The sequence below is a fragment of the Chamaea fasciata genome, unplaced genomic scaffold, assembly GCF_029207755.1.
Source record: "Chamaea fasciata isolate MVZ Bird 193981 ecotype frontalis unplaced genomic scaffold, bChaFas1.0.hap1 SCAF_11, whole genome shotgun sequence".
Classification (NCBI taxonomy): Eukaryota; Metazoa; Chordata; class Aves; order Passeriformes; family Sylviidae; genus Chamaea; species Chamaea fasciata.
The window spans coordinates 25,925,711-26,433,701 of record NW_027094096.1 but is presented as its reverse complement, the minus strand read 5'-3'; the positions used below and the strand labels follow the sequence as shown (position 1 = coordinate 26,433,701).

At 40.9% G+C, this 507,991-nt stretch overlaps 1 protein-coding gene and 1 long non-coding RNA gene across 2 annotated transcripts; one reads left to right on the top strand and one right to left on the bottom strand.

Annotated features, from left to right (window-relative positions):
- Window positions 1–54,415: 54,415 nt before the first annotated feature.
- Window positions 54,416–492,962, bottom strand: NAALADL2 (N-acetylated alpha-linked acidic dipeptidase like 2). Its single transcript, XM_066193760.1, has 17 exons — window positions 492,781–492,962; window positions 452,845–452,903; window positions 392,293–393,280; window positions 388,184–388,262; window positions 284,086–284,587; window positions 243,240–243,510; window positions 224,462–224,581; window positions 200,754–200,904; window positions 165,979–166,122; window positions 150,910–151,002; window positions 146,583–146,788; window positions 144,939–145,058; window positions 125,479–125,625; window positions 111,571–111,666; window positions 78,409–78,502; window positions 70,733–70,931; window positions 54,416–56,057 (listed from the first exon to the last, which is right to left on the bottom strand). The coding sequence occupies exons 5-17, from the start codon at window positions 284,577–284,579 to the stop codon at window positions 55,859–55,861; spliced, it is 2,334 nt and encodes a 777-aa protein (XP_066049857.1). The 5' UTR covers window positions 284,580–284,587; window positions 388,184–388,262; window positions 392,293–393,280; window positions 452,845–452,903; window positions 492,781–492,962; the 3' UTR covers window positions 54,416–55,858.
- Window positions 156,902–163,582, top strand: LOC136295269 (uncharacterized). Its single transcript, XR_010722615.1, has 2 exons — window positions 156,902–157,474; window positions 161,081–163,582. It is a non-coding gene; the product is annotated as an uncharacterized lncRNA (long non-coding RNA).
- Window positions 492,963–507,991: the final 15,029 nt, after the last annotated feature.

Below are 507,991 nucleotides of genomic sequence, written 5' to 3'. Positions count from 1 at the left end.
AGAAAAAGCAGTACCTGGAATATGGTATTGCAGATTCATTTAGCAATTTGGGAATTCTGGGAAATGGGAGTGTAAATTTCATCCCACAAAACAAGCAGCATAATTAGATAGATTTTAATTAAACAGGATTTAACCTGAATTCTCAAATAGCTCCAGATCAGACAAAAAAACATATTAACTATTCTAGAAAAATATTTGCTTATGTGCACCTGAAATTTGAATCTGTGGGGGTTTTTTTTCATTTGTTAATTCTGCCCTGACACATCAGCTGGAATCTGTAGGTTTCACAGCAGTGCAGAGACAGGGCTCTGAGTGTGGCACTGCATTGCCCCACACCTGTGCCTTAGCCCCAGTCGTGAGCCGGGGGTGGTTACTGTGATAGAAGTACTCCTGTGCCTGAGGAAATTTAGAGAAAAAAAAAATCAGTTCAACTATTTAAATTCAGGGACAGCTCTTTATTGTAAAGAGCAGCAATAAATTTAAGAACACACAGTGTTTTAACCATTACAGATGAATATATGAAATGATGTAGTTGGCTGTCAATTCTGAGTTTCAAATATTTCCATTTTCTTATCAGCTGAATCCCAAGATCAGCCAAGTCCTCCACTTGATCAGAATCAACAATCTGACTACTGAGAAAGTGCACAGAGCATTTTAATAGTGGAGTGAAGCACATGATTTAATCTCTTCACAGTGCACATTCATCACCACCAGGGAAGGAGGATGGATGGTAGGAGCACTCTCCAGAATGCTTCACTTCTGCTGTCAAGCTGCAGCATATTCTGCTTTATCAAGATACTTAGCTCTTAATAAATGCCTAATAAGAGCAAAATCAGTCCTGTTATTACAGTCGACGGTTTTTGTTGATGCCAGCGGAGAGCAGGAGTATGATTGTAATTTCATGTTGAAAGATTCTGAATGGAAATGAACGCTGGCTGCTCTGCAGCTATCACAGAGGCACAGCACCCTTCCCTCCAAGGAGTCCTGGTGCTTGCACACTCAGGCACCAGACAGTGCAGGTTAAATAAGCAGCACTGCGTAGGGCAAAAATGGCACAAGTTGTTCATTATCTGGATAATACTAACAGGTCTGACATATAGAATATGTCAGAAAAGGTTTTGTGAATGACTTTGTAACTCTTTCCTAAATATCCTGTTTCATGTTCAGCCATTAGTTGCCCAGTCCCTGCCTCTACTTTGTTGGGAAGAGGAAACAAAATTTAGGGCTCTTCAGGAACTGAAGTCAAGAGAATGCTGAAGTACAGTTCTTGACTATGGCTTTCAACACAAAGGAAAAATAATTTATCATTGTAAGTAGGAGAACTGAAGTACAGAATGGCTCGATAAATCCTCCCCACTCACATCACAGATGAAATCACCTGACAGCAAGGTTACTGAGATCAAACTCTCTCCTCGGCATCACCTTTCATGCCCACGTGCCCATCTGCCAAAGCTGGAGCTGGCATGTGCACCATCTGTGCTTAGCACCAGCGGGAACTGAGACTCCCAGGTTTTACAGAAGATTATAAAATTAACTCAGGGACAGACCCTGCTGTGCCCAAGGAAAGAGCCACCATGGGTGTTGTTTCTTTATGTCCCCACAGTCAACCATCATATCTCCCACCAGAGGAAGGAGATGTGTAAACCTTAAATTCTTTTTGTATAATTTTTCCAATCCTTTTGTACAATTACTCCACTCATGTTCAGTTGTGGAATTGTTTAGTGTTTGTAGACCTTTGTTAAACCAATTTATTCACACCTAACATCCCACTGTTTTCACCTGTGATTATTTTGGTCCAATGCATCTTTCTGCTATTGCTGTTGGTTTTCTGTCAACTCAGGCTTATAGGTATAGCAACTGATTTGTCTTACCTCTTCTCTGTTTTTCATGCCCTAATTTTCAGTTAATGCCTATTCATTAGTACTTTTTCTCCATTAAAAAATCCACAGGGTTTTTTGTTGTTGTTGTTGTTGTTTGTTTGGGGTTTTTTTTGTTGTTGTTTTTGTTTTTTTTGTTGGTGACTTTTATTGGCCTGCCATAAAGAAAGCTCTGCTTTTTCCATTTCAGCCAGGCCTGATTTTGTATAACTTCTGGCAGCAATAACAGCATGTGACACTGCCTTTGTGTGACTGAGGGATGTCGTGTGACACAGGTACGAGGCAGAAGTGAAAGGGGAAGAAAACAGAGAGCAATATTGGTCCTCTCTGTTTAATACGTACACATAACAGAGCCACAGAATGTAGCAGGAAGAGTGGACCCCTGCACCTATCCACCAGTAGCACTATTGGCAGAGGCTTAACTACAGACCTGCCATTCATTTACCCTGCTCCCTCTCCTGTTCATTTGCAATCCTAGATTATGTGCAGCACACTTGCCTGAATAATATGTGGAGAACAAAAGCTAATGAAAGCTAGATGAGGAAAAAAACCAAAACAAAACAAGTGTTGGGGAAAAAAAAATCGCATGGTGGGAATAAAACCATCTGTTTAGGAAAATTAAAAGAAATAAATGCCAAAATGGCTCAGCTCCATAGTCAAATGGATATATGTTAACTAGACTTCAGCACTTGTTCAAACTTCTCATTGCAGCAAATGTTAGGTAACATGATGTATTTTTTCGTTTCTGATACTGACCTCTAGGACAGTTAAATGGCACAGTACTTTCTGCAGGCTGAGAATACCTCCTCTGGACAGCCACTGGTGCAGAGTAACTTTTTCAACGACAGTAATCTTTGACTCTGACCTGTTAAATTTATTCAACACAAAAGGTTCAGAACCACATTTTGTGCAGAAAAACCAATTCATTGCTGGGTGGTGAAAGGAAAGAGGTCTAAAAGCTCTTGTGACAGGTCACCAGATGGAGTGGGGACACTGAGCCAGGGCTGTGCTGCATTCTCACACAGTAACTGAGAGGGACAGCTAAATGATAGATGCCTTGGCTGAGCATCAAGATGAGCTGTTGTTCTCTCAGAAGAACAACAAAAGACCATCATGCATTCTCTGACAGTGGAAGCTGCATGATCAAAATGCAGCTTAAGATGTTAATCAGAAAATGGAACAATAAACCCAAGCACAGTCGTTCCTTTCACTCCTCTGCAGCCTACAAAGGTTTTGCCACTGATGTCAAAGAGAGCAAAGCCAGGTAATTCCAATGCTTGTGGCTTACAAAGCCCTCTACCTCGATCAACAAAGCTCCTCCTCAAAGTGAAGCACTTCAGGGGCTTTTCTGCAGTCCCCTTCTACAAAAGAATTTCTTTTATAGCATTGGAACATTTTCTATTTAAAACAAACAGATAAACAAAAACATGAAAATGAAAGAGCCAAAGAAACGTTTCAGGGACCTGAAATATTTTTGTACTAGTCTGCACACAGCAACAACAGGTAGATTACCTCTTTTAAATGATAGCATATCTTATAAATAGCCCTGCAGTAAGAAAGTGAGTCAAAGATGAGAAAAGAGTTCTTAAAACCTTCTGGTTTAATTATTATTCTACAAAGAACCTTACCCAGAGAAGCCTTTAAGTAGAAAAGATTCTTCAGGTTAAGAACAAGTCTCATCTTTGACTTGAACAGAAACTAAAGAGATTCCTGAAGTTAACTGTGTTCTTAAGCACCACCTTAAGTTAGGGGCTAATGAAGCACTGTCTCAGTTTGGAGATTTTTTCCTGGTTCTGTACCAGATCTACCAAGATATATACAGGCACCTATGTTCCAGCATCTATATTAGGGATAACAGACTTGGGACATTCTAAAAAGCTCCAAAAAACTCAGGCAATTTGATAGCACAGGTAAACCTGGCTTTAGTAATGTGAGGATGTTTAAGAAAAATTTACTGAAAATAGGGACAAAGCAGTGCTGTGGGAAGCACAGTGAAATCCTGTGCTTGCATTTTGCCAGTCTCATACAGAGGCAAAAGCCAGTTTTGAGATTGTAAATCCGAGAAAATCAGCAAGCGTTTTTATTGAAATTCTACATCTATGTAGTCAATTTGAACCTTTTCTCTCCTCGGGGACTACACAGGCTACAGCAATATGACATTCCCTGACTTTTTTAGTTTTGCCAAGTGAGAGGAGATGAGAGAGCAAAGACTGAATGGAGCTACAGCAAAATTTAGAATAGATGACCTAGAGACCCCTCCCCAGCTGGATCCAGCACCTGAGAGTGGCAGCACAGGGGTTTTAATGGTGCAGCAATTTTCAGCATGGAAATGTTCATTTCCAGAAGGGAGATGTGTTATCCCAAGTAGGAAACAAAACCCTGCAAAAATCCAGCATTCTTGTGGTGTACTTCCCATATTTTCGACTCCTTTGTGTCCAACATCAAATAACTTTGAATAACCAGGTCTTTCAAAAAAAATAAATTAGATCTCTGGGAACTTGTATGGATAATACACACACTTGGAACTGAGAAAGCTGCCAGCCAGAGGGACCTTGCTGGAAGGCTGAATGTAGGACGGAATTTATAAAGGGACTCAAGTGAAGACAGCAGAGCAATTTCCAGGTTCAATGCCATATTGTATGTAGATACATCCAAAATCCTTCATTAGCTATAAAACACATGTCAGAATAATCTGTGCAAAATTACAGCCCTGGTAGAAAGGGATGAAGTGTGGGTAAGTGTTCGTAAATCAGATGTAGAAATGAAAATTAAAATTGTAAATTTTGACCTGGCCCATCCTGGATTTACAAAAGCTATCAAAACACAGCCATCTCTTTTCATTGGGCTGGTTTAACTGTGCACCTTTAAAGGCAGGAAGAAATGATGCAAGTACATTTCTCTTTAGGGTTTACTTAAATTAATATAGCAACCTCTATATCTACGCACTTATATTTGTAATTTACTACAAAATCCCTTAATTTCTCATTACTACAAGCATGAATGTGAAAATAAATATTAATATCCCAAAAAGAGTTTCAGACCGGATGTAATGGTTCCTGTGGAGCCATTAAGTTTCATCATTTCCATAAATTCAGTCTCCATGCAATGAGCACTTTATGAAAGGGCATTTAATTGCCTGATAAGATATAGTGGCTCCTCTGCATCAATAATAAAGTCAATAATCTGCATTTTTTAAACCTCTCTAAATATCCACTGATGCAATAGGTTGTTGCACTATTAGAGTTCTCCAGGCCCACTGAATCACTAATAAAAAATGTTTGAAGCCATTAAATATACATTTAACATGATAGAATTTTATGAGTCTATTGGAGGTCAATGCTGTAAAATTATACCCCTAAAAATCCTCCTCAGAAAGTAATTTATGGTATAAAATATGTTTATTAAAAGTCCCTGACTACAGATTTATGTGATTTTATGTGAAGACTGCAATTGAATATGCTTGGGGACCAGCCCTGAGAACACTTTCCAGGAAGTTCAGAGCTTATTACCCTACATAATCCCTCCTGGAGTTAATTGAAATACTCCCAAGATTAAAGTTACTCATAGTCACGAGTATTTGCAGCTTCATGCCCTTAAACATGTTTCCACAGCTCTCCCTCTGATTTGCTGGGTGATCTAGCAAGTCATTAGATTAGCAGGGTTTATCTGAGAAAGGGAACCATTTAATGGGTAAAAGGGAAGATTAAATGTATGTTTGCAGTGTACTGAGGTGCACAGCACTGTTGGTGCTAATTGTTGCTATTTTTGCAGCTCCAGTTTTATTAATCAACTATGACAGTTGTAGTGACCAATTAAAAGGAAAGAAAAATGTTCTCAGATCACACAGGATGTCGAAATCTCTTTGGATCACACCTCTAAACAATTAAAATTCCTCCCATCCTATGCCCAAAACACCTTCCTAGGTTGAAAAAAAAAAATTAGTCATGCAAGGCTATTTCTAGAATGTTTTCAGTGTAATGCAATATTTATGAAAAATATTGTATTTCTGCTGAAAGTAGTTACAAAAATTCTCCACCCCTCTACACATCCCTGTAAAAAAAGTCCCCAAAGTCCCACCTTCTGTGCCACTGGAGCAGTTGATAATTAGAGCACAGAGCAAAGATCAAAAGCCATTAAAGAACTGCTTAACACTGTTTTCCTTTATGTGCTTGTATAAAGGTGGGAAGGAAAAGGAGAATTTTTAAGTTAATTTAAGATGCAGCTTGGAGCTTGTACTAAGGAACTGGAACATTCCCACCACCATGGCTTGGGAGAAAGTTGACCACCAAGTAAATTAATAAAGAGTTTCTCATCATCAGCTAATTTGGAAGCTGGTTAAGGAGGTGCAGTTTGGCAGCCAGGCAGGGAATGGTTCCATTTGGTCATGTGTGAACATCACTGAAAACATCATTTTCAAAAGGAATAAACCAACACTCCTCGAGGAGGACTGAGGATCCCCTAACTTTCCCTCCTCCCTTCCATTTGTGGCTCAAGAAAACTCCTGAAAGGTGAAGTTTTGGGAAAGAAATAAATCTGGCTGGATCTCCCCACTGTAATAGCAGAGGATTTACATATCTGTGTGGGCTTTTGTTCATTCTAAAATCAAATTCTTCTGTGATAAAAGAGTTTAAGTTCTGAGGCCCATCTGCACGGCTTGCCAGCACATTAGCAGGATGATATAATGGATATCAAGATGATAAAGTGATTTTTGAGCTCATTTAAGCATATACAAACACACATGTTTTTCTTGTATTTCTCTATATCTGTCGAACCCTATCACTATGCTACCGGTACTTAGGTGTTAACTATTAAAGACCCACCAAAGAAAAACGACAAAAATGCAACAGACTACCAGTACATTGTACTTTAGTAGCAAGATTTTTGCTACTGGAGAAAAGCAGCTGTGAATCTTTCTCATTCTGGAGACCTGACTATGTGTTTATTTACTACATTTTTGGGGGGTTGTCAGTCACCAGGCAACAACAACAAAACATCACACTCAGCAAGGTGAAGTTGAGCCAAGTCTTGGTTAGAACATGAAAACGCGATTTTGATGACGTGGTGTTCTCACAAACATTTTGAATAGGACTTTTCCCCACGTGTAGCTTGCAAATAAGAGATTTTGGAAAAATAATTCTGCAGACCTGAAGAGCAGGTTTTATTTTAAATTTTTTATTATTTTTTTTTAATTTTAAATTTTTAAACTTTATTTTTAAAAAACCCTCCAATGAGGTGCTTGGCACAGCTGTGTTGAGTTCAGCTGATTCCCAGCAGTCTCTGGACTCTCCTGTCCTGACAGTGGAGGTGGGATGTGGATTATCCCTGGAGGAAGTGCTGCCATCTCCAACCCGCACACAATGACAGCAGCTCTTGGCCCTCCCCGGAGCCTTTTTGACACTGAATTTTATGTGAGGCCCATCTAATCAATGCCCCCACAAAATCTCCAACCTTTTCTGTATTCATACCTTGCCCTTCTCCTCAAAGCCCTTGGCAAAGTCTGGAGTGGATTAATCATAAAACGGAACACATTACCACAAGCTAGAGAAGGATTCGCAAAGGATCTGTGCTGTCACCTGACAAAGGATTTGGGAGGCTGTGAGTCTTACCTTATTTATGTAACACCCTGGGCAGGAGGAGCTGGGTTAACACACAGCTCAGCACGGGCATGTACCATAATGAAATCTTCACCTTTAGGCAAAGACAAGAACTAAATGGGGACATGCAGGGATTAAACTGCTCCAGTCACAAGCCAACATCTATTAGGACTAGGAGTACAGATTTTACTACAACAACCAAAATGGTTTTTTTTAAAAAAACATATTTTACTTCTAAGTCAAATTTCAAATGGAAAATGAGTTTGTCAGCAATGCAGGAGCAACTGCTTAGGTGTGAAGACATTGCTGTGGATGAGAGCAGGAGTTGCTGAGCTTACTTCATTCCCAGTATTTTCTTATGGTTTTGTTTTGAGGGGTGAAGGTGTAGAGGAGAAGGATTTTCAATTACTGCAGATTTATCATGTGGTTGTCCAGGACTTAGGATAAACATGGATCTGACTGCTATACTAAAGACATATATAGATAGATAGATAGATAGATAGATAGATAGATAGATATAGATATACCCACACACACACTATATACAGCGACTATACCCAAGCCAGCCCTGTGCCCATGCCTTGGACACCTGACAGATTTCTGACTGCACATCCAGAACAGAGAATGGCACTCCAGAGCACTTGTTAAGGAGGCACTTACTTTAAGGTTGCTGTAAATTTTGCCATAAACTCAGTTGTACTCTGTACATAGCTCTCAGTAGATGCATGTGCAAGAAGGATTGCACTCTGCTCTTTGGCACGTGAGCCTTGGAACGTGCTCCGTGCCAGATGTGATTGAGCTTTCTGGGAACTAGATTTACTCTTGGGACTAGGGGGAGAAAAACACAGTATCAGTGGCTGAAATTCCATCCTTTCCCCCCTCTAATCCCTGTGTTATTTTCCAGAAGCGAGAAATCTTATAATAGGAAGGTATTTAATTTATATACTGTATACTTGATCTTACATTATACTACTTATTTGTGAAATTTATTAATTCCTATGTTAAAGCCACAAAGCTACATTTACACATAAAAATCTAAGGCACAAAGCCTGTGAAATACGGTGAGAGGTTTTTTGTTTAACTTTTCTTTGTAACTGTCCCAAATACCCTGTCTCTGGGTGCCTGAGGAACAAGTGGTCTTGCCCCCTGAATGGGTTATACCCTCGAGAAACTAAAAATGGGAGCAGGTAGCACCTTCTTTAATATGACCATGTTGAAATTCAAAGAAATTCCTCCCAGAGGACAAAATCCCCCTTCAGGAAAACAAGTGATTTATGCCTGCCTCAGTTTGGAGAAACTAAGAGCACCAAAAGGAACAGAAGAAGAAGAAGAAGAAGAAAAAACAACTCACAGCCCCACGGGGACTCTTGAAATTTCTGAACTTTCATGCATTTTTTGGTGACAGAAATTGTTTGTGAAAATAGGGCACAGGAAATAGCACTGTACAACACCAATTGCCTGGCACTGTGCTCTTGCTCCCTGGGTAGGGCTCTTTCATACCTTTCTGGAGCTCTGCAGTAATTTCATACACACACTGAGATACAAAGAAACGAAGAAATCTGTATTTTGCTGCTGTCTCGTATGTTGGAAATGTTGGAACACGGATTTTTGTATTTTTTAATGGTATTTACCACATCTAAAATTTGGCTGGAAACAAAGCTAAGAATAAGACAAATACAGGGCTTGATTCTTTTTTTACTTGCATTGATAAAACAAAATGTTTAATTTCCTTGACTTCAGGAAAGCTGTTACTTCCTTACATTGACATAAAAGGGAACTACTACCACAATAATGGGCAGAACTTGTATTGACAATTAGCAAATAAAAGAACTCAGTAGCGCAGGACAATCATATCTTACAAAAATGAAGATAAGAATCACAGTAACTGGGAATGTGTGAAGATTTTGCTTTCTTTCACAGCCAGAGCTTAGCAAAGCTGCTGATCAGCAGTGGGGGCATAGCAGTGACAAAGTCAGACTTATTACCTGGGATCTGAGCAAACCTCTGCTCTGCCTGCAACTCCTCTGCTCCCAGGGAACAAAGACGTTGTTGCATCACAGCCTGCTCTGACGTAAATTACAATTTACATGCATTTACTATGCAGCAGTTGGCTGCAGATTTAGGGGGTTTTTTAAGCAGCAGCAGAAGAATGGAAAACATTTTCAGCGCAGCAGAGTTTTGTCAGGAAACGCCTCTCGCTAAACACAAAATGTTTTGCCCGACATTTCTCTCTCTCTGAGATCCACACGTACCATCAGCTGAATTCCTGACAGGCTGTTGGAGAGCCCAGAACTTCCTCACTGTGCAGTGCCAGGGGATGAGTTAAACACACTCTCACACATTCTCTGAGATGGAGCTGACAGATTGAGGTCACCCAAACCACAGGGCCAAGCCCCATGCCAGGGACACCAGGACAGCGGGCCACGGGCCTTTAGCCCTACACGAGAGTAAGTTCAAAGATACAGATATAAACACATAAAGAAGTAAAGAATAAAGTATATAAACACATACTCAAAGTGTATTTTATAACTTCTAAGAGCTTATAAACAAACGCACCTCACAAGGCTTGTGTTATGGTGCACATTTGTTGAGTTATTTATACAGGGAAACCCTAAGTGAACCACAGCACAGCTAATGAACAGCAAAATGATCATATGTGTAAATAATTAGGCTGTAGTTTAAGCTTAGTAGAAAGGTGTTGAAGTGTTATCCCCCTCTCCATCTCCCACAGCACTTTTAGTTGCTGGGTTTTTTTAACTACTAAGCAATTCCGAAAAATTTCAAATATTCCTTAAACGAAATATTTTTTCTGCTATGAAAAAACACCTTCCTGGGACCCTCAGCTGAAAAGGATGTCAGTTCTGTACAGCATCTTTTGGGTGGTCTAGGATACTCAGCAGGTGTTTTCCCAGGATCCTGAGAGAGTAAAGATGAGTTGTTAAAAACGAATATTAACTCTGCTTTCTATTCTTGTTCTTTACAGCCATGAAAAAGACTTAAACATCTCTTTTTTAAACATCTCATCTACCTAAGAGGTAGGTTTAGTGGTTCTTTTTATCCTTTTCGACCAATTACTGTAGGAATATCTAGTATCAAACTGAGCAAAGCCCTCCTCAGCAGCAGCAGCAGCAGTAGTTTTTAGTGGGTGTCACTGCCTCGGCATTGCCAGTCCCTGATTTTCCCCTGGGGCTGACACACCAGGCAGCCCCAGACTGGCCTCCCCTTTAGATCTGCCCTTGCCTGAAGCCATTCCAGCACCCATCCTTTGCGCTCACTCCCTGTCAACAAACAAGCAACTAACTCGGAAGAAAACAAGTTTTCAGTGTGATTTCTGTGAGTGCTTTTCAGGTTCGTGCATCCCCAGTGCGCCTGAATTCCATGTGTGCATATCCCTGGAGGAGCACATCCCTGTGACAAGAAAACACTCAGCTGTAAGCACAGGGTGCAGGTGAAAAGGACTCTGTGTTTTGCGGATTTCCTGGCCTGACTTCGAGTTCACACAGCCAGGATGGGGCACACTGTGTGGTCAGGGAGAGCTGACCAGCATAAGCAGCCAAAATGAGTATCAAATTCGTCAGGGAACCCAACTGAGAGAAATAGTAACAAAGGAACATCTTCTGCATTTTAAAATGGGATATCTCTTCATGGGTATTCTGCAGAATAAAGGATTTGGGAGTATCTTTCTTGGGCATGTAGTGAAACGACAAGGGAAAATTTGCTTTAAACTGAAAGAGGGTAAATTTAGATTAAATATTAGGAAGAAATTCTTCCCTGTGAGGGTGGTGATGCCCTGGCACAGCCCAGAGAAGCTGTGGCTGCCCCTGGATCCCTGGAAGTGTCCAAGGCCAGGTTGGACAGGGCTTGGAGCAGCCTGGGATAGTGGAAGCTGTCCCTGCCCATGGCAGGGGGTGGAATAAGGCAGTCTTGATTGATCCCACGATTTTATGATCAAGTTTTAATGTTTAAAGCTTTGATAGAAAGGTAAGGAACACAGAGTTGGCACCACCGTTGCATCTCGGACTGCTGAGGATACTGCGGTGGTAAAGTACAACACAGGGCAGCTGGAATTGCCCCATTAATTGATCCAAGGAAATCCTAGAGCAAAGCACTTCCCTTGATCTCTTTATCAACCTGTGAAAATATAATCACACTGAGATCTCTCTGTAGGTAGGAGTAATTTCAGCAGGTTTGAATCTATTTTTTCCTCATAAACCGCCATGAATCATTTGAGAAACTGAGTTCTGCATCCCATAATTAATTCTGATTTATTCAAGAAATGTTCTGAAATCAACAGGAATAGTTTTTAAGTGATTAGAATGAAGATCTGTTAGACCAGTGAGACACTGAATATTCAACAATGACCCAAGTTCCATTTCAGCGTGGTAGGAACACGAGCAACCATAAGAAAATGAACCATAAAACTGGAATAAGAAGAAAATTTTAGGAACAATCGCATTGGAAAGTGTTAACCTGCGGTAAATTCTCCCTTGTACTTCACCAGACTAGATTTGAGAATCTCAGATTATGAAGGTATTGCTGCCTGCAATGAATGTTATGCTTAACTGAGAATATTTTTGCTCTGTAGTTGTATGAGACATTAGTGATTGTAATTGATTTGGCATTAGTCTTGCCCAGTTGACTTTGTTCAACAGATTGCACTGATCATCATAAGTACTTGCAAGTAGGCATATAGACTTCTTTAAATGCTGACTTGAGCTGGCTCAGCATGAGATAATTGTCACATTCCTTTACTATATGTTTTTATTGAAATAATTTTCCTGTCTATATAATTCCCAATTTTTCATTAAGATGAGTTTAATATTAATTTTTCCTGTATCCTTAATTTTACTGAAACATGTTTACGTGTTCATTTATTGCTGAGAGTGACACAGAGACAGGACCCAACATGTCTTTCTCTAACGAAAAGAGATTGGAAATAATGTGAAGAAGTGATGGTCAATGAAGTGTGTAAAACCAAGTCCCTTGAAACTGGTAAAAAAGTTGAGATTTGTTTCTGTGTACAGGTCAATATGTGGGTAAATCTGGATATAATAGGTAGAAATCTCTCACAAAAGCATCTTTCACCTTTCCCGCAATATGAGTGTTTGCCTTGAAGGTGAGAAGAGCCTGGAGTGGGAGCAAGAATTGGAGGAATTGATACAAAACCCGTGTGGCCAGATTCAAGAGGCGCTGAGAGGTTGTGGCTCCAACTTTTAGGATACACCAGTGAATTCAGCTGCTTTTATTTAGTGAATTGAGCCACCTACTTACTCACTGGACTAACAGCTTCCTAAAAATAAAGCTAAAATTGCTCCAGGTTTTGATACTATTTTTTTATGGTACTGCAAGTTCTCCTTTTTATTTTTAGGACAAAGGAAAAGATTACAAGACCACCTACGTTTCTGCTGTTCTTCTTGCCCTATTTAGATTTAAATCAGGAAATTAAAATAGTGATTAAAAAATGCATGTCATGCCTAAAAAGCACAGGATATTATCAAGGGACTACAAAGGCTGATACAATGGAGGGATGAGCTAAAAAAAATCCTGAGAAGTCAAAACTGGTTGTGAATGAAGTTTTCAGAGCAAGGAAATAAGAACAATAAAGTCTCCTTCAGGTGTATGAAGTGGAGTGAAGTTGACAAGAGAAGACATTAGGCCACGGCAGGATATTTGAAGGAAGTTAATAAAGAAGGAGGGTAATACAGCTGCAGAATTTAATGAGGTCCCTGTAGTGTTTGCAAGAGGATCTGGAGTTGGAGCGCAAGCAATAACCAGCACGCCTAAGTTTTTCAGGAAGTATTGTGCCTAAAGGCCATCAGGTTAATGTGCAGATTTAATGAAAAAAACACACATGCACACACCAGAGGGGTAAAGCACACATCAGATCTCTTCCCACTGACTTCAATCCCTGCTCAGGGGGAGGGGAGGGAAACTCTCTCAAATCTAAAAACTCGATCAAACACTGTGTGAGAAGACGAGATGAAAGAAAGTAAAAACTCAATCTCCTCTTAATTGAATGTACACTTTGACTATTATTTTTTTTTAAACAAGTTTCTGTGACTGGTTTAAAAATACCCAACTTTTTTTGGGAAGTTCTAATATTTTGAAGAAAATTATTTGGAGTGTAAAGAAGAATAGACATTTATATTAATGAAGTTTTATGCCGTGCCTGGGCCTAACCTTCCAGGTTTACCCTCAGGGAAATAAGCCTCAGGAAGGGAAACCCAAGGCTCCTGCAGGCTGTAACACCGCAGATGGAACTGCAGCTCTCCAAAAGCCCTGGGACTTCCTCTCCAGGGCAACAAGAACTCTCAGGAGCTGGGAGGAGCTGGACAGGTGAGCTGGAAAAAGGATTGCTTTCTCAGGCAGAGGTTAATTAAGGAGGCAGACTGCTGAAAAATATTTGGATTCACAGGAATTCCAAGGCTTTATCTGACAAAGTAAATGCCACCAGAATATTTCTGTCTCGCTTTAATAGGCAGTCCGTTTCCTCATATCTTAATACCACTAAAATTGCTAAGCCAACACCACATATTATGAATAAACACCTGGATTCAGAGTCCCTGAAATCAAGGAACGTTCACTGACAACTGTGGGCTTTAGATTATGAACCCTTAAGAAGACATTGCCTATTTCAAATGATCTCTTATTACGCAGTTAAAAGCAACCAGAGATAAGACATTTTTGGAGCTGATAAAAAGCCTCCAGAGCAATGGTTCTCCAAATTAGAGTTGCAGCCTCAGGTTGGGGTATATGAAGTGTTTTTGCTGCAGAGTCACAACACACTCTACAAACTTAAGATCTCATTGCAAAGAAAATTACTTCTAGCTCTTCTGCTAACAAAGATAACCTTTCGAATGTAAATATCTGAAGCAGTTTGGTTTACTAAATATAGAATTATAGGAGATACCCAGTTCACCATGCTTTCTATAAGGACAGGGGTTTTCTTGCTACTCTGGTGATATAAACAGTAATAATAAAAAAATTGCAAGTGTTAAATATAGGTACTAACCAAGCAATCAGAAAATATTCCAGCTGTGTTTCTGTTGTTGACACAGCTCCAAAGTTTCTGACACAACTCAGAGCACAGATATGCTGTGAAAGATTCCATGATGCTTGAATTTAGGGTTGGCTGAAGAAAATTGACTTTAAGTTTCAAATGCAGTGTTTGATTAAGGAAGAAAAGTTTTAGATAGGGAAGATGAGATCCTGACACTGGTTTGAAGTTGTGATGCAAAGGAGCACTGAAGTAGTCACAGAGGTGCTTTCTGGGACGTTGTGGCTCACTGAAGATGGAAGGTTGAAAACCACAAACAATTTAATCCTTCACCAAAAACAAGCCTGGGCTCGAGCATCTGTGGACATCCTGCTCCCCAGGATAAAGTTTCACTGCACACAGGAAGATATCCTTTTAGGTGACTGGTAATATACTTCAAGGACTCCAGTGCATAAGCACTGATCTGTCTATACAGCTGTAACAAAAGAACTAGAATACCAACTCAAGAGATCTGGCCTTGTACAAAAGGTATCAGATGAGCCTTGTTTTCATCAACAGCACAGTCTGATGCTTAGTGAAGTTGAAAGATATTACTCATCCACTGATTTCACATTAGAGAATATATATATGTGTGTGTGTATATACATATATATATATTTTTTTTTTCTAACAAAAGACATGAATTCTCAGTGCTGCAATGGAAATTCATACACAGAAGCCAATGTTTTCAGAGGTTTAGACTTTCTTCTGCTGTAGTCCAAAACACTTGTTGCTTAGAAGGTCATTGTTCCCTGCCTTGCAGGGGTCTCATTTACATAGAAATGGAACTGGCATTAGAAGGGAATAGGAGGTGAATTTTTGAGGAAAAGCCATTCAACAGGGAAAATAAAAGAAAAATATATGGAGAAACAAGGAGACTGCATCAGTATCCAAAGCACTGAGTAACACACTCAGATTTCAGCACTACACATCAGTTAAACATTTGGTCCAATATCACTGAACTAAGCTGTTGTCATAAAACATAGAAAGGAATTTTAGAGAAATTAGGGAGAACTGTAAAGAAACAAGGGGAGTAAGGGGACAAACACTTCTGAGAGAAGGGAATGAACCTGACAAGCAAGTGGCCTTACCCTGTTCTGTAGATTTTCCAAGACTAAACCTATTTAAGGAATAAAATTATTGCAAATCTGTCCCTACAGTTACTATAGTGATAATGAAAACCATTAAAATGAATATTTGATAAATGAATAAATGAATAAAAATGTAGGGAATAAATGAATGGTAAATGAATATAAATACTAAATGGCAAAAATTAAATGAATAATTCTCTTAAATGAATAAATCCGCTGTGCTTCAGTTTGTTAGTGCTCTATACAGATTAAATTCCTCTTAAATGTCATCTTGAAAGGAGTTTACATTGCACCACAAGGATCTATATACTGGGGGTTGCCAGGATAATGGAAAGTAAACATCTGCCTGTGCGACATTGCTTGCTTTCTTTAGCACACACCAAAACTGACAATTTAGTACTTAGTTACATTTTACAGTCAGTGCAGCCAGTGGCTGTTGCAGAGGCAGCAGTATCTCGATTTTTTTTCCCGAGCTATTTATTTCTCTTCTAGCAACTGTGCCTTTCCCATCCTGATATTTGTTAAACACTGATATTCTTAGCATTGTACAAGGCCCAAAAATCAGCATGTTCAGCAGCACAGCCTAGAGGCCTAGGATGTGGAGGATGAAGGTTGAAGACAGGGATGTAGGAAGATGGTTCAACATAGCAGTAGGTCTTCAAAGAGAGAGAGAAAAGGAAGAATTAACAGAGCAAATACTGCATCTACGAGGGAAAAGATATTCCAGAACCCTATGGATTGCAGACAGAAGGAAAAGAATAAATACACAGGGTCAGGGGAATCAGTGAAAGATGGAATGACATGGCCAGAAAAAAAAAGAAATACTTTTCAGTGGTCAACATAACTAAACCAGAAAAGAGTTCCCTAATTCACAGTGCTGTTACTGAGAATTCTCCTCTCTGGAAGGGCCAACCTCACTCAGCCCAGACCCCCAGCTACTCTGGCTGGAATAGGCAACAACAAACTGATGAAACAATGAACAAACTGATTGTTGGCATCAATATTTGTGTGCAACTGCCTCCTTCATTTCTTATTTAACTATTTCTAATGTGACCTGCTGCTAAAAGAGAAAGCCGAAGTTTGACTAGGGACCTTGCAGAAACTACCAAGAGTAGCTTAATTTTTTTTTGTTCTTTAAAAGAAAAATGCAGCTCAACTCTACTGGGAGATTTTTATCATTCTTAGCTGTGGAAAATTAAACTGTCCTTATGCTGTACAAGATGTTCCCCTTCTTCCACTCCCCCGCTGTTAAATTCTGAGTGCTCTGCAGAAGTACAGGCCCCAGTAACTGAGGAGCACGACAGTCAATACAAATAAAACTCCACAACATACATTAGTATATACCCCTGAACACGTGAGACAAAGAATTACCTCAATTCCTTAGGTTCAAGCACCAGGTTTAGTCTATTTTCAAACCAAAATTCCACCTCTCTGTAAGCCCCTCTAAATTCTGCTCCAGAGTCACATAAATCTCAACATAAAAGTGCATACCTGGAACCCTGCAAAAAAGGGTGAAACATCAGTGCTATTTTGAAATGTTGCTGGAAGTTTGAGTTCAATTCTCCTCTCAGCCACTGGAGGAAATACAGTAAGGAAAGATAGTCAGAAAAAAGTCAAAATCATCATGTGTTTCTGATTTAAGAACAACCTGCTTTGGGATTAGCTCTGCATGGCTGCTGTCAGTTGGCCAGTAAAGTAATTTTTCTGAATTAGGTCTCACTGGGGAGTTAAGCTTGTCTTTTTGGTAGCTAAAACCTGTAAACTTTAGTCAGCAACTTGTCTCATGAGGAGATCCTTGTGTTTTGGACTTGTGTTTCTCATTCCAGAATGTGTTTCTTTGCCTTGGTGCTTTTTTAACTGAATTTTATTACCCAACAAAAGTAATTTGTCATTTGATAATTCCTTCCTATTGATATCTTGTGCAGTTTCTGCTCCTCAGTTCTGAAATCAATACATATTCCCTACATTACAACACATAGTTCCAAATATAAAACTCAGCATAAAAGCAAGAGGGCAGTCTTATGATGGGTTCATATCTCCTTTTTATGCTGTGAAAGATTCAAGGCCTGCGTCCCTGCATTTTTTAGACTTGAGGCTTAAAATAAAATTACCAGTTAAAAACAAGAAGATGTTAATTAAACCAGAACAACTAATAGGATGCTCAAAATCCATTGAACATGAAACATGTTACCCTTGTTTCCATCTTCTGCCTCCTAAAGCAGGATACAGCCAGTACAAACTTAGTATCTGTTCCTCCCTCTCACAATTTATCTATGACTCTCTTGTCTCGGTAAATTTACAGAACTAAACTTGCACTGCATTTCATACCTTTCAGAATGTCTATTAATCTTACAGCAGCAGTTTTATTTGATTGGTTTCCTTGGCATTGAAGCAATAACTGGGAAAGGCATTTTAATAGTTTTAATTCTCTGGACTGGATTAGAACACATTTTTCCCATTATCTTTGCTATCATCCTATTGTTTGCCAACCCCCAAACCTGTTGATATGCCTCAAACAGTTCAGCTCCTTCAGTTAAAAAAAGACTGATTAGCAAAAAAATTCTGCAATACGAAGCTCAGTGGGATTGTATTTACTCATTAAATGCCAAAGAGCCATTTCGTGCTCCTCATTCCCTTTTATAGGTATTGACTGAAATGTTGCATGAGTGTCAATTATAGGGATTTGAAATGGTGAGAATGGTGGAGAAGCAAAGGATGAGATTTCATGATCACATCAAAGCCATAAATACTGTCATTCTTACTGTCTAATGTCCCTTAAGCTTCATTTAATGGTTAATTGATTGCTAAAAAATCTTTCCGGTTCATTTAATTTTCACGAACGTGGCCTGGTTAGCATGTTGGCAGAGCCTTTTTTTTTTTTTCCCCAGCAAAGTTATATATTATGTGGCATGAATTATAAAGCAGTTGTCATGGAGATGTTGCTAAAGCAGGAGCCTATATGCTGTGTACTTTGAAAACTGCAAAGCCTGTGTGTTTACAAGCACCTTTCCTGAATGCCTTGCAACTTCCTGGATGGTTCCTTGCACCATTCCTGGGTCTGATGCTCTCGCAGCGCTACCTCTTGCTTCACAACTTCCTTCCTTTTCCACGAAAATGGAAATTTTAGAAGTATTCAAAGCCTGCAATGAGGCACAGAAGTGAAATATATTGAATTGTTCTGAAGCTGATGTCTTATCAAAGAAATGTAACTTGACACAGAAATGAAACAGGTCGTCTTACAAGCTTGGGATCTAGGTCTACTATGGCTGCTTTGATATATCAATATTAATTAATTTAGCTACAAAGAAGCAGGCACAAAAAAGCAATGTTAACGAACCAGTGCTTGCAATCTGGTGGCTCAAGATTTGCTTACCTCTGTAAGATTTTGGTAAGTAGGTTACAGAACTGTTTCCCTCTGTTTGCACAGCTGTGAAATGGGGACATTTATGCCTAATTATCTTTATAAACTGCTTTAGAGCTTTCAAGATTGAAAACACCATTTGGGTGTTAGAAAAAAAACAAACCCACTTCTATCCCATAAGTTTTTCAGAAGTTTGTATTCACCCATCTCTGTTAAGAGTTGTGCTTTATTTTAAATGTTTATCATGTGTACAATATCAATCTTAAGCAACTTTTAGTCTTGAAGGATCACGTTCCATCCTCTAGAATCAGTTTGGCAATGTTTTTGCTCTCATGTTACCAAACAGCACAAACTGGCACGCAGACTTGTTCTGTAAGTATTTCTGGAGGAAGGTTTGCAGTGTTGCAGAAACTCGTAACAGATCTCGCTATCATTTGTGGTGGTGCCTGCAGAAGATTCTGGCTTTCCTGACAGGGAGAGCAAGATACAGCCTTACTTAAAATTGCTAAGTAGATTGCACATTAAGCATCGAGTTCACTCTTTCATATTTTCATAAATATGTAGGAAATCACGACACCTTGCAAAATGAAACTTAAGAGACCAGTTCATGAAAAAATTATATGCTCCATTTACTCTGGCCTCCTACGTACTTTATTTTTTATTAACTCACTTATCCTTTTTTATACAGGAGACCATGACTCCAATCTGCACCTCAGAGGGGTGGGCAGCAGGACGGGGGGGAGTTAGCCAAAACAGGTATTTGCATTTCCAGCACAGAAAGCTCATTCAGAAATTCACCCCACATTAGAAAAGAAATGAACCACACAGGGTTCTGTTGGGGTTTTTTTTGTTGTTGTTGTTCTGAATATTTTTTTAGTCTTCGTGAATCAAGAGAATGCCCCCCCACCCCCCCTTCAAAAAAAAAAAAAAGAGTAGAAAGGGGAAAATCCTTCTAAAATGGCTTTTATGGACAGCAACAGGGAATTTACACACCCCAAAACATTTTACTGATGGATTTGCTACTTTTAGAAAGAAGATAAAAATACAATTAAACATTAAACAAGGTGAGGTTAATCAACTTTTTTTCTCCGGCAAAAAAGCAGATTAAGTCAGAAATGGAGCTGTCGATGTAGGAGACACAATATAGACTAATGAAATGCTGTCAATTCACCACTAAGGATGAAGAAGGAACACAGCTTTTTTTTTTTCTTTTAAAAATCTAATTTCTTATACTACAAAATGATACTTGGAAATAATCGGGGATCGTTCTGTGCTTTAACATTGACAGTACTCAAAAATAATCCTCATGGCAAACTATGATGTCATGCCATGCACATTTAGTTGCAATTTGGAAGGTACGGTTTCATTTCTATATTGAAATGACCTGGAGTTCAAGATTAGAGAGAAGCACTGCGTGTTAAAATGCCTGAGCTTTATTCCTAATCATGGGACAAAAGTTATGTCAGTGACTTTAAATGAAGTTTAATGTCCCCAGTTTGTGTTTACTGTTTGCTGATTTCAGAAGATGTTGACAACTCCATTTGCCAAAATAAATAAGAACAGTTCCTCTCCCTTCTCTGCCCTGCTCCTAATGAAAACCAACAGAGTGGCTCAGAACTGTCAGAAGCTCAGTAGCAACTTCATGTGCTCTGCAGTATTTAGTCTCGAAATGAAGAGTAGTCCCAGAATACCAGACTATTTCTTTATTAGAAGACAGCAAACTTCAGTTTAATGCCCCAGTGCAAGTTCTGCATTCAGCCTGTTAAAACATTGGTTACAATTTCATTGCACATCTATAATGGAAATTCTGTTCTCTACGTGTGAGAGCAAGAGATGAACGAAATCAGAGAGAGACAGGAAACTGTGTGGCCTGATGAGCCCTGATAATTTACCACAGTTTTAACTCTTGGACTACCATAGATCCTCTTAATAGCAGAGCAAGAGCGACAGCAACTTCCATAAATTTAATTTCATTAATAGTGCCTCATGCAGACTAGAATGCAATGCTCTGGAATTACTGCTAGGAACTAACTAAATTTTTAAGCAAAGGTAGCCACTGAGGGTGGGCCCTACCCTTCATCCTGCAAGGCCTTGTTTGTTCCCCCTGTGTCATTTCCAAAGGATGTGTACAGAACAGAAAAAACAATAAAGTTATTCCTACCATGTGACTGTGAGAGTGAATCATGGTCCTTGTTCCTATTGTGCAGCAGAAAATGAGTGTGGGAATGTGTAGAGACATTCAAATAATCATTAGTCCTTTTCTACTTGTCAATCAAAAATGTTGTACTCTTGGGGTGAGAATATGTTTGGCTGAGAACAAGCTTTTAGTAAAATAGATTTGGCAGATGCATATTTGCAGATGCTCATGAAAGATGAATCATGACATTTCCTGACAACAAACAAACCAAAATGTCTGTTTTGCTACTTTCTTTCCCTTTGGGTATTGCATCAGCAATATATACTGTATATGTATGTATATGTGTTTGTATATAAATCAATTATGCCCCAACAAAGAAAACTCTTTGCTTTCTACATCAGAACGCAACAGTAACATAACAATATCGTGCTCACAAGAAAAATGGTGAAGAGATCTGAAATAATTGAATAGGTTCTTTTGGTTGGGTTTGATTTGGGTTTGTTTTTTTGGGTTTGTTTTTTTTTTTTTCCTTACTACTTTCCTTTAAATTAATTGGCCTGGTAAGGAGGAAAACTCTGGATATCCCACAAAAACCTGTTATTGTAATATCTACCCATTAAAATTCTAGTAAGCCTTTGAAGTTGAATGCTGCTACCTGCACTCCACAAGCTGTGGCCTCCCAGGTGATGCCGACAAGAGATCCATCTCGTCTGACCTGTTGCAGACCCAGAGCATCAAATCAATATCAGTGAGACTCACAGAGGCCCTCAAAACACAGAGGCTACTAATGGAACAAAGGTAGATATAAATTTGTCATCAAAGGCTTCAGTCTTTTACTAAGTTTTATACTACCTTTGTTCACGATTAAGGATTTTTTCCTAAAAATAAATTTAACGGTATCAATTAGTTCTTTAAAATGGGTTTAAAAGCAAATAACAGCAATGTGTCAGGGTAGTTCTTTTACTCACAATCATCCTGCTTGAGCACAGTGGTTACATTTGTCCAAACATTATCCTCCAGGCAGCACCCAGCCTCGGCATGAAGAAATCCACAGCGGCTATTCCTCTTGACTGCATTGCTCCAGAAATCCTTTATGAGGCCATTTTTGCTCCACTTTTACTTCGAAAAGTGCAACTTCCAGAGGAAACTCCCTCTGTGTTCAGCATCTCCCCACCCAGATTTGGGAAAACTGCTCCAATCACTGAGGGGAGCACATGCCACCCTGGAAAAATGACAAACCCTTGGTCTGAGCATTGAAAGTATTTCACCAGTGGGGCTTTAAACAGATTGTGTTTGCTTGCCATCGCTCATTGCTTTTGTATTCAAATAGTCAGGGCAATCACTGCTCTTTGCAGATGTAATCAAGCTGCAGTGCAGGATTCTGTTTCTGGCTAAGGATGTTTATCCGTTATTAAGTATAATATATTGAAAGTCACAGCAGCGCTGATGGGTCAGCGCAGATGCCTTCCATCATGAGCTACCGAGATGCATTTCTTCAGAAAAACTCATAGATGAAATGTTTTCAGCCAGCTGAGGTTAATAAAGATAGGTCCTTCATCATCTCAAGGAATGGAGCCAATAACGAGTAACAGAAATAATACCATAAATCATCCTTTATAAAGTAGGATTGACTATTATTTGCTGAAATGCCTTTCGAGGTGGATTTCCATGCTCCTACTCGTTGAATGACAATAGGAAAGCAAGGAAGAAAGGTCACAAGGGATGCAAGGAGGCAAGATGCTGCTGTGCACAACCGCATTTGATATCAGATATTGATTCACGGGATAAACTACCAGATGATTTGGGCAGCCCGGGAGTCTGTTCACGGAAGGAGACAAGCCCTGATCCCGGAGTTTTGAACAGATAACTGCTCAGAAAGCCTGGACGGCCCTGAAAGGCACGGGCAGAGGCAGGCGCGTTGCTCGGCTGCCGAGCTCCCCCGGACGCGCAGGGGCGGGCGCTGCCCGCAGGATGGCACTGTTGGCCGCGGCGCACTCCGCGGGGCCGGGCCGCCTGCCGGGGCCGGGCCGCCTGCCGGGGCCGGGCCTTCTCCGCCTGCCGGGGCCGGGCCTCCTCCGCCTGCCGGGGCCGGGCCGCCTCCCGGGGCCGGGCCGCCTCCCCTGCCGGGCCGGGCCGCCTCCCGGGGCCAGGCCGCCTGCCGGGGCCGGGCCTTCTCCGCCTGCCGGGGCCGGGCCGCCTGCCGGGGCCGGGCCGCCTGCCCGGGGCCGGGCCTCCTCCGCCTGCCCGGGGCCGGGCCGCCTCCCCTGCCGGGGCCGGGCCGCCTGCCGGGGCCGGGCCGCCTCCCCTGCCGGGGCCGGGCCGCCTGCCGGGGCCGGGCCGCCTCCCCTGCCGGGGCCGGGCCGCCTGCCGGGGCCGGGCCGCCTCCCCTGCCGGGGCCGGGCCGCCTGCCGGGGCCGGGCCTTCTCCGCCTGCCGGGGCCGGGCCGCCTCCCCTGCCGGGGCCGGGCCGCCTGCCGGGGCCGGGCCGCCTGCCGGGGCCGGGCCGCCTCCCCGGGGCCGGGCCTCCTCCGCCTGCCCGGGGCCGGGCCGCCTCCCCTGCCGGGGCCGGGCCGCCTCCCCTGCCGGGGCCGGGCCGCCTCCCCTGCCGGGGCCGGGCCGCCTGCCGGGGCCGGGCCGCCTGCCCTGCCGGGGCCGGGCCTCCTCCGCCTCCCCGGGGCCGGGCCGCCTCCCGGGAGAAGGCGCGCAGCTTCCCGCCTGCCTCGGGAGCGGCGTGCCCGCGCCTGCGGGCCCGCGGCTGCCGCGCGGGGCTCCTTCTGCGCCGGGGCCCCGCGGGATGAAATGCACCGAAATCCACCAGCATCCTGATATCCGAAAACGTCAGTCTTTATTTTCCCGTTCTTATTAATCTGATGTCAATGGAAAATACTATCTTTCTTCCATTTTTACTGATGGATTTTCCCCCTCAGAAAGCAAGGGGGAACTCTCTAAACTGGTAGGATTCCAAGTTTCCAGCCTTTGCTGCATTTTCTTCAGCAGCCAAATATTCCACATTATTAACAGGAACGGTTATCAATGGCTGTTTGCAATGCAGACGTGCTCGGGTGGTTTTGGAGACTGCACTGAGTGGTGTTCAAACCTTAGAGGACTTTTCCATCTGGTCCCAGAGATTACATCCTGCCAGACACACTCAAAGAACTGAGGCATTTTCTGTTCAAATTCAGCAAATTCATCATTCTGTTCAAATGATTCCTTAATTACCAGCAGCACCCATAAAAATCAGGCAAGTTCACAGGACTTTCATCCAGCTCCTCCTCAGGGAGTGAGAAGCAAAGGGTTTATCATTGCCACTGAACTTTATGGCGTGTTTTGAGAATTGCTTACGCTGCAGGAAAGCAAAAGAACATGGAACTCACTAATGTTTATCCAAGTCCATAATGAGAGACAAGGATTTTTAATGAACTTTGACAACTAGGGGAGATTTGTGTCAGTCAGTGAGAAAATAAACCATTCCGGAAAGGGAAAATCACACATGTTTTTTAACAGCAAGCCTAAGTTAACTTCAAAGACAAAGCAGAATGAGCAACCACCCCAGAAACAGGGATACAAACCACAGCTGCCAAGACAAGTTAGCAGAGCTTTGGGCTGCAGGTGTTCTCACCAACCACAGCGATTAGGGCATGGAGAAACACCCAGTACAAACTGAGGCAAAACTGGCAGATTCCTAATATGTAAAAAATTAAGAACGGGAATGCGTCTTTCGAAACAAGAGCATTAAAGACTCTTATTTACCTGCTGTAAAACTGAAAAATGCTTACCTATGAATTGCCACTGGTTTGTCTCCAACAACAAAAACAAATATGAAGTAAATACAATTTGCAGCATTTACTCTTGAGCATCACATGCAAGATGAAGCTTTTCTTAAAGATTTGCTGGACATCCAAGGAGAGGATATTTCCTTTGAAAATTTAGCAAAACCATTTAACATTAGAATGATAATAGTAAGGATCCACTTCAGTTCCAACAGTCCTCAATATCACATTAGTCCTTCAATGCCAAGAGTCCCAAAAATCCTCAAAAGTCCTTTTCTAGTCCAAGTCCTGGCTGAGTCTGTAAGCTCTGACTGCACCCACAGCTGCAGATCACTCAGGTTTGGTGTCACTTGTGATCTAACACAATACCTGGAGTCCTAAGATACAGTCCAGAGATACAGTCTTAAACTTGCAATTTCCTGCCTTGCTGGGTAGTTAAATATTTGCTGCTGCCTTTAGTATAGAGTTCGTATTAAATTAATTTTTTCCCCTACACAATTCGTATTTTGGAGACATGGAGGATTTTTGAAGGACGGGAGTTATTTCAATGTTAAATCTTCTCAACTTGGTGGTGAAGCTGTCACAGAACTTTTGTGGTTGATCTAGTGCAAGGGCACTTTTTCTCCCCTCCATTGTCCACCATGTAGCTCTTTCTCCAACCCTTTTTCTCATTAAATTATTTTTAACAGAGCAGAGTGCTCTGAATCCACCTGAGCCAGTGGCCCCAGCTTGGTTTTCATTATTCTCTCTTTCCCTCCCCCTGTTCAGTCACCAAGGCTGCCAAAACATCAACTATGCCCTTGCCCTGTGAGGAGAACAAGGCATTTTGACCTTGATTTCCTTTCCTTTCTCATTCCTAGAGGTATCTCTAGGCAAAACCACAAATCTGACTGGTGCCTTGGAAACACACTTTTCTATCTAGACCATCCTCATCTGGCCAAATGAAAATATGAGGTGGTAAACATTCTGGGACAAGGAGGCAAGGGGGATGCTCTGTGTGTGTGCGTGTGGTTACGCATGGCGTGAGCTCTGTCTCCTTGCCTAATTAATGATGTTTAGTGATGCTAATAAATCCCACCATAACAGAACATGAGTTTGGTGTTCTAGCATGCAGGAACAGGCTAACCTCTCTTTAATGGCTTGCTACCACCTCAATTTAATTGGTGTTTTTTTCCCACTCCCCAGATGGTTTTCCATTTCCCTCCTTGCAGTCTGTACCCCAGCACAGGCTGGGTTCCTGCTGCCATCCGCGAGGAACCTGAACACGGACCCTGCAAGGGAGATCTGAAGTGCACTGAGGGGGGAGAAACTTGCCCTTGGCTGCTGCATGCAAGGCTCACTAGCACTGGTATTTCAGATGCCCCAGATTATGACCTACTTTACTGTGTATTAGTCAGAGAGAATGAGTAAGACATTTCTGAGGATGATAGAAACCCAGTATTTTCTCTGGTAGCAGGGAAGAAATTCTTTCTTAAACATTAGATCAATTTTGGAATTCTTGTATCAATGATTAAAATTCCCCGGGGTCACCAGGCAAAGTCTGCTGAAGTACTGAATTGATTTTCATAGGCTACAAATCAGATCTGGGGGCTTTAGCTGAAATGCAAGGTGCATGTTCCCATACATATGGGATTGTCTAACTGCTGAAAGACTGGATAGCCTCCATAAATAGATTTACTGTTTGGCAAAATTACAGCATTTGTGGGTAATTCATCCAGCCCTGGCACCAGAAATACAGTTTCCAGCCTGTTCGGCAAACCTGGTGTGGAACAGGCCTCAGAGTGAGAGAATCATTAAAGCATGTCCCTAAGTGCTTGGCTGATATAACATCATAGATCCTCTGAAGTCACTGGGAGCCTTCTCCTGACTTTTATGGGCTTTTCATAACATCTCCTGTGAATCAGTTTTCCAGGTGTAAGAAGAGAATATGAATAACAGCTCTTTCCTGCTATTATTTGTCAGGTCTATTTAGGCTGGAAACCCTTCAGGGCAGATGTGTCTTTCATCTGGAGTCCCTGTGACAGAACAGAGGTTCCCTGCCCTGGAGGGGAGCTGAGAACTACCGTAACGCTGTGCTCCAGGTCAAACCAGTCTTAATTTATGGAAGCTCAAATGTGAGGATTTGTACACCCAGGCAGATTAAACTTGCCACTTGACAAGCAAGTCCTGAAAGAGCTGTGGCTCAGATTTTGGAAAGAAAAAAGTTTTGGAAAATTGAATAAATACTTCAGTGTGTGCAGTCGGCTCATGCAGTAACTGCATGGCAACGTTGTGGACTCAACACTCTTCATTTGGATCTGCATTAATCCATTGTTATTTTTTAGTTAATTATACCACTGCATTAATTTTAGAAGATATCTGAACCCAAAGAAATTTCTTATTATTCCCTTTAACGTTGGCCTCTTTTTAGCCATATACTGTAATGTAATACCAACATCAGAATGGTAACTTCATAAAAGATCTGTAATGCTCCTGGATTAAAAAAAAAAAAAAACTAAAAAAAAAAAAAAAAAAAAAAAGGTTTATATAAAAAACCCTCCATGTTCAGTTGCCAGTTTAATCAGCAAATGAAAGGCTGAGATGACACCAAAGCAGGAAAACACAAAATAAGCATGTTTACCATGCAAATAAGCTTTATTAATAGAGAAGACACTTCTCTGGACCACTCAAAAGATTCCATGTGGGTGGATTTTTCAGCAGTTAGAAATAAGGTTTTTTTTTGCAATCAGCATTATATAAAGTCATTGGCATCTCCTGGATTGTTTATTGACATATGTGTAAATGAAAAGTGGATGTAGAGATTAAAAGATTTAGCCTATTTTAAATATGTTAAGGTTTAACATAAACCTTATTATGTTTTCCATTTTTTGTGTTAATTAAATGGCCTTCCCCAACCTGTATTTTGTATCTATTATTTTAAATTTCAACTGGTGGTAGGAATACAATATTCTGATTGGAATAATAAAAAACCCTATATAGTTAGAATAATCAATCAAATAAGGATGACCACTCTGAATAAAAATTAGAAGTTTCCTATCCTAGTTCACTACCAAATACTTGCACCTAAAAATTGGATTCAGCTTTGCCCTTGAGGTTTGTATCCATGCCTTCAATAATCTCAAAAAGTGACTTCTGCTAAAATATCTTCAGTATATCTAACAGCTTTGGCTACAAAGTTCCATTCTGGGCCAGTACAAAAAGGGGAAGGGGCTCCACAAGGATTACAGGATGTCCACACACTGTCATAACTACCCACAGCTTAGCAGCTTTTCCAAATTTCAGAATCCAGTCATTTCAAGACTTGCTTGTGAAATGGGAAATGTAATTACAAAATCGAAAGAAACAAAAGTTTTGCCTAAACCCTACTGTGCTCTATTTCTAACAGATTTTTTTTTTCCAGAAAACATTCATCTTGCATGGCACCCCTTTCTTAGTCCTTTTGTTCATTGATGGTACTTTGACATAAAAGTGGCTGACCAGATTTGCAGTGAGAATTAGCACAAGGTTAAGAGGAGAACCAGAGCTCCAGAGCCATACTGCCACTATTACCACTGCTCCTGCTGCTGCTGGGAAGCTGTGGGGCAGTATTTGGAGTTTCAGGGCTACTCCAGAAATTATGCCACAATATGGAACTTCCTTTGCTGCCAGAACATGTACTTAAAATGCAAATGATGATGATGATGATGACGATAATAATAATAATAATAAATAATTATTCTGATTGATATGCTCAGGTTTTGAGAATCCCATAATATTTTTACTCTGAAAATAATTAGAAAGTGAGGACTCCTGATCAACTCAGTCTGAAGAGCTGATTCTCACTAATCTAAGTACAAATAAAAGGAGCATACAAAATCGCTTAATCACCAGTGATGTGACTGCAGTTGCCCATCTCTGCCTCAGTGTCACTCTACAAAGGATCCTTTTATAATGTGCTCTTCAAAAATCAGAGGGAAATCATTAAATAGACACACACACACAGACACACACGCAGCAGTGATACATGGATTACTGGGTTTTTTGCATTTGAACATGTTCTGTGCTCAATCTAACCTGTAAACAATCCAAAGTCCTCTAAACTCCAACAGGGTGGGTTTTTGCAGTCTGCTTTCATTTAGCAATAGATCTCTTACAGTAATTGTTACTAATTTCTTTGTTCTGTACATAAATACTTTAATACTTACAAATGAGGCAACAAAGAAAACCAATTTGACATTTAATGTTCCACACAGAAATCACAGACACGCTGTCAAGGAATTAATTAAAATTACAGTTACATGATAATGACACCAACAATAAACACTCATATACAGGTAATAAATTAACTCATTAATTCAGCCACAACACAGTTGTAAATAACTATATAAAAATAGCAAACATTTTATATCAGAGCTATAAATGTTCCCTGTTTTTAATTCTGGGTTTGTTTCTTTGGTTGTTTCCAAATAATTAGTCTTTAATGGGATGTTAAAATGTAAATTTATTAAAGAATCTGTAATAAATTAGTTGGAAACTTCCTAAAAACACTTCAAAAGGTTTCACAGGCTTTTTCAAGGTCTGTCTTACTCATGAAAACAAATTAAAAAAAAATAAAATAAAGCATTTGATGTGCATGTTTACATATAAATATTTATATATATAGAATGCATATATATAAAAATATAGGGGCACACACAAATTACAGATGTGTATACCTGCAGGGTCAAATGTCTTTCTGCCAAACGCATTTCACCGAGGGATGCAAGAACAACAAATCCTTCAAAACACTTTTAGGAAAAAATAGGCTGCGTCTGTGAACTGTATTAATTCTAATTAGCAGTAATTCTCCAGTTTCTCTCAGAAACTGTGGGGCTGCACGGCAGCCCTTTGCAGGCAAAACCCCCAGCAGATCCCTGATACCAGCTTGGCCCAGGGAGAACACCCCCAAAGCATCTGGTGTCATTTTGGGCTGCAGCGTCTTTCTGTCAGAAAGAAACCCCAGCAATCCATCCTTACGAGACACGACTCAGCAGGTCCAAGGACATCTGCCCTTCACCCAGTGGCACATAAACACCTGATTTTGTTTCTCTTGGAGCTGTTTCCATGGCACAGTTTTGGAAGACAGACCTGAGCGGTGTATGCAAGTGCCGCAGGTATCCTGCTGCTAAAGCTGGTGACTTTTCCTGCTGCTGATAAAGAAGTATCACCCACAAGCCCACACAGGACCTGGGTGTTTTATAATCTGATCATTTTAATCCTGCAGCGTTTTCAGTAAGATGGATACTGTAGGCATGATGTGATTTTGATTTTCTGATCCAGTCTTTGGTAGGGAACTTAATCAGAGATTTCACTACAGAACAGAGCAGGATGACATCTGCAGTGGCAAAACCCATGGCATGCTCCCAAGGTACCAGTCAGGAATGGTTTTACTCCCCACATACTTATTCATTACAAATGACTCACTGGGTGTTTAAAATGGTATCTAAAATGAAGCAGGATATCACTAAGCCATATAAGCGAGATTTAGATTGTCCAGTATCTTTCAATGTAGACAATAAATTTCTTGAAACAACCTGCCCTAGTTTATGCTTAATGTTAAAATAGGCCTGTTAAAATGTTAAAATAAAGCAATTATTCAAAATTTAATATTTGGTGCACATATACAGTTTCTCCACAAATATCTTATTTCCCACCTCATAGTAAAAGCGTGCTAGTCCTTAGTAGGACTGACACATTCTTCACTGAAACCACAACCAACTTTTTTCAGTTGTTATTAATCCATAAATTGTCCAGGCTATGCTTTCCTCATAACAAAATGTATTCTGAGCAAGTTAACTATCTCAAACTGCAAAATATGAGCTAGTTTATTGCCATTTCTGTGATAAGTATAGAAATCATTTTGGTACTCGTGAGTTTGGTAGAACAGGTTCATTACAAGAATAGTAAAGTGCACAGCAAGAAAGGATGTGCCATTCTTCCCCTGGGCCCTGTTCTGAAAAACTCTCCACTGGATGGTCATAAAGTATTCCAAGGGCTTTTAAACACAAACAAAAATTAGATTCTGCTTAAAATTACAGTTACTTTGGCCACCTTGACTGTGTGTTTATTTAATAAAAATGTATCTCAAAACCAATAGCGTATTGTTTTTAATACTAAGCTTGCCATTTCATTGGCAAGAATGACAAGACCATATGAGCAGTAAATTTACATGTATGTCCTGTGTCCAACAATGGCAACATCCTTTACAAAAATTGCAAAGTTCTCAAAGTCATCAGTTACAGATGAATTGGTATCTGGCTTTTTTGCAGCTTTTTTTCCCTCTGAGTATCTCAAGAGGTAACTGTACCAGCTAGAATATAAAGTACATTCCAATTGTTTGCCCATCTAAACATGCCATTGTACCAGGCCAACACGCAATAGTATATGTGTGCGCAACTGTAGGTACAGGGGTGATTTTTTGCCATTTGTTTGAAAAAGTATTCTAAAACGAATGTATTTTCAGGGAAAAAAACCCCCAAAATGGTATCAGAAGGATAAAGAACAATTTTCAAGCTACGCAGCTGATTTTCTATTGATCGATAAGGCTAAATTGATTTCTCTAAATTGAGGAATTTGCCAGTGAATTCTCTTTACGTGCTCTCCTGATGGAGGCGATGTGAGGGGAAATCCTAAAAACGACACTGATGCCTTTTTTTCCATAGCAGGGGAAGGGAAACAGTGAGCCAAGCCAGGCTGACGGGCTCCCTCCGAATTTGCTATTTCAGGTGAAGGGAACCAATGAGCTGGATAGGCCTTAACATAATATTGTCCCAGAGTAGCAGAGAGGGGATCATTAAAGACAAGATGGGCCTTGGCGTAGTTTTTGCCAACCCTGTGAAAATACATTTGGCGTTACTTGTGGTGAGACAGGAACTAACCAAAAAGCTGATTTTGCATAATTTCAAGGCCCGGGAATATCTACAAACTGCAGCAGAACTGCTGAACTAACAAATGGCTGATTTAACACAATAAATAGCACATAAGAAAAATAATGCAGGAACAGCATCGTTAGGACAGCTGCAGAATGAGGGGGAGAGGAACTGTTTGAAAGGAACGTTGCCTTTGGAATATGGGATTCAAATATCAATACGGAATATTGAAATGGGAAAATGTGGGAGTTGGTTTCAGGAAAGTAATTTTCCAAAGAAACCAAAAAAACCTCTGTCCTGGGAAAGGGACTCAGCACAAACAGTGAGCTGTCAGGCTGGAAAACTGAGGAAGAAGGGAGGAGAAAGCCAGAGGTTATGGACTCTGGAGGGGGTGAAGGAAAACTCAGAAAAACACCAAGGTGGGACCAGCAGAAGCAGAGCAGCATTAAAACCCCTCGCTGGTAGGAAACAAGGCCATGGAAGCAATACCTTCTTCAGGAGCAGTGTGATGTGAGTTTGGAGCCCTGAGCGGTGAGCGTGGACACCCAGGACCAACAGCAGGCCCTGCTGGGCTGGGACAGCCCAAGGATTTGGGAATGCTCATCACAACCACCACTGTGCCTTTCACATGGCTGTGGCTGGATGCTGAGCAGTTTGCTACAGCTGCCCATTACCATCATCATCGTCATTAGGGTTCTCTCGTGAGGCTATTTGAGCCATCCACTGCCAGTGCCTTAATTATCTCAGTATCCTAATTGTCTGTTGTTATTGATCACTTACGGCTTATCCGTCACACAGTTAAATATTGATAAATCATGGTTGCATTTGCCTTGCTTAAATTTATACAAGCTATTAATCAGTGTAAGTTTTTAAAAGCTCTCCTATATATTTAACGTAGTCACAGTCTCTTTGTTAGATGTTGGCCAATCCTTTCTTTCTCCATTTAGAGGTCAAATTAGGCAAAGCCATTTGCCCCCGTGTATGGAAATCAACCCACACAGATGCTCTTTAGAAAAAAGATCCATTCCCAGCTGAAGAGGCTGTGATCAAAATTAGAGCTCATTTAGGAGCCCCAGAAAGGGAAAGAAAGTGTGAAATACAACAACTGCGGGAGTCACTGTGTATTTCTCAAAGCTCTGGTCCCGCTGAGCACGCAGTGAGTCCGAGTTCAGCCCCCATTCCCCACTCACTGTGTCCGCGGGCAGGATGGGAGGTGGGACTGAGTCTGCAAAATGAGGGCTGAGAGGAAGGCGTTGTTTCAATTTCTGTCATTGTCTCTCTCGATCCCATTCTGTTTTAGTTGGTAATATACTAATTTTCCTCAAGCTGAGTCTGTTTTGTGCGCGACAATCACACTTGGGTGATCTCCCTGTCTGTATCTTGACGCACAGATTTTTCACCTCACTCTCCCTGTGATGAGGGGAGACCTCACTGGGGCCTGCGTCTTCCTCACGAGGGGAGGAGGAGGAGGGACAGGCTGATCTCTGCTCCGTGGTGACAGTGACAGAGCCTGAGCGAACGGCCTGAAGTTGTGTCACGGGAGGTTTAGGCTGGGTGTTGGGAGAAGGGTTTTCACCCAGACGGTGGCTGGGCACTGAACAGGCTCCCCAGGGAGGTCACCACAGCCCCAAGCCGGACGGAGGCCAGGGAGTGTTGGGACAAGGCTCTCAGGCACAGGGTTGTGAGTGATTTCTGGGGTTGTTCTCTGCAGAGCCAGACTTGATCCTCGTGGGCCCCTTCCAGCTCGGGATATTCTGTGGTTCTGTGATTCCACCTCATCCTGCGGATGAGGGGGAGGGCTGGATATTGGACCACAGCTCAAGGCCAACCCGCCCCCAAAAACACGCAGAGCAGAGATGCAGTGAGAGTGTTCTGCTGCTGTGACTGTGAAGGGAAGGCTTGGATGAGACACAGCCATCACTTTGAGCCAGGGAGACAAGCTCACTGTAACAACTAACCTTCCCCCACTGGCTGACAATGAATCCATCCAATACTTCAGCTAAAAGAAGGAAGAATTTTATTTCCACTCACAGGAAATTCTACTGCGAAAGTGTGACTACTTTTCTGGAAAAAAATCCTTTGAACTGTTAGACTACTTTTTCCACATTTGCATCCAAACCAATTTCCTTTAGGACAGGAAATCTTGGAACTACAACAAAGAGAAATCAGAGAGTTTTTTAATAGTCTACCACTTAGAACAGCTGTATAATATTAAGTACAATTGACACAAAGCATGTCTTGAGAGCAGCTGAAAACACTCAGTGCACAGAAAATGCCACTTTTCTGTCATGCCTTGGTCTCTTTTTTTTTTTTTTTAAATTTGCTTTCAGTCTGCCCGGATGAACTAATGAGGAGAAAGATTAGAAAAAAACCTGACCTGGTTTGTGGTTTGGTTGGGCTCTTTTCATTTTCAAAAATTGCCCTGTACTTGTGTTATTCCACCAGCCAGCCCTGACTTGCCTGGAAGCTGCTCACTAAGGACCAAATTCCCTCAATAAGTAGCACAGCCCTCACATAATGTGCAAGGCACTCTTGCAGCCATGGTGACAGAGGGCAGCAGCTGAAGATTCCAGGGAATTAACATTCTTTTTAGCCCGTGTTTAACTCAATTCATCTCTTCTCTGAATGCTACAGGTGAGAACTACAAGCAAGGCATGAGGTGGGGTTCTCTGATCAACAGAGGAAGTCCTGTCATTAAAGGCCACTGGAATCACTGACTCCCTCCCTGCAGAGTTCCAAGTGGAACTTCATTAAAACTGCAGCTTTCACTACCTTGGCTGGAAATTACAACGCAGGGTTTATTACCTTCTGTAGTCCTCTGATGTACATTTCACTTATCATAGATTATGGATTAATAGAGGCATGGTTTTAGATAAAGGGATGGAAGGTAAATGTCAGCAGATGATAATATTCTCTGTATCAACATAACTTCTCATGTTGACTCTGTAGAACCTTCCCTTGAGGCTCAATCTGGCAGTTCGTGATTTATGGAACAGTTTTAGTTGCATATTTGATAATCAACTAACCCAATTACTTCAGTCATTATCAATCTTCTTGATAATTTTGGTTTCATTCCAGTGCCTATTGGTGCCTATGAGAAGGCTCTGTTGCTATCAAGGGAAAGTAGGTCATGTTTCAATCTGACTGGGCTGCAGTACCTGTCACTGCATCATCTTCAAGAAGCAGAAAGTTCTCAGCACTAGAAAACTAAGAACGGAGTCTTTAGTCTGTGTTTTGGGGCTTTTGTTTGTTTGCTTTCTTTTCCCCCCTCCAGACAGCCCCAAGTGATGAGCCTGTTGAAACCTGGCCCATCTAATAATCTTTCTGGCCATCTGACTATTTATCATGGCACTCGGTCTCCAGGATGGGCTTGAATTCAAGTTTCCTAAACCTGACAATTTTATTCTAGTTTCTGCAAATAATAATAACAGCAACGAATTTTTTTTTTTTTTGTATAACTTATTACCATTGTTAGGCTTTGTGTCTATGCTGCTTTTAAAAAAATGCATCTTTTCATGTCTTTCTTATTTTTATATTAACAATTTCTTCTTTTACCAGATGCAAACCATTTGATGTTGCTAAGCTTGCGCACAGCCATTGTTATTGTTATCAGTATTAGTAATGGAATCATTATCATTCTCATCACTAAAAGCGAGCTCATTATCTGATAAGTCAAAATTTCCTCCCAAAGATCTTGAGGTATTTTATTTTCCTCATTTATATTCTCAGAAGTCATTTCTTCCTCACTCGCTGGAGATGAAAATGCACCCTCCATAAATAAGCTGCCATTCTGCTCATTATGCAGCTTTGATTATTAATTTTTCTCATCTCCTTTGCAGCCCAAGAGTGATTGCATCTTTTGCTGGTTTGTGGCTCCCAAAGGATTTCCTGAGAAAAGCAGCTATTGGGGTTAAGTTGTGGTTACGTGGGTTTGTGACAATGCTGCCCCAGCTCCTGAAACCCAAGGGCACTGGCAAGACTGACAGCTGAGCCAAGATCCCGGGGAAGAATTGATAATAAAGGCACCAGTCAGGAGCTGGCCTTTCCCCAGGGCAAAAGGAAGGGTTCCCCTCTTCTCACAGGGGCAGACTCTTGGAGTTTTCCACAGGCCAGGAGTTGGACTTTGATGATCCTTGTGCACCCCTCCAACTCAGAGTATTTTAAGGCTTTGTGGTTCTCCCACTGGCCAGGTGAGCAGCAACAGCTCAGACCAGCTTTTCAATATTCCCTCCCACTGTGCAAGCGGGTGGCTCTTCTGTAAACCCCTGTTCTGCACAAATATCTCCTAAATTCTTCTCCTGTGCAGAACAGCAGCTCCAAGGCTGTTCCTGATCCTCACCAGCCAATTGTTCCAGTGTAGAATATTGACTGTCTTCACATCTGTCTGCAGGGTGAGGTTACAGTTTGACTTTCTCTCATCAGGTTTTGTTTCATCGCTCTCTAATTTCTTCTTGACACTGCACAGACGATGAGATTTTGGGGTTTTTTATCCTCAGATCTGCTTCTTTGACATGGGAACCCTTTTCTCCTACACTCTTATGATATGCCACTTCATTGTGTACCTGGGGTCAAGAACAGACTTGTCCAACAAGAAGTGCCAGCACATGGAGAGCAGGATATTTGGGAGTAAAATATAATCAGTCTAGGGCATGGGGGGTTTGTTTTGGTTTTGTTGCTCTGTTTTTGTTCTGCTTTTCACTCACAAAGAAATATTTCTGATCATGTGGTACAGAAAACTACCTGATGTGTGAGCTGTAAGTGGCCTTTTAAAATTCAATTAACTTTGTCTAATGGGTTTCATGCATTTGTAATATCAAGGAGTCACATTACTGAAAATTAGTTTCAGTAATGTTCTTCTGATATTACTGCACAGCTATTTGTTGCCAAATGGAAAGAAAGCTAATTACTGGACTTAGTTTCTCACACAGATATTGCTTTACCCATCTTCCCTCACACAACATAAAATTATGTATTCATGCATGCAACTAAATAATATTTTTAATCTGAGATCATCTTGACCCCTTTAGAAAACTGAGATCTTCTGTTTGTTTAGTCACGAACTTTCACAGCCAGTGAAACTATTTAGATTCTTGATTTCCATTTACTTTGCAGAGTTCAAATTCTCTTTTTTTTTACTCAGATTATGCCTGGAGAGAGGCATACCGATGATGCTTTGGTCTACACCATCCTGACATCAGCCACCTAACCGGGCCGTGGCACTAAGCAGATCTTTCTAACAGCTTTATATCAAGAACTCACCATTTCTTCCCAATTTACTGGGCAAAGACCACTTAATAATTAATTCAGCCAGACTTCTGGAGGAGAAATCCAGATTGAAGCCATGTTTTGAAAGCTTTCAACTTTGCTTCTTCCTAGAAATACTACAAATATTGAAAGGATCTGGAATTTTTGTGCAGATTTTACAGGTCATTATTCAATTTGGAAAAAAACGTGGCTTTAAAATGTCACACAAGTATTTTGCCAACAACAGAAATGTCAGCACTATATAATAAACTTGATAAAAATAGATTTAATGCATGGGAACAGAATGAATCCATTTCAAGGCCACTGTTCCAGTAGAAAGACGGAAAGCAAGGAGTGATAATTTTTAAGGATACATGGCAAATATGTTTCATCATCACTACACTGACTGCACCAAACCTGGAAAGAGCATTGCGTTTTGTCTAATGGGAATTCACATTTTCTCTGCATTTTGCTATTAATTGCAGGCTGGTCAAAACTAAAAAAGAAAAAACTACAGCAATTTAACTTTGAATTTATACGTACTTTAAGTAGAGAGAGTGCACTCAGAATGTTATCAATCTGGGTTCATTTCAGACAGAGCTGTAGCATTTTATAGATTTTCCATAAAACAAATCGTATTTTATATATAAATATATAACTTTTGCAGTACTTATCTATTTTTCTGTAATGATCAACCCAGAGAGCAAACTATGCTGGCTAGATACATTGCATGAAAAAAATCAGAAACAACAACAACAAAAAAACCCCAAACCAAACAAAGCCTTTTTCTTTTAATTGTTCTCTCACCTTAATGTTCTGATTTCTCTGATACCTAGTAGAGAAACTGGTTTCTAACTTTTAATTTTACATTAAATTTAATACTACATTAATATTACAGTTAAAGCACCAACCAATAAACAAACACCACCTTGCATTTATACATTTTAATGACTTACACGGGAAAAAGTTATGGAAAACTTCAAAACTTTAAACTAACTAAATGTACATATTTGTCATGAAAAGCAACTCCAATAAAGCGTCATCAGCCAGTTCTTCCCTGGAATTTGGATGACTTAACCCAAGTCAGCTGATGTTTTTTCCCCCACTTACATTCATTGACACCTCAGTCCTTGTGAGGTCAGAAAATATTTAATGTGACAAAGAAATTTCAATAAGAAATTAAGCACAGAGAAAATTATAATTTTTGATTACTTATCCACAACGATGAAGAAATTAATCCAAGCTAATTATTTCCCCTTTCATTTTAACTGAGATAGACCAAAACAAATTCCCAGTGTTCCTACTTATATTGTGATTATGGATTGCAAAAAGTTCCCACCTGCATATACTCACAGCATGGTTTAAGAAATACAAAAATGCCTTATTTGTTATCAACTGGATCCCCTGCAGGTGATTGAAGAGTTCTTGAAAATACGAAATTTAGAGACCTTTAAGACTGATGTCTTTACAATAAAAACATTGATATATTTCCTAAATAATTTCAATAAACAACGTCAGAAGATTACAAACATTCTTCCCCTAACAGTGGCAATATAGCTTTAGCAGAATACAAGTATTTTAGTTATGTGATATTCTTTTGCTGGTGCAACATGGGAGATCTTTTACTTATTTATTTGAGTTAGAGATTGCACAGAAGAATTCTTAAAAACAGACAGAGGTTTTGTTAGAGTTATTGAACTTACCACAGGGAACAATATGATAAAAACTCTGAGGCAGGCACAGGAGACATTGCTCTATTTTATTTGCCACAGCCACAGTATGGATATGAGTCTATTACCTTTTGGGAGAAAATTTGAAAAATATGATACCTTCATAACACAGGGAGGTGGTGGAGCCACCACCCCTGGAAGTGTTCAAGAAACGACTGGATGTGAAATGACTGGGTTCTATGATTAATGAAGATAATTCATAAACTGTGCAGAAAAGGATTTCCTTACCACTTGTAGCAAGAGCTCCAAGTCAACTAGGATAAAAAATGTAAACCCCAAATATTCATGCCAAGCAAAACAGTAAAGCAATTGTAAGAGTTCACAGTTTCACCTGCAAGACAGAGAAATACAACCATGGCGAGCATGGCAGAGGAACCTCAACTCAGCAAAAATGCAATAGTTCCCCTGTGGAAGAACCACACCAACAAAAACTGTGAGCATTCCCACAGTGGACTAGGATTGTTGTGGGCAACACTTTGCTTTGCTCTTTTCCTCAGGCTCTGCGGAGTGTCTCAGTAACTCCGTGGTTACCTGGGGGCTCTGGCTTTGAGGGCAGAGCACAGCAGGCACCTTCCTGCTGGTTTAAAGAGCTTCTTTACCTTCCACAGGCCATCCTGGCTCATGCAGAAAAGCAGTTTTCTACTGAATGCAACAGTGGACTGTAGATCTTGGAGGGTTTTTCTCCTGAGTTCTCCTGAACAGCTCTGGGCGTTGTATTAATGCTTACTTTCCCCGTACATACATTGGAAAAATAATCCTTACTGCATAAGATAAAGCACTTAGCCAAGCTAAAATCCTGAACAGATCTTTGCAGCCTTCCAGCTCCTCCAGATATTATCCCTCTGTGCTCTTCCTGTTCTGCTTTGATATATGATGCTGCTCAAGTTTCAGACTTTCAAGTATCATTGATAGATTCAACCACTTTTATTTTTTAAATGGCTTTTCTGTCCTTCGTTTAGAGGGAAAAAAAAAAAATCTTGTAACATTCAACACGTGCTAGAATTGCCAGGAGATGAATTGTCTTTGATTTTAAATGTGTATTAATGGGTCAATATTCTCCTTTCTTGCTATATACAGATCTCTCATTAATTATATTGTCACTATAGCTGCAGAATGAATTTGACCTTATTCTTTGAGCACCATGTTTTAGTATTAATAGTTTTTGTTCTTAACAGCAATTGGGAAATACAGCCAGACATGGTGATTGATATATTCCCATCTTTATAGCAGGGTTCTACTCATTCAAAAGATGCAATATGGAAGAGGGAATCAATAACAATTTCTTCCTTTCTTTTTTTTTTTTTAAAACCAAATCAATTAATTATGTGCTTGGTGCTGGGTTTATATATAAATTTATATATATATAAATTTATATATATATATATATATAAAATTTAATACTGACTTGTAGAACTGATTTCCTCTATGTCTCAAATGCAATAGAAAAGACTTGAATTTGAACCATCATGCATCTCTGGTCTGGGGTTATCAGCACAGGCATTTGCTTGATTCGGAGTCTTTTTTTAATAAAGCGATAAAGTAAATATATAGCTAAACAGGTCCAAGTAAGAAAATGTATCAATTTAAAGGGTAAATTTTTTAGGAAGCATAATGTCTTCAATTCTAAGCAAACACAGCTTTGGTCTAAAATCCCAGTGTGAAAAAATAGCACAAATTAACTCATTTTAGTTAGTCAGTGAAATATTTTTATCAGGAAGAAAGAGAGCACAATAGGAATATTCTGAAGTGGATAAAATATGAATTAACTGGAATGAAAACACACATTTGCTCAGGTATTACAGCCCTGGTTCACCAAGACATTCCCAGGCATTGATGAAAAGAATACCACAAGAAGGGCTTTAGGCTGGAGAAAATAATCATGAGGTAATAAAGTTTAACTAGACAATGTTACAGAAATGTTTTATTCAGGCAAACCCAATAGAGTTTTATCAGGAATTTCATTCAAGCTGGATAATAATATCAGTGTTACACTTCATTTGAATGGGAAAGAAAGAGAAAAGAAACAAGGGAAGGTGTCACTGGAACAGTGTCAGTCCCACAGTGTCCTTGGAAGAAATTAGGAATCTTCTGCAGGAATTTCAATGCCACCAGAAGAGAAATCTGTGCAGAACGAGTTACCACACAGAGAAACAAACAGCCTAACTTTGTGCAATTTATTTATCTCTCCTGCTTAAAACAAAGCAGAATTCAGGGTAAGTTTAGGATCTGTACAAAGGGGCAGTCATGCAGGAAGACATACAGCACTCCAATCTAAGGCTCAAGGCTTCAGAGAAACTGCTTTCTCTCCAAGAGTGAGTCCTGCTGGCTATTTCCTGCTGTGGCAAAATCAGTGTGTTGCTCTCTTATCCCACATTCTTTAGGAATTGCTAAATGACTGTGTTAGTACTGGGAGCCACTGCCCTTCTCTTCCTTTAGGGTCATTATGTGTAGAGGAAATCATGACTGGCAGGGCAGAAGAATCTAAATGGAACAGAAACACAGTATTTTTGTTGTGTCTGTGTGGTACTTGGAGTAGTCGGCAGGCTGAATTTATCTTTAAAACTATTAAATTGATTAAAATGTTTATTCCTATAAGAAAATACAGCTCATGTTCTTTTTAAGAACTGTGATATAAGAAAACAGCACCACATGCCTTGAGCTAATGTATTTCTGATTTATGCTATTGTCTAAAGCACAATCAGAGAGCAAAAAATGAGACATTTTAAGGCTGCTGAGCACTGGAGATGTGCAAACAGCTCTAGGTTATTTAGCACAGTTTTCTAGATTGATATGTAGGGGAAACACACAGCTCAAGGAGTCTGCAGCTCCCACTCATAATCATAACATTTGGTGGGCTACTCTGAAATCTAAAAAGCCAAAACCAAAGTGAAGTCTCACCAAACCCCTCGGTGAACAACCCCCTGCCTGCTGCCTTAAAGTCTGTTTCTTTTCTAAAGTACAATTGTCTTTTGCTTGCATTTGTGTGCAGGTTCATTGATGTATGAAATGCTGATTTCAGCTACTTTCACTATTAAGCGTTTCCATCTCTGTTACTTAAAAACAAATAGAAGAATTCCAAAGGTTTCGTTGTGTTAGCACCCTCCGTGCGTTTCAGTTTCACATGTTGATAAAGGCCCTCAATCACCCTGAGAACTGCAAAGAAGCTGAAAATTTTACCAAATGGAATCAAGATCAATTCTGACAAATTGCTTTAGTTTGCTTAATTTACGAATAAAGGCATTTATTAGACTTAAGAATAAGTAGACGCTTATTTGAATAATGCTATGTCCTGAGGACACTTAAGCACATGGAAAAATTTAAATTCGTTTGAAGGATCTGCTTTACCTTACCTGGAGTGGGGTAGCATTTCCTCTTATAATTGTTCCACAACAAACGTTGCCAGGGCTGCAACAGAACATGAGGAAGATTTTGTTCTCTTTTATGAGGAAAGGCTTGGCAAGGGTCAGATGCTGCTGGGAGCATGGATACCCAGCTGGGAGATGAAATACTCTTGCATTTTGTGCTATTTAACAAAACAGTGACCTGTCCTAAAGATGCTGCCCTCAGGGACACTTCAGGAAGGAACAGGTACATTGAAATGAAATTCCAGTGGTAACACAGGCAAAAACATTAACTGTAAATCAAGGAACCTGTGTGGTCCAGCCTGCCAGGGGGTCTGACTGGTCTGAGATTTCAGGCCATCTTACCAGATTTATGAAATGAGTGGGTACAGAGTCTGACGTGCCCTCTTTGATCCATTAAAATACTCAGGCACATGATTTTCAACTTTAGAGGTCCAAGTGTCCTCTTTCAGATTCAGATTCATCCCTGATGGTACAAACTCCAGTCATTCTGCTGACTTGTAGAGCCTTTTCCATTTGCTCTATTCTAAGTGGAGTGACTGTGACTTTAAACTAGTGTAATTGGGAGTAAAACTTGGGTTTTTAAGTCTACTTCTATTTTTAAAATCTTCTCTGTCAAGTTTCATGAGGTCAGATGTGAAGATGAATTTGTTGTTTAAGCTTCTTCCTCCTGCAGGCAAAAAGCTTAATCATTTTTTTTCTAGTGACCTTGTCTTGTCTAAAGATGAGTCAATGAATCAAGTTATGAATGATATATCATGAATAAATGATTTATGCCGGGTCAGATCAAATATGATGTATTACTTAGGTCCTTGAGTATTATTGCATATAAAGATTTATCCAAAGTGTCATACAATTGGTCAGGGAGAAAATTCTTAAGTCTTTTTACATCCTCTTGGAAAAAAAACCAACACGATAAACCCTCCAGTATAAAACTGTTCTCTGACTAGAGAAATCTCTTTTGGCAAAACATCTCTGTCTTTGACAAAGGCATAAGAAAGAGAGTCCAGCAGTCACAGCTCTCTGCTGGAATGCAGGAGCCCCCAGGCATCCCTGAATTTCTTTTTCTTAGCAATCTCTCTTTGCCTTAGTCCCGCTATCTCCAGCAGAGGAAAACAGAAAACCTCTTTAGGTCGTAAGGGTGCTGTGACACTGGCCAGCTGAGAGCCCCCAGGGCCATCATACAACACAGCAATTTATCTCATGTAAAACTGACAAGAGTGAGCTTTTCCCTCATAAATTTACTTACGGGTTCAGAACAACTTCCTGCCTCAGCCTTCATTATATTGATTACTCATCACAGATTCCTAACAGTGTTGGAATGACAAACACCTCCTGCGACACGTTTCTCCAAAAAGGATTGCATTGCAGCAGTAGCCAGTGCCCCCTCTTAAGAGATTTTATTAAAGTAATTACAAACTTGGAAATAGTTCCTTACGTGGGCTGGGCTGGAGATCCCTGGAGTGCGTTGGCTGAGGCCTGGCCATAACTCTGCAAAGACACTGGCGCAGAAAAGCTATTAAAAAAACTTACTAAAATACTGTGATGGAAACAAGTGTTCCATTAGCCCTCTCGACTTGCTGCTGTTCCCATTCTTGCTCTGTAAATCTGATGCTTTATGCTTTCTCTTTCCCAATGTACTTAACTCTCCTTCCCAGTTATCACTACTAATTCCAGCACGACCAGTACTGGGAAGGACCTTCTAACCACACCAGGATCACACCTGATGATATCACCTGTTCTATGTCTACTTAGTGAGTTACCCATCATGGTCAGTTATTTATTTACATTTATTATACAATTATAAAGTGATGGGCACCAGCACATGCAATCTGAAGCAAATTAATCTGTTCTGAAAAGGCTTTTTTCTCAAAAATGCTAATAGATGACAGAAAAGTTGGGTAAATGCAATTATTCTGAGAAGAAGGGGTTTGTCTTAACCTGACCAGTTTGTGATTGCACATGGATGGTGAAGGCCTCATGGAAGGAAGAGCAAAAAACATGAGAAATGAATCATCCGTCAAATATTTTGCACTGTATTGTGACCAGAAATAAGTACCTGCAGTCAGTTTACAAAGCTGCATCAAATGGCACAGCCTTGAACCAATTCCTTGGATGGCCAGCAAAGTAAGTGAGGCAGAATTCAGCCAATCCAGATATGCACAGTTAGGAGGTACAAAGCTGGTTTAAAAAAACTCCCATGATTGTGCAACCAGTCACTGCAAATTGTTACCACTAAATCTAAGAATGAAGCATCAGCGAAGTGTGCCATGGAACATCAAGTTAAATTCTTCATAAATTAATAAAAATGTTACATGCCACGAATTTATGCATTGGATTTTCTCACCGTAAAAAGAATTGTTTTAAAAGATGCCTTTTTATTTCAACTGCTACCTTCCCTGCTATTTCATAATAGTGAATGGTAATGAAGTTGTCATTTTACATACAGGGTAATAAATTTCCTTGCTATGAACACAGGGCTATTGCTCACTCACAGGGCCCTGATCATGTGGTGCTAGGAGAGCGTGACAAGTGCTTTATGAATGGCACAGTCCTGCAAGTGAACTCAGTCAGTGCTCATTAGAGGGTCATCCTCCCAGAATTTGAAAAAGTGAACTTCATGCGTGGGGGTATTCTCTAATTTTTCACACTCGCTGTAAAAGCAACATCTGCACATCAAGGTCTCCCAGGACAGTTCTGCATCTTCATTTCAGTTAAAGCAGTGATCTTTCATTTCAGGAAAAGCAGTGACACATGACATATGTGGAAACTTACTCACATAATTTGACCATCTTTCATAGCAGTCCCACACTGACAAACACCTGCCTGTGACCCCAGCTGGAGACAAATCCACCCGTCTGAATTCCTGCACTGATTTCCTCTGATTATTCAGAGGAAAAACACAGAATTACTGTTAGAAATGTCAACTTGTTTGTGATAGATGCAGATGGCCCTATTCCAGTCTGGAATGTAACAGCTCATTTCTGATGGGCATTATACATTTCAGTGTCTTAACAATCACAGGGCAGTGACCTTCTCTCGCATTACAACCTGCACACATCCACGCAGCTTGGACTGAGAGCAGTTTTTAAACCTAAGTCTCTTCCTGTGTGCTATGTAACAATCTCCATAGGTTTATACTAGCAAAGAAAAAGCTTTTCTCACTCATTTTTACTCTTCAATATTGACATATTTATCCACTTTCTTTCACTCCAGATACCAGTTCTTAAACTTTCATTCCAAACTGCATAACCACATGAACACTTCTGCTGTTTTATATTTTATATTCCTGTATTTTCAGCTTTCATAACTCATTTCTGCCTATTCTTTCCCCCTCATGCAGAAGATACACAGTTCTGATGGGGTCCTGTGCTCATCATCTTCCTCTCCCAGCAGAGCTAGGGGACACAGGACACTGTATGAAACCGATTTCTAATATACAAAGGAAAAGCAGGTAACTGCGCAAGGGAGCAGTCCAATTTTAAGTTCAATGCTTGCTGTTAAAGCAACAGCTGTTCAAAGGAAAAAGGCATCTTTTTTGGGCAGGAAAACTAACCCTCGACCCAATGGGGGAATTCCTCTCTGGCACACCACTGACCTCACTCAAATACAGCAGACAGGAGTTGGAGGCAGTGAGTAGAAACCTTACTGGATTCCTCTCCAAGTGAGAGAGTCAAGCAGTGTCAGAAATGCTTCCCTTGGTGTGAGCTGAGCTCCAAGCAGTGATCAGCCCTTCCCCTGATGTGAGCTGACAGCCCCAAGGAGTGATCTGGTGTGGAACAGGAGACGCAGCCCCAAGCCTCTGCACCCGGAGCAGGCCCAGCAGCACAGACACTCAGCTGGGTAGAAATGAGGTCAATGGTCTCTTCGAGGTCACTGTACTGAGAGAAACCTTTGCTTTCCTGCCTTTGGGCATCTGCATCAGCAAAGGCTTCAAGGCTTTTTAAGTTCAGGGATTCACACCCAGCTTAGCTGGGAGCATCCATTCCTACTCTCACCTTCTGGAAGGAAGTGGTGATCCAGTTTGCACCAAGTATCCCAAAATCCATGTGGCTCCCAGCACCTCTCTCATTTGGTGGCATGAACTGCTGGAGCTGGTCTGCAGTGCACTCAGAGCAGATTCAGAGCTGGGCAAACAGGCACTAGAGCTGTCTGGGAGAGAGGCAATCCTCCGCCCTGTTCTCCTGCCTGGGAGAGAGGCGATCCTCCGCCCTGCACTTCCTGGCGCATCAGGACTGCCCTACCAACACTGCCTCCCGCAGTGCCCACCCAATTCTGGCACTTGGGACTTCCAACCCACTGCTGGTCCCAGCAGAGCCTGGCCAGAATCTGTTTCCACTCCAGTGCTCATCAGCCAGGTGCAGAAACACTTCCCTGCGACAGCACCAAATTATTGATTACTTCACTCTCGTGGTCACCAAACCCGCACTTCATGTAAAAAAAGCAAATGCCTTCATAATTACATGACGCCACATACCTGAGTCCCACATGGATCTCTGTGCTACAGCCGGATGAGAAATATATTTCCTAATGCCATGGCAATCTCAAGGTTAACGGAATCAGTGAAAAAGATTGGATATATATAGCTCCATTCTCTTGGGAAATTCTCTGTTCTACACCAAGCCTGACTACTTGGAATACTTAGGTGTTAAATATTTTTTTAAAAAATTCCTGCTCAGATAGGTCCTCGGTGAGAGGATAATGGTCCCATCTCTTAATCAGATGCAGAGAGGAAGATATTGGTACCCAGGAAAAAACCATTTTGTTTCAATGCCATTTTTCATTAGTATTGACTTCCACAGATCTATCAGCAGGAACTGAAAATCAGGGACTTACCTAAAATTGCTGATATACAGGTGGCTTTTATTTCCATGGCACAGGTCGACATGGCTTAAAGGAAACATATCCTGAAGGAATATTTTTCACAAATTATTCTTTAATATTACATGAGATATTCCAGTCAGAGCTGCACTTTATAGGGAGTTAATTTATCAAATGAGGTTAACTATCTAGCCATATTAACAGGGTATTCCTTTTACTTTTCCTTTCAATATGGTGAACAGGAAAGCAGTTTCAAAACCAAAACCCTACACAAATGGGAAATAAAATTTGGAAATACACATTCTTTTACAATGGCACTATTTTATTACACCTCTCAAGTTCATTGTAAGCACACTAAAGCCTCCCAGGTCTCATGTAATATAAGCAAAAAATGGAATTCATATTTTCCTGAGCTAAAACCCACCTTATAATCTCTAGACCTCTGAACTACAGGAAAAAGCCTGATCATCTCAATTTCATATAATCTGAATATTACATATAATCAAGATTTTCAGAATGGACTGGTTTCTTTCTTCAGATAACAATGAGGCTGTTCAGAAGCTTTCTTTTATATATTTTAGGAGTCTCACCCAGAACACTGTGTGTTTGACCCAAAGTCTCTGACTAGTTTTCAAAATCTATGTTCTCAAAAAAATACAGGGACAATTCCTTCCCACCTGAAAGACCAATTATCTCAATATCTGGCCTTTCTATATACCAGCACCTAAAAATGTGGATAATTCACAATTTACCTCTCAGTAAATTATCCCATCCCAGCTTCTGAGGTTCTGTCATTTTTTTTTCCTTTTTCCTTCCTTGTCTTTTTCCTTCTTCCCATTATGCTTTAATGCCCTGGGATCTCCATTACTGAATCAGCATCTAGAGAGGCATATGCTACAGCTTACTGGCAGAACCAATTATAAATAAGAAAGAAAAGCAAACAAAAAAGCAAATGAATATAATTCCAAGCCATTCAGTGCAATGTACATTATACACATCTTCATATTCCAGTTTAATTTCTGGCAACAATATAACCATGGAAAAAAAACCCCAAAACATTGTCTAACTCAATCTGCTTTCACAAAATGCCTCTTACTGAATTCCAGCCCACAGTGACTTCTGTACAAACACTCTCACAAACTCCAAAAATCACATTCAGAGCACAAACAAATAAAATGTGCTTCTTAATCAAACTATGTAGAATCTACTTAAATTAATGGCCAGCGTTCTCTTTTTATTGGACTATGATATAAAAATACAAATTGATACAAAGTAAACTAATTTTGCAAACAAGCTGTTTTATTCAGACTCAACATTCTATAAAGTCTTATAAAAATCAACCTTTCATTGCACATTTCCACATAACATGATATTTATTGGTTTCCAGAAATCACTGCATCGAGTTTTTATTATTTCATGGTAAAAAAAAAAAAAAAAAAATTAGTAGTTACTTAATATTCTGCATTGACTAGCCACCATTTTTTGGCAACATGATTTTAGGACGTGAAAATGTAGAAGTAGATGGAATGACAGAGTCATCACTCAGGCGTCTCAAATTCTGTGTCAAGCCTTGATAAAGGTAACACAACTTGATAGCTGCTCTTTTGCATACAAAAGGCAGAAAGAAACACTTGCATGTTCCATCGGAGTAGGGAAACTCTGCAAGGTGCTCCTGACTAAAAAAATACTCAGTTTGTATTGAGCGTGGACACTGATAGCAGCACTTTGAGCATTAATCTCACGGGTTCAGCAATGAGGACACACAAGACATTAACACACACTTGGGTATGGATGCAATGATAAAATCTGCCCTGACACAGAAGAATGTCATTTTTCACACCTTGCTAAAACCCCCAAAAGTATCTGTTGCAACTACATTAACTTGTGCTTGCTCACAGTGTATGCAAGCATTTAAGATGGTTGGATATGAAACATTCCCTGAATTCAATATAGTTCCTCTGGATAGGGAATCACATTCATTTTCTATTTGTCTCAGAATGCCGAATCACAGTATGTGTGATAAGACTGTCTTGCATATTAACTCATGCAAACTGCAAATGGAAAACACAGGGAATTTGTGCTCATCTTATTTGCTCTGAGTATAAAATATTAAGAATCTCCTTATTTCCCCTCTAGTGGATTCATCCACTACAAGGTGTTTCAGCTGCTGAGAACATGAAATGAGACTGCACGGAAAAAAAACGAAGCAGGATCCAAAACTATTTCAGAATCCTCAGGGTACAGGCTGAAAACACCAAATGTTTGGGAAGTCCTTGCCAAGTATTTTATTTACTTTTTTTTTAAGAATAGGGGCATCAGCAGCTTCTGTAGCAAGTTCACCAAAAAGTCAGACCCATCCACCTCTCCCTGGGGTCACTCACACTGGTATCAGGACTGAGCCACACAAAAGCAAAGTGAGGCTACAAGGGACATTAATTAAAAACTGGAGATGCTCTGAGAGCTCAGAAAAACCCTCAACATGCCGTGTACCTGCGCCAAGAGCACTTGGTACTGCATTGCTCTGTCACCAGCATGGTCAGGGGACCACAGCCTCAAATGGGAGAAAATTAACAGGTCTCTGCAAAACGACTGAAAAAAAAATTCTCTTAAATGAGTGCCTCAAAGCATCACGATGCACACCTACAGCACTGCACAGTAAAGGCAGCCACCCTAGTATATAATATCATATATAGTAACAGTCAGTAAAGGACCTTCTTCCAAAGACCATGCTTTGAAATTCCACTCAATCCTATCAAATAATCCAAGAGTGATCAGACAAGGTGGTGTTACACTGTCTGAACACTTGACAATCGTTCCCTAAACATTAAAGGCAGCACACATTTAAAAGAAAAAGACCAAGATTTCATTTTCAAAGGCTTGCTGGAAAATAAATCAGAGAGAAGCAGCTTAAATAAAACCCTACTTCTTTTTTTAACCAAATGGATTAGGCAGATGAGAAAGCATATACTACATTTACACAGCAAAACTGCTGTTCCACGCCTTTATTCTGATTAAATTTCTTAAATTAAGCCCTTGTATTAATTCCAACCTGTGAAGTTTATGAAAGTATGTCTGCATTAATCCAACATTCGTAATAGGTTTAAAGTTAATTCTAGATTATATCACTTGTACATACACATTCATGTTCTGCCCTCTGGGCTTACTTAACGTTGACCAAGAGACTCCTCCCAGTTGGAAAAAAAAAAAAAGAAATACAATCTTGCTTGTAATAATCTATGTTGAGAGACTAAAGAAAATAGACTAAACCGAAATAATTAATCTTCTGGTACCAAATCTTGTGGGAAATTCCACGAATAGTGGCCAAATTCTGCTGACCTTGCTTCTGTGGAATAGTGCCCTGGCAAGTAGTCATGGTAAAGTCAACCCTGTTGAGAAAACCAGTCCAGTAAGGTCAGTAAGACTGAGGGGCAACATTTGGTTTTTTGCAAATCCATGCAGGTACACATTTTCTCCAGTTATGACAAGTGTGCATGAGCAATAGTAGAAATAACCAGCAGCAGTGGGATTATAATTAGGAAAAAACCAAAGGCTTAACAGCACCACAGCTTTAGTAAACACACAGTCTAATTCAGATATTTTTAAAGCCTCTGCTTCCCAGATGAGTATTCATTATTCTTAGGCACTTCCTAGGCTCAAATGTGCATGTTCAAGTACAGGTTTGCGCATGCAGCTTTAGTCCCTGTTATACTTAATAGTGTCAAACACTGTAGGACAACATAATTACACGCACAGGTTTGGTACCTAGCCGACATGTAGGGAATGCTGGATGGCTCCTGCAAGGAAAGAGAAATTCCATGCTTAGATACTGCCCCTTGTATTTTGTAGACAGGTAGTGCCAATTCTGATTCTTTGTAATTTCTTGTTCATCCAACTTCAGAATTGGATACAAATGAACCTCAAAAGTTTATTTCAAAACTTTCAAGATTATCACCTTTCTACACCGCTACTTCTGAGGGAATTTCCTGGTCCAGACATTAGAGAGAAAGAAAGAAGATAGGAAAAAAAATCTGTTTCCATTCAGTCAAGCTATAACTGAAAACCTGCTGCTTGCATGTACTCAGAAGGGAATACTTTGAATTTAACAGATGATGCCTCCTTACACTTTATCCATTTGGATCTGAGAAGGACTTTTCCACCACTTTGAGCTCTTTATTATGGCCAGCTGTACCAGGAATAATAATTTAAACTCGAGGGAGGTGAGCTGAGAACTGAATGGGGAACAAAAGGCATGACTGAGATCAGAGAGAGAAAAGAGAGGGATTAACTTGGTGGTTGGCAAATTAAAGGGGAGCTTAAGAAGTGATAAGGAAGTAGAATGGAGACAGAAAATCAGTGGGAATGGCTGAGAAAAAGGTGGTGAGGGATGGAAAAAATCATCACATTGCAAGGAGAATGTGAGAGAAGGTGAATGCAAAGGATTGGAGAAGATGGTGTTAGAGGGAGAAAAAACAGCCAGATGGTTAAAGCCACCCCAAACTGTCACTGCACCGGTATCCAACCAATTTTTATCATTATTATAACATTTAATAGACCACAAATACATTTGTATTCTATATTTGAGACATTTACTTCTGCTGCTGGAGACCTATCTCAAATTCCATAGATTCAGAGCTCCAAAAGACGACACTTACTTTGTTTGGAACACTAACAGTGCTGTACAAGGCTGTTTTCCAAACTCAGGTCCCAGGCACCTTGAAATGAGATTTTTTTCCTACCTCTCACTTTCCTGGGACCGGTGTGACACTGGTGAAATGTTACAGAGTGGCAAAAAGAAAGAACATCTCCCACAATGGATTTGTTCCCTGAGACAGCAGCACAGAGGTGCCCATCCCTGAGTGACACAGACAGCAGGGCCTGCCAGGAAATGTGAACTGCTCCTTGGAGAACACAGACCAGGCATTTCTATAGCATCTAACAGCTTTTAAAGCCAGAATGAGCCATACAATTACTTGCCTCCCTCTCCACTCAACGCAAGCCACAGTGAGCCCCCAAAGTTTGGGTAAACTTAAAAAACTTGGTCAAAAGTCGATGCATTTAGAGCTACACGTGTGCTGATGGGTGATTTCCCTCCCTGCATTTTCTAAGGCATCTTTTGTTCTCCATCGCCCTCCTAGGGTATAGAGAAATCCCATGACTGGGGACAGGGACTGCACAAAGACCTCAAATGATAAGGACATTAGTTTCTATGTCTTAAAAAACCCAACTTTATGGCTTCAAGAACAAATCTCCTCATACAAACTTTCCAACATACTATACCTGTGAAATCCCAGGGATGGTGTCAGAGAGTTTTCACTAAATGAAATGATGGTTACCTTTTGAATGTTTGCAATTAAACGAATCACAATATTTTAACAACTCAGAAATGGAGGGACAAATTTGGAGGAGCTGTTTCCATGGAAGAATGGAACACTCTCCCTGTGAGGGTGACCGTGCACTGGCACAGATTGCCCAGAGAGGCTGAGGAATCTCCATCTCTGGAAGGATTCAACAGTAAATCTGAACACAGCCCTTCCTGGGAGGCTGCTTTTGGCTGACCCTGCTCGAGCAGGGAGGCTGGAACAGATGACCTCCAGTGGTTCCTCCTGTAATACCTGAGATTTAACCTTTCCCCACCTACTGTTGCAAGAACTGAGGTCAGCTGCAGTGCCTCCTTTCACATCTCTGGACTGAAATACTTTCCTAAAAGGTGGGTAAGGCAGTGCAAAGTGTTTGCTAATTTCTCACGTAGTTATTTACATCTGTGTCTATGTAGATGTATCACTGCAAGTAAATTAAAGTTTGCACAACCTTTTGAAGACGTAAGGCATTTGTATGTTTGCATATTTGCACAGGTTCTATTTTTCTTGGATGATAAAAACAATTCACTGCCTTTTTTAAGGTCAGTACTCAAAATCCAGCTCCCACGTACTTTGTATTCATCTGACTTGATTGTACTTTAGCTTTTTTATGGACTCTTTAAAATACATACTAATAAAGCCTTATTGGCTTTTTATTATCAGCTGTCTCAACATACAAATATTGTCGGCTGCGGGGATTTTCTGGTCACTGTGAGCATGACTCTAGATTAAGTAGCAATCAATGCATTTGTTATACTGTCTCTGGCAACGGATGCTTCTGAAAAGCAAACACATTTTTAGTATCATTCAGGCAATTTGCAAACACACTTCTGCCTTTAAGGGCGCCCTGTTTGTTCCAGTACAACCCAGGAATGAAGTCAGTCTGGGGAAGCTGCTATGATTTACTAACACCTTCCTTTAGCAGATGTTCCACGGCTGGTTGGGCAAAAACTCTGTGTTAGAAGCACACTGGGTGCTTAGGACCTCAACTTGCTATAAATTCCTTGAAGTCACTAAGTGGGATTTAAAAATCAATGGAAGGATATGGCACAAAAGTGCTTTTTTTTCAAAGCTATAATGGTACAAATATTATCACTGAGCACTCACTTATATGTAAGATCTGAACATTGAAATAAAAGCCTACAATCATCTGATTCATCTCACCAACAAGAACATCTGACTGTCTCTGGAGCAGACAGACGTTTACAATAGCAGTGCTTTCCTAGTGGAGTACTTGGGAGTCTGCTATTTTAGAAGTGGTTACAGAAGGACATCAGTGAGAAAACAAGATAAATATTTTATTTTGGAATTACAGGGCTGAGAAATCATCCATGAGGGATGTTGCTCCCATCAGAGTTCACTGATTTTGCTGCGTACACTTTGGTTGCATTAGAGGTGGGTTTGGTGGAACATTCTGAGGATGAGGAAGCAGTTAATAAATTCACCTGGTAGAGTTAACAAAGGCGTTAATCTCTCTTTTTGGTCTCTAATGGCACCTGACCTTTTATCACTTAATACCATCAAAAGCTCCACAGTGAGGCAGCACTCTAAAGAAATTATGTCACTCAGTGAACTGTTAGAAGACTGGTCCCTGTCACAAACACAGTTCAAGCGTAGCATGATACACAGTACATCCCCAAGTGCCCAAAATAAACACACAATCCAAATGTGGATACTCCAACCACTTAAATCTTACAATAATAAAAACTATGGCAACAAGGGGTGAACCTACTTCATAAACAATGTTACTTTCCAGAAGCCAAATTCTCTCTGGACTAAACAGAACTGGTACTAGCATTAGCAAAAGAAACTCCATCCACTTTTGCTGATCTGATGGCACGGAAAGCTGGGAGATAATGATGTCTGAGCCCACGCTAAACAAATTCCCACAGCAGCAGCTGCTGTAACATGGCACAGCTCTGCCTCTGGTCAGGCCCGGGGGGCTTTTGCCCACTATTCAATCAAAACTCGTGTAGAAAAGCAGCAACAGCACAGCTGTGTGTGCCCAGTCCTGGGCCATTGCTTGGTGAGACCCTTTTGCTAAGGACTGTGGAAACAGAAACCCAGATCTGCAAACAGCTCATTTCTTGCTAAGTCAACTTTAAAAAGTTTTTCACCGAATTGTGCACTCAGAAATTTTCCTGTAGGCAATTTTTAAACATTAATACAGACACTTTTTCCATTTTTATTGCAACCTGAAATGTTCCTGTAGTGTTTACATGGCAAACTGAGTAACAACAATATATTTAACATTTCCAGGAAATAAATTAAATTTAAATTCTAAGGTATCTGTATAAAATTAATTATTTAAGCTCCAAACATAGAATCATTTGAGACTGTAAAACCCAAAATAGGGCTTAACAATGTCAACTCTTTATATTATTAAGACCTGCAGTTCTCAAATGTGTACAGCATCCCTTCAGAGGACCCTGGAGCTCCTGATCCTTTCACTCACAGATTACTTTGGCCAAGGGTCAGTGGTGTGATTAGAGCCTTTTACCAAAGGAAAAACAGATTTGCATTTTGGCTCTGCAATATGCTTCACCAGCTTGTGCCTCCACACTTGAATTCCTGGTTCTACAGCAGGGAATGAATGTATGTTTTCCTTGAGCTTTTTTGACACCGATCCAGGTCCGATATGCCAGGCCTGATGGAATGATCCAGCCTGGAACAGAGGGTGGTGTGGCAAGGAGTGATGGAATCCCAAAACTTTTCCAAGGACTTGGAGGCCTTGCTTCTATTTACAGCTCTCTGGAAATTTAAAGACCCTGAAGTTGGATGTTTTGGGAATGTTTGGTGAAAATTTGTAAGGCCTGTAGCCTTATAAAGACTAGGCAGTTCTTTCATTTAGCACAAACATTCAAAGCATTTTTGTGCGAGTGTAATTACCGATTCACACTTTACAAATAATTTGAAATAATCACAAAAATTTTCTCTCCAAGAAGCATTAGAGAAAAGAACCCTTTATTTTCATACAGAAATGGAAGAGTCAAAGTTTATCTGTATTCTCAGGACTGAGGTATTTATTGTTCCACAGGAGTAAAGTTGTTGGATTGCACCCGTAAAGGTGCTCTGTGCACTTCCACTCTGGTGCTGGATACCCATGGAAACACCACATCCTTCAACTACTTACTCTGAACGGAGTAAGGAAGAAGATGAGCTTGCTGAAAACATTAAGAAACTTGAGTCAGATGTTTCTGACAGAGGAAATCTCCCCTGGGCGCACATCTGGGGTGTCTCAGAACCGGGGCTTCAGCACATCGCAGGACGTGCTTGGTACTTCGCAGGATTGAGCTCTTGGTCATAAAAACATACTTTACATACAAAAATACAGCAGTTGTCCTTCCAAAAATCACCTGTGAAGTGTTATTCCCTCTCTTTAGGTTTTATACATTCAGGAAGAGACATTTGAGATATACTGTGAACAGTGCAAAATACTGTTTTACATTTCTTAAACCACTGTGTTGCAGTACCTTTAAGCGCCAGCTGAAGGAAAGGCTGAGCAAGGTTTGATCCTCAGAGCAATTCTGGTCCAAGCTGAACTTTTGTTTAGCGAGTTGTAAACAAATGTCTTAGAATGCAGAGAATCCTCTCATTTCTTTCCAGCTAAGGTAGTCTCAAACACATCAAGTCCTGCTTTGAAGTAAACCTGAGCTGAATTGATGCTGCTCAGCACCTCTGACAAGGCTGCTTGAACGGTCTCATTTGACTGATGCAGTTTGCAGTGCTCCAGTGCCTTCAGCAGTACTGAAAACTGGCTGGTCCTGTCGTCCAGTCTGTAAAGAATATTTCTGAAAGAGAACAATGGAGAGAATGGTAAAATTTTGACTCAGAAACAATCGATCAGATGCCATCAAGAAACCCTGCAAGTATCAGCCACAGCTTACAGATGATAGATATTATGCACAGTAAAGCTGACCCATGGCAGATTGAGAGACAAATGCATGTTTATTACGCCTCTATAAACTGAATCCATTCACTGAACTGCGTGTACTTACACTGGAGAAGTTACTAAATCCATCAAACAAATCTCACATTCCTCTTTGACCATTCAGGATTTTATTCAAAAGCATGAGCATGCACCTATCACACCCCTCGTGAAGGATTTTGTGTCTCATATGCATTCCATTCATTGCCCTCTAAAAGGAGTTTGGTTATTGCTGTGAACCCTCAGCCCAGGTTTGGTTTTGTTTTTGTTTTTCCTATCTGCTCCCGTTATTTATTTCACACTTCAGAGGTGAAATTCCAGCTGCATTGAAGCCAATGGTAAAACTCTCCTTGCCTTCAGCAGAGACTTTATTTCATCAATAATCCTTTGTGGCTTCAGAACAAGAGTAACGCATCTTTAATGTCCCATACTAGAGGAAAGAAACAGCACACACAGCTAAACCCGTGTGAAACAAAATCTGGGTTTTCCAGTAATATCTGCAAAAAAAATTTTAACGGTTTGTAGAAAAACAGATGCAAGAGTATTGTGTGATCCCTTGGAAATGCTCCTGTATGAGGCATGGAAGGCTCAGAATTCAAAGCTAGTCGGTGATTTTAATGGGACTCTTTGAAGCAGGCTATAAATGTTATCCAAAACCAGGTGTAATCATTATACTAATTAGAAGAGCACATGAATATCATAAATCTCCACCCAGGAGATTTTGTTTGATTGCAAACAGAAGTGAATGAAATTTGGAACAGGAAAGCTGCAGTGATTTGGTGCAGGACCTTGTCCTTAAGTACAGGACAGGTGTTCGGGGCAGGGGAGAGGCTGTTTCATGGAGAACCCAGGAAGAAACAGGACCGCTCACACACCTTGTTAGTAACCTACTGGCACAACAGAACAGGCCAAAGGGCAACTCCAATTAGTAATGAATTAGTAATTAGTAATGAATTAGTAATTAGTAATGAAACGGCCAAGTTCATTTACAGAAGACAGATGAACACAAAAGGGCATCTTATCATTCTGTGAATCACCTAACTGCAACTCTGCCTCGGGGAAAAGAAACAAAGCAGCCCAAGCAATGACACCACAGAACACCCACAATCTTTTGCCATGCTCTTCAGCTTTAAAAAATGTTTTGAATGAGAGGCCATTTTTTTTTAACCAAGATATGAAATAACTCCTGTCCTCATAAAGCAATTCTTCAGCCTGTGTTCTTAGTCCCCAATATTGGGTATACATCCAAACCCAGCAGTGTGCAGAGGGAATGAGGAGTTTTCCATCCCCTGACAGCAATACATCCAGACAGTTCAAGGGGTGTGCAATGCAGTGCACCGGAGATCTAAACAGAGGAGGGAGAGGGTTTGAATCCCACACTGCCGCAGAAAGACAGTTTAAACAATGGGTCATCACTGACAGAGAGCATTTAGACAGAAACAGGTTGGGAGCACCTGCATGAACAGCTCAGTGGGGACAGAAAGCCCCATCACGAGGGCAGGAACAGGTAGATGTGGCAGTAACTTCCTCAGCTGGCACTGCAGCAGCCGCAGGACAACTCCATGCTCCCTAACCACGGTGCAGCTCATACTCAAAGGGGACTCAGGTTATCTTGCGGACTGTCCCAAAGCAGTCTCTGTGATACAGTAAATGAAAACTGTGTATGCTGAGAACCAGATCAACTCTGGGTTGGTTGGTTTTTAAGGATAGGCTGTGCTAGGGGAAACACTGCATTTTTCAAAGCAGGGATTGATTTTGCTGCCTCAGTTCAGGGACTCCTGCTGAGATCAGTGCAAGCAGAACCAGTCTTTTGAAGAACTCTCCTCTATAGTTCCCGTAGTTCACAGGGAGAAAGAAGCCTGCTCACAGCCCCTCAAACACCTCCAACAGCACGGCCAGTGCTAGAGATGATCACATTTCTTTCTACCCTCAGGAGAGATCTGGCTGCTGGTGGCTGGGAGAGTTTGACTGAGGTGGAATTCCACTCCAAATGCCTACAACACTGGTGCCCTGATCTGTGTTCGGATCCCTCTGCTCCTTTAGGTCAACTCATAAAAACATCTTAAGACCGCAACCACAGCAAAACAACACTGACTTAGACTGCCAGAAATCACTCGAAATGGAGGATGGTCTGAGCACTGGAACATTTGGGGGCTGCTGAGACAATGTTGGTGGTGGATAGGAACAGACCTCATGTCCCACCATCAAATGTGCTCTGAACAAGGCACGCACGCTAAAAAACACGGTCTACCCTGACCCTAATAAGGGTGTTTAATACAGTTTAAATCTACTGCCGTGATTTTGGAACCACTGGCGATTCCACACTAAATACATCAGCATGTGATCCAAGTGAAAACAAGAATTGCTAGGGCACCCCACCTGAATGCAGGGCAAATTGGTGTCTGATGAGAGCTTAGTTGTTTGATGAATGAGACAAGCAGTCTCCTGTCTTAATTTGAAAATAATACCTTAACTTCTGAAATAATGACATGACTTCAGAATAGCTGATTACATAGTATGACAGAATCTCATTTATATTTTTACGTATGCAAATAATGATAAGTACTACAATACAGCACCTGTTTTTTTCAAATTTTCTGCTAGGAGTTCTCACTGGGATCTTGTATTTTCCATTACTTATCTTTGCTTGGCAAGCCATGCCACCCCTTTGTTGCATAAAATGATTTCTCTCTTTATGCATGTTCATGAGAGTCAATTTATACAAGTTTACTTCTTATCTCTGTTGAAGCTTCATCAAATGAAAAAATGGTCAGTTCAGTTTATTACTTCCAAGCCTTTACAAGTCAGAAAAGTGTTTTCATTAAAGATTACACAGGGACTGAAAAATAAACCTCAGCCATTTCATTGACACAAGGTATCACCATGTGCCCACAACATGCAGAATGATAGCAAGAGACTTTAATTTACACTGTGAAATTCAATTACTTAAACATTCCTGAACACAAATTGGTTTTGTAGCCTACACCCTTAAAAAAACAATTCCAGCCTCTGGCCTAATTGCTTAAGTATCTACCTTCATCTTTAACTATTTTATCTTATAAATATCATTCACACAGTCAGCCTGACCCCCACAAAACAAAAAGACACTCCTCAACAGAAAACTGCAATACATCATTGACGACACTGATGAAATTACAACACACATCATTCATCCTAATGGGCTTGTTACTATGACACATCCCAGTGACCCGAGAAGTGTAACACTGAGGTAGGAAACCTAATTAATAACTTCAGGCAGTACCAATGAAAGAGATAAAAGGGCTACAAACAAACAAACAGCCTTAGCAAAGTAAAGAAACAGAAACAGAGCCTCTTCGGTAACTTTCGCAAGTCCTTGGCAGGCCTAGGAACACAAGCATTGCCGGTCAAAATAAAGCCATTAAACCCTGTTCTGCATAACCACAAATAAGGAGGTGCTGTCACACCCACCAGACCAGAAGGAATTTGACAAATCCTTGAATGACAGATCACACTAGAAATGGATTGACTTCAACACAACTTCAATATCAGAGCAACTGGACAGCTCAAGATGAAACAAGATTACCTCATTATTCTTGTCACGAAAAACGATTTTTTAGCCTACAGGAAAATTTTGTCTGCAGGTAATGTACAACACAAGATGAATTATTCAAGCACTTACAAACGGACTCCCATCTAACAGCCCACATTTGAGATTTTGAAAAGTAATTATTAAATCATTAGGACATGATGGTAACGCTACTGTCCCACATGAAAATGAGTGCAGCTTTTCTCTGTGGAATCACAGTAAAATTGTTTAGAGATAAATGCTGAGGGCAGCCTCTGTCTATTCCAGTTATAACACAATGTGCTATGACTTCAGCATCCTCACAAACTCAATTTTATAATTCCCCGAATTGGTTTTTCTTGTACTCTCCAAGGGAAAAAAAAAACAAAAAAAAAACCAAAACCAAAACAAAACAAATAACAAAAAAACCCAAACAAAACAAAACAAAACCAAAACAAAACCCCCCCAAAACCACACCAGAACAAGGATTCTCTGAATTTTCCTTTCCCCTGATACTGTTCAATTTTGAATGCACTTTTCTTACATTTAGGAGTCTGCTTTCATTCATGTTTGTAAGACATAAAATACTTTGGTAAATAAGTAAATGCACTCTAATAACAATATTTACGTGTTGGGACGTCCAGTTCCATACAGTGGTTTTTCATTGTAGGACATAAAAATACCACAAAATCTTCTCAGGAAACAGCACAAGGGGATCTATACTGGTTTCTTTACACAAGTTTGCACCTCAGAAAATTTTGCAGTGAACATGCAGAAAGTTTCCTTTCTTCCTCTGGGATCCTTATCCTTTGATCTCCAAGGGTTCTTCTCCTTTCTTCTCTTCCTTTTTAAACCTTTTTGACACCCACATGCACTTTTGTTATCTCACCTATTTTATTTCACAGCAGCATTGTGGCAGAAGATTAATAATTTTAAAATTACAACTGCTGGCCATGTAAGATTAGCTTTTATCAGGAGGAAATATTTGCCCCGGTGAAGTGTCATTGCATGTCATTAGAGCTCACCCAGAGGAACCCCTTTTGTTTGTTTGGTTGGTTGTTTGGTTGTTTTGGGGGTTTTTTGTTTGGGGTTTTTTTGTTTGTTTTTGTTTTTGTTTTCCAACAATGTTTGTTCCCTGCGGGACTGAACGCTGGGAGTCACCGGCTCTGGGGCCATGGGATGGAACAACACACACACACAGGGAAATTGGCGATGTGGCACCCAACCGCTCAGGGCAACTCAGCTGGAAAACCACTCCTTCAGTGCCCTCAGTCCCCACAAACCCAGCATAACATCTGTAAGGATCCTCTCTTTGGAATATGATTTCCTAACTTTTGTGTCCTACGTATCTTCTCCCTTTTCAAAGAGCCTTCCCTCAGTGCCCTCGTTTACAGGCTGCAAATGGTTCTCCCAATACATATCCCAGAATGTGACAGACTTAAAATCAGGGACACTCAGAGGTGAGTGTCTGCCTGAAAGGGATGTATTTGCATGTTATCAGCAGTTGATAAGCTGCAGGTAATCGAGACATCAATCCCAAATAAAGTCTGCCCAACTGCAAGGCATTTCAAAGGCATTGTTATATGACAGTGGTAAACCAGATAAACTCTCTCCCTGCTAGATACAAATTTATCTTGCAAAAAAAACAGGCATTAGGACACCTCTAATTGAGTCAATTCTAGCGAATGGAGGTTGTGGTAAATGTGCATGGACAGGATCCTGTTGGGACAAGGGACCACAAGGAGGTGATTATTCCATTTTGAGTCTGAGTACATTTCTGAGAGGTCAGTTTAAAATGGCCCTTCTTTAAAAAAATTAATCCTGATTTTGGCAGCTCTGTGAAGTGTCTCGGCTTGACTACCTGCCAAATAAACAAAGGGAAAAAGAGAAGCCAAACTGGAGGAGCAGTGGGTTACAAGATACATTATCTTTTATTTCCCTACAGCTCCCTTTGATTACAGTAGTTTTCGAAGGCAAGGGATGCACTGCCCTGAGAAACACTAATCTCTCACTGAAGGATCACTCAAGCCTAACCCAACTCCAACTCTAGCCTAAACTTCAGCTTGATGCACCTTGGCAACTTTAAATCTTCGTGAGGGCCTTGAGTGCACCAGTCCCAGATTCCAAAGCACATGTACAAGCGTCCAGAATCCTAACGAGGAAGCAAAAAGTCTGTTAAAGAATTTGAGCCAAGAAAGGTTGCTGGAGGACTTTTTTTATGACCAAAACTCAACATTCACAGAAAATATTCACTTTCATTTCTGTTCTGAAAGATGTACAAGGAAGGAATTCTTTTGATAGTTAAATATTTTCTGCCAACAGAAAAGATTGACATAAAGTAAAGCTAGCAATGCTGAGCTTGATTTTCTGATAATAGGACAGTGTTCTGCAATGGCTGAAGAAAAAATGAAATACTGAATCTATGACAACCTGTAGCCAAACTTCGTCACTTTTGTTAAATAAACAGTAATTACATCACTTCCTAATTTTTGTGACTTTTGATAGCAAACAATGTCTAGTATAATAATATATAATAGCCATGAACAAATAGAAGCTGGCAACTTGAGGCAAGTAGCAGATCATAAGAAGACTGATGTTCAGGAGGAGCTTCAAATAAGAATAATGGAGCTAAGAAGCCTGACCAGCTTAAAGACTGAGTTTGAGTAAAATGAAGCTGCAAAGAAATATCTTTTTGCCAGTGCTGAACATCAACATTACCATGCACTCACGGTTTTGTCGTGGTGAAAATTTGCTGAGTTTAGGAGCTTTTTTCTTTCTTGCTTTGGAGTAAAGAAGATCAGTAGGTAAGGAGAATCCAATCAACAGTAGAGAACGACTTCACAGAAGTGAAATAAAAAAAGACAAATAGGATGCATTTGTTCTTCAGAAGTTGCAAGTCACTATTTATCACTACTCAATAGCAGTCCTCTAATCAGGCATTATTTTCTCTAGGGTTTTACAGAAAATAATTAAGCAACTTTATGTAGAAATTCCTGAAGAAGCCACAGAACCCACGATCAGAGTCTTTGCCACAGAGCTTCCAATGCCAGTATGCAGCTGATGAGAGAATGATGTACACCCCATGGAGATGTAAAAATTCCTTGAAAATCCACCAGTAGCTTTTCTGCGGCTCCTCAGAACAAGGACTTATGCTTAAAAGAGTGATGATGCATTGAACAAAATTGATGTAACTGTATTTTAAAATGTTATTTGCTGGCAGCAACTGGCATGAAATATTCTTTGTTAAATTTCAAATAATGTAGCTGTTGGTAACAAATGTAACCATGATGTTCTTTGAATGATTTATGCTACACTTGCTTTTCAAGCGAGAGAAACATATGCTTGTGTGGATAATTTGGAGGAAACTATCTGTCTTTTAAGGATGTCTCAGTCTGGAACACTCGAACTCAAAGCAGATGTGCTACTATTTTGAAGAACTTGAGGGAAGTGAATTAATAAAGTTATTTCCAAATGGGTCACAGCTGATGTTCTGATGGCCTCATAGGACTTTTTATTTAGAAACCATGTAAAACATCCTCTTCCTGAGGAGGAATCCCATTCCTAAACAAAGCAGCACACAGTGTCCAGTGCTTAATGCAGACAACTGGCTTGACCTTGATCTCCAGTTCTGATCCTGACTGCGTTTATCACCCTAAATAACTCTGTGCCACGTCACATGAGACCATTACCACAGGTAATTATCATAAGAGTTAACGAGGGATAAAAGATTATCTCACAATACATCTTTAAAGAGATGCCTGAAGTTACATCATTATTATCTTCAGTGGCAGGTACACACACAAAATTAACACTACTTTTAAGTCCCAGTTAAGGTAATTTTCCTGTTAATGACCTCATCAACACATTTCTAAGCTCTACTGCCTGGGTAATATGTTAGTGGGGGAATATTGCATATTAACTCTTTTCCAATGAATTCCATTTATTTTTGTACCATATTCAAGAAGTGCTCTTGGCTAATATTTCAACCATACACGAGTGGCTCTCATCTGTCATGATCAAAAATGTGGATTCATATATTTCTTGGATCTAAAAAATGTTACCAGTCCTACTGTTTATAATAAAGATAAAATAATGTATAAAATACTAAGTTTCTGCCATATTAAATAAATGATTCAGAATCTAATACTTTGTACAGCTTCCTGAGATCACGGTAGATTTTTTTTTCCTGGAACTAAATATTCCTGCCCTATTTAGCACCGTCAGTGCAGACCAAGCAAGATCTGCCAGCAAGGGACACGGAGTGGAGCTGCATCCTAAGCACAAGTCTTGCTGGAGGTTGGCATGAGAGCTCTGCACTGAGCTCACACAACAGCTGTGACAGGGCTTTTACAGTCAGCAGAACAACGGCTGTGAAATGGGCTAAAACATCCACTGAGGACACACATTAAAATAAATGTCATTTTACCAGAAGAAACACTTTTTTTTCCTTTTTTTTTTTTTTCCTTTTTTTTTAAGGCCAAGAGCATGCACATTTGTGGGAAGCATGAGGAATATTATTTCCTGGACACGTTCTTGTCTTCAGGATGTTTAATGCTGGGTTATATTACAATATAATAATATTTACTGGATCACAAACATAATGGGTCTGATGTATCGTACAGAGAGAACTCTGTGAGTATACAAATCAACCTAATTAAAAAGATGGAAGAAAGTTCAGGAGAAGAACATAGAGGAAAAATAGAAGAAAAACAAATGAATATATGTAAAACCAGGTTTCCCTTCATATCAGGGAAGTGAGAAATCTGTTTTCAAGCCATGACATAATCCCTGATTACAGAGGTTTTCTGCTTTTGCAGGTGTAATGAAAAGATTTTCATGTTCCCTGTTTAAATAAGCTTTAAAGTCTGCCATAATTACAGCTCTGCAGATGGCTAATTCAGTAGTATTTATGCAGCAAATGGTCTTTAAATAGTAAAAATTCACAAGACAACAAATACAGTCATTAATTCATGGCCATTACATGTATCGGTGATTCTGAAGGGAAAAAAAATCTCAATTGCCACTCAGATGGATCAGGTGTTTTGAGAGTGACTATCACTCACTTTATTGCATCTCCTCAGCATTAAGAAAGGGCATAATTCAGCATCGTTATCAGTGATGAGAAAAATAATAACCATAGCAGGAGTTTGTAAGAGCATTATCGGCCTAGTAAATGCTACTGGGGTGTGCCAGGATAAATGTGCAGCTCCATACTTACAGCTGCAAAAGCCACAATCACACTGCCCAAACGCTGTAAAGTTCAAAGGAATAAGGCAGAAGAAAATGAAGGAGGCATTTTGAGTGTAAAAAATACATTTGAACAAATGCTTATCAGAGAGAAGGGAGCTGAACAACAACTGCAGAACTGAGAAACACCAGAGAAGGATTAGACAGGGAAACAAGTAATGCCACTGTTCATAACCCCATTCACAAGCCGTGAAAAAAATCATAGAAGAAAAGGAGTTGCAAGTTTTGGAAGATGCAAAATATGGGGGTCAAAAGTCAGGAGGAAATCATTGCTGTGTCGGAAGACAGAAATTCTGACTTAATGGCAAAACCTGAGGTACACTACTCTACAACCAGCACACAGTTCTTTCCTTCTCCCCAACATAATCCTAGCATTGTATTTACAAATTGCACATGGCAGATAATAGAGACAGAACATTATCTACTGCTGCCAGGGAAAGATGAATTATTTCAGTATTTCCCCCACTAAGGATCATCGACACCGTATCAAATCACTCTGCTCCACATAATACAAAGCAGAACAATAAAAATACTCCATGCATTTGGTTCAGGTCGGTCAAAAAACATCTCAAATATTACTACAAAGGAGACAGGCATGTTTTCTACTTGAAGTCATAAATCAAGAATTCAAAACGAAAAAACAAATCTCCAGAGTTTATACAATGAGACAGAACTACTGTCTCAGTAGAAACTCTGGGCTAGGGTTTTGTTTTATTCTGCAGGTGACATTGCACTCCATGTTTACCCACGTTACTGTTTAAGATTAGCAGGATATTTGCATCTTTAATGCCTGTCCTCTGTAAATCCAGTGAGTAGCTTGTTTACACATGGAGATATAATAAAGTCTTTAATTCTCCTACTAAACGTATCTCTAGAAACTTGACTCTTAGGGCATGTGTGTTTTGAAACCTGATAATCTGCTGCAGTTTACCAGCAAAGCAGAAATAAATCCTGCAGAATATACACGCTAAACACACATGTCAGGAGTGGATGTAACAAATCTCAATCTGAAAGGAAAATATTTGTTCTGGTGAACAACACACACTTGAGTGGCACGAATTCGGCAGCAACACCTTTTTTGATTTGTACTAAAAACACCTTTTGATTGTTGTCTCATTTCATTATGTCAGATTCAGGGTGCACAATTCATCTTTGCTTAGTGCCAGCATTTTGTTCAGTGCATTAAAATGCAACCAATTGTTGTAATTCTTTAGCCCAATGAAGTGTTAATGTCACACTTGGATATCCGTGATGAAAAGAAGCAAAATGAATAAGTTTAACTGGTGCAAATGAGCAATAAAAACGGCTGGAGGTCTTTGCTGAAGACACAGATCGCTTTCAAAATCCTTGCTTTTCACCTACTTACTACTCAATTCACTCAATTACATCTATTAGACAAAGTACAATCACCCCTGCAACAATTCCATAAATAGTGGTGGCAGATGCATACAGCCTTAATGGAGAGGATAAACTTGCCATGCTAAGATAAAACTTTTAAAAGAAAGATTTTACACAAGTTGACTTTGATTTTTTTACAAAACTGTTAAAAGAACTGTCAGTCAGGACATAACTCATCCTTAGAAAAGGGTCCATTAAGAAAAAAAATGCACCTAACTGGAGCAGAAATGACAGCCTGAGCCCTCGTACACCTCTTTTTGGCTTTAATTTTAAATACTGAAGGCACAAACTGTGATTTTAGTAACTCTTTTAGGTTTGAAAATTTTGGGGGAGCATCCCAGGGGATTCTAGGAAATGCTGCAAACTTACTACTGGATCCACCTGGTATCAACAGCACCCATCATATCTGAAAATCAGACCTGGACCTGAGGAAATGTGACACTTTCACTGAGACTGCAGATCTCCCTGCACCGAGTGTGCCACGCCTGATGCTCCATGAAATTTGCCTTATTACATCATTTTTTTCAATATTCCTCTGCATTGAAGAGCTCTGCCTTTCAACAGAGGGAGAGGCGCCCTGTGAGCACCTAAGGAGTGCACACACAGACCTAACAGATGGGTCAGCAAATGTGAGAAGTACAGTAGAATCCACCAAGAACAGGGGGGGCTCTCTCACTGAGCCTAGGCAAGCGCAAGATTTGAACTCAGGATTTATGAAATGAGCACCAGGAAGATCCACAGTGTCCTGCTATCCCTGACATTGGTGTCAGTGTTTCGGCTGGTATTTCCGTAGAGGGAAAAGCATGCAAAAGCATGACACGATCGGTATTTATGGAACCTTTTTATGGCTTTGGTGAGGCTGACCATCTCATGGAGAGGACAATATGCTCAAAATTTATTTTTCCCCCTGAACAGTGCCTAAAGTAACAAAGCCCGCGTTCTTACATTAACCTTGTAGATGCCACTGCTGTGCAATCTATGATTATCACCTTTAGTAGCAAAATACGATCATCAGAAAACACACAGAAATGTCCCACACAAATATACATTGCAAGAGTGGAAAGGAAGAAATGGCTAAAGGTAAGAAACAAATGGATTTCTACTGATTATTCCATTAAAATAATGACAAATTATAAATCCAAATAATTATCGGCATTATGAATATGCTACGAGAAACAAAGAGAGATAAATGAAAAACACCAACAGCAATCTTATTTTATTCCTAGACATATTCTGGAAATAGAAAATCTACCCAGGGTTACTACTGGGAATAAAAAAATATTTCAGGTACAATAAAACTCAGCAATTTTCTCCTAACCCCAAATCAAGTTCCAGGGTAACTTTTGCAAAGCAGGATATTCCTCAACCTATAATTTTTCATTCTGCCTGAATTTCTGGATAAGACTAAAATACCCTGATTAAAGCTGTACTTGTGTATTTCCAACGCAGCTGGAAATAGAGATCATGGGGAACATGCGCTGCTGTTGAATTTGCAGCTCAACGTCAGGAATTTAAGGGAAGAGGATGAGCATCAAAACTACAGCATTCACTGTATTGAACAACCTGCCAACGTCAATCATGATTACTTTCATTTAGTCAAATATCCTAATGCAATTATTTAAAAAAAAATCTCTAATTTGAATTCCGCTAGTAAATTTCATTATATTACTTCTCATTGTAGATGCATAATGTATCAATTATGCCCAGATATTCCCCTATGACATTGACTGGAATGAGGCATTTATTTTTTTAAGTACCTATATACAGTAAGAGACTATAGCTACAGGAATGTGAGTGGGAACTATAGAAAAAAAATTATATAGAAGATGTATCAGTTCCCCTGTAGTGGAGAAGCACAGGAAGGTGGCAACACTCCTGCAATAAAGAAAAAATCCACCTTTCTTTTTAATTCAAGTTCTAGGACAGAAAACATAGTACAGAACCAGAGAGCTGTGAATTAGGACAAACACAAGGCTAAAAATGACGCCTAAAACTTCAGCAAATTTGTCAAGGGCTTTGATTGAGGTTGAGAATATGAGTCCAAATGGGTATACAGGAAGCAATCATTTTTTCATGAAGAATACGTCCTTTACTGTGCACACAAATTCTTCCTTCAGAAGGCTGTAAATTACAGTATTTATGGAATCTTAATGATCTAAACACAGTTGGAGCCTGAAGGTCAAGGCTGCAAACTGCATCCTAAATTTCTGTTTACAGATGAAGCACAGTATTTATTGCTGTACTGCTTGTGCTGCTGTAGTTAAAGGGCTGCCAGCATTTCCATTATAAACCACTATTTCAGGGGTTTATAACTTGCCTATCAATCTTCTGACTGGGATGAAACATGGCATACAAGGTCCTGGCTGTGAGACTGATTTTTTTTTGTTTGTTTTCTTTACCAAATGACAGAAAGAATAAGTTTAAAAGTTTTACAAGAAAAAAAAAAAGAAAAAAGAAGTGTACCAGGTTTTTCAAGCGTTTCTAGTGTTCTCGAGACACAATTACAGCTTCAGAATATGAAACACATTGACATAACTTCCTTACCTAATAGAAGGACTTTCAATTCCTAAAAAATGAAAAATAATCTAAACAAGACTTAAAGTTAGATACATTCTATTTTTTTAATTAAACAAACTCCAGATTTTAAATGGCAGCGAAGGACATCAGCAATCTAACAGTGTCCTTGATTCTGTTTATCTGTGTAGATTTACCATTAAGGGTAACAATTACACACCTTGGCACTGCACAAAGGTTGCATTCTGTTTAAATGAACATCTAAACGATTATACACAAGGTGTCCTTTACTGTTGTATATTCCAGATGATGTCAGGTAAAATTATTCAGAGTAAAGTCAAAGCCAATGTTTTCTCCTAGACTTTGAAATCTTGTACTGTTAAATCTTGTATCAAATTTAATTAAATTGGAGGGCAGCAAGTACAACATTTTCACTTCCACAGTGTCTACTCTGCCAGTGTGAAAGCACTTTTGCTCTGTACTAAATACCGTGGAGAGCAGGTGAAAAATTTGTTACGTTGTGTTTGCATATCTAGTAATTATGTTTTGGCAAATAACAAACAATAATGCAAGCCCTGCAAGAACTGAAATATTAGAAGACCTCAAAAACCCTCTCCTTATAATCCTAACTTTTGATATAATTTGTTTTCACAAATAAAGAACTGGGTCAGATCCAACAATGCTGAATGCTGCTGTTGCAATGCAACACATACATACTACATTATTATTAAACAGTTTTATGGCTCCTTTGCAACACCACACCAACTCAGACCGCACTGCTAAACCTAGAATATTATAGTTCAGCTAATCCCATTTTGGTTTATTTCTTTATGTTGGAAATCCAGTCACAGTAAATTAGTAAATTAGCTCCTCCCCAAAAGTAATTATTCTATTTTCTTTATTACAGCTGTAGGGCTTTTATTCACTGACACTTTTGAGTTACCCATAACTACCTTGCTTTTCTGTTTCCCTTTTGCTTTTGTTAAAAGATGACTGTATGAGTTCTACACCATTGCTAACAACTGGAAGAATCCCTCCTGTGGCTGGAGCTTTCTGCTTTCCTTCCCCACCTCCACCACGTGTCTGTTTGATGTCCACTTCACACTTTCACTTGCGGGAGACACTGGATAATTTTTCCCATCAACAGAAATCAAAGCAGAGTTTTGCTGCTTTAGTTGGTTCTGGTGAGAGACAGAGACCTGCAGACTTCTTAGGAAGTAAAAGGTGGGACGACTACGACATCTTAAAACCAACCTGGGTAGTGCAGCTGAACACGTATCACAGAATAATTCCAAGCAGAGACAAGATGTTATGAACAGTGACTGACTCAGGCCTCCTCATTAACTGGAATGTACTGCCTTTAACTCGCTGAAATGCATCCAAGAGCGCTGCTATATAATTAAATATGTTAAATAATGCCACCAAGGATCTTGTACAATCCTGAATCTTCAATGAACTGTACAAAGTTTTAAATAAAATATAGGTGGAGCCTGTCAAGCAGTGTTAGACTTCAAAATATTTTCCTCTTCTTCTGAAAGCTTCCTGTACCATCTGACACGTGTTTCTGCCACGCTGCCTGGCCTGCCATCGCACCGTACGTCTTGTTAGCAGCAATGTCATGACAGAAGTGCTGCAGTGCTGCATTCTAATGACCCCTTGCATTGTAATGAATAAAATGTTTTCTGCAGAAAGGATGTGATAGGAAAAAAATAATAGCTTTAATTTTGGGCACTCGCGGAGGTTTTTCTTTTTAAAGGCAGATCTGCAAACCAAGCAGAGGCGAACACCATTTCAGCTCAGCCACAGAAGGTGTGGAGCGCCGTGTGCCATACCTGTAAAGTCCTGGAGGAGCCTGATGAACCAGGAAGCTTTTCTCCAAGCCTTGCAGCACATCATTGAGCATCCTGACCCTGACAGGGGCTCTCTCCTCGGGGTCGTTGGCTGGGCGCATCTCGTCCGACTGGAGCAGCTCCGCCGCGTCCCTCAGACGTGCTGCCACTGCCAGCAGCTGAGGGAGGCCTGCCTCATCACCTGGGAACAGGGACAGCGGGACAGTCACCAGAGATTCACACACCACTCATTGCTCTTGCCTCCAAGTCAAAATTAATAGCCCAATTAAAAGCTGAGCCTCTTCCTCCCCTGTGAGCAGCACGGAACGGGTCAAGGGAAGCCATAGATCACTCCCGGTAACCTCTGATCTGTTCCTCAAAGATCAATTTGGGCTCTGGTGCTTTCAGATCTAATAAGCTGTGAGGAATGATTTTTGGGGTACAGCTTGAAAGCTGGCATTGGAAAAACAGGCATGCAGGAAGCAATGGTTATAAATCAAGAACTACAACATTTCCTTCTGAGACTGAATTTACTCAGTGCCATTTGATGCTGTTGCTCTTGAGTCTGAAAGCCTGTGCTTGGATTCCGTAATGACTGCTCTATAGAATATTGTAAAATGCAGAGTTTAATTGAATTTGACTCAACATTTTAAAATCTTAGAGGTTAACAGCAGTTGTGGAGGGTATGTGAAATTGTTCCTCTTAATCACTTAAGTCATATGCCAATGAGCCAACTTTAATTGATATCCTAATGCATATTCTAATCCAGTCAATATTATCAAGACTTTTTAAACTTGGAGTGTTAACTATTGCTTTGTCAGCCGCCCCACTCAGACAGCAAGAGTATAGAAGCCTGCAGCACCTAGGACAACACCACGATTTCAGTATTTCCCTGCTCACAGTGCAGAAAGAGAAATGTGAATTGGAGCACTGTGAATGTGCAGCCTCCTCCCACCTGCAGTGCAGGTGAAGAGCGTGGCCTCCTTTCCCAGCGTGCGCTTCATCTCTACAAGCACACGGAGAGAGAAAGCAGAGCCTGAACCTGATAGAAAGTCAAAAGCAGTATCAGCCAGCACAAACATTCCCAGGATGCAGAGGTTTTTTTTAAGGTGAAGATTCACTTTGCCTACTGACAAGAAATCCAACCATCCTTAGATCTTTCAAATAATGCCTTAATCAACATAAACCATGCAGCTCTAGGAGCTGTCTCACCCCTACATGAATGTGCAAACCTCAGGGAGTTCTGTACCTTAGTGACTGAGATAATTAAGCCAAGAAAGTGGTTCAGGACTCAAGTTCAATGAATTTTCAACCTCCTTGTGAAATACAAGTGAAAGAAATCACAAATAGTAACTGGGGAACATTGACATGGTTTAACCTCAGCTGGCAAGGAAGTACCATGCAGCTGCTCACTCAGACACCCAGTGTCTTCCCTGACGGAATGAAGAGAAGAAACAAAAAGTTAAAACCAATGGGTTGAGATTAGAAAAGTTTAATAATTGGTATAAAATGATGATGACCATAGTAACAACAGTAATTAATATAGCATCAAAAAGGGAGAAAACCAAAATAGAGACCTAAAACCCAAGACAGACAAGTGATGAGTGATTTTATTGGGCTGACCACGTTCAGCCTGGCCCCAGCAGCAATCAGCCTCCTTGGCCACCTCAGTTTAGAGTGAGCATGATGTTCCCTGGTATGAAATACCCCTTTGGCCAGTTCAGGTCAGCTGTCCTGCTCATGCTCCCTCCCAGCTTCCTTTAACTCCTCTCTGGCAAAACATGGGAAACTGGAAAGTCCTCGGGGTGAGAGCACAACTCAGCAACAACTGAAACATCAGTGAGTTACCAACCTTCATCTCATCCTAAATCCAAAATCTTACTAAGAAGAAAATTCTTCTAGTTAAAACCAGGACACACACCAACCCATTTTTCAAATTACTCATGGCTGGAGTCTGAAAGGTGAGAACATAAAAGGAATGGAAAAGCAAACAGGTCTAACCAAGAAATCCAAGGAAATGCCTGAATATAACACATTCTCCCTCTCATATGTAAAAAGAGATTTGCTATTGGATACATTCCAACAAAGGAAAAGGAGTTCATAGATCCCATATACTCCTGTCGTTCAGCTGACTAGCACATTCCAATCCAGCAAAACACGAAATGATCCGGAATACACGGAGCGACAAGATGCTGGTGTGAGAGAAACTGTCAGATCTCCTGAGATATCAGGATGAATTTCAGCAATGAACAGAAGCTCCCAGGGGGAACAGGAGTGAGAGAAGATGGTTTATGTCTGCCCTGGTTTGGGACAAGGTTCCTTTGCTAATGACACTTGGCCAATCCACCTTTCCTTAAACAGAATGGATAACAGGCGTGCTGGAATCCTGATATAAACACTTGGTATCTCTCAGAGTCTGCAGTAATTGAAATTCTGATCAAGTGAGGTTGATGTCTCAGAAAAATATTCTTCAAGCATATAAGCTTGCTACATTTAAGATATTTGCAAAATATCATTATCCTCAATTTTCCAATCTCTGGCAAACATCCTGTTCAGCTGAAGAACTTCCCATTCCCATGTATATAATGCAGGCAATATGCATACCTCAGCCAGCTGGGACTTGTGTCCATATGGAGACGTTTAAATTCACTCTGCTAGAGAGAATCCTTCGGTTCCAGCAAAGTATTCGTATTCCAAGTAGCATAAAACTTTTACAGTTTTTATTCTGAATCTTACATAAACAATTGCAAATGTCAGCTTTGCCTTTTCAGTAGGGAAGGTGAGATAAAGGGAAAATCCATCTTTCTGTATTTGGAAATGAAGCCAACCAGGCCATCCTTTTAAACATTAAAAAATCCTGTAAATGCTCTCACTTTTTCTCCACAGCCCCTAAACCGACTCTTTGTTTCACACTCAAAACCAGCACTTGTTAGAAAACACACACCAAGGCCCTTTTTAAATGCTTCAGTACAAAACCTGCACGTTTGGGCAGTGTTATCTCAGCCAAGTAAGGACAGAACAGGCATCGCAACACACTGAACTGCACAACCAAGGGAAAATGATTTATGCTTTTCTCAGGCTGAGGAGATGGGAATGGAAGGGCAAATGATTCCTCAAGAAAATCCTGCATTAACTAATAATGTCTTAAGCACCTAATGATGCTTTTACAGAGAAAATCAAGCACAATTGTTACCTCATTTAAGAGAAAACAATGCCACGTTATTATATTTTGTATTCTTTGTCCTTTTGTCTCCAGTGTGAATCATGATGAGTCATCTAAGCTAGTTGTTTAGTCGCTATAAAAATAAAATCGCAAATACAGGAAAGTGACTCAAGAGCATGTGCACTCTTGATCAGGGAGTTACACTGTTGAATTTCATTGCATTTGCTAAATGTAACTGAATCCTATTCAGAAACAGGTTACACCAAATAGATATTTTTACAGACACCAAATAAAATAGCCTTTCCCTGTGTAACTGATTGCTCTTATGAAAAGCACAGCTAGAGATTCAACATTTTTGATTGTGCTTGTGCCCTCTGTTATTAAAGGACCTGCCTACATGTACTTATACGAAAGGGAGCACAGACAAATCAGCATTTTAAGGCATGATAATTGCTTACCATATATGTGAACATGTGTTTCCATGTAAGAGAGAAGGGAAATTGCTTCAGGTTTTGATTAGCTTGCAAATTCTGAATCAACTATGATTTGCTGCTGTATTCACTAGGAAAATTTTTCATGCTCTGCAAAATAGGATAAGCAGACCTGGCAGTAGAAAATCTGAATGGGAAAGCTTTGTAGGAAGCACCCTAAAGGGGCAGAAACACAAATCCACAGACATCCTAAGTGCAAAGAATACGTTGCCATCAGCTTCAATTTTGCTACCATGACTGCTATGGCCCAAGTAAACTGATCTGGTGTTGCTCCAAGTCTTTTTTCAAAGTAGTTATGTTAAAGAGGAATGTTGTGACATTTACTATGTGCATGCCAATACAGGAGCCTGGAGAAGAGCGGGCTCCAGGGAGACTTTACTGTGCTCTTTCAATACTTAAGGGGAGCTTTTATAATAAAATTTGGGACAAACTGTTGCAATAGGACAAGGGGTAAGGGTTTCATACCAGAAGATTAGGTTTAGACTAGGTGTGAGAGAGAGACCTTTCTACAATGAGGATGGTGGAACACTGGGTTGCCCAGGGAAGTGGTGGATACAAACATTCAGTGCCAGGCTGGATGAGGCTCTGAGCATCTTGACCTACTGGAAGATTTCCCTGCTCACGGCCTTGGGCTACATGACCTTTAAATGTCCCTTCCAACCCAAACTATTCTATGATTCTATGGAGTTATCAATGACTTTGTACAGAGCTGCTGAAACTTATGGCCTACTAACACAGAATAGATCTCTTCCTTGCCCTTCAGAACCGAACATTTGTCCATGGAAAATGCGTTTTTCCATGACTGTTTTTAAAGGCTGAAGAAAGGTACTAATCCATAATAACCTTGAAGGGATAGTGAAGACAAGATGCTCAGTGTCTCATGACAAAAGAGATATTTCTGTCTTATATACAGATTTGTTGCGTTTTTCACTTCTGCTGCAGTCAAGAATAAAGGGTGGGAACAGTAAAGAGGGAAATTTTCTGAACATTACAGACGGGAGGAGAGAGTAACTCTGAAAAGCACCCAAAATGATCAGGGAAATACAGTCAAGCAGGTAAAATGACGCCAAGATGAAGAGCAGCAGATAGCTGTAGGCAATGAGCATGCAGCCATCAATTAAATGAGAGAGATACGTTTCTTTATTGAGTTTTCTAAGGACAGAGAACTTAGCCTGATATTTTGAAATGTACAGGTAGAGACAGGGCTGTGGAAAGTCACACAGACTTCCCTGGGAACGACTTATTGCAAGCCAGATTATTTTAAACTTCTGCTAGTGCTGCCTACTATTATCACCCCAAGTACTTCAGCTGCTGTAACATCTGTAAAACATCCATTCTGGGGAGGAGAAAGGGACTAACTGAGAGGGAGCCACATGCAGCTGACACTGCCGCAGCCAAAGAGCTTTAAATCATGGCTCCTGCACTTCTGGAAAACCAGAAATTCTCATCCACCCTTAATTTGTCTCCATCAGCCTCTCCCTCCCAGCCAGTGCCTATCAGAGATGGGTAGAATTTGCTCCAGCAGCTTGTGCTGACAGCCACAAGTGGGGATCTCACCTCGCCTGCCTGGTGCCGCACAGCCACAATTCACAGCTGGGGCACAGACACCAGCTCTGAACGGTTTGCATGAGTCTGAGTGACTGCCAGTAACAAATGACATCAGCTTCCACAGCACCCAAGTGAGGGACATCACGAAGCTGGCTGAGTTTAGTTTTGTAAACTGAGTGGCTGAACTTGTTGTTGCTGGGACAGTCAGGTGCAAAGGTCCAGAAATGCTTTTAATCCTGATGAGACACCTGAGAATCTCCACCATCAACCCCTGAAACTTGCTGTAACATATACTAGATTAAAAAGACAGGCTACAGGGAGCATAGTGCTAAGAGTTTTCAGCAGCAAATACAAATGTGTTCTGGATAAAAATGCTTGTATACATACAAAACACTTCTATACAAATGACTGTGCATTTTCACTTGCATAAACGTACAACACACTTCTACAGGAGTGCTTAAAAGCACGGCTTGTATCATTCACACACCAGATTTGACACCTTGTCTGCACCCTACCTCAAGAGGTAAATTGGATTTTCATAGGAGACAAGGTCTAGCAAGACATTCATGTATTTGATTCAAGTTAAAATGGGTCTTGATTTCAAATGGACGGAAGGCACAAATCCCACACAGCTGCAAGGTGTAGCTACAGAGAATATTCTAAGCAGCCACTTTTTTCTGAATTTGTCTAAAATATCCCATCTGCGAAGAGACAGGCAACAGCCTCACTAGCCCTGGGGACCTGGATTTCAGCCTTGGAACCCCCCTCTCCCATCACTTATGACCACAAGGTTTCCTGTTAGACATCAGCAGAGGCAGAAAAAGAAATCTCTCCAACCCCAACCCTTCCTTTCAGATAAACCCAAAAGCAGCGGTTTGTTTCCAAGAGCTCTGGTGTGTGCAGGGGGAGAGAACACATGCCCCTGAACAGCCTCTCCCCATCTTTCTGAGGAACGGGCCAGAGCCAGATGAACATGCTGGGGATGACGTAACTTGCCAACCACACTATCCTGAATATAAGAAATGGTCTCTGAAGTGCTGAGTAATATCCCAGGGAATTTAGCAGAGCTAATTGCAGAGACACCCACCACGTTACAGGGTTAAATCCTTTAGAAATGTGAATAAATGCAGTATTAACAAGTATCAAGGTATACACAACCCTTCATGAGTACCTCCAGGAGATGGCAAACAGTGACTCAAATATTTACACAGAATTTAACTTGAAGGATGTGAGAGAGTCCGACGGGCAATAAAATCTGTGTTCAAGGAATTGGCTGAACCAGATCCCAGAGGCACAAAATTAAGCCTAATGAACAAATATTTTACGTGTCATGCTGATTTACCTTCACCTTTTCTACATTTACAGCTTGCATTGAGTTGAAGAAGAAAACAGTTCACTAAGACATTCCAACTTGGAACTGGAAAGTTTGGACGACATGAAATCTTTTGAAGAATGAATAAACCCATGAGCCACACAAAAAAGTACCACTTCTCATTTAAAAAACTGACAAAGGACCATTGTCTTAATGTTTTGCAACATGAAAAGAAACTGTTCTTTTATACAAGTCAGAGACAGACAAGACATGAAAACCATGAAAAAAATCATTAAACAAAACTCCAAACTGAACAGCTGGGAGAAAATTTACCCTGCTGGCCCTACAGCCTAGGAAATAATTTTCTCTCCCCTGAAGTGGTAGAGATAAATGATGTAACTGAAGTTAGAGAAAAAAAAAGTCAGTTTAAATCAACGTTTCCTGTTACTCAAAATAAAGAAAGAAAAAGAACAATAGAAGATATCTCATGTTCAGTTGAAGGAATACCAGCTGAGCCACACTTTTCATTTGATGATCATCCCCTGCTGTGTTTAGGCTGAACTAAACCAATGTTTATGTGGCGCAACAGAGCTAAAATTACTTGTCTCTTTAGATGCTCACTGATTCCAGACCAATACTTGCCTACTGACTCCTACGCCTTCAGAATGATGGATGGGAAAGATTAAAGAAAAAGTATCATACTTCTATGAGCATGTGTTACAGGAAAGTGGTGCTTTATAGCGTGGGGAGTGAAGGAAATGCAGGGGTAGCACCTCAAGATTGCAAAAAGTCTTTACGTTTGAGATACGATCTCACAATCTGCTGAAGGGCATGTGAAGTTTGGGTGTGATTTTATAGAACTTCTCTATTTAACAGCTCAACTTGAGAGTTTCATAAACCTGTAAGCAGAAATATTGTTCAAAGGCCTTAGGACACTACAGGTAACCTGCATTGCTTAATTGACAAAGTAACATCAGGAGAAATCTAAAAACTTTATGGCTTTCTTTGGCAACAAAACCTGCACTTTATTCGGGATTATATAATGACCCTATTTAACAAGTAAAATCACTGGCTATTATTAAGTATTGAAAATACGTGTCAGGGATTAGAAGGTTCCTTTTCCCCCCGTATTAATGGAGAACAATATTCCTCTAACGAAAATTACCTTTCAGACTGTTCTGGACTTCCAAGGCGACGTCGAGGGCATTGAACGGCAAAACCGGATCAGCGGCAATTTGCAAAGTCACTTGTCCTGTCAGCTGAAAAATACAAACAACACCCCAAATCCAGTCAAATTATTTCCAGCAGATTGAACAGCCAGCACTTCTTTTGGAGTAGCACATGTTTTCATTACATTGGATTTTCAGGGAAATGTGATTAAAACCCCATAGGCACGTTTTTATGAAAAGGAATATGACCCTTTCTACACAACATTACAAAATGTTCAGAGAATACAATTCATGACCACACACATTAATTCTGTGCAGTGTGTCTGCTCGGGACCCAGGATGCTGCAGGATTCTCTGAAGGATCTTTTTACTTTGTTTTCAAATAAAATATATCAAGACTCTAAACATGGGAATGAAGTTTACACTAGTTCCCTGGTCTCAGCTATTGGATTTTGAGAGTTCTCACAACTAAAATAAAGCGCCACAGACATTAATAATCAGAAGATCAAGCCTAGGGCTAAATGCAAGCTGACCTGCAAAGCCATTGCCTTTTGAAGTGTTATGTGACAACTTGGTGCACGCAGTTGTACAACTTCCAGACTGGGTAGATCACTGCTTTTCTCTCAGGAACTCAGGGAAAGAAATTCCCCAAAGAGAACTCTCAGCCCACTCCAGACTAGACGTCAGCACCTGTCACAAAAACTCAGTGGCATGAATGCTGCGTTCTGAACAGTTCACAGATAAGGCAGGGGCTGAGTGGCCTGAGAGCTTTTTTCTGCTTACAGAAGGTCAGTTCTCCAGCTGGAGGCTTAGACATGCTACAGGGGCTGTGTATAGAAATACATCTTCCTGCTGAACTATACCTAGCTGTGATTAAACAGAGGATTTCAGTCTCCAGGCTGCCAAGTCCATCACTGTTCATGGGAGCTATAAAAACACACTGACAAAAACATGCAAGAAACTTCCATTCATCTTCTTCATATCTTGATATTGCAAGAAGGGAAAAAATACCTGTAAGGCTGTGCTCTAAAATGGAATGATGGCTGCAGGTGATGGTGACCGTGTTGATAAAAATGTGGACTGAATAGGATCCTATTGTACAATTCTTCCCAAGGTGTTGGGGGAGCAAGAATAATATCTATCCTTCAAAAGCAATATGATAGTTTCTGTGCCAAAAGTAGCATTTTAATTTTACAATAGAAAGTAGCAGGAAAAGACAACAAGCCTCTGTAATATTAACAACAATAGTGGAGCAAATGAAAAGGAAAACCATCTCCCAGGAAAGTGGATGAAGGCAGGGTAATACCAGAAATACAAGTTTTCTGGAGAAAGATTAATAGAACCTCACAACATTTCTCAGAAAGCAGAAAAGAAATCACCTGGCCACAGACTGGTTTGAGTACAGAGACTGGGGGAACATGCTGTGTATCAGAGTGCAGCCCACACCTGAGCACAGGTGTGCTGTGAAGCTACGGACATTTACCTCTAGAGAAAAACAGTATCACAGAAGGCAGGAAGGAAAACAAACAAACAAACACCCTACCTTATACAGACAGAGAAAATATGGGGAGGAATAATGTTATGTCAAGCTATTATTAGGAAAAACAAAGAACTAAGAGCAAACTCAAAGATAAAAAATACTATGTCTGGACAGCTGTGTTAAAGTAACTTCGTATGAAGAAACTTCCTAATTCCTCAGGCCATCAGTGCTCAAAGGCTATTACATTATCTATCAGTGATTATACACAAAAAGTGTCTGGAAAGCACTAAGAAACAATGCTCTCAGAGATGCCAGAGAGGTGTAATGGAAAGAGAAAAAATGGAACTGTTAGGGCAAACTAAAACCTGCACAACACTGCACCCAAACCGGGTCCATATAATCCAGCCATAAGCAACTGTAAAAAATCTGGTTCTAAATACCCAAATGCCACACAAACTCCTCCCATGTCCTGCACGGAACTCTTGCAGGAAACACTGCCCAGAACATGAGCCCCCTGTGACAGCCCTGTGAGCTGCCAGAGACAAGCAACTGTGACGCTGAAATAACATCCTAAAGAAAGCAGGTATTCCACATGGACCCCACACCCACTGAACCCCAGGACAGCACCAGGGCGCACCAAACACTTACAAATTCTTCCTTGACAGCTCATTTCGGCTAAAACTCTCACTACATGGCAATACAAATTCATAATCGTAGGTACTTTAGGAAGGGACATCAACAGTTACGAGTTGTTGCTGATACTTTACAATCTGTTACCACAACGCTTAGGAACACAAAAGCAAGGAAAAAAAGCTTCTTTTGTGAAGCAGGAAAGGGGCATTTAAAGAGGACAATACCCTAGTCAGCAGCTTTCCTTTTTATCATCTCCTGCAGAACCTGGCTTATTTTTTATAAATTCTTGCCTTCTGTTTCTTCCAAAGAATTTTAGTTTGCTTTCGACTACAGCAGACCAAATCTGTTTTCTTTTTCCTACTTAAATAAAGTGATACCATCCAAAACTTATGACTGACTGAAGCACTTTTAGAAATTTTATAGTCTCTGTCTGACACTGCAGACAGACATCCGTGTGCTAGCAAACAGGTAGCAGTGGTGTTTATTAAATCACGTACTTCGTGGGCTAATCTGGAAGAAATCCATCATGTAAAGGAAAGCTCAGAGCATTGATCTGAACAGAGTAAGTAATAATGCTGCAGAAGCATCTATCAAACCCACATAAAGCAGCAAGACAGGAAAGGCTACTGATTTCTTATTTATAGTCTTAGTTTTGGATATACCATTCCCCTGAGCGCAACACTGAATATACATGGAAAATAAAGACAAGCTTCGGCCCCCTTTTCCCAGGGGAAAAATGCATCAGACTGACTACTGAATTATTAAACGCAAGAATAATTTGGCAAAGAGTAAAGACAACAATTTTCTCTTGATGTGAAAAGCTAAAGCAGCATGATTGATTCTATTCCCCTACTGAAGTGGTTAAAACACTAATGACAACTTCTCAAATAGCATTTATACGTAACACACACACAATAGACACAGTACACACAATAATTGATGTAACATTTACACAATTATCAAGTCTAAGAAAATATCTTCGAGTTAAAATGTTAATCCATCCCAAAATGATTTTCTTATTTTAAAAAGAAAAAGTAATGACTAATGCTTCCACTGCACTTGGCTGTGGAAAAGGTGCTTTTCGCTAAATGAAAATTCATTTGATGAACCTCCAATTACATTAAAAATCAGTATTAATATAAAATGTAACAATACTTATAGAGTTATACTGTATTTGTTCTCTGTGAGGGTGGTGAGGCCCTGGCACAGGCTGCCCAGAGGAGCTGTGGCTGCTCCATCCCTGGCAGTGGCCAGGGCCAGGGTGGATTCGGCTTGGAGTAACCTGGGAGAGTGAAAGGTGTCCCTGCCCATGGCAAAGATCAAAGATGAGTTTTAAGGTCCCTTTCAACTCAAACCATTCCGTGATTTTCTATGCATACCGCAAAACAAATCTGAGTATTTAAAATAGGTTTAATGTTACCAAAGCAACATTATTTCAAGGTCTTTTACCGTAAGGCATAAACATCTTTGTAGGAAGTATGGTGAACTACTGTCCCTGCCTTCTCTGACACTGCGTAGATCCCAAAAGATAAAAAGAAAAACCACAAACTTCAAAAAAATGCTGGTTTAAGGTCTGATTGGATGATTCAGTACCTTGTGACATTTCCTAATGATGTTGTAAGTTCTTTTCCAGAGTTTTATAAACTATTCTTTCAGGAACTACGTTTTCTTGCAATTCTACCCATCTGTGAGCCTAATTTGACTATAAAAGTCAATTTTTCAGGAACATCAGGTGGATCCACAACACTTTCTCAAGGCCTGTGACATAAAAAACCCCCCTGGATTAAACACACAAAAAACTGTTCCTCTATATAAATTATAAATATACTTCAGCATTTTAGCAGTTTTACAATGCAAATAAGGAAATGGAATAAAACGGACTTTGGGGGGGATTCATCACAGATTTGGTTGGGTTTCTTTGTGTGTCACAGCTGTTTTCTCAGGGAGTTAAACTCAGTGTTCAAGACAACTTTCCTCCTCAAACATCCAAGCTGCCTACTACCAACATAAAGCATGTCTACTGGCATACAAATTTAATGTAATTTTTTTAAAAATATGAATACTTTAAGCCCGGGCTAGATAAACGTGCAAGGCTCTTACACAGATTCAGTTTTGCTTTGGGGAGATGCTGTTATGAGCCTGCCTTGCAGGGACGATGCCTCAAGAGCAGTCTGGCGTTACTGACAAGGCAGGCACAGCCACCCCATCCTCCACTCTGACCCAGCGGCAGAAACTTGCAAGACGAACAAAATTAAAACGTATTTAGTGGGTATGAAGAGATGAAAATATTATGCGTGAGAGAGATCAATCTGCAAGAATGAACATCAGTGCGCAGGCAGTTTCCTTAACGCAGAAGTTTACACGCCGGTCCTTTTCTGGGTGTTTCTGTTTAGTGAAATTTGAAACGGCGCCAGCCTGTGCCACGCAAACCTCCGTGGGTGAAGTGCTGAGCCTTTAGGACATTTCTGGTTGCGTTAGGAGCGTTAAAAATCTACACAGACATCTCAGATCTCCACATATGCCAAGTTACAAACAACATGATTGTAAAAATCAGGTAAACCGCCACGTTTATCCTTCTGTAAACACTTTCAGCCGTGCCGTACTCCAGCTTTACCTGCCGGGAAGAATTAGGCTCAGCTACTTGAAACCCGAGTTTTGCAGCAGCAGCTCCTTTGAATTCCAAGCCCTACGCCTCTGCAACAAACTTTTACAATTTCATTCCACGCATGTTACCAACACTTTACTGGCATCTGTGCACTTGCAGAGGAAACCAGCACACGCAGGGCAGCTAATCCACCCAAAGCAGGACAACCCGTGTGAGAGGAGAGGTAACGTAACATGGTTGTGTGGGGGACCTGTGCGGATTCTCAGCTCCAGACTCAACATCCCCTGTGCCTGACCGCCCACTACAGACCCAAAAATCCTGGGCACTGAGCAGCTCTGAGCCTCGACTTCCCGTGACAGCAGCATTGGTTTGGTTTTCTTTCTAAAGTCATGTTTGCCCTCACACCCCGGCACCTCTCCCTGCGCACATTACCCCTGGGGTTCGCGGATGAGGAAAGAACACGGCAAAATTCTTTGCTGCTTAGGGGGATCAATAGCACTGTGTTGAAAACAACACTTTTTTTCCCTCTTTTCCCTTCCCTAAGGTGAGTGGAAAGGTTCAGCTTTCGTGACTGGCTGTTGCAGTGCCTAATCTCAGGTTTGAAGAGTTCTTTTGCATCAAGGGTCTCTCTTCCCACACATACTGATGAGCAGAGTGACCTGCTGAGAACTTCTGACATGAAACCAATTCTAAACAACAGCTTCAGCCTCCACACCCATGTAAGTAAGGCATGAATATCTGCATATATTAACATCCCCCCTCAGAACCACAGTTTTAGTAATCTCAAATGTTAAAATAATCAGCCTTCCTCACCTACTCCCCACATCAACATTGAAGAAATATTTTTATTAATACGGGCAAATTTCATGAAGATGCTTTCTTCTGCTTCCCCCTATCCACTCAACTTCCTTAACGTTATCAGACTTCTTTAATTAAACACGGGAAGTTGAGTCTATTTAAATGGAATCTGTGATTCCCTGGCAATAACAATTTCAGCACCTAGTGTTACCAGATGAATGGCAGCAGACGTGAGACTCATGATAAATTAATGAGCATTTTTAATAGTGGGATCTCAATTTACTGCGGAAAAATTTCCTGCAGAATCAGTCTACACAGCAGGTTTTTTATATTCATCACCTTCCAAAAAAGTTAACTGAGTCACACAAGCAAGAGGCAGGAACATGAGAAAACAACCAGTTCTTTGACCCTCTATCTTTCTGAAAACCACATTCCCATGATTGGGCAAAGAAATAGAAATCTGGCCTCAAACACGTTTGTTTTGCATTTAAGCTGTCAAATTTCCAAAATTCAAATTCCTTAAATATTCAGTGATACCATGTGTTTGGGGTGGGTTTTTTGTTTGGGTTTTTTTTGGTTGTTCCCCCCCCCCCCCTTACTGAAATCTACCTTGGCATGTATTCACACCACAGATCAAATGGTATTTTGGGGTTTCAGACACTGAATGGAACGCGCTGTATTTTAGGACAGTAGAGGGCTCTCTGAGAAAGGACTGTGGAGAGTCTGTGCTGCAGCGGGTGAACCAGAGCACAGTAATTCCTAAGAAATACCTTTTTCTGAACAAGAAGAGTGTGAGACTTTGCAAATGTTAAATACTTTATTTCAACACCCCCCCCTTCTCCCGCCGCCAAATAATTTAATACTGTTTTATTTACCCTTAGCAAAGAAAATATTGATTGGGAAATAAAAGTGATTGTGAATGAAACATGGTCTTTCCCTCTCTTCAGGTGTCCTGTGCACAGCAAGCAGCCCTTGACCGTTTGTATTAGGGTGGCACACAGCACTAGGCATCCCCAAAATTACATATTAAGATGATCCAGACCAATGGTAGCTTGGCCTGACTCTGGAATACAGATCTCTATTTACAGGATCATACACTATGTTTTCTACATGATTCATGACGAGGTTCTGAGGCACTGATAAATTAAGGTCAAAAGTATCCTCTTAAGTGATTAATTTGCTTAAAATCTAATTTGTTGGCCAATTTAGTAATATACAGCTCTTAGAGCAGTGAAAGTACATTCTGTGTGGGTTTCATTCACAGCTGGGAGTGACCATCCATCCCATTACTCTCAGTTTCTTGCACAAAAAAGAAACTCCTACTTATCTCTGCTTTGCTTTTTGTGTGCATGTAGAAATTACTGCTTTTCAGATGATATGTATACGGATATGGAGATATATATATTTTTTGTGTACCGAGACGCATTTCTGTGAATTTTCTAATATGGTGTGATTAATGGGGTTGTCCCAGGAGCTGGACTTTGATGATCCTTGTAGATCCCTTCCAACACAGGATTTACTATGATTCTATTAAAAAAATATTTTAAATTGCATTAATTTATAGTGAGGAATGATTCCCGGTGCTCTGGGTTATAACTCCTTGGTATTATCCAGAGTTTCTTTCCACTCCTACCTTCCATCCAGTCCTGCTGCTCTGCACACAGTCAGAGCCTGGCCCATTTTTGGCAGCTCTCATGCTCTTGTTACCGCAGGGGCAGAGAGGAGGGATGATTAACTCACTCCCAAGACAATGGCTTTATTGAGTTGGGCTCGGCACTGTGCACATGAACCTGTGCTCAACCCGGTTTGTCTGGAACTGAGGCAGAGCCACTTTCTGTCTGCACAGGGCTGCTGCTCACACAGCAAGCCGTGAAGTCAACTGTGGAGCCCATCAATGTAGGCAGCAACAATCTGAGATGATTTTCTAACCATCTATTTCATATTTAGGCATGTCAAATTCTCCCGGTATCTGCATGCAAAGTCAGCGTTGAATTGACTTCTAGAAGGGCCACTAGATTAAAACCTTAGGAAAAAGAGTTAGTCAGACTTTTCCCCAGCTTGTGTGGTTACGAGCATGCAGAAGGCTGCAGCAGAATGGTCTTTGCAGTTCTTGAGCTCTGGCTGAGGAGGCAACACCGTGACAATACAGATCTTTACATCTTTACAGACCCTCATGCTGGATTTCCTATGGAGAATTGTAAAAATTTGCTCCAGTGTTAATTCTTTTTTAGCTCCAGTGTTAAAGCCAGGTTGCTCTGGTTACCAGCTGCGGACTCTGAGGGTGACAAATACTGAAAAGTTTGCTTCAAAGCAGAATGATCTGCACACAGCATTCCCATAAACCCAGATACCATCACTGCACAGGAAACGACCTCGTAGATTCTTTCATTCTCTGCCCCTCTTCAGGTGTGGGAGAGGAGAGGGAAGCAGTGCTGGATCCCTTTGAGAGAAGCAATGATAGCTGCCTGGAGCTGGCTACAGGCAGTCCCGAGGAAACAGATTTAGCTATTGTTCTGGTACAAAGGGAAATATATAATGAAATATGGAGCAAAATTTATCTCCACAGATCAGAGTGGAAGATCTCCAATGACAATGACAATGATCATGTAGAGAAATGGCATCTTGGACAGATAACTAACTTAAGCCAAAACTACATGGCTTGCTTTTCTTTATTTGCATGCGTAATAAAGACATCTGCAGGGTAAAACATGCAGCTAGCTATCAGCGCACATGCTCAAGCACAAAAACCTGCATTTTTTTGCTGTTATAAAGGAAAGTTTGAAGTACAGAAAGTAAAAATCCTCTCAGAATAACAGACAAGAGACATCAGTGCAGATTCCTGCGGACTGGTATGAAAACACAAACCAGGCTGTGATTAAGATCCTGGACATCACGATCTCCCATGCTACCAGAAAACAGCCTTCCCTGTGTTTGCTCCCGGTTAATGAGAACCATTCCCTCTCCCTGCCTTATCTGTGTGCTGAGGACACCAATCAGGATGTTGGCACAACCAGCCCTCCTTACTCACAGGATAATCGAAGCACAAGATGATGGGACTCAACAAGATAATTGATAATTTTGTTAACAGTTGCCAGACAGTTGGCTGGGCCCTGCTGGTCTCGGAGCCTTCCAAGGCAGACAGTAATGACTTGCAGATAAAAAAAGCAGCAGTCCAAGTCTGCATTTAATCACCCAGGTTCACAAGCACTCTGCAGAAACAGATCAGCCCAGAAAACGGTATGTTGCCTTGCAGCCCTAATTAATCAGAATATCTCCTCACTCGCTCTAAGATACATGCATGAACCAAGAGTCTTCCCAGACTGGAAGCAATCCCAGGATCACACATTCAAGGACATCCAAGTGCTCCCCCAGTTTCTATTTGATCTGTGAAGCCACTTCTTCTGCTGCATCCGCAGGACTTGGTCTGAAACTTGTGGCATTGTTAAAAACTGGATAATAGTCATCAGAGGAGTGTAATAATAAAGAAATCTGAAATAGGGAGCTTCAACCACAGCCTTCAGTTTAGACCCTGATATCATCTTTTTAATCACTCTCCTTTTACAGAAATGGATTTGATTTAATTGAACTCCAAATAAAAAGTCTCTAATCATACTTCATCAGCATGCAATTATTATTCAAGGGAAACCATATGTACTATTAAGCACTCTTAATTAAAATAATGCATATAATCTGCTTCAGCACCGAACAGTCATTCTCCTTGATGTTCATTATTATTTTTCTTCCATTATTGTGACAATAATTTCTTTTCCTACTTTTCCTCATCTATCTCAATTTCATTTATACACTTCTTCAACATTAATGACCACGATATCAGGACCCTGGGATGCATTAACATACCACCATCCTTAAATATTGCATTGCATGACCTTCAAAATGAGTCCGACCTGACTATGGAGATTGGGAGATGAGGATGAGGAAATGCTCTTAGAGGGGCCTCAAACGACACTGTTTATCCCAAATTTTATTTGCAATTATGTCTTCTAAGTGGCCATACTGAAAGAAGAATATATCCCAGGCAGCAGCCAGTCCTCAGAATTTAGGGAGAACCAGGGACAATGAAAGAAAGAAACTGAATTTAGGAGTTGAAACACCTGAGGAAAATCATCCACGATGGGTTAAGGAAAGAGTTCCTTGAGGAGCTTGTCGAACTTGGACAGTCAATTCAGCAAACTCAACAGAATAAACATTATGGAAAGAATAATGACAATACATATTAAAGTCTCCCTATCCTCTCGAACTCAGAAAAGCGGAGATATTCAATAGTTACACAGAGAAAATATTGCTCTTTTCTCTCCTGCCACCTCTTGATGCAAAGGTACAAAATTTTTTTCCTCTTAGGTCACTCCAATCAGTCAGGACTGGAGCACTGACAGTTCATTAAACACGACAGACTGGCCTGAGGGAGAGACACCAGTGAACCACAGTGCTGAGGATCCCAGGGAAGCTGAAAATACATCACACTGCAGCACAGAGCTCACGGAAAGATCCATCAACATTAAAAGGCACATTCTGCCTCAGGGGAGAGTTCACTGGGGCTACCCCCAGACACCAACATTCGCTGCAACTTTCACAAAGAGGCTCAATTTCCTTCTCTGGCAATTGCTTCAGTTAGGGTTAGGTTCTGCTCTTGGATTCGCTTGCATAGGATTTACTAAGCCAGAAAAGTATTTAAGCTTCTAACTAGTATCAGAATTCAAAGACGGAATTTCTGTGAATTTTTTCCCACTGTTTTTCATATCAGAACATTCAATCTTCAATGTAACTAAAATAAGAAGCAATCAGTTGACTTACAGTAATAGTTTGAAATTTAAACCTCAAAAGGAGATCTGGAATTAAGCAGTATAACTTCACAAGTAAAGGTGGGGTATCTTGCTTGTTTTATTTTAAAAAGAAAACATTAATTAAAGATGAATGTGTTTGGGCCGGAGCAACCTCCCCTCAGGCCTGGGGGAAATGCCAAGTCTGACAAACTCTTTGAGTCTTAAGAAATCCCAGATCAGTTTGATGAACTTACTGAAGTATTTTATAATTACCTGGCAGGTTCCTGAGACTGCCTTTTTACCTGAAAAAGAAACTCTCCTCATCTAACTTGTCCCTGAAAAACACTGATTAAAGACATAATAAATAATCTTTCCCATTACAGAATATTTATATAAAACAGAAAAAGAAATCTCAGATCATAGAATGGCCCTTGAAATTCATAAGGAACCCTAGCGATAAAGCTGAAAGTATCTGAAGGTAAAATTCAGATTTATTAGCACATCTGGGTCTATAATCACACAGCTGTTACTAAAATCATTAAATCATGATGGCCATTTGATTCCACTGTGCCTATGGGTGGGTTCTGTATTAAAGGGGCAAAGACAGCACGATCTGATGGAAACAGCGAATATGACACAGAGAAGCATATTTTAATATATCGTATCTTACAATACTGCAGGAAATGTTACTACTTGCTGCTCCAAGTACAAAGACAACAAGGGTGAAGATCCGATCGCTTTAGTGAAAGGTAAGAGGAAAAGGAAGTAGTTGAGGAGTCTGGAGAGTGAAAGGGATGGAGTCTGGAAAAAGTGAACTATTTAGAAAAAAAACAAGTTGGAATTTGCTGCACAACATCAACAGGAGCCTGGGCAATGTCTGAAAGAGGAGAAGGCAAGATTAAAAGGACAGCTGAGGAACATCATTTTGACAGAACACTATAGACGGATTACAGGAGGAAGAAAGACTTGCAAGGCAAATATGCCAAGACAAGAGACAGTTACAATGCAGAGAAGTGGTTTGATCGTGAAGCCAGGGAGAAAAGGATGGAATTAAAATATTCTATAGAGTGAAAATGTATCAGAATGCTAAAACGTCCTTTAGCATACTATATAATGAGTGTGCACTCAACATATTTCCCCCACATTATGTAAAATTCCAAATACATTATCCCCCAGAGTGAAAAAGTTCTGTGGAATATGGCACTGACCCAGAGTGAACAAATAAATTAGTGGGAGCATCTGAAGTGATGTAGGCATGCAGGTGTGTAAGTGCACTTCAATTCACAGATCAGAGAAAAACTCATCTCAAAACTCTTCCATATGTTAAAACTGAAGACAGATGCAATTACAGATAATATTAATTTTCATACTTAAAAATAAATTAAGACTTTCCAGACTCTGAGAACTCCCCCCCCCCCCAGCCAGTAGAAAGGCAATGTGTATGGGCATTTGATGTACTCTGAATAGCTTTAAACTCAATAAAAATAATCTTCATAAGAATTTTGATATTAGAGTGAAATTTCTAGAGATATTGCACTGTGTCTGCATCATACATCAAAAACACAAAACATGCTCTTAAGTTTTTCACTTGTATTTTCAGGAAAACTCAAAAGCCTTCCAGGAACTGTTCTGATCTTTTGGGTATAGGATGATGCTGCCAGATTCTGAACCCTAATGAACAATATAATCATCCAAGCTTCATCCAATAATAATTATATGGGACATTTTTGAATGAGGAATTGATCAGAATGCATATTTGACACTGGGATTGGAGAAAAACAACAGTTTTCACTTACAGACAAATTTTAGAAAATGACAGGGTTTAGAATTCACTCATAAGGCAAAATGAGTGGGTAACAAGTAACAAACTCCAAGTTTCCTAACACCATTTAAACTCCATTTCACTTTATCAATATTGACCTTTCAAGATACTTGAAACAGAAAAACTGGAAATTACTCTAAATCTTGCAGTTTTTAAGCCCTGAGGGTCAGCCAGGGTTGTCCCAAGGGAGTCTGGAGGTATCCCTGTGTCTGTCCGTTCCCAAATGTTTAAATTTTCCATTCTGAGAACAGCAGACTGCAGACACAATATTAGATTAGACCACTACGTTATGCTGATTTGCTAATATTTATTTTACCTCCAGTCCTCCAGCAGTTCTCTGCACAAAACCCCCGTGTCCCTGAGACAGAGGTTAAACCTGACTGAAGACAGAGTTAATTTTCTGCTTACTCTGCTTAAGTAACAACTGACATTTTCAAAAGAGGGGATATGAAGGAGGGCACCAGAACCATCAAGGCTGAAGGGTTTATTTGTGCAGAATATTACACTAAAAGAGCCCAGTAGCTATTAGTGATTATTAATCTTCATTTACAATAATAGCCATATTTAACAAAAAAAAGAATAGGCTATGCTGCAAGTCATGCAAAAGCCTTTTTAGTTGTCAGCCCTGCTAGTCTAAAAAAGCCTTCACCCTATTCATTCAGTTATCATTCTGCAGCTTATAATTAAAGTGCTAATGTATATCAGAATTCTTTGATCTCAAAATAAAGGATTCTTTTACCAAAGAAATTAAGAACACAGTAGTTACAGGAAATTCAAGTTTCCGAGTAAAAATTAAAAGAAACAACCAAAAGTGATGTAATTAAGGGAAAACTATTTCAATTGAACTAGAGAAGGAAAAAACTTAGTGAGAAGTCATTTTGGATTGTGGAACAGTTCATCAAATAAAGCAGCATAAGATTTTTCTCTTTGTAGTTGAATACAAGCTGGGAAGAAAGGAAGTGAGCATATTGTACCAGCACAAATGGACTAAATGACCTCAAAGTTCTTTAGTTTAATCTAATGAGCAGAGATAATTCATAAATCCTGAAATCCAACTTCAATTAGCATGAGTTATCGTAACAGTTCACAGTATCTCATCCATGCTATTTTATTTTCATTCTGAATTCCCATTTGAGGGGAAAGAAAGTCAGCAGCATGTCACAAAGTCTGTCTAGACAATAGCAAATAAAAAAACCTATGTGTAGTCATCTGCACTACCTACAAGCATCACTCTAAACACTGAAGGTCAGCAGAACTCCTGCCACAGTCTTGCGTCTTACTGCTCAGTGTGACCAAAACTTGACTTGAAAAAAACCCAACCAAACAAACAACAAAACACCTCAAAAAATTTAGAACTCTTTTTGGGTTTTAGTCCGCTAAAAAGAATCCTCTTGCATTGCTGGGGATGTTAACCGGAGTTGCTGTCTCCCCACCCCAGGTTAGCTGGCAGGTACTTAAACAAAGCTGGTAACTAGAAGGGATGGAGTGAGCAAGATCCTACACTGCTCCTCTGGCAGTGCCACCAGTCCCTCTGAAAATGGATGCTGACCTTTGAAATAACCTTTCAAAAGCAACTATTAGCTCAAAGATGTGAGTGGACACCAGGCAGTCTCGGCTCTTAGTTCTGGTACTGTCATCCCTTCCCTCACTATCTGCTTCTCAGGAAAAGTGATTTTATTTAATACACAAGGGTTAAAGAAGTCAGCCAAGACTAACTACACCCCACTATCGATCTGCATTCAGTTTCCACGAGTATTGGATTAGGGATTAGCTTTGGATTAGCTCAGTACATTTTCTGAACATATTACTGTGGTTGTTTAGCAGTGTTAAGGGTGTGTTTTGCATTTTTCTTTTCATTACTTTCTTTGAATTAAGCCTACCTAGCAAGAAAGGCAACAACACAACTCAGTGGACTAAACCAACCAAACTGAAAGTGAGAAGGAGCGTCTCTCTTAACACTACAAATCTTCCTATTAAAACCACATGGCTCAAGATCATCTTAACTATGGCATACATGGACGCCAGAAGCAAGATTCCTAGGCTGCCTTTTGAGACACTCTGAACACTAAGATTATTGGAACAGACAGTAAATTTAAAGTTATTAGTTGTTCATTCTCAAAGCCACACTTCAATAATTTTATTACCTACCTAGTCATACAAGAATGGAAGCTTGAAAATCCACTCCAACTTCGAAAATTATGGTAAAAAGAGTCCAAGAAACACAATTCGGAGGGGACTGCAGGATTTTTCAAGAGTATGTATACTCCCCAATGATTTGTTCTATTTTTCAGAAAATGCAGGAAAATCATACATCCAAAAATTAGAAGTTCATAGACCTTTGCTAATGAGTTTCATAGCTTAAGTTCAAGGAGCTCTGAAATGCTCGTGCGAAGAGTGAGAAGAACGAATGTTCACTGTATTTTTTTCTTCTTCTAATTAAGAAAGATTTCAATGAATGAACAAGGCTCAATTCAATGTCAATAAATGAACAAGGCTCAATGGTTAGAAAAAACATTTCCTTGCGTAAGTAGTAAACATTGGTTAGTTTCCCCTCCAAAAAGGTTTAATTGCTTCACATGTTCAAATAAAACTCAAAAGCTGGAAGAAATAGCTTAATAACAGGAACAAGTTTAATACAGTTTCTATGAAAATTTAGAGAACTGTCCCAGCTGAGAAAAGAAATTTTTAGAAAGTACCCTCTTCAACTCTTACAGCCTTTGGAAATTCACTGTTTTCTTTGCCTCCTCGTGAAAATAACAAGTGTCAGCCTGTAAATCAAATGACTATATTTCTTTCTGTTTACTTTCCAATTTTTCATGACTGCTTCCATATTTCTCCTGTGAGTGACAGACAAGACCTGTGTTCTAATGGAGAAAAAGCAGAGCTCTGAGAGTTCTCCTCAGGTTAATACCCTGCCAGTAGCCTCCAACAGAAATGCACGAGTACCTGAAAAAGACTGTGGACAAACATACCCCAAACAAAAAAGAAAAAGCAAGCTTACCCCTTAAAGTGTTTACAGAGGAATTAAATTTCCACCTTAAGCTGTTTACAGGGAAATTAAATTAAAACAATCTTTCACAGTGTAGGGCTTTTTTGGAGGGAGTTCTTTATGCGTTAAGTCCCTTTGAAGTTGCTGTTTAAAAAATTAAGGTGAGACTATCTGAGGGTCTGGAACACAACTTGCAAGTAATGTACTGAAGACAAACGTGATTATGCAAGGCATTATACATTTCAACCCTCTGAAAGCAATTTACACACCTTTAACTGATTGCACTTGACAATATGAAAGTAGGAAGAAGTAAAGGGGAATAAGAATATGGAAAATGCTCATTAGCAGCTTCTTGAGGGTTCTGCTTACAAGGCACCCTGAGGCACAACCAAGGAGCCCAACTCCTGGCCTGACAGTGGAGATGCCTTGCGGTGTCACAGAACATTTACAGCCAGTATGAGATGCTGTAGGTAAGCAAATCAAAAGGACAGGCAGTGCAACCAAGTTACAACATCTGAAGTGCTGTGCAGATTCCCCAAACATGAATTTGGAGATTCAGTCTCCAGTAATAAGTACAGCAATTTCAGTCTAATTCACGTGTAGTGTTGAACTGCCTTTCCTGGTAAGTTTAGGACGTGTATCCACCCAAGGTTTGTAGACCAATGCTGGATAGCAGCAGTGAGGACCGGGACAGTGCAATTTGGCCAGTTACGTCCTTCCCTTATAAAGGCTCTAAAACTCCAAGATGTTCCACTAAAATCCTCTTTTCTTAAATACGATAAAAGGCATGAGGATATAAATAGCTTTCAATGAGATACTAGAAAGTCGTGACAAGGGCGTATTTTAAGGCAAAGGAGTAGTTTTTGTTGTTCCTGCAGTATTCCCACAAGGCCAGCTCTATTTCTATGATCTACATCAGTGAAGCAATTCAAGCAGAAATGTACAACACTTGAAGGTTTTTAATTAAATGAAACATATTTCAGCAGCATATGCCACAGCTTTTCTGAGTGATACACTAAGGTTGTATTCATTCTCCACTGATTCAACGCAAGTTTTTTATTTCATGTATGTTCATAGTTATCTTTAATTTAGATGTAAGTCTTAATAGTAACTAAGGCAAAGAAAGCACAAGCAGCAAATAGAATCATCCTGCTTCCACCAGTGACACAATGAACATGATAGAATATGAAGAAAGAGACAACAAGAGACTTTAAAAATGTTTTTAGATGACATCTGAAAAAGAGCAAAAAACCAAAAACCACCCAGCTGCATGCCCACTAGGTTTATTTAATAGTTTCTTACTGTGTAGCAAATTCATCCCTAATCCAGGACTAGGCTACTGGATAAAATAACTCTACAGAAGCAAGACAACTGAGAGCCCAATTTACTGAAAAAGCACGAAATCCTTGTTATCATTTCTGCTTCCTTTTCTCTCCTCCAAATGACAGAACAGAATAAAAGTACACAGCTGAACGATAAGCAGGGGGAAAAGAGCAAAAATTGAACGTACTGATCAAACCCACACGTTTCCTTTTTTTGTGCTCCTCACCAAGACACTCACTTCCTTGTTTTGGTTTCTGATCCAATTTAGAATATATTGGGAAACAACTTCATGCACTGTAATATTTTCTCAGGGCTTGCTATTTTAAAAACTTTGTATAAATTTGCAAGTATTGATCTCTGTAGAGGCCCACCAGGAAAACCTACCAGCGATTTACCGCGCATAGAAAGAGAAGGTGAAAAGCAGATCATTAACAGCAACGTACCACCTTTTCCTGGGGAGGCTGAACGCATAGGATATTGAATGGGACACAGATTTGTATCTCTTTGTTTTGGAACTAGGGCTGAGTTTTTAAAAGCACGCCCACGTAGCCACTGTCTTCTGTTGCGTAATCGCAACACAAGTGTCCAAAGCCTGCCAGAACTTGGGTGCTCCTGCCAAGGTAGGAACCCGTCTTCTCAGGCAAGCAAGAAATTAACTTCTCTTGTCAGGACATGATTCCTGCGTAAGACCAAAGTCAAGGCCTTCCCTTCACAGGACACATCTGCCAGCAGCACATTTATGGGGGCTGAAGGGCACCAGCCAAGCACCTTCCTCAAGGCCCTCACTCTCCTGCTTGGAAAAATGGAGGCTGCAGAGGCACCAAGGGCAGAAAACTTGCATGTTTCAGAGCTTTGAAGTTTTGAAGTTCAGGTGAAATGCCTAATTTTATTTATCTTTTTAAAAATTGCTACTTTAGCTAAATCTACTTCATATTTGGACTACTTAGGGGGTTTTTCACATTTAGCTATTTTTTTTTTTACTCATTTACTAACTTAGGATAAGTCTCATTTTAAAATGAAGTGATATAAATGAAGCATTTAGAACACAAATTTTCTGAGATAGGCTGGTTTCAATAAGAGCTGGAAAAAATTTCTATAGCACTTTATATGGAAAAATAAATTGTTACTTAGAATACAATTGGAAATAGTTCCATATTGCCAAATAATTGGTTCTCCCCTCAGCTGTGAGATTTTACTGTGGGCAGAGACTTTGTTCCTGCAGGAGAAGGGGAACACAGTGGAAGATTCCCAACCTCACGTGGAAAAAGGAAGAAAAAGAGATGAGACAGAAGAGTTTTGATTAACTCATTTCCTCAACATTCAGCATTCAGTCCACTACATCATGCAAAATATCTACTGAGTTACAAGCAAGATTTTTTAACTTTGTATTTTTTTTTTGGAAGCCATGATACAATGTCATTACAGTTTTGGCACTTCAGCATAAAAAGAAATGTTTCATTCTCTTTGCCTCATTAGGATCTCATATGAGATCCTGTCAGCTGCAAGTTTGTTCAGTTTATCTTGAGAAAAGAGGAAGAAAAAAGCTTAAAATTTCCCTTAGATATGTCAATCAAGAGCAATGCACTGGCTGGAACTCCAAGTTCAGAGGAATATTGCTCCTGTCAGTAGAGACAAAATCTTTCTGTGGGCCCATTTTCTCCATCACTTTTAGAAAAGATGATATTTACGTAAAGGCCTAACCTTGCCTTGCAATCACCCCAGAATCAAACTGTGCTGTATAGAGGGGTTCAGTCAATGATTCCATCACCCATTTCTCATTATGTGCTCTTTTCCTAGCTGAGAAGTACTTTTTCTAGGATCGCAGATTCACAAAAGATAAACAGTATTCAAATTTGAACTGGCCAGGGAGACCAGATATTCAACCTTAAAGCATTTCTTGGCTATGTGAAAATTATTAATTCCAAAACTCTCGTGATTTAACTCAGGATACTCTGCAGGCTGTGTTCATTTAAATTCCAATTTAATCCTTCCTTCCCGGTCATGTAGCAAAGACACACTCCTGAAATTCATGTTCTTTCATGCAGCTCTGTTTTTATTGCATTTGCAACAGTTGCTAAACAGCTCCTCAGATCAGATCTTCGATTCCAACAGACACACCTGCCTTGATGTGCTCATATAATTTTATAATCTCTTATTCATTACCATGTTGTGCTTTTTATATTCCAATGGAGCCGTTCGGAATGGCAACTGTTAATACTGGGGTCTGCATGAATTATTAGTTTTTATGCCAAGATAAAGGTATTGATTGAGGGCAGAGTACTGCTGTGCGATCATGGCTCTTTCTTCCAGGAGGAAGTTCCCGTGAACTAGCTGAAGAGGAATGTAGAAATTCCCAGGAACTTTGCAGCACTGTGATCTGTGCTTTCACCCCATGCAATGTGACCTCTGACATGGCAAACTAGCTGCATTTCCCTTTGCTGCCATTTTAAATAAAAGCTAGTGATGAAGCAGATATACAAAATGTTTTTCTCACTAGGAGTTCAACCCTTTTGCGTTGTATATTCTGCTTAGTGCTGATGTTTGGAGCAGGTGAATTTCTAGAGTCAGTTATCAAAAGCATGCTCTGTGTGCTGGGTAACCAGATTAGAAATCATGAGACTTCACAGAGCTGGTGTAAAACTCGTTTTCCAACCTTTCCAGGCTCGTGAATAGTGCTAAAAGAAAAGCCTAGCAGAAGGCACGCACAGAGGACAGAATGGAATTGACTGGTTCACTCGGAACGGACCTAGAAGGAACATTCTGTGAGACTGCCTGGCCAGCTCAGGGCTGACCAGGTTACTGCAGAATGGTGTTAAGGGTGTTGAACAGATGCCTTTGAAACGCTGGCAGGCTTGAGGGAGCGAGCACCTCTCTAGGAAACCTGCGCCCATGTCTGACCACCCTCCTGGTAAAGAAATGCTTTCTAGTATCCAGTGTAAACCTCCTCTGGCACAGCTCAGCACAGCCGGTCCTCACAGGACCCGTGTTCCAGCCCTTCCACCAGCTCTGTCCTCCTGGTGACAATCCTTCCCTTGAATACCAGAACTGGAAAGCAAAAACCCTTAAATGGCTGTATAGCACAACCTCTTCTCTGAACCTGATCACCTGGCTACAGACAATTATCTTCTGGCAGGGCCATTCTAACCAAAACCATGCACTCTTGAACGCACAGCTTTCTGATTAAAAAATGATATTAATCTGTCTTTCATTTATTTCCCCAATTATATAAACAGTCATTATTTAACTACTGCTTGTGGCAAGTCCCACAGTTTGCAAAAATTGAAAATCACACAACAAAAACACTGGAGTCTGAGTAACTAAACAGCAAACTAAGTGCCACAAGTCAAGCTTAGCTAGATTTGTGTTTGATTTAACTCTGAAAAGGAGCTTTCTTAAACACACAGCACAGGAACTAGTTTGTCTTTAAGTACTGAGCAACACTAAAGCTGCACTATGAAACCAGTTTATTAGTGGTAAATAAAAACACTCGTTCCCTAATAAAACTGGGAGATGCAAATCTGCTTTCACAGAGCTCAGTTTTCAATAACTCATCATAAAGATTGCCAGAACTAAAACAGGAAAGCATTTTTAGGAATTTCACTAAAGCATATACTTCCCTAAAAGCCAAGTAATGCATGTCCCTTAGGTTTTCAGCAAATATTGTCCAAATGGATTCACTAATCTGAAAACGTATTCACAAACCCCACAACAGATTTATACAAACCGTAACAGATATGCAAATCTTACCAATATAACATAAATAAAGTTCTGATTAGTTTTTGATTTTTCCCCGTGCACTTTGCCAGTACAAGCAATAGATTTAGTTCTAAATCACAGTTTTGGGGCTCAGATGTTAGCATCAGAATTTAAAATTACACACACAGCCATTACACATTAACTCTTAATCATGTTCTATAAATTCCAATCAGAACTTCTGCAGTGAGTTCTTGAAGTCCAGATGTAATAATGAGTTTCATAAAAGGCTCTGTAATCTGTTTCTCATGTTCTCCTTCAAAGTTCAAAATAAATCATATTCCATCCACAAAGCTCCTCAGTTGTTGGGGTTTATTTGTAAAAACAGCAATTTGTCATTGTATGGCACATTTAGCCACGATTCTTCTACAATTCTATTGGAATACCATCAACAACAGATGCAGAGAGGACTGTTTAAATTTAAGGCATGCATTTTAAGCAGATCTAGGAATCAACTCGCCACAGAATCGGTGTGCAAAGAACTGATCCTCCTCAGGCCAATTTTAACACCCTTTCAGTTCAGATTTCAAAGCCTAACAGGAATGATGCTGTGGCAGGAATAACCCCTGTGCCAGGCTCCACGTGCACCTTTCACTGACATCTTTCCGCAGGCACCAAAGCCCGTGCGGCAAATCAGATCTGAGAGCTGAAAACAAAACAAAGCCCAGAGCAAAACCAGCAGCAAACCCAAATGATTACTTTTCTGACAGACAGAACCCAACCCTGCTCACTCCGTGGCAGAATCCGGATTGGCTCAGGGGAACTGGGAAACCACAAGGTCAGCAACGTTCAACTGATGGAGATGTCTGCTGATCTTAATTATTACATGATCTTCAAAGCCTTTGGAAAATCCAATTCCAACAGCAGGTGTTAAAACTCGGCACTCAGTTCAGGATTTGATGGGATGTAGGTGACAGGAAGGGAAGAGGTAAGGAAACAGAAGTGATGTAACAAAGACAGGTGGAAGAAAGTCGTTCTTGTTATTTTAAGAATTGTTTACTCAGGTTCCTGAGACACTTCTAAAAAGCAGGAAAAAAGTTGAACCGATGACTTAAATTCCAAAAATGTTCCTCCTTGGTAAGGTCAATATATTATAGTAAAAACAATATGTGTAACAGTGAAAGTTGCTACATTTTCTTTAAGTACTTACATAAATTCCTTCACTTTAATGCTATTTATATAACTCCTTATATTACATACAGAGTTTCTATTAAAAACTCATTTGCCAAATCATCTCATGACAGAGCAGTACCCAGAAATGAAAGGGCACAATGTGCTGAGCCCCAGGCTCTGCCCATCCAAGGCAATGTTCTCCTTATTTGAAGTGAAAATAAAGACAAGAAAAAGGAACTTTTCTCCATATTGATTCAATCAATTTTGCTTTTTAATGACACTTAAAACTTCTGTAGCCGAGCACTTATTCCACTGAGTCTAATCAAGTTTTTCAGCTGCATAAATCCAAGTATTTAGCCTTTTGTCTGCAGAGTGCTCCTCTGCATGCTTTTAAGCCTTGGGACTGAATTCCTGTCTCAAGCACGGCACGGAGCTGGAGGATTACCAACAGGATCCAGAATATGTTTCATAATTGAATTCCCAACAGGTCTGGCATTCACAAAGCCAAAAATAGATATTTAATTCTGAAATATGAAGAGTTGGATCTGCAGCTGCTGCCTCTCAGTTTGTACCTGAAAATCTGGGAGTGCATCTGCACTTACCAGCTCAAACGCTTCAGGAGCAGCTAAAAACTGACAAATAATTTTCATACAAACCCTTGATGCAAGCCATCGGCTCCTGTACTGGGTGAAGCCAGAGTGAACTTCACTCAAGTACACAGAACCAGGACTATAATGGAACTTTCGGGCTCATCTGTTTCTTCACCTTTGTGTTTTAAAACTGTTATAAAAAACCAGCAATGCAGCCCTTAGAGTCATGATATGTTGCAAAAATAAACTACTTTGAGAAGAAGACAGTGAATTTTTTGTTGCTTTGGATGTTTTGCAAAGCTGTGATTAAATGTCTGCCAGTTTGCCAGCGTCTACAACCGTCAGTACTCAATTAACAAAAAAAGCCCCTGTGTTACATTTAACATATCTCATAAAAATATAGAAAATATCACTGAGTAGATAATCTTTAGTAATATCTTTTTCCAAGTATTTCAATTTCATGAAGTTTGTGTGTATACACAGCTCAAATAAACCAGCATAAGAATAACTTTGCCAATTAACTGCTTTGAATAAACAAAAAAACCCCAAACCAACCCAGTCAGATGCAAACGTGTTGCTATTTATTTGGCCATTAAGGACTTTGAACTGTTTTGTCACAAGAAAACGAATGGTATCCATTTTGACTGTTGTTTGATTGTTCTAAAGAAGAAAGAGCCCAAGTGCAGGTGGATCACATCTGTTGGTAGCAACATGGAGATTATTTTGCTGCCAGTCTGTGATAATTTAGAACAGATTAAGTGGAACTTTGGCACTGTCTCAGAGCATCGTCCAATATCCAGGTACACCTATTACTGATACATCTCGGCAGCAAAATAAATGGGCTATTCTTTCATCTAAGGAAAAAGACAAGCACTCTCTGAGACTGAAGAATTGCCATATAACTAAGATAAAACTACTTTCTTATGAATGACTTCTCAAAGCAAGCACCATTCAGGACATACAGTTTTATTGATAACCTGATTTTGAAGAAATTTCTCTTTATTTCTATGATCATATCAATTTTAGATGAGGAAGAGGCTGCAGCATACTTGAATATACTATTCCATTACCCCATCTATCCTTCTTCCCTTCCACCTTTCTGAAACATTGTTTTTCATTTATTGGCTACTGGATTCTTGTCCTGAAACATTTAGTTCGAAATGCAGTACTTTGTAATGTTAGTTTAAATTTTGAACTAGAATTATTTTAATAGATGATACAGATGCTGTACCTTTTAAAATCAATATTATATGTGCACAGTTGGAATTAGGCTGCAATTTATGAAACTCCTAGCCATTAGTTTTACAAGAAGGTATTAAAATAAAAAATAGCTTCATAGCCGGCATATGATCTCTGCTTATGAAATAGAAATACCATTTCCACTGTGGGAAGGTATATCTTTTATACTGCTTTGGTTTTATGGCTGGTTTGCTACAGACAAAACCCAGGCCCTGGCCCAAGGAACTACTGGTGGGTGGGGTGATCACTCCTGTTGGTTAATTAAATATCATTAACGTTAAAGCACAGGCTCGAATCTCTTCTGTTGGACTCAAATGGAAAATGGGATTGTACTTGAGCATGTGAGTCCTGAAGGCCAAACTGACCCTGCTCATGGGGAGTGTGATTTATTTGTCTGTGCCCCTCCATCCAGGGGTTATCCAGGTGGGAATTCTCTGTGCGACTCTGGAAGCCTCCAGCCCCCAGTGACCTTCAGTAGGGACAGACTCAAGCACGTGGGTGTCACTTTCCTACGTCACATGCTTAAATTCTCTCAGTGTTGTTAACACCTGCTGTCTGGGGCAGAGAATGCAGGGCTTTTCCTACACCATCAAACAGAATTGTGGTTTCTGGCTCACAAAGGTGAAATGGAGACAGACTATTCCCGACTGCTCAGCACAGCCCTTCTCTTCCCAAAGGTGCTGAACACATCGAAAACCCAACCCTGATGTTAGGATGATCTCTCTCCTTGTCCCTACTGAAATAAGAAAACATAGTTTAACCATCCCCACCCTTTCTGATACAGGGTCTTCAGCCCACAGTTCTCTGAAAGCAAATTCCAATTTTGTAATTCTAATTTAAAGCTCATCAGCTGGTCTGAAACTAACATTAATTGGTGTAATGCTGGCTGTTTAATACTTGAGTGTCTCAGCAAACTGGCAATTGTCTCTTATTGACTACACTTGTAGCAAAAACAGTTCTACAAACAAGATGTTCTTGCAGGGATTTTGTAATACCTTCATTTACATTGTTTTTTGACTCATCATAAATTTTTTAAGTATACACTAGTTTTGTCTCACGACTTCTACACTTGGCAAAATTCCTTCATGTTGCCCAGTTGTATTTGAAAAGACAGTTTTCATGCTAATTTTGCAATCTTTCATTTCAGGAGACCTATTTAAAAAACATGTAATTTTGCTTTTTAGTTATACCCAGCTGGACTGCCCGCATATCAACATGTTAGGAGACAGAATGTAAGAAAATGAAGGACAAGGGCAGAGTACAATTTCATGCACAGGATTATGTTACAAAAGCATCTTGAGGATTTTTATCACTGAGAATACATCAGGCTTGTCACACACAACCAGTTAAAAAACATTCAGAACAAGAATTTCAAATAAAGATTATCTGCCACTGGGATCAGATTTTCACAGCACATCTGCAATGAAGGCATCAAAGAGCCGAGATCTGAACCAGGCCCAGCCACTCCTACCAGTGCCACACAATGTAAAATTCAAGTAGAGAATTTCATGGTGCTGCACATTGAAATCTGAAGTTTCAGTTGTCTCTTTTGGCTCTTTACCAGGATTTAAGAGCTGAATTTAAATAAGGGCAGACATTAGTTTGTGCTTAATTTATACTTTTAGGTTCCTTCAGGCATCCCATCCCTCAGCTCAGGACATAATATGTTGGTTCTTAGGAGCTTTTCCCCAGGACACACATTTCTTATGCATTGTCTAGATATTTAATTTTGGTCTTATCCTTCCCCCTCTGGACGGCTACAATCCCAGGAAATGCTCAGCATCAAGAGCATGGCTGCAGAAGAATTCAGCCATCACTCTGATAGGTGTCCACGTTTAGAGGCATGATTAAACTCACTATGGATTGGGCTAAGCCTCCTAAGGAAATGTGTCATTTCAAAACTCCTTAAAACAACCCAAAGTCTTAACAATTTAGTTTTGAATTCAGGACTGAGCTCATGAAACAGAATTCAGTATCTGTAAACTTCAGCATCTGCAATGTGATCGTGGCTATGTAACAGAACAATATAAAGAAAAACACATCTGGAATACCCTGTACACCAAAGGAAGTTATAAGTACAGTCTAAAAGCTAAAACGAAGGAACATCCCTTTGGCAGCTGTATTTCCCCAGGTCTTGCTGCGATTTGTTTGCAAAACCAGCTAATTAACTCTTAGTACAAAAGCAGCTGTTTCCATCCCTTGTCACTTGAGCACATGCTACAGTTCCACTGACTTTGCCTCATATTCACTCAAATGTAAATTGGAACACTCTAAATTAAAAAAAAAAAAAAGAAAAGAAAAGAAAAAGGAAAGTAGTTACTATGTTATTGTTAGTAGAAACTTCATGTTTTAAGAGGCACGCACTGCGGAAAGAATTGTCTGATTTGACATCTTTGTCAAAAGATCTGTAGACAGGAGAGAGCTCCTACAGAGAGCTGCTACAACAGACAAGGTACTTTTAGAGTACCCAGAGGAACTATTCCTCTAGAATGCTGGCATCTTCTTTAAAGAAAAATTCATCTTCCTTGTAAAGCCACCAGTTCAGAACGTGTGCCAATAACAAATGCCTATGGTAGTACTGATGCTAAAGAATGGATTAATAAAATTAGAGTCTGTTAAATTCCGTAACGAAGTGTGTGAAGAACGGGATAGTGGGGAACAGGGGAATATTCAAATAGCCCCAGGCATATTCCTACCTATTAGAGAAGCAAGTTTCAGATTTGTTTTTTTATATTTCTTCAGATTTCAAGTTGTTGGATTTCAGTGATTGAATACAAATCAAATCATTCTATCATTCCATAAACATATGTGTTGAATTTCCTTCAAAAATGCGTGCACTCATCCCATTGTTTGACATCCCTCACAGCAGACTGGTGTTTTTGAAATAAAAGCAAAGGATGTACAATAGATTTTTTTCATCACACAGTAACAATCCACTATTGGACAAACTGAAAACAATCATTTGACTTGTGCAATAAATACACAGTTGCTTCTTTGCACAGCCGTGATCATCAACCAGCAGACAAAACCTCCCCCCAAAAATAAGACACCTGTCACAGACATCTTTGCTAGCAGCAGTCAGATCTAAACCAGAACAAGGTACAGCAAGGGAAGGAATTGCTGTGGAAAATTTAACTTCTTTCCAAGGCAGGGGAGACCCACTAACACAGGCACTCCTGTGGCCTCAGGACAGAAAAAAAGAAAAGTTCAGTTGCTCACAGCCAGTAGCTGAAATTTCAGCAAATCCCAAATATTTGTCTTATTGCACCTTCAGAAATCTAGCTCCAGCTTTGAAATGTTCCAGTCTTTGTCTACAGCATCAAAGAAATCAGATTTTAAAAGTCCTTTCTGTATTCAGGTGAGGAAGTGATTACTCAGTTACTGTAAGTACCATTTTTGATTCATGGCATTTCATTTTCTCGTATATAAAATAAGGATTAAACAACGTTTCCTCTCACTCCTACCTATCTTCTTTTGCTTATTCAGATTGCTGTAATTTGCAGTAAAAAGCGTGTTCTATGAGATGTACAAACATCAATCTTGGCTTTCTATCCTAAGATTTAGGATGATGCATTATTTATCAGCTTATGTGTTTATCCTGTGGTTTGGTTGGATCAGATGGAGCCGACATACTTGCTTCCTTCACTTAAATTCCAACTCTGGTTTGAAAAATGATGATTTTTCTTCCCTTTTACTGACAGTTGGCAGACAAATCTTGAGAGTAACCAAGTACAATTTAGGTCTAAAGGAGGACTTCGGGAACTAATGGTTTCAAAGAGCAAGCTGGTTAAGATGTATTCTGACAGAAGCCAACGATCATCTTTTTAAAGAACATAAGAGTTTTATCGCAACACCAAAAATACTTAAGGGATGTGGAAATAATTCTCTGTTTTCAGTAAGAGAACTGAACAGTTAAGAATGTCCACAGACAATCCACGGGGATGGTTTCTACACATGCCGTGTTACCAGTGGCTGCTGTATTTTTTCGTTGGTTTTTCTCTTGTTCATTGAAACCACAGTTCCTGGTTGTTTGGATACTTTCATAGTTGTCAGAGTCATCTAAGCTGAAAGCATTGCATTCCAGTGACTCATAAAAAAAAGAAAAAAAGCCCAGAAACAATCTCGTAACAACACTGGAGCCTTGACATCTTCCCACAACCTCACGAATATATTTCACAGGAGGAAATACAATTAGTTCTGTCCTGTAATAATTTTTCCATTTTGAAGGAAGCATATTAGCGTATCAGCAGAAAAGATATGGACAATTGCAGAGGGTAGGGGAATAGACCTGTTTTTTAAGTCAGGTATTTTTTAATACCTGACTTAACCAAGCTGAGCTGTGTTGGATGGTACAGCTGGCTCATCAAATTTTTACCAGGGGTTCTGCAATTTCAGCTTATTTTTATTACCTAGTCTTTATCCATCAGAGTTCAAGTATAAAGTGCGAGAATCCTTGAGGCTACTTGCTTTTAGGAACAAAGAGCTACTGAAAAATTCCAAGCATATCTCCCCTAACTATGCTGGAGCAGATAGAGAATATGCTGTCTGGCCAAACACAGTATGACGGTCTGTCAGAAAACCTCACGTCTTTAGCAGCAAAGCCACCTCTCTCACATCTAATGCTGACAAAATCCCCAGATAGCTTTTTTTTTTTTTTCCCTTTGAATGTTGTTTACTTCCCTATTCACCACAATTAAGAGAACATCCCCAAAGTTACTGTGCCAGGTTATATCACCAGATTTGTTCTTGTTTTTTTGCTGCTGACAATAGCCACAGAATAAAATCTACACTGGTAGAAGGGAGTTTTCAGCAGGTTTGTATTTACCCTCTGCTTGAACTGGATTATATGTTCTTTCATGCACGAAGGCTAAAGGTAAAACAAAGAGTCTCACTAGTGTGCTTAAGAGAATCTGTGCTAAATCAAACCATTCCTGTGAAATACGGGTGCCTGTGCTGCTTTGCAGGAAAACACAAAGTTTGGGTTGTTTGTATTCATAGTGTCACTACAGACAATAGAGTTGTGCTTCGAACAGCTCAAATACCATCCAACCATAAATACCAGTAAGATTCTCAGAGCCAGGACATGAGATGTTGGCCAGAAGAAAAAGCAAATTATTTAAATTAGGGAGTGACTACAGCCACTGGCCCATTACACTGCACCTATGCTGCTCTATCACCTTGGAGCAAATGAGAGCTCTGAAAAAAACATGAATTGCCGCCAGCTGTGGGAGGACAAAGAGAAGAATTGAGATGCCCGAAGTCACAGTGCAATTTCTCAGCCCAAAAACCATGTTTTCATGTGTGACAGAGCACACTATTGGTACCCCCAGACATTTCTGGTAGATGCACAACAAGGTCAAACTCCACATCTAAAAATGCAGTATCAACCGTAGACTGTGAAATAAGAATATTGATCAGGCCCCCACCTTGGTCCTCACTTCATACCCTGAGACCTGTTCTTCTGCTTTGTTAACCTCATTCAGCCTATAGCCCTGCTTGTTAACTGGAGGCTGGGATAATTCATTCTGAAAGAACAAAATCATAACATAATTCACCTCCAGAAAGGCATGAGAGCTCTGCTGGTCTGTGCAGGAGTCGTGCCTTTGATGAAGAGACTGAGAGATGACGGGAAAGTCTGGCACACGCGGCTGAAGACAGGGATTTTAAAAATTACATCCAACAGAATACATCACTGAAGAACGCTAACTGGAGAAATTACCTGTGAAAACTGACACTCCAAAGTGCCACATTTTCATGATGGAAATCGGAGGATATAGAAAGAATTTCCAGATAGCACTGCACAAGTGATGTGGGAGAAGGCTGCCATATATCTGCCTGGGCCTTGCAAGGACAAGGGCCTTTCTGGGCTGGGCTTGGAGATGAGATATTTTCAGGGGCATCAAGCTTCTCTTTCTGTTTGCTCAGTATTTCAGATGAACTCTGCCCACACCAAACAAACTCTTTAACACTTTAGATGCTGTAATTCTGACTGGAGTAATACTGTGTCTGCTGCTCAAAGAATTCTGCCAAATCCTGTCTCTACACAGAGGCAATTTCTAAATGAGAACAGAAAATACCTCAATGGGATGTACAGATGTAGCTATTGGCATGCCCAGGCACAATGCCACAGAGCTTTTTCAAGAATGACCTAATTCCCAAGAGGGCACAACATAGTAGGAATAACACAGGAAAATGAATGTACTCTGTTGAAATACCTACACCAGGAATGTTACTAACACTGTTAGAAATGCCTCTGATAAAACTCTGCCACACAGACATTCTGCTCACAGTACTATTCTACGGATTCAAAATCTGCAAAATCCCAAAAGCCTTTGGGATTTTAAGAGTTTGAGACCTTCATGTTAATTTAGATACGTTGCATTATCTTGGCATGCAAAAAAACCGTAAAAACCAACAAACCAAACACCCCCTCTCCCCCCGCGAAAAAAACCAAAAACCAAGCTCATTTGCAGACACCATGCAGGAAGATAAAAATACTTGGCAGAGGTAGCATGCGCCAAACCACAGATATTCAGTTTTAGAGCGATTACAGAGAAAGAAACTACCAAGGTTATGGACATCACTGCACTGCCAATTTGAATGTTTCCGATATTAGAGAATTAATGGGACTAAACAACAGGTAAATGGGAATAAATATCCCTTCCATGCTTCAAAGGAACAGAACAGTATGACCCTGTTAGAAAATGCCTCAAGTCAACATTCTTGTGCTGCACCTTATCTGTGGTCAAAATGTGAATTTTATTTACCAGCAGTCCAGCAGTCCCTTCATTCTATTTGCATACTTTTCATTCCATTTGCTTCAGGAAGAGAACCTGCCTGTCATCTCCTTGGAAGTGTTTATATTTTAAAAAAATGGAAATAACACAGTATGTTACACAAAACCCCCTTATTTCCTCTAGAAATGGAAACACTCTTCCCTCTTGCTGTTTTGTTTAATGTTCAGAAGTTAATTGCATTAGAGTAGTTCTGCTTTATGCAATTCTATAATTGGAGTTTAGAATTATCAGGTTCACAAATAATTTTCTCAAGAGTTATCTGTCAGCACCCATAACTCATCATAAAACAAATTATGTCACTTCTGGCGTGCCTTTCATGACTTGGGTGCCTGACAGGGTAAAAATCAACATGAGGTTATCTCATGGCTGGTCCTGGGTAAGTGGCTCCAGCGGCATTCCCTGTCAGGGGTCTGGCATTCAAACTCTCAGACCTGCATGATCCCAGTCTAATGGTGAGCACACAGAGGACATAAAATTATTTTCACACTGGTTAACCACTGAATTGACTGGTTACCATGAAATACTGTGCTGAGTAACAGTGGAGAAATTTATTAAAAAATAGCACATACTTTTCTGAGTGTGCGTTTCATCGAAAGGGAGTTTGATCTGCCTTAGGTCAGGTGGGAAATTCCCTTTTCTGCCACACAGTCCTCCATTTTAATACTCGGTATTATATACATTCATATAGTGAAATTTCAGGGTCTGTAAATCTTTCGATACCACCGAGTTTTGTGCTACATCACACTGCTGAATGTTTCAGTTCTTTGCCACTAGGAAGCTTACAGATTTCCTTTTCTTTGAATGCTTCAGATCAGCTTGGCTCTTACACCAATCCACCCTAAATCCACCTTTTCAGTGCCGAGATGTGAATATGACTTGTTCTGACAATTGTTCTGACAAATGAGATCTTCTAAGAACTCAGATTACATACAGATCCATCTATTAATAGCTGCACATCTCTCATTCATTTTTTTTTTCTGCCACATTCAGCAATCTCCTCCTTCTCAAAGTGTCCACGAAATTAGGATACCCACTGAGGTCAGAGAGCACAAGTCACAGTTTGCTGGTTATTTGTACTTACACCAGAACTCTTGGAAAAAATGACATTGAAACTTTTACACTGTTATTTAGTATCAAGCCATATACAAGGATAAAACCTAAGAAACACTAAAATCCTATTTCCCTAATGGAGGTGAAGGGCTTCAAATCAACACCAGCTTTTCCATCAGCCTGAGCGGCCATACAAGCAAAGCAGACTGTGAGTGATCTGCAGTGAAAAATAAGAGTTAAAAGTTACAGTTTCAAATGTTTTCATAAACAATTTCTGAGAAAAAAAGCCAATTAAAATTACCAAATGTTGAATTTCATATATTTGAATATTTAATTTCCCTTACTATAAAAAACCAGGTTTGTGTGAAAAGTCCTTTGGAATTAAAAGATAGAGTTTCTGGAGCAGGTATGACACCTGCTTTACTCGCAGCTGCAGTGGGGTATATAAACAGTCCTTTGGCAGGTACCCACTGAGCAGCATTAACTTCTAGCTGAGGACTGGAAATTCTAACTACAAGATAATTTCTCACTAGTTTTGGTTTGGGTTTTTTGGTGGGTTATTTTTTGGTTTGCCTGTTTTATTGGTTTTGGTGGTTTTTGTTTGTTTAAGTTTTTGTTTGGATTTTTCTTTTTGTTTGTTTTTCAAATGAGTAATTTATTATAAAACAAGAGTTTTATAATCTTGTAAAAAAATAACTTGATCTCATCTACCACAATGAAAATATGGAGGTTTCAAACTAAGGAACAGCATTAACAGTGCTTAGTTAACTAATTAAATTATAGCATTTCACTTAAATGCTGAGGATGTCACTCCACTGCTGCGTATACTATTCATCTTCATAAAGCTTCCTATGGAAATCCAGTCATATCCTAGTGCAAACTCCATCAAGTTTTATCAAAGAATATTGTAAAGCTCAATGACACTATTTAAAATAATATGTAATTACTTAAACAGAATCAAAATAATTCAAGTCAAGTATCTAATAAATATTTTTCTGCGTTGTTCAACATTATAGAGCAAATACTAAATTACAGATTACACGTGGTTCATCACACACTATTTTAGTAAATCACAAATTAACTATGCAGTAAATAATCACACAACTATTTCCCTCAGACTCTGTACAGAAATCTGATGAATCTTTTCAGCCACTTTGCTAGCAAGGATGGTTTAAAAACATAATTCCATTAAAAGAGCTTCAGAGAAGACTCTTGTCTGGTGCTTGCTCCTTAAATATCACATTCTGACAGGCTTTAAAATCATGTCAAGGATTTTGTGCCTTCTATAAAAAATAACCAAGCAAACAGGTAATAATTTAAAACAAACAAGCAAACAAACATAAAGAAACCCCACCTCAACCCCCAAACCATTCAGTGTCTGTTTTGCCAGAGATGCTGAGCCACCTACATGTTAAATATACATGTGGCTGATCTTTGTGAATTTACTCTTGTTGTGACCAGAGGAAATGATTCAACAGCAGCTGCTTTTGCAAAAGAAGCAGCTTTGAATAAAGAAAGGAATCTGTGAGGCCTGTGGTTTATAAAAGTTGTTGGAGGCGTGTGAACCCATTAAAAGTTGCGCCCATTTGTAGCCGCGTCCCTTTGCAGAGACAGAAGCGTCCCTTTGCTGAGCTGACAGAGGCAGCAGCACTTTGGAGCAAGGAGTAATTGTGAAATAATTAACACAGAGGGAGTATTCCAGTGGAGCAGGGGAGGGGAGTCAGAACACATCAGCCCTGGGAGCATCCCCTCTGCAGGGAACTCTCCAGAGTGACAGGACAGGCTCCTGCCTGGGAACACCCCGGTGACAGCTCACAACGCCAAGGCTTCGTGTGAAGGTGCCCTCAGAGTGTCCTCCCCACGGACAAAACCCCCTGCAGCAGATCCGCTGTTCCCTGCCATCAGCTGGGGCTCAGTGCCTGCCCCCACGCCACCACGTTTAATGTGAAACATGCAAAACACAACTGCGTCACACGAAAAGGAGCATTTGCACATGAAACTGCTTCGGACAATCACACAAGTTGACCTGTGTAAAGAATATTCCCGACGTGGATCCCAGTCGGAAAACTCCACAATTTTAAACTATATTCAAAGGATTTATAGGGGAAAAAAATGGATTATATTTCAAAATTATTAGCAAATTCAAGAGGAAAGTATGTATAAATGAGATCTCCATTTCTCTTACCTTGGCAATGGTCTCGTGCAGGCTGAAGGAGGGATCCACCTCTTCAGTTCTTGTTGCATGTACAGGATAGAGAGCTTCAGAGAGAAAGCTGGAGTTCTGTGAGAAAGAAATAAAGGGGCTTTTTAGGATTCCACACTGATTTCCTCCTTCAACTTGTTCTTGAATTTTGGTGATAGGTTGAAATATCCTTTAAATATTTCTTAAATTGTAATGATTATGAAACTTATTTCACTGATCTCATGAACTGATTCCAAGCCCCCAAAAAAGGCAAAAACCCCCTGAGTCTAATGATTTTATTTCTGGATTGGCAGTTGTCTCTGTAATTATGCTTCCCAAAGCAGCTAAAAATTTTGCCTACAGGGAGAAAAAAAATATCCACACAGCTTTATTCTGAGCTAAGCAGCAATCAGACATTTTATTAACTATGTTATGATTTAAGTCTTCAGAAGAAATGCAACCGCAATAATCAAGGAATACTCTTTTATCTTCTGCAGCCATCCTACTTGTCTATCCAGTAATACCACCAAAAAATAAGGAATTTTCGTCAATTCCCTAAAATTACACACTTTAAGTTGACCACTCTTTTAACACCAGACAATCTAATACATTGTTTGTACAGAATGTTCATCTCTTCTTGTACTGTAAAAAACCAACACATTATTTGCATATTTGCTGTCACAAGGAAACAAAAACAATACCAAGGAGTCGACTGGAAAAAAAGGCAAAACAGTATTAAAAAAACCTCTAAGCCTCAAAGGGGCCAAGTCGTTTAAAACAGGAATTACATTACACTGCTGGTGAATTTTCTTAGTAAGTTTTTCCATAAATTAATGCCTTGATGGTCAATATTCTATCAGTATTTCCATGCATTTCCAGGAGATTATTTCTGGCAGCAAACTCCCACCACTTTCTTAAATATATATATATATATATATATATATGTATATATATAATTAGCACTGCATCATATAAATTTTTGTGCTCGGTGATGCATCTGTGTGTTGCATAACTTGTCACAGAAGCATCACAAAAATAAATGAAGTAATTTTTCCTTTCAGAATTTTTTTTTTTTTTTAGATCTCAGGGAGAAGATGCACAGAGTCATTTATTACAAAGATAAAATACATACTTCAGCATTAATTCATAACTATTCATCTTTGTTCCAAGCCTGCACACCTGTTTACAGGGCCATGTCACTTGCCTGGGGGGCTGCTGAGGAGCACCCTCATTCTGCTGTGGTGGTGCTAATGCTGCTCATCATCAGTCACATAAATGCAATCAGTCACTTAAAGAGAGTGACATTCTTTATATTCACTCCTGAGTATCTCACTGAGAGTCAGTGCAGGGAGTGACTACCAAATTAGATTTGCTACACAAGGTCAGATTACTGCTCCATCTAGACAAATATCCTCTTTGTTTGGAATGTAAAGCGTGGTGGATCAGCTGCCTGGGAAGCAGGGAGGCACCGCTCACCTGGCTTCTCTCCCACTCCACTCCAGACCCAGCCGGGCCGGGTGAACCGGCACCTCTGCCTTTGGCAGAACCCAGCATACACAGGCCACCATCAGCAAACGAATCACAACAACGTGGACATCACGAGTGATGAGTTGTTTGGCCCATGAAGGAATCAAGGCCCTTCTTGCAAAGATCTTGAAAAGGACTGCTGTTTGAAATAACTTGCTGACATCTGAAATCGTCTTGCTGCGCACTTGTGAAAGCAAATGTTTAAAACAGCTGTGGCTGCTTTTTTCCTTTTTAATCTTTGAAGGACTACTCCATAAAGAACTGCTAGAAAAGCCAACTTTCTTCCTTTTGCCTTCTGTTGTTTTTCAAGCGCTATGCTCACCAGAGAAAGCCGCATGAGCTTTCCAACTAACAGAGGCCCACTCTTTATCCCAGGGAGCACAGCGCACAGAGATGAGTCCAGAGGATGTTCCAAGAGCACCTCTCAGCATTTAACAGCAAGAGCAACACCTTCCAAGAGCTGGAAACTGAATCACACTTCTCTGTCGTTCTCTCACCAAGCTCACAACCAGTGAGCATCGTATTTTGGCTTTTTTTGAACAGCAAATTTCTAGTAAACCACACCAAAAGAAAGACTTGCTAATCCAAAACCGTTAAAACCAACTGTATTGTTCCCTTCTGCTTCTCAGCCACAGTGGGAGCTACAGCTGCAGTTAATGTTCTCTCCCAAACTCAGCTCCTAAACACAAACCATGACCTCTGCCCCGGCCAGGCATTAGTACCATCCCCACCTTGTACAGAGGGCAGAGTCCTCAGGGCATTGTGGATGCTCTGGAGATGGCATCAAATTACAGAAAAACCTTCTCAAGGTCAGACTGCTGTGAAACATCCTGAAATTTAAGAAGGCCCAACTTCCAACTTCCACTTCCAACTGCTTTGAAAATTTTCTCCTTTGCTTTTCATCGCGTTCTGTTGATTTTTCTTTAAGTTCATGGCTCTCCAAATGGATTGTGAACACCTTCTCTTCTGATACGCAGTTATGTTTTTATCAAACGAACTTTACAATCTACAAAGGATCACCCCAATGATCTGCCTGAATTCCCAATGAAATTACCTGGTATCTCTATGAGCTCTTCAGAAGAGAAATGAACAAGCATAACACGTTATTTGGACGTGAGTTTCCAAACCGTCCCTTTGTCTCATGCTCCTTTTGGAATGATCAGTTAACCTGGTCTTTTCAATACTCATTTAATGAAGCATTCTGTGAAATTAGAACGACATTGATGTTCCACTTTTCAAATAATGGGTCACTTCTGATTAAACTTCGATTGAACATTCAACTTTCAATCTTAAAACAAATTGCCTCCTTTTCTTTTTAATTTGAACCCAATTTCCTGCTGCCCTCGGGTCTTGTGACAGTAATTAATTGATTTATGAATCAATTAAATGGAGATCGAAAATGCAGGCAAGAATCTCTTAAAACCCCAAATCTGGCTTACTCTTGCTTATTTATGATGGACATTGCACTAGAATTCACTTCTGATTTTCTACACTCATTTTTCTAACTTAACTTATCCTTCCTCAACTAATTAAGTGAACAAAATGTTTCACCTTCTAAAGGTACTAAATTTGCCATCCCTTGTGGGCTGTCTTATAACACACCTTCAATTTATATGCCAACTTTCAACCAATGCATTTTAAATCACGAATAAAATCCCACGGCACTTCTGGTGCTTTAATGTAAAGCAATAAATACCAAGACAGGCTTTAGAGATTTATTTTGCTGTCATAAAATAAAAAAGTTTTTAAAATATCAAATTTCGCCACACATTGTCTTAGAACTGGAATTATTTCTGTAAATACATATGATTTTTTCTTTACTAGGCCAGGACAATGCTGAATCCACAAGAGATTCTGTTTTCCTGACTATTACTTGAGAAATAGTAAAATTATTAGTTAGAGAAATTGTGAACTTATGTATTCAAATTATGCAAGTAATAATTCCTTAATATGCTCTCATTTTGCAACGGATTTTTCTTGCCTGCTGAATGTTCCCCAGTTTTTACAAGAAGACCTTCTGTTCTTAACCTGGTGAATAATACACAAATATCCCTAGAATGAATTTTTTTTTTTTTGGAGGGGGTGGGGAATGGGGAGGTGAGGGGAGGATTTTTGTTGTTTGTTTTGAAAGTAACAGGCAGGGGAGGTTGGTCCACTCAGCAATAAAGATGGTCAATCTGAAAAAAAAACAACCTTTAGACCAAAGTTCTTTATCCAGTTTGACTTTACGCTTTTTAACATGTCAGAATTGTCCATCCTCAGGCCAGCACTGCCCTTCAGCACTTCACAATATTCATGGCACCAATTTTATATTGCACAGGAGATGAAAGAAGTAAAGGAAAGGTACAAACAGAGAGGAGGCAAGTGAGAGCACAAATCCTCCTGAAATTTGTACAGGTAGGCAAGAGGTATAAATGTGCTAATCTAACACTGCTAAAGCCTGCAAGGCAAATACACAAAAGAAGGATGGAAGCCACAAGAAAAATGTTTATTTTCTTCATATAGGCCAAAGAATAATGTCTAGAAGGTGAAAATTTCGGGGCTGCTTTTGCTGCGTCAGGACTGACACTACGCTCTGTTACCTGTCCAGTATAAATATGTGTTCCATGAGCTATTAACGTGTTTCAGCCTTTCTGCCTTTTTGTAGTACAACAGCTCAAAAAAGCAGAATTGCAGAAGACTGAGGGATTCACACAAATGGGCAGTGTCTGGGCACTGAAACACAAAGCAGACACTGCACATCTTCAGAATCAGCCTGGGCACAGGTTCAGCTGGGAGGCTGAAGTCACCACTTCACACACAGTCCAGGCACACTCTGGACTTGTGCAGTGCCCAAAACTATTACCCAGGAACCCAGAGGCTTCACAACTGCATCAGGACTTGTCTGCATCTGGATTCAGCACCAGTGCCAAAAAATTGTCATAGCATGATGGAGAAAGCCCTGTCAGGAGAAAAGAGAGAGAGAGAGCAGTGAGAAGAACAAGAACACCTCTGAAATCTGCACCCCAGGCTCTCACTAATTCCTACTTCCCTTTTCCCTAAGTCAAGCAATTGGAGTCCTGGCAGAAAATATACAATTGCATTTCTTTGTGAAAAAGCTGTTTCACTTCACCTAGGCTAAAGGGCCATCTCTTCCCCATTTTTTTTTACCACCTGGAAGGGCGATTGAACAAGAGGTTTGACTGTAGGAAGGATCAAAAAGAGGCTAATGGCAAAGGGATCTCATAGAATAAAACACGGCTTTTCATCAGCTATCTGGACTACTTTTACTCTGGGAGGGTACAGCAGACTGAGGCAGATTTACTGAAAAAGTGGATTATGTAGAATGGAACAGACTGAAGCCAAAGTGCGCTTCTCCAAAGTGTGGGTTAAACTGAATTGATGAAATAATAACAGGCATATAGGATTTCTCACCAGGAAAGGCCCATAGGGCTGCGAATATATTGCAGAAGAGATTTCCTGCCTCTCCATCTCACTAGCAGGCTGGCTTTACCCTTCCTAGCAAATGCTCTAGACAGCTAATTAAATATCACCTCCCAAATCCACAGAGGATTATAAAATGATGTAAAAGTTTGTTTCACTGATGCAAAAGACATAAAATAAGTCCTTTAAAATCATTTTTATAAAGCAAAGCTCTCCAATTGTCATAGCCTAACACATCCTCAAAGTGTCCCTACTCTGGAAAATGGGCTTGTCAGAAGGAGTTTCTGGTAAGAGTCTTCTCTTCTGTATTTTCACCATTTCAGCTTACTTAAGAACTTTTAGAAAAGAAACAAAAGCACATCTATTTTCTGTTAGAATATTCTGGTAAAGATGTGCAGTGACCTTGCAATGCCACCCAATGCTGGACAAAATGAGCAAGGTCTGCCAAACAAGACTTCACAGAATATAGGAGAGGCAGAATTGGAATCACTGCTGCACAAGTTATTTTATTATTCAACTCAACTGCAGCCAGAAAAACCCCAGCCAACAGTCGTAAGGAAAAGAATAAAAGCACATTTCTCTCATCTCTTTTAATTTAATGCTTTCTTCCTTATGCTAGTAAGTGAACTGAAATAATCACTGTAAAGCTATAAATTCACAGACTGCAGCACAAAGAAAGCAACTTTTAGGATGTCAGGATCCTTGCCTGGCTTTATTCCTCTGCAGTTTTCCCTTGGTGCTTTTTACACTGAAAGCAGAATCAGCAGTTTAGGTAGGAGTGGCCCAAGTCAGAAATCTGGAACCTGACAGAGGATCTTCCCCAAGTTTCAGAACCTAGAAACAGGAGGCTCAGTAAGATTCAGTACATCTCAGAGAGAACAGCTTTTCTTGGATGTGTTGTGTGAAGGCTGAAAGAACATTTTGTAACCTTTTATGATCAGTTGTGAGCATTCAAATACCGCAGAAACATGAAGTTCCAGGAAGATCATCCTAACAATGTGCTGCTGCTGGAAGTCATGAATCCCAGTCACAACGTCTTTCACAATCAAAGATTGTCAATGCTTTTATTTCACTGATTCAATGCTTTCTATTTCCCACTTTTGTTTTTAGTGCTCAAAAGAAGAAAATTACTACACGGAATGCAGAGAGCTAATGTTAGACACTAGACAGATGTTGTGTAGGTGGGAGGCTCATCACCTTGCAGTAAGAATAAAAATCGTCCTTTGCTAATAGTAATAATGTCTTCGAGACAATATTTATTTATCAGAAGACTTATTAACCAGTTCTTCAGTGTCCATGATAAGATATATCAAATATTGCAAATTTTATCAGCAAGAATGCATCACTGACCCAAACCACACCTCTTTGGTTGTCCAGTGACCTTGATTTTTCCCCTCAAAAGACAAAACTGAGTGTCACACTACCAATATCTATCGGCTCAAAACAAATTTTGATACTTATTCCAGATATTCTATGAGAAGATTTTAGTTGGTCAGTTGAATTCAGCCACTGAGAAGGACAGTGGTAAAACATTACCATGAATGCAACAGGCCATTTAATTCTCTGGGAAGAACAGAGAATTCAGTGACATCTGTCCTTAGATAATACATATTTTCAGTGACTAGATGCTCCAAACAGAAGCAATTAATTGGTGTCTAAACAGATTTTGCACATATCCCATTGATCCTGTGAACTCCCAGGCTGTCTTTCTTCCATTGACTTCCAACAATCCTCAGCCAATTCCAAGACTCTGAGAGAATCTGCAAGGACACAGCTCACAGAAACAACATGTACTCATGCAGTGTGAATGAATGCTGAAAAAGCTGTGTGATTTTGATACCATAAGGCAAGTTTACACGGAGCTTTTTACCCTTCTGGATGCACTGTGTGACGTTTGGGACATCAAAGCACGAGGATTTGTGAGGCCAGACGGAAATTTTTGGAGCAGAGTAATGTATCCAAACTGATGAGGACGTCATCAGTTTCGCTAGCACTAGTGCAATAACAAAGATGCTCTTCCATGAAATTAAGTAGCTAAATATTCATATTATTCAATAAAACAACTCAAGCAATCAACTGAACATCAAATACATTTTGTCTTGTAAAACACCGAGTCATTAACCTTAACAATTTCACCATGCTCTTACTACCAAATTCAACTCAATTAGCGTCCAAATGAACAGATGGACTAATGAATTAATGAATTATTGGTGAGTACTACGCTAACCCCTGACTGACCTGAGAAATTAGAAAACACTCATTTATGCTAGAGACAGAAAAAACACATAGGTCAGGAAAAAATCTGGAATAAAGGAAAGCATAGCTACTATAAAGACAGCATAATCCATGAGTGAGAAAGGCAGCTGTGGTTTGGACCCACAGGTAGTCCCAAGGCTGCCCGCTGGGGACTCCTGGAATTATTCCTTGTTACACGCCGGCAGCTCACTGCTGGTCCACAAACACAAACGAAACCTCTCTTCACCTTGACACAACCAACTCCCACTGCTGCACCTTGCTGCCCATGAAGTCCACAGTTAATAAACTCTCTCAGCAGCAACTCCAACAGCATCAAACTCTCCAGAGGCAGCTCAGAAAAGGGAATCCTGTGTTCCCAAGCAACCGTCCCGAGGCTGATACACATTTGCTCCTCTGCAAAGACTTTCTGGTATACTAAGCACACTGGTACTTTGATTCTTTCATACAGGCATGAAACATCTCCAGTAACTCCCCACGGGCAACTACCAGCTGTGTTATTTCCGTAAAAAATTTAACATGTATCAGGGAGAACAGAGCAGTAAAACAGGGAATGAGGGGAACCATGCAGAGCTGTATTTTGAGATGGAAAAGCTACCGAACCGCAGACCATCACAGCAACACACTGCCATTATGCAAACTCCCTCCTAGTCTAGATGCAAGAGGAGAAACATGGCTTCTGTTCAGGGTAAGAATCCCCCTGGAATAACAGACTCAGACAGCCAGTGCTAAAGCTCTTCCAAGGGCACTCACACAAATGCCACAGGCCCTCAAGTTCTCTGCTGAGCAGCTAAGGCTGAATTCAGCACATTGTGTCTTTGCATGTGGTCCGCCCTGATCCCTCTAAGAAAATTATGCTGTGATGCTTCTAATGGAATTTCTTGATAAATATACTTGGCTCTGATAAATTAATTGGTACTGGGCGACACTAATCAAGGAGGACATAAATAATAATGTAAGATAAACAGCAGAACATTTACAAGAAGGGTCTGGTCAGCTGTAGATAATCCAGGCAGTCACTCAGGAATCTCAAGACTATGTACATGGCTGTACTAACTCCTTCCTGGCTGGAAAGGGACTGGAGGACACACCAGAAGTAAAGGAGAAAATCATCTGGCTATGGAGCAACAATGAGATTAATGCTGTGACTCCAGATGGTGAGATAACTGCATTAAGAATATAGAGCTCCAGAACTTCAGAACATAAACGTGGGTTGACTTTATGCACTGGAACTGTTTGAGCAGTGATTACATTACTGATAGAAAACCAGGTCTCAGTAGAGCAGGTCAGACTACTCAAGTTTGCTTTCAAGGTGCACACACAGGTACAAAGTTGTATTTGTGGAGATGAAACTACACCACAGGTTTTGTTTCTTTCCACAAAGTCACGTTGATGATACATATACAGATGCATTTAAAAACAAAATGTGTTTGGGGTTCAAACACCAGTTTCCTGTTCATTTTAGAGCAGACCCAAGGCAGATGCACTGAAGAACATTCCAAGCTGCCTAAGCCCTCCCTCTACACCAACATAAGCACACCAAAGAGACAAAAGCAGCTTGCAACATGAGTTATTTTCTTGTAAACTAGACCCTAAGTTCTCTCCATCAAGGACAGTTCCTGTTTCTTCTCTCGTAACAAAGAAATCTTAGAAAGCTTTGGAGTTCTTTTGAGAGAAGTGCATGATATGTCAGTCTAAGCATGTAAATACTGAAATCAAGACACTGAGGTAAGTTTCCCCAAAGTGATAAAAAGGAAGAAAAGAGGGCAGGACAGGGTGGGAGGGAGGATGCAGAGGCTGATGGTAAAAACAACTGAGAAGCCACATTCACTGAAGAGTTAAGATTTAGTGCCCTCTGTTTTACACCAGTGTGGGCGAAAATCACTCTTAAGGGTCCTAATGAAAGTTGAAAGTTACCTTCAGAAAGTTATGCATATTTCAACAGAAATAAAAATCATTATGCATTCTCTCTAAAGAGGATACAATCTCAAACTGTCAAAATTCTAAACTCGTCTACATATATTACATACAAATGCCTTCTATAAAGAAACCTCTTTTCATTTTTCTTCTAAATTAGTTTAGTGGTCCATGGTATTACACTACCTTGGTCTAGCCTGTGAATAATGTGACAGGTAATTTTTATACTTCTTGCCTGTACTTAAGTTTGAGTGAAGATACGGAAAACAACTTTTATGATCTAGGTGTAAAAGTAAATGTTCTGTGAGTTCCGCATACCCAAACGTGGACATCTACTAGGAAATGTTTCATGATGATTATGTGTCCATCAATAAAAAACAACAGTAAGAAAAAAAGAGTAGATTGTTCATTTTTTTAAAGTAATGTGCATGTGTAGCAGGTTTTTTCCCAAACAAAGTGATAACGCTAATGTTGATGTAACCTACCACATTATCACAGGTTCTGTGTTATCAGATAGAAATCATTCTGTAACAGGATGCACTGAGAAGGATGAATGATATGCAGATAACATCGGAAATCGTCCAACTATAATTTTAAAAAATGGATTTCTCATGAAACTGTTGACTGCAATGACACAGAAATGGATGGTAACAGTCAATTAATTTCCATCTTGAAAAAAGCTCAAAATACACACTCCTGTACCAGCTCAAGTTTGCAAGGGATGGTGCTCAAAATGCTGAATTACAGTGCTGAACAAACAATCAAATCTCCGACTGAAACCCTGGAAAACCCAGCTTACGCTTTCTCTACTACCCAAACATTAGGCAGCCACAGCAAGGCTCGTTTTCTCAGTCTCTGTGATCACTTGTGGTCCAGGACTTCAGCAGCTGTGCCATAAACTGTGCTAGGAAAGAAGTCATCAAAAGAAATTAACTTTTAACTAAGGGGTTGGACCTTTTCCCTTCAGGGAAGAAGCCCAGTACTACCCAAACACAGATCTTTTAAAAAATACTTTTCCCTGTCCCCTTCCATGAAAGACAAAAGGCCATCAGAATGTTGAGTCTAGCAGAGTAAATCACACTTTAAGGTGCTCCATCAAGAGGAAAATTAAACACAAAATTACGGAGATGATGCTCATACAAAAAGAAAAACAATGCAAATCTTAAGGAAATAAGGGAGAGAAGTATGAGAAACAAGGCGAGCTATAAGTGATAGGGCAGTATTTTCTTTACACAGACACACAATCCATGTACAGTCATTAAAAGATGAGAACTGTCATGAGTCCAGACAGAAACCGAGTGCATGTCCTTGAGATCATACACCACCAAACCCAGTGTTTTCAGAGTTATTCCTATTTTACAATCAGATAACCAAGAGCTGAGCTTCAGTCATGTAAAAAAAAATATTTTTTTTACAAAATTAAAACACCAGAGATGAGGAATTTATATCTAAGACACCAAGCAGAGCTGTGATGAACAGGCATTTTAGCCTGTTACATGCATGTATTTTCTATTATGGAGGACATGTACGTATTCTACCTGTTACATCATTTTTGGGTTTGAAAATACACTGTTATATGAACAGGACTAATATTTTCAAGAGCACAGAAATAGTCCACACTTGGGAGAAAAAAAAATCAGAATGTACTCACCTGTTCCATGTTATTATTTCTGATGTACCAGTGCTCATGCAATCGAGTTATTTGACTGATATTCAGCTTTTATGCAGCACAGAGAGTGACTAAGACAAATCTTTGATTTAACAGCTCTCTTAGTTTATGCTACTCTTCCCTGTCGCTGTAAAGATAACTGAATATGTTCCTAACACTATTCTGTGCTGAGGTGAGGACTAAGAGACTAATCATGGCTTTCAGCAGCAGAGAAACTGTTTTAAAGCCAACGTTAAGGTTTCTCTCTGGAGACTCTCCACAGTCACTTGGATGCACACTAATCATTATCTTGAATAGCGTAAGTCCTCCTGAAAGCAAAATAACCAGCAGTATTAGGAAAATCTGATCAGCTTGTCACCCAGCACATTACAAATCAGGATTTGACCCTCATGTGGAGGAAAAAGCCAGCGCACCAGAGGAAAGGAGGAGAAGAAGGCTTTCTTCAGCTACTGCAAGAGAACCCTTGGAAACTGGGGCAATGTGATGGTTTTTTCTACTTGAGAAATTCTTCCAAGTTTACTTACTTTGAGACTAAAATTCTGCATGTTTTCTGCATTATTTCTGCCGAATAAATGAGCTTCATTTCACCCGGTGCACTTTTACAGCAGTGGCTGAATTCTCAGGATGCACTTTACTGGCTCACAGACCCAACCATTTGCCAGGCAGATTTAACCTCCCCGAGGCTGTGGTTTCACTGTATTATGTAATTCCAAGCCAGACAGTTTTACTTACTCTTCTGGCCTGAATGTTTCCTCTTACAACTTTTATTTCCTCGTATTTACTTCTCAGGTTGCTGTCAATGAAAGGCTTTTATAACCTCCCCTCTGTGGACTGGCATGGCTCTGGCCGTGTAAGAAATGCATTTCTAAAGCTGACCTGGAGCTGCTGCTCTGGAGGAAAAGAATACAAGCACAGGTCTTGGGCTTTTTAACTCTAAACCAGTTTTTCTCAGCTGCGGAACAGCATCAGTTTTACCTGACACTGGCTGATGGGTGGGTACAATAAACAACTGATGCACATTCCAAAGAAAGAGTGATTCCTAAGCAGGCCACAGCAGTGAAAGAGAGTGAAGAGGAAACCGACTTGGCAAAATGATAGCCTACAAAAGCACATCAAAACAGTCAATTTCTGAACCTGTCTGCCCAAATCTTGTTTTGCAGTGAAGCTGACAAAGCTGAGGCATAGTTAAAAATGCTGGATGGAAACAAACAAGCAAAAATCCCTCCCTGCAAACCAACAGATTTTTATCAGCCCCAAACCTGCCTAACAGAAATCCCTACAGTGTTTATTGATAAGGCTGTCAACACAGAGCACTTTGTCTGCCTTATAATATCTGTCAATAAGCAGAATCCACAAAAAACAATGGTAAAAACCAGTAAAGGATAAACAGATTGCTTGTCTGATAGAACACAGGAGAGGCAATGAGCTTATCTTCTGGAGGACTGTTAACAACCCGAACAATAAATAACAAAGATATGGCAAATAATCCAAACTTAATCATTCTGTGTAACTTCACTTGTAGGGAAAAATTCCATCCTCTTGCCAAGAGAAATTTACACGTTTTGCCAAGCAGATTTATTTCTCACATAAAACAGACCTCATGGGGTCAAGGTCTCCTACAGTCTGAGAAGTGCAGTATGTCTACTTCAAGACTGCAGATTACACTTTCCAAGTTTATTTCTAGGAAATTTTTTTTTCAAGAAGGACAAAAGCTGCATTTTTAACAAAGAACCAAATTTAGAGTGTCATGTTTAAGCAAATGTAGAAATATTGTCTTTTATGATTTCAATTAAATTGATGAGAGACAAAAATGCACATTTACAAGGTTAACTGAACATGAAGAATAACTTTGGATTAAAGTAGACAAGAGCCAAGGGAACCTTCAGTGTTCGTATTGCAAATGTTGCTGGGAAATACTTACTATTCTGATACACTGAACTTTGCAGATTCTTTCTCATGCTCTATAGGTTGTAAATGCACATATCTTGAATGAAATCTGTGTCTAACAGCTGCCAAGTGACAACAAAAAATTCCTCTGGACCATGAGCCTTCCACAAACATTGCACTCACACATCCTCTGCCTTCACATTTTCCTTACAGCCTTTTACCTGGGGTTTAATCTGAAAAAGAAAACTTTGCCTGATAGGTGCCATGATGTTCAGAAACAGAAGTCTCCTTATTCATATAAATTCTTGACTTAATCTCTATTTTAATCTACACGACACGACAGCAACGCTCCCGATCTGGCACATCCCCACTCTGTTTTGAGCATGTGAAAGAAAAGCATATTAGCACGCAGTGTCAGGAAACACTCCCGCTCAAACCCAGCCCCAGCCTTGCTCCTCAGCTTGGAAAGATGTGCACAGAGGAGATGAGCACAGTCAAGGGAAGAGAGAAGAGAAATGAGGAGAATATGAAGTCAGTGCATCATTACATTTGCATGAAAACACACACCTCCTGCCTACTGTGTCTTGAAATAGCTAATGCCAGACTTCCTGATCCTCAGCTCACCAACTGAGGGTGAGTTTGAGATGTTCAGCTGCAAATAAATTACAGTAGCGAAGGTGGAGGACGGACAAACCCTCCTAACAATTTATTTGTGTCCAATTCCAACCTGAAATCCAAGCAGCATAAAATGCCTCTTCCTTCCACCTACCCTGCAGAGGATGATGGTCTGAAATAAAACGTGGTGTCTGGAAGACTCCAATCAAGCATACAGACCTTTACCAGCAATGTTTATCCTAGAGAATTTGATTTTTCTCGTGGTATGAAAATGGATACAGAGTTTATTTTGAAGATTGTCACATTCTACCGTGCAGTAAAAAAACACACATTGATACCTGTTTTCTCTATGTTGAAAAGAGTCTGAGAAGTTGGGTTAGATAATATGTAGCCTATAAAACTATCAGCAAAATTAACATTTTAAACATAACATCCTTCAATGTGTAACTGTTTCTTTCAACACCATATCCCTACAAAGCCAGTCACTTTGAAGCTCTGTGGTAATCCTCTGAAGACCTACAAAAATGCACTTAGAGGAGACAAATTTCCACTACAACGGGATATAACCTGAGAAAACATCATTCTATCTTCCTGCTACTTTCAGTTTCAGTCACAGCTACCTGTGATGCTTTGATGTCCTCATAGGAAAACTGCGTGGCAGGTACTCCGAGGTGGTTGATGAAATAATCTGAGTCTCCCTGGATCTGCACAGAACTCACATTGGATCCTGGACATCTAGCCTTTTCCACGCAGTTGAAGCTCTGGCTCTGAAAAAAAACCAAACACAAATCAAAGCTCTACTTAATTATTTGCAGTCAGACTCTTGAAGACTTGTAGCAAAATCTCATCTAAACAGCGTTCTTTGGGTTGAAGCATCTTCAACAGGGCAGAGAGTGAAGTTTTGCTGCAACACGGCTGAGTCATTCAGAGGACAAGGAAATTCTTATCTGAGATGGCAGGAGAGGCAAGAGAAGAATTAAGGCACATGGAATGTCTCATGCTGGCCAGAAGACTAGAAGGCATCACGGCGCCTTTTGGAAGATTTTGAGATCTTTAATGGCTCCAAAGGAATCAGTTTTTTATTCAGTTAATAGCATGCTCTGCCACAACAACAAGCTGAATGAAATTATCATATTCAATCCACGACATGTCCGTGAAATGCTGGCAATTTCAAGAATTTCCCACAATTGCAAAGTAGGGGTTTAAGAAAAAAACAGAATTAAAAGGCTAAAGATACATAATACACATCTTCTGTGTAAGTAATACACATTTCCTCTGTAGGTTTCTTAAAACAATTCTAGTCAGTGAAATCTTCATATTTCTAAGTATTTAATGGTGTAATCTTAGCAACAGAACTGTAATAAACATGGAAACTGGAAATCAAGCCCAGACTGAGCGCTGCATACTTGTGTAGCTTTTAAATCTATCTGGTAATTAAACATTTAATAAACAGTAGGCGTGAAGGCTTTCAACATCTATTACAGCAAATAAGCTACTTTGGTTTCTTTTCAAGAATATTAGGAAGTTGAAGTACTGGAGATTATTTGTATTTAGCTAACAGTTTATATAGTATAACATAACTTCCTCACCTCTACCTACAAAATTACAGGCTTTCTAAAAGAATAGCCCAAGATTGGTTCTACTTTAACAGGAAAATACAGCAAATTCTGTGTATTAAAGTCTCCGAGGTTATCAGGAAAATGTTAGACAGAGACAAATCTTGGTATTTTCCCCTTTCAAAATTAGCATAATTCTTGCTTCACAGTTTCATTTCAGCGCTATGAAGAATGCAATTGTGTATTACACAGTTGCAATAAAGGCTGCAGAGCCCCACAGAAAACTATTTTAAAATACCTTCAAGAAATAGCTTCCATTTCATAAGTAATTTTGAAAGGTGGTTGTATTACTCATTTTTTTTATCAGTGAAGCATTTCTGCTCCTGCCATTCTTTCACACATTCACAGTTGTTCAAGGTCTGTCCAAAAAGTTCTACTGAAAATTGCTGAAACCCAAACAAATTCATTGGAAAAGGTGTTTTTAATAACCACACTTGTATCTCCTACAGTTTCTCCCACTCAAACCCACCACATAGCACACATCCAGGCAAAAAAAAAAAAAAAATTATGATTTCATGCATACACCTGTGTACAAGATCCACAGCTCCTCCCAGGAATCGTAAGGCATTTAAGGATCACCCAGTGGTCTACACTGCAGCATAGATCAATCTCTCCTCATTTCATTCTGCCCACCACAGTTGGTCAAGTTTCATGAATGACGAGTAGCCTGTTCTTCCTTTAATGTTTAAAGGCTCACTGAATGATGTGAAATTGTGAAATACAGCTTTTGACAGTTAATTCTGAATATCCACCCACCCCTATTTCTACCAGCCTACCAGGCGCTGAAGAGAAGTCTTCCTACAGCAACCATGAAATTTAGTTTTTCTTATGCATGAAAGTTTATATATGAAATGTTTACAGCTTTGGTTAAGAGGACGATAAAATATGGTGGTTTGGGGGTTTTTATCACCATCCTTGACGGTATAGGATTAATATTTTTATGACAGCAATGTTCAATTCAATAGTACAGCATTTTAAGAGTTTAACTGCTTTATTCCACTCGCACTGTTCTGACACACAAGCCCAACAATAAATATTAAACCCAGCACCAATACAGGAGAATGCTTTACATGCACGATGCTGTGCTCTTCCAATCTGTTTTTATTGTTATGCAGACCCCACAACACCAGCATTCTTCAACTCCTTGGTAACAACTGCAAAGTTCATACAGTGTGTTTTTTGCATTCCTTAAACAAATGAAATGTCTCCCCAGCCTAATGGACTTAAATGTTCTACAATTAATAAAACTAATAAAATTAATCTTAAAAAAAGATCTTTAAAAATCTATCTAGAATAAACTATCAGCAACACACAACTAACTCCCTGTTGTAGAGTAGCCAAACTACATTTCTTCAGCTGGTTAACCTTACAGGAAAAGCACAGGCTGGCTGTATTCGGAGCACTCAGCTGCTCAGGCTGGGCTCCTCTGTGTCCGTCAAGCCCTTCCTTCAGACTGGAGGCAAACCAAGCCCCTGCTGAGCCGGGAACCAAGGAGTGCTTTGTGCCACTGCAAGCATTCACACTCCATTCCTAATCAAAGAATTTCGTTTCTCTGGAGCTCATTTTGGGCTTTAGCACCGTCTTACAGGTTTATGTTACGAATTTGAGAAAATTAAGAGTACCATATGGGCACATATACGTTTAATTTGGGTTAATGTCCTAAAAAAGCCCTGACACATCTGAAGTACAATGAAGTGGGACTCCATTGCAGATCTTATTAGTTAGTTCTGGTTACTTCTTCTCCTTACTTGACTCCAGCTTAACTTAAAACATTACCACCTATTGAAAATGGATTAAAACATCTAAAGAGCTTTCAACAGGGCAAGGAAAAAACGAACAGTTACTCTCAAATCATGTTAGTGATCCCAGCTTCAGAAGTGCAACAAGGAAGCTTATTCTTCATGAACAATCAATCTCTATTTCTGAGCTGAATCACCACCTGTGTCAGGGACTGGTGCAATTAAGGACCTGAGGTATAAGAGACCATCTAGGATGAAGTAAAACTGTCCAAAGAAAGAGCTACAGAAGTTATTTAATTCCTTACAGACCTTGTAAAAATGCAGAAAGCAAGAGATTAGCATCTTTATTACTGTAAATATGTAAATTAACAGCAACAGGTAGTAAAGGCCAGAGAAGCTGCACAGCAAAGGACTCACAGGTCTGTGTCTCTCATCTATAAACACCTGCTACACTCTGGCAAACAGATCATTAGAGGCAGAAGGCTTGTTGGTTCTTAAAAAAATATTAATAGGTGACTGCCAAAGGCTATTGAAAAAACCCCCATGGAGTTCCTGGGAATTGCATTAATTCTATGGCAGGCATCCCTCTGTCTTCTCCCAGCTGACTGTCAGGTTTGGCTATAAACATCCTGTTCTGCTCTTTTTTGATTGATTACACATATTGCTATTAGAGCAATTCAACTCTTCATGAAATTATTAGGGAGATTTAATATGGCATTCTGCCCTATAGACCCCAAAGTGCTTTTTAAACCAACTAAAGGCAAGCAAGGTACCTAACATTTTGTTTCTGTCTTGCCCAATATCACAGAGCAAACCAACCACATAAAAATGCATAGCATTTCCCCAGTTTTGAGCCTTATTAAACTGGCATGATTCAAGTATGTGCATAAAAATAATTCTAAACTATATTCACTCATTCCTTCTCTGTGTAAGAAAAGAAAATCTAAATATGCTGGTGGTAATTAATATGCTACAGAGAGAGAGTAGTTGTGGTTTAAATAGCCTGAATGTTACACACCACTGATGTGATGTATTTGCCTATTTATACAACGCAATCATCTGATTACCTGATTAAAGCTACACCAAGAAATCTTATGAGGTAGAGTGACTACCTTGCTGCATTTAATTAATGTTATATTAAGACTGAAGTAATTCATTAAAAATTAATAAAATGTTGGTTCCATAGTTTCTTTGCAATTTTTCCATCCCGCTTAGACATATTTTCATTTGAACATGTATGAAGCCTTGCTGAAATTATCCAAAATCTTAACATTATTTAATGACCTTTAAGGGCAACATGAAGACTCTGGTGAAATTCTGTAGCACAGCAAAATCAGTCACGGAAAAAAGAAATTTAAATCTCAGGAACTGCCCCTAGTTTGGGTTCTTCAGGACCAGCACAGTAAAGTGAGAGATGTTCCTTGCACACACACACACACACACACACATAATCCACTGAGAGGAACTTGTCAGCAGGGAAATACAACTCCCTCAAGAATTGTGTTTATGGAAAGTCATCAGGGACAAGGAATTCAGCATCATCTGAACCCCTCTGATCCTCCGGGGCAGTGCTGGTGATTCTCAGGCAGATCACACCAACCCCAGGGATCACCATCAGACACTTCGAATTTCCCCACCACCAAAGAACTGTGTGCTCACAAAAACAGCACACCTGGAAATGCCAAGAGTAAACAGGTTTTTTAGGCTGTGCAGGAAGCTAGAACTGCATTTGCACAAGAGTGAAACCTGCCTTTCAGATGAACCTCATGGCTTTAAAATAATTGTTCTTCCAAAAAGCCTGCAGGTGTTCTGCATGACAGAGAAGGCTTTTTTCACCCAGAAGAAACTGAAACTGGTGACAAACACAATCCTTTCAAAAGGTCAGGGTAAACCAAGATTAGCCAAGTCCCAGTTTAGATATTGTATTCAGATTTCTACTGAACCAAGGAAAAGAAAGTTTACCTAAGCAACGCAAGCTGCCAAAAATAAAACTACAATTCTACCTTTCAAAGCCACTTCTGCATTTCAATGGTGACTTGCTTAAAAAATGGGAAATTACATTACCAGTGGTTATAAAACAAAGCATGGAAAAATAGCTATGCTTGGAACAAAATATTTAAATATATTGTTGTAAGTTGTACTACTTTGCAAACTGGAGTGATTTTTTATTTTGTTTACAGCTAGAAAGCAGGAGACAAACTTAATCCTGTGATTCTTGTTCAAGGCCTTGGTTTCTGTTAAAAAGTATTTGCATACTTTTAAATATTTGTCTTATTTTTTAAAAAACCATGACCATCAGTGTAAAGTCTTTATAATAAATGGTACCTCACAGGACTAAATCACATTTTAGATGCAAAATTTACATCAAACTGGTAGAAAAGACAAAGGCAGGGTAGTAAAAAACTATCTAGTGTAAATTTAATTTTCTACCCTGCACTTTTTCTACATTTAACTTTATCTACTGACAGTCTTTCTCTGATTCCTGATGCCTGTTACATGATTCAGAATTACATTTATCCTTCCTAAAACAAAATTGAAGTCCCATGCCTCATTGAGTCAGATGTACCTGTAGCCAACATTCAGTACAAACTGCTAGGAATTTTAATGGCTTTTTTTAAGGAAGGTAAAAATCAAGTAAGTATGTTCCCATTTGATAAGAGAATTTCAGAGCAATCAAATATTTAAAGCTAAAATTACGTAGCATGAATTATACAAGTGCCAAGACTGCAATGGGAATGCCATCAGCAGTTCCGGGTATCTCAGTACCTTAAAAATAAAGAGTTATAAAAATTAAGAAAAAAAATAAAATTGAGAAACTGTTGCACATGCCTGTGGAAGCTGTTTCTCCAAAGTCTGCACTTACCCCAGAAAATACTGCATTAGAACTTCTTCCATATTTTTTCATCAGCACATGAGAAGGCAAAGTCTCCAACACTTTGGGTAAAGTGACTTTAAAGACTGAATTTCCATGACCACAGGCTCAGCCCCTCTATTCAGTGAGCTACATTTATTGGTGAAAAATTTCAGGAAACTGCTAAAAATTGTATTCCATTTACTATGTCCATTCTATTACAATGGACAACCCAGAAAATACTGCATTAAGAGGGAACCTGTCTCCACACCCAACACCCAAAACTGTGGATGCTTTAATCCTCTAGGGCTAATGCTTTTTGATCTAGTTTTGTATACAAATGACTTTTGAGCATGCAATGGTTGCCTTTGTAATTGAAGGATGCAGTCAATCTGTTTTTTGATAAAGTAAAAAGTAGAACTCTCCTGGACTTAACAGTGCTCAAGTTTTTTCTTGCTGTTATTCAGTAGCAGGGACACTGGTCAGTGTTACTTGTCACATATATACTGTGAAACCTAGGTTTAATAAAATGAAAATTACTTGGGTCTAGTATAAAACACTAATAATCTGGGACTTGATAAGAACTGCAGGACTTCCCCAAATGTTTTGTGCCTTTGTTTGTTGCTAATGTAAAAGCACTGCTTCAGTGGGTAAAAGGGTTTGACAACAAGGCCTCATTTTCGTAAGGTTGATATTTTGTACTCCAAGCCGTGGCTTGTAAATCATTTTAAATGCCTGGAGCCATTCTCATTCTGCAATATGTAGAGTCAGAAAGACTGTGAACACATTTTGGTGTAGTCTAGCTTTGTGATGATCAGGTTCTGCCATACTACTCATTTTAGGGGCACATCATTCAAACCCTCCAAATGGATATTAAATAATTCATACCAGTGAGATGGCAGCCTTGCTTCTCCACACCCCAGAGGAGAAAAAAAAGAAGAAAGATGTTACTTAGCACTCTGAAGGGGACAGATATGCACACTCACTCTATTCTTTGAAGAGTTACATTTCAGGATCTCCGAAGTATCCCAAACAGGTCAGGCACAGGGAGGTTGGATGTCACATGAATATGCAGCATCGTTTTGCCCACTGGTCTTCGATACCTCAGCACAAAGAGAAGAAACTGGGAGGGGAAACTTCCACGACATACTTTCCAGTAAAAGTGAATTAAGGCTCACCTGGTAAAGCCAACCATGAAAGTGAATTTATGGGGTTTTTAATGACCAGTAGTACTCCCCTCACTACGCACAGCACACACCTGCAGGAGCCATGGTTCTCATTTAGGCAACCAAACAGCTCAAACTACCCCAGAACTCCCTCCTTCTCCTGGAAAACAAAACAAACTCAAACCACACCTCGCACAGGGCAAACTCTGTGCTCGTATGGCAGCACCCAACGTTAGAAACCAGGCCCACAGCTGGGTGTAACATGGGTACTACAGTGTGCAACTGCTCTGATTTACATTTCCCCAACTATCAGCATTCCTGTGTCACACTTCCTGAGCTACACAGGACTCAGGATCTGGGGCACTTCTACCAGAAATGTTTGCCAGCACTACATCCCAAGCAGCACCACTTGCCAACGTGCACATCAGCTCAGCAGACATCCCTCATGAGTTTCACTAGGAAAATCCACGTTTCACTAGGAAAAAATACAGGAAAATCATTGATCCTTGTCCTACAAGTCAACGTATTACACACCTCATATTTCCTGCTCCTCCACACCCATTCCTAATATCCAATACTTCATCAGCTCCTTTAAGAGGTCTCAGAATCCTATGGAATCATCCTGCACATCTCTAACAACGCACACAGAGGTTGGACAGACCCCAACACCACATTACCCAGGTAAGAGGTGACACAGACATAAACAACCGTGGCGTAGCCAGTGCAACAGTCAGGTTTCTTAAACTGAGGGAGAAATTTGCCATCAAAATCTCTGACTTGATTACTGCAAGCGAAGACCAAATTTCAGTTGCAATAGACACAAAGGAAGAAACATTTTTATGGCACAGAACACCAAAAATCAGCAATTCTTTGGAAAAACTCTCCTGACACATTGGTAAACTACGGCAAGTCTTCCCTCATGGCACCAGCCTGGGAGAAGCCCAAAGAAATTTACTGCTGACAAAGCTTTACCTTGCCCTGAAACCTGAAACTTCTTAATAGCCACTGTGCATGAACAGATCACCCCCTTGAAGCCACACACACAAAACCTATTTTTCAGTCTTTGAAATGGAAAGCCACTCCCGCCACTCCATACAGACCATGAAGGTCAACAAACCACCATCATATTTCTCATATAAAACACCTCTTCTGGACTTCAATGGGAATTGAGCAAATGGTATAATAACAGCATTTGCACTTAAGGTATCAAGTATCTGTAGAAATTGAATTTTTCAGGAAGATAATCACAAAGCAGATTTATTAAAGTGTGTCAGCACAGCAAATGCAGGTCTCCAGGCTCTGCAAGATAAATTAAATCATCCAAAAGATGTCAAATGATTTTATTTTTACAGCAGTGGGGTACCATAATACTCTTTTCCTGACTGGATTCTTCCAACTTTTATCTACTTAAACCACAAGAAAGCATCCTTGGTATTGCCTCTGTACAGGAAAACAACAGCAGTGAGGAAAGGAGAAGAGAAAAACCTAGAGAAGGGAAAGCCATATGGTCAAATGACTTTTTCTTTCTGGTTTCCATAGAAGTTCACTTGAACTTGGTTTCAAGGGCTATGAAATATTAGGGCTTGGGAGAAGAACTTCAACTACTTGAATAAAATATGTTTTTAACCAGGATCTGGTTAAAAATCCAAGGAACTTTGAAAAGATTTTCAACGAAACACACAGTAGCCAGCTATTACCCGAAAGTCATCACACATTTAAATGATGTGTTTCTTGGTGCTCTGAAAATTATTATCAGAGATAATTCCACAACCTAAGTATAGCATTGAACAGGGATACTGCAATTTCTATGTACTGTCAAGTACCAGAAAACTAAAAAAAAACCATTTAAACTTTGTTAAGAAAATGAGGAGTTTTAATTATAAGGTTTCAGGGATATGTCACTGCCTTTTCACAGTTAGCAAGCAAATCACAGGAAGGATAATGTATTTTATTTCAGAACCGATTAGCAGAGTTCTACAATTCAGACAACTGATAGCTTCTAATTACTGCACAATATAATCTAAGAAAAATATCTATAATTATATTTCAAGTTTCATCCTCCAAATTCCGATCTCTAGAAGTTAATTTTGAGGCAATAAAATTCAACTTTCTGAAACAATACACACACAGTCTGTAAGGCAGAAATGTTTGCACCGCACAAATTGAGAAAACGAATTGACAAATCCAGTAAAGGGCATTCTAAAGCTATTTACTCTGGTAAGGAAGACTAATGAATGCTACATATATATTTATATTTCTGAGAATATTAAATAATACAGCATCTACATGAATTTTCAAAGGTGTGGATTCTAGTCAGCAGTGTGGAAAAAATTTACTTCACAACCCAATATATTTTAATGGACTAAAGCTATCGAATCCCATAAACACGAGCTCATTTTTCCCTCAATATTAAATCTTTCTCTGTGCACTCCACCTGCCACAGTTTGTATCTCTGGCCTCACTACTATAATTGCATATGCAAGTAATTGCATGGCTGGGAATAGTTTTCCTAAGCTCACGAGCTTTATTCATTGATACAAAATCAAGCGTGCATTTGCACAAACACACACACACACACACACATATACAAAATACAGAGGTATTTTCACATTATAAACAGCCTGGAAGCTCCAGAATATGATTATCATTATGCATGGTTGGTATTTATACAAGAAATCCCATGTAAGAACTCAGATGTATTTAATAACATCTTTTCTGCCACAACTGAGAGTTGTGGGTCTGAAGCCGAATAAAACATTTATATTGTCTGCTTTATTCTTTTCTGTTTTTCAAAAAGGGAATATTCTTGTACTGAGATCAGTTGTTTTCATGTGAGTGGCAATTTTCTATCCAATAAATAATGAAGGTTTTGACTGGCACTGAATTTAGTGCTTCTGTCTGAAAAACGTTGGTAGAAAAAGCTCCATTCCAAGCTGGTTCTCCACTGACATGTAACACCTCTGGAAATTCATCGGTCAGTTTGTGCAAACTGGAAATCCATGGTTAATAACTATCCTAAACCACTGTTTTTATAGTGATTTCCAGAGTATTGTTAAAGATGTCACACAAAAGTCTGTGCTGCTATCTTTACAAAATAAACATGGAATTCCTTCAAAAGATTAAAAATTATTTTCATGACACAGAGATCTGATCTGTGGAAAAAATCTGACTGGCATTAATTACCCTCCTTCTAAATCCTGTTTAAATCAATTATCACTTCATTTTATCTGTTTGGAGTTTTTATCAATATTAATCAATCTACAGCTACAGAGGTCATTGCAATTCTCCCTTACAAAGTTGGTTCAACGTTATCTCCCTTTTAGCTTCTGGGGCACCCTTGGCTGCCACACTGCAGAGCCCACAGCTCATTTTAGCTAAGATACCCAGGACATCACTTTGGGTACCCTGGGCTCTGTTGCCTTATGGAATCTTGAGAATTTACAGCACAACTAATTCAAGGTTTTTCTTCATTTCCCTGACAGGATGCCATAGTTCCTTAATAACTTCCAATTACAGATTTTGTGCATACTTAAAAATTTAATATTTATGTAGCAAGACAGAGAGAATTGCTTATATTGTCCTCTCCCAGTTTTGTGATTCCCTATTAGTTGACCTGAAAAACATCAGTCATATGGTAAAAACTAATCCAAAATCCACTTCCCTTGCATGTCTGAGACACATCAGCTAATTCAAACCACCCAATTTCATATTAACTTTGAGGAAGATGTATCAGTTCTCTGAAGCTGATATTCAGTGCACAAAGTGTGTAATTTCCTTCTGTGTGTAATGGCAGCTTTTGTTCAAACAGTAAAAAGGTGACTGCAAAGAAGAACAAAGATCACCCACGGAAGAAAGGGAAAACAAACATTGCTCTTTAACTGTGGTGGCTTCAATAAATGTTCCAAAAATAGCTCCAAATTATTGTGCTGGAAGCACCATGATGGAAGTCAAACACAGATCATCTGAGTAGGTTTTATAATCTTGTAGACTGGAAGCTGCAACACATCAGAGAAACTTATTTTTGCAGTAGAGAGAGGAGCTGGATCAAATGATTGCTTGAAGCCCTTGTAAGTTTGGGTTTTCTGTCTTCAAAGATGCGTTACACATTCATTTGGATGCACATTCTACCTCATCACACCTCCTATTTGGCATCTGTGAAATAAAATTCTCAATTCCTTTATTAAAAATAAAAAACCAAAAAAACCAACCAAAAACCCAAGGAAACCCAAACCAAGCAAATGGCCCATTATTTCATTTAATACAATGATCTATTAATTTACAGGGAGAAAGGATTTTATGTGATTTTTTTTGCCACCCCCTCCAATTCTCCAGAGCACCAAAGAAATATAATATAATATAATACAATATAATATAATATTATATTATATAATCCAAAATAATTGGTTCCAAAGCACCCTCAGTTCTGAGCATTCAGTTCCATTTTGGCTGCACAGGCAACTGTTTTAGAAGCTCACTTGAACATATTCTGTAAATAAGATTTATGATACTTTTGTGCTGTTTGGAGTTAATGAAATATTTTGACTGACAGCTGCAAATATCTACTGCTAATTGTTTCAAATAAAAATCTAATCATTACACAAAGCTTGATAAGCAGGCCACATGCAACAGACAAAATGCGAGAAATAAAATGCAGCACACAAGAGTTTTTAAAAAATAATGGATTTAAAAGCAAGTATGTTTTGTAATTGGCATGAAAGACAGAAATTTTAAAAACCACACAGCTACAGAGTTCATGTGCTCTACCTACCATGTCAGCCTATACCAAATCACATTACATTCTCTTTTTTTCATCAGTCATTACTTGCTATAGATTTATTTTTCAGAGTTAAAATGATCACTCCCTTCATCCTCATTCCAACTTGAAATGAAAAAACAAGCTAAAGTGTTTCTGTTTAAATTTCTTAAATGCTGCCTAGAAGCCTAAATTCCAACATTTCTACTGAATTTTCTTTTTTTTTTTTTTTTTTTTTTTTTTGATAAAAGCATGACATAGAAATTTGCTAAACTTACAGGATTTTAAAATGTATACTGGTCACTTGTTCATTTCATGAGAGAAACTTAAACTAAAATCTAACTCAATAAAAGCTTTCGAGTATTACTGAGATTTCAGATATTTATTAAATAATTAACAACCGTAGAAAACGTGAATAAACTAGGGGTAACTTTTCCACAAATATTTGGACATATTTGTGGATTTCAAATTGCAGAATTAGTAGGTATTTTGGAACTTTTAGTTAGCCAGAGCTGCAGAAACTAAAATCTCTTCCTTGCCTGTCACAGGCACTGGTAATGTATGCAAAATCAGGAAGATCGCCTACATCTATATTCTCACAAACCCACGAGCTGTTTATTAATCTCAATGTTAAATATTGTTCTCCTTTTCCATTCAGACACAGAACACAACAGTTTCCTAGGAGTAACCAAAAGCCTATGGAAAAAAAATCAACGACAATAAATTAGAACTGGATGTGCAGCTTTTTGAAAACATATACGACTAAAATTAAAAATGATCATTTTTACATTAAAATTTAAAAAATGAACATGTTAAAACTGAGAGGCAGCTAGTTCCCAAACTGATTTTTTAGGGGGTGTTTGTTTTCAGAAGTCTCCCTTGTAGTGCTGAATTACCCGTTGAAGGTAGTACATTGAGCCTTTTTTAAGTAATTATACAGTAATGATCTAATCAAGACAAGGATGATGTGTTACAAACCAGAGAAGTTAGCAGCTCTCCTAAACCTCCTTTTGACGGACAACTTAAAGCATTTAAAGTGTTAAAATAACAGGCAACAAAGCAGGTTTTGAAATCCCTTTCAATGCTCTGTCAGGAGCCAAGGGTTGGAGCTGTGTGACCTTCAGCTGCCGAAAGAAAGCTTTTTGCAGAACCTCCAGGAAAACTATTTCTTGAATTTTGGCTTTTCCTGACATCTGAGACTATCTGCTGCAAAAATTTCTCTGTTCTATCCAGTGAATTTCCATTCCGTGTGCACTTCAAGGCAGGAGGAATACTGTGGGGATTGTGGCTCTCTGACTCAATAAATAGAAATGCATCTCAACTACATTACTAGTTAAAACCTCAGGAATAATTTGGAAAATACAGATATTTCCCCACAAATATTCAATTGGCTTGAAATTGCTTTTGAAATTCCACATTCCCTGTTTAGGGTGTCCCAAAAACCTCCCCTCCAGCTCTGTTTAGTCTTTTTTTTTACACTAGGCAAGACACCATCAGCAGCATCTGCTTGTGGTAAACAGACGAAGATGGAACAAGCCAGGCAAACCGGAGAACAGCTCAAGTTCATGCTTGTGATTATTCAAACTGTCACAGTTTTAAATGGATTTGGAATGATTTTCCTCACACCTGGTTTCAAAGAATTCATCAAAGGAATTCTAATTTCTTGCCAATAAATATGCTAAGTTAAAATTTTATGATTTTTTTTATCCTTTTGATGACTGACATTAACCAGCTGAGGTGTTTGGGGATTTCTTTTCTTTTTCCTTCCCAAATCTGAGTATTCCTTACATAGGTATGCCTAAACAAGAGACACAGAAGTTCAATTAAACCTTAAAAGCAATCAAGCTTTGGATTTCACGTGTAAGAACTATTACTGCGACAACATTGAAATCAAAGGGGGGACAAATTTATGTAACAAAAATACGCCAATCACCATAATTTTGAGTTGATTTTTAAACCTGAACCCCAGAAGACACGTTAGAGTCCTCCAAGCATGACAAGGGTCCATGCTGAAGGAGAACTTCCAACCTCAACATCTCCCAGCTGGAGGAGAATTCCAGACTCTTCCCTGCACCCACTGGGGCTCAGGTCAACATTTTCACCTCAGTTACTGGCTTACCATTTTACAGAGGTGCTCCTACTCTTCCTGGGAAAAACAGCTTAAGAAACACCCAAACCAAAACAAAAAACCCCAAAGAACCAACAAAAAACTCCCCATTCAAACCAAAAACTCCCCCCACAACCCTACACCTTCCCAGGTTTCCACTAATCTTCAGTTCTTCTCACTCCTCTGCCTCCTGTGACCGGCTCAGCACTCTATGTATGAAACAGCCGACAATTTTACAACATAAGAGAGAGGTACATAATTTAAAAATAAACGTCTTCATGCTTGTTCAAAGAACAATCAATCCCAGCTGCAAGGCACACTGAGACAGAGGGAGCAGAAGTCGAAGAGCTCCTGAAACCTTCTCTGGAGGATGTGAGGTTCAGCATGCTCAGAAAGGCCATATTGATACTTTTGGCGAGGTTAAATATATGTGGCATTGCTGAAAACCTTTTTATTTATAACAAATAATCTGCTTTTCACTATCCAGGTGCTTCTGTTTGTTTGTTTGTTTGTTTGTTTTTCCCAACAAAAATCTGCAAACTAAAGAGTAAATTGTGCTGCACAACACTTTGATTCTTTTTCTGTGCCATGCAGCCCACGGCCGCAGCTGCTGTGGACCAAACAACATCACACGGACCAAAGTCTCATTTCAGTTTACACTAATTTCTCATCAATTCTGATTTAAAGGTGCTTTCTTTCTTTCTGGTGACTTGGCCATACACCTAATTTTTGCACGTGCATTTCTTTCCCATGGGCTGTTTGTATAGTACAGCTTATATCTATTGAGTCAATTTAATTTCATCCAACAACATAGTTAATAATGATAAAACATCAAGAGAAACTTTTCAATGATTTCTGTTTACGTAGAAACTTTAAAATATCCAGAGCTCTCAATCCATCTTCTTTTGTAAGAACTAAAAGTTTACTTTTTAAACTCTCTAGATGAAAGGTTTTCTATCACTAAGAAAACATCTTTCTATTATCATGAAAAAGCCAGTTCTGAAGGGAAATAATCAAGATGAAATTAAACAAAGGAATATTTAGACAGAAGTGAAGTTAATTTTTCTAATACTGTAGTCTGGCTAAAGTCTCTGGAAGGGAAAAACAATTCCCTTACATAGTACAGCTCATTATATGAGACAAAATTAACTAGATTGGACAGTAAAAACCTTGAATCAAACCCATTTTTGCAGCAGAAAAGGAATTACTTCCCTCCTCCAGTACTACACCTAAAGGTAATAAAATGTGCAGATCTATTCAGTTTATTTGCAATAGCTATCAAAGTAGACATTTACATTTTTTACAAAAGAAAACTTTTCTGAAAATATACACCATTCATACGTCTGTGGGAAATCAATGTAAATTCAGGGAAGGACATGGAAGCAGAAAGGTTGAGTCATCAGGAATAATGTAATTGCACCAGATCCCCAATAAGATAACAGCTGGAAAACTGGTTCATTATTACATTACGTCTTGCTAACAAACTCTTTTCTCCACGTTTAACAGGAATAGAATTTTCATAACATCAAAATATATGAGTAGGTTAAATTGCTCACTGTTGAATCAGCATTTATGTATTAAAATAATTCAGTTGGGAAGAAGAGTGAAAAAATATGTAACAGTGGACAAAGTAGCATTTTATCAAAAGGAAAAAGTAGTTAGAAGATGCAAAAAAACCCCACCCGCCTGCAAATCAAATCCACCATTAAATATCCACAGCATAAACTTCTGATTCTCAAGAGATTTTCTTTTGTTCCCAACACAAATATAAAAAGTAACACCAGCAATCAAATCTAACACTAAAAGTGATAACAGGTGAAGACTGAAAGCTCATGGGGAAGCAATAGTCTTCTAAGGTATAGAGCAAGCAATTCAGATAACCATCTCTTTTCTTATTTACAACCACTGATATATGACACTAGGAGATCCACTATTAATGCTGACAGCATAAAAAATTAAGAAACACGTAGAAGCTGGGAGAAGAGAATCGATGCTGACATTAATGTAAGATTTTTTTTTCCTTAAAAATCAAGAAATAATGATAGTTACATCTATGCAGAAGTTTATCTTTGGTTTGACTTCATAAAGAAAAAAGAGGTTTCTGTCAATAACATCACCTTTAAACGTAGAGATGTTTCATGCCTCTTACTCCATTAGTGGAAACAACTGCTGATAAGTAGCATGGAACAATACTTGGCACAGTCATTTTTAATGATCAACTCGTTCATCAATAGCTTTAAATCACTCTTTTCCTTGGGAGACAGGAGCAGTAAGTTTTGCTGGGCTCAGCAGTAACAGCAGACCTGGAGTCTGATGGTCACACAATCAGTTCAAAGACAACAGCAATGAATTTATGCTTCATAATAACTTTTTTTTCCTTTGTGACATGTCCATTTTAGAAAAAAATCATTAAGGGCCTTATTAACAGAGAATGAATCCCAGCCTTGAACAAACCCAATTTACCAGTGACACTCTGCCAACAAATGGTGATTCACCAACTGAGCAGGCGAATTAACCATCGTTTTCCGTACAAAATAACAGTAGACAAAAATATAACTTGGCAGTTCTTCCCTCTTGTTAATGTGGACACTAATTAGTTATATAAAAAAGATTTGAATTAAATATGTCAAGGTCTCAGAACTGTTTGAGTTCCTCTTTGCTTAATTAATCCAAATATTTAAATTTGCTTCTTCGAGTAATTTGGTGTTTCAACCAGAATCCCACAGACAGGCATATAAAATTATTACTTGCAGACTGCTTATGTAGCTGCCTTTTGAAACCTGCAACAAATATGAAGATATAATCGCTTTAGAAAAAAAAATCTTTAAGAAACGTGGTCTCTGTTAATTAGCCAAGCACTTATTCTATTCTCTGATTGCCAGACCTCACGCAGCAGACAAGTTATTAAGTTTTTTGATTTTTCTTTTTATTGTTGAGTTTAGAATATCCATACAAACAACATTTCAGCTGAAACTTCTTCCCTACTTTTCCTAGAAATTAAGGGCAAAAAATTGTTGTGGAAGCTGCAGTGATTAGTAACTGTCCACAATTTTGTTTTAGGGGGGAAAAACCAGCAGTGAAAGCAAACACTGTTGTGTGCATTGGCCCATCTTAGTTTGCTATTTTCCCACAGCTCTCTTTAAATTATGTTCCTTGCAGCATCCACAGAGTGCTCTGCACTTGGTGTGATTATTAGTCGAGTTCTCTTTCACAGGACAAGCCACAGTTTTTCATTGTTATCCCTAGAATTCTAACACTTACACTCTGTAGGCTTTTCTAACATGTATTAATTTTCCCTAGGAATACATTCTCCCTCTCTTTGGCACACAACTTTAGCACTACAGTGAGCACTGAACAAAGCACAAAAAATGGTGAGATTTCAGTCTCCCTTACCTCCAAACAATGTGACAGCTTTATTTAGCAGCAGAAGGAAAAATAATGCATGACAGTTTCTTTTGTTGTGGAAAAATGGAATTAAATTATGAGTTCTACCACTGAATCCAAAGGCACAGAGCAGGATCTTCCATGTATTCACAAATTATGGAATTCTATCTAACTAAAGAAGACAGCCTAATCTATCTTTTCATTTTAAAATGGACTGATATCATTAACTCTAAATGCCTGTTTCACCTTCTTTTCTGTTCTAACCTATACACAGAGCTCACACAAATTAAAATGATCCTATTCTCTCACTGGAATTTTTAAGCTCTCCTTTGCAACCTGCACCTGGTAGCAAGAATCTCATGTGAACAGACTCACAATTTCTTCAAGATGAGATGAGCTCCACAAAGTCACATCTCACCCATTTTGCACTGTCATAACTTACAGGTGATCTGTAATTACACTGTCTTCCTGGCAAGCAATGGAAGTAATATCAATATTCTTTATAAGCAAATCAGTCTTCCAGAGAAAATCTTCTGGACACATGGCAAATTGTGAGCACCCATGGGAACAAACGAGGATCTGTGCTGGGCTGTTCCATCACTGTCAATACATTTGACATGAATTCAGGAATCTAGCCAACATTTGGAAGCAATAATTCCTATAAATCTTTTTTAATGTCACAAACTGTATGACAGTTATCTTAATTACAAATAATAATATCCTACAGAAAGGATAGCCATACAGATAGAATGCTCAGAGGCATTTTATCCTTTAGTTTTTAAATGGGACTTTAGGATAAATGTGCAGAAGGGATGCACTCTCAAAATTTAAGAATCAGAAGTGAGGTGGAAGGTGGTTACTGGGACTTAAAAAAAAAAAAGGAAAAGATTTTCTAGTCACGTTTTATTAATTAACAGGTGCAAGGCAAGGCTGGTAAGAGGGGCTCTTTCCACACTGCTGAACAGAACACAACTGCTATTACAAGAATTATAAAACACTATTTAACACCACAGTAATAAAGCAGAAGTTTGCTTCCTTTTCAAAACAGAAAGCATGAATGTAACACTCATAGTAATATGGCGTTTATTAGGATGAAAGAATCGCGTCTTAATAAAGTGACAAATAGATAATAAAGAGGCTGCTGCAAAGCTCCAGACAATTTAGCCTTCAGATCACTGCCATGGATCGTGTTGTGGAGTCCAAGAAATAAAACGACAAAAAACCAAATAGCTCAAGGACCTAATGAAATAAACTTACTCCCTTAAAGGGCAAATACTTGTTTTAATGGAGATAGAACTGCCAACACCACTAGGTTAACAAAAGGCTAGCAACTTTTCAAGATAATTTGCAAGTACAACAGCTAAAACTGATAATAAAATTTGAATTGACATATCCGTAACACCTGGAGACTCACATATATAACATTTTAAATAAGTTTCCACAAATGGAAGCTTTTTTTTCTCTGAAACGATGTTGCATCACGTTTTTCATAATACTTACACAGAATAAATCAGATTCTTTCAATGAGCAAATTACCGCTTAAACACTGAACAGGAGAAGTGGTTAAGACATTGCTAAGAAGCAATTTACTGATATCATTTTACTAACTTAGTTGTACAATTGCCAACCCAGGTCAGTCTTAGACTGCATTTAATCCAAGATGCAGCTCTGAGGAGTGTTTACTACCAAATGCTTCAGAGGCAAGTCAAAGAAACATCAGAATAAGTAATCATCTGGCAAATTTACAGAAAAAAAATCTAAAAAACGTAATTTATGAAAGTGAAATTGAACTCCATTTTATGCACATCACTTCAAACTGGTTTTGTCATTTAGAATGTGCCTTGCACTATTTTCCATTCATGCAAGATATTGCACTAAATTCAGAAACCTCAGGAACAGCAATAGGGTCATTAGTTTAAGGCCTGCGTGCCCTTACGGCAGTGCACCCACGGAATATTCTGACTCCAGAGGAGCTGCACAGGCACAGCTGAGCACTGAACCTGACATACTCACTTTAGACAGTATTTATTATGGTAGGAGCAACACTCTCCCTGTGTGTCATGTTACATCTGGTAAATATACAGGTTTAAATGCAAATTGAGAAACAGTCTGGAAAGACCTGATTAGGATGAGAAAAATGTGCTCTGTGCTGAAGAATAACAAATATGTTGCTTTAAAGCTGCCAAAAAGTAAAAAAAGCTGCAGGGCGTGCAAGCATGGCCAGACTTTGTCTAACAAACAGGTGAAACAAGTTATCCCTTCCAACCTCTTAATCTATCATTTTTTAAAATAAAATTTAACCTGCTTACTTAAAAAAATGAAACAAAACAAAACAACAAAAAACAGTTCATGTGTATTTGTGAGGTTAAAATTCTTCAACGAAATAGCCACCCACTGCTGTCTAATGATCTTAAGCAGGTTAACCATGTAAACCAGATGTGAAACCAAATATTTTATCTCTAACCTCTGCTGCCAGCTGCTGAAGAGAAGGGGATGCAACGGGGTGTAAAGTCGAATTTCCCGTGACTGGATTATGGAGGCTGACATAGGCCACAACGTTTCTGTGAAGAACGCTCCTGAGATCCTACAACAACGCAAGCAGAAAAATGGTTACTACTGTGCATCATTATAATTAAGGCTGGTCGTGTTCTTTTGGTTGCTTCTAGGGGAAAACTGCACCCTACATTTCCATCCTCTGTGATTCTCCAAGTATTAGTTAACTACTGCCTCTTACAATATGCTCTTATGAACTTCAAAGGATATCTTAGTGCTGTTTTTCTATATAGTTATAGAAGTTATAATTCCAGTTCACACATCATCTAAAGAAATGCAAACAGGTCTGGGAGGAATTAAAAATTACTACACTTGTAAGGCCAAAAATGAAAACGTTACACACTGCAAAACAATATGATGGCATTTAAAACTTAAGCCTGACAGAAGACAAACTTCAAAAGCAATCATTATCAACAGTTAAATGGACTCACATATTTGGAGACCGAATTCAGATTTGAATTGCATAACTTTCCCTGTGTTTTCGTTTTATTATTTTCTAGACTATAAAAATAGCATGTACAAACTGTTCCAATTATTATCTCTTTTTTAAAAGGATCCCCTTTGCCTTCTCAGTAATGAGTTCCTCTTTGCATGAAGTGGCTCTTTATATTGAACAGAAGGGGTGTAACACAATTACATCTGATGCAAAGCTGACTTGAAGTGGAACTAAACAAATTTTGCTTCCAGCCTGGATCTTTTCAATTTGATTTTTTCACCCCCTCTTGTTTCTGAAGAATAATCGTGTTGGAAGTATGAAATTCCAATGAGGGCTGGCTGCTCTTTACACACGGTAAAAAGCAATTAACTCTTTATTTTATCTGCTGTTTTAATTCACTGAACCATTAGAGTTGGAAAAGCAGCCATGAAATTCTCTGCCTAAAGGAGTACCAACTCCTTTAATTTATGACCTGAAGTCTCCTTAAGCCAGGTATGATCATCAATGCTTTCTGAGGTATTTTCTTTCGACCAGCTGATTCCCATTCTGTTGGAAGAGCCCAAGGAATTGCCTGTTTTGGATTGTATCCAGCTCCTTAGCACAAACCTGTGAGAAGTGAATCGGCACTAGGCATGGAGACTCTGCAAGGTTTATTTAATAATGTAAACCACGGCATGGTTCTCTTCTTTCTCTCTTGATCCACCTCTCCCCACACTAACCCTACCGATGAAAAACGATTAAACATCGAACCCTCAAGGAGGTGCAAAAGCTCTCCAAGCTCTTTCTGTGCCTGTGTTGTCTTTTGAGGTTTTCCTCCCTCCGTCCATCGCTGGCAATGCCCGTCTACGATGCTGTGCTGAGTTAGGGAGGGAAATCAGCTCCCAGAGGTGCTGCGCGTGCAGCCGCCACAGCCACGGCAACACCCGGCCACCTCGTGATCCCCAGGAACGGCCTCAGTGGACGTTTTCCCTGGATTTGCTGTGTGGTACATGAAGGAACACAGGCAGACCTCAGAGTCCAGCTAATGAGCCGCAGTTTCCCCGGGGTAATTTTCACAGTTTCCACGCTTTCAGCAGAGGGAATCCTGGTGGCAGTGAGCGCTCCCCCCGGCAGCTTTACCTCAGCCCACTCGTGGGAGCCCACGTTGCCCAAGGCTGTTCCTCCCCAGGAGCAGAAGAGCAGGGTCCTGTCAGGCCTCCAGCCCCTCTTCACCTTTGCCATCAGGGCTTGGAGCAGGGCAGTGACGACAGCAGTGCTGCTGGCCCAGCCTTGCCCGCCATAACCCCTCAAGCTGCTGTGGTGGCTGCCAACGACGACGTATCTGTCTGAAACGAGGAATAAAAAATAAAAAAAGGAAACTTTTTGTTTTTTCTGAATACTCAGATTAAAAGAATTCCAAACAACCCTAAAAATGAACTGTCAATAGTAGTGTGTAATGTCATTAATGCGACACAAAGGCCTCAACAAAAAATGTGTGTGACGACGTGCAAGACAATCATACAAAAATTATACATAAAACCGTGAGTACTACTCAAAAATGAACGAGTAAATAAATGTATGTAGATAGCCTCCTAAATTAATCCCCATGCCCTTGCCTTTCTTGTTTGCTTATTGCTGTCCTTATACATCTAATAATGACCATTTTTACAGCCAGGACTAGGTCATATAGACAATCATGCTCACAGTGGAGGATTATGAAAGAAACACAAAATAATAAGCAGGAAATGATCTTCAATACACATCAGCATTAAAAAAAAAAAAGAAAAAAAAAAGAAAAAAAAGAAAGAAAACAAAAGGTGTGGCAGTACAATGGGAAACATGAAGAAAATAAACAAAGTATTAGTACTCCCTCACCTGGATGACTGTTCAGTGCTCACCACCCTACCTCAAAAAAGACATGGCAGAAACAGCAGTGGAGCAGCTGGCAAGCAGGTTAGAGATCAGCACTTAGCCTTCCCTGGGAGGAGACATTAAAATACCTGGACTGCAGGTTTAGAGAGGAGACATGACAGAGGAGTAAAGATAATGAATGATACAGAAATGGTAAGTCACACCTAGCAGAAGTGTTAATGCTGGAAGAAAGTATTTTATAGAATGAAAAGCAAAAAGTTTCAGCCTGAAACAGAGAATATGCCTCTGGTTACTGACAAAATAAAACCTCAAAAAACAAATATAATTTTTTCCAGAGGAAAAAAAAATTAAGTATTTTTAATCTCAAGGCATTATATACAACCCTAATACCACTCACGAGGGAAAAAACCCACTTATTTTACTCCAGAACTGATGATGTGCTATGGAATGACATGACTGACTGGTGTGACTGAGGCCTGTCAAGAAGCTGAAGCAGAGTTATTCCGAATGAGCTGTTGAACCATCAGACCTTCTGTGTGAGATGAATTCACAACCCTCTTTGAAGGATTATTTACTGCTTTTTCTCTGATATTTTGTAAAGTCTTCTGGCCCAGATCTAGACTTTTAAAGGTTTTCTTTCCCTATTTCAGGATACCAATGGACAACAGAAGAACAGTTATCAACAGTGAAGAACAGTGATGCCAGACCCACAGCAATCCCTGAGTGTCATTTGGGTCCCAAAAAACGGAAAAGTTTTCTTTTTCTTTCTTTAACCAAGTGAACTCATTCACTTTCTGTCAGTTGATCACAATGCAGCAACAGATAGTTGCCCACATTTTGTATTTGCTTATAAAATTAGAATAACTACTTGGTATGTTTTGCAGTGACTGCTGCCTGGAAACAATATTAATGGAACACTCTGATTATAAAAGCATTCTCATTCAAACTGGGGTTTTACCAGCATTGTTCAACAAAATATTTGAACATGTTTAATAAGGAATCAGAAATGCTTTACAAAGAGAAGATCTGTTATGTACCTATAACACGAGATTTTCAATCAACTGCTTGGGGTGTGTAGGTATGGGAACGAGAATTTCTTTCTAAAAACGCATACGCCAAGTGTCAATCTAGACTTACATAATAATTTAATGTAACAAAGCAAAATCTAAATCACATAATTTTACAACTTGTGCGTTGCACCACGAATGCTTAATTACAGGTTGCACCGACAATGAAAAAACATAAGATCTTCAGCTCATTTAATGACAAGAATTAGGAACCAAAATGAATGGCCTGACGTGCCTCTAGGTCATTAAAGGCAGTGCCACTACCACAGGGGGATCAGACAGGATCAGTGCTTGCCTGTGTAATAATTTCTGTTTAGCCTGTGAACAGACTATGTGAGAGGAGAGAGAGCTTGTTAAAAAAATGCAGGATATTCTGAGGGAGAAGAAGCCACAAGCATCAACTTACTGCTGGAGATGCCAGCGGAATGAGTAGGGGCAAAACATAACAGCTGGTGCCTCCTTTGAAATTCTTCATCTTTGCACATCTCTCCCTCAAACAGAGGCAACACCCTAAAGCAAATGACTGCAGGAAAAGCACAGGAGAAAGGATGGTCATGCTTGCAGAGGCAGCAGCTGTCCTTTCTCAGAATCACATGGCAAAAAAAGAAAAAAAAAAAGAGAATGAAGTAGAGATAGAGAAAAAAAAATCCCACCAGATACCCTGGAAGATGATAAGAAAGTATAGTGTTCAGGTTAGTGATGGGCTGGACAACAGGGATTTATGATTAAAAAGAGTCTCTTTATCCTGCCTTTTCTTGTTATACATCCCATCTTCAACCATGTCCAACAGAGCTATAAAATCAGCGTTACGTTTTTTGGGTTTTAAAATGCTCCCAACTATCACATTTCATCTACTCCTAAATATTTCAACATCTAAGTTACACTTCAGATGCTCGTTCTTACTCCTCAGATCAATTGCCAGCTAAGGTCACCATTACAGAGATGTGCTTGTCTGTATGGGCGTGTTAGGTGGTCTTTAAGCAAGAAGAAATAAATTCCACCCTTGGTGATGCTCTGCAGTCTTTCATTAAGCACTAAAGATAAATTTTGCCCTCTTCCTGCACTTCTGTGAACATAAAGGTGAATATTTCATGTATATGAAATGAGCAAAACCCCATCAAAATGACAGAGAATCAATGCCACGAAAATAGCAAGATTCAAAGCAGTTGAGGAGGAACGAGTGCAGAGTCAACCAGGAAGAGCAGAGAAAGAAACAAAGGTTTAACATGGATTCTGTACAAAATACTACAGTGCATCAGACATTTCACTTGTGCCTATACTAGAAGAGAGTTGTCATGGCTCTTGTTGAGCCGGACATCCATGGGACAAACTGTTGCCATCTGGGAACTGCTACTGACTTAGATTCCTAAAGTCCAGCATATATTGGCAAACCTCCAAAAAATAGTTTCTGATTAAAAACGTAAGAGTAAGATGAAACGTTCAGGTATGGAGAAGATAGAAAACTTGTTAGACAGAAATTGAAGCACTGTTTTTATTATTTTTCTCGCCTCTGTTTCACACTTCAGAAGACAGAATGTCTAAACATGGCAGTTTCTGCCTTTCCAACTCCATGACAGCTGTTTGGAAAACATTAATAATAGCAGACTGGTAACTTCAAATTCATGAAGGAAATTAAATCCCTCATAGAAATTAAGTTCACTTTGCTAATTGTTTCCTCTGTTGCTTTAAACAAACAAGTAGTCTGGTGAGAAATACACAGTTCTGCATGCACAAAAGTGAGTCATTATTTCACCAACAGGAATGAAATTCTCTCCACCTCCTTCATTCCATTACATAAAATATGAAATGACTGGTCCACCTCCTAAGGGAGTGTAAATAAATTTCCATTCTTTCTTCATAACCCAATAAAAAAGTATTAAGGCAAGCGTGATGATGTTTTGATGACCGCCTGCTCACTAGGAATTGTTTGCACCGTTTAAGTAACCAGCACCAGCATTCATTCACGTTGCAGAAACCCCTCACCTTTTAGGTAAACTCACTAACAAAATAATCTCAAAATGATCCTGTGATATCCTGATTATGACATTATTTATGTACAGCATCAAAGGACAGAGGGGGGTTGTGCTTTATGTCCCAGCTGCACTTACAGTCCTCTTGTTCAATCAGCAGACATAGAGAACACTAATTATTACTCACAGAATTGTATAAAGCCAGCTTCAGGCATGATTGAGACACAAAATAAGGCTGCAGCAAGTGTTAAAACCGTATTAAAATTAAAACCATAACACAATTACTTTGGTACAAACTACTGATACTCTCTGTGGTCCAGGTGCAACACCTGCTGCTTGTGTAAAAAAATGCTTCTTGTCACGACAATATCCCCTTCAGCTCATTCACTGTTTAACCCTCATGTTCTGCCTTGTCATAAATCATAAAATGAGTACAAAAAAGTCTTGTTCTTTCTCCTGGATCAGGGCATTATCTGGCAAAATAGGATCCTGATCCCAGCTATGACTCCCACCCATCACGAAACAAATAATCAATACAAATGACAAAGGGATACCTACCAGGAAATACAGCTCCTTTCAGATATCCAATGACATTAGAAATTGTCTTGTAAGTTGTGACAGACTGAATGTTCAGACTGATTTTTGTTTTTCCTGTTAAAAGATTAAAAAAAGAGAAAATGTTAAGCTTTTTTACCCAGCCAAGAAACATACAAGGTGCAGATATAAATTCCACATACAGTAAAAAAAAAAAAAAAAAAAAAAAAAAAGAATTTAAAATGAGAAGGTTAGAAAAAAACCTGAATGGGAACCACAGATTAAAACATGAAATACAACATTATTTTCTTAGTCCCATTTTGGCAGCATGCTTCAAAGATGGAATCTCAAAAGAGATCTCTACTCCTTGAGTTAAAAGATCATTGAATTCACTCAATAAATGCTGCCAGAATAAAACAGAAAAGAAAATTCAAAAGAGTAGGATTTACATAACTCTGTGATAACGAAATTGGCCTTAATCTTCACAGGTTTTTCTCACCTAATCCTTCAGCTAGGTCAATCCATCAATACCATTCACACAATTATACCCGGTTTATATTACATTTTCTTCCGGAGAAAAGCCCCTGTGTTCAATCAGATGGAACAGTCAGACCTCCCCACAGCTTGGCCAGCAGAGCCTTTGGTGATGCTCTTGTGAACACACGCCAACAGGAGCCAGGGCTTTTGGCTCAGCTGGCATCAGGTGAGGAAATGGTGCAAATACAAAGGCAGAACGACTTCAAAAGCCGCTAAAAGGAACTTGCCAGAACTGCCAAGCCTGTTGAGACTGTAGCACAGAATAAAGCCAGAGTAGAGCCAATATCTGAGTTTAAAGAGATTAAAAGAAGGTGGGACACAGCAACCACCCGAGTTCCTGTGATTTGTGACAGTGGAAACCAAATAACCAGCCATGGGGAGCAGCTGCCACCTTCCAAAAGTTCCATTTGCATGACAACAGACCGTGTTAACACCCAGCTCATCTCAAAGGTCACATCGTCTATCCCAGCAACGAAAATGTCTCAAACTGCTTCACCTTAAAAAGCAGCAGCTGTGTGGCAAGAAGCAGTGCCTGACCCCAGACCCGCAAGGAGATTCTCCTCCACCCAGGAACGCTCCACCAAAATTAAAATATCCCACAGATCATTTTGCTCTCTATGCCCCAGGCTAATATCCCACCACGAATCTATTTCCAGGTTTCTTCCCAGGCTTTGTTTCCTGAGATGCACAGAATACGGGAGTGGGGAGTTTACTGCCACCTGTGAAACAAAACCAACACATCATTACTGTCCTTCAGGGTTCATTTGCTGGTTCAGAGGGCAAATTTACTTTAAAATTTTCCTAAAATAAAATACAGTATGTTTTAATTCACTAGTCTTCACTGCTATTTAAAAAAAGCAAGCCAACTGCAACTGCTAGTGTTTGTTTAAAAAATGAATTAGCAATAGTTATTCTACTTTTTATTCAGACAAAACCTCTTCTCTTATCAGCAGATGTGTCTTCTCTATGACAGTTCTGGTTTTGCTTGAACAAAGCAGCGAGGAAAATGCAAGCCAAGCAGTTAAATAAAAATAAACCCTGGCACGTGACTTTGCAACAATCAATCACAGCATGCTAATGTTTTGACTTGTCACGTAATCAACTTTGCTTTTCTGATGTAACTTACTGTAAGATTTATTAATGCCATGTAAGTGAATCATGTTTGTTCAACAAATCCACGGATATTATTTTAGAATTTTTTAAAAAAAGTCATTAAAAAATAGTCCAAAGGATTCCAAAAGGGTCTTTTAAAACAAGTGAAAACAGCTCAAGCCATCTATGTTGATTAAGCAGCTTAAATTTAATCTAAACTATGCAAGTTACTTCTTGCTGCTATTTCTCACCTACAACCATTCTAGAGCCAATTTACTCTTCTTAAAAAAAGAGATTTTAAAGTCAAAACTGATTTCCTTTCCTTCTCCTACAACACTTGAGATGTTTGTTCCTTTAGGCCCCTTCTCAGACAAAAAGAAGATAAATCCTTCTGAAGACAACTGACTTCACTGTTTTTCCTTAATCAACATCAGCTATCCAGTCTCCAACTGACAATAAAGACGCAGAAAATTAACTTCTGGCAATTCTCATATTCCAAAATCAGATACTCGAGTTAATAGTCATGTAACACAGTCATCAGCTTAAAGTGACTTGGGCTTAAAGGCTTAGAGCACCAGATGAAAAGGCTGAAAATACCCTTTCGAGTACAGAGTAGAAGAAAAATTTAATCCTCTCTAAACAGTTCTGACAACAAACCTCTTGCCCTAATGCTGTATTTAAAGGATCTTGACAACTTCCTCCCCTTTTTTCCCCCCTAAATACTCTGGAAAGCTATGAGGAGACTTCACCTTACCAGTATATATATGAAGTCAGGATACTCTGTCTTTATGTAAGCTAAAAGCTGCTTCTGGCATAGAAGAGCACAAACACATTTACTGTTTGGGTTTTATTTATTTATTTATTTATTTTTTTCCTGACCTGGAAATTTTAAATGGTCTCACACCAAATGACTACCTTCTCCTCTCACATTTATACAGCTATTTTTAGAAATCCATGGCTCTTTTCCCTCTCATTTGACTGACAATTTTAGTACTTCAGATGTGAAAAACCTTCCATTTGCAGTACTTATGTTAAAAGAACATGAGTTAGGCTTGTTTCTTTCCTTTTTGCTTTCAACTTTGTCCCAAGCTCATGTACAGAGAAGCACAGAGAAGTATAAGCTTGAGTCTCATTTTCAAACAAGTTGGTTAAATTATTGAATCCTGATCATGCTAAAGACCTATCATCAGACAGTTTTCTGAGCATTTCAGTACTGGATTTTAAAAAGCATCTTTTGGGACTCAGGTTTGAAAACTGGACTCATTTGACAATATTTTTGCTAATTATTCACAAAAATTTCTCTACATGCCCACTTAACTGCAGTATAGAAAAATCAAGTATTAACTGAATTCAAGGATTTCAACAGAATAACTCCTGCACCATAAACCCCAAAGTCATTTCAGCAGACTGCTGAAATAAAGTACATTAAATAACTTCAAGTAATGCAGGTTTTGACATAGTTCCTTTTGAAATCAACACCTGAATAAATACGAATCTATCTGAAATCACAACTGAACCAGAGATTTCAAACATCATCAAGCATCCATGCTCATGTGACTTAGGGGACATTAATTGAGCTGAAGTAATCAGCACAAAACTGCACTTGACAATTCAATTCATCATGTCAATTTGAGCGGAAAACTTTATTTGCTACGTATTTTATCAAGTTCAAACAGAACTTTAAGTGAAGAAATATAATCACCATACGCATTCATGTAAAAGCAGGACTTAAAAAAACACAACATGCAACACGGTATACACAGAAAAGTGAATAAATATACAGTAGTATATACTTAATAACGTATATGATGTCAGAAAAATATTGTGTGATACCATAAAATTTCACATGCAAAAATCAATACCGAATCTATGCGATGTTGAGGTAAAACCATTTGTACAGGCATATGTCAGAACTCCTAGACAGATGTCCTTGCGATGAAAAACCTTCACTTTTTTGGTGTATAAACAATACACCATCTAAATCTGATATCCCTAAAATTTTTCTCTAATAGGTTCCTATTTGATTAATCAACTAAGTTGCCTACTGACAACTTATTCTCCTTTTTGAACATATATTCATAGATCTTGATTCTCCAAGCCCAATCTTAGTATGAAGAGCTTAATGAACAAACTCCTTGGTATTTGATCATCTTTTTGACCTACAATGAGGAATCCAGAAATAAAACTCTTCAGATGAAGAGTTTTTAAAATAAGAGATGCCTAGAATAAAGTCCTTTAAGGAGGCTCTAAACTAGGATGGCCTAATGTGATACAGAATAAATGTGTCACAGTCAACATCAAAGAGAGTTGAAAAGGCTTCAGATGGCATAGCTGAATTTCATAACCTTACACTACTTTCATTCTTTACCTGCTTTATAGCGATCAAAAGCAAAGCGTCACACAGGAAAACACTGGCACAGAACAGAATTCTGAAAATATATCCTGATCATTTACAACTGTGGTTTGAGAAACTCTCGAGGCTTCAGGTGGGAGTAGAGGGAAGATGTATTAAAAAGGCTTCACACTGTTCATGCTTAATTCTTCGCATGAACTTCTGTCTAAAAAAGGAACAGAATTTAAAGTGATCATGAAAAGAAAATCTGAGAGTATTGGTATAAAAGTCTGTAAGTTTTCATATACAGGATGTCGGAATTAGATCGGTTCCCTATTTAACTCGTTCTTCTTTCAAATGCCAGTAAGAGACATCTGCAGAACTTTGTTATATTTCTACTGTTATGTACAATGTCTCCAGATCTGGTAGATACAGTAACATGCACTGCCACACAGTCTGCTGGCTTCTCTCTCTATCTGCTTCCTTGGATTCAGGTTACGCATAGTCCAAATACCCAGAAATTGTGATACTGTTTGCATATTGATGTCATAGTGTGAGATGGCCCAGCCAGAGTTTATTAAATATGGTAGTCTTTATTTTCTCTGACAGGTAGCAAACTACGAAGGAGAAACACATATAATATTATCACAAGGCTGTAGTTTAACAGGAGGAAATATATATCCTTTATCACTCCTTGCCCTTCCTCTGACTGAAAAGCAGACAGGCTTGATTTGCACTAGTGCAGCACTTGGCAGAGAACTTTATTTATCTTGGATGGGAATCGTATAACATGGAAAGTAACAGACTCTTCCAATTATTCCTTTCGTATAATTAATGATTCAAATTTCACATGATCAGAGTCGACTATAAAGTCAGTATAATGAACATCTGACATGTGGAACCACATAAAATAGATGCTCAAAGTCTCATAAAGTCTCATTGTGTTGTGCTACAAACCTTTGCAGTACCAGTCAGTTCTGGTTATCTGTTCCACTCACCCATTCTGTCGCAGGAGGTAGATTTGTTTGCAGCCTACAACGGAGCTCTGCACTGCAGTCACTGTGATGAGTCACTATTGATCAGTGACTCTATTTTGTAGACTAAAAAAAGGTTACAAAAGATCAAAAGGCTCTACCTAGAAAAGCATTTTGATCTGAGTAATTTTACTGTCTGCAGCAGAATGCTGGGAGTCTTTGTATATCTGGCTCTATTATTCACACAGTGTTTGATATCATTCAAATTACTTACAACTATTCATGCTTTGGCTTTATCATTGCAGAAGTTTGAGTATAAAAAGATTACACCTATTGCACAGGAAAAGGCATTAGGAGGTGGTAAGAAATGGGATGTTTGAGTGAGATCACTTGCATTACACTTCCTACCAATTGAGCTTGTATTGCTCAGCCATAGCAGGTCACACCATCTAATCCTTATCTCCAAGAGTGACCGGCAACAGAAATATGGAGAAGAATGGAACAACAGCCCCAAACACCTGGAGGCTGATCACTACTGAAACCCTGGATCTTTCTCATCTTCTCTCTTCTCAGATATTAATCAGGTTGAGTATGAAAAGTGGCACTTAAAACCAAAAGGAAAAATTACACACATAACACTAATGTGTTTAAATACCAGGCTCCCAGGATTTCCATTCAAACCAAAGTATGTGGTCATTAGTGTCAAAAAACTCTTTGTAAAGTAATTGCCATTAGATAGATTTACGTTAAATACTGAAGACTTTAATTGAAAAGGGGTAATTCGTACATTACTGCAATCTCCCAAATAGTGGGAAACTTAACAACAACAAAGGCAGTTCACTGTACACAGCAGGACTTTCTTCATTTATGTTTATAGGAGTGCTTTAGTTTTACAACAACCTTCACAACGTTCCAGCAAATATCCTGGTAAGATTTTGTAAAAAATAAAGGAAGCTTCAAAAGTCTACAGTCTCTCTATGGAAGTTCACCCTGAAATTCCTTCTAATTGCCTGTCTTTGGGAAAAAGTTCACGGGAGCACAGAATTTCAAATTAATGAGAATTAACAATAATGTACTGTTACTGATATGTTTGTTCATTAAATCCAGGATATGGGTGACAAGTTAAGTGATAAAGGTAGTCTCGCATAATTTGCGGTTGTAAGCAATATTTTCCAGGAAGTCAGCGATTCTGAGTCTTGAAACGCGGCAGGGGAAGAGCAGACCCCAGCAACAGAGACGCACATGCGCAGAGTACTATTCAAGGAAGTCACGCACGCCGGAAACCGGACTGTATAAGAGGAAGAACTAAAACCCTGACTGGCGCGGCAGTGGCGGGATAATGGTCCCCCTGTCGCCCAGCGCTGCATTACCTTATTGTTACGCTTGCTGTAATTAATAAAATCCTTGATTGGGACAAGCAACGGTGTCAGACTATTCCGTGCAAAATTTCCTCTATAACAATTTGGTGCCGTGACTCGGATAAGAATACGGATCCGACAGAGGGACTAGGGGAGGCGCCCCGCCTGTACAGGCGGCCTCTGGTTCTGAAGTCGGGATCTTGCTCTTACCGACGAACCCAAATTTGTAACAATAAGGTAAGGAAAACCCTATAAGCTCGGTGCACTCGAGGTCCGGACGAAGACGCAGGAGACGCGTAAGTAACTGCCCATTGTGCAGGGGAATCCGTCCGGGCTGGGTTGGGATCCTGGAATACAACGTGTGTACGTGTGAGTGAGAGGAGAACTGGCAGCCAGATTCTCCAAGTGAGTGCGGACCCTTAAGTAGTGCGTTTCCCATCGCCCGCGAGGGACTGGGCCACGAAAAAGGGGAAGTGAGTGAGTACACACACGGCTGAAAGAGGGTATTCCAGAAGATGGGACAGGGGAAAAGCAAGCCCCCTCCACCCATGAGACCCCCTTCGGTTCTTAGGGATTCACCGCTGGGGTTTATGTTAGAGAATTGGAAATATTATCCCACCACGGGGGACAAGGACAAAGGTAAGATGATACACTTTTGTGTAGAAGTCTGGGGAGGACAAATCTCCAAGGCAGTTTGGTGGCCCAGGTTTGGGTCATCAGAATTATGGGTTCAGAGATTTTTGAATCAGTGGGTACGTAGGTAGGTCCCCTTTAATCAGGAAGAGGCTGATTATGCTGCAGTATGGGTTACCCGCCCAGGGGACCAGGGAGTAGCAATATTCAATCTCTCCCAAATGGAGTTTGGGCATAAAGATAAAAAGACTGAAAAATTGCAGGAGGAGGAGGATGCTCCCCTAATACCACCCCCGTATGCACTTCCCCCATTACCACCGGCGCCTCAGATATTACCTCCTCCTACACCCCCTCCCTCCCCTGGAGATGAAGGTATCGGAGCCGCAGTCAGAAGGAGGAGAAGGGAGCAAAGAGAACATGAGTTACTCCCCTTAAGGGAAGTGCCAATAGGAGGAGCCCAGCCACAACTAGGATTTGTATCTGTCCCTTTGAACTCAAATACTGTTAAGAAATACAGTCTATTTTGAGGATTTTGTTTACTGCAGAAGAAAGGACACATGAAAAGAGACTGCAGACAGAGGATAAAGGATGAGGCGGCATTCAAAGAAGATTAGGGGGGTCAGGGGCTCTATGTATTGGGGACCCGTACGAACAAAGAGCCCTTGATAAAACTGAAACTAGGTCCCCAGTCACAGGAGGTAGAATTTTTGGTAGACTCAGGAGCTGAGAGGTCTACCCTCCAGCAAATACCCCCTGGGTGCAAATTATCTAAAGATACTGCCCATGTGGTTGGAGCAAAGGGAAAACCCTTCAAGGTAGGGATTATACAACAAGTTTTAATAGAAACAGAATCTAAATTAGGTATGGGAAATTTTCTCTTAGTCCCAGAAGCCGATTTTAATCTTTTGGGAAGGGATTTGATGGTAGAATTAGGAGTAGGTTTGGAAGTTAAAAAGGGGAGCTGGGAATTAAAATATGTGCCCTTAGGGTTGAAGATGAACAAGAAATTAATCCCGAAGTCTGGTATACCCCTGAGACCGTGGGCAGACTAAACATCTCGCCATTTAAAGTAACCCTCAAGAACCCGGAGAACCCCGTCCAAATTAAGCAATATTCTATGTCTATAGAAGGGTGGAAGGGGTTGAAACCCGAAGTTGAGAGATTAATATCTCAGGGACTATTAGAACCATGTATGTCCCCATTTAATACCCCAATTTTACCAGTAAAGAAACCCAATGGCACTTATCGACTAGTGCACGATTTAAGAGAAATCAATAAGCGCACTATGTCCAGATTCCCAGTAGTAGCAAACCCCTATACCCTTTTGAGTAAATTGGGGCCAGAAAATTTGTGGTACAGTGTAATAGACTTAAAGGATGCTTTTTGGGCTTGCCCTTTAGACGAAAGCTGTAGAGACTATTTTACATTTGAATGGGAAGACCCTGACACAGGGCGCAAACAACAATTGAGGTGGACCGTGCTTCCACAGGGGTTTACAGAAAGCCCTAATTTGTTTGGACAAGCCCTAGAACAGATTCTTCAAGATTTTACCCCAGACCCAGAAATTACTCTGATTCAGTATGTGGATGACCTATTGATAGCAGGAAAAATGGAAAATCAAGTCAGAAAAGAAAGCATAAAACTTTTAAATTTTCTGGGGCTTAAGGGGCTGAAGGTATCAAAATCTAAATTACAATTTGTAGAAGAAAAGGTAAAGTATTTAGGACACTACATTGAGAAGGGAGAGAAGACAATTGACCCGGAACAGGTACAGGGAATTTTATCTTTACCCCCTCCAGCAAGTAAAAAAAACAGGTTAGACAATGGTTAGGACTATTGGGATATTGCCGCTTATGGATTGAAAACTACAGTAGTAAAGTTAAATTTTTATATGCCAAGCTCACCGAGTCTAATCGTATAAGCTGGGGAAAGACAGATGAAGAGCAACTCTGGGCATTAAGGAGAGAATTGGCAAATGCACCAGTTTTAAGTTTGCCAGACTTAAATCGACCATTTTATCTATTCGCCAACATAGAGAATGGGACAGCATATGGAGTATTAACCCAAGATTGGGCAGGGAAAAAGAAGCCCATAGGATACTTGTCTAAATTATTAGACCCTGTGAGTAGGGGCTGGCCCACATGTTTACAGGCCATTGTTGGATGTGCCTTAATGACAGAGGAGGCTCGAAAAATAACCTTCAATAGTACCATTAAGGTATTATCCCCCCACAATGTGAGGAGTGTTTTGCAGCAAAAAGCTGAAAAATGGATCTCTGATTCCAGATTATTAAAATATGAGGGAATCTTGCTGGAGGCCCCGAATTTAACATTAGAAACTACATCTTTACAAAACCCTGCTCAGTTTTTATTTGGGGAACCAAAACCATCAGAAGAACTGGCCCACGATTGCCTCCGAACTATTGAGGAACAGACTAAGATTAGGCCCGATTTAGAGGAGGAGGGGCTCTCAGAGGGAGAAGTAATTTTTGTGGATAGCTCATCCCGGATAGTGGATGGAAGACGTAGATCAGGGTATGCACTAGTAGCAGGGAAGGATTATGAGGTATTAGAAGCAGGACCCTTGAGTCCGTCATGGTCAGCCCAAGCATGTGAATTATACGCCATCTTGCGGGCTCTTAAAAAAAAAAAAAAAAAAAAAAAAAAAAAAAAAAAAAAAAAAATTTCACTGAACTTCCCAAGGTGGGAAGATACAAGTATGTGTTAGTACTAATAGACCACCTCACCCACTTCGTAGAGGCATTTCCAACCGCAAGGGCCACTGCACACACGGTGGCCAAAGTGTTACTAGAACAAATTGTGCCCAGGTATGGAGTAGCTGAAAGTATAGACTCAGACCAAGGGCCACACTTTGTATCAAAAGTTATTAAGGCCTTGTCAGAAGCCCTTGGAATAAGATGGGAAGAACATACCCCGTGGCACCCTCAAAGTTCGGGGTTAGTAGAGAGAGTTAATGGAGAATTAAAGAAACAGCTAACCAAGTTAACTTTAGAAACCAAACTTAATTGGATTAAGTGTCTCCCCTTGGCCTTGTTAAATCTCAGAACTCTGCCCCGATCTGATGTGGGGATATCTCCTTTTGAAATGCTGTATGGGATGCCGTATGATGCAGGTATGCCTCGAGACCATCCCGGAATAATAGATAAGCAAATGAAAGCATTTATAACTGAGATGATGGCCTTTAGGAAGAAGTTATGGGAAAAAGGGCAGATATTGCAGAGACCACCCTTAAATATTACTCTACATCAGGTGCAACCGGGAGACTGGGTCTTAATCCGAACTCGGAAAGAAACTACTCTCCAGCCCCATTGGGATGGTCCATATCTGGTGCTCCTCACAACAAATACAGCAGTACGAACAGCAGAGCGGGGATGGACTCACGCCAGTCGTATAAAAGGACCAGTGCCCGAGCCTAGGTGGAAGGTCATCAGCCCAGCCGGAGACTTAAAGTTGAAACTCACTCGGGGAACTGCAACAGGAAATTAAGAAAGGACATTCTTGATGAATAGAAAATATTGGTATAAAACTTTTAGGATAGAATATCAACTAGAGCTTGAAAGAGATCATAAGGGAAATATATATGCTGATTGTGTTTGTATTAAATGTAATGATTCTTATTGTAATGGGAATTGTTACCCCTTTGTATATTACCAATGTTTAGTTTGTGAAAACAGGTGGTGGACCCATTGTCACAGAGGCAGGCCCCCGAGAGGTGTTTGCTGCCTCTGTCTAGAAATTCAGCGGGAGCTTACTGATTTGGTATTGGCTCAGAAAGTAGCTCAAGGGGAATTACAAGTAGACTCTAAAGAGTGGTGGGACATATTTGCAGAAGGCATAAATCCCGAACTATATTGTTACCATTCCAATGAACCAGTCCTTTTTGTGGCACAAATAATAGCTGGAGTGTGTCGCCGTCGGGTAAAAGAAGTAAGGTGTGACGCTCCTCAGGTTAAAGACCACAACTGGAACACCTATATCCAGAGATCCTTAAAGAAAGGGCGAAAGTCCCCTCCTGAAGAATATCCCTGCTGCCGAGAAGATGGGTCTCCCCGTGGCTCGCAGCAACCGAGTCGACGGGCGAGGCAGAGGGAGAGAAAACTGTGGAGGAAGTCGCCCTGGGATAGGTGGAACCAGGAGGTCATGGAAAATGAAATGTCCAAGGACTGGGACTAAAATCAGGGAAGAAGAAAAAGAGATGGGAACAAGCCACTGTTACAATGAAAAAGCCACCTGTAGACAACTGTTACTGTCACTACTATTATTATCCCTATGGGTAAGGCAGACAGGAGGTCAAACACACCAGCCTTTCAAATGGTCCTTGATTCGTATGAATGACTACAAAATTTTAGACTCCCTTGTGACCAGTCAGACCCCAGCCTTTAAGGCTGGGTTATGCAACATGACAAACATAGAATAGTGCGGGAGAGTTTTGAATTTAACTGGGTTTTATATGTGTCCGGCCTCAAATCCTGGAAAGAGCTACTGTAATTACCCAGGGGAGTATTACTGTGGGTATTGGGGCTGTGAGACTATTGCTTCCGATTGGACTCCAGGGGGAGGTGCAGATCAATTTATTAGAGCAGGATTTGGTCCCACAGGGTGTGCAAAGCATTGGTTAGGACCATCTGGAGAAATTTCTTACTTAGGAACTTGTGAATATGTGTATATAAATCCAGAGAGCCCTGACTGGGTATTAGGAAAATATTGGGGAATTAGACATTGGGAACCTGGGCGTGATAGAGGGAACCTAATAGTGATAAAGAAAGAACCCGCCCCAGCTGATACCTATGGTATGGGACCGAATAGAGTTTTAGAGGAGGATGAAGAGCTAACACCGGTTACAAATTACCCTGAGGCTACAGGCTCCCCACTAACCATATCCAGTCAGCAGAAAGCACCCTTGCATAACTAAGTCAGTACGCTCATTATCAGAAGTAGTTTTACAAAACAGACGGGGCCTGGATTTATTATTTTGGCAACAGGGAGGACTTTGTGTAGCCTTAAAAGAAGAGTGTTGCACCTATATAGATCAAACGGGAATAGTCTTTGACACCCTAGGAGAACTAAGAAAACAACTAGAAAAAAAAAGGGAAAGAGAAAGAGAATCCCATCAGAGTTGGTATGAGAGTTGGTTCAATCATTCCCCATGGTTGACTACCTTACTGTCCACCATAGCTGGACCAATATTTTTACTAGTTCTTGTATTAACTTTTGGTCCCTGTATTTTTAACAAACTTATTACAATAGTAAAAGCGCGACTGGAAGCTGCCCACTTGCTGCTGGTACAAGCAAAATATGAGGACTTAGAAAATAGAAAGGGAGAAACGGGAGATGGATTGGAATGGAGCAGACAAGAGCTTAAGTGATTTAATGCACAACATAAATTAACCTAAAGACAAAGGGGGGATATTGTTACTGATATGTTTGTTCATTAAATCCAGGATATGGGTGACAAGTTAAGTGATAAAGGTAGTCTCGCATAATTTGCGGTTGTAAGCAATATTTTCCAGGAAGTCAGCGATTCTGAGTCTTGAAACGCGGCAGGGGAAGAGCAGACCCCAGCAACAGAGACGCACATGCGCAGAGTACTATTCAAGGAAGTCACGCACGCCGGAAACCGGACTGTATAAGAGGAAGAACTAAAACCCTGACTGGCGCGGCAGTGGCGGGATAATGGTCCCCCTGTCGCCCAGCGCTGCATTACCTTATTGTTACGCTTGCTGTAATTAATAAAATCCTTGATTGGGACAAGCAACGGTGTCAGACTATTCCGTGCAAAATTTCCTCTATAACATGTACCATACCAAAAAAAAAGAGCAAATCTAATTACTGACTTCATCTAACACAAAATTAACAGCTGACTTCAATTCCCACTGTTTGCTTTGTAGGTCCTGAGCACTCCATCTATGTGGGATGTTTGCCTCCATCCTCCCACTCCCCTCTGTCACATTTTGTCTCTTGAAAACTGCAAGGCTAAGGGAAAAAAAGCAGCAATGTGAGAAAACTATATATAAATGTTTAATCATTACTGATGAATCTGCTGTTCAGCTTTTTGAAACATAATGATGAGAGAATGATGATCATTTTATCCTAACAAATTTTAAGCCAACCAATCATCTGAATTGTTCATTCACCTCTTTTGACAGATAAGTGATGAGCCCTACGTCAGAAGTGAAATCTCTCCCTTAAGCTTCTCCAAATCAACAGGAAGACTGAAAATTCAACCTTCACCCTTCCCAAATGCATTGCTGTCCTCAGCATTATCTCTTCAGCTATTACTGGTCTCAAATAGTTGTACACCATTTCTTATCGTGAGACCAGTCTTCTATCTCTTCCATTAGAGCTGCTACTGAACAGGAGCACACTCTGTGCTCCAGAACACCAACAGCTTCACCATTCAAGGAAAAATATATCATAATACATTACAGAACTATACAAGGCTTCTTCCAGTCCCTATTTTCTCAATAAATTAGGACTTTTCAAAAAATCCCCCATGGATTACTGTGGTTCAGGAGCTTTACATGAAATCAGACACAAGCTGTTGTGTCCACCCAGGGTAAACCAGACACGGACTGGCTCTCACTAGACCCCTGGCTTGGCATATTCCTTCTTTCCAGAAATCCTCCTCTCACAGAATTCCTGTCCTCTCAGGGAAATAAAACAGACATGCCACACCTGTCACAGAAAAAGGAGAATAAGTTGCCCTTTAGGGTGATTTTGTCCTGCAGCCTCCAGACAACTGTTTTTGAGAAACAGACACTGTGCAGCCTTTTATCTTTCTAAAATGAGTGTCATTTTCCAGCCCAAAACAGGCTTTGCTCCAGGCACCTCAGCTGTTGAAAATTCCTTCAATACTAACAAGCTTCATGCATCCTACCTGGAATGGTTAGGCATTTGTTCCTTCCAAAATGGCCTTTTCCTCTTTTCTACTGGTTGTGGGGACAATAATTTTTAAAATTAGAAGTTCATTTTCAAAATATCTGTTCAGCCATGCATGGAGAACATTTGTCCTGCCTAACCACAACAGATTAAGCCATGAAGCATGAGGTCTTCTGCCTTCCTTTTTAGTATGTATAACTACAAATGCTAACACAAGTCATAAAATTAATCAACCTTTTTTACGACTTGTTGTATTGTACTCCTTTTCCACAGTAACTTTCCAAAAGCAATAAACAAGGGATACAGCACATGAAAGTACATTGGTTGCCCTTAAAATTCGTTTTTACTGTTATCATCACTGTGTGTAGCACAGGATACAGTGGCTAAATTAATTTGCCTCCCCCTTTCCAAGATCACAGTTCCAAATCAATTCATTTAAATGGGCATCATAATGAAATACACTTTTTTTTTTTTTTTCTGGTGAAAGATGGACAGGTACAAAACAAAACTGAGGACTGGTTACCGAAGAATTGATGTTTAACATGCACCTCATCTAGAATGTTCTCTGGGAGGTGTTCCTTTGCCGAAACACTGTGCAGTATCTTTGCTGGAAGACTGCAGTCTTACTTGTTTTTTTCCCTTCCTGTATCAGCAATCAGTTTTTCCAGGCAATAATCTGTGTGCCTTTGCTAATGGCATTACTTCTAGGGAGATGATATGAATGCATTCATCTGGCTCTACTCAAGGTATTTTGTTCTTATCACGATGCCCGTTTCCCTGCTGAAACTCGGAGAAAAAAGCTGCCTGAAGCTTCAGGTGACTGTTCATTCTATAGAATATACAACTTCAGGAACACAGAGACACGTTTAGAATTTAAGTGTAAGTATTCCAGAAACAGAAAACCAAACCCACAGAATAACATACTGATGACTTGATATTAAAATCATTAGGAGTACAAGGCCTAACCAACCATACTGCAGCACCAACAAACCCTCCCCAGTGATGGTATCTACACAGAGGAGTTCTAAGTCAATATTAAGAAATGGTGCTCAATGCCTTTTACTATTTTATTCTATTTTTTAAACCACAACTTCCATCTCTCAGATTTTAGGAGCCTAATTTTTAGACTGTTCACAGCCCCTTCCAGAAAAACACCCAAGCAAAACACAGCAATAATCAGCTAAACCTCCTGGCTGCGCAGTTGTAGGAAGGGGATTTGGAGTCCATGAGGAACATTCCGTAGGTGAAGTGCATGTGAAGAGCATTACCTGCAGCTGGCACTTGGAGGGGTGTACACCTGTCCTTTTGGGCAGTGTCCTCAGGCAGGGAAACAAGTTTTCTGGCAAGCACTGCAGAAATTGGTTGTACCAACAGTGTTGTGAGGTTCGGTCGATTCTGCCTGTAGCTTCCATCTTAAACAACAGAAAGGGAAGAGCAATTTAGGGAATGAAAATCAGATTTCTCTCCTCCATAAACCGAACACAAAAATGCAAATCTCTACCACACAGCTTAAAACAACTGATTTAGATAAGCAGCTGTTGTTTTGGGCTTATAATACTGAAGAAAAACAAACAAAAAAGGCAGCTTCTTCCAGAACATGTACTACAAAATTACATGTACATATTATTGTATCTGGGCAATAGTTCCACAAGAAAGAAACTGTTAAAAGAGCCCGAGCAGATATTAGACTCTGAAGTAAACACAACAAATTAAATTGGTGTGTAGTTAAAGGAATCATTGAAAAACAGAAGCACTGATCAGCAGTAACTTTCAAAATCAAGTAAAAGCGGAAGAGCTGAAGGAGCCAGACACAATGAGTGGAGAAAGGCACGGCTCAGAAAGCATCAGAATACTTTGTTTACAGCTGAAACACCTTAAGCAGAGATAGTGCAAACCTCTCAATATCAGCAGTTTCGTGCCAATATTAAAATCTCCCTTTAACTGAAAAAATGTGAGTTTCCATACACATGCCTGTTTAACACTTGATCATGGAGAGGGTTCTGGGGAGATAATGAGATATTTTGAGAGACCAACTGACAGAAAAACCCCTGCTCTTCTCAGATATTTCAGCTGGCCTCATTTGCGGATCATCTCCTCCCACGGAAAGCAGGAACACTCCTGGCAGATGAAAAGCCCACCATGGAAAAAGAGGGGAGGTTGATAGCCCGGGGCAAGACACGGCTCCAACACAACCTGCAGCACCCTCAAAGCCTGACAGTGCACCTGCCCCTGCTGAATCATGTCCAAGCCTTGCACCAGAGATCCAGAATACCAGGCCTCTCCCCGAGACCTCTGCGAAACAAACACCATATTTCCTGTCAACATCGAGGTCTTTACTGCCCGAAAGCATCCTTTAAATTCTGTGTGACTGCAGGCACAAAGGGAAGAAGCTACCAGCAATCAGCAGCAGGTTTCTATCAATTTCTATAAAACCACCACCAGGACGGTTGTTACTGAACCACAGTATAAAGAAAAAAAATATAGACACATCTTCAGTTGTTTGGTTTTTTGTTCTAGAAACTCTTTTATCGTATACCTTTAATCCTAGTGTAAAAATTGACCAAAGCTGTGTCATTTCATTATGGAAAAATAAAAGGTTTTGTCCACCTTTAATACCCAGTGGCAAGGTGATCGGTGTCCAGTTTGAAAGACTCAGACAAATTTTTATGTGGAAAGGGTAAAGCTGGCTCAAAATACAATTTAAAAAAAAAAAAAAAAAAAAGCTTTGTCTCCCCAAAGTTAGTCCGGGTTCAAAATCTCCAGAACTTGTCACTTCAGTAAACTGACAGCAAAATCAGTTTGGTCAAGCTTTGAGAGTTTGTTTCTGCAATCAAAAAGAATCCTAAAAAGCCCATCAGAGAGGTGCAATTGAGAGATTACCTTCTGCCCAGTGTTTGTCAATCTGCAGCCTGTATTACAGGGGCGATGAAGCTCAAACTGTTTCAGATGAGAAAAATCTTTCTCCAGTTGCTCACAACCTGAGCTTCATACCTGAATAACCTGTGAAAGATACGCTTTCAAGAACAACTTACAGCAGAAACCCCTCCATATTTAAAAATGAATCGTCTCACAATAGAAGATGGAGTTAGAAGTATGGGAGAAAAAGGGAAAAAAGTCGCTAGAAAGGCAGATTGAAGTTATCTGGGCAGATTTATCTGGAAGAAAAACTTTCTAATAGGAGGAATTCACAAGGACTTGCCTAGGAAGTGATAAAATCTCTTGAACTGAAATCTTTTTAGAGAAAAGTGTAAGCAAACCTCTGTCAGGAACGATGTAGATATGGCTGATGCCTTCCCTGAGGGAAAGTGCTATATTAGATGACCTCTTCACATCTTTTCCAAACCTAATGTCTACAAAATTCTCTAGTAACTAAAGCGGATGAACTATTAACAGAGAAAAAAAATCCCACTATTGGAATTAATATTAAAATATGCTTTTAATAGAAAAAAAAAAGGTGAGAGTTCCTTTCCTTCTGCCAGGCATTTATTAATTGCCCCTTGTTAAGGAGGCTGAGGAAAGCAATGTGCATCATGAGCAGATTTCAAAAGTGAACCATTCAAGACCCGTCTCTCCAGTGCACATTTAAAAACCTGGAGATTTCCAGGGCTGCCAGTTAAAGCCTCATCATTCAGGTTTTAAGTACTCATGGGCTTGGTGCCGCAGTGACAGCGAAACAGAGCGGGGTAACTTCATGAAGAAGCCAACACACTGGAAGAACTTGGGGATTCCTGCTGGCACTTTCTCCGCTGGATGCCAAACCCCTCGGAGCACTTTCAGGATCTGTGGGAACAACAAATGCTTCAAGGATAATTTAAATCTGACATTTTGCTTGTAATGAAATTAAGTTTTATGGCATGAAGCTCTTCCAAGAAGCAGAATTCCTTCTTCCCTGCAAGTCTAACATCGTAACCCTGCCAGGCCTAGAACCACTATTAATTTCAGAAAGTCCCCAGAGAGCTCACAGTAAAGTGAGGAGGAAAATACGGTAATAAATTATTGAGTTAATTTTAGGAGCACAAAAAGAGGCAAACTTTAGAAAGTTTCTGCACAGAAAGCAAGGCCTGAATGTCTACTTCTGCAGTGACAGCGTTTTATGTTTTCTTGTCCGATGCAAGCATAAACCTTGAGTTCCAGTTTCCACAGTGCTCAGACTGGGACACACTCCTGCAACCCAGCATTTCACAGAGTTCCATCGCTTCACTTACTGGTACTGACAACATGCGCTGGGATTTCTGAATTTCATAGCAATACCTGTGTACCATACCTCACTCAGCTCTGACTAAAAGTACAATTTTATCATCATTTCAGTGATTTTTTTTGAAGACTGAAAAATCAGAGTGTTAGTCACAATGTCATACTTCTCTAGCCCAAAAATACTGCATCACTCACAGCTTCCTCAGTATTATGAAAACAGTCTTTTATTTGCATTTCTCAAAGAAGTTTTGTGTTATGTGAATCAACTTTCCGTTCATTTTTGTTTAAATTCCAGCTTCAAACGCAGATTGAACAGAACGTTGTATTTCATCATTATGTGTTCATTCAAGGCACCCTCTGCCAGGATCAGATAGAACAAAAAAGTTAACAAGTAAACAACTAAAACTGTCTAAAAAGTTTACTCATGGAATTCATCAAAATAATTCCTTCCATCACCTAAAACACTGTTTTAATGATGTTTCCCCAAAAATACAGGCAAAAAAAGTAGTCTGACTGAACCGTGAGCCATAATTGTACGGACCCAGGTCTTTGACTTTCTGCTGCATTAATAATACAGCAGTATTAGTTTTGAAATATCTGAAGTGAATGGCTCATTAATTTTTCACCTTAAGCTTAATAGAAATTTGACAAACAGTTTTATGCTGAAAATAGACACTCCAAGCAGGGCTTCACAGCACGTGATGGGAATAAATTGGACCATGAAAGACAGGATAGCGTGCGTTTGGTCAAATAAGATGGTTCTGTCACTCCGCTGCCTGAAGTGAACAGTTAGTGCAATGCATTCCTGTGGAAGAGGCATTTTTACATTTATTCACCCCCAGTGCACATCCTGCACTGTCCTTTGTCAGCACTTGATCCTGTATTAAGCATGACAAACCCCAAGATGTTTAAACTGACATGTCACAGACATTTCTGTTACTTGTGCTTTGAACTTGTACACAGCTTCCCCTCCACCTTCGCTGGTGCCATTCAGCTGCTGTTAGCTCCCACTGGCTGTCCTGCAGCCAGTCACAATGATCTGTTTATATTTCTCTGAAAAATCAGGTTATCTCTGGTCTTTCTGGCTTTTATCTCACCAAAGAAGCTGAAAGGAGCTGAGCAGCAACAGGAAGACTCTGGGCACTGAACTCACACCACGACTGCTAATCACCGTAATTTTGCCATCCAGCAGCTACTTGATTAAATCTGCAGCTACAGCAGCTTACAATGCTGTCCCCAGGACCATTTTTGACTCTTCCAACTCAAAAAAGCAGCCTTCAATTAAGCCTACACACGCCACTTAACCTCTGCTAGAAAATGCACCCACCTGCTACACCTCACAAAATCACTGACATCTTTTTTGCCTTCCTAAATTTTCTCTTTGAACAAAGACACTCATTTTAGCTGTTATTCCTGCTGAAAGGGGATACAGCCAGAATACTGACCCAGAAAAACTGGAGCTGCTCTGCAAGCAGTTATGAACAGGAAACTCTGGGAAAGCACTTCCCAACTGCTCACCAAAGTCACAAAAAGGTTTTTCTGCATATTAAGTCAGAGACCTCTTCCTCTAACAAAAATAGTGCTGAAAACTCCAAGATGTTTAAAATGGAAGTAAGAATGGATTTTATTAATGGCAAGGAGAAGACCATAACTTCAGACTGCCAAATATCAGCAAGGAAAAGCAAAAAAATAACTGGCACAGAAAAAAGTTACCCAAGAGGAGCAGAACCCAGCGCAGGTGCCTGCAGAGTAGAATTGGTGACAAGCAATTTCCTGCTATGTCTTTATTCAGTTCTCTATGAATTATCCACTGCAATTGCAGTGTGGAACATATGCCAGTTTTGAAGTGCTTTGCTTCGCTAGCCACTGGTAGAAATGTGGAGGAAGAGAAAAACATTTGCTTCTCTTTTAAAAAAAAATAATTAAAAAAAATAAAAAATACCAAACCAAAAAGCCAACTTTGAAATTCTGCAGCCAGGGATTTTAACAACACAAGAAAGGCCTCTCAAAGCAGCTTTACAGGCAGTGGAGCATGAGATGATGAATCACAACAGCACCGTGTGGCAGCTTGCATTTCAGGACGCTTGGCCACAAATGGACAGGGGATGCTCAGAACTGTGCGGTGACTGGGGACACGGGTGAGGAAAAAGGCTGTGCCTGTCAAAGGTTTATGCACATTTACAGAAAACACAGAGCTGAAAGGCACTGAGCATCACCTAGAAGAGAAACAAGCCACTGAGAGCTCTCAGAAAGGAGCTAAAAAGCATTTTTCAATTTTGCGTTAGCAGTGCTGATAGCTAAAAAAAATTCTTTAAAAAAATTAAAAAAAATCACTTTCTCATGGCTTTAGGATTTAAAAAAAGGTTTAAAAGAAAACTGAAGATACCATACAACCTGTGATAAACTCCCCAAATAATTATAATAGTAATACATCCACTGGTACATAGAAAAAATCAGAACCTTACAGAAATACTGGTTTGCTTTACAGAGTATATTCACTGTGTTCTGTTTACATAACAATTTGTCAATGGAGTGGATGCAAATCTGTGTCTCAACACTGTCTCTTTAAACAGATTTCTCCCATCCTTAAAAATAAACCTAAATACTCTACAGTGAATACAGAAAAACCCCAAACCCTCCATAATTTGCTGTCATCTTTTTCCCCTCCCTCACATGGAAAGGTGCTTAACCACCGTGAAAGACAAAAAAAAAATCACTCCCCTCTCTCTCACTGCAAATCACTCTTGTCTTAATGCCTACTTAATGTACTTTAAAAACACTGTCACTCTGGTTTCTTTTTAAGATACATAGAATAAAAAGCAGCGCATGTATTGTGTAAAAGCAAAACTGCTTTGACACACTGATGCAAAACCATCTCATTAATTTCCCTGCTCCTTTCTGAGAATATTTAATAAAATGGCAAGAATCAAAAGAAGACCAAACAACTTTTCAAAATACTCTCACCATTTTGAATCCCCCTTTCCACTCCTTGTAGTGGCTGATAATTAAAATGACACAGAAGTGGCCAAAATAGAGCAGCATTATGTAACATTTCCACAGCAATTGACACAAAGCAAAATTTCTCTTTATTAAGTATCTCACAATTGCGTAACCACTAAGTTGTAAAAAGGAAAGAGCATTTCTTCTACATATTACAAATAGCTAAAACATATTTTTATGTTCTACTAACAATGGAATGTAACAGGGGAGAGAGGACAGGACCATTCTCAGGTTCTCCTGTGTGAGCGCAATCCTGTCTCACAACTGAACTGGAAGAAACTCTCCACCAACAGACAGCAGGGCTGGCCATGTGACAAAAAACAACAACACTGCCCAACATTTTAACAGCGGTGGAGGATATTTAATAGGATTGACAGACGTCTTATGGGTTACAAGACCAAACAGGAAAAATCTCTCTTGATGCTTTAAAAATAGGCTTATTTTAAAAAATCCAAGAACCATAAATTAAGGCTTCAGCACAACTTATTGTTTGCCATCCATTGTGTATTCAAAACAGCATAGTCAATACTTCAGTATTTAATTTTGGATTCCATTTGAGGTATTTGTAATAGCAGAACATCTGCTTGGCACCTTCTACTGTCATTAAATTCAAGATCAGAGGTACGACCCACTGAAGGCAGGGTGTGGAAATAATTAAGGGTGAAAAGATTGGAAACACTCGGAACCATCAGCCATGTAAAAAGATGACCACAAACTGCTGCAACCACTTTATACAGATCCTAATTTGGATAATAATTTTACTTTCCTAAAATATGCAGAGTCATTAACCCAATGGACTTCAGCAGAACTATTTGAAGCAATTGCTCTGATGGTCAGAATAACTGCACAATACAAATTATTAAGTACCAGACACGTATTTGACACCTTCTTTCCTTTAATCTTTATCTTAGGGAAAACTACTTCAGGAATCCTATAGCTGCAAGCCTATGTGTGAAATGTACCTGTTTGTTGCTCCCAGAAAATATATTTCTCAGACTCTTAGCTATAGGATGTTCTTGAACTGGAATCTGGAGGGAAGCTCTTGTGTGTGTGTGTGTCTGTGCAGGAGGGAACACAAATCAAACGGATGAACTAAGCTTGGCAGAGGTGGATTTTAAAACTGATATATTACACAAGATTTTCAACTCAAGTGCCAAGCACATTATGGAATTTGTTATCAGTTCCATTGGGGAAAAAAAAAAAATTCTCTCCCTCCTGATCCAGGCAGCCAAGCAGGAGTATCCCGCAGTAGAGTGGGACCACAGAGTCACAGCAGCAAAGAGGGCACACAGCACCTCCTGCGTGAACTATGTCTTCCATGAATTACTTCAAGAAACAAGAAACTTCTGGCCCATTAACAGGCTGGTCTTGGAGCTGGTTCCCTCATGAACTACACCCTGGTGATAGCCACCACGGAACAAACAACAAACGCGGAAATGAGACACTGATACAGATTTCCCTTCCTCCAGTGACGATGGAGACTAAATATAGTAAAATAAGGGTCGTGCTTCATGCAAAATAGGTTTGCAGCTGCCAGAACACACATCAGGTAACATACACCATCCTTGTTCTTGTTCTGAACAAGCAGAGATTCCTGTTCACTCACAATAACGAGATTTATTGTTATTAAAAATAATAAAAGCCCTATAGTGCTCTGCAAGGAGTGGAATGAAAATAGGAAATCTGTAAGAAAACACTGAGAGTGACAGCTTTAGGATGACAATTATTTTGTTTATAGCACGTAGTGAACATTGCAATGACTCACAATCACATGCTGTCTGTACATATTTGGAGGACGACATGAAATAAAATTGCGTATGTTATCTGTGGTACAGGATGCTTTTCTTAAAGTAATAAACACCTCTGATGCATTCTTCCAGGTTTGTTGGAAACCACTGAAAGCCACATTTTGGCTTCACCACGGTTTAATTGCGCCAGCACAGTTGTTTCAGGAGCCATATGATGACCCAGATCAGCACACGTTAAAAATCAGTGCTCTTGAATACATGAGCAGAGTAAGAGGTCAGCTGGGACGAGGATATGGAAGGCATGGCAGGAATTCCTCCAACCCAACACAAAGCCTTCTATTCCCCAGCCACAACTCCAGGGGATACCAGTGTCCTCCAGGACCCAAAGTCATTCAATGATACCCAGATATGCATGTCAATTCAAAAGCTTCTAACAGATTTTTAAAAATAATTGAAAAATCTTTATGTTATAATTTTTCTCGAGTTTTTCTGAATGAATTATAGCATACCTCAAGAAAACCACTTAAAAAAAAAGAAAGCCTCTAATATTCTAGCTGAAAATGATAAATAATTAATATGCATCTGCTGTTTTAGCAGTTTAAGGAAGCTGCAGTGTTAATTTTACTGCATGATATTAATGTCAAAAAATTCGTAAAAGAAGATAAATCTACTAATAATGCATATCTAGCAATGCAAAGTATGTTAATATCATTTAGCTTTATTTTGGTGGAGCATGCAATTGGAACTGCAGTGATGCTAATTTTCACATTAAATTCTGACTATATGCATCAAAGGCATACAAGAAATTAAAAAAAAAATTACTCTCTATCTGCTTTTATCTTGCTCTAAAAGGTTTTCACCTAATCAAAAGAAATACAGAGAAGAATCAGTGGTTGTAAAAAGCCAGATTGCAGTGGGAGTGTTCCAAGTCCTCAGTTCATCTTTATTAATCTTTCGCACTCGAGATCAGATAAGGTAGATATATGTGGTCATGTACCAGTAACAATTTGATTAAAATTACTGAAGAAAAAGAAGTGTCCTGGTAAATCAATTTCAAATGACAGTTTCCTGAAATGAAGGTACAGGTGTTCTCAAGACCCCTATTAATCCTGTTGATGGCATAGAGAGGAGAAAGAGCCATGCTCAGAAACTCCTAAAATTCTGAATCTGTGGAAATCCTTGTACCACATATCGGTTTATTTCTTGGATTACAGAACAGAGACAAACAAACCATAATCTATTTGCAGTGCTCCTCAGAGATATAAACACTGGTATTTAATTTACTTAATAACTTGCTCATGTATTTGCAATGTTTTATTCTGCTCATGCTGACTCGTGCTACTGCTGGATTCAGCTTCGGAAGGCGATTACAAACACCCAGGAGAACTGGATTTTATTTTGTGCACAACAGCACATTTTCTGTGAATATTCATTCCAAACTCCAAATGGAGTTCTGGGCCCTAAATGATTTCTGAACCATCTCCTGTAAGGAGCTTTGCATCCTCAAACGAGCTTGTGTAACCTGAGATGAGCATGAAAAATTAATAATTTTGTTCAAATAACAGAGTTGAGGAGCTGGTTAACGTTCAGGTTAAACTGACTGAAATTCAAGGACAATTTGAGTCAGGAAGATCAGAAGCAAAGAAAATTTCCAAGAAAATAGAAAATAAGGCAACACTTGAAAAAAAATAATTCCTTGCTGAAGAAGGGCAGAGCAGCAGCATCGTTTCAGAATACTGCACTTTGAGCCATGTTTTAAACTGTGAGTCAGTGAGAAACTATATTCCTACTCATATTTTTTTAAAGCACTACTTAGGATTATTTTTCCAATTAAATAGTAAGAACAATATTTCCACAAACAGTGGAGATTATTGCAGATTATAGCTAGAAAAATTAATCAGAACATAAGCATATTGTAATTTGAATTGTTACTTAAAACTAATTTTAAAAAGTGTCGTCAAGTTTTTTTTTCTGGGGGAAAACAAGTATTTTTTGTTAGTATATGAGTATATATAAAATAACACAGGAGGAACCTGTTAGTAGTGTTTAGAATGTCAGGTTTTTAAACAGACAATGACCTGTAAAAGACCAAACCCTATAACAGAATAAAAAACTTGGAAAGACAAAGAAGAAAACACAGTGCTTTAACAATGAAAAATGAACATGGAAAACAACAAGAACTTTATGGACCAAACCCAAAATATTCATAAATAGGCATCACATTCTAAATTTTTCTGTTTCTAAATGTGTTATTTCGCAGAAATATCACATTTCAGAAGCAAAAACATTAGCAGGGAAGTTCCACAGACTTTCCCCATTCCCTAGGCAGGCCCAAAGCATCGTTTATAGTGAACACAAACATGTTACCCTGACTCAGCTGAAGCTCCTTCCCCTTCTAGGAGGAATAAAAAGGCCAGACTCTCTACAGCTCCCTCAAAGAACATTCCCTTCCTAGCTCAGGTCTTGCCACAGGATTCGAAGGACACTGATCCATCCTTTGTTCCTCCCCACAGTGTTAAATGTGCAGAGCTCACTCAGGTCACAGCCAAAGCAGGAAATCCATTCCCGATTTTTATCCTGTTTCTACAAAGAGCATAGGTCAGAAGGATCCCAAAAGAGCAGTGGAGAAGAAATCAATGGTTTCATTTTGACCGTTACCCTGAAGCTTAATGAAATTTAAACGATACCTACAACAACATAAAATTTACCAGGACAGAAATGCCTATGCAAATCTTGCTCTTTCTAACAACCGCACCTTAGCTGAACCACTGAATACAATTCTCTCACTTTCTTTGTTGCTATAAAAGGCATCACTACTGAAATACAGTAAGTACTAGCAAAGAGCTTGCAGCAAGTAAATTGTTTTCACAAGCTGAAACTGCAGAGGACCTGGCTCTTCCTCACAAACATGCAGGTCCACGGAAGATACATAAATCAAACTATGTGCAAAAACTCTGCCAAGAAGAAGACCTGCTTCTTCTTAAGGTTAGTATCAAGCACAACATTCCTTGTTTCATTTATTCATCAAAGTTACAGATATTGCAGTGGTGGTATCTTGGCAACTTCATAAATGTGGACAGTTCTCATAAACATCCTCCCTTTCAACAGCTTACTATGAAAATTTATTCTCCTATGACATCTCCAAGGACTACATCTGCCTCTGAAGAACGGGACCCCAAGGTTGCAAAGATCCACAGCATCCACATCTATCAAGAAGACTCGTGACATGTCTGAAGTTTGACGTAGAAATAGACCAGAAACAGACCTGAATTGTCAAAATACCAAAGTACCTCGACAAGGTTTTTTTGCAATGAGAAAGGCACAGCATCACCCTCCTACATCACTTAATCGTTACTGGAAAGTTCATTCAGCACTTGTGTCAACACATGTTTGAGAATCGAGCCCTCAGTGCTGTCTGTGTTCTGATTCTATTCTACTGTCACAATGCAGTTCCATGGGGTTTTTTGCCTGAAGTTACTCAAAACACAAAAAGCAGGGGAGCCATCACCACACCTCCACTGGGAGATTCTCACAACTCCATCATATTGATAGGTAAAAGCCCCAAGAAATATACAGGAATACGGTCCACTGAAGGAAACACGAAGAAAAAGAACACGTGGTCTGTTGCCACAACATGAGTTAAAAAAGTTATTTTCATAAAAGGAATGTGTCACAAGTAATCATCACTTCCATTTCATTTTGTCTCCCTCTCAGTACTGGTAGAAATAAACAGATGCCACATTTGTAAATTCAATTGGCACTGTTTTGCTGAAGTGACAGATGATTCATGTTGTGATTGCCTCTACACCATGTAGCACCATTCTTTATTGTCACAGGTACTGTATTTCATGCAAGACTGCAAACTAGCATTTGCAGCTCTATAATAAACCATTTCCTGTCAATAGTGCTGTAAGAAAGTTGCAATTTGCCCCCAAGTATCTGTTTTCTGCTCAGAAACAAATATTTAAAGCCACTCAAAGATCAAACATGATTTTCCCATGCAGTCAACACTTCACTCTCAATCGTGGTGCACAAGGGCACTTCAGTCAGGGAGATAGAAGTGGCTTTGCAGCTGATTCGTCCATCATTGCTCATTATAAGGCAAAAATTCAAGTACCCCTTTACACAATCTCAGGCTACTAATTCTGCTACCTGCAGTTCAACTGCAGTAAACAAGTCTAACATTTAAGTAATAACAGACCAGAGGGCAAAAACACTATTTTAGGCTGCAAGTTGATTTTTTCTACTGTGCTTTTTGCACGAAGAGCAATACAATAATTATCTGGAAAAGGTACTGAATGCTGTGAAACAAGCAGAAATTTACTACATGAAAAAGCATGAGCTATTGCTTTGCTACAACTCTATTACAATTAAAATTAAATTTTCTTCAATTTCAGTTTAATTTGGTTAAGCAATTCACAGTCCCGATTATCTCTAAAAATGAACTGAAATTGTGCTCAGAATGAAGCATGGAGAGGGAACTTGAAAGATATTCCATTACTTTCCTGACAGTCACCAGTGCTCAGCGAAGCCAGAAGAAGATGCTGAGAAGATGATAAACACATTTAAATGATAAATACATTTAAATAAGTAGACACATACATGTATAAAGGACTGATGCTTGCACTGATTTGATAGAAAACACAGAAATGAAGGAAAGTACTTCAAAATATCTCCAGCCCCTTTTGATTAATTTCTTGCAAAAATCCAATCCTGCTTATGAGTAGGAGTTGAAAAAATGGCACTGACTCTTGGAAAGTGTTAATGGCAAAGAGAAAACACAGAAAAAGGAAACCTGAAACAATCGATCACCCTAATTATTTAATATATTAATGTGAATTTGCTACAGGCTATTATTTATCTTCCTTACAGAATGCTGTTGTACATATAATTGGATAGTATTAGACCTGTATCGATGAAACTTCATGTATCTATAAACCTATATAATTTAATGACAAAATTAGATTTTTTTTACCTATGCAAATTTGTTTAAATAATAATTTTCCCATCAGAGTTTATTGAGCAGAATAAGGTATTGCCTTAGATTAATTGGTTTAATTATACTTTCTTTTAAATTTATTCAATACTTTCCTATCTTCTACTCTAAGTAAGTAAATATTTCAAATTTTGCTAGTTAACCTGTAACTTAAGTGTGTTCCCTCTATGAAAGGTGGGCTTTTTCTACCACTTGTAGAAATGTGCTAGTAAGTGTTGGTTCCCTGTATTCTGGCTACTGAATTATAAAATGAAACAATTTTCTCTTGTTCCTAGAAAGTCAACACAACACAAATCTCTGTGAGTAACCAGCAATATAACTCAATTACTGTTGTGGGTTTTTTTCAATCCTTGAATTCCTTTATATTGATGAGCTCTTCAGGCTCTGCATGGAATCACATTTTTCAAGCTGCAACTAAAAATCTGTTCTATAGGAATGATAAACATCTCATGCCAAGCGTTGATATTATAAAGTCATTCCACTTAGATCAAAAGCTTCTTAAAATCATCTTTTGCAATGTTTCTCAGAGGTTTTGGAATAAATTTGTGGGGTTATTTTGGCAAGTACTGGCCACATCCAGCGTGCATGGAACTTGCATTAGGAACCTCGGTAGACAAAGGTTCTGCTTCCCCTGAAGTATTTCCAGGGGGAATTCATTGAGACAAGGAGAAAACGAAACTGTTTTTTAACTCCATACTCGGGGCAGCTCCTGAAGGACAGAACTGATGTGGAAGAATTCCTGCAAGGTGAGAAAGTCCATAGTGCATCCTCCCTGCCCCATTCCTTAACCATGAACACCCTGAGACACACAGACAGCATCTTTTGCACAACCTGCCAGAAACCTCTCTGTTCCCTGCAGCAGAAACTATTTGTGGTTTTTTCAATATATACTATATATTTTTATTACGATCAGCTAGCTTGACGCTTTCAACTGCCAGCTACCTGAATCAGAGCTGGCAGCAGGCAGCTGGAAATTTCCTCAGATCAGAAAAGCACATAGTCCATTGAATAATCAAGAGTCTGAAATAATTAAGACTAATTTCTGAAACTCTGAGTGCCTCTTTAGAGCAACTTCTATAAATACAAACCCCTCATTAGCTCAAGTGTTGCTCCACGAAGTTCTACACCAAGGATACTTCCAGCTGTGGTGCTTCCTGTCTGTATAAATTAAAAAAGAACACTGAAAGCTACATCAGAGGATTCCACAGGTTGGCACGTGCAGCCAATCTATATGGAACACACCCACAATTAATACCTGGAGGTATTTGTTTAAAATGCAAAATACTAGAAAAATTCACTCAGAAGCACCAGTGATAATCAAGACCTAATGAATTTCCAGGACATACTCTAAAAACAATTATCAGCTGGGTGGCACAATTAATTGGCTTGGATTATGTACAAAGTCAGTCTTGCAATTACAACTGATTGGATTATTCTGCCCCAAAATTTCACAGAAATATTTCTGATAAACAGCGTACATGTATCTTGAAATGGCAAGAAGAAATTAAACTAACTACAGGTGCTATGGATTCGTTATTGTGGCACTGACCTTCTCCACACTGCTCTGGCAATTCTTTAAAAAGGCTTTGTTTGTTTGTTTGTTTGTTTGTCTTTTGTTTGGTTTTGGTTTTAGTTTTTTTTATTAGGGATAACACACAATATTATGTTAAGGAGCTAAGCCACAGTTTGGCTTTGTGAAAAGTAAAGCTGCCTCGTCTGGGATAAGGACTTGGCATAAAACTGTGAAGTCTCTTGTCAAATCACAGATTGATAAAATTACTCTAATTACCTCAACTTAATAATTAGTGATAACTCACTAGACCCATAATAATAGTAGTCAAACCCTAAAGCAATACCATTACTGTAAAATTTTTGGCAGCTACCAACAATGATCTTTGTGTGCTAAGAGTAAAGACGGGGCGACTTGATTGGAATTGCACTCATTTAATTGACCTCTCCATAATTATGACGGTGACTTAAAAAACATAAAGTAATAAAAGAAAAAAATGTATCCACAAACTTTTTAATTTTCTTGAAAATCCCCAAGAAATTGAAGTCAGTAAACCAACCTCGCAAGTCCCCAGTTCAAAAAACCCCCAATATATCTCTATTTACTGCTTTGCTCAGGTTCATTACTAGAAAGTGGCATTATTACAGGCTGTAAGAAACGTGCAGGATCCAGATTTACAAAATAACCAAACCACAAAAGGCTCCCAGTAAATTCAGTTGTCGCTGAACTACCTCCTACGTGTTAAACGACACACCAAGCATGATCAACAGAAAGGCTGATGTCAATACAACATGCAGAGAAAATCAGATTGGCCAAGGACTACATCTCAGGGAAGTGGTCAAGAAGGAGATGCAGACAGAAATGTCTGCTAATACTGGATCTTAAATCAGAGAGAGAATCTCTGTAGTATCTCAGCTGGAAAGAGAGAGAGCATGTGTGTGAACCAGAGCAGGATCATGTATTTTATCCCAATGACTATTTTAAGGGAATAATACTTTAAAAACAAAGTCAAGAGGACATCTATGGATCCACATCACCAGGAGGCATAGCTGGAACTTGGCACTCAACCCAATTCACATGTGACCTGCTCTTGCCATGGCTGTTAAGTGGAAAGAGAATCCCAAATGATTTCCAGTGTAATGTTCACCTCTAACAATCCAGCACTTAGAGAATCCAGCTTTGCACAGAACGCTGCATTTAACACTGAACACAAAGGACTAGCACACAGCTCCCCTGTATTCACTCAAAAGCTCTGGAAGGTGTCTGTAACTGTGCTTAGCACACCTAGATAAAGAAATCGGGAATGCCAGGGAAGCTGCCACTTTCAGTGAATATAGGTTAGAAATGAACTGCAGGAAGAGAGAGATCTGTATTCCAGGGATCTTCAGCTATCATCTGTATTAACATAAGTGGATTTTCACCCTTCAGAATCATGAATGAGTTTTTAAGTAAAGCCCAGAGTTGAGTCAAGCTTATTTGACAGGCTGGCTAATAGAAAACACACTGACAATGGAGACTTTTTTATATATTTATGCCTTTTTCAGTTCAAAGTCTAATCTAAAAGCTCTCTTAAAAGCATTTTATTCAAGTAATGATGGTAGGAATTGTTGTCAGAGCTTTTACAATGGTAGGCACCCGCACAAAAGGAATTCAAGATTTCAAAAGCAGCTCAAGTTTCCAATTCATTTCACTTCAAAGACAAATCATCCAGACCTACCTTGAATTGTGTAACAGTCGCCCTCCTGTTTGCCATGTGTTCAATTTAGACGGAACTTTTCTTGAAATAAATAAATAAAAATCAGATTACACAACCTCCCTGTAACAGCTACAGTTTCTTGCATGTCACACAAGAAAGGTTTTCCGAATTTACTTTGTAGTAAGATTTTTTTTCCCTGTTCTCCCCTTCCTGTTGAGAGGCTGGCAGGCTCTCAGAGTTTCAACCCAAAGTCTCTCAATAATTCATCGTCCCTCGCTCACTTCAGGAGGACTCAGTGGCACATAAATTTCAAAGATAACTCTTGCTGAGCATCTGACCCCAAACATAAACATTCTATTACGCATTAAGAGAGTTAATGCTTCTTTTCCAGGTTTTACTGTACTATCTTGTGTTAGAAGATCCATATAACCTGAATGTAAGCTCACAGTCACAGGATCAGACCATTTATTACTGTAAACCATCAAAATTTTACTGCAGTCACTTCACGCCCACATATGGCTCACTGAAGAAATGTTCAAATTAACATTCTCAGGTCAAGATACAAAGAAACACAACTGAAAGTATGTTGTTTAGCTTAAAATATTTCAAGGAATGTTTATTTTCAAACAGTATTTTAACCTTCAATGAAATAAGGACATAAAAAATCATTTTCTGAAAATGATGCTGAGTTGCTAATCAAGTTTCAAAAACCTTGAGTTAAATATCTTTATGTGGTGCTCTCTGTGTAGGTAATGACTCTGTGGTTGATACTCAGGCAAGAACTCCACTCTACTTCTAAAATTACTGACTGCAGTGAATCATATTACAATTACAAATATGTTTGGTACTTCCAAAATCCAGCTTCTTTCCAGGTTGCTCTCAGACGGCAGGTTCACTGAGGAAAGCTGGAGCTGCTAATTGTTTTGCAGTACTGTGCAGTGACATACTGGTATTACTCACACTAAATCTGCGTGTGATTTTGAGGCAGGATTTCAAGCAATCAAATGCTAATGTGCAATGCTAAAATACTTTTCTGCCTTATCTGTGCTCATTATTAGGATGAATTACCAAACAGTTGCTGATTTCTGGGTTTTTTTCCAAAGCAATATTACTGAAATATAAAGAACTTGAATAAAACATAAGTTAATGCAGACATCATTTGATGCTAGATGTTTTTTAAAGAACTTCATCAGACAACCTGTTCTAAAATTCACACACTCAGAAGACACTGAAGCCTTCACTATGGACTTATTAACACACTTAATAATTAATAGAAAATATCAAATGCTGCTGATATCGAAACTATTTTTTTTTCATTCCTAGGAGAAATGGAATAACATTTCTCATACATCAAAATTATTACAGACTAATACCATCACTGCTCCTTATGCGGTCAGGAGCTATATCCACACCTTTCATAAATAGCAGGGCTCTTAATGAACAGTTTACAGATAAAAACCGGTTCCAGTGGCCACAGAGAACCATGGCAAGGTGTTCGAACACTGCCCAAAATGTGAGATGTGGATCTCTAAAGCCGCTCCTTCCTAAAGCAAGGGATTGAGTTTATCTTGCACCAGCACAGCCCCTCTACCGGCTATACCATTCCCTTTCCTCCAACACCTGAGTTCAGCATTTCTAAATAAAAACATGCAATTTACAAAAACAACTGAGAGAGATTTTCCGCTCAAGTATAAAACACAAGTTACACTGAGATTAACAAAATGATTACTTCTCTTGCATTAGAAAAACCCTTTACCTATATAAAAATGATCACTTCGTTAATAATAAATATATATATTTGGATAGTAGTTCACCTCTAGGATACTATTAACAGTATTATTTCTTCAAAACAGGAATAATATTCATTGAATATAAAAGGAGATCACAGTCGTAGAAATAGCAGGAAAGCTGGCCAGTTCCACAGAGAATTCTTCTATTCCCAGCTGAAGATTCTCTTTCAAAAACCTGTGGGGCTTAGTCTACTCTCAATACCAAGCAATGAAAAAAATAGCAAAATAATGACAGGCTAAAATGAGCCCTCTCTCCCTCATGTCTTCCAAATGGCCACAAGAGGAAGTTTTAAACACAAACAAGAAAGAAGAATAAGGAAGGGCAAAATTCAGCTTAAATTTTGCTTGCTCGGAGGGAGGCTAATTTAGACAGCAGGTTGGCTGCTAATGAGATCCAAAGGAGTCTACCCAGGTCTAAGAGATTACTGTCCCTTCCTGAAGTAAATACTGCAGGCCCCACCAAGAGATGGATGGATGGATGGATGGATGGATGGATGGATGGATGGATGGATGGATACAGTGCAAAATATTTTACACCGCTAATGGTGAAATAGGTGTGCATCAAGAATCAGTCAGCTGTAGACAAAACAGTGTCTGAGCATTAGACTAAAAACCAAAAATCAGATAGAGCTGTTGCAGTGCATCTATCAGTAACTCCTACAAAGGGAAAATAATGAGCTCCCTCTGTATTTTAGTGGGATTTTACTGAATCTTCACAGGAAATAGAATCCAATCCAAAGGGAAGACAGGCCCTGTATGATAATAGAGAAAATAATAAAAGCAGAGGTAATGACAGTGGACAAGGATGTGTGGACAAGCATTAGCAAATTGAATTAATTCTCAAACATCCAAGCTCAAATCATTTTCTGAAATGCTGCTGCACCAGCTACACAGATGTGACATTTTTTATCTCTATTAACTTGACCTTGCAGCAACTCAGAGGTGGAAAAGTATGACAAAAATTCTAACTCTGAAGTCAGCAGCAAAAGCCTAAAAGCATTAAAATGCCCAGAACTTTAGACTGCATCTCCAGTTCTTTTCCATTATTTTTAACCTAAAAAAGAAATGACAGGTGCTCCCTAAAATTTTTACTCCAGAAATTAATCTTTGTTGACTAAGAAGTTACTCCTTTTCATTTTTCATTAAATATCGTAACAACCTTTGCAAACGCTTTTTATATGCAACATAAAGATTTTTTTGGCTGTGATTTGGAAGAAGAACATATAATCTCATGTCAATTTGGACCATAAGACCTCACTCTTCAGTATTTGGGCTTTTATAAAAGGCACCCCAGTTTTCCAGAGAGTACATAAGGGCTTGAATGTATCAGAACAACTAAAAGGATTTCTGGTAAACACCTCCGCCCTTCTCAAGTGCAAATTTTTGTCTTATAAAAAAGTTTAACAGAAAGCAATATAATTATAAGTATAAAATCAGCATATATTTGATTTAGCTTCCTGGACAGAATGTATAGAGATTTGAAGGAGCCATTTTGTTGTCTTTTAAACAAAGCAGTAAAAGGTAACAAAGACTGCACTGAGGAAGAAAAGAACTTGAGTTGTCAACACTGCGTTGGTACAAATATATAAAAAACACATGCCCCGGACATGCTGTAACATTGTCATGACTGAACTGTACACACATTTAAAAGCACTCATTAATTATCAAGTTTTCCAGTAATTACCTAGGATTTCCAGTATTAATAATATCCTGTAGAACTAGTACACCCACTAGCTCTGCTCTTTTATTAAATCTGAGCAAACCCAAAAATACATGGACATGTTTTAGGGCATCTTTTAAATAGTAATAATGGAAATAAAAGAAGTATCCAAGCATACACATACCCTGTTTTCCAAGCAAAATTGGCTGCTGTACCCTCACATACACATAAATAAGTTTTCATCCCAAATAAGCAGTGTATGAATACCCTACATGAGGTACATTCACAGCTCAGTTATTCAAGCACACAAAGTCTCAGCTGGAGTATTGTTCCAATTGCAAGACCCCAGACTAAAAATTCCAGCAGTTGGGTGGAATGTAACAAAGGAACTGAAAAAAAAGGTGGGGAGGATGTAATCTATAGCAAGCACTTTACAGTGGGAACATTATTGTTTTCGTTATCAACACAAAAATAAAAGACACTAGATGATAATTTAAAGAAAATGACTGATGGAAGCATAAGAAAAACACACCATCAATGGAACACAGAAGTCACTGGCCTGACATTCTCAGCCCTGGCATTTCTGAAACAACACGCTGTCCTTCCACAGGAGGAGTCAGGCATTTCCTTCCTCTCTTTAGCTCAAGTGCAGAGATGCCCTGCGAACTGAACTTCTTTTCTGGATGAGCAAGTCACTCGCTGCAATTAGAACATTAACAGTCTCTCGTTGAGGACAATTTACTGAACAAAGCTTAGTTTTTGCAAATTGCACACGCAAGGTGTTGCACAGCCACCAGCCTCAATCAGATCAATGGACTGAAGAGTCATCAGCATTTTTTAGGAAGCTCTCCACAACAGCTGGAGCATCATTAGCTACCAGTACTGGGAAGGCAATATCAGAAGGCAACATCAGAACCTTCAACGTGTATTCCCTCCAGCACATCCCCTCCAGAAGTAACTTCTACGTCTGAGACAAAGGACAGCACCAAGGAAGGGAGAACCCGAAACAGAAGTAGGCGAGATTGCTACACACTGCCTAAACACACTGGAGTGCTAATTACCCCTCTTTGCTCCTAATTGGCCTCACACTCAAATCACCACAGACAGGAACACTCAAATTAGCACCCACAACCAGTCAGAAATGCAATGTATGGGCACAATTACAGTTAGAACAAGAAAGGTAATTCAGCTGCAAAAGTGCTCCTTCAACCATAAATCACACCGAATATTGCTCGGTAAATTCTACTAATGCAGTTCAGTAGAAGCTAAAAATAAACCATCCTTCTCATCACTGAAATTTAAGGCCAAAGACTCTTTCTTCTACTTTATTTAAGACTGGATAAATGAAAAAAATCCATCAGCTTTTAGCTAAAGGGAAATCCATGCCTTCATATTTGGAACAGAAACATGCCCACATCAAAATCTAGTCCAGTACACATTAGTGCCTCAGGTCTGCATCTGGATATTTTATGGGTATTTATTTAAACGTTACTTTCTTTTATTCCCTCTGCTTAATTCCTTTTTTTCTTTTTTTCCCCTGGCAGGATAAGAATTTCAATATGACTTTAAATTCTGCATTACAAATGACAGATACAACGCATGTTTGAGTTTGAGGCAATTTCTATTATAATAATTACTAAAATATTAAACCTCTCTCCTCTATAAATACTTTTAGTAAGCTAAAGCCAGTAAATTTGCAAGGATATCTGTGTCATGAGGACATCTCTTGCAATTCATTTACCTTCAAAGAAAGACAGAAATCAGGAGATTGGGAAGGACCCACTGGAGGTCCAACCTCAAACAGGATCCCCCAGAGCTCATTACCCAGGACTGCGTCCAAACCACTTTTCAAAATCCGTATTTTAAGATAAATTATCTGTTTTTAAGATTTGCTTTAATTAATCTGATAAAGCATTATTACTGTAATTTCCACTAACAGTAGAAGAGCATTTCTGCTAAAATGCACTCATGTCTTCACATTCACACAGCAAATAAACCAAAAGCAGTGCAAAAGAAACGCAGCACATTCCAATGGGCAAAAGGAATCAATCCAGGAGTCAGTTTGTGTCTCTTCAACTAACTTTATGGTTGGAAAGGACATTTTACCTCTGTGCATTTCCTTGCACAACTCATAAACCAGGAGCAGTGATAGCTCTTCAGTTCAGGAATTCTAAATCTCAACATTTGTTCTTCCAATATGTGACAACCAGTAATTAAGCATTAAACCTGTCAGAAAAATGACATGAAAAAATCAATAAATGTCCAAAATGGGATTTTTTTCTATGCTTGCAAAGCTTCCTAGATAAACTGTGCATAAAGTGCACATCAATTTGCTACCCAGGTTATCCATTAGCCTTTAGAAGTGGGTTTGGATTTGGTTTGTTGTTTTTTTTTTGTGTGGTTGGGTTTTTTGTTGTTGTTGGGTTTTTTGGGTTTTTTGTTTGTTTGTTTTGGGTTTTTGTTTGTTTTTTATGGAACTAAGAAACAATAATTCCAACAATTTAATTCTTCAGTGAACAAGCAGTACTGGAGTCCTGCTGAAAGACAGGGGATCTGGGTATTGCAAAGACACACTTAGCAGGCAAAAACCAATCGATACGAGGACGCCCAGCTCTCAGGCTATCAGTGCATTAGCTCAGCTATGAGCAGGTCAGCCTTGCCGGACTAGCAGACCCAGTTCGAGCAAAGCAGCCGCTAACATTAGTGTATCTGCAGATCCCGACATACAGACCTGATACGCATCGGTACGCAAGCAGTGCCATGCTTCAGAAAACCCAAGAGATGAATCTGACTGTCAGAAAACCACTTCAGCCATGAGAATTTGTCTCAGCCGGAGCAATACGGGGGAAAGTGGAAATTTCCAAGGCTCTGAGCAACTTTCCTGTGCCCAGAATCTTGAGTAACAAAAGGAACGAAAGCAAGCAGAACTTCCAGGAGTGACAATTTTCTTTCCTGTTGAGACACTAACTCTGAACACCACACAGTGACTGTGGCACCTTCCAGGACAGGGTGATGGCCACTGTAAATGACCTTCCAGAAAACCTCCCTGCAGCTCTGCATGAACCCTGTCACACTAGACAATCATTAGGATTTTTGTGATGTTGCAGCAGGTAACAGAAACACTACTGGTCCTCAAGGTTTCTTCTAGCATTTCCCCTTGGTCATCATTTCTCAAAACCACTGGATCCAACCCCCAATCAGGTGGTATGACACCTTCAGCACTCTCAAAAACTGCTTATGAACCACCAAGACCTTTCCTTAAAGTCAGGGAAAAAACCAATATCATTAAGAGTTGCAGAGTATGTCAGATAACTAATGTACTTCTCACATGTCAGGAGCCACTGAATGAAAACCCTAAACTTAGATTTGATCCTGTCATCTTCCTCATTGCACAGCACTGTCTGAAAAATCTCCTTTAATGCCTGCAATGTACAGGCTGTATAAGTACCCACACTTCATCCATCCAATTCTCTCTTTAAAGTTAAAGCACACAAAACATTCACTGCTTCTTCCCATTCTGACAATTACTGCTATTCTTATCCTTTAGATTGGGACACGGAATGAATACCTGCCATTGTTGTCATTGCATTAGGTGGACATGTTAAATCAGGTGAATCAGTCACTTCTTCCACTGCTAATTACAACAGGTGTCTCAGAAGTTCTCCCCTATTTTATCTAAATGGCTGCATACCACCAAGACACAAAGCACCTCCTTCTCTGTCCTCACAAAGACTCAAGTCCTGAAACTATGGATCAAGAGTGAAGATCGGGAAATTAATCATACAGCATAGCTGACAATAACTATTCAAATAATACAATAAAATAGTTGGTTCAAAAGAAAGGAAGGAAAAAAAGCTAAGTTTTAGTTAAAATGAACATCTCATTCTGTTGATGAATGTTTTGGGTCAGAATTTAACTGTGGAAAAAAACGTGCAGTTCAGGCCGTGCTTCTTATATTTAGTCCAGTGATTTGTTCCCTTCCACTCACACAGACACCTTTCCCACAAGTGTTGGAGAGTCTGCACCTAACAGCTGGGCTATAAGGGAGAAAATTGTAAGCTAAAACAGCTCTGGGGCTCTCTGGCTTCGTGTCACAGTTCCCAGGTTCTTTAGGGCCACTCTGCCAGAGCTCACTTACACTGTTACTTTATCTTAATACCCGTGTCAGCAAAAAAACAGCTGTCAGGCTGAATTTATTCAAAATTGTGTTCTCTGATACAGAATCACAGCTCAGGCTGGAAAGGACCTCTGGACCCAACCTGCTCAGAGCAGTATCAGAGGCAGCAGCTCAGGACCAGTTTTTTGGGTACCCTCTCTGGGAAAGAAATCTGTTCCAAAGTCTGCCCACCCAACAGTAAATCTGGTGTTCGCACTACTGAATTATCCAAAACACAACGAAACCAAATGAAAGACAGGATTTTTGTCATCTTAAGTCAAGACAAGCCATTAAGATGTCTGTTCACAAGCTGGCCCATGGTTAGGTGTGCAAGCCAGGAGAGGAACATCTCACAAAATCACAGCACGTCACTGAAGTTTCAGTTATCCTTTTCTGCTGTAGAAGAACCGAGGGAACAATTTTTGTAATACCTTCTGCGGATGGCAACTCCTGTCGAATTTTATTTTTTTTAATCTATGAAGTTGAAGGAGCAATTGAGACAATGCATTTTAATAAACATTAGTCCTAGAGAAACAAAGCAGGAAGAACCTGACCCAAAAAAAGGAAAGACATTAAAATTCAAGAATGATCTCTGCCAGGATCACAGAGATTTTAACTTGGAAACAAGTCTAGATTTGTGTAACTAAAAATTACTTTATCAAGATTTATGTTACAACTTGTAAGTCTCCTGCAGTATTTCTACATATGCTTTAGGATTTGTAAATCTATTACAGGATTTGCAATTCAACTTTTCATCTTACAAAGCAAATGAGAGATGTACCTAAATCTTATCCTAAACCACTGATTCTTAAATCAGGGCTTCAGAGTTCATAATTACAGGTCCATTGGGTAAACCAGAAGATAAACCCAGACTCAAGAAACACAGATGTATTTTGTTTAAGAGGAAAATGCCAGAAACCCAAAAAATAAAACTGCAGCTGTAACTTCTGGAAAACATTGCTGACCAGACTACCGCTCCTGCCTAGGTCCTTTCAGCATAGCTCTTTACCAGGCTTCGGTGTGTTGCACCAAAAAACCAAAAGTCACATAAAAAGCATGAGTGATGCCTAGCAGTTACAACACCTACTTAAAATCCATGCATGGCTTCCTCGTCTGTGTTCTGTTTTGGAATTTATTTGTTTATTTAATTTATGTATTAGACAGCAGTCAAGCTGCACTTTTAGGCAGGACGCTTTCCTCCAGTATCTTGATGCTCAGAAGGTAATGCTTCACTTCAAAACCAGAATACTAATATGAGAAGAGAGGTAAGAGCATCAAGACCTAAGATGACTCCAAAGGAAAATTAATCAAACACGGCGACAGTTATTTAGTATCCATTTTAATTGGTAATGCTGAATTTCATGCCATCTAGCCCACCCCTTAAAAAAAACAAACCCAAAAACCAAAAATACTTCTGTGAAATGACCCAGAAAACATTCACACAACTCTCCCTACACGAGTCACCTGATGTTAACCTCAAGAAATTTTCCACTCATGCCGTCTTTGCAAAGCCTGTGTTCTCTTTCAGGGGAACTTTAGAGACATTCCTCAAGAAAATCCATGCCACGTGTTGTATCTCATTTTCAGTGGATTAGCAGCACCTGCCACTACTGGCCCAGAGAAATATTTTGCCTCTTAGCAGCAAAACTCAAAGACGTATCTAACGCAGCAGTTTTGGGACGGAGCAGAGTAACCCAAAAAATAATTAATTCTTCGTTTTGCCTCACCTTTACACCTAACTTACTACCACAGTAAGGAAAATGGATTTTATACCATGCAAAAATTACTACTGCCCAAGTTGTGACTGCGAAAGGCTTGGCAATGTGTGGTTCAGTTCTTCCAGAGAATGCAAAATACCGCTGAAAATCCCTTGCAGTCATGAATTAAACTAGGCTTGGCAGAAATCACTCAGTGACCTAGCTGAAAGACCACTGATGCTTGGAAATCAAGAAAAAAAACTCCAACAAACCTAGGCATTTTAAAACATGAGCAAGCCAGCTGTTCTAAAATTAGTCTCTTTGTTATGAGCATTATACCAGAAAGGAATAGACTGTCACCACGTGTCAGCTTTAGCTGACATCTGCTAGAAGAAAAAAAAAAAAAATCCCTCCAAGTTAGGCAGCACAAGCCAGCTAATTTGTTCATTACATATTTTGTAAAGGCTGGTCCCTATAGCAGAATATTTTAAATAAATATGCAAATCATTATATTATTATTCAAAAAGATCTATGACTTCAACGAGGTTTTAAATAACCCAAGGGGCTTCGCTCTTTTTTTGGTTTCATTAACTCAGTAGACCCACCTGTCAGCCATGTAAAATCACTCTATAAGAAGTATTGGAAGTTACACGCACTCTGTGCAAATGTTTTTCTTAATTGAAACCAAAACTGTTCTCAAAGTTTCACCCGTTCATGAAAATCATTCTCATTATCTGGTATTGCGCACGAAATACATGCCAGAAAAGCAACAGGCTATGCCAACAGTTCCTCACTCTGGCATTGTACCCACCCCACAGCAAACACTGACTGGCACCACTGCTCACAGGATGATCCAAGGGCACCTAAGGAACCAGTGTGGTGAGCCATGACTTGTCAGAGACACTCTCATTTGTATGAAATTCTCTTGTACTGCACAGCTGGCCCTTGGCTACCTCTGAGTGGTTTTTTCCAGGACTATCCCCTTCCCAAAATGAAGCTCCATGCTTTCACAGAGCAAACACCAGAGTATCTTAAACTATGTCTGTAGAGGAAAGGAAAGAACATACTTGGCTCAAACCTGATGCAGTCTCCTGCAGAAAGGAGTCTCGCACTTTGTACCAGCAACAGCAAATTCACCTAAAGCCCCTGAAGTGTGAAGTCTCCACACCTCCAGTGATGCTGAGCGAACTTCAGGAACTTGTCTACACAAAGAACATTCTGGCAGAGGACGCTCCACTCATCCATGGATCACCCCTGGACATGGTTCCTCATTTCTTCCCCGTCCAGACAAATTTTCCAAGGCTGCATTCTGCCAGACTTATGGAACCAACACCACCCAAACTGCAGCAAGGGCACTTTGTGACACTGAGCAGCGCCACAGGTGGAACAAGGAGCTCAAGAGAGCAGTAGCTGGAGGAAAATGTAAATTCCTCCATCATCCCTGCTGGCCTGGGGACCCTGAGTGATGAGGGAGCTCACGGATGTCACACAGATGTCATAAAGATCTTAGAAAGTTCATGGTGATGGGAAGAGGCTCATGAGGACATGATGAAAGCACGCATCACTTCTATCACCTTCGGGAAGGTGGATCTGGGATCAGCCATGCAGGAGTCACTCACTGCGAATGTGAAAGAGCAAATAATCTTGGAAATAATTACCAAAAATATGAAGGACAAGAAGTTCGCTGGGAGTGGTATGAAGCTGACTGATGGAATTTGACTTATAAGGAGAATCTGAGAGACACAGAATTCACTCTTGAACAAAGAAGACCTGGGGAGAATCTTATCAATGTGTGTAAATAATTGATGGGCGTGTGGAAGACCGCAGCCAGATTGTTCTCCAGTGGTGTTCAGGGAATGGAGGGGCAACAGGCACAAACTGAAAAACAGGAAATTCCCTTTAACCTTAAAAAAACCCCCAAACTATTTACGGTGACAGTAATCAAGGACTCAAAGAGGTTGTACATGTGCTTGGAGATGCTCAAAACCCAGCTGGAAAATGACCCAGGAAAGTTGCTCTAGGTGAGTCTGATTTGGGCAGGTGGCTGGTCCTACACTGATCTCCTCAGGTCCCTTTTCAAGTTCAAGTATTGTGCAATTCTTTCCTCCTGTGACCCCTTTACTGACATCAGGACCAGGGACATCCCAGGAACTCCACGACCCACCACACCCCGGAACACACTGTCACTGGAATCAACCCCTCCCTCTTTCCCACCCACGCCACCTCTTCCCAGTGCCCCTGGGCAGAGCATTTTTCTCTTTCTGAAAGAGAAACACTGCAAGTCTAAAAAAAAAATCATCTTTGAAAAGTACCAGCAAAATGCTTTGGAAAATTGGCCAAACCCAAACTGCAGTGAATTACCAGTGTCCTTTAGAGCTCCACAGATGAATACTATATAATATGATAGTACTCCTTTATGCAACAGTGAAATATTTTCCATATCTCCATTTCAAGATGATTAGGGTTTTTTGGTGGTTTTTTTTTTTTGGAAGAGTTCCTACCTGTCTGAAAGTAGGAAGAGGTGCTATTATCTTTTTTATGCAGCTGCTGGATATGGTGAAGCAGTGGGCTGGAACAGAGATCAAGTCAAGTTAAATCTGGTTTGGTTCAGTCTGGCTTTCGGTATTTGAACAGCACTAGGAAAAAAATTCAATTATAAAACTAATTATATCTTTAATTGCTTAAACAATCAGCCAGCTGACTGTACGGCGCTCTTGCTGCTGTGCAGGTGTACTTGCAGGTGTTGACTGCAACACGTAAAAGTTACATTGTGGAATCCCAACTTGAGCACAGCACTGGGAGGAAAAAATACCATGGTAATACAGACACTTAAAAATGTCTGAGAAATATAGGCAAAGTTTATAAGAAAGCACAATTCCATATATATTCCATATACTCTATGCATATACTAGTGTGTGTATATGTGTGTGTGTGTGTATATACACACATTTAAAATCTGCTTTATCTTCCTGTGAGGGTTATCTATTCTGGTATTGACATTTTTCCCTTTTGGACAGAAATATGGTTGAATCTGACCAGAGTTTGCACTTTGAGACAGGCGTGCTTCTGGCAATTACAGCACCATTACAAGTTATGTTTAGATAATAACCAACCAGAAATGCCTGTCTTTTTCTCTGACGTGCCACCTTAGCAGCATGCTCGAATAAAAGACATTCCTCCTCAAAAACTTGCTTTGTACATGCAAAATCAATTAGAAAAAGGCACAACTTACAGTGAATTTGGTCCAAACGGTACAAATAGTTCAACCACACAACTCTTTTACCTCTTCCCTATGTTTTATCAACTTTTACGTAGAAAAATTCAGTTTTTAAAAAAACAAAAAACTAAAACAAATTAAACTCTGTTTAAAATTTCCTTTCTGCGTACAAAACAAAATTAACACTTTATAAACCACTGAATGCAGCTTAAATTCTCAGTAACATTTTACCACCCGGCATTTCTTTTAATTGAACTTAACCTTTCACTGAAAAATTAACATTCAGTTTTAAATCTACACCATCTTAACAGTCTTATTTGGAGGGAATCTTAAATTCTGACAAGTATCATTTTTTTTAGAATGTACAGTCTATCACCTGCAATGGAAGAAGGTGATAATTAGACTCAGCTATTAGAAACACAGGAAAAATAGGCACAACACACTAGGGTTGTTCTCCTGTAATGCTACAGTCAGAGTTTTGGAGCCTACACAACCAAGAAAAAACACAGCAATGCCCGAGAAGGGTGTCAAGTAGCAAAGAACCGGACACAGAGCATGTGGTCCATCAGAAGGAGCTTCCCATCCCGAATCTATGCAAAGACAACTGATTTCAGCCAGACTCTGCAGGAGCAGATTCCAAGGCACCAGCTGGGTTCACGGCCGCGCAGTGATGTTTGCTGTTTTGTGAGCAGATAATAAATCAGGATCACTTGCACAAATTGTGCTGGGCTGAAGTATATCAGTGAAGCTGTGGCAGGATTCACTTCAGTCTGGACTGAACAAAAAATTTAAACATCCTAAATTCACTTGTCAGTTGGGTAGCTTCAGAAGTCTAACCTGGACTCCACTTAAAATGTTATTTTTGCTGGATGAAAGAAAAAGCAGCTTCTCTGGAAAACATTCTGTAGTGAGTCACAGCTGTTTAGTAGTAGTTTGAAACTGTCTGAAATGTCGAAAATATTGAGAAGTCCTTTGCAACTTATAAGGCATCAGGAAGAATTTAGTCATTATGTTTTCCACTGAGCTAATTTTGCAGCATAGGAAGTGCTGACTTGTTGTTTTCAGATAATCTGGTCTTCACCACTTGTACATTCCATTTTTCTTATAAATTCAACATTTTTTTAATAACTTTATGCTTGAAACTGAGAGAAGTTTTGGCCATATGTTTCATGATGGCATTTGCAAAAGTCAAACGATAAAAACAGTGCTAGCAAGCTATTCCAGTACCACTGCCAGTGATTTCTGTTCTCTTCTTCTAATACTCTAATTAATAAAATCACAACGTTTTCAATTAAAACTTGCTTCCAAGAAAAAAAAATATAGGCAGCTTAGTAGAAGATAAAGCGATACCTGAGATGCAGTACAGAGGTCCAGACACTCAAACATGAGAGCCTAAGATATCTTGATTTCCAGCTAATTCTCTCAGTTTTAAATACGTGCAAACCTAACTGAAAGCCAGACAGGAGGAAAAACTAAAAACTAAAACCCACAAATCCAAAAACCTCAGAGCATGTAATTTGATACTCACATAGAAATTTACTTGCTTTCTTATATCCTGAAAAATCTCAAGGGGCAGATCATGGATTTAGACACCTAATGAACCATTAGTGCTACAGGTATTATTGAAGATCTGCTGAAATTATTACTTCTTGCACTCACTATTCAAAGGCCACTATTTCCCAGAGACTCACCTCTCTATTGCATTAGCACTGATTTTTGTTCATGCAGAAAATAAGAGAGTGTATCAGATAGAGCAGTGTAGCTGGTCTGATAAACTCTGTGTATTTTCTATGGCAACCACTGAAATTACGTCGTAAACTCAAAATAAAATGATCAAGAGTACATGTAAACATATACATACACACCTAAACTGTAATATCAAACTTTAGCTTTTCCTTCTCCCCAGCTCCAGTCTGTCCTCAAGGAAAATCAAAGCACAGTGCACAGAATCCTGACTGCAGACAGTCATTTTACAACAAATTATCTTTGTGTTTCAGTTATCTGATGGTACTAGCGGAAAGCAAACACAAATTTTGAAAAAGAAAAAAAATACTCCCAGAATCATTTCCACAGCCGCAGAGGCAAGCATAGGCAATATATTCTTGTGACTGTGTTTTGTTCTCAAAAAGAACAGACAAACCAGGGCTGAGGACATCTTGTAAAAAGTCATGATGATTTATAACAAACCATTGTAGAACATATGTTGCATATGCATGGTTAAAACCATTACACAACGTTCTATTTTCCAGCAAACTTCAGCTCAGCTTCTGGCTTCAGAGGAGTAAAATATCATGAAGTGAAGGACAGAAAGGACAAACTCAGATATCAGGCAGGGCACACCTAAACCTACAGAACCACAGGCCTGACTGAAAAATAAACAGGCACACACTTCCATCCCAGCAAGTTCCCACTCACCCACACTCCAAGCAGCGGCAGCAGCTCCCCGTGGCTGCTGTAGAAGAACCGTCTAAGCTCAATTAAAGAATGGCACACTTCTAAAGAGGTAAATGTCAATGGGTTTCTATTTTGGGTGTTTAAATTTTGTGGAACTGAGTGTGGTGAGTAAACCTTGGCCAGCTTCCGGACCCTACCCAGCCTATCATTATCCTTATTTCACAAAGCAGGAGAAAAGGAAGATGGAAAAGATCATTGATCAGGGCAAAGAGAGAGAGATCACTTATCAATTACCACCATGGGTGAAACAGTGTCAGCAGCTGCCAGTTAAAACAGATTTGGATAGTGAGAAACAAACCCAAAAAGATTAGGACAGCACTGTCACCCTGTCCTTTTCCAGGCTCAGTTTCACCCCCCTGCCTGTCCAGCAACCTTGTCCCTTCTCAAACACACTTTCAGAGGCATCACGGACTTTGCTGATGGCCTGCAGTGGATCAAATCCTTAACAATTCCTTGTCTTCCTTGTCCCTTCCTCTGAAATCAAATCCTATTAGCAATGTTTGAGGAATGCTCATGCCACTTCTTCTATCTGAGTAATGTTCACTATCCACAATTCTGGGGACACCGTGACAGTGACACCGCATTTCCCGTGTCACTGATATTTTCACCCCAATTCCTGCAATATGGCTCACATGACCATATTACAGCTGTTAACCGTAACCTGAACCGCGCATGACTTCCAAACACACCCCTTTCTATTGCTGTTATAACCTCTGCATAACAGCTCCCTAAAACAACGTGACACTTCAAACTCCAGCTGATACCATAAGATTGTATTTTACAGCTGTTACATTTCAGCATTCTTAAGCTCACAGTATTTTCTGTGATGCCATCTGAACTCTTGATGAAATAATTTCTATTCCCCCTCTGCACAGATAGGGATTCTATTATGAGGCACCTTATCTCGTGGGCAGGGTTCTTAGTGCTTATCACAATGCCACTTTTCTATTTACATAGCAGGACTGACAAATAGATTCTATCCATATATTTGTTTACTGAGCCATTTCCTGTGTGGAAACAAATTTGATTTGAAACAGCTCTGAAGTCTAGCGATGGAGAAATCTAATATGTGTCTGCCATGCAAAGGTGGGTGAAAGGAAGTGCAGCAGTCAAAAAGTCAAAGTGGAAAAAGAAAAGTAGATGGGGAAGGCACTCAAGTTTTACACTATTCTTCCAAACTTTATTCGCAAGACAATTTTTGCCACGCAAGTCTCTTATTTCCTCATCAACCTTTTTAATCTTGTATGATTACATCCTTGAATTCCAGCCCCTGGATCTATTTCATTTCTCGAACAGGAACACAAAAGAAAGATTTCTAAAAAAGGACACTAGTCTTCGGCAGTCAGAACCGCAAAGACAGAAATGATGCTCACAAAGGCTCCTGTGATTGTTTCAGGACTGACATGACTTAGGATTGGAAGAGTCTTAAGAACAGAATTAAATTATGAAACAGAGCCACAGAAAGTTTCACATAAGTGCTGTTCGCTTCCCCTTCTCATCATTACTTTTTCTCCTTTGTTAAACAGAGATCAATAAAATCATTCTACTCGTGGGTAGTTGGCATCTCAAACCCATCCTCAAGCTATTTCTATACATTCGGGATGATTCATATGCAGAACTGCAGCATTTAATCTTCATGAAACAGAAAATGTGAGCTGAAACCTCATGAGAACTCCAAAATTCTCTCTGAACTTTTACAAAAATCCCATTTTAAAATGTTGTCAACTCTGAGAAAAGATCTGTAAATCATACCATTTCCTGAAGACTTTTTTCCTAGGAAAAAACTGAAGCATTCCAGTGCTCTGATACCACCTAGAAATTTGTTTTCAGACTAAAAGAACCTGAGAAACAAAGGCAGCAGCATGAAAATCCAAGTTTTCCTACCTTTTATTCACCAAGTACAAGACTAGCTTTGGATCGCTCATCTTACCAGGAATTTCCCAGTGAAAGGGAGAATGCTGGTAGGAGCAGCCCCGATTGTGATAGTAACAGTTCTTCTGGCAAAGTGTGAAGTGCAGACGGTGTCAAAGATATGCCAATAACTTAAGCAGGAGCTTCCAATAAAATCTCCTGTAGTGCTTCTCGCACTCTGTGAATCAAAGGGAAAGGGGCAGCCCGGGCTCTCTGGCTCTTTTATTCCTCACCGAGGCAGTTTAACTACTGTACATCCAAGGGCATCCCCCAGGGAAAAGCCTGCACTCCGATGAATTTGTGTCTGTCCCAGGCATGAGCTACCTCTAAGCAAGCCAATTCACTCTCCAGAGAAGCAAAACCATCATCAGAAACACAGGAATTATTTCCACCTGATTTACTTTCCAGCGACAAAAGCATTGGAAAAGGGTTTCCTCAAGAATTCCTGTGAGCACTTTCCAGCTCATCATGGCACTCAACGATCAAAATATAAATGATCTTCAGCATGATAACCTGCTCATGCTAATGAATGCTGCTCAGAGATTTAGAACCACAGACACACCACACTAAGGCCTCGACCAGAAACCATCAATGCACTTGTAACACCGCTGTCCATGTAAGTAAGCTCCTCCTTCCCAAACTGGAGATTGGAATGCACAGTGCAGATGAGATCATTTACTGACAGAAAACTAACACATAAGGCTTGAACACTGAAGTGGCATCTTCATGTTGGTGTATCTGTTTTAATTAGCTTTACTTTTCATGTAGGGTAAATAAAACATTAAGGAGTCAGCCAGACAGAGACACCACAAACTGTTTTACAAATAGCTCCATGAAATGAGCAAGAATAAAGCTTGAAGGGTGTTATATTTACCTCTGCAGCTCCCAGGGCACTTTTAAGAACACTGGGTCAGGTACACTGAGACACTGAGAAAATGTGCAATTTCTTTCCCACTGAGCTGTCAAGGCATTCATGCTGTGAATAGCTAACACCCTTCTTTGACAACCAGGCAAATATTTCTATTTTCTGCCATTCTAGGCATGACGTATCTCCACGTTGCCTCCGTTGATTTAGTGCCAATTCGAGTCAAACTTGAGATGTCTGAGCCAGTAACCGGACAAAATATTCTTGATGAAGCCTTGTCACAAACCCATAGACTGCTGCTTAATACATTTCCAAATAGTTAGATAGTAAAAAGGGCTGTAAAGCTGAAAAAGCTGCAGAGAAGCAGAACACACATTCACTGAACTGCCAGAGTGGAGATTTAAGTAGCACATCCAAGTCAAATATGCTGTTGCTTCTATTTGTTCTGAACATTTCTTCAAAAAACATCCTACATAAAATTACAGAAGACGGTGTTTGTTGTTCCGTGAGACTATGCTGTCCCCTGAAATCAATTCTGTATTTCCCATCTTTCAAAAATACATGTATTTAGAGAAGCATAATTAATAACCAAGTCTATCTTGGCAAGGCTAAATGAACACACCCTATTCAAGTGATAGCAGCATACAGATACTAGAAACACCATTTTTTTCTTAATACTTTAAAAATATAAATATCTGATTACATTTCACTTGCACCTACTGACCAAAAGTTTTCATTTCTGATACTGTGAAGGAGCAAGAAAGAAGGAAAGGAATAATTCTTTCAGCGGGGACAGATCCTGTGGAAAATGCCCCGAAACCACTGGATCAGTACTTCACAGTTTTGGGTTTTGCTCATTTGGGAGAAGAATAAGCAGGTAATAATAATGATAGTAAAAACGGTTCAGTGTGTGAGCACTCAAATGCAAAACACAATAAACTATTGAGAGCGCAGACTCTGTGCCAAGAGTTTTAAGCACTTTTGAGACTGGATTCCATCCTTTAAGCCACGCTGGCTGCAACACACAGTGACTCCTTACCCAGAGCCCCTATTTCCAGCAGGATTTGGTTTATTGCTTTAACTCCCATACCCACAATCTACAGAGAATTAAAATGCAGGTGAAGCGACTGAGGCCTGAGCAGTACTCACCAACACTGGCATACCCAGGCGTGGATGGATCTCCCCCGCTGTTCAGCGAGACCATGAAAGCTTTATCAGCAAGGTCTGCAGTCTTTGGTAAGTCACAGGGATCAGTGTAAAGCAGGACACCACCAAACCCTGCATCTTCCAGCAGGGAAAGCTGAGGGAACAAAGCAGCACGGGTGACCATCAACAACAACAGTGCCAGCACACATTTATTTTAATTTTTTTGATTACTGCTGAGATAGAGGCTTTCCAATGCACCACGTTCTCACCACGGATTGCTCTGCACCACGCTGCGCTGCCAAAGGGCTTGTAGCACCTGAACAGGTTTTCCCATGATATGAACATCACCCTGAAAATGCCTCAGTTTTGAAAATAATGTCACCCAAACATCTTGAGACGACCTTCCTTATTTCCCATGTTCTTATCTGTAAGATGTTATTGCTTAGTTACCTCTTTAAGGACACAGCGCACGCTGAATGTTTGCCTACACTGGCATCAGCCTTCCACAGGATTTCTGGACACAGTTACTCTTCAATTAACACAGAAAACAGGAATTTACAGAACATTAAAAAAAGAAAATTAAATTAAAAACTCCAGTCTATCTTACCCAAATGTTTGGATCTGCCTCCTGTCAGACAAACAGCTTTAATTTTTCTCATCAGAACATCAAAGTTTGAGTTTCCAAAAATCCACAGAATATCAGGCAAACTTTCCCAAAGTTAGGGACAAAAGCATCCAAGTACCATAACCTGCAGCAGCTTTTTTGACTGGAAAACCTCCGGTCTTTTCTTTCCCAGAGAACTGAAGAATAAGGGGATCCCATTCTGGACAAAATCAAACTGCAGTGTGACAAACACTCCCATGAAAGGAGGTGACCCTTCAGCATACTGCTCTGCACATTTGGAATTGACTGAAGACTACTCACTGAAACAAAGCTGTATTAATTTTTCAGACAGAGGGAATTCAGGTATTTAAGGATCATCTTACTATTCCCTGAGCCGCTCTACCGATGACTTTCCAAACGGTCTGAAGAATGACTGCAGGTATATGATGTTTCTGAATTCACAGGAACCTGAGAACTTTTCACTAAGCCTCTGTTTCTCAGTTCAGTTGTCCTCCTCCATCTACATTTTAGAACCTTCATTTTTTTTCCCTGTGTATGTATATAATTTTCAACTTATCCCCTAGCTGCTGGCATTAAGGAATGTTTGTGCACAGCTCTTTGTGGCTTTACAAGTATGTAAATTACATGAATACATGGCATTCAGCTTGAGCCTCATAAGCATTTAGTGTGCAGTTCTGCTTTACTCGACAGCTAAGACAGAAAAAATATAAAAATAGCAGCCTACTATTTGCGATATTATAAAAATAGCAAACTACTATTTGCCAGTTCTGTCAGTAAATATATCCGACATTGTGATTTGCTAAGACTTTGACACTCATCTGAATTCAGATAAGCAGAGGCAAGTTGAACCTGGGAGAGTTACTTAATGCTGCCTATCTTACTCAAACAAGTAATCCACAGATGAAAAGGGAGTCTTTGAGAGAACTCTAGTCAGATGAATAGGAGAGCGAGAGAAGGTGATTAGCTCAGATGCTTAAGAATACACTACAGGCTTTCAGCGTAATGCAGGACGAGGGATTTCCCAAATGGTACATTTCCCAAATGGTAGTTATTATTGTTATGTTCACGTTCATATTTAGATATTCAGACAGGATTTGATTGCACAAGAAATAGGGTGGGAGAACTAGGGACAGACAATAGCTTAATGATGGGGCAGGATTTAAAATAACAATTTTCTTGCCTCCATATCCAGTATCTTTTTTATTAATCCCTGGTTTATTTAGTAGCACACAAAACAGGAAATACAGATGCTTTTTTTTTTCCTTTAAAGAGAGTTTTAAAAACTTTGTACTTAAAAAAAAAATCACTATAAAATCCCTCAGTTTCCATGAGAGAAAGTAACTACATGTCTGTTATTCACGAAGTGCAGCAACCACTGCTGCCATGGCTACAATCTCTAGTAAGGAGCTGTGTCACACATGTGACATTACCAAACAGCTTTCAGATTTCAGCTATAATTGCTGCTTTTTAACTTCACAACAGTGACAGCACAACTACAGCAACAATAAATGTGCATTGTTGATTCCATTTTCATCTTAAATTTGTCAACACTTTACCAGTCGTCAATTGTCCGAGCACAAAGATGCCCAAGAAGGTTCTGCATATTTTTTTTTTACAAGGCAGAAGACTGTAGATGAATTCCTTCAGGTAAACCAGGGCACATCTTTTCAAATGAATGGATTATTTTAGATTGCAAAACCATCCAACAGCAAAATCTGCTCCTGATGATTTTGGATGCATGTGTTGTCCCTCTCCCAAAGCCATGAACATCTCAGAACAAACTGGGAACAGCAGAACTCATGAAAACAGATGTCAGTGCCTGCTGTTAACCCTTTAGTTATTTATGGCTGCTCCAGTCCTCAGTTTTTAGAGTTACCTTAAAAAAATGTGACTCTTTCAATTCAGTATATTAAATCACCCCATAAAACATTCTGGACTCAATTTAATCTAATATGAGACACTGGCTGCTTTATCAAAGGCTCTGTCGTGTACCTGGGGACAGATTAGCCTTGTAAACTCTACACACCACCAGGCACCATTAAATTGCCTTTTAAAGATGATATGGCTGGAGCAGCGAAAAGACAGATTGCAACAGTCTACAGAACTTAGTTTGGCTCCTAGGGGAAAACTCAAAGCTGCCCTCTCCGCTTTAACTGCACCATCTCTGAGATGTGGCAGAGGAAACATTTACCTTCCGCACTGACACACAGCTAACAGAGACCAGGTCTCTGCTCCACATCTCAGACAAGCTTTACTGAGGGACTTTGGCCGCAGAACTACTGGCAGCTATTGGGTCCAAAATAAGCAAGCTAATCATGACTATTTGCTGAGGAAAAGGAAAAGAAGCAACAAGAAACAAGGGCCACTACCTTTCATAGGTGGCTTTAATGTGTTTTGGCACACCTGAGGCCAGTGTGCACCTGAATAAATACTTAATTGGGGGTTATATTAATGATCTGAACACAGAACAAACCTACCAAAGAGAACAGACTGCATCTCTGTGAATCTCTAGCATGATGCATAAGAGTTGCCCATCAGTGGTGACACGCAGGGGAGCACTGCAGCAGGTACTGGCCTCAAGCTCTATTTGTTATCTTCCACCTGAGTGCAACGTTTGACTCTCTGAAGATCTTTTCCCCCGGTCTCTTCCTCTCAGCTGAGACCATCCTTGCACCTTGTAAGCACCAAACAGCACAAAACCAACCGGGCAATCAGCCTTCATTACTTTCCAGGGACTACACCGGACTGGTTACCTGCTAACCCCAGAGGATCAGAAAATTAAAAACACGCACACTGAGGCATGGAGCTCATCCAGCAGTACCCTCATTTTCCAGCTGAAAATAAAGTGTGGCTGAAGCAGCACTACTCTGATGTACTGCGCGTGGGAGCCACGTCTGGGGCTGAGTTTAAGCTGTCATTGTACGGGCAGAGAGCAGAAAATCACATCATGCTTTGGTCTCACCTGGATTGCAGCAACTCTGAGTGCAGAGACAGCCAAGAAGGGTTTCCTACACAATTCTCCCATTGCACCTGAACAGCTTAGTTCCTGCTTCTAGAACCTCTGACCCAGCAAGACCCTAATGTTTAAAGATAATGAAATAAGCATGGCATCTTTTCCCTCCCGTGTGTTGATTCCCAGCAGCGGTTCTGCTCACAAATAATTTACAATGTAGAAATGCATGATTACAATGTAGAAATGCATGATCAACCAACAAGGGGCATCACAACACAGCACATTCCTAACACTGGTGGTTAACAATGCTTATGAATGCACCAGGAAAAAATAATAAAAAAAAAAGATGATGCAAGTAACTGTGGATTATATCAACCTACTAATTGCAGATTAAAATAGCTTCTCATTATTGGCAATTCTTCTCACCATATTTGCCAGTGGTTCCAAAATCTGGACAAGCCTTCTGAGAACGCACTGTACAGACAGTTCTCCCCGTTACGGTGCCTAGAGTACCGGCAGGGCAGTTTGTGCTCTATGAGGCACAGCACCAGCCCTGCTACGGACAAATATTGCCTAAGACCACTTTTCCAAGCTCGTCCATTTATGTGTCCTGATCCACGGAAATGACTGAGCCACTGATCAGCTGGCACACAAAACTTGTTTCACAGGAGGAAGTATCTCCGTACATTCCCTGCAAGTTTAATGAAAATGGGGTATTGAGCAGACAAGAGGCAGACGCTGTTAATACACGACTGAGGAGGCATTAATAAAAACTGAAGAGCTTACTCCTTAGTGGAAGGGGGAAAAAACACGGAAGAAATCAAGGGATAGAGCGACAGATGTAAAGGAATACAGGAGCTTGCCCACAGATTAGACACCACAAAATCCAGCCTCAAGAAACAGAGCTATGAAAAACCTGTCCACTAATCCATGGAACAACCTGTTCTTTTATTGAGTGATACATTATTTAAGATAAAGCAGTTCAGTACAAGATACATCGGCTTACAATCCTATATAGCAAGTGACTTTGCCATTGTGGAAAGTTCCATTCTTACTCAAAACAAGTAGCACTAACAGTGTCTGGAAAACTTGATTTAAAATACAACAACTTCTGAACACACTGTAGAGACATTTTCAAATCAAATTTTAATGCTGGAAAATAAAAAAAAAATAGTCCAGATCTTTTAATTTTACCATAGGTTCCCAAACTGTTACTAGAGTCGATACAAATCCAGTGGCATCATCCTATTTGATCAAATTCTGCTTTCAACTCTATTACATAAGGCTTCAGACTTTCAACCCTCAGATAACACTAAACAAAACAATACAAATTAGCTGCACAACAGTATTTAAGAGTTCTCTTCTATCTCATTATATTTTAAAAGTCTACCTTTCAAAAAGCCCTTTAGGCACACCCTGATGCCTGAAGTCAGAAGTGCCTAAAAATGTAGTTCTCACCTTCAGAAGTCATGTGAATGGATTTCACACGATTGAAAGTGTATCCTCACTCCTGTACACAGTTAATCACACTAACAGATAATATTAGGCTGCTCATTGAAACTTCTCAGAGGTGTCTGAAGGTTTTTCTACATCAGAAATATGTCCGTGTCTGGCAAAGCAACAGAACACTGAATAAAGAGAAAAAACAAGCTTTACAAGCATTTACAGAGTCTTAAAGAGATTTTTTAACACTCAAAAAGGCAGTTTACACTATTTAAATCACCTTAAAGCTGCACACAAAATCACAAAAATTGTATTTTCCACAATGACTGCCAAGTGTTAATGACATCACAGCTCATTAGACAACAAAGGCCTTTAAGTGTCAGCTACTGACAGCAAAGTTAATTTGGGATCATGTTGTTATTCTAACATACAACCTCCTCCACGTAACTTCGAACCAAAACTCTTCCTCCTCCTAAAAGCAGATTCAAAATCTTGCTGTTATTCACAAGTCCATCCAGTGCTAAGCAAAACATGGACATAACACATTCATAAAACAGAAAGCAACATCCTGTTTACATGTGGTCTCTACATAATTGTGATCACCTTTTCTCTGTCCCTTCCAGGTAAACCTCATAAAAATGCATGCTGAATTTTATATTCAAAGCCACCACACATATGGAGCATGGAAACAAAAATAAAGAAAAACTAATTCGTTAAAAAAAATTGTACGTCAAAAATACATGAAAAAAATATGTACCAAATACTAATTATTTGTAGTAAAATCAAATATAATACATTTTAAAAAATCTCCTATTGCCATTATACTTCACTGTGATGATCAGCATTAATTAGACAAATAACAGTAATCAGTTTTTAACTGCTGCATTTTTCAATTCCTAGTGCAATGTGCAAAAGACATGGTTCATTAATCTGAGACACAGCTTTACTGGACAGGTTAACAGTTATTAATTACTCTTTTCTACCGAACTCCCAATTAAAATAATGATGCTCTGAAAGGATCTTCCATCTCATTTGACTAATTGGCAGTGCGTAAAATTACGAAGCAAGAGCAAAGGTACATTTAAAGTAAATGCTGGAAGATCTCACTGACACAACATCTTTTTATTTCTGTAGCAGATTGGGTAGAAAAGTAAGATTTAGACGCTGTGGGTATAATCAGATGCTGCTATCCTCTCAACTACAAACACAGAGCATTTGGAAGGGGCTGGGTAACACAAACAAAACTCAAGGTGAAAAAACCCCACTAAAGTAGGCATATCTTCATTTATATACCACCCCTCCAAAATTCGAGCAAGTCTTTAACAAAGTAAGCTTTGGTGTCACCTTATCTTTTTAATACTGCACTTGATGTTTAATCGCGCTCCAGGATTCCCCATCACAAAGACTGAGGGATGTCCAAAGGAATTTGGCGGCAAAACTCTGAAGAGGTTTTGACTTTTTTGCTGATCAAGCCTCAAGGGGCTGTGCCAAGGCTGTAAAAGGGATGGATGGAGGACGCAGCCGGTTTAATGGGGACCATGAAAAGAAACACGTTTCCTTTCCAGCTCAAACACTGGCCTTGCCTGAAGAATGGCATCCCTGCTATATGGAACAAACAGGGCTGGGAAAGGGATTAAGCTGCATAAAACTTCAAACAGCTATAAATGCATACATGGTGGTCTCATAAATGACAGGCCACTGCCATAAAGGTCTTACAAGGGGGAAAGCATATTGCAATGGAATTTATCAAACTATTCCTGCCTTAGAGTGACATATATAGGAATAATAAAAAATCAAAGAGTTGCTCTGTATCACGGCAGGACCTTAAGACTTTGATGTAGCTACTACCAGAGAAATGATAACATCAAGTGCACTTATTTGCGGAAAGAATATGACGAGCATATCTAAGATTTTTAAAGAAATTTTCTGCAATCACTTTCCAAACTGTACTTGGCTTTCACAATTTTCAATTTTTTTTCCTTTTTTTTAATATCTAGAAAATTGTTTCTAGGGAAGAAAGAGTCTCTTTTTGTATTTCTTGGATGTCCTACAGAATGTGGGAAGAAAACCAGAAGGGAAGGGTAAGAAACTTTAGGATGCTAATCACAAAAATCTCCCTTTGAGCCATGGGGCCGTATGGCAGTGATGAGTAAGAACTCCTTTGTTCATCAGTTTACCATCCATCTTATTGTAAAGTACATTCCTCTGTCAGGTAGATGCTATCCAAGGACAGCAGGCCTCCCAATGAGCACTGGTCACAAATCCATTGAGCGCTGGTTTGACTGGAAATCCACACACTGACCTCCGGACAGCTGTGGCAGTGGAGGAAAAACCTTTGGAGACCTTTTCCCCCGCCCTCTCCAAACCAAAAACCATCTTGGTTTAATTCTGTAATCCTTGCACAGAAAAAAAAAAAAATTAACATGTGGTATTAAGCTTATCAAGAACTGAATGTTCTGTCCTATACTTTTTCCTGTTTGCTGCCTGCTCATCTTCTATACAGTTTTATCAAAGAAAAGTAATTTGTTACACATCAGCAGTTTTTAAAAATGGAATTTTTTCACAATAGGATATTTGGACAATTAAACATAAGCCAGATATACTGCCAGTTCCCTGTACTAGATTTTAGCAACTTTTAATACAAATTGAGTGCATATTTTATTGCCAGATCTTGCTTACCACTGCTAAGAAATTCACAATGTTCAATCTAATTAAAAATGAAATTGAACTACAATTCCCTAGAAACAAGGGCTGATTGGACTCAATAAGCTTTACTTAATTTATTTCAGAAACAAAATATTTGAATTGCTTACAGTCCAGAAAAAAAAAGCTTCATTATTTGATGAGTATATAATACAAAAGCCTTTCATATTGCTTTTGCATTCCTACGTCTTCAGGAAATACTACCCGCGTCTAAATAAGCATGTAGAGGAACACTGTGTGCATAACAAGTATCATTAAATATTCAGTAAACATTAAAAAGAAACAGGCTGTATGAATGTCCAGATGAGCAACCTCCAGAAAGCCAATAGCATTTCCCTGTCCACACTGAAACTGCTGTTACTGATTATGTTTATGGTTATTCCAGTCTATGTTTAGACTCTATTACCGAGAGAATAAAGCTGAAGATCCATCATACAAAAAACAATTACACAAAGATATAATTATAATCTTGCTAAATCATCAAGAATAAACCGATGAGACCTTTTGTTGGATTTTATGTGTTCCACCAAACTTTTAATCCAAAATCCACTGAACTGCCAACAGAGTCACAGACCAGAGTCAAATCTGCCAATGTCCCCTTTCTTTCTTTTTCTTTTTCCTTATTTATTTATTTTTTCCCAACATTAGAAAAATTAAGTAAGACCAGCAGATCTGATTTTCGAACACTATTCCCAGCACAGGGCACCTCTCACCCAGCAAGCCGTGGTGCCAGGGCACAAACCCAACAGCAGTGCTCCTCTGCTGAGGTGGCTGCAGCTCCACTGTGCCAGCAGCCACACCCCACAAACATCTGGGGAACCTGCTCCCAGCTCAGGGGCTTTTGACTCTCTGCAATCTTTTTCTCTCCCTCTTGGCTCCAGCAGCAAGCTCCCAGGCAGGTGATACCCCAGCCATGGTACCACAGAAGGGTCTGGGTTGGGTTAAAGCTCATCTCATTCCAACCCTCCCTGAAATACCAGCAAGAAAAAGGGAGAAAGGGAGAGGATGAGCAGAAAACAAGGAAAATGCCTACTTTGTATAAACACCCCCGACTGTGCCCCATATGCACTGCAAACTCATAACCTTTGATTCTCTGTGCGGTCTTTTCTCAACAAAAATGTAAATTTCATATCCTTGGGGTACCTGGAATATATGTTTTCCAGTACCAGCACTGGAAGTTAACAGTGTCGAAGTGAAAACAGCCCAAGCCATCCTTCTATCTCCAAGATAAAAGTGGGATTTTGACTCTTCTGGCTCCAAGAGTGAAGCTGTTGTGTGAGATCCACCAAGGAGCAGCTGCTCTCAGAACCCACACAGCAATCAGCCAGAGATTCGCAACTGAGGCACATTTGCTGCCCCAAGTAATTTCATATTAACTGTTAGATTCTTATAACACAGCTGCCTTCACTGGACCTGTGCAAAACCAGTAACTATTCACTTATTTTATTATTCTCACAATTCTTATCCAATTACTAGTATTGGAAAATTCTAGACTTGCTCTGGTTTTTTGTTAAGTTGAAGACATACTCCCGGCTCAACTCTTTCCTGGTCTATTACACTGCATCCAGGTTTCACGCTTTTAAAATAATGCCTTGAATGTAATACAACAGTCTCTTTTGAGACTGCAGAACATTGTTATGTATTTTTAAATTTACATTTTATTAAATTTTCTGTTTCCAAGTAGAACATATAATGATACAGTGTGCAATACATAAGCCTCAGGCATATCTATTTATTAGCAAGGAGAACTGAATATTATTAACTGGTTAATTAATATTTTTGCTTCATTTATGGCAAAGAGCAGTGTTTAACTACTTGGTTAGCGTGCCTTTAAGTAAATCAATACTCAGAATGAACTTATTTATCTTCCTTATTAGAAAAACAGTCACAAACGAGGAGTGATAAAAGAAATGATCGTAAAGAATGTGCCCCAGTGCATAAAGTCATTTAAAGAACTATAAATATTAAAGAAGTTATTACAAACCTTAGCAATAAAAGTTCTTTATACATTATCAGTACTGATTTCTGCTCCCGAGCTCCCCGAGAAACTCCAAAATTAAAAAGAAGGCTGGTCTTGATTTTGTTTCCTCACTGACATTTCAGAAACCAGGATTTTTTTTATTTTTGTTTTTTTTTCCAAAAGAACTTATTCATGAGCTGTGCTACACAGGACACATCATGAGTGCATCTTTCATACTGAACATCAAGGTCTAAAGTGGAATATGTAATAAACTGAAGCACCACTTAATGTATGACTCCGGTACAGCAAAACTGCGGGCAATCTCCACGGAAGACACACCAGCTGAAAAAGCCAACATGTGCAGCTTTTGTGTCTTCCCAGGTCCTTTCTTCCTCACTGCTTTCCACTAAGCACATCAGTAAAACAGAGCTCTGCCTCCTCCTGTGACCTACTAAATAGCCCATTTCACCAAAATGAAATAGGAGAAAGAGCTACATGAAGGAGGTCCAAGGTTGAAGCACTTGATGAGAACAGGGAAGGCAGCTGGATTAGTTTGGCAGTCACAAAGCACTACAAAGTCATTCATTCACCAGCAGTTAGGGGAAAAAAGGGAAAGAAAAAAAAAGGCAACAAACCAACAACCTCCAGCCCTCTTCAGTAACACCAGTCTACAATTAGTTCCAAAACATCAATCCAAAATTATGTCCTTCCCCTGTCTTAAAAACCAGAGTGAAAAACATAAAATGTGAAAAACAGGTCCAACTTTCTGTCACTAAGATTTTTTCATGCAGTGATTAGGAACGGAAGACCCCAATACCAAGACAAGGTCACACCAAGGGTGGCTAAGAAAGATGTGATAGTAAAACCCTTGCTCTGCCACTCTTCTCAGCTAAGTCATTGACAGCAAATTATTTTTGTCTTTCTCTGACAATTTTTTGGGGAAGGAAAGGAAAAATCAAAAGGAAATATCATTTGAAACCTTGTACATTAAAACCACAGCTCCCTCCAATGGGCCCACTGAAAAGATTTAGCACCACTTACAGCTCCTAGAACTCCAGTAAACCTTCTAAATGACAAGCAGGATACTGCAGTGATAAGATGAATGTAAAAGAAATACAATAAAGCTCATGATCAATCAACATCTGTTACACCACTGTAACTCCTGAGACAGAGCTTGCAGAAAAAGTCTTTAAAGAATACACAACCTCACTCTGGGGGAAAAGAAAAAACCTGAAAACCAAGACAAAACCAAACAAATGCCAAACCAAAAGCCTCCAACCTAAAAAACCAAATAAAAGCTGCATCTCAACACTGTTACACTACAGGACCATGTAACGAATGAATGCTCAGATATAGAGCGAAGACGACAATCACAGGCCCTGGTGTTGAGCCCAGGAGAGAAATCTATAGAAAATCAGGGAAAAACTCCAAGTTCAGAACAAGCATTTTCTCTTGCAACAGGTTTGCAAAAGAGACAGAGTGCAAAAAAAACCCCAAAAAACCCACAAACAGAATTTCTTTTCTCAGCCAATAATTTCTTCTCTTTGGCGAGTGACAGTGGTGACTTTCTACTATTGCTTCTAACTAAAAAGGTGAAAAAAAAGGCAGTTCAGGGTTACAGGGCAAGCTTGCTTCTTGCTCCCAATAAGACAATCTTTGATTATTAGAAAACAAGACTTCGAAGGCTGACTTAGAAATATTTATATTAATTTCATCTCACAGTAATTGATGTTAAGTTCCAGGCTTACCATTTAAGATTTTTTTCTGGAACAAAATAACAGAATTTTTCTAGAAAACTCTCTTTTGGAGAAGCAATGTTTTATGTTGGGTAGAGGCTTTTTTCCTCTTCGAGGTTAATTAAAGAACAGGATAATAGTAAAGACATTTTTTCCCCCTATCATTTCCAAACATCCTCAGAGGCTGAACAAATCATCATGTAACACACCTTAACCATGAGACACCGACTAGCTTAATTCAGGAATAAAAGCATAAAATTTGTTTGGGTGTTCTTTAAGGAGCACAGATTTGTTAAGAACTCATTACACTGTCTATTAATCTTGAGAAAAAAAATATCTCTGTCTAATACCCTTAAAGGGTGAAGATTAATGTTTAGCATGCAGGTGAATCGCAGAATTGTACCAGTTACTCTGAGCTGTCCAGATTTAGACTGAAGCTGGAGTATTTTATGTATCTTTTTTTCCCCCCATCTCATAATAGATGGTAAAGCATTAGCAGAGTTTTATATACTTCCTTTCCAATGTCCAATTCCATATCAAGAAATGTTTAAGTATCTACATAGAGGACCTCATCACCAAAAGCTATTACGGAGATAAACAGAACTGAAATACCCCATTTCACAGAACAGTCATGATTATAATTAAATTGCTCCAGACATATCCTCCACTTCAGGGAGTCAAGACACCTATGACTGCCATTTCCAGAAAAGGGATACCAGGGGGAAAATACATTACTTCCTACTTGCTTTGCAGCCCCATCCTCCTCCCGTGAGCACAAGCCGTGCCAAGGAAGGATATCAGGCTGACAGAGGGCATTTCTACATGATGTTCTCACAGCGAAAGAAAGGAGGAGAGATTTTTCTGGTCAATAAGAACTTCTTGACATAAGATTAAGCAGCTGACCAATCTGGATGAGAGGCTGTGAGTGCACTTCACCGCGACAGTCCACGGTGACAGGATTTCAACCATAGAGGTGCCACGTGACGGCCGTGACCTTACTGTCATGGGGCAGTGTGCCCTGATCAAACACCACCCACGGCCTCTTTCGCTGAAGGGGAATGGTTCTGTAACATGTACTGTGCAGCACATTTAAGTATGGTTTTTATAGTAAATAAAGTGAGTTTTAATGTGCTTTAACATAAGCACATTGTTTTTCTATAAGCACAGTGTTTTTCTGTATTCTTCTGGAAACTTCACTGCACCAAGTTTATCTCTTCATGGAGAACAAAGATCTGTTGTATTAACAACCAAGCTAATTTGAATATGAAACCTCAGGTTTTCTTGAAGTTAAATAACATACTCATAGGTTTGTTCTGTTTGCTAGTGAATAGAAAAAGGGAGAAATAGGCAATTTCTCTTCCCCCATTACAACTGCTGTCACCAAGTATTGAACAGTTCTGCACTGTTGGCAGGTCAGAAGCAAATCTTGTTTTCTGAATTTTCTGTATGCCTTGAAATGACTTCACCTTCAAAGAAAATAAAGCACGTTGAGTGACAATGTCAGATTTTGTCCTTGCATCTTTCAGTGAATCTGTAGAGTGCACACATCACAGTTCATCCAGTCAGGTATACTTGCAAATAATATAAATGAGTAAATTATCATTTAAATTAGGAAGTCATTAAAATATTACATTTTTTGTAAGACTCATTTTGCATCTCCAAGGAGTTCAAGTTTTTCAGAAAAAGCACATATGGAAACAAAAGGCACTTGCAAACAGATTCTGTTGTATGTACAAATGTCACAGCAAAATAGATTTCTGTGCATGATAGTTTCACATACATTTTCTTAAACACTAATATCTTAACCTTGCCTAATTAGCTAAACATTACACTGAAAAGGAACAAAATTTAAATTAAATACTCTGCAATAAAAATTTCTGTACTTTTACCACACGCTGTATCACACTTCCAACCCCACTTTGCTGGATCGAGCAAACATCATCTTTTGAAGATGCTACCATTAATGTCAAGTGCGAATCACAGCTCAAATAATATACTTGGACTCCTTGCAGGTATTTCAAACCAAGAAAAGAAATCATTCTGCTTGGAATCGGACTGCCCTCAGGCAGGAATGGGAGGCCAGATCCCAGCTCTCCGAATGCATTCCAAATGCCCTCCTTGTAGCTCCTTTTTAAGGAACATTGCAGCACCTTACTATTGTAAGGCACAGTAATTTCTACACAGATGCTCCAGGCTAATTAATTTCTAACGTCTCATAAAGATTTCTTTGGCCTGTAACCCAAGAGTGGCCTGAACTAGGAGATTTGGGCTCGCCTTTTTTCCTTAGACTCCCTAATGTGAGCACCAGGAACAGGATATGCCCAGGTGGTTAAGTGGATTAAATGTTATCATTTCTCCTCTGAGATTACAGTGGAGGCCTGACTGAAATGAGTTGTCAGGTCAGTTCCCCAGTGGACATTTTATAACATAAAGGCATCACATATAACTGAACACTGATACAAGAGGCCATACAGGCAATTCCCACTCCAGGGAAAACCAAGATTGACTCAGAAGTGAAATACATGCTTCCATCCTATTGAAAGGGAGGTCTCTCTAGGTCATCTCAAGGTCACCTCTGAGGCTGTGAGCTAAGAATTCTTGTGTCTGCATAAAAACTGACAGTGGGCAAACAGAAATAACAGGTTGGACTGCCAGTGCAGGCACTCCTCCAGCCTCCACAAAACGCAAACACTCCGTCCTCCATCTAAAATACGACCTGCATCTACACATAACTGAGCTGCCGTGACAGATCTCAGCCCACGCAGGTTCTGTGATTATTCACAATTACGAGGCTTTCCTGGGCAGCTCTCTGATAGTTTGGGTTTGTTTGGTTAAGGGTGTTTTATCTAATGAGGAGTCTGATTTTTAGAGAAAGCTGAAGTGTACCAGCGATGTGAAATTTGAAACAAATAAAGAAAAACTGCACTAGTTATTATACAGCACCTTATGTCAACCAAAGAAAGAAGCCCCTGACTTTTTTTACCTTAAGGTTCCAGTGACTGTGATCATGTGAGTTTTGTTTTCTTTCCCAACGACCACAAGGAAGTATCTTTTTATCTGCAACAGCCCTGACCAACTATATACATATATATCAAAAAGCATCCAAATCAATGCTTTAAAAAACCCCCAAAAACCAAGAGAATCAATTACCTTGAATGAACACAACTCGAAATATGGAGAATTGCTCTCAGAAGAGTATGTTCAATACTAAAAATAAAAAAAAAAAGCACCAAGAAAAACTCCAGAAGCCAAATACAAAAACCAAACTCACTTAAAAGCATGAGAATGTAGCAGGATAACAAATGAAGGAAGCTGCCATTTTGTTAGGCCTAGATCAAGAGAAAACAACATAAGTCTAACTTTGTTGAACATGTTGTTTGTGAATTATTCACTGAGACCTTAAGAGGAAATTAAAATGCCTGAGTTCTCATATTGAAATGCACAATCTTCTCCTGTTAAGTGAAAATATGTTCGCTGTGGAAGAATTGCCTTCTGCACAGAAGGTTAGTTTAATGTTTTGGCAATCGAAACAAAATATTCCAAGTGGTTATTGCTGTACTTGCAAAGAGGGTGCCAATTATATTTGTAATGATGGACTTGGTGTTTTTCTTTTCAAATTCATGCACAGGCATCAAGGGGCCCAAACGGCTAAGAGTGAAATTTTGACTTTGGTGTTCCATGGCATTATGCAGGCAAAGAGAAAATTAAGAAATGTAATGCTAAAAGCCACCTCTTCCCTCTCCAGGGAAGACAGACAGTTACAGATTTTAACCATCTATGCTCCACAAAATCCAGCTGCAGACAATCTGAAAAGAGCAATTTAAATAATCCCAGGGAAAATTACAAAAGCTTCCCATGGGCTTAATAAAAACTAAAGCCACACGGAACCGATGCAAAAGCCAAACCAATGTCTGGATCTGGCTCCATATCCCATATATAGATACACGGCATGAAAATCATTCTTCAGCTGAGCAATCTGTGACATCCTGGTTTGTCAAATAAAACACATTCTAGGAATAAATGTAAATTCTACCTAGGAAAGTAAATGTAAATTCTATCTAGGCAAGTAAATTCTATTGACTTCTATAATCTCTTAAATCATGTTTTACATTAATACTTTATTCAAGAATAGTGACTTTTGATACCTTTCAACCCAGTTTCGCAGTTCACAGATATGTAAATAAACTGATTATTATGAAGCATTCTGAGAAGACTGAAAAGAGCATAAAATGTCAGAGAAGAAACATAACTTCTTCCTAATAAAATAATAAACCAGCAGCTACTATAGAACATGCCATGCAAGTCAAACCCACCCACTACAGAATGAGGGCAGGACTTATGTAACACTTGTTGCCTGGAAAAGATGACCTTTTCCTCTGATCGCTATTCCAGAAAGTATCAAATAGAAGCAGGCTGTACCATGCTGGCCTCTGCCTCTCCTCTGCAGAGCTGTTGGAGGGGGCAGTTCTGAAGATTTTTGGCATTGCCTCACCCAGTCCAGTGGCTGACACTTTGAAAGAACCAAAAGTCAGGCAGATCTGCTCTGGCAGGATGAGATTTTCTATCTCCACCCCTCTCTTCCTTACTCAAAGCTCCTGGATCTTCCATTTTATTTTCCTCCTTTCTCAGCTGTTGTTGAAATGTGCTGGAAACACAGGAGTTGGGAAAAGGCCCAGATAATTTGTCTGTCAATGGCCCTTTTGTGAAATCAAAGCTCAACTAATGCAAAAGACCAGCTCAATTCACAGCTTGGGTAGGAGAAAAGTAATTCCCTACACAAAGCAACAAAGAAAGCGCCGAGACCACTAGCAGAAGTACGAGCAGTGCATCTGCAGGAAGGGAAAATTAAAAAGGTTTGGATTTTCTGAAGGAAAGACAAAGCGGTGTTTCCCATTGCCCTGCACACGAGCAGTTGATCTCGTGTGGGTTCAGGGTACAAACTGAGGCAATGGATATCTTTCCTCAGCTCTGCTTCAGAACAGTTTCCTCACAGCAAATCCATTTCACTTGACTTTGCGCCACTTATCAGGACATGGCACTCACACAGTAAATTGGATGATAGCATTTATTAGTCACTTTTTAAGGGCTTGATCAAATAGAAAATTATGCCGGAGTTTCACACCTCTAAAATCAGACAAGGGCTTCACAAGACCCCGCAATGAATTCTTTATGAGTCAGCCACTGTCCATGTTTGAATGGAAGCCACTTAGCGTCTCAGTCAATTTCACTGCACTAAAAGGAGGGGACCTCCTCTAACACTGGTCAGCCTTTTCCCTCAGGAAACAGCAATCCCTTATGGGAGCTGGGCTAATTTTTCAAAGGATGCATTCAATACATGCAGGGACTGTGCAATTAAACAGCCAATTGAGTATATGAATATTTAGAATCACTTCCCCAAGAGAAATGAAAGCATTTAGGGTTACTGAAGAGAACAGGACTATGCACTGAGTCCCGCTGGGAAGAATTCAGTGTTTGATTCACCAGTGGAACTTCGGAAATTTCTGGATCAATGCAGAAGAGAAAGATAGAACAGAAACTACAGCTGGGGACACAAACAAATCTGCAAACCAGCAGTGCCTTCTCAAAACATTCAGGGAAAATTGTGTGGCGTTAGAAATGCAGAATAATCGATACCTACTTTTGGTCATTAACTAGCATTTCCCCTCGTTTGCTCTGCTAATAGCACATCTCTCCTTCCATGCAATCAAATCCAGGGGTTTGTAAGCAAGAAGGAAATGAGTAATAACCAGAAGTCCTTTTACTGATGCAACCAAAATGTTAATTACTCGAGAATATTGACAAGTTGTGCTATAATTATGCTTCCTTCCAGACATCAATTGCTTTTCTCCTACCCCACCCATTATATTCTTCTTACTGCTTACAAGAGCAAATTACTTTTTCCCATTTATACTGTAAAAAGTGGAGTGAGAATTCCCTCTTTAATTTACTGCAGTGCACTTGACTAAGGGGTAAGAGAGCAAATTTTTGTCAACTATTTCATTCTCATGTGGACAGATACAGATTGGATTTATAACTGCACTGGCACTGTTTCACTTTCAGGTGGCACAGGTCACAGTACATCATCCTTCAAATGCTGGATGAAGTTGGAGGAAAATTGACATGCTCAGCTAAAAATTATTCGGGATACTAACAGCCTTCTAGGAACCGAACACTGGTTCTAATCAGGAATACAAAGACACCGTTTGAGACTTTCTATTTGACTGCATTTTTAGTCATCAACTATAGATTTCTCAAGTGAGTAGGACTCTTGATTTTCCTTCCACAGTACCTCACACTGAGGGGAAAACGTATCACAACTGGGACGTTCAATTTTGGTTTCCCGCAGCGATGTTTAGACTGAGCACACCAATAAAGAATTAAAATATGACTTCAGGATGAGTCACCAGGTGATAAATGTGTGCGGAGAGACTTGGTTTTTTAACTCTGGTACATTTCCTCAGTGGGCCGGGGTGCGTGTCTTAGTCCTCCCAACCCAGATCAGATCTGTGGTGTGGAGGCAGGGTGTCTCCAGGCTTCTCTAACTATCATGGTCTGTTCCTTTTGTTCAAAAGGAACCAGAAACCGTTGCTATCAGGCAGGGCAGCAGGAATATAACTGAGAACTGTGTCCACCCATCTCTCAAATATCTCACTTTCTGATGAAGGAAGGCCAAGGGTCTTTCTTCTAAACAAACATAAAATTTCTCAGTATTCACTCAAGAGCAAAACAGCTTATGCATGATTCCGTGAATCAAAAATCAGGAAGAAGCAAACAGGTGACTGAAACAATCATTCAAAACACAGGACTGATGAGTGTGAAACCTCAATTACATCAACACCTTTCTGGTATAGACTATTGTGCAGTTTTTTGAAGGCTTAGGTAGAATTTGCTTATGTAGGAAGCAGAGGAGAAATGCAGAGGGACTGTTCTTCAGACCGTGAGATATCTCACAGATTAAAGAGGCTGTTTGAGGAAGGGGAGGGTTAAGAACATGAGTACACTAAATCTAGCCTTTGGAGGAAGAGAAGAAGGATAAAGAATGAAAGCAACTAACTCAAAGGAGAGAATATCTGATAAATTCAGGGCAGACAAAGGCTAAGGAAAAAGGACCATGAAGCAACTAGTGTTCCCTTCAAGACAAAATAAGAACTAACATACCCTGAACAAATATAAACTGGCTAATTAGCAAACTCTGCACCCACAATTTGAATGAATCAACCTGAATTCAGCTTGGACTGCCAAGAGAAACTCTCAGGATTTTGGGAATTGAGATGAGATTTTAAGAGGATGGTAAATTAGGGAAAACCTGAAAACCAGCATGCTACTCCAGTGGATGTTACGAGATAATCCCTTCAGATCCAGATCCCCAGGCACAGTTTTACATGTTTCTATAATTTTTGTTTATACTGCCTATATCCGTGGTTTGGCTTTTCGAGAAGGGCTTTAGGAAGGGATATAATATCATTAAAAGTCCCACAGCACTCATATGGGGAAATGTGTGTACAGGAAGACCTTGGGAGCATTGGAAAAAATTCTACCGTCCAAAAAAAGGCCACAAAAAATAACCCAACCAAAATAATGAAATGCATATAAAGTGTTTATGTGCCCTTAAAAAGGTTTGGTCTTTTAACATGGTTTTTATCTGTACATTTACATGCACACACTGTACATATGTGCATAAACATACACAGATACATTTGTGCCTCTCTAGGGAGGGAGAGAGGGACGGAAGGAGGGCCCTCGTTAAACGGAGATTTACAATGTAAACTATCATCCTCACAATTGGATGTGCTAGCCATAAAAAGTACCAGGGGGAAGGAAATAAACAACGTAGACGCTGCAGAAAAGTGAAATTACTTTTTCCAAAGTCAACTTATTTAAAATTAACACAGTTATTAAATCGAAGCCTTTTTGCAAATTGCCTTTATTCCAGGAATCTTTACTATTTTCCATTTAGCAAACCCTTATCTATAAGGGCCTGCCAATAACCTCTGCATAAACACCCAAGCCTCCACATTCCTAAACTTTATGACAGCTAGAAAGCAATTTTATGAATATTTATGAAGGCAGTAAATTATTAAAATAAATATAGATATTTACACAGCAGAACAACATCTTCATTTAATGGATGTGGAAAAAATGTTAATATGTGAACATTTTAAAGATGAAGTGGTTTGGCCTTCAGGGCTTTTGTTACTCTATTAAAAGTTAATTTAGGACAAAAATTATGTCTTTTTTCGTGAATTGCAACCCCTAAAGATTAAATCATGATCAAGACACACCACATTTTTCAAAACGTGAATCTGTTAATGACATTTCCAGTGGCTGGATATTGAAAGCACTGTGCAGTTCTCCCTGAAAAAGCCTCCTCCGGCCTCTGTAACGTCCCAGAGCAGTGACACACACTCAGGTGTGTCCTAGGGAGCAAGAGCGGGGTGCTGCTGAGGTGCTCTGGCCAATCTTGCTGCCACCACACATTTTACACTGTTAGAATATGTGGTCCACAAACACAGTGGGCAGTTTAAGGTGCTCTGTCTCAAGAAGGTGCTCTACACCACGTTTGCCTAATCCCTGGTGATAAACTCCACCATCTTTCACCAGCCACATTAATGGATCCTCCCGGTTCCAGGACATCAGGAGTCTGCTCTGGCCCCTGTGAATGGCTACTCAGCCTCACCAGCGACCCCAGTAACCCGAGTTCCACCAAAACACAAATTTTCCTGCTAGCCAGGACACCAGGAGACAGTCACTTTCAATCTCAAGGTGTGGAAAAACATATGATCTTTTAATAGCAATCCCCTCCAGAGCTTGTGCCTCATTTCCCTTCTACATTTGCCTCATTTCAGCTCCCTGCATTAGAAAATTTTTCTTCTTCCCTCAATCCAGCTCCCTCTTTACACAGCAACAATCCAGATCTTACGAATGTCTCAGACAAATCACAAGATCCCTTCAGGAGCTGCTGACACAGTCTGAATTTTTTTTTCCTTCTGCCAGTTTTTCAGCACTGGGAATTACTCTGGCTAACAAGACCAAAAGGACTTGGCTGTGCCAAGTTCCCCGCCGTGTGTGTGCTCCCCAGGTGCCCCACAGCTCAGTCTGTCTTGCCATAGGAAATTGCCATTCCAGGTGCTGGCCAGAGTAAATTCAGTTGCATGTGAAAAGGATTCTGCCTTTGCAATACTCTTATTTGCTCCCTCAAGCACTTCTACCACTCCTTTCCCCCCACTTTCTGTATTAATCTTACAGCAGAGTCTTGCTCACCAACTGATCTTAGCGCCCTAACAATGATAAAACCCTCTTCTCAAACCCCTGCTCCACTCTGACATACATAGAGATAAATATATATATAATACAAAGCATTTTTTTATCTTTTTTTTTCTTTTTTAACCACAGCAATGTAAACTGCTTGGTTTGTTATTTTCTCTGGGGTTTTTTCTCCCCCAGAGTCAATGCCCTTGTTGATACCCTGCTATAAAGGTAGGGTCCATGTTCCTTATAGCTGTAATTTATGATGTGGCTGAGGTAACACATTCTCTGTTCCAAAAGGTCCAGTTTAAGGGATCAGGATGTGTCTCTGGCTCTGGACAGGGGCCATGGATGCTGCACCTCTCACCCTGCCCAGAAACCACCTTCCGATCCAGTGGAACAGAAATACAACGCTCCCAGTGAAATCTGAAAATCATGTCCAATAATGAGAATAACTCCAGGTCAGATTTCTGCAAACCTTGTTCTCACAAAGCAGCTTAAATTTATGAACCTTACGAAATTTAATCAGAATTACTCATGTTTAAGACTAAACTGTATATTTTAACAACACATTAACTTCAGGCTTTTCTGCATACTCTAAATTCTCTGTACATTCCAGTTTCAAATTACTCCAAGCTCTGAACTCTGTTGTTTTCAGTGTCTAAAGATATAAAAGACGGGCACAGTCTGAAAGACTGAAAGAAAAAGCTCCAAATTATTTTCAACCTTAATCCTCCCCCGACTTTGTACCTTATCCAATCCCTATAAATGAAATCTATACTGAAAAATACTGTCGTTTATACAACTACTTTTCAAAATATTCAAATTTCCATCACTTGGACATGTTTCTGTAAATTATCCCCTTGAACATGAAGCTCTTTTCTAGCAGGACATCCTTTCTCTTAACGTGATGTAAAGACAAAAGAAATGTTGTTCAGTTTTCATGGTGATTTTTTTTCTGCCAGCAGTAGTTTATTATTTCTTTCAGGTTTTTTCCAAAGGGCACAGTATAGAGAGAAAGAACAGTCAAAAAAATTTTTAAAAAGCAAATTAAATACACAAAAGGGGAAAACAGAAAAAAAACCACTTGAAAAACAGCAGTAAAGAGAGAAAGACAAAAAGCATAACTGTGCAAGGGAGATACAACTGAAAAACAGAGATATAATTAGAAACTGTTATGGAGATGGAACCTCAGTGCAAGGTCTATAATAACAAGACTCGAATCCAAAGTGAGATACTTGCACAATATAAAGTAATAACAATGAATAATTAAAGGAAATTAACTCCTGAAAATTACAAGTTAAACACAAAAAAGTGGAAAAACCCCACGAAGTATATATGTATATATAGCCCCAGCTCTCCTATGAACTAGTGCTCTGTTTTAATGCGATGTAAAACCAAGCACATGGAAGGCAGAGATAAGGAAAATATAGGGAGAGGGAAGTGTCTGCTGAAACAGAAATGTGAGACTCGGCAGTACAGAAACATAAACATGAGGGGGGAGAAAAGACACAAAAAGTGGATTCAGCAGAGAGATACTGGGCCCCATTTAAACCAGCAGGACTTGCAGTTTAAGGCAATATTTCACATCAAATATTTCTTAGGAAAGGAGAATCTACTTCAGATAATCTTTCTACACCTTTTCCGATAGTTACGAGCGAAGTAAAGCTTACAATTATTTCACTGCCAAAAAAACACAAATTATATTCTAAGAAAAAGTAGTTTACAGCCTCAAGAAAAAGGGCAAAGTTTTTATCTTTGTGAGGAGAACATGGAAAGTAGGTTTGGGTGGCTGCAATTTTACCTCAGACCCTGAACACACATTCGGAGCCAGTCTCCTGATCACACCACACTTTGGTTTGTGCCGTGTAACTCTTTTTTTGGAGCACCAGAAATGTAGCCAATGCACCTCAGCCATTAAACAGCACATATTTGAGACCAGGCTACAGGCAACCCACACAAAAAGCTCCTGAGATGTTCCTTGTCCTCAGCAGCTCCTGGTTTTCCCTTCTCCTTCAGGCTGCTCAGGCTGATATTTCAGACACAGTGAGTCTTCACAGGAACACAAATTGGTAAAAAGTCCATCTCACAGACAGTGCTGTTACAGCAAACTTTACATCTTTACCAATGCCTGCTTTATGAGCCCTGATTGCTGTTTCATTGGCTTTGTCAGCAGTGAAACGCAGGATCAGATCCACTGCTGGAAATGATGGGCAACAACCGAGTCCCAGCAACGACAACTGACCTTTCACGGGCGTAATTAAATTGCATCTAAATAATTTAAATAAACAGCTAAAGCTACTCAGTTGAAAATGGCATTGTTATTGAGACAGATCTTATTCCTATAGAAAAAAACATTAAGTGGTTATTTTCTGAATCTGTGTTCAGTCTCAGCTGTGCTTTCCACGGCCAACAGAGCAGGTCCCGATTTTCTTAATTGCAGGATCTGGAGTCACTGCTCTTTTATAATTGCTTTTGTGAATTGGGAATGAATTGTTTAAGCATTTACTGAGCTACTATACTTCCTGTATTTTCTGAAAGTCAAACCAGCATTTCTGTTTATAAGGTATTTGCAACAGAAGGCGCTTACTGGATGTTTAGAGTTTAAATGTGGTATTTATGTTGAGACTATTATGTTTAATGGAAAAGTGGATTAGTGAGCTCCTGCTTGTTCTCCCTGCCAGAGCTGGAGTTGGAGAAGATGGATACACATGCACCCATGTACACCCTCTCCAGACACAATCCCTTCTGCTTTATTATTTCTTTCAGTGATTTCTTTGTTTGTCAGAAAGCTCCTAGTACACCCAGAGAAAATACAGCAGAGTACTGGGGCACTGCAAGAAGTGCAGCAAAATAAACAACTCGAACACACAAAAGGCACTGCAGAGTGACAGTGCTGAGTATTGAGGGAGAATGTGAATGTCAGTAAATCCTGACTTACAGGGGAAAAACTGGGAAACTCTTTGGTTTTGTATTTTGAAACTGAAAAAAACCCAAACCAAAACAACGCACCAAATGAATAATTCAGCTGATGTTGTAACTCACCTTATACAGTAAAGGTGATTGTCCGAGCTTCAAAAGTGCAATTTTTTTGGTCACGTTTGTGATGGCTTGAATCCGGATCAGGTCTTCCACGGTCCCATACTGGACATCAACAAGCTCTGCCTGCAGAGAGGAGTCAAAATTCAGGCTACAGCTACAACCACACATCACTGAGGGGAAACAAAGTTGTTTGCACGAGCACAAGCATCTGAGCAGAGTCCTGCAACTGCCTTACCCCGGCTTCTCATCAGCAATATCTGTAAGAGCAAAGACCTTGAAAGTTTAATCCGACAAATAATGTTTTGTGGTTTTAATTCACAATTCATCAGCTATGAAAAACTACCCCCCCCCCCTTTTTTTTTTTTTCCCCCCGTGGTTATAAGAGATGGTGATTCTGATGAAAATTTCCCCTATTAGCTATGGGAATTTATTTAAAACTGTGTAAGGGATACTAATTCACTTCTGTTTATTTTCTTAAAAATAATCAGAGTCTTGTAAAGTATTTCAGGAAATGAGTGACTATACTGGTCACTTCTGAAAATTCACAGACAACACAAACTCCACCAATACACAGTTTTATACTGAGGTCTCACATGACTCCTGAGCAATCTTACCTAACTACTGAAGTATTTTCTTTTAATCCATCAGTTGCCCAAGCACTCTACCCAGAAAACGACAGTGATAACAGACTATGCTCTGATGTGTATACTTTTATATTAAAACATATTTTTCAAATTCTTTAGAGTCATTTTGATCTAAAGGTGTTTAGAACATGAAGAGCTTCAGCTCTTCAGCTAGGACTATGCAAGAAAATATAGTACAAGTTCTAAGTTATTATTAAATGTCAAGCATTGGCAGTAATGGAAAAATATTTCAAGATGAGTTCTCAAGTATTTTTTAAAATATGTAATTTAAGAATGACCAAGGGCATTTTTCTCATACATTCGTGGCAATAAATTCTGGAAAAACAAAGTAAGAGGATAATCAGTCTTGTACATTACTATTTTAGAATGTTATGAAGCTCTCAGGACATCACTGAGGACATTCTGGAACCTCTAAATCCCTACACAGCGCTCACGTAAAACACAAGTACAAGAAGACACAAGAATATTACATCAATGTTTAAATTTAAACTAAAAGGAGAGGAGCAGTACAAGATGGAAAAGTTTTCTCTTTCAGTTCAGTTTTGTAACTAAGTATGGATTCATTGCCAAAAGCAACAGTTCTGATTTTGGGTATCCCTACACAAACTGTTTAAATTCTAGCAACAGTTGTTCTGGATGTGTAGGATGTGTGAAATTTTAGTAGATTCCTGTACTAGGGTATTTTAGGAAAGTATTTACCCTTAAAAAAACTGTGTCTCTGAGTTTGCACTCAACACAGAAGCTGAAACCACACAAAAACTTTGCCAAGGTTCCTGTCTTATTAAATTCTTCTGAATTCTTCAGAAGGCTTTCCAAGTCCGTAACGTGTCATCAGTGCTGTACAAACCTAGCATATGGAAAGGTCAGCCAAAGTTATAAGACACTTCTGAACAGGCAAACATCAGATTTAACACCAAATAATGAAATGTAGAACAGGAAACACTTCACACTGTTTCTTCTGGAATATACGGGAGTTTTGATATCCAAAGAACCAGAAAACCATTTAGCCAATGGAATTTTTTTCCTGTATGGCCACAGTATTTGAAAAGTAGGATAAAATCAAGTGAAGATTTCATAATAGGGAAATGTATTTTATTACCTAATCTCATGCCTCCAGCTTTAAAGAATTAACCTCAGGCACAGAAAGGTTTTTTATCAGGGCGCTTAAGTTCATAAAATTTTTACCTCTTTCTGTAACTCTCATCTTTATTTTAATTTGTACCTACACATACGTCATTAGATACAGCAATTATTAGTGTCTCAGAAGTCTTATGGCCTGAGAGGTTTTGGGAGGTCATATCTAGGTTGATTTCTAGGGATACCTCTATCTAACTCCTTTGGACGCAGTGCCTTCCTCACCTGCCCTCCAAAGCAAAATCAGGGCTGTCATTATTTGTCTGAGAGAAAACACACTGACTGACTTTTCCTGAGGCAAAATCAATACCAAATATGTAAGATAATGAAGTATCAGGCCATTTGCTTCTCCAGGATGCCTGCGTGGAAAGCAGCTCCCTGCCCATCTACATTCTTGTGCTGCCTCTCTGCACGTCCCCTCGGCTCGCTGCTTCTCCAGGGTGCTATCCACTGCTCTGTAAACAACAAAACTACATGCCTGCACAATTATTAATGCCGCCAGCAACTGCCCTTGGATGTTCTTAGTTAATTTACGGATGCAAACTGCATCTTCAAGAGCGGCTCACTGGTCTTTCCCAGGCAGCACGTGCTCCAACGAGAGAGAGGCAGAACAGGAGGTCCTGCAAAAGCACAGCTCATTTTTTAATTATATGGAAAACAGGAGTTGACTCCCTGCTGCCCCAAACACTCTGCAAACCATGTGCCTTGCTTCAAATCTTAAAAGTTAGCCCCAGTGCCAAAGGTATTAGGTACATTCATATATTGAGAGTACTGTAAGAAATTGAATAATGAAGGAGCAGCGGGGTGTAATGTAACAGTTTCGTGGGCTTTCATCACACATCTTTCAGGAAATACAGACATGTCACAGCTCAAAGGCTATCCCATGCTGAAAACAGCATGTACAGCCCAGCACCCAGAGGTCTGCACTGTTTTTATCATCTTCAACTCCAGCTAAAATGACAAACAAAAACTGAATTAAATTTTCTCTTGGGTAAAACTACAAACGGCTCATCTCAAAACTACATATGGCTCATCTCTGGCCAAATGAAGAAAATAACTCACTGGAAGAGATTAGAACAAAGTCGTAACATTTGGGCAATACAATCCAGAAACTAACAGGTACCCATTAAAGGATGAAAACACATACAAATTATTCTCACCCCTTCCTTTATTCTGCACCTGAACACTTCAGTAAAATTTGTAATGAAAAGCAAAATAGTTTGCAGTATTAATGAAATCTCATCAAATGCAGCACAGTAATACTAGCTCAGAGTAGTCAGTTTGGTTTCATTTAGTGGATGGGGGCTCAACTAATAGGGACACTTACTTCTAATATAAAATAAAACATTGAAAAAATACAACCTCAAAATAATGGTGAAGAATCCTATTGAATCCAGACCTGCTACCTTCTTAACAATCCACTCAGAAGCCGACAGACCATTTATGATGCACGAAGGCCTATTTTAGTCACAACACTCCTAATACCTCCAAAAATGAACGAAGATTAAATTTCCTATTATTTCTCTTCTCTGTTTTTAGAAACGCTTACAACATCACATAATCCTCATTTTACACACACCAGCTTTCTGAAAAGCGAAACACCCCACTCCCAACCACCCATATTTGATAAACTGCTTTCCTGTGGTAGGATAATTCTGTTCAAAAACAAAGGAGAACTCATCCTTTTATCAGGCGCCGAAAAAGAGCACTTGTCTACTTGGTTTAGCTATGCCACAGTAAATCCTCTTATCCTAGAACTGGGAAGCTGCTAAAGAATGAGTTGTTTTATCCATCTGAATTAGGTACTTACTCCTCGAATCGTTTCAAGCTTTGCTGTTTGAGAGATATGACTATTTAGGAACAAATTGTGATGTGCATTGTGGAGTTCAGCAGTATTACCCCATGCATGAAATGAAGCAGGGGTAGGTAATAAAACAAACATTTTTAGGAAAAGTAATTATTTTATGTTAGACGACTTATTAGTTTCTAAGTCCTGAGATGATGCTCAGTGAGTTGTAAACATTCTGTCTTAAAAATTCTAACAGAATCCCCCCAAAACAAGGAAAGACAAACACTCTGAAAATGCCACAATCAAGACAGCCACGGATTTTATCCTGATTTCTTCTACTTATCTCCGAAATGAAACAGAATAAAAGAGTATACATCATCCAGTCATTCACGACACAGAGGAAAATAGGTCTGGCAAAAGAAAAATAACTATATGAAGCAGGTGGCAGCTGGGGTCTTGAAGATGCTGGAAACTATATTTAAACCTTGCTTTCTTGCAAATTCTGAGGCAATTAAAAAAATAAGATAATTACGTTGAAAATAATAACAGAAATATGTTTATCTTATCACATTCTCATCAGTCCACTTGACTGAGGAGAGGGATTTAATAACAGCATTATGCATCTGTATCCAAAACACTGCCGGAGAGGCAGATTGTGGCTGATTTGCCAGGGGCACACAAGGCAGCAAAAAGACTCAGGGAAGAAACCTCTGAGGGGGAAAAAAACCAAAAAACCCAACACAAAACTCCAAGGTAGTACACCAAGGAAGGGATGTTTCTCACAACCACCAAAATGAGGACGTAGTCAGTGAAGATACGAAAGAAGCTCTTGTAGTGAGCTCTTAATAGCTTGGCAGAAAACAAACCCAAAGCAGCACACAGAACGGCTGCGGTGAGAAGTCGTCTCCTCTTCATGCCAGCTGTTGGTAGTGCTACAGTTCAGTAACCTCAAATGGTGAATATATTTTATCAAATACCGAGCTCCTGACCCATATCAGTGAACGGATTCTGCACAAACTGCTGGGAAACTCAGGACTGTGGAAGCTGCAGGTATGGAAATGACACAGTCAAGCTCATAATCCTCGTATTCTCATATTCACAGCTCCTGCCAACCCATCAAAAGGTTTCAGAAATAGATTCCCTAAAGAAACTCCAAGTATTGAGAAAAACTAAATATTTAATATGAATAAATGTTGTTCATTCCTTAGATTGAAGACAATTTCTCCAAAAAGCACACGTAATTCTAGAGGCATCAACCCTCAGCTCCGTGACTGTTCCATCCAGGCCAATGCCCTCCATCTGTCCTCCAACGTTCAGCTACTATTTTCAGGTTGTTCACAAAATAAAGGCAGCAGAAACATCCCGTGCACAATCAATCACAATTAAATAACCTTCAACTAGTCATCCTGCCTTAAATAAAACTCCAAAATATATTTGCAAATTGTATCTGAGAAGGCAACAGTCTGCAATCAGGGCATGAGGCGAACTTTAATTAAACACATCGCTATAATTTATTTGCACAGCTCTGAAATTGAGGCTGAAGGCAGCATTCAGCAGAGCATAAAAGCAAACTCAAGCTGGTTGTAGATCAAAGCTGGACATCAACAAACGTGAAGAAAGCTGCAAATATAAAACTGGCTGATCTTTAAAATTAGAGAAAAGGGAGAAAGAGAAGGGGAGATAAGGGAGCTGTGCCAAATCCTTTGTCGGTGTAAACTCTGTTACGCTTTCTGACCAGAGCTGTTCCCTCTCCAGCCAAAATCATCCTTCAATAATCAGGAAGCCACAGCTGTCTCCTTGTGATTGCCACCACCAGGGTCCAAAATACCCATCCAGAACTATCTTTTATACACTTACTGTATTTCTACAGAAATGTTAATGTCCAAAGTTGTTATTAACCTTTTTCCTTCACTTGGTTCCCGGGCAAAAAGAGTGGCAGATACCCTGCCTGAGCCCCACAAGTAATTAATAATATATCTGGATTAACTGAAGATGATTTTTCTCTGTTACAAGACTAAGAGATGCTTCTGACCAACAATGTCAGGGAAGATTTAAATCAGTGAACTTCAGTGTTTCTACAAGCCCTGCTCCTCGAAGAGATTCATGGTATCTTTTTTTCATGGTTGCTAGCACTTTACTCCACAGAAGCTTTCTTTTCTTTGCTCCAACACTCCTGCTCCTACAATACAATTCTGGAACATTTCAATACAATATGACTCACAGAGTCAGCTAACAGTCAGAAAGGGTTCTTAGTGTCTAGGATTTTATTACACAAAATTGCACACAGCATTACAGTGAGAGCCACGGCTGTAATTTATACTAAAACAAGAGAAAAGAAGATGTCCTACACAACCTCAGTTTGACGGAGTTTGGCCTTGCAGACGGAGTTCAGTCACAGGCACATTTCATGTTCAGCCTTCCCCCTGGTCCCGCCTGCCCAGCTCACAGCGCCCCATCACACAGCGCTCTCCTGCAGCTGCTCGCACAGCTGCCTCCTGCTCTTGCAGGACCATTTTCGGAAAGGCACTGAGGTTAAACTTGTTTGCTTCCCTGCTCCCTGCAGTTTATTGCAAGACTTTTTTTCCCACCAGCTCCGAGGGAGACTGAATCAAGATCGAAGGCTTTTTATAGCCTGCAGAGGAGAGCGCTGGTGTATTTTATGGTTAAAGAGCCCCAAATAAATCTGAACTGACACAACTCTGTTCTCTTTTTTTTCCCCCACATTTTATTTTTTCTTATTTTAATTTTCATAACCCCCAATTCTGTTCCCAGTCATGTCCTTTGCGTTTCCCAAAAGGCAAAACTAGTATTTAAATATTACTTCTTAACTCATGATGTCCAGCAAGATATCCAAACAACATATTAGGGTACGGTTTTTTTCATGTTTTCTAACTATATTTTTTTCTAACATTCTCACTATATTTTACAAAATACATACAAATTTAGCTTTTCAAGTTTTTGACATAAAACATTGTTATTTTCAGACACATTTAACTGACATTTACTTATTTTAGAATCTCTAAGATTTTTACAAAAAAGCCTTTTACAAAAAACTGAAGGAAACAAGATCATTAGATGCCTAAAATACTATCAGAAATATGATTTCAAACTTTCATTAAGCAGTGCTGACTGTCACTTCACTAGGGACAAAATGTTAAATCCTAATTATTCTTTCTTGCATGTGTTTAATATTATTTGTATCTCTCCCTTTTTAAGAGTTAACTGCAAGGCTATTTAGTAGCATTAGTGCCTAAAGCATAAAGGCACATTGCCCATACTCTCCTAAGAAAATGGAATAATCTGTATTTGCCAGCCTGCTTGGTTTAGCTTATTCAGAGGTAATTATTCATGCAAATATACATTTACAAATTACATAGACTGAGGATAAACTAAACAAAACAGAATTACTCAGCTGCGACGTGGTATCTTAAAAAAAATCATAAGCTACATATGTACACAGGAAATTATAATGGTGAGATTTAAACTTGGCCTTAAAATTTTCAATGAAAGGGGTTTATGTCAGAATCCAGTCCCACTGCGTCTGAAATGAACAAATTCTCAAGGCTGGGTGGAAGTTTCCTTGGCTTCTGTGGAACACAGGGAATGAACACAAGGCGTCCAGGGGCTGCTGAACGTCATCCTTCAGTCATTTATATCACCCTGAATTAAAAGCAGGCATTCCCTCCTGGAGTAGCTACAAGCACCAAGCCTTTGGAGAAGAAGACTGGAGCTCAAAGAAGGTTTCCAAAAGCACTTCATCCACAGCCAGGCCCTGCAGGACAGCTGTGGCAGGGATGGATCCACCCCAGCTGGGCAGGAGGGACCAGGCTGAGCTGTGGGAGCTCCCGGCACCTGCCCAGAGGCTCAGTGTGAGCAACAGCAAAGCGTGAGCTGTACCCACGCGCCCAGAGAATAAAGTCATCTCCTGTCTGAAGTACCAGCTCACATGAACATCCTGCGAATGCAAACCCCACCACAGGCACCACATGGGTGAACCGGACTGAAACACTGCGTGTGCTTCAGAATCTCAGTCAAATCAAAATATTTTATTTTATAACACATAATACATTTGGTACTTAAATTCCTTAGAGACAGGTGATTCAGCTTTGTCCAACTGTTCCAGTTTTGGAGTCAGTCTGGCTGCATCAAAACAAAATGTCCAGAAAACAGCCTACCATTTTCAGTCGTCCAAACTGGAATTCATGACTCGGAACTCTGCTGGTTTTGGCTGGGGTAGAATTAATTTTCTTCACAGTGCTGTTATGAGCTGTGGCTTGGATTTGTGCTGAACACAGGGGTGATGATGGAGATGCCTTTGTTACTACTGAGCAGGGCTTGCACAGAGCCAAGGGCTTTTCTGCTTTCCCTACTCCAAGTAGGCTTTGAGTGCCTGGGAGGTGACACAGCCAGGACAGAGGACACAGACTGACCAAAGGGACATTCCAGACATATATAACAATAAACCAGACATCCCTCTCAAAGAGGAATATAATCATTCACATGTACAAGAGGAGGTCATCCACTGCACCAGGAGAACACTTGAACTTTCAAAAATGTCGGGGAGAACTCTATTTTCTAGATTATAATAAATGATCTTTCACAAAGCGCTTACAGCCCTTGCTTGGCCAAACATCATCCACTTCAACATAATCAGGGAGATGCCCAACCATGTAATGATGCAAACACAAATCTGAGTGTTAAAGCAGCATTTGAGCAAACAATTTGAAGAAGCAAATATGCAGCTGTGGAAAGAGAAATGACATCTTTCCCATCTCCTGTGAATTCTGTTGTTTTGAGTCATTACACAGATTTATAGGTCCCTAAATTACATCTGTAGAAAAAAGACCCAGGAAAAATAAGTTCTAAAAATATATTCAGATGACAAGAAAAGGACTCCAATAAAAACAGGGAATGTGCCTGAGTAATATCAAATTCAAGTGGCCCAAACGGTTGACCAGGAAAATTACACAGATACAGAAATACAGCTGTACCTGAGAGCAGCTCATCTCTGAGATTAAACATGAATATTTTTCTGGGTTTTAACCATCTAACATTTTGGAAGAGGACTTATTTCACAAGAAACATGTGTGTCATTCATGTCTCACACATAACAAAATTGTACGGGGAAGAAAAAGTTCTTTTTTGTTTCAGGCTTTCAAATTTTGTTTTTAAAAGTGCACTTGAGATTTTAGAGTTGATGTGCATCTTACGTTGCAAGGTAATCTAAAGGTTTTACATGGCAGCACCATTTGGCTTTTCTTTCAGAAACAGCTAACCTTCATTTTGAAAATTTTGCCTATAGCAAAATTAGTAGTTCACCTTTATCCCAGGTGTTTCCAAAGATTAGGATGAGGGTTCTCCTGAATTGTGCCAAATTTCACACAGATAATTTGAGCATTCATCTCTTAAGTGTGGGCAGAAACCCCATGGAGATTTGTGAACTTGGCTCATGTTCTCTCAGCAGGGACGGAAAAACCTGGAGAAAAGGAGGAAATCCCATGCAAAGGACGGAATCTGAGGCCTTTCAGAGGGGGTCCCAGTAAACCACTCATCTTGTACAGTGGCACCTCGAAAGAAAAGGTGGAGAAATGTTTACACCATCGAAAACATATGGGAAAGTCAGCAGAGACTCTGGAATCTGCACAGCTGGACGGGAAGAAACAGCAGCCTGCCCTGACATCGTACCATAGATTTTACTGCTTAAAGCAAGCGCTTTGCCATGGGTGCAGCCCATCCAGGGCTCCGCAGCTGGACGGAGCTTCCCTCCTCTGCCACACAGCCTGGAATTCGGGCCAGCCTCTCGCGCAGCAGCACACAAGCCCTCAGGATTACTGCAGTGATACCATTAGATGGTTCAGTCCCAACGGAAGCAGTCAGGGGCATTGCTAGAGAACTATCGGTTACCACAGAAATCTGCGCTCAGTTCCCTCTCTTCCCCTGTTCTGATCCTTCCTGCCCTGGGTCCTCAACAATCAACAAAAAGAAACAGGGAGCTCAGTTGGTGCTCACATTATTCTGATTCAACTACAGATTTCCCTAATGATCCACTTTCCTGCAGGCAGTGGTGCCTTCCCTTGAGTTTAATCAACACAAGAAATTCAATTCAAGCACACGAGGCAGAGAACACACAACAGTCACCATTAGCAACGTCCATCCACCACTTTTAACTTCTGCTGAAGGGGTTCCCTCCATATTTCTTCAATTGACCCTGCATTTTCAGTACCTACTTCATAAACATTGTCGACAATTTATCTACACAGCCTGCAGAGAAAACTGAACAGTTGTGAAAGTTTACTTCGGGCAGAGCAACCCTCAGAGCAGCAGTAAGACCATCAGGGAAAGACCTCAATTCAAAGAGTTGGCATTATCCCCACAATCCTGAGCCTAACGCTGTCCATGCTGATGAAATTTCTCATCCCAGATCTCAGTTTGTGACTTTACATGATTAAAATGTTCTACTTTAGCCTTAAGACACAAGAGATTTAGTGGTAAAAAGGCAACATGGACAAAAACATGGTAAAGTTCTCTTGAAAAAAAGCACGTTTTGTTACAAAACTGACGCATTAATTCTTTTCCCAGCAACGCATAATTTCTGGATTTTTCCCACTCATTCATTCTCCAAAATATTCCTCAGGTGAAGATCGTGCCTGGCAAGCTCCGACCTGCAGCAGGAGATACATCCCTCTTGGATGAGGAGGCAGCAGGAGCTTTCTTGCATACTTAAGCAGCTTTGCTCCCCCGTAGCTGCAGCCATTGCCAGACCTCTTCCACCCTCGTTCACCCCGTCTGCCCCTTCAAGGCACCAGAGTGAGGCAGGGAATCCTGCAGCAGACAGGACTAACTCTAGACGGTAACATAATTCAGTGGAAGGAAGATAAATTCCTTCAAGTATCTTCCTTCTCACGCACACCTACTCTGGGACCGGTCACAACCTGGTGATGGATGAGGCACCTTCCCTTTGAACTGCAGAGCTCAGGAGCATCAGAAATAACTGTGAGGATAAAACTGATATAGCTCAGAATTAATTCACATTAAGGGCCTCTTAATGAATGAGATAAACACTGTAACTAACATTCATTTCATGAGGCTAGACATGAGATTTATTTATATTTCGTGGGAGAGACAGCGCATCAGAATAAAAACCTAAGGATGTCTAACAGAGAAGACCAATGTATTTTCAGCTTTATTTGCTTTGCACTAGTTCTTATTTATTTATTTTAAAAGAGATGCTTCTCTCCTGGGATTGCAGTTGGTAGGTGGAGGCCTAAGTGCTGTATTTCCAAACAGATCTAAAAGGGAATTTCTGAACAAAAGCTTTTCCTCAGGACATTTCAGTGCAGGCAGTGAGGAGGCTCTGGCATTTTGGCAGTTCCCAGACACAGCCAATGCACTTCTGCCAACAGCACCTGGACACCAAACTTACACTTGCTAATGGTTACTGCCTGTCTTGTTTTATTACTATTTTTAGCTTTTTATTCTTTTTTACATTTTCAAGAAGTCAGTTCTTATACATATTTTTTTCAACCAGCTGCATCACAGCAGCACTTTTTTTTTTTTTCCACCCTGCTCTCAAAGGTTTCAGAAATTATTTGCTTCCAAGGGTTTCCTCTGAGAATGGTCATCTTCTTTTTTTGGTCTTTCCTACTACCAAGGCTGTGTCCAGGTTTAGAACATTCCTCAAAGCACCCTCTAGAGAGGTACATCCTTTGCTCTTCAAAACCAAAGTTTTTTAACAAGTAAGTCAGACACGCTGCAGCTCTCACAGATTATTCTTCTAATGACAGCTTTATCCTCAGTTTGAGTTACATTTAAAACCTCTCAAGGATCCTTACACCTTTTTTTTTTTTAAGAAAGAACTTATTTCTGCTCTTTCACATGCTCATCTTAGAAGACTAAATTTGGACTTTATATCACCACATCTAACAGAGATAAGAAATCTTCAGACTTGTGTTGGATTTTCAGCGCTACTTTCATTTTGAAATATTAAAAAAAAAAAAGCAGTGAGACAGAGACTCTGATAGAAAAGCATCCAATAAACTCATAGAAGAAAGTGTTTTAAGATTTTGACAAAATGTTGTCCAATGGTGACTGAAGAAGTTGTACTGGTAGGTAGAGATAACTCCTAAGATAAAATACTGCTGAAGCTTTAACTGGTAAGGTTTATCACACCGCACTGAAAATTAAAATAGCTGCGGCTGACTCTTTTCAGCTGCCAGCTCTAATTCACGAGACAACACCATTAGTTAGGTATTTTTGTCCAACTTCAAAAATAATCAAACGGAGCCCGGCAGAAGAGTGGTTTTTCGCCTTTTAAAAGATCTGTTTTATTGGAGCAATTGTAACCCATCTCCTCATGGATGCCTACTGCCAGAGACTGCCGGGGCCAGAGCCCTGTGCCCATGCTCCCAGACACAAAATGTTTATGCTCAGTAAAACGGAATCTGCCTTCAACTACGGATGCTTTTCTATTGCTAATGCTCCTGAGGAGATCTTAGGGCTGCTTCTCTTCCTGAAAAACAAACTTTAAAAGAATGAGAAGCAGCAATAGTTTAATCAATATTGTGCTTTACAGTCACTCATAACTACCAGAGAATTGAGCAGCATTTTAAGCAGTTCTTTATTGTTCATGCATGAAACTACATTTTTTTTAAAACAATAAAGTAATGTAAGTAGTTTTAGGGACAAGGATTGAGTGTTATACAAATACAAGAATATTTTGTTATTGTTCTCATATCAGTTGTAGTTGTTTCTTATGATGTTTTTCTCATACTAGCGATTTTTGAAAAGCTGATATTTAATAGTCCCTCTGCTGAAGGAAATTTTTTCTTTTCTCAGTGTGAGCAGGATTCCTTCGAGGCAGTTTTAAACCTCCAGAATACTGGAGAAATTTAAAAGAAAAAGATCCCTAAAACTCAATCCCAAGAGCTCACAGCACAAAAAGCTTTTTACTTGAAAATTCCTCCTCTGAGTAGAATATTGCCTTTACAAACTTAAACAGAGAAGAAAGCACAGGTATGATATTGGTAGGTTCGTATTTACTAAGAAGATGAAGAAAAAGAGAGAAGATGGCACTACCTAAGAAAAACACAACTTGGGATTTGGCAGAAAGGTTTCCACTTGACCTGAGTCCATTTGTATTGAGATTTGAAATAAACACCATTAATAAAGAGTAGGGGTGGAACAAATCAGACTGGGTGGGCACCAACCCAGGTATCCACTGAACTGCAGAGGTGATGGCAACTCAGTGGGTCTGATTACACCATAAAAACTGAAGAGAAAAATACCCCTTGGGGACCCATGCAATTGCAGAAATTTCACTGCTGCTCTCTCACACTGACTACTAACAGACAAAATTTAACTGTGCTTAGAAATGATGTAATTCCCATTTATTTCAATAGGAATTCTGCTGGCAGTAAAACCTAAAAAAGGCACCAAATAATCTTCCCAAGCCCTCAGGGTTTGCACCCTTTAGTTTTTACCATGCAGTTGGAATATAAATAATTGTTACGGTTCACCATTGCTCCCTCTGTAATATTGCGCAGAGGCTTCACTAAGAAATGCCTTCAGCTGATTGTGTGCAATGGCATGGAAGTGCTCAGTGATCTGTTATGTCTCGAGATACCAAGATGCCTCACCTCTTGCTTTTCTATCATTTAAAAATTCTCAGTAATTATTAATGGTACTATTACTAAAATGCCATTACTAACGTTTTATTAGTAAAAAAACCCATCAGGACGGCATTGACTTGCAATTATAAAACAGCAAAAGGCTCTGGCAGCAGCAGCAGCATTTGCATCTTTGAAACCCTGCCCTTCAATGACACAAAAATCTTCCAGCAATATTAATCGGGGCTTTGCGCATGATGAACTACTATTATTTTTAGGGAACTGTACAACTTTATTTATTAATGGTTATGTGATATATGCCAGAAAACTGACAGGATGTTCTGCAGGACATCTCTTCAATGATCGCTTTTGGAGCCCTCGCCTGCAATTTTAAATTATATAACCTTCACATTGCATTTCACAGCTTTCTATATGTAATTATAATGGAGTGGCAGCTATGCTGCAGTTAATGTTGAATGTTGTTTTCTGCTTAAAGGTCAAGTCTACTCTAAAATCCATATTCTTAGTGAGATTGTCTTGAAAATTTGCTGTGCCTACTTGGTATGCAGAGCAGTAGTTTAAATTATGATTATTTGTGGAAGAGGTTTCGGAGAAACTCTTCTATAAATAAAAGATAAATAAAGCTGCACTAAAACTTCTAAATGTTACCAAAAAATCACGTGATTCTTCTCATTTGTGTGTATGTGTTATTCAACCTATAGCCCTAACCATCTGCAAAAGTGATTTCAGTTGCTAGGGATTCATTTTAGCTAGTGCATGTCTCTTCAGAGAAGGAAACTTAAAAAATGTTAATAAAGATAATAATGAACTAAATTTGGCATGCCTAAAAGAGTTAAATGCACACATGCATTCCCTCTAGCTTGGTATTTTGCACCAATGTGCCATCAAAAAATGACTGAAAGACTTAGGAAGAGAAGCTGTGATTATTTAATCTAAATTAAACGCACTCTCTGCCTTTGGAATTCAAGATGTGCGAGTGAGCACGCTGCAGAAGGCTCATTTAGAAATTTTGCCTGGGGATAAAAATAACCTGGGAAGATTTTAAAATTTTCTAAAACCAACCCGCTGACACTGATCTTAATTCTGAAATATTGTGAAGGAAATTACCACTGATTAGCTGGAGGGAAGAGAAAAGATAATAAGGGTGCACTAATCACATTTCCAGCACAATGAAACCAAATCAAATGAAAGCAAGCTTTGGGGTCAAGGACTTCCTGACGCACTGTCCCCTCCAGAGGAACCTTTTGGTGCAGAGCTGGAAATAAAGAGAGCTGCCGGTGCTGGCAGCAAACAGGGCTGTACACCTGAGCAGAGAGGGGAGGGGACTGCAGGACACTCCTGGCAGGAGTGGGAAAGGTTAGAGGAACAGGCAGTGGAGGAGAGGAAGACTCCCATCTTCCTGCAAAGGACCCGGGAAAGAAGAGGATGGGTGCGGAGAGGACAGTCATAAGAAAGTGGGATATTGGATAAGAGGCGAGCAAACCCCCCTCCTCGTGAAAGAGGATCTGACAGCAAAATCTGAGCCCCGCTTCCCTTATTCCCCTCTTGCCAAGATTGAAGAATGGTGGGAAGATGACTGAGTGAGCTTAACAGATGGGCTTGTACTTCCCAGATTGCTTCAGGTTGCATTAATCTCTGCGGTGGGTTCTCATTTAGTGAGAAAATGTCACCAAAACAAACGAACCGGAGCAGACTGGGACGTGACCAGCAGGTGCAGAGAATCTCTTCTGCGTGGTGTGGGTAGAGGCAGGCAGGCAGCATTCCCACCTGTCTGCTCCCTGCAGCCCCTCCAAAACTCATCAAAGATACCCCGACTGGGAGTATAAACGCCTCAGAGCGGCAGAAATGGCATCAGAGCAATCAGCAGAAACTGGGAACGCGGATGATGGCAGGGAAGTGAGGTGACACGGCAGAGGAGTCAAAGCAGTCAGGGAACAGGGACAGAGCAGCGGCCAAAATACAAAACAGATGTAGTCAGGTGTTGGGAGAAGTGCCTCGGAGATGAGCACAATTCATTTCTGCCCATCAACCCTCAGATAATCCCTGCCGGCATGTGCATCTCAGGACTTCCACTCGTGTCCTCTCCAGGCTCCTGAACCGACACAGTCCTTTCAGTACGTGAAAGGTCCAGGGAAGAAACGCGATGGTTTGCTGGGTTTGCTGAGAGCATCCACGAGGGTGGAAACAAACCCGAAAGCAGAAGAGAGGGGCAGCAAAGGAACCAACAGGGGTTTGGTGCATTATTCCGAAAGAGGCAGAGTAGTGAATCATGAGACAATTCTGTATAACAGAGGACACCAAGTACCTCAGTTCGAAGTGTAAAAGCAGACTAAGGATTGCCAGAAGTTCTTTAACGCTTCCATAAAGTAAAGAGTGAATAAACTGAAGGTGAAAGGAAAGTGAGGAAAACTTCAGGTCACACAAACATAATTTCAGAAAATGCATGAATACAAAGCAAATACCATTTTCATTTTGCTTTAATTAGTCTGTCCTTGAAGGTTATTCCAACACACCAACCATTACATCTGCTAGGGCTATTTCCAGTTGCTAAAGAAACAGTGGAGAGAGCAGACAAACACTGTGGACATGTGTTTGTTCCAGAAGCTGCTGCACTTGGGAGAACTGACTGAAACCAACTTCACAGTGCCCCGAGTGCCGCCCAGGCTCCTGGAAATCCAAATGGAGCCCTGCTTGTCCTCTGGTGCACTCAGGGGTCACCACCACCCATATCACACTGACATCACTTACCAGTGTGGAACTGAAGGGGGACGCCAGATTTTGGGGTGGTCACAGCCACTCTCATCAGCTCCTGCTGGTGCTCCCCAGCTCTGCCCTCTCCACTCCCCAGGGACAGAAGAAACCCCACAGCTCCTGGATCCCGAAGCTCCAGGAGGCAGGAGCAGCACATTCGGATTCACCACACCACCCTCACTCGGAGACCGGCCGGATCCCATCTGACAATGCACTTCGCTTTAATGCATAAATTTGAAGCAATGTAATTTCCATTTATATGTGCACTCCGTTGGCCAGAGCAGCTTTCCTGTTTTTATCAAGCAGACAAAAGGTTTAAGCTCTATAAAAGGTGGCTGATATTTAAGTTTTAATGAAAATATATTTCAGGTATGTCATTCTTTCCTTAGGCTGACCTAGCCTACAATATATTATTTACATAACTGCTGCAATATCTATTTCAAAAGTGACTCGACAGCCCTCTCCAGAACTGTAAGCTGCCCTGCCTGTCACCATGATGGGTAAACACTGTCACCTTTTCACAGCCCGATGAAATATAGAGGAGTAGTAAAGTGCACCATCCATCACAATGGCATTAAGTAGGTTTTTGAAGTAGATTTCAGATCACAAATGCTCACATTTTTACTCACAAATGCTGTTTAGACTGTTACCAGAAAGCACAAATTGGATGGCTCATATACAATGGCCGTATGATGAATGGACATGACAGGTGGTCAAAGAAAATGACTCTTGCTGTTCTACAAATAACCTTGTCAACATCAAAGTGGAGCTGTAGCTCTGCTGGTAGCCAGACTGCAATAGCTTAATGGTTTTATTTGCTTCAACTTCCAGCAAACCAAACAGACAAATGAGATACAATGAAGCAGCAGCATCCAGGCAGTATTAGCAATTCAGCCTGATTAAGTGACACATAATAGGAATTTTCTGCTAAGGATGTGCCACATTTGAAAGAAAATTATTCAGGTTATGAGTGGCTGTTATAAAAATACCTGTTCACAGCAAAACCTTCATGATTTTGCAATCACACACCACTGTAGGATATTCAAAACACACGACCTGTAGTTCCACTGCAAGCAATCAAGTCACTTTCTGATGGCTGAACCCAGCAACAGCGACCACCTGCTACTTCTCATTTAAAGTTTTTCTACTTCCATTAGTTTAAATAGTAGAGATTAGTGTGTAGGCTTGAAAGTCAGTAAGGTTAGTTCACTACCAACTTACCTGTAGCTTAAACAAATAGGAAAATTACCCTCTTAGGCAAAAATTCTAGATCTCAGGACATTTCAGGTAGATTTTTTGAAAAACAGAATAACACATCTCAAGTTTTGTAGGGGCGCTGAGGTATCTCAAAGAACTGACTGTAAAACGACGCAGAGAGTCTTTCTTTGGCTCCAGTGCAAGTCTGGAATTTTGCCAAAGCCAAGGTCCAGCCCTTGTGATGAGGATGGTGTGTGTGGGCATCATTTCTTCTGAACTCGTAAGAGAAACCTGCCCTGGGACATAATGGAAAGTGGAACACGTGCTGCTGGGAATAACAGCAGTGGTTTTTCCCGGAACATTGGATTTCCTTCAACCTGATGAATTTGTTAGCAACACATTGACATTCATGAAATGAAACCTCAAAGGTCACAACCATTCTTCTCTCTGATTAAAGTTACTCTTGCTAAGCTACAATGAGAAAATAATATTACATATGGAGGTTTTAAGTGATATGAGAAGGCAACCCCATTCATTAGTACCTGGAAAAGTTAAAGTGCAAGTTGGAACCTCTTCTTGCCTGCCTAATTTGGTTCTCAGCAACAAATCTGAAGTGGACAGAGGGTGACGAGACTCAGCATGGAGAGTAGGCATGTTTAAATATTAAGATGTTCACAATCCGTTCCTTTATAGTCTGCAAGTGTTCCAAGCCATGAACAAACATGCATTTTAAGTAAGAAAGGAACCACGATGGAAACCCCCCAGCATCAGTGGAATAATAATACAATATTTTTAAAAAGAGGAAGGCGACAATAATGCAATTAACAGTGAAACTGCAATTTTTACATTTCAGAAATATTAATTAAGATTTACACTATCTTACTAAGAAGGTAAACAGAAATGATGGCTACTTTGTGCACTCTCAAAATATTTAGCACGAAGCTAAAGGAAAAAAGACAGTGAAGACAGTACACAGGAAAAAACAAGATAATCCAAGATCTTATTTCACTTGGCAAGCAACAAATCCAAACACGTAGAATCTTTTTGCTGACAAAACTTCCTAGAGTAACTACAGTAAGATAGAACTACAAATCGGTGTTTTCAAGAGGAAACAGAGCAGATGTGTCAACTGAGTTGTCACAGAAGAAATTATGTGAGATCCACAACCATAATTCAGAGGCTCCAGGTATTAGCCCAGCACTCCCACCAGACTCATCTTATCCTTCCTACAAGCATCCCTCAAACCAGTAGCTCTCATACATCAGCAAGGATAAAGTGAAATTCTAGACACGGCTTCCAGGTTTTTACACACAAGCAAAATGTGCCAATTCATAAACACAGACACTTAAAAAAATTATTCACATAGATATATGTGAGTGTATATCTGTATCTATATGTATCTCCTATGAACTATTCATGTAAATAAGGTTGTAAGGTTAATTAAGGTAAGTACAATAAATACGCTTATTTTAAGGCTGGGCATTTCAGCATATTACCAATTGGATTTGATGATCTTAGAGGTCTTTTCCTGCCTGAATAATTCTGTGATTCCATGTGCAATTTTCCAGCCAGGTTCAGCAAAAGCTGGTGTTTGCTGACTCTATCTCACGACAAGTGACAGAGACAAATGGCCACGTTACCTCCAGGGTTCCTTTGGCAGAATAAGCTGCGTAGGGGTACAGGAGGTCTTGGCTGGGAACTGTTCTGGGGTCTCTGCTGCACTGCTGTCCACTTGGATAAAAGCATTCCCCGCTGCTCTGCAGAGTGACTGTGTTTGAAGAAGGGCCTGGCAGGTCGAGCAGAACGGAGTAATTCACCAGCTGGACATCTTCCAGGCCTTGGGAACGCCACTGACCCAGGATTTTCACCGCAATGTCTGCATCATCTTCTCTGGGGAACTCTAACAAATCTCTGGGGAAAAAAAACAAAACAAACCCACAGTGACGTAAACTTGGGTTTAGTTTATTTCCCACCAGGACTCTTGTACCTTAGTACGCATCAGTGCATGACTTTATTAAAAAACTATTATCAAACGCGCAAAAAAACCATACAACTTTCATTTTTTTTCAAATATTTGCTTACCAAGTACGAGACAAAGGCAACTGCTTTTTGGGAAATAAAACTAAGAAAAAAATGCATGTATAGGAAACATATCCAAATGAAATAAAGAATCCTACAGAAATTATCACAGTAACTGTCTCAAAATTCGTATGTCGTTTGCTGATCCAATTTCTAAAAGAGCATAAATTTAACCAATCTTTAAGCATGAAGAAGCCAATCTGAAGCAACATCAAGGACATCAGGGAGGGCATGATGCTGAAAATCAGTCATAATTACGCAGTTATAATTACATGTTTGGCTTGAATTCATCAAGGAAAGCAAATTTACTAGGCGGAATGGAACTGTTCCCCAAAATGATGTGCTCACTGTCAGTGAGTTCTTTGTATTTCCTACCTGCACTGAAGGATTACCTGAGCCACCAGCTTGGCCAGCATGAAAAGCAAACATGGGAATTATTTTGGCAGGATGACTGGGACAATGACAACTCAGGCTGGTCTGGGTTTGCATCACTTTCGACACCGGCTGGCACAGGGGCCACAGGATGAAGGCACCAAAGGACCATCCCCCTGTCCAGCACATGCCAAAGGATTCCAGATGCTGAAACTATTGGCGTGGTAACTCCAGAGGATGGGCTTGCTGAATGAACAACTAATGCTACTTTCCCTACTTATGCAGGCAAGCAGGAATGTAAGCAAAGAAGGACAGAAATTAAATTTATTACTCAAATAAAAAGCACTACCCACGTGCAGCACAAAAAGCTTATGGAGTATTTGCTGGAGTTTGTGAAGTTGGGGTTTTTTGGGTTTTTTTTGGGTTTTTTTGTGTGTGTGTGTGTGTGTGTGTGTGTGTGTGTATCTACAAAGCTCTCAGGACTGAAAAGAAGACTAAGGATAACAAATGTATTAATTTCCAAGCACAGAGATACTGACACTGCCTGAGGGTCTTGTCCACAACCTTCTCTTCACAAAAAGGCCACTGAACTTAATGCTTTAAGGTCCTCAGCAGAACTTCAAACAATACCCTGTCTCGCACACATCAAAATAAATGGTTGAATAATGTACAGTGTTTTTAAGCAAGCAATAGGTATCTGAGAATCCCACCAGGTGCTTTCCAGGTACCCCTGCAATATCCAAAACCAGTGCTGCAGGTGGGAAGCTCCTGGCTAAAGGTACTGGCACGACTTCCAGAAGTGCCCCCAGGGAGAGACCCAGCAAGCAAAGCTTGTGATGGAAGCCAAGAACAAGGGCTCCCTTCTCCACTCATCTTGTGGCTGAACGTTTGGGAAATGAACATTTACTGCCCAGACAACATCATGGCCTTAAAAGGGCAGAAAGTGAAGTTATAACACTCACTAGGCCTGGAAATGGCTCAAAATTTATATATTCCATTCAAATGCCTAATGCCCATCACCACATTACACGGGTGGAATGATCATTCCAACACGCAAAAGGCTTTTTCTGTAAAGAGGCATATCTTTGTATAAATGCGCTTTTTATAAAAACTATTTGTTCAAAGGCGTATGTTGTCTCCCAGGCTGCACTGCCCCAGCGAGGCTGCTCACACACAAAGTTCAAAATCTTTACAACACTGGCCTTATGCTGGGACTTCAGGGATCCTGTCAGGAGCAATAACTGTCTTGCAGATTTAATGTTTTTAAATTATCTAAAGCAAGTCTTCAAGCAGACTACACCACACAGATGACTTAATCCAATCTGCAGTATATGACAAGTTTCCAATTTCATCTCCTGTGCCTGCTAATGTAATGACATAAACTTGGGCAGTGCAGAAATACAGAAAGTTGTTTGATTAACACAATCATTAATGGAATATCTGCATTTCCCTCATGTGATAGAAACATTATTAGAATAAATAATTAAAGAAATTTATCCCTGGCCAATAGGGTTGTGGCACATTGCAACCAGAAGTATTCAGTCACAAGAAAAGGAATTAAGCGTTAAGAGGAAGATACAATAAGCAAATTGCTCCCTTATTAATAGAAGTTACTTTCCACTTCATAATTAAATCTACACGTCTTTGAAACTTTTGTGACAACACATCTGATTTAGTTACAGAAATGATCCCGCTCACTATTTACTCCATAATGTCTTTATAGCACGTTAAAATCTAATTGCAAATTATGAGCACACATTATTTTACAATAAATCAGCACGCAATTTGATAAATCTTATGAACATCACCAGAAAGATTTTTTTTTCAGACTTATTACAATAGCTGACTTGCATTTGCCTTTAATGCTGACTGCATGAACTTCGAGTCAGAGGTAATTTAACTCATTATTTTTTCACATACTAATTGTGTAACAAGTAAAATATGCAACATCAGTATTTCCTGAACCCAGCCAAATTCAGAAAATCGTCAAGCTTGGCAGTTCAGCCTGGAAGAATATCAACACTTCACACGCACTTCACGGTCCTTTACAAATGCTCAAATTATTTACCTCCTAGAACCTGCAGGGCTCAGAGCCTCCCAGCAGTGGGGTTTCAGCAGTGGAGAGGAGCAGCCCCTCGGGATGAGGATGTTTCCCGAGCAGCTGCATGCTCAGAAGTAACCAATTCCAATGCAATTGCCAATTTCCACTTACAGCACTGCCTCTGATAACTTCAGCCAAATTTTTGACTCCCTTTGGTCACATTGAAAAGATTCTCTATTCAGGTACACTTTCAGGTCCATTCAATGGGAATAACCACAAAGTTTTTGGGCACATCCCCGTTGCCGTAAATCTACATAATCCAGTGAAGTGGAGCCACCACAGACTGAAGATTTGGTCTCAAGTCAGAATCAACGCTAATAAATGTAACAATGCCAGTCTGAGTATTCCTGTGCCTTTATAGGATGCTCTCAGAGATTTCCACAAAGTCCTGACCTTTCCTTCCTAATACAGGTCAGTATTGAACTAATGTGCAGCAGAACAGGACAGGACAGAACAGGACAGAACTAATGCGCGTCAGGACATAAACTCATTTCTTGAGCATTCTCCTCTGTCTCAAAATGCGCAGTTCCTGAACTCCAAAAAAACCAGGTAAAATTGCACTTAAAACTCAGAAAGTTCACTCTACTTCACCTGAATAAGGCAGAGATTTCCCATTTTGATGTGATGGGAAGATCACTACTGTTGAAGATTCAAAGTCCTAAACCTAGAAAACTGATTTTAAATATGTTGAAGATATACCTGCGATAAAGCCAGGGGTTCTGCAGCCTCTGCAGCTTCAAAGGGCTATTCTTTACCAGACGCTTATAAAAGACAAATCACCACATATACAAAATATACAAATTTTATTTTCAATTTGGTAACCAGAGGGAACGCAGACCTGCCGTGCCTTACTGGAAAGTCATTTGCTCCAACAGCACTTTTTGACACAGCTTGCCAAAGGAGAGAAGAAGGTATTGCAAATAAACCAGCTGGGACACTGAAACGCCACTCAACAGCCACGGAAAAACTACAACAGGTCACTCTAACAACCAAGAGATGGAATAATTTAACTGTATTGCACAATTACTTCTCAGATACTCCTATTAAATAGCTATAAAACCCCACGAAAAAAAAATTGAAATTGCAGAAGGATTCTACAGATTCAATCTAAAAAATCTACAAAAAATTCTCGGCAAACACGTAAAATTTCAAGTGTGGTTGGTTTGGTTTGTTTTTTCTCTTTTCAGATTTACCACCTGTACTGCCACGAGCATGCGGAACTGGCCTACACTTCCTGGCCTACTGAGAAAAAATAATCTGAATTCCATTTTTGCTGAGTTTGATGTTTAAGTGCCTTATTCCCATATTTCGACTGTAAATCTCCACTATTTTCTTCCAGCTCACCGAAACTGTTCATAAAGCAACTACTGTAATTTTAGATAAGAGCTAACAACAAATGCCATTTTGGAATTTTTGCAGATCGATTTTTCAGCTGAGTAGCTGCTCTCAGATCCTGTGAGTTGCAATGACTGCTCGTATTTTTGTAAAGCTGCATCAGATCAAAGTGCTCCCTTGTCTAACACGAGGCTCCCAACAGTAGCTGGTAGCAGATAATCACAAAAGAATGCAGGAAATGCATCACGTGGAGTTATTACATTTATAGCCTCTCACGCAAATGTCTTCTTTTTTTATTTATTTATTTTAAACCTTTGTGCAGGCTGACTTTTAAAGATGTTTACATACGCTGAGGATTTCAGGGCTCGCTTCAGTCCGTTAAGAGCCGAGCTGTGGCACCCGCACACACCAACTGCTCAGCAGATGCACCAGCATTTCCCACACTTGCAGAAAGAGGAGTTGTTTGTGTCCATCACACACAGTGTGCACACACAGGAAATGCTCAGGAAATACCACCTGCCCAAGCCACATCTGCTTCAGTTTTAATTACATGTTCCTGTTAATTAGGGCACTCCACTGGGCTGGTCTCCAACCTGCCCAGTTGGATTTCCCATGGTCTGAACTGATGGCCACAAATCTGCTGCTCCCAAAAGGTAGAAATAAATGAATTCAGGTCCAAGAGAGGATAAATATTTATCAGAAGGTGAGAGAAACATCCTGCACGCAGGATCCTGAAGCATCTCAGGTTCTTCAGGTTACGTTGCAAGGTCACCAGCATCTGCTGCAGAGAGCTGATCTGTGAAATGTCCTCTGTCACATCCGCCAGCACTCTTCACACACTCTGGATATTCTGGGCAGATTTCTAGCAATAATAACAATAACAACAGTTAACCCCTGCTCATACGTACTCCTTTTGCTACCTGAGGGAATATTTGCAGAGCTGCATCTGCACCACGATTTTTACACAGGGCTTACAAGACACATTTTAACATGCTTTAACATAAAGAAGTACAATTCATGCTTTTAACAAAAAGGACTGTGATTTATGGCAGCTTTTACTTCTCACAGACACAGAATAAATTCAATTCATGAAATCATAAAAAATATGGAATGTCAGAAAACAGAATGCCGGCTCTAGATTTGGTTGCGCAGTTCTCTAGCAAAAAAACACTTTTCAATTTTTTTTTTTTTTTTAACATTATGTGTACTGTGGCTTTCAGGTATTTCCGATGAAAGTGTCAAAAGCCTCTCTTTAGAAAGTCATACTATGAGAAAATAGAGAAATACTTTTAAACAAAACTTTATAACATTTTTGCACTCTGTTTAAGTGCACCTGGGTATAAGACTTCCACAGCGTATCTTCTCCTGTCGCAGTATAAATTCATGCAGAACTGCTCCAGGGCAAATCTCTCATTTTCCTGAGAAGTTCTTTGCCATGGCATTGAAGAACACTCAGATCTTGGCCCCTGCTGCCTCCCCAGCTTAGCTATTTTGTACATTCATGTTTTTTCACAACAGGACTACCAAGTTTAGTGCTCCCACCCATCACATCAGCCAAATGCCTTCTAAAATTTCTTAAATAAAACTCATTGGTACAGTTCAAATCTCACTTTCCAACAACATGATGCAAGCCAAACTTGCATTCAAGGCAGATGCTGGAAGGCATTGAAAAATGATTGATTCTCTCATTGTCAGCTCCACAGTTTACTGGAAAACAAGCAATCCTGTTTCTCTGCCCTAAACCTTGCAAAGTCATGAATTGGCCATAGGTGAGCTTTCCAAAGCTTTTTAAGAGATCTGGATGTCAGTTACGTGACACTTAGCCAGCATCCAACTCTTCCAAATACTTCAGAACATTAGAGGGCCAATACAAGATAAGCAAATCACTCAAGGGGGGGGACAGGTAGGCAGAGACAGAGCTAGGAACAGAAACCAGATTGGCTATTTACACTTGTGGCTTCAATTATCAAAGTGTTTTTTTTTAAATCTTACTGAATCGTGTATTGTTTTCAGCACTCACTTTTCTGTGACACACACCTTGCTCAACTACCCAGTGTAGAGATGGACGAGGATGTCATCAAGCATTTCTCTCCTCTCAGTCTGGAAGCAAGTTAAACAAAACAAAACAAACAAACAAAACAAACCAAAACAAAACAAAACAAAACAAAAGAGGAAGAAAAGCCAACCCACCAAAAGAACCCCCACCCACAGATGGTTATCACCATCCACTTAGAATAGTGAATGAACCACAGAACCCTTAACGTAGAGAAGGACAGCTCCAGGCCCTCAAATGAACTATTTCAAAGATCCTAAGACCTAATTTCACAGAAAGAGGAGAGACAAAATAACTTTTACCCTGTGTACTTCAGCTCTACAGAACTCACTGCCACATTCCACTGTTCCCTTTGGTTACAAGAATGACACACTTTCCTTTTAGCAAATCAAGGAGACCTTGCCTCTCCCTAACACAAAATTTCAAATACTTACCACAAACTGGACAGATCTGCTCCTCATACATTTATTCTATTTATTACAATAAATGGGTTTCAACAGATTGGTAAAAAAGAGCTCTTTCAAAGTATGTACACAATGAAGATATCTATACAGAAAACCTCTTTTATTATTATTAAAAAAACTCTTGATTGAAAGATGATCTCTCAAAATGATGACACTTTCTTTCACAATCAATAACATGCCCACAACTACAGTTTTGTTATTAACTTTCACAGTTGCTGAATTTCAGTCAAGAGACAGGTTTTCCTCTATGGCACAGATGACTGTGTGCATGCATAACAACACAAACTTTGTACAATTCCATCTAAAACATTTTAAACAAGTCGCACGCTTTAATTTTTTTTTTTTTTGGATATACAAGGATATCTTAGCCTTTGTTTTAAACACAGCAAAGGGAATACACAATTTTATTCACCTAATAATTTAATGAAGGGGTTTACTCTGTTTTCTCCTAATGCAGGAGCAGCAGCAGCAGCTCCAACAGCTGTGCCCTTTATTTTCCAGCAGGTTACAACGCCGAGGGCGATGTCGAGCCACAGCGGAAGGAGGACAAGGAAAAGACAATCCCTCACCTTGAAATGTTTGCATATAACCCTGCATTCTCTGGCAGAGCACTGACCCAGCAAAACTTCACAATGATATAATCTTCTTTTCTTCCCAGACCACAGGGAATATGCCAGTGCCTCAATAAAATGTGACCAGCTGCATAATCAAGTCCAAGTGGTTCCTTTTACTGTCGGACACAATTAGGTTTACTTTCAGCAAGAGACCATTGCTGTGTGGATGTGAATAGCGGTGGATGGTTCTTTTTCTATACAGAAAACCTATTGATCAGAAAAACCCCTTGAAACCTTGCTTTTTATACAGGAAGTCTGCTGATGATTAAAAAAAAAATCTCAATACTGCTCAACTGGCAGTATTTTATTCCTTTCAATTGCCAATCATTAGACTACACTGCGGACTCTAAAGTAATTACACTGAATGTGTCATTCTGATGGCACTGGACATCTTTATTGGTACTGTATGATTTAACTTTTAAATAATAACCCCAGTTCTCAAAGGACAATGAGGATTTAAAGAGGGCATGCTAACCCAAAATAAGAAAAAAACCAGCCAACCAACCAACCAACCAAACAAAAAACCACCCCACAACAGCTTTGCAATGCTTAGGAAAGCTACCATTCATTTAAAGACTGAGGATGACTTTGAATTAGATAAATCCCCAAATATATGTTTAGTTTTTAGAACTTTAAAAGAATGTAAAATCTTTAATTTCTTTCATGAATTTCAAGAAGGTAACCTTATATACAGGAAAACCTAAGACAGCCACAAGATGATGCCATGGAACCTTCCTGTTACCAGCCCCATTTTCTGATCAGTATATGTGAATTTACCAGTGCCATTCTGACAGAAATGCAAAGATTCCTAGCTGATATATCAGCTTGGATACTTTACTTCAAAAATACTTAGAAGTTCAGTAGAGTGTATTGCTTAAAATGAAAACTGCAGATTAAAAGAAAAAAAAAAAGAGAAAGGATAAAATACCATCTCCACATGCTTATGTAAGAAAAGTGTTATCACAAATGCCATATCACATGGCTTAGTTCTGATAATCTCCATCTCACCAGCTGAACTGTGTTGCAGATGCATTTGTTTTTATCTGAAAACACTGACAGCTTCCAAGTGACCCTTCAGTTCTAATATACAGCTGAGGAAATCAGCACTGATAACCAAAACACTGTCCTGAAGTTATTTACACTGCACCACAAATCCAGCTGCTTGTGGAGAAACTAAAAGCTCTCTCCAAAGGAGCAAGCATAAAATCTTATAAAGACAGGCTTGGGACGAGGCCACAGGAGATCGTTTGGTTTGAGGCAGGCTCCGCTCACCCCACTGCCACTCCAGGCATTTGTTTTCCTGCCCTTTTCCAAAGACATAAACCTATTGTCCATCCTAAATAATCACCCTCCTGTATTCAGCCACACTGTGTTTTCTCCTTTCCCCCACTCATGCTGAGAACAGACTAATCTTCCCCTCTCTGCAAGGCTTTTTTACATACTTAAGGATTGCTCTCATGGCCTCCCCTCAACTGATCTTGTCTAAAAATCAAATTTCCTCACTTTTTTCATCCATTTCCTAAGAGCCACTGCTCCTGAAACCTCCAAGTGCCCTCCCTCACCTCTTCTGGCCCCTTGCCAGCCTGTCCCCACTCCTCTTGAAGCAGAAGTCCAAGGAAAGGCCATTGTGAATATGCCATTTGCACTGAAAATGAAGGATTAGTATCCAATTATCCTCTGCCTCCATAAAATTCAATTATTATCCTCCTGCCGTCCTTTATTTTGATTTCAACTCTGCACATCTCCAGTAGGTTCATTGACTCCTTAGCTCTGCTGACCTCCAAGGGGCCTCATCATTTCATCACTCATTTGCTTCAAGAAGGAATGGTCCTGAATACACCTCCATGAACTGCATAAAACAGGTCAGATTTTCAAAGTGCTGAGAATCTGCGGTTAAAAATGCATTCAGCTGCCCTCCCCAAACCAGAAAGTTCCCAAAAAGACAACTAAGCTTAAGTTCCAGACTCCCAGAATTGTTCTCTCTGCCCCACACCAGATTTTACTGTACACCAGTGTGGACACTAGAAGGATAAACTTTTTCAAGTGGGCAAAATTCGAAGTATTTGCTTGCTCAGTTCTAAGCCTCTACTGACGTCAAGTCTGGGGCTCACCAGAGATTTGGCTTCCAAAACCATCACTCCATTTGCAATGAGAATCCTAGAAGTTTGCTCTCAGTACAGCAAATCTCTTGAAACCATCTGCACAGCCCACTTCAGGTCCACACAAAATGGTCCTTCCTGTCCCTCCTAAGGCTGATCTACCCACGTCATCTCTTCCCAGCAGTCTCCGGAAAGCCCACACATCCCTGAGGAGCACATTTGTAACACTTGGGTGTACATGGCAAAATGTTGGGGTCACAGTGCAGAGACTTCTGGAAAGGTGACAGAAAATGGACCTGACCTGCTCCTTCTCCACCTCGTCCTTTGGCACATTTCGTATGCAACATTCCCTGCTGACGCTGGCATGTCCAGGAGTACCTCACTTCCCCCAGATTCATCCACATTTCCATTGCAGACTTCCCTCAGATCTCGGGCCCTTCTCTAGCTGAAAAGAAAATAAATCCCACAAAGTGTCCCCAGAACAGCAGGTGCTGGTTTCAGGATGTAATCTTTACACTAACTCACTTTCGGCCTCTCCTATGATCTTACAAGAGTTTCAAAGCCCGGTTTAAGCAAACAGAGCACAAATGAAAGACAACAGAAACACGCAGATGTTCAGGAACTGGAATCCAGGCTGAAAAATGCCCCCTACTACTCAGCACAATTTGATGTGCCATCGCCTGAACTGCTCACTGCCAGGACAAACGGATGATGGCTCAACCCAAAGGCCAGAGTGGGGTGGCCGTTGCTAGACAGTAAAAATGCTCTAGTCAAAAGTTATAATGTCAATTAAACCTTTGGGAGGGAAAAAAAGTATAAAAATTAAAAGCAGAATTGTTATATAACAACAGAAAACTTCCATACTTTTTCTTTTTCTTTTTCTTTTTGTGTCTAGCTTTCTGCAAATATATTATGAGTTGGAGTTTGCCTTTAATGTGGTGTGTTAAGGAGGCCACAGACAGACATGAGGACACAAATCAAGATTCAGAGATTCATCAATTGAGCAGGTTTTTACTCACATACAGAACACAGTCAGGTTATCTCCACCGCAGACGAAAACATTGTCATGGTCGTTGCTTCTCACATCTACTATGAAGACAAAGTCATCTATTAAGCTATCAAGTAGCTGGAGCAATAGTGGGAGGCAGATGGTCTGTTTGTTATTAGCATGACATGAGTACTGGTATTCTTGGTAACAAACTACCCACGTGGACTATGCAGACACAACATTTCACCCCCGAGTTTCCTAAAAATCTGTGACATTAACACATATGACACATTCACTGACATATAAAATGGATAAATATCATAATGATAAACCCAGTAAGGAGTTCAAAGTCTAAATATATTCAATCAAGTTGAATCAGAACAGCTTCAGATTTTTAACCCAGGGACAAAGAAAACATCAAACCACAACTTTCGCAGTGTAGCCAAAATCAAAATTGTATGATTAGGAAAAAAAACCGGAAAAATTGTAGCTATACCTGCAGCAATAGGCACTGCAAGAGGTATCTGTAAAGTCTGTGTTTTGGGAAAACCGAAGATAAATTGCATTTTTTGTGTTTTATTGGAAACCTTCAGAAAACAAATCCACCTTACTTAGCCAATGGAGGAACCCAGTGAGTGTTTCACTGCAGCCTAATGGATATCGTGTCCCTTCTCCAACTTCTTCCTCCACTCACCCCCAAAGTGGTTCAGATTTACAGCCCATATTGTGCCTGTTCACTGGCACTCTTGCTGCAGGCAGAATACTGCCAGCAAGAGGAAAACACAACGCGGAAAGGCTCAACAATTCCCATGCATTTACTCCTCAGAGCAGCACGCTGCAATAGCCAGTTACGGATTTTGCACACATTTACTCCAATGAACTGACTGAAACTGTACAAGTGCAAATCCATACGCGGAGGTTATTTTGAAGCGGTAGTTCTGTTTAATGAAGAATCACTGCAGGCTTTTCTTTCTGCACGTTTTCTGCTAGCTGCAGACATTCCCACAAGGAGTGTCCATAACTCCACTGCCACAGAGCAGGCACGCCTCACCCCTGCACCAACTGCAAGCTCTCCCTCAACCACAATTAAAACCACCTCCAAAGACGCTCCTTTAAAACCAGAATATGTATGCCTAAATTTAGATCAGCTCCTTCTGTTTCTTCCAGAGCAGACACAAGGACAACTAGGACAGCACTCACGTCTGAATTTTGGTCAGATGCTTCAGCAAATTACTTTGCATTAAAGCTTCACTCTGCAAGCCACAATCACTACGAGACCAAAGCAACTTGGGCTGCGTTAGAAGGCAAAAAGGAGGACTACGTTATTGTGAGTCTTGCTGCTGAAGAAAACGCAATCTGGAAGTGAACGCAATACGGAGTGAAACAAATAGTGGATTTTATGAAATCTGAGCTCCAATTAAAACAAGTATCACATGTGGTTAAGCCTTAGAAACTTTAAAAAAAACAAACAAAAAAACCCCAACTCATTGTAACAGAGAGCACAAGGGAAGAGGCAAAGCACATTTTCAGTGAAGTTAATAGTTTTGTCAACAAAATACAATATTAGCTGTGATATTTATGTAAGCAATATCTTCCAGAGCACCTACAGGATTTAGGAAAGCGAGAAGACTTTAGCTTCTCTTTGGAATTGCATGTGGGACCATCTTTTCTACAGAGTGTTTGAGACAGCAAATTTCCTTAGCAATTGGTGGAAATGCTGCATCAATGCAGAGCCTGGGAATCTACAGAGGGAGCACAAAAGGGCTCCAGACACCCAAATATGTGCCAGTCACTGTGAATTAGGATAAAGTTTGCTTCCGTATCTTTCTCAGTGAACTCTACTCTGCCAAGACTGCCAAACCCTGCCTGTACCCTCTCTTCTTCCTGAGGTTTTGTGATTTGCTTTGGGACGTGGGCGTGGACGAGGGTCACCTCATGTCACACACAATTTTTTATCATTCTTGGGAGCTCTTCTAGCTCTTCTCCTCACCATCCTCCCCTTCCCAGCGCAAACTGTCCTTTGGTTACCCCAGCCTTTGATGGCTTCACATCTGCTCTCCCGCACTGCCGCATTTCACTCCTGAAACGTCCCTTGTCAGCTCCAGCCCACTATTCCCCTATAACATATTCCTCTGTGTGCTAAGCTGACAGGATCAGCAAACAAATAATATAATGCATTTGAGCCTTGGGACTGAAAAAATGACTGATGAGCCAAACACACCTTGAGTGGAGAAAGAAAGAAAGAATTCAACTTGACAGGGGAGCTGGACCATGTATGCCTCCCCCAGCCTTTCATCCTGCATATCACAAGAAACACTCCAGAAACATGGGCTTATAAAAATAATTTACTCACAATATCCAGATGGTGAGTGGGGAGAGGAATAGCCTAGCTGCTGGAAGTGTTTTCCCACCTTGTATTCAGATTTTAAAGTTTTAGATAAAAGTGATGTCACTTGAGGTGACTTGGCAATCTGTGCCCACAGTTTGCTCTCTGGGCTAGCACGAGGTACAAATTTGTATAATTTGGGTAAAATCTTTTTCTACCACAATAATCAGGTCCTAAATTTTATTTAATAATATTAGTCATAGTCTTCATGTGCAATACAGCACCTTTCTTTTGGAGGATCAAAAACCAGCTTATTTAATGTTTGGCTTGTTAGGGTTTTGGGTTTTTTTTGGGGGGGGTGGGGAAAGTATTATAAGATTTTGTATAATTCTGTTACACAAGGAAGATGTGAACATTTAGAGAGCTGAGAGATGGAAAACAAGAATAATCTTGCTCTGCATCATCTTCTTTTCACCTTGGCCACTAAAATTAAGAAATGTGATTTAAAGACACATTTATATGAAGACAACAACAGCTTTATAGCTTACTATACACTACATTGCTAGGATGCATTTCTTAAATCATCAACAAAATTACCCTCTCTAGCTATGCGTTTAGTCTACCTCTCAGCAACTGGAAAGATTGAATTAATCACATTAGCCACAGCCAAGACTTCTTTTTACTTTTTTTAATGGATGATTAACATTAGAATCTCCGATCCGTATTTAGACATATAAATAAATAAAATCTTGAATTAAAAATGATGAGCACTGAAAATTAGGTCACCTACGCAGGAGTTTTATTAAAGACTTAAGTACAGTTGAGATCATTTCCTCCTCAGTTAGAACATTTTCCCATGGGAGACTGGCAAGTCCACAGCATCAGGCATTTCTAAGGACAAGACAGCCCCCAAATGGTTCATCCTCTTCTACCCACTCCGGTCTCAGCCCTAAGTCTCAAGAGCCTTTCTCAACAAAGTCAATAAACTCACCCACCTCCAGCCTCCCCTAAAGGGATCCCTGTCCCAAGCCCTTCCCCACCCCTCAGCCTCCATCGGAAAATTCCTGTTTGTTCAGCTCTGCTGACGGAACAACAAACCCACCTCATCCAGAACACTCTGGGGGGATTATTTACACAACTTAAACACTATAGATTTGTTAATTGAGCTAATCCACTAGATAGAAGCCTGTTTTTGTGCAGCCAGCCTGACTGCAGTCCCTAAGACTAACTGTAATTTTTTAACAAGCCCCCATCCAACACCAGTCCTCTTCCAGCATTTTTCGGGCACCCACCGTAGGCAGTGGCTGTTCTGTCTCCTGAAATGAAACCAGCACATCACAACCTTCCAGCTGAATGGGCCTGACCTTTGTAAAGCAGTGCTATTAATAAGATAAAATAAACTGCAGGACTCCAGCAAGCAGGTTAAAACCTCAGTAAAGAGCCAGGAGACGACATGAAATGAGACTAAGCGGTCCGTGCGTAATGAAGTAGACGATATCCTAAAATTGAATCAGCTTCCAAAAGCCAAGATCTGCTTTTAAAATACAGAGATGCATCTGCACTGGCAAATGAAAAGGCAAAGAGCGCATTTAAAGGCAGTCAAAGGCACACTGTTTCTATCCATTCATGTCCCAGAACAATGATGCATGAAATAATGGCTGTTAATACACAGGTTTGCACATGCTGCCAGACAAGGATAAATCCCAAACCAGACTGACTGCAAGAGGAAACACCTGCTTTTCTCCCTGTAAATGTGCAGGCCTCTTACATGAACACAAAAGTGTAAAAACAAACTTTCGCAACTGCATCTTCTTAGTTTAGATGTAGAATATATATATATATATATATATATATATATATATATATAAACCCCCAGGAATACCTGGTAATCCATGCACATGTGTGTGCACACAGCATCAGCAGCTGGGACTGGAAGGAGCCTGACACCTGCTTCATCTGCTGCTGCTATTTTGCTGTTTAAGGCAGATTGCAGAACGCCAGAAGATTTCAATGCAACCCTTGACGACAGCAAGATGTTTGGAACACAACCTGCTTTCTCTGCCCCTGAACACTTGTAGCTGCAGCTCCACTTGTCTCCTGCCAGCTGCAGCAAAAACCCCAGGAGACTCAGCTACCCCAGGCTGCTCCAGCCTCATTTGCCACAGAGAGACAGCACACAACAGCTTTTCAGCTGCTGTCAGATGGTTACAGAGGAATTTTCAGTAAAAAAAATAAAATAAAAACGTTAAAAAAATTCCACTATCTAACAAGGTCAAAAACTTAATGTAAACTCCTAACATGACAAAATTACAGGATCACCTCCCATACATTGAACTATGTCCTTCTGGGTTACTTACAGAGCAAAGCTGTGCCCCCATACCGAAGCCCCCAAAGTTCTGGTACCACACAAAGGGTAAAGTTTAAATTAATCAAAGGCATTTTATGTGCTATCTTCACACTCATCAGTTCCATAATGTGACAGAGACATTCACAGTACAAAACCCCATCAAATGCTTCCAGGAATTACAGCGGTATTGCCATATGCTTCAAAAATCTCCCAGTGCAAAACCAACCGTAATTCTTTTGCAGTACTCACAGGAAGTGATCAATTCAGAGACACTAGTTTCTACCAAAAATACATTTATGAACTATTAACGTACAAAATTCTGTTATGCAACCTAACCAGCATTTTGCCCGCACTCCAAAACTAGATGGATCGCTGATGTACAAAATATCTTCTTCCAAGTAGCCTCCCTCGGAAGACAACTAGTAAATTCTTAGACATCTTCCTTACATAACTAAACCCGGAAAAATAATACACCCCAAACCACAGAAGCCACTTACATAAAAAGCTTTAAAGAGTCTGAAATAGACCGATAGGTGAACTTAATCTGCTTACCCACATCCCATCAAGGATTTCATATTCTAACAGGTTGGATTATCAGATAATTCCCGCCAACTGTATCATTAGAAACATTAATAAAATGAACGGTGGCAGTTGTCAGCTAATGAGTGCATTGTTAACGTGGCATCACACATGTAATCGCAAGGAGTCAATATGTAATTTCTTATTTTTGAGAGTGGGAGACTATCAATAACACAAGAATTTTATCACTGTTTGGTTTTTTTTTCCATCTCCTTATCCAGGCATGCTCAGGAAGAAGTGGTAACTGAAGCATTCAGAAGGCTTTTGGGATCCTTGATTGTCTCAGTGCTTTTATTCCTGACAAGTTTTGTACAAAATGCTTTTATACCCAGCACAAGTTCAGCACATCCCACAAAAAAGGTCCAGTCAGTGCTTTAAACATATAAAATACAGCTTGAAGAAATTTCAGACAGAAGCTGGAGAAGAGGAGCAAAGGCAAAAGGTGCAAACATGCTGGCAAGATCCCGTTGTGTATTACCAACTCTCATTTTAGGCATATCCATGCAATGTGACCAACTATCAGCAAGATTTTTATAGGATATTACTCAGACAAGCAAATAGTACTTGAAATGTCATGCGTGGTTCACAGTGGAGCCTTTTCCCCCAGCTTTATTCCCAAATTCCTATAGAAGTGCCTACAGCAACAAGTAAGTTTCCAGCCGTGCAAATCTGTTCTGCATTTAATCTCAAGTCTTAGCTCTTGGAATAATGTGACGGTGTCAGATTTTCAGCTTTTATTAAAAAAACATTTTAGCTGTTCAGATTACAAAGGAGAACCTAACAGAAATGAACCAAGACCACTCAGCAGTCAGACAACAAATTAAAAAGTATTCCTATTTAGACATAATTACTTTCATTGCTTGAGCAAGTAACAATAGAAAGCAGATGAATCATTTTGCCTTGTGGTGTTGACAACACTGCTTTGTGCAGCATCAAAACCAGAAATTAACTCCTCTGGTCCAGGCACGTGAGCAAAGTGAAAATAAAAGCACTACTTGGAATCATGTTTGTCCCCCTACACCTCCTGCTTGCTGGAGAGCTGCTGCATGCCACACCACAGTAGCTGTGTTTCTGTGAAGAGAGGAGAAAACCAAAGGGGTCTGGAGCACTGCAGACTGAGGCAAACTTTGATTTACACGGAGGAGAGAAAAAGGATATAATAAGAGATGGATAAACCCCTCTCGCTTGCTGTAATATAAAGAAAACTATTTTAAACAACAAGCCTGTTCTGGAGAACCCTTAGGCCAACAATTTAATTTCCGACTGCAGGGATATTACCTTGTTAAATCAACAGTCAGCGAAAGGCTTTTACCTCTCCCGGTAAATGCATTCTCAGGCCCTCCCTTCCCCACCGTACTCCTGCCACCAGATGGAGGGCACATCATGTGGCACTCGCAGGGGGAACGAGCAGGGAAAGCCACAACCCCTCCTGCGGCCCTTGACTCATTCCAAACAAATAAATGCGGTTTAAAGTCACCGTCTGCACTGAGACTGGGAGGGAGCGCTTGGGCCACAGCACGAGGACGCAGCTCGCCCGCCGTTCCTGGTGGAAAGGCCATCCAGCAGTGGTTTTATGAGGAATAAAGTCATCCACTTGAAACCGTGCGGAGGACATAACAGTAATTTATGTAGTTGCCACTTACAGTCTTTAGATTAGGAGGTGATAGCCAGGCAATGCAAGATTTATTCTTTCAAAAGGCACCTCTTCCTTGAAACAGAGGGCAAGAAAAGGAGTGTACAGTCCTGTTGTAAGCATCGTATACATTGTGAATAAAGGTACTGCAGAAAAAAGAAAAACAGTTCAACTCTTCAGCCATCTGCTCTAGCATGACCCTGCTAATTTACGACACAGTACAGCAATTTTGATGAAAGCAAAAATTATTACAACTTCAGTGAGAACTCAGAATCAGCTGAAAAGAGGAGTGAGAAAACTTCTGTTTATGTCTGGAAAGTCCCATCTATTCCTTACCCACCCAGTCCTTGGAACTCAATTAAACGTTTTCTTCTCCTGTTGCTTCTGACAGATTAAGCATTCCGGAGCTGCCCATAATTAATTTTGGCATGAAGGCAACTACCCTTGCACAGTCTGGAAGACAAATGAAGTGTCAGAGAAAGGCACCCCAGAGTAATTTGTTTCTTGCCTTATCTGTAAGGAACAGGTGTAATTTTTTAACAGGTGTGATAGGACAGTGCTAGACAGTGGCTCATCACTGCCCAGGAAATGGAAATGGAAGAGAAATACTTTGAGCACGAAGTGTGGGGAGGAAAATATAGAAATCAATTAATAGAACAAAACAATCTGACGCCCTGCCCAAAACCCCAAACGCCTCAGGTGAGCATCACACATCCAAGCCTCTATGGAGAATGAGGATCTGCGAGGACGCAGCCATGGAAATCCTGTTGTTTGGCGATCCTGGTGCCTGGGGTCACACACAGCACTGTCCCAACAGCTGTGGCTCAAACTATCCACGCAGCTCCGGGGCTGGACGGCCTGAAGCAAAGCAGGGACACATCAGGACAGGACACCAACAATAGTTTGGTTTCCCTGACCGTCATCACACACTGGTGCCTGCTAAGGATATGACCAGCCTGTCTCCTGGCATCTCTTCCCTTTGGAAAGACAGGGACCCTACACTCAAGATGGGGCAGCAAGAGAGGTGACCCAAATTCCCACTCCTTGCTCCCCTTTCCCAGAGAGCAGGCTGCCAGCAGAATAAAAAGCCACCAACAAGGACAAGGCCACCCAGGAGCAGCCTGAGCTCCTGGGACGCCACAATGGGATTACCAGGGAGAGAGGTTGCTGTGTGAGCTGGAATGTTAATAAATAACACCAGAAGTACAAACCTGTCATCCCCAAGCTTTCCTTTCTTGTTTACCTCACCTCTCCCCTATCAGCTTCAATCCCGCTATTCTTCCTCTCTCTTTTCTCAACTCAAGATTACTTTTGGTTGTCTTATCAGCCTCCTCCAGACTGATAGTTTCAAAGGCAGATATATCCTCGACGCGTGCGTCTGACAGGTTTGGCCTCACTTTTTATGACACCTGTGCTGACAGCACATCCCTACCACAGATACACACAACTGCAGCTGGGCAAGCCCAAGGACTCTGCAAACAGAAGAAACAAAACTTTTCTTCCTTTTGTATGAAGATTTCCATTGTGACCTTTCCACTAAATACAAACTGTGAGCCCAGCGAATTTTATACGGTCAGAATGTGTTAGTGAGTCAGTCAGTACAGACCCAAAAGGTGGGCAAAAGTCTCAATTTCAGTCAAAAACTGAAATGGAAATCACAGCTGAGCATTATTAAAAAGGTGTTACCCACCCTTTTCCTCTCCAAAACGTAATTTTTCAATATTTCAATCAGCTTTTCCCTGAGGAGAAAATACGGGAAAACCTTTGTTTCCCCTCTGTCTCAGAATCACTTGGAAATCAAGATCAATCCCATCAAAGCTCTGACACACAGAGCCCTTATTCTTGGACCTGGTGAAATTAGTGTCTTCCTGTCTGACACCCCAGCTAAATCCAGACTGCAACTCCCAAACCCAGGAGATGGAAGAGGAGCTCAACAATCAACGTCTGTTTCCATTTGAGCAGCTGTGAGTTCCAGTGCTCCTCATTTCAACTCAGTTTCACCCAAACACAAACTAAAAAACCCACCTAAAAAAAGGCACCCAAAGCCCCACACTGAATTCACAAAGTCTGCCAAAATCGTTAATAACTACTCCAGAGCAAACAGAGAGTGAAGCAAGAATTTAGGAATATCGGTATGTCATCAGAAGGTTGCAGGAAGCGTGACTCTGATTTCAGCACAAAATTACTTTTGCTGCCCATGAAGTTCACAAAAGCAACAAAAGCATCATTAGAAGTCAGTCAAGAAGCAGGGGGGAAAAATTACCAAAACCCTCCTGGTGACCAAGAGGTCTTCCAGAGAAAAACAAGAATTTTACCTGACATAAACATTTTCAGAGAACTTTCCCAGAGGCTGTCAATTTCTAAAGCTGCCAGTATGACACATTCAATACCACTGATCAGATATTGGAAAAAGAAAAATTTAAAAAAAAGTTTTAAATAAGTGTACTCATTTAAAGTGGCATTAACACTAAAACCAGAGGAAAATTATACTCTTATACACGCACACATAAAGAGGTAAGGATTAAAACTGGAAGAGGATATGCAACAACCCAGCCAGGTTTTACCCACACCATCTTAACTTCAATTTTTCATATTACAATGACAGCTCATCAACTGATGATTCTACATGTGTTCTGCTGATAATTTTCCAAGTTATTCACCTGAATACAGCTGATTCATTAAACCAAGTGCTTTTTTTTCTTTTTGTTAGTTTTTTAATTAATTATGTCAATGTGGCTAAAGACAGGAAAAGGAGAGAAAAAAATTCTCATTTTCAGATTTATTGATCACCAAAGGTAGTTTAGCAATTATGTTATCAACTAAAAAGTAAAATCAAGTCCCTCTGAAATCCACAAAAAATCTGATGTGTATTGATAAAAGGAAATAGTTTAAAGAAAATTTCAAATGAGTGTATAAAGGTTATTTCTGTCAAAACAAGCAGTCTCTTGGACTTTGTGCACTCAGCGCATGAGCTGAATATGCAGTAACTTCTCATCTGCTTTTTAAGTAATCTGTTTGAATTTAAGCTGAATTTAAATGGAATATGAAGACATATTTGCTGTCTTTTTAAAATCAGCAGTAATAAACCCATCAGTACAAATTCAAAAGGGAACAGCTGCTTATTAAAGGAATAGATCAGTACAGGTCAGCAACAAAAAAAGGTTTGTTTCATTAAATAATGTTCTGTATTAAATTACGGTTCTACATGATCTGCAATTCAACCGAAAGGAGAGGGAAACAGCTACACCAGTATCATTAATAAAGCTTGAAATAACTAAGTTCGGGAAAGAAATAATTGCAGGAGCTACATGGACCAACAGCATCCAACAGCACCCAGGGTGAGTCTGGCTCTGGCTCTGAAAGATTCAACAAACGTGAAAAGGTTTTGCGTGGCTGAAAAGCAACACCGGAGTCCACAGGGGGCAAAACTTTCCTGTGACACCAGGCCAAAAGTCTTCTGTGAAGGAAGCATCTCCAAGGCTTCCAGTGACCTGGTCAGCGCTGCTGCAAACGGTGCAAAGACCCCTGCAAAGGGCCAAGTGCCCAAGAGATGTCACATCTGCCACTACAAAAGACTTGTGCTCTTTGCACTCTCCACACAATTAAACACCCCGCTTATGCAAGAGCATCACAAAAAGGATGGGTGAAAGCTTTTTTTTTTTTTAACTCTCCTTTAATCCAGGTATTGCGAAGAGCAGCTAGGCAACATTTAAGAAGGAAAGATGCGTTTAGTTGCTAAACGAAAACATGCATTTGCCTCACCAAAAAAACCTGCAGGTTTTTTTTTTGCAGGAGTCAGAAACACCTCAAGGCATAATACAACCATTAAGTGAGCTGCAATTATTGACTGTGAGTTCCCAGAGAATGCTCCGCTGCATTTGGCACTGGCACAGAACAGGAGGCAGTTTCAATTACATGCCTAATCTGTGAAGTTTATTGATCTTCAGAAGCAGGGCTAAGTCTTAACTGGGAAAGCTCAGACGATGCTGAAAAGGTCTCCCATTTACCTTCCTGCCTTTTTGTTGCTGCTGTTTTCAATTAATTAACAGGGTTATGGGTTGCTGTCCGTGCCTTTTATAAAATTTGGCATAGTTAAATTATGAAATACACATTTTAATATTTTCTTAATTTCTCATGTGAAATGTACAGTATGTCAAAGGTGTTTCCTGTTGACACAATTAAACCTTGCATTGTATTTTAAGCTTTAAGATTCTTAGCCAATTTTTGTCTGAAATTGGAACATTTTTTCAATGAGGAAAGTGAAAAATTTTCTTGAAGAGAACTTGCTCTACTATCACGCTCTCAGAACCCATCTTCCTTAACTGAAATAGAAACTACAGGTCTAATATATAGTACTCTTTTGTTTATCTTACACATAATACCAAGATTATGGTATGCTCACTGGGCAGAATTTACCACTGTATCCAATATATTGCTGCTGTTGAAAATATAAATTCACGTTTTCTGGAATTTACTATTCTGCCTCATCAATGTGATGAAAGTATGAAGTGTTATGAGTATGTAAGTAGGAACAAAAATTACTGTTAGCTTGGAAATCTTAATTTTTCCTCACTAGTTTGGGGTTCTTTTCCCCCACAGAAGCCCACGGCAATGGAGATGTCTCCTGCGCTGCTCCAGCCACTGCAGTTCTTAGTGCTGACAATAGGGTTTGTTTACCTGTTTGAAGTAGCAGCATTGCAGTCCATCTTTATAGATTTTACAGGGATGTTGATTCCAGTTTAATGAGCATCAGAGAGCATCTGGCAATTATACCCCTGAGGAAAGCTAAAACTGATAAATTTGCAGACCCGCTGCAGCAAGGCCGGCAAAATCCACTCGTTAAAAACAGCTCTCAAATGGTCTCCGGCACACAGAGAAAAGTTCGCAAAGAAGGAGCTCCTACTTTACTTTGGAAATGTTGGTAAGACACTAGTGCCACGCCAGAACAAAGCTCGCATGAGCTCCGGTTCTTTTCTGAATGAGATTTTCCCAGGAGGACGGCTCCTCATGGAGATGCCGGGCAGGAAGGTCGGGACCACAAGCAATTGTTCTCTTATGGAAGGGAGTGAGAATTGGCCACCACATTTTCCAGGAGAAAAAGCTGGTAGAAAATGCCTGGAGGGAGCACGGCAGAGGGTGTTGACATGTCAGCTAGGAAGGTGGCATGGGAATTCCCTTGGTTGCACAGAGTTCCACAACCCTGGGAAAACCATGGAAGACGCAAAAATGACCCGAGTTTTTGTCCGGGGCTGACTGATGCAGTTACATGGGGGAAACTGAGAAGCACCTGAAACGAAACCCTGACCTAGTGCACTGTGTGAGTACAGTTCAAAGACACGGTGCTCAACAAATAAAACAGCGGAATAAAAGCAAACAGCCCTTTTCATCCAGCAGCAGCAAAACCAGAGGGCAGAAAACGACGCTAAATCGCTTACGCCTGTTGCGCCAACAAACCGTAACTGAGAGTTAGAAAATCCGTGTCTCAGGGCAACCATTCCTGTGCAACACGTGGCAAAATAACTAACCGCTGCCACCAAAGTTGATTTGATCCCACAAAAATGACTTACCCTGGGAAATGGTGGCATGTGAAGGAGGAAATGACAGTGTGAGGACCACAAAGGCAGCAGGAGGCAAAGCAGGGGGCAGGCACTACTGTGTGAAAGCAAGGAACCAGGGGGGGTTTGGTTAAACCAGCTAAGTGTAAGTCTGACAACAGGCGACAAAGAGAGTTCCATTATTTTGGTGACTGCCAAGCACGGTCAACAACTCCCGGCGCTCTTCCAGCCCAGCCTGAAATGTCAATGTGAGCTGAGGACAAAAGTTAAGAGAGCAAACGTCTGGACAGGACAAGGCAGTGTGAGAAACAACTCCGTGATGACCTGTTTGTGATCTCACTTTCCTCTGGGCTGCCTGAGCACTTGCAGAGCTACACAGACAGGAAAGCTCTCATACATTTGGAAAATACCAGAACAATTTTAACTAACTTCAGATGTTCAAAGCAAGAAAGCTCATTTTTCGTCAAATATGAGTAAAGTTGTGCTTTAAAGAAAAAAAACCCATCCATTTCTAATGCTGAATAAATACAGATCATTATGAAATGCCTTCTACTAATTTCAGATTTAGACTGTGCAGAATAACACATTAAGAGAACTTTATGGTTCTTCACATTCTTAGCCTGAGACTCCCACTCATTTGGCCCCTCTTATTCAAATTCTTTTCACACCTGTCATATGCAAGTGTCCTAGATAGGGCAGAGATTTTTGAGCACGTTTCATTTGGCTCATGTAGACTTTTGTTTCTAACCACATTAGAAGCTCGTGTTGGCTAAGTAATTTTTAAATGTCACTACTGCAAACATAAACTTTGTACTGTGCATCAAAGTAACTGGAAGGATTTAACAGGATGCACAATTTCATTTGGGCAGGTGTTCAAAAACAAAACCTTTAAATAAAAACCCAGTATTTACTGTAAAAATAACAAACCAAGAAGTAACAATTGTTTTCTGTTTCAATGAAAGGTGTATCTTTAAAAAAATGAGATTAATTCCTGATATCAAGCCGACCAACTGAATTAAATTTTCAAGAATTATTCTGCTACTAGAGTTTAAATCTCTCTCCTAGTAGTGATTCAAGTATTAGTTCCATAATACCTCTGTAAATACAAAAATTCCCAATATCTCAGCTGTCTTATTCCTTCCAATAATCCTGTGCCTGAAAATGTGTCTGGGGTTTTAAAACACAAACTTACAAATAACCCAAAAGAACCCAAAACCAAACCAAAATAAAACCAAAACCCTAACACAGCTGAGATGCTTAGAGCTAAGACAGTTCCCTTATTCCCTCATCCCACTTATTTATGAGGAGCTCCAGGGCACAGTGTGAAACATATTCTGGAAGCAATTACAGTTTCAGGGAAACTGGTGTTCTGAAGAAGCAAAATATTTTGCATTTACCATCTCTTTGGTCTTCTTTAACCTTCAAACCGCTTAAAAACCCAAAGATAATTTTTACTCTGTGTCTTCCACGGCATCAAACTAGCACATCTCCAAAGCTGAGAAAACATATGCTGTCAGCAAAGAACAAAATGATCTCTTTGATACTAATACCTGTGATAGTAGCATGATAATAACTATGTGTGACAACTTCTCCCTGCTCTCAGAGTAATTATGGCTCTCCAGAACTCAACATCTGTGTTACCAGATGTTACTGTCAACCACGTAAGCAAAAGCACTGCAGAAACCTGGCCAGCCTCCAGAGTTTTAGTCTCAATACCTCAGCAGATGCAGGTGGTTTCCAGCAGTCCAATATTTGGAGCACCAAGCCATGCAAAGCCACTTGTGTAAACAAGAAAACAGCATCAGCAAATAATGCATCATACCCAAACAGGCTCAGTGCAGCCTGGGACTGACATTTCTGCCAACCCAAGGAGAACTGAGATGAGATGCAGCATGTCCGACCCAAAACCCAGTAATGTTACCACATGCTTCTGTCTGAAAACTCAGTTTCATTAAGGCCTTTTAGCTTTAACATTGACTTTCACACACAGACAGAGTATGTGCCAGCTGGATGACACACGAGCTATTAAAAAACAGGCATGGGCAGCAGAATCCTAAAATATCATCTCAAACCCATAAATCATTCACTCTTAAAGACATAAGTGGCATCTTAGCACCAAACTCTTTGCCTGAACAAGATGATTTACATACAGTGCAGCTTTTATGGAAGAGCTTTTCTTCTGTCTGTGTACATCTAAACTGCTGCAATCTGAAATCAAATTATCTTCAGTAGGGAAGCAATCCAAACTCCAGCCGAATTTCTTAAGTGAAAATAAACATATTTAACACGGAATTAACTGTAGCCAAAGGGCAACAATCTTCCATAAACGTGCCTGAAGCCCTTGGATGCTGAACCTTTTTTATTTCACACACCTTAACTAGTAAACCAACAGGTTTATACCAAGCAAGAAGAACAAGTCGCCTTGTACTGATGACTTCTTCAACATTTTGTTTCCACAACCAGGGGGAGATGAGCCTGCCCTGTCCTCTGTGGCCAGACTTTTTTTTTTTTTTCTCAAATCAGCCTAGGACATCCCTTTCCCAGAAGAGGCACGCGGAGGGGAACTCTGCCGCTGCAGCATCTCTCCAGTCCAGCACTGCCGAACGCCCAGATGCTCTTTTCCCCCTCTGTGACCCACTGCGGATCCCTAGGGCTGCAAAAGCATTTTGGGAACCACTCACCCAACACACTGATGGGCACACAGAGTGTGTTGCTACGAATACAGATGGGCTTTTCCTCACAGCTGCCCCCAAGCATTTTACACAAGCAGCAAGAGAGGTCTAACGTGCTTATGCAGTTTATTTATAAACGAGGGAGGTGTGATGGAGGCTTAAACGAGATGTAAAATACTAACAAGAACGGAATCTGTCTGCTAGATCTCAGCAGAGCTGAGCAGGCTGAGAGGTAAAGCAAAGCAGGTTTCACAGCCAGAGACTGCGTCCAGTATTCGCTTCTTGGACATGAATCTCTAAAGGGTAGTGAATGCATATCAACCTAAGTGTTCAGACACATAATTAAGTCAGAAATCATTAGGGCCTTTATGACAGCTCTACAGCACTAAAGTCAAGGTTTCCACTATAAAACTTCTTCCTCATGCATGTAAAAATTAGCTGTCAGAATTATTTCTAGGTTCAAATATGTCTCATAAGCTCTTCACCTTCAAGCAAATTAAACTGAAGAGCCGAATCATTTTTAAATGGCACACGCAGTAAGTTCTAAGGGGGTTGCAGTCTGATACAATGCTGAATATTCAGCCCTTTAACTTGAACTTCAACAATTGAGGTTTCCTTAGCAGCAGTAGCTTCACCCTCTCTCCCACTCTGTGCTCACAATATTTTTATTTTCTACAATTATGGCAAAGGCTGCATTCAAAATTAAGGAGCACAAGCTACACAAGCAGGCATTAATTTTTAGCAAAACAAAGGCAGCGTCACTACTGGTTATTGGCATTCTAGTGGCTCGAAACAGAGAAATCTGAGTTCAAGGCTCCAGAACACCAGCCACTGTACAGACAGCAAATAAAATCACTGACCACCCCAGAGAGCTCCCAGCCTAAACACCTGATAAACCAGGCTTTTAAACCCGTCCATTCATGGTCTTTAGTTATTCTGGTCCCTCCATGCACACATCTTTTAAAAAAAGATTTCAAAAAACAAGTGCCTATTAATGCTATAAATAACCTAACTCTATCTTGTTGGGGCTTGTCTCTAAGAAACTATGCTCAATCAGGATTATTTTATTTATTTATGATTTAAGCAAATAAATCTAAGTGTGTTATTCCATATTCCTCAGGTGTGCCAAGACATGCTGGACATCTCACCTAACGAAATTAAAATATTGAAATATTCCCACTGTAAACTATAAATAATGAAAATTTAAATGAAGCAGCTAAGTTATACAATTGCAAATTCAGAACAGTTCTGGAAAATTCAGGAAAATAACTGCATACTAGGAAACCTGAAAAAAGAATAATGAAAGTTTTTTTTTAATATGCTCTGAAAGGGGACTTAATTATTTAAATAATTAGCTATACATCTAGAGCATTACAAGGGGAGTTGCAAACTGGAGGGGCTCCCTTTCAGTGGCAAAACCAGGGAGAACAGTTCAGGAGCATTTAAAAAGGATTTCATTTGCCTCAGTTCATCAAATGGTTTTATCCTGCTCTAAGAAACACAGCTCCACTTTCAATAACTGTCAATATACTGCTTAAAATGATACTTATAATTAATTTTAATTCCAAATCATTTTTATTAGGGTGGTTTTTTTTGGGGGGGTGTGGTGGGTTTTTTTGGGGTTTTTTTTCTTCTTTTTTTTTTTTTTTTGAGTTCTTTCTGACTGGAACCACAGTAATTTGCTGAATTACTAAATTACTGAAGTGCTGAATCTATATTTAGTCAGCTAGTCCCTTCTACTCAGATCTGCCAATATAAGAAGATGAGAAAAATTTCACATTATATTCATGGAAAAATTCATTTAATGTATTTGATTATTTCTTTAAAGAAGGGTCTAAACAGCATTAGCTCAGACTTTTTGATTCCCAGTGCATAATAATATCCGTGTAATAATTCATGCCTGTCTTTTGTTTAGATTTTTTGTTCTTTTTAAAGGAAAAAAAAAATACAGATAATGAATTTGATTAAATCAAAACATTATTATAGAACACACACTCTGAAAGGCAAATTGAATACCATCAAGGAGCTTTCCTTGTCTTCATTCCATCTTCCCTTTCCCTAAATAATTAAGCCATCTCTGAAAATTCAGACTTTCAGCCAAAGGGAGAACTACTTTGTGATGCTGTACTTTAACATTTGCATGTACTCAAGGCTGGTGGGAGACAATATTTCCAGTGGGTATGAAATTCTTCTGGTAAATAGGGAAAAGCAACTAAAAACCTTGTCACATTGCCTTCAAGATCCAGCCAGGACCTCTCCACGGAGTTTTTCTCCATCTCATAAAATCGGAGCCACATCATTACTTGTGAGCAAGGACTCACTAATTTTCCATGTCTAGTAGAATGCGGTGTCTCTCAAAGCTGGTGTTCAAGTAATGCTGTAAGTAAAAACCATTTGATTTCACTGTATTCTCACATATTCCCGGGGTGGTTCAAGCACCGTCTCAAAGCCGTGCCAACAGAGATCCATCAGCTAGCTCCCTCTCAGCTGTAATAACAACAAACCAATCCTGAGCACACACAAATGTTTCCAAGGTTTCAAACGCTGGTGTGGGCAAAATAAAATAACTTTAATAGCGCTCACAGCTGAGGAGAAGCTGAGGAGAAGTAAATACATTGTTTGTAACACACAAAAAAAAGCATATAGACATCTCCTAGCTATCTGGCAAGGAACACTAATTCTCTATTACTATCAAGTCATCTCTTTAAAGGATTAAAAACAGTCCTACAATATATTTTTGATGATTCTGGAATAGCTGCCCCTGCAATTCTTGCTAAGGTCACACTGTTTAAGTTATCTTTTCAGTAGTTTTATGAGGCGCTATTTACATCCTGTATCACAATCTGGCACTAAAAACTGAAACTGTTGGTGTATGGCTACAAGGAAACCTTACTGCAATTATTGCCATCCCTCTATGTATAAAATTGCTTTCCTCTCATCCTGGAAAAAAACCTATTCTTTCTTTGGGGTAACAGATCTTCAGTTACTGATGGAATATCACCATTCTTGTCCAAAAGCCACTCTTCGTGAGTGGCACAACAGCACATAACAAGTACTTAACACTCATCTTTAGATAAATCTGTTTTCTACCTCTGCTGAATTGAGTCACATAATATAAGGCAGCCAGCAACCAGTGTCTAACACGCAATAAATAAAAGGTGTTAAAACGTCTTTATGCACCAGGAAATCCAGTATATTACTAATGCTGAAGTTAATTCTTTTGGGGTAGCCCGGGTTACTCAATAACCAAATTTCAGTGCAAACATTCTGAATTCTTTGGAGGGTAATAAAAATTTGGAGCAAGTGTGTAAGGGAACCATTAAAGAATATCCTCCTCTGCCAACAGCTGCTGCAGGAATGACAGCTGCTCCTGTCTAGGAGGATGCAAACGGGACCAGATCTCAAAGAGATTCACCTGTTTTGGAGAAACCAAGCATATGAGCAAAGGAGCATCACATGAAGTCCCTCAGAAGTCAGAAGATGCTGGTACCATCACACCCTTGGCTGGGAAGGGCGTGCCCAGCTCAGCCGAGATGCCCTGGGAGAATCCTGGGCTTTCCCTGAGGCAGGGCAGGAAAGGCAGCCAAGCAGCAAAGCATTTGGATTTGGTACACACAATTCCTGCTGGGAAAACACCAACATTGCCCCAAAGCAATCCGCGGAACGATCAGTTCTGCCAACGCTGGGGAGTCAGGGAGGAAAGAGGCAAAGAGAGCTGGGCAAAGAGGAACCTTCCCCCAGGGAGACCCAGAGCCCTGGAGCTCCAGGGGATCCTCCGGAGGGACCTCAGAGCCCCCTCCGCAAGGCAGGGCCAGCGCTGCGCAGCAGTGCCACTGAGGGGTTTCTCACCTGCCTCATTTGATACAGGGTAATTTGATCTTTAATGTCGGCCTGAATTACGCTAACTGAGGGGAAGGGATCCAATCTCACCGCCAACATTTAATACTGGCGTGACTCATCCTGATCCGATTAACTGTTTCCCACACAGAGAAACCTTTTTAATGTCAAGGCACACTGAGTCAGGAGGAAATGAGAGAGACAGAAGAGAGACCCAGCCCTCCATGAGCCTCATTCCTCCTCAGGAAGCTGTGATCTGTACACGGCTGCCGAGGCGGCAGCGCTGGCAAAAACGGGGAAAAGGGACTTAGACTAATCCGGGCAGGATGCGACAAAAGCATGTAAAACCAATTTCCAAATCCACAAGACTAAAGGAGGATTTAATTTATTTAGCTTTGTATTTCGAGAATAATACCAAATGATTCTTGTTTTAACAGAGTCTGCTTCTTAAAAAAAAAAAAAAAAAGAAAAAAATTTAAAAAGTTTTGCTAGCAAAGAGCGGCAAATCCCAGATAATGCCCAGCCTGTTCACAGTGCCATGAACAGCTCCCTGTGCCTTCCAGAAGCTCTGTGACAGCACCCAGCTCCACCCCAGCTCCTGCAGCCACCAGAGCCCGAACCCTCTGGTTTAGTTCAGTTTGTTAATCAGGACAAACTATTAATATCAAGCCCCCTCAGGCATCCTAGCAAAAACAGCTCAAGAGGAAAGGGAAAAAAGCGTTCATTCAAAAAGTTATGTCACAAATTTACTTCATCATGGTATGCTTCAATACCAGCTCTGAAAAGAGTGATGAAACACAGAGATCAGGGGAAAAAATAGGAAGAAATCACTAAATCCTCTCACCTCACGTTTTCTAAACCACAGGCACATTTTGCCTTGTGTCGAACCCTACAACAGTTTGGCTAAAGAACATCCACCAACAGAACAAAGCCATAAAGGAATCGGTTCCATTTATCAGCTTTTCTGTGCTATGTACTTTTACTTGTACCTTCATGCTCGATTCTTCCCCAGGTCTCTTCTTGTTATGTGGAAATACTGCTGCACTGTGATCAACTAACTTCATCCTACATTCTGTGTAATACTTACATTGATATGAACAAGATAAGCCCCCCAAGCCGTATCTATATATAAGGACTGTGCCCTTAATAACACTCTGGACATTTACAGTACAGCCATCATGGTACTCTGAGTTTTCACCACTTCAAAGGAACAACGAACACAAGAAGTACTGCTGGCCCTGGGATTAGAAGACAATCAGGCTTCAGCCATGACCACAGGGAGAAGTGGTGCCAAGCCCTGGAATACATGACAGCTTTGAGAAGTGCTGCGTAAAGGACAGAAATCCAGCTTTTATGCAAAATTACACCAAGGTATTCGCACAGGCACAAAACCCCACACAGAAATGGACAGCTGTGCAAATAGATGTGTCTCTGTCTGGAGGAAACAGCCTTTACAAAAGTTATTAGATTTTTTTTTCTTGAAAGAACCCACACATTTTCCACAAGAACAAAACGAATACCTGTATTAACACCAGGCCTTATCTATCTTCCTAGCACATTAACTGAATAATTTAGAAACAAAATCCCCTGCAGGGTCTGTGCTAGGATCCTGAGGAACCATGCAGATGTAACTTTTTTTTTTTTTTGTCACAGGGTTTAATTTTCTTAAATAGCTTCCAGAAATATTAGTAAAGGAAAACAGGCATTATAATACAGAAGAAAACCATTTGTATATTTTAGGTCACTATTTGCACTGCTAGCAACACAGCAGCAGGTTCCATTTGCCTTGCACTAAGCATGTTATGAATAATTCAGCTCCTTGCTTCGTTCCCTAAATAGTTGACAGGGAACAGAAACTTTGTTCATGACCTGTATGGCCTTTTTTGAAGCCTGCCTATTTATTTAATAATGCACATCACAAGGCCCATCACCCAGGCTGGCATTTATTAAAAATAAAAGCATTCAATAACGATTACTAACAAATGACCATGAAACAAGTGACTCCCCGGAGCGACCACCTTTTACTCGCAAATAGCACTCAGCCAACTATTTCAATAATTAAATGCTCTCAATCTGCACTGCATCAGCCCTGCCTCACATAGCCTTGGACAGGAAACAGATTCCAGAAGCACTGGGAACACCTTCCAGCCTGGCCACAACTGCAACTGTAAATATCTGAGCTCTCCGCTAAAGCACAGCTGCGCTGCTGGAAAACAAAGAAAATAACGCCCATCAAAGGCACACCGACATTTTCATGGACTCCTTACACATTCTTAATGATTGATCCTTCTTCCCACTGTCTCACCTCTCCACACTCTGATCAAGTCCTGGGCTTCTCCAGTCTGTGGGCTTTTGCAGCAGCAAAATGAGACATTGCCTGGAGCATCACTCCAGTACTGGACTGCTGAGTCAGGGTAATGTGCTTCAAAATTCTGGCCACGTCACCAATTCCGCGTTACAAGAGACGATTACTGCAGGGGTCTGCAGCCATGTCAACAGGAAAGACATTCCAAACCACTTTCTTCCTCTAGACCCAGATCTCAGTAAAATACTGCAGTTATGGCAAACTCCTGTCTGTGGAGTCTTCCCAAATTTCCTGGAGAGAATTCAATCTGCAGTGGGGTCATGACCCTTTCAGCAGTAGTGACCTTTCTCCTGAAGCCTCACACAACTGGCTGGCTAATGGAGATTGAGCACCCATTAAAAAACGTAGAACAAATAGGATCGTCAAGTGCTATTTTTAATGCTCCTTTTTTTGTTTCTGTTATCGTCCCTACTCTGTTAAGTAACAAATTTTCACAAAAGAGAAATAAAGACATTAAGTTGGTCAAGGACTAGACATTGCTTTGTGGTGAACCATCAGCACATACACCCCAAATTCCCCAAACAGAAAAAAAATCATGAGGTCTCCAAGAAAAAAGATTTCCAAACAATTTTGCTTCTGAGCTATTTGAACACTCTATTTTGATGGTGACATTTCAATTCATTTTTCAAGTTTTATGTTTCCCTAAAAAGAAAAAAAAAAAAAGAATGGAAAGAGAAAATTCCATCTTACTGGAAAATTACAGCCTTTTCAGCCTTGAAGAAATACTCATAAACCAAGCAGAGTATGAGTCGGCATTTTAACTTGAACAGGAACCTATGTAAATTTGTAGCAACTGGATGTGTCCAAAGGAAACAGCAGCTCACATGAAGGATGAGAAAGGAAACATCCTTATATGAAGGATGGACTTGAAAATGTATATCTAAAGACGACCCATTACTGAGACTGAGAGAAATCAGACATACACACAGAGCAGGAGGCATTATTTCACTTCGTGTCCACAAACAGTACTCTAGAAATTCAAAAAAGCCAACTTGTTTAATTTTGAAAAGTCTTACACTCCCCAAGTTCCAATACTGCCAGGGAAAGCCCCAACTTTTCAACGCAATCCTTATTTGTTTCATTCCAGAAACTCATCAGCATTCAAAGAGAATTGAACTGAGAATAGAAGCCCCTTAATGGAAGACTGCTGCAGAACACCACCATTAAAATTGATTGTTATTCAGACAATACCAATTTCATTATCCCTGATCGATCCTGAGCAATGTTCCCCAGCAACCTTCAGTTACAAATGCTGCATGAACAGTGACTTAATACAGTACAACAAACTGCAGTTAGTCAAATTCAGCAGTCTCACTTATCAGGCTCCCAGCAAATAGCTGTCATGGGTGCTGATGGCAGGGAACTGCATGTCAAAGCACCACCAAGAAGGGCTGAGAAAACTCCTTCCTCCCAGGGCTTTGGTAATTTGATTTATGTGTACAGGCAGGAAACTAATTGCTTATTGTTGCAGTGCCTACCATGGAACTGCAGATTCCACTGAAAGGCTGGATCTCAGGAGTATCCATGGACTTCAGTTTTACACCCTGCTGATGAGGGATGCATCCTAAACAGGAATCTGCTGGCTGCTTCAGAGATTTCAGGGACTCTGCAATGCCCTCTGCCATGATCTCCTCCGAGGAAAAACCCACCCTCTGGGCACACTGTAATGGTGGGAAGTTCAGAGCAGAGACAGGATCCTAAAACACTCATAAATTTGCTTTTGTTCTTTGGATATAGTATTACCCATTCTCAGATTTCTCCTGGATTTTAGGAGAAATTCGTGCAGTTGTTCAGGAAATTAGGCAATTAGACAGTCCATGTATCACTAATTAAATTGCTAAGGGGGTTTGTTCTGCAAGGTTTGTTCCTCCCCATCGTTATAAGCACAACCCTGGGACCACCAGCCAAAATTGCTGATCCTCCTTGTATTCACTGGACAGTGAAGGACAACTTTGTCCAATTTCTTCACCCTGTGGAATCTACCAAACGGAAGCGTGTGGCCTACAATGAAAACTGGCTGTCACCTCAGCAGGCTGTGCGGGTTTTTTCCTCCAGATTCCTTCTGTTAGGAAAAATGTGGTTTGGTTAAATCTATAAAAATGATAGGTGGCAAAGCAAGTAACTCTTTAGCTTCTGAATACTGCCTCTTAGCCAGCACTAGCGTCAGAGTTGCTCAGCAGTCTCCAGTCAAGTATTTCTGTTTTTCAGGTGAAGCCAAGTACAGAGCCTACCACTCATCAAGTTTCTGAAAATGGATGGATTTTTGAAATCCATGGATGTTCCACCATCCATTCCAGTTTGTCCCTGAAACAGAAATGATCCCTTGAAAATCTGAGCTTTTCAAACAGCACCAGACACCCGCAGGCAAAGGGGAGAGCAAGATGTCCTGGGGCAGCCCAGCTGACAGAATGACTCCAGGCATCACCAGGCCCTCCAGAATCCCTCTGTTACCCCAAACAGGCAGGAATGTGGAATGCCAGACCTTTAAAAAGCAAATTACTCCCTCAGCCACGCTGGCACAGCTCATTTCATCATCTATTAGGGCAAGTAGCACTTGTCACCACTCAGGATTGCTGTTCTAATTGGGACTAAATTGCCCCACACTTTAGGCGGGATGGTAAAGAAGCAGACAGCTAATGGCCATGGAAATTGGTTCCCACTCTAAACCCTAACCACACTCCTCTCACGAGGGCTGTGAGGCATTTGCAGCAAGGTGATCTTTAGCTTTAAAATAAGTAAGATTAGGCAATTCGAAAATAAGTGATCGGAGCAAAATTCATTTATACTTTAAGCCTATCAAAAACCAGCGTCGCTTTTTCATGGAAAACACAAGGCACTGTACAGCAGCAGGACTAAAGCCATCCATCTAGGCTGTGACAGACAGTAAATTTATCAAGGGACCTATGACTTATTATGCTGATGTGGCATAATACAGCTTATTGATACTAATTCATTAACATATCACACTTATTGACTAGGAAATCAAACATTCATTGCTTAGGAAAATTATTTTAAGGCAGCACTATGTACTTAATTCACAAAGGATGCTGTTATGATACAGAAAACCAGATTTCGCTGTAAATGATTTCCCAAATCAAACATCTAAAAATCGATACATTTTTATGGTTACTGTTAAAAAAAATAACTAACTAAAAAGAAAAATTGTTCTCAGTGAAACACATGGTGGACTTGAAACACGTCCTTTCAGTGGTAAGTAAACCATAAGCTAGGACATTTCTTGAACAAAGACAAGGAATATTATAAGCATATGCTGCAGCTGACCCTAACAGGATCAAAGTTACAAGTCCTTCTCATGCATTATATCGACATAATGCATCCTTTTTTATCTAAAGAAAAAGAAAGAAAATTAAAAAAAAAGAAGGAAACCAAGGAAAACGATAAAACTGACAAGCCTTTCCATTAACGCCTCTGAAATACAGACATAACCTATTTTTTTGGTTTAAAAAGAAATCATATTTGACATAAGTGGGTATCTGAAGCCTAAATTTATCCAGTCTCTGTTCCACAGATAGCATTTGGGTCACACAGGGCATCTTTCTTCCACAAAAGACACCTCCCCATGTTCCCAGAGCCATTCTTCAATGGGGAGGTGGCAGGGGAATAAGTGGGAACTTTCTGTTGTCTGATATTGCTCTTATCTCCTTTCAAAAGGGGTTTTATACTTATAAATACACATTCAAAATTATCATGTGAATGAAGAGAATCCCAAGTGATTCCGCAGTGGGAATGAACAGATCCAGGGAGCTCCTGGCTACCTGGGAATATGCCGACATTTCCATTTCCAAAGATGAAGCAGGCCTGGCTTCAGACCCAGCCTAACTAGATTTAATGTTTGCATTTTTGACAGCAACTCGAGAAACATCTGGAACTGATATCCAGGATGAGTTCCCACTGAGGTTTGCTTTTCTCAGTGCTCTTTTGAGCTGCTGGTGTGACAAAAAAGCCCAAAATTTGCGTGCAGGGGACAAAACCGATGATGAACGAAGGGCGCAGGGGCCTGGGCCAGCACCGTGCTGCCACGGAGAGGCCGAGTGCGTTTCTGTAAACCAGGAGCAGCTGCTCACGGAGCGGGCACTGACTGAGTTACATTTTCAGCACGACAGCCTCTGCCCAGGGCAGCAGCCACCAGAGCCCCCCTTGGCGCAGACCGCTCCTGAGCAGGCTCTGCTCCTGCAGCGACTCCTCAGTCCTGCCACAAAGGCCAGCCGCCGACCACCAGCCCCTACCTTTCACTCGGTCCAAACCTCCAAAACTCCAATTCAACAAGAAGATCCGGGCTATCTTTGCTCCTCGGGTACGAATTTCACAGGCTTTACCTGGGAAAAAGGTTCGAAGCCCCAAGGTTTTAACAGTGCTGATTACAACTGATCAGAGAACCAGAAACACTCGGCTATGGAAGCTTCTCACTTCACTTTGAGGAAAACACAAGGAGAAGTCCTTTTCTCACCGCACTGGCACTTGTGTTCCTCGGCCATGACACACAGGAGAGCAGCCGCTTCCTGCTCCCCCAAAGCCCTTTGAAGAATTAAGCTTAAGTTATGAATGGCAGCAGGCACCAGCGACAAATCAGTTCTTGCCAGAGATGGACTTGGGAGATTCCGCAGGTGGTATTACCAGCTGGAATAAGGAACAGATACGCCTCTAAAGGACAGTTAGTTACAACTGGATGTATTATGAAGGGATTTAAACCTCCCTATTGCTCCGGAGGGGGGGAAAAACGATAGTGAAGGAAGCATTTGAGTGAGAATAGGCAGGATGAAAAGCAGAGTTGAAGGTAGGAGCTTCTCTGTAGACTGGCTGGACAGCAAAGCAAAGATTCTTGTCTCTGTGCCTCATCTCAGTTTTAATCACGGGAAGATGTACCTCAAAAAACCTGATAATAACCAAGATGTACAATTTTGGAAAGTAATTATCGAGCAAAGCTCAATAAGGCCACAAGAATTTTAAAAACATGAGAGCAATTAGCTAATCTGATAAATAATGCACAGCCAGAGTTACCACTGACAACACGAGTGCCTGTTTCTTTTATTCTTACTTTTCAACATAATTCTTTATTTATCCATTTAAATTACAGAAGCTAACCCCATAATTACAACCTCCTAAAAATTATGGTAGCCCCAATACTTTCCAAATAAAATGGGATTGTTTCATTTTTATTTGGTTTTGGAGCAACAAAATCAAAGTAACTTTATATACATCATACAGAGAAGGAAAAAAAAAACCAGCTGGATTTTCAAAAGCAGAGAGTCGTTTTAAAAAGTAGCTTTAGAAAGTCAGATCTTATTTGAAAATTCTGCATATTTTCATTGCAGTTTTACTTTTGAGAATTCAGCAGCATGCTGCTTACCGAAGCTGGCAGTGGGCGTTTCTGTGTTTTTGAAGGTCTGCCTCCTCTGACCTTCAGCATTTATAATAAAGTGTAGAGACCTGTACACCTAAATGCAGTCATCCCTTTGGAGAGCAGGGCCCTTCCCAGTGGAGTGACGGCGTTTTGGAGCCGCAGACGTTCTCTGGGGAGCACAGCTCGAGGCATAGGTCGCTCCTCTCCAGCCGTGCCCCCCTGACACGCTCTCCAAAAAGCCTCCAAGAACTCAACCCATCTGTCCCAGGAGATAACCTGCTTTCTGCATATCAGTTTAACCACCTTTCTCCATCTCTTTAGCCCTGGTAAGTTCTGCTGGTTACGGATATAAACGTAAGCAGTGTTCAAAGTATTCCGCGTTTCAACTTCCGCCTCCTTCGGATGTGGGATTTATGCCCTTTTCATACCCACCCTGCAGTATGAGAGCCAAGTTACACCTAACTTGAACTTAAAATTTGTCACGTATCTTCCAGAAGAAAATTGTGAAAAGTTACATTCATGAAACAAACAGATATAACTACTGGATTACCATCAGCCCAGTGAGGTTGGCAGAATCATGAGTGATTTTGCCAGATCTGAATCTGCCTGTACTGTGGAGAAGATTGTTTCTCTTTAAAAATACGTATCTGAACAAATGTAGTATTCACACCGCTGAATGGTCTGATTTACTGACTGAATCCTATTAACAACATTGGTCTCTTTTTTCATTTTTGTCCCAGTTTAAAATGCAGCGTGCTAGTTGAGGAAAAACTCTCCAGTTTTCTTGTGGCAATTACTTTTCTCCTTCAAGCACCTCTAACAACTCATCTTGAAACCCCTGAAACATCAGGAATGAACAGATTTCTACCCTTTATCATCAACAATGCAAGCACCTCCCTACAGGGAGTGGGGAGAGATGCTCAGAAAGGCTCACAGAGATAATGCTGACACAAATTGCACGGAAATTTTGTAGCATTCCCATTCCATGGGAAACAAGGTGCAAAGTTGAAGGAATAAAAGCCAACACACTGAGTTTTCTTACCTAATAATTTCTGATATGTCTGCTGGGGAAAAGCAAAAACCTTATCATGGAGCTGGCATGATGTAGCCAGCCAGGATGGGACTGACAAGAGAAGAGCCCACCAGCAGCCTCCAGAGAAGAAATCACACAGGAACACCTGAATATCCCAATTCAGCAACCCATGAACACAAACTGCAGATATATTGCACCATCACAGAATTGTTTAGGTTGGAAAACACCTCTAAGATTGAGTCCAACCATTAAGCCAGCACTGCTGAGTGACAAGGTGACTAAACCTTGTCCCTAAATGCCACATCTACACGCCCTTTAAATCCCTCCAGGGATGGGGACTCAACCACTTCCATTCCTAACAGGTATTGGTAGACAGGCTCCATTCAACTCGCACAGAATCCAGTCCAAATCCAAACAAAACCAACACAAGTCCCTTGGAGCACTTCTGCCACCTCTTTAGAAGTGCAAAGGGTCAAATCCTCAAAGCTTCACCCAACCACAAGAAGATTTCAGAAAACTCCCACCCCAGACCTTCAAGGCCATTAAGGAGATGTCTGCCCCAGCACTTTGATTGGCACCTCTGTGTCTCTTAAACAGGTTTTTTTTCCCTCCTAATTCCTTTACAGGACTGTTAGCAAACTCCCATAACATCTGAGCCTGATCTAAGGAGTAAACAACGAAAATTAAATTAATGTCACGCTCAGTAACATTAGAAGTTGCAACCTAAGCAGCTGCCACTTATTCCAAGTACTCAAAATTTTTTATTGAAGGAAGTTTTTCACTAACATATATTGCATATATTGATTTTGTCAGGTTGGGGCTTTTTTTTTCTTTTTTTTTCTTTTTTTTTATTCAAGCAACATATGTTGCATGTTCTGTGCTCGTAGACCTACAGACACTCAGGTTTCACTGCAGTCACTCTGACTCCTGCCCAACAGATGTTGGGGAAAAAAAACTGAACACGGCATGGGATAAGAGCTGTCTCAGACCAACAATGCTGGGAAAGGCAGTACACCAAAAGCACTGATTATATATTTGTATACAGAATTGATAGGTAGCCAAATTAATATTCAACTGCTCTTATTGAAAGCATGCCATTAGAATAGAAAAGAACCCCAAATCTTAAGAATTAGGTTATAGGATGGCAACTACTGAAGTTTTGTAAGCTTTAAAATATTTATATAATTCATTTTACCTAAAATCCAGATTCTCCTAATAGTATCCTAATAGCAAGCTGAAATCATTTGACAAGCGATAAAGGGTTTGAAAAGGGATGTTTTTAAACCACCCTTTGAAATAACAGGATGGCAAGTGATTCCCAGTCCCCAAACACAAATTACTGAAGTATTATCCTGAGTCTGACAGACACGTCAGCAATTTCCTGTAATTTGTGTAATACCCAATCTTAGGGCTCCAATGCTTTGGTTGTGATGAAGATTTACTCTCTGAAAGACAAAGAAGTTCTCTTTTTACATTAAAAATCAACATTTTTCATGACCCTTTCCCCTGTACCCTTTCCCATTATGAAAATGGTTAGAGTTGTACGAAGTAGAATCAGTTCTGTACATGAAAACTGTCATGAAACCCTTCATATTTACTTTTTCTCTTGAATTTAGTAACAGTGTTGGCTCAAAACCTGGTATTACCCACTACAGGATTTAAGACTTGGTTTAGCAAATATAATAAAAGACAAATGTTGTTAGAACACCCCTGTGGTTACTTCTGATGCATTTCTGATCTACTCAGTAACATCTCCTGGGATGACCATGTCAACAATCTTTTCTAACTTCAGCTATGGGAGTTCTGCTGCTTCTGAACTGACATTGACCAAAAATCTGCAACGCATTACCTTTAACACGAAAAAGGAACTTTGCATGCCAGAAGCCAAGAATAAACTCATCACCCCTCCCCATACAGAAGTAACTTTCAAAAGTTGGCAGGAAAAACTATTTTCTTCCACACTCACTGCTACAGAAAAGTGATTATACTCTGACAGAAATACGTTATAGAGACTTGTCAAAGCACTGAAAGGATTCCACACTGAAAAAAGGATAAAATCAAACCCAGTCAAACCCAGATATTTTACAAAAATTTACATTCTTAAAACAGGTAATAAAGAACAAAAAAAAAAAAATCAACAAATCACCATGTCTCAGCGTTCAAAGGTCGATTTTTCCATCCTAAACCCATCAAGAATAAAGGTTTCATTTACCATATAGAGAAAAAATATTAGTTAGAATTCACTTTTGTGCCAAAAATTAGATGGGGCTTTCTCAAAGCAACAAATATTACAAAACATCATATCAACCTTGCTTTTCAGTAGTGTGGTTTGGCAGTCAGCTGGATCTAGGACAGCTGGTCTATTGCCTGTATTTCAATTCCATTTGAATTATCTGTGTTTTTCAATTCATTTACATTAAAGATAATATATTTAGCAATAGAACACTATTAAAGCAAAACCTATTACGATTAGCACTAATTTGCGTTATTAAAAAATTGATTTTGTACATGCTTATGAACATCTCCCAAGCATCACGATAAAAGCAAACAAATAAAAAAAAAAAAAAAAGGTCAGGGTTTGTAAATAAGATTCCACATAAAAGAAAAATCAGGTGAAGCCTTAACAGTGGCACCTGAGAGCATTTAGACAAGAAACCTGCCAAGGTACATACCTGTAAATTCGGTGAATGTTTTCAGCTCTGATTTCCTTGAGAATTTCACGGTAGATATGAGGATTGTTTGGTTCTCGAGATGCTGGGGGAGAAGGGCATTTCTTGCGTGCATAATATCCTATCACAATCCCAAAAATAAATAAAACCAAAGCAGTGCAAAATACTTTCAGTATCCGAAAAAAGCTGCAGCGGTTGCTCTTTGGTGCCTGTCTCGTGTAGTGGGAGACGTAGTCGGGGTCTTCCTGGAGCCTCTGGAATCTTCCCTTTGGAGAAGAGGAAGGCTGGATGGGCTCCAGGTCGAGGTCAGGGCTCTGTGAGTTCCCCAGGTGCTGCTGGGCTGTACTGTCCAGTCGGAAATGGTCGAAGCCAGGCTCCTCCAGCTCTTTTTCCATGTCCCACTCCAGCTCCAGCGCCGTGGCTTGGAGCTCATCGCTGTCGAGGTATGGAGAGTGGCCCTGTGCTCTCTGGTCTGCATTCACCTTGTGATAGGCCATCTTTCTATCTATTAAAACAAAATTTAAAACCGAAGTGTTTGTTTCCGTTAGCACACATAAACCGCTTATTTATTCTTTGTAAACCTGAGAGAACGAAACAAAAAAAAGCCCAAAAACTGAGTTCTCAGTATTTCACTCCCTCCATTTCCACTGTCCTGTCTCTTGTAGGATCAGCAGTCCCATGAACATCCTCATGGGAAATATACTGTAAGAATAGGAATAAAAGGAATGTAAAAGTGCCAATGGCAAACTACTGAAATTATCCAATTATTTTGTCAGTCCTCGAGATAATATTAAAAAATTGAGTGAAGGCTCGGAGTTTTCAAAACAATTATTTGTTACCTGAAAGTAATTTTAAAGCTTAACAACTGTGTGCAACAATTTCATTTCACACACCATGCAAAATAATGCTGCTAAAATGAAGTTGAAAAGCTGGAAATAATATGAATTGCCTCATCTGATTCTAAACACAAGGAAATGATAAATTTAAAAAGAAACTTCAGGGTGACACTGTACTTACATATCAATAAAAGACTTCCATTTAGAGGGAGCATTCTATTATTTATAGGTATTTTAAATGCATAGTTCCTGAATGACTGATGAATTTACTTAGAAATTGTCCCAGCTGTTTTGCTCCACTCACTTTTCCCATTTTAATGAATCAAAAGCAGTGCCAGGTAAGTATTTGTAACAAAATCATGCTTTTAATAGCAAGGCACAACTGTGGCACTTCTGGATATTTCTATGGAAGTAGAAGCCCTCTAAAGGGAACTCTGACCTCCAGTACAAACACTCAAAGTCAATTTTCAACAAATCATTTTTGACAGGCTGCAACAACAGGGTGCCTTTTCCCCCACACTCTGACAATAGCCATTCCAAACACATAAGCATCTGTAATTTAGGGCTTTTCAAACATCAGACTCACTTCTCAATTAGAAAAAAACGAAGGTATGAAACCTCTCATAGTGATGAACACTAGACTGACACCCACAACACTACATTATCACTCCATTTTTATGTTTTAAGGCATTTTTACTCTCCAGGACTCATCTCCAAATAACATTGCCACATAATAGAGCAACCCACTGTAATGGCAAAGTGGAATTCAGCTTTTTGAAGCTCTCTGAAGAGAGCAAACCGCTCGCAAGCTCCAATATAATGAAACAGCCTGTCGCGCCCTGAAAGGCTATCTGCCTCTATACAATACCAATTTACAGTTCCTGTTTTCCCCCTGCAGCCACACAAACATCCCTCACCTGCAGCTGCCACACAGCCTGGGGACAGACAAGAGAGCCCAGCGTCCCGAGTCACCGCTCCTGTCTCTCTGCTAATCAATGCTCCCCCCTGCACTCCAAACTCTTCCATATGTAGTGGGAGCAGCAGAGCTCAGAGCGAGCTGAACTAAAGCCTCTTAAATTAGTGTGAAAGCCTGCATTATTTATTTCAATAACAATCGCAAATTCAGTCTTTAAATTCCAGCGGAATCCACAAATGGCTGCAAAGTCGACCAGCAGTCGTGGACTCTGCTAGCTCAGCTCTCGGCTGTGAAGGATCCTCTGAACTTCAGCACCGCCATCCCCAAGGTTGTGAATCACCTCGACATCTCCCAAGGAACACTCTGCCGCTCCGGCCAGGTTGTTCAGAAAGGCATTTTAAAATGCCAGCTCCAGAAATGATGCCAAGCACCAACCGGACACCAAACCATCCATTAATACTCTTTGGGAAACTGAGATTACTCATTTTCAAGCTATTTATCTGCCCCTTCATTCCGTCTCCTCTTCTGTTAGTGGAAGGATTAATTTGCAAACCATCGGTGACAGAGATCACTGCTAGGTAATATCAACTGCCCAACAACCTCATCTTTCCAACTCCACTCCATATTGCTTTTTATAAGAAATTAAAGACTGAGGTTTTGTCCTGCAAAGCAAAGCAAATCATCACTGCATCTTATAAACACACAATCTTGGCTCTAGAATTCCTGAAGTCATTTAACAAACTGTTTGAGCCAAATAAGTAAACCCTTGGCAGATTACTCCAGTACTAGCCATAAACCAGAATTCAGGCAGTTTTTAAGATGCTGTTTCATGGCAGATATTAATCTTGCTGAGCTTATAAATGTTGACCATTGCCTATCTGTGGTAGTTAAGTTTTCCCCGTATTTACGATACTAAAGAAAAGTGTATAATTGTTCAATGCAGTGTATTAATAAAGGTTATTTAAATCCACATATAAATGCATAATAAAAATACATGTGAAATTTCTTGAAATGGTTATTAATGGTTATTATACAGATGAGTAGTAACCCCACTCCACATCTTAGCATCTCAGCAATTCAATTTTCATTCAAAGCACCAAAACCAGTTTCCTCATTTCAGAAAAAAACCCCCAACAACCCAGCAACAACAAACAGGCAAGCAGCTAAATGACCTAAAATAAAAAATCAATATTCAATTCAGTTTTATATTTGAGACCAGTCTTTGGAGTATGGGATCTTATTAGCAACACATGTCCTTTAGTTAAAGAATGCAAAGAATGCAAGAGTAGCTGCAGTTGGTAACTTCACTTTTCCCACCAGTGTTTCTAAGCTCATTGTTTCAGCCTAAGGACACAGCACAACTTACCCTGAAGTATCTGAGATCAGGGCCGGCACTGCTTTTAACCATTCCAAAAGTAATTTTACAAAGGGGTCTCCTGGTTCTCAAGGCACAGATCATTTGTGCCATGCAATCTCTATCACCTGTTCTATTTAGTATTTGGTATTTAGCTGGTTAAGGAAGTAGCTATGACTTAAACATTGTGGATTAAATGTAGTTTTGGCTTGGAATTGGAAGGAGAAAGAAAACACTACATATTCACAGCAATAGTGAATTGTGACAAGAAAAAAGACGATGGAAATACAGAAAAAAAATGAAGTCAAGAAAAACCTTACAATACTCTGGTTCAGTCTTCTCTATAACACAGACCATAAAATGAACATATTTTTGAAAGACATTTTTGAAAACTTCAGGAGATAGAAAATTCACCCCATCTGCCAGCAAGCTGTTTCAACATTTAATTGTTGTTAAATACATGTTTTATTATAAAGATAAAAGAGCAACTGCAAAATGCCAGAAGTCTGAATAAGCACCAAGTGAGCTTTAAAGCCTCTCTATAGGGACAGCAAAGAGGATCATAAACTCTGGAATACTGGACAGAGCCAAGCTGATGACCAATAAAGCTGATGTACATTTCTATACTTCCACTGATTTGTGGGGAGAATGTTTATAAAGAGGTATCAAACCAAAGCTAAATATCCTTTCAATTAACTGTCCACAAGAAATGAGGAGAGTCAGCTTTATCAGATCGTTATTGCCTTAACGAGCCCATTCCAAAACTCTCTGCCTGTGCTTTGACCTTAAAAATAACACATTTACATCCTGCCTGATAGGAGCTCCTCGTTATGGAACCACCAGAAACTTCTTTTCTGGACAATTTTCCCTGCTTCAATCCCTTATCAGCAAAGTTTTTGAAAACTACAGAATACGATCTTCATTAAAAGTCCTGCCACCCCCCCAACACCTCCGTAACAGAAAGGTGAGTTTACATGAACATTCTATGAAACAAACAAGGAAAAAGCAATGTGAACATACTACTGTGCATTGTTTGTGACTGGTGCTGCAGTTGTTAAAGGCAGCTCATAAATAGCTGAGACAATTAGCAGGCTCATGCACTGCAGGAAGTGTGGCAAGTGTTAATGGGCTGCCCACAGCAAGACCTTCCTTCTCAAGCCACTTAGTGCTCAGCACTGAAAAGGCAAAATTCACCCAGGAATCCTCCTGAAGGCATTGTGGCCTCTTGGTACAGTCGTAAATCGAAAATTCCAGGGTAGCTGGCTCATCTCAGTTTGAAGGGTTCTTTCACTTCTATTTCCTTCTCAATATCTTCTAAACAGAGTGCTTTTCCTCTAAGTCCTTGTAATCTTTTTGTCCCTAGGAAAACCCCCAAAGCAGATGCAGTATCACCTGTTTAAAGGGCCAATAGCTGTGCTTGTCATGGAACTCAACACCCACTGCACTTGCAAGGCTTTAAAGTATGTATGACAACAAATTAGTACTTCGTTAAACGAGATGATGCCAAGTTTCAGGCCTAGACAAATTTCTTCAGAGTCATAAATCCCTGTTTGCAGAAGAGATTATGATGCCCTTGTCAACAGCAACATTACATTACCCTGTAATTCAAAAATCAGAATGTGATATTTCCATCACCACTGCCTTAATTTTGTGCTGTAATGATTTCTCCCTTCCCTCACCTTTGGGATATGGGCTTGGCAAGCAGTTCAGTTACAGCAGGACAATTAAGTATCTTGTCACTCCATAGAGCCACCAGATAAAAACAAATGGCAAAACTCACCAGTTGTTCACATTTCACTGAAGATGAATGCAACCTGAAAGACTGAGCAGCGTTGTAGCAGAAACAACAGAGAGACCAGACTGGAGAAAGGTCTGCAAAACACAGCTAAGCTGAATCTAAAGTTGTCTCTTCATCAGCAAGTCCTTTTTGGCACAGATGAACGATATGAAGAGTTTGACCTCTCCAAAATCTCTCACTGATTTTATTCTATCACCAACAGCCATGTGGACCAGGATACAATTAATACCAACACAAAGGACGACCACATAATAAGAACAGGGTCTGGGGTGCACCCTGATTGATAAGACTTGTGCACTAGAACGTCCAGCTGGAACAGGAGCTAATATGCCTGTTATCAAATGCATTGCGGAGCTGTAATATCCTGGCCCATCCAGATGTGCATGGGAACATGGATGCATTTGCCTGCTGCCTTTTCAGACCCTCTGAATTCCTGGGGCTTGCAGAAAGATTGCAGGAAGCCCCTCCTTCCCCAGCAGACAAGGATCAGGTAACAAAAAGGCAGCCTCGGCTGGTCTCTAATATGCTGGGCGTGTATTATTAACACAGATCTTTCCCATTCTCAGACACGTTTAGTTTGCAAATACCTATTTGCCTGAAACGGAACTCAGATATATTTACTGCCCTACAGGAGCTAACGGCATCTGTGATATATGCAGAGTCTACCAGGGAGGTTTATTAAAGCTGCAGTGCAATCGGATCAGTATAAATGGCTCTGCTAAGGAGTCTGTGCATTTCTTGCGGGACGTGCTGGGCTGCTGCCTTTGCTTTGCTTCCAGGACAGCTCTTCCCTCCTCCCATTAGGGTGGGAACAGCTCCGTTTTCTCACTGTTCCCTCTTTTGGCTGACTTGCAAACGTCAGGATGACAACGCCAAACAAGGAGAGAGAAGCCACACACACAAAACACTCCAGTTTCTTAGTTCATGAATTAATCACTCATTTTTCCACTGGAATCAGCACTCAGACCCTGCTGTTCTCCTTGAGAAGGGCACTGGATAGGATTTCAGTGCCTCTAAAAGCAGAGAAGCAGACAGAGAATCAGGACTTCCAGGGATGTGTTGTGTACGTGCAGTTACACGCTGCTCTTCAACTGGGTGTAGGGAAGAAATTCTGTCCCACACCTCTGTTCCCTTGCACCAGGCCCCAGCCCTGCCACCGAAATCCTCCTGCCCAAACCACCTCCCCACCACCTACCTTCCCAAAACTCTGCCCCAGCTCCTGCCCATCCCACACAAAGCTCTTCTTCCAAAACGTCAGTCTTTCCCTTTTCCCGTTTCTCCTCTCACTGACTGTCTGTGCACTAACCTAATACCCAGTTTGCCTGCACAGATGTAGTTTTCCAACTTCAAGGTTTCATCAATAATATATTTTGCATTACATCCCCCCAGACATTATAATTGCCTCTGAAAGAAATAAAATACAAAATTTTACCAGGACAAAAAACTATTATTGGGGCATTTGCATTTAAGCTTATAGTTGAATTTGATGTGAAATAAAATCATTGTAAATGGTGTTTAACTTGAAAATGCTGACAGCAATAGCTGTACTAACAGGCCACAGCACTTCTTAAGAAAGTTAATTTTATATGACTCACTTCTGCTTCGGAAATTTTTACATTGCCAGTCTTTGGCTTGGGCACATTTCACTTTAATATTTTTCAAACTCTTTTTTCTCTTTAATTACAGTCAATCCCATTTAAATTATTATTTTTTTTAAAAAAGCCATTTTAACTTCAAAAATTTGGAAACCGTACAGTTGCAAGCTACTACACTGTAATAAAGTGTGCTAGTGGGAGTCTGCTATACTTCAAAAGATGCAAACCAACATTGCAAAATACGATGTGGTTTCAACCCATATCTTGTAAAGAACAAAAAACCCACAAACCAGAAAAAAAACCCAAACAAAACACTCATAAAAACCCCAAACCACAACCAACCAGCCAACTAACAACAAAAACAAACAAAAGAAAACCAGAATCAAAAGGTCACTTTTCTGGATGAGCTACAAACAAGAAAAACAGGAATCTGGCCTCATCACAGGCATCAACTCCATTCCTGATTTTAGACAATCGTTGACAAAAACCTTGCAGCGAAAATATTAACATGTTCTGTTTGGGGAAAGAAAAACAACCAAACAAAAATAGAAACCACAACCCACAAACAAGCTGATGGAGCATTAGGGAAACAATTCAATTTAACCCGGTCCAACCCGGCTGCCCCAGCAGGGTCATCGCAGAGCACACAGCACACGATTGGCATCCAGATGGTTCTGGGGTATCTCCAGTGAAGGGAACTCCACACCCTTTCTGGGCAATCTGCTCCAAGTGCTCCAGTTTTTAGAGGTTTAGGATCATCTTCTCAAACTTAGCTGGTTATTACAGAAGACAGAACTTCCTATTAGCAACATTTCACATGGAAATCAGAGATACAGAGGAAATATGAAGCCCTGATGTCTCATGTCAAGAGCAACTGTTTGGATAAAACCAGACTTTAAATGATACATTCAAAATATTGATAGACACACACAAAAATGTTCCTGCTGTCACCATCCTGTGCTATTCTAACTTGCTGCAGAAAAATAGGTCAATACTTGTATAAAAAAATTAAATCCTTACTTCAGTACTACATTTTCCAGATTTTTTTTTTCTAATTTCTTGCTCAGTGGGATTTTACTCAGTTTTATCAAGTTCAACAATGACAGGGAACCCTTAAAAATAATATATTACGGAGCTGAAGATGGCAACATTTACAATTTAGCTTTATTGGAATTTTACTATATTTTGATAGATGACAGCTTTAATGATTCTGTGCATGTTTTATGTCAGAAAACAGTAAGGCAGTAACATAATTTCCTGCTCTTTTCAACGATCTGCATCCAAAGAACTCAGAAAACAAGCAAGTGTACTCCATAATCACGCCAAATTTATTTTCTGGGCAAACTCTCTCAAAATGTTAAAGCTCAAGTGCGGGGAGTGACGTTGCCGTGGCAACTGCTGCAGCAGCCCGAGCTTATGAGGGCACGCTTGTGTCCCCGCGCACCTGCCGCGGCTCACGGACACCCCACACTCCGGCCAGGGGACAGTCGAGCTCTTCACGCCTTACCGGCCCCAGAGCGCTCCCGGCCAGCCCGGGGGAGGTTCGTAACAACCCCGCACGGGATCCGTACAATGGCACAATCACGTGCTTGGGGCGACGCTCCTGTACACCACGACGACACCGAGACCCCGACTTCAGAAGGCTGAAAGTGATTCCTCTGTTGCTGGGATGTGTCCCCCTTTTTATACTATACTACCAGACCAACTCGATTGGTGAAGCGAACACAAACCTCTTCAACCACACTGGTCAGACCAAAGGGACATCAAGAAGAAGTCCCTCCCAGGGAAAGAATGTAAACATGTCTCTTGTTTACAGAAAATCCCCGGGAAAGGAATTTCAGAAAACCAAAACATGTCAGGTACGAACCAGGGCTACAGTTGGTTACACTGGGAAAGACCTTTAAGGTCAGCGAGCCCAGCCATGAACCCAGCACTGCCAAGGCCACCACTGCACCACGTCCCCAAGTGCCACAACTACACAGCTTTTAAATACCTCCAGGGGTGGTGACTCCACCCCTGCCCTGGGCAGCTGTGTCGGGGCTTTCAGGGAAGAAATGTTTCCTTACATCCAATCTAAACCTTCCCTGGTGCAGCTTAAAGCCATTTCTCCCTGTCTCACCTGAGAGAAGAGACCGGCCCCACCTGGCTAACCTTTCAGGGAGCTGTAGAGAAGATAAGGTCTCCCCTAAGACTCCTCTTCTCCCTCAGCTGTTCTTCCCAAGCCTTGTTTACTCCAGCTTCTAGGGCCTAAATGAGAAACCCGTCATTTGCCCCAGGATGTAATGTTAGAAGATTTAGTGTTGCTATGGCTATAGGCGGAGTAGAGCGGTAATATGTTTGGTGTCCTTTGACCTTTTTTATTCCTAAATCTCCACTGAAATAAGCTGTCAAGTTTGAGAAATGTCAAGAGTTTGGTCATTTGAGTGTGCCTGGAGGTGTAATTTTGCATGGAGTCCAATTCCCGTGAATTTATCAGAACATGTTTTTTCACACATAGTCAACATGGTGTGACATTCAGCATCCTGAATCCGCCAGCGTCTACACGCAGAAATGGGTTTATGATTTCTCTTAAAAAGAAAATCCGAGATGTGTTGGTTCAGGTCAACAAAGGAATCCCCAGTGGATTCCTGAGGTTAAGAATTAAAGGAAGCACCCCTTCTTCCTGCAGTTTCCTCCGCACTTCTATCTTGTGGCAGCTCTGCCACAGGTTTGACGTCTGTGATGAAGTACATCTACGTGTAAAGTTTCACATATCAGTAATGTATGTGCTTTCAGTAGCTCTTCAGAAGAACATCACAATTTACTTATGCCCTCCTGGAACAAAGCCACAAAAGCAGCCAGATCTGATGCTGTTTTCAGCCGCATCCTACCCAAGTGTGACCACATCCTTGGGAGAAGAGGCACAGCTGCCTAGGTTATGGTTTAATCTTCAGCCTCTCTTTGACGGTCTCCCAGTCATTATTTAGGGAAATCTCTCAGCCCTGCTCTGCTGTATGGAGATGAGGCCATTGCAAGAAATAAACTGGAGAAGTCCATTATCCTAAAGATTTCCTCAATTCTCAGTCTCAGCCTGATCTGGTCATTTTTGACGCACTCAAGCTGACAGTCAAACTTCCATCTATGCACAACTTATCACAGACTGCCAGTCGACTGAGCTTATTTATACTGTTAGTCTATACACATTTCTCAATGAATAATTTCTTAAAAAGCAACTGTAACACTTCTTGACCACTTAGAGAAGAGCGTGATACACACCTTAGAATCTAAAAAAAAAAACACAACAACAACAAATCAGTGACTGTAGAGGAAAAACTTCTCATAAACCTTCTTTATACTTGGCCAGGGTTGTGCGCAGCTATTACAGCTCAAATTGTTTATGCTGTAGAACTTTTTGATTTAGAGACATTAGCAGATGAAGAGAAGCAAAGTGTGCATTATGACAAGAAAAAAGAGGACATACTCAAGAAACATATAGCCTAGTACACTGAGTTAAAGGAGGCTATAAAGCATGTAACTGATGCTTAGAGGTATGGCAGCAATTCCCTTCTGAAGGGGGAACCGTGCATCAGCAGAAGGGCTGATGGTTTCTGCTAATTCAGGTCTACACCATCAGCTAAATGGGGGCTGATGATCCTGTAAGATGCTGGATACCTGTGTCCAGGTACACACCCTGGACAAGACAGCCAGTGATGTTTGGGAACTTTCAACAAAGTAATCAGAAAATGGCAATCTGCCGACAGCAAAAAATGTTAACAAACGCCGCAGGAAAGCAGCTGTGGATGACCAGTCACAGAGTCACTTTGCATACTGGCTAATATGTACTATTGCTTCCTCTCCAACTGTCTTTAAAAAGCACCATTAATCCACAATACCCCAAGGAACAGTGCTAAGAGAAGACTAAACCTTCTGTCCCTGCTTTCAGCTATAAACCAGAACATGTCCATGTTCATGTCACAGTAGAACAAGTTACAGCCTATTAAGGATATGGGATGATACTTCAATAACAATACTGGAATTAATTATGGAAAGTGACACTGAAAAGTTGACAATTCACAGAATCACGAGAATGTTGGCTGGCAGGGACCTCACAGGGTCACCTGCCCCAACCTCCCACACAAAGCAGAACTGCTGCCAAAAACAGATCAAGCCACCTCATCCTTAAGCTGAACTCATCCAGCATTCAATCAGAGCTAAAGAGTTCAATATAAACACAAATGCATGCCATTGCACTCCTTTTCTTTCCTCTGCTGCCAATACATCTGTTTCTTAGTAAAAATAACATCAGTATGCAAATATAAAAACTCTCAGTCCTGTAATATAACCAGTTGTTAAAATTCATACAGACATTTTTGCTTAAAAAAAAAATAATACAATACAGAAAAGAGACAGAATTGGAAAAAGAAATGAAAAGTCTTAACAGACAGACATAGCAGCCATGGCATGAAAAATTCATTTCCATTAATGAGACGTGGTAGTCCCCAGGCCAGCGCCCTTTGTATGTGAACCATGTTAATCAGATTGTATGAGCATTTGCTGGAAACTCCTGGGACAGCAAGCAACTATAACTATAGAGCAAGCACAGCAGATTAGCAGCTTGCTAAAAACTGCTTGACTCGTAACCCTTGAAGCACAGGAGTGATGCAGGTTTTGCCAGATTAGTGATAAATGAAGCATTTCATTTACATGTCTCGTGTTTGTTGCAGCCTTTGATGCAATTTCCTCGTCACCTAAAGGTGGACAAAACTTCCTTCTTGGGGCACCTTTATGTAAGAAAGCACAGAATAAACACACAAAAAAGGTCTGTGTCAGCCCAGCTATGGTCACACGTGCTCCTGGCACAGTGCCTTGCTACTGCCATCCTACATCTCCAAAATCACTTCGGTAACTGCAGCTGGGCTGGAGCAGGGTGGAAACACAAGAGTTCCCACCAGGACTCACTGCAGGAGCTCTGCAGGTCTGGATGAGGAGTACAGCTGCATTTATGGCAAGGCTGAGCAGGACAGCAGGACCTCGCCTTGACCAGGCAGGCTTCTCCTTTGGAAGAGGTTCTATTCTATGAACCCTCCAGCCTGAAGCAGAAAAACCATCTGGATTTAAGCTTTCTTCCCTTCACCTGGCAGTTGACACATTTAATTGCTTCCGAGCTCGGGCTTCATCTGCTGCATCTTCCCAGTGACACAAACAAATGGAAACCTGAGCTACTTCAGACAACTTCATTTTAAAAACATTTGATTTGAGAGTTTCATGGAAATTTCAAAGTTACAAAGCTTTTTATTGATTTTATTCCCAGCCTAATTTTAATCTCAGTCACCAGCTCTCACTGTGCAGAGCCAGGAGTCAGTAAGAAACCAGTGTTCTCAAAAAAATCACCCTCCAACTGAAGGGAATCAATAAGCTAATTTCCAAAGAACACAACCAGCAATATTCATGAAAATACTATCTATAACTGGCTCTGAGAAGGACTCCCAAGAAACATATTATTAGTGACTCTAAATAATTCAAACTATTAAACTCTGCAAAATACTAAATGAGTATTTTCAACATTATACTGATAATTTTGCCAAAATATGAATTACGGTCCAATTGTTTTTCTACCTACAATATTTAGATGTCTCCTTGAAGGAAGAAGAGAAGGCTTCATAAAATAAACAAATGTATAACCAGCCATCATTCATATGCAGCTTCTGTCTCTCTGCAGGCCCCCGGGAAATTGTCTAGATCACCACAGTGACTCTCAGAATGGCCCTGATCTCTCCTGCCTTTCTCCCCTTTTGAAATACAAATTAAATATATATATATATATACACACACATAGAAATAGGGATACAGATCGTAAACTCCATAAGGATCTGTATTTTCTCTGACTTCAAGAAATGAAAATGAAATTTTTTTAGTTTCCCCAGAAATGTCATTCAAAACTGAACATGCTCTGCTTTACCTTACCTGTTAATTATCTCTCTTAGAAATAAACATTTCCTCACTAAAAATGTGCATTTTTATTAAATTTAGGGTTTTACTGGGAATATTTCCCTCACAAAACAACTTAATCAGCTTTATTTATACATGACCTAATTCCAAGCTCAGGGAAAAAGAAAAAAAAAGAGAAGTCAGAAGATGCCCATGAGGAAGAGGATCAGGAAACGCAAATCAAAAAAGCAGCAGCACTTCCTTTATTCCACTACTTTTTAATAGGGAAATGTCTTCCATTGAGCTTTACAGTACAGTGTTTTTCATGATTTACAGCAAGGAAGGAGGCAAATCAGTCTCCAGAGAAAAGTCACCCAAGCTCATGAAAAATTCAGAGTGACTAAATATATAATTAAAATGAATCAAGAATCAACATCAGGAAACAGTTTGTACATTAACGAAAATTCAAGACTGAAAACCTGAACGCTCTTCTTTTTTTTTCCAACAGCAAACACACAGAATTCCCTGTATTTTAGATATAGGACATACCTGGAATTTCTTTATGTATTAAGGGTATTTAGAAACACAGTGAACTACATTAAGCATGTCTCATAGCTTTTATAATTTATTTATGAACAGGGGCATTATTAAAAATAAATGATCTTCAATAGCACTTAAAAGTAAAGCTGTTTTGAGACCAAATGTTTGGCAAATGGCATGAAAATGTAAAACTCGGGAAGTCACAAAGCACTGCTCTATCACAAAATATTTATACTGCCAAAAATTCAGCCTGGAACAACCAGGGTTGTTACAACACAGGCAAAATCATTACAACTGCATAACATGCCATCAGCTATCAGGATGTCAGTTAATCACTCCGATTTTCAATCTTTTTAAAGAAGTATCGAGCTCTGACTCTGCTTCGCCCAGACACAAAGGCTGTAGCTGCCCTGCCAGACATTGCAAAGGGCTCGGTCTGGATGTGGCCAAAAGCAGCAAGTCCCATTACCCATTTTCAGACTTTTTTACAGAATTCCCAAATATGACCACGACAGGGCCATGCCCAAAGCCCGCCACAGTGACTGTACAGACAGTAACCCTACAGTGACCATTGTGCCACATCTGAATGCAAGAACACATTAATGCCTCCTCCATAAACCTCTTTTGGACCTGTAATCCATTTCCATTTTCCCCTTCCTTTTAGATCCTGGGAATAATTAAGCCTTCAATTAAACCAATTAAATATTGTGTGCTGTTTCAAAACCATACTGGATTTTTACCTTCCTCTGCTAAACTTAGTCCAAAATAATTGCAGAGAATACAATTATCTACCACAGTCACCATCTGGGACATGAAAGCAATCATTTTAATTATTGCCATTGTAACTTGGGACCCACAAAGACCATTTTCTGGGCTACATATGGAGTTTATTTTTATGGATTAATGTCAAAACAGGTGGATGCAACATATAAAAAGGCAGCTGGCTAAATGCCCATAAACTTTTCTACCTAGTGCAGACTACTACAAAGAACTAGAGAACTGAATTTTATATCAAAGCTGGTTGTTAAGCTGCTGGGTGATTTCAAAAACAAAATCAGCACTGTTCTGAAGCACTTTTATGTATCATTGAAGCAGCTACCATTGAAGTAAAGAGATGACTTTCTCATTAGAGATGCAGATTATCAAAAACTAGTAAGTTTACTGACTGTATTGGGAATTTTGTTTATGGGAAAAGGAGAACACTTTTATTTGAGTAGATACCTATGAGGATGCACCTCTAGCATAAGCTATCAAAGTTAAAATGGATTTATCCAGCAGAGCAATCTCGCAGAAAAGAGCAAAGGAGGACTGCAATCTAATTAAATTAATGAGTACCAGAAAAATAAATATATAGGGAACTAAATGTAGAAAGGGTATCGGCTTAAGAGCTTTTGAATACAGCACAGAAAAAAGCTACTTAAATGCCTCTGAAGATAGCTTGAATCTGGTTTAGCAAGGTCAAAATGAGTAAGAAATTGGAAAACTTACATAATGTGGTAGTAAGCAAAATCTGCTTAGAGCCCTATCACAATTCAGGCTTCACACAGCTGAATGAAACCTGAATGGACTCCCATTAAATGAGCCCATTAGACCTGAGTCACGAAGTGGAAGTCTTAAGATTATTAATGAATGCAACAGTGGATGGAATTCCCAGGCTACAAGCGTTTGAGAGGATCATCACTTCTTCATCCTGACACAATGAGCTCCTCCTGTGGGCTGCAGAGGCTGCTCAACTCACATCAGTATTAGAAGAAATCAGTTTGGTCAGTTCCCCCAGACTCTGAATCCTGCAGAACTGAGCCAGCAGTAGCTTTCCATCGCACAGCACACCTTGAATTACGAGCTAAAAATGATGGTTGTTTTCTGGTTTGCTCCATTGTTTGTTTAAACTTGTGAGCTGGCGATCATCAAGATGTCTCACTATTTACTTCCACTATTTTAATAAATGATAAAGACCAATTCTGCACTGAGATGAGCTCAAAGCCAGTTTGTTGGCCAGAAGCTCTGCATTTTATAAGCCAAGAGCAGCAGAACCCATCCAAACACCCCAACAATCCATAATTCACCATCGCACCTGGATCCAGTGGACATTTCCAAAGATATCCATGACCACTACAAACAAACACACTCAACCTACTGAGGCTGGGGAGAACGCTCTTCTACTACCTGATTAGAGCCAGATCTTACTGTCCTTCTTCCCGGCAGATTTCACATCTGCAGATTTCTTCTCTAATTTAAATGACACCTGGCTTTTTTCTGGACAAAACCCTCTGAACATTCTAATTGCTTTGAATAAAATACCATTAAGGGTTGAAAACAAATACCCGAAGTATTTAAGCAATCGGATTTTTTGGCAGGCCTACTCTGAGCATCCAGACCTAGTTCTTTTTTAAGATTTACCTGCAGCATACTGTGGAGTGCAAGGATTGGGTTAAATCTTTAAAAAAATAATAATACAAGTATTGAGCTAAATGAGAAGAATCATACATGACCTTACCAGGAATATTCTAATAGTAATGTTTATCCACAGCAACGATCTGGAGTAGGTCTTCATCCCGTAAGGAATATTCGACTATTGAAAATAAAAACATCTTTGCCTTGTTTTGAAACTAAATAATTAGATTTAGAGAAAATATGCTTAATTATACACAGAACAATAAAGACTGACTGCTTGGAGGGTGTGAGTCCCTCAGTCCATCTGCTGAGTATGTTCACTGCTTTTTTGGCACTTCCTTGAAGTCATGAAGTGAGCACACACACGCACAGAGGTTAGAAACGTTTCAAAATCATGTAAACAGATGGTGACACAGCAGGTAATGATTTAATTACACCACTCCTAGAACGTTTCCAAAAAAACCCCCCGAAAAAAACCAGAAAGAGGAAGGGAATTAACAATGTCCAGCCCGATCTTTTAATTGCAGTGCAATAGCTTTCGTTGAATTGGCACTGATTTTCCACCCATCTATTCTGCAGCTGGAAAGAGTAATAAACAAGAAGTTGGATACCATGTTTTACTCCTAGCACAGCATTTAAGATGGAAAAATGAAAAAAAAATTAGCATGATAAAGTATAGGTTGTCCTTGTAGACAAGAAAAAAGGAGCAACACCAAAAAAGAAAACTTATCTTTAGTTTTGCAGGTACAAAGAGGTCAGAAAGATGCACAAACATCCGCTCTTGCCTCTGTGCAGAACTCTGATACTTCTGAAGTGTGAAAGCAAAGAAGAAATGCTGTTTTTATTAATTCTTCATTTCATGCAGAAGCACAGACGCCCATGGACATGGAGCAGCATGATACAGACACGGTATCACAGAGCTGAACTGAGCAATTACATGAAAACGGGAGAAAAAATACCCCAAACAAAACCAACCAACCAAACACCAGCCCAATACTGTGTTGTCTACTTAACACCTAGTCAGGCTGAAAGAGAAAAAAGGGCTCTCCTGAATGGTCTTATGGCAATTTCATGTTTTAGACAAGGAGCTGCTGCCCACAAAGAGGAGAGGATGACAGGACTAACACTGAGGTACCCAAGGTTTGACTGGAGTGTTAATTCTGGTGCTGCGGAGTCATCCTAACCCAAGGAATGGGAAATTACATCACAGATGCATCACCCCTTGCATTATTTAAGGCAGAAATTAAGGCATAAAAGTGTAAGGAAGCAAATGCAAATGAACTGGAATAATCAGCAAACTGTCACTGAGACTCAGCACGTTCCAGCCCCTGCTGGCATTATGGGATGTCTTCTAGGGAGACATTAAGGTATGGGCAGAAAAAAGGAGGGTCGGGAGTAAGGTAGAAGTCATGGTTGTGAAATTATCCCAAAATAATACAAGTTTATACACAATATTTGATTTTGTCACAGAACAGTATATTCTGTCCTTCTGGAAAGGTCAAATGGCTTCAAGAGTCACAATATCTGAGTCACAAAGCGTAAGGAGTAATTTTTCTATATATATGTGCATATAGACGTATGAAAGAAACATAAAAATCACTAGCTGAATTTTTGGGTTGTTTTCATTCTGACTACCAATGCCATAATTGGCTGCCTAATTGGAAGTTAAAAAAACCCCTAGGCTTATGATTTAGGCAGCTCATAATGCAAACTTTCATTGTATTATTTTTTTATTAGTTCCATTTCTCAGCAAACTCCGCATGGAAATGGATAATGGAAGTTAGGTTCTGGATTTTATGATACTATAAAATAACATATGAAATATTATCTAGCATTAAATATTGCAAACGAGTAAGATAAGGTCTCCCCAAATTGTACATCCAGTCAGGTCCAACCTGGAACTTCCAACAGTTCTCTCAGAACGCACAGCAAATGAAAAACCAGCACTGGTTTTTCCTGGAGTGTCACTTTGTCTTTGTTACACACTTGTTTTTTCCTATTTTTTACTGAGTACGTAAATGGCATAAAAGAAGTGAAACACTTACAACTGTTTCCTATAAATTCATTTTTTGTTTCTCAGAATTTATTCCCCTATAAGTTAACAAAATAGAGCAGAAATATCACAAAAGGTCACTTGGATGTAGAAACATCAAAAATCCCCAGCATCATTCCAGCTGGGTTTATGATGTATAGCTTGAAATGCTAAATAAACTCAGAAAAATATATTAAAATAAACCTCATAATGAAAACAATAATAAATACCATATAATTCTGTGCTGTGCTAGTCACCTGAAAAGGAAGTTCAAATCAAACTTTAATAAATATGATATACGAGTTCAGAGTGTAACAGTGCATTTACCACATAAGATAATTACTTTTTTTTTAATTGAATGCTGTTTAATGAAGCTTTACCTTACTTTTCCGACTACCTACACCAGAGCATTCTGGAAAAAGAGTCTGAAGTCAGCGTCTAACTAAAATCCTTTGCATGTCCTATGCTGTTGGGGAGTTTTTGGTTGCCTTTGGGGTTTTTTTTAGGAATGGCCAATGTTTTGTACACAAATTATCCACTTTATTAAGCATACGCAAATATACATGCACACAACTATACAGGTGCCTGCATTTTCTATACCGATATACAGAATAAATGGAAGTTATTATCTGATATTTTCTCAAAAAATGACACGACCACTGAACTGCTTTCAAGGCAACAAATACCTTACTAGAAAATACAAGGTGGCAGTAGGAACTACCAAGTTTAATTATACAGTGGCAAAAATTTGGCTTCTGACTATTAAAATGACTCCAAACAGCCCTAAAGGTGCTGTAGGTGGACATGTGAGGAATGGGCTGAGGGAAGCTCTTGCTACAAGGGCAGCCAGCTGGGAAACAACCTGCTCTGTCCCCCAGAAAGGGAAAAAAAAACCAACAAACCAAACCAAAATATAAAAACAAAACAAACCAAAAAAAGAACAAAAAAACCCCACAAAAAACAACAACAAAGAAACCAACAAAAACCCCCAAAACAAACCAACCAACCAACCAAACAACAAAACCCCAAACAACCTGAAGTGTAAGAGCTTTGCCTAAAGGAGATGTCCATGTTTATACGAATAAAAGACAGACATGGTAGATGCAGGTATCCAGTGGGATACATCCCTACAGCAGCAGCTCAGTGGCTGCCTCAAGGCTCCCTTGCCCAACACTGAGCATCAAATTGAGTGAGTTTGCCCCAGAAAAGGAGAGGAAGGGAAACCAAGAGCCACCTGATCTGTTTTGTCCACGATCAGCTCCAACAGGTGTACTGCAAATGAAAGTGCTGTGAAGTTTTCTGGTGAACATTTATCATCCAAAAGTTACGTCGTGGCAGTGAATAGTGGTGAACAGCCGTGACAAAGCTCAGACAGAAGAAGTAAAGACAAAAATAGTAAACAAGCTTCTGAAAAATAAAAAGTTGGGCTTTTTAAAAGCTCCCTTGAATGCCAAAGACCTTGCAAAGAATAATAGGCCAGACACTACTGATATAACTCACACAGACAGGGCAGGCCAGGGAAGAGACAGGTCAGCATCAAACACCACCAGCAACCACCATCCCCAGCTCCAACTGGCCCTTAAATGGTGCCAAGTGGATTGATGTGTCCCTTCTGATTTACTAGATACTTTTTTTTTCTTTTTTGTTTTTTTGGTTCAGCGAAGAGAAGTTAAACAGGCAGAAGAGAATAATGTGTAAGGCAGGAGATTAGTTTTACAACCTAAATGTTGAAGTGAATAATTTGTACTTTCATTAAGAGAAGTAGGCCACGCGCCGGAGAAGTCATTGGATTCGCTTCACTGGTGAACTGGAGCAACAATATCTGATTAGAAAGCCTCAGCAGTTCAAAAGTCTTTAAAGACAGGTCCAGTAGTTATACAATTAATTTTTAATGATATTGTTCCATCTGGGAGATTTACTTCGAGTGCCAAATGGGTTCCCTGAGCTGAAGTATTAGCTTTAACAAACCTGACACATCTACAATCTGTCTAGTATCTGCTTAAAGTACTATTAAAAAGTTTATGGGAAGATGCTCTCCCTGTTTGTGCTTTCTTCTTCTCCAGCAGTTTTCAAGGTCCTATAATACATCCAGGGTAGGAAACAGTAGCAGCACTAAATATTGGGGTGGTTTTTTTGGTTTTGGGTTTTTTGGGGGGTTTTTTTTGACAGTTTGGAAGGCCTGAAAGTTTTCTAATAGTAATATAAAAACATTATGAAACATTGGGGTTTATTCCAACTGGATTACACAATGACCCTTCCTTTTGAGGGAAAAAAAAAACCCAAAAACAAAACAAACAAACAAACAAAACCCCAAAAAAACCCCCAAAAACCCAAAATAAACCAACCCAAGGTTTTTGATTCCAGAAATAGAAACCTATCATTTTCGAAATCTGTATCAAAAGTAATCCCCAGAAAACCTTTTTGTAACTTTCCACAGTTTCAAAACTGAACAGAGCTTAGAAAGTAAATTCCTTTCTCTCAGAATTCTTGCTAAATATTGCCATTAACAGGTTTTTTTTTTCATTCCAAGTAACACAAGGCTCAAGCAGCTGCTGTTAAACACAGAATCCAACTTTCAAATTTTAAGCAGAAACAATGTAAAGCAGGATTTCCTTCTTCTCAGAAATATTAATATTTGTTACATTTGTTGTATCAGCACAGATTTTTACTCAGTTATCCAAGTACAGCAACAATGTTGAGATTTTATATGGAAATTCAAGGATAATTCAGAATGGTATTTAAGTGTATACTTTCACATACTTTTAAGTATTTTAAACTTCTGACTGCTGTACAATTAGAACAAACAAATTGCTGTAACACTGCGACATGAACATGCTTTTTTGAACAGGCAGCCTCTATTCTAAAAATGTCTTTGTCTCCGGGGAGAAATCAGCATTTCTTCAATAAAAAATATGCACATGAAGCTACTGAGCTGTATTTTGCTACTGTATTTCTGCTCATATTACAATAGTGAGGTTTAAAAATGATCAAGCAGACCTCCAGTTCCTGTTCAGAGGAGCAGAATGACTTTTTCTGTGGCCACAGGCTTCATGACGTTAAAGGAAAAAGGAGCAATTGCTGGAAACCGGCATTGTAGGATAGAAAGCTTTCACCCACATCTTTTGGGAGTTAAAAAACCAAACCAAACAAACAAACAAACGAACAAACAAACAAAAAAACCCCACCAAACTTCATTTCTGAAACTGGGACATATTTATGGAAGCAGGGGAGTCTCCTTCCTTGAGCCAGAGTGCCTTGCATGGCTCAGAGCTCACGGAGCAGCTCCAAGAGAGACGGGACAGAGACCAAGCTGAACCCCTGATTCCACAAGTGCCTAGTAAGGACCACCACAGTGAGAAGGAAATTTTTGAATCTGGGGAATCTCCTCCAAAAAATATATTGCGAACTTCATGCAAAAAATCACTAGCAGGTAGCATTGCTAATATTCAAATCAAATTGTTATTATCTAACCTAGGCTCATGGTTTTTTCTTTTAAATAATAATTGCTCCAGCACTGTGACTTTCTGTTTCTGCAACAGACAACCCAGCACAAAGCTCACAGGGCACTTTTTTAATCCATTTTTTCCCCATAGAAACCATTGGAAAGCAGCTGATCCCTATTCTCGTTTCCATTTCTTTCCTTTATAAAATATGTAAATGCTTACCAAACTTACATTTTAGAACAGATGTACATTTTACAGTCAGCAAACAGAAGTTTTTCACGGATAACATGGCACCTATGCCATCCATGAAAGAAACACCTAATATACCTGAAAGGAAAGAATGTGAGTAACTGAATTTTGTGTTATTTCTACTTCGTTGAAAAACATTAAGAATTAAAAGTAGAGACTCACGGTACCAGAGAAAGAATAAAAGAGTAAAAGATTATTCTAAAGGTCACATTATCCTAACAAAGTGCCACTTTCTGACAGTGTGACAGTGATATGGAAATAATATACTCCATTTACCAGCAACTGCTTTATGAGATCTGTGCCCTCTGCACTCTAAACAAAGAAATTAGTGATTTTCCTCAAAGGTCACCCCGTGAGTGTGATATTTCACGGCTGCTGAGGTGAGCAGCTCTGGTGCTCAAATCCTGCGTTCACTTTTGGGCCCCTTACTCCAAGAAAGTCATCGAGGGGCTGGAACGTGTCCAGGGAAGGGAGCAGAGCTGGGGAAGGGCCTGGAGCACCGGGAGGGGCTGAGGGAGCTGGGCAAGGGGCTCAGCCTGGAGAACAGCCGAGGAAACCTTCCCACTCTCTGCAGGCACTGAAAGGAGCCTGCACCGCCAGGTGACAGTCTCTTCTCCCAAGTCACAAACACCAGGGCAAGAGAGAATGGCCTCAGGTTGTGCCAGGGGCATCGGATGGGATGTGGGGAAATTTCGGCACGGACAAGGGCTGCTCAGCGCTGGAACTGGCTGCCCGGGGGAGTGCTGCAGTGTCACCCGTGGAGGCGTTTAGAAGAAACACGGCTGTGGCACTCGGGGACACGGAATCGTGGTGGCCTTGGCAGAGCTGGGTTAACGGCTGGAGCCGATAATACTAAAAATGTCTTTTCCAGCCTGAACAATTCTACCAGAAATGAGGCATTTGCCAATAGGTATCTAGGAAACATCTGATCTGGGCCCTGAAGCGAGTCTTAAAAATGTCATCAAACTGAAAGAACCTCTCCCCAGATGCACTTCTTTGTGCCACAGGACAAATTCTGTCTCTCTTGCAAGGCAGCAGGCTACAGCATTTAAGTCCAGATCCAGAACCTTTTGTTCTTTCCGGAGCACAGCTATTTGAAGAAACATTATCTCCTTTGAGCAGGCAGAAAAAGCACCATCCTCCATTTTCCACATGCTACTTGCGTGCCTTAAAAAAACACAGAGGCAGAAACGAAACAGCGGCTCCATCCCTGCCTGCTGCTGAATGCGAAATCCTGTACATCAGCCTAAAGATAGTCCTGTTACATAAGACACACCCAATGCTGGTTCATGGGAACTGTTCCATAACAACAGACCACGACAGCCCATCGCTTAATGTGCCACTGAGCCGATGCGACTCAGAGAGTAACACGCAGGGAAATTTAACGCTTCCCAGCACACGCTCTTCTCTTTCTACAAGAGCCCCTCTTCGAAGTAGCTCATGGCAAAGTAGCTGGTCTGCCAGCAAGAAGTGGACCTACATTTAAAGGTTATTAAAAGGGCAAGAAGCAAGAAAATAACAAAGACTGGCTCTGCGAAGCTCAGTAATAAAACAAAAAAAAAGAAAATTACAATAATGCGCTGACATTTCTATATAAGATGTGAAACTGAAACAGAGATGAAAAGAGGAATAGAAAAGAATTCGGTGAGCTAAATGCGTGTTTTGTGAATAAGATGTGTCTCCAGCAGTCATTCACCATTCTGACCTTATCAAGCTTTTCGGCCTGTTAGAGCTGTTTAACACCTAAAGAACCAGCCCACTGGAGAACTGTGAAAGCAAAGCATCCCACAGGAACTCGATTACCAGTTAGCCAGGAAATGTTATTGCTGTGGAAAGTGTAGCAAAATGACACTCCTTTCAGTATCTCCTCTCTCTAAAGTTCCGAGGATCTGTGCTTTAATGAAGCTCTCTAGGAGAAAGAATTTCAACAGTTATTCAAATATATTATTTTGGTGGAATGGTATTAATCACATCTGCACACAAAAACCTAACGCTGCCATAACATCGTGTTTGTGTAGCACAAACCATGATTTTCTTGCTGTTCTGCTGCTCAGTCTTACACCAAGATTTTACTGGGTTTTATTGATCCTGGCACTTTTAAACCATGAAAATTTGTGGAGGGGGAGGTTACAGATAAATCTGTCAAGGCAGATTCACATGCAAGACCTTGTAAAGAGAAACTGAGTTATGCCAAATGTTGTATGGAAAAGCCCTAGAACTGATGGAGAAGATCATCTCCCTCCCCACTACTCTCTTGACCTAAGCAGGAGTCCATCATCTCAGCAATTTAACAGAGCCTCCATTCCCAGGACAATTCAAATCCAAATCCATCTCTCAGAATAATGACAATATTGCAATGTGTAACCTCAGTCTTCCTCCTGGATCACATTCCTCCACGCTCACCCCTCTTCCATTCCCTTGCTGGAGAAATTTGTGAAGAGCACATGAGAATTTGTGCGGCAAGAGGGAAAAGAGGCAGAAATAATTATTTCCTTCATCCTCAGTAGCATGCCCTCCCTCGGAGGGATAAGCTGCTGTTTCAGGGGCTGCATACATGTTTTGCATTGAGTTGCCACAGTATAAACTTGTAAATTGGAGCACCTGAATGCTACTTGAAGGTATCAGCAAATACTGAGCTCTACACCTTATTTTTAACTATACACCTTCAAGAACCTGAAACTAAAGGCCTCTTTAATGTGTTCTTTCCACTTAGCTCATAAACCTCAGCTTCAATCTCTCTTTTTTTTTTTTTTTTTTGAAAAGCAAGCTGGTAACACTCACCTATCATTAAAATGAGAAGAACAAATTGATTAGCAGTTGTAAAGTACATTAATTTGAGATAATCAAATTGAATGGAGTAGGTAAAACCAGAAAGCATCAAGACTTCATTGATGTGATACAGATCATATAAATATATTCTTCTTTAATAAGTAGTACTAATACTGTTTTTCACCAAGTCAAAAGGGTATTATTTTTCCTGAAAAACTTTTATACCTTATTACTGCAATCACTTTTTTAATTTCATGCTTCCCTAACTTTATTACTGTTAATTTTACTCACTTAATTCTATCTATTTTCTACCATTCACTAGGAAAATTGACAGAACTCCATAGGTTTCTGATAAATAAAAGTTAAATGGCTTTGTGGAAAAGGATATTTATGTGTGCAGTGTGCTTCTTACACCACTGGAAGCCTTCTGACGCCCTGCAATATTTATCTCTGCAATTCCCATAAAAAATCCTGCAGCCTCCGAGCAGAGGCCAAGGCAGGAGGAAGGCAGCAGTGAGTGGCTGTGACCCAAGGAACAGCCCCACCCACTCCAATGAGGTTTCGGATCCCATCCCTTGCCGAAGTCTTCTGTCACTGCTGACTGAAATCCAAGCAAGAATTAGTACAATATACGCCAGGGTTGATCAGCATCCTGCACCTCATCATCTTTACTAAGAAAATGATTCTTCCCCTCCAATAACAGAGGGTTTTTACAGGAGAAAAGGATCAACTAGGAATTGTTCAAATTCTCCTGTGATTTTTCTGTCAGGTTACAACCGAGCAACAAATGTTGGACTTGTCGTTTAGAACAAAAGAAAAAGGTCCATGTCAGCCAAACTCCTACATGAAAGTCAAAGATGAATGCATTTATGTAGAATTCTCAATACCTTTTTCCTTTACTGTTCCCTTTATATTTGCAAAGTGAGGTTACAGAAGAGCTGTAAATCAGTGCTCTTTCAATAGCCTAATGCAGACAGCTTTCTCGTATGTTTTATGCCTAATGGTGGGCTATACAATGAAAGCCTAATGTCTACAGCTGAGAAGATATTTATATTCATAATGTAAAGGAACAGGAGAATGAGTCTTTAGAATATTGTAGCTTTCAGTCATCTTGGCTTTAACTCCCGGACTAATGCTGGATTATCAGAAGAAAACTCTGTATTTCCCCCTTTCATTCTGTATTAGCATGACAGTGGAAAAAATACACTAAAGAACTGGAAAGGTGTTACTGCATTGTGAGTCCTTATGGGTGGATTGTGGTGTATAAATGAATCTTTTCAATACCTGCAACTTTATCTGATGGCATTTTCCAAGCTTCTCCACTCAAAGCACCCCTCTAAAACAGCCAAACTCACTGTTCAATACTATCTGGCATTGTTTCACAGTTCTAATTATCAATTATACTCTCCACAAGCAAGACAGATTAGAAGTATTTTAAGCTAAATGGGTGTAATGAGATACCTTTCCAGTTCCATTTGTTCTTACGTGATGAAATGAAAAGCTAAATGCTACAACCATAGCTCTCTGATATTGAATATTCCAGGTTATGCTCATTTACTTCCAAAATAAACACACACAAAAGAAGACAACTGTTCAAAAAAACCAACCAAACAAACAAACAAAAAAACCCCAAACCAAAACCAAAACAAAAAAAAAACAACCCAGAAAAACAGCCTGAAGGAGACTATCTTAGGGTTTTTTTCCTTGAAACAGACAATTCCCTAGAAATAAGATGACTTTGTGAAGCTTTTATTGTGGCTAAAAATGCCCTTCTGTGGCAGCACCCTGGCTCACCCATGCCATCCACTGGAGCTGATTATTTAGATGTAGATTTAGCCTTGCTCTGAGTTCTTACAATATTCAAAAAGGAGCTCAGCCATGTGAGCTGTCAAAGTATTAGCGTGAATCTCTCTGCAGCAACACAGCTGAATTTTTCACAGCCCTTTAAAACATTGTTTCACGGAGTGGAAAAGTAAAACCAGTTGTGCTCAGCTTGTCTACACAAAGATGTTCCAAACTTTTCGGGGTTTTGTTTTCTCTCCCTTCTCCTTAAAAACATGCTTTGCTTTCAGTAAAACATCAGAAAGACTTTATGGACTAAACCATCAAGATCTTGATTAATGCAAGTGATCAAAACAACTGTCTCTGACCACAGAGAGTGGATGACCTTCCACCCCAAGGCTGCACCTCCCAGACAGCAACAGCCTCTCCCTCCCCCGAAGTGCTGCCTGCTGCCTTTCATCTCTGCATCCTGTGACATCACTTTAGCACTTGACATTGCTTAAAACCTGACTTTTTCCCTGGCAATTGAGTCATATGATATTCTCCCTCCCTGTCACCTTGCCTTCACACACCACAAATATGTGCATCCCCTCAGACACAGAGCGAGCCACCCAGCATAGCCGGCTAATTGATGACAATATTTTAATTTGCTGGAATTGAAAGGAATGGCTGCACAAGACAGCATTACCTAAACCCAGGAGCTGTGACAGCACGTGAAGGACCTTGTGTCCCGAATGGCACACCGCTGCGTCAAAGACAAGCAGAGCAACAAACATCTTATTAAACAACAAGTGCAGAAAAGCAAAAGGCAGAAGCCTCCGGGGCCATGTTAATTATCTCAGGGTCGAAGTGGCTCGGAAGCTGTCTCCCAGACTCCAAGGCAGTCAGGTGGCAGTGCCAGCACACTGAAGTCCCCAAGGTCCTGCAGTTACAGCACTGTCATATTTCAAATGACAGGTAATACTTAGGAACATGCCGACACTAACCTCCTCAATTATACTCAATGTCAAGGATTTTGTGCTGAAGGAACTGCTAATTTTCAACATACGCACTCGCTGACAAAAGGTACTTTATCAAAGAAGGGAGTTCAGGGTATCTGCTGCAGATCCTTTCTGACACAGTGGGAATTCTGTCCTCCATGCAAGCTCTCCAAGGATGGAATAAATACTGTCCTTAGCAGGCACACAAACATCACAACATGCTGTGTTTGCCTTGCTGACAGACAGTGCCTTTGCACAGAAATCCCACTCTTTCACTAACAGCAGCTCGGACAAACAAATATTCTCTTGGTTTTTATTTGAACTTCCCCTGGAGGAAAAGGCCCAAGTGAGTGTGGGCTCTTGCAATGCTGCAGGTGCTCCAAGAAGCAGGACTAAAAATCCCCCCCCCCAGAGCAGCCATGCCTGCACAGAGCAATTCCAGGGCAATTACCAAGAAAAATGTAAGCACTGAATTTAAAGAGAAAGACATCTGAACATGCAAACGTGATTCCTTGTTTATTCCCATATTTGCACTTTGCGGGCCTTAACTGAAAATGCAATTAAATGAACTTGATTCGACAGTCTGGAGAAGAGATTAGGTGGCAGAGATATGGCTACGGGTGAAGGAACATGGTCTCATTAGAGCTTCCTCTCTGCTCAGGCAGCTTCTCCCACTTGTAGTCATTAATATGAACTGGAGACAGGTTCTGCTGTGAGTTGCACCAATTTAAATCCAGAGCAACTCTTCTCTGGCCTCCAATTTGCATTAATGGCCAGAGGTGGCACAGTGAGATGAAGCACGATGTAGGCAGCACCATGTCCGGAAGGAGAAGGAGCAGTACCCCAGCAGAGAGGCTCAGAATTTAAAGGGACACAGTGCAGTGCAAAGAGACAGTTGTCTGAAACATTTTTTCCTGAAACAACCCACCCTGCTAATATTAAAATCAACATTTAAAAATTACTTAAAAGTATTACAGTTACTTGCATTATTCGGACTTTTTTTTACTTGTGTACAAGAAATTTCAATGGCTCATCATGATTGCTTTTGTTAACATTTACAATGCACTAACACAAACATCCAAAAATGCCACATTCCTCCAGAACACGCCTGACATTTCAGCAGTTGCTTGATCAAACGTCCAGACTAGAAGAGTATTGGATCTCCTCTAGTTTCACACCGCATAAAACCAGACAAATTTGGGGTTTAATAGGCAAATAGGAGCAGCAGCACCCCCATTTGTAACTGATGCAAACAGAACCGTGGCCACACTAGGAACTTTTAGTGCCTCGTGTTCCTACAGGAATTCCTGCACAGCCCTGGGAGGAAAGCTGTGACCTCCCTGCATCTCACTTCCAAGAATTCCCTCATAACGATTCCCGAACTGCCCATGTTAACAAGGAACCAGCAACCAGAACCTGCTGAGGTCCTAAAATCACAAAACATCTCATTAGTCCTTTATTAATCAGGAGTGAAAGAGTTAAGGAAAACACACCAAAACATGAGATTTATACACCTGCATGTGCCTTTCCAGTTTTACACAGACATTTTTCAATTGATCTGCCTGGTCCTCTTCAAAAGAGCTGCTGGAGTAATAAACCCATACCCCCTTTCATGAAAGGGAATATTTCAGCAACACAGGTTGCATTTCTTGGCAATATGTCTACAGATCCAGAGCCTGAAGTTTGTGCTGAGCCAGCAGACGGATTTCATAAAGCACCGTGCTCTTGTACAAACAAAACCAAACCAGCCTCTCTCCCAAGGGTCACCAGTCCAAGAAGAAACTCGCGGGTGTGAGATTTCCACATGCCCAAACTAATAACATTCAGTATTCACACAGACTCCTGAGAGGTCTGAGATTACTTAATGTCTGACTACTCAACCCTTTGTCAGCACTTTCATGCAGAATATAAAAACTCCCCACATTTTCTGCGAACAACATGGACTTCTAAAGTCAAAATGTGTAAACATATATTATATCTAAACATACCAACACATCATTTCCTCCCGACCTTGGTTCTGATGAAAAATGGTCCAAGTAACTCACAAGAATGAGTTTAGACAGGACAGAAAATAATAAAAAACCCCCTAAAAATCGATCTTCTCTACCTGCCATTTTGTTATTAAAGTAAGAACTTTGTGTTGATCTGGCATGAACTGAGAAGACACCTCCTCACACAATTTAGATGTACAGAGGAATTACAGAGCTCTTCACATCTTATCTTAAAAAGATACTGATGCTGTACAGATAAACATGAAAAATATTTTCTTTCAATCTTTTAGCTTTGAATAACTCAGGGCATGTTCAAGTCAGGAGCAGTTTTTTTGGGGGTTGTTTTTCTTGAGTTTATCTTTTTTTTAATATGGAAGCTGAGGAGCTAATACTATTCTAAAGAGTTCTGAAAATGTAAAGGTTATTTAGGTTTAGGGAATTCAAATAAGCCCCTTTTCTCGCTTAAAATCCAATTTTCAAGCACTGCAAAATACTGGGATCATTAACAGAAGTCTAAGAATTCCCATAAACTTTAATGAAGAACAGAAGTATCATATTTTTTAAAAACACATTGTTGATAGTTTTGCCTAACTTCCTTACTTCTGTTTTTACCCTATATATATATATATAAAATATATTAAAAACCTGAAACTGCTGCATACCCATCTGTAGAGAGGGACAAAAAGTTACACATCCTAAAAACCACAAGTTTCTTGGCAGATTTCATGTGCACCTACTATATCTCAACAAAATACCTATGCATACGTTACACTGACAGGTAATTTTACATGCTGGTAGACACCTGAAAGGTTATTTTTTTTCCTGTATACAAACACAAGTCTCAGTACACTAAAACATCTGATTTTGATCCTATTAATCATACTGTTTTACTAATCTCTGTTCCGCAAGAAAATCAGACTCAATGGACCGAATTTCAGGCATCCAGAGGTGAAGAATAAATAAGGAAAAAACAGTGTTTCTCTGTTTCCACTAAAGTACTGAAAACATGGCTTGGTTTAGGTACCGTAAAGAAATTTAACAACAGAGGTGCTGTGGGTACATCCTTATCTTTGATTTTAAAAATGCAAGCACTTCAGAGACACAACAGCTTTGGTGACATAAAAGCACCGATCTCACAGCAAAACGGGAAGAGCACTTTAGCGTTTTCTGCTGAGAGCCCCTGCTGTCCCGGGGAGCAGAGCACCAAGGGCACAGGTGCTCCGTCAGCTTTACAAGGCCACGTACTGTGGTGCCACAGCCACCCCAGAGCACCCGGGGACACGGTATTGCCTTACACACAGAACAGCCCCCAGGTTCTGGGGTAGAGTGAGGGCTGGGAGAGCCTGGACACAGAGAGGGGCTGGCACACTGCTCACACGACCCCACCACCCCAAAATATGCAAAACCTGACGCTCTTCACTCAGCAGACCTCGGTGTTCCCCACAAAGGTGACGTAACACTTCCAAAACAATGGGCAGAGACAAAATCTAGATTAACGTCTGAAGACCCGGCCCCAAGATTTGATACCAGAGCAAGTAAAAAAAGCCACATTTCCCGAGCCAACTGCCAAATCAAATCCACACTGCCAAATTAAGTTTCTCCATACGTGGCATGACTTAATATTTGTTCAGTTCTTGTTCCAGTAACAACCCCATGAAACAGAAGCCTTGGAGAGATGAAATTGGCCATTGCTGCAGTGGCAGCCCAAGGTATCTGGCAGCCTTGCCCCACGTTAAATCCTTTCAGGACTATCAATACACCAAGTTGAAAGGCAACTCTCTAGAACATGCAGGAAATGTACCTGCAGAAGCCAACTGTAGATGTGAAAAGAATGAGCGTGGAAACCAGGATACTCCTAATGATGTACATTGAATTTTTTTAAAGATTCAGTTTTCACAGAAGAAAACAAAGATATAACCCTAAGAAAAAGGTATTTTCTCCCAGTAATTGTTACATAAATCAAACGGCATTTAAAATTTTGTAAATGTAAATAGACGTTTATTTTCCTTGACCTACTCAGGCAAAAACCCCAGTCTCAAAATTCGGCGATTCAGTGGGAACCAAAGATCCTGAGGCCAATAACCTTATTCAATTCCACAGCAATAAAGACTTAAACACATGCACAAATATTATCTTTTTTCATCTCAACTCAGACATGCTCACATGTCTAAGTTGATATTAATTTTACAACTGGGGGCTGCACTGTTTGCTCATTTTTCCAATGAATAATCATGATTCAGTCAACTCCCTGTGAACGTGTCGATCCCAAGATATTTAAAGGATTGGTATTTGCCCAGCACTTCTTTCACTCACAAACTGTCTGACCTATAAAAACAAAGCACATCAGATCTACAAGGCAGCACACAGGAAAGCTGTTCCAAACTGGGCTGTTTTACACTGCAGGAGCAGCATGTGGAGAAGGGAAGCTGCGAGATCACCCAATCCCCCAAAGGCAGCAATTTGGGTTTTGACTTCAACAGCACAAAAACACCAGAGCCACCTTTGCAAGAAAGGATATTGCATGTTTATATATATATATATATCTCAGAAATAGGTGTGTGCACATATATACATACGAAAATATATTTAAATAAATTTATATCTGCTTCCAAAAGTTGGGCAAGCCAAGCCAAGCCAAGCTGCTGCATCATCAGCCTTCAGCGTGTTGGACTGTGCCCATCCAGGACCTGTTAGTGAGGCTCCCACACTTTTTTTGGAGCTAGGCTTCTCCTGAGAAGGCAGCACTTTGATAATGATCCCTATCACCATCACTGAAGTTCAGCACCACTCAGGTGCTAAAGCTTGAAATGACTGTTTTCCCCTAAGGTAATGGACTTAAATGTTATTTAGGCAGAAACAGATTCTTTCCTGCACGTATGTGATGGAAATAATCTGCAAGTACTTTCATTTAGAACCGCTCATGATGTAAAATTATTTCAGACTGTGGTTTCATTCTAGCATAGTATAAAAATTTATATTAAAGTTGACTGAAATATTTGTGAGCTGTAATATAATTCCAGTACCAAATCTTATCAAATCAAACCCACTGCAAAAGAGACGGTTCCCTGATTATTCACAGAAGCAGCAAGCCATGGAACGGCATTGTTGATCTTAGAGCCAGAGGTGTGTAAAATACATGCAGCAGATGAGAAAGGATATCCTGCATGCAAAAAGCTTTACCTCTCTTTATTACAAAGTCACAAAGAAATTCTTCGTATTTTACAGAGTCTTCCCTCTGACAAATTTGTCCCTTTTCTAGCAAAAAACATGAGTCCTTTTATAGAAAACCTGGACATGGTGAGTTACCCCAAGTATAGTAACATACCTTTAATATTTACTGTACAGCCACTTAATTGAATATCCAAATACCCGGTAGGCAAAACCCAACATTTTGAGCATCACAATTAACATTTCAACTCTTTCACATGTTCAACAAAATTGCCTTATTAGTTAATGGAGGCAAGTTCAACACTAAGCCTCTAAATCTCCTTTAAATACAGAGGGTTTCAAACTGAACACACCCAGAAGAAATCGCATACTTTTGTCATTGAGAAACTTTGACCGAAGTTGCTTCAGACGCAACAGCAAAAACAGTTTGCAAAAATCTTGTGCTCTGACCTGTGTAGAACACAGCAGACCCTCCTGGATGGGCTGAGGACAGAAATTCATATAGCTGGATCAGGCCCAAACGGGTTTATTTACATTAACTCTTAATAAATTCATGCAGTCATGGGCCATACAATCATTAAGGTTGCTAAAGAACCCCAAGATCATCAAGTCCAACCATTAAACCAGCACTAGAACATCCCCAGATGCCACAACACGCAAACCCCTGTTGAGCATGGCAATTCCACCACTTCCCTGGACAACCTGTTCCAGTGCCTGACGACTGTTTAGTGTAGAGAGTTTTCCAACTAACATTTCCACCTGAACATCCCCTGGTGCAACTTGAGGCCATTTCCTCTGGTCCTGTCACCTGTCACCTGTGAGAAGAGAGTGATCCCCACCTGGCTACACAATTTCCTTTCAGGCACTTGGAGAGAGTGATAAGGTCCCCCAAAATTTTTGGAAATTATCTGGAAATGGCCCAAAACATTCAGGGGAGCTGGGCAGCGCTACAGGAGTGCTGTGCAGTGAGCAAAGGCTGCTGTGTCCTCAAAAAGTGTCTCTTCAGCAGATGAGGAAATGGTGGAGACTGGGATTCTGTAAAGGTCTCCCACTGCCCTGGAAACGGTGGGTTTGTGCTGCTTGAGGTTTGATTGATTTTGTTGTGTTTTGGTTTTTTTAATTATTATTAATTTTGTTTGGTTCGGTGGGGTTTTTTGGTGGGGAAGGTTTTGTTCGTTTGTTTGCGTTTGGGAAGGGGGGGATTTGCTGCCCAGAGCAGGGAGTATCAGACTGAGGCACAAGCAGAGGGCGTCAGCAGCTCCCAGGATATTTACCCGTGGGGAATCCTGACCAGCCTTGCAGGGCAGCACCCTGAGTGTGCCTCTGGAGAACCCTTTCCCAGCGCCTGGACAGAGCAGACGGTCCACAGGGCAATCACAACCCATCAAACAGGCTCCAGAAGGAGTTTTCTGCAGAGCACGAGAGTTAGTGGCTACCTTCAGGCAGTCCCTCATTGCCACAGGATGCTCCTCAGGGCTGGCGGTCTTGCTCACACTCACATATCCCAAAATGAGACATTCCATGTTTCCTTTCATCGCTCTGGCTAGAAATAATAAGTTTGTTCAATGGTTGGTCGACAGATGACCTCACTGAAGACAGTCATTGCCATTTATCCTCCCTGGTTTCTATGAAAAAGCTCAGCTGAGGGAAGCTTTGCACTTTGCTTTTGTTTTATTTCAAATTTATTCTGTTAGTAATCGACTCCTTGCTGTCAGCTGGCGGCTGCAGAAGAGTTGGATTTTTAAGAGGAGCAGCAAGACAAGCTCAAGCATGTGAGAGGCAGAGCACAGTGATGGGCTGGGAGATGCAAGGCTTTTACAAAGGCCAGAATTATGTTCCAGCAGAGAACTTAAACTTTTATATCTCCTAGCGATTTCTCAAAAGGAGTAATACTTATATAAATGTAACAGCTGCCCACACAAAAATTAAAGCAGCCATTGCCAGCACATTTTACTTCATCTAGAAAGGTGCACACAAGGTAGCAAAAACTTCTGTACATGTATTTCTAAGGGAAATAAAGTCAGCCCAAAAGCAGTTTTTCTGACTTCTGAAGACACTTGCTGTTCCTGGAGAGCAAACATCAGGCTTTACAACTTTGGGAATAAGCTATACATTACGTCCCTGGAAGCCAACACAGAGTCAGACAAGCGATCCTGTGGGTTTCCTGGGGGAGTACACGAACACAACAACAACAAAACCCACTAATCAGGAGCCCTGGAATTTGACAGAGACTGCACGGCTTCCTCCCACTAGTGACGCTGATTGATGTTTTCTGTACCAAAACTGTCAGTGACTGAAGAGGCTTTAACGTGAAGGAGCCTTTGCAGCCCCACGTCACGTTATCTGGGAAGGCTGGCACTGACTGACAAGCAAATCAAACATTAGAAATGATTGACATCCCTAAAACAAATTCAGAGGTGGGGCATCGTCTAAGAGCTGCTGGTGGGAGCTGTTTTAGCTTCTGGCGCGGTGACTGGCTTTGCTGCACAGCTCTGGGGACACAGGGCTCCTCTTCACTGCTGGCACCAGCCCTGCCCTCGCTTCCCAGCCCAAGGAAACCAAAAAAAGTGATGCTGGCATGGATCCCTGAGGCAGTGAACACACGTTCCTGATCCAGGATGTTGACTGCTACACATACCAGCATCGTGGAAAGAAAAACAAGCTGGGAAAAAGGCAAAAATTGATCTGAAACCGGAGGCAGAACAGAAAAAGCACAAAATTGTTGGGTATTTATTGTCTTTGTCATGTCATATTTCCATCCCTGCCTGGTAAACACACTTGTCACCTCCCGTGCCTTTTCTCTGCTTTCTGAGCACCACTTGGCTTGGCCTCCTCTGAGAAAAACACATAAGCAGGAGAAGAGAAAAGAGTTATTTCATACTTCTTACATTCTTCTCAGTTCCAAACGATGGTCCAACCCTGAGGAACTGTCTGCAGAACTCTAACCCCTAAAATTGCGCAGACAGCAGCGTCCCACAGGCAGCCTGCCAGCAGGAACTCGGGTTTCCACATTTCAGATCAATCTGCAGAGATCCCATCGACAGCACAACCAGCACCACGTGGAGAAAGTGCTCAAATCTCTTGGGAAAGAGCCACAGTAGGGATGTGTGTGTGTGCTCTGAGTGAGACCTGGGAGAAGAGCCACAGCAGGGATGTGTGTGTGTGCTCTGAGTGAGACCTGGGAGAAGAGCCACAGCAGGGATGTGTGTGTGTGCTCTGAGTGAGACCTGGGAGAAGAGCCACAGCAGGGATGTGTGTGTGTGCTCTGAGTGAGACCTGGGAGAAGAGCCACAGTAGGGATGTGTGTGTGTGTGCTCTGAGTGAGACCTGGGAGAAGAGCCACAGTAGGGATGTGTGTGTGTGCTCTGAGTGAGACCTGGGAGAAGAGCCACAGTAGGGATGTGTGTACTCTGAGTGAGACCTGGGAGAAGAGCCACAGCAGGGATGTGTGTGTGTTCGGTGTGAGACCTGGGAGAAGAGCCACAGTAGGGATGTGTGTGTGTGCTCTGAGTGAGACCTGGGAGAAGAGCCACAGCAGGGATGTGTGTGCTCTGAGTGAGACCTGGGAGAAGAGCCACAGCAGGGATGTGTGCTCTGAGTGAGACTAGCACCTGTTGCAAATAAAAGCGAGATTTATACTTGCTAAAAGTCTAGTCCACCGAGGAATAAAATAAATTTAATATTCAATTAAGGAAACAAGAGCTTACTTTTAGTGCAGACGAGGAGCATGACGTAAAGCAGAGCATCCTGCCATCCATCATGCTTAGGATGATTTTAATGGATCTTTAGAAACGCTTATGGAACCTATGAATTTCTGGGCACTGCTTCGGGATCAGCAATAAAAGAAATTCATTCTCTAGTTACCTCCTAAAGCAACTTAGCATACCATGTATGATGAAGAATTATAGTCTGCTTGAGAAAAGATACTTAACTCCTTACAATGCAGCAATAAAAGATGCCTGATCGGAGATGAAATTTGAAAGCTTTGAATTTGATGGGATTTGAGAATACCCCTTTGCAAAGTATTATATTTTTATCCTTTTTTTTTCCCTTTTCAAAATGATTGTTTTCCCACACACTTTCTAATACGACCATACGGGTAGAAAATATTCAACATTTCTTTTAAATTATGACAAATTTCGTTAACCATTTATTACTATGGAGAAAGCTAGGCAAAAAAAAAAAACAAATCCAACATACTTTGCACTATCTGCACCTCAAGAAGTTCTGTCCAGAATCAGACAGGAGGACGACTGTTCAGGAGGAGATCTTTTTGTAGTCAACATGCATCCCCTACAGTCACCTGTACCCACACACCCCTCCTTCTGCTCAGGGGAGCCCATCCCTCTTCCTCTGCTGCTTTAACCTCTCTTCATATTTACTATGCTCTGAAGAATTTTAATAAATATTCCATGTCGTATCCACAAAGCAAATAAAAATGATTAACTAACAGTCAGCACAAATGCCTCTAAAGCAGCACGCTCTCCTCTTTCATGCAGGATCATCAAGTTCAATACCATGATAAAGGTTAAGTTTATTAAGCATTAGAGAGAACTGAGTTCTCATCATTCAACCCCTCCTTCCTCCCCCCCCCCCTTTTTTTTTGAGAAAGTGCAATAAAAAGAGGTGCACAGCTAAATGGTGACCTTTAGAAGTACTGTCTTCCTAGGGGAGGAAATGTGCTGTATTTGATTGTTACCTTTTAGAAGATTAATTAGTCTGGCATGCTAATTGATATTTTTTGGTGGGTGAGAACAATCAAATAATTAGTTTCCCTTTAAAAGAATTACATAATAAATGCAATTCAATGAATAACTGCACTGCTCTATTACAGAGATGTATTTGTTTTATGTTTAAAAACGTGTCTAAAAAAAAGCGAAAAGCATCCATTTGAGTAAAGTTATCTGACAGCATTTTGTGGCAGAGCTTTTTCAGCCAGCAAGCCCTCCACAGGTTTAAATCACCAAAGCACCAAAGCAGAGAGATAACAAAGGTCCCCCGTTCAACAGGACGGCAGATGTCACCAACAGAAAGGCTCGGTGCCAGTGAGCCACAGCACATCGCAGATCTGCACTGCTGCCTGTGCACCAGCGCTGCTGCCGTGCAGCTCCACACAAACACCACGGCAGAGCCTGCAAAGAGCCTGCCACAACGGCTCCTGTGGCTTGGCTTGGCAGAATTAGAAACGAATCCTTTATTAAATGAGAGTGCCGTTCCTATCCAGGAGGCGTCTCAAAAGAAACCCCCCAACAAAGCCCCAAAGCACTTCTTTAACCAGAACAGCGAGCAGTGAAGCAGTTGCACCACGCACAGCAGCACCAGCAGCAGAGACACGCTGCCCGGGTGATTCCTTTAGCCAGGATTACGGCGATCAGCGGGAAAGGGACGAGGGGGAAAAGGCAACCTCAGCTCAGGTCCGAACTATTCATATGCCCAGACCAGAACCCTGGCTGGAAAGCAAAACAACCGTGCACAAATTGAGGTGTTTGCTGGGGTTTTTTGCATTTCTTTCAGGAAATAGCTCCACGGCTGCTTTCCTGCTCAAGCCTGGCAAAGCAGCTGAGATAGTTTTTTTGTCTTTTGTTGAATTCTCTTCTAAGCAGGCTTTTGGCCGCTGGGCTCTCACTTTCTTGGCTTTGGGAAGCTAAATCTAGACAGTTTTGTTGATAAGGAATGGCAGAAAGCAAGCAATGACAGGAGGAGGAGGAGATTTCCTAAATGAGAGGTATGCTTGCATCAGGTACAAAGGATAAGAATGTATATTGATGATTTTTAAACTAGAATTATACTGACATCATTTCACTCGTTTCATAACTGGAAATGAGGAGTAAGATTAATTTTGCAGCAGCAGATTTTCCCCATGACTTCAACAGAATTAGATTAAATTAATGTTTCAGTTGTGCTTAATCTAAATTTTTGTCTTCTAAGCTGTAGGCAAATGGTTTCTAATCACTGTTTCTGTACCATCTGATGTTAAAGGTTCATCAATTTTGTTTCCCACCAATATGATTAAACTCTTATTCAGGCAAGAAAACACTGTTAGTAAGGAAATCAATTTCTTTTAAAACTCTCTCATGTACTTCCATTTAATAGATTCTTCAACCAAAACAGAAAAAAAATCACTGGTCTTGGAGTTATTTTCTAGCTTTATGCTGAGCGGTGAGATTGTGATGTTTCTCCTCGCCAATTCTACCTGTCCCAGACCAGCAGCATACAGGACAATAAATCTGAATTTCCTCCTCCACAGCTCTTAAAAAATAAAGAGTTGGTAGAACCATACACAGACAAATAGTGCAATTTTAGCTTATCAAATGAAGGACAGAATGAACTTCTACACTAGAAAATGTAACTCCAATTAATATCCAGAATAAAACACCCTGTGCTATTATCCAAAAGTCATAAACCATCTGGGGTTAACAATAATCTGGCTGGAGAGTACAATATGTAAGAGAAATGAAATGCCTTATTGCCGTTCATCATTTCCCATCTTCACAACGCTACCGCTCTCACAGATTAATTACAGATATTAGATAAGCAAATTGTATCCCAATGCCCTGGAAGGCTGGCACTCCAACAGCTGTAAGGGCAAGAAAAAAAAACAACCCAACATTAAATGGGTGAGATCCTTTCCCTGGCAGGTCTGCCAGCAGCATGATTTCACCGGATCCCACTGCCAGGCCTTTACCTTCAGCGGTGCTTGTGAAATATTTCCCCCCAGGAGCACCTTCCGCATTCCAACTGGGGTTGACAGGTGAAGGAGTTTTTTGGGTGAGGCAAGGGGAGCTCAGGGGCTCCTGACACTGCTCTCAGACAAACCAGCAAATTACCTGCCGGCAGCACAGCAAGAGGGAACTCTGCCACGTGGAGTTAATTTGTTTGGTTTAAAGGTACAACAAACATACTGGAGGACAAAAATCAGTCTGTTACATTAATATCTACTTAATTTAGGGCAAATGCACATTTTGACGTGATGCTCAAGCACCGAAACAGGTACTGAGGCACCGCTAGCGCCCAAGCTCTTGTGGAGAAAGGCCTTTCAAAAAAAACAAAACCAACCAGTATAGGATCTCAACCCCAGCCACCGGCCCTGGTGCAATGCCACAGCTTTTCGGACCCTTAGAGAAGTGGGGGCCTTTCCCAAAAGCCACATCTGGTTTGGGAGTCAGGGAGGAGGGACACGCTCTCCCCTCTGCCCCGACAGCAGTCACCCCTTGAGCACAGCTGGAGCCTGATGTTAGGAACTGGCCCCAGCAAGCCAAGTTCTGAGTGGGGAGGAGAGCGGAGCCCATCTCTCCAGCCAGCCCGTCCACAAGTGTCCCCTCTGCACTGCTGACAGGGCGAGGACAAGGACTCGGCGTCACCCTGCGCTGCCCTGGCTGAGCGCAGTCACCTCTGAGCCTCACACAGGCACCTGCCAAGAACAAGGTGATGTACTCACAAAATGACAGTCCACCCGGGCCTGCTGAGCAACAGCCGTCCTCCTCTCTCAAGCATTAAGAATATTATTTTGAGCTACTTGCAACAGCACCACACCTATATGATAACATATTTAATTCCTTAGAAAAATAAACTCGGCCTCCAGCAAGGATAACCTTGTAGCTCACCGGCAGACACGCGGTTTTGACAGCTGACCGGTCATAAACAACCACAGGGCTGAACAAAAGATAAAATACTTGTGTGGGCCACCATTGCTGCCAAGAATTTCAACGAAAAGTCAGGAACAGCAAGAAGAGAGGGTAAAACTCCATAGCCTGGAAGCAAAAGAAGTCTGCAGACAACAGTGGCCTGAAAGGAAGGGGAAACTAGCAGGGTATGTCACGAGGCATAATTAACAGCTAGGCAAGAAACAGCCAGATTTCAGAGGAAATCCTCCTTCTGTGGAGGTTTAAAGGTGACAATAAAGCTTAAACTGTCAAAAGCATTTGATTAGTATGTTACAGATGGAATTTAAAACTGGCAGGTTAATAATGGAGAACTCCCCACGGTACCCAACTCCCATTAATGCTTCTCCTCCTCTACCTGGACCAATCAACCTAAATTCATAGTTTCCCACCACCTGACAAAATACAGCTGCTGATAAACAAACAGCTTTTCCTAGAAACAAATTAAATATTTATGCCATTCCATTTCGATCTAAACACTCTGACATTATTTTCTAGCTGTAGATCAGTACCTTCACTGCAAAATTTAATCGTGCACTGTTCCCTGAAAGCTGCTTAAAAGTATATTTTAGAAACTGTTCACAGAAGGTAATAAACCATACTCAGAGTCACATAAAACTTATAATCATTGTTCCAGCCATTTTAATACTGAAAAACAACCGTGCAGAAGTTGAACAGCCTTTGCTAACGCCACATATGCCCCTTCAGCTCCTAATTAGCTGATAATACTCCAGGTGCCTGTAATGCACAATTCAAATGCCTCGCTTACCAAAGTGTTTAGCATTCCACAAATAAGTCTTTACACCAATTAAATCCCTTGTTATTATTAAAATGCTTCCATACTGTTGTAATAACACAGGATAACACAGCCAGTGTTGCCCTAATCGTGAGGCTATTCTTTGAATAATTGTGGGATTTATGAGTAATCATCGCTAAGGATACGCCACTACTCAGTACAGAGTACAGAAAACCTAATAATACCTTTCAAATAAATTTGATTTATGTTACAGTATCTTTTAAGTGTGGCATGTACACAAAAAAAATCTTCCCAAGCCACCGAGAAGCAGTATTTTATAGGGCAGTAATTTACTGTAGCAATTCCACAGTAATTTACAAGCACAGTAATTTAAAAGTGTATACAGACAACAAAAATCTATTTTCTCCTCAAGATCTGAAAATATTGCTAAATATCAGGTTCTATCCAAGGGAAGATTATTATTTTTCATTTTCTCTAGAAAAGGCAAATTAAGAGAGATTATTTGCTCACAGGAAACTTCCAGGGCAAACTCAGGAATGAGTCCAGATCCCCTATCAAATAAACCAGCAAGTCAAGAACCTGCATTATCTCACAGAAATATTTAACAGCAGTGGCTTAAAGTTTAGTCCAGTTCTAATCTGTTCTGCTGAATCTACGCACAACAGGAGAAATACTTCATTCATCATCAGAGCAACTAAATCCATTTATTGTGCAATAACACACAAACCCATCTTCTTACCTGAGGAATTTCTCTTACTCTTACCTGAACAGAAGTCTAGGGAGCTGCAGAGCAAGGAGCTCCTACTATCCAAAAGATGAACACTAACATTTAGAAACTGGCAGGAACTCTAAGGAAATCAATAGGACTTTCAACAAGTAACTTGACATGATCATATACTAAGTTCCACTAAGGAACAAAATTAAAAACCAGCCACTACTAAAAAACTTCAGCGTAGGATAGGAACGGAAACATTTTTAGGGAATTATTCCATTATTAACTTACATATATGGAGACATTTAAAACTGTTTTCACACACGGGACTAGTCCAACCTGCAGAAGTCAGTGTAGCAAGGGAGAAATGCAGAGGTTAGATCATTTCTTCCAGGCTGAATTAGCCTCAACATTCCTTCATAATATAATGCCCCTCCTACCCAAACCCATCCCGCCTTCTTTATCTTCCACTCCTGGGAACAGCTGAGACAAGTGTCAAGGAGATCTCCCAGTGTTCAACTCCCTCCCCAAGGAGGACTGGCAAAGCTTCCAGTGTGGGACACGAGTTGTGCTTCACCAGGGCAGGCAGAATTGTCATTATGGGATGCACAAGGGAAAAACCAAGGACCGACCACTGGAATCAGCACCTTGAAGAGACAGACACACACACACACCCGTTTCCGATGTCTCTGGAGCATTTACTCAGTTTCTCCAGCAAGGGCTACGCCTGCATTCCCATCAGCTTGGGAAGTTCCATGTTCCCTGCACCATAAATGTTTGGGGAAAAAAAAAAAATTAAATTATGTATCTGTGACATTCATTTCTAATACAAAACGAAAGCGTGAGGATTCTGCTAAGCAGCAGAATATTATCTCGCAAAAAAAAAAAATGGACACAGACAAGTACATTAGAAAGAGATTATTTGTAAAAATTGTTCTCCAAGATATCAATATTTATACATTACGTACAAAATATAATAAATACAAACAGAGAAAGAAAGTGAAAAATCACAACAAGCTGCTACAGATAAACAAATCTGTTTGTTTTTTCCTCCAGAAGACATTGGTTACTCAGGCGAAACACTCTTTTAGCAAATCATGCCAAAAAGAGAAGCCTAAATATTCCAGAGACTAATAACAGCTAAAGTGTTGCTCCTGGTCTCCTGCCCAGTGAATGCTGCTCCAAAGGAACAATATTACTATGCCAACCATCACTACACAACCTGGGGCTCCACCTCTTCCTTTTTTTAAAAGGCAAATTGCCCACACACTAAAAGATGGACATTTATTGGTTTTATTAAGTATCAATCAGATGGACAAAGCTCACTCCAAAGGCCACAGAATCACCAAGTGCAGCCAGGCAATTCCACATTGACAACAGCATTCGGCAGCATCACAAAGGAATTTATTACAGAAAAGAAAGAGGAATCTTGGCACGCAGATACGGCTCCAGACAATTAAAATGGTAAGATAAGAACAGATGTGAAAAGCTCTTCAGAAAGATAGCTGTTCTCAACAAGTCTTTAATGGAAAATCAAATTCTTATTTAGTGCACCCAGAACACATCACTAAATACATTGTACATGAATTGACACTGTGCCTCAGGGGCAGCAGGTTACTGCTAAATAACAACAGGATTTCCACCCAGGGCAAGGGCCTCAAATTGCACATTAAGTGGCAGGTCACAGAGACTTCATTCACACTGGGGCCTCAATATGGGGATAAAAGAAAATCCTCATTTTCCCGGAACGCTGAAACTGTGTCGTCTGGAAGCTGAAGGTTTGTGTTCTGACTTTGATCACAAGCTCTCCTAAAATTTTCTCACACATAGATGTGCCATGCATTCTACAAGCAACTTGTAGCACTCCACCATTTTTCTGCAGCGTTCTTACAAAATTATAGCATACCAAACGTTTGGGGTTTTTTTTTTCCAAACATATAAAATTGGGGGGAAAAATTGTTTGCGTAAATCATGCAAGCACTTTGCATACATGGAAAGAATTTGTTTTAGCAAAGCAAATATCTGCAAACATCAGATTCCAACCCATTTCTTTACATCCAGGTACCTAGAGAATCATGTAAGGTTTTCTTTCTTTTCTGTTGTTTTATTAGATTTTTTTAATATGTGATGCCAACAAGCACAATTTCATTAAATCAGTGAAGAGAAAGGCAGAGGCACCAAACTGGTACAGTTAGAAGGCTCAGATTGGTAATTTATGACTGCCAATCTGATCTCTTAGTGGCAAAGTACAGAAGATTGTATGTCTGAACTTTTTCCTGATGATTCATTAATCTACTTGCTCGCATATATCCAAATTGTGCTGTCAGCATGTGCCACATCCCGAGGCAGATGAATATGGGAGCAGCTCTGCCTTTGCATCCACAGAAAAAATTCCACTGTGCCTGAGAGTGATCACTTGCAATGAAAATCTTCCTCATTAGCCATTTTTACTAAGCAGACGCCACTTCGCCTCATCGCCAGCACCTCTGCCTGTCCACACCTTTGACTTCCCATCTTGGAGTTAAAAGATAAACAACCTCTCTCTGTCTTCCAAGCTGTCACTCTGAAAGCCACCCATGGGCAAAATCACAGCTAGAGCAGGAAGTCATTAAATAAATTAAGTGCATGCCTCAACCCATCGTTTGAATCAATGTATGCAAAACATGGGCAGCAAATAGTACAATAAACTGTCTAAGCACCCTTATCTTAATTTACATTTACTTGTCTAGTAATTTAAATTCCTTTTTTTTTTTTTTGGTAGCACCTGGCAGAAATCATTAATATGATATTTAATTTGTATTTGCATTACAGCATCATCCAGAAACACAAGGTGCAGGAGCAATATGCCAAACACAGCACCTTGAAAAATTTCAACCTAATTTAACTGCACTGATTTTTTGGAGGAAGTGTAGATCCCCATTAGGAATCCATATGCAGTTCACTTCAACCAACAGCTTCACACAAGAGGAATTTATGAAACGAAGGTAAAATATACGAAGAATTACACAGAGTCTGAGAATACAAAAAAATACTCCTTTGGGTTTTGCTTCTATCAATGCAGTTGATAACAATTAAAATCTCAGAAGCTGCGTGCCTGAGCAACATAGTTCCATTTATTTTGACTACAGAGTTTGTTTTTTCATGTGTGAGCCACCAGTTTACGGGCAAGCCCAAAAACCCCATACATCTCCTTGGTGACGAACCGAGCCCAGCTCAAGATCTGAGAAACACTTCACCTCCTCCTGTCCCCTGGCCAGGGGCGGCAGCCGAAGGGCCCTGGGTGCCACCACCCAAGAGTTTATCTGGAGACAGGTGAGGGTCTCCGTGTCAGTGAATGGGACAGCCAGGCATTCCCAGGTGGAATTATCAGACACTTCTCACAGGCAGACCCACAAACATGCACCAGAGGATTTTGTGGTGGTTCCACTGCCCCAATTCCAGCGTGGTCTGGCACATCCCACACCCCAGCCACTCCAAGGCTTGTCCAAAAGGACAATTCCCCCTCCCTGGATTTTCCCCGTGGATCTCTGGGGTTGGCTGTTTGTGCTCCGGTGCAGTGAGTGATAGCTGATGAATATCTCCCTAACTGCACGACGTGAAACTGGATGGAAGGAGCCTGTTATTGATGGCACAGTGCATTATAATGGAATTTTATATAGATCTTATGGATTTCTTCACCTACGAGCATTATTTCAGAGAGAGGTTTAAGGAAGAGTCAACCTGACTTTAGTTTTTATCTCACGACTATGACAATATAATTAAACTGTGAACGATATATCAAAGTGCCATGCACGAAGATGAATTGACAGGAGTAATTTTTACTGCTCAGAAGCCTTTGGTTTCATATATCATAATATCCTGTAAAGCAAGCCCATGACATCTGCTTGACTGTGAAAGCAATAGCTCAGTACAAACCTCAATTCATCCTTCAAACAGGCATTTACGCTCCCTGCTTATTACCACCACTGCCTGCATTACTGCAGCTGGAACCTGCATCATTCATTATTTCATTTCTTTATTAACTTCTTACCACAAACAGAGGGGGGACTGTGCCATATTCCTGTGTGGCAGTGTTTCGTATCAGTGCTCACCAGATGTTCTGCTTCTATTGAAGGTGCTAAAGAAGAGAATTTGGCATATTGGTGGACTTGGCAGGACTGGGTTAATGGTTGGGTTCAATGATCATAGAGGTCTTTACTTAAATGATTCTGTATCTGGCTGGGATCCAGACAGGTCTCCTCTTTGGTTTTTTCTTTAATGATTTTTTTTAGTAAACAAAAAGGAAGGGAGATTTGTATTCAAGCTCTCACTGCTTCTCATTTCACTTCTTCTTGAGCTGGAGAGGATCTTAGTTTTGTACCTACAAGAATGAGAACCTCATTTACAGCTAGGATCCTAAGGCACTGCTGTAATGCAATTATTATTATCATCACCATCACTATCAGTCCAATCAATCTGACTGTGTGCTTCTAATGACTTCGTGTCTTAGGGCAGTTAATGTTCACGCTATTTTTTGGAGGGTTTTTGTTGTTAAATAACCATTCTTTGCAGCAAAAAAATTGAAAGCTTCATCATCAAAAAAATTAGTATTTAGAGAGCAACTATGAACAATCTGATTATAGCAAAACATTATCAAGGAGAGCAGATTAACCCAGCTCGTTTGAGGGGTGAATTGTATTTTCTGGGTTAAGAGATATGACTTGGCCAAGAGGCAACTTCCTTATATCTTTGCTTCTTCTGCAGAAGAATAAAATAATTTCCTTGAAATAAATAAATTATACAGGAAAGATTAAATACTCTCCCACAGAGGCCATGTGTAGAAGGAATGCTTGCTATTTAAATGTCTGTTTTGGCAAAACAGAAATTAGGAAGATTTGTTTCCTGCACATTCCTGTGAAATTCATTCCAGTAAATGGCCCCACCTTCCTCTGAGAACACGAGGGACAATCCTTTCTTGGCCATCAGATGCCAGAGAACTTCCAGCTTGAAAAAAGAACCCAAACTTAATTTATTCTCGTCTGATAAAATACTCTGCCACAGAAGTCCCAGTTGTGAACAATCACCATTGAGGCACATGAATCAGACCCTTGTGTATGGATTTACAGGGATAGGCTCATTGTCAGCTGCGGGTTTGCAAGCTTTGCATTGAAGCCACCATTTCCGAGGCAAGAATATAAAGAAAAGTGAAGGTGAAAACTTTTTCATTATCTTAGAAGACAGCCTATTACCTCTATCACTTTCTCAGATATCCATCCATCCACACCTAATGAGTCCTATGATTTAGTCAGAACACATCCATAAAGATGATTCACGGCTGCTATGCAGCCACTTGATGTTAATAGCAAAGCTGATGTCTTAAATCACAGCTGTTTCCCGATGATAGCCAAGGGGCAAGGCAATACTTTGGAAAACACAGGGAAGAATTTATTAGAGCAACTCTACAAAAGCAACATTTACAAGAAAAATGTAAAGCAAAACATCAGGGTCGAGAGTATTATAACCAAAGCCCTAAACAATATCAGATGCTGTAAAGAAATCTGCATATGTTAATACTGCTAAAAGTTTACGAGATCTAGGTTAAAAACTTCTGTATTTGAGTTTAATTTTGTCTGTAATCATTTCTTGTTGTTCCACTAGCATAGTGACCTGTATAGCCTTAGCAACATGAGGCATCATTCTTCCCTGTGTTAGTAAGCATTTCACCACAACTGAGAGGAGTAAATTTCAACAAAACTAAGTCTGATTAAGTTAAATTAAAGTCTGATTAAAGAGATTTGCTGATGTTTAATTATATTGATTAAGGAACAGATAACACAGTATGTTAAGAGTACCAGTACTAAGCCAGAAAGAAACACCAAATGACTCAGTGTCTCCAGGAAAACTACTTACATCCCTCAATTTCAGCTGGTTACCAAATTCTGCTGGATCACAGAGCGAAGAGGTTTTTACAGGGCTGTCTCCTCTCTCCATCCACCCCACTCACAGGCAGTTTGACTCAGAACATTTAATTTATGTAGGCTGCAGACTCTGGAGCATTAGAGAGTAATATAATACAGCCAGGCAGGAAGGAACACATGAGTAAACCTGGCACCACACAAAAGATGACAATTAGGCACAAGATATCCATCAGCTCTAGGAAATCTCTTAGCAGATTCGTAGATAAAGAGATGTTGCAGCACCAAGCTCTGTTGAGAAATGGGCGCATTTCTAACTAGAACCAACAATCCCCGACATTTCACTTGCCTTCACCAGGGCTCCAGTTGCCTTACTCATCACTGTTAAAAACACCTAAATGAATCCAGCAGGATTTCTGAGAAAGCAGTGAATGGGCTGTGATTTTGCAAAGCTGTCTGGTTCCTGCCTCCATTCTTTTGGCCAGGGATTTTAACAACAGAAGTACTCGACTCAAGTTCCCATTAACAACCAAATGGTATTTTTAACAAGGAATAAAACGACTGCCAAAAACTGGAGGGAAAAAACTACGGAGAACACGATGTGCATACACCCAAGCAAAGCAGAATAATTGCATAGATTAAGTAGGTCAACTAGAGGTATAGATTTCTTTTAAGATGATCCAGAAAGGTATGAGAAATTGCATGTGAAGGCACGCTCCAAGAGAATTCCCACATGCAAACAGGCTTGTCTTACTCAAATCAAGGGAGGCAAAACTGAAACCACCTACCCTAAGGAGCTTCCACTGGAGAGCAGCTCCTATTTCTCAACCTGCTCGCTGGAAAGTAGCTGTGGAATAACCGGAGTGACGGCCGAGCACATGTCCCACAACTACTTCTTCAGGATCTTTCTGTCAGGTGATTTGTAACCAGGAACCTGGATTGGACAGCAATTTACCCTCTTGACAACTGCAGTCTGGTGTTGGCACGGTGAGGAGCTGCTGCTCAACATGCAGCAATACAGCAACCGGTGCTTTCCTCGCCGGGAGCTCTGAAGTTTTCCGCGACTATTTAGATTTGCAATGCGATTTTCAATACAAAGCTAAGCCCGTGTATCCAAAACAGAAAGGTGAGAGAAGGTCAAGCACTGCCCTGTGAAAAACAAGCCTTCCATGGCAGGAGGAAAGGGGATAGTCTCAAAAGGCAAAAATCTCTCGCGAAGGAAATGTTGGTAGCTCTTGGGAACCTGTGGATCAGTTTGTTAGTGGGTGCTGGTGGGGGACATGAGAAAACACACGAGCACACGCGCAGATTTCCTCCGGCTGCTAAACGCCCATGGAGATTTTTAATTTATAGATGGTTTCAGCAACCAGGAGTCTTTTAACCCTCTCATTACTTTCTTCCTAATTTTTAAAAAGTAGTTTTAAAACGGAGGAGATGGAATGGAATCAGTGAGGCTCAAGCACACCACCAGGAGAACCTCTCATTTCTGGAAGTGCTGAAACATTAGGTGTAGGAGAAACCGACGCCAATTCAATACAGAAATCCGAGGTTTTCCCCTGGACTACATGCATGGCTCAGAAAGGAGGTGCTTCGGCAGGCAAGTTCAGTAAAGCCCCTGGAACCCGGCGTTTCCCAGGCCCAGGAGCGCTCAGAGACCCATGGCAGAGCCCCAGGGAGGGGTCAGCACCAGTGGGACAAGCTAGCCTCGGCCTGCCCTGTGAACCCCAGAGTGGAGAAACGGAGACTCCTAAAGGTGCCTGCCTTGGGAAGGGAAGGACAAGTTCAGAGCCGGGGAAACCTCTCCCCTGCACACTCCATCCCTCACAACTCCCCTCTGAAGGAAAGCAGCACGGCGTCCGAGGCAGCGCCGGCACAGCGCCGCTGCCAGCACGGCCGGGGCGCGCCCGCCGACACAGCGGAGGCTGCTTGGGCCGGCAGCCCGGGCCCCGAGCCTCCCGGGGAACGGGGAGCGCGATCTCCCAGGTGAGAGAACGCGTGAAACGCGCGGCCACAGCTGCCCGGGGCCGGTGAGTCCCCTGCTCCCGTCTCCCCCGAAAACCAGAATCTCTGCGTACTCACTAAGTGCAAACAGGGTTCACAGATCATTACACACATTCTTCTCCCGCGTGAATGGCAGCATTGTTGGAGCAGGAGGAAAAAGAGACTGGAACAAAACAGAGCAAACGACTGAAGAACGACCCGTCATTGTAAATTAACGGAGTCTTGGGATGGTCCGGGGAAGTTCCTGAAGTTTCTTCCTCCTCTTTATAATGTCATGCTCCTAATTTACTTCATTTATATTAATAAACACTGGATTACACAACTATTAATCTAGTTGAGAACTGCACTAAAGCTCACTAAATCTGTCTCTAATTATTATGATTAATGGTGCACAATGATCAGCTTCCCAAATTAACAACCTAAAGCAACTGGTATAGGATAAAGAGTATTTTTCTTAGTAAACAGGTTCTTTAGTCTTTCTAGTTAATGAAATCTTGAGCAGTCCATTCAGTAGTGCTACATTCTAATTCACCATGACTACGTATTTACCTAGATTTGCATTGTTTATGCTGCTATTATGTATTTATATAAGATTAATTATTTTTAAATTGCACTTAAACTCTGTCTCATGCTCAGTATAACACAGCAGATATAGACCGTCAAGAGCTGAGTGCCTTGGCCTTATTCTTTTTATCTCTGTATCCAGAGGTTGTACTGTATTTCTTCTTTTTTATGACTACTCTTACTACTCACTAGTACTAATTTTCAAAGGACATTTAATATCTAAGCTTTGCAAAACAGCATCTGACACTTCGAATTAATTAACAAATTTTTAAAAATAATACTATAAGAATTACTGTTATTACTGCATTCCTCCATTACTTCTGTGATTACTACTCCAAAGTCTGTTATTTTACAGTGGTTTTTAAAGAATGTTAAAGCAATCTCATCATGCAACCTCAGATAACTAAGAGAAAGAGACTATCAAGAGAGTCTTATCAAATCCAAAAGGAAGTATCACGTATTTTCAGTTCTGAGACCCTTAGATTTGGGTTCCTACACTGGCAGTTCTACCCAACCATCACTGAAGACAGCTGAGCCAAAGTCAACTCACAAACAGGATTTGAGAAGAGATGCTGAATATAAGAAAATAATGGTGAGCTCATCCTTTACCACCCTCAAACTAAAAAACGCTTCTCCCAGCCCCTTAAAGACAAGGCATCCAGTAAGGACCGTGTCTACTGCACTGATTTCCAAATGGGAAGACAATAAAGCCCCCAAGCACCAAGACACAGTGTGAGGACTAAGAGGGGAAGGAAAGCCCTTCAGTAACATTCAAAGGAACGGCAGCTTCCTTTGCCATCTAAGACACACTGAAACTTCCACGTCTTCTCTCTTGAACAAGGACTGATAGCTCTTGCTCAGCGTATTTTTGCCAGGAGTCTTCTTTCTCCAGTGTCTCTCATACGTAAGGCTTTTAATTTTTTTTCCCTGTGAACTAAAAACATGAACAGCCCTGCATGGAAAATTAAGCCCTGCAGAACATAATGAGAAGCTTTCCCACAGCTGCAGGGAGCCTAAGGGATTTTTTCATTAAGAATTAGACTTCAAACTAGAGAGATATGGCCAGTGCCATGGGGATGAAATGTGTGTCTCAAGAGTGGCAAAGACAACTGATGTTTCTTCTTTGTCCTTCCTCATCACGATCCATTCCCAGGACAACTGGAATATTACTTAACCATGTGGCTCTATTACAAAGAACCAGCATCATGTCCCTGTTTTTTATTTCTCCTGCCCCTGTCCTGTGGCATTATAATGTGAAATACCATTGTGACAGTTGGTCTTTCTACTACAGGTCTCACATTTCCACTGGGAATTGTTGGTAGGCTATGGCACATGGGGAAAACGTGCAGTATTTATCCAGCAGATCCTCCTGAATCAAACACTGACGGCATCCCTCCATAGCACGGTCCCAAGGCAGATGCCACATATTTCACAGTCCCACCTGTTGTAGTAATTAGCATTACTATAAATACTACCCTATTTGTAGTAAATTTGTTTCATTTCAGAGGAGCCTTTCTCTGACACAGGATTGAGAAGAAAATATAGAAGTGATACTTTCAAATAAGGATTGAGGAGCTAACAGAGCCTCCAACACTATTGGTAAAGAGCTTGCTCCCACTTGAAGATTCCTCTTAAAATTTTCAAATTACATGCCCAGTTTAAACAAGTTTGTGTTCATTGCTTCTGTCATCATCCGAGTTAATAACTTTCATTCTTTAGCACACGCGTGTAACCAAGGCAGCAAAGATTAAAAGGGAAAGCCAATAGCTAAAACAACTGGTTTGGCAGCTGCGTGGAAGAACAGGAGTGGTTCAACCACGAAATTCTCACATGTGAGTCTGGGAATGCCCTGCAGAGGACTGCTTAGGACACACTACTGGCTGGTGTGTGGGAAACCTGAGCACAAGACTGTTTCAACATGAGAGGTACATCTGAATGCTCTTCAAAGCAATTGTGAAAGCCACGCAAAACCCACTCAGTTCTGCTCAGAAGGTTATTGGGAAATGGCTAATTACTCATCGCTGCGTGGTTTTCCTTCTGTTTCCTTGCTTGGAATTCCAGAGCTTGTAACTAACCCGAAAAACCTCAAAAATACTTGCAAAACCTGAAAACCTCACCAAGTGCACCCTCGACGCTACTGCACTCTGATCACCCCTCTGTGAGGTGAAATGTGAAGATAAAAAGTGAACAAAAACTCCTTTAAGTGAAGGAATTGCGCTATATCCATAACTAGAAGATATAACTGCAGTTGAAAGTGATGGGATATTGCTCTCTGCAGGTTCCTGAGTTGCAGAGGTGAGAGGGGGCATGGGGAAATGTTGCTCCTAATGCTGGAAAGCATCTAATATAATGCTGTAATTAAGCCTCATATAACCAATTTAAATATTTTAATCCTTCTTTTCTTTTTCTTTTTTTCTTTTTCTTGACGGATCCATTCTACAGAACATGGTTCTAACATTTTTCCCTGGGGGAAAGAGGTAAAAAGTAAATTGCCAGTTTTACTCAGAGGTAATTGGGCTTTACTTTCTTTCTGAAACTATAGTTTCCTTCCCATTCTGTATCAGCAGAACCTGGAAGAACAATTTAATCACTTCTGTGACACTCTGACTAGTCCTTTCACTTACTTTTCCTGAACTTGTAAGAAATTCACATGGCACTGAAGAGTAAAACCACCTGAATTTCATCTGCTTTCATGTCTCAACAAGAAGTTTCATACAATTCTATCCATCCAAAGTAACCCTGCAAAGTCTAGAGGGTTACTGATGTATTTCTTAGCTCAGACTGAATCAGGAAGAACAGACAGACCCACTTGCGGAGAGCCTGAAGACTAGAAAATTCTAGTTTGCTGCTGTGCAAAGCATAAGATAAGCGTAATTTGTGAAGGTGTTCATGTGTATAGGATTTCCCAAGGCTCCGTGTGACACCAGCTCATAAAACACACTCGTGCCTGATGGCACCCATTATTTGGTATCGCTGCCACTCACCTCTCCTCTGTTCCCAGGAATCTGCACTGAGGCAAGAGGAGCCAAACATGTAAGGAGAATTTCAGCAGTAGCTGATCGGGTAAAGGGGATATTGAGTTGCAAATATATTTGCCCCATTAAGGCTGTTTTACTAATGCCGCCGTGAAAAGACAGTAATATCAGGTACCACTCCTGGAATGACATTCTTGCTCGTGATGGCTGTTAAAAACTGTCCCCAGAGCTAAATTTCACATTAGCAATTAAATTGAGGGAATATGGAGTTTAAAGGAAAAAAAAAACAAACCCACACAAATGCTGGGAAACCCATTTAGATCAATAAACTTCCGAGTTACTACTTTAGTCATGCCAAAACCCCCTTCCTTTTTATTTTGCAACCTTTTGTAAGGCGTTGCCCTTATTTAGGTGCCACGCTAAAAAACATTATCAATAGATGCCAATGTAGCACGCAGGCATTGCTGCTGTGAGGTTTTGATCCAACTCCTCAGCCCATAAAGCAGAGAATTCAGGGAAAATACAATTTACTGCAAAGACAATGTCACACTGGGTTTTGGACCTCGGAGTGAATAGGAAATACACATCCCCACTGGATTCCCAACACATTCCATACAAAATTCTTGCTGACTGTTAAAAGAAAACCCTGATAAAAAAAAAAAAGAGTCTCTAGGGTTCCAAATCAATACAATCCGACGACATAATTGCACATGTCCATGTTCTCTACAGATAAATGAAAAAGGGTCCATTTTGTTCTCACATCTGGGAGCCAATTAAGCCACATTCAAGACACCAGAAACTGCTGTGACACACAAAGTCTAGGACCAACAAAAAACCAAAACCTTGAAGACTTTGGAATCTGTTCACACTGAAAAAAAAGTCAGTGCAAAGCTTCTTTAAAAAAAAAATTAAAAAATCCTGCCAGATCTACATTATACAACTGTACCACGTGCCCCCTCCTGAACAAAGAGAACTGACAAATGCTCAGTGCGTGCTTCAGCACTTCACAAATAGGAAATTATTTCTGAAGACAAAGTCTAACATTGTTCCCTACCTTCAGCATCATATTCAGAGTTTTAAAACACACACCTTAGGTATCCCGAAGTCAGGATGAAAGGAAGCAAAACAAACAAAAGCCAAACATCTTTGAAATGGACAAGGTTTGCAAATCTCCACATAGAGGGAAAAATACAATTCTTAAGATAGAAACTGATTAGATAAAGGAGGCAAACAGTGAAGGATGGAAAGACCTAGTAAAGAGTAAGAAATATCTCCTTGGTGGTCGTAATCTGCATTTTATAAATCTGCATTCATTTGAAGTGTCACTAAAACAAGAGCCTGCTGTTGTGAGAAACTGTGTCTAGACTAAAGAGCAATGCAGATAAATTTTAAAGAATAACAACTAATTTTTTATAACTACCTTATGGCATGCAGTAGAGTTTTAGCTATCAGAAAAAGTTGGTGAACTGAGGATCACACAGAACAGAAGTTCCTTGCAGGCATCTCCCTCTTGCCACACACAGCTTTCTCGGGTTCTCTATTTATTTTATTTATTTACTTTATTTTCTCTATTTTAAGTAGACTGTGTGTTCCACCTTGAGCTGCAGTGATTAGTCCAACCACAGTGAAATTCATAATATAATTTCTCATCAGTTAATCAGAAATAAACATTTTTGAAAGAGGAAAATCACTCTTATTTTTAAAATAAGGCTCTCCATTGTTCTGAGACAACAGAGCAGAAGTCCTGCAGCATTTTTATTGCCACACTTCCAAATCACAGGTCTTGAACTCTCTGAACAGGACACTTAAACATCCCCTCTCCACCACCACAAACAGTGCATTATTGAGATTTTTTTTGAGATCTTTTTTTTCGGAAAGCACTGGTTCTTAAAAAAAGGCAAGACATTTCTCAGAGATGGATTCTGAAGACCTTGCTAAGAGCTTTCCCACTCGGGAGAAGCTGCTGCAGATTCCCGTCGGAGCACTGTAATGCCCGAGGTGGGTGCTCTCTCCCTTCACTTCCATCATCCTGTGGGAGAAAACGGGTGGGGACTGGTGGGAGAAACATTTCCTGAGCATCTCTAATTACGGGCACCACTATCCTCAAAGAGAGGTTTAATTGGCCTGATTCTTATTTTAGCCTTTTCAGCTCACTCATATTTAACAATTACTGAAAGACATTATGCTGTTGGTCTTGAAATTATTTTAGGCACCATTAGAAGCCTGGTATAGGCAGAAATTCTAAATTTAATTTGTCACTAAGAGAGTAACAAAGTTATTCAAGTAGGAAAGACTCCACGCTGACAAAAACGGAGGGGAAAGTGAAAGCTCATCAAGTCACACCCCAAAATCTCCAGCGAATCTCCCACCAGTGAGGAGGGGCTCAGGCAGCTCAGGTTCACTGTGTCACTCCTGCAATATTTTAAGGCTACCACATATCATCAGCTTGGAAAGAAATTGCAAATCTGGCCTAATTCCCGCTGGGTTTGAGGTGTAGAGTGCCCCTTTATGTCCCTGAGTAAACCCAGAACAGCACTGCCGTGCTGTAACACCAGGAACTGCTTCTGGGAGAAATTCTGCAGGTTTTGAAGCACCAGGTAGGGCCAACATGGCCCAACCCTGGAGGAGATTATTTAAACATACACACGCACAAAATTATCCTAAAGACAACAAACTCAACCTTCCAGCAGGAAGCTGCTCTCTAGAAGCTGTGAGTGCTACAGAAAACTTTGTGCACATAAACCTCAACATCATCTGCATGAAGGTGACAGCCTCTCTCAGAATGGCTCCAGAGGGGAGACTGAAGCAGAACAGAAATCCTGGGAAACACAAAGCTCCACAAAGCATCCCAAAGTGCCACAATTCACATCAGGAAAGTGCTCTGCTTAGAGTGAGAGCCCCGTGTGCTGCTGTAATGGGCAGTGGCAGAACTGAATGAGGTAATGCTGGAAAATCCTGACGGCCTCATGCTTTGCACAGATTCAGTGTACTAGCAGAAATATTGGCGTTTAGTTTCCTGACGTCAAAATTCATACTAAAATCTGGAGGCAAATTAAAAACATGTTTATGCCAATGTCAGAAAAAAATTTCTACTTTTGTGTCTCCAGAGGGTTTAAATTGATTTTTTTAATTAAGCCATGCTACTTTAGAGCTACAAAAGGCATCCTGAATCTCTTCTTTAAAAAGTCAAACTTTCTAGTATATCACTAAGATTGTTACAAATTGCTTAAAAAATGCTGCACATCGAAATTATCTATTCAATATAAAAAGCTTTCATCGTAAGAATTAACAATTTGAGTTGCAGGTTGTTTTAACAGAAAAATTAAAATGAAAATGTGAGTACCATAAGAAAAAACAAATGCAAGAAATTGTCAGTTCTTTGTTATTCAGCACTCAGGCTCATGTTATTTTTGAGATAAGGTTCCACTGCAGATTTATAAAAACTGCACATTTAGCTTTTGTCCATATGTTTATGTCATTTGGTGGCAATGCGGGTTATAATCTAAGTCTGGATTTCCTCTTGCATTTCACCAGTAAGTCCCTTCTCCTGAGTGCTGGAAAATTATCTCTAAAATCGGAATCTGCTATGACTAAGTGAAAGCTGGACCCATTTCTTGGTGATGAGTGAATGAAAGGCACAAGTGCAGTCAGCTGGATTCAGGTCTGCACACAGATATTCTATGGCTGATCTTATCTCTACTTCATCCTCCTAGAATGAGATTTTGGGATGTAAAAACACCACAAAGTTTTTGAAGTGGAGTTTTACTTGTTAACAGTGATAGAGTTTGGGGTTTTTTTGAACCTGGGATTTTTCTGCTGCTTTCTCTCTATATTGTCATTGTCACCCTCGTTTGTTTTTATTTTTTATATCCCGTGTTTACTTGTACCAATCAAATAATGCACTTCTAGTCCTTTCTTTGTTATTTCAGATGTTGCAGAGTTAAAAACCTCACAACCCTGACTTTTCTAAGCTTAGATGTTGTCCCTTATCACGTGTGAATAAAAGCAAGGGTGAAGGACACACAGCGAACAGAATCATAGAACGGTTTGGGTTGGAAGGAACCCTTAGAGGTCCAGTCCAACAACCAGCCCACAAAGTGCATTTTGGTTAAGCACCCCGAAGGAGAGCTGTGAGCAACTAAATCCTGCTTACGTTCCCCAAAAAGCAGAAGAAATACTAGAGATTATTTGTTACAATGCAAGCTATCTCACAGGATAATAATAAAATAAAACCCCACCAAAAGACATCATTCCCTTCAGGAAACAATCAAATTCAGGACAGATTTTTGTTCAAACCAGATGAAAACACTTCCTTGGCCTTTGTCACCTCGGCATTTTCTGAAAAACTTGAATCAAATAAAAACTTCTGAATGAATTACCTGGCAAAGCTCACCTGAAGCTCTGAGCAAGCCAAGAAAAGCCAGCGACTGCATTATACAATGTTACAATTAATCATTAAAACAGAGCAACATTTAATATCTTTCCTTTGAAGTGCAGTGGAATGGGAAAATCCCAGTGATGGAAGGCCTGGGGTAATTGCAGGCAGCAGGTGGTTTAGCCCGAGGAGCTGGAACCAGGAAGACCTTTGTATTCTCATTATTATTTCTCTGTAAGACATCAGAAGACAATGTCGGGAGTTGAAGTGAAGGAACTTCAAAGTGCAGGGGTGGTTGTGCTGAGGAGGAAAAAAAACCATGCAGAGAACCTCAGGGAGAGCCAGCAGATGCAGCGAGGCTGGAGACACTGGCCAGGAGGATGCTCCTCTCAGGAGGCACCCAAAGGCAGTTAAGCCCCAAACACAAGGTGATTAAAGCAATGACTTTCTCTGCACAGGAATAATGCTACTTCTCTGTACATGCCTGGAGTTTGCCCAGAAGTTTGAGAACATCCCCAGTGTTTTCTGAAACATGATGATGCGTGTGACTAATATATCTTAAATATAGTTTAGAATTTGGGAACTGACTGAGAGAGATATATCCTTAAGAAATGAGCTACAGAAGACCACGTGGCACAGAGATTCCTTTAGACTGTCACTGGAAAAGTTACATTCCTCCAGAAGTGCAAGTTACTGCACAAATGACAAAAGAGCTTCCAGCTAATGAGGGAAATATGACTGAATTTCCAAGGAGGCTTTCCAATGGCTTACAGGAGATCTTTCATTAATATTTACCTCTGTGACTAAGCCCTGACAACCATTATTTCTTCACCTTCGAGGTAAAAAGGAGATTCTTCCAAATGGTATCCTGCAGTATTTGGCAGGATTATGACACTCAGGTACATGGTTTAATGTGGACTTGGCTGTGCTAGGTAAATGTCTGGACTTGATGGTTTTAGAGGCCTTTGCCAGCCTAAATGATTCTATGCCCAGAAAAAAAAAAGTCCCACGCAGGTTTGATGTGTTGTAAATTAAAACAACTGATTATATGTAATTCCATATATAATTTTCACATATAAGGAGAAGTTCTTGACTTCATCTCAGATGAAATTTTCAGGAATTTGATGGTTATGGGTATTCCAGCCAACTTCTCTGTGGCAGCAGAAGGGAAGTCCACTCCCAGCAACAAGCACATCTAAGGGGCGTCATGGGGAGGCTAAGAAACGTGTTCAAATATTTCATAAAATTCACATCTCTCTGCTTGCAGGCATTTCCTTCCGCTGTACAGTTGCTAAAATTTAGAAACTCATACCGATGCTTATGAAATTTTGACTTATCTGATGGAAGACAAAAAGTGCAATTTATCATACAACAGTTTCGCACTGTGCTGTGGTCTTTTCCCTTCATCCAGGCACCCTTCAGTGAGGGAGCACCGCAATTCAGTCACCTGCTATAGCAATACCTGGTGAAAGACAATTTCCGGAAGTGATGCTGGTGGGATTTTGGTCAAAAATCCAATTAGAGGCTGAGCAGGTGCTTTTTTCAATGCCTGTCTTCTGGAGTGCCGGGACCCAGCAGCACAGTTTTCATGTGTGTAACAGCAAAAAAACTCCAGAGGGATGAAGCAAAAATACCACACACAACCCACACCAAAGGGTAAAGAGCTGCATTTCACAGAGCTGTTTGCTCTCTGGATAAAATTTGTCCTTTAAATGCCTTTTCAAATTGAAAGGGTAGACCACTAGGTCTTGTTGGTGATGCTCACCAAACCAAAAAAGCGCAGTACTTTCTCTGGGCAGAGGGAGACTCATTTTGTTTTGACTGCTGTTGATAACAACCAGAAAAATGCCTGTCAACCCACCAAACAATTAAACTCCAGCTGGACAATACTGCACAGTTCCTGGTAACTCAGAAAACTGCAAGTGCTTCACATGATCAAGTCTGCAGCAGGACTGATACCCAGTTGTGTACGTGTCCCAGTGTGAAATTCAAGAGAAATACCAGGACACTTGCAGGGATAAAAGGTGACAGGGAATCTTTAAAAATAAATCCAGACTTCATCCAAAGACCAACACAGCTCAAATCCACACAAAAACAATTAATTTTGTCCACCATTAATTTTCCAAGACAAAAAGCACAATGCAGATGACAGGGGAGAACACAAACCCGAACCACTTCTGTGGTGCGTGATGTGCAGAGAGCGTTTGCAACGCTTCAGGGTATCTCCGCAAGTGGATTAGGAATTACTGTTTCATGAAGTTCCCTACTACTTCCTCTGTCAACCTCTTTTGCTTCTTTATATTGTCCCTGTGCTCTCTGCAGCGGAGGCGGCCATCTATCCACACACAGCTAACACACACAGAGGCACAAAAGCCCTCCAGCAGGCCAGGATGCTTTTACCTCGTATGAAAAAAAAAAAGCAGCCTTTTATTCACACTGGCATTACAAAGCAATCCAGCATTTAGTTCCTCTCTTCCCAGTCCTTTTGTCGTTATAACTTCAGACATGCTGGCTGATGCTATCGGCTGGAAAGACCCGTCCCCCAGGTTGTCTGTGTGCAGTTTATAAATCTGATTTGGATTATATTGATTCACTAATTGACCAAAACACTGGATTACACACTCTGCTGGACACTTTACACATTAAACAAAGTCATTGATAAAGACAGCATGCTCTTTGGGCTGATTTTTTTTCTAGGATTTGATCTTTTCTAGGAACGGACATTTCAAGTCGGTCCCTAATAGCAGAAAGAAACAACATAAAAGAACAGAAACAGGGAAAGACAGTCTTTGAAAGCAGTTATTTGCTACTGGAGGAAGGCTGGCAGAGGCAGCAGCAGGAGCAGGGGCTTGAGTGGCAGCAGAGACCTGATCAATGCTCCCTATCATGCAATCAATGGAAATTCATTAGGTAACACCCTCAGCAGCCCAACAGAGGTGCCTGCAGTGTTCCCCGGGAAACTGAGAAGCAAGCACCTATCCATCAAATCCCTGGAAAGAGCAGTTTATCTTCCATCCCGTTGAATATACATCTGTTATTAATCAATAGCTGTTAGAATTTGTATCCCCTCTCCTCCCATTTTTACACCAGCTGGCAACTTTCCTGTGACTGAAGTAACCCAATTAATCTTCCAAATAGAAAGGTAGGTGGGGTTTTTTTTTAACTTTTTTTTTTTGACAGGCAGATGTTTGACAGTCGATCTGAACGAAGGGAGGAAAAGGAGAAGAAGCAAGTACAAAATAAAGCAGCCCATGCCATCTCACGATCCCGTGCTGTAAATAGTTCATTGCTCCACCTGCTGTTGGGCCCCTTTTCCTCTGCAAACAGCAAATGGCCAATGCCAAACACAAAAACATTGTACCTACAGGGAGCCTCACCGCACGAATCCGCGTCCTTAAAAAGGACTAAATGGACTAAAAATGCGCAAATGTGCAGGCAAGTCAGGAGACAGAACACTGATTTATGTCTTAAGCCTCTTTTCTCTGGGATGTAGAAATATAAAAGACAAACGAGCAAGGATTGCCACATGGGCTTAGATGCATCTTTGAAGGAGATCTCCATCGTCCAGAGAACAATTAAAAAAATGCTACAAAAGAACACATTCTACAATGCAACTGTTTCTTACCTGCATTCAAATAGTGATTGCTATTCCTACCAGAAGGCCACAGTCACTTAATTCTTAAAACATTTTGCAAAGGGAAAGCAAAACCAATCTGAGTTTGCTTTTCCTCTGAGCCCATCCAGTCCTGGTGTGCAGCCCCCGTGCTCTCCCGACAGGTAACTGAGTGTCCCCAGGTGGGCCCTGCGGGGTGCGCAGCCCTGCTGGGATCAGCACACTCAGACAATACCTGACGGGAGCCGTCACCTGCATGGGGCTGCTTTCAACAACCTGCCCGTCTCCGGTGGAAGGTCTCCCTGCCCGTGGCAGGGGGCTGGAATAGATGATCTTTAAGCTCCTTTCCAACCCAACCCATTCTGTGATTCTGTGTGACCACAGCAGAAAGAGGGAAGGGATCTGAGTGCCCAGGGAGGTGCTTGTCTCATCTGGAACCCACAGTGCCACCCAGCTCAGGGATGCTCCCTCCAACCCATCAGCCAGTTTTCCTCCTGAAGCACTCTCAGAGATCAAACACATTCAATTCCCGTGGCCAGAGGTGTGGGTTTAAGTGAGCAAGAGCATCAATTGCAGTAGTCAAATTACACGTTCCACTGCGGCTAATGAAATCTGCATTTCATTAACTTTTCTCTAGGCCACCCGTAAGTGAATGTTTAAGCGGAAAAGAGCTGTGACTCAGGTTGGGGCACAGAAGTATTAATATAAATAGGTGATGTATTTGAGATGCATTGCAAAACTGCTTATGAATATAATGGCTCTGCCACTGACAGCTGTTAAACACTGCAAGGTCAAAAGGGCTTCTCTGAACTTTTAGCAGTAAGAGAAGATCCTGAATTTAGTAAAGCATTTGAAATAGTAACACATACCCTTAACCTGTGATTGTTCTCCTTTAAATTATCCACAGGATTTTTTCTTTAAAGAAGCTATTCCCTGTGTACAACCATGTTATTAAGTGTGTGAGCTGGATATCCTGACAGCAATACTCTCTGCCCTTCAAATCTCTTGAACTTCTCCTATCAACCAAAACCTCTCTGAGCTTCATACGGATCCCCCAATAGCAGCAATATACCGACATTAACACAAGCAGCACCACGGCTGCATCTTAAATCTGTCATCCCTGACTCCCAAAGGCCTCGCAGTCCTGCCCTGTTCTGCATTTAGCTCCACGCTTTCAGCTTTCCAGCCAGTGATTCAGAGGTATGAGAACAGCCTGAAAATCCCAGGACTGCGAGCAAATAAAAGCCCCATAGGACAGCAGGTTCATGACCCCTGGATCTCCAGTATCTCAGCTTTTGGCCTTTTAGTCATGGGTTTGATTCTAATCTCAGCCCCACACTCCACATATTTGCATCACAAATCTCCAACGCGTGCCCACAATAACAATCACTCTACAAGGGCTTATTCTCAAACACTCCACTCTTGCATTCAAAGCACATGTCCACCTGAATCCACCTTCAGATTCCAATTCGTAAGGCGTGGTAAATGAGAGCCGACCCTTGTTTGCAAACACTTAACATCTTCTGGACAATGGTTTCAGTTATTTATTATTAGCACAAGTTATTTGGCTGCTTTTAAATACATCTTAGCAGTATATCTCTGACTGAGAATACCAGCCTGTAAATAATTCAGCACTGCCAAATTGTTCCCATGAACTGATTATTCCAAGGAATGCATTGTACTCATTAATATCACTCCAGAAACAGAATTGCTTCTAATGCCTCCGAACCCCCTTACAAAGAGAGAAGGAGTTTATGCACTTTATTCTAAAACTAACTAGCAGCCCATTTAGACATCAAGAGCATCCCTTTTCCAGTACATTATATTCCAGCGCAAATTCAACTTTCCCCATGCTTCAACCTTTCAGAAATACTATGGCTCCATCTAAAACATTTCGTTAGAAAATATCACTTTTATAGCTAAGTGTGAAATGACACAGTTACTGTTAAATCCTCTGAAATCCTGCCCACTGCCCATATTAGAAAGAAGTTCTTCCTCCAGTATTATGTTCTTATTTATAAGAGCCACACAAAATACCACACTGCTTTTCTATACATCAGAAAGGAAATTTCACTTTCTCATTGTAAGAAAGTTGCCTCACATTAGAGATGTATTTCAGTGACATATGCAGTATTCAGCCAGCTGAATGCCCTGGACAAATGTATTAGGATCCATTGTACACTTATGACTGCATCAAAACCCTTGAACTATAATGACTGTTGTGAGTTTCAGGAACAGAAATAATAGGCTGAGGGGTTTTTTTTTTTCCCTAGAATTTGTTCCATTTGATAGCAACACAAAATTGCCTGGGTTTTTTTTTAATCATTTTTTTAATCATTTTTTAATCATTTTAAACCAGCCATGATTCTCTTTGCAATTAAAATCCACAGTTAGTCTAAATTCTCTTAAAATTGACATTTTTTTCTGTTTGTCACTATGATTATCATGCCTATGGTTATGAGGATGTTTTTCATTTCCCTTTTCTTTTTCTTTCTACAAGCAAAAAATATCTGCCCGATCCAATGAATATCAAAGACTTGAGGAGTTGAGACCTTCTGCATGGGAAAAGCAAACCAGACATAATCCAACACCTTGCTGCAGTTTTAGGAGCCGCACACACAAGGAGGGAAAAACACCTCTGCCACACTTTTTCCTCACTAGGGCAGCCCCTTGTCATCAGGCATGGAAAAAATTCTCTGTTCCATTCATCCTACACCCACATATTTTATATTTATCACCGCAGTATAAGATCTTTCTGTCACACTTTCGGTGGTGGTGGGTCTGCTCCACCTGTTTCATTTCCTTGATCCAACAAAGTAGATGGAAACCAGAGTATTAGTTTTAGTCATCATGTCTAAACTCCGATGCTTGGTCAACTCCTTCACTTCTCCCACTGACAGATTGCAAACAGACTTTATGGCTGAAAAGAAAAAAAAAAGGAAATTCTTATTTTAATCCAATTCTTCTGAATAAAATTTGCAGATCATAGAGAGGATTTTTTTTTTAATGTAAAATCATCCATTCTGTTTAATGGGTCAAAAGTGTGGTTTATGGATAGGCCCAAAATTTGCTTCAGATTGACAGCTATTAGTAGTCTGGATATTCCTGGAGGAGGGAAAGAGCAAGAACACTTTTTCAATAAATCTTTGAGATTTCTTCTGAGAAATAATCACCATTCATCCAAAAGGTGGCAGAACTTATGCAGGTGTCGGTGTTTGCCATGAACTGACACCATTCATCCTCTCAAGAGACCTTGTGGAGTTGTGGAATTGTAACTGAAGGCTCATGGTAAATAAGAGATCTCCAGAAAGAAAGAGAAATTCTGAACAGCAGAACAACTGGGGGAAGCAGGGACTGCAAAGAAAGAAAACCATCAGTGCTGAGGGAGGCCTCGGGAGCAGAAACCCATGTTCTCACCGGGAGAAGAGGGATGTCATGAAAGTAAATTTTCCAGATAAATGTGTGTTAAGAGAGAGCAAACAATAATGTATTTATAAAGATGCATATTTTATGACTACATTTATCTCCCCACTCTGATAATGCTGTTTGGAAGTGTGTGCTACAAAGCACAGAGACACAGGATGGGCAGTTTTGAAGTGCACATAATTAGCATTTACCACCGAAAAAAACCCAAGGCACGAGAGATGCAGGAAAGTGGATTTCTTCCTTTATCTGCCTGCATTTTTAATAGAGTGTCCAAAGCCCTGCCCTCTGAGGGAAGCCTCTCAGCATCTCCTCCTCTCACTTTTGGGAAAGCGAGGATGAAAAGTGATGAGGCTGCAGGAGCCCCACGCCAATAACTTCCTCCCTCTTACGTGGTCTCAAATCCCACTGTAAAAAGCAATTCCGACTGCAAGTAGCTTGAAGAGGCACAGAAAGTTAGTTAGGTGGAGTGGAAAACACCCTGGGAAAGGATGCAAGCAATGTCAGACCAATGTAATTGTCCCTTTTATGAAATCTTTAAGAATCCCCTGGTCCAATTCCGAGCACAGGTAGTTGGATTTGAAAGTGTCTCCGAAATGAGATTCTGGTAATCACTGAGCTAGAAGGAATGAAACGGAGGAGATTTCTGAGCTGGGACAAATAGATTTCATTCATCTGGACAGTCTATACTCAAAGACCAAATAATTCTGTATAAAAGGCTACCTGCCTAATTCTAGAATATATTTCTTCCTGTCCATGGAGTTGCACGCTGCAGAATATTTTAGATACTCTGTGCAGACCAGCGAACCCAAATTCCATGTCGTGCTGTCTACGCCTCATTTCCCAATTTAAAGTTCATTTTTATTTATTCCAACCTCCCGAATTGATTAGGCAGACTCAAAAAATAATGTCCTGCAGCACAAAATCGTATTTTTAAGGTTAATTTACACAATTAAACACAAAACCTAATAGTCAAAATTTCCACATGCTGAAAAAATCACTCATTAAAATTATTCAAGTCAGAGCAATTGCTGGAGTTTCCATGGGGAGGGGGAACCCAAAAAAAAAAACAACACCCCAAACAACAAAAAGCCATAAAACCACCAACTACCTAAACCCCCTAGAAAATTAGAAGCTGCACTTGTGTTTCCAACTGGGAATCAAAGGTGTAACAAGCCAAATAAAATCTTTCGACTGGTTACTCCTGGCTAATTGGTAAATACCATTATGGACTTGAAAAGAAGTAACTCCATACTTTTATTTTTTTAACTGTGGATCTGAGCTGCTGCCGTGTCTGATCTACCAAGTAAAGATATTTTGTGTCCCGGTTGGGTTAAATCTAAGCCGAAAGAGGTGCAGCTCTACAGGTATGCACTGGCTGTAGTTTCACGAGCAGAAGTTGTTTCACGTGACAAACCACAGGCTCTGTTTGGTGCTGGAGCTACAGCTTGCTCAAAACTTCTGGTAGTGGGAGGAAAGTACCAAACAACAGCAAGTCAAGGGTAAGGGAATAAAAAAAAAAATAAACTAAAAAAATAAATTAAATTTTTTAAAAAATCCTTTTTCAGCCCAGAAATGGATGCTCAGAAATGTGGGCACATAAAATCACCGATACTTAGACATACCTGGCCTGTTTGACACTCTCCCGGGAAAAAAATCCCTGCTACGAATGCCAGTGAGGACAATCATTTTTATTGTTAAAGGATTTGGAGCCATTAAGGTATTTGCTGTTCTTACTGCTCCCACTTTTTGTCTTTAGCCTCTAGTATGCCAGAAATTCAGTCAGCTTCTCCTCCCAAATAAAATCTTATCTACCTCTCTGTAGATGCAGGAAACATTTTGACTGGAGTCCTGGAGCCATCGCTCTTTAAAGTAACCACGTAACAGCATCAGGGTTTCCCTCTGTCAGATTTATGTTTCAGACCTTTTCAAAACACACTCTTCTGGTCCCCAGCAGCTGGCAGAGGTAGCTGGATGAACCCAGAAAGCAGCCTGGGCTCTACTCAGAGCCGCCAGGGTGAGGTTAAAATTACGAAAGGGAACTGCACTCACACGCAGCTGCTGTGTGAGTACGGGATGTGTGCGGGTGGCATTGCTCAGCCTTCAAAGGGGACCAACTCCAGCTCTTTTTCAGGGGTGCACTCCATCAAGAGGCACCTCCAGGAGGAGCTGAGAAGGAGCACTGGGCAGCCCTGGTGCAGGCTCAGCGTGCCATCAGCTCCTGCTCCTGCAGAACTCTCCCTGGAGGCACTGGGCAGGCGACGCTGGAGGCAGCACATCAGTGCCAACAGCCAAACACCATCCCGTCCTCCAGAGGAAACAAAGGCAAACAGCTTTTATCCTCACACACCAGCCAGGCTCAGCCCTGCTCACAGCCCCTCTGACGGCCCAGCACCAACCTCTGCTTCCCAGTTTCCCCTGGAGTCGGGATCATCATCCTCCTCATCATGCCTTGGCTTCCCTGGCCGGTCCGAAGAGGTTAAACTCCAGCAGCTGAGGGCTGCTCTAACCCACCTATTGACAATTTGCAGTTTTGCTCACCTAATTTGTTCCACTACTCACAAAAGCATGCAGTTACCTTAGCAACTACTACATTATATTTTATCTCCAAGCTGCAGAGCTTTTTCTTTCCTAAAAACAAACCCCGCAAGTCTACCGATACCGCTTGTAACCTTTGATATTAGTCCTAGCCATTCCAGGAAACAAAAATAGGCCCAAGTGTAATGAAAGTAACAGTCTCACTTCTAAAATCCATTCAAGCTTTCCATTTATGAACAGATTTTCTTCCTAGATTTGGTTTATTTGAGTCTTTCCTGTGCTTGCTATTTTCCTGTGGGTTACAATTTGCATAAAGGAAATTAAGAGGACAAGGAGGAAGACCTGTTTTGATATAAGGAGTGAGCTGGAATCCTGGGAGAAGACATATTAAAGAACCAAGGGTATATCTTGAAAACTGCTGCAGGAAGAAACAAGTGCTTTTAGGCCACTGAGTGTCTTTTCTGAATGGACATCTAGAATACAAACACATCGACTTTTACAGGACCAACCGACAGAATGCTGAAGGTTTTTCTAAAGTGAAAGACATGGTTCTCTGTGAACATATCGAAAGGAAAGAATAATTGTACTTGGAAAACATCTGCAGTTGGTTATGCACTAGCATTGCTCCTGGGCACCGCGTGAACTTCCAGTGAAGCAAATTCGTTTTGAGAAGCATGTTGTCATCGTGTCACACGAAATGATGTGGAGACACGTACACAAACACTGAGTAACCCGGGACCTTCACACCGCCTGCTGCCAGAGGAACCAGCCTTGAATCTAGACTGACTTCCGCTCCTTGAAATGCTCCTGTGTTGCTGCATTGCACCGGCAGGAGGGGAGGGAAAACGAGGAGTTTTTCTCCAAAAGGAACACATTTTTGGGGACATAATTTTATTTAAATCGACCAAAAAGCACAGACTGCATTTTCTCACAGCTGTAAAAAAAAATTATTAAGGTTTATCTTCAGGGATAACTTAAATTTAGTGAACTTGTTGAGTCTTCTGATTTCAGCAACTTACTGATTTAAATCCATAGATCAGTGCTTAGACTCAATTTCTAATATATTATTTTAACTACCTTTGAAGTTAGGAATAATCTTAAATACTGTCTTGACTTAATACTTTAATAAAATAACTTCTGCAAAGGTCTTGTACAACAGCGTGTGATAACCTTTTATAGCTGTGACAGGATGTTTGATTTCCAGCTCCCTGCTCTACAGAGCCCATTTGTGCATATTTGAATACACCACAGAAGGGAGCTTCTGCTTTCTGCAAAAGTTGGATACCTTTCAAAGGTTAATTTTCCCATTAAAGATAGATAAAATAAAAAGAAGCTGGACAAAGAATTTTTCTGGTCTTTCTTTTTCACAGGAAGTTACTTTTTTTAATCAAAAAGGCAGAGTGCCTTTACAAAGCGATAAAACTTTGCGGGAAGCCATCAGTACCAAGTTCAATCCAAACTGACAATTTTAACTGCAGTTAATTAAAGTCTTGGTAGGGAGGTATTCTAGCATCCAATCAGTTATTAGTAATTAATCTTCCTGCAAGTCTCCCTGAGGATGGGTCCGGGCACTTGAGCTCTAGGTGGTTTTCCAGTTTACTGACCCTACAGGCTTTCTCCTGCCAGTTCAGACCCCAGCACAGCCAATTCAGGCCACCTGACACTTTTGTTTCCCCTTACTGCCCTCAAAAGTCCCTGGATGTGTCCATTGACTCCGAGCCGGTGGCCACCAGGCTGAAAACACCTCTGCCAGCTGTAAGTCACTGTCTCATTTCAGCCCCCCGTCTCTGCGCTCTCCCCCACCAGCACACCTCCAGCTGAGGCTCAGCCGGACTCTGCTTTGAACCTGCTGCGTCCGCAGGGCTGGAGAAAGTCCCCGAGGCTGCCCGGCCACGGTTTCCTCCCCAGCTCAGCACAGGGGCTTCCCGAAGCCACTGGCTGTTTCTGAAACCACAGCCACTCTTGAATGAGTTTTTACTTTTTTTGTTTTTAGTAACAGATACAACAGTGACCCTTTCATTTAACACCTGCCTTCCTACACCCGCAGTCCCGTTCTGCCCTGCTCACCACGATTCGCTCTGATCAGAGACGTCAGAGGCAGACACTGAATTCCTGTCTGCTGGTGTCTGTTAAAAACTGTGTTACACACTTCGTGCCATCCCCTGATTCACGCTGTTACCACGTGCAATGCTCTACACCCAGCACAGACGTGAAATAACGGCCTATACATTAATACCACTTTCTCACCTTGTCCTTTACCGACATCCCTTTCAGCAAGGGAGATGCAGAATGAAACGTTACCGATGGGTAAGGCTTAATAATTTAATCAGTGTCTTTTCTGCATTAACATTTATTTAACTTAGTGAATAATTTCATGCAGTTAAAAGGCAGCAGGAAACCACAGCAATGCCAACACAGCATTAAAATGCCTCGGTACTTGTTACATCCTTTCCCTTACACCGCTCAGCAGACGGAGCAAACCTCCCCTCCTCAAGCTCTACAAAGCAGCTCTACAGCTTTGATCAGTGATATTAAAATTGCCACATTCCAGTTTAGTGTGGATGAGTTTCAGTGTTGTGGGAAAAGGCTCACAATGTGTGCGACAACAGCTTGTCTGGGCTGCACACAGGCACGACCAGCACATGTGAAATGAGTTACAGAAATGGTATGAATTAATAGTCTGCTGTAATTTATGCCACTCGTTCTCTTGGCATAATGCAGCGCCATGCCAGCCATTAAAATGCATAAAAACGATTCATTGCTTTTTAATTTTTACATATTTATGAGCACTCATTTGAAATGAAAATTATTTTCTTATTGACACTTTCTTCCATCTTGACAAAACAGAAAAAAAAGAACAGTTTTGAACATTAAAGCCTAATGACTTCAATATGTTTTGCAGATATTAATCATACTTGGAATGCCACAAAAATGAAGAGATATTTATCCAAAATACAGCAATCAAGTAATTAAGACACCTAATCCAAAGCCAATAAACAATATTCCAAGCAGCAAATGGGGTGATGTTATTATAGCTGTTTTAGCACCTTGGCCTAGTAAGAATATTTGAGCAACTAAATAAAAATTAATGGCAACCTCAGCTGCTAACATAAACAGAAACAACTTACATTTTCAAAGAAAGCAGATGTATTTTCTTAGGTTAAAATGCACAAAGCATCTCCTGTAATATCCGCATCACCTTTATTTAGAGCAATCAACTTTCTTTACAGTGCTGTACACGAGATGGTAGACATGAGACTGTTCAGTGAATGAGCACACAGCTTAAAATGACTGAACTTTACAAACCACTTTGTCAGAGAGAGGGGAAAATCCTCCCTCCACCTTGCAAAATAAACACAAAGCTGCAACATGAAAAACTGGGAGAGACACGAAAGGCACAGGAGCACCCCGACAGGGTCAATTATCGTGTTCCTATTAACATTCGTCTAAATTTATCCAGCATGATTCTTTGATAATGTTTCTGTTCTTCGTTACGTGGCTGTGACAAGAGGAGATGGGATTGCAGCTTTGGAGTCCACAAACTGACCCTCACCCTGTTTTCTGGGGGAGAGAGGAGGAAAGGAAAAAGGGAGAGAAAAGAGGAGGCACTAACAGCCACCTGGAATAGAAAAGCAGCATTTTCCTCAACACTTTGAAGAACACAATCCCTAATCTCTCATCAGCCCTGTTAATGTCGAGAGCCTGTCCAGCCTGCTATTAGGATATTAAAACATCCCTGGCGCCTGCCCATCAGCATTCCCCTCCAGCACCAGCTCCACAACTCCATTTTGTTCTAATGCGCTGGAAATCACAACAGCTCCAAGGACCAGTCAAAATCTGTCTCCCCAGAGTCCCTGTTGTGTTTTCACAGTGGCAGTGCCCTCACACTGGTTTCAGCCCCAGGCAGTGCTGAGGAACCAGCCTTGATGTCATCCTGTGATCCCCCAAGCACACATTTCTTCTTCTCTACCCCCCAGTTTGTGCCACACACTCCCGATTCTGCTCCAGGAAATCAGCTCAGCATTGCTCACTACTGGAGCGGCACGTGGGTTTCAGGCAGATTGCGCACTTATTTTAAGTAAGGGTTCTAAAACGTGTATTATATAAACCCAGATGGATAAGGCTTTCAAAATAAAGCAGATGATAAAACTGCACTGAATTGTTTGATAAAATATTGACATTTCCACACCCAAAATTGAGGCACTTGGGAGTCTCCTCTACTATTACAGAGCTGGAAAAAGAACCTGCCAACAACAAAAGAAACTATTTCCAGTCATTTTACTGTCTTCATATAGGTAATATATTGTCAAATTGGGTCTGGAATGTTATCTGATCAATGCCTTTCAAAAGTTTTCTACATAAGAAATAGTTTAATGCCGAGTAGTAAAACAAGTATTTAAAAGGATTTTTAGACAAAAAGTTATTATTGGGATTGTCAGGAGAATGTATCTCTATTTTCAGAGTGATTGTGCATATTTCCCTTTGCTTTGAGAAAGAGAAGATCATTAACATTTAAATGGAAGTAAATGAGACCAATTTTTACTCTGAAGGGCCTGCAAAGCAGGAAACATGATCCAGCATCCAGCAAACTGGCAAATCAAGTCTGGTATCAGCACCTCTTGAATAAAACCTTGTGTAATGTTGTGTACCCAGCACGAAACACTTCTCTCAAGAGAGGCACAGCCCATTGTGACCTTTGAACAGCCAAGTAGGTGTTAGAATAAAACCAGCCCTGAGATGCTCGGGTTTGCAGTAACTTTACATTTTCCAGGTGTATGTCAGCCCTGGCTGTGTTTTAGGAGGTTTAGGAGGCTGCACTGTTAAAAATAACACGGAGCAGTTTACTCCTTACAGTACTGACAGCACCTGAAATAATCCTGACCCCGACACGAAGCGCAGAACAGATGATTTGGGATACAAGCATCATAAAGTCGCCCTAGGACAACAGTGCAAGAGGAAAAAACCGGAGAAGAGTGAAAAAAGGGTTTTAATTTTCACAGACTCGCCAGGTTTCAATGCAGCCACAAAAGCGCTACATCCCGGGAGTCGGAGGAGAGTGGAATCCTGCAGGGACACATGGAGCTCCAGGGCCCTGATGCATTACTAATGTGACAACAGATCACTGACATCCCTGTTAGGATCCAGATGTGTCACCTGGGGCTCAGATTTAGAAAAAAATCCTCTCCATCATGCACCTGTCCTTCCCACGGACAGGTGCCACTCGGCTGCAGCTCAGTGGAGCTTCAGCACTTTAATGTATGGTGTCACATTAGCTCTGAGCTGTAACTGCAGGTTGAGTCCCTATGGAATAATCTCTTGTGTGAGCACTTTCAAAAGTGCCCTGGGTAGGATTAGCTTCTGTCTCTGAACAGGGAAAGAGAACAAAAATATCCTGCCTGAGAAAGAGACTGTAAAATACCGATTTGTTGTTATTCTTGCTCTCAGAATCTTGCCATTTGTAATTTACACTTTTGTTACCGTATCAAAACATGGAAGATAAAAGTTGAATGCCCGCTGCAGCCAGGTTCATGACCAATAGCACTTCAGAGCCCTAATGAGTGTTTAACACTCCCCTAATGCAGGTAGTGTACAACAATCATCTCTATAATCAGGTTATGAAGCTTCTTTGACAAAGTCCCCTCTCTCTTCCCTCCCTCCAACACAACAAACTGCCAGGCTGGCTCAAAAGTTAGCAAGGGAAGGACACACCAACATTCCTATCACATGGATTTAAAAAATGTATTTCAAACTTCAAATAGAAAAAAAAAAGGGAAAAAAACCTGAAGAGTAAGACTGCAATATGCTTTCATATTTTCTACACCCTGATATTGCCAACAGCAAGATTAAACTCTAAGAAATAATGACAAGCTAAGGCTTTGTCATTTGTGTGATACGGGAAACAATGGAAATGGCAAAGGAGCCATTTTTCATCCTATCGTCTTAAAACCACATGGGTGAAAACACTCGAATTTCTAACTTCACTGGTGGTGTGGCACCAGAGACCCGCACAGGGCTGGGTGGGGATGGAGGGAAGTGTTCAAAGCCACGTTGGACAGGGCTTGGAGCAGCCTGGTCTGGGGGAAGGTGTCCCTGCTCACGGCACAGGGTGGAATGGGATGAGCTTTAAGGTCCCTTCCAACCCAAACCTGTCCATGGTTCTATGATCATTGGAATGCTACAATCTCTTCTCCCCCATGTATTGAATCCTGGAAAACAAGCCAGACAAATAAGGATTAGCAGCTCTTAATATTTTTTTCCTTGCAGTATTTAACTTGGGAAGTTCAGGTTATTCCGAATATTTACAGTTCACCATGTTCCACAGCTGTAAGAGCCCAACTGGACAGCAAAGGCCATGCAATCACACAGAGACCTTAGTTATCAATTTCTCTTCTTTTTCTTTTCTCCACATTCATTAAGCCTTTCATTCTTTATAGAGAAGATGGAAATCCTTACTCCAGAAAAAAAAACCCAAAACATTTTATTGTTCTTTCTTTCAGAATTTTAATTGTCTTTTCAAAGATTAATGACCCATTATTTTGGTTTTGAATTTGGGCTTAATTACTGTATTGGATGAAGACTGAATCATCCCTCTAACTTCTGTGCAGTCTCTGGGCTTCTACAAAAAAATCAAATGGTTTTAACAGATCTTGTTTTACTTTTTTAATGCATGGATCATTATTAATCACAGAACCATGGAATTGCAGAATGGTTTGGGTTGGAAGGGATGTTAAAAAACCCTCTAGTTCCAACCCCCTGCCATGGGCAGGGACGCCTTCCACTGGATCAGGTCTTTGGCAATATAAGCCCAGGAAGGAAGTTAAGAATACAGCATTTCACCGTTGATCTTTCATCTAATATTTAATAACCACAAACTACTTCTTCTGTAAGCAGGAAGTCCTCACCAAAGGAACTTTCCAACTCCCAGCTGGGTTTTTTTTTTTCAGAACTAGCTGCAAATCTCATTTTTGCAGTTAACCATGCAGAGCATTCCAACTCAACTCAGAACCCTCTGTTAGCGCAGTGAATGGAAACCAACAGCAGAACAAAACCAGGCACTTCTCTAAACACTTACCACCAAAATAAACGTATTTCTGCTGCTTACTGGTAGACAGCAGGACAAGAGCAGCATTCTAAGCCAGGCAGTAAACAGGGGGCTCCTAAATAATGCCCCATTACAGATTTGGGTTACTGCTGAAGGTTTTGAGATGCCAGTCATCGTGTTTCTGACCAGGGATGAAATCCTCAACGGACTGAGCCCGTCACTTCCAGATATTTCCATACCCTGTCAGCGCTCACACTGCTGCACTGATGCTCCTGACAGATTCCTAGTGATCAATTAGCAGTTTACTCTTGCTGATTAAATGCAAGGCAGCCAGACAGCAATGCAAATTAGTAAGCAGGAAGAATCATTAGAAATTTGATTCATTATGGAAAAGAAGACAATAATTTCAAATAGGACTAATAAAGTAGTTAAAAACACATTTTCACTATGTCCTAATTTCAGTTAATTATAAAGAGACAAACTGTCTAGAAATATTAAGTTTTGATTGGAGGAAGGGAAACTTTAATAATGGGTAAAGGCAACATCTGCAGGATGTTGAGCTTTTTTTTTAAAAAAGACTGATCTTATTAAGAAAGAAGTGCTTTCATATTCACATGGAAGTTAAAATCTGCCTTTAATGATTTAAGACTGAAAGCTAATGGGCACAAAGCTGGGTATGTAAAAGACAGTAATTATACAGTTATCATTATACATAAAATGACTAGTATGATAACGCTTGTGGTTAATAACATGACATGGATACACTGTCACAATGGCCTTAGTAAATCAACCATAGGCTGTTCTAAATTGTTTCTCTTTGGCTCCTTCTCCCTCACCACCCAACAGCTCTGCAGAGCCCCAGCATCCCTGACTGCAGCTGAAAACATCAGTTACTCTTGCATGAAATTGAACTTTATGAAGAATAGGAAGTTACTGATGATCTCCAAATTCGGAAGCATAATAGAAATGCTTATCTTTATACTTGGCATAATTTAAACATTTATACACTAGTAATTTAAAATGGCTGCAATGCCTCACAGTTACGGGGTTTACAAACGATAACCGAACAACCCAGGAACATTTTAAATTCTGCTTTTTCAAATGGGCTCTCTCAGCATTCTGCTCCTATTCTGCTCCATGGAATATAGGATTTTAATTTTCTCCTATTACAGTAAGCAATCATGCCTCTATCAGTTTTCCATCTTCACAACAGATGTGCATATTCAAAGACCTAAACGTTCACTTCCCAAAACAAATACCAAAGTCAAACCAAGACAAAAGAGAAAATATGGCCAATTATAACTTTTAGCCCATATACGCCGTAAAAAACCAGAAAACAAGAACAAATGGTTGCTATAAACAGCCTGTCAAACAGAAGCATTGCAATAGGATAAACATGACCATTTTTTTAAAACATGTACAATCAACTGTACCTTGGCTTTTTCAAATTAATGTTTCAGTCCTAAATTTTATATTTAATAATGCATTTCAGGACTGAAACAGTCAATTTTTTAATTTTTCCTTTTTTTGTGTTTGTTTCCCTGGAAAGCTAAACATGGGTCAGTGGGTGGACTGGATACTCCCTCGTCCAATTCTGAAGGAGAAATACAAACAAGATAAAGTGAATTAAAAGAAATGCAGACAATTTTACTGCAGTCTTTAAGAGGAAGAATTCAAGTATGATTGTCAGGACAAACTTGTTAAACAGATTTACCAAAAAATTTAGCAAAAACAAAGACGTATGTTTGTGCTTATAATGCCTGTAATCTGTTGAATTATGCTGAAGCATATTACTGCAAGTCAGGAAAAGTTTTAAAGCTTGGGTTCAGTTCAAACCCTCATTCTCAAAGATTTGTGTTTGCTTATCAGCTAAGAATTTCCATGAAGGAAAACAAGATGACCATCGCCAAATTTCAGTGGGCTATTTCACATCTGGTCAGAAATAATTTAAAGATACCAGCTGGGTTTCATCGCCTCCACTTAGGACCTGCCTGCACTCAGAGGCAGCGAGGATGAAATGCCTCAACACAGCCAGAGCCCCGCAGCCAAAAAAACAGAAAGAAAACAAAATGAACTCCACTTTTTAAAAGCCTGGGTTTTGAAGACTGAGATTTGATTTGGACTGAAGTCAATTACTCAGACTTTACCAGAGTTGTGCTGCAAACTGAGGTTGCTGCATTTTTAAAACCCTGACAAATATCTATATACATGAGCCTGCTTCATCAGCAATTTTGTTTCTTTTCCTGGGATGCTGAACTCTGCTGAAAGATGCCTCATTCCAAGACTTCAGCATATAGAAAATTCCAATTCACTTCCTCCCAAGGCAGTTTATTTACTAAAGACTGGTACAAAATTAAACAATAAATTAAATCTGAGCACAAGTTCATGATTGGGTTTAAACAAACATCTGTTTCTGAGACAACAGAAAACGCATTTTATTTTATTTTTTTAAAAAAAACATCTCTTTCCAAGTATGAAGGTGATTGTTCTTTCCTGCATCTTTTAGTTTTGCTGTAAAGGCAGTAAAAGATGCAATCCAATTCAAATGGCTGCAGCTGACACCAAACTCGGGAAAAAAACCAACCAAACAAACAAGGAACAATCCAAGTTTCTTGGCAAACAGACAAAAGCCAGGTTTTACTGGACCTTATCCTCATTCGTTTGGAGCACAGCAGAAATCATCCACGCTGCAGGACTGGGACACAGACCTTAAATCCAGCAAAATGTTTCCTTTTGGTCTGCATTAAAGACAGAGCAATACAGCAAGAAATAAAGCTACAATTTTACATAAATGAAAGAAACCAGGGAACACAATACCCTGAGGCTACATATATCCGGACACTAAGACTGTTTTTGGTCTCAGAATCAGTTTGATTTTTCTCTTGCTTTTGGGCAGATCTAAAGGAAACCGCTTCCACCTTTGCAGACTCTGTTCAGGAGAGGTTTGCTGACCAAGGTGGATGCCTGCAGAAATAACATGATTATTGCCTGTGGATGTACCACTAACTTCCTAGGTTAGGAGCACAACCACGTATTGGAAAGGCAAAACACATAAACCCTAAGGTTGTTTTGAAAGGTGAAACCAGTAATCAGCTAAGTGTATTGTAGGAGCATCCGCGGACGGCAGGGAGAAGGAATTCTGCTGACCTGGGATATTCTAGAATACGTGGTTTTATTGCAAGGGGTGTGGGTGGAGAGGGCCTTGCCTTCAGCCACCGGCCTCGGCTGAGGGGAAGTCCCAGAGAGAGAGGGAGAAAGAACAAGGGGGTACGAGTCAAGAGAGAAGGGAGCGAGGGAGCCAGGTGGCAGGGGTCAGAGAGCAGGGGGAAGAGGCAAGAGAGCAAGAGAGCAGGGAATAGAGAGGAAGAAGTAAGAGCCAGGAATAGAGAGCGAGGTCCTTCTTACAATGCATTACATCTCCTTTTGAGATGAATATTCTAATTTACAGTGACCAACCAATACAAGACACAAAATCCTATAGAATCTACATATAGCCTATAAGAACCACTACATTACCATACTGTGTTGTATTTTAAACTCTAAAAACTACTCTTCAGACTTTTCTGGTTTGCTGCATTGACCTTTGGATCCCTCAGCCAGCAGAAAGGTATTGTTCAATCAAAAGGGATTCTCCTTCAGCTGGCCAGGCTGTTGATTTCAGGTTATATAGTAACTGAGACTCGGTATCCTACAACCCAAAGTAAGCTTCCATTTCTATTACAGGTTTCATATTTTCAGAACCTTTTGCTAAACAATCATATTTATAAGGTCTCCCTGATTCATCTTCCCCAGCAGTGTGTAAACAACGGTGAACTTTAAGCACTGCTCTCGTGTAACCGCAGAACATGTGCACCAAGGTGCTGTACAACCCTCGCTGCTCGGCTGGTTTGTCTCTGCCCTGATCTCGGGGAGGGGCCCCGGGTGGGCAGGGATTTCTGGAAAATGCCTGGGGGCGTTTGTGCACACACATCCCCACCCACCACAGGCCTGCGAGGGCGATGGATTTCAGGTCACACGTCAGTGACCTCCTGTGCTTGCACCACCAGGCAGCGCTGGGGCAAGATCTCCAGATGTGCAACCTGCAACCTCTGATGTGCAGCTGAGGAGTGCAGCGCTGAGTGAAAGACTGGTGTGCGGACCCTTGAGATGGCCCCGAAGGATGTGAGGAGCCACCTTCAGCAGAGCCAGATGTCAGCACCTGCTGTCTGCTGACTCCGAGACATCCATGCCAACGCAGCTTACCTTAAAAACACAAAGCGCAATGATGTCAGAATAAACCATACCCTGCATTTCCAAGCCAAACTTCAGCTTTCACACTTCAGACTGCATGTGCGATAATATTTGATGGAAGTAAATTTAGGGGGCTAGGTTCTTCCCCCCCAAGATGTTTGAAATCTTACCACACTTAAAATGTTCATGAGTCAAACAAATACCAAATCATTATGCAGATAAATTTCCATCCTCATTAAAAAAAAAAAAAAAAGAAAAGAAAAACAAACAAACCAACTTACAAAACCCTCCCAAAACAATCCCCGCAAATACTTGAGAATTCATGTACGAAGCAAACTGATAGTAGCAGTATAAGAGGAGCTGGAAATGCCATAAAGCAGCATAGGAAACAGCACTGAAGTGAAATACGGGAACCTCTCCCTTCTGGATCACCTCCGGAGTGCGCTTAGAGCTACTTAGTGTGACACTGAGCTTTAGAGCACAAGATAAAAGGAGGAGTGTTCACTTCCCTGCTGCACACAGGGCACTGAAGAACTAATCCCTCCTTCACCCAGAAACCTGCCCCGGATCTTCCCCAGGGCACGGGATGGAGGGAGCACCCATCATCACATCCAGCCTCGCCTTCCAACCTGCTTCAGAACCCTGGTATTAGTACAGTGCCTCCAGCGTTTTGGATGTGTGGCCAAGGGGGTGCTGGAAAAGCCTGTCCAGAATCAAGGAGCACCCTGGGGAAGGTGGAAAACGCCTCCCCGGTTCGAGGCGTTCGCCGGCGAAAAGGGAAGCGGCGGGTGCTGCCAGGTTCCCAACTGACCGCAACTGCGGCACAAACGTGTCCATTTTGGCCCTCCTTCCTTCCCAGCCTTTCACCTCCCATCCTTCACAGGGTTTCTTTACATCCTCTTGATTTTTAGCTCAGCTCGCTCCAGCACCTGAGTTTAGAACAGCTTCCTTTCGCACAGAAGACCTTGGTGTTCTTCCCCCCGCCCTTCATTTGAACAGCCTCCTCCGCTGTTAGAAACGAGCCAGTTAAACCCACAAGGGCGCTCGCCAGTGGTGCCTGATACCGATAAGGTGTTTACCTGCCTGAGATAAAGGCCCTCGAGAGCTACTGGCGGAGTTTAACCCTGCGCTGCCTGCCGGGCGCGGGCAGCTCCCGCTGCTGGTCCCAGGGCACGCCGGAGGGGAGAAACTGAACCGAGTCATGTGCACAGAGCAAGACAAGGGGCAGCCCAAACCCACGGCGAACATCTCTTGCTCAGCCAGAAACTGAGAGGAGGTCTGTCTTAGCCCGTCCGAGGCTCCGGAGTGAAACGCAGCGCGGAGCTTTAATGGGGGCAAGCTGCCGCTTCACTGTCTCCCTACCAAAAGGGCCTCTCCCTGCAAGCAAACACCCCAAAATTCAGTGGCAGACACTGTTAGAGCAGACACCGTGCCACAGCAAGCACAAATTCCCTCCAAAGCAAAAGCCACTTAATTGCACGCTGTCTTACAATTTGTTAAAAAGAAACAAACAAACAAAAAAACCCTCCAATATTAATTGCTTCTTAATATAAAATCTTTACACTTATTGAAGATGATTAGGTTATTTCACAGTTTGTTATAAGACGTTTTCTGTTATCATTAACTGGAAGTTAATAGTTTTCTGGTGTGGTGGCTGGAGTGTAGTAACTGCAGTGACACACCAACATGAATTTTAAGTTGCTGCGTACGGCAGCAGTACAAATCCGACCTGCCAGCCAGAAACAAAAGACAGAAAAATCCAAGTATATAAAAATTAGAGCTTACATTTCTCAAGGTATTGAGCTTCCCTTTGTCAGCAAAGTAAATTGGGAGAACACATAAATGGCAGAACGTTCCTGGAGTACGAGGCCTAAATTAAACGGCTAAAGGGTAACCGCAGGTCTGGGTTCAGAAGCTGCTGGAAGCTTTTAGAGGGAACTGGGCATTTCAACGATTCTTCTTCCCTGTGAAAACTGCATACATTTCACACATTTCACTCTTTTCAGAGAATGAAAGCAGACAAAGTAGTATTATTCAAGTTCTGCCAGGGCTCTTCAGAGAAGGCAAAACTGGGGATGGTGCAGTGTTTTACATTTTGCTGAGAGGGCTCTGCAGTCAGATGGAGGAGCCACCTCAGTCCTGCTCTGTAAAGTGAACGCAGATACAAGCTCTGGTTTAGACATTCAGTCCTACATGAAAACATTTAAGTCAGAACATGCCACAGAAATCCTTCAGAAACCACCTGATTGCTCTGTGTCCTTGAAACAGCCACAGCTGTCTGCCTCACTGAGGTCCAGCCCAAAAAACACTCGACGCTCACACAACACATTTTGTCTCTGTGTGCTCTTAATAGGCTTCTGTTTACCTGCTGGAGTGCAACCTGTCAGCTTGACCACCTCCAATGCCTGCAAGCCTCAGCGGTCTTTGTTTCCATCCCTTTGTTCAAAGGCAGGCTGAGTGAGCATCAATACGCCACTGGCAGATACTCTTCGAGGGAGAAATTTCCTGCCGAAGAGTTGGCAACAGCCACCACAAGCTGCCCCTCGGAAGTCAGCTTTGTCCTACTTTGCTGAGGTTACTTCTTCAAAAAGAGGTCACAGTCACGTGGCACAAAGATTGAGAAGCTTCAGATGCCGTGTACGGTACCACATGGCTCACCACAAGGTGTAGAAAAGAAGAGCAGAATTTAGGTAAAACGACCAAGCAGGACGGGACAGAGGTGCTTCCATCCCTTGCTGTAATCGGGAGGAAAGTACAGGATTTCCCAAGGGTGTTCCTGGGAGTCTCCTTTACAGAGCTCCTTCTAAGCCCGAGGGGTAGCTTTACAACCATCCTTCCTTTTCATACCAACGCAACAACACCGCGCTTGGCACTGCGTTCACTGTATCCCTGCACTGAGCCAGCAGCACGCGTTGGTCTCCGCACCACACAAATTCCCTCCTTGCTTCGGACATTTGGAGGGAAAGCACAAAGTGCTTTTGGTCCCCCAGGCACCCGCTCAGCACTCCAAGAGCCTCTGTTATTTCTGTCACCGTGTTCAGCCGCCCTCCATTGTCCTTCCAAGGGCAGTTCTTTGGAGCTCTCCAACCCATTCTACCCTTTGTAGCTCCAGTTCTCCTGGACAGGGAAGACTCTCTCTCACCTGCCTCACAGCAGTGTCTCCTCAAAGACCATTCTGGATGTAGGAAAAGAAAGAGAGCTTTATGTTACCCTGCCTACGAGGACACCTGCACTCGAATTTTACTGGAGTACAGCCTGTACTTCCCGTCCCCTGGAACAACTACTTCTGGGGATGACCCACAATCAGACCTCAGGAATCACAAGCAGACCAGCCACCAAACCACACACTTGGCTCCAGGCCTCATGTGCATTAGAAAGGTGGTCTGCATTGCTAGTTCTGTTCTCAGTATACCCTGCTCTGAAATTCAAACTTCTTAAAAGCTTTTCCCTCTCCTCTGCAATATCTGAGTAACAGCTCACTGTGACACAGAGCCACTGATTTCAGAGCAGATCTGAATTTCTAGGTTACTATTTTAAGCCTGACTTAAATTTTTTACACTAACAATCATCATCTAACAGCTCTGGTTTAAGAAAAAAAAAATGCAGAAATAATGTTCCAGCCTTTGTCTCATCTGGCCCTTCAAATTATAATTCTTCCACAACAGAGAAGTTAATTGAATTCCAATTTTAAATGTACCTCTAAGACAAGAAACACACTGTACACATTACAGCATCCCATGGTGAGAAAGAGTCTTTGATAGAATTAGAATTTGCTTTCTTGCATCTCAAATGCAAATTTCTCTGGAGATAGCTAAAAAAATCTGGTAAGAAACAAAAAACTCTTCAGCAATAAAATATTTTTAGTACATAAACAAACCAAAATATTCTCATTTGCATATGGCGCATCTTCATCTCCTGTGACATTTTTTATTTTTATCCTTTATGACAATGCCACTGACAAACTAAATAACCAAAAAAAGCAGGCGACATTTCTGATGCCAGATGCTGAAGATCAATAGCTATTTCCCAGAGTTTATGGCATAATTAAAATTTGTAACAGGAATAATTCTCCCTTCAACCCCTCAGGCTAAGTCTAGAATTATTGACTAAGTCTAACTTACGTAGTATAGCATTTGTTATTATGTTTATGGATAATATAAAGGATTTTATGCTTTTTACATGTAATCTCGTAAGTATAGAAACAGTAACTAGGAAAGAATTCCCTCCATCGGGAAAGCAGGAATTATAAACATTTTGTTGTTCAGGTATGCAGAAGACAGGGTTTATATCATTTAGATCTGCTAGGTAAACTCTGCTCCAGTTTACAGGAGGTGGCCACAAGGCCCATGAACGACCAGGAAACTGAATTTCCAGTCCCTCAGAGCTCACGTGAGGAGCTCCCTTTGCTCCATGGAGGGGGTGCCAGGTCCTAGTGCTGCCAGGAGCTGGAGCAATAGATGGTAATTTAAATTACATTTCCTGCCACATGGGAATGGCTGTGTATTTATAACCCAGAGAGTCTGCCCATGCTTTCCTCTACGCGAGGCATACAGACAGCAAAGAAGAGGAGAGCGGAGTTGATCAAGGACAACTACACATCACTTGCATAGGGAGGGAGAAATAATCCTTCTGCACGACCATTCCATGGCTTGGGTTTGCTGTAACTTCAGACTATCAGGCCAAATAGACTCGGTTTGTAAGTGAAAAGATAAATACTTGTTTGCTGTCAGCCCTAAAAACTCGTGTCTGGGCAGTGGAAGAGTGACTGGATTATTTCTTGCTCATGTCTCAATCAAGGCTAGTAACAACGCAAACCAAATTAAACCCTCTGGATACCAGTGCAACCCCATTACTTTCATTGCATTTTCACAAATAAAGCAAAACTAGAAAGTTGGTAAACATTTCTGCTGATGAGGCACAAGAACAAACACGGTCTGACTCAGCTCCTCTTTGCAAGGCTAGCAGGAATAAAACGTGGTAAACTTAATTGTGTTATGAAGGCACAGAAAAATCTGAGCTTACACAGACAGCAGAAATGCCACTTCTAAAAGCACTATTTGAAGAAAAAGATGAATACATATACAAATTGACTAAGCCAGCTATTATGCCTAGCACTATGGATTCACAGTAACATTCGGGCGAAAAAGCACAGCTCCACTTTCTGTAACAGTTTCCACAGTGATGGATTTAGTTAACTTCAGCTTATGCTTTTTATTCTCCTGAATGCCAAGAATAGCTTCAGGATATGGCCAAATTATAACCAGAAATATGAAACTGGAGCAAGGCAGAAGCAGCTGCAGCAACACTGCAAGAGAGCTGACCCCCGGTACCAGGCAGCCCCAAAGGTACCTGTGGCTCTCCACCAGCTGAGACATGAGACTGAACTCTCAAAAACCCAGAACTTTAAATTTTTAAAATTAGAGTGAACAGCTCCAACATTACACAGAACATGCACATTTTTCTCAAGAGGGTAGAAGGTGATAAGTCTCTTTGAAGTGCACTGTTGGTTTGCAATGATTTCTAGCTACTTGCCTGATGTACATGAAGTCAATCTTTCTTGCTCCTCTGATTGCTGACTAAATGCAAAATTAACAGTTTTGTAGTTATTAGTCTCAGTTCTATATATCCCAGAACCAGGAGACTAATTAGAGACCAGGCCTTGAGGGGGGCAGGGAGGAAACAGAACCAAACAAGCAAATCCCCCAACACAAAACCAAACACTGAGGAAAAAAGAAAAAAAAAAAAAAAAAAAAAAAAAAAAAAAAAAAAAAAAAAAGACCTGGATCAGAATGACATTGCAACAAAAACCAAACCTCACTTGTCTTTAAAAAACACATCTCAAGAACTCACTGCGAGACACGAGAGCATTTAGGACACTAAATGGTGGTGATCAGTGGAGGTGGTTTTTGGGTTTTTTTCCAAGAAAAGGAAAAAGACAAATAAAATGCAACTTCTCACCATCACCACCTTTTCCACTAGGACTGGGGAATGAAATCCCTCTACAGAGATGGAAAAATTTCCAGCCGCTTCCAGAAAACTTTCAGTACTTGAAGGAGGAGGAAAAAAAGAGAGCTTGTCAGGACCTGCTATGAATGCAGAGCACTCTTTAGTTTATGAACTAGTTCATATCTGCATTGGAAGTTGACATAAAACCGGATTTCCTTTGCCTGAACTGCTCAGACCACATTGATATTCCCTCCACGCCAACCTCCGCTCTTTGCTTTTCCCCAGTAAGTGACTGACTTTCAGAAAAAAGAGGTGCAGGAGCAGCCAAAACAAACACAACCCTTACCACACACACTGAACAATGATGCATTGGGGGAAAAACCAACAACTTCCCTTGGATCACTTCCCTGGAGCGGCAAGCACTGAACCTGACAGACCCCGCTGCTGACAAGGGCTTATTCCTACATTTGGTAGCATTTCAAAGTTTAAAGCAGCTTTATGAGGAGAAGTTTGCAAACACTTTGCAAACATCATCCCTTGCTGTACATCCACTGTGCCTTCAATTTCAGTTTTACTTATTGCAGCAAGATGTTGCTATCTTGTTTCATTTTCAGGCACACATATTAGGATGCAATCATCTGCAACGTACCTTTAAGAACTGGAAAGGATTGTGACAGCAAAACAACAATAATACCAAGCAGATTGGGAGCTGAAAGTCTTGGGCTTGATATCCAGTTTTGTGGTCAATTCTCGCCATTGCAGAGAGATTCCCTCCTATCATGCTTCAATTTATGCAGTTTTCTCAGATTTAATATGCTTATATTAGTGATACTATTTGTGTAGAACTGAAAGTCTCAACTCCTGATTTGTGAGCACATATAAACTGGGAAATGAAAGCTAAAAAAACCCAGGCATTCCTGTGATAAAAGAGTTAAAAGCACCCTGAAAATGTTCAAATGACTCCAGCTGAAGTTAAAAGAGTGCTCTGTGCTGTTCCAGCTGCTGATGGCTCTGCGGGACTATTTAAATCTCGTATTTTTCACAGCACCAGGATAGTGATCAGAACATACTTCTCCAGCTCTCTAGATTCACCACTTTGAAATGAAAGTCAAAAATCTACAGGAGGTAGCAATAAAACGAATTATTTTAAATTACCCATTGTTACTGTACCTGGTTGGGGAATAGAGCCAAGCTGTGCAAGAGATGCTGTCACAGGAAACCTTTGCTATTATCATTCAAAAAGAGCCAAAAAGGGACCCAGTGATGTTCTGTGAGTAACTGTCCAGAGAGCAAACCCTGATTCACAGGGCTGAGGTCATCCAGCGCCAAGGGGAGAGGAAGCACTTTCACTGTGCACCTTCAGAATTGCCACTTTCTTGTTCGAGAAGCCCCCAGTTAATAACGGCAGCTGATTACAGCATTCATTAGCGTTATTCAGAGTCCTGCTCCAAAACACGAGCCGGAAAGAAAATTGCTCATGTAGCCCAGCAAGCTGGGTAGACCTGGTAGCCAAGAAACAAGAAAGACATTTGAGACTGGAATTTGCTTTCTGGGACATTCCCTGCTCAATTCCCAGTGCTCCACACAAGCAGACCAGGACCGTTATGTAGGCTCTTGATATTTGCCTATCACCTTTCTCAGCAAAAAGCAGTAGCTGCTTCTCTTAGACCTGGTGTGTAAATATTTCATGAGACTACATATACATTGATCTAAAAATCAACATCAGAACACAAGAACAAACCCTAAGGAACACACACTCGGAGCTGATCCAAAGCCCAGATTAATTACAGAGGGAATCTGAACTTGCTGGGAACTGCTTTTAGAAAAAATGCAGTAATAAATATATGTATTAAATACAAATATATATATATTGAAAACTAGATATAAAAATGTTTAAGTTACCTTAATAAACAGCACATAAGGGAGCCCTGAAAAAAACCCCAAATCTTTCAGGATGTTTTATCAATAATGCTCATCTGACTCCTCTCATTCTCGCTCGCTTACTTTGCCTCTCAAGAACCAAAAGAACAAGCCGCTTTAACTTGAACTTCTCAATTCAGCTCTCTCCTCTGTGGGCCAGAGGCAAGCATGGATTACACACACTTAGCAAGCCAGCGAAGCTGCTACCATCATCTAGCAACACAATACAGTGTAAAATCAATTACAACTCATGTACAATGTCATCAAATTAAAGTTTACAGTAATTGCATCTTGTGGGGCTTATATTGTCACATTCTCCAGTAAACAGTACTTAATTCGTGGGAAGACTGAAAACAACAACTCGTGGGAGGGGAACGGATCTTGATTCTAAAAGCAAAAAACCCAGCAACGACAAAAGAGGGAAAAAGCCCAAACCACCACCGAAGTCCAAGGTAGTCCCAGTGAGTTTCAGCACATTTCTGAAGGGCTCCAAGTGAGCAGCCTGAACCACGAATCAATCTGTGGCTGGCAGTCAAAGCCCCATTGTTCAGAGCTTTGCTCTTTCCACTTGTCACACCCCGGCTGCCCCTGAACCGTTTCCAGCGGCAGCCAAACGACAGAACCGAACCAGGAGTTAATTCGTTCTCTGGGCTGGCTGTACGTGGTGCAAAACAAAACCGCTGTGACGGCAGAGTGACCTTCTATTTACTGATGGACCAGATGGCGAGAATTACTGACTTACGTAAGCCCCAAGCCTCCTTCCCTCCCCATCTGACGGCTGCTGGGGGAAATCAAATAAAGGGCTCCGCACAGTCTTCAGGGCTCCAACCTAATCAGCACAACGCCATTAGAAGAAAATGCTGCAGGGAAAGGCAAGGAGGGAGCAGGACTGAAACCCTGGATCCTCAAAACCACAGTTTGGGTTTTTTTTTTTCACAGCAGAACTGAAGCCATGGGTACAGCACAGCACGAGGTTTGTGCACCTGCTGCCCAGGCCGTATCTCTTTTGCTAATGAATAAGTGAAGCCAGCCTCCAGGGCTGTCAATCTGGCACCTTTAGTAATTCACACAAGCCTCAAAGTTCTCTGAAAATAAATAACATGAAGCGGAAACCAAGTCGTCTCAGTAGCACTGGTTTTGACAGGTTATCTTGAGGAATGTTAATCTTTGCACCTTTCTTTCCCTAAAAAGTACCAACTGAATCACCAATTATTTGGGACAGTTTCTAAAAACAAGCACACATGGAAATAAGGCCGATGGCAACTGAAAAAATGGAACTGGGGGTGTGCATGTGTGCACACGCAATTACTGTGCAGCCCTAATTATTGTCCCACTTCCATTAATGCAAACCAAGAGGAATTCCATTTGACTAAGCTCACTGAGGCTAACGGAGAAAAGGCACGAATTAAGCCAGAATCACAATCATAGTTCCCAAAAGAACTGTATAAAATACAACGTGCTTGAAAATATTTTCCATCAATTTTATTTCGTAGATTATGTTGGCAGAAGTGAAATAACTCCTCACATACAGCACAACAAATAGGATTGGAGTTAGACTGGATAACCTTCTGAGCAGCAAACCCCTGTTACCACAAGTCAGGTCCTGAATGAAGAAAGAGAGAAAGAAACAATACCAATTCTTTCATTACCATGCCTGAAATGGCATTTAGACCTGTACAGCATTGAATATTCCTGGTGCTTCATTTAGTATTAAAATCTGGATCAAAATCTCATTTGCCACCATGTGTTTTCTGGATAGTTCCTACATAATTGTTAACATACAGAAAAAAAGAAAGAAAGGGAAAAAAAGGCAGTAGAATAAAAGTTCTCTGTGAACTAAACCAGCTCCAGCACTAATGGAGTTATTCCTTATTAAATATGGAAATCTGAAACACACATTTGAACACCTGGATTACATGTGTACGTGCATATAAAGAATAACTTCAAGGGAAAAATAATAACCCATCTTGTTCACTGACTAGAAAGTTACCACTCCAGCTCTCAGAAAACCTTTTGCAAATTTTACAATGGCTGAAGGATTCTTGCAAAACACAAAACAGACACAAAGCTATATCCCTTGTACGCAAAGCATGAGAAGGAGGCCGGGGAAGAAACTGGTAAAGTCAAGCAAAAGAAAAGCATGGGTTGAATGTCAGGGGGAAAAACACACTGAATGCTAAGAAGATAAAATAATGGAATAACTCCTCAGGGTGATAATATTTTCTGGGATGTTAAAACAGCCTGTTGAAAGAAAAAAGGGCTACTGGGAAAACATTCTTTCTCAAAGCAAAAATTTGACATTAATGTTGCAAAAGAAGGACCAAGCAAGATTTATGAAGTGTGGTGCTCAGGATTCTACTGAAAATTTAAAATACCTAGGACAGAATAGTCTGTTCTTACAGTTAGTCACACAAGTGCCCACAAGGGCTAATTTGCATGCATGTGTTGGTGTAACCTCAGCACAACGCACGAAAGGGAAAAAAACATAAAGGCACCAGGCTCGACTAAGCCACAAATGATAAACAGAAACAAGATCCTTCCTCTCCCTGCATCTGCCATGCCCTGTTCACATGCAACAGGCAGGAAATTTGTGCAGAAGAGCTGTGCAAAGCACCTCCTACCCAAAAACCATTTGCAGAAGGTTTAACGAAGCTACAGAACAGTAACCCCAGCATCCACAGAGCACCTTAACTTTAAAGCAGCCTTTATTGACAGTACAGCGCCAAATGCTCACACGATCTTATCAGGCCTTTCCTCGTTCTCCTAAACGCAAGCAGTGGTTTTTCGGTGCTTCTTTTAGTAATGCCTAGCAGTGGTGAGTGATGTGGATTTCCTCCTTTCCCCAAAAGACACGCAAGGACAGGTCCCCTGGCGTGGACACGCTGCCAGAGCCGGCACAGGACGAGCTGGCACAGGCAGGGCGAGGATGGCCCGGAGCTCCCGACAGCGCGGCGTTCCACGTGTGCTTACCTGGCTGGGCCGCACTGGGCTCGTTCTCTCCCATTTCCACAAAGCTATCAGCTCCCCTGAGAGGAGCCGGGCTGCTCCAGCCAGGGCACCCGGTTGCTGTGCAAGTTCTGACCTCCTGACTTCGCGCTGCGGCGCGGTAACCCTATACCCGACTGCTGGGAATAATCAGCATCCTGCTTGCCGAGCTACCTGGGCCTGCCTGACCTGTTTCTCCATAAACTGACATCATAGCCTTTGATCTGCTTTGATTAACATGTGCTTCGGGCAAGGCGGCTTTGTCTCCTGCCGGGCTCTCCTGCTCCTTGGCTCCTCACCCTCTGCTTTCACTTTCGCACGGGCAGCAGGAGGAAGGGGAGCTCTGCTCCTGGCACATCATCTCTGGCTCCCGGCACATCATCTCTGGCTCCCGGCACATCATCTCTGGCTCCCGGCACTTCTCTGGTTCCTGGCAGGTGTTTGGGGCAAAATGCCAAAGGCCACAGATAGTTTGCAACTGCTCTTAAAGAACCTGCGAATCTGCATTTTCGTAGGAAACCTAAAATATGAGCTATCGAACCAGTGTCTGGGATGGGAACTTCGCAGCTCTCCACCAAAACCACAATGATTGCGGCCCGTGCAGAGCCCCTGGGCAAAACCTTTGCAAAGAACCTCACACCCAGCCCACCCTTCCCCTGCCTTTCCCAAGGATTATCCCCAAGGAAAATGCTTTCCTTCAACACTGCAATTTCAATATTGTTCCGTGTGTTTAACAAAAAAGGGCTTCCAAACAAAACAAAAGGTTGTTCTGCTTGTCTTATCCTTCCTCTCCAGCACAAGGAGATAATCTTATCCAGCCACACTCCCAGCCGAGTTCCAAGAAAATATTTGCTCTTTTCTGCCACATAAATCAAGTAACAGGTGTCTGATACATTCGTAATCAATTCCTTGAAAAAGTACACCTGTCTCTATGCCTTCAAAGTTAGGTTTATTTCAGCATTTACATTTGCAGCTGCCAATGACAAAAATCAAAGAGACTACACAGCATTATTTTAAAGGAACAAACAATTGCAACTTAAAAGAGGTAATTAGCTCTCCCCATGTTAATCTCCATCTGGATTACACTCAAAATGGTCTAATCGATACTGTTAGAAAATTTTTGTAATCCAGAAGCAATTAAGTCTTTTTTTAAAACTAAAATGTATTGGTTTTTCTTCCTTCCTTCTTTTTTTTTTTTTTAGTACTGAAACAGAAACACAGGGGTATAAAAAACTAGATGATGAGCTTTTCAAGATAATTCAGGCTAGGTAAAGTGTACTTTCAAGTAAAATTTCTGAAACACAGACTATGCTAATTCAAACAAAAATCTCATTTAGGAGTAAGAACATCCCCACAGGCAGTAACACCCCTCACGGTAAGCAGCACATAAACTGAAGTAAAAGACATTTATGTCCTGAGTTTTGCTATAGAAGGTAAATCAGACATCCCCCAAACCTGCAATTTTAAAATTCCAAAGGAAGTTCTCACTTGGTTTGCAGAAATGAAGGAGTTGACAAGAAAATGCTCATGCTTTATTTTTGCCTGATTATTACATCAGTTGGGTTAAATCGACCTCTCCACAGTCAGAAAAGGCTCTTTACCAAGAAAGCAAAGAGAGAAGAAAAATGAACTTAGGTTTGAAATTAGCCCTTTCATTATTTTTTTCTTCTGTTAGCTTAGCTGAACTATTGCTGCATATTCCCCCAGAATCAGCTCATGGCCCAACATTTGCAGTCAGTGGTTCCTGCAATCTGCCAGCCTCATCCGTCCTGCTGTCATTTACTGCCAGTGAGCTGAAGCTGCCCCTGGCCAGCTCAGGGTCAGTGCAAGGGGTGAGACTCCGGCAGACACCTGGGGAATCTCCCCAGCTGCTCTGTGACTTCCAGTTCCAAGGCTGAACATCCTCTCTGAATTAATTCACTGAGTTTTCACTGGGAAGTGCCAGCGAAACATTCCACTGAAACATCCGTTTGGTGGGTGGAGGTTTTCAGCTCAGCTCTAGCGCAGCTTCCTCTGCTTAAGGACAGAGACTAAATGAAGTTATTTTGGTGTGCAGAGAAATTAATAAGAACTTTAGTGGCTTTGTGTTTACCTCAAGAGTGAAAAACTGAAGTGGTCTTTCCTGAAAGCTCCTGTCGGGACAGCTACTGGACAACAACTGTGCAAGAGCAGACACTGAGCCTCTGTTAAAGGCTCTATGTTTATTCCTGCTTTCCAACCAGGTTCCTATTAAGAAAAAAAAAGATTCTTTACGAAAAGAATACCTAAATTGCACAGTCCCTTCTTGGGGACAGCAGGAGAGCCCATTCAGAAACTCCTCCTTGACCACCAGACTTGGGGAAGTCAAGGATTTGGTGCTGGGCTTCTATAAACAAACAAGTTTGAGCTGCCCTATTTTTAAAAAACATATTAAAGAAAAACAGGTTTATTTATCAATGATGTTCTGCACTGCAAAGCCAAATATATTTGATAATTAACTGATGAGAGAAACATCTAAAGCATTTCTGCCCTCTCCAAACACAAACTGTCCCTCTTAAATAACCTGTGTCAGTATTACTTCTAAGCACATCAAGATTGGGAAAAATCACAATGATTAGATTTCACCCTCACTGCTGTATTCTGTGAAGTGTCCCCCCAACCCCATAAAGAGAGCTACTAATTCCAAAGAAAACAGGAGTCTAAGGAAATAAAAATAACTCCTCTGCAGCTACTGAGTACCAGCACTTCCTTCAAGAGTAAGGTTTTGATTTTAGGCTTTTAGCACCTACAGAAGGATTTTGTAGTTTCAGTTCTAGCGTTTTCTCACATCACCTTCTGTTAACTCTTAAATATTTTTAAGAATTCAAGAGATGAGAGTGATAGTACTGAAAATACTTCCTCCCTTGAAACGAAGCCTACAAGTGGGAATAGCGCAGAAAGGATGGAAACCGAAGATTTTTCACACTCCCTCTCCCAACAATGACTGATGGTGAGAAGTGGCTTTCTTGCTTTTATGTTCTCCCAGAACTGTTTGTTGTGCTCAGCTGTGTGCAGTGATTTAAATGGAGTGTTTTCCAAAGGAAGAAACTCCTAATTCATTCACCCTCTCCAGAAAGACCCAAGTGTGAAAATGCAGTGGCTTTGTACTGCTCCCAGAGGAAAAAAAAAAAAAGTGATTCTGTGTATTGACTGCACATCAAATACAATATTTCTTGGTCTGAAGAGTGCATTTGTCAGTGAACAGAAACGTAATTTGATGATTGTAATGATCAGGGCTAAAAAAGAGAAAATTCAGTTATGATGCTGTGCATGAAGCCATGGCAAGCAGATCACTGCATCATCCTGCTGACACCAGGGGTGACTATGGGCCTAAATTCCCTGTCATTAGAAACCGAGCACACTCCACCAACAGCGCTGAGAACTGGCAGAGAATATTAATCTTGTCACAAGTTTCCTAGAGTAGGTGTGCAAAGCTGGAGAGGCCCTCACAACTGAGAGCCTTCAGGACAGCAAAGGTTTCCTCTATGTGCTGGCCCAAACGCTTTCAGGACTCTCATTCTTACTCAAAAATATTGTTAATTTATAGAATTAATGCAAACAAAGCAATGTCACCAAGAGCTAACACCGCTGCTGTCATTCCTTATTGGTAACATGGTTTATTACAGTAGATACCCTACCAAGGGAACAGAAATACACGTTTTGGGGTTTGGTTTGGTTTTTTCTAAAGAATACCATTCCAATGTTCCCCAGATGTGAAGAATGAGACCCAGTTACTACATATGAAATTGCAGAGATAGAGCCGAAACATAACCGTGACTTTGCAGAGTTCTTTTACACAATTGCTGAGATGACTCTGACCCAGGCTCTGTGAACGCTTGCTCCTCGATAACCACGTGTTTTAAAGGCTATCACAGGACAGAAGCAGCCAGTGAAGTTTCTTGCACTGACCTCCTGTCTGGCACCACGGGCTGACATTTTTGACAAGATAATAATAACAAATATTTCACCTTCAACATTGGCAGGAGTTCTGCGAGCAAAGGGACAGTGCCAATCCAGTCTGCCTCACTAAACCAGAGGGGCACAGATTCTGATGTTTGTACGTTGTTGGCACTTGGGTTTTCTTGCTGTTAGTGCTGGTTATTTGTTTGTTTTAAGAGCAACACGGCTATTTCATTCAGCTCATGGAAAATGGTACAGCAAAAGGAACAGCGTTATTTGGTTTGCCTCAAAATTACAAGCAGTTGTTTAGGCTACAACCTCAATTAAAACAGGAGATGGGAGGGGAAAACATTTTCTTCCACAATTAAAATGGAAGAAATTTAAACTAAACACAAAGGCAAGGATAACCAGTCTCAAAACCCACAATGAAAAAGGTCTTCAAAGTCTATGCAGATGATGCACTAAAAAAAAAAGAGTGAGACCTTGCACAGACAGCACTGAGCAACGCCCAGGAAAGACTTACTCCATCGTGGATGAGAAGCTCGTCCCATATTCCTCATCTTGTCCAAGTTTTATTTCCAACTCTAACTGTGCTAACCACTTTTTCAACAGTTACAAAGATGTTGTGGTATAAAACTTCACACAGATGCAAACATCAGCACTTCGGAGCTCAGTGAGAAACTAAATATTTGTTCCCATTTTTTCCTAAGCATTAATGGCAGGTAACTATTGCTAAAGGGACGGAAAAGGCTCCAAAACACCACGCTGACCTGCAGCTCACTGATGTGGACTGAACAGAATTAAGATCGAGGTCTTCCAGACCCCAGAGGAAGTGATTTTCCCCTTTGGCCACTTTGCTGGGGGATGGTTGCACAGAGCAGCAGTCTCCTTTTTCAAAAGCACATCCAGCAAAATGACTGACATGTTGTTCGAGCTCTCCCTAATCCCTTGCTGAGCGAGAAAATCACATGCCGAGGGAATTTATTAGTATGCAAAAAAAGAAGGATTCATTCTTTTTTGTTGTTTTGTTAATAATGCATACATTATTTTCACAATACCTGGATTATGGGTAATTGTTCTGTCTCTCTGAGACTTGCCAGTGCTGACATGATTGACTAACATAATTTGTGACCTGCTTTACCTTTATGACCGTAAGAAAACTCAGCAACTCTCCTTCTTCACTCTCAAAATCCTGATTTGGAAGGCTGAAACAAGACCACTTTCCTCACAGAAGTATTTTTCCCTCCATAGAAGACAGGTGCTTTATCAAAATGCAATCTTTGAAGTTCCTTTAAATTCCATTTTCTGATCAGTTCCTGCTCCCCAGTTTTCACTCCCAGAGCTTTAGCAACCAAACCTCAAAAAAAAAAAAAATTGTTAACAATCAAAATCAGCAATGGCCTCTTGATTCACTTCTAATGTTTTATACTTCCGAGTTGATGAAAATAAAGGTCTGCAGAAAATAAATAACAACTCAAGCTTCAACAGCTTCAGACTTCAGCGGCTGAAGGATGAATGCACAGCAGCCAAAGCTGCAGACATGGTACTGTGAAGTTGGTTTGCGGAAGGTAGAAAAAAGGATTCGTTTCTCCTGTTTCCTTCTAATTTGGTCCTTTCTGTATTCAACAAAATTAAACTCCTGTAAGGGTCTGATGCACAGAAAATGATACTTTTTAATCTGGGGCTATAAGTGATAGTAATGGAGAGTACACAAAATGTAGTAAGAACAACTTCCCTGCCCTTTGATCCACTTGATTATTTAGGAAAACACTAGAATTAAACCAGTGTTTTTTTAAAGAGATGTTGTTTGTTTGACTTAAAAATCTCTTTGCCATTTATTTCTACCACCCCTACTTTTTATGAATCTTGCAGTTATAATTGAAAGCAAAGGAAAAAACTGCATGACAAAAGTAAGCAGCTTAAATAAAGGGGAATGGAAGAGTGAGGGAATGAAGAAAGTTTGTCAGCAAGAGAGCTCACGTTATAAATGCTAATACTAACTCCACCTTGCACAACTAAGAAGTAAACCTTACTATTCTAAGATCACATTAGGAAGCACAGTCTAGAAACGTAATACAGGAAATCAAAAGCTGATCAGCTCTAAATAGAAAAAAAAAAATCACCATTTTATCCTTACTCTACTCTTTTAGAAATAGCACCTCTACAAAAATGGGTTTAGATTTTGGCAAGACGAACACACATCTCTAGATCCATCTAGCACAGCTGGGAAGGGCTGTGGTTTAAGTAGGTCATCTTGCATTCCAGGCACATATGTGGGCTTTTATAACAAATTTACTATATAAAATACAGTGATTTAATATGGAGAGGGATTTTTCAAGCCAACGAAGGCTTGAATTGTGAAATACCTTCTTCCCCAGCAAACACAGAAGAGCCAGGAAGAATCTTATGAGTGAATCTTCAATCACTAAGGATTGTTACAACAGGAGACCCGTAAAACACATATATACGTGTATATAAAGATATATATCTGGGTATATCCTGCAGAGAAGCAATACAGAGGACCTCACTGTGAGGGGCTGCCCTGTACAGCAGGACAGGCAGCTCCTGCAGTCCCCACATCTCATCAAGCAGAGCCTGGCAAACAACTCCCTCCAGAACCCAGCACCGCAACCAAACTGTGCCCTGACTCATCATCCATCAGGCTGAACAGGGTCTCTGGCAAATACTTCTGATCACACCCATGGACGAATGAGGGTGCAGAGTGACCAGAAAAGCCTCTGCACCTGATATTCCCACACCAAACAAATATCCCATTTATTACTTTTCTAGCCAGCAGACTTGCTGCCCTCTGGTGCCCGGTGTGGTTGTCTCCTGAAGCTCTGGTGAGCCATTCCCTTCACTGGTCCCACTGATGCCTTTTCTTTGATTCTAAAATTAAGAGCCAGACATGGTTAAGGGACAAAGGGTTTTTACCTGGGTATTTAATAAGGATTTTTGTGGTGCAACAATTGGCAAAGGTGGAGTGCGCCGAAATGCACACACACGCATGTTGCATATAAAATGTTCTAGATCTTGCAAATTAGAGAATCTCACAAAGATGCCCTAGTGAGAGGCTTGAATGAATAGGGTGACATCTCCCTATCCCAAAGTACCACCCCAGGTGGGTTTAATCCTGGCTTACAGGACGTGTTTTAGAGGGAACCTTGGTTTTAACGGACAGTGTAGGGTTTTCTGTTCTCCATCTGTGAGGCCCTTGGGATGTTTGGTCTTCTGGCCTAACAGAATACCAGAACTATGCTAAAATACCAGATTTAAGGACTTACAAGTATGCATGCTGAGGGTGCTGAGAACACATAAAAGGTGTATATATAAAAGAAAAGGCAAAAAATCATCATGGCATCACCGCAGCAGGAAGGTGTCCAGTATTTCCTGCTACATCTCTGTCACATCAAAAATGTTAATCAGCCCTTGCAAGGAATCACACGGGGGCCAAGCAGCTTCCCCTGCTGCTGGCGGGGGCACACAGGGGGCCAAGCAGCTTCCCCTGCTGCTGGCGGGGGCACACACTGGGGCCAAGCAGCTTCCCCTGCTGCTGGCAGGGGCACACACTGGGGCCAAGCAGCTTCCCCTGCTGCTGGCGGGGGCACACACTGGGGCCAAGCAGCTTCCCCTGCTGCTGGCGGGGGCACACAGGGGGCCAAGCAGCTTCCCCTGCTGCTGGCGGGGGGCACACAGGGGGCCAAGCAGCTTCCCCTGCTGCTGGCGGGGGCACACAGGGGGCCAAGCAGCTTCCCCTGCTGCTGGCGGGGGCACACACTGGGCCAAGCAGCTTCCCCTGCTGCTGGCGGGGGCACACACTGGGGCCAAGCAGCTTCCCCTGCTGCTGGCGGGGCACACACTGGGCCAAGCAGCTTCCCCTGCTGCTGGCGGGGGCACACAGGGGGCCAAGCAGCTTCCCCTGCTGCTGGCGGGGGCACACAGGGGGCCAAGCAGCTTCCCCTGCTGCTGGCGGGGGCACACAGGGGGCCAAGCAGCTTCCCCTGCTGCTGGCGGGGGGCACACAGGGGGCCAAGCAGCTTCCCCTGCTGCTGGCAGGGGCACACAGGGGGCCAAGCAGCTTCCCCTGCTGCTGGCGGGGGCACACAGGGGGCCAAGCAGCTTCCCCTGCTGCTGGCGGGGGCACACAGGGGGCCAAGCAGCTTCCCCTGCTGCTGGCGGGGGCACACACTGGGCCAAGCAGCTTCCCCTGCTGCTGGCAGGGGCACACACTGGGCCAAGCAGCTTCCCCTGCTGCTGGCGGGGGCACACACGGGGCCAAGCAGCTTCCCCTGCTGCTGGCAGGGGCACACACTGGGCCAAGCATCTTCCCCTGCTGCTGGCGGGGGCACACAGGGGGCCAAGCAGCTTCCCCTGCTGCTGGCGGGGGGCACACACTGGGCCAAGCATCTTCCCCTGCTGCTGGCGGGGGCACACAGGGGGCCAAGCAGCTTCCCCTGCTGCTGGCGGGGACACACACTGGGCCAAGCAGCTTCCCCTGCTGCTGGCAGGGGCACACACTGGGCCAAGCAGCTTCCCCTGCTGCTGGCAGGGGCACACAGGGGGCCAAGCAGCTTCCCCTGCTGCTGGCGGGGGCACACAGGGGGCCAAGCAGCTTCCCCTGCTGCTGGCGGGGGCACACAGGGGGCCAAGCAGCTTCCCCTGCTGCTGGCGGGGGCACACACTGGGCCAAGCATCTTCCCCTGCTGCTGGCGGGGGCACACAGGGGGCCAAGCAGCTTCCCCTGCTGCTGGCAGGGGCACACAGGGGGCCAAGCAGCTTCCCCTGCTGCTGGCGGGGACACACAGGGGGCCAAGCAGCTTCCCCTGCTGCTGGCGGGGGCACACACTGGGCCAAGCAGCTTCCCCTGCTGCTGGCAGGGGCACACACTGGGCCAAGCATCTTCCCCTGCTGCTGGCGGGGGCACACACTGGGCCAAGCAGCTTCCCCTGCTGCTGGCAGGGGCACACAGGGGGCCAAGCAGCTTCCCCTGCTGCTGGCGGGGGCACACAGGGGGCCAAGCAGCTTCCCCTGCTGCTGGCGGGGGCACACACTGGGCCCAAGCAGCTTCCCCTGCTGCTGGCGGGGGCACACACTGGGCCAAGCAGCTTCCCCTGCTGCTGGCGGGGGCACACAGGGGGCCAAGCAGCTTCCCCTGCTGCTGGCAGGGGCACACACTGGGGCCAAGCAGCTTCCCCTGCTGCTGGCGGGGGCACACACTGGGCCAAGCAGCTTCCCCTGCTGCTGGCGGGGGCACACAGGGGGCCAAGCAGCTTCCCCTGCTGCTGGCGGGGGCACACAGGGGGCCAAGCAGCTTCCCCTGCTGCTGGCGGGGGCACACAGGGGGCCAAGCAGCTTCCCCTGCTGCTGGCGGGGACACACACTGGGCCAAGCAGCTTCCCCTGCTGCTGGCGGGGGCACACACTGGGCCAAGCAGCTTCCCCTGCTGCTGGCGGGGACACACACTGGGCCAAGCAGCTTCCCCTGCTGCTGGCGGGGACACACACTGGGCCAAGCAGCTTCCCCTGCTGCTGGCGGGGGCACACAGGGGGCCAAGCAGCTTCCCCTGCTGCTGGCGGGGGCACACAGGGGGCCAAGCAGCTTCCCCTGCTGCTGGCGGGGGCACACAGGGGGCCAAGCAGCTTCCCCTGCGGCTGGCGGGGGCACACAGGGGGCCAGGCAGCTTCCCCTGCTGCTGGCGGGGACACACAGGGGGCCAAGCAGCTTCCCCTGCTGCTGGCGGGGGCACACAGGGGGCCAAGCAGCTTCCCCTGCGGCTGGCGGGGGCACACAGGGGGCCAGGCAGCTTCCCCTGCTGCTGGCGGGGACACACAGGGGGCCAAGCAGCTTCCCCTGCTGCTGGCGGGGACACACACTGGGCCAAGCAGCTTCCCCTGCTGCTGGCAGGGGCACACACTGGGGCCAAGCAGCTTCCCCTGCTGCTGGCGGGGGCACACAGGGGGCCAAGCAGCTTCCCCTGCTGCTGGCAGGGGCACACACTGGGGCCAAGCAGCTTCCCCTGCTGCTGGCGGGGGCACACACTGGGCCAAGCAGCTTCCCCTGCTGCTGGCGGGGGCACACACTGGGGCCAAGCAGCTTCCCCTGCTGCTGGCGGGGGCACACACTGGGGCCAAGCAGCTTCCCCTGCTGCTGGCGGGGGCACACACTGGGGCCAAGCAGCTTCCCCTGCTGCTGGCGGGGGCACACACTGGGGCCAAGCAGCTTCCCCTGCTGCTGGCGGGGACACACACTGGGGCCAAGCAGCTTCCCCTGCTGCTGGCGGGCTGTGAGGTGAGCAAGGCTCCCTGACCCAGCTGCTCCCTGCAGGGCGCACGTCCAGCTCAGCGCAGCCTCGCCCCCACCTCCTGCTGTCCTCACCCAGCACACCTCCCTACAGCCCCCTGCAGATAAAGCACAGCTCGCTGGTCTGCAGAAAAGCACATTTCATTGGTTTGTAACAACCGGGCTGCAAATTCGGATGGGCAGGCACTGGGGCTACACAAAGCCAGGCAGAGGATCTGGCCCAGCTCAATTTCCACATCCGAGTTGTGATCTGGACTCAATAAATTCCTCCTTTTTTCCAAACTAGTCGTTAGACCAATTATTTACCGTAAGTAATTCCCCATGCCAAGCCTTTCAAGCGTGGGATAACACTCTTCATTGTTGTTTGCATCTCTGAATGAGCTCTGCAGTACTGCTAAAAAACAGAAGGAGCTCTATTTTTCCAGAGAGAGTAAAGGCAGCAAAATCTTATTCTCCCCAACTGAGGAGGAGGAGGAAAAAAAAAAAAAAAAACAAAACCAAAACTAAGACAAAATATTTTTAGATTAGCACTGTTTCCATTTCTCCCCAAATCCACAATAAAATTTTATTTTTCCCAATTCCAGTTGCAGTGCTGTACTCTTCGAAAACACAGCTGTTGGCTTGGTATTTGCTTGTATGCAGTTAATGCATTGCTTTCTATATTTTCACATGGATTTTTTAAATACAGGAGCAACGTTGGAAATGAGATCTCAAATGCATCATGACCCTTTTTTTCCTGTTGTGTCACATGTTTTAATCAATGAATTCTCTCCGTATCTCAAATGGACAGGGTATTACGTAACACAAAACAGCACCGAAGCCAAAATGAAAGACGGAAAGTTAATTTTGTGTCCATAATTAAGAAATCAGAATCTCACCTTCATACAGTGCTCATGGCACACACACAAAAAAGTAAAATCTTTTAATCCTTGCCTGCTCTGGGTTGAACTTTCCACGGCTTTCTGTGTTTCAGTTCCATAAGAAATGAAGCAGCCCAACAGAAATTACTACAACATGGGTCAGTAAAAGAAGAATAAAACCCTTGCAAAAGTAAGTTGGAAGTGTCAAAACCAGCTGATTTAAAGCATCGTAGTGTAAGTTTCCTTAATCAACATTTCAATGTAACCAATGTTTTAACAGATCAGTAATACTGGAATTTCCTAAGACAGCAGCAGCCATTTCAACAGAATGCTAAAAACATTTCATGTACTCCATTCACATTCCTTACTGAAGCTGGACAACAATGATTTGAAGTTTAAAAATGTTCCATTTGAATTGCAAATTAAAAGAACATTTCTGATAGCATTACAGAAGTTGGTTGGGCTTTTTTCAACAGGAATGCATTGTACAGACAGAGAATAATACAAACTGCCCACAGTTTAGGGGAAAAAAAAAAAACCCAACAACTTATTGTCTTGGTTCAATTATAAGTATTTTTAAGGTATTTTGCTTAGAATCTTAGAATCTGCTGTAGGGGAGTAAGCAGCCAGCAATTTGGACACCTTGGACACGAACACAGATTAATCTTGAAATTCTAATCTCTTCCTTCATTGATACAGCAGATTAAAGCACAATTTCAAGGCTTTGGATCCCAAGTTTCTGTAACACCAGTGCAGGTGCATCTCCCTCAACGCTCGTGGTTAAATTTGGATTACAATTCCATCCACAGACAATTACACATACAGATGATGAGAAAGAGCAATCTTGCCTCAGACCAAGGTTGCCCTGAAGAATACAAGTTATCACGAAATGCAGTCCAGAGCAGTTTATCCCGACTTTCCCATGAATCATCATGAGCTACGGAATATTTCTCAATACCCTGTAGCAAACTCAGGGCTTGTAATATAAGTATAAACCATTAAAAAGATAAATAGTAAGTCAGAAGCTACAGCCTACACGAGAAGGAAGGAGAAAGACCATTTTGTTAATGACAATGGCCTCAAGGCCTTGGCTATCCAAACTGAAACATTTCAAACCTTTCACCTGATTTTCTGAGGATCTCCAGTTACACGGAAGTAGTTCCACACAGCTGGCTGCTGCTGTCTGGCCTCTGGGTGTTTTGTTTGCTTGGGGACAGAGAGGGAGAATAGATTGTGCAGAACAAAAAAGTTAGATGAAAATAATAATAAAAATCAGAATGTTATTCCAAGTCTGATAATTACAAAGCCAGCAGTAAATTTAATGGATTTCTTTGCAAATTCCATCAATACCTTTCCATGCAAACACTGCATTTTGATAGCTGGTCAAGTTTCAGAACATGCCAAAATGCTTTAATGTTTGAGCCTTAAGAACAACCATTAACTAAAAGCTCAAACTCAATAAGCAAAAAGGGAAGCAAACATTTGGCAAATGACAATTGCTCTTTGCAGTAAGAGGTGTTTGATTTTTTTGTTTGCTTTAAGAATCCCCAACGATACAACAGTAGATATACACACAGTTTAACCTCGCTCTAGCCTGGTGCAGGAAGTGGCCACAAAATTGCCAGCTAGATCTTTTCCTGTTTCCTACGGGTTTGACCTCATCATGAGGCACCAAAGTTGTTTCTGAGAAACAAAAGCACAAACAAAATTCCTGTCTCTGGAAATGTTCAAAATACGCTGGATTGCACAGCCTCTGCAAGCCAGTTGCACCTTTCCCCTTAATGATTATCTCCAAAGGAAAGAAAAATATTTACTGGATCAATATTCACTTGATGACAACAGCCTTTCTGTGGCAATGCCTGTGTACTTTCCCAAAAAGGCTTCTGGGGAACACCAAATTACCACCACATCGCTGAGGAAACATCATCCACGTCCAACCCCACTGCAGCACAAAGAGAGATCCACCCCTCGTGCTGACACCCGTGTTCAAAATCCATTTGAATTGTTTAAGAACAACTTGTACAAGGTCACATCTGTCCCAGCCCTCGGCGCGTTCGCAGCCTGGCATTATTTCTGTGTAAGAAGGGAAACAAAGCAGATGTGCCACTTCAGAGCTGTGTTTAACCCCAGAAAGGCCTCTTCTCAAGGCTGCAATCATAGCACAAACCCCAGATCATCATCTTTTAGCACTAATGATAATTTCCAGAGGGGGCTTGAACTAAGAAAAAAGAACTTTACCAGGAATTAGGTCTAAGAGCTCTTAATTTTTAGACAAATCTCTTCCTAGACACATCTTGAAAGCACAATAACTGCATGGGACAGGAAGCACACATTTTCTTCCTTGAAGTGAAATGCTTGATTTGCTTCTATTCCTCTCGTGTTTCTTTTTGGAAGTATGAAATAGACAGAGACAAAACACATAAGATACAAATCTAACCCAGCCACGATATATATGGAGAATAAAGTGTGCAAACCCTCAGAAGTCAGCCTTCGTGAGCTCAAGAGATGAGCCAGTGTCAACCCCTGTGCAGCGACAAGGGACCTCAGCCCATCCTCCCAGGTTGCCAGGCAACCGTTCCTGTATCCTTGGCTGTATTCATCAGCCATTAAGCACCATCAGGCTCCCTTTCTCTTCTCCCTGACACAGGAGACGGATGAAGGGGAGGGCGAAGTTAAACAACGTGGCTTTCCAAGCAGAAGCAGCGTTCTGAGTTTTAACAGCTGACTGGTTTTAGCCAATTCACACAACTCAGATAATTGCTTGGTAGTGGACGGTGCAGCAGGACTGCAAGGCAAGGCTGTATTAGGAAGAGGGCTCTCTTCAAAGCTGACATTAATGGACATCTAATATCATTAGACAATGATGATCTCATGCTGACAGTACTAAAGTGCCCTTTGAATTTGGAAGGAAAAAAAAGCAACAGATGACAGGTTTTCTAAACCCAGACGAATGGCATTCAACATGAGGAAGTGCTGTTCTAGACCATGTCAAGATAAATAAAAACCCAATTGATCTCAGAGGCAGAATGTGCAATTTATAACTTATAAAACGTGCTATTTTTAACTTATTCCGGGGAACCAAAGCAGTACTTCAACCACTGGAGGTCGTGATCCAGCCCTTGGTATCGGTGCAAATACAGCCCCACCTCCGGAGCGGTTGTCTCTGTGCCATTCTCAAGGCACAGGTTCAATTCCCCTGGCAGGCAGCAGCAGGGCAGTCCTGCAGCCCCAGCAGAGCCGGGCAGTGCAAGCGAAGGTGAAGATTCCTCTCCTCCCAGCCCCAGGCTGGCGTCAGCCAGAGCAGCTCTCGCTCACCTCCTCACACAGCAGCCCAAGAGCCCCCAGCGGCACAGGGCAAGCGGCAGAGCCATGCTGAGGACACGAGGGAGGACACAGCTCTTTCAGCTCCAGCCCACTCTGGTATCACCTTATGCTCCATCAAATAACCAACAATTGCTCAATCTGATTTGGCTGTAGAAGCATCTGACGCTATAGGGCAAATCCTGGGCCTTTAAACCAACTACACAACTGAACAAACCTTGACAGTGAATGTTTCCAGTTTCTCGTGCTCCTGGGACGTGGGTCTATGGCTCGTGCCAGTGTCACAACCCCAACACTGGGATATGAAGTAGCAGGTGATTTCTGTGATGTCCCCTTGCATTGGTTAATTTTTGGGCAAGTTTTGTTGAAAATCAAGCTTTTTGAATACTGCAACCTCACTGGTGGCCTTCATCCACAGACGCCGCAGGACTTACAGGATCAAGAAGTTCCAGAATCTGAATATTACCCATTGTGAGCAATTTCAACAAATGAACAAGACATGCTAAACACTCAAATGAGGTACGACCACGATAAAGGACACTTAGTTGAGATTAAGAATACTTAGCTGTACTCACAGGTAACTAACTGTTCATAAAGATTTTTAAAGAATACTTTTCTGCAATGATTTCGCAAACAAAACAAGCTTGCCACAGCAAGTTGAACAATTCTGGAGGAGAAAGGCTAAAAATATGCAGTTAGAGGATACATTTTCCATATACATGAGAAATCAAAGCATATACATATATAATGAAAGCTGTAGAGTGCTGAAAATTAGTCTCTGGTTTGGCTCTTACTTTCCTACAGATATTTAATTACCCCTTCATCATTTTCACTGCCTCGCTCCCTACACCATGAGTCTGGTACCATGAAAGGAAAATTAGGAGGAAGAAAAATGTGACTTACCATTCTACCAATTTTGTTTGCAACTGAGCTCCCGACATACAGAAGCTCAGAGCTGCAACTTGATTTTCAATTATTTATACTTTGTTGCCTTTTTAATTTCGCGTTTTCCATTCAATTAGAATGATCTCTCCTTCATATGCATATTCAATTTTCAGACAAAACCAGACAGTTGCCAAGGCAGTATGTAAGACACATAAGCATTCATGCCACTGTCATTTCTTTTAATTACTGAAGCCATTCTCAAATTACTGGCTTACGCTTACACTTTATTTTGACTAAATTTTAAGTTTGGCAACTTAACTCCTTAAAATACTTTCTTTATTCTCAGCACGTGGTATCCTCACATTTCTTCCTAGCTGAGTAACAACCATGATGAGAAGAAAAGTTGGAAGAGGATGTTTTCATTTACCTTAAAGCCAAGATGGGATCAGCTTTGCAGAGACTTTGTCATGAAGGCATATTTTCAATCTGGCCTCGACACTAATTCTCTGCAAGAGAGGAACACATCACATTTTACAATGCCACTCATTGAAACAGAAAACTGATCATTTGCAATGATACAAATTGTAAATATAAATGGAAGATGCGTTTTCCTGACACAGCGGCAAAGTAGAACGTATTTCGAAGCATGATGGTACTTAGGAAATATTTTTTCTTACTTAGAGAAACAAAATATCTGCCTAAAATGTTAAAATCAATGTCCTTGTATCCAGCAAGGTCTGTTCCATTAAGCAGCTGACTCCTCAGCAGGGGATTTGTGGTGCCACTTCTATTATACTATAAAACACTGGACAATAAGCAATTGCCTTTGTTATCCATCAGTAAACAGGAAGTGTTCTTATTACAAAAAGAAACAACACTGATAATTTCAATTTTTCACCTATTTCCCAGCAGCAACCTCATTATCGCCCATTTAAATCTCCCTCCTTCCTTAATGAAATTCAGTTGTCAATGTGCTCCCTCCTCAAGCAAAGCAAGGTGGTTCAGTACATATTTACACAGTCTCTGTGCATATCACTGAAATTCAGTCGTAATCAAGGCTTATTATAAAGATTCCACAGATTGCTCCACTAATAAGCTTCCATGGCTGCACTCCATAAATTAGGAAATTAAGGGGGAAAAGGACCAATGGCAACCAAGTTTTGTTATAACTTCCTGTAAACACAACCATATCAGTAAAGAAGTAATTCAAAAGAAATAAATTTTACAAAAGAGAAATGCACCGTGACCATGTCACTCAGTGCCACAGTCTGGCTCACTCAATGGTGTTGGACCTCAGAGGTCTTTTCCAACCTCACTGATTCTGTGACTTCTTTTCAATGTCCAGAATGCAGAACCCACCCAGCTCCTCCATTACTCCATTTTGTAGGACCACAACCAGCACTAATCCAAATAAACAAATAACACACTGAACTAGCAGCAGTTGAACCTGCCAGAAACTTGGCTTGCATAAAAATTTTACTGATTTTACAGTGAAAGCAGGAATAGCAATGTTACATTGGGATGCTCGGAGCTTTGTACAATCAAGCAAAACTAAGAGAAAAACACCAGTCCTAAGGAAAATTGATGTTTTGCTCTTCATAAACCCAGTCCCCTCTTCACAAAGGCAGTTGAAAACCAACTGCAGCAAAGCAGCAAAAATTTAAACTGAAGGATGGATTTACTGGGTTCCAAAAATCACATGTCCTTGACAATCATAAACACAATATTGTAGAATTCTTCTGCAAAACAACACCTCTAGACTATACAGCCCCTGTGGGCACGTGTTACATTCACGGTCTGACTGGGCAAGACAAAAGGAAGCTGGAAAAAAACCAACAAAAAACCTCAGCCTTTTCCTTGGACCAGAAAAAAAACAACTTATTTGCTCACAGGTCTCAGATAAAAGCTTCACGTTACAACATTTTATCTTTTTTACAGTTTTACTGCTCAAAAGATGAACTGTGAGATTAAATCCAACTTTCTATTAAGCTCTAGAGACAGTCACATGCCACGCAACTCGTAAGACTTCAGAGTTTGGACGCAGCAGTAGATATGGAATATATGAGGGAAGCATTTCAAAACGGCATTAACACTAATAGGCCTTACATATGTGCATCAGGGGAAGAATAGCTGCTAAGTTATGACACCACTCAGCCCTGACCCAGAGGAACAGAAAGGAGCTGTCTGTGTAATTCCACTGAATTCTGAGAGATTCTCCTAAATTCACCCACTTAAAAGACATTTTTTTAAAGCATTTACTGGAGAGGAAAAGAAGGGAGGGGGGAAAAAATGGTTAAATCATACACTAGTCACTCAAACACGGTTGTGTTTTAACAGTTTGCAGAACAAGCGCAGGGGAAAATTTAGCAGACACAGAATGGGGGTTGTTTTGTTTATTTAGGTGAAATTCAGTGGGAAAAAAAAAAGGAAAACCCACAGTGAACGATTCCACAAAACAACAGTACCATGTGGTTTTGTCCTGTCTCTCACATTTGGACATGCAGAACGTTCTGAGTTTTTTCTGTCACCATGACTAATACCTGCAGGTTCTCACACCCCTACACCTCCTCGATACACAGTTCAAAAGGAGCAAAACAATGTGTTTGTTGACATAGTAACAAGAAGATTCAGAATCAGGGAACTGAAAAGAAAAGGTCATGTTTCAGTTTTACCAGCCAGAGCCATTTATTCCGTTAGCGACCACCTTCCTTGGCAGTAATGACTATGTTCATCAGAGGCTTCCACAGTTTTGTCCATGCCACCTATATATAACTTCTATGCAGCTAGCAAAGGTATAGATAATGACTCTGAAGTCATTTCAGGAGGGAAGCCTGAGGAAAAAAAAAATTCCCGTACACAAATCCTGAAGAAATAATTCTCTCCTCAACAAAGTTTTGAGAAGGTCAGTATTTCTAGCTAGTAGAGAAATATTGCAAATTAGAGCAGAAATCCCATTTCACTCAAAATTGTAATTCCTGTGTTTCACACGAGGATCAGAGTTCAGTGGGTAGAGAGGGCAGGGAGAGGAGGGGGGGACGCAAGGATACAAAAGCTCTTGGATTAGATGCTGCCACTTTCGATCCATCATCACATTTCCTCAGATTATGAAAATGAATGTCTCCCAGTAGTACATTTTATGCTTGACAGATTACAGATCGGTTTACACATTCACAATCGGAGCACTCGGATTTTACAAAAGTTCAGGTCTTTTGAGACCAGCATCTGTTATCTGGTTTGACATGAGTCAAGAGAAACATTCTATGAGACAATGCCAGAGACGATTTCTGGCAATGAAATGGGTGAAGTCACAAACTCCTTAATGATCTCTGCAGCCAGCCTGAATTTAACACATTCTCTCTGACTTTACAGCTGGCTCAGAAAGGTCATTAGACTATTATATCTACTGTTATGTAGAGCAGCACTATACACATGTAAAGTTTCTATAGCAACACTTTCTTAATTCACTCTTTAAGCAAAACACCAATTAGCTTTTTATTATAGCCAATTAAAAAAATCTGCACACTAATTGACAACCTCTCTACACAGAATTTAAGCTTATGCAGAAGAAAATTGCAGTAAAATTTTTTTAATGGTAATAGCTCACTTCCTATTCTCCCCTCCTAAGAGAACAGTAAATTATTCAGGATCGGGGCGGAACATCTATTTTCCAATCCAAAGTATTTAGAGACAGAAGTAACCTATCCTGATATGCCTTAAATCTGAGGAGAGCCTGAAGATTACAGGCTTCAAAAAGGCATCAGAAATGTAATCAGCTGACTTATTTCTGCACTGCAGGGAACTGGGCACTGGCCCCTGCACCTGGAGATCATGCAGGAGGGAGCCAGCAAAGTGTTTCTCTTTCAGAGTAGCCAAGCATGTTGAGCCAAGTGAGAAAGATGGCAAAAAAAAAAACCCAGTACCAAAAGTCATATTTAGCAGGGCAGAAAAGACATTTTCATTTCCTTCTTAGCACTTAAGCGTTGGTTTTCTCAGATGTCTTCTGCACAGCTGGTGATGACAGCTTCTTTGTATGTCACTTCCAGTAGCAAATATCAGGACAGAAACCAGTCAGTAAACACAATATAAAAGGGAATACAACATGATGGAGAGAATCCAGAGAAATAATCAACAAGAGAAATTAAACCATCCTTTTTGTGTAAAATCTTCTGCAGGAAGCTGAATAAAAAACATCGTTCCCCCTCCAGTTCTTCCATGTGAGGTGTTGGGATTCACCTTCCTAATAAATAAATAAATACACACAGAACGAGGTGGCAGATGGCTCCTCTGACAAGCTCGGCATGCCCCAATCAAGAATTAATGGTACTGGAGCTATCAGCAGGCCTTCTGATCCTTAAGGACACACTACAGAAACTGCTCCTACTCTCACCATCTTATTTACACCCGCTGTCCTACAGAGAAACACAGCATCCACACAGAAACCTGAGGCACCTCACAAGTTCTGTGAGGAAACCAAAAGAGTTTTCTTTGAAAGGCTGACAACCAGCAAGAGGGGTGAGGGTGGCGTTTCAAACCTACCACTGTAGAGGAGAGATCAAGGTGTCCACACATGTGCAAGGAATCACTGTGTGTGACCTTGGAGCTGCAGCACAGCTCTGGACACACTGGCAGGCTCTGCAGTACCCAGGGACACCAGAGGTAAGGGACCAGAGTCAGCAGCAGAGTTACAGGCTTTTATTCTCAAGTCTTCGGAGAGGTAAACCCCCCAGAGCAGTCCCCTGAATTCCCAGGAAATGGGAGCATTTTCAAGTTCCAAGCCTTCCAAGTGCGCACTGTCAGATGCAGAGCTCTGCCTCCCGCAGGGAGACCGCCTTGGTCCAGGACACAGTGCGCAGTGCTGCCCACAGAACAGGTACCAGCTCAAGCGAATGGCGTCATGTGCTGTCCCCAGGCTCCCAAGACTTCTCCTCTAGCAAACCTTGTGGCCAGCACCTCACCGAAAGATGGTCCGTTCACCCATCCCTGCAGTGAACATCACTCTCTTCTCTGCCCTCAGGGGAAGGAGAGCAACCCACGTCACAGTGATACAGTGATACAGAAGTGAAGCCTCGAGAGTACCAGAGCAACCAAGTAAGCTTTTGTCTTCTTCTTCTTTTTTTTTTTTTTCATTTTTTGAAGCTTTCTGCATTGCCATCTCAAGCCACTTAACATTTCAGCCAGTCAGCCCACCCCACCAGTTACATATCACACAGGTACAGAGTGCATTCGAGGAGAAGGTTTAGGGCAAAGATCAAAGGCAGCTGGTACTTATTGGCAGCAGCCAGGATCCCCTTTCAGTCGCTCTCCAGGAACGCAGATTCCCAGGATCAGAGAGGCTGCAGCTGGTGACGGTCCCTTTTCAAACCCGACAGCAGCGGGTATCTGTGTCCTGCCGTCTCCCCCGATGCGCTCTTTGCCCAGGCAGTGTGCTGGGAGCAGGCACGTCCGTGCGCTCAGGTGCCTGGTGTGTGATGTGAAAACCCTCCAGGGACTCCAGCAACAGAGATGATTTCTGGCAGTCTCATCCCTGCCAAGAAAACACCTTCAGTGGCCTAAAATATGAACCCAAGCCAGCCGTGCAGCCATCCCAGACTTTGTAAAAGCAGACAGTTCACAAATCAGGAAGATCAGGCAGGTAGAAGGTTCTCCCCCACAGTTCCTGTTAACAGGATCAAAGTATCTTCATTAAAAGAGCAATTTGCACGTCTAGCTGCAGGTAAGAACAGAGCTACATTCCACTTTAAGACCCCAGAAAAACCCAATTCTTTCTTGGATTGACTTTTTTTTTTACTGTTTTGCAGGAGAGCTGACTGCAATTAAACTGTCTTTGTCTAAGTATAAAAGCTCGTTTCTGTTATTTCCAAGAAGAAATGGGACGGCTTTGTTGCTCTTGTAAATTACTCACCCCCTGTTAACGATCTACCGTAGAACTAAGGCAAATTAAAACAACAGCCAAGGCATCACTGAGAGCAAAGATTATCAACAGTTTTGAAAGATCCTTTTTGACTCCTTTCATTTACTTTTCTGCTTTTGAGACACATAAAACACAGAAGCATGATTGCAGTAAATTTTGATAACTACCACAGATTTCTCCCACTCTCTCAATGAAGGAAACTATTTCAGAAAAACCATACATCCAAATTTATCTTTTCAATTTCTGCACAATCCCGTGTTGGCAGTAACATGCACCCGTTACACTGGATGATGAGAAGAAGAATTTAAAGGCAACCGTAATTTTCCTGCAACATTTTTCAACCTCGGAAAAGAGGACCTTCTCAATCTCAAGTCTGGATGCAGAACCTGAAAGCAAAATTACTGCACAAAAGATAATTTTCTGTCTTCCCACCTTGGTGAAGAAAGAAAACTATCAACTTTATGACCTGCTACACTTCAATAATCTGAAATTACTACAGTCAAAGCTAAGAAAATGCAGCTTTATTACTATTTCATTAATATTTCTATATAATACATTACATATGTTTGCTTATAGAAAATATTATTTATTATATTAATGTTTGACGTAACTGAAATGTTATCCAAATAATGCTCTAATTCTTCGTATTTTATTAAAGATGTGTAGCAAGATCTCTGACTTGCAATCAGATCAGTTAATACAGAAAGGATCTCCTTCCCTTGTGCTTTCACAACTTTATTTACTAGAAGACTGAAAGTTAGGGGTAGCTTCAATAATATTTATAAAGCTCTAACCCTAAATTCCCAATTGCCACATCTGTAAGCTCTGACATCAGGAACTCTTGTAAACAGAAGAAGTGAATATTATGATCACCATCAAGTTCCTGAGCCATGGCGTGACGGAGAAATTATTGTGTCTTTCTAACTTTCCTAAGGTCTCCCAGAACTCACACTTTGTTAATCGGGCAAAATAAAAATAAATTCAGTGAATCTCCAGTCCTGCTACTGAAAATGGCCAGCTCATATCTAAAGGACACAATACATCGTTTTCTATTTTATCGTTTTGAAATTAATTTAATAGACTTAAGCATATGCTAGACTGAGCTGCAAAAGAAATAAGCATTTCCAAGGAGCCCACCAACTAACAGTCAGGAAATTCTGGCCAATTAAACCAGAAACAAACACTGAGGAAAATACCGTTAAATGCCTCTATGGAGGAATAACACTTGAAACAACGCAGTCTTATCTTCCTCTTCTCTAGTTCGTTTATCCAAACCTCGCAGGAAGCATCTAGACTCAGCACTTCTCACATCTTACATTAGGGGTAGAGCAGCATATTATTTGTATTATATTTGCACGAGAAAAATGAATAGGTGCACCTGAGATCTCAGCAGCAGGTGCAGTTTGACGGATGCGCTGCTCCGAGGAGTGCCAGGGGACAGCTGGAGATGGAGGAGGAATGTCAGTGCCACCACCAACCCTTGTGGCACCTGCAGCATCCGCCCGGCATCGCCGGGGTCACCCAGGGGCTGGGAGAAACAGGGAACTCACGTTGGCCTTTCGCTTTGTCTTTGAGATAAGAGCTCCCAACAGCTCGCCTTTATATATTCAGATAAAAATACCTGAATATCTACCACTCAAATTAAAGGACACAGATGGCCGCTTTGAACTGAAAGAAAAGGCCAAAGACACGGCTCCAGTTACAAAGTGCCCTAAGAATAAGCAGAATGTTGTACCTTTGCTGGGTGGAAGGAGCTGTTATCTACCTTCCCTGCTCCTAATGGGACGCCCTGGGGTCTCCTTTTCATCAGTTTCAAAAGGTCAGTCTTTGTCTCCAAGTGCTTCTTGTCAATGTTACAGCCACATTCTGCTCTCAGATACGGGGATAAAAGAAGTATCTGCTGCCTTAGACCACCACAGACTGAGAAAAAGCCCCACTGCAGCGTTTCAAGGCAGCAAGTGCTCAGCACAGGATGACCAAGGGAAGGAAACATTCTGCAGGAGAACAAAATACCTTTGCCGCGATATACTCGGCGACACATTTCACTTTCGGCCTGCTCCAAAATGCACTGAAGTTTGCAGAACTTCTGTTGATTTTAACAGGTTTGGGGATACGTCCCGTACGCCCTCTGAGATTATATCGAGAAAGGAGTATCAGTTTATCAGGTTTAGTGGGCACACACAACACATTTTATCTTTAAGCTTCTCTCCTTTAAGGGAAAGGAAGGTTCACATGCTCAGGGAATTCGGACACAAGAAATAAAGCAAATGAGAGGGAACGCAGATTTCTCTGTGGGAGAACAAAGACAACAGGTTCATCTTCAAAAGGGTTTGTATTTTCTCCCTCAGCATAAATAAAAAAAACCATACAGATAATATACATTTCATTTTTACTTGTATTCTCATCAAGATTCATCCCAGTTGGAAAAGAAGGTATGTCTCTCTATATAAATAGATTAAATCATAAAAAAGTAGCAAAAAGTCAATTTCCAGACTTTATAACTATTTTCATCTCATAATTTGTATTTTGCTACTGCTAAGATCCAGACCTCACCAAAACCAGGTTTATATAGCATGACTATAGATAATCATCTGCCAGCACTTTTATTAAATTCCTTATATCAGCAGACTTCATAAACTGGAAATTATATATATATACACATTTTATTTCAATAGAAACATTGTGGGGCCCAAGGTTGTGGGGGTTTTTCCAGTAAGGAGAAAAAAAAATAAACAGCACATCTCCATCTTGCCCCAGCACACAGCCAGCAAAATTTCAAAAATTAAAACAATCCTTGGCGCATGAGCAAAGGCTGAGCTGCTGTGTGCGATGTGCTCACAGCTGTGCAATCTCCAGCCTCCACCCTCCCGTTCTGCCCGGGCTGGGATGGGGGAACTCAGGGGCTTCAGGGGCCCCATGGGAAAAGGTGACTTGGAGCACGCAGCAGTTTCCAATCTCCTCCTGTGCCCAGGAAGTCACAGAGGGTGTGTGGGGCCAGGACAAGGAGATCCAGCCCCTGTGCCGACAGAGAGCATGGGGACAGCCTGGATATATTTTTGTCTAATGAAGGTTTTGTGGTGTAGAGATGCAGCAAGCAGTAAGCCACGAGCTCGTCCGGGCACGTCACACGCAGCAGCAGCAGCAGCAGCTCAGAGCTGGGTGCTGATGGAACCAGACTGCACTCAGGACACTTATCCTGAATTTTGCCGGCTACTCCTGCCCTGCCCTAAATAGTGCTCCCTCATCCCACGCTTCAGGGGACACCACAGTGAAGCCATGCCATGTTTTCACAGAGGGGGTGGACAGGGAGAAGTCCTCTTCTTCCCCTCAGAGCCAAGGAAGCGCTCCTGAGCCTCTCCAGGGCTGACCCTCCTCATCCTCACTTCTCAGGATCAGCAGCACTCAATGCCATGGATTCCCCAGGAGAGAAGATGCAAGACCTGATTCTGCCTGGAATGTTCGTGGCTGGGATGTGCCATGGATGTGGCACCTACATCCCAGGTCTACGCCAGCCCAGACAGGTCGCTGGACTTCTCAGCCTCAGTCCATGGGCATCTTCTGGCCTTCATCCTCCTCAGATAATCCTTTCTTAGGGGTATCCACCTGGCCAGCCACAGCACTAGCAGTCTGCCACCTGCCCAAGGTTAGAGGGAAAAATGGGAGCTGATTCATTTTGAGCAGTTCAGCTACACTGAGTTTTGCTGACTTATTATTGGTCAGCACATTTATTATGCCAGATATAAATAAAACATTAAACATTGTACCCAAAATATCCAAAATAGCCTGCAATTCTCCTACTTCCTGAGCAAATAAAATGAGTTTTCGCCCCAGTAGCTTTTGCTTTTTTTTTTTTTTTATTATTAAAGAACCAACCCAGGGAAAAGTCATGATCATGCCTAAACTACGCCTTTTCTAGGGAAAAGAAGGGGTAAAAAGAAGGGAAGAGCCACGAGATGACACAAACAGACAAACTCAGACTGAATTCTCTGCCATTGTTGCTGGTGCATTATTTTGGTAATCCAATTAACTTCTGACGTTTTCAAATGCAAAATCGGAATGGGATTGCACAATGAGCACTTACACACAGTAGTAACACAATTACGACAATTTCTATTAGCCTGTGCTGTTAAATACTCGCAAAGGCCAAGGGTAAAAGGCTTACTTTACAGCAGTGATTATGAATTCCTGCAGTCCAGGAGACAAGTCTTGCAGATGGTGTCCAACAACAATAAATAATTCTGAAATCTCATTTTCTTGCTTTCTAAGTAAACCCACTGCACAAACTTAGCTATGTCGCCAGCAAGTATCAGTAAAGATCCTATTGATTTAAGAGTATGCACTGCTAAAAGTCAATGCTCCAACACGTGGGACAGAGGCAACATCAGAATTGCAAAATCCTGATTAGCTGAGCATCTAAACCAAAAATCCCATCCTGAGCCATTCTACAAAAGAATGACCTTCAAAAGGAGAGCAGAGCCCAAAGAGGGCAGAACAGATAAACTGGCTAATAATGTGAAACCAACATTTTTGTTCATGCTTGCAGAAACGAAACAAAACAAAATAAAACTGACACCTGTACCGATTCTCTTCTGAAATAGTTTCTTTAACCAACTGCAGATCTGCATTGCCTCGTTGAAAGACCACGGAATGATGACTTGTGATTCCAAGTCCCAAAGGCCAAGGCTGCCTCCTGGGTAAGTCAGGAGCAGTCCCAGTGGAGGTGGAAGGTGCTGACTGCTGGGGAGGGCAGGTCGGACACGGCCACCAGCAGCAGGGCGATTGAGGACTCTCGCTGACAGCGTGTCTCTGAGAAGATCAGGAGAGCTCTGATTGCCTATTATGCATTATTAAGACACAGATCAATAGAGAAAGCTCCAGGGGCCACTAACATGCACGGCACGTGTGGTTTCACCTTCTGCAGACGCAGAACCAGCTGTGGGAGCTGGTTCCTGCAGCCCCTGGCCGGGGACTCTGCTCGGGGCACCTGAGCCCTGACACATCTTCCTCGGGGAAGGTCACACGTGGCTTCCTCCTCTCCCACCTCACCTTCTTCCCCCTTCCTTTTTATTTTCTTTCCTTCTCTCTTTTTTTTTTTTTTCCTTTTTTCTGTGCCTACTAAAATTCAAGCCATCACGCCTTGACTTGCGCTCCTGCAGCTACACCCACTGCCATTAAATTTCAATTTAAGCATTCTGGGGCAGAGGCTGGGCTGGGAGATGGGCTTGTTTTCAGGCAGCAACCAAATGCAAGAGGTGCCAGACTCCCGCTGCAGCCTCTAAGCATTACTCAAAACACCAAGAGTAACCTGTTATTTCAACATGTTTTTCAGCTGAGGGATTGATTTTAAGGATCAGAGAACAGAAACAGCTCCTTTTTGAAGGATAAAAAATAAAGTATTAGGGAGTCCAGATGCTCAGTAATTTTCTTCACAAGACAGGAATACTGCTAAAATTATCCTCGCTACCAAATTATATCCTTTTCCTTGAAAACCTGAAGATAAAGGTAATTTCTGAACAGTAGCATATGTCATAAATACATGTACCAGCACCACTCTGAGCCTCACACCACCTTGCCAGCAGAGCTGGGCAGATTCGGGTGATTTACAGTAAGCATAGTTAATAACTTACAATAATCATGCTTAGCATCAAGCTCAGAATGAACTGCTGCCAAACTGACAAATGTGGCTATGAAAATTGAGAGCTTTGAAATTTGTTTCAGGGTTCATGTACAGAAAACCTCGCCAGCACACATGACATTCAGAAGACTGTTAAGAACAACAGCATTCTGCATATGACTGAATTAGTTAATTACTTGAAAATCACCCATCCAGAAGAAAAACTGTCTCCAGCTCTGGTGATTGCCTGTTTTATTTCCAGCACAGAAATAACTTTATTCACTGTGGCAAAGAAGGGTAACGGATTCTTTGCACCTTTTGAAGGGTAGAAATCAGCATGGGGAGTAAAGATAAATCACTCATTTAAAATAGGACCTTAAAACTTCTTCAGTTGCAGCACCAATACAACTCCCATACGATTCACCTTCTGCCCAAAGTTCAGTGATCCTTACTATTAATTCTTACATTAACCTGCCACAGAGAGGTGTTTCTCCTCCATCCTCTTGGATTTATTCTTCTAGATACAGAAGAATGCACACTATAAGGAGCTGAGCTCAAAATCTTACCAGAAAAAAAAAAAAGTAAAATAAAAAAGCAATACAGTTTCTGAACACTGGACACTAAAGGAAGAACTGGCAACAAGACAGAATGGAAAAGAGTGGAATAAAGTAGCAGCTATTTTCACAGAGCTTCCACGGCAGCCAGTTCAGTGTATAGGCTGGATTGCTGAACCATCACTGCATGGCATCTGGCTCCAAATGCCTACCACTGCCAGATTTTGATCCTGTGGGTTAAAATTCCGAACTTCTCAGTCCAGGAGCAGATGTTTCTACAGATCTCTGAAATGTGATTTCATTAATTCACCGACAACAAACAAGGAATCTCACCACAGTACGCCCGATTTAGGGGAAATGTGAGTTCAGAGCTCAGCAACGGGGACAAGATGGGGAGAAGCAGCAGAGAAAACATGGAAAGGCCAAAGAAAAGTGCAGCAATGGACCCAGAGAGCAGCAAGACTTTTGGTCAACAGTGCTCTCCAAAAGTCTTACTGCAGAGCCTAAGACACTCCAAACTATTCTGACTTCTCTTGCTCCTCTGGAAGCACAGGGGCATCATCCCAACAAGCTGCGCATCCTCATCCTTATTGATTGCAAACTACTCGTGGTCTTGCGGATTTCAAAGATAACCAGAAGAGCCTTTTTACACACCTCTAGATCTCCGCCTCACCGCAAGGTGCTGGTCAACTCTGTGGGCACTCCGTGGCTGATTAGAGTTATTCAGCCTGCCTAGAAAACTGGACAATAAAAAAGGAATAATACTGCAGTCGAGCATGAACAACCATCCATTTTAAACACATATATTTATTTTTATTATTTAATCCATGCATAATTCTGTGCTCTAAACTGATGTAAGTGGGTGGGCAGTTGTTCTTTACTTATATTATCAGCACTCTCCTGTGAGAAAAAGAAACAGAAAATCTCACCCAGCTGCATAAAAGCCTGACGAGAACCTACTGAACAAGAAGAAAAGCTCTACCATCTAATATTTAACACACACATACCACAGAAAGCTGAATCAATCTCAAAGACGGATTAAGTGTTTCTGAATGGGATTCTAAAGCATCAGAGGGGAAAGAGAAGTGTGGGTGAGGACTTGGAGGAAAAGAGAAATGTGAAGGACAGTAGGAAACAAAAACAACTTGGAAGTTGAAGTCCACAGCAAGAGAGATGACGACTGCTAAGTATAGCAACCAGCCTCGTGGAAAAAAAACCAAAAAAACCCTTCAACTGAGATGAATTCTCTCCTTCAGGTAAAACAGACTGCATAGAACTGTTATGTGCAACACGATGGGGTAAACCAGCACCACGAGCACGTGGTTGTGTCTGAACACAGTGACACAGCATCATCTTAAACTCCAGATTCATACCTCACACCTTCCTACAGTTATCACTGCAAACAGTGCAGTTCACTCTCTGCCTTCTATAGTCCGAAACTGCTGATGCTGTTTAACCAACTTCTGCCCTTACATAATATTCCATTTCTCCATAAAATATTTATATTAAGCTTCTAGCACAGGTTCCTGCTCAGGGTCTATTAAGTTCTCATGAAGAGCTGAGTCAACGTGTCACATGCTGAACCTTTTAAACTCTCTGTTTCTTCCAGCTTACATAAAACCAGAAGAAAACTGGAAGACAGGGCCACACTTTTCAGTTCTCACTGAATGAAGCTGTAACTGATATTAAAGAATAACAAATGAAATAACACGAATGCAACAGAAACTTCTTTTAAAAACGCTGCTCATCTCCTCAACTAAATTAAGCTCCAGCAAAAGGAAGGTATTACTCCAGCATCCTCTTCTCCCATCCATCTCCTGCTCTCCTACACATTATCCAAGGTCTGTGCCAAATGAGATCATTCCACTGTAGCCCACACCTGCTGCGTAACCGATTGCTTTGACATTAAATGTTCGTGCACAGGGGCACACATCACATCATCTCTGCGACCACGGGAATGCGATCTTTGAGTTGCCAGCCGGCCAAAACTTCCACAAAAGTCAACAGCAGTTGTGCTCACGAGAAATGTGCCCAGCGTTTCTGGGTTTAAGTGGATTCCATGAATTTCATGGCCTTCAAAAAAACATTCTCTGAAATTCTTCTTTACAGCCTTATTTTCCTTGAAGGGAAGCATCCACGACTTCCATGACTGAGATCATTTGAACATAACCTCATGTTTTTGCTGACATTTGGCTGTCCTCACCCCCAGGCAACACACTACAGAAATGAATATGGAAATTACTCCGCCAGTGAAGAATCCAGATAGAAATCCCAGCTGTCATACGAGAAATACAGAGAGGATTATGAGTATCTCAGCCATTTATTAAGTTATACTTCCTTGATATTAAGCTAATCATGAAGACTAAAATGGTCATGGCTGATGTTTTCAAGAGGAGGTGACTGAGATGTGTTTGATTTTATGTTTTTTTAATTTATCTGTATATTTATGATAGTCCAACTGCAATGCTGAGCGAAGAAATGCCCCTGGGCAGTCACACCACCCAGGAGCACCCACACCACAGCAAAGTTTGTTTTGCCTTTTTTTTTTTTTTTTCCATACCCTTTGTTATTGGGCAAAACCAGAGTAACTGATTCAGAGTAACTGAATTTCCCAGACTCGGATTCAATTAAACAGCACCTTAGCTATTGCAAGAAGCACAAGTGCAGTTACTGCAATTTGATAAAGGTGCTTCAAGCACTAGAATCCTCTCTGTTTTTACTACCTGATGTTTAGAGGCTGGACCAGTATCACGCCCTGAATCACACAATCGTTGTTAATCACACCGTGCTCCATTCCAGGAAAGTCACGTGCTGCTCAGGCGCTGAATGTAACTCACTGCACTGAACAGAACTACAAAATATGTACAGTCACATGTTCCATATCCAGAGCTCTGCCACTGTATGGCACACTGTAAACCCTGGAGACAATGGCATGATAAAAAAATAATAGATTAAAAATATCATCGTTTGAAATAGAATTTGTTACAATTTCAAACCGGTGAAGGATTCAATAAAATGGCTTACCACAAGAGAGCATACTTGCATATAGAAACCACTCACCACTTAGGGAATTCCAGCAGAGGAATTTAATTTTTTGTTGTTAATTAAAAGATGCAGCTAACCTGCATATCATCATTGAAACCAAGGACTTTATCAAAGTGAAAAGCCCAATTAGCATCAGTCCTCTTTGGATGTATAGGCTAACATATCCCTCATCAGCTCAATGAAAACCCACGGGTGCCTCTGCTCTCCAGAACTGCAAAACTAATAAACAATTTCATTTAATTTGAAACAGACTGCACGGAAATCCAGTTTACCTCAGAGTAACAGCGGACTGCATGCTTTTCTCCAGGGCACGTGTGGAAAAGTAAGTATTAAAAACCTAATGCATGGAAAAGTACATTGAAAAGACTTGCATCTGCAAACAGAGGAGAATGGCACATTTATCAAATTTGAACACAGCAGGCTCAAAATCTCTTCTGAAATGCATTAAAACATGTTTCTTCAACAGCCTATACAGTATCTAAATATTTCTCAGCTGAATTAATACGGTATCCCAAAAGCAATTTTTGTCGTTAATATTATTTTTAAGAGGTCATAATGAAGTGCCGATCTGCTACCCAGTATTTTATTCTGGTTGCTTCCATCACCACCCAAAAGAACTGTCCAGTGTGAAAAAACCCTGCAAACTGGGAAGAGATTTCACCGTTTTACAGGGGAGCCTTTCATCACTGGAAGGAAAATGCCTTTCCAATTGCAGTGCTACTTCTATGGCTGTGCTTCGATAACAGAGCTGCTCCTCCACAGCAGTGCTTCGTGTTACATACTAGCTCAACATTTTTGGTGCATCCTTGATTGTTGCAAATGCACACACTGCTTTTCCTTCAAGAAGAGGGGGCAAAAAGGCAAAAAAGCCCATCCTAGAGATGGGATTATCTCACTGTTTGGCAGGAAAGCCCCCAAATGTTACAGTAATAGGCAAGAATAGACAAAAATATGCTTTGGGTGCACAAAAAAGGGACCCACAATCAAATAAGTGGCGACAATAATGTTTTTCTCTACAGGTTACACCTAATTCCTTCAACTTTTAAAAAGGTACTGAGAAGGAACATTTTGCTGATGCTGCCCAATAGAAACAGCAACTTTCCAATATTTGGTTCTGAACACAGTTCTCTCTAGATTCTCTTAAATCCTAATAACACGAGTTAATGCTTTTAACAGGATCAGGAAAATCAGCCAGGTCACTGGGGTCAAGGTCAACTGGGCGACTCCACAGAGAACTGAAAGATTTGCATTCTCCTACTCTTCACTGGAAACAAAAGAAAACGCACAGGGCACAGAGCAGCCGTGCCAAAGCAGACCACAGGACACACACACAGGAGCAAGGCAGGGAGAATAATCAGGGAATCACAGAATGGCTTGGGCTGGAAGGGACCTCAAAGCCCACCTCAACGCACCCCCTGCCATGGGCAGGGACACATTCCACTGTCCCAGGCTGCTCCAAGCCCTGTCCAGCCTGGCCTCGGACACTTCCAGGGGTGGGGCAGCCACAGCCTCAGCACCCTACAGGGAAGAATTTCTTCTTAATATCCAATTTAAACCTACTGTCTTTCAGTTTGATGCTGTTCCTGCCTGTCCACCACTCCATGCCCTTCTCCAGCTCTCCTGGAGCCCCTTGAGGGACTCGCAGGGGCTCTAATGCATCCCCAGAGCCTTCTCCTCTCCAGCCTCGACAACCCTGACTCCCTCCGCCCGTCTCACAAAGAGACGCTCCGGGCACTGCAAACCCTTCCCTCGCAGGAACCAAACTGGATCTGCCAATCGCAAGATAATAAATGTCATTCCAGGTGACTCCCAAAGCATTTATGTCAATGTTTCCTCAAAGGTTTTGGGTCTCATTAAAACACAAAACTCCAGCCACCACCAAACACAGAAAACAGTTTCATTAACAGTTCTGACCCGCTCTAATTAAGATATAAAAACTCTTACAGTGGCACACCAGCCTGGTGTTTATATGGATAACTGAAGTATTTAATAGATACCTTCACTTTTAATTACCATAAATGTCAAGAGCTTCCTGTAGTATAAGAGCTCCCCAAATGTTTCAATGATTTTTGAGCTTTATCTGAAGTGGTTAACTTTAGGATTTTGTAATGAAACCAACCCTACAACATTTTAAAAATTAACAACCTTCGTGCCTACACGTTTTCACCCTAAAACACATCCAAGGACCTTCACTGAATAATAGTGCCTCTTCTTGCACTTGACATTTATTAGTCATGATTTTAAAGTGAGGAGTATTTAATTACAAATAAAGGATCCCTGACTTTGATAACTCTCAAGAACTGCTAGGCATGAAATAAAACACGATGCTGGAGCCTCCCCTTCAACTTTGCCATGTATATTTCTTTCATTTGATAATTCCAATAAAATAGGCTGATTGTCAAAGTCTAATTTTAGACTTAATGAAGCAGCAAAGGTTGGGTTGATGAAAAAGAAGCTGAAACAATAATAGTAAAAAACATAGTCATGGACGATGACGATCCAAGAAAAATTTTCTGGCCAATTTGATTTGATTGTGTTAAACACTGACAAAGTACAGAAGCAATTAGAAACCACATCCAGTATTAGCAAGTGACTAAATGCTGGTTAATGGCATTTTATGCTTCCTGAAGACTGGCAAACTTCTACCCCATGTGTTTTAAACAAGAATTCAATTTTGTCGTCGGGATGGTACTTTTCCCTTTCATTTAATTGTGGCCAAATCATTTCCTGAATCTTGCTATTGGCTTTACTATTACAAAACACTATTAATATAAAAAGGTTTTTTATTAAAACGTTGTTCACATATACTCCAGCATCGATAGTGACGCAAGAAATTAATATGAAAGCTCAATGAAAGAAGGCTGCCATAAGATTTTTGAAAAAACACATACACTTATTTTGTATATATATACATTTTGAACCATATTAATGGAACTGCTAAGGTCTGAAGATATCCAGCCCCCAAAACGAAGGCCACTTTAGCAGGCCCAAAGAACCACAGAGCCAAACTGCTCTGCATGTTCTGAAGAGCTTAAAGCCCAGTTGCTGAAGCATTTTAAAGCACATCAACAAAAAAGGGCTTTGAATCCACAAACACTCCCATCTCACACACACAAAAAAAGTGCTTTATGTCAGTGTTGAGACTGACAGTTACTCACAATGGCTCAGCTGAACACTGTGGCAGGGAGTCCTTCTCGACATGAAATTAAACACACTCAGCCTTAACATTTCATAAGCATCTTTGTATTCACCAAGGGTGTATAATGCCACGGCCACGAACACACCGGAAAATGCGGAGCCAGAACAATACTTAATATAAATGCTCACAGCCAATTTCCTCAGTGCCTCAAGATAATAAAAATACACATCTGACTGCTAGCACCACAAGCAAATCCAAATTACTATCAGGCTTTAAATCTTCATGTGGCTGTGAAAATAAAGAGATGGGAGAGTTTTCAGAAGGCGCAAACAGGAGTCAGCAGCTTAAAGCACTTTCTACACTTTGACCTTCTCCTTCAGCTGCTGCAATACTCATGAAGAATCTCTCCTAGCTTACCCTCTCAGGTTTTCAGACAATTAACTACCAGGAAAAATTAATTCACAGGAGATCCTGCAACAGCTTTTCCACTTGGGCATTATTGAACACAAACAGTGAGCATCTGTCTGTACTACCTCCTGTGATTAAAAGTCAAACCTTATAGATTTTTTGTGAGTACCAAGAAAGTCATGTGTCAAGCTGTCTAACAGAAACCCAGGTTCAGCCAGGGTTCCCACGGCCAAGCTTTCATAACAAGTGCCCACACAAGGCAAATCTTGTTCTACTGACAATCACGTGACGTGTGGGAATGTGTAAAGGTTGGGTCATTCCCTTCTTCACTCCGACTCTTTCAAATATTAAATTCAGACAAAATTATCTGGCAGGAGATAACAGCAAACTCATATTTATTGCTCAGTTTTAGGTTTGAAGATCAAATACCTTAACGATCTAAAAAACCCAATTAAATTGTCTTTTCACACAAGTACTACCATCATCACGTGAAGTAATCCAGGCAAGTTCACTCATCACACAGCAAGGAGAACAGGAACAAAAAAAGCAGGACTAGAGCTGGGCTGCTCTCCTATTGAAGCTTTGTGCAGTGCATGATCCTTCAAACCCTGACACAGATGCAGCAATTACAGTTCACGTTTAACATGGCTCCTTTTACTCTGCTTTCACCTTTAAGCAAATTCCTATTTCAGTGAGGGATAGGTCCATCTTTTATCCCTCCCTTCCCCACAATGCTCAGAGATAAGAGGATTTAGCAGAGGGTAGGAGAGGCATTACATTTAATGTTGGCTTAGAGCTCTCCACCCTTCCCTATTGTCACCTTAGTCTGGCTCTGAATTGTACGTTCACCCACGGAAGGGCTGCATTACTCCTGTCCTGTGACCCATTACTTCGGATAAGAACGGAATAAACTAAAGTTGGGAGAGGGTTTCCCTGGCACAGACCAATTTCAATATTCAGAGTAAAATCGTACAAGGATGAAGCAGTAACAGGCATGTATTCAATCCAAAAATGGCTGGCCACAACAGCAACACTACAGCAAAGCTGCTTTTGCATGTCCCTGCTCAGATAATCATGACAAATATCAACATTTTTAAAAAGGCAGGGTTAGTTGCATGCAATTATGTACAAGTGCTGGACAATGACTGCAAGATCACAGTGTACCTTTTATGAAGTGGGGCTGATTGCTGCACATGCTTGACCCACCTGTGCTCTAAGCACTGCTGTAACAAGGAACAGAACCAATTTTCTGGAAGAAATCTAATTCTGAAATTGAGTTTCTCTGAATATTGCAGAGTGTCATCTTTCCTCAGCCTCCTCCTCTTCAGCCTTCCCCCTGATGCTGACAGAATTTGGATTGAGGATTCTGGAAATCTTTTTCCAAATGTTTACCTGAGTTGCATAATTTTTTTTTTTTCCTCTTTTTTAACAATGAGAACAGTGAACATGCTTTTAATAAGCTCCTTTAAATGCTGGTAGTAGAACTGGTTCTTTTCCATTTCATTCTAGCAATATTTGCTCAATTTAACCGAGTTATAGTACTGTGCTGTAAAAGGAGCAAGACTGGAATCACCAGGTACCATGCTTGTTAAACCAGAGTAAAAAAAAACCAACTTGTCCCATTTATAGAAGAGCATTTTCAACGTTTTCCACCCCAAAAATATCAACTTTTACTTGTATCTACTGAGACAGGCTGCCCAGAGAACAGCAGGAAGAGCAGCACAGTCACAGCATCCAGCAGCAACATCTGCACCCTGGCACCTTCTCACCTTTGAGCACCACCAGCTTAAAACTTGAGAAGAACCAAAGGGGAAGCAAAGGTCCCACATCCCAAAAAACAAGAGAGGGTTTTGTTTCTCTGTATTTCAGAATAATCAAATGGGAGTTAACTGCTGGATGAGGACGGCAAAGAGACACAAGCACCTGCATGTGGAGCACAGAGCCTGGAGCAGTGCTGCTTCTCACAGGTAACCGAGAAATTGCTGCAGTTTTCTGAGGGAATTTGTAGGGAAGCATTTTCATCCAGAGGTAGCTTTGCATCTCTGACACCTGCTCAGTGAGAAGCAAAGGGAAATTAGCCAAGAACTGATTTAGCCTTGACTTTTAACGGGAGATCCCACTCAACCAGCAGCAAGGCCCAGTTTCTCCGTAAAAGGCTTGTCAATTACCTGTGACCAGGTCAGCCTTATTCTGTGGATCAGATCATTTAACTACTGTCTCGTTCTTGTTTCTGACTTCAAATATCAGTTCAGTTTCCCTGCATTGCCGCTGCTTTGCATGAACACTGGGCAAGTTTTAAATATTACATATTATATGATCACATGCTCTCAGTGCCGTTCTGAATCTTTAATTACTAACAAATATAAATAATCTGTTGAAAATAATATGGTATGTCTAGCAAATTAAATATTTAACAGTTATTTAAATTCAATACTTTCAAGTCCTGCAAATACTGGAATTAGTCAAGTAAAAAAATGGTTTCAAACTCAAGCACTGGAAACGCACATTTTGTGCACTTCATTTCATTTTATAGTTTCTAAGAACTATTACAATTTTTAATAAACTTGTATCTGGGATTTGAAGCCAAACATTGATGCTCAAAAGGCACAAATCATTAACTAAGAGACACCCAAAGTGGAAATAAAACATATTCCCCAGTGGTATATTGCAAATGGGCTGTAAAAATTACATTTTATTAGTCCAGCTGCAATTAAACAATAACAGCTGTACAGCTTGTATTGCAATGCCCCACTTTCGGGGAGATGACAAATATTGTTCATTATTCATTATATATTGCTGATTGGCAAACATTTCTCTTAGTCCAGTAGTGATGTCTCTTGGGTATGGCTGCTTCTCTTTATGATTGCAGACTGAGTTCTCCTGGTACCTTGGGGTTTGCAAACGCTACGAGTCTGTCTTTTCTCTAAGATGTTCCACATTTCAAAGGGAATGATAAATTTCTGCTGAAGCCAACAAAACTAAGCAGCACATACATATAGGCAAGTATCTGGCTAACAAGTTTTTAAAGTGTTACTGACAGCTACTTACTCTTCTGCAATTAATAATCACTATCACAGCATCCATCTCTTTCTTGGGATAACATTCAAGTATTTGCCAGGTAGGAAGTGAGAAGCAAAAACAAACACGAGCTAAAATCTAGCTAAGAAATGTACACAGCCACCCATTAATTTTTACAATGAAAAATAGCAGCTAACAAAATCATCCTTCTTTGGAACTCGCATTACGTGCAGTAGATAAAATGTGGGCATCATTCTGCTTCCACGGTTTTTTGCCCTGTTCTAAATACTGCTCTGTAAACATTAGGGCAGCTAGAAAAACATTACAGTAAGATAAAATCGAGATAATTTCTGGAAACAGACACAAAGCCACAGCAGGTCAAACGAGTATGGAATATAACAATCAAATATTGGCATTCTGCTGTGAACACCAGACCATCTTAACTACTCAGCTTCACCAGGATCCTGATGGCTCTAGCTCCAGGAAATCTGCTTTAGAATTCTCCATTTTAATTTCATTTTAATGGAAATGTTGTCTGCAGCCCGCAACATTTTAAATTAACGTTTACTCCATTTCTGACAGGTTTTTTAACCGTACAGTAAAGACAGGCCTGACCCCTACCTGAGACAAAGATCGTGCTGAGCTCTTCAGCCCTGTTTTTGTCTCTGACTAGACAACAGCTGTTAGATAGTTAACCTTATGCCGTCAGTAATCTGAAGAGCACAAAACCAACAAAAACACCTTTCATTCCACATCCTGACACTACCAAAGTGAAATAGTTGGGTATGTCTGACAACAACAGCCGTACTATCCACCCTGAAGGAAATTAACTCCACCCCAGCCAAAACCAGCACAGATCCGAAGCCTGGTTTACCCTTGTGCGTACTTCAGGAAATTATTTACACATATACAGGTGATCAGGACTGATGCTCATCCCTCAGTGGGGCCAACAGAGCCAAAAGGGGATCCTCCACTTCTTGCTACCAGGGTCCCATTCTGACCAGTCCTTATCAAGGCTGGGTGCAGAGAAACAAGCAGCTGGAAAACCCATTTCCCATGACTTACTGCCCTTCCCCCAGGAGCCCTGTTTCTCCTGTCCCTGCATCCAAAGGGAAAAAAAAACCCCACGGACTCTGTGAGAAAACAGGCAAAGGTTTGCAAAGTAAATGGATGCCTACCAGCTCAAAAGGCTGCAGGATAGACTAGGTATTTTCTGCCTAAAGTTTGTAGTTTGACAGCAATAAAAGATGGCTTTAACAGACTAGCAGCAAAACAAAGATACTCTGGAATTTAAGCAAGGATTCTTTACAAGAGAATTTTTTCCCCCATTCCTTTTCGTCTTCCTAGATTAGACAAAGGCAGGCTTGTAATTTCTCCCCTGCTATTCACTGCATTTTTCTTTGCTTTCACTAACAGAGCGTCTCAAATGCATCGACAACAATATCAACTTCCTGACTTACCTACATCATCTCATATTCAGTGGGTAAGTGACAGAACATGAAAATCTATTTTTAAAAAGCACATGGAAAGCTAGAAATGGCAAGCTGTCTTCTCCTTGTTACAGCCTTATTGTCAGAGTAGGAATTACCATTCCATCTGGAACAAAAATGCTGCTATAATAGTATTGTTTACTTATAAAATATTAGTAATCCTTATTTCTTGTCATATCACATTTTCTAGGTAAAACTTTCAGACTGACAGTTCATAAGCACCACTACAGAGGATGACTTCAGAGTGTTCCTTCTCTACCACAGTAGAAATAATCCTTGACTTGCAGACACAAGAACTGGGTTATGAATATATACTTTCATCCCAAAAAATCCGAATCTCATGCTTAATCTGAAGATCTGTAAAAGTCCTGATGCAGACCTGAGCCAGGACCTTTTCTCCTGATGAAACATTTCTCCCTCTCCTTGCTGAAATTCTACTAAATCCATCAAAAAAGTCGACAGAGATGTGACAGTCTCTACTAAGCTTGCAGCTGCCTTCAAATCTCATGCAGACGGTGGCATTTTCAAGACGCGAAATGAACATTTTGAAGGTTTCCCGTTGACCCAAGGCAGCTTCACAGCGCGGTACATCTGAGGGCGGGCAGGAGGACGGCGGCAGGCTGCCTGTCCGCAAAGCCTCTGAAGGGAAGAACGGGACACTTCACAGACATGTCTGAGTGACAGGGAGAAAGGAAGGAGCAGGGGAAAAAAGCATTTTAGAAGACGAAAAAAAATCAGGGCACAGCATTGATTTTTTAGTCTTTCCAGTAAATTCATTAATTCGCTGACATAAAAACAGTCATCTAAGAATGTCAGGTGAATGCACAGTAGCAACTTTACTCACCAGCCGAGTCCCTCAAAACTGCATTTACTACTTGTTGCATGAGCTTCACTTCCCCCTAACATGACTTCTAATATGGTCTAATATGATCAAATAGTTCCATCAACAGACCAGTAGCTGGCATGTGGGTGGGAATGGAGGTTTTGTGTGGTTTGATTTTTTTTTTTAAATAAAGAAATACGCCAATAGTCATGAGTTGCCACTTCCAGGCCACAACACTAAACTGACCCACTGGAAGGATTTTTTTTTTTTTAATTCTGTAATTTTGTATTCAACCCTAGACCAAATTCAGTACGGAGTACAAGAAGATATCATAAACGTACTACATAAAAATCTGTATTAAAAAGTTGCGCATTCTGAACTCAAAGTCATTTGGGAAGAACGTGCAGAACCCCACTTTGTGCACACCGCTGGCGGGTGGCAGAAGAGAAAATCAGTTTATCTCTTCCTATTCTTAATATTCCAGTATAGCAAGAATCTTTTAGAAGTGGGAACCATCCTTGCTTTAAGGAGGGGTCTGCAGCTTGTGCTGCCTGCCAGGTTCCCATGCCAGGTCCAGCGCTCTGCCTGCTGCTCTGGACCAGGCTAAAAGGCACAGGCTGCCCCCAAGGACACGCTCACTCCTTCCAGAACTTTTCACTACACTAAACTTTTACTTTCACCACAGAGTTTACCATTACCTTGCTCGCTGCTCAGTGAAGTATTTTTAAAGGACCTCAAGCGTTACAGACACTTTCCATTAAGAGAAACGTTTGGAAACTTCAGATAAGCTCAGGGGGAAAAAAAAATCGTGTAGGGCCTAAATGTAAGAACACCCAGCAGGCTCTGAGACATTAGAGCAGTGTGGGTTCCCGAAGTCAGCTCTCCAAGAACCCAAATACAACAATAATGATCTTGGCACAGGGCATTTCCTGCAGATTAATGACCAGCAGGGAGGAGTTGATGGCCCACAGCGCAGCCAAGGGCCATTAACCCCAGCCGGTCATTAATCCCCAGGAAATGCCCCGTGCCAACACCATTTTCCTATTTCGAAATGAAAAGCAGCAGAGAACCGTATAGGTTGTTTTGTTTTGTTTTAATGAATGATGCTATTCAGCTGTCATCTCCAGGGCGTAACCCCTCTGCAGTTGAACCACTTGCTGTGGGGTAACTAGGAGAACGAGAGCGCCGAGGACGGACAAAGCACAGCACCCAAGCAGAAGACACTGCTTGTACACGAGGCTGACGGCAATTAGGGGGTGGCTGCAGTCCTGCTCCTTGCTCAGAAACACGAAGTGCTGAATCACTGTGTCACGAGCAAAGACGTTGCTCTGAGCTGCATTTAATCATTCCCAACTGTGCCGCTGAGCACACTCTCGGTAATAAGACACATTTTGCCTCGTCCTTGCGCAAAACGAGGATGTTGCTCTGGAGCAGTCGGTGCCGTGGGCTGTGTAACACTTCGCTGAAGAAAAAGGGTAGTTGTAATGAGTACTCCTCCTGTCACATACACCTCCTGGGAACTCCCGAATCCCAAAGATCACATCCCAAACCACCCCCTATCACGATAACACAGAATAATGTCCGATTTGCATGTAGAATTTCATAGGAGGTCTCAGTTTACAGCACGTAACTATGGATTTGCACAGACACACAGTAAAAGAGAACAGTAAATCCATGTTTACAAGCTGACCTGTCATCATAAGCTTCAGTCTTCCATTAACAGGCAATCTGAGTGCTTTGCTACGGTGTTTTTACGATATGGGTTGCAAACCAGATGGCTGGGGGGGCTCCCATGCAGCTCACGAGCAAAGCCAGCTCCGCAGGTACAGCTGGGATCCTGTAAAATAACCCTTGTACACCTTGGACTCCTGATGGAGTTCACACAGTATCCTCCAGGATTTAACATTCTGAAGGTAAGAAACTTGCACTTGGAGAGGGATTTTCCCATGGGCATCGGGTGAATGAACAGCCATCCTTGAGACACTGAGCCTTATCAATGGGCTGGAATCCATACAGCCTGTCACCAAACCGGCTGGGAAGCACCACATTCCCTAAAGTACAAGCTTTTGGGAACATTTTTGTATATTGACAGCACGGGGATGCAGAGAAAAGAAGTCTTATCTATAAATTTAGCGTATCACTGGGTTATCATGACTGCACGTCGCAGTGCCTAATTTTGTTGGTCTATAATCAGGCAATTAAAGCTCCTCACTAACAGCATTATCACTGCTTTAAATACCAATATATCACCAGACTTCAGGTTAAGAGACTTTGTTCTGTAAATACCATCCTAGTGTTTTACAAATTAAATGATGTCTTGCTTGAAAAAAAAAAAAGACACAGCAGAAGAAAAGCCTTAAAAATTATCCTAAGCAAGTAATCCCCAAGAAATTTTGGTATTGTCTTACTTGTGAATTGTGTCCTCCCTAACTGAACACAGTCTGCAGCTTCTTCACAGGGGGAGGCAGAGGGGCAGACACTGATCTATCTCTGCTCTCCTGTGAAAGGTGACAGAACCCAAAGGAATGCCATGGAGCTGAGGTAGGGGAGGCTTAGGGTGGATTTTAGGAAAAGATTCTTTCCCCAGAGAGGGGCGGGACACTGGGACAGGCTCCCAGGGAAGCGGTCACAGCCCCAAGCCTGGCAGAGCTCAAGGAGTGTTTGGCAAATTCTCTCGGGTACATGGTGGGATTATTGGGGTGTCTGTGCAGGGCCAGGGGTGGGACTCTGATCCTCGTGGGGCCCTTCCAACTCAGGACATTCTATGATCCTATGAACAACTAAAACAGTCCTAAATAAATAAACAAACCCTTCTCTTTTCTCAGAGGCTCACCTTCTTTCTCCTCCACTCTGGCAGTCACTAATTCACCTGCTAACTCCGTGCCTGTGAAAGACACTATGGCCCAGATTTTCAAGATGAGTTTACAGCATGGAGTATCTCCGTGGCACAGTCCCTTCCTAATCCTCTGTGAAGTGCCATTTTCAAAGACAAGGCTGCAGGAAAATGGATTTTTCTGTACCAGGGAAGAATTTACACAAGTTTTTATTTAGCAAGAAACAACTGTGTGTGGTTACCTGCTCCTACAGTCCCAGATCCAATGGAAGCTAACAAGAATCCCCCCGAATCCAAAGAAATTAGCGCACACAGCACTTTGGAATACTGGGCTCTCATCAAGTCCATATGTGAGCAGAGGGGAATGATCCCAGCACTCTCTTAACAAGTGTCTGTGGTCCTCTGGTTATACCTAATTTACTGGAAATAAAAATAAATCATGAAATGATTCAGGAGAGACCAGGTAAAACCAGCAGTGCTTTTCAGGAATTTGTTGCCCAGCTGCTACAAAGGTCAGCTCCTCTAACGCGTTGATTAGTTTGATCCATTAATTCCCACAATGAAAAGCAGAGCTGAAGGGTTTTCTGCGTTAGGTGGGCAGCACATCAAAACCCACAGAGCATTAACTGACACCAGATCATCCACCCTGTTTGTCCACAGAGCGCAGCAGTGCTCCACAAAGCAACACAGATAATACACAGAACTAGTTCAGCTCCTTGTCCACAGGAGTATCCACGTGTCACAGCAAGCCAGGGCTCCACAAAAGGCAGCTGTGAGCCTCTCGCCCCAGTCCCCTTCAGATGCATCAAGTTGGGAAAACATAAAGGGAAAGGTGAAAAAGTACATTATGATGAATGAAAGAGACCAATCTCATAGAATGGAGTGGGAAATAGGTTTATTTATGCTGATACTAATCTAGCAAAACTTCACTAGATCTGGAAAAATCACTAACCAAAACTACATTATTTGTTAGCACACGACACTCGGACAGAGAAGACAATGCTAAGATGATCGGGATAATTTTGATTAAATTTTAAATTTTAGCCTTAGCATTAAATTGAAGATATCAACTGAACACAGTAGATATTAATACAGACAAGTGTTTCACAATAACCAATCCCTATTTTGCGTGGACTTTCTGCCCTAACTTTTTGTAATCAATACCCCCAGGCCTCAATAGAAACAGCTCTTTTTAGAAAATACCATGGTCCCAAGAAGAAACCAGTTATTGCCTCAATATGTAATCAGATCCCTCCCCTTGGTGTGCACGAGCAACACTTGAATTCTGTCAGTCCCATGTATTGGATTTTCCGGTCAAAATTAGAGAACACATCAATAATCTCAGCAGTTGACAGAACAGTGGACAGAGCAAAGTTTAAATATTTATTCTTTCAGCAAAATCTTTGAATGTTGGTGCAAAAATCCTTCCAATAGGAGAACAATTCTTTCTTTGCTAACTGTGGGATCTTCAATTGCTGGCAATGTTCATTTGTGCTACAGGATTCCAGAACTCGTGCAAGGTTTTAAAAATTAGTGCATTTTTTTAAAAAAAAAATTGCTCAAGAAATTAGAAGCATAAGTTCCAGATTAAACTTTAAAAATGTATAAATACCTATATATATATATATATATATTCCCTTGACATCATTCTTGAAGCTCCTCTGATAGTATAAAAATGAAAGAGAATAGCTCTAAAAGAGCTCTGACCTCTCTACTGAGCAGCCTCCCAAGTCATCCCCAAATTCAGGAAAGGTTACATGCTTTTGCCAGTTGGCAAGTGTGCCAAGGCCTGCAGGTGTTTGGGGTACAGGTACTTTGGGGACAGGTTTTCCATGCACACGTCACATGCTTTTGTCCTTCACCCTGAAGCTGAGAGACAACAAGAGATGGTTTCTTCTCAGGGTAAAAAGAAAACCACTTACACAGAAAATAGAAAATCACTTACATGGAAAATAGAAGAAACCTGGTTTTCTCATATATATCTGGAGAGGCTTTTAAGGATTCCATGGGCTTTTCAAGAAAAGATCTTTTCTTAAATATTACCTGTTCTTGACTATTGGTAATTCAGTTCTAAGCCTGAATGGGACCAACCAGTTCAACAACGATCACTGCAATTTACAGAAGAGTGAAGAGATTATTCTCCAAACTAACAAGGAAGACACGCACACAGAATTCAACCCTCTACACAACTACTACAAAGGCACATTGTCCTGCCTGCAGCTTTTACTTTGAAGGTCAAATATTCTCCAAGTCATCAAAGAAATTGCTCTTCCAAAGGTGAGAATAACAGTGTCTGTGTACAAAAATGTTCTGCCCAGCTATTTTGTGCAGAGAGTCCCAATGATAGCCTTTTCCATCCCTAGCTGGGAACTGCAGGCCAAATGTCATGCTAAGATAATAACTGGTTGATTTAGAAATATCAAGAAGCGGCTTGAAAGTGAAAAACAACTTCCAGAGGATGAAGAAATGGCAGCGTTTCCATACAACTGCAGACCCAGATGATTTAGGGGCGAGAACAAATTATTTGCACCATCTTTGTTCCTCCAATTTATCAATCTGTAATTACTGCCATTGTCATAATAATTTGTATTGGTTGCAATCTGTCCAGTGAAGGAAGAGGCAGATGCTAAAACCCAAATTACATAATTACAAGTGTTACTGATGTGTATGCTCCAGTCAGTCATGGCCCTTACAGTGGACAGCTTCTCTTCACCTCTGTGGAGGCAGAATTCCACATCCTTCTAACATTTTTCCCCATGAACAAACACTAACCAAGATGCAAAAAAGCTCCCAGCTACTGAAATCACGCTGTGGTGTCAATGTTAATAATGCTGACTCTTAGTATACAATTCTCTTGAGCAGTTAAGAAAATTTAAATTCAACAGAAAAAAAAAGAAATTAAAAATGAGGACTATACCGATCCGTGCATTTCCACTAAGTCTCCACAGTTTTCCCAGAGGAATTTTCATCTCTGACCGTGGAACTCAAAGTTCTCACATCACCCCTGAGGAGCTGGCTCTCAGGAATGGCTGACACGGGCATTCATTCCGACACCCAGGTGCAGGTTCTTGGTGGGAACACAATAAAAAGCTCACAAGCCTGCTCCTCAGCACTTCTCCTCCATACCAACACTGTCACCATCCACTCACATCTCTTAATCAACATCCTCACTGTGCATTACTGATACGGGTTTATTTAGCAAGGATGAATGAATGCTTGAGCTCTCCTTGATCTTACATCCCTGCTGACCTCCAGAAGATCCCGGTCACCTTTTCACTTTCACCCCTGCTAGGAAAAGCAGAAAAGCTCAAAGACTTTTTCCTCTCAATCTCACCCTGATTACTGAGCACAGGAAATTCTGGGGCTGCACACTCTTGTTTACAGCTCACAGTTCTCTAAAAGCATCTGGGATGTTTTTTTCCTTTCTCCACCCACAATTAAGAGGGAGTCAATGCAATATCCCTCACTCCTCCCGGATTTCCACAGTGAAATGACTCATCTGAGAGGAGAATTTTTCTCCAAACCAGATTATGCAGAAGAGGAATGCTGTTCTCCCAGTGCTGCTGCTAGAAACAGATTGAAATAGGACTGAAGGACTTCCTGTGGTCACGGAATGTTGAGGTTTCCATCATCCCTGGCTGGTCTTTTTAAATACCTTTTCAGATATCACTTCCACATTTCTCCCCAGTTAAGTTTCATAAATAACTCCATCCTACAAAGCAGAAATTCAGATTTTTGGAAGCCCAGCAGCTCAGAGGCATTTGTAACTCACTGGTTTGTTGAATTGGTTTTGGGCTTTTCTGCAATCCATTGTAAATACATGGATAATTCCATTCCTTAACACCCTTTTTTCTCACTGTAGGAGCAAAGGTCATCACATATTTTGTCCTGAAATATTTTCATTACATGTCCTTTTTACTCCTTAAGTAAAGCAGTTAAAGAGCCCTGCAGGAAGACACCACTGACTTTATTTACTCTCTTATTTATTCTGCAGCAGCCAGACACATGCCTGTTTGCACTGCTCCTGAGAGCTGCTCCTGCTAAAAGGTAATCTAATTGAGCCAAAGCCTTCAACACATCAAGCAGATGGCTATAAATAATGCAAAGATGCTGAACTTAGTGGAGCCGTCACAAAAAACATTCACACCAGTCAGTCCAACTTGTTAGAACATCTTTAGTCGGAGTCACGCTACACACATCTTTACAGCTAACTCAGGAAATTCGAGATTCATCCATCAATGTAGCAAATTCCTCTTTGTCCATCTGTAAGGCAAATACTGTGTGCGCTTGTAAAGCCCCTGAAGTTCTGTTCCTACTTACACTGCCTTGGAAGCTCGCGCTGAATACATAAACTGAGAAGTACTGGGCACTCAAGGAAAAAACCAAACAAAACAAGAAAAAAAACCACACAAAAAAAACCAAAACAAAAAAACCACAAAACCAACCAAACAACCACAAAAAAAAACCCCCAACAACTCCACAAAACACAAACCAAATGAACCAAAAGTATTTATTACTCTCCAGATTATCACACTTCAAAGAATGAGATTTTTTTTCCTTTTTAACACTGAGATCACAGCAGTGTACGGTATAGGAAACGATTTGTTTGCTTCAGTGCTAACTTCCCAGGCTGCTGTCCGTAAACTGCTCAGTGTGACTTCTTGTTTAGAAATCCTGGTTTTAGGGGGGAAAATAAAAATCTGAAGAAAAAGGACAAAAATTGGGACTTCTATTTTTCCACTTTAGCTAATAATAACACCTGCAGGTTTACATTTCCCACTTCTTCACCACTTTCATCTCCTATTTATATGTGTGTGTCTCTGCAGCACACTTGTGAGAGTGGCAAACAGTCCTACAAAATTCAGTTAGCAAGTCAGAGTTACTTCTGATTTTATCTTTAAACAGATTTCAAGAGCAATCTTTTCATTTGAACAAAAGCTTGCTTAGCTCTCTTGCGGAGAAAAAGCCCAAAGAGTCACACATTGCTCTCCGCTTGCTAAAGACTTTATAAACATGTAAAGATAGTTTGTCTTTAAAAAAGAAACGCTATAGGAGCCATTTAAAACCATTTCACCGCTCTTTAAAATGTATGTTTTAAAATGTGTGTTTTCATATGCTGCTGCTGGTGCAGAAAGTGGAAATTCAAGTCATAAACATCAAGTCTTTCAGGTTTCCACCAGCTACAGAACAAAAAGAGCCTTAAGTCGTCAGCCACCATTTGCCCCCGGCTTTGTTTTAAAGAAGTTGGGGATTCATACTTTCCGTCAACTCCAGCACTAATCATCTCAAAGAAAAACTACAGGCACATTAAGCAGGCTCCATCTCTAACCGCCACCCTGCAGCAGAAGCGGCCAGAAGTAAACCTCTGGCAGAAGGACATTAGTCTACATCTCAGCTTCAAGGGAGCCCACAAAAACAAATGAGATTTACAGGAGCTGGGAAAGCACTGACAAAAAAGATTAGCAGGAATGGCAACACTGGGAAAAAATAACACAGGAGACAGAGACAGCTGATGCAAGTCACTCTTCCTTTTACAAAGTAAGAGAAGCTTCTCATTTGCTTCTGAATTTCAGATAAATACAAATAAATTTATTGCAAAGACCTTTTTGTCTTTCCATTCCTGTAATTACACAGTTGTCTGACATACCCTATATTGCCCTACGTGACTTTTCCTCTCTCTCAGAAACAAATTTGTCACTCTCCCCTTTTTTTTTTCTTTTTTTTTTTTTTTTAATTACCGAGTTTGTTGCTATTTGGGAACAGTACTGACATTATTTTACCATTTGGGAAACAACCCAGAGAAATAACTAACCAATATCACTTTCAAGTGACATAAAACACAGCTCCAAGTGCAGCCAAAGCCCCACACTGAGGGAAGCAGTGCCAGGCTTGCTTTGTACACCCACTATAAAGCACCCCAAAGTGCCACTCCAAGCAAGGTAAGCAGAAAAATTTGGCTTCTGTGAACTAATATGTGTTTCTATTTATTTATACACATACGTATCATGTATACTCTAGTTTTAAAGGAATGCAAGGCAACACGGATTAAGGAGGAACGTGAAATCGGTTAAAAAAAAAAGAGAAAAACTGAGTAACTGATGAGTGACTGCACAGTGCCCACTTGCCTTGACAGTAGTACAAGAAGAAGTAATCTGCATATTAATTGAGCCATGACTGAGGTGAAGCCCATTAATTTTGCCTGCCATAGATGGCTTCCCCAGTAACTGCTCTGTCCTTGTTTTCCCGGCCATAAACTCTGCTCCGATGCTGCTGCAAGTTACATTGCAACTAAACAAAAATCCGCTTAAGGGGAAGAATGGCAAGTGCTTGGCTTTCAAGGAAAAAGAAAAGCCTTGCAAGAAAGTTTCCCAGGCCATTCTAGAAGAAAGCTTCTGAAAGGGCAAAAGGAAGGGACAAAATGAGGAAAAAAAAAGTAGATAATTCTAAACAAAGAACATCCACACAATAAACACCTACAGAACATTTTTCCAGCTACTTCTAATGGGTTTTATTTATTTGCTTTTGCTTATTCTTTTTATATCCTTAAAATACATTTACTGAATTATGCATTTTATTTCTTACAGCGAGGTATGTGTCTTCTCTAACCTTTTTCTCGAGATGTAAGCAAAGTGCATCTCAAGTGGTTTTGTCACAGTTTTCACACATTATGAAGTTCTGGTAGTCATATGAATTCTGCTAATATTTAGCTAGGAATACACAACATAAAATTATTTCAGTATGAATCACGCCTCAGCACTCCACGTAAACATCCCTGATGTTTCACATTTACATCCTCTACTTATGGCTCTTAAGCTGCCAAGCATATGGTTTTAGACAAGATTAGAGACGGATTTAGAGAGAGTCAGGGTACATCTATCGACACCACCTTACACCAGGATTACTTAACACCAGAGGAAGGAAGGAAAAAAAACAACCAAGTTTCAGCTAGAAAATAATACGCCTTCATCAGAGTACCTAGAGAGGCTCACGACCCTCCCCACCAACCCCTGTGAGGTTCCTCATGCACCTGGTGACACACAAACCAGTATTTAGCGGTGTGTGAGAAAAAGGAGAGCCTGGACTGGCCCTCCAGGACCTGCTCATGGCCCAGCCCAGCCTGGCAGCCCCATGCACCACCGCGAGGAAGGGCAGCGAGCTGTGCTGGGGACCTGCACGCCTGCCAAAAAACTGGCCAGGTGTAGCACAAAGCCCTGAGCTGCTGCTCCTGCCCCTGTAGAACACAGCCCTTACCCCCAGGAGCGGCGAAGGGTTTGGGGATTCCCAGCCCACAGCAGGCTTTGTAATTGCATGTCCTCTCTGAGAGGCACCTGCGGATGGGACACGGGATACAGGAGGCTTCAGATAAACCTTTGCAAACATCACACCTGCAGACTGACCGGGGCTGCCACGCAATGCCCTTTCTAAATATTTCAGAGGATACTGAGTCGCTAAAAACACAAACTAAGGCTCAGTTCTATGCAGCACGTGGGAAAAGTCCCTCCCGCTGCCCCCTCAAAGAGCAGTCACAGCTTCTCCCACCAGGGCGACACATCTGCCTGCCAGATGCTGAGCAAGTGCTGTGACACCCTCTCCTCACCCTGTGCCTGCCCAACTCAGCAGCAGGGGCTTTGTTTGAAATTTGGGGGAATCCTCAGACACCGGCTCCTGTCAGTGACCAACTGGTTTTCTCTCCAAAGACTTTGCTTGGTTTTCCTGGGCAGCCAAAGTGAACCTGGCAGTGTGTCAGTTGTTTCCTTCCCTGCGTGCAAAGAGCACCCAAGTTAATCATTATCTATCCCGGTAAAAAGTTACAGTTTCAGCAGCGCCAGCCGGGAGAAAAGGAGGGCATTTACACCCTATGACACAAAAAGAGGATCTTCAACGTTTATGAACAACATGTGGGGTTCAAGAAAGCCATAATGTTAAACCTACCAACAATTTTAACCTATTTAGACTTGAAAAGCACTGTACTGGCACTCCGCCCTGCTGACCCCAGTGGCTCCATTTCCTTTCAGTGTTGCTCCTGTCCCCCACTGCCCAAGCAGCACACCTGGATTTCACAGCCCTGGGCAAGAAGCAGAGAAAAGCCAGGCAGTCACTGAAGCACTCCTAAGCTAGAAACCCACTGTGTTGTTGAAATTTCCAACAGATCACCACAAATTCAGGTAACTTTAATACATGCAGAAAATGTGGCAATGCTGCAACACAAAATCTACCAGTTGTTTCGCTGACCACATAGAACACGATCATCATTAAATCGGCAGGAATTACCCGAAGTTCTCATCAGCCTGTGAGCAGGTGGCAGCAGGTAACACTGCCTGAGTGATCTGATTCAGCTCAGTTATTTTTTTCATTCCCCTCGAGGCTTCTTACCAGCAGTCCAACAGGGTTTAAGAGAGCAGGGCCACACAATTTCCAGAACACCACACTTTGAATCTGTGCCGGAATGAATAATTGGATGGAAGTTTAGAAAATGAAAAACACCGAGCCAGCCTCATAGATCCGTAATTGAATGCCCCACAATGGCACGAGCTGGGCAAGTCAGCCATAAATTTTTACACCTTAAGCTTTCAAGTGGCAGAATGGAGACTTGGGAGACATGTCTGGTTCCATCTATCCATCAGGCAGCTACAAGTTGCATTAGTCTAACACACCGGGAAGATGCAGCCCAATGAGACAGTAAATTGATGCTACTCTAAAACTCTAAAGCGGCATCAGAATCAACATTATCCCGTGTGGCAGCCACCACTTCTCCTGCTAAATCCTGAGCTCTCAGCATTCATTCCCTTACCACCAAGAATAAACATCCAGTGCTGCCAGAGCACACACAGCAGCACTCCCGGTGTGCAAAACAAAACATTTCACCAACCTACACCTGGAGGTTTATGAAAATCAGTGTCAGAGTGTCACTGCAAAATGTCTCTTTCATTGTTCCTTTCCCTGCTCCTGTATCCCTGGATACAGGAGTCAATTATTCACAGGGTTTTGTTCATCCCTCCTGCCCAGCCTTTCAGCAGAGGCACACTGTACCCTACAGCACTCTCTTCTCTGCAAGTCAGGAGTTCTCCTTTGTCACAGATCATCTTCCGCTCCCAACCGGAAAGCATTACTTTGTTCTAATGATATTAATGTCCAGGGCAACTGTATCTCAGCACTGATTTTCCCAACGACCCTAAACAATGATGCCCTATTAATAAAACGCTCATAAGGCTGAATGCATCTTCCTTGAGCTAAGTTACAATGATTATTACTATCTACAGATCCATAGACCAATTACACTTTATTTAACCACAAGGGTTATTATACGGGTAGCTCTAGAGAAAAATAATTTCCTTCACCTAATTATTAAAAAGCCAAAACCAAACGAACCACAAAAAAAAAAAATCCCCCACAAACAAACGAAAAACCATTAAAACCACTTCAGTGTTCCTATATGCAGGCTTTTTATAGATTTGAATCACAGAATCATTTAGGTTGGAAGGGACCTCTGAACATCATCCAAAGCGACCTCCCCTGCCAAGGCTCTTGCAGGGGGTTGCTATATTCACATCACACCTACAAACCAGGGAGCATAAGCACACTGACAAAGTCTGATATTGAGTTCTTGTACAACAGAAAATTAGAATTAGGAAATAACCTGACCAGTCACCGGTGGCTTTTGGCACCCTGCAGTGATTTTATTTATGACCACGATTTCATTACTAAACCTAAATTAAACAAATCACTTCCTAATTCCTTGTGGTATGAACACTTTTGATCCTCTCCTGTGCCGCTCCCTGGGCTGATCACTCTTTGCACAAGCACAGGTGATGATGCTCACCAAGAGCATCCTCTTACCTGCTCTGAAATTTTCCCAGTCATCCCCATCCAGAAATGCATGGCCCACCTGTGCCCCTCCGCAGAACACACTCAATGCCATGTTCTCTTAGGCTTAAATGTTCTGCCAATCAGCCACTAAGGAGTTATGCTCAGGCTGATTACAGGTCACTAACAAACATGAATTCCATTCAAGGAGATGAGTTACTGAACGCCAGCATGATCGGTAATGATCAGTATTGCAGCTAGAACAGATCTGTCCTTCTGTAAGGACAGGCCAGAGTTTTGACCCTTTACACCATAAAATCTTCCACTGTCACCTCTTTGAGAGCTATCTTTATGAACAGTACTATGTGAAAGAGCCAAAACCCTACCAGAAATCATCCAGAGTTTTATTAAATAATGCAATTTTACAAATTACCTCCTTTTAAATCCCTCAAACATGTTTCTCAATGATTTTTTTTCCTTTTAATCTGAAGAAGACTCAATTATTACATCAAAGAGAAGGCTAATGTGAAAATTAAAACAGAAGAAGTAATTTAAATGGGAAACTGGCAAAAAAAAGTTGTAGGTGGTAATGGATTACATTCCATTTGTTTCCTACGAGATGAAAGGAGATATGGAAACCTCAAATTTAACAAAAAAACCCCTGCATACTCTGAGTGGTTTATGGGAGTAGAAATCAACCTTTTGGCCTAATACTCTGCTGAGAATCAAGAATGTTGGAAGCTCACTCAAACATTAGCAGCACTAAAAGAAAAAGACTTCCTGCATGGGGCTATAATCACTGACTTTATTCCACTGGAGCAGCACAGTTCCCATGATCTTGCTGCAGCCCAGCTCAGAGTGCAACGCCCAGCCTTTGGATAAGGAGTTCAGAGAGCAGGAACAATCAGGAGCACCTGCACCATTCATCTGCCTGCAGATCTGCACCCTCAGAGTTTTAATATTCGATTCTTCTGTGATCTGTATTTTTGAATGACGGCCTAGCAGTGGATTGACGTTCACACTAGTTCAAAAAGATGACTACACAGCTTCATAAATGCTAAAAAACAGATTTATGGGAGAAAGAAGTCTTATACAGTATGTCCAGTATTTTACAGAAACCACAGTGAGGGGTGAGCAGAGAATAAATAGTGCCCGTCACTCCCACTGCAATTACCATCCCTGCCAGAGTCCCATCAGCTTAGACACTCCAGGTATTGGTGAGAATCTTTTCTTCTGACACACAACTTTTGTCAATTATTGACCAACAACGAATGAGCCAGAAACTTAAATGAAAACCTCGAGAAACTGGTATCACCAGCTTTGGAGTAAGCAAGGAAGAGGGTGGCAAGGCAAACAGCCCAATCTGTAAATGCATCCTGCAAAGTACGTAAGCGTTTCATGATGCTCAAGTGTCGAATTCACATCAGGAATAAAGTAACAGAGTCAGAGAAAACCTTTATATATTGTGGTACACACAACAGTGCCCATCTGCTGTGAAGAGACTTTGCAGGTTTAATGCATATAAAATTCTGTATTTGTCGTATATTTATCAATATGTACCTAGTATATATTTTTGTGAGTATGTCTTACGGGTTTTTTTTTGAAAATCTTGGATTTTTTTCCTCATGTTTTTTAATTGCTCTTTGGTCATTAAGATGTAAATACAAAACCACTTACCTCTCCAAAGCCCTTAAAATCTCAGAAGTTCTGAAATACTTGGGTCTTTGAATAGAAAATGAATAGCAGTATTTTAATAGACAGAAAGCCAATCGTACACAGTAACTGAATCTGCTGGATCAATTGCACAGATTGGTGATTAATCAGAAGAATACATCTATTGTCATGCTCACAGGATTCTAACAGAGACAAAAATCAAAACCAGGCTGTGCAAGGATCTTGATTAATTACCCTTTTCACTGACAGACAGATCCTCCAATACAATTTTATTTGATGCCTTTCAATACAGCCCTCCATCAGCATGGCAGTGCTTTCATTCTTGTACTATGTATGCAACTCCTCAGTGAAATGAGTATTATGCTTTTAATTTAAATAGTTCTCCTCCAAAGAACTGCAGAGCAGCAGAGAGACGCACAGTGGCTTTAGCACCATCACAAGAGAATTAAAAGTTGCTTGATGGTCTAAACAGACTTAATGAGGCACTGTCAAGGTAAATTGTTTTTAGAGGAAGCAATGTTCCACCGAAAGGCCAAAGTTTATGGTCATGGCTTCAGGAACATCCAGTTGTACCCTTTGAGCCTTCTCAGAGTTGCTTGGATTGACTTTTTTTTTTTTTCTTAAAAAAGGGTTTGTTTTTTTTTCTTTTGAGGGTTGGGTTTGTTCTTCTGTTTTGGATGTTATTATTACTCTAAAATTTAGACTCAGGAACAAGTCAAGTCATTTTGTTGCATCGTCACAGCATGTGAATACTCAGCAGTGTTCTTAAGGAAACCAGTCAATTCAGAGAACACTTGCCGATTTTGAGAGTGTTTTGAGAGATTTCTATCAAAGTTTTGGCTTTTGCACAAATCCCTTTCATATAGGTCAGTTGTTTGAATTTCCCTTGACACAGGGCAATTTAAAACGTTTAACTCATCCTACAGCAAGTTCTTAATTATTCAACAGCTGAATAAAGCACATTTTGTACATACCAGTACATCTGCAGCAGACAACCAGGTAAGATCTAAGTTCTGAGAGATGGTGTGAATTTCACATCACCAGAACTGTTTTTTCTGGGTTTTTGGGGTTTGTCTTGTGTTCTGTTTTCGTTGTTTGGTTTTGTTTTTTGCACTTGCTTTATTTCAGCCACTTGGCTTCAGCATGTGTTGTCAGTCACTGGCTATCAAGTAACAAACAAGGGGCTCGAACCACATTCCATAACCATTTCTGTCTGCTTCTGGAATGGGCTGCCTGTTCTGTTTGACTCTCCCTGTCAGAAGGGAAGGGTGGTCCTGGTGATGGTCGTGGTTTTGACACCAAAAAGCAGCGTAAGTACTCACAAATACCATCGTTCTTCAGCTGAAAGAGAGGTGCCGCACCAGGAACACTGCTAACGAAAGCAGACAAGCCAAGCAGCACAGTACAGTCCCACCACAGTGAAACAAGATTTTACTTCAGCAAAACAAGGGCTGGATTGCCACACAAGAGCAAGAAATTCTGGCACAGAAGTCCACTGCTTACAGAAGAACAGATCCCACCCAGAGAAACACGTCTTAGCAAAATACAGACGAGTTTAGGAAATCAAGAGAGAACCTTTCTGACAGTCCAACTTTTAACACGAGCTTTCACAGTAGTTTCCTCAGACCTAGACAATGGCTTCTTTGCCTTTTTTTTCCAGCCTGCTGCGGATCAGAAATTCTATTTTTAATATTCAGTTATAGATGATGTGACAAGGAAGTATGGTCTGACAAAACTGTATGGACCTGGGTATTACACAACCCTTTACAAACACCACTCCAGGTGTACTAGACAATGAGCAGGTGAATAACTTGTATTTAGTTTCACTGACAACCACAAGGATTATTGTGCTCAAAATTAAACACTGCTTAAGAGCTTTTCTCATGGCAGCTAAACAAGAGTTACTATAATAACCAAAAAGCCTCGACAGCCTCCTGCTTTCCTCCTGATATGAGACTTTTTTACAGCAAACTAAGTGAAAACTGCTGCAATTTAACGAAAGTTTCACATGCTTCAAACTGGATTAACGTCACTGGGGGGAAAAATTCACAAATAATTCACACAGTAGAACATCATTTCAGAAGTGTCTGCCTCCAAATCAAAGTGTGCCACTGCACAAACAAACAACTTCACAGTTGGCTGGGTTGGAAGGGTCCTTAGAGCCCACCGAGTTCCACCACCATGGGCAGGGGTCTCCCCCAGCAGGCCAGGATTCCATGAGGACCAGGGTTTGGGAATGTGAGGCTGCTCCTCTCTGTCTACAGAAGATCTCAACCCATCAGCACTCCCAGGTGGGGGGGCTCGAGCAGACCCCCACTGTCAATCAGCACTGAACCTGACTCACCTGGTGAATAAAACACCCTCTTTTAAGATCCACAAATCTTTCACTGTAGTTGGTAACAGGGGCAGACACAGCTCAGAAGTCTGACAGCTTTTGCTATAAGTCACTTGTTAATGCACACCCCATTTTATCTGACTTTTCCTTTTTTAAATGTAAAGAAGTACAGGAGATTTTCACCTTACCCCTGGGTAAGCAGATCGTTATTTCTAACTGATTTGCAAAAGTAATTCTGAATGCAGCCATAAGCATCAAGAATATTTCATTTAGGCAGAGTTGAACTGCCTGATATGAGATAAGCTTGATGAAACAACCGACACAGATAAGAGCAATGTTATTTTGGTCAGTGGCATAAGGAAACTGTCAAGAGAATTAATCAGCCCAGTGTATTTACTGCAAGGGAGAACCGAGCTGCATTTGTATTCGTTCCTTTATTCCTTGAAGCAAGTTGCAGGCTAGAATTCCAGGTCAGGAAGAGGCCGAGAGACTTGGACTGCCACGGACAGGAGGACCATGAAACCTGTCCTTGGGGACACCAGCGCAGCTTTCACACCAGCTCTGCAATACAGGGACACAAGCCAAAATCGTCCCTTGCACAGCTCAGCTAAGTTGATCACTGCGTGCTAAACATTCCTAAGTCCTCTCTTCAGACTACCAGGAACGCGTGACGTAAGCAGAAATGTAGATTTTGACGACAGAAATCACTTTCCATGCCATTTCCATCATGCTGCTGGTAAATACACAAGACCAAAGCCCTAATTATTCAAACCCTTTTTTAAAATTATTTTCAAACACTGAACGATTCAATTTGTTCCATTCAGAAGGGCAGAAACGCTTCTCCTCCAGTCAAAGGACACCTCCACCCACGAGGATCCTTCAGAGGTCCCTTCTCAGCAGAGGAAGCCTCTCTGCTCAACTCTGCTCCACATTTTCTCAGGAGTGACAAATGAAAAAATGTACCACTGGTAACCACTGAGCTTCCAGTGACAGCCACGGAAGCCCAGTATATTCAGGGACAAAAAACAGCTGCAAAAACACTGATCTGCTACAGGAAGGGCAAAATGATTTGTTCCCGTAACAGAATAAGGCTCCATCCTACTTCCCAGCACCTTTAAGTAATGCAGGGCACTTTTTTTTTTCCTCCCTGTAAGAATGATCGATGTGTAATGTGGCCAGAAATGTTTTCTGCTGTTCTAACCGCATTTTCTTTCTTACCTCACACAACAATTTGTCCGGAAGGGATGGATAAATATTTGACATGGCATCATTCCCAATGCTCCCCCACAGCCCAAAAGTTTTTAAAAGATTAAATGTTTTGTTTTCCTGTGTAATAATTAATGAAAAAGGTTGGGGTTTTTTTCCTGCCTCTGTATTCATTTTAATTACAAAACAAATTATGTAATTCCACACAAATAAAAAACCTCTGACATTATTTTACTGGTTCTCCCAGCGAGGATTTGAGTAAGAACAGGATCACAGCTAATGAAGTCAGCACTAAAACCCTCATATAATCTTTCTGAATACCCACAAACTTCCATATGGAGTAAAAATAACTCATTTTTATGATTGCTTTCCAACACAATTAGGAGGAATATAAAAGAAGACACAGACTAAAAAATAACAGGGGTATTGTGCAAATATGTCAAGTGGATATGTGACAGTAGGATGCGAAGAAGCCAGTACGAGATGAAAGCAGTGTAAAAACATACCTTTGTTTTTATTAGTTTGTGCAGTGTACTTAAAACTAGCTACAAAACTGTGCTGCTGAAATAAAGATTTCAAATCTGCTGGGTCTGCAGTCTGTCCCAGGCTAAACTCAACACCAAATATTTGCAGCTTTTTTCTCTTTGTTGGCCCATTAGTAACAGGCCAAAGAATAAAAACGCGTAAGTGAAAGAAAACCATAATTTTTTTACAGTAATAGCTCCATCGTAGTTGAATATAATGCATTTCCATGCTTTCAGTCAGAGAATCACTGAATGGTTTGGGTGGGAGAAGATCTTAAAGTTCATCTCATTCCAACCCCTCTGCCAGGGGCAGGGACATCTTCCACTGCTCAGAGCTCCATCCAAGCACTTTGAACCTGTAGAAGGAAACAGGAGCAACAGGAAGAGCTTAGAGTTGTGAGCATGGTGAGGATGAGACACTGGTGAGACAGGGAAAGAGCATTCAGTCACCTTGCAAGCTGAGAAACCCAGTTAATTACAGAATTGTAGAATGTGCTGAGTTGGAAGGGACCCCCAAGGATCACAGAGCCCAACTCCTGGCCCTGCACAGACACCCCAGGAACCACACCAGCTGCCTGAGAGGGTTTTCCAAATGCTTCTTGAACCCCATCAGGCTTGGGGCTGTGACCACATCCCTGGGAGCCTGTTCAGTGCCCAAACAGCATCTGAGTGAAAAACCTTTTCCTAATATCCAGCCTAAACCTTGCCTGCCTCAGCTCCACGCCATCCCTCAGGTCCTGCCACCAACCACCATGGCAAAGGGATCAGTGTCTGCCCCTCCTCTTCCCCTCATGAGGGAGCAGCTCCAGACCCCGATGAGGTCTGACCTCGGTCTCCAGGATGAACAGACCAAGTGACCTCAGCCCCCCCGGTATGGCTCCCCCTCCAAACCCCTCACCATCTTCACAGGCTCCTTTGGACACCCTCTGATTGCTCTGGTTTGTGGTGCCCAAAACCGCACACAGCACTCAAAGTGAACTTGAGCTTTTGGGAAAGACGACACAGTGCTCAATTCTCCTGCTGGAGAGCCTAAGGCAGCCAAGCTCTGGGTGTCCCCAGCCCCAGTTTCCCTTTCCTCCTTCCCCAACACAAACACACAGTCACCTCTGTCACCTCTGGATAGGGGGATGGCTCCAAATCAGAAGTTAACATCAGATGTTCATACTGCTTTTACACACTGCTACTGCTCTTGTTACTCATCTGAGGACTACATTAGAAATTTCTTCCCTGAAATGGTTTTAGGCTTTACCCTGGAATTAACTGTCCCTATAAAAAAAGGAAGCATTAAAAAAACATTTAACAGCTGGATACAACATCTGCCTTTCCTAAGTCATTAGTACTTAAGAGCAGTTAATTTATGAGATTACAAGGTTACAGAGACTGACAAAAGAATCACACTTCTCTCTAATTTAAACCTTGTCTGTCAAGTGTCCCAGTTATCTACTTTTTTTTTTCTCATTTTTAAATGCAAGGTATGCCAAAGGGAAAGAGCCATCAACTCTTCGATATTTCAGCAGCTTTGTCACAATAACAGGCCATTTTTCCTTGGACTCCAATTTATGGAGTGATATGACTTTATACAGTATTTTCATATCTCAGATTCATGCTTGCAAGGTTTAAAATATGAACCTAGAAGGTTAAAAAATAAGTAAGAGAAGCACAAACCCCAGTATCTTATGCAATATACAAGACCTTCTTCTTAAACACCAAAACTTAAGGCAATCTCAAGATTTCTTTGGGGTACGGGGTATTTTTCTGAGGATGTATGAGAGGCAGGCAGCACTTCGTCCCACACACTGGTTTCCTTGCTTTGAACACCTGGACTCTGATCAGATAACGGCACTCAGCCTTCATTACCAAAAATCACAAACCACTTGGCAATTCAGCAATGGTTTAGGAACATGAACTAATTTTTACTCATTAACAGACCTTTAATAGTCAGCCCCATTTTCATATGAAAATTATCATCAAAATCCATGAGGCTGTACAAAAAGGTGACGTGACTCTTGCTTTCAAAAACAAAAATTAACATAATTCTATGAAGAATAAAAAACTGAACCTGAAAAGTGCAATTTAAGAATATAGCCAAAAAAAATAATTATTTTGAAAGAGTCCAATTATACACTCAACAGGGAAGCATTGGTTCCAATTTAGAATGGAGCATCTCTGTTCTCAAGATCAGAATATCATGCTACTGTTGAAACTCCCTCCCTGCCAAAAGTAAGAAATTCAAGTCTTTTCATTTCATGGTTTGAAATCTAAGTTTAAAAGTGGTTTGTATTTTTTTCACCCTTAATCCAAGTTCTAATTACACTGATGTAGGCTGATACCTTTCACAGGTATTTCCTTTATCAGGGATTGTTAAGAAAATATTCTTTCAGGAAGGATATTGGCGTGTAGATCTCTCAGCATGAACAAAAATGAGTTGTACAAAATCTGGCATCAAAAGTTAGAGAGCAAAGAGAGAACCAAAACAAGTTATACAAAATCTGGCATCAGAAGTTAATTCTGCAGAGAGCAAAGGAGATCAAAACCTCATTTGCACACCCACACTCGTCCAAATAGATAGTTTTGAAGTAGAAATGAAAGAAGAAGGGCATGAAGCATGTAATGGATAAATTAATGCTCAGGGGGACGCAGGGACCCACACAGAGCCCCTCTCTGTTCCCTCTGCATCCCGGGAGTGTCCCTAAAACGAGATTTTGGCTAAATGGCCGTGGGTGGGGGGAGCTTCCTCCAGCTCGGATTTCAGTGCACAAGTGGGACCTGCAACTGCAGCGAACTGTGGCTCTAACTCCCACCTGATTTACCCAGAGCAAAGCCTCTGCTGGCCCAGGTACCACCACGGTCACACCAGCCCTGCCACGGCGGCCCCTGGGCGGCACACGGGTGTAGCTGGAGCCTCTCTCCCATCAGACAGCAGCTGCACTGCGAATTCATCCGCTCTGGGAGCTGCAAACAAACACAAATACACTGCGAATAAATCCAGTCTGGGAGCTGATTGGAAACAAAGGAACCGCAGGCTGCCCCCAGCCACAGGGCATCCCCACTGCACACCTGGGCTGCACCAAGACTCATCCAGAACTTGAGGCAAGAAGCTCTGCTCCCGTTCCTCCGCCCTCTGGCAGGCTCTGAAGAATCAGGCCTAGTTTCAGTGTCAGCCCTTCTCCCAAACCAGCTGCAACTCCTCATGTGATAATCCCATCTTCAGTTGCTAAATCCCTCCTTTTCAGTGCACATTTCCTTGTGTTGAGCCAGTTATTCGCCTGCGGCTCCTTGTTCTTTCAGACTTTCCCAAGACTCCCTCTTTTAATATCCAGTATGTGGGTTTTCCACACATAAATAAACTGTTTCCATCATTCCCAACGTTTTAACCAGACAAATACACACACGTGGCCTGAGATGCATGTTCTATCCCACATATTATACTGTACGTCTGCCAAATTCCATTTTTCAAGCTCAGAAGCACAGGGAGGGAAAGTGTTAAATCAGGTGTTAAAAAATTGTATATTCTCCTGTGGTGAGAAGTTTCGTGCCAAAATCTAGCACAGGGTGCACAAAGCTTTGTAGTTATGTTAACAAAGCTGTGAAAACAACTTTTTTGCCTGGTGAAAATTGTGAAACACTGACTGTCTTCACATCCTCAAGGCTGATTTGTGAGAACCACAGCTTAAAGAGTATCACTTTAATCTAAATCATCTCCTATATTAATATATATAATTAATTATTATAGCTAATATCACTACAAGCTACTTAATTATGTAAGAATGAATGCAGCAACAGCAGACAGATTTATAAGGAAACTGAAACGACTCAGAATTTCCAGTAGAACTCCAACTTTTGTTTTACCCCTGTGTTCCTGCTTTTCTGCTAATATGCACCACGCTCCAATTTCAAATTCTTGCAATGCCCAAGTAGAATAGCCCAGACATGATGCAGTGAATAAAAAATACTGATTTAAGTCATATGTGCAACTCAGACATACCAAGTTGAATTTTCAAAGTTTCCAAATCCTTATTTCTGTTTTTGTAATTTACACTGTAGGGGGAAATAGTTTTAAAACCAGATCCAGATTTCAGAAGTATATTGATTTTAGTATAATACTCAGTAAGCTCTCTAGTATATTTAACTGGTGTGCTTACACGAGTGTATGTATACGTGCAGAAAATGCCTTTAAATCGAGACTTTAATAACATTTTCCTAAAAATCACAGAAAAATTGATGTTCTACAATTTAATATGTTAGGTGTTACTCGTGTTTCACCTGTGGGAAGTGAGCAGAAATTAAAAAGTCTCCAACAGTGTCACTGAGAGACCCTGATGAGCTAACCCATGTACCCAGAGGCCAAGGCAGTTCCACTGCGTTCCTGGAGAATCTGTAATGCTGTAGCATCCACTGCAGGCAGGAGCTCAACCACAACTCTCAGTACCCTGACACAGCAGAGACACCAAGGAAGGGAACCTCATTCTGCAATTTCTTCCATGTATTTAATGAAGACTTCAATAATCCACCTGCAATTCTATTTATCTTTTGGCTATGAATGGCTACATTTGAAATTATAGGTATAGTTCTACTCGATCAGTATTTCTCTTCAGTAAAAAAAAAAAATGAAAATCCCAACTTTAAAAATCATTGTGTTTTCAAACTCAGCTAGTGTGACGTGGGTGGTACACAGAGCAACATCATCAGGAGATCTGAGTGATACACACACAACTCCACACAGCACCTTCCCCCTTCCACACGGCCACTGATTGTGTATCCAAAAAAAAAATCACCATTTCGTCCATTTTCATTTCAGAGGACTTGGCTTTCTTCCACATCACACTCTGACCACCGTTTAAAACAGCCCATCTTGTCTTTCCAAGTCTTCCGTGCCCTGAAGACTCCCCTCAAACCATCCCAACCCGACCTGAGAGGCGGCTGAAGGGGCTCACCGCAGAGGATTCCAGCCCCCAAACACCGCCAGGATCAGCCAGACAGCAAGTACAGACAGCTCATTTCACAAAAACTTAATGGAGTGTACGGCCCCGGGTGCTTAATACAAGCCCTGTCAAGGCATCTGAGCAAAAAGTCTCAGCTGTCAGCGCTGAGGAGTGCACAGAATTATTTGTCACGCTTGCCCAGAGAAGGATGGTGTAAGGTGAGATTCCCTTACATCTGCACACTCCAGCCCCACACTGCAGCCACGTGCTTCTCCCAGTGCGCTGGCAGCATAATGGAATCCTTCTACAGGGCAGTGTGGCTAAAATGCTATTCCTGTAGGGAACTACACCATCCTTCCTTTTGCTCACTGTTTTGCGTCTTTTAATTGCACACCCTCTGGCTTTCCCTTCAAATTTTCTGAAAAAGACAGAATGCAAGCCCCTGAAAAATCTCCAGGTCATTAACTACCATAATTCATGACATCAATATGTCATATTAACCAGGTAAAAAACTAACCTGACGCATCTGTTCCACAATATAAAAGCTTTATCTGGATGGTACTTCTAGCTCTATCAAAAAGACAATCATTTATTATCTTTCAGCACATGGGCACTCATTAACAAAGACCTCCAGAAAGCTAATTCTTTCCTGGCTGGTGTTTACACACCACAGTTCTCATTTTCCAGAGCACTGGGCGCATGCAGTCTGCTTCTTAAGGGTTTATAGGATTCTCCTACACAGGAGAACGAGACCTTAAAATTCTACTATTCCTCATCCTAGAAAACAATGTTTTTCACTTATCAACATTTATCCTGCAAAACCACATCAACACTGAACAGCCATAACCTCAAAGGTGCAGATTCCATAATAAACTCATCAATTACCTGAAACTCAAATAAAAATTGTTCAAAATCATCAGTCAAGAACTACAAAACAAACTTCTCTGGACAAAAGCCGGGCACAAGTGTTGATCTAGTCTTAAAATCTATTATGCAACCCCAAATAAATTTATTTAGTTTATAACCTTACTACTGCATCGCGCTGCAACACACTTCACAGTATCATTTTCTGTTCCATCAGCCTGCTGCAGCTGCAGCAAATCTAACATGCAAGTTATTCTGGACAAGTATCTTTTCATGGAATGATTTTTGGCAATAAAGCACAGCGGAGATCAGGTTCTCAATAAAAGCCTCCTGATGTTAACATAATGCAATAGCAGCCTCACTAATTCCTACCACTGCCCAATGAATTCCCATTCAGACATCTGGGGTTCTGCAAGGGCCTGCCAGAAAAACATCGGTGGGTCTGTATCCTCGGTGCTCCTGTTCAGAGCCTTTGCCTGCCTGGTGCGCTCATAAAATCTGCTCTACGGATGATGGAATTTCTCTTCGGTTTGTACAACACCTTGTAAAAATAGGGGCCTACACTGGACTAAGCCAAGGACTCTTGATTTTCCCACTACCTAAAGATATCTAAGCTTTAATTATGAAAGCATATAGTGTCAAGGAGTGTTTTTCAGAATGCATGTAAGCAGGCTATGCATCTGTAATGATTAGGGAACATTGCAATCAATTCATTGTCTGATATGGAAGATAATGAAGTACCTAGAAATGTTATTAGTTTGCAATGTTTCTTCCTCAAATTGAAAGGGAGTAGATTTAGATTAGACACCAGGAAAAAATTCTTTTCTCTGAGGGTTGGGAAAACCATGGACACCTCCCATCCCTGGAAGTGTCCAAGGCCAGCTTCGACAGGGCTTGGAGCAACCTGGGATAGTGGAGGGTGTACCAAGTTGTGGAATCACAAAATTACTATCATGAATTGTCAGAATTAAGGCCCAGGGAGCAGAAGGAGATAAAATTAGAAATGAATATGAGAGAATTAGAATGACTGGGAGACAGTGCATACAGTAAAGGCAGATGCTTTCTAATTCACAGCTGAAAGAGCTTTACAAGAGAGCAGCTAACCTACTTAATGGGTGCTCAAAAAAGCCAGCACAGACAGCATTAAATTTCATTAACTCACATTTTCAAAAAAGTTCTGTCACTATACAGGCAGCAAATCGTGTTTTGAATGCAGTTAATCAGCCATACAGTGAGAACGGAGAGGGACAACGACAAAAATAAATGCAAGCATTTCAAAAGTATTTTGTTATAATGCTGGTTTGGAAAAGGACCTATGCTTAAACTCTGTTCACTGATAAGTGAACCCCTCCCTACCCAACCAGTTAACAATATTGTTATCAGACTTCCTAAGGAGGTGTCATTAACTCGGTGTCAGAGACCAACAAAGAAGATTACAACATCCTAATGACACAGATATGCATAACATCAAATGGGCCACGATAATCACATCATTCAATGGAAAAATAAGCAGGTTAAACCACTAACACTTTAATCCAAACCAAAGTACCAAAATCAGCACGAAGTTACAAATCGCAGGACACCTCAATGTAAACACAAACCGCAGCTTTTTGTCTGGGGCGAACACACAGGTCCAAAGGGGGTCAACACTGTCCCACCCTGAAGAGCCTGCCACTGACTCTGCTCAGCCCAGCGCAGAAGGGAACAGAGCTCAGGGTGGGTTCTCCTCAGCACCTGCCTGCAAGGTCCCCCACAAACAGCACTAGGAAAGACAAGAGCCCGAAATCACCCCTCTGTGCCCCACATCCTATCCCAAACCTCACAAATTCATAATTACTAGGGCATCAGGAGACAGGAGTAAAAAGGAACGGCTTACCTTTAAAATGAGCAAGCGGTAACTAAAGCAAGTAATTTCTTCCACTTTTCAATATCCTAGTGATTTCTGAACTTTAATCAGCCATTTCCTTGCCTAAAATTTGCCATCCACCGAAAGACATGCTTTAGAAAGGAATTTTTAATACCCTGTGGGACCAAAGTGATACATTTTAGCCCATTTCTTCTTAATAAATGTAATGATTCTAATCAAATTTCTTCAGAGGACAGAAGATTAGTTAAAGAAGGGAAGTAGCTGGAACATTAAATTAAGGTATCATTGGGAATTAAAAATTTAATTTTCTGTTATTATCAGTGGTATATTATGAAAAAAGAACACAGAATATGCAATTAATATGCAACACAATATGAACAGCATTTGAGAAAAATGAATTAGATCTGTAGGACAAAAAGGGATGAATTCTTAAACCAAATTCAATTTGCTTTACTCTGTTCAATCTTCCTATGGGCCTCTGTTTAAACAGTTCCAGGTATGGGAAGAGTCACCACTAAATTCTGAGGTATTTTAAGGGGATTAGGGCTCAGGACAGGTAACCCAGTATATTTCCTACACAAATCAAGGCATTGCTTCTGTAAGCTCGTTTTTGAGCAGGTGGCTGCTTCCCACATGGAGCTCTATGGAAAGGAACGGGACAAAGACCAGCAGTTTTTAAGCCAAACAGCAGAACTATGTCATTAATAAAGAAAGTTAAAATATTTTTAAAACACAATCTAATCCCAGGTTATCTCACGTTGAATTGCGTTATTCTGGGTTACTAACCAGTGCACAAAATCACATTTTCCTCGGTCACTCCCTGTTCTGTGCATGGGTATTTTGAGGGAGAAGAGAAGAGAAGAAGCAATGTCCTATCAGACAAGCAGTACCTTCCTCCTGCATCAACAAAAGGGAATAGGGAAAACATCCAGAAAGTAAGACAAATATCCCCCATGTTAAAGAATATCCATTTAATTTAAAGGCATTTGCATCTACATTCATTTGAAATTATTTCTTCCTGATCAAGACAACTGAGACACTGACAATTTTCTTGATTTCAGCATTTTTTTGCGTAACTCTTACATTGCTAAGGATCTAATTAAGTTTTTCCTTAGCTAAGGCTGATTCCTACATAGGTTCTGAATTCACAGGTATTTGAAACTCTTTGGAAAACAAGAAGCCAATATAAAGAAAGGTTCCTTTTATTGCCACTTGACTCCACTCAGGTGCAACAAGGCATAAAACACAGCAAGTGCAGGTGTGCACACAGGCACATTCAGGCTTTGAGGTGGCTGTGTTTGGGAGCCTGTTTTCAGACTCCTCAACATTTTCCTATCCCATCAATTTTCCTCCTCCCCAGGTGACCAGATTATTTAAGCACACTGGAGCTCAAACTAAAACTGTATACATGGAGTCCAGTTTTGTATATTATGTATAGTATTTAATATATTATACATTTAATATATTATATTAAATATGTATGGAAGGACAGAGACAGTCCCTCAGTTCTGCAAATCTCATAGAACTGCAACAGCCAACTCCATGTACATGTTAAAGTTAAATAAGGTTGGGGTTTTTTGTTCAATAAGATAAACCAATGTTACTTTACGCTTCCATGAAGCCAGCAATTTTTTCATTAGTTTTTTTAAGCACATTCTAATTGCATAAATTGACAATTATCTGCTTAATCCACATTATCTATTGACATTTCATTTCTAACAAACCCTGTTTCGTGCTTTTTCAAATGCATCCCTCTTCATTTTTGACAACCAGCATTTTTAGAGGGCAACCGTGATCACCCAGACTGACCTTCTACATTACACAGGCCAAAGAATTTAACTCAGCATTTTCTGCACTGAGCCCACATGCATCCAGCTGAGCTAGATCTCATCTCTCACAGTGCTGTACAACCTTGATTTCAATATTCAAACCAACAGCAAATTATACATTGGTTAATTACTGGTTTGGGTCTCTCCGTCTACAGCTGTGACCTTCAGGTTCACAAAACCGGTGAACTCATTTATTCCATGCACTTAGTACATAGGTTGAATTTCCAACTTATCCCTAAGTTCAAGTATTTGGTAAATCCTCCCAGTTCCAAAGGACAATTATTACTTTGTGTCCGTTCTGGGGGGAAAAAATGGCCCCAAATTTTCTTCCATGCGGAAGGAAACTCAGTGAGACACAGCTGTCAAAGAAGTTCTGGACACTGGCTAAATTATCCACAAAGAAATACGGAGCAGCAAGAGCAACAGGTGTTGAATGCTACTCAATGCCAACTATACAGTGGGAGATTATTCTTAGGAGTTCTGCTGCAGCTCAGAGACCAATTATTGTGTACTTCAGCTTGTCAAGTCATAACATTGCATCTCATGCATCGCTCCTGAGTGATAACAAAGAAGATGCAATTTCAAGAGTCTTGTCAAGAGTCTTCTTGAAGGGGGGGGCTGTGAAGTACTTTTTTCAGAGATCAGCTACAATACATACTGAAATACATTTTTTTTCTTAAAAAAAGGAAAAAAACCCACTGATACATTTGTAAAATTCTAAGTGCAGGGTCTGGGTTGGTCTGAAGTCACAAAACCAGTTGTGTGGCCTGAAACAAAACTACAGACGCCAGACTTAAGTCACCCAGGCACACAGCTGGGACACCAGAGGTGCTTGAAGACCAGCCAGTTTTTGGAGCTAAGATGACACTGCCCTCATACAGTGAGAATTATTTACATTCTCCTTTATTTATATTCATTAACTTCCAGCACAGTAGCTTTGGACAATTCCCTGTTTCACTGTTCTCAAGGAGAGCCACACCTCTCGGTAAATTCTCACCTTCTTCTTCACGGTCAGAGATGAGCCAGCCAACCATGAGAGCAAGAAGCCAAAACAATACTTAAATCGTATTACCAAAAGTCTTTCTGGGATCAGAGAACTTAAGTAAACATTCAAAGGAAGTCCTTAACAAACAGGCAAAAGAACTGACCTGAAAATATGTCCTTTATTTTGCTGCTGTTAGCCTGATGTCTGCTCTTTTTCACTGTGTTAGAGGCATCAACACATTCCTATATGCTATTCTCTGCATGAATCCTTGGGTGAAGTCATACCTTACTCCTCCTCAGAAAAGATCAATAGTTCTGATTATTTTTTTTTAATTAAGGTGATTATACACTGCACAGACATTTTATTGAGGAAATTAGATGGCTCCAAAAACTTCAAAAGCAAATTTCAAGCCATAAAGCTTTTATTATTGTAAAGTATTTAGCTATAATTTGCCTTACCTTATCCCTTACTTCATTACTGCAATCATTTTAGATGATCAAATTTAAGAGAAAAAAAAGCAGTGGAGTAAAACTGAAAGCAAAAGGCAGCAAAATATTCTCAGTGATTTAAACTCTACTTTTGAAATTTGGATTCACAAATTATTTGGTAACCTAAGAGCAAACACGAAAACTGCAGATTAGGAATATTTTTCTAGGTGAAGCACATTTCAAGGAAAAATAGGTATCTCCTGAGATATTTATTCACTGCTTACCTTTTTTAATTCCTTACTCCTGTAGAGAGCTATAAAGAAGCATGGTGTGTTTAACTGATTAGACAGAGATATCTGCTTACTCAGCCTAAATAGAGTTTAAAACTTTTGCTAAATCCAGCTCTTAGAACTCAAGGCCTGTCAGATAAAAAAGACTGAATACGTTATGGTTTGAGAATAAGCCCATACATGGACACTATTTATTTTGCACTACTGAAAAGAGTATTAATTGGAGTTGCATTCACAATACAGGTGTGCTGCTGGAATGCAAACAAGCACAGATTATGCAGAACGAAGGAGAGGCAGTGATTTTGAAATGTTAATTGGAAACACGAGGGATATGAGAGCGTAGCGGGGAAAAAAAATGAATGTGCTGATTGTGAGAAAAAGAGAAACCTGCCAGAGCAAAGCATCCAGAGTAAAACTCCCAGAAAAGCCAGGAAGATGCAGTTGGCAGGATCAAGTGTGTACATCTCCAGTGCCCACAGGGAACCCCAGGCTGGGCACTGGCCATCAGGGCACCTTTCTCCAGCACAGCCTCACCAGGTTCATCACAGGCCAGGGATTCCCACAGAAATCCCCCCAGAGTTCTGTCACTGGAAAGCCGCACCAAATAAACCAACAGCTTCATTCAAATAAACTGTGCAACTCCCATGACGTCAGAACCGTAAGTTAGTTCGCACCCAGAGCAGTAATATCAGCACCTTTGCTATCTGGAGTTCTGTGCAAGATGAAAACCGGCACCTTAATGTGAAAGTTTAAGATGCAAAAAATACTATTTAGTAACAGTTTGCCTCTACCATTCACATCTGCTGAACTTCAAAGCCACAAGAGCTTTGACACAAAATTTCACTTTTTCTACTCCTATCTTCCATGTATCTTCTACTGAGATGACCTTTTCAAGCTTCAGTAAAACCATAAAACAAAAAAAAATCAAGCCAAACAAAACTTAGAAATAAATCAAAAATGAACCTGATTCTAATGCAGCTCACCACAAACTGTAACATCAATTAAATCCCTCTAATATTAATGAAATACAACAGAAAAAATGAGAAAAAGAAACTTCTGTTTGCATCCTCATGTAGAGGTCTGTGCAAGAGGAAAGTTCAGATTTAACCGTTCAGCACAGCACACTAAAGCAACCTTGCACCTACGAAGGGGGTTGTTCTGAAAGAAAATCCTTACAATCAAACACGCATTGAACTTTACTGATCCTAATATTTTAAGACATGGGAATCGTGAATTTTTTTACATTATCAGCTGAGGCTTACACACAGTTATTTCAAATAAAGTCAGTATTTTAGAATTCAGAACATAAGTTCCAAACACATCTAATTTTATCTCTCATAATTAAAGGGCCATAGAAGAGAAGTTACTAAGCACGCTAATGACATTAATGATATTTTAATACAGTCATGATAATTACAGGAGTCTTACATGCAAAACCAATGGACTATTAAGCTTCCCTGTTTCAGTATGTAATACTGAAATCAGATTTCTTTCTTAAATTAATCATCCCAGACTCACCTGTAAAGAAAAAAAACATTATCTGCCTACAGGAACATGAAAAATACTCCTTTGCAGACATACATACCCTCTTCAGTAAAGTCATCCGCGTTTATGGGAGCTGTCAATGGTTTCTTCTTCACTCGGGCCCCAGTTTTCCTTCCAAAGCAGCCAGACAGTAACTTCATTCCATTAGTTTTCCATTAGAGGAGGAATGAAAGGGCACCACATGAAGCCTGATCCACATTTCCCATCTTTCACGTGAGGGTTAAACCTACATTTTGGGTGGTGCAAGGAGAAACCAACAGCCTCAGGAGTACACTGATACCCACTGTCCTCTGTACGTCACACAAATGTTAAAACTGCTTCACTACTGTTGGTTTGTGTGTTTGTATTTTTGTTTCTTTTTAAACAAGCATTATTACCAGATCATTGTCACGGGCACGCGCACATTAAATAATTACCAACTCCTATTTTCAAGGAGGTAACAGTATGTTAAGACAGCTTTGTAACACTGGTTCTAATTTCTTCAGCCAAGCCTAATAATGCCCTATTTTTAATAAGCATATCTGATAATATTTGACAGAGTAAAACAATGCGGCAACATCCCCTTCTTGCACACACACATGTAGAGATTGACAGAACACACCCCTCACCAGCCTGGGGCCCTGAACCACAGAGACATTTCAAGCCAAGCTGCAGATACACCTTTTCTGACAAGCCAGAATTGTTTGTAGTAGGATCCCTGCTGCAGGTACGTGCACATAAAATATTGTGACCAGAATGGCAAGGGGGGATGTATTGTAACCCCCTGCACACCAGACCATTTCTTCTCCAAGGAAAATACCGGCAAGATTAGAAGGCACAAGAAAATGGCTCAACACTTTTTAAAAAAGATCAAATTATAATAAATCCTTAAAAATAGTAAGAAACTACAAAACACAATCAGTTTTCTGAAGGAATTTTTATGTTCAGATTGAACTGTAGGCTCCAAGACTTCAGGGGCCCTTATGTAAATGCAGATCTATTCTTGCAAGTTACAGTTCTCATAACTGCCCAACGTGTCAGACACCAATAACCTGATTCCAGATTTTCAAGTGTGTGTAAATGGAGAACAATGGAGACTGTAACTCAATAGGATTTCTCAAAAATAAAAATAAAAAATCTATGTCAGACTTGGAAAGCATCGATTTGCTCAAAAATTCAAGCATTCTTTTCACTATGAACCCTGTACCAAGGTCCTTGAAACAACAGACAAAGAACTGCAACTTCTCAATTGGAATTTCAGAAGTAAAAAGAGAAGCTCTGCAAAACCATCAGTACTGACCCTGTATGGAAGGCATTTACAAATTCTGAGAAAGGATTATAATAAAACAAATATTGCCTAGATTAACAGACATTCCAGATTATATAAAAAAAAAAAAATTCAAAACACTCAAGAATTACTTCCGTTGCTTCAAATCCTAGACCACCACTGTTATGACTCCATCAGGTGCATTCCTGTGGGCAAGGACAGAAAATCTCTCATCACAAGTGGCTTCAATGGCTTAGCAAACCTCAGCCTGCCATTTACTGAAGACCAAGAATGCAGCTCCACTTGACTGCTGTTTTAGCTCAGTGGTCATTTTGAACTTAGCACGTCAAACTCTAACACAGGCAGCCCAAAAAAGGTTCCCAGGGCCTTTCCCACAGCAGGAGAAAAGACCTGATTTCCATTCCACAGCGTTTACAGCATAAATTGATCCCCACACCACACGACACTGAAGATGATGCATCAAGGACAAATGTACACTAAGCAACTTGAGAGGGTTTTATGCTGTTACCTATTTTTCAGGTTAATGCGAGATCTTTACATTGGTACATTACTGTGTCTCAGGCCACCAGAGTCATACTGCAGTTTCTTTACCAGATTGCATTATATTTCTTCACAGTTCCTATCTACTTTCAAATTTAAGCAAACCCCAGGGAATGCAGCCGTTCCGTATTTTTGTTGATAGCTTTGCTGCTCTACCCCCATCACTCTCAAGAGAGCTTGTTAGGTGTAATACCTCTAAGAAAACGGTTTAAGCAACAGTTTGTTCCAAATCCTGAGAAAAGTAAAAATAATTTTAATTATGTTCTCATTTCCATGCCAGGCCATCTTCTTTACTATGACATCCAACTACATTCTGCACTGCAACAAATTTTGAGAAACAAATGAAAAAACATCCCTGCCTCCTGAAGCTAGGAAGGCGGTTTTATTTATCCAGCAGTAGGTATCTGAAATGCCTATCATAAAAATACTATAAAAAGAGTTGAACAGGTATTTCTTGGAGCAAAGAAAGGCGAGAGAAAAATCTGCAGTATAGCTTGAAGACAAGTCTTCACAGCTGCATTTGTCGAGCTTCAGCTGATTCTGAATATATCCATTCAGTATAGGGAAAACCAAATGAAAAACAACAGGAAAAAGAACAATGTCAGGCTGCTTCTGCTGGGTTGAAGGAACTAATATCACTATAAAAGTTATCAAACAAGGTGCTCTCACTTCTCATCGCAAATGTATTCCTACAAACATTGCAGAACCACCAAACTACTCAAAACTAAAATGCAAAGTGCCGCAATCCCCTGCCAGTTGCTGTGCCTCTGCCACAGGCTTCAGTTCTGCCCCAGCCTGTGCTTTGTTTCTACTCATGTCTCAGCACGTACCTGTGAGACACACTGCTCTGTGCACTAACAGGAAGACAACCAATGGATAAATGAAGACGTGAGCACAGACACAGAAGATTAAAAAAAAAATTTAGGAAGTCCAAAAAGGAATGGTGTTTACTGCTTTCACTGTGAAGGGGGAAAAAAATTACAGGACATTTTGGGTTTTTCACACATTTGTAAATGAGGGAATGTGGAGAAGTGTCAACTTACGCTTTAAAAGATAAGTTCTACAGCGATTCACCAACAAAACTGTCTTTCACATGAGGCGAATTGCGCTCATGAAATTGTATTTCCAAAACACAATCTATCATTTTCAGAATGACAGCCAACAGATAACTGTTGACTAAAATGGTGATAGTTCTACCTAGGATAAAGGACAGTTTTCCAAAAAAATTCATATTTCGTAAAAATAGCAGGTAATACTCAGTTTGTAGTAGGTATTACTTGGTGAACTCACAACAAATTCAAAAGGTCTGCAGTGACAAAGTCAGTGACTCCCAGGGCAGTTTTAGGACATCAGGCACAGGTGAACGTGGAGGAGCCGAGGTGAAAACAACAGGAATATGGAACCCTCAGAGAGAAGCTTCCCAAAAAGCTGGACCTGCCTACCTTCAAACCCCTCAATCCTGTCTCTAAACAATGCCCTGAAAGCTGAGGCTTGCCAGTTCCATGTACTCCAAGCCTCACTATTGGACAGTCTGCTTGTTGAAGCTGAAACCTCTGTTACTTTAATTACAATGTCATTTATTTCCTGTGCAGGTGTTTAGTCTGGGGAGGGGAGCTGGGATGATTTTTTTAATCAAAAATTGTTCCATTTCTTGGTTCTGGCTTCAGCTTTTTGTGAGAATAAAACCACTGCAAAACATTTATCTCTGTGGAAATGAGCTCTCTTCCCGAACACACTGAGATGCCTTGGAGCACCAAAAGTGCTCATCCGAGGATGGTGAAACATTTTGCTTTGAGCAGTTCTGTATCCGTGCATATAAACTGAATCTCCAGCAGGTGAGATTCATGATGTTGCTGAAATCCATCAGAGCCTTGTCATCCACATCACCAGGACAGGGATGGTTTATTCATAGGGGGAGAGCCATATTTCTAAGAAAATATATAAAAAAAACCAACCCCTTACAATTGAAAATTTGTTACATAAAGGAGTCTCTTAAGTAAACGGCTGGAACAGTTCGATTTCCTGATTGCTGATCAGTATTGCTGATCACATTTAAATGTCACTCCAGCCTAGCATTTGTGCTTGATCCTGCCTCCATTAAAACAAATGTCAGAACTCCCAAGAAGATTATCTCCTTCAGAGGCCTTAAGGCTATATGAAACACTCTTTTTGAACTCAGATGTGCTATAATTAGAACAGCACAGTCCTAAAGAATTACTAAGTATCCTGAGAATACCACAAGGATGCTAAATATTGCACCTCTGCCCTGAACTATAGCAGGGTGTGAAGCATCTATTTCAGCTTCCATATTTTCTTTTATTTTTCAAGAGTCACGTGAGAAATAATGATCTATACCTTCACTGAAAATTTGGCTTTGCACACTGGATATTTAGCAACCAAGAAATAGTGATTACCCTCCCTTGCTTGAAAATAAAGGCTCCCTTCATGTGTCATACAAGAGTCATTAGTTCTAATTTGCACATATGGAACCACTCATGCTTTTCTTGGTGCCAAGGCATGCAGCCTCTGCAAAATCACAGAATTATTGACCTGAGTGAAGCAGTCAAGGCAGGGCTTAAATTCAATGCTTCCCTTATTAGACTTCTGAATTTTTGCTACACATTCCCAAAGCCACTGCCATAGCAAACTGGACCTCAACGTCTCGTTTCTTCAAGAAAAGGGCTTTATTTTGGGATATAGCAGCAAGGGCCACTTCCAGCACTGCACCTGAAAACATAAGTACAGGAAAGATTAATGCGGAGTACAGACTGAAACACAGCAGAAACACACCAGTCTGGCGGGCTGGAAAGAAACTCTCAATTGCAACACACTTCACAGCACAATCAGCAAGATGTTCTACAGGGGAATAATAAAAAGATGGTTAAAAAATGTCCTCCTGGGTTTTTGGTAGCAGGGCACACAGGATCTTTTCTGATCAAACCCACTGAGTATTTCCAGTCTTGCCCCGTCTGAGCAGTGCACGGCCAGTGTCCCTCTCCTTCCAGCCAACACAAGCCTCTGTTACCAACTCATGCTTAGAGCATTGGTCAGTTAACAAATAAAAATAAAAACCCAAGAAAAGCCCAAACAATTTGTAACACTGTCTCACTATAAAAACCCAGCTCTCCACCCACTGCTGGGAAAAAGAAAACTGCTCAAAATTCTCAGCCTTTAAATTTACAGCGTACAGCCATCATCGGTTTAGTTACCACCAGCTGCAGAAACTCAATTCTTTGAAACAAGAGATTCTTCTTGTGTTGGCACAGACCTTCTAATAGTCGTCAGTCCTCACAGAGGACAAATATTTCACATGCAGTTTTCTTTAAGGCAAAGTACACAGCATTCCATGTCGATTTTTAATTTTAAGATAAATACTTTCACTTCCAGTTTGCTGGAAGCAAAAATCACTAGAAGTATGAGCCTTTTACAAGTTCTGTAAAATAAACATGCTACTCCAGAAAAACTGTCCTTTGTTTTACAGATGATTTTATATTGCAGTGGCATTTCCATGGCCAGTCATGCACTAGTGCAGTCAGAAAAGATGAATTCATCCCTCTAAGGAATTAATGCAATATTGAAGGATCGTGTTATGGTCTTCTAATTACTTTATGGCACCCTACAGAGAGAATCAACGTTGAACAGCAACACATTTCTGTTGATGAAAACATTGCTCCACTTATGTATCATTTTAGTACAGCATGTCAGGCTGTCACAATCTACCTCCTGCGTGCAAGTCGAGCTTTTACAAATGTTAAAAATCTTAATTATTGTACTTAATTCAAGAACGTTAAGCCAAAATCTTCCCCCAAACAGTAGAAAATAAGGGAATGCCCCTACCAACAGATGGTGGGGTATTGAAAACTGTATTTGTTTCCTTTATATGAAGACATTACGCAAAACCATCGCTCTACTGGAGACCACTGTTACTGCTGACAAGTTTGCATAACCTGTTTCTAGAACAACAGAAGACACATAAGAATTGTAATGAGCACCCATAAATTATAGCTACAATTCTGAAAAATGCCCAAGAACATATTTAACAATAGAGCCAATTCTATTAACAAAATGGCAATTCATTGATGTTCCTTACAGTAATTCCAATCTATATGCAGGCATATGAACATAGAAACCAATTCTGAATCGGATTTCCAACACTTTTGTTCTAGGAAATGTAAAAAAAAAAAAACAAACCCAAAAAAACCAAACCACCACACCAACCCCAGCTGTAATTATCATTATTTGTTGCTTAATCAAATACTACAATTTCATCGAGAAAGCTCAAAATGCATTAGGCCCTGCTAATGTTTTTCTGTGCTGAAAATACTCCCAAGATGCTCTTGCTAAAATAATGACCCCAGGATATGTGGTCAGAGGAACTTCCCTGCCCCCAAATAGACTATGCAGAGATGATCACACGACGTGTATTTCACGTCACGTTTTGACCAAAAACTCAGGCTTCCAGGGTTCAGCAGGAGAGCTTTCCCCTCTGCCTTTGCTCTGCTGAGCTGGCAGCAATTGAAACATTTCACCACTGAGCTGCTCCACGGCATGTTCCTGTTCGGTCCCAGTGGTCTTCTGATGGCGTATCTCAGACCATCGTTAACATGCTACAACTAGAGGCAATCATGAGAGAATGATCAATTAGGCACATGATCAGCAATTTTCCTTGCCCTGTCCAACCCCCTCAAATGAAGTGGTTCAGGCTTGACCATTGTTCCGCAATGAAAAGGAGTAGAACATATTTAACCTCATTATTCCTGTTGGAATAGCAAATTACCTAAAACCAACTCATTCAGCCTCGGCAATGAGGAGCTGCAAATTGTTTGTTAGCATTGTCTTCTCCACATGTCCTCTCTGCCCGAGTTCTATTGCATCACCTGCAATTTATAAAGCAACAACACAAAACACTTCGGAGGACCCCAGATGGATAGGAAGTGTTTCGTAATAGCTAAAAGGGGGCAGCAGCACAGAGCAGAGCCTCAGGAACAAAGAGGTGAGGAACGATTTATTGCATGAGTGACCTCTCTAAAGTCAATGGGATAAAATGGAATTTAATTTAAGAAATAACATGGGACAAAACAGAGGAGGTGCAAAAAACTGGACTGATTTCAGCTAGGAAAGACCTTCCGGATTTTTTAAGAAGATCTTCTAAAAGTGAAATTGTAATAACTTCATTGACAAACTCCTCCAAACCTTATCTTTCCCTATTTAACCAGGTTATCATCCTTAATTCCCCCAGCCTCTTCATCAATCATTTTTTCTTCATATTCAGAAAAGCTGTCCTATTCCACAAAAAGTCGTGTATTTGGGCACTGGGAAGGGTCTGTGATTCATCCTGTTGAGATGAGACCAGCACCTCCACGATTTAGAAATACAGCAGCTTAGTAAAGTCAAAGTTAAAAAGGAAGAGGGACATCTGGGTACAAAAACAGGGTTAAAGAATATTCTGAGTCCAGGAACTGAACTCTCAGCATGCACAGCAAAGTCTAATTACTGGGGGGGCGTTGGGGAATGGGACAGCCACCATCAGCTGAAATTAAATTTTAACAGATTTAACAACGTCACTTGCAGTTTAAGAACAGAAGCTGGTGCAGAAAGATCCAGCTCTCAGTGCAGCTCCCTATTCCCCTCCTCCTGGCTGAAAGTAAGCTTACAGGAAACCTGTATTAGCAGCCCAGGACTGCCCTACGTTCACTTCCATGAAGGGTTCTCATTGGAACAAAAGCTCTTCCTAGGCTCATTCCCAACCTCCAAGTTCCTCAGTGAACTGAATAAGCTGTGGCGGTGTTCACATGTTTCTCCTTTATTTTATTAATCTTTTTTTTTTTCTTTTTTTTTGCTATTTGCTGAGTGGAGATCTTAGACAATCTCCCACTGAAGTTATTTTCTAACTCATGGCAATGCTGCCAGCCTTGACATTTCATCCACTGCTTATAGGGACACCCAGCACTGGAGAGCAATCTCATGATGCAGAGTAATATATGGAATTAATTCCCATACATGCCAACAGCTGGGGCACAGATATTTGCATCTGCACAACCATGGATCAGAGTATGCTCAGCTCTTAGAAGCTGGGACACGTCAACGTCAGCAACATGATCAGATGTGGCTGAGTGAAAATTTGGTGAGTGAAAGTCTACGCTTGTGCAGATCTGCCAAGTCATATTTAAACATTCTTGTTCCAAGGCGTTTTGGGAGGGTTCCGGATTGGCCTTTGCAGCACTGCTTTACTCCTAAGTGCATGCCTCATTTAGATGTGAAATGCTACAGATTTCCATTTAGATTTACCTCAAAACAATTTACTAAGTCAAACGGGAGGGTGGAGTTTGGGGAATGAATAAAGCTGATAATGATGAGTTCTTTATTTTCCTCCTAGTTTTCCTTCCTTCCTTCCTTCCTTCCATCTCTGTTTACAGTAATATTCATTAATTAATCACACAAATATAACAGCCTTGAACTGTCTGATTCATTCCTTGAGACAGTGTCATCATCTTCCACACTGTCAGAGCTAATTTTCTGTCCTTCTAGATTCATATCTTAGATATTTCATTTATTCATTTATTTTTTTACAAATAGAAGAACAGCAAGGTTGGGCAGCCCACTGCTGAAAATACAGTTTTAGAGACTGGCCTAGAGAGCTTTCTCACAAACTCTGTACTACCATGTAAACAAAACTGTCCAAAGTACAAATTAAGGGTGTTCTTTGCAAGTTCCAGTTAACAAGTTTTGATTTCTAGTGAAAAGAAGAAAAAAAAAAAGTCTGAACTTTCAGAAAATTCAACAGTTATTTCAAGTATTCATTTAAATTTTTCTTTTAGAATAAATTCAACACATTTCATTCTAATTAAGCAAAATGTGTATCAGAGCAGCAAAAACTAGGTATGAAATATGCTGCAATAAAAATGCTTAAACAGCTGACAAATATGTATACACCAATACAAGCAGATCTCTGCAGTGCCAAAATAGAGCTCATCAAGCCACATTAGAACCCCAGGTGAAAGAGGAGAAGAAGCAAAACCTGCACACAGGGCAGGTGACACCAGAAATTGCTCTTGTTTTCCTTACAGAATCCAATTTTTCCCCATCTTCTGGAGTTTCCAGAGTACAAAAGTGACAGCAAAGTGATTTTCTTCAGTTGTCTTGCTTTTAAAAATCTCATAATAGCAATAGTGATAAAATGCAGCATTTTTTTAAATATATGCTATGAAAAATCATGCAGTGAAAGAGGGATTTTTGGCTGTTTGCCAGATTGCAAAATATGCGTGAACTGCTGTTAAAGAATCCCTTCAGGAATACGAAACCATCACAAACCGATTCTTCCTATACGGTCTGAGGGGTTTTGTTGAAGTTAGTGGAAAGTGGTGATCTCTTGTCCTATTACTATTTGCAGGTTACACTTCCTGGACATCACAGAAAATGCAGCAAGGACCAAAATTACTCTTGAATGTAGCACTAGGTCTGTCTTCAGGAATCTTCAATTCCTACTCAAAGGATCACAGGTATTTGCTGGATGTTAGTGGAGCTTCTTTCACAGCAATTTTAGTAAAACACTATTTTTGATTGCAATCTCAAAAACTGAAGCTCAAGGAAAAAACAACTAAACCAGTTTTGTTAGATGTAATTGTAGTTTAGATACTTGATATCCAAACCATCTCAACGGTTTCTTATAATGACATTTCAAGAGATAGCCAATCTTATGGTAACGCTTTTGCATTAAAAGGGGTAGACTGACATTGCACATCAAGTTCACTTATCCAGACAGGAACCTTCCGATCTCGTCACAAGCAGGAAAATGCACTATAACCATTTAACACACAGTGAAGGAGTGAGAAATTATAAATATGGAAGAAAAGAACACTATCAACCTTAGAAGTACATATTCTTTAGAAACAAATAGAACCACAATTCGTATTTTATGTGGCTACTACCATGGCACACAACACTTTGCAAAGTGATTACCGTAATGTGCAAGTACTTCTATAGGAGAAACTACAAAAGAAATCTGGTTTTTAGTGGTATTTTCAAGCATGGATTGTATTAGGCAGCTTCTATACGCACTCATAAGGTAATTGGTAAGAACTTCTAGCATTTCACCCCTTATAGGCACCGAAAAGTCAATGTTATTTAACTGTTGCACAAATGTTAATAAAAAGTCATAGTCCAGGGAGCTTACCCCAGGTCAACAGAAGGAATCCAAGAACCAAAGTTATTTCCAAAGTCCAGACAAGAGATCTGAAAGAGAGAATAACAAAGGGTTTGTGACAAAGCTGACACGGAGTCCTCTGAAAGGAGCAAAATCAATTGTGACATTTTTCATTTATTTGTAAATGCCTCTTTGGCAGTATGCTCACTCCAAACGACAGCCGACTCTTATAGAATAGGGGAGGTGATGGCAAAATAGAGGAATCCTGACAGTTGCTTTAATGAGATTCTGAATTAGGATCACTCCACCACTTTCCCTCAACAAGGAGTGTGCCCTTCACTTTCAATCTTATATCCTCCGATTTGGAAAGCATTAATCCTATGAAAAACTCAACTCAGCCTCCTCTAATCACCATCATAGCTCTTCTTTCCACCTCCTTCACCATCTCACTGACATTTATGTACAGAGTCCAGTCACAATTTAAAATACATATAAGTAGCATACAGCAAATTAAACTTCAACCCGATAGTATTACTTTAATCAAAGTCTAGTTCCAGTGTGTGTGGTGAGGACAAGAATCTTGCAACAGACCTCAGCTGATATTAGGATTTCAAACTCAACAGAGCTTTCCTTCCAGCTCTAGGAATTATGCTGCTGGAGCTGTTCAATGCAGGATGGTCACGTTTTCTTTGTAACAAAAATAAATCGGGAAATCTGTAACATGACAGGGAACTTGCCTTGCAAATATCGAGAGAATAATCATTTTGGGAACAGAAGCAGACAAGGAACTTTAATAACTGTAACAACAAGGAAACATTTTACCACCTATTTCAGGAAAAGGCCACTGGCTTGAGGATCCAGTGCTTGAGTGCACTCATTCTGACATAACTCTTATCTGACATATTCCATCCTTATGTTTGCCAACAATAACACATTTTTTGTTGTTCAAACTCATTTTCTAGTGCTATATCACGCATCTTTCAATGAAACTAGATGACAGCACTGAATATATCGAGGTAGCCTCAGGCTGCACTGAAATTAGTATTTTATCCTCTGTTAACATCAGTAAATCATTTGTATTACAATGATAAGGTTATGTAAGGAAAACATAAACACACACACACAAAAAAAACCCAAAAACATACAGGCATTGCCACAAGAAGCCTGAATCCCAACTCTTTTGCATGCTCCAGCATCTTCTGAAAGATGAAGCTGGTGAAGGCACAAGAGAACAAGTCTTTTGAGGAGCAGCTGAAGGAGTTGAGGGTGTTCAGCCAGGAGAAAAAGAACCTCATCACTCTCCACAACCACCTGAAAGGACGCTGGGGCCAGGTGGGGTTGGTCTCCAAAGTAACAAGCAAAAGGACAAGAGGAAACTGCCAGAAGCTGTGCCAGGACCAGTTTTAGACTGGCTCTTAGGATAAATTTCTTCACGGAAAGGTGTGTCACACCCTGGCAGGGGTGCCCAGGGAAGCGGCCGAATCCCCGTGGCCACAGGTATTTACCAGATGTGGCACTGGGGGACACGGGCTGCTGGAGGACTGGGAAGTGCTGAGATAATGCTTGGACTCGATCTGATTCTAGGCAGACAGGCTTGATTTGGAAAAACTAAAACATCGGCAGCCACACTGATCAGAAATCAATTCCATCTCACCTCTGGATGAAAGCTGGTTAGTAAGTCACATTGGGAAGTTCGAAATTAATTACTCTGCACCACAATCTGCTGGACAATATACAACATCAACACTGAAAAAAGACAATTTCTTTCCTGAAAAAATAGATAGATGGCTGATCTTCATGAGTTACAGAGCAGTTTGCTCAACAGCCTTCAGAGAACCAGGGGAGTAATCCATGGCTCAGCAAAACTTCCCATTTTTCGTTGGATTAATTTGTTTAAAAAAACACCCAAAAGTTTTTGAGGGTATTGCGGAGGTTTCCATAAGAAACCTTTCTGCCACTTTCAATTTGAGGATGCAGACTAAAGGTGTAACTTTGAAACCAGTTACAAAATCTTTCCTGGTGTGCAAGATCTTTAGGAGTCTCAACTGATGGAATCAAGAACTGTGATCCACTTTCAGTATCAGCATTTTTTTCCTCTGAGATTCACTCCCTGCTGAAACTCTTTTAAATTAGCGTAACAAAGCCTAGCACAACATTAAATCACCTCCCAAACACATCAATCTCAGTTAACAAAGAAGAAAAAATAAGAGTACACTTCAAAACAAATCCTCTGGAAGTTTATTCTGATTGATATCAGATCTGTTAAGTTAAATAACCCCTCATATTTCATTGCTAGAAATAAACAGTTACTCCGAGTAACCTTTCCCACTTGGATGGGAAGCAGGAAAGGCCAGATTCTGGCCTCTGCTCTGGTAAGGGAGTACCAATGGAAAATAATGAAGTCAGCACGCATTTGGAAAAAAAATTACTATTTAGCTCCAAGGAAGGTTGCTTTGTAATTCAGACAGGTGATCTGGAGGCACAGCAGAGCAATAATGACTAACATCACATACTAGAGGGAGTATAAATTTTAATGATATCACTCATAAAACCCACATTTTAGAGGTTACAAAACAGAAACAAGCTTACAAAGAAAACACATAAATCATTCAAGGTGTCAGGTTCCTATTCCTTAGCTATTTTAAGAACTAACAGCCTGTCCATCACTAAATAAACTGGAATATGCTGTACTCATTTGTGCAGGACTGGAAAGGGAATGTACGCTGGAGTTCAGCAACCGTTCACCCCTACCGACTCTCTTCTTAACAACACAATAGCAGCAGCCATTTGTAACTTCACTGATTTATTCATCACTCGACAAAATGAAACAAAAACACTTGACCAAATTCACTTACATCTAGGCAAGATCACAACAACACATAATTAGCCCCGTAATTACATGGACTCCTAATGCAGACACACTAATGAACTTCACTGTTTGCTCACACACACTTCATTGTAGGCCCTTAAATATGGGGCTCTAACAGAGGATTAATGGGGCATTTCCATCAACAGACCAGACCACTTTCATCCCACGCAGATGAAAGAGGAACAGAAGCTTATATTATCATTTTTAATTACTGTAATTGGTCTGCAATTGCAACTGCATCTATTGTTGTCCCTATGCAAACACTATCAACAGTGAACAATCCAAATGGCTGATCGGGAAACGGTCACTCAGGGCCAATAAACCACTGCGACCAGTGAACTCTGACAGACCCATCATTCAAATCCACAAATCAACTGTGAGCTGGGTTTTACAGAAATGAGGAGTGGTTTGGCTCAGCGGTCATTCCTCTCAGTCACAGAGGCTGGCACCTCCGTTTCGCTGACAGGAACCTCCACAGCACAAGCTCCGTTCTGGGAGCAGCGCCCGAGGGCCCGGCTCACCCCAGAAACCTCCACTGCACAGGGCTTTCTGCGTTCCACCTCAGACACCACGCCTTCAGGATTTGGTTTCCAGGGCTCACGCTGTTTTTACACTACCTTTTTTTTTTTTTTTCTCAATATCATTTTATATGTAGGCTGTTAAATGGATAACCCAAAATTGATTTATTCGGGTTTTTTTCAGAAGCAGACACACATTGAAAGACACTTGAACGAGGTCGTTTTGCCTTGTTGCAAAGTCCAACGAGATTATCCGTAAAGGCCTTATCCAAAATCCTCCCATTCCGTCAAACAGAACGTTTCCGCTGGCTGGGTTTAATAGAGAATGCAGATTTGAGATCCAGTCTCAATCCAAATCGGAGTGCAGCAATCAACCACCCAGCTCCAGAACTCTCCCTGGCGACACTCAAACTGCAACCTCGCGTTGGAAATTTCTGCATCCAATTACCGCTTATCAGAGGCCAGCAATCTCCTGAACTTTAATGGTTAAAGACAACTCAGTGTTGGGTTTACAAAGGCAATAAACACCTTAATGCCTTCAGTGAGCTGTTTGCCTTACAACGTGTTTTTAGTCCTGGAACCTTTTCCTGTAGCTCTGGAGGAACTTTATTTAAGTAAACCGCTAACCTATTATTTTTCCAGTCTTTGTTTTCTCTAGGAAATGATTTAAGAAGAAAACCCTCGAACGGTGATCTCAGCATTCATACAGCAGTGAACTTCAGATACAGTAATTGCATAGCTGTGAGCTATGACGACTTTCCCATGGGGGAGAAATGACCTGGTAATTCAAGAATGACAAAGTCAAAAGTAAGGTAAGCTGGGGGAGGGAAAGGATTTCCCCCTAGGATGAGATAAATATAATTTCTCACAGCAGTGTATATGTCTCTTAAGCCTCAGGTGGTTTTAAGTTAATGAGATTAGTTCCAGCAGGCAGTGAAATCCCAGGATATAGGATTTATATTTCAGCAGTTTTCACTTCATCCAGCAAGCACGGTGGAGTCAATCTTTGTGTCATTTTGTTATTGTCCTGGTTTGGGTCTTGTTCTCAGGCTCAAGCCTGGCTAAAGCACCTCATAACTTTGACTTAAAAGCTTAAGCATCATGTAAAGAGTGTGTTTAAATGTTTAAAAGGGAGGAGAAAGGCACCAGGCTTAATCTCCAGAAAAGGATTTTTTTTTGTTTAACTTTTCAGATGTGCTTTTATTCAACGGAATTTGTTCTTGTACTTTTACTAAACCAAGGTCACATGCACTTTTATCCTGCACACACAAAAAGCCCCCAGAATGCACTTCTGTGAGAAACACTGCCTTTAAAATATTTGCACCCTAAGAAGACGGACATGAACAGGTCTGGATGACTGGGTAGTTCAGTGTTCTACCTGCTCAGTGATTGCCACCCAGCTCGGTAATAACCACAATGAGCTCCTACCCAGGGACCACTCACTGGATGTACAAGCTGCAGTTTCACTCCAGTCCCCAGATCTGCTCACACAAGAAAAACCTTCACTCCTTTATACCATTACAAGAGTTGTAAAGCAGAAGGCTTTTAGAAGATTTAAAAAACAGGGGAAAACAAAGGTCACACGATAACACTGGTTTCCACACTTGATTTCCACTAAGAATTCTTCCACAACCAGCCCAGTTTTGACTAACAATCACTGAATAAGAACAACTGCTAATTTAGCAATTTTTTCACACACTAGATACCATTTTTAGCTGTGAGTTTAAATTTAACCTTAACATCACCACTGAAAAGAAAATGCAGAAAAATCTAGTGTTGCCAACATGCTTTAGGAAGCTCTATCCCATCCAACAGAGGAATGACCTTTACTCCTCTCTTGTGAAAATGTGCAGACAACACATCAAGAAAATGCTCATATTAGTCCCAGGCTTCTTTCCAAGACAGTCTGATTAAACTTCATGTCCAGAAAGCACACAGAGGAATTATTTTTATTGGGGTAATTTAACCTCAAAATACAATATGAACTCTATTAAAAAGACTTTCTAGTCCCTTACAGGGGAAAGCTGTGTTGAGTTTAGTTCTAACTTACAAACCTGACTTTAACACAGACATCACTGCTCGAACTTTTTGGTCTGTTTTATTTATTTATGTCTACTCCCAGATCTGCCTTCCCATTCTGTGTCAAAGCACTACCACGTTAACTTTGCTCTTCATCCTGTCCATAGATGTCCTTCCTTCTTTAGGTTCTAGCACTTCATAACCAGGTGCTTTCAGTTACATACAGAAAGTTCAAGCATCTCTTTGCCAGAAGAAAAGCTCTGGAACCTGACATGTTGGATAAACACCTGAGCATCCAGTATCCACTACGTGGGCTGGCTCTATTGTGGAAAAATGCAGCTGCACAGAGATGCAGTATCACACACAACTGAGATAAAAATGCATTCGCCTGTAAGACACCCAAATGTTTGCTTACCTGCAAAGTAAATACACATTTGCTGTCAGGGTAAACCCAGTGAGTATTTCCACACGTGCACAGATCAAAGCATGCAGTTTTCAATTAAACATAACACGCGAATATGAATTCCAACCACATGAAAATGAACTACCAGGGTAATTACTCTGGAAGTACTGCAATTATGAGTGTCATCAGAATGCATTATGCTCTGTGCTGGCAAAAGAATCATTTTGTAATGGGTCAGAGAACTCCTTTCCACACACTTTAACAATCAGCGCAGCGCAAGCTTTAAAGGGGGTATCTATTTGAAATCTCTGCCATCATTTCATGGTCAGCCTCTGACAGAAACAGGCCCACCAGAAAAAAATACTTCCCAAAATGTGAAAGCAAGGTGCGCTACCTTAAAATGCTTTCAGAAGAAAACAAAACGCAGTGGTCTGCAGGCATTTACATTTCTTTACAGGTCAGGAAGGTCAATTAAAATGAACAATCTTCATTTCTTGCGCAATTACGAGTCAAGCTCATACATAAATACCTGCCACAGGAAAAAGACTTAAAAAGAAGTGTTCTTTAATAGATCTACAATATTCTAGAGGATTTTTGCAGGAAAGAAGTGGAACTTTATCATTCTATTTTAAATAGTTAATATGTGTTCAAGTGGCTCCAATCTACTCTGACTAGCTCTTTAAAAAGAAAGTGTCTAAATGCTTGCTTTAACCTTACCTTTCTCTTGGTCAGCTCCACTTCTGCTACGTGCAATTTCTTTGCTGAAAGAATCACTGCACAGAAGTTCCCTTACAGAGCCTATTATCAGCACCTGGCTCGAGACAGCCCCAAAGCATTAAGCTGAACACAAAAATGAAAGAGTCAGGCTCTAGCTCTTCACAAGAGCAAGGGGAAAAAGGGCCTGATTTTGAGAACAGCTTGCTGCACCCCTCTTAGCCGGCAAACAACTGCACTTTGACAACTGCATGTCACAAGCTTTGGATGCTCTCTCCTCCATCCAGAGGGACACGCATCCCTAGGGCTGGTTGTATGCAAGTAAGAACAAAGCTGTGCCCTGACATTTCATTCCCATGGAGCACATGCAGAACAGAGCACCTAAACCGGCACTGCTGCTGCAAATAAAGGGACAACTCGGCCAGCTCTGTCCCAGAAGGTGTGAAGAAAAACTCATGCCTAGCTGTGTGTATTTACCTGCTCTAGTCTCTGTTTCTTCTTCTTACCTGTTTGTTTCTCTCTAAATGTCTGCAACAATAAAAGAAAACTATTACCCTAGAAAATTGAGTGTTTTAGAGAAAAAGGGGAGGAATTTAATCTCCACTGTACTGCTCTAAAAATGGTGGAAAGGTCATGTGTACTTACAGAGATTACACACAGACACACTTCTGAGCAGAAACATAAAGTAGCCTTAATATAAGTGGGGAAATATCAGAGAGTTCAGTGAGGAAATTCCACTTTGAACATGAGCATAATCCAGGAACTGCAGCTCTGTCTGGCCTGGGATAGAGCACACCCTGTTAGAGTCTGGCAAAACTGAGTGATCTGAGTGATGCTAGAGAATGGCAATACTAACGCTTCTCAATTTTGCTTGCATTGCAAATATCCTAAGGCAAGACTACTTTTGAAGGAGAAAAAAAAAAAGGAAAAAAAGAAAAAAGAAAAAAGAAAAAGGCAAGGCAATAAAGCATCAAGTTTGAAGTCTTCCACTCCCTGAAATTTTGGCTCCTAAGTCAAGAGGTGCCGGGACACATCAGGAAAGAATCAGCTTCCTTCTGCTGCAGGAATGCAACAGATTAGCCTAATGCAGGGATGGAACCTTGCTTGGGAGAGGAGAGAGACGCTGGCATCAGCCTGACGTATATGAGAGCAGACAGGCTACAAAGTTTAAGGAAGTATGAAAACTTTATGAGACAGTTTTGTGATTAAAAAGGAGATAATGCAATGGACAGAAGTTGTCAAAAAAATATTTCATTTTGCTTTGCTTACCGAAACAAGTATTGATGGATCCATTCCCAGCTGCATTGCAGCAAGCATTAGATTAGGCCTATTGAGCTAACTCACTGTGATGCATCGCATGACAGCAAGAAAAATTAAACAGCTCAAGCTGCGATCTTGTCAGATCTCAGAAGGCTGGCAGGACATGAGTGATCTAATAGGGAACTTCCACGGAGAGCCAGGAAACACAGCTGGGAATTCAGCTCCTGTTTCTGCTGAGCATATGCTCAGCAAGCTTGCTTCTGGAGGCCGGGGCTTCTCCCAGGCTTCTGACCATGGAGATCATTAACAAACACCAGTGGCACCTTTTGCAAGTTAATCCTCTCCCAGCACAGAACAGCTCCAGCTTACACGGCTCACACAGACAGAACAAAACCAAATGCTTTTGGGGAGCCCTTGAGCAGAGCTGCTCAGGTAATTTTATTATTTTAATGACAGGTAAGACCTTTTTTTGGCTAAAAACCAGGGCAGTTAGGAAGATGGTGGTCCATCAATCTTCCAACAAGAAATGCCCTTCACTTTCCACGGCGGCCAGAAGCGCTACAGCCTTTTCTGCACTGCAACCACCACGTGGCTGATAAACAACTACCCACAGCCAAGATTTCTGAACCACCAGACCACAAAGTCTCCTAGAACTGCTGGGTACGCTCAGCCGATCAGGATTTTGCATATCCCTCATTAAAAGGACCACAGAACCACATGAAAACAACAGAGGGTTTCCCCTTGCACTGCAAGCCCAGGGCAGGAGTTTCCACACGCCAATGATACATTCCAGCTGCCGAAGACTGGTCTAATTTAAAGAAGTGACAGTACCAAGGTTTACCCTGCAATATTAAGATGACTGTGCAGGTTGTACTGGAGGAAATGAAATGCTGCTACAGTTCACTAATGGTTTTCACACCGTAGACTCCAGTGACTGTGCCTTGGTCATTTCACAGGAGACAGCTAACATAAAGTTTTGTGTACTTGCTTGCAATAGGTTCACAAAACTTAAACCTCAAAAATAGGCCACATAATCTCTTTCACACTATTATATAAAAATTATCACATGAACATTAGCAAGAGTCCTCCAGAACAAACAAAATTAGAAACAAAATTCTAATTTTTCCTGTTTTCAGCTCTTTCACCAACCTCACTCCACTGTGAGTTTTCATGAGTGACTTCATCACGGTTACGGAGAACAGCATAAATGTCCCATTTCATCAGAGCGGAAAAAATTTCTGTGCCCAGTCTTAAGCAAACAAGCAGGGAACATGACTTACTTTTGATACGAAGAGATTGATAACTTTGAGTTTTAAAACTGTACCTGGTGTTTCCCTGATCTTCACTTCCCATAAGAAAGGTAGAAAACCCTCATCTGCAAATTGCTAAAAATAATCAGCCGCAAGATGTGACCTTGGATAAAGCAATGTTAAATTGGCCAGCAAATTTTTTGGAGGCATCACTGTTATTAACTTGCAATTTTTTCATTTCAGTCTGCCAGTGATGCTTGGCAGGTTATAATTTTTCATTTTCTCACTTGGCTGATGCTCACTCAAGTAGAGATTATGGAGATAGTGGCGGAGAATTTTTACAAAGATTTTTCCCCTTTCATTCAATCATGTCAGCATTCAAACACAAATTGTCTCTGCGAGGTGGGTTACCTCTGTAACAGGATTACTGACAAAGATCCTGTCAGGATTCCAATGGCAGGAACAGTTCTCCCCTCATTCGGAGCTCACGGGCTCTCCGGCGCATTAATGGACAGCTGGGCAACTGCTACCTGTTCAGTGCATCCCCATCAGGAATGATGTGGCCCAGCTACACTTCTGTTTTAATAGTTAATAGACAATAAAAGTTCAAAATCTTACTGAATTAGTATTTTCCCTGGAGGTCACTGCTCTTTCAATTTCATTTTTTTTTAAAAACCACTGATCCTTTGAGTATTCCCCACTCATGACTACGTTTCTTTGCCTCCACATCACCTTCCCACTCTCTCATCATTTCCTTGCCACTGATTTAATGTATAAAAACTGTAATGAACAGCTCCTCCCAGTGATCATCCAGGAACAACACTTCCTATTTCTTAAGTGTGTGTGGAGTTTTTCTCTTTTTCACTCCAAATATCATCTGTTCACAAGCGAAATGTCCAGAATACAAATATCTGACTGAACACAAAATAAACAGATCCAAAACCATCAATTAAGTTGTTCTGCCTTTGCTGGCGAACCAAATGCATCCTCCTGCCAAAAGATCCATTTCGTGACAATCCTCTGACTAAAAATACCTGTCCCCCCAGCAACTCTGATCAAGGAGCTGTACATGACACGCTGGGAATATCTGCAGCGCTTCCCTCATTATCAGAAAAGATTTTCCTAGTACTGCTCTCCCAGTCAGAGTTAGTGCGAGGAGGTAACGGCGAGGGGAAGCCGAAGAACAGATTAAAGGCTGCACACCAGAACCATCAGTCACCACACAGGGCACCAGCACCCATCAGAGACCACAGCTCAAACAAAGCTGGAGACACTGCAAGGTTTTTACTGCTGGATACAGCCCAAAAGGTATTAAAACAGTCTGACAAAACATGCCATTGCCTTACTAATTATCCATTTTTAGCATTCCTACTCAAGCCATGCATATTCAGTGTGGAAGAAGCAATCACTGACCTGAGTGCACAGAGAAATAAGCTCACATTTATTTATTTATCTTGCCTTTCTCTTTAATTGTATTTTCAAGTATTTATTACCCTAGCAACTGTGTGAAGAATGAAATACATGGCAAGACTGCCACTGAAAATAAGCTTCACCATTCAGTCAAGTAGATTAAGATTTTGGCTGATAACTAGAGTGGCATAGTAAGGTTTCTAAAGTCATATGACTGTACAAAACTATTAACTCAGATCTAATCCACTGCTTTTTAGTGCATTTTCTGAAACATCTTCAGAAAAACAGAGCAACATCACCCATTTTTTATAGGCAGGAAACTGAAAGCACAGGAGAGAAAAGCAGCATATTGGCCAAGGCCATACAGGGGGAAAAGTGTGGCTGTATTTTAATAGTGACCAAGTCCCACTTGTGTTCAGATATTCATATTCTAGACATTTTCCTTGTGAACAGAAAACAAGTAAAAATTAACAATGAAAACAGCAAAAAAACCAATTAAAAAACAAACCCTAAATACAGTTCTTCAAGTGAGACAATTTCCCTTCAGCTCATGGCTACGTTTCCAGCAGTCACACAGTCCAGAGAACAGCAGATAATGCTCAGGAGCTCCCCAAGAGCCTATTCCCAGCTTTGACAGAGCTCCTAGTTTTGTGATTCCTGGCTTACAACCCATGGAAAGTCGCTTTTAACATCTGCTGCTCCATTAACACATCCAGCAACACCATGAAATCAGCGGAGAGCACAGGGAACTCCATCCTCAGGGCATCCAGCAGCCTCCTGGGAAGCTGAAGCAGGTAAGGAATCTGGCTGCACAGCATCCATCCTGCTTCACCACATGGAGATGCAATGCCAGTCTCACCATACGGAGTCTACAGAGCTGTACAGCTTCCACTCAGATAAAATTCTGATCCTAATGAAATATTTTTTCTCAATTAACTTGGAACTAGGTTGTAGAATATATATTTCAGTAATATATAAATATGCTATCGTAAGGTACTTTTTAAGCAGGGTTATTTGGGGTTTTACATTTTTTCATTCACCTCTCACACTGGACTTGTTCCATAAGCTGATTAACAGTAATTTGGCTCTGTTAGTGACCACTCGTGCCTGTCAAAGCATGTCATGTGATGGAGGGACAACACAAAACAAAAAAGGACACAACTGAGTTGTATTAGTCAAGGCTGAACTTCTCAACACAATATTGCAAAATGCTCAAGTCCTTCCATGCATTTCTTTCCACCAAATTAACTCTCTTAAAGAAGCAGCAAATTTGCATCAAGTCTGACCTCAGGTCCACTGAAGTCCAACAGCTGACACGTCTGGAACAGACATGAATTACAGATGTGAGCAGCTACAGCTCTCCAACCACCTCTGCTAGTTAAAAGGAAACAGAATTTGATGTAGTACTAGGAGCTGAATTTTAGAATAAAACAGCCTTGAATCTTTATGCACCTGCCTAAAGCTAATAAACTCATGCATAGATCAGGAAAAATCAAATTCAAATAAACTATTCATGAATCTTTGTTACTTATACATAAAGAATCCAATAAAGAAAGCTACTCTGGAAGCAAAGAATGCAATATAAATGTGTTCCAGCTTCCTTTGCTGGATGTTTTTTTAACCACATCCCCACACCCCTGCTTTGCCCTGTGGCAACGCGTTTCAATAACTCAGACTTTTCTTAGATCCTCATTATTGTACAACAATCTATTCTGCATACGATATTCTATCTGTGCAACACGACAACAAAGAACCCACTTTTTTCTCCTCAGAGCATCTTTTACTATGAAATGAAAAGATTTCTTTGATGTCTGCTGATGCTGGAGAACACGAGTTTTGTGCGGTCACATCGGTGCGGCAGACCCACTGTAGGAGCCCAAACGCAGCTCCCAGGTCACCCCAAATGCATCAGGAACACATGGAAGGGGTCCAGCACATGTGAGAGTTGGGGCTGTGCTCATCAGCTCTTGATCTTCGACCAAACAAAGTCAGCCCAGACTGCTGAAGCACTAAATGGACAAGCCTGACTATTCCATATTTTGTTTCAGTCATTTGTGTAGCCAGTTATAGTCACCTGAGTTTGCCAGTGGCTGCAGATCTTTATTCATGACAAAAAGTAATTATCTCCTCACAAAGGAAGCCAAGTCTTTGAGATTTCAGCAAACATCCTTCATTAATTTGTTGAATTAGCAGAAGAAAGCATGCAATCACAAATATTAATGCTTTGCTGAGCAAGAGCCCTGACATAAGCTCTGGGTGATCATCTGTGAACCCAGAGATCCAAGTTTCATTGTCCCCAAATTAGCCTGACTAAAGCAGTCACTACAAAAGCCAAGAACCTCAGGTGCTTTTTGGATCAGTACCTGCTCCAGGTAAAACCTTTTATTTTGCCTAATACACCCACACATCCCCACCCTGGAAAATGGGGCTTAAAACAGCGTCAGAAGAAGCCTAAAGAAAAGAAGCAAAGGTGAGTGGCTGGGGATGAGGAATAAATATTGCCTAGAAAGACACTTAGCTATTAATGAAAACAATTTTAGCCTGTATTTTAACAGTAGGGTATTAAAAGAAGTCCAATATTAATCAAGAGTTCATGAAGGCAAGACCAATCTTAGAAAATAAACCCCCCACATTTTCCAGCAGTTTAACTTCATTGCATTGATTGCAAAACCTCGCATATTTTAGGCTGTGTATATTTATTTTGCTCAAATCTAACCTGCTGTCCAGTCCACCTCACACACACAGCCAAATGAGAACAGAAAAAACACAAGTACTACAAAAATGCTAAGTCTTCAAAAATGTGCCCTGGAAAAGGTCTAGAAATCTCTCACCCTAAGAGAATCTTGGATAAACACTGAATCCCTCTTTACTTCCCACTGGTGTTCTTACTACAAAGCCCTGACAAACCACACTCAGTACTGAGTCTGCACAAAGTACTCCTGAGAAAATTATTTTTCATTGGCCCTTCCTTTTAATTTTTAACCTGCTGCAATAACTAACAAAATACAGCAGAGAGCTCTGCAGAATCTGATTAGTATGCCAGGGTCAAAAAAAAAAAAAAAAGTTCTGAAACAGAAATCACACCCATTGTCCTGCATGTTATTATAGTCAGTGCCTACAGATTATCAGAAATTGGGCTTTAAGCAAAGCCCAGATTGAGAAAAGATTACCAGGCAAGGCTGAGGTAATATTTATATTAGCTTCTGTACATTCAGGAACTTCTGGGTGCATACAGAATATCCCCAGGAGGCTCCTATATCTGGATTTCCATCAGTGAATAATTATTCAGGTTTAATCCATTTCCAGATTGCTTTTTATTTGAGAAATACCTACCCAGGTTTCCACTCAGTATCAGGAAAAGGGGCAGGGTGCATTTCAAGGCAGTTTGTGAGGCACGTCTCACATCACTGCAAGGCAATTTCCTCCATAGAGTTTCAAAGAGAATTCTGCTCTTTTGCCACACCACTTTTCCTCACAAACCAGCATAACTTTGTGTCAACCTGCAGTCAATCATTCGAGCAGAGGTACATTCACAAAGCAGGTAAGAACACTGCACATTGTACAAGATAATTGAAGAGAAGTTTCTACGTGAAATTCCTCCAAGGCAAGAGATAAACAATAAATGGATTAATATTCCCTACAGAGCACTGTAATAATGATCTTTGAAGTTTTTCTACAGCTTTTAGTTAATTTATTCTAGAACCAACAGTGTAAATCCAAGCCTCTAACAGAATAAAAATCAAATTCCCACTAAAGTAGTTTAAGATCTAAGTATCTCGACAGTTTTCCTTTAAATCGCATTTATTTCAATTCTGAAACACCAAATTACTTTGATCTATCTCTTACACTGACACTTTTATGCCTTCTCAGGACATCAGGGATATTCAGACTTTTGAACTGGTACTTTAAAAAAATATGCACTAAAGGTCAAGGAAATTTCCCTCCCACCCCCTTTTTTTTTTTTTTGGTAGCTCTTCTATCTCATGTTTCTAGGAAGTGTCATTACTTAACTCCTTTCAACCAAAACAAAGGAAAAGAAATGTCTCCATTAATCATAGAAAGAATCTGACTTCAGAACTGAATCACACAGAGTATCTGCTAGAAAAAGGAAAGAATTACTTAGGCTTTGACACTTAAAGGAGATTCTAGATCTAGAAAGATATTTTATTCTATAAAGGAAAAGAAAAGAACAAGTAAGAAAAACAAAGAGCAGAAAGTATCCCTTATGTATCAGTACTTTTTTTCAAAAACACACTCTTGTGTTTCTCACAACATGGAAGTTTTTTCAAGTTTCTCATCTATGCTTGGATGAGCAAAAAACAGCAAACAAAAAAATTCTGCATTAGGAAGCAGCAAGTATTTTACTTACAACCAGTCAACTGTAATTTGATATGTAGTAACGCTTCTTCCATTCCTTCCAAGTATTGGAACACAAGTCTTTTACTTGGCTGGCAGGAAGGCTGGAGGACAGCAGAGAATTTCACCCCACCTTTCCAAAGGCTGTCAGTCCCTCTGCTGCGACACACAACACACAGAGACAACTCCACCAAGCCCTGATCTATCAGCAGCCAGAAAACAAGCACATTTCAATCCCACAGTGTCTAAGAGAAAACTAAAACCTCTTTCAAAAGGGACACAGTCTCAGGTTACTTGCACATGACTTGAAATAACAACTTTGTAATTCTTCAAACTCGCTATTTCCTAAGAAATGCATATTTCCTTTAATACACCTCGGATCCCTCTTAGAATAGGCACTCAGAAAAAAAATCCTATAAATATTCTCTATAGCCTTTCTGGAAACTATTTACAAACTCAGAGGCCACAAGCCTATCTGATCAAGACAATACATATATAAATAAACTCTTCACTGTCTTCTTACAGTGTGTAACTGCTACATGCATGAAAACGTGTATTCATTTCAGTTCCCTGTGCTCAGAAGTACATTGACAATTCTTATGTGCAAGAACCATCCTTACATTACTCCAAAGAATAAAACAGCAGGATGCTCCGTTCTGCAAACAAAAAGGAACAGCAGATCAATAACTTTACAAAAAAACCCAAACAAACAAAACTAAAACTCCACACTTGGGCCACAGAAGTATCTTACCTTAGAACACATATTCCAGGAATATTTTTGCTCCTGGGAATTTCTGGTTCTGAACTGATGGATATTTGAATATTCATATTATTAAAGTTTAAAAAACTTACTCGAAACCTGTTTTGTGGGGTTTTTTTCCTGCAAAGCAGACACGTTTTGCTCTAGAAAAACTGAACTGTTTTTAAGAACTGGTTAGATACTGAAACCCATATAAAACACACACACAAAGTTAGTGAATTTACACTTTCAGAGTTAATCACCCACTCAGCTTCAAAATCTTACCCTTAACTGCTGGCATATAAAACACACCAAGAATGAAGTGTGTGCAGAATCACTTTTTTTCTATGGTGAAGTATTAACAGTGCAGAAAAGCCAGCTAGACCACAGGGGAAATTAGGATTTATCCACAAATACACTTATGAAAACCAGCTGTTAGAAAACATAAGGGGAAAAAAACCCCCTTTTTTGACTGAGGATGAAAGCAAGAGAACATGTCCCAAAATAGTCATTTTCAAAGCATTACAAGTAGGTGGATGAAGCAAGTGAAAAGAAGCCACAACTTGGCAGTCGAGAAAAGCTCTTTATTAAAACTGCATAGTCTAGTAATTGATCAGGATAGAGAAGTGATTTTTATTTCTCTGGAAGTACCACATTTTCCACAGCCTCTTTGCTCACTACATGCATTTTCTTCCTACTCTTTCCACGAAGACAAAAATCAAACCATCTGGCTCGTGCCAGACATTTGCCCATGTTGTATCTGTTTGTCAGACAGCAGACACTCACCAAGCATTTAATACATGCGATCAGCTGGGAGGAAAACAAGAATTCAATTTGACTTAAAAACGTCTTTGCATTTGTTCTCATTTCCATCCCAGGAGAACACTGGATACTTCTGCACACTTATCTGCAGCTCGGAGAGACTGAATAACCACTGGTAGAGCATGTTGAGCATATGCTCACACATCATCTCTGGGCCAACACTCTGGCCTGAAAACAAAACCAGGCTTCTCCCAGTATCCCAGCATCTGCCCCTCCTGTGGAAGCACTTGCATAACTAATACTGGGCTGGCTTCATTCTCAGTTGATACAGTAAAAATACACAGTACTGCAACATCTCGCCACTGACAGAGAAATTCCAGAGGCGTGTTCGTGTCATCTTCCCTGGTAAATCCAAACTTTTTGCGTTTTCCCCATTAATGCATGGCTGCAGTGGCCACGACAGCCTCTCTTACAGAATGGGGATGAGGACACAACTTCCTTTAATAGCTAAAGGAAGCAACAGCCTCATCGAGCCATTATTTTCTTCCACAGGCAATGTCAGAGCCGTCTAAATGAGAAAATCCACTAATATTTTATTAGGCTTCCACAGTTCAGCCTCAGACAGAGGCTAGAGCCAGAGGCACAGTACATTCCATTTTTACACACAGGTGACCCCCACCGTTCCAGTTTCCTCCTCAGGGAGAGCTCCTCCAGGCAGCAGATGCACTGCACCGGTTCCCACAACAACAGCCGCATCAACAGGAGGATTACAAAATTCTCCAAGTCCCCAACATAATGCTTTATTTGTTGTAGATACAAGGTGTGTATCTACAGCAGTTCAGTATTTTTTTTTTTGCTGCTCTCTAATTACATTTCAAATATTCAGGCAAGACATTAATTCTGTGTCAGAGCTCATACGGATTTGTTCCTACCAAAACAGTACTAAAAAGAAGTTATTTGAAGCAAATCACCATGAGGAGAATAGGCTTTTTAATATGCCCAAATATTGTCATAAAAACCCCCAACAACTAAGCAAGGGAACAGTGAAAATTAACTAATGTGGACAGCAAAACAATGTAAATCCCTGCCTTCAGTCTCACCCAGCGTGATGTTTGTGATTCATAGATGTAAATGCCTTGGAACATGTTTGTAAAAAATTATGTTCAATAATTTAATGTGTCAATGAAGCCTGCAGCACCCACCTAAAAGTTCCTCTGAGACTTTACTAACAAGTCCATTTTTTCTCACGATTGGCATGACCAGTGGATTTCAAAAACTTCATATTAAAAGACAAATAGGAAAATTAATCATCTGCCTACTGTTTTTCCCAGGGGATTTTGGATCAAATTCAGTGCCAATGAAGCATCAAATTGACTGCAGACAACCAACTGTGGTGATGGTGAGCTGTCCAAAGGTGCTGAAGGAGCCGACCCGTGTCACCAGGGGACTGTTCCCCATCAGCTGCCACAGCTGGAAGTCTTACAAGAATCAAGTCTTAAAAGGCCTGAAAAAAAGATGCAGAAACTTGAGATCATTTAGTGCCACCTCACTCAGGACCACTCTTGCTAAAGAACTGCACAGAACAAACTTTAGGCAAGCAACTCTTGCCTGCACTTGGGAACAATCCACATTATACAAACACAGTGACAAAGGGTCAGTGTAACCCCACATCTCTGCTGGCCTCAGGACATCAGCTGTGACACACCTTGGGATGCTCCACGAGAGCTAAAACCACTCATTTCTCGGAGACAATCTGAAATAAAGCGGCAGTTTCAAAGTGTAAAACTTCCTCGAAGCCCTGCACACAAACACCATCTGCTCTTTTGTGAAAGGTATAACATTTGAAATAACATTCTTTCCTCTCCCTCTTAGTACATTCCATCATGAAGAGAAAACTTTATTTATATAAAGAGCCCGCAAAATGAAGTCCCATAAAAACAGGAACATATGGCCAAATAATTCTGAATAGCACTTAGCATATTCATCCGTAAAATAAGAACTATAATGGGTAGATAAATACACCCAAGTCTACTTGGAAATTGTCAGTATACACACGGTTTTCTGCAAATAATTAGGGGGTTTTTGAAATTTTTCACCCTTCACTCTACACACATACTTCACGCTACGGTTTTACTAAAGTTAATCTTTTTAAACCACAAAGTTGGCCCACGATACCTTACATCACACATATTAACAGCCTAAGTCAGTGCATAAAGAAAGAAAAAAAAAGTCTTATGTTTTATGAAAGTTAAATTTTTACCACCATTGCAAAGATAAAGCTTGAAACAGATTTAGGTAATCTCCAACATGAATGGAAATATAAAGGAGAAAACGCAGAACCTTTTTCCTACTTGGAACATAAAAATAAATGCCTAAATATAAAGACAAGAATAATAATTTAAAAACAGTCCTGAAGGAAGGTACGACTTCACCTACTTTCTACTATTAGTAATGAGAAAAACAATGCACGGTCAAACATCTCAGTCTTGCACCCTCACCGCTGCAGGTTTTTCTGTAATTGCACCACTCAGAGTCATCCATCATCCAGCTGTTTCTCAGCTACGAAATATTCGTAAGGAAGTGTGCAATCAAAGTAAGAGGCTTAGGATCTGTGGACTGAGCCCCAAAAACCTCGACTTTTTCAGCCATTTCCAACGCCTACATTGAGCAATACAACCAATACCCAGCTTTTTCTTCAGCATGTATCGTGAAACTTTCTGGATACTTGCACATTATCCCTTGAGACAAGAAGCACAATCACTTTCAGACTCTCAAAAATCCTTCCAGCTGCAGACTTTTCCTGCTGTAATTGCTGCAGTTTTATAACCAGCTGGTCCTCATCATACACATGATGTGGTTCACCAAACCACGCTCCCTCATCAATCCCCTGGTCATTGCTCCAGTATCCTCTGGGATTTAAGAAAAAGACTGGTTTCACTGAGTGATGTGCGCTTAGCTTGGTCCTTGCCATTTATTCTGATGATCTCTCGTGATATTGAAGGCTGATTCCTGACATGTCCTCCAAAAAACTGAAGAGTTTACACAAGACAGGCATATCTTATCTGACTTGCGCTTCGGCTTGACTTCGGCTCATCCTGTCAAAACTGTGCCAAAGGGAGGGCTTGCTATTTTGATGTTCCATTCTTTAATTTCTCCTCATGCTGCTGTCGTGGTTTAACCCCCAGCAAGGGGGTTCAATCCAGCAACCCAGCCGCACACAGCCACTCCCCCACAGCGAGAAGGGGGAGAGAATCAGCAAAGTGAGAAAACCCGTGGGCTGAGATGAAGCCAGTTTAACAGGTGAAGTAAAAGCCGTGCAGGAAAGCAAAACCAGACACGGAATTCGTTCCCCACCTCCCATGGGCAGGCAGGTGTTCAGACAACCCCAGCAAAGCCTGGATCCACCACACCTAAAAATGACTTGGGAAAATAAGTGCCATCACTCCAAATGTCCCCCTTTTCTGCTTCCCCAGCTTTATGCTGAGCACACCACCATTTAATCTGGAATATTCCCTGGGTCACTGGGATCAGCTATCCCAACTCTGACCCTGCCAACTCCTTGTGCACCCCCAGCCCCCTCACTGGGGAGGTGAGGAGCAGAAAAGGCCTTGGCTCTGTGCAAGCACTACTTAGTGCTAACCAAAACATCCCTTTGCTACCAACACCGTTTCCAGCACAAATCCAATGCACAGCCGCGTTCCAGCTACTAGGAAGAAAATTAACTCTATCCCCAGCAAAACCAGCACAGCTGCCTACAATTCCACTAAGCCTAAGAGCTGAAAGCATTGACTGCTAAAGGCATGTAAAACTGAGCACAGGAAAAACCTCAGAACATTCCTGCTGGCTCTTCACTGCAGGAGATAATGCATTATAACACAGATTTCCCCCAAATCTCTGCAGGATCTACAAATCCCTCCTTGCAAAACCTCCAGTAATTCCCCCCCACACACAGTGTGTTCTGTTACCACCCTGTTGTATTCAGCAGTTTTCTACAGCAGCCCAAGTGTTCTCTTCTACGAAAGTTACTCAATGACACCAGGATTTTTTTTTTTTAATTTCACCTTTCTTTCAGATTCTGAACTTCAACCACCTTAATTTCCACAGTACTTTCATGAAAACTTGTAAGGAATCTTAGCAACTGGCCTGTTAATTTAGTATTTAAGATGGCCAAGACCTCCTAATGCAGAAACTCAGTGCAATAAGATCTTTGCATGGCTAAAGAATTACTCGCCAACCCAAATTTTCAGTCTTCAGTACAGTTAAAACAAATTCTTGTTTTACAGTTCTTTGTTCTGGGGTTTGGTCTCTATGATCTCCAGACATCCCTTCCAACCCTAACTATTTTGTGATTCTGTGATTCATTGTTCCCAGGCATTTCAGATATTTAAAAGTCTTCAGTTACCCATCAGTTCTGTTTTAATTTCAACAGTCTCCTGGGCTAACCATATTTTATTATTGTCTTTCTATGTAGATGCTGGTATTTAGATACAGAAAAAAAATACTTTGATCATCTGCTGTGACTTGTATAGCACATGGACACATGTCCTCAATTAAGTTTTACTTAGGTACATCTTAAAGGAAGAATACCGTATTCCAATTAAAATTTTCCTTTGATGAATATCCCACCATAATGTGCAATGAATTACCCTCTTGCTGAAGATGCAGTTCTTATTTCTACTGCAAATGTGTCTGGCTCACATTTTAGCCACAGGATCTTGATATCCCACCATTTTCTGCTCCATCGCAGAGTTTCTGTTCACAAGGCGCACACTTTAACACTGCAATCAAGTCCCTCCCCTCCTTTCTCTTTGATAATATTTAACATATTGAGCCCTTGGAATTTCTCCCTCAGGAGCTATTTTCAAGCCTTATTCATTCTTACAGTTCTTCTCTGACATCCTGCTTGAAGTATGAACACCTAAACTTGACAGAAGCTTCTTGGAGGGATCTCATTAGTGCCCAACACAAAGACACGGTACATTTCCTGCCCAGTCACACAGAGACTGGGTCATACCAAAGCTTTTCTGCAAGTTCCGTCAAATTAATCTGTATTTACGTGGAAAACAGTTAACTGAGAAGCTAAAACAAGCAATGCAGAGAAAACTAAAGAACAGTCCCAACAATTCTACCAATTCAACTTCCCAGATGACTGTTGCATATATCCCCCTCCCTACACGTGTTTGGGAGACGCATCCCTCTGATTTTCAAGCAGGAAGCCCAGCAGAAAGCCCAGAACAACTGTGTGACTGCAGAATCCTTTGGCTCAGGATAAAGGTGGAATGCTGTGCTTAGCAGTGTATAGAGTTAACCAGTCTGAATTCAAAGTCAAGGCTTACTGAGGTCAACAACCCACGTCATCGATTTTCGACACAAGTAACAGATCAGTAATAAATAATAGCATTTTCTCATTTTTATTCCGTTCCTGTAGCTATTCCGTGCTTCAGACATCCATAAAGAACTGCAAACGCATTTGTACAAGAAACCAGGAGAAGCAGTGTTGGTGAACCCTCATTTGATTACTTCACGTTTTCAGATACATACGCAGTCCTGGTATTCTTTCCTCTGCTAGATCCCAACTGAACAACAGATCCCATGGCAAGAAGATGGCTGAGAGAAAACGACCGCTCTTCTGCACTCAGCCTGGGCTGTGACAGGTGTACTTGATCATCAGTTTTTTGGAGCTACACAGGTACTGGAGGATGAACGGTGACCTTTGCTGCTTCCCTGCACAGCAGCGTAAACCAGGCACACACAACTGACAGACCCAACAAGGAGGAACAAAGCGCTGTGATGCACACGTTGCTAAGTCTTTGAGAACATAAGGCATTGCTTCCAACTGATGACAGAACCACAGAACCTCCCAGGTTGGAAAAGGCCTCTAAGGACGTCCAGTTCAACCACTAACCCAGCACTGTCAAGCCCAGCACTACACTGTGTCCCCAAGAGTCACATTTACATATCCTTTAAATCCCTCCAGGAAGGAGAACTCCACCACTCTCCTGAGCAGATTGCTCTAGCGCTCCACAGCCTCCTTCTGTGAAGAATTCTTTTTCCAATACCCAATCTGAACTCCCCCAGGCAGAAGCAGTTCCTCTTGTCCTTTTACTTGTTACTCAGGAGAAGAGACTGATCCCCACCTGGCTAGGAACTCTTTTCTCAGAACACTGAGTTACTTACTGGATGCAATTTCCACTATCTGTATCCCACAGCTGGAGATAATGTCTATTTCATAGTTGGATTAAATGCAAACCAAAATATGATCTGCACAAAAATGCAAAACAGGATCCCGGTCCTACTAAAGTTTAATTTGGAGTCATCTATCAATGACGTCCTCATATTACATTGTATTCTCCTAATGAACTCATTTATAAATGTATTTATAATGCATGTGTCTAAACACCAAAGCAAACATCACAGGGGAGGAGAGGGTTGGAAAAGAACAGAAAAGTAATAATACTGCCCAAACTGCATTTAAGCAATTCTATACTGAAGGAATGCTGGCCTGGCCAATAAAATTACGTTTTAGAGTAGAAGATCCAGAGCCACTGAAAAAATCTGAGGAGGATTACATGTGAATCACGAAGAACTTCTGAAATAAATCTGTTTATTAAGGGGAGATAAAGCACTTTGAAGGTCTATTTTTGTCTAGTTTGTGTTCATACCCTGAGATTATTTTAAAAAGGGGGAAAAAAATAATGCAGGTATGTACCACAGCAGTGACAAGCAAAGACCTCAGCTATGAAGACTAACAGAGCGGGAAGTCACATGATCCAGCATGACTTTGGGAGCTGCTACCAAAAAACTGCAGCTTGTGACATGCATGTGAACCACGAGCATCCTTCTATGAACTTAGACAATTCTGACTTTCTTCCCATTTAAACCTTATTTTCTGCTTCAGATAAACAACCTCGACCCAACTCTAAAATGCAAAAAAACACCAGTTTTCCATTATCACAAACAAAAGTATTGCTTCATTATCAAACAATGTGACCTGCTAGTATAGTTTCAGCTAGCATCTTGAGTAATGTAAAACTCTCAGTTTTAAGGATGTGGAAAAAAAAAAGCTCTGCTAAGTTTAGATAGACACTAAACCCAAAAAATATCTGATGAAACTTGGAAAAAAGTGTGTCTCTCTAGGATAACTTACTGGTTTTTTAAGAAAATGTTGTTTGTGTAGCTCTAGAGTTTTTAATTAAAACTCCAGCTGAAAAAAAAAACCTGCTAAAGGTAAGCTACAACAGATCATTATTTGGCTTGTTTCAGGTGATTAACTTCATAGTAGATTATCATAGAGTTTAGACATCTACTAGGAATGTGATCCATGAGCAAAATTCAGAAGACACTCTTTAGTATTTTGATGATAGCAGAGATAAATGCTGCATTATGGATGTACTGGGACTCATACAAGAGCTCTTTAGATTAAAATTCTAAAAATACATACAGTATTGCTTGATATACAGGACTGGCATCGTTACAGTTTCAGTCGTCTAATGCATTCCATATGCTAACCACTGAACAAATAAATTCGCCTGTAAATGCAAGAAATATGTACCAAGTAATAAATAACCCAAGATGAAACAGGCTGTTCATATTAGGGTTAAAAATCTGAATTCTTTATTTCTTCCCCGAGTATTTCTGTCCTGATGACTCAGCAACAATGCCGCAAGTTTCGGCTGAAGTCAGCGAGATGCCTCCGTGCTGTTTTGCAAGTGTCAACTCCACACTCGTTACGGAGTGTGTTTTAATTACAGTTTTGAGGCCATCTCAGTTACAGGAGACGAGTACCTGCTGAAGTCAAGGAGCTCCGCACGGACGGAGAAACCAAGACACCGAGGATCACGCAGAAGGACAATGACAATGTTGTACTAGAATGAGCCTTGCGAAATTTCCCGGTCGCGCCCCCGGTACCCCGAGCACGCCCGGAGCCCGAGGGGAGCGCGTCCTGTCATGCCGCCGACTGCGCTCACGGCTTGCAGCAGGGGTTCAACGTGTGACCGGCTCACCGTGCTCCGGGCGCTCCGCTCCAACGCTTTAAAGCTTTAAGGCGCTAACACATCATTCAGTTTCTAAACTCGGGCGAGACCGCGCTCGTGTCCCGTTTCTCAGCGAACAGAAAGCCAAGAGCGGAGCACGGGGGCAGTGGGAACCAGGGATGGAGGGCGAGAGAGGGAGCTCCCCGGGGCTGTGCGGGACCATCCCAACCCAGCTCCCAGCTCCCGCCCGGAGCCCCCGCAGATCCTTTTATTTCACCGAGTTCTGAGTTACTTTTAGCGGAAACACCAACCAACCAACCAACCAACCAACCACGCACGGAGCCGACCGAGTTCGCCCCCCGCGCTGACAGCCGGGCTCCGCCACGCCCGGGGGGTTGAGGTGAGGGCCCGGGGGTCCCGCCCGCCCGAGCCGGCGGTGCCTGCGCCGCCCTGCGCGGTGCCCGGCGTTACCTGCGCTGCCCTGCCCGGTGCCCGGCGTTACCTGCGCTGCCCTGCGCGGTGCCCGGCGTTACCTGCGCTGCCCTGCCCGGTGCCCGGCGTTACCTGTGCTGCCCTGCCCGGTGCCTGCGCTGCCCTGCGCGGTGCCCGGCGTTACCTGCGCTGCCCTGCCCGGTGCCTGGCGTTACCTGCGCTGCCCTGCCCGGTGCCTGCGCCGTGCCCGGCGGTACCTGCTGCCCTGCCCGGCGGTACCTGCTGCCCTGCCCGGCGGTACCTGCTGCCTCGGCCCGCGGTACCTGCTGCCCTGCCCGGCGGTACCTGCTGCCTCGGCCCGCGGTACCTGCTGCCCTGCCCGGCGGTACCTGCTGCCCTGCCCGGTGCCCGGTGCCCGGCGCCGCACGGCCCGGCCCGGCCCGCCCAGGGAGTTTTCAGCAGCCGTAAAGCGGAGCGCGCCCGGCCCCGGCCGTGAGGGGCCACCCCGGGGAGCGCCCGCGGGGCCGTGCCGGGGCCGTGCCGGGGCCGTGCCGGGGCCGCCCGGGCGGTTCACGGGAGGGGGAACGGTTGGGTTTGTAAAGAGCGGCTTGTTACAACTCGTGTGCCGTGGGCAGGGACGCCTTCCGCTAGAGCCGGGAGCGCGGAGCTCTGTCCAGCCCGGCGTTGAGCACTGCCAGGGACGGGGCGACCGCGGCTTCTATGGGCAGCCTGTGCCAGGGCCTCGCCGCCCGCACTGGGGAGAGTTTCTTTTATGTACCTAATCTAGGTGTACTCTCTCTCCAGCGAAAGCTTCTCCTTCGTCATACCATTCCAGACCTTGTCAAAAGACCCTCTCCCTCTCTGTTAACTGAAGGGGGCTCTGAGGTTTCCTTGGAGTTTTCTCATCTCCAGGCTGAGCAGCCCCAACTCTCTGAGCCTTTGGTACCGTGTGACAGATAATAGAGGTGTTCAAGCCTTGGTTTACGTGTTTAGGGAGGGGGATAATTTGTGATCCGCAGCTTTTTGTGCCCGTACAAGTTAGATCCGCGCAGCCCCGGAGCTGGGAGGGGAGAGGAGCTGAGCGCAGCCGGGGCCAGGCAGGACGCAGAGCCGGGACATCCCTGCGGATCCCAGACCGAACCGCCCCGCGCTGCGGGCACGCCTGAAACTGACCCCCGGGGGGTGGAACCGCACCGCAGCGCGGGTGTCTAGGTGTCTGCTGCGATCACACCGCTTTCACAAAGCCTCTTAACAGGTAAACGTTGATCTTGAATGCACTGCCATTACGCTTGTCTCCTTAATAAAACAAATTTCCCCGGCCCAGATTGATGACTTAGTTCTGCTCGGAAGCATTTCGCTGTTAATTCTGTCCCTAAATCTACAATTTGTCCTGTAATCCCGGATGCTACCACACAAGGTACCGGGCTCAGCTGTTCAACAAAGGCAGGAGAAGCATCACCCTGATAAATTTCACTGTCTGAAGTCAGGGTTAGTATTGTTTACCCTAAGGGAATTACTGATAGGAATGTGCATTTTAAAAAGGAAAAATATGTCCAGCCACAGTTCCCAGAATGGGAAGGAAGGAAGGAAGGGAGGAAGGGAGGGAGGGAGGGAGGGAGGGAGGGAGGGGACATTAAAAATATTTTCCCTACTGAATAAAAACTACTATTGAAATAAAGGCATCTTAGCCCAGCAGCTGTTGCAGAAAAGGCAGAAAACAAAGTCTTCCAGAAGTCTTCTAGGCATATGGTGCACATATAAGCAGACAGAAAAGCAAATTTCAAGTGTTTATAACAGAACTGACTCCTGCTAATAAAGTATTAATGGGGAAGTGTGGCTGGACTGCTGTAGCTCTGAAAACAATTTTAGAAAAAAACTGAGCAATGTAATCACTGAAGAGCAGGTGAACTAATCTACAATCCTCATTAATAAAGTCCTTTTTTCAGCATTAGGCAGAAGTAAAACAGCTGGAGGTGTACTTTTCTTGCCCAAAGAAATCTATCGGGCTTGTAGGTGTACAAATGCACTTACTCAAAGCATGATTCATCAGTTTTTATTCACAGTTTTTTCGTCTCCTGCAATAGCATGTTATAACTCTGCTCTTTTGTATGTTCTTCTCTTTTCTATACCACCCCCAGGTATCAGCTGTGGCTAGAGACTGGTTTCGTTAGTCACTCCAGACTTGAGGATTTTGTGCTCTGTAGCTTAAGCCAGTCATGCCTATTCATGAGAAAGTCTGAGGATGAAGTTTGAAATGGATTTGCCACCACCACAGTTCCCCATTTCCTTGCTTCAGCTGTGAACTGCTTGTGGATAGTCGCAAACTTGGCACAAGTGTGAGCTGACACTGCAGCAGAGAAATCATCTCCAAAGGCAAAGTGCACCAGCCATAGCTCCACATGCTTTCACACAGGGCTTCAAACTCGTTAGGAGTTTGTTAGGAAAGCTCTTTGGAGTCTCGTGACTCTGCTGCATCTTAGTCAGAAATTCCTGGACAGATCTCTTTAATTACTAAGCAATAGCCAGAAGTCAGTCAAATACAAAATTCCATTAAGTTTTTGCTAAAACCAGGCTAGCTTTGCTGCCCGGACCCCTGTCTTCCTGCTGCTGTTGTAAGAATTCCTCCCTTCCCCCAACATTTTTGCCAAGGATTGGCCTCATCGCAGATCACAGGCAGAGAGCGTTTGCTTACAGAGGACCAAAGTGAAAAGAAGTTTGAGACAACTGGCGAGGATTTTTTTTTTATATACTGAATTGTGACCACACAGCCTAGAAGTGAGTCACCAAAAAAAAATAAATCAACTGCACCCCAACATTCAAGGAAACTGAAATAGATTTCTATTACGAAGAAAAAGAAACCTCCAAGCAATTACATTTTGCAAAAACTTATTGTGGCCTGACTAGAAAAGGACATTTAAGATAATCAAATACAAACTTAAAAACCTTCCCTTAAAACTTTTCTGAAATGAAACTGTACATGAAAACTGTACATCCATGGAACACCTCAGTATTGGTGCACACCTTTCCTTACCAAAAATTTATCAGGTAGTTTGGAAATGGGCACGGAAGCATGGAAAAATTGAATTTTAGGTTTAAAGAGACTTCACTGACTTGAGATACTGGATAAGGCAGTTTCTAAGTTTTTGCTTTACAGAAGGTTCAGCAAAAAATCATAGAATAACTTGAGTTGGAAGAGTCTCACAAGGATCAACGAGTCCAGCTCCTGCTTAGGCTGAAAGGAATCCATGTAATGGTTTAACTCCCGACTTTAAATGGCTGTTTTTAAGAATAAGTTTGCTTTCCTTCTGTAGGTGAAAGTTGGGTTTGTTTGTTTTGTTTCGTTTTGTATTTTTACCAGCCTGCAAAGTGATTGGGCTTTAGGCATTCTGTGCAGCAGAAGTGCCACCTCGTGGCTCCCTTAATCCTTGCTGGGTTTGATGCTGCTTTTTTGGGTTACATTCGACTTACTAACAGAAAAATCGTAATTTTAAAGAGAGTTCAGTCTACGACCCATATAAGAAAGATCCTACCTGGTTGCCACGCTGGTGGACTGACACTACGAAGGGTGACGTCCTCTCCCTTGCTAGAGGACACTGAGCACTGTAGTTGGCAGGACTATTTATTCCAGTCGGGAGAAGGAGAGCATTAAACCTGTCATTTTAAAGGTCTGAAAGGGACCTACAGTCCTGCCCCTTATCGCCCATTCCCACAGCATTTAATCAAGGAAGGTACTGAGACCAAGAGGACTGGTAGGCATGCCTGGAATGTCAAGTCCTGCTTCTTTACACAGCCTAAAGGCACCACACATTTAAATAACAGAAGCCCCACTTGAGGAAACAAGAAATTAAATACCTTTAAAACCATCTGCTAAATGCAGTTTGAAAGTCTAAAATTCCTTTTTATGGGCAATCTCTGCCTTTTATACTGAAAAATTAATTGGATATATGTATCTTACAGAACAAACCCACGATTCAGCAAGAAAATTAATGAAATGAAGAGACAGTTGGAGCTGCTGCCAAGAACAGTCATTTCAGACCTAGCAACCTTGGAAAATGACCTTTTAAATAATGAATTTGGAAAAATAACACTACAAAGCAACAAAAATGAGCGTTACCTACCTATAAAGTCTGCTAATAACAGTAGCTTCCAAAGAATGAAGACATTAAATGGATCATGGAAACTCACTAGAGCTGATGTTCCTGTATCAGGCATCCTAAGTGTTGAACTGCCTCCATGCACCTCCTAAGGTAACTCCAGCTTAGCTCAGGGTCTGTTTCTACCCCTGTACAATCAAGTACTCTGATCCAGAGGATGGGAGTGTGCAGCTGTACAGCCTTCAGAAAGTGAGAAGGTAACAGAATTAGGCCTAGAAGGACGGCCATGGCTTCCCCAAGTACTTAGGAAAGGATAACTAAAGGAGGAGGAATGCGACATACTTAGACAAGCCATTAATTATTCATCATCCCGAAAAGCAGTGAAATGCCTCCCTAAAACTGGCTTTTAAGCAGACATGCTTTACACAGTTGGAAGAATGTCTGATTCATTTTCAAGTACTGTTTAAGTAGTGCATAGTGATGCAAAAGAACTTCTGTGGTTCTGCAGTATCTGAAGTTTTTCTAGTCCTTGATCCATGCCTTACAAAGAGTAACTAGCAAAAGCAGGAAATTCTAATTTTTGTCCAAGCTTAAACTAGAGCATGATTATTTTTTTCTGTAAAGGAAATCACTCCCTACTTAATCGCATTTTCTTTCTACTTTGAAACCTGTCATATTGAAATGAGATGGAAGTCCTGTTTCTTCTCAAAGCTTTCCTGCAGTGGATTCTCCCTGCCTTTCCCCTCCCACTCAATAAAGCTGTATCCTTAAGATGCACAGCAAAGTTCCCCAAAGTCTGTGCAGCTCTCTTGGTACTGCAAGGGGCTTTAATGTCTCCCAGAACCTTTTCAGGCTGAACCCCAACTTTGCTTGACTCCATAGGAGAGATGCTCCAGGCCTCTGGTCTTTGTAGGTCTTACTCCGGCAGCTTCAAATCATCCTTATTTTAGGGGCCCCAGAGCTGGACACAGCACTCAGAGAATCCCAGACCCACTCATTCAAGAGATGTGAATGAATATAATCAACATTCCTCATAAGCAGGACTCCACAACACCCAAAGTCGTTTTACAAGAGAAACAGTTTCTATGGTGAAGATTATAGCCACAGATTATGGAGAAGACATGCTTCTTGCTTTTTTCATTATTTAAAGAATAATCACTGGTGGATTTTAGGAGGTTTTTGTGAATTGAAACAGAAAATGAGAACAGGTAGAGAAGCTGAGCCTTAATCCTTCAATTTAATTTCCTTTAATCTTGCTTATAGAAAATATCCTCTTTTTTTAACTACCCTTTTTTTTTTTTTTTTCCCACCAAAGCCTGGCACGTTTAGATCCTCTTACACCTTTTTACCATGAAATACGTGCATTGGTGTTCTCCAGCCAGACTTCCCTCCCCCTTCTCCAGGTTTCTGCACCTCATGCTTGATGCCCTGCTTAGGTTTCTAATCCAAGATGTCTAACACAGCAAAACTGGAACGGGAGGAGAAGACAGTGCATTGCAAGTGGCCCTTTGGCAACCTGCAGGGCTCACACTTACAGCAAATACTCTGCACACAGGTAGGGTGGCGAACGCAACATCAAGACTTAATAAAAAACAATTTATATTCTCCCCCCACTGAGATCTGAAGCTGGGATAGGTAATTTGTTCCAAATGGAGGAGGAACACTACAGACTACAGTGCTCCAGGCTTTTCTGGGTCTTGATCATTCAGCTCATCCCGGGGTTTCTTCACATAACCTGACCTCCAGTTGTTTTTGAACAAGAGAGGTAACTGCCAGAGATTGTGGAGAAGATAGAAAGGAGACAACCCCTAATTACTGGTTGATTTCATCTGGAGCTGCATTATAGTCAGTACTTAGCAAGAAAGGAGACTTAAAGGAAACAGCAATTCTTAAACCAACACTAACATCAGCATTTTTGTTCTTTATTAGCCCAAAACGTTTTATTTAAAAGCAGCAGGCCTAGCTAAAAAAGGAACAATCTGAAAAGAACCCCTGTTGACATAGACACATTCGATTTGCTGTGATAAAAGACAAAGACCCGCAAATCTTGCAATGTATCATTTGCTTCCAAGGACAGTAACATATAGCCTGTGATTTTAATGATTGTCTTGCAACTGATCATTTTGAGAAGCACAGTATAAAGTGCAGTTAAGCCAAATATTATCCTCTTACTCTTCCAGAGTGCAGTATTTCATTTAAGCCATTCAGGTAGAGATAGTTTTGAGGGTTAGTAGTAGATTTGAAAGCCTGTTTGTAGTTCTTTGAGCTCCAAGACCTCTGCATAATTTACACTAGTCCACATTTCAAAAACTTCTCAGAAACTTTAAAATATCATACACAGTTTAAATGTTCAGCTTAAAATAAAGCTGCTACAGGGTCCAGTTCTGACTTTGCATATATCAGTACTTTTGAATCAAGACCAATTTCTCCCAAGAGAGAATCTTCTTTCACCACTCAAAATAATTATATTGCCACCATTCATATTAAGAGAAAAAGCTAGATGGCCTTTACCCAGAGATGCTCTGGTGTGCCCTTACAGAGTTAATTGGAGGACTGACATCTGAAAGAGCTCTCTGTCTCCCAGGACTCATTTCCTCTTTATTCATACTATACCAAACCTGAAAGACAGAAACATTTAACAGATGCTCCCCAGACATGCATTGTTTTTCCTAATATTTTCACGCTGTGGTATAGCAATCCTGCCCAAAACCTCACCACAAGCAGCATCCTGAATAAAATATCTTCTGCCAGCAGCAGAGGAAGTTGTCTGTTTCCCTCTTACCTCAGAGAATTATCAGTGCATACCAGGAAACAGTGTCAGATATGCTCATCAGTCACAAGTAATTACAGATCCCTATCATCATTGTTTTTCCACACAGTCACCTTATCTCTGACAAGACACAAAAAAAGCTTCCACTGTTGTGGGAAGGATTGTCCCAAGTTTGCTGTCAGAAAAATAAGAAAATGATGTGTAAGAGCCCAAATGTTTTTACTCTAGTTTGTAAATAGCAAGAAATAGGATTTTTTTTTTATTACATCAAATGAAAACTTCACTAGCTTGTAGGCACCTCTTTACAATTGTTTTTTAAAGACGTACATAACATTACTTTCCTAATGTAGCTTTTGACTGTTTTTTGTAAGTATCTATATAATTAAAATCAGATTCCAATGTAAGTCCCCATGATTGAGGGCTTTGCCCAGTGATCCATCAGGAAAGACACACTAGAGTTTGTGCCCAGTGCAGTGCTTCTCTATAGAGTAATTAATTAAATTAACTGTATGAATTGAGTGACCATATGGAACCATCAGTGATGGAGAGATAACTTGGAAGCAGAATTATCACAAGAGAGTCTAAAACAAGGAAAGAAGGTGCAAGTTATAAGAAGAAATCTGCTAAATAGTCCAAGTATTGGAACAGAAGCTCTGTTTAAAAGGGGAGTGTGTCAAAAGACAGTCCATACAAAGAAACAATAACAAGTTATTATAATTCTGAGGCACTTAGCAGAAGAACATCACAGAAACAGAAGAATTTAATTTCTTTCCATTTACTACCAACTGCAATGGCCACACGCTGTTCTGTGTTTGTATTTATTGTGTATTTTTGTTTGCGCCACCAGAATATAAGCTTCTCCAGACAGAGCCCAGCTGTTTGTTTGGCACAAACTTCCCTATTATACAATTCTGGGTACCCTTAAATAGGGGCTATACATGCTATGTTAATTCTCTCCCTGAAGCAGACTAATTAAATCAAAATCTGATAAAATGGTGTAACAATTTTCACTGAAATCAACAAAATCAAGGACATTCCAGTTTTAACTCTGCAGGGGACCAGTGTGTAGAAAGCTGAAATATTTTAAAAACTGTAATTAGAGCAAAACCATACTTTAGGAGTAGTGACAGACTTAGACTTAAGCCTTGGTGCATCTGGTGGGAAGCTGCCACTCAGCTCATGCTGTATCCTGTTGTCAGTGCAGTGCTGGGCACTGAAATCTGCCTTATGGCTCACACTGTAAGTCCGTGGCAGAGTTACTTTCAGCACAGATCCTGATGGCTCATCCCCTATTTCCATTCCCGAGTTTTTACTGATTCACAGAACAGCACTGCCCACAGCAGGGATAGTCCATCCCACTGCACTGGAGTTGTTTCCTTGCCCCTGTTAAACATGCAGAAGCTAGCGCATTCCTGATCCTGTTGCTGTCATGAGGCCTGTGCCTGCCATAATTCAAACCTAAATGTCTATCAGTGCATGGACTTTTATTCCAATCAGGATAAACAAATCCATAGCAGAGACTGGTACAGAGAAAGGTATGCCAATTTTACAGGAAAATCTTGCTTTTTTTTTTTTTTTTTTTTTTTTTTTTTAATTCTGGGCAGAAGGGGTCCAAGAAAGACCACATGAGAGGCAGCGCTGCTTCAGTATCTAGTATTTTCCTATATGCTCATTTCAGCTGGTATCTTGGGATTGGTAACAGTTTTAATTCCCATAGCAAAAAAATTTAAAATTAAGGGTGATTAAACTACTTTTTAAGCAAAGCATAACCTGCAGACTGTTAAGGTAGCAACGTAATAGAATGAAATACCTTTTCAGACTAACACAGGCCTGAAGATGCCATCGCGTAATAAATAGCTTTTCACTGCTCTGGTTCACTTTCATCCTGAGCAGCAGTGCATGGAGCAAGACAATTCAGCGCTGAACAGTTGGGGCGTTTTTGAAATGTGATGGTGTCGCTGGATACTTCCAAGAGTAAAAATGCTGTCAAAGCAGCATACAATTCAAAGTTCATAAGTGAAAGAAAATGGATGGCTCATCAACAAAATTGTCATTTCTAAGAATAAGGAGAGTTTGGGTTTTTTTCTTAAATACTACTCATGACTCCAAGGGAAAAATTCAGTGGCTTACAGAACTAGCATGGGAAAGCAGCAAGGACAACAAATGTCAAGTTAAGGTCGATGTATTTCCTGGTGCATCATTTAAACAGTGCCTGAAGGATCATCCCAGCAAGATGGGTATTTCAGCTTGGTTTAGCAGCATCCCTAGCTGGGGTAAGAAAGTCTCATCACTTTATTAGAACAACAGTGTCCTTAGAGGAGAATTTGTGAAGAAGTAGCTATAGTTTTTGTCAGTTGGTTACTTTTTAAATTTTTGTATAAAGATTTAGTGGGATAACTTCAGCAACCAGCTTGAAGCTGTGGATGTTCATGATTTCAGCAATTAGTATGCCAAAAGGCTGACTGTGCAACAGACTAAGAAATGCACTGTTCTTGCCCATAAAAATACAGCCTGTATTTATGGGTTTTACCTCTTATGTTTTAAGGATGGCAGAGTACAGCCCGTTTTCTTTTGCACTTTAAATATTTTAGAGCAATACACTCTTTCCCACCAGACATCTTCATTCCTTTCCAAATAGTACCAGGAATTCAGATGGCACATTAAGATTCATGCAGCTTGACCTTCCTTGCCTTTAATGCAGAGCTCCGGTGGCTCTGACTAGCAAAGTTTGGTACACAAACAACAATTTTCTTCACAACTTGGTTGCTTGTTAGGATAACATGAATGCTCTGTTAGAGGGTAAGTGTTGAAAACAGATATTATCATTAACTCACATTGAGTTTTTACTAGCTTTAGCATCTTCCATCTAACCAACAAAACACACAGAATCACCAACTTCCTTTGTAGTTCCACATTTGATTTTCTTCTCTAGGGTGAGGAAAACTTACTCCATAAAATGAATAATAAATAAAATGAATCCAGCGCTGGTCTTTGGCATTACACTGATAAGTGGAGACTCTCCCTCTATTAAAAGCTGCTGAGTGATCAGAGCACCCTGAACTTGGAACTGGAATGTCAAAAATCTGCCTTCATTTGCATTGGCAAGGCACATGCCAGTTTTCCTACTGAAGGCTCCAAGTCATCAACTTGGAGCCCTATCCAGCCAAGGAACACAATCCTTAGAATATAAATCTTGAAGGAAGTACTGCATAACATGTGTAACTGGGAAAAAGATAGCAGAGGGTTTTCTGGCTTTGCTTCTTCCTGAACAGTCTTGTACCATGTGTTCTTGGGGATTTCTTGAGGTCTTTTGCAAAAGTCAGGACTGTTTGAAGAATATTCCCACAAAAGTGTTTTCCATAGCATGCAACGAAAACAGTTCAGCACCAGAGTGTTTGATATCAATGGTTAAGGAAACTTCCTTGTCCCACCATCCAGAAGTCACTCTCACCACCTGAGCTGCAACTGAGGCCCCTTCTCAGCTACACCCCCTCCACTCACAATCACCCCAAGTTTCCTCATCCCTCGACTCCAGGTTTCCCACAGCAGTCACAGATATCCAGATCCTTAAAGCATTTTAACCATGGTGCAATAACCAAACAACAGGTTGGGCCGGTGCCTCCAAGGAGGAGTGCAAAACAAAGGAGCCTCTGGGCTTTTATCCCCTTACAGTCTCTGGCTGGGAAAGTCCAGGGGTCCTCAGCTCCTGCCATGTCCCTGTCCCTCACCTGGCTGTACCCCAGGTCCCCATGCCCTCAGTTCACGGCCTCTTCCTTTGGGGCCCTGCCCCTCAGCTCAACCTGCAGCTTGTACCCCAAGCTATCTGCACTAAATGTATTCCCCAACATCCATGGGGCCCAGTTTTAAACTACTAGGACAATGTTCTTTAGCAGCCAGGAGTGTGGTGCTTAAGGTGAAGATGGCATGTGGCCAGAGCCGTTTTAAAGACTGTCTGGCTGTTCAAGAGGGGATATTCTGCACTGAAAGCACCATCATTGTTCTCAATGGTCTATTCACTTAAAATAGTCACACCAGTAGACCACCATTAACAGCCAGCAGCTTCTCCTTTCGGTCCCCCTCCTCTTTTTATTCATAGACTTGAAATAGAAATGGCCTCGGACAAACATTTTCATTTTGAAACACTTCCTACTCTGACGTCATCTCCAGCATCGAAATGAACAACTGCAGTGTGAATTAAACCATGTAAGATGTGACTTTTGCCAAGTACCACCATCTGGATATTTAAATCCACAAAATCTCTGCTATGGGGGCAAGTGCAGCACTTAGATTTCTAGAAGTGGGAAATCAGCCACTCCTCTACTTCTTGGTGCAGACATTACACCAAGATCCCAACTGAGGTAAACCCACACCAAGGAGCCTGTTCACCTGGTCTCACTACCTGCCTGTGATGAGACTGACCACTTAAAGCTCTTGAGAACATTCTGTTTGCAATAGTGTGCACACACTTGTGAAAAAGAAAGAAACAAGTCTCATTACCCATTGATTTATGCCTCCTCACGCTTCTCTACCAGAAGCTAAAGGGTTAGAGGCAAACAGGTACAGTAAGCAGCTGTTTTATAACTGCAGCATAACACAGGACGTGTATGTGTGGAGGGAGAGAAGTCCAAGCCAGAGGCAACGGCCCTTTTCCCATGAACATTTACCCTTATATTTGCAACTTGCCCTACAAGCTTTGAATTCACCCTCTAAACACCATCACTCACTTCTAATACCAGACACTACCACTATAACACATTACAAAATGTGCCATATCTAGATTGGGAAAAAAAGGTGGATTTTTGCCCTATTTCCAACCTTTATTGCCAAGTTGCGTGACTTACCTTTCAACAATCTAATGACAACAATATTTTGGAAATTCTCAAGTGCAATTTATGTGATCTGGGTCTGTTATTTAAGGAGTCAGGAAGTCACCCTGTTGCACTGTTCCTACTATATTCTTACTCTATATCTAATGTTAAGAACACCATCTTTGCTGGAAAATCAAGAGAAGAAATCCCCCGGGCTCCCAGGCTATAATTCACTTTGCCCTCTCCTTTGTCTGTGTAGGTCAAAAGGACATTTATATAGGTGCATCAGATTTTGACATAAAACCTCAACTAGGTTACGATCCAAAACTGCTGTCTGCCATAGCAGCCCAGAGCTTTATCCAACCAGATTTTGAAAAATCTCCACAGTTGGAGGTTACACAACTTCTCTGGGCAAAATCTGCTGGACTAGCCTAACAATGAGAAAGTTTTCCCCTTAAATTCAACGTAAACCTCTGTGACTTCAGTTTATGTCCTTTGCCTCTCAGCTTCCTGCCATACAGCGCTCTAAGAGCCTGGCTCTGTCTTCTTTGTAACTTGCTCAAAGGCACAGGGAGGCTGCTGACAGGTCTCCCATAGAGCTACAGTTTCCCTGTACTCAGTCAACACGGGATACCATGGGACTATAGTTTATTTTATGAGACACAGCTCTACATGTCCAAATTATAACTTCCAAGAGAAGCTGCAGCAGTTTTATCTAGAATCTGAAGAGCTCACATTTTGCCAGCAGCAAAATTTAAAAAAAAACCAACAAAAACAACAACAACAACAAAAATCCAGTTAAAAATATGGTCTTGCTTGCCAAAATGCATATTAAAAAAAAAAAAAGCTAAAAAACACAGTAATGCGGCGCTAGAAGTAGAACACCCACCTCCTGGTTATCCCAGTATCTCAGGCATAAGACTGCTCTGCAAGAACAGCCACATTCACAAATAGAACAGTAAATCCCTAGCAGCATTTATCTAAATACAGAAAAGCATATTCCATACAGAAGTTTAGCAACAAAAACAGAGAAGGTCTGATTTGGTAAATCCAGTTTGCCTTACTTATTATTTAGCAAACACCTTCTACTAAAATCCTACAGTTTGTTGACAGCAATCTGAAATGTGTTGAAGTAGGATACACATACAGAATGTCTTATTTACTAAAGCTGAATTATTTTTAGAAAAGCTGAATGTAGAACAAGCTACATCTTGCTCTAACTTACAGCTGAGCATCCTGTTTACATGCTGATGTCCGTGTTTACTTTTTTGGTTACAGGAAGCAATGCCAAAAGACTTGAAATAATTTTGCCTCCTGCTGCCTATCAAGTTATTTCACTCGTAGGAAACAATGGCTGGGGGTCCGGTTAACTCATGCAGAGAAATCCAGAGAGCAGAGTTTCACTGCTCTGAGACAATGCCATTTTAACAGCTTTGCTACAAGGGTTTGCTTTGCCAGGCTTCTTTGCCCAATCTGTCTCTCTGAAATATGTACAACTTCCTTCTGGCACTTTTGCTTAGAATATTCTTTAAATTATTTTTCCTTCTCTCCAGACCTTGTTCTCTCTCCTGCAGTACTAACATTTTCACATGATTTGCCCTCTATTTTCAAGCTGCAGTCTTAACACATCAGTCAGATGCAACAGCAGTTTCTACATTCTATTCTGGCATTTTCATTTTATTTTATTCATTTGTATCTTGAAAAACAGGATGGCTGGCCTTATAGAGGGTTAAGAGGAGGAAGCCCGGACAGTTCTCCATATGAATCTCTGTGCAAGTGCCAGCTGGATTTCGCAGCCCCGTGCTCGGCAAAGCACAGAACAAGAACGCTGTTAGTATTCTTGGAGTGCTCTGAAGAGGAACAGGAAAAGAGAAGAAAATAATCTTACTCTGTACCAGAAAGAAGTGCTGGAAAGTCAAAGAGGAGAATTCAAACTCCATCCCTCCCCACAGCACATCATCAACATCACTCACAGTCACTCTCATGCATCACAGTGACACGAAAGGTAATAACCTGTATGTGAAAGAAGGGAAATACTGAAGAGGTGTTGCTGCAGCACATCCCCCTTTCCTCCTGCTCTCCGTGCCCTCCAAAGCTGAACATTACTCCCAGGATACTGAAAACACTGCTTGCTGAACCTCTGCCCAGGAAGGGACCCACCATGCACCCATTGCTGCCTCTTGGGATATATTTATAATTGGCTTATAGCAAATACACTCTTTCAAATAACCAGAGGTCACTTATCTCTCAGTTTATAATTTAATGGCTAATTTAGCCTACCTTGAAATCACTGCTAAGGAACATGAGGCAGCCCCAACCACAGACACAGCCCTAAAGCCCAGGCAGTGTTGGGATGATATGGAAGTGTTGATGGCTCCCTAGTACCTTAGGCAGGTGGTGCACAAAGCTCAGGGCCTCTAGGTTGCTCCTGTTCATACAGACAGGTTAATTCAAACACCGCTGGGTGTTATTAACTCTCTATCAAGAGCAGTTAATATTGAAACAGGTCCAGAACAAAACCGAACAATAAAATCCTCCTTTTCCCATTGTGAAGAGGAGCTGTGTGGGGGAAGCAGGACTGGAGACAGTCCTGACCCTATTTCCTCTACCTGCCTCACTCTGCAAGTAGACACATATTTGCCGCTGCCATCGTTAGCATACCCCAAATATAAGTGCAAGAGGCACTGCCAAGCGGGACAGTAATGCACACAAGGAAAATCCTCCAAATTCCAAAGTTACATAGAAAAGTAAAAAGCCCCCATTTCTTCACCTCAGGGGCAAAATTGTACTTCACATGTGTGATGGACTGAATAACGCTTCATCACAAGAGCCAATTTTCTTCCAACGGCTCCTAAAACATAGACCTTTGTTTTGTACCTGATTTGCTAAGTGGATTTCCTTCTATTATACCTTTAAAAATAAAAAGGGATGATAAATACATAATTTCATGATTTACTTCCCTCACCAGAAAGTAGATATTAGGAGGACTGTTCTCACTTAAGAAATAAAAATAATTTAAAAAAATCCCAAACAAACATATCACTCCCCCTCTTCCACAAGGAGAGGGTGGATATTCCTCATGGAAAACAAAAGCCAGAAGAAAAAGCTAAGTAAGCATTAATATGGAAAGAGTCTAAAAAGAACCCCTATGACTTATGGCAACGAAAATCCCTCAAACAGTTACATCTCACATTGATTAGATTTTAGTGGTATGGAGAATAAAAACACGAGTGGTAACAAAAAGTTAGAACAAAACCCACATGTAATGCAGGCATTGAACCAATTAAGTAATTAGGAACATAAGCATTCCAAGAAAATCAACAGTTTGGCATTTTTCTACCATGTAGGACTTTGTCAGAAAGATGCAGGACTCTTAAAAAAATAACCCAAGTATTTCTCCCAGTTCTGAATTCTCATTTTGCACTTTTCACGGCTTTGCTGCCTGAAAGGCATGGTGAGCGAGTACAGCTCCTTGGCTGTACTCCCTCCAACTCCCCTGGTTTATCCCCTCCTTGAAACACATCCATTCAGGAGTATCTGTAAAACAACCATATAAATTCCATTCCCTTTAAGATACTGAAACACCCACCTCCATTCTGGGAAAGGCTCTTCTCCACAGACTGAAGATATCCTGGTTGTCTCGTTCTTTTCAGTTTTCCTTCCAAACCTGCTTTTGCATCTGTAGATCAGGGTCCCAGAGCTACATCCCTTCCCTTCTCACCCCACAGCTCTGCTTCTTCCCCTTTCTGGAAGCTTCTTTCCAGCAGGGACTTGTGGGAGTGCAGTCCCAGATGCAAACATTGATGCTCTTTGACAACTATTTGCAGTTCATGAACTCCCAAATGCAAAACTCCTGGCTGCCGTTACCTGAAGGAACCTACCTCACTGGAGCTCAGCCTGGGCTTGGGATTACAAAAGAGAAATACCTGGCCAGGAGAGAACCCCATCACTGGGATTGACCCAGGACCTGAACACACAAGGAGTGACTGAAGCATCAGCTGATGCTTGTTTGATGTTCATCTTTAGCCTCCCGATGGGCCTCAAATCTGAACCTCCCCCCCACAAAACAGAATTTAGGCAACTGCTTTATTAATTCTTCTCACCATGTACACCATTCCCTGTCATCAAACATGCAGGATTGCCTATTTTGCAGAAGAGGGCTGTGTTTGCAGCTACATGCAGTCCTCTCCAAAGCCACATCCAAAGTTCCCGATGCCACTTTCACATTGCCTGTGAAATGCAGGTTAGAATTTGTGTTAGAAAGTCCAAGAATGTTAGGTGCATCTGAACAAGGCTATGGGGAATTGAAATTGCCCCACTGGTAAAGGATAAAGGTGCCCCACTGATTTCAATATGTCACAAAATATATGGTGCCTTTTATCATAATGCAGCAAGAATAAATCAGCCTTTCATTATCAAGAAGAGAGAGTATTACTTGTTCTGGAGCTCTCTGCCTTTCAGAGAGGAGTGTGCTCTGAAATATTGTCGCTTTTGTTTCTTCCAATGTGTCAGCTTGGAAAGGAGATCACAGAAAGGAGATCAGGCCAAGACAAACATTTTACTGCCCTTTTTTCCACCCTGATTACGATTGCTTTTGGGTTGCTATCAGTAAATTTTAGTGTCTCATACCAGCCAGATGAAGTTTTTTACTGAGCTCAGTGTCCTTACAAGGTTCAGACTTTGATGAGATCGTATTTCATTTTCAGCTATTGCCCAACTGCAGTGTGTTTTTAATTGAAAATTAGCTATTATTTAGCTGTATCTTGTGTCACACTGCATTTCACACCCCAGAAGAAGTTTTCAGGAAATCACTGCATCCCTAACCACCTTTGTAGACCCTAATCATAAGGTTTTATTCACTCATGTGCTCGGTGTGATGGGAAGGAAGGCATAAACCAGGTGTGGCTGTGCAGAGCTGTGGTACAGCACCACTGGAAGCAGCCCTGTGTCCCTGTGTCCTCCCTGTGTCCCTCCTGTGTCCTTTCCATGTGTCCTCCCTGTGTCCCAGGCTCCAAGCCCCAACCACGCAGCCCTGGGTGTACTCTGGGTGTGCTCCCGCCTTCTCCAGGTTCTAAGTGAACCTCCCCCATGGAGAAACTGTGATTTACTTTTTACTTAGTGCTGCCTACAAAGAGCCTCTTAATTTTTAGTCCATTAACAAATCTTTCCTGGGATCTATTAACATGTCACTACGGAATGCCTTTTCCTTCAAAGCTTAATGCCTCTTAACTCTCTCTTAATCACATTGCTCTACTCCACTTCATAGCCTGGGGCTTCAGGGAACCTTTGCCTTTTATTAGTACCCATATACAATCATGTTGTCATTCCAAAATCCAGTGCTGCTTTGGGTTTCATAAATTCTTATCACTTTGATTTACTTGGTGAGTCCGCAGCTCCCCGGGAAGGGAGATGTGCAGGCAGGGCAAGGAATGAAACATTCCAGTACAGAGCTGTGCCAGTACATTCTTTTCCAGGGAGGAGTTGTTCTGACAGGAGACACAGTCCCTTCTCCCCTGCAGTGGTGGCAGGCAATGTCAGCACTGGTACTGGTTTGGTCAAATCCTTGGCACAACCCCTGGAGGTGTTGAAAGGATGTGGAGATGTGGCCCTTGGGGACGTGGCTTGGTGGTGGACTTGGCAGTGCTGGAGCAATGGTTGGCTTTGATGATCTTACATGTCTTTTCCAAGCTGAGTGATTGTGTGATTCCTGTTCTGAAAGTTGGTGAGAGCAGACAGACTTCCATACTCACAGCTATGAGCTTCCAAATGAAAAACTGACTGCTCCTACCTTGCTAGTGCCTCATAAAGGAAGATCTCTGATGCCACAGCCTTGTGAGGGTCACAGGATTTCTAGTTTGGCCCATCTAAAAGCTCTGCTGACTGCCTGGTGAGGGAGGAAAGGGACTACCTGTCTGCATCCCATTTTCAGTCATTTGTACCTCCAGGCAAGGAAAAAGAATAGTGGAAGTCCTTCTTGAAAATGCACACTTAGATATCTGTTTTTTCTCTTGTTTGAGGTGTTATTTTTCACTTTATAAAGGTGCTTGTGAGTGACATAAGAAAGTTTCAGTGTGATAAAGCTGTGGTCTCTATTTGGTAAATCCCTTATTTATGTCACTGAATTCGTTACTGGAGAAGACAAAACTAAGGTTATGAAATTCTATAAAAGCAGCTCCTGACAATTCTCTTGTATTTTTGGTTTCTTGTTTTTTCGTTGTTGGGTTTCTTTGTGTTTTGTTTTGTTTTTTTTTTCCCCAATGGCATTTCTACTGAGAAGCATATCATCATGCAATTTAAGGTGCTATAGTACTAGGAACATGAACAAGATGGATTCACTAATTAAATGGAAACAAGGTCCAGCCTGACATCTCTAAAATACAGCCGATCCCATCGCTTGTCTCCCCGCTGTTAGAGATTTGTCATTTGCAAGGTACCTGGGTTTCGTCTCAGCATCATGTCAAAGAATCTGAAAAATATCTCATCTCTCTTCTAATAAGACACCATCTGTCTGTTTTTAGAGTAGCCTCAGAGTAGGCATTGTCTGGGTCTGTTTAAGCACTTTTTGTCTGTTCCCAGTTTCTTTACAAGAGTTTTTTTGATTTTTTTTTTCCCCCCCACAAGTCAGAATTGCTGCAATGTGCTCTGTGTGGTGGAAGTGTTCAAAAGCACTGGGAATGTGCAGCTTGTACAGAATGCAGCTGCCTGTGAAATGGTGTTAGACACAGAGAATACAGTCTATCGATTCTTTGGCATCTCTATCAGCTTCCTGTTTATTTCTGAATATAATTTAAGTCCTAGTTTTTTACCTGGTTGGATCCTGACAGGTCACTGGGTTTGTCTATATGAATTTCCATAGCAACTGTGGTGCTGGGGCAAACAGTCATGAGCTTTAATAGCCTGGGGGTCTGCAGCAGAGCACTCTTAATTTAGAGGCCTTCATATCTCCAATCTGGGTCGTTTTACCAGCTTGATTGGGCTTATTTTCTGTACTTCAGCATGGCTCACGTTGTGATCTGCGGGCTACAGGGAGATGAGAGATGAGAGTTTGTGTTTGTTTATTTAGGAAGGATTGCACTCTTTGGATAAACACCATTCTAGAACGAAACCCAAAGTGTAGATTGGCTCAGATGTATGTTTTGATGCAAAGGTTCCGCTCTACTTTATTGCAAGGCTTTGGTTCACATCTGAAGCCAAGATGAGACACTGAGCACTAAAACATCCCATTAGCTTGAGCTGAAGCTGACTTTGGCCTGGGCTGTGCTGTGCCTCAAGTGGCCCGGTGCCTCAGCCTGAGCAGTGCTCAGGGGCTGCTCTTTGCAGCTCTTTGCAGCTCTGGGTTCTTTCACAGCAGCTGCCCAGGCAGCGTTCCTGTTGTTGTTCTCACAGCTTTGTTTCATTGTTCCCGTGGCCGTGCACCTGCAAACCCCAATAATTTTATATGGCAGTTCTCATGGGAAGCCATTACCACTGGTGTGAAAATCAGCCCGTTCCCCCAACCTTTTCATGCCTCATTTTGGAGGTGCTAACTTGTGTCAGAGACGACTGAAACAACAAAGCAGTGCTTGTGCACTCTGTACTATTAAACCGTATTTTCAACACTGAAATACCAGCCAACAACACGTGTGCACACGAGGTTAAGGGCCAATGTGCAACAATTTCTCTAATTACTGTACTCAGCTGTAATCATGCCACAAAGAGGAACATCCAAGAGGGAGTTTGGGTTGACTCCGCTGGGAAAAAAAGCATATAATAAATAGTGGGAAAGCATGCAAGAAAAATCACCTTTCTCTTCATCCTCACCATTGCTGCACAGCAGAGACAGCCTAGACGACACCTGGCTGGGGACCCCAGCACTGCTCTTCTCTGCTGCCCACAGAGGAGCTTCCCCCTCTCCTCCTGTGTGCCCTCCTGGGTGTCCTCATGTGCAGACCCTGCTCACACCACCGTGGGAGTGTGGCTCAAAACCCTGCATGCAACAACCCCAAGACTGTGAGTAAGAGTTATTCACAAAGAATTGTTATTCACAAATAAAGTCACAAACGGTGCTATGGCAGATAAATCACTTTTTTTTGTTTGTTTGTTTTTCATTGGGTCTGCCTCACTCGTTTGGTGGAGCGGCAATAGCTACTCAAATTTTATGCCTTAAATAACACAAAATTTCAATGTAGATTTCAATATTGATAATAACAGGCATGTAGTTGGTCATTTGATCAGTACTTACACATACCTACCAGCCATACTGCGCCTTTTTTATAAAAATTGTGCAGCTGGAGATTTTCTCAGTTGGAACAGCTGGGTGTCAAAAGCCAAACTGCCCAGCCAGTCTGTGTGAGCACCAGAAGCAGACACCTGCCCACTCATTTTTTGTCAGGCATAGCTTTAGTTTCTGTGAAAATAAATACTGTTGAAAATATATTTTCCCTTTTACCACTGAAACAGTTTTTAACAGTTGTGGACATTCCCGTGTCCTTCAGATGAAGGAGGGCTATTGGTCTTCTCCTTAGAACAGCGAACATCAAGCAAAGGGAACTGAAATTACTCTGAAAAAGCAACTTTGTGTGGATCTGGAATATCCAGAGGTGCACTGGCCTCTTCACCCACATTACATCTCCTTGACTGCTGGTGCTTGTAGAGAGATGAGTAAAGCCAGAAAGGTCGCTCAACTTTTGCCTTTTGGAAAATCCCACTCTGCACATCTCCTTCCTTAGAAAGCTTCAAAAGCAGCAGTTTTCACAACCTGAGTGTTAACAGAGTTGGCTGCTGTGATGCAGTTACCAGGTGGCTCTGTCCGACCCAGACCTTGGCCTCCTGTGCTGGCACGGAATGGGGGAAGAAAAAGAAGAAAAAGTGTAAGGCAGTGGTAGTTTTACAGTCTCCTTCCTCAGCCTGCAAACTGGAGATAGGAGTAGACAAGCTTTACGATGGTGTGGAGAAATCAATACATTTTCATTGATTCGTGTAGCTGCAGAACCCTCACCCAAGCGCAGGCACAGGCGTGAGAGCTTGAGTACATGACTGTCCTGCCACACCACCCGTGTGCTCCTCACAAATCTGCTCTTGGCTTCACCAGGCATGGAGCCTGCTCCGTGGCGTGACTGCAGCAACAGCAGCGGACCCAGGATCCTGCAAATCATCCCCTGCACAGGCCAGAAACTCCAACAAAGCCAGTGGCAGCTGCAGCTGAAGGCGGCATTTCCCTGGAAGGAAAATCCTGCCTTTGCAAAAGACTATTCTCAAACAATTACACGAAGTCTATCAAAACAATGCATTGTTTTCCAAAAGAAAGAGGTCCACAAAGTTACATATGAAGAATGACGCAGAAATAGAAATATCAGGACAAAGCAGCTTGGAAAGCCAGCTAAGAAGTTGCATAGTCAGAACAGAATGCAATTTAGAACTTGGAACAAGCATATAGTTTTGAAACAAAAGGAATAGGAAACAAATTATAAAAATTTGCGTATGAAAAAATAATTGAAGCAGACTTGTGAGGGTTACATTTAGTTTGCATTTTTTGCAAATCCTCTGAAAACATCAGTGAGAGTCTTTTGGGGTTGTTTTGATTTTGCAGAAACATTAATTTCCTCAATTGACATTTTCAGCTTCTGTTAGAAAATTTCTGACCTGCTCAGCTCTACTGAGAATCCGTTCATTAGCAAAGTATGAGGGTCTGTCACCATTTTCAGTTGCCGCAGAGCTGTCAGATGGTGTGAAACTTACTGGAAGGTCCTTTTACTGTTGTGGCCCACCTTTGCAGGTGACATTTTATAGCAGATTTGATTGCGCCACGATGGACCTGACCTTCATGTCATTTCTTTTCTTCCCATTTCTTCAGCAGAGTCCATTATCTCTTGATCCAAATTCCTTCAACTCTTCTCTTTGTGTTGCTTTCCACTTCCATGCCCAGGCTGCACCGCCTAGCACCCTATACCTGCTTTTGATGTCACCAAACAGGGACAATGGCAATAAAGTTATTTCCCTTTACAAGTCAAACCTGGAAGGTCTCTCTGTTGTTGTTCATTCTATTTCCATTGCTGGTGTAAGTGTCCTTGTTGTTTTTCCCACCAGTGAAAAAGGGCAAGTGTCATAATCACTGAAGCAAAGACTTTGCTTTGAAGCCGTATTGATTTTCCCTTTTCCCTTCTGAAGCTTTGCCAGGCTCCATAAAAGCCTGTCTCTTGTTCAGAAGCTCTTTGGACTGAGAGACAACAGGGGCAGCAGAGCCAGCGGGGCACAGTGGGAAGTTGGGGCATCTGCTGGGGAATGACAATCACGACAGCAGCAAGGGAAAGAAAGAGGTCATTTTATTTTTAACTGTACTCGGAGAATGGTTGTGGATCGGAACAAAGCCAAACGGGAAGCGCAGCTTTAATTCCAATTTGTGATTCCCCCTTGCCCAAACCTGAATATGAACATTTTTCTGGGGTTAAGCTGTTGACAGCAAGACACTGAGACCACTTACGTGACAGCTTGGCTAGGGGCTTAACCACAAAGGTGACAACAGCAGGACATTGTGGCACGGTGCCATAGGGATGTGAGCCTTACCCTGGAGCAGCGGGATCACATGGCCTCGCAGAGAACTCCTGAGTGAAGGTCCAGGGCTACCACAGGACTCCTGTTCAAGGGATCTCAAATACTGTTTAGACCTAGCTTCTGCAAAGCAGAAATATCCAACAGAGTTTATTCAGCTCACACGTACAGCAAAGACCCAAAACGACTCTCTCCTGCCACAAAATGCCTTTTCTCTGTCTTTGGTAGGTTCCTTGCAGTCTGTGACCACATACACTTATTTATCATCTATGCAGTGGGGAGTCTCTCACTCCAAGCACAAAGATAGGTGCTGGCTTTCGGCCTTAATTAAAGGTGGTGTCTCCCAGTGCCTCCACCGCTCTTCCAGCACATTTAATTTGTGCTGACTCAGAGGAAAGAATGTCACTTGTTAAAACATTGACACCACTTCTTGCCGTGCTTCTTTATTTCTTGGAGCTGTCAGGCTGGGAGAGCTGGTCTTCCAAAGCTCATTAGATGAACAGCTGCTGCTGGAGCTGCAAGTAAAATTACAGCAGCTGCCTTTTGCAGAGTAGGTCAAGTAATAACCATAATAATTTTCTACAGTTCTTGGTTTTTGGTTTTGGGTTTTTTTGGGGTTTTTTTTTGTAAAATTAGTACCTACTGCCAGAAATGAAATAACAACAATAAGAATTATTCTTACTGCTCATGAGTGAAGTCTCACATCTTCTCAGCTATTTTGAGAATTGTGCATATGAGACAGCTGGAAATTAGACTTTTCTTTTAAACACCTCCGAAAAAACCCGTTATCAACAGCAATGCGGGGGTTTTGTTGATTAAAGGATGTTTTCCGCTATTCATTTGTGAGGGAAGTGAATCATTAAGTGCTGTCTGAAAACCTTCTTCATACTGAATAGAAAGAAAATGTTCTGTGGTCATTAGGGCTTGCAGGAACAGCCTGAACACCCACCACCATCTATCTGTGCTGCCGATCAGCTCTGCTTCAGCTGCTGCTGCCACTTGTCAGTGGACTGCAGGCTCCCCCCACTGCAGAAGCACCACTGCTGCTTTTCCTTCCCCTTCCAACCACCTCTGCCAGCCAGGGCAGTTCTGCAGCCTCTTTCCCAAGGAGAGGCATCATCTTAAAGCCCTGCCCCCCTGCACAGGGAAGGAAAGGATAACTGATGCTGTTTGCCCTGTCAGGACCTAAGCACAGCAAGTAATGACGAGAGGGAAGCTGTTTTGGTGTCCTGGTTCAGCTTTGACTTTGCAGTTTCCTGCCATACCTTTTGGGGCACGTCACGCTGTTGACTTCTGCACCTGTGTTGCCCACCCAGTTCTCAGTGTACATTTGTTTTCATTATTCCTGCATCCTCCTGCTGTTTTTTCTGACAAGCTCAGGATCTGGAAGCTGCTTTCCCAGACCTTTTAGTAAGAACCCATCATCAGCTGTGCTGTGTACGGAAGGCTGCAGCTCGAATTTGTTTCCACAAAAGGCACATTACAAGACCTGCCTAATCAGCACTTACCTAAGTTTGCTCGTGCCAGACAGAGTCAATTTACAGACCCTGCCTGCTGTTGACCCTGCTGTCTGCTCTGGGTTGTTCTGGCCTGTCTCCACGTTCCGAAATTAAATGTTAGTATTTTTAATTGCTGGTTTTAACTCTTGCCTAATGGGGCACAAGCTCATGCTGTTGCAGATCTGTCCCAGCTAAGTGAGAGGGACTGGGTGGGAAGGAGCTGGAGGGGAGGATGCTGATAATGACAAAATGGGTCTGTGCCTTCCTGTGCCTCATCTGCCACTGAATGCCGATGAAAAAGGAGCAGCACCACTGTCCCCTTGGCACTGCTGCCCAGTTCACAGGCACCACCACAGGGCAGAAATCCAGATTTTGGAACATGATGCCTCACTGCAAGTTTAACCCAGAGCAGCCCCGAGGCTGCTACTTGCTCGTGTCGCAGCTGAGCTGAGCTTGTAGATTTACCTTGAGGGTAGGCATCTCAGGCTTGCATGGGGTAAATGCTCAGTGCAGGCTAAGAAATCATGAGGGTTCATTGCTATTCTTTCATTTCTGTTGGTGAAAATGTGAAATAAAATTAGTTCGTTCAGAATAATAGTAGCAACGTAATTTTATAAAAATTTTGAAAAATACAGGCTATTTTTCTATATATTACTAAAACGTACTACTAAATTTGACAAAGGAAAATAGGATTTTTCAGTTTTGTTTTTTTCTAAACCAAGAAAGAAATGATTGGTAAAATTATTATCGCACTTCTTTGATTTTTAATGAGACTTTTCTTTCTTCTATGCAACTATCTATTGTTGATCCCATCTTAAAAATAGTTTCATGTTATGGGAAAAAAATGTAATCTATCCTCCACAGCTTGCTAGATGGGACGTCAAAGGTTTGCAGTCTGCAAATTCCAAGTTCAGCTCCTTATAGTACGATCAGTTTTCACCATGCTCAACCAGGTTCTGACCGTCACAGACCCAGGATGAACATCCATGAAAAAATAAACTCATCACCTCCCTGAGGGATTGTGGACAGATCACAGAAACTATGAAGTCAACTTCACAAGCTGATTTATGTCAACCCTGAAGAAGCCGCAGTTGTGCTCTACTTCGCAAACAAACAGCTGAAAATTTTGGCTACTGTCACCTGGTTTGCAGCAAAAGCATGGAAGTTCTGCTGTGAGCTAACAGCTGTGAGAGTTAAGGTCAACAGCAAAACAACAGTTCAGATTAAAATTTTAAGCTCAGAAAATGTTTGCTTGTTTTTTTTCTTAAGACTTTTTCCAAGATTTAATTTGCTGTTTCCATTTCCTTCACACACCAGACCACGGATCTAGCTCCACTGCCATCATGGCAGTGATAAAAACCTGAAATAAGTTCCTTGGTTGCTCTCCTGCTGCCGAGATGCTTTCTAGTGCCAGGGCTGCCTTTTGATGGCCTTTCTTGGCTTTCCAGAGAGACTTTGGCACTGCCCAGACAGCCGGAGGAGCTATGGAAGCTGCAGTGTTCGTGGTGTAAAGCTGGGTGGTTTTTTTACACCGCCACAATGCTGGTACAGAGCAGTTGCATTCCAATCACCAAGCTGGAGTGTACCTGTGCAACAGCCTCACGACATCCCAGGCTTGTGTGTCACTGACATCAGCCAGGCAAAGACATTTTTACACTCAAAAGTTGAATAAGAACATTCAAAATTTCTTGTTTCATTAGCATGTACCTATAGGAATGAAGATGGAGAAGAGCGTAGATATTAATGCAAATCTAATTGCAGAAGCTGTCTGAATGCCAGCAGGGAAATTCCTGTTGTCAAGGATGAAAGACAAGACATCTCCCATTTCCCAGAAGTGCTCTGCATTAATTTTGTGAAAGTCAAACAGCTAATATCCAGGTGAGTGTTCTGCACAAGCTCCTTTGCTCTCCTCCTCAGAAAATGCCCCACAGAATGCAGGACTGAGGGTAAGGACACACAGGTAATGGTCAACACTGAGAAAGGTTATTTTCTGCTGATCACATGTGAACCATGTTTAATCATACCAAGACAAACACCTCCACTGCAAGCCAAAGGATGCTATGCCCAGTGTCTGGGTTAATGAGATGGCAACTTCCTGGCAAATTATTCAAATGAATGAGAGTTTGTTGAAGATCTTGGAATTAATGAGTCCAAGGAATGCTCACAGCTGTTATCTGAAATTCAGCATTTTCTAGCTTTGAGTCCTCACCTGAGAAAGCAGCTTTGCAAAAGCCTTACAGATCAACAGGATGGACATGCACTTGGTGCTGATTGCACCACAGGTAGTCCCCTTCAGCTGGTCCTTTTCCTATTGATCTCTCCTCTAAATGGATGATGTTTAATAGCCTCATAAGCAATGAAGCCATCAATATCTGTCAGGATTTACACCTCTTTGACCTCAGCATGTGGCAAATATATTGCTACCAGCTTTATGTGTTTTCTTCTGTTTGTTTTTAGCTTTTCAGTTAATCTGATTGCAACACACAGCACGAGGCTCAGAGGTCTGAACAAATGCAGCCAAGACATTCGTGTAGCTCCTCGCCAAGACAGAAGTGACCATGATCTGCATAGCTCTCTTAATAGCACTGATGATTTACAGGACAAGCAGTTCTCTCTCCGGTAAAGTAAGTTTACAGTGATTTATATGTAGTATTTCTCTAAAGTATATCCTTATAAATCTTGTGGTCCTAAGTGCTTGTCACGTGGATGTCAGAGACCACACAGAAGTCTAAAAATACTCATGTAAACCCTTCTGCAAATGCTTGACATCAATGCAGCCATTGTATATCTTCATGCTCAGCACAGGCTAAAATAGTGCCACTCACTGTGACAGGGTAACTGGAGGCTGCTAAGCTGACAGAAATAATTTATTATGCTGCTTACAGCTAATAAAACCCCATGTGCTTTGGGGCAGTTTTTGAAAATACAACTCTCATCCTCTTCACATATGAACTCTTGCTGTTCCTATCATCTCTGGTAGTCCTTAGGCAAAGGTTTGAAGCCTGCAAACACACTCAAAACTAGGAGAAAGTGGAATGTCTGACTGCATAAAATAAGGACTCCCTTGCACCAGAACAGGCAGCCAGTCTTTTTTGTTAAGTGCAGCTATTGTGTGTTAAATGTGTCTAAACCCACGCTAACTTCTGAGGAGAATCAGCCCATTTGATCAAAGAAGCTCAAACTGGCAAAACACAGCAGTCTCACCGAGTGCTACAAGAAGCCCCATTTCTGCTGGTGTGCCAGACTGCTCAGTAGTGGTTTGATCTCCCAAATTCACTCCTCTGGGCTGGTGTTTTCCCTCCAGCTCCTCTTCCCTGCTTTCTCTCCCCTACGGCATTTCTCTGTTCTGCATTTCCACTTTGCTAACGCACTCCTAATGGAACTTACCCCTCACAAAGCAATATCACAGGGAACGAAGCAACGTGGAACTGGCAATTGTTGTAAACCTCATCACCGTGCCTGATTTTGGATGCATCCATCTCGTTTTGGAGCTATTTATAAAGATAAAAGAAACAAGAACAACTCCAGCCCATGTAACCATCCCAAGGCAGAATCCACTCTGAAAAGCATTTTGTGCTACAGAAACCATCAGCAGCTTCCCCCCGTCACAGCTGTGCTTACTATACTGAAGTTTCTACACTATAAAGTCTTTTAAGTGAGGATTTTTCATTACTTCATGCCATTCAGCTCTGATCACTGCCGGTCTTACTTCCTCAGCCTGAGGCACATGGTAATAAAATAAAAACTGGGTATGGAAAGTTGTAATTCTGATCTATGCAACTAAAAGAAATTGATTGTTAATAACATATGTATGTATAAATAACTGCTTGTGTCAGGCTTCAATAGTTGAGCGTCCCTGAAAGACAGAAAGGATGGTAAATCTGTTCACCTCCTCTTGGTTCTCTCTTAGGCAGCGAGGAGAAACAGATAACCAGTAGACGATGATTTATCCAACATTAAAATTCCTACACTAGGCACCTAAATCTGGGAGTTAAATTTAGGAAGGAAGGATTTCATGGTGATAACCTTCAACATCCAGCACAGACCTACAGCAGAAACACCTCCTACAATCATACCCAAAATTTCAACCTTCCTGCTGCCTTGAGAAGGGAAGCAAAGGGCTGTTCCAAGTTAAAAATGAGTAGAAAATTGGGGTTGATGCTGCCCACCTCATTTCCTTCCTCCTGCAAGGAGAGGGGCCCGTCTTTCTTAGGTGCAGTCACCAGAAATTTGGCTGTTTCCTGCAGGGGGTCAGCAGGAGCTCAGCTCCGTGGAACAGCTGTAGCACAGAGACAGGCACTGCAACAAAACCCACTCCAGAACAAAGGTCTGAGTACCTGCACAGCCACAAAAATACAGGAGAACTTGTCTGAAGTGTGGCCATGAACTGCAAGGTGTTAATTTTTAAGCTTCTTAATCCAGCAAGCAGTTGAGTTTATGAGCCTCTGCTCACGTCTGGAGGCACACGCTTGCCTTAGCTCCGAGTTCCCCGTGAAATTGCACCTCTGGCGTCTTTCAAAGGGAAAAATTACCATCTCTGTGTGGTGGATGATTCAGTGATGGCTGCGAACTCCCTGGCAGCTGCCTGTCATCATTGACGGAAGGCGTTCTTGTGCCTTGCCACGAGAGGCTGGCCTTCCCTGCCCGGGATGCTGGAGACACTGGAGCAGCCTAGATTTCCATTCCCACCCAAAACAGCAATCCTTGTAGCTGGGAGTTCATAAATTAATATCCCTGGATAGATATGCAACTACAGGAAAAACAATTTAAACCGAAATTCCCACCTGAAGGAACAAGAACACTGATAAAATTAAGCGAAGAAAACAGATTTAAATTATTTCAAATATTTGCATTTGTGTGAGACAGTAGAAGCGATGTGAGGGGGAATGAAGAATGAAATTGCACTTATCACACAAGAAACAATTTTTAAAAACCCTAACAAAACCTGTAAGGAAGCAAGAAAAAATAAATTCATAAATGAAAGGATTATGACGTGTAAGTAAATGCTTAATAAATTAGAGACAGCAAACTGCACCTAGCAATAGTCCATACTGCAACCACTCAATAAAAAACAGAGTTTCTGGTTTTAAAATCAAACCCCTAAGTTGAATTGTAGAATGGAGCCAGGACAAGTATGAATTCAATCGAGGGGAATCCACATTACAATACAGTCTAAATTCTAGTAACCAACAAGCCCTTTTAAACTTAAGATAAACTGTATTGTTGAAAAAGGATTACTTGTATTATTTAAAAACCCCAACTCAGATATATAATTACTATCAGCATTGTACTAAATTTTAGAAGTGCTTCTTCTTCTGTCAAGCACAGCAAAATTTGGGAGTGTTTTCACGCTTCCGTGGTGTACCTCAGAAGTGCAGCTGGCAGTGCTTTTCCAGAGAAGTCTCTTTTCAAGAATTTAACCCTGCTCTTTCCTCCTGGACAAGGCAAAAGGAAAATGCCCAAAACGGTTCCTGGCTGCAGCAATTAAGGTGGTATCTTTTGCTGGCTTCTGGTCAGCCTTCAGAGAATCAAGATATTCAAAAAAGCCTGTAAGAATAAACACCAAAACAAACCAAACCCAAATCCCAACCCCCAAACCCTGGTTTGTTGTTTTTCTTTTATTACATTTTCTGCTCTTGAACAGTGGAGTCATGATTCATGAGAAGAAACCAATGGTTCCTGTTATCTTCATCTTCTGTGGACAGCAGGGTACCCTTATTCCAGTTCATAACTGGAGAGAGAAAAATACATTTATGGCAAATGGATGATGTTAGAGAAAAAATGAGCAGGTGGCTGAACAAGGGATTCCCTACTAGCTGACCAGGAGGAATAGGTTTTGGTGTTATTTACCACAGTGAAGGTCTCACTTTCCAATTTCATGAAATTGCTCTAGACTTACATCTATGCAAATAAGAGAAAAATTTATTCATTAGTTCAGCTCAATATCATCACTACAAAGGAGTAACCTTATGAGAAGCAGAAAAACCGACACTGTACAACCACGTATTTGTCATCAATCAGTGAAATATTGCACAGCATTTTCTGAAATGTGGTGTCAGCATGGATGAACCATGGATTATTTCTAGAACCTTTCATCTAGCCTTAATTGCTTAAAATTACTTCTGAAGTTGTTTCTACAACTGGATGAACAGGTACACTATGCACCTCACCCTCCCAAACTGCCTCCTCCCACAAGGTCCTGCTCCACTCCTCATTTTGTTCCAGGGAAAATTTATCAAGTGTATGGATCAAGTTCATGGGTCTGGCCCACAACTGCTTTGCAGTCCCTAAATTTCCTCTTCGATCCTTCACAGCTAGGAGGTCCAGTCAGGTTCCCTGACTTTCTCACTAACTGAACAAAGTCACTAGATGATTTTTTTCCCCCTTTTTTTTGTATTTTTAATAATGCAGTTGAAGTGCTTTCAGCTCATAGAGTCTTTCACCAACCTCTTGTTAGCTGAGCTCTGATATTGCCATATCTGAGTGCCAGTGATATTGACTTCCATTTGAAAAAAAAGTTTTTGGTTCTTATAGCTGTAAAGCAAAACACCTGGGTAGCTCTATAGGCTTAGAAACTCCACTTTTTTTTTTTTTTTAATGGCATCATTATAAAGCTCAGCTCACAGATGCTGTTGCCTGGCCTTGCTGACACCGAGAAGGGAAAATTCAGATGACAGAGAAAATCCAGCTATTTCTGTCCTGAATTTATGGCAACACGTGGCCCAGTTGTCTGCCTCTTCCCTTCCAGGATGGAGCAGAACAGAGCAGACTTCC

Excerpts from the sequence above, each read along its gene's own strand:
- NAALADL2 (XM_066193760.1), bottom strand. The coding sequence starts at position 284,579 with ATGGCCTATCACAAGGTGAATGCAGACCAGAGAGCACAGGGCCACTCT. Across the intron at positions 151,003-165,978 it reads CCTCCAAGTGCCAGCTGCAG|GAAAAACAAAAATCAGTCTG; the intron begins GTAATGCTCTTC and ends ATCTTTTAACAG. Across the intron at positions 78,503-111,570 it reads TGCACGAGACCATTGCCAAG|CTGACAGGACAAGTGACTTT; the intron begins GTAAGAGAAATG and ends TGTATTTTTCAG.